General features: G+C 38.0%; 24 protein-coding genes and 2 long non-coding RNA genes across 66 annotated transcripts; 16 read left to right on the top strand and 10 right to left on the bottom strand.

The window, feature by feature from the left end:
* Positions 1–1,486: 1,486 nt before the first annotated feature.
* rgs3a (regulator of G protein signaling 3a) lies at positions 1,487–134,523 on the bottom strand. Of its 11 annotated transcripts, XM_032569443.1 has the most exons (23): positions 134,343–134,523; positions 126,718–126,768; positions 125,259–125,317; positions 125,083–125,177; positions 124,466–124,534; positions 120,130–120,190; positions 116,658–116,748; positions 100,238–100,305; positions 90,259–90,340; positions 89,107–89,212; positions 88,317–88,749; positions 86,579–86,618; positions 86,061–86,404; positions 84,035–84,112; positions 80,765–80,876; positions 75,626–75,669; positions 62,591–62,725; positions 34,397–35,362; positions 14,398–14,468; positions 5,738–5,839; positions 4,648–4,709; positions 3,637–3,803; positions 1,487–3,546 (listed from the first exon to the last, which is right to left on the bottom strand). In XM_032569443.1, the coding sequence occupies exons 1-23, from the start codon at positions 134,419–134,421 to the stop codon at positions 3,346–3,348; spliced, it is 3,516 nt and encodes a 1,171-aa protein (XP_032425334.1). In that variant the 5' UTR covers positions 134,422–134,523; the 3' UTR covers positions 1,487–3,345. The 11 variants fall into 11 exon arrangements, with proteins under 11 accessions (XP_032425334.1, XP_032425324.1, XP_032425323.1 ...); XM_032569433.1 differs by lacking the exons at positions 116,658–116,748; positions 120,130–120,190; positions 124,466–124,534; ... (2 more) ...; positions 126,718–126,768; positions 134,343–134,523 and adding an exon at positions 115,057–115,274; XM_032569432.1 differs by lacking the exons at positions 100,238–100,305; positions 116,658–116,748; positions 120,130–120,190; ... (3 more) ...; positions 126,718–126,768; positions 134,343–134,523 and adding an exon at positions 93,070–93,787.
* A 6,141-nt stretch (positions 134,524–140,664) lies between these two features.
* rabepk (Rab9 effector protein with kelch motifs) lies at positions 140,665–144,091 on the top strand. Of its 4 annotated transcripts, none has more exons than XM_032569806.1 (8): positions 140,665–140,796; positions 141,196–141,298; positions 141,403–141,557; positions 141,727–141,882; positions 141,965–142,129; positions 142,958–143,107; positions 143,184–143,333; positions 143,418–144,091. In XM_032569806.1, exons 2-8 carry the CDS (start codon positions 141,246–141,248, stop codon positions 143,639–143,641), a joined length of 1,053 nt encoding a protein of 350 aa, XP_032425697.1. In that variant the 5' UTR covers positions 140,665–140,796; positions 141,196–141,245; the 3' UTR covers positions 143,642–144,091. The 4 variants fall into 4 exon arrangements, with proteins under 4 accessions (XP_032425697.1, XP_032425699.1, XP_032425698.1 ...); XM_032569808.1 differs by having other exon boundaries at positions 140,673–140,796; positions 141,193–141,298; XM_032569807.1 differs by having other exon boundaries at positions 140,685–140,796; positions 141,163–141,298.
* On the bottom strand, positions 144,029–147,724 carry hspa5 (heat shock protein 5). The gene is made up of 9 exons (XM_032569804.1): positions 147,562–147,724; positions 146,933–147,087; positions 146,588–146,819; positions 146,347–146,484; positions 146,145–146,257; positions 145,667–146,057; positions 145,337–145,574; positions 145,084–145,251; positions 144,029–144,989 (listed from the first exon to the last, which is right to left on the bottom strand). The coding sequence occupies exons 2-9, from the start codon at positions 147,046–147,048 to the stop codon at positions 144,427–144,429; spliced, it is 1,959 nt and encodes a 652-aa protein (XP_032425695.1). The 5' UTR covers positions 147,049–147,087; positions 147,562–147,724; the 3' UTR covers positions 144,029–144,426.
* Positions 147,725–150,012: 2,288 nt separating this feature from the next.
* Positions 150,013–167,883, top strand: golga2 (golgin A2). 6 transcript variants are annotated; one of them, XM_032570685.1, is made up of 28 exons: positions 150,013–150,107; positions 151,566–151,688; positions 152,798–152,866; positions 153,624–153,776; positions 154,042–154,088; positions 154,728–154,791; positions 155,387–155,440; positions 155,808–155,888; positions 156,441–156,479; positions 156,601–156,663; positions 157,071–157,164; positions 157,281–157,387; positions 157,577–157,635; positions 158,640–158,781; positions 158,928–159,017; positions 159,852–159,959; positions 160,046–160,133; positions 160,245–160,387; positions 160,522–160,740; positions 160,964–161,077; positions 161,399–161,623; positions 162,349–162,448; positions 163,192–163,280; positions 163,395–163,620; positions 163,798–163,956; positions 164,043–164,149; positions 164,363–164,552; positions 165,012–167,883. In XM_032570685.1, the coding sequence occupies exons 1-28, from the start codon at positions 150,060–150,062 to the stop codon at positions 165,284–165,286; spliced, it is 3,276 nt and encodes a 1,091-aa protein (XP_032426576.1). In that variant the 5' UTR covers positions 150,013–150,059; the 3' UTR covers positions 165,287–167,883. The 6 variants fall into 6 exon arrangements, with proteins under 6 accessions (XP_032426576.1, XP_032426575.1, XP_032426578.1 ...); XM_032570684.1 differs by having other exon boundaries at positions 163,795–163,956; XM_032570687.1 differs by lacking the exon at positions 152,798–152,866 and having other exon boundaries at positions 163,795–163,956.
* A 421-nt stretch (positions 167,884–168,304) lies between these two features.
* On the bottom strand, positions 168,305–220,119 carry dnm1a (dynamin 1a). 8 transcript variants are annotated; one of them, XM_032570692.1, is made up of 23 exons: positions 219,714–220,119; positions 211,514–211,587; positions 211,214–211,363; positions 210,863–211,066; positions 210,442–210,540; positions 209,443–209,603; positions 209,214–209,356; positions 208,999–209,134; positions 206,511–206,578; positions 203,031–203,169; positions 199,555–199,641; positions 197,781–197,851; positions 197,640–197,691; positions 195,623–195,634; positions 189,555–189,584; positions 189,158–189,271; positions 175,653–175,762; positions 174,849–174,960; positions 174,580–174,594; positions 173,634–173,804; positions 173,290–173,531; positions 172,747–172,950; positions 168,305–170,709 (listed from the first exon to the last, which is right to left on the bottom strand). In XM_032570692.1, the coding sequence occupies exons 1-23, from the start codon at positions 219,872–219,874 to the stop codon at positions 170,679–170,681; spliced, it is 2,586 nt and encodes an 861-aa protein (XP_032426583.1). In that variant the 5' UTR covers positions 219,875–220,119; the 3' UTR covers positions 168,305–170,678. The 8 variants fall into 8 exon arrangements, with proteins under 8 accessions (XP_032426583.1, XP_032426582.1, XP_032426586.1 ...); XM_032570691.1 differs by lacking the exon at positions 203,031–203,169 and adding an exon at positions 204,388–204,526 and having other exon boundaries at positions 219,714–220,118; XM_032570695.1 differs by lacking the exons at positions 189,555–189,584; positions 203,031–203,169 and adding exons at positions 171,995–172,032; positions 204,388–204,526 and having other exon boundaries at positions 219,714–219,874.
* Positions 220,120–220,526: 407 nt separating this feature from the next.
* ciz1a (cdkn1a interacting zinc finger protein 1a) lies at positions 220,527–228,463 on the top strand. Of its 2 annotated transcripts, none has more exons than XM_032570019.1 (15): positions 220,527–220,668; positions 221,174–221,336; positions 222,300–222,427; positions 222,593–222,795; positions 223,447–223,570; positions 223,682–223,763; positions 224,464–224,555; positions 224,648–224,724; positions 224,987–225,187; positions 225,285–225,415; positions 225,514–225,607; positions 225,705–225,809; positions 225,907–226,026; positions 226,108–226,308; positions 226,475–228,463. In XM_032570019.1, exons 2-15 carry the CDS (start codon positions 221,176–221,178, stop codon positions 226,940–226,942), a joined length of 2,187 nt encoding a protein of 728 aa, XP_032425910.1. In that variant the 5' UTR covers positions 220,527–220,668; positions 221,174–221,175; the 3' UTR covers positions 226,943–228,463. The 2 variants fall into 2 exon arrangements, with proteins under 2 accessions (XP_032425910.1, XP_032425908.1); XM_032570017.1 differs by having other exon boundaries at positions 221,086–221,336.
* Positions 228,464–228,699: 236 nt separating this feature from the next.
* On the bottom strand, positions 228,700–230,132 carry bbln (bublin coiled coil protein). The gene is made up of 2 exons (XM_032570020.1): positions 229,786–230,132; positions 228,700–229,428 (listed from the first exon to the last, which is right to left on the bottom strand). The coding sequence occupies exons 1-2, from the start codon at positions 229,862–229,864 to the stop codon at positions 229,196–229,198; spliced, it is 312 nt and encodes a 103-aa protein (XP_032425911.1). The 5' UTR covers positions 229,865–230,132; the 3' UTR covers positions 228,700–229,195.
* Positions 230,133–231,154: 1,022 nt separating this feature from the next.
* surf2 (surfeit 2) lies at positions 231,155–233,757 on the top strand. Its single transcript, XM_032570102.1, has 6 exons — positions 231,155–231,307; positions 231,446–231,597; positions 231,710–231,813; positions 232,221–232,403; positions 232,999–233,135; positions 233,386–233,757. Exons 1-6 carry the CDS (start codon positions 231,233–231,235, stop codon positions 233,473–233,475), a joined length of 741 nt encoding a protein of 246 aa, XP_032425993.1. The 5' UTR covers positions 231,155–231,232; the 3' UTR covers positions 233,476–233,757.
* Positions 233,758–235,002: 1,245 nt separating this feature from the next.
* Positions 235,003–242,684, top strand: surf4 (surfeit 4). Its single transcript, XM_032570101.1, has 6 exons — positions 235,003–235,244; positions 237,940–238,126; positions 239,247–239,323; positions 239,404–239,447; positions 240,390–240,576; positions 241,977–242,684. The coding sequence occupies exons 1-6, from the start codon at positions 235,197–235,199 to the stop codon at positions 242,241–242,243; spliced, it is 810 nt and encodes a 269-aa protein (XP_032425992.1). The 5' UTR covers positions 235,003–235,196; the 3' UTR covers positions 242,244–242,684.
* Positions 242,685–244,604: 1,920 nt separating this feature from the next.
* On the top strand, positions 244,605–274,770 carry ass1 (argininosuccinate synthase 1). Its single transcript, XM_032570800.1, has 15 exons — positions 244,605–244,745; positions 245,480–245,605; positions 246,709–246,777; positions 247,064–247,252; positions 248,886–248,942; positions 249,042–249,116; positions 249,982–250,052; positions 250,140–250,170; positions 258,284–258,374; positions 261,449–261,533; positions 262,067–262,131; positions 267,596–267,727; positions 269,893–270,049; positions 273,919–273,984; positions 274,078–274,770. Exons 2-15 carry the CDS (start codon positions 245,504–245,506, stop codon positions 274,124–274,126), a joined length of 1,239 nt encoding a protein of 412 aa, XP_032426691.1. The 5' UTR covers positions 244,605–244,745; positions 245,480–245,503; the 3' UTR covers positions 274,127–274,770.
* Positions 274,771–295,170: 20,400 nt separating this feature from the next.
* On the top strand, positions 295,171–320,168 carry fubp3 (far upstream element (FUSE) binding protein 3). 7 transcript variants are annotated; one of them, XM_032569818.1, is made up of 19 exons: positions 295,171–295,322; positions 303,961–304,072; positions 305,361–305,391; positions 305,689–305,738; positions 305,841–305,912; positions 307,208–307,265; positions 307,413–307,575; positions 308,618–308,716; positions 308,870–308,974; positions 309,052–309,154; positions 309,302–309,402; positions 310,385–310,511; positions 315,347–315,507; positions 315,795–315,868; positions 316,439–316,536; positions 316,832–316,888; positions 317,085–317,135; positions 317,237–317,364; positions 318,383–320,168. In XM_032569818.1, the coding sequence occupies exons 1-19, from the start codon at positions 295,221–295,223 to the stop codon at positions 318,389–318,391; spliced, it is 1,701 nt and encodes a 566-aa protein (XP_032425709.1). In that variant the 5' UTR covers positions 295,171–295,220; the 3' UTR covers positions 318,392–320,168. The 7 variants fall into 7 exon arrangements, with proteins under 7 accessions (XP_032425709.1, XP_032425710.1, XP_032425708.1 ...); XM_032569819.1 differs by having other exon boundaries at positions 305,358–305,391; positions 316,439–316,515; XM_032569817.1 differs by having other exon boundaries at positions 305,358–305,391.
* A 4,633-nt stretch (positions 320,169–324,801) lies between these two features.
* Positions 324,802–328,831, top strand: prdm12a (PR domain containing 12a). Its single transcript, XM_032569049.1, has 5 exons — positions 324,802–325,239; positions 326,534–326,724; positions 327,178–327,333; positions 327,681–327,795; positions 327,879–328,831. Exons 1-5 carry the CDS (start codon positions 325,020–325,022, stop codon positions 328,322–328,324), a joined length of 1,128 nt encoding a protein of 375 aa, XP_032424940.1. The 5' UTR covers positions 324,802–325,019; the 3' UTR covers positions 328,325–328,831.
* A 1,243-nt stretch (positions 328,832–330,074) lies between these two features.
* Positions 330,075–330,934, bottom strand: LOC116723938 (uncharacterized). Its single transcript, XR_004340075.1, has 3 exons — positions 330,757–330,934; positions 330,464–330,547; positions 330,075–330,377 (listed from the first exon to the last, which is right to left on the bottom strand). It is a non-coding gene; the product is annotated as an uncharacterized LOC116723938 (long non-coding RNA).
* A 1,724-nt stretch (positions 330,935–332,658) lies between these two features.
* Positions 332,659–340,776, top strand: fbxw5 (F-box and WD repeat domain containing 5). Of its 2 annotated transcripts, XM_032570027.1 has the most exons (10): positions 332,659–332,768; positions 334,124–334,319; positions 334,433–334,590; positions 334,906–335,089; positions 335,846–336,012; positions 336,105–336,440; positions 336,514–336,697; positions 336,772–336,919; positions 337,665–337,877; positions 338,732–340,776. In XM_032570027.1, exons 2-10 carry the CDS (start codon positions 334,133–334,135, stop codon positions 339,051–339,053), a joined length of 1,899 nt encoding a protein of 632 aa, XP_032425918.1. In that variant the 5' UTR covers positions 332,659–332,768; positions 334,124–334,132; the 3' UTR covers positions 339,054–340,776. The 2 variants fall into 2 exon arrangements, with proteins under 2 accessions (XP_032425918.1, XP_032425919.1); XM_032570028.1 differs by lacking the exon at positions 332,659–332,768 and having other exon boundaries at positions 334,133–334,319; positions 335,846–335,994; positions 338,732–339,053.
* Positions 340,777–345,757: 4,981 nt separating this feature from the next.
* traf2b (Tnf receptor-associated factor 2b) lies at positions 345,758–358,014 on the bottom strand. 3 transcript variants are annotated; one of them, XM_032570794.1, is made up of 11 exons: positions 357,892–358,014; positions 353,311–353,516; positions 352,393–352,471; positions 351,709–351,807; positions 349,750–349,911; positions 349,578–349,652; positions 349,122–349,196; positions 347,743–347,955; positions 346,874–347,177; positions 346,479–346,627; positions 345,758–346,382 (listed from the first exon to the last, which is right to left on the bottom strand). In XM_032570794.1, exons 2-11 carry the CDS (start codon positions 353,484–353,486, stop codon positions 346,164–346,166), a joined length of 1,551 nt encoding a protein of 516 aa, XP_032426685.1. In that variant the 5' UTR covers positions 353,487–353,516; positions 357,892–358,014; the 3' UTR covers positions 345,758–346,163. The 3 variants fall into 3 exon arrangements, with proteins under 3 accessions (XP_032426685.1, XP_032426686.1, XP_032426687.1); XM_032570795.1 differs by lacking the exon at positions 357,892–358,014 and adding an exon at positions 357,494–357,632; XM_032570796.1 differs by lacking the exon at positions 357,892–358,014 and having other exon boundaries at positions 353,041–353,426.
* Positions 358,015–359,132: 1,118 nt separating this feature from the next.
* coq4 (coenzyme Q4 homolog (S. cerevisiae)) lies at positions 359,133–365,804 on the top strand. The gene is made up of 7 exons (XM_032570847.1): positions 359,133–359,363; positions 360,586–360,738; positions 361,698–361,794; positions 362,393–362,495; positions 362,630–362,759; positions 362,916–363,009; positions 364,668–365,804. Exons 1-7 carry the CDS (start codon positions 359,288–359,290, stop codon positions 364,855–364,857), a joined length of 843 nt encoding a protein of 280 aa, XP_032426738.1. The 5' UTR covers positions 359,133–359,287; the 3' UTR covers positions 364,858–365,804.
* Positions 365,805–370,352: 4,548 nt separating this feature from the next.
* Positions 370,353–377,861, bottom strand: bspry (B-box and SPRY domain containing). The gene is made up of 6 exons (XM_032570994.1): positions 376,175–377,861; positions 375,659–375,757; positions 371,962–372,192; positions 371,799–371,824; positions 371,581–371,705; positions 370,353–371,355 (listed from the first exon to the last, which is right to left on the bottom strand). Exons 1-6 carry the CDS (start codon positions 376,697–376,699, stop codon positions 370,820–370,822), a joined length of 1,542 nt encoding a protein of 513 aa, XP_032426885.1. The 5' UTR covers positions 376,700–377,861; the 3' UTR covers positions 370,353–370,819.
* Positions 376,563–378,087, top strand: LOC116725100 (uncharacterized). Its single transcript, XR_004340317.1, has 2 exons — positions 376,563–376,669; positions 377,871–378,087. It is a non-coding gene; the product is annotated as an uncharacterized LOC116725100 (long non-coding RNA).
* Positions 378,088–380,509: 2,422 nt separating this feature from the next.
* Positions 380,510–387,700, top strand: zmynd19 (zinc finger, MYND-type containing 19). Its single transcript, XM_032570659.1, has 6 exons — positions 380,510–380,754; positions 382,130–382,189; positions 382,290–382,396; positions 383,803–383,943; positions 384,066–384,246; positions 385,454–387,700. Exons 1-6 carry the CDS (start codon positions 380,704–380,706, stop codon positions 385,595–385,597), a joined length of 684 nt encoding a protein of 227 aa, XP_032426550.1. The 5' UTR covers positions 380,510–380,703; the 3' UTR covers positions 385,598–387,700.
* A 2,841-nt stretch (positions 387,701–390,541) lies between these two features.
* tmem141 (transmembrane protein 141) lies at positions 390,542–392,841 on the top strand. Its single transcript, XM_032570998.1, has 5 exons — positions 390,542–390,720; positions 390,886–390,952; positions 391,782–391,865; positions 391,961–392,077; positions 392,210–392,841. Exons 1-5 carry the CDS (start codon positions 390,667–390,669, stop codon positions 392,269–392,271), a joined length of 384 nt encoding a protein of 127 aa, XP_032426889.1. The 5' UTR covers positions 390,542–390,666; the 3' UTR covers positions 392,272–392,841.
* A 3,104-nt stretch (positions 392,842–395,945) lies between these two features.
* On the bottom strand, positions 395,946–400,239 carry LOC116724821 (microfibril-associated glycoprotein 4-like). 2 transcript variants are annotated; one of them, XM_032570569.1, is made up of 6 exons: positions 400,132–400,239; positions 398,082–398,237; positions 397,270–397,308; positions 397,030–397,126; positions 396,774–396,941; positions 395,946–396,393 (listed from the first exon to the last, which is right to left on the bottom strand). In XM_032570569.1, the coding sequence occupies exons 1-6, from the start codon at positions 400,165–400,167 to the stop codon at positions 396,140–396,142; spliced, it is 750 nt and encodes a 249-aa protein (XP_032426460.1). In that variant the 5' UTR covers positions 400,168–400,239; the 3' UTR covers positions 395,946–396,139. The 2 variants fall into 2 exon arrangements, with proteins under 2 accessions (XP_032426460.1, XP_032426461.1); XM_032570570.1 differs by lacking the exon at positions 400,132–400,239 and adding an exon at positions 398,385–399,459.
* Positions 399,625–412,782, top strand: sapcd2 (suppressor APC domain containing 2). Its single transcript, XM_032570568.1, has 6 exons — positions 399,625–400,577; positions 404,293–404,426; positions 408,208–408,354; positions 408,978–409,079; positions 410,611–410,730; positions 410,805–412,782. Exons 1-6 carry the CDS (start codon positions 399,809–399,811, stop codon positions 410,931–410,933), a joined length of 1,401 nt encoding a protein of 466 aa, XP_032426459.1. The 5' UTR covers positions 399,625–399,808; the 3' UTR covers positions 410,934–412,782.
* A 2,398-nt stretch (positions 412,783–415,180) lies between these two features.
* hcar2 (hydroxycarboxylic acid receptor 2-) lies at positions 415,181–421,102 on the top strand. 2 transcript variants are annotated; one of them, XM_032569072.1, is made up of 3 exons: positions 415,181–415,247; positions 418,247–419,161; positions 419,246–421,102. In XM_032569072.1, exons 2-3 carry the CDS (start codon positions 418,281–418,283, stop codon positions 419,310–419,312), a joined length of 948 nt encoding a protein of 315 aa, XP_032424963.1. In that variant the 5' UTR covers positions 415,181–415,247; positions 418,247–418,280; the 3' UTR covers positions 419,313–421,102. The 2 variants fall into 2 exon arrangements, with proteins under 2 accessions (XP_032424963.1, XP_032424964.1); XM_032569073.1 differs by lacking the exon at positions 415,181–415,247 and having other exon boundaries at positions 418,184–419,161.
* A 529-nt stretch (positions 421,103–421,631) lies between these two features.
* Positions 421,632–425,410, bottom strand: LOC116724361 (zinc finger protein 771). The gene is made up of 2 exons (XM_032570002.1): positions 425,073–425,410; positions 421,632–423,982 (listed from the first exon to the last, which is right to left on the bottom strand). The coding sequence occupies exons 1-2, from the start codon at positions 425,269–425,271 to the stop codon at positions 422,418–422,420; spliced, it is 1,764 nt and encodes a 587-aa protein (XP_032425893.1). The 5' UTR covers positions 425,272–425,410; the 3' UTR covers positions 421,632–422,417.
* Positions 425,411–427,077: 1,667 nt separating this feature from the next.
* LOC116724359 (PH and SEC7 domain-containing protein 4) lies at positions 427,078–441,726 on the top strand. 2 transcript variants are annotated; one of them, XM_032570001.1, is made up of 16 exons: positions 427,085–427,516; positions 429,826–430,415; positions 430,704–430,785; positions 430,918–431,434; positions 434,598–435,518; positions 436,877–436,957; positions 437,049–437,161; positions 437,252–437,310; positions 437,389–437,478; positions 437,569–437,612; positions 437,694–437,860; positions 438,820–438,890; positions 438,970–439,115; positions 439,764–439,908; positions 440,624–440,770; positions 440,850–441,726. In XM_032570001.1, exons 2-16 carry the CDS (start codon positions 429,951–429,953, stop codon positions 441,132–441,134), a joined length of 3,333 nt encoding a protein of 1,110 aa, XP_032425892.1. In that variant the 5' UTR covers positions 427,085–427,516; positions 429,826–429,950; the 3' UTR covers positions 441,135–441,726. The 2 variants fall into 2 exon arrangements, 1 of the variants encoding a protein (XP_032425892.1); XR_004340145.1 differs by lacking the exons at positions 440,624–440,770; positions 440,850–441,726 and having other exon boundaries at positions 427,078–427,516; positions 438,970–439,171; positions 439,707–439,814.
* An 8,278-nt stretch (positions 441,727–450,004) lies between these two features.
* On the bottom strand, positions 450,005–465,618 carry pax8 (paired box 8). Of its 3 annotated transcripts, none has more exons than XM_032568889.1 (12): positions 465,471–465,618; positions 462,990–463,148; positions 459,349–459,514; positions 459,023–459,220; positions 458,809–458,885; positions 458,479–458,604; positions 457,588–457,763; positions 457,263–457,383; positions 456,803–457,060; positions 453,652–453,753; positions 452,526–452,615; positions 450,005–450,900 (listed from the first exon to the last, which is right to left on the bottom strand). In XM_032568889.1, the coding sequence occupies exons 2-12, from the start codon at positions 463,009–463,011 to the stop codon at positions 450,827–450,829; spliced, it is 1,410 nt and encodes a 469-aa protein (XP_032424780.1). In that variant the 5' UTR covers positions 463,012–463,148; positions 465,471–465,618; the 3' UTR covers positions 450,005–450,826. The 3 variants fall into 3 exon arrangements, with proteins under 3 accessions (XP_032424780.1, XP_032424781.1, XP_032424782.1); XM_032568890.1 differs by having other exon boundaries at positions 459,349–459,490; XM_032568891.1 differs by lacking the exon at positions 456,803–457,060.
* Between the last annotated feature and the right edge of the window lie 11,727 nt (positions 465,619–477,345).

Genomic DNA, 477,345 nt, shown 5'->3' with positions numbered 1-477,345 from the left:
GCTGAAAAACAATGGCAGACACTTCAATATGGTTTCCACATATGACAGAGAGGAAGGAAGTCTGAACAAAAGAATGTGGCAAAGAAACTTGGCTTAAAAGTGGGACTATTGTGAGGTATAACAAAATGAGTGGAAAAACTAAATCTCCCAAGCATGGGTTTTCCAGAAACAGTCACAGTGTGGAGCAAGAAACACTTGTGGAGAAAGAAACCATGTCTGTCAAAACAGATGGCAGCTGGTAAAGAAGATTAGGTGCAGTTACTACACTATCCAGCTCCAAATCAGACTGACCAACCCCCAAACACACACTAATCCACACAACCCTCAGAGACTTCCTGCCGTTTCCTCCCACCGTTCTCCAATAACCCTGCCAACACTCGACCTGGTGTTACATTCACATGCTCGTCCTGATCAACTGGAGTCTGAAGGGCTGTGCCATTGAGATACACAGCATTTTTCAGTGGAAGTTGATCCTCATTCATCATGCAATTTAATAGGCCATTAACTTGAATTTAACTGTGTGATGGCAAAGAAGCTCAGTGAAAAGATCTAAAGCTTTAACTCAAATTCATAAATTATAATACTTTTAATGAACAAATTGAATGATCAGTTAAAGTAAATGAAATCTATTGTAAAATAATATTGGTCTGTTTTTAACAAGACATATTTTTTAAGTGTTGGTGTAAACCACTTTGCTCACACATATTTTTGAGGGCCTTGTAATGGCCACTGTACATTAAACATTGACTTTGTTGGAAACTTTGTAAATAATTTGGTGGTGTGGTTATGGTGTTTTGGAAGACCCAACAGCACCCAAGCAGTAATGTCCTGGTTGATATTGTCTGCAGATGTTTCTTTAATATTTCCACATGATGACGTTTTCTTGTGATTCTATCTATTTTACCCAACCAACATGGTGTTGCCACACTTCACAGTTGGAATATTATTCTCAGGTTTCACTTTCTATTCCCTTCAAATGTAAGAATGTCCGTTACAGGTAGACATCCTTTATCCATAATAGCTAAGGTGCATTTTGATTTTTTTCATGGCATCACATAAGAAAGCAGTGTGTGGTGTTTGGGGTGCACCTTAAATATATCCACATTTCACTTTAAACCAAATTTTATTAAATTACTTGAATCTTGCAAAGCCATGACATCATTATCTGTGCTTGAAGTCATTGTAATTTTATTTTAACTAAATATCTGACTCAAGGAACTATGAGCAAAAAATTTTCCCTCTTCTCATTTCGTCAGTAATTAAAATAAATAATTTTGGTAGTATGATTTAATGGCTTTATTTCCATCTTTTAATGCAATGGATGAATAAACTGACCCATATTATGATGAACCATTAAAACCTGTTGCTTCATGACAGTCACTACATCTGCCTTTTATTTAAAAAGTGTGATCTTTTGAAACATTTATGAACCTCATCCATGTGCATACTCATCATGATTAAAAAAAAAAAACTTGACACTAGACAGTTTACTTTATCAGATGGTTGGTTTATTTATCATTAGCAATGACACCAAATGTACTCTACTGTTTTCACTTGCTATCATAGGAGATGCATTTTGAATTGTAAACAGTGAAAATGATTAAATGCATTTCATAAAACTCCTTACAAGCAGTGTATGACCAGGGAAAAAAGAGCAGATGGTACCTGCTCTAACCTATTTTTAACAATATGTTATCTTATAGTTTTGAGTCTCTTGTATTTACATAGATACAATTGCGTCCCTTACTCATACCAGAAGAGACCTGTTGTTTTTTTGTTCATTTTTTTAATGTGTTATCACATAGTTTTCTTAAAGAATTATATTTACAACCATTACTTCCCCAGCTGCCTGCTGCTAGGGTGTTAACACAGAATCAGTTGCTTTAAACACAATAAACTACTTATGCATCTTGAAGTTTACATTAAGTCAACCTTATAGCTCGAACTATGTTTCTCTTAACAAATAAAAGGTAATGCAGAGCTCAAGCTGTCTTCCCCATTAAAAATCCAAATTTATCTAGATAAATGAACAAACCAAACATGATAATAAAATAAAAAATAAAATAAAAAAATATTGCACTTATAAAGATCAGGACAACATTGGACCTGTTTGGTGGTTAAGAGGAAAGTAAAAAGCTTTAGGGCGAGTGCTTGAGAAGACATGAAGGTTTGTCTTTAGAAGCATCCAGCAAGTTAATCTAAATAAATAGGCAAACCTTTGTACACATGAAACATTTCTTTTTGCTAGGAAATGAGCAACTTTTGTGCGTAGCGCGGAAGGATAAGGGAGTGCAGATTGGATCCCTAAAGTGTAGTGGGGAAAAAAAGCAACAAGCGTGTGTAGAAAACCAGTAACAGCGAAGAAGATAAACCAAGCTGTAATAGCAATGTCCTGAGAATGCTTCCTGATTAGTCCAGAATGAGCTACAATGTTAAAGGAGATGTTCAGTTTTGGATTTTCAGTTCCTTTAAGTAGAGAGTCTTTGGAGGCAGGAAGCAAGTCGTCTTTTTTTTTTTTTTTTTTTTTTGTCCAACTCAGGCTTCAAGCTTTTAATGTGCTTGGGAAGGGAGTAGTTCTCACATTGGTGTTTGTATGCAACTCCGGTTCTTCCGTTCATCTTCTTTGCTTATCTGTCTCCGCTGACGTGTCCAGTCTTGAACTGAAAAAGCAAAAGGCCATTCATAGAAGCTTTGAGTGAATGGAAATTTTAACAGAAAGGTAGTTATGATTCAAACACCTTTGCGACCTCCATCACCAAAGCTCTGATGAAAGGGCAAAAAGAAAGAAATGACCTTTTAATCGTACCAACAGCGGTGAAGTTCCTTTACAAAGGAGAATGTGGTGGGGCAAGAAGAGTGTTTAAACTCGGAGCTAAAGGGAAAAATTGACAAAAACAGTACCGGACTGTCTTCATGTCTGCAGGGTTTTTGGTTCAACCCCCTCCTTTTCTCCAGTACGACTGGACAAAAACACGAACAAATGCATCTTTTTTTTGACCTTAGCATAAAAAAAAACATATCAGAAACAGTGATCAGACAGGCGTTCAATTTCTGTTCCAGCCCTTGCTTTTTGGGCGTCTGTAAATTTCGTAATATCCACCCATTCATCCATCCATCTATCTGGTAAACTACATTCCTTTGCAGTGCCAAAACTTTGCTCATCTCCTCTCACACATCACAGAAATCATAGTGAACAGGATGACGTACATACACACACGTAAAAACAAAATCAAAAAGGCAAACAATGAAGCTCACACCCCAACCACCATTGGGGTTTCTTTTTCCAAGTCTGCCCATTTGTGTCTGTCGTCATTTTTCATTTCTCCTTATGTCCTTCCTCGTCTCTTATGAGGAGGATGAGGTCGATGTGGCGCTGGGCTTTTTTTGGTTAATTAAGTCCAAGTAGAGTTCCGAGCGCAGGAAGCGGGGGTATGAGTCCTTTTCCATCAACCCGTATATCCGCCTTTGTGCTAAGTCAAAGCAGGAGCGTGTCACATTCTGCAGGTTGTCCTTAGTGTGATCTCTAGTGTATGAATCCAGGTTGACCTGCAGAGGATAGTGAGTGAGAAAGTTGTAAGAGAAAATATGCAAGAATGAGGCTGTTTTAAAGCAACAACATCCATTTGACCAACTTACCTCTTTACATGACTGTATAGCGATGTATTCAGCAAAGATTTTCTTGGCTTTTGAGGCCATCTTGGACTGCGATTTTATTTTCTTGTATTCCTCGCATGCTAGCCAAAATTCCAGATTCTCCTCACTGAACTCTGTGCGCAGGAAAGCTCTGAAGGCTGCCAGACCATCTGAGAGGGAGGAAAATAAACAGAGAAGAGTTGACTAAAGTGCCATGGTAACCTCCCCATTTAAGCCCTCCTTGGAGTTTCAGCTCCTAAAATAGTTCAAGCCATGTGGTTTTAATAAAGTGAGAGGTGAAAAAAAAACACGCTCAACATGGCAGAAATTATCAACGGCCATAACATCCTGTCACTTCTTAATATTTATCATATCAGCCCTGGCAGCAAACAAGGAATTTGATGGTTTTGAGTTCAAGGGGAAACAAATTAACTACAGCAGTTCGGTTCTTTTAAGTTTCTGCCCAGTTAATGATTTGAGGAAGAGGGCATCCAGGGGAAAGAATGGCAGGAACCGAGTCCACCCACGGCTCCTCTCTGCACCTTTTCCGTTCCCATGAATCACACATGCTGATAAGCAGAGCGGGAGCAGGCCATCATCTCTTACCTCACTCTGGTGAGTAGCAGTGAGGTAAGAGGTTGAGGAGAGGAAATGAGAAGAGGGGGAATAAAGGGGCCAGGAGCACCAAATGAGGAACAGATGTAGAGCTGGATTTTTGTCAATTACAAAAGAAACACCATAATCAGGGGCAAACTAAATGTTTTAAGATCTAACATTTGCATTCTAACATTTTCCCCTCACTGGAATCCACATTGTCTTGTAAACTGTGGACTTTGTATGTTGGGATTAAGGAATTATGCAGCAGATTGCCCACTTAGATCAGCAGTATGAGCATGTAATCCATATGCATCTTTAGTTCCCAACCCTCTAAGACATGCATAGTGAGCTGAACACTTCATTTGCAAAGTGAGTAAATAAGAAAGAAGGAATAAAAAAAAAGAAAAAGAAACTTACATTTGTGCCCCAGCAGCTTGTCAAGCGAGTCCCCCCATTTGAGTGCTTCCTCTGGGGTGGGCCTGCAGATGAAAGCAGAGCGGTTCTTTAACAAGCCCATTTCAGCCAGATTTCTCATTGTGTGACCCATCCGCAGGATTTAAGGCTACGCTGCGCAGATGAGTGGGAACGTGTGAGCAGACGGCTCCTGTCTGATGTTTTGCTCCGGTTTAGTCTGACACATTCAGCTCTAGCTGGTGAGAAGTTGCAGTACGTTTAGCCATGAGTCTGTCTGCCTCTCTGTGGTGGGGGTCGGCTTTTATAATTCCTCGCAATGCCAGTTTGAAGAAAGAGGGAGGGAGTTTCAGACAGCCAATCAGGAGGTGTTCTGGGTTTTAGAGCCCTCCCACCATTGACAGAGTGTGTCTGCCCTCTGGTGCCTCTCATGCTTACAATGAATGCATTCTAACATTTTCCCCTCACTGGAATCCACATTTTAGGCCCCAAACTGAGACACTTTAGTTTAGAATTGTGGACAAGTGTTTTGTTATTAGGCAATCGAGCCGACATATAAATCAGTGTGAACATCTGAGTATTTTATGATTTTAAACACTTCAAATACTGGACATTTCACTCTTGGTCTGTTTTTGGCATTTTGGTTTGTTGTCTATGACAAATTATAAGCACAAACCTTGTATGCTTATGAGAGCAAATTTTAGACCTCAGATTATTCTCTGAGGTGCAAAAAGTAGAAAACAAAATCACATTTACCACTTATTTCAAAAATATTTTATGAAACTATGCAAAAGGATTACATGTTTATACAGTTTTGTAGACAAACTATAAAAACAGAGATCACCGTATGCTGCACTGTGTGCAACTAGTAACTAAAAAGATTTATGAATGACTAATAAATGCAATACAGTTTTTGGAAAACTTGCAAACTGTACTGTAGCCTTATTTTTCTCATTCATTTCTTGAATGCCACACTACAGGGACGCTCCTGTCTTTCCTGCTGCCCACATGTCTGCTTTCCAACACAGGGTCGGATCCACAAACCTGCCTCACATTCACGCCCACATGCACACGCTGTCAGGAAGTGGCCACTTACTTGACTGACTTCATAGATTTGTCTAACTTCCCGGCTGGGTTGCTTCCTGGGGACTCATTCCTCCTCCGCAGGAAAGCCAACCGATTCTTCATGTCTTTGGCCCTGAGAGAAAGGAATACGGTGGAGGGGAAAAACGGGAGAAAGGTAGGTAAAAGCAGGAGGATAGAGGGGTGGGGGAGTAAGGTTGAAAATGGAGAAGGAGAAAACACAGAAAGAAAGCCAGATAAGTTTCCAAGCCCGTAATCCACAACGGAAACAATCCAAAGTATGGAATCATCAGCTGAGCCTCAAAGCCAGTCCACATAAAACCAAACGAGTAAACACCATAAAACATAAAAAGAAATGTACATTGTAGCCTTCAGCTGAGGTATGTTGGTGGAACAGCTTTGCGAAAGGCAAATCGCCTCTTCCCCACTTCTCGTCGGTGTCTTTTTGTCAATCTAATATCTCACTCGGTCCTTTTGGTAGAGTGTCCCTGGCAGGTTGCTCGACAGGGACTAAGCAAATGAGGCAGAGGAGGAGAGAGTCAGTCCTCAATCATCTGTTTCCTCACACCGTCCTCCATGTGTCCACAGAGGTTGCAGAGCAGAAGTTGACCCAAGGTAGGGGCAATAGGCCACAGTAACATCTCCACTCCCTCCAGACTTCGAATCTAAAATCCTCCGGATCACCTTTCTTCCAACCATCTCACGCAAATGAGCACATTAAGACTCTACTGCAGTAGAAACCCAGCTCCTGGTACCCATGTGGTTCAATAGGATTCTGCACATTCCCATAATCCCATGGTACGTGTCCTGTCTTCTCCCGACCTGGAGCACGTGCTGCCTCATTGGGATGTGACCTCACTCAACACCCATTTCCTGAGTCCCTGCTTTTGATTTCCACTGTGGATTGACTGGCCTGCTAATAATGCAGAGCAGCCTCGTGTGCTGCCCAGGCCTAATCACGGCGAGCTGTCCCAAACCACAGGCCTCAAGAGAGCATGTATCCCCCCAAATTAAGAAGCAGCACTTCCTGTTATAGACACTTCTCATTCAAGCTAGCATGAACTGGGATAGAACTACAGAGTAGTACAAATACTGTACATAAATACACATGAATCCTGATGAGAGAACTCCTCTACAACCAGTTCCAAGAGACCCTTTCCAACAGTGCAAATTCGTACCTGCCTAATTGATGCTATCATGGCAGAAACAGGTGTTGAAAATTTCTGCTGATGTACAAAGGCGATAGAGAAGAGGTTGTTTATGCACGCTGGAAAGTGAGGTGGTTTCACACAAGACAGAGAGCACAACCAGCTGTGGAGATTCATTTTCTTAGTACTGCGGGACAGAGGAAGTCAAAACATGCCTGAACAAATGAATAGATGAGCTGTAACAAGGAGCAGCTGAAGAGCTCCTGATATATCCACGAGTGGGATGTTGTATGGAGATTGATTTGCGTGTGTTTAAACATGTAAGGAGGTCTAATAGTCGGCTTTTTCAAAACTGACCAGGCCTAAGCATATATATATATATATATATATATATATATATATATATATATACACGTTAATTTCAACCTTTTGAAACGAACCTTTTAGGAGGTATTTTATTATTTTATTTTACAATCTCCAAGGCCAGGTAAAAGAGAAAATTTGCCTCCCCATGCAGCCGGATGAGTCATCCATTGACTGAAATAACACAAGTGCCCTGCTTGAAGCAGTCTCAAATCCAGATGCTCATCTGCTGAGCACGAATGCAGAGCTTTCGGCTTTAGAAAAACAACAGGTCTTCCTTGCCATGCTGTATACCTGAAAATAGCACAGTCCTGAAAGCCTGAAGGTTATAAATACTGTTATAACATCTCTCATCCTGTAAAAAAAAACCTCATGATACAAGAGCAGAACTTATTAGATAATTCTATTTTGGGGTTTTGACTTGAGGCAATTAGGATGACAGCTGTTTTAAAATAAAAAGAAATCTCTGTCTTGCCAAAACATGTGAGCAAAAAAGAACTTTATATTTTAAAAGCACTGGAAAGTTGGCTCTCAGCCTGACAAAAGATGCCTTATTATTTATGTCTGGATTTAAACAGGCTGAGCTCATGTGAGAGTGATGTGACAGTAATGTCAAAACAACAGACACTTAAAGGGAAATCTGTGTTTCTCTTCTGCCACCATGTGGATATCACTGGATACTGCACCCCCTCCCCAAAGAACTAATATCAAACAGTATTACAATAATTCAGTTCATTGAATGTTTATTAAATATGAAATTCAATGAGTAAATATAGAAATATTTAATCACACATTTTATTTATTATATTTTAAAATCAAATAAAATAAATGAAGAATTTAATGTATTCCATTACGTTTAGTCTTGTGATCCAGCATTAGGAGTTTATTTTATCCATCAGTCTTTCGCATCAATCAGTGTTTTCGAAAAGGTGCTTGGTCTGCAACTGTGTGGCTATCCATCTTAACAGATAGATCCATTGGCCAGCAGTAACAAAATCATAAATCAATGGAGCAACGGTAATATAATAAAATAATTTCATTTAATTTCTTTCTTTTCAAATAACCAAAAACTATGACCCCACAGGCCTGGGGATCAGGATAAGTAGACTTGCTACTTTTCAGAATTTTCCCCAAGTGTCTCTAATCCATTGAGCCACTTCAGCTTGACCTCTCAAATGTGTGAAGCTGTTACTGATGGTATTTGGAATTTTTTTCTCTAAAAGCTTCAAAAATAGCTCAAGGCTTAACAGAGTTAAAAAAAAACGGGAATCTGATATAGAGTCACATGCAGGAGCAGCTATTTTTGACATCTAAAAGCACAACAACGTGCCGTTTTCTCTGGGTCAGTAATTTTAATTTGATTTCTCAAGTGTTCTCTGTTCCTCCCTTCGTGCTATTAGTTTTGAGTACCTCTCCATGTTAAGTTGCTTTTTTTCCCCCACCTCACTGCACACACCCCACTCCAGTCTGGTCCTAACACTATTAGCCATGTATCACCCTCCATTTGATTTAATACACCCACTAACCTCTTGTACTTAACTTGATCTGCTAAGAGGCTGACACATGCTTTGTCCTGTCAAAAATGATCAAATTAAGATGATCTTTGATCTGCAATAACCAGCCAGACATTTCTGGTCCGCTGCTCAACAAGCTCTTAGCAGCACGTCCACCTCACTGCCTGCTCATGTCCATCTATGAGAGCTCTTACGCTTGAGCAAAGAAGCAAGAGGTCTTTTGCTCTGCAATTATCCAAAGCTCTGTATTCCCTCTTTGCTTGGCTCACATTAGATGCACTAATAGCAACCCTCTGGCTATTCCTGGTACTGCGGAAAGTAGGCCGCACTCACAGGGAAAGGCTCTGGTGGCACGTGGGGAGAGCTGCAGACAGACATAATGCAGATCCCAGTGCACCACATGCGTGCAGGAAGCAAATCTGCTACCTTCCTTTTCATTTCCCATGCCTAATCACCGCATGCCACTTTGTCGGTAATGGGTAACATAGTTTAGATGATATAGCAAAGCAAATGGTGAGCATTATCCCAGCACGCCGTCAGTCCCACTTCAGGTTTGTTGACCAAAGGCTGTGTGCTTGTGAACTGAATACAGGACGTGACACACAAACAATACTGAGTGTGGGCCTATTTGTGTGTTTGTGTATGTTGGAGTACGATGGGTCAAGTTTAGTGTTACAAAGTCTCTAACTTTAATCAATAAATAAACAAGTTAGTCTCTATTTAAAAGATCTAGCAACAAACAGCTCTGAAATTACCACAAAATACACAATTTCAAAGCACAACACCCAACAAAAAGAAAAGCATACACAGTGCTTTGTAGCCAAGAGAATCACTTTGCCATATTCCTAGAAAGAAAATTAAAAAAGGAAACTGTCCCAAATTTACTCCTTAAATATAGCACCGCTACATTGACAATTTCCGTCAATCAAGATCCTAAAAATAACTCTACTTCTGAGCAAAGCCATCGTTCTGCCTCAAAGACCACATGAGCAATCCTCTCCCTGAAATCCAGGTTGACTATAAGAGGAAAAAGGAACAGCCTCGAGTTAAAGTTAAAGCCGCTTCCTCCAAAATAGTTCCAGCACCTCACTCTCAAGGGGGCTCCATCTTCCTCACTGAGACTGTCAAATGAAATCCATGTAGAGGTCAAGTAGCCTGCAAACCACCCTAAGTGTGGCCAGTCCAGCAGGACACCAAGTAAATCCTTCTTCAATCAATCTGGAGCGAAAAATCCACAGTCCTGCTCTTACCTTTCCAGGTATTTCTCTGAGAAGTCGACCATTGTGTGAAACACTGGCTCTGGCATGAACGCAGCTGCATGTAAGCATATGTCAGGAGTGGCAGCGGTCAGGACCTAGGGATTTGTTTGGCAATCACATTCTTCTCACCCCCGAGAGGCTCTGCTGGAGCTTTATATAGTTCAGGGGGTCTGGAGAAGGCGGACCCTAGGCTCACCCAATCCACAGGCAGCACTCAGGAGACAGATTCCTTCTGCTTGGGGTCTGAAGTGTTTTTTTTTTTTTTAAGCTTAGATAAAGTTTGTCCCTCCAACAAAGCTTGACTAATGTAATGATCTGTTTCACTGACCAGTACAGCAAACAGTGGTAGAGCCCATTTAAGCCTGCTGACTCTTAACATATATCATCTCTTTTATAGTAGGCAAATATTTTGATGTTGGCAAGTATGTTGTGGTAGTGAGCTTGCTTAGGACTGTAAAATAAGTGAAATCAGTCTAGTATGATTCTTGATACCCCAAATAATAATAAAAAACCTCTCAAAAACATCTTAAAGGGATAGTTCAGAATTTTGGAGTTCTAAACAGAGTTAGTAAAACAAAAAAAAATGCAATATCATTGGTGAATATATAATGGTATAGAGTGTGATTAAACTACATTCTTTACTCTTTCCCATCATTTTCTGGGAGTTTTAGTATTTTGCTTTGTAAAAACTCCATTGGAAATTTGAAACTAATGCTCAGAAATTCTATCCACTTGCCTTAATTGCAATTTTGCACATATTGATGCTGCAGTGGTGATTGGGATTCTATATATTGTGCAGTTGTAGTCACAAGCAGATAACATCTAGAAAATACCTTTGTCTTAGAGTCTTTACTTGGTACAAATACAGATTCAATTGTATGAAAAATGTCAATGTCCTTCATGTAGACATAGTTTAACTTCTAAACAGCTGTTAATCTTGAATTAATTGGTTATTTTGAGAACAGCTGATTTAAAAAACTGAATAAACGCAGCTGCATTTTCTTACGAAATTTCAAATAAAAGTAGCCATTTAAAATAGTTGGAGCACTTGTATTTTTCCACAGATGAGCAAAAAACATATTGACTACTCCTTCCTAACACGCTGTTAGTCCTTCACAGGTTGTGAAAACAGCACTGACTGACAAAGACTTGTACCCTTCAAGATCTCTGTAGGTGCCCTGTGGTATCTAACACCTCGATGTTAGCAGCAGATCCTTACAGGCCAGTAAGTTGTGACTTGGAGCTACTCTGAATCAGACGTCTTCCGGCACATAGCCAAACATTTTTTCCCTTTGCGTCATAGTTGGTATGTTCTCACCATGGCTTAATGAATTTTAAAATTGTCCCATACCAGTCGACTGAGACTATTTTCATTATCCAAGGGATCATTTTGCTTTTTTCTGAAAGTTTTTTTTTTTTTTTTTACATACTCACAGCATTGGAAACTGATTCTAAGCTGCCATCTTTCAATGTGAACTGGATCTGAAGCCTGCACAAAAACCACAAGCTGCAAATTATTAGTGAAAATGAGATAAGAAGAAATCTTTAGTGGATAGAGATAGTGCAAAAATGATTTTGGCCAGAGGTTAGAGAGCACAGTCTAAACTTATAAATAGCTTCAACAGATTTTGCAGCTGCATATATATTTCTTCAACACACTGACGTACATCTCTTGGCTCCCGTAGCTCTTTCTGTATGTTACCTATCAGCCTTCAACATCTGGAGGAAATAATTTCATTTCCTTCATGCGTAGCTGGGAAGCCTAAGATTTCAATCTATAGAAGCAAGATATTGAATTTGTATTCCTCTGAGTCACACTGAAAGATATTGTGTCCAGAGCATGTTTATTTGTGTGACTTTCCTGTGAATGAGCAGATAAAACTGGTGGCTTTCAGACAAGTCAGATGAAAAATGTCAGGAAACAGTTTAAAGCTGCAGTATGTAACTTTTAAACAACTATGATTCTTACATATTTGTTAAAATTCTCACTCTTTCCTGACAAGCGTGACTGACGCTGCTAAGACCTTCCTCATTGCTCATGCCCTCCACCTTGCTCTCTGCTATGCTATAGCTAGTTCTAGACACCAGAGTTTATTGTGGGTGCTTGTTATCATGGCCATTGAAGATAGAGGATAAACAGTTTTCCTGTAACGGTAACTTGTTTCCCAACTATTGAGCAATGCATACACAAGCGTGATTGACTGCGCTAAGAATTTCCTTGTGGCTCCGAATAGTTGCTTCTGACTGGGAGCTGTGTATTTCTGTAAAATGCTGTAGGACCACAGGGAGGAGGCAGATGAACTGTTTCATTTTATTCTGTCTCGACATTATGACAATTTTCACAAATATGTAAAAGACATATTTTGATACAACTTTAAAATTACATATCTAATAAGACATTGTCAGTTCAATGGGCATAAAGACAGTTGAACTAACATACAAAGTCCACTATGCATGAGAAGCTTTATAACTCAGTTTATTGATTCACGATGACAGAAGAGAGCAGCATTATGACAGATTTACTTTTCATCAACAAAAGATAAACTATTCTCCTTTATGCAGCTGTCATTGAAGTTGCAACTGTGCAGAACAGATGTCTCTTGTCCAACATTGTAGAGGTGAAGGCTTAAAGCTAATGGCTGTTGCACCTGGATAACTCATCGGACATTTGTAAAAAAAAACAAACACACCATTCAGCATATAGAACTATAGCAAGGAAGGAAGTATAGACTGCTCCGTGATAAGAATGTGTACACAGTCCAACACTCCTGTTGATCCATGAAGTTGGCTGACATTTTCTGTCAATAAGTGTTTACTGCTCCTGAGTTTAGATCTACAAAGTCTCAGAAAGGTCTTTATGCAACTTTATGAATTTTGTGTTACAGATACAAAGCTAAATGTGTTTTGGGGGGATTTTATGTGATAGACCAACAAAAGTAACACACAATTGTGAGATGTATATTTGCATCAAGCCAATTTTGTGATACCCCAAATAAAACCTAGTTTGAACAGTTGCCTTCACAAATCACCCTATTATTAAATAGAGCCAACTTGTAACTTAATAATATCACAATCACAGTCCAGACCAGACCTAAATCTAGTTGAGAATCTGTGGCAAGGCTTAAAAATGGATATTTACACATCCTTTCAATTCAGCCTGACCAAACTAGAGCTGCCTTGCAAAAAACAATTGACAAAATTTTGGGCTGCACATTTGCAAAGTTTTGCAAATGTAAGTGAAAATATAAGTATTGTCTATGGCTGTTGGCTGTGAGTGAATAGGACAAAATGTAAACACAAAGTCAAATGTGTATGAAAAGTGCAAGGCACTGTTTGATCCATCTCATATCTAAAAACCTTGAAACGAAGTAATCTATCCATAGAATCATTTTTGAAACACTGCTCAAGAGTTGTGGCTTTTGATTTGACTATAGTTTTTCTCAATGAAGCCAACTTGAAGATGAATCTTTATCTGCTGCTTGTCTTTGTCTGTGTCTGATTGTGACAGGCATTAATACCTCACTTACTTTCCATCATATTCCCACAATCAAAAATCAAACACTATGCTCTTTTACTACTTGAGATAATTCATTTTCTTATATTATGATTAAAACCATCTTACTATACTTCAACCCTGTCATTTACATTAACAAAATCATTACTCATTATGAAATATTTTAAAAACAAATCTCACATTTTACATGTCATTTATTTATCCCTGAAACCAATTTTTAAACTAAGTTATAACATTGCAAACTGTTGGTTTAAAAACAGTCTAGACTACTGGTGTAAAATAAAGCACTGGAATTTTAATCACTTAATCTGCTGTTTAACTAAACAGCACAAAAACAGCCTGACAGGAAGAACAAAAAGGCAGCCAGCAGGCCTGCGGACAGCCTCTGCTTTATAGTCTATAAGTCTGATCTTATGGAGGACAGCTGATGAATCCCAGAAGTGTTGACACACCAGAAAATACACAAACATTTTTCACACCTCTGAGAATGTCGGACACAAACATGGTATCACATCCTGCATTTATCAATCCACTGAGCAGATTTGCCTGATAAGAGGTTATTAGAGTTTGTGAATGTTTCTACATGAGTCCAAAATAGTCTTTAATTCAGTTTAGGCTTAAAATATTCTCACAGGGACAGTACAATGAACTCTTCTCACCCAAACTAATACAATGCTGGAGACCTTACTGATGTTTCAACTACAGAAACTCACCTCAAATTTCCTGTGTGTGGAACTGATCATTGTTTAAATTAGCATTAAAGGCTAATTCCATGAGCTATGTCCACACTGCTATAGCCAGTCTCGTCCTCATAACCTATGTATTGAGACACTTTTATAAAAGTTGATTTCAGGGATTGTAAAAAGAGGACTTACAGGTTCTTGGACTTCTTCTTTTTTGTGCCGTTAGGGCTGACCTCACAGCTGCAGGGGGATCCGGCGCTCAGCTAAGGGGAGAGGAAAGAGAAGACACTCCGTCATCCACCGTCCACACTTGAAATGGGGGGCCCTTGGTAGGCTCCTGCAGGATATTTTGACAAGCTCCGACATGCAACCTAGTTAGCTTTTAAGGTTGTAAATCCACAGCGTGTATAGTTGAGATAGACAAAGTGTGACACACGTACACCCCAGCCGACAAAAATGGCTAACCTACAGCAGTAGTCCACATTGTAAATTCCACAAAGCTCTGTAGAGGTGCACAGCTGTATCTTGCTCAATTAAACTATTCGAGAAGCCAGAGGCTCGCGGTTATAAACAGTATATAGCAAAGGAAGGAAATTGAGAGAGTGTGAAGGACCACAGCTGTTGTTTCTGGTGGCCCTCCAGCTGTGGCCAAGGTTTAAAGTGTTGAACTGGGACCCCTGGTTTCACATTACAGTTTCTGTCAGGCCAGTGTTTTGATTGGTCAAGAAGAAAAGGGAAGTCGTTTCAGGGTGGGGAAAGGGTCAGTCCTCACTAATCTGATGGCCTGAAACTGCCCCATTGTGTGCGTGTGTGTGTCGTGTTTCTGTGTGTGAGAGACTCTAAATAATGAGCCATTGTATTACTGGACCATGCAGCTGAATCTGAGCTAGATACTGGCTATGGCTGCTAACACATAGTTGGTATTTTCTACCTCTCTGGGAACCAATTTGTGTTCCAACCTTGAGGGTGAGGACAGTGAGAGCATGTTGGCAGGCCTTCAGTAATTCAAGCTGTTTTGTCTAACTTTTGGTCTTAAAACTAACTGAAAAGTTTGAAGTTAGAGCAGAATTTTTTTTAAAAATCGCAACTTTACCTAAAAATACAAGACATATACAGATATTTGTTATTACCAAAGATTACTACAAATATAATACCCTCTTAATTATTTGAGATATTCCTACTAAATTCCTAACTTAAAATGTTTCCTGCTGCTGCTTTCAGTAATTTCTGGAAACCATGTCATGTTCAAGTCCTCTTATAGTCTAGAAATTTTTACAGTCAATTGTGTCCCACAAGTCACTGATGCCCAAAGAGTTGCAAAAGAATACTAATTTACCTAAAATGAAATGATCATGAAAATGTGACTCATTCTTGTAAGATGACATGTCCATCTTCTAAAGTTTGATTTAAAAAATTGCTTTTAAACGCATCACAGTTAAAACTAAACCACAACAAAAGATGGAATTTGTCTATTATTCTAATTTTAGAGGCAACCATGTACTACCGCACAAGTAATCTGTTACTAGCATTTGATTGTGAACGCATGTGTGGGATGGTAAACCTAGTAGGGTTGGCATACTGTCAGAATGGGCTCATTGTATTATGGTGTAATGCATTTGAAAAATAATGCTGAGCCTCATAACTTCACATTCACCCATCAATCACTCTTCATAAATCAGCTTCACAATGTTGGGGTGAACTGCAGGACTTCAGGATATCTGAAGTAACAAAAACTAACACATGAAAAACCATTCCTTTCATAGCTCTGTCCTTGATTTGGGTTTCTTTGTTTCATCTCTCATTGTAAACCTGAAAATGATTAAGGGTTTTGATGAACCTTTAGCATCTTAAGGAATTAAGATGCTAAGAATAAGTTAAGGATCTTAAGAAATTAAGATGCTAAAGTTAATGGCTACTTATAGCCTTTACTGATGACTGATTCCTTACAAAGTACATGTACTAAAAAGTACAATTATTATTTAGTTTATCTTAATGTTTTGACCAGTTTCTGAAACAGAACAAAACTGAAACTGCCTATAGCAGAGCAGTTACTTAGCCCTGATTGAATATTAAAGGAAGTACGTTGAAAGAAGCATTTGAATTGATCAAGTCTTTTATTGTGTCTGTGATTGGATCTGAATGTAAGTTTAACTACAGAGCTGTGTAACTCTGACCCCTCCCTCTCTGTCTCCTACAAATGTCCAAAAAGGAGGAAGAAATATTTTGTGGTATTTTATTCTTTTAATAGCAGGTCAGAACTATAAAATATGCGTGAATCTTTAATCAGTATATCTCTACACATTTATAAAAAAAAAAAAAGTCTTACCAACGCAGACAAAAGTGCAATGAAAAAGCAGTAAAAGCCTATTAAGCCTATGTGGCAGTGTGTTAGAGTAGTTCTCACAATTGAACCGCCTGTTTTCATTTTAAAGGTGGAGATAAATGCCTATCTTCATTTGTTATACAATTTGCATAACAAATAAATAAGTGTTTTAAAACCTGCAACCACTTTAAATAACGGTTATGATTTACTTCTTTTTTTTTTCTGCAAAAATTCACTGAGTGACATCCAACTCTTCACTTCAGAGGAATAAAGCTCACAGGAACGGCTGGTAATCTGACTGACATCTTCCTGAAACCCAAACACAAACCTTTTCGAAAAAGAGGCAAAGACTTTGCCCCTTTTGGAGACATCTGTCATCGTGTCAGGTCAGTTAGTGCTTAACAAAACATCTAGCTCTGAGCTAAATGAAATCTGCAAGGCCATATAAACAGTAGTCTGATCCGGTCACAGACATTTCACACACAAGTCTGGAACCTGCTGAGCACATTTGGAAAGGTGCTGAACAGCTGTCAGTGATGGCTTCCAAGCTGGGACAAACCAATTGCCAAAGAAAAACAACGAATAGCCTATATTGCTAATGTAATTTAGAATTTTGAAGAATGTGTGTATCATTGAACACAATTCTAGATTTATTGTTAAGCTGTTTAAAAAATAAAATAAAATAAAGATAAGATACATAGAACCAAAACCTATCCAGCAATGACTTAGTAGTGGTTGGTGTTCCTTCAAGACATCAGTGGTTTTTGAAGCAACATTCTATATAATCTGACCCAGGACTTTAATTTTGAAGATCATCTGTGAACCTCATTTTGAAACACTGTGACACCTTTTTTCAATACAGGTCTAGGTTGACAATGAATTTACAACCCAATGTTGTGGTAATAAATCCCTAATAACAGTGAAAACCATTTTTTTTCCACAGAGGTTTAATTCTATTGGTAAATATCTATCCATCCATCCATCCATCCATTTTCTGTTCACCCTTGTCCCTAATGGGGTCGGGAGGGTTGCTGGTGCCTATCTCCAGCTACGTTCCAGGCGGGAGGCGGGGTTCACCCTGGACAGGTCGCCAGTCTGTCGCAGGGCAACACAAAGACATACAGGACAAACAACCATTCACACAAACACACCCCTAGGGAGAATTTAGATAGACCAATTAACCTAACAGTCATGTTTTTGGACTGTGGGAGGAAGCCGGAGTACCCGGAAAGAACCCACGCATGCACAGGGAGAACATGCAAACTCCATGCACTCCATGCAAACGACCCCGGCCGGGAATCGAACCCAGGACCTTCTTGCTGCAAGGCAACAGTGCTACCAACTGCGCCACTGTGCAGCCCGTCTATAAATATCTATAAAATTTGTATTCTAAGGAGTATCTGTAAATTTTACTTTAGAGGTCTAAATTACCAACCTGATGACTTGTTTAGGCACTTCAAGCCAGTTGAAGTAGAAATAAGAAGCATTAATCCTCCATATGGAGGACTGAATTTCTTATTTTGCATATGTGGGATCTTTAATTTGAAGTCAACTAAAAATCTGGTTTTGGTCCATTAGTAATGTAGAACCTACTTTTGCACTAATTTAATCTATGAAAGATATAAACATCTTCTAAAAAGTACATATGAGTTTTACTTCAAGATTTTTATGAAAACCCTTTTTTCATCACATGTTTAGCGCTGCAATTTAATCTACGAAATCTAGGTTACGACACCTGAACAACAAATGCATAAAAAAATTCTCCTCCTAACTTTCTGACAAAACTTTACCTTGTCTACACGTGCAGGAAACATGAATGCACCATATCAGTGAGACGCTATAACTTCATACAGAACAAAGTACACATCCATCTTCTTTTAATACCTATTTATGGAAGTGGAGGTGCAATATACTGCACATCAATTGCATTATACATTAGAGGGATCATTACAGGCTACAAAAAATATGACTTGCCTACTTTACATGAGTATCAGCTTTTAGCAGGAAATAGAATCACGACACAAGGGAACGGCTACGTAAATCTGATATTTTTAGAAAGGCCGTCTGACGTACACTGGGCCACAGGTGGCTCCATCTTCAGTTCTCCCTCCACTTCACTTCACTTACATGCTGCTCTCACCACTTCACGGTTCCTAACTTCACAGCTAAACACACAAAGGAGGGGGAAGGCCAAGTAACTCGTAGATCAACCTGCACCGCTTTTGAACTCAAACATTCTGATGTTTACTCATGTAAACACGGTAATTCAGAGAGCATATTTGGTTTTTCATTCCACAGTGCTAATAAATGCATAATGTTTTACAGTATTGTTTCAACTTTTGTTGTTTTTATTGTTTCAGTGCATTAAAGTCGCAGCACTAATGAGGACTAAAATAAAGATATATTATAAATGTATTAATGTAGTGATTCTTAAATGAAGAAATATGTAATATCAGCTAAGTAGGATTGCTAATATGGTGATCATCTTTACATTCAACAGGTGGCTGAAATATTTCTATAACAAGTTGCTAGGCATGACCAAGTTAATAGTATACTTTTAAATCAGTTTTTAAAAAAGAAAATGTCTTTAAACAAGACACCAGAGAAAGTACCCACCTGAAGTTTTCTTGAGATTTATAGAGCAAAGAGTAATCCATCTGAAGGTCAGATGGCTGAAAAAAAAAAAGACTACTATAACCTTCTCTTGCATATAATGACAGAAAAAATTGGCCATTTAGAAATAATTCAGTCATGGTATGTTTATTATAGAAACACCATCAATCATTTTTATTGGTTCAAAACTATAGTTGGTAAGTTATGTGGTGCCAATAAATTAAAAAGTTGGGGGTCATCTTTTTTTCCAGTTGACTGAATTGTTTCACTTATAAAACAATTAGCAGCATAATTATTATTTCTTTTTCTTTTTGAGATCTTTATCTGGTTTTTTATGTCTTAAATATATATTTTGTGTTACACCTATGCAGCAGTGCAAAAAACCTTTGAATAGTGAGCAAACTTTCCAGCACCATAGCTTACTGAAGGTGGAATGTAGCAATGTTGAAGTCTTTCATTTAAAAACAAAAGTCTCAAAACTGTCATGCTTACACATGAATTATAAAGTTTCAAGCTTTCCATGTGATCTCTCAGTCTGATCCTATTCTGGCCCCAAATAGACAAAAGAGACTTTCCACACAGCGGCTATCCTAAAAATAACTTTGGTATGTGGGGGTGCGCGTGTATGTGTGTGTGTTTTACATGCCTGAATGAAGACAGCTAGAGAGCAGATAATTTGCCAAAGACCACAGGGTGATGTGCCCCCCGAGACTAGATGTGCAGATGTTGACACAGTGTTACGGGTTGCTGGATAGTTTTGCAGATAAAACTTTGACTGGCTGCATGCACAGGTGTCACTGGAACCTATTGGTGTATTTCTGCTTACAGAAACTTGATAATGATTATATGCATACATCTCTAATAGTGCTAGAAATCTCAGAAGAATGTGTTTTTGTCTGTTTTAGCCAAAAACAGCTTTTACAGTCAAACTCCAAAATCCTTCAGAAGCTTAAATTTCATTAATTAACCTTGTCTGTGTGCGTTTAAACCCGACCCGCTCTCTCAGGTTGCTTCATTCTTTCCTTTCATTTCCCAGCTCCTTTGTTTTTTTTTTTTACAAGCTGGTGCCTGAACAATGTTTTCGGGAACTCAGACAATCTACTTCCCCCTTTAGCGAGGCCATGGATCGGTGCTACATGTTAGAGCTTGCTTCCTGTCATTGTGTGGCTCTGCCATGTGTGATGTGTGCGTTGGTGGGCTACACTATGCTCACATTGATGTAATGACATCTGTTTAACAGGTGATTTACCCATGAGCAAAAAATAAGGTCAATTGTTGAGTTACTGGACAATGCTGAAATATCAACTATTAACTCTGGACGTCTTAGTCTCCACAGGTTCCAGTGTCACCTTGCAGAGGGTTCATGCAATTTGAAGTTGTGCTAACTAATGTTATTTTTTATGTTAGAACACAATAGAAGCTAAAACTAGAATTCTGACTTATAAATCACTTCCCTCACAGAATAACTAAACTCTAACCCTTGGTCCTTGTCCTGCTACGTCTGTCACTGCTAGAGTTTTAAAATAATGCTTCATTATTATAATATAGTGTGGGTCTGTTTAGATAAGCAGCTATTGACTTGGAGTGATTGTATGAGCTATGAGGATCAAAACTCATCCAGTATGTTTTCTTGTTCTCCCATTTTGATGAGTTACTAAGAGAAATGTCCCTCTGGGTCCAGTGGGGGAAATATAATCACCACTGATGTATTCAAAGAAGTAACATATGATGTAAAAGTGCTTGACTAATTCAGATTAAAAAACATCAATCTGTTTATGATACTGTAAAAAAAATAATATTTTTTTCAATTTTACACATCTTTACCAGGAGAACCAGTAAATGTGGGGATGATCTAGATCAGGGGTGGGCAATCCTGGTCCTCGAGGGCCGGTGTCCTGCAACTCTTAGATGTCTCCCTGGTCCAACACACTTGAATCCAACAGCTGAATCACCTCCTAAGTGCAATCAAGTTCTCCAGAGTCCTGCTAATGACCTCATTGTTTGACTCAGGTGTGCTGAAGTAGAGATGCATCTAAAAGTTGCAGGAGACCGGCCCTCGAGGCCCGGAGTTGCCCACCCCTGATCTAGATAGTCAAAATATAAAAAAAGCTTGACATGAGCTCAAAATTATAAAAACAAATGATGCATAGTACAATCTTTGTGTCCATTTTTTAAACCTATGATGTTGTGAGCAGAGATTTTGACAACTTTCAGGCCTTGGACCACACAGGGAACAGCATAAGACATGAGTCATGGTCACAGTCTGTTAACACAGTGTTGATTTTAAGAGTGAGACATACAGTATGTTAACATCCTATCAGGCCACAGCATTTAACATGTTAAATTCATATTAATATAAAGCATAAGGTACAGAAAATAGTTTAAATCCTTTTTACTGTTGTCTGGAATGTAAAATTTGATTGCTCTTTTATAAAAATAGGAAAAAATTGGAGTAATTTATTTTGTGTAATCAATCAATATATGGTTTAAATTAGGTAAAGTTTCCTTCAAATTTTGTAAGAATTGACCCTGCCAATCAGAAGCATTGTTTCAGAGATGCTTTTTTTCTTGTTATTCAACTGAAATGAATTAATCATCTTTCCATTCAGTCAGTTATAAGCACTAAACACAGCCAAAGAACATTTGTAATGACGTTAAACCAGCTGAGAAAAATTAAGGTAGTGAGGAAAAATATGTTTTTGTTTTTGATTCTCTTATCTTGTTCAAAATGAGAATAACAAATCAAATCCAAAGTAAATCCTACTTCCATCCAGCGAGAAATAGATATTTTTAGTTTCAACTACCCTGAAGTAACAGAACTTTGGTAAATGTAAGAAAACACATGGCTCCACTAGGTAGGTACTGTGGAAATATGTACAACCAGTCAAAAGACCAGCCTAATATGATTACTTCCAATATATTTGTGTTTTTGTAACAGCAAATAGAAAAAGTTTTTCTTTTCGACCTGTTCTTGTCCTTGAGAGAGTCTGCTGAGCAATGAAAAAAAAATGGACAACTCATCCCAGCCGGATAATACAACAAAAAATATAGAAGAACATTTAATAAATACAAAGACCTAAGGAAAACCGCACAGCAATTCAAAAGACAAATATTAAATTATCCTGAAATCTTTCACATGGATTTGCGAAATGCATTCCTAAAGATGAGCCTTTGAGCGTTTTTATTGTCCCTGACATTTTTCCCACAGATCTTTGATATCAAAAGCCTCAAGAAAACATTCCTGAAGTATTTTGCCTCAATATTTTCTTTGATACACGATTACATAATTGCCCTAGTGCCATGTTACTTTTTCTTCCCCCATTGTTTCAAAGGTTTCAGGAAATATTTTTGTTCAACTTCCTTTACAAATACAAGGAAATTTCAGGGAAAAATAAACTTTTAGCTGTCCATGGATGATTGTTTTGTAACTGTGCCTGGGCGTATGTCCTTGAAAATGTTAACACATGCATTAATTCATAATTCATAACAAATGCCATCAAACCCCGTATACCTTCACTTTTAACAGGTGTAACTATAATAGTTTGTAATATAAAAAAAATAACTTTCAGAGGCGATTCTGACTGACATCTGCTCCAACTACATAATGTTGCTGGAACCAGAAGTTGCATTGTTTTTATGTTAGTGTGTGAGGGTTAGGATGTAATTTTAAAACAAAAAACAAAAAGAGAGACATAGCACAGTCTGTTTTTTGCGATAAATTGTTCTCTGGTTATTCATCAGCTACAAGGAGATAGCCGTTTCCTCCCAGAGTATTTCCCATGTTGCAGGATGTTCATGAACAATGCAGGTTCAACGTCACTTCTCTAAACTGCTCCAGAAAAAGGTGTCAGGTGATTCAGCCCTAGAACTAATGGAACTCGTTAAAATGTTACCTACTGCCCAGCAGACAACCTTTCTGCTCAGGGGTTTTATAGGTGAAGCCTTGTAGTCATTTCCAAATCTGCAGCATTGCACCAAAAGAAAAAATATTGGGCATAAAAACTCAAACTTTCCCAACTATAACAGCTTCTTCCTTCAGCACATGTGTTAGCATTAGGAGGCTATGATTCATAATTACTGAATAAAGTATTTTATTAGCAATTATTTAATATTACAAGCACAGAACTAAATAAATTTTATTATGTTTTCTGACTAACACTAGTCACTCCACAAATCAGCAAAAGGCAAGGAAAAATTATGATTGAAAAAGGCCATACAACGTTCACAAAGTTTACCACAAATCATTTAGGAGAGAGGGTAAACTATAGGACTATAGTCAGAAGAGATTAAAGGAGAACCTTTTAGCCTACATGCTTTGTGTCTTGGAAAACTGGCACTGTAGCTCACTTTCCATTGGTTAATGTACTTCTGTAAGGTGATGCAAGAACACAGAAGAAAGCAAATATTGATGACATGTTGAACAGAGTTCAAGTAGTAAGGTTTGTTTCATAGATACAGTATAACCAAAATGAAAACGGATTCAAATCAAATCTGAGCATTTGGCTTTTTTCACAATTGATTACTCACATTTATTGCTTTTTTTTTCAACCTAAACTTCAAACGTCAAACTTTAAACAAATTTCTTTATCCATAAACACAATAAAAATGTTTCTTGAGCGATCTTTTTAAACAGATGTCATCTAAACACCTTTATTCTGGACATAAGAATCATGATATATGTGTGCACAAGTGAACTGCAGTCAGACATGAAAGAGTCCTCAGATTCCTGAGATTCCAGCATCAGTTCCACCTTAAACAAATTTTGCAAACAGCTAATCCTGAGGTCTGCATCTACCCTGCCATGGCAACAGCACAGCTAATACTTTAATTAGGAGGAACATACAAGTTTTGCTTACCTAACAACAATGCATATTTTGAACAGATACTGATTATATACATATTTTTGGGATAGTATCAGATTGGTATTACACATCCTGCACTCTTAAGGATGTGGAAACTGCAGTGGTTGGAAAGCATTCCAATTTGAGAGCAGATAAAGGGTTAGCGTTACCTTTCAAATACCAAAACATAACATTAAAGTCTTAACAGCTGGGTCTAATAAATGCTGTGACTGATGACGTTAGAACAAGTTTCAGTTCCGATCAAGTTGGTTATGTAATACCAAACAACCTTGAAAGCTTTATAGTCGTACGTTGTTTTAACAATGTCACTTCAGCTTAAGTTGCATAACTGCTATAGAACAAATCTGATAGAGTAGAAACAAGTCGTTGACCTTTATGAGAAACTTCAGCGAAGAAAAACATCAGGCTTTAAAATATACAACAAAAACATCTTAAGACAAAAGGGATATGCTTTGATGTTAGATTCACAACAGTGTGCGATTACATGAGCAACAGTCTGTTCTGATTTCCTGGGATGGAGGCAGAAAAGAGCTGTTCCGGCTTGTCAAAAGGATTTTTTAATAGCACCAAGGTATAATTTTTATTTGCATGTCTCTACCTTCAGGATTGTTTGATCCCATCTTGAGAGGACAGAATGTGTGCTCCCATCAACCCACAGACGCTGTTTGCTCCAACTCTGGCCTCCTGGGGGTGTGTAAGTGAGAGTGCATTTCTGTGTCCAGTTTCTGTGCGTGCTGCCAAATACTTACATGTGTCTATACTTCACACATGTAGAGTTATGTGCTGATGCAGGCCTATTATTACAATTCTATAAACAGTTATAATTGGCACAAGTAGCAATACTAACTCTGCTAATTGTAACTCAAATTCAGGTCTTACTGAAATTATAGTGAAATTTGAAGTACATACAAAATGTTTAATCATGGGAGAGATGTTTCTTAAAGCTTCTTAAAATTTAATGAATTATTTAAAAATCTAACATAAAAGCCATAGTATTTTCCTAAATTAAAATTTAACATAGGGTTTGCTTATTTTATGCAGAAAGCATATCGGCATCTCAGAGCTTTAAAAAAAATCAGAAACTTATAAAAAGTCACAGATTATTTGGTCGTCGGATCTTTTTGAATGAAATCATGATCAATCATGATTAATATTACAAGTTCACAATATTACAATATGTGAACTTTGTATTTTATAACTGTAATCAGTTGATTTTTCTTGCAGAAATTATTAGCAACATAAATTCGGAAACTGTTTTAACTGCGTCATTTTCTAGACACTCCTGCATCTGCAAAACACAAAATTGTGTTGTGATGGTATTTTCTTGCGCACTAAGATATGTCATGTGCAGTTGCTAAAACGTGTGTTTACTGTGACTAGTGCATCATACATCTTTAAACATTTAGTCTTAGTGTGCATATGTATATGTAAAGAACCATTTACTGCATCAACATTTATGTTACCATTTGCTGAGTCAGTCAACAACACCGCTATGGCAACAAGCGCTGAAAACACATCTGCATCATTTCTCGGATTTGCTGCACGTCAAGAAAGCACTGTTTTGTGCCAGTGGCACCATCGACAGTCCTTCGCCTAAGGACTTCAGCACATACAATACAAATGAAACTGAGGAAACAGAAACTACTGGAAGTACTACTACATAGTAGATGTTCTTCTAGACTCTTAGCTTATTAAATCAACATTAAATCAATACAGGATTTTATCATCTAAAACAGATAGCCAGAGTTCACCCTCCTCAAATACTGAGAGTTTAAAGCTTTTATGCTTTTATTTCTAGTTGTTTAGACTACTGTAATGCCCTGCTTTTTGGTCTACCTACAAAAAATCTGTCCAGCCTTCAACTGTTACAAAACTCTGCTGCTCATTTGCTAACCAAGACTAAGTGGGGGGCTCATATTACACCTGTTTTAAAATTGTTGCAGTGGCTCCCTGTACGTCTCAGGATTGATTTTAAGATTCCGTTAGTGAGTTTTTAAATGTCTTAATGGTCTTGCGCCATCTCATCTTGCAGAGCTGCTATTAACTTACGAACCCCTGCGGACCCAAAGGTCCTTTGGTACTGGACTATTAACAGTTCTAAGAGTCAGAACACACACTTATGACAGAGAGAGCCTTCTTTCCAGTATTATGGCCCCCGTCTGTGGAACAGTCTGAAAGAGAAGCTGAGGGCCGCAGAGCATATGTTGATGTTTTTAATTGTTTCAAGACCCATATTTGGGAGGGGGGTATAAAACTGATTGATTGACTGGACTCCTGAAATGACGTATGTGTATAATTCCTGGCTGTATTATTTTTCAGAGTAAAAATAGCTAAAACTATTAAACCTTTGTCCTTAATACTTGCCAAGGTTGTCCTTTTTCAGTATTTCTACTCTATTCTACTATTCATGCAAGAAGAATAAAAATCCAGCTGCTGTTCGACTGCCAATTTTGTAAATGTCAGTACTGTTAGAAAATGTCAAGTTTTCCATAATAGTTTGGGTATTGTTACAGTGCCTGAGCCAAGAACATTTGAATGTTCAGTCCGAGATTTGACTGCTGTGCTTCTCTTTTCAATTACGACACAACCTGGATCGCATTTTATTCTTGGATGGATGTCAAAGTAAAGTAATATTGCTAATTGACATTGTGCTGCAGCAAAATAGGATACAGTAAATGGGAAAAGTGCAGTACATTCCCACACCTCCTCAAATCCAGCTTACAAAGGTAACTAGCCAATAACAGCAAATTAATCACAAACGACTGAGCAATTACATCAGATAAATGATAGTAATTAAAGCACAAGCTGCAGATTGTGGTGGAGATTTGTTAGAGACAGTGCGCTCACATGCTGCACGTAGATGTGCAAAGCTATTTGTCTGTGATAAATGTTTGTAAACCAGAGTCTGCACATGCATCTAATTCTAAAACACAGTTTGTAAAGCTAATCCAAAAAAACCATTCATAAAAAAATTATAAACAACGTCTTTCTGTGCTGACGCAGGTTGGCCACATTTAAATGAAGGATTACGCATTTAAAACTGCCCTATGCACATATAGATGCATGTTTATATAAATCAGAGCCAGGGAAAATAATTTCACATTTTCCAAAATCAAAACTGTTTGTGTTACACATGCTGTGCCAGACAGCTGAAAGCTAGGAAAAGCTAGAGGTAATTTTAATGAAGAAAAAATGAAAGCAACATGTCCAGCTGCAAGCATTAAAGAAAATAGGTCAGAAAACTGATCCTCCATGATTCTTTGCAAATATTTTTCTATTTAAATAAATTGTCCAAAGTATATTCAAAAAGCAACAGTTTTGCTATCTAACTGAATAGCGTTTTTATTCTAATATTCAGAATACAAACATTAAGCACTGGATAGTGTTGGTGTCTCTGTACATGGAGCTTTAGATGTTTTTCTCATGCAAACCTTATTTTGGTGATAGTGAGTCATCTAACCTTCTCCTAAAAACATGCAGAGCAGAAGATGCATTTTAAAATCTTATCTTTATGAGATTATAAGTTTATATTCTGTGAGTAAATGCTCAGCAAGAGTCAGAGATTTGAATTAAGACAAGGAATAATAGATATTAAAAAAAACAATTGGCATATTCTTTTGGCCATATATTCTCAAGATATGTTGATGCAGCTGAAGCAGGAGCTGGAACAGAAACATGGGCGGAACAATAGGAGGATGTAAAATGTAAACTTGGCTGTGTGAAGTTGTGCTTTGTATCCAAGTTAAGGTGGAAAAGAGGGAGTAACTACATTTTTTGGCACATTGTAAATGTAGATCACAATAGTGACTAGCACTTGCTTGTTGCTTTAGATTCTACAGTTATATGCTGTATTATAAAAAATAAAAATAGACCTCTCCAAATTGTTGAATTCAAGTACATTCTTTATTTCCATGGTCACTGGTTTACACAACCAAGCATCTAGGCCTGTAGGTTGCTTCTTTGAAGGTTTAAGAAACACTGAATCCATCTCAGGTGCAAATTCAGGCATAGTAATGTGGAAGTGTGACACCTGTGTAGAAAGTTCATTAGTAAGATTTCCTTTGTTCAACTCTCAGTGGTATTTTAAGAAAGTGGAAGCAACTAGGAAACCAGCCATTAAGTGACATGCCTTGTATGTATGAAGTGTAGATATCTTAAAATCTTACTATGTGAATCAAAAGTCAACTTTAGACATGACTGATACAAGCAATATAAAAAGGGAAACAATTCATAGCTTCTGTATTTGTGTGATATGATGAAATATGACAGAGCTCAAGCAAAGGTTGGAAAAAGAAAACCAAAACAGCATTAAGTGTGACAGCTGCAAAGGGTGAAATAACTTTGTCATGCATTTTAACAATTAATTGTCATTCAATATAATGTATGTAAAGTGTAAATGCATATAGGTAAAGCTATAACAATATATAACAATATTCCTCCTTCTTTTTCAGCATCCAGATAAAAACAAAAAAAGAGTATGCGGCTCAAAAGCAATAGAAATCCGTCCAGAAATGTTCTGCTTATAAACAGTTCACTTACAGAACTGTAAGTTCTGTAAGTGAACTTACAGAACTTACAGAAGTTCTGTAAGTTCTGTAACTAGTTAAGAACTAGTTACAGAAAAAACTAGTTCTTAACTGTAAAATAAAAACAGTAAAAAGATTATAAATGGCAGATTTATAATCTGCCATTTATTCAGGAATGTGTATCAAAATGTGTATTTTGATACACATTCCTGCCTAAATGGTGAAGCTCTGCCTGACTTCTCCCCTCCAAAAATGTGCCATCATTTGTGTATGTGCATCACTAAAAACAGTGATTTAAATGTAAACCAAAAGCATTACATTTAGTACAGTCAGGGACATTTTTGTCAATAGCTCTTTTGGTGAGTAGATGTTACATTTCCTGCTCTGAACATTTGTCGGGCCCCTACAGTAAATATTTACTCACTAGTCAGTTAGCATTTTCTCTGGACATATCCAATCTGGCTGCCTTCTGCAAAAATCTGACCTCTCAAGACCTTTTGTCCCAACCAAGTTAATTAACACACACTCAACATATTTACCCACAATAATATCAACTAATTCATGTCAATTCAGAAAGGTCCAACTATTTGTGGGATCTATTGGTCTCAAACGGCTGCAAAACACTTCAAAACAACTCAGTGGTGTTTCATTTGATATGCCTTGAATCTCTTGCCTAGTTCAGTCAGTAAAAATACAAACTATTTTTAGATTTGATCACATGCCCAGGCCAACGTGAGGTACGAGTTTCTAAACTGATATCAACAAGTTCTGCCACAAGTGTGTACTGCAACCATTTAGCTAAAATTAGACAATTATGAGTATTGGAGCTTGGGGAATGGAGAGAGCTCATTAATAAGTTTGTCCTGGAAGGGTCTGCTCAGCGAGAAGCACAGGCACCAACAGATGACGTGATAGAACCAACGTAAAGATTTTTGGAATCAGGCAGGTTTATTCTGCTTATCACAATTTGGTGTTTAGAAGAGGTCATAGTGACAGAAGGCAACCTCTTCTCTGAAAGTACATTATTCCAAACATGATGTTCTGAGCTCATTTCCGTGTACTTGGCTTGTACTATGTTTGTGTTCTAAAATATTTAGAAGTGATGCAGGATCCAGACGTTGCTCAGACCTTTTTATTAGTATTTGACTACTGAGCAAAAGCCAAACAAGTTAGTACAAAAATTAATCATTCACCTGAGCCCAAACAAAATACCAATAAAACTACTATTTGCAAGAGCGTGCATTGTTCTGTTTCTTTTCCTTCCTACTTAAATGCATTTTCTCCATTGTGGGATGAAGTTGATCTTGAGAATGAATAATAATGCAGTCCAGATTCCATTGAAAAACTTAAAACTTGAATTTAAGCCGATTCTAAAGAAATGGAACAGATGAAATTTGTAGCTTTATCAATCAGCAATTACAGAGGGTGCCGTCAGCTTCCACTTGAAATATTGAATTGACAGATAAGTCACAGAAAATTTGTTGGGTGCAACTGACTGACCTTTTTTAATGCTTTGGCACTACCCAACTCTTGCCTCTACTATGTGTGAGAAGGTTGATATCAGTAGTGAGAAAAACTACCTATAACCAAATCATGCTTCTTTAGGCACATTTACTGTAACTACTAATTGAAAACTAGGTCACTTAAAATTTGCATAAATATTACCTTTCCTCAATTTTCCCAAATGCTTCATGAACTAACTACTGATGCAGTTTTCATTTTACTCTTTAGCTATAGCTTTGTATTGGCTAGTAGTCTCTCTCATTTCAAAACAAAATATGTACACAGGATCTTTAAGTTGTTGATGCACAAAAAAATTGCCTTTTATTATGTAAAATAAATTTAAATCACTAAATTATGAACAAAAAGGAGAAAGGATTCCTGCAACAAAAATAAAACACAGCAATAAATGTTGCTTTTACAATCCAAAAAGTCAAGCATTTGTGAAATTCCCAAGAGACAAATCTTACAATTGGGAGCTATTCACTCAGTTTATTATGCAAGGACAAAGGTTGAACCTTATATTAATTCAGTTTTAAGCAACTGAGTCTGTCAACACTTTTAGCAAACCCTGTTTTTGAACATTTTACAACCAATTTCCATCTTGCCCTGCCTGACTCAGCTTATTATCGGCACATCCAGAGAATCCAAGCATCCGTAAACATATTAAAATCGTTTCCCGCAAACCACTGCAAAGAGAGCTGATATTTACTCCATTTTCAAACAAGCATTATGACCTCATGAACAAAATATTTAGCTTGTGAAGAAAACACTAAATAGACCAAACAAGCACTATGTTTTCTCATCAAGTGATATAAAGCATGACTTTTTAGAGTGAATTTAAAATGGAAATGAACTCAAGGTGGTAGTTTAGAGTAGCTTGCAAAAGTATCCATACTCGTTGAACTTTGCCACATTTATCAACTTATAACCCCAAATTTTAATATATGTGACAGACCAACAGGAAGTAGTAAATAATTGTGAAATGGAAGAAAAATTACAAATGGTTTCCAAACTAATTTACGAACAAAAATCTGAAAAGTGTGATGTGCATATGACCTAAAAAAATTACAAAAAAAAAACCACTCTACACCCAGCCAGATGGAGTTTGACCTTTTTGCAAAGAAAAATGACCAAAAACTTGAGTCTATAGATTTGGAAGACATATTTTGAGCTTCCATTGAGTTTAGAAAATTCTGACCTAATTTGTCCTTTCCCTGACAGCAGCACCTTTAGATGTTATCTAACAAATATTCTGAGTTGGCTAAGGAGACAACTTATTCCTCAGTGTCTCCTTGAATGTCGTTGTTGGCCCTACTTGCATTGTTGATAGCCCATAAGGGGAAAAAAATCCAGTGAGAGGAAAAAGTGCAGAGCAGAAAGAAAGACAGGAGCAGAGCTGGTGCCAATTAAGGGCCAAGTAAACACTGCCCGGCAGGAGAAAACAGAGGTGGCACAAAGAGCTTCAGATAGTGAAGTGGTGGCACACCAAAGCAATTCTTGCAGGTTCCTCTGCAATTCTCAGAATAGCCATAATTCCCCATATTATAGCTATGAGCCAAATGCGTCAGGTTGAACACAGAGTAAATCAATGAAACAATTTTGATTATTTTGTGATGAAAGAAACTGCACTGTATCTGAAACCAAAGTCAAACAAAGTCATTTGAATGGTAAAAAGAAAAGATGAAAGTGACAAGCTATAAAAAACTAAATAAATATTGAAACTCGTTCCAAAGAACCTTTAAAAACAACAGATTTTTATTGGAGATTAGATTATGTGCACGCATCTGGCCATAATCATCAGAATAGTTACATTATTAGTACAATATGTTGGAAATATTTTATTTTAAAGGTATTTGTCTTTAAGTCTTTTGAAACAGTATAATACTTAAAGCCAACAGGATTAAAGTCCGTCTTGACGCATAAATTTAATTTCTGAACAAATCAGTCCAAAGGTGAAATAATAAACTTCTCATCCTCTGGGGATGAACAGAAATCCATAACCTTTCCTGCTTCTCAAAATGTTGCAATATTTACCAAATTAAAAGTGTTGGTGGAGGGTTTAAGGATCCTTTTGAATAGTGGAAACAAACCCCTCAAAGGAAATGTGTTCATGACGCCAATAGGTAGTAAAATTACCCTTGAATCTGCCAAGACAAACAGGCTCCAGCTCTGTCTGCTGCATTCCTCTGCTGCAGAGTGCACTCACAGCCATTTAAGGCTGTCGAGTGTGCTGACAGACTGATGGAAGGAGAAGCAGATAAAGAGGAGCAGCACTTGTGATTTTGTTTGACGATTAAATGTGCTCCTGATTACCTCTGTAACAAGTTTGTCATTAAGTCCAGTGAATGTGAACAGAATCTTGATGTGATTGTCCTCCTGATCTTACTTCCATTCGCTCTTCATTTGTCAACTCTCTTCGTGTGTGTAAGTTCTCTCTGTCTGCTGTGGAGCAGAGCAGATGATTTGTGTGCATTACAGTAAATGCGAGATAAATGTAAAAGTGTGTGTCAAAACACTTTTCAGCTAACAAGTGACCCATGGGAAGAAGGATGTTTCAGTTTAATTTCTACACAACTGATGAAAAGAGTACAGCACTGCGGGTCGATAGGGATGTGATGCTCCCCTCTGCTGGTCAGCTTTAGGAACTGCTACCAGCAAAAGAGAATCAAAATTAAATTTCTCAATACATGAGTGCGCTTTAGTTGTGGCTTCCTATTCCTGCTGTAATCATTGATTATATTACTAATTATTACCATAATTGTGGTTATATATGTATGCAAACACAACTTTTCATCAGATAGAATTGCTTGATATAGTATATTATTTTTCTATAAGTTATGTATTTTATTAAAATACAATCTTTAATGTGTTACGTGTGTTATTGTGTCAGAGAATATTGAAAATAAAGCTTAATGGTAAAAAGCGGGTATAAATATTGAGCTTAAAACTTTACGCACTTGTTTTGGATAAGAAAAGTACATTTAACTTTAATTGAATATAGGAAAATGATACAATGTAAATGTGTGTTTACATTGTATCATCAATACTATGGTTGACAGCTGCTTCAATGATGGCCAAACTGATTGCAACTCAACTGGTCACGTTCTTAATATTGTCACATTACAACCACAAACCTGTTATTTTCTTGAAATTTTATGAAATAGATCAACACAAATTGGCACAAAATTATGAATAGAAGGAAAAATTCAAATAAAAACCTAGTAAGAGTGGTTTGCATTTGTTTTTGATCTTTTAACTTTGATATACCTAAAAACACTGCAAACTATTTTCTTATAAAGTAATTATAATTAGTAAATTATGTATCAGGTGTTATTTCAGCTCAGCTGTTTTGTCGATGCCTCAGAGGTCTGTTGGAAAACATTGGTGAACAAACAGCACAAAAACAAGAAACAGCAGACAGGTCAGGGGTACAGTTCAAATCCCAAGTTTTACAAATCTTATGGGTCTCTGTTCAATCTCGTATCCGAAATGGAAAGAAGATGGCACCTTCAGCAAAGCTACCAAGACATGGGTGAGGGAGGAGTGGCAGAGATGAAAAGTGTTCCCATAATTTGACAATCTGGGCAAGGAGAGATCCATGGTAGCTCTGTTCGACTCGTTGAAAACCTATTACACTCGTGCATTTTTAGTGAAATGTGGTCTGACCAAAACCAAAGTTGAGAGAAATCTATAAGATGTAGCATTTGCATTCCTCCCCAACTTGGGGGACACAGCAAACACATAGAAGTAGTTGATCTGCACACATTTTTTAGCCCATGTGTGGTAGAAAATTAGCACTGCACATGGCTCTAAACAGACAATTTCTATAATGAAATATTGTAGTGGCATCATGATGGTGTTGAGTTGCTCTTCTTCTGTAGGGACACGGAAGCTAGTCAAAGTTTATGAGAAAACTGACAACTCATTCTGACCTTAAGGATTATTATTGGTAAAAAAGAAAATGCTGAAAGCTACACAATAAATCTCCCCACTTCACATCAATGCACTCCTTTGTGTTGGTCTATCACACCAGACTCTCCAAAAGTATGCAAGTTTGTGATTGGGTATGAATGCTTTTCCATAGCACTGAAAATTGTGCTACACTGTTCATATGTTTGGTAGAAATTTGAAAGCATCATTTGATTCCTCTTGTGTGCTTTCTCATGTTCACCACTTGATGTCATCCTTTTTACACAGACAGCAGTGTCAAGGAAACGTAGCAAAGGGAAAGTAACACTTTTAATAAAACAAATAAAAATCATATACAATCATAAAAAATCATATAAACCAGCCATTGTATATGCATGTGTTGCTGTGTTTTATATTTGTTTTGTGGTTATCTCATTCAGACTCAACTTGCTTACCTTCCTACCGGAGAAAAGCATGCACAGCTGGTGCATGGAGCCCCCGTTCTTCATCAGCTCCTTCTTCAAGGTTTTGGGTGAAGGAAGTGTCCAGCCACCCTTTGGGTGCACACCCCCAGCCTCCAGACAGTTGATGGCATTGTCAGAGGTGAAGCAAGGCGTGCGGGGTTCCTGCAGGAGGCTGCCTTCACTGTGCGTGCGCCGCCGCAGGGAATTTTGCACGCTGAGCCGCCCTCCGCCATGCTTCTCACACGTGGCACCCTCTACCATGCTACGGCGCTTGCTGTCAGTTCGCTGTAAGTAAGCGTCATCGCTGTCATCTTCATCATCCTCTGACTCTTCCTCTTCATCCTCGTCGTATTCTTCTTCGTCTGTGTTGGGGGAGGAGAGGGCGTCGGCACTGAAGGAGCGATCAAGACGCAGCTCGGGGATGACAAATGAGGAGGATGAGGAGGAAGGGGGGGCATTAGTGTCAGGAGGCTCGGAGACATTGTCTTCATCTGTGTTTGACACCATGAGGTTTAAGTTGGCCTCTTCTTCATATCTATCTTCTTCCTCTGCATCTCCATCTTTCTCCCCTTCCTCACTCCTTTTGCTGTTCCCCTCCTCCTCTTCTTCCGCTGCCTTCTCCTCCACATCTTTACTCTCTTTCCATATGTCCATCTCGTGTCCGTCTATGCTCTTTGAGTCTTCGCCTTCTGTGGAAGGAGGTGGTGTGGGAGGCACCTTATGTCGGTCACCCGATCCCAACAGACCTCCGAGGGGTGTGTACACTTCATCCAAAGGTGTGAGCGGCTCTGAGGGATGAGGACTTCCAAGCGTGGCAGGCTCTGAGGGGCTGGAGGGATACAGGCTGCTGTCCTCACCTTCAGGGCTGTGCGTCGGCATGTGGAGGCCCACACTTTCCCTGTCTCCTTCTACACCACCCAGCTCACAAGAAGAGGCATCCACATTAGGCTCCAACATCTACAAAAGACAAAGAAGAAAAAAACATAGGAAGAGGAAAGATGGTTAGAATTTGCTTAATAGAGCAGCAGAACACAAACTGGAAATTGCCTTTTATAACCGGTTCATTCTTCAGCATTACATTTTTGTGTTGACCCCCATCTGCTATGAGCCGCAACATTGAGGGAACAGTATGCAATAATAATATCTTTTGAAAAGGTCAACGTGTCAGTTTTAGCTATGATAGTCCTGCTGTTGACCTCAGTGTTTTGACTGGAAGGGACAGAGAAACAGATCCCAAATACAACCACAGAATCAGTGGGAGGATAAAAGGAAAACTGATCAAATCTGGCAGCCTTTGCAGTCAAGCTTCCAAGGTGTCTTAAAACCATAGTCTGGATAAAAAACAGTTTGGGTAAAAAATGCCTGACATCTTTTCATTAATGCAGACAGGAACTTCATATTGTCATACTGGTCTTCTCTTCACTGCTGCTACGAACTTCAAGAGACTTTGCAGTGGTCTATTCAAACTAAGCTGCTAATAAGGTTTTCAGGATTCCTAATGATAGAAAAGAAGAAGCTTCTCCCTTCACTGCTTCATCTTTTCCCTCAATGGTTTCTTTGTTGAATAATATTTGTCCATATAAAATACTTCCTTTCCCCAGTTTAGCATGGAAAGTTATATTTTCTGCTTTCTGTTTCACCTCCTTCTCAAAATCTGCTGGTTTAAAATGCATCTTTAACCTCCTCCAGCTTCCACATTCAAGCTCACTGAGCCCTGTGGGTGGATCATTACAAATTCATTTTGAGTGGGCCAGCACCACATCAGAACCACAGAATTTGCTTGCAAATATGACAAAAGGTTGCAAAAGGTTTAAACAAGTCGCACTGATTTGGGAAATTATAAGTCACAATTTGGGTTTAAGTTTAATTGTTCACTGTGGATTAAAGATTAAGAAACTTCTGGCCTTTGAATGTTTTTGGAAAGTGATAACAGCACAGTTGCCCTTTCTTTATTTGGCTAAACAATCATAGCTTTTCACATCATTTAGCACACATTGTTGAAGTTTTTTAAATGGACATCACCACTGAAACAGTATTGCGACCTCTTACAGTTCTGTTTAGAAATTTAAAAATACATATGTGAGTGAATATCATTTTACACTAAAACCTTGGTGGTTTTTGGGTGACTGTTTTGGTCATCTGGTTAAAAATAAGACACACCTGGTTTGTCCAAGCAGAAACTAATAAATGGACTGAAATGATATATTTTTTAAACCATATCAACCACCCAAAGTACTTTCACTTTAAAGTTATTGTAATTCATATTGATCATACATCCATCTACACACACATTCTTACATTATTAACACAGTTATACTGCAACCTGAAAGGCTTCTTAAAGTTTATTGTTTTTGTCCACAAATCAAAGCTGTAATCAAAGTCACAGCCTTCCATTTGCCAGAGGACCGCTCTGACTATTAAACCACAGCAACCCCAAGACACAGAACTGGTGTAGAAATGGATAAAGCAGACTAAGATTAAGGTCCTGGAATGAACTCTTTGAAGTCCAAACATTCGCCCTATTAAAAATTTATTGACTGTGCTTAAAAGCTGACTCCATGCTGGGAAACAAACCACTAAAATGAACTAAACCAATTCTGCTGACCAGAGTGGTCACATATCCAGCGAGAACTCTACTAGAACTATATTGATAGCTACCAACAGAACAAACCAAGTGCATCTTGCTTAAGGGCATTTTTCCAAGTATTAGTGGGCTCACTGTACTTTTGAGTCAGAAGTGGACAGAAGAAAATCCACAACAAATGCAAGCTCGTGGAGCTTAATCTTTATTGGGTTTCACTGCAAGTTTACGTCACATAATCAATCCATCCTGGAACAAAACACCAAACAGAATGATAATCAAGCCAGCAATGTCTGAAAGTAAACTTCTGGTTGGAGCTTTAGGCATTGAATTGCATAAAAAGGCTTAAAACTGTATGAAAACATTAGCCATCAACCCAGAGTACACATTTACCAACATTGTTTGTGGATCAAAACAGAGGATTATTTTTCACATATAACAGGACTGTAATGAAATAGATTGCAAACCCCTGTATGATTTTAAACTCTTCAGTCAAGTATGTCAAATCAATTCTGTATATTGAGGTCAGCTCTCAATATTGTGAAGGGCTTCATTGTGCTGGATGACTAAACCCATGATGTCGATCTGCAGTCACAAGATACTGTTATGTTTTAACCAGAAATGATGTTGTCTTCTCTCAGATATGTAGATATTCTGGGGTGTTCTGTGGTTTCGCAGGGGTTAAGCACAACCCATATATGGAGGCCTTAGTCCTCGACGCGGCCGTCGCAGGTTCGATTCCTAGCCTGGAGACCTTTATCTTTCCCTTCTCTCATTACCCACTTTAATGTCAATTAACTATCAAATAAAGGCCACTAGACTCAACAAAACCTTTTTAAAAAAGGTATGTAGATATTCTAATGATATAAATAAATTATATAAACTATACTTAAAATCTCCAAAAAGTTCATTAAGAATCAATGAAAAAATGACTTTAAACTAATATCTAATTTCTCACAGCACTGTATAAAAGTTTGACATAAAAATCATTAAAACTAAAATTCTGTTTCTTCTATTTAGTTGTACAAAAAATAACAGTAAAATTGCATAATACTTGTGAGTAAAAGGTGTTCTCGGTCAATTTAAAAACTCTTGACAACATATTTGTTTATATTCAGACAACACAAATATTATATAATATTAGTTGTGCATGTGTTTATTGTCGGATACCTAAGACTGAAAGGATTTACCTAATCAGCCAACCACAAGATTTAATCCCTTTATGTCAATTTGAACACCGAGAGGTTTAAGAAACCTACACTGACTAACTACAGCTTTGAATAAGTGGGTACTTTGATCCTCAAGGGTTCTTTCTCGCTTCATCTGACTGTGACCTTCATGGATGCAGTTAAGGGGGATTAGAGTATCTGGGTTGTTTCTTGATGACGGGGTAGCATAAACTAGAATATTTTGGAGCGGTGTGAAGTAGAAAAATGCTGGCTGACTTGTTATTCAGGTATGTGGTGTAATCAAAATCTGAGTGCATTGAGGAGACCAGCCCCCAGAATTATTTGCAGACATATTTTGCATTTGTTATGCTCTCAATGGTTACAAACTGAAAGCTACACGTGGCATCTGATTAATCTGGCCACTGAGGATACTGGTAATACGATACTGTGTTAAGATCAAAGAGGGTTTCACTCGCTGATAAAAGAATTGCTCCATCTCACACCTTTACAGGTGTATCTCAGGGGTACGGTGTAATTCTCTGCTGGTAATGGAACCAGAATCAGACTGAGGTCTGTGATCCAGTTAACACTGTTCTTTTTTTTTTGTTTGACCTCCTTTCTATTCTTTTCCTTTTATTCTTTTTGATATTCTATCAAAGTGTTTTGTGAAAAAAAAAGGGTTCTTACTGCAAGCCTGAAAAGATTTAGTATGATTTAGTATAACTTGAAAGAAAGGCAGCCTTTGGAAAAACCTGGGGCCCCTTCATAGATTTTCTATCTTCTCTGGAATTAGTCAACCGGGGTGTACTGTGAATCTTCTTGAACTAACGTCATCTCATGTAATTTCTTCATATGAATATCTGCTGATGGATATAGGTATAAACTGCTTATATGACTGTGAAGGGATATGAATGCATGGAAAGTGAGAGACATGAAAAGGGAGAAGGGTGAAAGTAGGATGGGAAGAACTGTATGGTTCTTGTTTCCTTTTTTTCTACTTTGCTTTGCAAGTCAAACAAAGTGATTTTGGTCATCATTTTTGCATGATTCTGAAGGTCTTTCAAACAAATGAATGAGTCATCAGTAGACTCCTACAAAAGTTGATGGCAGGGGAAATTGAGGACATAATTTTGCAATTTAAAGTAGCTGTGTTGGAGCATGTACACATTTAAAACATACAGAATTAGCCTTTAAGGAAAAGAGTTTGATATTAGCATTGAACTAAGTACAACTTTTATGGTTTTGGATTCTCACATTTGTCTTCACAAATGATAAAAAAGAAATTTCAATGCTTATGTTCTTGTTGGTATCTACGTTACACTCACTTGAATTTAATTTACAAGCCAAACAAGCTATAAAATTATCTTATATATGTTTGAATGATTGTGTGTTCAGGACAGTCAGACTAGATAAAGACAAAATGGTCTAAATTAAATCTATGGAATGTAAAAAGTCCTTTTTTGTTTCTGAAATTATGACTTTTATATTCTAAATTATGAAGTCCAGAAAACAAGACAGAGAACTCAATAATTTTATCAGTAGGTGGATTTAAATTGAAAAATGTTCCTGAATTTTTCAATATTTCATAGAAATCCTGTTCAAAATAGGCAAAGAAAACTTAAAAAATATGGTATGTTCAGCATAACTTTAATAAGCATAAGAATATCTTCAAACTAAACTAGAAAAGAGTCAAGCCTTTGAATGGTGCTTTAGTGCCTGGAAAATTCAGTTTTTGTTCTTTGTGAGCAGCTAGATTTTTCTGTTTTGCTATTTCACTGTCTAGCTTAAAGCAGCAAAGTTTAGACTACAAACTAACTTTGTAAGCTTGAGCTGAGGAAAAGTTCACAATTTGCTTCCTCATTATTTGAGAATCTAAAGAGTGTTTTTAAAAATGGTGGAATGTAATGCCTGAGGTTGGAAGCTGAGCTTGTGAAAGACACAAGCTCAGACTTTCTCCTCTTTTGTTTGGGAGGCTCATGTAGCTGCCTGAAGGGGATACAGGCTTCTCATTTTCTACTTCTGAGTGTCCTTAACCTTTCTGTGATCCCCTTTTAATGGTTCATAGTACTGTTACAAGCAGGACATTAAGACTTCTCGGTTTTCCTCTGGGTACTTGGGAGGTATTTTTAGAAAGAAATGCACTTTCTGTGAAAGCAGGGAAGGAAATAAATTATAGTAAAGCCACTGTGTTTCCCCCATTTTTTTCTATTCTCTCTTGTCCTTTTTTCATATATACATCATGTCTATATTTTATGGAGAGTCAGTGTTTTTGATTACCTCCTGAAGATCATTATATTTTCAGTATGTTGCTTTGCAACCATTGCTAATTTTGAAGTATCATGGGACATTGTTATCGTGAGATCATGTGGAATTTTGCCTAAAGCAGCTGCAGCTTCTGGTTCTTTCTGGAGCTTGGTTAGCCCATCTTACTTAATCAGTCTCACACAACAACTCCTCTCTATTAAGGTTATGGTCTAAGACACAACTGAGTCACCTGTCTTGTCGGATACACAATTCTTTTCGCATTCCTTGCACAAAACACGTACGTAAACAGAAACAAACAAAGGAAAAAGCCACATGAGCTTCATTGTTCAAACTCACAATTATTCCTTATCCAAATATATAAAACAATACCAAACTAACACAATTTAAAATGCTTTTCTTAAAAAAAGTTACGTTTTTGGCTATTTTCTTTTAAGCCATGTCTCTCATTGGGTTCCCAATAAATACAAAAGAAAACGAGCAAGCTAATGTGGAAACAGCCATCTGGGGTGTATCAGCTCTTTGCTTTTGAGCCTCAATTCATGCAAGCACATGTGTATTGTGCACGTGCATATGCACAATACACATGTTCTCGAATGCATCGCAAAGTCAGCAGTGATTCAACAGAGAAATGCCTCTCTCACTGACTCAATTAGGCAAGCAAACAAAACCTTAACTAAACAAGCAAGGAGAACGAGATGCGGAGTGAAAGCCCGAATAGATGAAGGTGACAAAGTGGATAAGACAAGCAGAAGGGAGGAGGGAAGTCAGTGAATGGCAATGACACAGAAATGGGATGAGTAAGTGGAAGAGGAAGGGAGACGTTTGGGGTGGAGAGGTTCAGTGACTAAATTCTAATTAAAGCCACGCTACTTCATCAGTAACGCCAGAAAAAAAACAAAAAAACATTTAGCTTGGTGACTTTCTTTTCCATTATATGTGACATTGATGTATCGCATTAGAAATTGTATCATTGCTTCCATTTAGTGGTAGAAGGCAGCCATGCTGGGTTCTCAGATTTGGCTTACGTGAGTTGTAAAGCCTCTTCACAGTGAGTTTATATATTATGAACAAATTTATCTAAAGCCAGCCAATCCAAAAATTTTAGCCAAATGTTATGTTTCAAGGTTGTTGATGTGGATCCAAATGGAACAAGACAGAGGAAGAACATGATGGAGAGTGAACTTATTAAACTCAAAACTAAAGGAATCTCAGGACACAGAAACCATGAAGAGAACAACAGTAGAATCCAGCAATCCAATAAGAAATCAAGGAGCTCACTAACTGAGAAGGAATGGCAAGAAATATAGAAACCAGGTAAGTACAATCAGCAGAATGCAGAGCAGCTGGGGGGAAATCTGTGGCAGTGAACTAAGGGATGAACAATGGGCACAGCAAAAACTGAATGAAAACACAGAGGATCTAACAAATGTTCACAAATCATTAACATTTTTAAATATATTTATGATATTAACCAAAGCTTTTAGCACACTCTGTTCCTGTTGACCAAAAGGAGAATATTTATGTATTTTGGAAATTAAAATGTTTCTCCTAAATATAAAGCAAAATAAAAAATAGCATTTCCCACATCTACCCAGACATTTCTAACTCCCACGTGTCATTAAAAAAAATCTCTGAAGAAAGAAAACAAGTTAGCCTCTCTACTAACACCGCCCTCACACATTTTTAGAGTGACCCCTGTACCCTTCAGCAGCAGCTGATAGTCTTTTTAGCCATATTTTTATACACTGAACAAATAGCCGGGTTCAATTTTGTTTCCTCAATTAGGCTTAGATCTCGAGTTTAAGAGATAAATAGATCAGAGGGGAAAAAACGAACACAAACAAACTTTGAATTTATCTGATCTACATTTATATGTAGATCGGCACTGTTCCACTTTGTGACAAACAATAATATTTTGAAAGTCAAATGTGTTGCAGAGGAAAAATAGCCATATTTCCTGCAGTCTATCACCCAGGGATAATCATGTGACCTCGTGTGTCCCATAGTTACCACGGCAACAAGAAACCCATCCCAAGGGGAGCAGCTGCACGGTGCATTTTCCAAAAGCTAAAGGTAGGTCTTATATAACTTCCCAGGTCATTATATCTTACCCCTAAACCCTTCACGCTCACCAGAAACAAGGTGCCATCTTTTTCTTTCCTACTTTACTTCAGTTTGCTGCATCATTTCTGTTTTTAAGAAAGCAATTAAACTGACAAGATCCCTTGCATAAGTCTACTTTGCCCATCCGTAGCAACTGATGGTTTAATGAATTAAACATAATGCTAAATTCACCTTTCCCATTCACCGCATTAAGACCAACTCATTTCAATTAGACAAGCTGTCAGAAATCTTGAGCACTAGCATACAAAAGCACATAAATTCTCCTTCTCCTCCTCGCTCCTTCCTGCCAATATATCCTCTCTCTTCCACTCACGGACTCTGAATCTCTATAACAGCAGTTTGGCTGAATGTCTGAGTGATGCAACGTTTGACTCGCCTTTACCCTGTTCAATACCTTCCTTTACTCACTGAGTGATCTCATTGATTTCTTTAAAGGATGTGTAAGGTTAGACAAATTTGGAGAACACATCCTGTTTACATAGCCCAGAGGGCAAACTTAAAACAAACATGTCAATACAAAAAAAGAGCAAGAACAGGTTCAATCTTTTTTTTTCCACTGTGTTTTATCTTGTTTCAAAAATTCAGTGAATCATCATGACTGCATCTGTGAAAGAATGTATATAGGAAATAGAGAATATTAAATTTTTGCCTTATTTTCTGATTGTTGTCATTTATCTGTTTTCATTATACGTTTACTCTGGCTAAACCAGATTAATAGTGGATGCTTGGAAAACAGAGAGAGAAAAAATGTTGAATATAAGAACAGACCTCCATGTAAATATTTTGTCATAGACATCATTTTTCAGGCATCGAGAAAAACAGAGCAACGCCTAAAAGTGTTTTCCTACATTTCTGCCTGAAAGAATGTATTTTTAAAAATAGGTCAACCCCATATAAATAAAGAACCAGACTTATAAACCAACCTTTATACGAATAAGAGAAAGGTTGGATTTTTCTCAACAAAATCTTGAAGGATGAGACAATTCATGATACCGCTGGTTTGGTCTTACTGCACCCATGTTTCAGTAAAACCTGGGTCTATCTTTTACTAAATCATATCACCCCTGTGGGAAAACTGTTTCCTGCCACATTTAAAAATAATCATACGGGATTTCAAATATTTTAAAAACACATTAAAAGGAAGCATTCCTCCACTAAGTGTCCATCTTGTTTTCCAATTCCCAAATCCCAAGCTTGCTGTAATCTATTAGTAATGAGACTATTTTCCAACTTTCTAAGCACTGATCTCTCACCTAAGAAATATCTGCATCAAGTTTGGTGTATATTGCAAGTCGATGATGTAACTCCACTGCAAGTGAAGCACCATTTTAACTCTGATTGTCCTCGGCTGAACTTAAATTTTGTTTCTTCTCCATCTTACTTTCCTCTGCACAAGATTTATTAAATAGCATGCTGTAAATGAGCAATTCAAAGTCCCCTATTAGAAATAGTAAGTATCCAAAATGGCTTACAGTCTGGAAGGACCACATCATTTCATATTTTCTGTACAATGCATTGCAAAGGCAAAATAAGACCCTGATTACAAACCCATTCAAGGTCACTTTCTGGCTTCCTCCTATATCACATGGATTTAATTTTTCAACCAAAATATATCAAATTTAAAAACAAGGTTAAAGTCAAACAAAGTTATTTTATAATGAGGGGAAATCTAATATAGAAAGCCACCAAAAATATTCTGTTAGAGGGAGGATTCAGATGATAAATGACTCAGCACAGGGTACCTGTTCGGATGAAACACATAGCCACTGAAGGCCCACAATGCAAAAGCAAAAAATATTCAAACAGATATCAGTCAGCACTTGGAAGCTTCATCTCATGGAAAAGTGTTGTTAGGGACTCCTTCAGGGATGCAAAGCTGCTGTTTTCTTTCCTCAAGAGTGATAGCAAAACTTGTTTGTGAGCTTTATTTTCCACCAAATATAATCACGCACACAAGTTGTTTATTTGCCTTAAGTGATATCACATGTTCCAATCTACATCACAGGTTGTTGCATAAACACGCAGTCTCAGATGCTCACAATCCATTTTGCGCATTCCTCCAATCACACGTTCAGCTTAACATGGAGCAGTTCTGTACACTGAATCTTGTAATATCTAACAAGATATTATTCCAGATGTGCGCTGCTATCTGCGGGACATTATGTTTCTCTGCCTTTAGGTCTGTGTCGTCCAAATATATATTAAAAATGTTGTCACATGTGCTATCCAGAACAATTCCCAATCTGAAGGTATAGGAGTCACAACCGCTTGCCGCTATTGCCAAAGGCCTTTTAAATCCCTTGAACAAATAGATGATCAATCTATAAATAGCCTTATTATATGCACTGCAATGTGCCATACTCTTTTGTCGATGATTTCATCGAGTGGAGACGGCTGAGGTAGTGATGGTTATTTATTTACCATTGTGATCAGACCAAAAGAGAGGAAGAAAAAAAAAACATGAAAAAGGAGAACAAGGAGCAAGGAAGGAAGGGTGAGTGTGTAAAAGGTGTTGTAAATCATAAAAGGGAACATTGAATCATAAAAGCACAATATACTACTAATGCATGTAAAAGATTACTGACCTATTTAATCTTTTTTTTTTTTTTTTTTTTTTACAATCAGTAGTTGTAAATTGCCCCATTAATTTTTAACTTCGTGAAGCAGCAAAGTAAAAAACATTTTTGACACAACAGTGAAATTCTGAACACATATTTTAGGTGCATCTTGTTAAATGTTCAAAAAAAATTAATCTCTTGCATTTTACTCTATAGTTTCCAGCTTTGTTGTGTTGCAGTGAAACCAAATATTTAACAGAAATACTTTAGAGTGACTTCAGATTTGGAGATGTTGGTTAATTATTGGGAAGTCTACGCTCATAAATCTCGCATGTTCATGAAACATAAAAAGCAGAACATTGGCTTATCTTTGTTTTTCTTAGAATAAATAGTGAAGTGGAAGTTTGGGGCTGGATTGATTGAAAATAAATCTACTTCATAAACCAAGTACAGATTTCCATTTACTCACCTTTTTAATATTAGTATCCATTCACTGTGTATAAAGAAACTGACAAGTTATTCAATTAACTAATACACAATTTAATTCAATATTGAGAAAAACAAAAAGATAAATTAAAAACTAGAGCAAGACAGCACCAAATTAAATTGTGAAATGAATTAAAATTATTTAAAATATGCCTTGATTTCATATGCAATGACCTTCTACGTCTCAGAAGATTTTACCTTAACATCTGTTCTTCTTGAGCTTCTGAACCTCGTTGTTGACATTGTAATGCTTAAGCTAGTATTTTATGTGTACAATTCAGTGAGGAAAAACCAGTTAATCTAAAAGCGAAAGAAAAAGTCAGATTACATTTTGCAGGTGAATGTAAGGACCCTCAATCTTATAGGCACATCCAATGGTGTAATGAAACAAAAATTCAAGTCTTCAGTCACTTAGGAAAAAAAAGTGGGAGGCTTGCAAAACTAAAACACCACCCCAAATGTGAAAGTATGGTGGGCGCAATGTGTTGTGTGTATATTTGCTGAAGGAGGAAATGCTGTGCTTCACATCATAGGCAATGTGATTTTGTGGAAAATTTGAAGCAACATCTTAAGACACAAGTTCAAGCATTTGCACACATGGGTCTACCAAATGAACAAAGAACCTAAAGATACAAACAAATTTGTTAAAATTAAAGTCAGACTTAGTACCAACCAGTTCTGTATGGACGAATGAGACTAAATCTCAGCAAAATACTGTCACCCAAGTCATACAGTTAGAAAGAAATCCCACCAAATATTCAAATGTTGTAAAATGTACGTAATCCTATGAATTCAAAGAAACTAGTAAAAATGATCCAAATAAATCTTTCACAATGTTCTAAAACTGATCATTCTAACTGGCCTAAAATAGAAAACTTTTAGTCTGATAAAATATAAAGGTAAATATGTATATATTTTTCTATTTTTATTATTATAATTTTTTTTTTCTTCAGTAAATGCAAAATTTGGTTTCAACTCCATTCCTAACTGTTCATTTTTGGTGAATTTCTTTTTGCTGTTTTTGTTTGTATCTGAAGAAAAAGTAGACATTATTAAATAATAACTCTAAAACAAAATGACTTTGTCTTAAAGGCAGTTTTGCTATTTTTGTCTCAAGTTATTTATTTATTCACAGATAACTTTTATATATGTCTGGAGACAAGAATCCTGACAATATAATTTATATTTTCAAAGCGCTCGAATCCTTGTGTTGAATGCATCACACTTTTCTGTACAATATAAAAATTATGTTTTTAATTGTGATGGATGGTCCCTGAGCAGACAATGCAAGAGGCATAAAATAATAATTTTAAAAAAAACATACTGTCGCAAATAGTGTGTCTCTTGTATCATCATTACATATTTCATTTATTGTGGTTTATTAAAATATGCAGATAAGGATAAATGTTCTATTTACCTACCTGGTTTTATTAGTTTCTGTTCTTCACTATTTAATGTTTCTATTGTTCTGCTTTTATTTGAGTTTAATAATAATATTCAAGTATCTATATAGTATAGTTCTGTTCATAAACCACAACATGTGGCATACTACGCTATGTTGTTAAAAGTAAAATGGAATGGTGTGCGAAGCACTGTGGAAAAACCCTTAAAACAAATGTCATGCTTTCACAGCTTTTAAAAACTAATTTTAACAACAATAACCTTAAGCAGCCGTGTTTCATATGAGGTCAGATGTTTCTCACATTGCTGCAATGAGCCTAAAAGCTCATTTCCTTTAGGTCATTGTTTTATAGTAGGACTAAAATATGTCCAAGCTTCAGTTATTAGACAGAGTAACATACATTTACCTCAAAATAGTTCATTGTTAACTCAATGAATGCTAGGTGTCCTGCCCATATCCTTTTGCTTTAAATGAGCACACATCCCCCATTTCACTTTGTGTTTGATTGTTAATAGTGGTGCTAGGACTCACTGGTGATCAGTTAATCCAGTAAATTTGAGTAGCGCAATCTGACAGCAACTGTTGCTAAGACTCATAAGAGGGGTTTTCTTCTTACATACACCTTAAAAAATAAAAATGTCCTAATAAGAAGTTTTAATGGCATATAAATATGTGTAAGATACGTATGCGTACGTAAACAATGCTCAAATATTGTCTTTATACTCTTACCATCATAAGCAATAAGATCTATTCTGGGTTTCAAATTACTTTTTAAATGCTGAAACCATTCATAGCATAAGCATTGCTACCAACATACCATAAAAGGGCCACTGTTATGAGTCTCACATAAATGGTACTCAAATGTAGTTAGTAACACTTGGAAGTTTCTCAAAAGGAAGTACTTCAATTTTACTTCATTGTGCAATTCCAATGTTGCTTAATCTTACACTTTATTATGGTGACGCTCTGTCTGCACTGCTGAAGAATCACTTGCCTTGACATATCGAATACATGCTTTAGAGACATAAAAATACTTGTTGTTTAGCAAAATATGCCTCACATTTACTCAAAAACTGCATTTTAAGATATGCCAACATTAAGTGGCAAAATAATAATAAAAGAAAACTGTGGCAACAGCTCTGCTTTCCCACAGTGACATTTATCTGCAGCAAACTCTTTGAGTAATTCAAAGTTTGGTTAACTCTTGGGTCAGTCATAAATTATGATGTTGTACCAGGTACTTGGAACTTTAATTCAACTCAACATCTCTTATCCACACAACAAAGTTATAATGATCGTTAACACACTGATATTTCAAGCTAAATTTATTGAGTGGAATAATATAGCCCATTTCTAGTCTCTGTTCTGCAAATGTATGTGCTAAAGAACAGGGAGGGCTTCTAAGAACAAGCAAAGCACTGTCCATAATAAGCAGGGAGGGCAGTAGAATGAGTCTAGTTTGCCAAGCCATTATTGGTGTAAGCTGTGAGTTCAAAGAGAAAATGTCATTGACGTAACTTGCCCCATGACGGTAAACAGCTGAAGACAGTATGACCACTGAGGAAGACGGGAAAAGGCCTTAACAGAAAAAGATATGAGAGCATAAATGAGTTTGAACAGTCACCTTTTCAAATATTTTCAAATGTGGTGGTAAGAAGCGTAACGTCATAAATTTCAAAGCAAAGGCTACAATTTTGGTGATATAAAGGTAAATATCTGGAAAATAAATGATGCTCCTGGCGTGATGTTTTGCGTACTGTGGGTATGTGCATATATGTTCTATTGTTTCTCCTGTTCATTGTGAGTGTTTGTCTGAGTGACAAACAAGGCCTTGTTATGTGTGTGACTCTGTTTCCTGGGTTATAACAAACATCTCATTTGTTCAAGCTGAGGCTGCAGAGCCAGCTGATAATTCCCAATCATGTTTGTCTGCATGTGTACGCAGCATCCTGGGATAGACAGATGTTTACTGGTGATTATGAATAACTGTAGGACTCTTGTGGTTACATCCAGCCATGATGTTCTAGATTTAACACCCTCCAACACAAAAAATTATCTTACTGATTATACTGCTGCATATTAACAGTCACATTACACATCTTGCATTTAATTCTCCTCAACTTGTTTTTTTTATCCATTGTGAGAAGAGAATTACCCAACAATTCTCCTAATGAGGAGAAGCAAAAAGCAATTTTCTCAGTGTGCTTCCTGTTGTTTTCCCCCTGTGGTCCCCCACTTTGCTCCCTCCTCTTGTTTGTATCACTTTCAGCCTGACTCTAACATGGTTTAGAGTATGTCCTTTTAATGGCCGTCTTCTAAAATCTTCTTTTCACACTATGACTTCCCAGCTACATGACAAATTAACTTGTATTGCTGGGACAAAGCCAACAAGTAGAACTGAAATTAAAGGACTAAACAGAGAACTGAGGGTGGAAAAACTCTTGTTCATGCACCGTGAGGTAGTGTCAAAAGGACAATCAAATTAAAGAGAGACAATAAAGCTACAGAACATAAGAATTGGAGGAAAACGGAGAGAAAATAAAGGTTAAAAGGTGGGTAAGAGAAGGTTGAATGAATACAAAGTGGACAATTCAGCAATATATACTCTTCATCTGGGATGGTCATAAGTTTGTGTCATGATAATTTGGCGTTTATGACTTTTTGCTATCTTTTCTCTCATCTCATGGTCTTCTCTCCTTCTTCTCTCCATAGTGAACCCCTGTACTTGTCTCCCAGCTTTACAACAATGTCAGGCTGTCAAAAATAATAGTATAAATTGCTGACTAATCATTTACATGAAATTGTTCCTCACAGAACATAAATGATGTCATGAGAACAGAGGAAAAATAAAGCAAGAGTACAGAAACCCTACCTGGCAAGACGAAGCAGTTCTAGGTTACAATCCACTAAAGACAGATAGAGGCTCTCCACATATCCCCATTAAAGTGGCCTACTTCTGCTGTCAAACTGGTGTGTGACTGTGTCTGTGGCTGACCAGCTGAGCTGGTGTGTGATTCTGTCAGTGTGGGCTAGGCCAACTGAACTGTGCAAATCTACGGAGTCTGAGAGAGACGGAGAGAGAGAGGAGAGAGAGAGAAAATGCCCAAGAGACAAAGTAGGTAGGCTCCCAAGCTGCACAAACAAGTGGGAAGGAAAGGAGAAGCTGTAGAGTGGGGAGGAGACAGAGATAATGAGAAGAGGCTAACGAATGGAGAAAGAGAGAAATATGACTGTCCACAGAACAGAGTGACTGCTCTGTGATGCCCTCTGTGATTGCACGTGTGTATCTGCAAATATTGTTCAGCATGTGTGTGCCCATATTGCGTCCATTTGTGTCTCTATACCACTCCCGCCCTCAGTTTTCTTTGCAAAGACATTAAGGCACTACAGTATGGTCCCACAGGATGCACAAAGAACACAATGGACACATAACTGCTATAAACACACAAAAGCACATACAGGGAGAAAAACACATACATCAACTGAGTGCACATAATGCAGCTACTGTTAAAGTATCACCATGGATAAAGCTGGACTGATGTCATATTTTAAAGAGTTTGCATCTGGAGGGGAAACATTCAATTTCTGTGCAGCAGCTGTTGAGCTCGCAGCTCTAAAAGGCAGTTTATTATAAGGTTGGCTGCAAATGCAAACAACATGGTTGGCTACACATTCTTAAACTCTCTTTCTGTATAAATTGCTGGTACTTTAGAGCATTTTATAAATCTAAATATGGCTTTGTTGTGCTTTGAGCAAAATGACATTGTAGAACAACCCCGACATACAGCAGCATCTGAAATCTGCATGCGATCAAAATCAAATGTTTAACTTGTATGGTGAAAACATGCTCAGTTTTACATATTTAATTTAGCATTTTTTTTCTCACAATACAAATGTCACTAAATCATTTATGCTACAAAGTTGTTGCTGATAATCTTTTGTTTCTCAATAATCATATTTGTTTCCTAATATGAACTCTAAGGCTTTATAAATATAGATATGTTTGTGCTCTGTGAGTGCTCAGAGTCAAGGCCTGCCAAATTTCCAGAATTGGATGACATGAATGGAACTTCTGTAAATGAACAGTCTCAATATAGAAGAGGACTGGAAGGATTTTATGGAGGTTGGTTGAAATGTGTAATTTATGGCTGCACATTTGTTTCTGTCTGCAACCGTCTCATTATCATGCAGACTGAAGGATTTTTAGGTACTCAACTAAAGCAGACAGGCTTGTATGCAATGCCATAAAAATCTGACAGTTATAACCTCTTGTGATGATTCTTTATGCTGTTTTGATTATATTGAAAACTGGCCAACAACAGCAGGAATATACATTAGAGTTAGTATTAGTTTATTTCTTTTCTTAATTACAAAAAATGCAGAATCATGCCAGAAAAGCTAAGACTTTCAGTGATTAAGATGATTTTGGTGAAGCCAAACTAATATCTACCAAATTTCTGACATCTATATTGTTTGAATGGATTTGTTCTTCTTTCACATGTAAAATTATGTTTGTAACATTGGAAATGCATATTACAGTGGATTTCAAAGTGGAGGTAGGGACCCCATGGGGGTCACAATTTAATAAGCATAGAGTCTTGAGGAAACCAAAGTCAATTAATAAACAAATACATTTTTACAAGTATATTAACGCTATCAATCTTCCAAGACATAAAAAAAACAACACTCAAATATAAATGCAATATGCTAGTAGCTCTTTGTACGTCCTGAACTTATAACTGTTCACAAACTGAACTGATAGCCAGGGTGCCAAAGATTTGAACTGTTTTTATGGGTTCTGCTAAACTATCATTGACTCTGCTTTCAGTTCCTGAGCAAAATATTTATTTCTAAGCCAAAGTTATAAAAAGTTTAAAATTTAAAAAAAATAAAAAATATATATTTAAGAAAATGGTGAAAAGCAAAACATCTACAATGAAATGTCACTGATTTCCAGCTTCAAAAGTGATTTTCTACTTTATATTAGACATAATAAAACATGTTGGCACAGTGTCTTCTACCTCAAAGCAACGTTAATCTTTTTGGGGTGGCACTGAGAGAATCTGCAGAATCTGTGAAATGGGATAAAGATAAGTCTAATGTCAAGTTGACATTCAGTCTCAAAGACCGTCATAAAAACTCAGATCTGGTCATCAATTTAAGATATATTTGATTCATTAATACCAGAGAGATTGTGCCCATTGATTACTGAAAAAGGCACTGAAACATTCATTTTTAATAAACTAATAAATTGATACCCCTTTCACATTGTTATCCTTAATATATTTTAAGAAATGTCTGTCTCATTTCCAATCATGAACTTTGTTTATGATAAAACAATCATTTTAAATGGCATTTAAAATCTAAATCTGGTAGGAGTATGAACAATTCTCAGCTTAACAGTGCATTCAGTATCAACAACAATAGTTTCAAAGGCAAATAAATTCAAAATAAGCCTTACAGAAATTGGTGATTCATTCTTCAAAAAACCTAACTTGAGCGGTCAACTCTAGCTCATGGCATTTATTCTTTTATTCATTCTCCAAACCCTGAAACTGTTATCTCAATAAACAATAACAGAGATTGACATGGAAGAGTAGAATACACACATACAGATTCATACACTCACACACTGCCCTGGTCATACGCTGTCAATCACTGAGGAAATCAAAAAGCTTTAATATGGACTACAGTCCAATTACAAAGCAAGACAAAGGAACACAAGTACACATTTCTTTAAAATCACAACTGCGCACTTCATGCACTGATAGTAGATTAAAAGCCTTTCTGACTGTGGAACATCAAGAACTCGAATCAGTCAAAAACTGAACAACAGGAGAACAGAAACAGGAATCTCTACCAACTGGTTATCCCCGCTTTTACAATGAAAATAAAACAAGCCCAAATGAACCACATGCCTAAAATCTAATCACCACGTCAAAGCACCAAAAATCTCTGAATGAGCTCCGAGTGAGAATCCCAAAGAGGTTTGTATACGTTACCTTAGACACTGGCATCTGGACAGGCAGCGCTGTTGCTCGTCTGAATGAGTGTATAAAGTGTGTTGTTGCTGTGTGTCCGCGTGTGCGACGGCAGTGTTCATCCACAAACACTGTCAGCAGCCGCACAAGTAGATGCAGACTACTTATCCTGAGATTTTTTTTCTATATTTCTGTGTGTTCCTCAAAACAGTTCAGCACTGCTTTTCTCCTCCTTGCTTCTGGTTTCTTGTCTGTGTTGTTGCTGCAGTCCCGGCGTCTGCCCCAGCTCAGTGATAACGTGCATGCCAACGTGTGTGCAAAAGACAGCAAGAAGGAAAAAGGTGGGCGGAAGGAGGGGGGCTAAAAGAGGGATTTGGGGAAAAAAAAAGAAAGACAGATGGAATCAGAGGGAGAGACGGAGTTGTGAGCATGAAAAGGAGGAGTTGTGAAAATGTGATGTATTAAAAACCTTTAGAAGAGGGTGTGGGGGGGGCTGATGGAAAAAGATCAAATACAACTAACTCTGCTGAGACCAAAGCAGCCTGTGTCCTTCATTCCCTCCCTCCCTCTTTCTCCCTTTCTATCGCTTCCCCCTTTCTTCCCCAACTCGCTATTTTTAGAACTTGCTCGGCCGTGAATCAAAGCCTCAATTTAAAACCTGTAAAGGAGCTGAATGGTTAGGGCTGTGTCTTTTGCTTCTAATGAGACACACACACACAAACTAACCTGCTTTCTTTCACTGACCGTGTGTCTGCTTTGCACCTAAAGGAAGTCATGCAAGCTATTCATCAGGCTTTACCTAATCATATCATGTGCTAATATAGAAAGAGCTGCCTAAACAGCTATTTCAAACCCCGTTGGCTATACTGATTGGATTGCTGTCCTGCTATTCCTATGAAGCCAAAGGTATGGAAGAACATACCCAGATGAGGCAAGAAGTAATGAGTGACATTTAAAAGGTAAAAGATCAACTTAAGGGAAGCTAGACTTTATTGTTTCCCTTTTTCCCTGATTACTCTTTTTTTATTGGCTGGCAAATTGTTTACAATTCTAAATGTCACAGCTGTATAAATGCTTGTTTTAATCAAAAAGGGTCTTTGGATCAAAGTGAGCCTATTAATGTAGGAATTAAACTCTTATCCCAGTTCCATTACATGCTTGGTGGAGCAGGCATCATTTTTCACAGTGAGGAATGTGCATAATTGAACCTGAGAGGGATGGACTTCATGCTCTGCATTCCCTTCTTAGGACTAAGTCTGCATGGCTCTTATCTACAGCACCTTCTGTGGGGATGCATTTCCATTATGTAATCCAGTTATGAATAGTTAAAAGGTAAGTTAAAATCAAGCTAAGCAACATTCCATCATGGGAAAATCATTAATTCTTTCAGAAAGTCAGGGAAATTAATTCAGCACGGCACATCGCAATGATTAACACTGTTCAGCCTCGTTTATGTTTGTTTTTGCATGAATGTGTCCGTGAACATCAGAGAGGAGAAGGTGCCGGGTGATAGAAAAAGAGACAAAATGTAGTGGTACTCAGAGTGCAATGGAATGAAAGTGGAAGAAAGAATCTGTGCTTTTCCTGCATTCAGTGTCAAGTTGCAACTCGGATTTGGGATTGACGTCACCTCTAAGCTAAGCCTCTGGGAACTGCTAACTGTGAGGATAACTACTAGCAATACAAGGAGATACCAGATCCTTTCTCTCTAATTAAAGGTTCCAACACTTAAGAAGCATATTCACAAGCATAGATAGTAATGATTTATTCAATCACAAATTACTAGAGGTGCAAATTAAGTTGTGGGAGTTAATTAACCATTAATTCCCACAACTTTAAATATGCTTTAAATTCAAAGCACCAATAATAGATACTAAAAAAATTGGGTGTTATTTTTTTTATTTTTCCAACTTAGACTATAGAAAAAGACTTATGCAGTCAAATAACACCATCTGTGTGCAAAAGTAAACAAAAGATTCCTTTCAACCTATACCAGTCTCAGTCATGCTGGTCTTTTCTAGTCCTTTTCAGTAGTTTTCATGCCTTTTGTGTATTCCCAATCCTGGATATTGTACTCTGCCACAATAAATATGCTATTTTAGCAAACTAGCACATTTGTAAATTATGAATTGCCCGTAATCTATCAAATATTTCAGAAAAGTAACTCACATCTGCCATATTCAAATGAGTGAGTTCTAAATCTGGATGTCAAGACAACATGCCCCAAAAATAGCATGCAGTGTGAGTGATGTGTGTCTGAGCATGGATGTGTGAACGGAGGTGATGAGCAAAGGGAAGACAAATAGAATTCATCCATATCTAATTAGAGACACCGAAGGGGAAACTGCTTCAGCGCAGTGAACCAACAAGAGCAGGAGACACGTTAATTACACGATATGTGCAGCTTCAGATGTTTACCATAGTTAAAATTACGTTCAGATGCTGTAAATTCAAGACTATGGGTGGCGATTGAGTAGAAGAAGAAAAACTTAAAGTTTTATGTGCTTATGTGTCACTCCTCATATTTGATCTCTTCTTTAATCTCGTTTTTCGAACAACTTTAAATGGATGAAGAGAAATCAGAACTGTACCCTGACTAATATTTCTGTAACATTGCCCTGCAGACCTAATGTCAATTGGAGCTCTGTTGGAGCTTGATTGTAAATCCAGATGAAGCAGTAATATGTACAGCTGTGTAAGTTCTTACATCAATCTCACAGCCGAATGATTTTAGTCAATGAGAGTCTGCAAATAATTTTTTTATAATTTCAATCATAATATTATTATGGTTGTTGATTTTGTTGGATCTAACCTGCCAACATTTAAAATTGTGCACACAACAATCACAGATGCATCGAAGGTAATGCAGCAAATCTAATATTTGAAAACAATTATTTTATAAGGATTTTATAATAAGAAACGAACACCAAAATTAATTTAGTAAATTATAAATTAGATACAGCTGAAATGTGACAAATCTGAACAATCATTTTGTGACACATCATAGTGAATCACTCAATGGTTACGATGCTAAAATGCAGCACAATGGAACTAGATAAGAAAAGAAGACAAACACTCCAACTCATCTGAATGAGGTCAAAGGTTACCGCAGCAGCATGGTACAGACTTTTTTGTTGATCTACAGAAAAATGGTTTTAGCTACTGAACCACAAAACACCACTGACAAAGTCTTTTGAGCTTGACCATCTCACTTCTTGAAACGTACAATCGTATCAACAAGAGTAAAATTATGCTTTCAGCAGTAATTATAAACTTTATTTTCTCATAAGTCTTCTACAATCCCCATTTATTGCTTAATGAGTCATAGTCCAGCTTTTGAACCCATTAATAACTATTAATGGGTTCATATTGTTTTTGGTACCAAAACAATATGATATTAATACAATATTAATATGTACATTAATACATATTAATGTACATATTAATATGTATTAATGGCACATATTGTTTTTGACAAAACAATATGTACATTACAGCTGTACTAAAATATACAACTTAGTCTAAGTTATGACACCAAATGTTTGCTGAAAAAGATTTTGATAATTAAGAATGAAAAGGTTTCTCACATAGCACCACTGCATAACGCCATTGTATGCACGAAAGTTATGGGAGTAAAAGAGAGAAGAACTACTTTTAAACTCTTCAACTTTATCTGAAGTGGATGAAGTTATGTATTTTGACAAGGAATAATCCCAGACACTAATCACAGCTGCTTTTGGAATAGCTAAAATAGACTTAACACCAAGCATATATAAATTTTGTTGAAACTTTATGGAAATTTTTAAACAAAACTGGGTCCCTAGCAAGAAATCTTCCAAATCAACCAAAATTAATATGAAACATCAAAATGAAGAATGTATTCTCGCTGCAACTGGGAAAATAAACTGATGTAACTATCGTTACAGAAAAACAACATGTACTGAATTTTTAACCACAAATTTCTGCCACAGACAAAAATTGTTTGATGTTTATTCCATTGTATGCTTTTTACACACTAAAATAAGGGGGGAAAAATCTCTGGTATGGGCTAATTAAAGGAGGGAATGTGATAAAATAAGACTGAAATAGAAGACAAAACTTCTTCATTCATTCATTCATTTATTCATTCACTCATTCACAAGTCCAACTAAATGAAAGCAAATAACTTATTTTGAAGTTGTTTTCTGGTCCTGCTTGTTAAAACAGAGTGTTATGAGGAGGAAAGATCTGCTTATCAAAAGTTGCACATTCCTAAGCACTTCTTCTCAGTCAGTGAACTTCTCATATTTTTAACTGAATGCTTACGTGCCTGCTTGAGATGTATGGGGGATGTGATGAATTAGGGTGGAAGAGAATACAATTCATCATCACACTCAAAGGGTACCAAAGAAAGAGAACAAGAAAGGCCCCCTTGTCAGTCGTCAAAGTTTCCTCCAACATAAGTACTTGAATGTAACCATGTCTGTAGCTAAAGCAGATTCTCATAAATGTGAAATGAGAGGACAGCCGAACTGTTCATTAGACGAAGCAGTCATCTTTCCTCACTTTTTATGTGAATGTACTGATTGTGCTCAAGTAGAAAATTATACAACTTTTCAACCCCAGATATTTTGCTTTGCTCTTCTGACTCAGAGAAGGAGTGCCAGCATTACACATCAAATGCTAACAGTGTGAATGTGGATGTCATTTTCAATACAGGCGGTCCTGTTTCCTTTTTACTGTGTGTGTTTTGTGTGTGTGTGTGTGTGTGTGCCTGTGCGCACAGCTGTGCAAATTTATTTTTCCCACATCTTAGTGGTTGATGCTATTCAGACGAATATGTACCGACAGCTTTCCAGTGGAAGAGTTTGGAGACATTTGATGGCTTTAGGACATTTCTCCACAAGGCTAAATGTTTTTTAGTTTTCTTTTATAAAAAATAAAAGCAAATGCAAGATTTTAAATACATATTTGAGGTATGTTGCTGCATTTACAAGGATTGGGTTTCCTAAGATTAAAATTATTCAAATGTATATACAATCAAAACCACACTACTTAAAATATATTCAGTGCACATCATCCATTTAAAACAGTAAGTGATGGTACAGAATGGAATATGCCGAATTGTTTTATCTTGTAATAATATTTGGTTTGACAATGCAGATTTGCACTCAAAGGACACAGAGTCATCTGGTAAATAAAGCAATAAAGAATGAATCGAAGCCTTTGAACTAAAATTTTATAATTTCTTGAAAACTTTCAATATCACAATATCAATCCAATAGTCTTGAACAACACTCATCTGGGCTCCATGCAATCTTACCTCACTTTTTTTTTTGTTATAATTTTTTAAAATCAGGCTGCAAAAAGTCAGTGAGATCAGAAGAGATAATAAAATTGCTCCAATCTTTTTCTCTGACACAGAGTAGGTCTAAGTATATCAAATATTACTCATGAAACCCAACTTTTACAGTCACAAGAAGATTATTGACCATCCCACTGAAAAAGTCTAATTTTTCTTTAAAGATATATCAACAATGTTCAGGGACTGAAGAAAGTAGGGCAGCTGCTGACATCAACACTGTGAAGAAATAAGCCTATTTGCCAAAAAAGACATGAACGAGCAACGGAGTCGGAATGGATTTGGATTCTGTGTGTGTTTCCCTAAAAAAAAGTATTCTGGTTTCCCTGCTCACTAGAAAATAACTCTTGAGAGAGGTGCGCACTTCAGCTAAGTGTGAATTTGCTCGGCTTTGTGTGTGAAGGGGAGAAATAAGGGATCTGACACAAGGGAAATGTGAGAATCAGAGGGTAATTTTATAAAGCTCTTTTGCAGCACTTCTTGAATACAGGCATGAAAATGCCTAGTACATGAAATGTGTAGTTGATTCAGATTTAAAAATTTCTTTTGGTGTTGACACAAGAGTAACAATGAAGAAGAAATTAAATAAGTTCACCTCTGATGAAGGAAGAACTGTTAAAGTTCAAAGCAGTGATGGTTGTGGACTAAATCCCAAAGCACAGTTTTACACTCAACAGAGGAATAAATTATCTAAAATTCTTACTTAGCAAGAAGATACACTTTAGTATTATGATTTTTTTTTTGCTTATGTAAAGTAGTAGGATGTGACCCACATGTATGCTCACATCTATCTATGGGAGTGTGTCCTCCTTTCCAATGCAGAAATGAAGACCCCCCAAAGGAACACATAGGACACACAAGGACTTTATCTTCACATCTTTCATACTTGACAAAACTGATTTGCATATAATTAAACATAGTTGAAGGTGACTGAACACAAACTATTTGCCTCTAAGGTACTCTGGAGAAATGCAATCAAAAGTGAACTAATTTGTCAAGAAGTAAAATACTATGATTAAGCATGCATTTCATTGCCTTCAGGAAAGAGTTAACATTTTCATTTACAGCAATAAGCGATTACAAGAAAAAGATCCATAGAGCTGCACAAAGACCATGAAAACAAGCCAGATGAAAGACAAATTACTAATAAAAGGCTCTTTGCTAATTTTTTCTAATGTTTTGGTATGTTTTCATCATGTGGTGATCTCGAAACTATTTGAACTTTAAAAAATAGACATTAAAGAATCTGTAATAAGACTAACTTGAAGAGTAAGTTAATGTTCGCTGGTTTATTTTCAAGTTAGAGATTGTTAGGGTGTCAATTTTGATGTTTTTTATGAGCTATGTTGCATCTATTGTAAATTAGTATTATTTACAGGCAAAAAAGCAGTTCATATAATTTAAAAATGAGAAATACGAGACGCTGACCAACAGATAATCTCAGAACATCCCATGTTCTCCTAGCAAATAACCTGTACGCACAATCTGGAAGTGTATGCACCTCTACCCACATGGAGACCTATTTGTGGAGGTATTCACACTAAAAGACGATTGATTAAAATTATTGTTGTTACCGTCTTTTTGGGTTGGTAAAATTCAACACATAAGGTGATGTCCGATAGGTGGCCTATGTGCCAAGCCATTGTGTCTAGCAATCCTTTTCAAATACGTTCTATTCAAAAGCTTCAACACTGACGTCCAATAATCTGTTCTTTCTCTGAACATCCCATCATAACACGTCCTTGTGTTAAAGGAGCAAATTGATGCACATTAATTGCAGTGACGCATCGCAGAACTCCCAATGTGCCCTGAAGGAGTGTAAATCATTTAATCATGAGAACAAAAATTTTATTTCTGTTATTTCTTAAAGATATTAAAGGTTCGAAGCTATGTCTGCCTGTTTAAACTAAGATTGAAACAATAAAATACATTATAGAGAATCCTGAACAAATTAAAAACAGGAAATATGGTGAAGTAAGGACGTTTCTATAACATGTCTGACCCGAGACAGAAAGGAGGTTGTCCATGGAGTTTGGTAAATACCTCTTAAGTGGCATTGATATATGTGACTCGGCATGCTTGCCACATTCTTTGATCATTGATTATGTTCAATACTGTTGCCTGTGTTTGGTTTTCATTTGTTTCAGATGTGATACCATATGAGTATACAGAAAACTGCAACATATGCATCCAATGGCTTTGGCATTTCTATGGAATTTAATAGAGAACATCCGAACACATTTTTAAGACAAAAACTGCATTTGTAAAACTTATATTTAAAAAACTGTCTAAGGGCAACATCAGATGAATTCCTGAGCAAGGCTCAAGAAGTACATCTCAAAGTGGTTTGAAAACAGCAGGGTATTTAGATAAATCTCTTGAGTGCAAAAGGATTTAAAGTGCAGAAACACACATGCATCACAAATATACTGTATATTGAAACAGAGAGGAAATAATACAGAAAAATAGCAATGAAAAAGGGATGAAAGATTGCTGGCCTTTCTTTCCTTGTTTCCTCCTCTCTTTAATACGCTGATGAAATGAAGTCCTAATGTACAACAGGTGGGCCTTCTGCACAAGGTTATTTATCTCTTTTATTCACCTTTCAGCTGAACTCAAATGAGCTGGGAACAGAATGGCATGTCTATCTCGCTCATTAAATATAAAAGAAGTGAAGATTTGGAGAAACAGAAAAGGCATTAGCATTTAAATTAACAAGAAATGGGAATGCTGTTAAAATAAATGATGTAGAGCTAATCTAGTCAGATAAATTCAAAACAAATTCATATTACTGGAATAAATACAAAATTCAGTGCAAAATTCAATAAATAATTCAAACACACTAAATAAGAACTGTCTGTATTATGACTGACTATCAGACATAAAAGATCATGAAAGTAAAACAACAAAACATAATTTTGTGTATATTTCCCATGGTTGAGTTTAAGATGAATAACTTGAAGGCTGCATTCACAGTCTCACCTAAATCACAGTAGACAAAGCCAAGTAGCACTTTTAAATCACAGTGCAAATTCAAAGGTGCTCTTGATGTTTGATATCTAGGACCACCGACTGTGTTTTAAATAATCTCAGATTAAATTAAAAAAAACTAAAATTATCTTCAAATCAAGGCTACCTAGATCAAAGGGCCTCTCCATCCTGGAGAAGCTTAACTAATTTCGACTGGAGTTTTAAAACACTCTCTCTGTTTGCAGCTTTACACCTCCTTTTCTTTGGATTTCACTCTGCAATCTTACTTTCAAAACAGATCTTAGGAGGAAGCTCTCTTACTGTCTCTACAAACAGTTTCAAAGAAAACTTGCTCCAAAATGTACGACTTATGCACTGGTCACAGTCACAACCGGGAGAAGATTCAGCTCAGATGAAAGGTTGTTTTATTCTCTGTGCTTCATTTAAAAAATTGCAACAGGTCTGAAAAGGTAAAATTCACTCAGAATGTTTATAGTAGACATGCATGGCAGAGTGAAATGTGATTCATTGAAGTTGAGTATTTTTCAATATACTGGAGGAATATTAAAGCCTTTAACTTAATACTTAATAGAAACAAACCATAATTCAAAAAAAGTTAGCTTCAGCAGATTTTTAAAAATCAGCAGTGACCTTTTGCCTAAATGTGGGCTGATATGAAAGAAAAAAAAAAGTTATCTGAATAAGCTTAACTGGCATATTCTTATCCTAATGCATTGATTTTAAGTAAAATTGGTTTCCATAATCAAAGAACTCCGAGTACTGTGAGATGGAAACTTTGAAAACAAGAGTCAATAAAAGCTTTAAACGGGAGAAGTCTCACTTAAAATCTACAGAATATAGAGTTTTGTGGATGTAAATGAATTTTCTTGATAGACTATTATGGTCCACACTACTACTCAGATGGAAAACCAAAACCTGACAAACAAATTGCAATGCTGATTTTTAAATTAAACAGCATGAAGCACAGCTCCAAATAATCTCATCTCAGCACCTGATCGCAGTTACACATGGTTCAAAAATAAAGCAGAGATACTATTTCAGTCAAGCCAAATAAAAGAAAAGTGCTGAAGAAATATACGGACCGCTATTTATAACAGCAAAAACTGTTTCCAAGTGTGCAATGCTTGAGACCGTATATACTTGGAAGCATGTGATGTTCACAAGGCATCTGTGATAGTAGGGGCGGCAAGAGCAAATATATGCATTCCCATGTGTTCATCTATTTCCTGATTCATCTTTGGAAATTGAAAACGCTCCTGGATGTGCAAGCGTGTCCGTGCGTCCTACCTGTTCAAAATGCGGAACGGAGGGCTCCCTCCTGTGAAGCTGGAGTTGCTTGTCAATGTTGTCCTTCAGGCACTGACACACGCGGCGCTTCTGGTCCGCTGAATAGGCTTCCAGGCTGAGCAGGCAGTCACACTTCTAGAGACAGACGGGGGGAGAGAGAGGAGCAAAAAAAAATAAATGGGGGTTGGGGGGAAAAAAATAGCAGCCAGTTAGCTATTAGTGTCAGAGACATAAAGAGAAAACTATGTTTCCTGTTGCTTTGACAGCAAACAAAAGGAAAAAGTTGAGATTTTAAGCCTTTTTAAAACAAGACAGAATATTTATTAAAGTATTAGTGATATTAAAAAAATATTTTACAAGCTTGTTCTTGTAGCTCTATATTTCTTTACAACATTTTATAATGCCTTCACATTCAGATGTTATTCGAACTTCGTTTTCTTCCGCCTTGAACACTGAAATGCTCGCTTTAGTGAAATTGAATAATGGCCCGCTTCTACTTCAAGCAGAATTTGATATGCTGACGGAACGATTGCGTAACCAGACTCTAGATGGCACTCACTGAAAGTGAACAAATCAATACGTCGCTTGGAAGTACAAGAGGAAGAACATCTGACAACCAATGCTAAACTGGTTAGGAGTCGGCAGAGCCTGCTGGTTTAGGTGCTTTTCGCACAAGAGGAGAAAATTACCTCTTTGTAATTATCACAATGTTCTCAAACTTTGACTCACTCGTGTGCAATGAAATAAATAATGTGATGTGTGCATGTTCATTTTTATTTTTATTTTGTGCACTTCTGAGATGATTAGGTTTATATTGCCTTTTAAATGTATTCATAACCCTTGAGTTTTGTTTATATTTTGCTAAATTAGAACCGCAATCATATTCATTTTATTTAATATACCAACAAAAAAGGAGAAAGGGATGAAAAGACAAAGCAACTGAAAAGTTAGTCCATATGTATTTAGCTCACTTTATCCTGACACCCCTAAATAAAATTCAGTCACCTAACGATTAGAGTCCACTTGTGTGTAATTTAATCTCAGTATAAATGATGTTCTGTCATTGCATTGAAGGTTTGGTAGTGAGCATTAGTTAATAAACAACTTAATGAAGAAATCAGGGACAAAGTTATTCCGGGACATCCACCTAATATGTCATAACATTTCACAATTCACTGTATTGTTAAACAAATTAGATTTGATTGATGAAGATTATTATTCTTTCCCACAATACTCACAATAACAATTGCTTTAAAGATAACTGTTTTCATGTATTAATTTACCCATATTAATATTGTGTTTTTGTTGTCTACAGAAGCTGTCTAATTTTTTATTTCAAACAAATGTTGGAATTTGATTACAATTTTTAATCAAGCCAATTGCAAGATCTGTAATTAATTAATCAATTCAAAAACCTGTTTTGCTTCTAAATTACTGAATAAATAGACATGGGCTCAATAACAAGCGTGTGCGTAATTTTTATACTGGTATTTAGGTTATTCAGCAGTTTCACATGTCAACTTTACATTATGGGCTGCTAAAAACAATGCAAAGTTTCACCAGTCAAGTGTTTCAACATCATTTATCTAACGTTCTTGTAAAAATAATTTTTAGAATTCTAGGCCACCAGGAGGCCTAGAAATAGATTTTGTATGTTGTTTTAGGATGCCGCTTGTGAATCAGATTTATGGTCGTATCAGGAATCCAATACAAAAAGTTGCAGCTTGGGACTTTTATATATCAACACAGAAAAGCAATTAATTGTATTAGAATTTTCAAAATCTCCCAGGCCTATTTTCAACGTTTTTAGTTATAGTATAGGAACAATCTGTCTGCTTCCAAAAGATTGTTAATTTGCTACTTTGATGTTTAATGAATGCTTCCTGATAAATCATTGAGCCACAGCATTAGAGACCATGTTCACCATTACTCTTTTATGTTTGGTTTGTGTAATGAAAATGAAACCAATTCATCACATATTTCTTTTCATTTTGTCTCCACTGTCCTACATAACAATTCTTATCCACGTCAGTTGCTCTGTTTCAGGCAGTACCAGGGAGAAACATTCGTCCTGACATTTTTGGGCACAAGTCGGGCTATGAATAGAATTTTACCCATTTTGTTCAAGTCTTCAGAGATTGACTGAAGTCCTCTAGGCCCGTCTCGACGCTTGATGCCCTGGTCAGTGGTGAGTCATTTGGGGAGCACATTTGCCTGTTTTTCAGGCAATGAGGTCTTTTCATGCCTGACTCTGTTTGTAACACTACAGAGTCTTTCCATGCGTCCTTTGAGTGCTGTTAAACATTAGGATACTGCTGTTGGGGGGGGCTCTGCAGTTAAATCTGTGTCATTGTTGCTGATGCAAGGAAAAGGGAAGTTAAACCCTGAAGAAGGCTGGGAGTGTATTGATCTAAAGTAGAGCATTTGGATGAAAAAAGGACAAAGGGATAGAAAGAGAAATAAAGAGACAAAACTTAGAAAGAGAATCAGCTCAGATACAGAAGCAAAAGCATTTATTGAACCTGACTGTTCAATTGCAGCGCAAGATGATGAAATACGTGCTTTTTCAGACCAGGCAGAAATCAATGTGGATGTTCTTTGATATCCATCATTTAGACTGAATTGGAGTTTATAAGGGTACGACAAAGCCTGTGATAGTCAAACACACACAAACAAGCATCCTCTGGGTAAACTAGTTCCATGTTGCTCTGGATGAAAATCTTATATTTCCATCTAAGATTGTTTTTGTTCTCCCATACACAGAGTTGCACACTACATGTTGTGAACGGTCATAAGCGGTTCGCAAAAAGCTCCTCAAAAAGCCACGGGGTGGAGTGAAAAAAGCCCGGCTATCATGATGGAAATAATCCTGTACCCACTGCTTCCCGAAGAGCAAGACATTTTAAGGACGTTAGAATGTAAAACCACAAACCTGATGCAGCTCTTTCTTTTCATCTACATGAATGATCATTAAAAATCATTTTATTCTTGTTTTAAAAATATATAAACAACCAATGACACAAAATGGCTACATCCCTTAAAATTACTAGCATTAATTTGTCTCAAAGGTTTAGCTTGTTATATAAAACCCCATTGTTCTGAAGTAAACAAAACTCATCATATGCTAACAGATCAGAAGTGCTAAAAACAGAGCAGTACTTGGAAAGGCACAAATAAACACACCAAACAAAGTTACTTTCTCTGCACAGCACCAGATTGAATTCTACAGTATAATCTGGCTCTGTGATTCAAAAGATAAAAAATATGAAGACAACAAACTTGGACAGTGATTCACAGTCTAACAACAGTCCCAGAGACACAGGAAGGCTTGCACCTCTCATCCGCCAAAGAAAGGAAATGTTTCCATAATTTAGAAATCATACTGACATAAATAAGGGTTTGCTTAAGTGACCCAAGTCACCCTTATTGTGCATTGCTTTGTAATGGAATGTACTACACAAACATATTAAAAACAAACATTGATCCAGATTCTTTGTAATTTAGACAACAAAATACTGTAGAGCTCGGTAGAAAACCATAAATTTGAATATAACAGCTAATATCTGCTGATGTTTCACTCACACGACAAAAAGAAAAATCAAACAAAAAAGGCTAGTGTTTGAAAAACCTTTGGAAATAGGCTATATGATATTTTGATTCCAAACTTATAAATTATTTTCAGATTTATTAGGGATGTTTATACTGATGCAGCTTCTTAGTATTAAAACAGGATGCAGTTGCTCAGCCTTGGCACCTTTTTTGGGAGATATATAATTTGTAATTTTTAGTGGCTGAGTCAGGTCACAAATGAATCCCTCCTTAATTCAATAATAGAGTGAGTGTCTGTGTTAGAAAAGGATCGCCTAAAAAGGCACATTAGCTAAAATAGCTCGTCCGCCCCCCTATTCTGTCTCCTACATTAGTTCACCCCCGTTTATAAATCCGCCCCTCCACGAGATGCGCATAAGACCTAATGAAACCAAATTCAATGAATGGCCACTGGTCTGCCATGGAGTAGCTAAAAATACAGACAGCATTTCCCCGTAATCAGATTGATTAAAGTGCTCCTTGGTTGAAACCCTCCCCCTGAGCCATCTGGCAGATGAGTTTTCAACGTGTTCGCTGTCAACACAGCTCACCTAAACTGCCTAGGTACACGTTAGCATGGCATCAGTGGGATCTTTCTTTGCCTCACAACGCCTGGTGATAATGAGCCAGCTGAGATGTTCCGCTGCAATGTGGCAGCCATCATATGTTTGTTATCAGAGATTCAAGCAGAGTTCGACAGCTCTGGAAACATGCCAAGTGTTTTGCATTGCACTGAGATAAGAAAACTGACAGTGTTCTTGTGCCAGAACCTCACAGGGGTATCTCTGTCCTTCTTGTTTCAGGCTCAATGCCTAATTATTTCTGCATACAAATACTACAGAACAATTAATCTTACTCAATTAAAGAACAAATTCCCAAAACTACAACATTAAGTTGACAAAAAATAAAAATATCAAGGGATTAATTTTTTTTTTAAATATCATTAGGTCCCTAAATGCTCAAGGTTTTTTTTCCACCTACTGCTCTGTCTAAGCCTGTTACTCACTGCATTGTGTGATTTGAAACAAATCCTTGGCATTCAGATAAACCGCTTATTATTCAGTTGTGTGCTCAAGAAAAGATAAATAAATAAAAGCAGACGGCTATTTTTTTATTTTATTTCTTTTAATTCCAGAAGAAGTCCTCTCAAATGAATCTGACCACCACCGACGTTTACAGCACTATTATTAGTAAGACCACGTTTAATACGATAACCACAGCCTCTATTATGGTAATAAAATGGAGTTGAGTGAGCACACAATCCCAGCAGTTAATGATGGGTAAAAACGCAGTAGGAAATTCTAGGGGTGTTTTTTGGAAATGTCAGGAAAACAAGGCCCCCAAATGGGTTCCAGAAACACAGAATGTTAGAATGTTAAATTTTTACAAAAAGCTGCATCAGAACCATATTTATCAGAAATTATAATGAAAGTTCACGCCCACCATCACTACAAACAACATCATATTCTGTTAGTCATAGTATTTTAACTGATGGTAAGCATGGGAACATGACTCACATTTATGATGGACTATTATAACAAAAATTGTTCTAAGCTTTCACGTCTAAACTCTTCTGTCCAACTCTCTACTCCTCTCCTCTCACTATAATCTGTTTATCCTTTTAAATGATGACTTTATGACTGCTGCATTTAATGGGTTTTATGGCTGCCACATAAGTGACAAGAGCTGAAGCAGCTGGCTAAATCTTGCAACATAATATTCCTACTAATGTCAGTGAAACTGCTTAGACCTTCCTGTCTTCCACATTGTTTCCCTCCATTATTTTTTTTTAAATTGCCACTCCCTTTATAGCCACAGTCCACCGACATGATGATTCAGATAACTGTTCCAAACTAAATTGTCTATTAAGTGCCAATTTCCTGCGATGTTTATAATTCACACATAATTATCCACATTGACTTTACCGATTTGTAGATTTTGCAAGATGGGATACAGTGCCCTGCCAAAGTGTTAATACCCTAAGATTTTATTAAATAGACCAACAAGTAGTAGAGCATGATTGGTACATAAAAGAAGAAAAACCTTTTTACACATATAATCAGGGTTTGAGCAAACATGACCAAAAGTTTACTTTTTGGATTGTTGTAAAACAATAGTATTGACTAATCATGCTGTGGTGATAATTTTCTTCAGGAAGACCAGGTAAGCAGATAATGAACCAGGGGCAGAGGTTTTCCTTCTAGTGGGAGAATAACCCCAAATACACACTGCATACAAATACTAGAGAACAATTAGTCTCAATGGAAGGATTTCAATCAAAGCATATTCCAGTCAAAGCCCTGACCTAAATCTAATTGACAATTTGTGGAAAGATGCAAAAATTGACCTTACAAACACTCTCTTTCCAATCTGAATCATCTAACTATCTGCTGTACACCCTTGTCCCTTAGAGGGGTTGGGAGGGGTGCTGGTGCCTATCTCCAGCTAACGTTCTGGGTGAGAGGCAGGGGTCACCCTGGACAGGTCGCCAGTCTGTCGCAGGACAACACAGAGACAGACAGGACAAACAACCATGCACACGCACACTCACACCTAGGGAGAATTGACCAATTAACCTAACAGTTATGTTTTTGGACTGTGGGAGGAAGCCGGAGTGCCCGGAGAGAACCCGCGCATGCACAGGAAGAACATGCAAACTCCGTGCAGAAAGACCCAGGGACAGGAATCGAACCCAGGACCTTCTTGCTGTAAGGCAACAGCTCTACCAACTGCACCACTGTGCAGCCCCAATCTGAATCATGTTGAGCTAAAATTTGCCAAAACATTTCAGCTTGCAGACATGCAAAGTTGGTAAAGACCCCAAGTTCCCCAAAAGACTTGCAGTATTGATTGATTGTCCACAAAATATTGACTCAAGGTATGCATACCACTTATGCATACCATTTTTTTTAAATATCTGTCTTAATTATATATAGGAAATGCATATACAGTATTGAATGTAAGTCATGATACCTTCCTCATGTCTTATGACAGTCTGTCTTGAAGCCCATAAAAAATCTAATTACTAGCATCCAATTTAATATCATGTTGAAATTAAACAATTATTGGCCAAAACTTTCACAGGCAAGCGAGCATTACTTTAATATTGCACACAGAAAGCAATTTCCTCCAGACTCAGTGGCTTTCCCACACTCTTTGGTCTATTTCTATCTTGTTTGCCTGGTGTGAGATCTAAAACTGACATGAATGGAGCATGTAAACTAGAGTTCTTGGCATATCGCCCTTCCTATGGCCACCAGGGAGAATGATAAGCACATGACAAGTTAAGTGATGTTTCTACTTTTTTCCTCTCAGTTTTCTCAGGCACAATTTGTTTCATCAGCTTCTGCAGTAAGAAACTGCATTGATTGTTTTTTATTAAGTATTATGCTCTTCCATGAAATTAAATCTGGTCAGCTCTACATGCACAGATATAAAGATCAAAAAGATAAAGATTAACCTTCTAGCTGTGTAGTCCTGAACAACACTAAGTGGTAAAATCTCCTGATGCTATGGTACTCAATAAATTAAAATACTCTGATGAGGCTTGTGTGTCAGATTAAAAGTGCCTTTGAAAATATCAACGCTTAAGCAGGTATCAAAGGTCGGATGTAGTATTTAAATTCGTAAATGTTGTGTTTTCATTGGCTGTAAGTGGAAAATCAAGATAATTAACATTAACAATTTCTTAAAAACATCAGTCTGTGTGTGTTTGATTTAGTAAACAGACACCAAAATAAATGTTATTTTCAATTTGCAGCACACATACTGTCATTCCATATAAATGGCAAATACATGAATAATTCTGCAATTACTTTTGGATTTTTTTTCTCTCCACTTAGGTGTATAAATACTTTACATACTTAACACCGCTTGTCCTTATCCCAGTGGAATAGGGATAAACTACTCAAAGCAGTTTTTGACGACACTTTGACCCCGTCATAGATCTTAAAGCAATAATTTTACTAAGATGACTTCTAAGTGATTAGATTTAGATATACGGCTACACACTGCTGCCACAGCATGCTGACATACTGACTGTAAAGGCCTTTAAGTTGTGGCTAAGTCCGAGGGATGATGGTGCATCTTGGTTCAGTTAAAGCCGTAACGGGCCATGCCTGCCCTGGTCCTGTTATAAATGGCTATTATAAAGTAGATATTTTGCTGACAAAGCCTCTGGGAGGCTATCATTCACACCATGCCCTGACTACATGTGGCAGCTTGTATGTCATGGAGCCAATGATTCAGCTAAAAGTGAAGATTCAAACAAAAGCAGAGTTGCAAAAAAAAAAAAAAAAGGGTAAAAGATTATTGAAATGTAAATATTGGAAAACAAGCACCAAAAGTATATTTTTTTCTAGAAATAACAGAAGTAACAGCCAGAATGACTTCTAACATAACTGGACCTATGAATACACAATTTCAATTCAATTCAAACAAAAAGAAAACTTTTAAAAATATTTCTTAAGATGCAATAAAAAATGTAAAATTTGGTGACAAATTAATTGGGACACCTGAACAATTATTCCTCCTTCTGTGTGGACTTTGGCTCAGAGGTGGGAGCAAAGCAGAACAAGTCACTGGGATATTATACTGTCTGTCTGAAAAACAGTGTATTACAATATCCTTGGAGTTTTACAGATTGTATGCAAGCCGTCACACAGTGATTTCACCTATTTTGGCACAGCAGCTGCTTATCTAATCTCCACTCAATCATTATATCTGAATACCACAAGTGGACAGAGGATGATTAGTATTTCTAAGCCAATAACATCTTACTGAATATGAGTTACATGACAGCTTCATGAGACAAAGAAAATTTGATTTGCAGTGTAAATGTAAGTAGACTTGATGTGGGCTGAGTAAATTGGTATAATGGTACTGATGGTCTTTAGTAAGTGAAGATTATTCATAATTTTGTTGTCGTTAGTGAGGGCTGGATTGGAGCAGCTGGATACTAATGGAGACTTCTCGGAAATTGCAGAAAATGACAGATTGCACAATTATTTGAATTCTCAATTTTCACAAGCAGAATAAATATATTGTCATCCACTAATAGATGCCCTGTGAATTTCAGAAAAATCCTTATCATTCAAATTATGTAAAGTCCATTAAACTATTAAAACACATAGAGCGGCATCTTAGGAAAACCCAAAATCTCATCTTATACAACCAAAATAAAAAAGCTTTATTTTGTTAATCTAGATTCACAAATCTAGATTAACACAAATTAATATTTTTCTCTCTTAGCTAAATTTGTTTCATACATTTACGGTACACAGGTAGAACAGAACATTTTCTGCCTTTAAACCATTTTAACTGTATTCTGTGACTTACATCTCCACTGTCAGAGAGCAGGTGCCGCTGCAGAGAGCTTGCTTCCCTGACGAACCGTCTCTTAGGCCCAACTCGGTCAGCCAAGTTTCCCATGATCACTCTGCGATGACCCAGATGGACTTCACTAGTCAATAATTCTCCTACGCTGTCTCCTTTCCCTATATGCTTTTCCGTTTACCTTCACAAGTCTCCCTTTCTTTCACTCTCCATGCGTCACTGACACACTTACAGACACCTAACAGACACTGGACTTTCCGGACACATAATTGCACCTCCCGCCCCTCAAATACACGCACATACAGAGTTCTTCTGTTCTTCGTAAATCTGGGTTAGATCAGTGCCTTTCTGAGCAAGTGCTAAAATAGGATGACCTCCAGCTATGGAGAAGAAGGACAGGAGTAGACAAAGGAAAGGAGAGTCGACTCAGAAGCAGTCAGAAAAAGAGAGCTTATGAGGAGAGGGTGGGAGCTGTTTATACCTTTAGGACAATTATTTCTTATTTTTGAAGAACGCAGGTGTGGTTAAAGAAAAAGTATTAAAATAATTAGTGCAGGCGTGCGGTCATGTTTCTATCAACATGTGAAGAAGAGAAACATTTTAGTTTTTAAACATCTTTGATACTTTTGACTGATGCAGCTATTTGAATTGGATTCAGTAGACTCAACAGATGTGAATATGTAGTACGGAAAATTCAGATGTGTAGAATATAAACAACTCCAGAATTATGAAGTAAAAATTATCTGAATTAGACATTAAATTCATCCATTTATTAATATGATATGCAAGTTTTCTTACTTTCTGTTTGTATTTTTCTGTGTTTTCAGCAAACCAGGCAACGGCAGCAGTAGGTGTAAAAGGTATCCTGTTCATTTGTGTAGGAATAACTTGGACTTAAAGATTCAGACACTGATCCAAACCACATAAAGTCCAAGATCTCTTTCTCTGTATTATTGGCATCCCTGAGCAACACAGAAAAAAATATTGCACCCACTCAATATGTAATCAGAAAGTGAATTCTTGCCATATAGTGATTCAGTTAATACTAATAAAAATCTGCATTGATCTGCATCAATTTATTTATTGATTTCATATTTTAATAATTTTTTATTTTTGTTATTTTTCAAAGATTTTGAAAAATAAATATGCTACATTTGAACCAATACATTATCAGGTATTTTAAGTGAAGACGGTAGGTGGACCCAGTTTCCACCATGGCTGTTTTTCGTTTCTGTTATACTAGTAACAGAATTAGTAACAAGACTTCTATTAACAGAACAGAAGAGTCTTTCTTATAGTGCTTAATGAAAAATCAAGTAATAAGAAGTATGTGTCACATACAGCTTTCTTACTTGCTGCTTTTGGTGGAGTGCACACATCTGTGATCTTTGCACAGACAAGCCACAAAGAGCAATGTAATTAGAGACCATCACTTTACGCACATTTCTCATTTGAGTAAACACAAACACCCACATGCTGTCAGATGCAGCAAAGATGACATGGAGGGTTGCTTTGTGTGTTTACCTTCATCTGTGATCAGAAGTGCTCAACAGTACAGTCTTTCATTTTTGCCTCTTCTATTCTGCCATTTACTTGCGCATTTCTTCAAACACACAAAGAAATTTAACCAAAAAAAGGGCAAATGTGAGCAAGTTCTTATATCCCTTGAACATTTTTGTCCTGTTACACTCCCAAACCACAGTGTATTTGTTCTAGGATTTTATCCAACAGAGCACCACAAAGTAGTGTGTAATTTTGAAGTGGAAAGAAAAGGATGTATTATTTTCAAAACTTCTTACAACCAAAAAATGTAATGTGCATTTGGATTCAGTCTTCTTTATGTTGATATGTCTAAATAAAGTTAATTGCAACCAGATGCCTTCAGAGTTCACAGAAGAAGAAAACAGGAGTTCAGCCGTTTGTAATTGATTGCACCATGATAAATTGTGAAAAAGCTCAAGAGGTATAAATACTTTTAAAAGGCACTGCACACCACACTACCTGAACAATAAAAGAGATGAAAGAGTGCCTTTATAGATTATTTGATAAATTCCTTCCTTAAACAACGTGGTACAAATACAGTAGTTTAAATGGTAAATGTTAAATAGTAATGATACACTAAATCATTCCCGCAGTACTTCCAACAGTGGCTGTGAGCAATAAGAGTATGAGTTGCGTGCTATTTACTGTGGCTACTGTTTACTCCCTGAGGTATGAAATAAACTGCTGACGGCTGTGTCAACGATAACAGATGACTTCGGATTTTATGTGTGTGTTTGTGTGTGATTCTGTTGGTGGCATCTCCCAGGAACGCAGGACAAATAAATCTAAAATAGGACAAAGAAAGTTGCTGCCACTTCTCCGTCTGTCTGTCTTTCTGTCTGACATCTGTCATACAGCACGCTGCATTAGTTTGCCATGATGGGGGGTTGGAGGAGTGCTGGTGAGGTTTCCTCAGCTCACTGTTTTGCAGGAACATCAAGAGGTCTTGTCAAATGTATAGTGTCAAACTCTCACATTGCTGTTACCATGATCTAAAAATATAGGTTTGACTTTTTATTGCAGTTTCCACAGGATATTTAAAGGAACAAACAACTCTAATGTGCAAGCCAAAGACAAAATCTACAAACAGAAGCAGTACAAGAGTAAAATGTAATTCTGAAACTGTTTCACTCCTCAACCCAAGAGCTGATGCAACCACTCTTAGAGACTTACTCATACTCAAAGAGTTTCTCACTTCCATTTCTATTTATATATGTCACCTAATTGGATAGCCTGCATAATATTGGAAACTTTTTCTTCTTCATTTTTCCGCCTAAGGGACCGATAGCAGACCGCCGTGCTCATTCTGTCTGGAAGTTCAGGGAGGGGAAAAAAGCTCCTTTAAAAGATTCATAAGCTCCTAATGAGGTTGTACAGCACATTTCAAATGATAAAATAGTGTGACAATGTGTGTTTGTGTCTATGGTAAATGAAGTTTGGGGTTAGTGAAAATCTGCTCTGTGAGAGAAGTAACCAGAAGGCAAGACACCTGACAGCTTATAGCCTTTCAATGTGACTTTTTTATAATTTTTTTATTATTTGTTTATGGACAAGTTTCTTTGTTTCCTCACATTTTTGGTCTCAAGATAAACCATTTTGGGGCTAAAGCTTTGAAGATTTTTAAGCTACTTAAAGCTGTGGCCACACTGTTTGTATCTTGCCATGTAAAACTACATCTTAAAAGAGTAAACATGAAGAAAATGGCACATTTTGAGAAATTCAACTCCTTCAAACATCTATGAAGTGTTTAATGTAGTTAGATTTTTTTGTATAGTGAATGTGCATTGGGATAAAGAGTGTCTGGATGGATGGACGGACGGACAGACAGATGGACGGACGGATGGAATTACCTAGTTTTGTAAATTGTTATGTACATATTTTCATAGACCTTTTGCACATTTTCTCACAACATGACAACATGAGACAATGATTGCACACCACTACTTTGAAAATGGAAGAAAGCCAGATACTTGAGCAAGATATAAAGCAGATCTAACAAAATGTCCATCAGTTCAGGACTTTAACGCAGCCCTGTAGTTTTTATATGGCATTAAATCTGAAAAAATCTTAACCACTCAAGAGTCATTTTCTCCTTTCTCCTTCATCTCAGAAGGCCAGCATGAGAGCTCTAACAGCAGATGGGAGAAAATCTGGTTATTTTCATAACAACTTTAATCATCTGAACAGCTTAACAAATCCCAGTGTAAACAAACAGATTAATCACATTTGCATATATGTTAAAAGGTGCTACATTTCTGGATTTTTGCTTTTTCAAATCTTATTTGCTTGACTGAAAACAGTCACCTGAACATATGGGCTTATTTCACTATTGCAGTTGTGGAATAAATGTGAAAAATCTTTGTTGCACGTTTGTAAGAAGAAGCTCTGTGAAAGACAGAGAAGACATTTTCATTAGTGCTTTCTGCTAATCCTCAAAGTCTTCCCTGTAATGTGATTTTGACCACAGTCTATTGCCCCTCTGGCTCACAGACAAAACAGGCTGTTAACATTAAATCACGCATTTTTCTCTTCTTCTTTTGTTTCAGAAAACACATATAATCGTTCTCTTACCTCGGTCATGTGAATCAGGTAGAATCTCATCCCATCAGTATAATCTGTAAAACAACATAGGAATAAGGTTATGTTACATTTTCTTAAGGAATGTATTTCCTTAACAGCCAGCTTTCCTCCAGTTCCCTTTTCACACACTTTCCTCTATCTTGTGCATAAAGCAGCACTGTTGATTTCCAATTGTGACAAAATAGTTTTATTGATGGAAAGCTTTTACTGTGGGTCAGCCATATAGACATCCTTCCATAATTCACAGAAGAAGCGCTGTGGGAGACAGGCCTGTGGCTCTGGATGTAAGATAAATGGTTTTAATTGAGTGACCATCCACACTTAGACCTACACTCACAATATGCAGCGGTGAGGTTTACTTCTATGCACATATAAGAGCACTTATCCATAATTTACATCACGTTAAACACAGAAACAAATACAAAAACATAAAAACAAGTGGAATATTTTATTCACACTTCATGGTAATTTTTTTCAATACCTGTCTAATCTGTTCTAGTTTTTCACTGTCCCTACAAACAAACTATTTAATCACAGTCAAATTCATACTTTAATAGATATAAAGAATACAAAAATACAGAATGTGAATGCTAACTAAGTGCACACAGGCTTAATTTGATCTGTCTTAGTTTAATTTTTAATGTTCTTTAAAAGTGCATCCAAACATCATTAGAGTTACTCAGACAGCTTATATGGTTTTTCCCTGCTCTATTCTGTAGCTTACGCTATTAAAACTGCTGCATTAGGATAAACATTTTTGCAGCTTTCTATTCAAGAAGCTGACAATGCAACATTCACTTTCACATCCAGTCATTGTAAAAATAAAAAAGAAAGGATACGCTCTTTCAATTGTAGTGTTTGAAATATCTCGACACAGTAAAACTCATCTGGTCTTTGCCAGCTTCCAGAATTTCTTACAATCGTTTTCAACTGTACAAAACCGTAAAACAAATGCCACTGTGATCATTTATTGAACAAAAGGAAACCTAAAATTGAAAAGGAAAAATCTGGAAAAACCCAACAGCTCTACTCATACTCTAAAGCTAGAGTTAAATGTGAGACCATTTCTGTGACAGCTGAAGCTTAGCCCAAACTGAGTCATGGAATAGTAGCAAATATACGACACAATACCTAGGAGAAAAACTTCGAAACAAGTGATTTAAAAAATTTACTTGATTTCAAAATAGTAGAATGGCTGTGACTGAACTTAAACAGTGCTTTGCACAAACAAAGATCTGCTACTGTAAACAAATTCAAGCACTGTTGTTAGTAAGGATGGGCTAAACTTCCTCCACATCATTGTGAGACTGATAAGATCATAAAAAAACAATTTTCTCAACTTAGTAATCCTGAAGGTGATTCTATATGTTGCTGGAGCACGGAGGGGACTTATCTTTTTTGCACAGGGTTTTCCATTTTGGTTTTATCTTTGTTCAGATGATAATAAGACTTGCGAAGCTCTAGTCTGTTTTTTGTAATAAAAAAAAAAAAAAAGGCTAAAGATGCCAATACTTTTGAGCACCCAAGATAAATTTTTCAATGTGCTGAAACCTCTAGAATAAAAAGTGGTTGTCGTTACTATGAATGTACCCATTTGTGGCGGTTTTTAAGGGGAAAATGTGGCCTCATGAATGAAAAGCAATGATGGGGTGCTGTGGTGGCACAGGGGGAAAAGCACAACCCATGAAGGTCTTAGTCCTCGACGCGGCCATCACAGGTACAATTCCTGGCCAGAATACCCACAGCATGTCTTCCCCCTCTCTCATTACCCACTTTCCTGTCCTCTCAAATAAAGGTCACTAGAACCAATAAACCTTCAAAAAATGAGTAGCAGTTAATCAATTACTTGGGACAATTTGATATTATTTAACTGAACCTTATTTTTATTCTAATTATTATTTTGTCATTACATACTACTTAAAATTAATTTAAAGGAGCATTTTGTTCATTCATTAGTTCAAAAGATCACCAACTAATGTTTTATATTCATTATTTAGAACAAATACACATTTATGAACTTTTTGAACATCCTGAATTTTGCTACAAGATAAAAGAAAATAACACAAGGACAAGATATACAGAGTATCAATTCAACACTGACATTTTCTGCAAGTAACAGTAACAACTTACGTAAAGTCCTAATTTGTCATACCTAACAGCAGAGGTCGCTGTTGGATAATTATCTGATTCCTAAAAACCAGCAGTCTTGCCAAAATAAAAGCACCAAATGATTAAATATTGACTTTAAACCTGCATACAATCAATAGTGGTTTTATTTAACATTCTACCCCTTTGTTATAAAGTTACAAAAAATAATTCTTTAATATTTGAAAACATTTTTATACAGTTCTATGGTAGTAATATTTTACTGGTTCACTACCAAGGATCATAATGTTTTAACAACTTTGAAAATTAAAGTATGGTCTAGAAACAAACATTTTACAGCAGTAGGTTTCTGAAGCTTGTTAACTTTGTATAGTTCTGTGCAGTCTATTTAACTTATTCTGATTAGTAGGAGTTTTGGATGTCTTTCTTTTTCTGTTTACTTTTTTACTTCTTCCTTATGAAGATACTCTTCATAAGGAAGGCTTTATTATTTTTTAGAAGGTTGCTTCTGACTACTGGATCATTCATAAAATGATGACTGGGTGCATACTTTAGCACAGGATTGAAGACTAAAGGAGGAATATATTGTGCTAGATTGTAAAGACAATGCTTGGACTACAACATTTTCTTCTTTGCTTTTGTCTTTCATACTACTTTTGTTGTTTCCCACGCTCCTCAGGCTAGTATTGGGGTAATGGGAACACAGGAAAGCCCCTGTATTGAACTCCTCCTGTGTCATTACATGCACATACACAGACACGTCCAACACGCCCTCACTGAAACAAACACAATCCCCCGGCGCCTCCTTCCTGAGTGACGCTGCCGAAGTGAAATAACAATGACAGGCTGCAGGGTGGAGGTGAATATCTGTAACTGTGTGTGTATCCCCTCACAAAGCATACACACAGACCCTTTTGAATCCTTAGTCTGGTGACTTTTGATTGATAGGGTACTGCAGGGAGGTCAGAAGTGGCCCAGAGGAGATCAGCAGTGTCCAGAAAGGACAAAGCAACTCACATCTGCATTTATGGTTTATATTATGAATATAAAAAGTACTCCATTCTCCATTGAGCATGCTAATCTAGTACTGCAACTGAGAACCAAGTCAGTGTTTTGAGGTTTCTGATGATCATCATTAGTACTCAATTACAAACCTGGTTACACACCTACTCAATTCTCGCTCAACAAGTTTCTAAGTATCATATTAGTTGCAAACAATGCAGCTTCACCAAAATTATCAGAACAGGCAATCATTTCATAAGTAAAAATTGATTAACTTCATGTCTCTTGAAATGTAACTTCTCAATAATGCATTTAAGGCCTCACAGAGAGCTTGACCACATCCTTTTTAGAAAGCTTGGTTCAATTTCACTATCTTACCCACAGACCTGAATGCCACCACACCTGCTAAATCAAGAATGTAAACAGAACCTGTCTGAAAACAGGATGAAGCCTAAACAATCTCAAAAACCAACATATTCTGCCTCATTGTAAAGAAAATACAATAAGAGGTGAGAAACAGATTGACTGCTGTCTATTAGTCTGGAAAGAGCTGCTCAGTTTTTCCTAAGGCTTTGGGACTCAGGGAACCACAGGTGGCTAACAAATGGAGAAAACATGGAAAAGGTAGGAACTCTCCCAGGATTCATATTGGCAACTCATTTAGGAGGGTACACGAGAGCCCAGTTCGTAATCTAAATCACTGGAGGTCTCACTTGCCAGAGTTACGTGGACAAAATTGTTGGTAATGCAAATTAAGGTATGTGTAATTAATTCAACAATCAAAAAAGACACAGAGAAAATCTTGCATCTAAGGGACAGCCCCAAGAGCAAAATTACTGCTTGCCCAAAAACATGTTGATGACTCCCAAGACTTTATGAAAAGATTGTGAACTGATTAAAAAAAATTTTTGGAAGCAGTGCATGCTATTACCTTATCTATAAATTTAAGAGTCATTGCAACTTAAATCAAATGCTGGGTTGTCAATTGTCGCTGCCAACTGTGGCCTAACCAGTTAATAGGTTTTAAGGGTGATTACTTTTTTGGCTTTGATGCTTTTCTCCCTTACTAAAATAAATCACTAGTTGAAAACAGTTGTTTAATCTTTATATTGTATCTATGGCTGATAGTAAAGTTTATTTGATTATCTGAAACATTCAAGTGAGGTTAAATAAAGGCAAAAAGCAAATGAAATCTGCATTTTTGCAGATGCTGTTGAGTTATCTCTTAAAAACTGAGGTGAAACTCTCCGTTGGTACCTTCTAATTGCTTTTGTTCACCACAACCATCACTGATGTTTCCATGTAAATGATTTTAAAGCCACAGTTTGCTTTTGCAGAAAGTGTCTTTTCTACACTTCACCCACCCCATACTGATTTGCTAAGACTCTCCACTCAGTACAACCCCACTCACATTTATGAATCACGGAATTGAAACAATGCTAAAGTTGTTGTGTAATGATTAATATCCGGCTGTGCCTACTTATTATCTGAACTTGACGTTGGCTGTAGCAAGTTTCTGAACAATGCAGTGATCAGATTTCAGGTTTCTCTGTCCAAGTGTGCCCGTTCCGTCTTGACTCTGGGCCTTTCATGCCTCTGGACCCTGCCCTCTGTTTCCACATAATACTCAAAAACACAGATGTTTACAGCATGCCTTATTTATTTTATTTGCTCAGTTACTGTGTGACCCTGATGGGCTTGATATTGCCTGCATTAGGCCTGAGAAGTCAGTTGTTTACGTCGAAGTGAAATAAGAAGACAAAGCAACAGGAAATTTGGCACTTGTTCAAATATACTTCAGAAATACTCAACTGAAAATATCTCAACAACCACAAGTACCGTATGTTTATTTCTGTTTGTGCAGTTTTGTTTCCTCTTCTTATTCAGTGTTGAATTGTGGAAGGTCAAACAAGATTCAACTCTTGGGGGGATATGGAGTATTTCAGTTTTGTTCCATTTTTTAAAATTTTGCATGCGATCACAAAATCTCTGAATCTTACAGGCGTATTGAGGCAAACTTACCATCCTGTAGACGGAGGTGTCTGAGGTACAGGGGACTCTGCAGGACATTACATCTTCCAGGTTCATTTTCTCTCGTTATGAGCAACAGATCATTGTAGACGAACACTGTGACCTACAAGAAAACAGGGGTGGAGGGAAAAACAATTACAAAGAGAGAAACAGGAAATTGAAAGGAAGTAAATGAAGCCAGGAGATAGATGAGTGGGAGTGGTAGAAGAAAAGGTGATGATACTTGTGCATTATTTTGTAGCTGCTGTGGCTTACACCTTACAAACCTGTGATCCAGTAGATGCCTTACTGACAGATCTTGCATTATGTCCAAACATAGAAGCAAATGATAGACTTATTTAAGTAAAGTTTGTAGACGCATTAAGATGAACAAAAACAAAAACATTTTGACCAATTTGGTTAACGTGATACTAAAAAGTCTAAAATTCATTAGTAGTTTTTTGAAACGTGAAGCAAATATATACAGTAGAAAGTGATCGGTTTAAATGTTCAAAATTGTAACTAAATGCTTTTGCAATTGTTGCTTTCTCGCACTTAAGGGTGCGAGAAAGCAGGCAGGGCATTTTAGTTGTTGCCTATGTATATAAAGTGTGTGTGTGTGTGTGTGTGTGAGAGAGACAGAGATCATTTCAGTCTGAAAGTGTAAAAATTTGAGTGGGTGGAAGATAATGCAAGAGCGATCTAACTGTTTTCACACTGTCAAATGAACACTTTGACATTGCACCTGATGTAACAGACACAAATAAAATACATATATAGTTTCTAAATGATCTCCGAAGTTTTGGCGTTGGTTGTGTGAGTTTCCATTTTATGCTTTCTTTGGATTCCAATTATTTATTTATTAATAATAAAAGTCATTTGAGAAGTCAAAAGTGAAAATTGAAAATAAAGAACAAAATGCCTGTGCAAAATAAAATCGGCAAGTAAAAGTTTGTACTCTTAGGTACATGAGACAGTTTTTACCATACTCTGAAAGTTATTCCATCGCTTGGTACACAAACAGCAGCAAATGGCAAAAGTTTTCTGCCACTAGGGGTGATTCCAACACACAATAGCATGCAGCAGCCAAATGAGGTTGAACATTTTCCAACTTTAATGTGTCGTGTCGTTAGTCCGCATGTGCACGTCTACGTGTATAAGCTCCAAATTTTATATGTACGATTTTCGCTGGCCGTTTGCCTGGAGGAGAGAAACCAGTTGTTGTCTCATCATGCAAGTTCCATAGGAACTGGATGGAGAGGGGGTAACGTCACGCCCGTAGAGGGGGAAAATAAAGTCACAACATTATCTGCGATATGGAAGTTATTAATTAAAGACGTCTTGGATTTGATTTTATTAAATTTGAAAAAACAACTTTAAATTGAATTACAAGCTTCTCAGCAGGGCCGTCGAAGTTGAGCCATTTGCTTAAAGTACAGACTAATCTGCATAATGGTGAACCTTTGCAAAGCAAATATTCTGAAAGATTTAAATAAAATTGAAGAACACATTTAAATAAATGTTCTTGTCAAGCAAACAATGACAAGTTTAAAAAGTTAGCACTTTTTGTTATAGATTTTTTTGATCAAATATGTAATTGACAGCATAATTATTGTAGTTTTATTCTTGCACTCTTCTGTTTCATACATACTCTCGATAATAAAAAATACATACATACTAGCTAATTCTCTTCTCCAATGCCATACACAAAAAACCTTGCATAGCCAACAATTTGTGAACAGTTGTCCCACATACACACAAACTCACTCAACTCTTATAAAGCTGCAACAACAGACACAGAGCACAAAACAGCTTGTTTAAAGAAGCAGAGTGGAGAGAAACTCCCTCATGACAAACATTGGCAGCAAAATATTTGTTTTATAACCCCAGCGAGAATCTACTGTACTGCATACCAGAGATCACATGTGCTTTACAAAAAAGTGAATGATTCAGTTTTTTAAGTTATTGTGGCCTTTATTTATCAGCAGCTGGACAGGAAGAAGGGCACAAAGACATGCAGTAAAAGGCTCATGGCAGAGAATCGATCCGGAGACAACTGTACTGAGGACTGTAGCCTCTGCATATGGTGTACCTCCTCTACCACTAAACTATCTGGCATCCAAAATATTTATTTTAATTTTTTAAAAAAGACACCTTTTGCAGACCAGCCTACATTGACCTTACTTTACCTGTACATTTTAAATAGCAAAAGTTGAGGCAACCAAGCATTTTTTCATTAGAGGTTTTGTAAGCAGAAAGACGTTATGTGGGTACTGTGGTCACAATTAAAGCTTTGACTACAGAACATGGGTCACAGGTTTTTCTGCCCGATTACCCACAGTCCACTGGCCAAAATGTAGTAGTTTTATTGCACACTGACATGAAAAAACAGAATAGCACAGAATGATGTTTATAAACTTCAAGCAATTGATGCATAAAGAGTATTTTACATTTATGGGGCAGAAATGATTATCCTATTTTTCATGCAGATGAATGCAGGTTATTCTAAAAAATGCTTTGTTTGCTTCGCTAAATAAATTCTTCTTAATCATATCTGTAGATATCTGTTGGACTCAAGGATGTGCTAGTTCAGCATACATTTGATTAAAATAAAAGTATAAAGGAAGCTCTCTACTGCCTACCGACCTCTAATGCAAATGCTCCACATTTTTTTGTGGATGCAAAAATGCATGCAAAACCACTCTAATATTCTAAAAAATTTATTTTAGTGGAATAGAAAAAAGACTTTTGGTCAAATAAAAAAAATCTGTTCATTCTCTGTGTGTACCATGGTTAATGCAATGCAAAATAAAAAATAATAAGAAAAATACACACAAAATGTTTGCACATTTTCCTCCCATTTGGTTCTGTCCTATACAGAAACATTTAATAAGTGCCACAAAATCTAATTTAATTTTCTGGAAATGAAATAAGCACCTTCAAACCATCAGGTTACTTCCAGTAAAACATGAGTGATTGAGAAACATGTGGTAAAACAATTTCCTTGATAGCCAAAGTCAGAAATAGTATTACGTCCTGATGTATTTTTTGCATGCAACAGAGAAGCACTAAATAAGTGAATACGGTTCTCGGCCAAGTGATGTATCCTACTTTGAGGTTTAGATAGCTTTCCATGTAAACCGCTTCAAAACATGACTCATTTTTACATTGCTAAAGAGGATTGCGACAACTATTCTTGCATATATTTACATTTAACCCAGACAAACGTGCACTCATTCCAGAATCCATTTTTAATGCAACGTGCTATTCAATGTGACTCACCTTTAAAGAGTGGTGTTTGCTCTCATGTAGAATCATCTCTTCGGATATGATGAGTGTTCGGCTGCACAGATCCAGAGGCTGGTTGCAGGGGAAAATCATATTAGCAAAAATTCTTTAGTATATTAGCAATATGCAAAGCAATTATCAAATCCCATGAAGCATTAAACCGTCATCACTGCTACACTCATGAGCATATAAGGGATTTGCTAAGAAACAAGTATAATTGCATGTAACGGATAATAAATAATTTACAATACCAAGTCCATTATGATTCCTTAATCCAACTGATATGGTCAATCTCAAAGAGCCAGTATTATTTTTTGTGACTAACAACTGCACAACTGAAAGTTACTCTACTGAGAATCAAAATGAGTCATGACACAGAAGCAAAATGTGTGGTGACAAAAGACCGACACAAAAAATGCACAAGTGCCACAACGTGGGAGGAGGGGGACTTCCTCTGAAGTCCAGAGTGTGAAAAGGGCCCGTTTCAATGTCTGTGTACATTTTCAAAGATATAAATTTCAGAGGGATCCTTGATAGAAAAAACAATTGTAGTAGAAACTGTTTTCTGACATTGTGGCCATATTTCAAAATTTTCTCTTTGATATTCAGAGCAGTGTGTGTTTTATATGCAGAACTAATTATTTAGTAACAAAAAATGACTTCACTAAAGTTCCATCTGCTTCCTACTTTTTGACTTTAGAGTTTTCAGTCTTGCTCTAAAGTTCAGTAGAACATTTTTTATCCGCAGTGATTCAAGTGAAATGTTGAAAAAATCCAAAGCCAACTCTAACATAGACCGTAATAATACTTATTTCTTTGGCAACTGTAAGTTTATTATCCTGGGGAACAATGATCTCCAGTCCCTTTATACAACTGCTGTAGCCTTAAGACTAAAATTGTATTTAAAATCATCTCTTGCATAATGCCGTATGAAAATAGCAAACTCCTGACTCAAAAAGTGTAGTTAAATTAAAAAGGCCAAAAATATATTTTAGTCACAAACTTTAAATATACTTCCTCTGGGCCAAATTCACTCACGGAAAAGCCTGCACATGTTACATTTATACCGTTTTCTAGTGAACACAGAAAAGCTCACAGAATTTTGTAGATTTTTAAGAGTTAGTTTTTGGAGTCTTGTCATCATGTGTGCTGGTGTCCATAAAGACCATTGATACACTTAAAGAAAAAAAAAGAGAAAGAGACGGCTGAAAGATGAAAACACAATCTCAACACTAAAGCATAGGAGTTGCAGCTACATGTTGTGGGTGTGTTTTGCTGCAGATAGAAGAGACAGATGCACTTAAAAAAAAAACTAGATAGCAAAATAAGGAAGGGACATTATGTGGAACTACTAAAGCATTTCAAGACATCAACCAGGAAATGAGCTTGGGCAAAAAAGGTTTTATCCAAATGAACAATGACTGTGAGTATACAGTTGAATAAGTTAAAAGGGGTTTAGGAAACAAATTCAACTCTGTCCACTCATATTAGTGTGAAATTGATGGGCAGAGCTGGAAAGGTGTATGCAAGCAATGCAGCACCTGATCTTTAATCAGTTACAAGTAGTTTTGTCATGAGGACTTGGCCAAAATGAAAGCAAACTACTATAAGAACCTCGTAGAAGGATATCCACATTGTTTGGTCATATTGTTTGAAGACATTGCTCACAAACATTATTAAAATGTCTCTTCAGAATTTGAAGAAAGTTTTTTATCTCTAAAAGATTTGCTCACTCAATGTTACCAAACAAAAATAAACTCAGCAAAACTAAGTGATTTGAAAATAAAACATTTAGTCTGACTGAATGTGAAACAGTGGAAAACAGGGTTACAGCTGTTGGTTTAAAAAACAACTTGTTTTTTAAACCAACAGATGTTAAAAGCCCGACAAGGAACACGGATCAGATGTAAAATACTACCATGGTAAAATTCAATTCATCAGTGTAGCAAAATATGTAAATTTAAGACAAGCTGTGTTAAAACTCACAACTAAAACATTAAAGAATATAAGACTGACTAACCTGAACAAATATGGGGAAGATGAGGATCTTCGGTGCGACTTTGACATATCCATAATTGGCATGTGGAGTATGTGAGCGGACAATCGTACAGTTCTGGTAGTTAGCAAAATTGGCATTCTGTTGTTGATAGTTAGCTAGGCCGACAGTGGGGGAGGTGGACGACCCTTTTGACACCTTGGAGTTGTTAGATCGTCGCAGGAAGCCAGTACGGCTGGAGAAGCCTCCGCCACCATTGCCACCACCACCGGTAACACCCCCAGAAAAAGCATTACTACCGCCAGCACTGCTCTGAGGCTGTGGACCAGTAGTCTGCCGTGTGGAGTACAATCTGTTGTAACCTGAAGCTAAGAAACACATCAAAAGCATAAAGTCATAAAAAAAATTTGGATTTTCTACTAAACCAATGCAACAGTCAAGTCAAAGAACATTGTAAATTTAAGAGATTTGGAAAAACAATAAAGTGTAAAGGTTTCGATTCAAAGTAATGATGAAAACATAACTTAGAGTGCATGTCCTACCTAATGTACCCTGGTTGTCGGTATACACAGGCCTCAGTATCTGAAAGCAAGCAGGATGAAATAACACTGAGATTGTTTGTATCAGCAAATCTATGAGTTACAATCAATAAAATTAAAAGATCTTTTCAAAAAGTCTAAGCTAATGTATGCCACAGAGTATGCTAATTGTAATTAGCAAAGCATTTTAACACTAATTGGCTGTAAAAGTTTATAATTTCTTCTAGCAACTATTGATGCTGTTGACTCAGGTTGCTGAGTTATGCATTTACACAATTATCTGCTGTTTGGTGGGAAACATAATGTGCAGCAAAGATCATCCACCTAATCAGTCTGTAAACCCTGTCAGGTATTGCTGGTCTCATTGTTACACAGTATGCAGTAGAGGAAGTCAGTACCAGACATACTAATCAGATTTATGTGGAAGTTAAAGTAACATTTGGGAAGCATCGCAACATTTTAAGATATTTCTTTACTGTAAAAGTACAATGCAACAGAAGAGTTGGTGTGCGCTTTCAAAGCATTTTTGTGAACTACAATACTTTGTTCATTTGATATGCCACAAACATGACCCATTTCTAAAGGGCCTTTATTATTTTTAGCCTGTCTAAACCCAACAAAGCTCTGCTTCCCTTTTGTGCAGAGACTGATTTTTAAGCTGTCTGAAGAGAAGGGTTTACTCAGAATGATAGCATGTTGCTCTTTTTCCTCAGGCTATACTTTTTTTTCAATAAACTAGTCTGTTATTTCTGTGAGTCTATCTGCTTTATCTCCTAACATCTAACTGTTCTTGTGACTCAGACGGTAACACTCATTTTTGTCCTAATGAATCTTAAGCTGGAAAGCACAGATACAGAAAACTGCAAGAGGAATACTTTTAGCACAACATACAGACAGCTTCAAATGACAGACATAAAAGTAAGAACAAAAGAGAAGGATGAGTTAGTTAGACAGATTATATATAATTTAAGCTCTTTTCAGAGATTTGCTTAATGAAAACAGCATTATACGAGCAGAGATGCAAATTTTACTTAAACAGGAACTGCAGCAGTATTTTAAACAGATCCTGAATATTTTGATTCAACATGTTTGTTAGTATTGTGTTAGCTGAGGAATTCAGATCAGCCTTTTAGATTCATTTGATTCGCTTTATTTCATTTTTTTATGATTGAAACTTTACTTCGAATACAAAGGAGTATGTTCTGTATAAAATATAACTGACATGTCATGTTGTGAATGTACATGTATGTTACAGAAAGTATGTAACTGATTTCATTATATATACCTCAAAGAAATATTTTTGAGGATTTTCTAAATTAAAATTAAAGGTATGTATATGTAATTAATGACACAAAGATAATGTATCTGGATGATATCTGTAGATAAATTATGCACAAAAGCATTATTTTCAAAAATGAAAATAATTACTGGTTGGTAGAAATGTAACAAAACAAATAACACAAAAACTTGATTATACTGTGTTATTAAAAATCTATCTTTATAAGTCACTAAGAAAATGATTTATATGTGCAACATGAAATGTGTTGAAAACATGCATAAATCACTGAAACAGCATTAATCCACAGGACACGGACACACTGAACAGACAATCAATCTATCTATCAGCGCCAGGGATGTAAGGTAAGGAAACATATCTAGGTTGTGCCACCAAATGACCATAATGAGGATGAGGAGGACGAAGAAGATGATAAAGATGCAGCCCTCCACCAGTCTGTGGTACCTGGCTTCCAGGGTTGATGGGTGCCAGGATGATGTAATTGTCCCCATTGGATGCCTTCACCCTGGTTCCCTTTAATGTGGCGGTTGGAGGATGATGGAGGAGACGGGGTTTACCATCCAGTTCTTCAGCCGATCCCATGTGGGCTCCCCATGCCAGTGTCCCTCTGCTCCCACCGACACTGTTTCCAGTTTCAGAGCCGTTCACCAGCAGCCTGCGGGCTGTAGTAGGGCGGTGGTGCGCTGGGAGAGGCGGCACAGCTGGTGGAGCTTTGCTTGGACCAACATCTGGTGCGCGCCTGCGGGTGGGTGGAGAGGGAGCGTCGTAGTTTGAGGTTGAGGGTTTGTAAGAAGGCCGGTGGATGAGGCCTTCAAAACTAGGTTTAGCCGAGGGACCGGTGCGCCATACCACCACTGTAATTTCATTGGCACTGTTTCTACAACATACAGAAAAAAATACAGGAAATCATATCCATCTTTGTGTGAAAGAATATATTAAAATGTTGCTTAAATGGAGACAGAGAAGTAAAGAAGTAAATTAAAATCACACAAAAAAAATTCTTTTGGCTTAAAATTAGTCCACTCAATAAGCAATGACAGCCACCAGCTACTTATTATGGTCTCCAAGTTAATCTGGTCAAAAACCTGTATTGTATCACACATTTATTTCAGCTTGTTAAAAGAGTAAATGTAACTGGAAGACTTCCAAGCTAGTGTTGGTAGAAGCATTGGATATGGATCTAAAAAGGCCCAGTAAATAAAGTATGTGAACTGGTCTCCTATGTTCTGGTTACCTTATTGCATGGGCCAAGTCCACACATTTCCACTGTTCCACTGGCTGACCATTTAACTGCAGGAGTGTGTCCAGCTGCTGCAGACCAGCCTGGTCCGCTGGACCCCCTGTAAGAGGGAAAGGAGAGTTGAAATCATGAAACACTGATACTACATGAGCCTGTATCTCTTTTACTATTATAGTTTCTCTGATAGAGAAGGAATTATGGATTGCTTAGACACAACATTTATATTTTGAATGTGTACAGAAAAAGTTATCTCCTGTTGCTTGCCTGTCATATTAAGAAATAAATCACAACGGAGGGCAGATGCCATCTGGAGGGGTCTGATAAGTTGTATAAGTTGTACAGTGCAATCAGAATAATATATTATTTTTATATTTGATATCTATGTGACAGTAAATTCTGGCTTGACAGGATGGCCGAAACTGTCCCGTCAGAGATTAACATCCTACAATCAAGCCCCAAATTATTCATATGACATGCAGATTTAGATAAAATATTATTTTAACCCAATCAAGATATAAGAAAGGAAACCAAACTGGTATCTTTCAAAATATAATAAAACCATGTAAAAGGAGGATCAATTTAGAAAAGAAAAACAAATATCTGTTTATATTTACATTTGTTTTTAAAAAAGTCTTCATTGGCATTACAGAAATTTTTTATATATTTTTTTTTTTTACTTATAATGCGCTCCGCATCTTTGAGAAAGAAAGGACACTTTGCCATCACCCTAACCTTTGGTCCCTTCAAGGATTCTTGATTAGATTCAAGTGTGGACTCTGGCTGTGCCACTATAAAAGGTTTATGCCACAGTCAGGAGAAAAATGTACAAAGTCAAGAGACCATTTTCAACCCTATTTCTGCCTCGAAAGCATGACTCCAAAAAAAGAGACACCAATCTGAGGTTAGTGTGAAGCAAGAGGAACTTTCATCCTACCGCATATGTCATAGTTAATCTCACAACATAAAAAAAAAAAATCTGAGAAAAACAAATCTGATTTTCAATATTTGGCTTAATCAATAAAATATAATTATTCTGAAAACTGACAGAAGCAACAAGAAATTTTGGCAAATATAAACATTTTATAGACTGGACTGGAGATTGACTGCTGTCTTTTATAAACACTGACATGAGCACATAAAACTTGCCTGGATCAACAGCCTGCACCCTCACAGGGGAATCTGAGCAGATGGTGAATCCATATCCATCCTTCCCTCGAAGGATGGTCACCTGCAAAACACACACAAACACACACCCACACGCCAACTTAATCATTTTGTGGTACAGTGAATGACTCTCTTTATCACCCCCATTCCTCAAGGATTCAAAAAAATAATAATCAGCTTCCTTCCTACAGGATGATTAAGTAGATTTGTTTTCTGCTACTACTTCCTATTAAAACTGTCCTGACAGCAGATTCCTAGTGAACACAATTAGCCGAGTGTGAAAGGAAAACAGTTCCAGAGTAGAAAGAAAATCGCTCTTTATCCAACAGTTGGAAAGTTGGAAAGGAAAGAAAAACAAAATGGTTGATGTAAAGTAGTTTTTATTAATGTTCTGAACTTAGACAAAACAAAAATAAAAGTTTATTCTGGGAAATTCCAGATGTTAAAATATTTAAAGAAGCTGTATAATTGTATTTATATCAACACATAGCCAAATTGTTCTTTCTTAATGTAAAGAGTGCATATAGATCATAGTTTTTCTGCATATGCTGCTCCAATTAAGGTAATGAATATTTAATCTGCTAGAACAGCAATATGACTTACAGTCATATTGCTGTTCATTAGGCAGAACAATTTTTACTGCCTAATGAGGTTGTCTGAGTTTTTATAGTCACTTCTAAATTATTTGTTTGAAAATGATTAAATTTTTCTAAAATGTGTACCTCAACAGCTTTAATCTGCCTTTGAAAGTTAGAAAGCAGGTCCTACTGACAGAGGAGGATGTAGTGGCATAATTAAACCAATCTGAATGTTCTTTAAAAATATAAATAACCCCTCCTAACTCAAAATCTCACATTTATTGTATCCAGAACACCAGATACAAAACGACAGCTCGGATGACTCTAACCCATTATCTCTCTTTCCCTTGCATTGTCAAACAACTCATATGTCTGAGTCAAAGTAAACACAATTCCATCCAAAACATTTCACTTTCCATCCGATGAAAGCCATGGACATGAAACTCACAATTTTTCTTTGCCTTCTTTTTCTATAGTAAGCTGGCATGTGCATGCTCAATCTGCCCATGAGCTGGATGCAGCAGCTTGGAGAAGTTTGGTGATTATTCTGAAGCCCAAAGCTCAAGATGACCCTAAAATGTCGGGTAAAATTGTAGGTTTTCATAGCCCACTGATTTTATCTGCCCTGAATACTGGTTTTTTTGACATCTTACAGCAAGCTTTAGTCTGTTGAATAAGGCTCTGTTTTAGACTGTCGCTATACTTAACCAGTTTGAAAAAACAATTTTAGGGCTACGGATACAATTGGATGACTCATTTGCCTGCAATAAAAATTTACTTCTGGTCATCACCTGTTATTGTGTACACACTCAGTCACCAGTGTGTGTTTAATTTGTCGTTTTAGTCCTGGACTTTCCTCCCTGAACAGCTGAGATCTATGGAGTGAAAATAGAGATCACCCTAGACTAATCAAAGCCTTACCATAAGAACAACCATTTCTTGTGTATTTGGAAAAACAAAACATCTCAGTGCAATCTTTCTCATCTAAGGAAGAAAAAAAAGGCAGATACTGGTACACAAATGACTGGCTCAGATAAATAAAAAGTTTCACAAATAGGGATAAGAGGAGAATAGCCAATTTTGGATTTTACTTGTTCTGTTAATGGTTCCATTGCCAACTTTTTTCAGGCAACAATTTAACGTCACAAATATCAGTCAAAAAGAACTGTTACATGTTCTTGGTAAAACTAGTAGTCCTGAATCCAACTGAAAACTATAGTGATAAGATCATACCCGCTTATGCATCATAGCATAAGCGGGTATGATCTCAAAACAAAGTGCATCAAAAAGCGGGAGCTAAAAGTGTTGATGAAAATGAACCAACAAAACAATTTCTGATTAAACTTTTAAAATTTGGCCTGCTGATTAGAACCTTTTGAGTGAAAACTGGCTGGTCAGTTTATTGGTATTTAACTAGTATTTGTTTGAAAAAACAAAAAAGAAAAAATTAGCAAGATTAACTGGATGTTTTAAAATCCAGTTATATTTATTTATTGCTTCTCAAATTAGGGTGCGATTAGAAGAAAATTAATCCAAACCTCCTCTTCAGGTTTGGATTGTATGAAGGGAGGAGCAGGTCAGTCTCCAGTCTCCATCCGATGATTGCAGGACATGTCTTATCTACTTTCCAGCAGCGCAGGAAAGGGTAAACATTAACTGCTGACAGTTTAACACAGACTAAATGAATTTTACCAGGCCTGTCATGATATATGTACATGATTAGACAATGTTATCTGGCTAGATATTTTCAGTTGCTATATCTAATGACATGTTCTGCTGTATTTCTGTCATGTGATCTCAATCTTATTCTCAAGCTGCAACAGCATTTTAGATTGGGAACAATTAACTCGACTCTTCATGTTTTTTTCCCCCTCGGGTTTTCATTCCTTGCAGCTTTTAATAATTTGTATCCTTTCGGTAACGTGTCCATTTCTGCTTTTTTCTCCATCAGATCATTCTCTCACAATGTGAGGGATAAATAATTTAGAAACAGAAAGCTTGTGCACCTATTTTAAAAGAAATACATCTGGAGATCACCTGCATTTACTTATGGGAAGACCATAAAAAGTGCATTTGACTCTTCAGTAATAAAAAAAGATGTGCTAGTGTTTAAAGTGGTGTGACACAGATTGATACCAAACAGCTAATGCACCTTTTAACAACGACCCCGCTCCATCCTTTTACTACCTCTTCCTGTTATTTATTTTTTACACACCTGAGGCAGCCTGCATCCAATGCAAAGGTGACACAGCCCGTGGATAGTGTGCATTACACCACCGCCTCCTCTCCCGCCACCATCTCCACCATTTAGGTCAGCAGTCAATACGCACACACTACGACGGTGGCTTTCCACTTGGTTTCCCCCTCTGCAGCCGGAGTATCGCCACAGCTTTCTTTGAGCGGCAGAGTTTGTTCTCCTGTGGCTGGTTTCCGAAGGCTGAGTGGACTTCAGCGTGTTGTGTATCATCATGATAGTTTCCAAAAGGTGGATATGGTGACCTTAATGTTGGATTTCCCAGTTGTCAGTTCAATTAAGGTGGCTCCAAAAGGAATCTTCAACCACACTTGAATCTTCTCTGCATTAACTTTGGGTAAATTGACTCTCAATCCAGTTTTTTTTTTCTTTTTAACCACTGACCTCCAGTTGCACTGTCTTCCTTTCAAGCACGTCAATCCACATTCATGTATGCAAGCTTTCCATCACTTTCTTCACAACCGCAGCTTCCAAATGTTTCACTTACTGTCCGTCAACTTTGGTAAAATCTCCACTCTCGAGTTTCTTCTCTTCTTCCAACTTACATTTGTCTTGTCTGCTCCGTGCCCAGAGTGTCCAGAACAACAGTAGCAGCAGAAGCTACTGAGATCAGCTGTGTGAGTGTGTGTAGTGGCGTCACGCAGGCGAGACTGGCGCTGGCTCAGCCTGCTGAGGCCACACTGTAGCTCCTGGCAGGGGTGCTCATGGGAACTCTTCAACAGTAGAAGAATAGGAGGAAGTGCCTCCCACCTCAACAACACCCCCCCACCAAAAAACACACACATACACACCAACACACATGCACTTATGCATACCTCGCCATCCTACAGGCCGAGCGGCTTTGTGTGTCTGCCTCCGATAAGGCCAGTTTGCTTCCTGAGTCCTCACTATGAGGTTGCGAGAGGTGCTACAGTTCTAACGTAGGTGCATGGCAGAGACACATTCAAACAAAATAGTAGCAATAAAAAGTATATTAAAAAAGGAGTATCAAGGAGCTATACAACAGTCGTGTCAAACTCCAAATACTATGGTTATTAATGCAAAACGTTTTAGATTGCTTACAACATTTGTGTCTAAGAGATGTTAATGGCCTTGTTTCCCAACAAAAACACAATGACACCAGATTTGCTCAGGGACATACTTTACTCTCACACACACTTCACACCTCATCATACTCTTTCCAGTTCCCACACTCCCCAGTCTACGTCCAGACATTATGGTTGTTTGTTATGCTTTCAACTTCCATATTTCCTCTGCTTTTCCTTTCAGCTGTTCCCTCTCACCTCAAACCACTACGTACGGAAATTCACAGGCCTGCAAACTCTTAAAAAATCCCCTGCCCCCGCCTCCCTCTTCTTCTAGTTATCCAAACATAACAGTTTTTTAAAAATCCGTATGGACTTTAGCAAATAATAAACACATTAAAAGGAGAGCAGGGGAAAAGGCCTCTTTAATTACCAATACTGCAGTGGCCTGTCTCACCCTTAGCAGCCCCATTATTTCCCAGCGTGCCTCTTTCTCCTTTAATTGCTTGGATGCCTGGCTCGTGGGATGAACCATGGACAGAGAAGTGACAGAGGAGCAATGCTGCACTTGTCTCTACAACGTTAATAAAGTGGCAGAAAACACCATTGTTTTAGGGTCTCTTTATGCCAGTGGTAATGGTAGCCTGTGCCTGTTTGCCTTTTCAAAGGGCGAGGGTTAGCCATCAAACTCACAAAAACACTTTCTCTCTCTTTCACACTGCGCTGTTCACCTCTAAATGGGCAGACGGACGGATTAGAGGGAGAGAAGAAAACACGTCTCGGGCAGAGGACTGAAAAAAAGAGTTTTGAAAAGCTTGTTGAGGAGCCAGGCGAGGCCAATCTGGTTTTCAGCAGTGTGGGATCTCTGTCTTACTTTGTGTCCCCCCATCTCACTCTTTCTGACCTGAATAAACAGCTATCAAAGGAGGACGTCTCTTCCAAGCCAGTGAACACACAAGATGGGTCTAAGGCCAAGTTTGGACTCACAGCTCACTGCAATTGGAATTGCAGTAATAGATTGATTACGCAGTCATAATTACACAACACAAGGTAGAATGATTTATTTTTATTTGAAAGGCAGAATTAAAATAAACTTCTTGGGCCAGAGCAATTCCTCGAATTCAACCCTAAAACTACTTCAAATACCCTTCAAAAGTAATTTAGCTTTGTTTCTCAAATCAAAACAAAAACTGAAATAAATAAATAAGAATTGATGATTTTATTGTGCAAACGTATTGGTAGGAGAAACATAAAAGTTGTGAATTAAAAAACTGCTTAACAGAATACAATGCAAACCATCTTCTATCTATAAACACACCAATCAACAGGATGTACTTTGTACTTTGGTGCATTTAGAGTTAAGGAGGAGTGGTTCTGATGAACGCCTTTCTCTGATGGAGTCAATGTGACCATCTCCTACTTGGCATAATCATTTGGAAAAATAAAACTGTAAAACTCCTCCATCGAACACTAAAATTGGCATAGTCCATAAAAAGCCTGACTGCTGCATATCCAATATTAGAGACAACTTCAAGCATGTTTTTAAGAGTAAAAGCTGAATTTTTCCCATTTTCATTTTGGATGTTAGTAACTGACAAGAGCCCACCCAATACATAAAATTAACTATATGTCATGATAGATTAAGATTTCTAAACAGGCCAAGTTAAGTTCATTTAACAAGTGGCTCATAATAATTTCAGCAAGAAATGTAACATTCCAGATTAATTATACTATTACAAGAAAAGAACAAATAAATATTACTATATATATCAGTTAAAAGTACAATATTATTTTTAAGTGATATACTAATATACTAAGAACTATTTAAATCTGAGCTGAATTTGTGAGCAGACTTATTGAGAGGCCAACACTGCCATCTATCTCTAGAGCAGATCTCAAACTGATTAGGATGAACTATAGTGATTTATGCATACAGTGATGGTAATAAATTACTCATCCTTCCATCTGAATTTTAACTGTCTCTCAGAACATGTATGTGCTGCTTTCAGCTTCTATTAAAATTCTTTCATATAAAATGAAGGAGCAAAATAAAAATTTCCTCTGCATCTTTAACAGAAGACAGAGCTTTAAGATCCAGCAGGCCCAAATACTGACAAAGAACATTCAAGTAAACACCATATTACAAATTTTTACAAAGTTAAAAATAATAAACTTTCTATTCTCTTCCTGTACCCTTCACCATTCCTTTTCATCTTTTCCCTAATGGAGAGATTTGTCAAGTCAATTTCCACAGGGACTGTTAAGGAGCTAATGCTGGTTGACAAGCAAAGTGATGCTGGGAGACAACATACCCAAGGTGGAGCTATTGCTAACAATCACAAACATGTAACTTCCTGTCCATTACATTAGGAAACTGCTATTTTCTCCTTTGCATGTACATTTATTTCAATGTTTATATGGGAAATAAAAAAATGGAGGAGCAGCGTGTCAGGGTCATCGGGTTTTCTAGATGGAGATATTTCCAACATTACTTTTGAACGGCACAAACTCTAAAGGTCATAATTCACCTCTCAAGCATAGTTTAACTTGCAACAAATAAATAAATACACACTGCAGCTTAAATAAAATGCAGATCTGCAAAGCAGTTCATGTGTAAGGCCAACAAACACTGAAAAATGTCTGAGTTAGTAAGTAGTGGGTAGCAGATGGTACCATGGAGATCTTTGTCTTGTCAGGGTTATGACCATGGGGGGACAGAGACAGAAATGACATGGAACAGAGAGAGAGAAAAGAGGACAACGAGGTGAAGGAGCGCACCGCACAGTGAGAGAGGAAAACATTCAGTGGTCTGGAAAGAAACAAGAATACTGCAACAAAAAACTTGAAGTGAAAAGAGGAGAAAGACTGAAAGGTTTTCCATTCGCCCCTAATTTAGTCTGTGAATGTGCTCTCCCCTGTCTGATTTAAATCTCCCCTGAGAATGTGCTTCACAAACTGCTTAATCATATGTTACTCCGACTCCAGATAGTGGGAGAAGGAGGGAGGATACAGAGAAAGGAAACTACCATTCACAAATACAAATGTGAAAATTTTCATGTGAGAATTGAGTGCGTTTCCTCCTAAGTTACCTACAACATCCACATTGGTCTCCAAAGTTAGTATTCCAGTATCTGGCATTTTTTAGACAATTTCCTGGTTTAGTCCAAACGTGGTTAGTTACCATGCCTCTAGAAGATTTCATTAGAAGCTGAACTGTTTAAAATCACATGACTGAAAATTATTTTGACTTTGCAATTGACAGAGGCCCTTGAAATTGGGCCTCTGTCTCTTTAAAGGGATAATATTATGTAAAATCAACTTTTTGAGCTTTAAATCATGTTCTAATATTATCCCCTTATAATAAACATACCTGCAGTGTTGCCTTGATTTTTTTATGGACATTTGAGAAATCCTTTGATCTCCCATAGCAACTATTCATCTATGCAAAACGCCTGGGTGGACCGAGCACCACCTTCAAGGCACAGCTGCCCCTCGGACTTGTATTTTCGAAGCTTCAGAGCTTCCACCTCACAGAGCACCTCTCCCCTACAACTCCCTCACTCAGCACCTTCAGACTAGCCAGAAGCAATTAGCAAACACCTGGTGGAACTGCGTCTCAGCTGAGCTCATTTTACAAGAGTCATGGGATAAGCATGCTCTGTGAAGCGGATGCTTGATTTGGTGACCGCAGCTCTGGGAAGGAACTGCATGGAAAAGGTGGTGCTTGGTGACAGAAAGCATTTAGGATCCTGCAAGGTTGCCAGTGGAGATTAAAGGATTTCTCAGACATCCATTAAAAAAAATCAAGGCAACACTCCAGGTATGGTTTTGATGAGGGAACAACATTATAGCATGATGTAAAGCTAAGTAAAGTTTATTTTACCTAATACTCCCTTTAATAAATTAATTAATACTCCAGTGATCTGAAATTAAAATAGCTTAAATGGATGAGAACCACTTAATTTGATTCACAAGGATTTTTGCCATTTGACTGCACTAGTAAATTTTAAAGTAACTCTTACTTTAATATAATTTAAATTAAACAATATTAAGGTTATTCCAAAATTGGTACCAGCACCAGCTGAGTCTGTAGTGAGCCTTTGTTTATATATTCAGTTGAAGTAACACCAGCAAATAATTCAAATTTGACTCTTGACTCTATCAGAGAATAAGTTTTTAATTCAACCATTTTTCTGAAGTTAATTGTTGAAAATTTCTTCAAAACATTCTTTATGGTTTGAATTATTCTCTCCAAATGGTACTTGTCAAAGTGACACAATCCGCCCTGACAAGGGTAATGGGAGAAGTCAACTGGTCTTATGACAGACTGACCGTTCACAGGGGTGCTTAGTCAGAGTTAAAGTACGGGTCACCAAACCACAGCAATAAACATAACGTAGGGTACAGCTGTCTCTATGACCCACTTTTTCTTTTTTAACCAAAGCAAGGTGAAAGGGTCCCCCAGCATCTTTTATTAAGCAGCTACTGAAGCTGAACTGTCTGTGCTATTTCCTGACTTTCTGATTCAAGTTTATGGTCAGGCTTTATAGAAATAGTTGTAGTTGCATCCAGAAACTATTACCTTTACACACCTGAATTATGGGATACCAAAAAAAACCAAAAACTAATAATACAAACACAATGTACCATAAATAACCCATAGCAAATCAATACACAAAAAATATTTACGTATTTATGTAATTGGAAGCCTAGTGAAGTACAATATAAAACTGGTTAAATGTAGGTGGAGCTACTGAGCTGAAACTTGGAATCAGTTTTATGTCACTGTTTTTTGCAGAGTTATTTTAATCAGAATAAAACAGAGGGATGATTGAACAATAAACAAATGATAAATGTAAAGTCCCATGGCTCTGACTTGGCTCACAAATTGTAAAAAAACACAGTTTCTTTAGATCTGGGCATGAAAGCTTTGCTTTTACGATCTTTCAGCCTACTTCATGTTGCCAGGTCCTATATATTTATCTATATATATGTAGAGAGAGAACTTGATTAATTGATTGATTGATTTTTATTACTTTATTCTACAGGCTTGAATGATCTTGTGAAACTGAACTCAGATATCCAATAAATGTGGTTATTCTCAATTATTTAATAATTTAACAAGAGTCAGATTTGCTTTCTATGTATTAAAAATTAAATAATCATCTGAAAATTTCTTTCTGTTTTTATTCAAGCTGTTCTTGTCTACTAAACATATTTTTATTCATTCAGCTGACACAAACAACAGAAGTTAAAAACACTTTTTCAAAGCACGATATGAAAAACTGCACCCATGGATGTAGAAAACCTCTTCTTTCACTACGCACTAAGGTCTGTGCATATATTTCTTTTCATGCTATTGTAAGTATTCCTTTGCTTTAATGGCTCATTTGATTTGAGCTGTCTCTATTGTCCGTCTACTATTCACTAAATTAATGCAGCGCATCACCTATGGCACTGATGTGCAAGCAGTCTCTTTAATGATCTCATGCCTTGAAATATTTTAAACAGAAAATATAAAGAAGAAGAGAGTGCATGAAAAAAAAACTAATCAAGAGATAGTAACTTCTATCTAACAGCACTATTTCAATTTTCTTCTCCACATGCAATTCACATGCAAGCAAGCATTTTTGACAAACCTCATCTCGAAAAGGAATACTTCATCCTCTATTCACTGCTGAAAGCTCAGATACGTAATTTAATTAGTTGCTACGGCTGCAAAGGACGTGCAACGTGGAATTTGTGCAGCAACTATCTTACTGAAGGCATGCTTCTGTGTGATCACTTTGTTTGGCACAATGCTAAGTCACGGGTCAACTATTTTGTTTTAAATAGGCCTTATCCATTCATGTGAACACACATAAATGTACAATAAATAAAAAGACAAAGCACTTATGCAGTAATCTAAAATTAAAAAGTTAAAAATCTCTGAAGAGAAATATTGTAGTTTTAAAAAAACACAGCAACAGCACTATCAATTATGGTCATGCACATTTGACAATCCATATTGAGAACATTCACATGCAGTCACAGAGAGGAGAATCGCTGAATCTGGATACACACAAGGACATAGAATAAAAAGAAAAATGCTAAATAGCACTTACTGTTAAGCATTGCATATTCTCAGGCTGATCAGTCTCAGGGGCAGCACCATGGCTTGACAGCACAGCCTCTGAAATGTAGACAAAAGAATCACGGGCTGAGACAGTACCTTTAGAGCACATTTCCCCTTGTTCCAATGTAAAACAGCTTCCCGAAAAATTTTATCTTCAAAACAATTGCAAGCGTCCATAAAAGTGACTAGAGAGATAAGAGCTCAGAGTTATTTCTTCAGCTGCTGGAAGCAGCATCCATGAGGCTGCTCCTCAAACTTTACGTCTAAAATTAAGAAAAAAACAAAAACAAAAACAAACACACACACCAGGCCAGCTGCATGAAAGAAAATTGCGCAAAGATGTGAGAATCCAGCAACTTGCCAAAGGAAGGAATGGGAGTGAGAACAAGTAGGAGGGAGGGAAGAAGCGAGGGAGGGGTAAAGAAGAGAAAAGGAACTCCTCTCTCACTCTATTATCCGTCTGTCACAGAGCTCCTGTGAAGTTGCTGTGGTTACAGGGACTCACGCCTCAGTGTCCTTCTAGCTATTGCTCAGAAAGGCACCATTCAGTGTTGGGCCACAATACAGATCTGCCTGTCTCGCTTTTTTAATTTATTTCAATCTTCTGTTTCCATCTGTGTATCTCTCTCACCTTTTCTTTGGAGGATCCACTTTCCCTCTGTCTCTCCCGCTTCTCAGACACCAACCAATCCATCTTTTATCTCTCTACAGCCACCACAATCTCTCCGTTTGAAATGTCTGACCTTGTGTCATCTATACAGTTCCTTCAAACTGTTATGTCAATCTTCCCTCAAGCTGTGAAATGCTTCAAATTATGTCGACTCAGTTCAAATAATTCCTGACAGGGTGTCGATCAGTTAAATGTGTGAATCTGTGTCGTAAACATGCCTGTTTCAGCAGCCAGTGCTATACTTTGCCTTTTGAAGAAAGTTTCCTTGAAAAAAAACTACACCTCTCTAAAGATATGCAATTTACAAACTCCTTTAGCTTTTGACAGCCTTATTGAACACATGGCCACAACATATGAATTATTGTCAGCAGAGGCTACTTATTGTGACAAAAAAAGTTAAACTGATTAAATAAAACAGCTTTCAACCAGTTGAGTTTTTACCCGACGCTTTTCTAGCTTCCTATATTAGCTAGCTGTGCTGCAATGGTAAACTGAGCTTGTAGGCAAAAAGAAATAGGTGGGAATTTGGATTGAGCTGAATGTTTTTTATTTACGTACTCCTCCACAAATAAAAAGAAATATGAACTAGTTATAAAGAAATGTAAGATTGTTCTTTACTTCTTAAAGTTAGTCGGAATAAGTGTCTACGTATCTCATCTACCACCAACATAAATGTATCCTACTTCCTGCGAAAATAAAAAATAGAAAATGTTTCAACTTTCAGTGACATCCTGGGTTAGCAGACTTGGGAACTATGCCTCCTGTCAATTGGGAGGAAAGATAACAACCAAACAGTGTAATAGGAGATGATATTTGTTTCCTGTTTCCTTCCTTCAGCCAAATTTAGTTTTCTATAAGTATCAAAATTATCTACTGAAATGAAACAGGTTATTTTTATGCCCGTGATAGCAAAAGGCGTCATTCTTGCTTTCTTCCCCCATTAGATCATCTATGGTTTAAACAGGATCTTAAGTCTTATTTTGTTTTTACAACTTTTTAAAATACATGTACCAGATAAATATGGCACTTGAAGACACTTAAATACTCTAATTTGTACCATAATTTTTTTAAAGGTTTCATGTTCACACTAAACATATCTGGACATACTGAATTCCAGCTGGCATCTTACAAATTCTTGTTTGTGCACACATAAGAAATTGTTAAGCGCAAAATGTTACTTTTGTCTTCAACACACAACCAGAACATTTGTAATTGATGACTAAACTAATGAGAATCCAAATTACTTAATAAATTAATAGAATAAAACTTGAAAAAAAAAACCTGAAGGGTGTTTTAAGGGTTATATAACCTTTAAGCCAAACTGTAAATAGCCATGTAGATATACTGTATATATATACACACACCCCTACACGCCTGTTACTTGTAACACACCATATTGTGTTAGTTTTTCTTGACGCCTTCACTTTATGAACTGAAAAACTATAGTTAAAATCACATTTTACAGCATTCATTTACTTTGTTAAACAGCATCTCAGTGTCAACTTTTGTAGAGCAAAAACAACTGGACTGACAGTTCACACCAAAAAAAGAGAAACAGTCATTGACCTCCTCTCCAGACACTCCTGACAGCCCATTGTTGAACTCGTCTATAAAGCCCATGAAAGAGAGATTAAGTCACACGTTAATCTCAAACCGCCTGGGGATGCACCAAAAGAGAAAAGCTAACCTGGTTGGCGTCGAGCCCAGATCAGAGGCCTTTTGTCTGACAAAGAAACAAGCAGTAGGGTGAAGATGTGGAGCAGCTTGCAATGAGGACAGAGCATGACTGACATTAAAAAGGGGGAAGGAGAGAGGAATAATACCAGACAGAAACAGTGGACAGTGGGAAAAGTATACACTAGACAAGTTCAAGAAAGATAAATGTAGCAGATGTTTTGAAACGACAGACACTACAAAAACGCAGGGAAATAGATTTCGGAATAAGTCAAAAGGTTTCCACACTCTATTGATGTTAAGCCAGTTACTCTTGGATCTGCCAGAACAAAAGAGAAGGCCTTAACTTTGCTTGGGTCTCTTGTTGTACTGCCCAATCATTTGACTCCAAGCCCCTATTTACACCTGATGTTGCCAACAAATCAATAAATAAACACTCAATGAAAAGAGACGAAAGTCAAACGGGACAACGTAACTTTCAATTATCTCACGGCTTAAGGTTTTGCTAACAAAACCTTTAAGCCAAACTGTAAATAGCCATGTAGATATCCCTAGTGGGATGTTCTATTGTCTACTACCTATTTCTTTATATTATACAATGAAATAGTTTGACTTTAAGCTGTCAAACAGCATATTTTGCCTTTCTTTAGACTTTTAAAAGTTTATCCAATGCTCAGATTAATATTCCATACAGTACACTTTTACAAACTGTAGACATACAGTTGAATATTTTTTATTTTTACAATTATTTTGAAGCCAAGACGCAAACACAACAAGACCTGGCGGTGGGATAAGGAAACAACAAGATCCAAAGAAGGTCCTAATAAAAGATTGGTGCACTTCATAGAAATACACAAAATTATGGACTGTCAGTGTTGGGGGATAAAAATGATGACCTTGTGTTGTTTACAATGTCAAGCCTTTGTTTAAATCCAATATATTATTTTCTGTCTGTGTTTTTCCGATGATTTTTATTTTGAAAATGAGTCATTCAGCTACCCTGAATTCACAGTTCATTCATAGTTCCATCGAAAAAGAAGCTGAACAAATTTTGCCTTGAAACAACAAATCAATAGTCGGAATGAAGTAGTTATTTAAAATGGTTGAGGTTACTGAAAAAAATATCTAAATGATGAAAAAAAATGTCCACAATTTCTTGTCTTGATACATATTATTCTGCACTAAAATAAAAAAAACTAAAAATAAACCCCAGATGATAAGTAGTTTATCCAGCTTCTGGGAAAACAAATTAAATGTATTATTTTCATCTCTGTCACAAGGTTTTACTCAAAAAGTTGCTTCTGGTTTGGTTTATTGCTATTTTGGCAACAAAAATGACTAATGTATCTTTAACTGTTTTGTTTTTGCATTGAACAACAAACGTGCATGGTACCGAAATATTACCCAACATGAATTACAATCCAAGCAGTTAAATGCAATACGCACATTGCAGTAATAATGCAATTCCAGAAATGTTAATAAGGAAGAAAGTAGCTAACTTTGGGACACACCGGCATATTCTAATGGAAAGGCTGTTAAAATTATAAGCTTCCTCTAAACTTAAAGAACTTTTTAGAGTGAAACTTTTTAGAGTGAAACTGCAGAGCATTTACAACGTTGTAAATGCTCTGCTTTTACAACATTGAATTACAACCCAGAAAGGAGTGTCTGTTTATTTAATTTCTGATAAATGTGGTGAAGGTGGAAGTAGACTTAAAACATGTCGCGTTACATTTTCGCACGGCTTTGCAAAGTTAAACGGTAAAAGCTGTGACAGAATCAGTGGTTATCGTTTTTGCTGAGAAACCTTATCCGTTTCCAGCACATTGGGCTACAAAAGAGGAAAGAGTGATTCCCTCAGCAACAGCAAACAGAATTCACATAAACAGCACTGCAGTGTAAACACACAAATCAAACACCCCAAGGTAGGTTGAGGATTTGGGGTGAGTAGGGTCAGCCAGGGAAAAAAAAAGGTTTGGTGTAATTTGCTTTGTAACACACAACAGCAATATGGCGATTGTTCTTACTCCTTTTCAAGTACCTCACTAATGCTTTGCATTTTAAAATAGGACTTATTTGGCGTCCTTCTGTGCATGCATTATATCCTTGAAAGACTGGTATACCTATGAGACTTTCATTTTTCTACCATTGGTCTCTTTGGGCCTCTCTTTCAATAATGATGTCCTCTTTGAACTTCATACTTCACAGAGATTCCCTGCTGATTTTTTTCTTTTTGCTAACTCAACATTTCAAACCTTTAATGACAATGAGACCTTCGGCTAATATTATGAAGTGAACCATATCTAAAATAATCTTTACATTTATTTTTAACTGAGACCATAAGACATCTTGAGGTTTTTTTGGGGTTTTTTTTAATCAAAACATTGTTTAGACTGGACAAAATTAATTTATGTTGAGGTTAAGATTTGCATCACTGTTCTAATACAGTACTGAGGTCTTTTGGCATTTTCTAAATCATTAAATTGCGCTACAAAAATTTTTCATAATGGGTATTTAAGGTGATTCAAAACTGCTATGAAACTGACTACATCTTATATTTCTTAATTTCCTCTTAATGTAACTATAAAGCATTTTAAATTCTGCATTCTATGAAAATATATTCAAAAGAAAAAAAACAAACCCTTTCAGCAAGCTATAATATTTGTCTTCATTGTTTCACGAAAAAAAACAAAAAAAACACTGGGACTGTCCTGATTTACTCAATAATCAATGTTGTATTGATTGATATTGTATTGCTACGCAGAAGTAAAAAATTAAACTTCATGCCAAAAATACCCGTCATCATTTTTAGATATATTTTCCACAATAGATTTGCATAAAAACCGAGGAAAAAACAACATAAAATATGGTAATATAAATGAACACAAAAAAATGATCAAACTGAAAATGAATGAACAAAGTCATGAAAAAGTTATAATTCAGTTCATTTCAAGCATAGTTTCCCAAATATGCAAACTGTTCTCGTTTTAAAAGTTGAACATACATATTTATTATAACATCTTTATTATTGTTTTTATTTAGTTATACGACTTGCCTTGGAGACTTTCTATTGTTGTGCACGATGACAATAAAAAGGAATTCTAATTCTGAATTCAGATTCTTTAATGGAGAGTTTGATTTTTGATTTGTCCTGGAGTCATATGCATTGCTTTTAGTTGAGTTATATTAACCTCACCAACACAGTATACATAATATTCTTGAAAGAAAAGTTTGAGTTCCAATGTATTATTTATTATTTGTTATTCACATGTGTGATTTTAAAAAAAAAGTATGTAACAGATTCTAAAAGATAGAGCAAAGTAGACAATAAAAAGAGAAAATAGAACACTAAAACAACTTCTATAGTGTATTTAAAGCCACTACACTGACACGTTGGAGCCTGTTTGACCTCACATTTTAGGGGCTGCAACTCCAAATGACGCCTGTAGGCCTGCCTAGACCTTTGTACTGCTAAAAGCAAGTGATCCTTAGATCTAAGTGATTTGAAAGTTGCAAGAGGTCAGATAAATAAGCAGGAGTCTGTCCCAAAGAACACCAGTTACATCCAAACAAACCAAAATTATTAGTGTTCTGTTTTTGCCTCTCTTTAGTAAATCAAACTCATAATTTCAGGATGCAAGTCACTTCATGCTGGTCATTCATACAGTGGAGATAACACATTTCCCTTCCTGCCAAAAGAGAACATGGATAATATCAGCTGGGCACTCAGTCAAAGTGTTACACGATAAAATATTTCAGTTAAACTAAAAAGGATGATCCAAAAAGGATTATGAATCAAATGTACCATAAAAGAAATATATAATCACACACTATTTAATACGCTTTAAATATTAAAAGAGCTCTGATCAGAAAAGGCATGGCTAAGAACTTGAGATGGTGTGCCGTTTTGTCTGATACCTAGTTTGTAAGAATAGACCTCCTGTCCATCTATGGAATTTGAGCATCTCAGACATTTTTTTGCTTTGTTAAGCAATCCCCTTAGCAACTTTAGATGATCTTACTGACATCCTGCTGAGAAGTGGCAGTTGATTCTGCAGACCAGAGAATCAACTCTCTGGTCTGCACAGAGGTTTTCCCATGTGTTGGCGTGTGTGTGTGTGTGTGTGTGCGTCTTGGGAACCTATAGGTGCTGGGATGCAAGTTTTCTCATCAAAAAAATGCAAGGACAAAAAAAAACTTAGGGTCAATTTGTGATTTACGTGATTTAATTGGCTGTTGTTCTGAATTTCAGCCAGTTGACTAACAGACTCCTGAACAAACTAGTAAATGCTAAAAAAAAAACCTCTAGCTGGTATTTACAATATAATGCCAAAATTATTTGCTCATTTGCTTTCACACACATATTAACTTTGGTGATATCACATTCCTGATCGATAGCGTTTATTATGATACCATCCCTCCATTTGCAGCTTCAACTCTTCCAGAAAGGGTTTTTACAAGGTTTAGGAGTGTTTAAGAAAATTCTTTACTAGCAGTGCAATTGTGAGGTCAGACACTGATGGGGGATGAGACAGCCAGGGTCAAAAATGTCCTCTGATGGGTAAGAAACTGACACACATGAAACACTTAATTTCATATCCCAAAAAGTCAGGTGTAAAAAAAAAAAGGACGACTGCATTACAAAAATAAAAACTATTATTCAGGTTCACCTTTCGGTGGGCATAACTTTATGGATGAATATTGTCTACAGACGATAATTGTAGAAAATGAGGAAATAAGTAAATCCTGAGAAAATTATGCATAAAATAACTACAGGAAGGTGAAAAGTTTCAAATGGCTTGTCCAAATTCTTCTCAATATCTTTGTCACTTCCAGTTATTAGGAAAGAAGATAGAATTATTATAAAGCAAAGTAGACAACTTTCTGTGTGAACATAAGAGTTTTGTTTTTGTCTTGTGTTGCTTAAGACCCCAGCCGGCGCCGTGAAGTTTTAAAAAACTTTTAAAGCTCTGAAACAATGTCAAAATAAGGACATTAAAGAGCCTTGGAAAGGGTCTGAATCCTCAAAACTTCTTAAGCAGCTCCTAAGCAGTAATAATTGATGCTCATATAGCAGAAGATGGCAAAAATGTAGTCATTTCCACACTTTAAACGTACTTACAAATATTAAATAACAAAAAGAGTGGAAGTCAAAATAGAGCTGTGGAAACCCGGAGAAGTTTATACTGAACTTAGGTAAAACCAGTTTGCAATTCGTGTCAAACATTGTACAATTTTTGTCAGAGCACAGCCTGAAGAAATTATTTAGGAGACTAATTTAGCTGTGGAACACTTGCACCAACACAGTCTTTATGTCCCTGTGCATTTGCACAGACCTTCCAGTGGCACCACAGGATCCTTGCAGTTTACCCCACTGATTTGTTTTAATTGCTTTTGCACAGATTTTAGGTTATTTTTTATAGCAACTTATGTTTCTTAACTTATGCCTCATGATAAAAAAAAAAAACTAATTCAGATGAAAAGAGGGAATTAAGAAATGAGAACCTATGTGGAATATTAAAGATAAATGTTGTTAATATGTTTGTTAAAAGGGTGCAGAAATGACTGAAAATAATAAGCATTCATCTTCTGAGCAAATTACCTGATTGGTCATGCTTTGGGCCTGTGCAAGAGTGACACATAAGTGTAATAAAACTTCCTGTTTGAAGACCAAAACATGCAAAACATATTGCATGTGTAAAAAAAATATTGAAATAAAAAACACTGTAGAGAGCACACATATAGGTTTCTAATGTAGCTCTTCAAGCGGAGTAAGCTGATAAGTTTTCATTTTTCATTTTTGGCTCTCAGAGAACATAAATGAAATAAAAAAATAAAACCTTGTGTAAGCATCATCAAATTTTAATCATTTTATGTAAAAATAATTTCTTATACATGAGCCAAAAGACTTATGTGGATTTTGAGTGTGTTCTTGTTAGAAACTGTAGATGTTTTTGAAAAAAATAATATTTTAGCTGATCTAAAGCAAATACATAAATAATTGTTCAAGTTCGACCACTTTCAGGTTTTCTCTTCAGAGCTTCCCAATTAAACCACCTAAAGTCCCTGAGGATCATTCTTAATCTCCCTAGCATTTGGCTCAAGTTACAGTTTTGCTAATTAATGTTAGCGAGCAGATGTTGCAGTTCCTGTCAAGCTTTCTCAAAGTTTTTGATATGGCAGCAGCATAAAGAGCTATTTTATTTATTTAATTGGCAATTGAAAGCTCTCAATCAAAGGCTGACTTTAGTGGGGGATTTATCAACTTGAAAGTGATGTGAACTGATGGTAGGACAGCCTTTCAGTCACCCAGGTAAATGGTTGTTGAACAGCAGATCTTGTGTCAACGCTAAAGAGAAAACCTGGCAGAACTAAAATAAATAAACCAAGAGCAAGTAAAAGTCCAGCAAGTCCATTTTACTCAAGATCAGACTCATTATTTTCAAAATAACTTGGCTTCTAGGTGCAACAACAACAAAGGTTTTGTTTGTAGCTGGTAATACATATTTTTCATCTACATCTGACTTATGGTATAAGTTGAGAGTAGTTTGCAATTTAAGTTGTTAGATCACTCCTATAATTAGTGAGAAACAAATGTCATGTAAAAGCTTTATGTTTGTAATGTTACACTCTTTGTCATGAGGATTGCATTTTAAATGCGGCACCATGTGCAGATCTACTCTTTTGTTATATTGAGAGTCTATTTGTCTTCCTCCGGTTGTTGGAGAGTCATTTTTAAGTGATATCTGACAGCACAGATTTTTTTTCCTTTTAGGCCCTCTGAATATAATTAATTACAATCTATATAGAATTTAGACAACTCATTAAAACAAGAGAACTACAGAAATATCATAAGTCTTCATTGTTCAACTGTATAGGTCTGCTATCGCACTGTGAAAGAAAATGTGCCGAACCGGCACAAATGTCGAGGTATAATTCAGACCTTATTAATAACCTCAAAAATCATTTGTCTGAATGCAAGCTGATTGGAGCGTTTTCCAACCAGAGATAAATAAGTGAATGATTTGCCATCACAGATTAGTCTCAAAGACACTAAATACTCACTAAGCCTAATGTAGTTGTGTTGCTACGGAACGGCGATGCACAAAGCAGCTAGAACAACATTTAAAATTTATCAGTGTATATTTTAGCTTTAAATAAATGGCTTCAAGTTATATTAAGTTCATTTTGTTTTTATGTGTTTTATATGAGCTGTTTCAGAAGAGAGGAATGTGTCACATAGCAGCACGGAGCTCAGGGAGCACCACTGGGTCAAATGCTTCGCTTCACATCAAGTGGATGTGAGCCTGGAGTCAGTGTTACCCTTCAGTTCAAGCATCAGATGCAAGACATGTCAGACCTTCATGAACCCACAAACCAATTATCTAGCGTTGTCACATACCCAAAAACGCACACAAACGCATAGCAAGAGTTAACCAGTGCAAATGAGAAGATAAATACACTAACCCCTCCCCCAATGTCAATGTAAAATCTCCCTGATTCAAGTTAATCACATGGTGTTCAATATAATCTTCTGATTTAAAGGCCCAGCGTGCCATCTGGAAAAGCTTGGCAGTGTCTATGGATGGCTGCAGAGTGTGAATGGGTTTGAAAAATGTGCAACAAATGTGTGCAAAAATGCAGATGACACAGTTTTATCTGCACAACCCCCAGTGGGTGTTCTGCTATTCTTGGTTTTACACATATGCAGACCCCCATCCTAAGCCTATTGGAGGGAAATGTATTAGCCATGGCCAAAAACACACACACGTACATGCCACTACAGGTCACTTGTCTCCACTGGCACAATGGAGGCAAGCCAAAAAAAAAACTTTTTGTCAATCGCACATGGTCAAACAAACTGTGTTTCACCTAAAAATCTATTAAATACTTAAACCAATATATTGTTCTAATTTTAAAGAACTGGAACAAGTAGATTTAAAATTAAGGTAAATGATAATCGTTACCGTTTTGTAAAATATTTTTCCTTCCATAATCCAATGACCTTTTTGTGTGTATTTTTTTTATTATTATTTTATGCATGCTACGTTTATCCAAACTAAATAACATTCTTCCAAATGATGTGTTTGGGATGGCTTTAAATATTTTTATTGTTTATATCTTTCTTTAAAATAAGGGGAGCCATCTGTGTGTTTTTGGACTTTTTGACAGCATCTCCCACTGTAAATGCAATTTTTATATACTTTAAAATCTAACAACTTGCATACAGTAGATGAGAAAATAAATGCCCATTTTTGACACCACCAATCTGAGATAATAAACCCCAATATCCATAAATGATAAGTCTACTTTTTATGTTTTTTGTAATAAAAAAGGAGACTTGAAGTGCTAAAACTGGTACTTTGAAAATTTCCAAAAATTTGTGGAATTATTAGAAATGCATGAATTTATAACAATGTAAATAGTGCTACTTATAAAAATATTAAAATATATATGTGTGTTTAGTTATTCTATGTCAATAAACTAAAGCATATTTTTTGTGCCCATAAAGGTACAACAATTTATATTTGTACTTCCAGGATTGGATAATATGTATAGTGATACTATGAAAAGTAAAACTTTGATACTTTGTTAGCATTTAATACTCTACAAGGGCATAAAGAGGTTTGATTTATTGTCATATAAAGGTTGGTTGAAGATTGGGACCAATTGCCCTGTCTTCCCTTTCTGTTTAGCTGCCACTCATACTCAGCCTTCCTATTTCAGTCTCTCCAGTCCTGTTTAGCAAAGTTAACATGGCAGCCTTTTTATTACAGCCCTACAGTGTAATTAGCTGTCAACACTCAGCAGCTAGGTTTTGTTGTTGCAAAAGAAAGCCTGAACCAAACACAAGGACAATCTGAGCAACAATAGCGCAAGAAAGCAAAGAGAAGAATGACTAATAACATTTTGACTGCCAAACGATTAATCTTTTTAAATATGGAGACATTTCTTATTAAGTATCACTTTCTAAGAAATTGTTCAGTACTGAATTAAAGACTAAGTGTTTGAAAATTCTTGTTCTACCACTGTAAGCTACATTTAGCTTAATCAACCTATTCTTTGTTTTTGTATTTTCCAGTGATTTAATGAATATCACAAAATCTATATATAAATGATGTGTCCAGCTTCAAAAGGAGAGCTTAGGATTTATGAAGAGAGGTTCTGTTAAGAAGTTATCAGCAATTGATTTCTTACCTTCAGCAGAAAACTCTTGTCATTTTTATTTAGTATATATCAACATTGGTGCCAAAGACTAAAGTTAATACCTAGTTTTAGAGTTAGGTGCCTCTTGATACAATGTTTTTGCTGGGAAAATCTGGGTCCTGGCTTTCCCATGGATGTTATACTTTGATATCTATGCCTAAACATTTTTGAAGACCAATCACTCTTCTCACATGGCAACAACCCCCACATGCAGGGGGTAAGTCAGACAGCCCTGGGACCCATGAAAACTACTTATAAAAGACTTGAAGACTATGACAGAGTCTGGGATTTTCATAGTGCTTCCAAACTACCCAGATGTCAATCTGATGGGATCTGATGGAATCTGTAGAACAAAAGCTCTGTCTAGAAAAACAAAAGCAAAGGAAGAAAGTGATAAGTGCTGAGGGGATTTTCTTTTATGGTCCAGTTAAGAAACAACACAGGAAACTCTAAGTTGTTCTCTGTTGATCTCCTGCATGATCTGAATGAGTTTGGTATCAAAAGAAGGAACCAACTGTATTTTATGCTTGATAGAAATAATTACATATCAGGTCATTTTAAAGCAATTCACCCTAAGCCAACTACATGTGCTCCCTGCTCATTCAGGTTGTTGCGACATAAAGTGCAGGTATGCTGGCAGGTTTGTTCACAAAGATAATTCTGTCTCTAGAGGTTTGACCTGACACTGACAACGCTCTGACCTGGCACACATCTCAGAGAGGGATTAACCAGACTCCCATAAACAGCACACCTATGGTGTCCATGTTCAAGTTTATCAACTTGAATAGAAATATCACTACTTTCAGATCCATGTGCTGTGACAAGATTTTAGTTCAGACTGTAAAAATGAATTTTGTTGAGGGTTAAAATGCCCTATAAAAGCAAGTTATCTACTGAATTACATAAACACACCATATAAAACAATACTAGATTTTTAATAGATTCCATTTTAACATAAATACAAGAAGTAGTGCACACAACAACCAAACATAACCTTAGAGGGAAGGCTCATTAAAATAAACACGCAGGACTATAAGGTCCTGAACATATGGCAGCTTCTGCTTTGAGATTAATCTAAGGGCCTTTGAATTTCCTACACTGAAGCAGTTAACCTGAATAAAACAAGGTTCATCTACAGTTCAAGGAATTTCAAACTGAGCTGGTTCTACCTCATTTATATTGCAAGTGTCATTTTAATGAGCCGTCAACTTCAAGGCCTAGCTCTTTACTAATTTTGTTTTGTTAGAGAAGGAAAACAATCATCCAAAAAATGGTGAACCTGTCTGGGTCTCTTGGTGGCAGGACCCAGATGAACCTCAGAATTGAAAATGTTGCTTAAAAAAAGGCAGAGAATTATATACGGAGAGCTAATTTTGTAATGACATCCTTGTAAACTTTGAGAAACAAAAGTTAAAATCTGGTTCTTATTCTGGTTACAAATTCTTAAATATAAAGACTCCCTTTTCCTTTTTTTAGCAAAATCGTAGCATCTTCTTTTTGCTCATTTAAATATTAAATGTGGAAAGCAATCTTAAGATAAGGTTAAGATTTAGCACTTGATGCCTATAAGACCCTGGCCTTTTGTAAGACATAAGGTGTTGCCAGTATAAAGAGAAAAAAAAAAACAAGGATTTCAATGAAAATACAAGTATAATCTCTGATGTGTGTAAATCTGATTTATCCAGTAAGAAGAACTATGATAATGGCCAAATGTAAAAGCTGTATTACATTAGTAGTGCCTTCTCACTAATACGCCACCAATCACAGGAGCACTCATAGCAAAGTAAGAAACACCAAGCAGTAGTAAACTGATGTCACAGTAGTGCTGGACACTGAAATTCAGCCCTGTAGGTTATTGGCAGACTGCTTGAATCAGAACATCCACAAGCATTTGGCTGCTATCGAATTGTCACATTGTTAGTTTAGTAAAAAAAAAAAAAGTTTATTTTGTCAGAGCCTCAGAGAACAGACAGTGACACAAAGAGAAGAAAGGGAATGTGACAAAGGAGTCAGTCTAGATAAAAGAGGAAACAAAAAAACAAGTAAACAAAAAATACACATCAGCAAGAAGCGTGAAATGAACAAGACAAGCAAACACTCGAGAGTATTCTAAAGATATCAATATTCACTGTGACAGATGAAATATGAATGTCAGAAAGCAAGAGGAAGAAACACTAAGATAGATTATTGAATGCCATTGTAATGTAATTGATTTTGGAGTTTTCCACGTTAATACATGTCATCCTGCAGCAGCGCCTCCATGGCCTATATTCTGCCAGCTGGCAATGAACACGAGCATGCATGAGTATGCATCCTCCACTGACACACATACGCAGAGGCCAGATGAGACAGTAGTAGGGCAGTACTGTCAAAGCAAAAGATGAAAAGACAACACATTTAATAATACAATAAATCATTTGGCTTTCACTTTTTAGCCACGTTCTAAAAGTAACAATCTAGCAATTTCCCACATTCCCCTTATCAGCAGAAAATATCTGCACAGCTTTTCAAATGATCAGATCTAACAGCTAAAAGGACAACTTGCCTTTGTAACGTCCCCAAGTAAAAGTCAGTTTCTCCACATGCAAGCTTTGCAATTATTTCCTCCTGGCTGGGTCTTGTCCAATCTGATACTTCTGTCCTAGTTCCATCCACAGAAGCATAAAACTCTTTTTAAAGTTTCATGAGGCAGATTAGCCTTGTTCAGCCAAGCAGTGTAAATTGGGATGAGTTTGTGAACATCTTATGATATCCACGATATCAGCAATCCAAACTTGCGCTATGTTAAAAAAAATAAAAGGACAGGAAAGTATCTCAGAAAGAAGACCCTTCGAGCTGTGAGGGGTGAAATAGGAGCACATATCTGTGTCAAAGGGTCACACTGATGCTAGGCAATCAATAAGCCAGTCGATGGGTAGGTTAACCCCTTCAGGGGTATATTGTGGAAAATAATTGTGACCAATTTAGCCTACCAAGTAAAAATTAAATGAGGAGTGACAGAAAAGCAACACGCCCCCAGCGCTGCAAAAATATACTTATATAATATTAGCCACATGAAAAAAGACACAAAATAAATGGAGACTACTTCTGAAAAAGAAGGAGAACTAAAAATTAATAAGGTTCAAATTTTTATAGTGCCCTCAATAATAAATGTGTCCGTCCAAGTTGCAAATTCACAGCTGTGCAGCTGATCATACAACTTTCAAACCATGTGAAGTGAGTACTGTCAAGTAGAATAATATAAACGTGGTACTCACCTAGTCTAGGCTGCCCTTATGGCTGGCACAGAGAAGCATGACTCCAACACAAACACACAAACCAGCACAGCCATCAACTACGAGTGGAAGAAACATAGGCAGAAAAAAAGAGGGAGCACTCAGAGATGTTGAGAAGAAACAAATAGTTGTCCAGTCCACTGTGTCAGTGTGTGGTGAATGTGTGTGGGTGAGTGAGTGTGAGTTGAGTGGGTGTGTGTCTGAGTGTAGGGGTAGATCTGCTTCAGCAGTGAATGGTATTGGAGAGCTCTGTCTCAATCTCGCTCTCTGGCAACTGTGACGCGTTAGAGCTTCATCCAGACCCCTCCCTCCTCTCCCGTGTTCTCCACTCTACTCTCTCCGTTTCCCCCTCATTCGCTGTCCTAATCCCTTTTTCCTTCTCTCTCTTAATCCCTCGCTTCCATGGTCGGCCCGCCTCCTGGTCTGAAGGCAGATAAAAACTTATTTCCAGTGGCCAAGCACATAACATAAGAAAGACCATTGGCTGTTCATGGTTTACTTTCATGCATTGTTGAACATTGGATTATTTCCAACTTAAATTTTATTATTGTGTGTACTATACATGTTAGCTTGTGTTTTCGGCTTGACTGGTTTCATCAGGTTAAATTTTAATGCACACAGAAAAATACCACACTGTAACTTCAATGAATATGTTTTATTAATATAAACAGATGTACGTTGCTGAAATGATGGATTAAAATTTTATGTAAAGCTAACAGAGATGTCTAATAGCTCTAAACATTATGAAAATATAATTAAGGGGAAAAACTGATTTAAGTTTTTTTTCTTAACTCAAGGAGGGATTAGACTGATTTCTTCATTTCATTTAGAGAGATGGTACATTTTATCTCCACTTAATCTCACCCTTAAAATAAACCACAATATTCAGACTATTTTTGCATGTAAGCACAAGCAACTACAATTAGTTTCACTCATCTTGATATTCTTCCCTGGTGCTAAACAATTAGAATCAACCTTGGATCTAAATTTAGTTTCTTGTGAATGATATAATGAAGAAATAGCAGAAGATATAAAAGACCACATAGCTTGGACTGGCTCCACAAAAAAGCACAGCAAATAAAATCTTGTGAGAAAGATATTGGCAACAAGATGACAACTACATGGCTTTCTATTAGGAAAACACTGCACAACATTACCATATTTGGCAATGCTGATGGATGTTCCGATAACTTGTGATAAACAAATAATAAAACTGTTACACTCTTTCTGTTTTCATAACAAATATACAGTAGACCACAGATAATGAACAGTATACTCAGCTAGTAAGAACAAAAAAAAGTATTTCCATATCGACAGGATCTTAATAAAAAAAAAGTTTTTAAAGATGATTGAAACACCAAAGTTGTAGTTTCTTAGATCAATTTAAATGATCAATTTCTCTTTTACTTTTTTCTAGGTATATTTTTGAGTAAAATGAACATTGTTCTTTTATTCTATGAACTTCTGGCAACATGTCTTTGAAATTTCAAGTAAAAATTTAGTACTTAACTGCAGAAAATGAGAAATGGTCAAAATAACCAATTCTCATTTGAATTATTTGAGTTCATATTCATTTAACTTACCAGTGGTGTGGTGATTGAGTTTAGCTGGCACTTTAAGATGCTTCCATCTCCCCAGTTCTTCCCCAAGCAGATAGTACCATCCTTGAATTTCCTAGAGGGCAAACACACATATAACTGACTGCACACACATGGATATTGTATCTATTAGGCACATAAATACATGAAAGCTGACAGGAGTTCAACATATCATGGCCAAAATGTGAAGTCAGACAGAAACCCCTAAACACTCGGAAGTTTGTTTGCTAAGTTTGCTTTTTTCCAGCAGCTGATGCTTCTACATCTGTACACTTCTAGTCTTTAAACCAGATGGTGTATGAAATTATACTGTAGAGGAGAGAGAGAGTATTTTATGCTATCTATTGTGATTTAATGAGACTATGCACGCTGACAGATTGGGCCTGATTTGTAATCCTGATGGACACAGACTGACAAACAATGGCATAACAAGTCAATTCAATTCTGTTATCATTTTACTGTCATACATTTGTTCTGTTTAATCTAACACACATTTGCTACACTAGCTGATTTCTTTTTTGTGCTCAATAAATGTGGCGCCACAGACTGCGACAATAATCTTCATTTTAAAAGCATCTTCTCAGAGTGGACAGATTTCTGCAGGCTGTAGGACAAGGGGGAGGATAGGCAGGGAACTTATTTAGAAGAAGGGGGAGGGGAGGGGAGGGCATAAGCCTTAAAAAACTGGGAGGGATTTATTCAATCATTCAATATTATCCTACACACATGATGAAAGATAGCAGAAAAAATGGCCCAGAAGGACACAAAGGAGGGGGACAAAAAGAAAAAGCTGAAGATGACAGAACCAAAAACCACAACATATGAGAAGGGTGAAAACAAATCACAAGATTTGACAGTCAGGATAAGAAATTGCCAAATTATCAGCTCATTCTCTTAAGCCCAAAATGATTCTGAAAATCAAACAAGTAGGTGGAGGAGACAGAAGGGGACTGGCTTGAAAGAATGAATGAAACACAACAGCAGAGGAGAGTAATGAATGTAGTGGAGAGAATGAGAAGACAATACTCCCCATGACTCAAAGGTGAAACTAACGGATTTGCATATTAAGTTGATAAAATATTCAGTGAGATAAATGCTAAGAGGAGCCAGCAGTAAGCATTAGCAAGATTTTAATGTATTTATCTGTGATTTCCCATGTAAATCTGAATGCTAAAAGAACTTTGTGTAGTAATGGCAAATAACTGTGACAAAAATGTGCATTGATAATATCCAATAAATTTTATTGCTTTGAAATGAATATATATATATATATATCCCTAACTTAATTAGGGATTTGCAAAGCATGGGAACAAAAATAATGGCAAAGAGAATTGGCTGGAAATTCAAAATAACCGTTTTTCCAATCAGTGAACACACCAAGCCTTACTACTACTAGATTGCACCAACTACAACACTCATATATGGCGAAACTGTTATCATGGGATGAAGGCTTAAAGCTGCTTTAATTATCAGTGAAGTATTTAAAAATAAAGAGGAAGTACAAAAGTAATAAGACGTCTCTAAAGGTAAAATATAGTTTTTCCAGACACCTTCTAGGTGCTGTAAAAGAGAACAATTCTGGTGTTGCTTATTTTGCTTCTCCACTATTTCATACTTTTAGTCATTTTAATATTACTTTTTGAGGCATTAAACAGAGGTGTCTGCCACATGACATGCTCTTGTGAACATTTTCTTATATTGGAAAATGGCAAATAAATCCGATGCCATTTCATATAAGGAAGAGAGATGGCGTTACAGCAAAGATTGCTCTGTTTTATTCTTTGTGACAAGGGCAGCCTTTTCCCAAAGGTAAAAGTAATTTTCTCTGGGAAATACACAGAGAGGTGGATGTTTTAAATTAATAATGTTAACCACATTAACTGTGCTAACCGCAAATGTAAATACAACTTACAAATGTCCATGCAGTAATCAGTCTTTTTATGTTTTAAAAGAAAAATAGTGTTGTGCATCACAATGCATGTTCTCTCAATCCCTCAGTGTGGCATCGTCTCTGCTTCCAATACTAATAACTGATCGACAATCATGACAGGAGGGTTACAAAGACATATTGTAAATGTTTAAATCAGCATGAAAAGGTCAAATAAATCACCAAATCTTTAAAAAGAAGAGATTTATCCAAGTCTGACAAAAATCGAGGTTTAGTCAGTGGATCTGAGGCAACATTTCCTTATTATGAGCAGCTTTGGGGCATTTAGTTTGCACACTGGCTGGAGTCAGTCTTAGTTGTTATCAGGCGAGAGGTCGAGTGCATCCTGAAGAGGTTTTCAGGTCATCTCAGAGTCAGCACAAAGAAAAATGAAACACACAATCACCCACACTTATATAAAGTAAGTATTTGAGTCATTAATGATCATTACAGTAATGTTTTTGGATTGTGTGATTAAATAATCCCTGCAAAATTGAGATTTGAAACAGAAACACTTTTGTTGTAAGGGAACAGAAAATACAAAATAAGTATATTATACTCACGTATGGTAGTATAATATAGACAGAAAAGGGTTTACTAGCTGTAATACTAAACTGAAATTGACTGCATTGCTTAATTGCTTAATTTGAAGCTGTCTTTATGACTGGACTGAACTGACAATGTATTCCCATATTTAAATTAAATCTGTTCGTCATGTTAGGTACTTTAAAATGATATTTGTTTAATCAATTTGTGAATCGTCACTACATAAGTAAACTGAATTGCATTTACTTGAATTCTTGCAATAAATTTTGGGTGATTTGACTTTCAGTGTTTGGACAGAAGTTAGTAAATTTCTGTTAGTAAATTTTAAGTGGTTTATACCAATATAACATTTCTTGTCAATTTACTTATTTTAGTTAGTGGTAGAGCTCTGTTGAACTTAACAAATGAATCGCCAAAACGCTTGATGTCTCTGGTGAAAACCAGTCCTTCTAGAAAAGACAAATAGTTTATTAAACTTCTGTGAAAACTAAGTAAAATGTGGCAGAGATTGTTTTCGGAAACAAATGGAAATAAGATGTGAAAACATGCGTTTTTGATTTTGTAGTGTCATTTTGTGGATATGCAAAACACAAAGTTTTCTTTAAGCTGATGTGTCTTTGGTGTCCAAAGAAAAATAGGTGCTAGTTATGAACACCAATTCATGTAATTATATACAATATACCATGAAACATTAAAATAATGTGTGCATATAAAGTGTGTGAACTTTGACCTTAAAGCAGGAAAGCTCAGTGAGTCAAACTGTGTTCCCATTCCAGTATCTAGAGGCAACAGTGCAGTGCTGTGACACTGTTAACCCAAAAGTGTTTCCTCCAAACTATTGAGGTCACTGGAATTCATTCGCACTGAATTAAACTCTTAAATTCATGGTCTGATGGATGAGACACACAACAGATGGAGACACTTGAACAGAGCTGAAAAACAGCACAAAATGGCTTTAGAGCTGAAATCTCTGTTCAAACTTACCTTGTCTGCATCCATAAGGGAGCGCAGGCCAAAACTCATGCAACCAAGCAGAACACTCACTCTGTTGATGTTGAGAGACATCAGAGAGAATAAAACAGCAGAATGAAAATCAATTAATACCCCTGAGCTGAGGGGCTCAACAAACTCAGGTCAGACGCTTCAAATTCATTTTCAATCCACCACGAGCTAGAAATGAAGCAAACAAAAAAACAAAAATCAAACCTGTCAGATTTATATTTTTAATAATTTAAGTGGTCCTTTTTTATGTCTGCTATCTAGATCTTTTGCATTAAATTCATTCATAACATTTTTTGTGATGTTGTCAGAGTAATAAAAGCCTGGTGAAAAACAAAAATAAAAATTTAAAGTAGAGGACAAAAGGAATTTGAAAATATTTAATTACAACCATTCATGTTGTCCTGACATCCCAAATTATGAAACTCCTGTTGGTCCATCTGAGCAAGCAAACAAGCCTGTATCTGGACCCCCGGCAGTTTGCTCATCGCCATTGAGTTGGAGTTGAAGATGCCATCATACACCTGCTTCAAGAAACCCACTGTCTGGACAAACCAGGCAGCAATGCGAGAATCACGTTCTTCGATTTCTCCAGAACATTTAACATAATTCAGCCCAATTTGTTTTGTCAAAAACTTCAGAAGGCACAGATGGAGGCCTCAAGTATCACATGGATTAATGATTACCTGACAAATAGATCACAGTTTTGCATTGAAGGGTCATGTGTTTAACCAGATGGTGAGCAGCACAGGAGCACCACAGGGGACTGTACTCTCACAACTCCTTTTCTGTCTGTACATCGCAAACTTTCAACACAAGTCTGATTCCTGTCATCCTCTGAAATACTCAGATGACTCTGCAGTCGTCGGGTGTGTGATGGTAAAGAAGCCGAGTACAAAGGTCTGGTTTACCGCTTTGTGGGAAAGTGTGTAAACAATTATCTCATCTTCAAAGGGAACAAAACAAAGTAGATGATTGTCGATTTCAGAAAAAACTAGGTTAGATCAAATCCCATTTCAAATTCAGTGTATTACCGACTGCTACAGCAGATTCTTCCTTCCCACAGCCAACATCACAACATGAACAACAACATTTAATCTTCATTTTGGAACAATAAGGTATTTTTGAAAGTAATTGAATCAGAAGCTACTGTGGAGCAAATTTTGCTATATTTAGTTTGGGTGGTCTGTGCAACTGTATATGTATAGGGAGAAAAAACATGAGAAAAATAGTTCTCGACAAGCTCACAGCTGGAAGCGTGTAGTGCAGCTGCTGACGCTGTTATGATGGCAAACTAGTTGTCGTGATAAATGAACACTACACTACATTTGCAAAGAGCAAAATGATTTAGTAGCTGCCAAAAGTATAATGTTGGGAAATTAACAATGGTGATACCCTATTATTTTCACTGAAAGCCTTTTACTTAATTTATAGGGAATTAATGTTTGGTCTGACTAACAAACATTCATTCAGTGTATATTGGTTATTGATTCCTTTACTTGGAGATACCTCAGTTTAAGGGCTGAACTGACCAGCAACATAAGAACTGTAGGGTCATTAATAAATGTATAATATCATATGCATCCATAACACAAACCAGCTCACTCATACAGAATGATACTTTGAAATAATATAACCTGGAGAGTGTATACTTACCACTGCATTTCACTATCGTGTAGTAGATCGTAATAGTCTGAATATTGTGGCAACGTGTTATAGGATAGCTTTTTTATTGCCTGAAAGGTCTATTTCAAAATGGATTAATTTTTGAGAGCTGGCCTCTTCCCATAAATTGCATTGAGTCATGAGACATAGAAGTAGGGATATTTATCCATTAACATATTTGTTTACTACACTAAACAGGATTCATTTCACCCAGCTATGATCAATACTTGTATGTATGGAGGTTCCTTTAACACTACACCAGCCGTTTTTCTGGATAGTTTGTGAAATGAGGACAGCTGTATTGACATATTCTCATGAAAACATCTATAATATATAAACACTGGGATTAATGCATTATTTAATTCTAACTCATTTAACCAAACGCTAGCAAACAAAAATTAAATACTATATACTTATAATTATATTTTAATTGAATTATTAGTTTGACATTATTTGTGTGAAGGTTCAATTAACCTTCAGAAACATGTAGTTTTGACCCTCCCTGAATCAGAATTATCTTCGCCAGCAACTACAACTGCAAATCTTTGTGGACATATTTCTAACCAACATTTATATCTAGACACAGAAATCTCTGGTTTTTAAGGGGATTTATGGGTTTTTTAATCTCTTTTTAGTTGTAAATGGGTCTGCACTTTCTAACATGAATAAGATATTACCTAAGCCATTCTATTCAAGCTCTGGTTGCATGCTTAGGTTTGTTCTGTAGTAAAGTAACCCTCAACTCCAGTCATAAATATTTTGCAGCCTCTAACAGGTTTTCTGCACAATAAAGGAACCGACCGAGTTTCTTTATTGTGCTGAGGACAAGCATCCACACAGCATGACGTTTCATAGTGGGGTAATTTGCAGAGTTTGTTTTTATTAACATTTTGCGTCTAGGCCAAAAAGTTACATCTGCGTGTTATCTGAAAAGAGCACCTTCTTCCACATGATCAATGTTTTCTTTGCATAGCTTGTGAAGAAAACTGCTGGCCAGGATATTTGTTGGGGACTATTTCTTTAAAGTGTAGATTTATTGCATTTGCTGACAAATTTGTAATTTTTTTGAAATAAAGTAAATACATTTCCATCTCCAAGTTGTCTGGTCTCTTCCTGGTTTAGGGTTTGGGAAGCCGTGGCAACCATGTCAACATTATCTTTAGTCAATACTTATTTATGATTATAAGAGTGCATGTGTATGGATATTTATTTCTCAAGTTTTCCTATGTCAACAAGAATGATGTTTGTCTTTGGAAAAACCATGACAAAAATAAAATCTTCATATATAAGATTCTCATGGATTTCAGAGACTCGGATTGAAACAATAAATTATTTCCAAGATCTGTTCAATGTTATGTTGCTAATAAATCACAGAAAGGAAATGAGTTAGTTCAGTTTGACTGGTGCAGCATTTTGGCAAACGCTCAGGAGTATTTCAGAGGATTTGCTGAGGAGGCATCGCTTCCCACAACTTGTGACTTCAGCAGCATAAAGACAGATCATGTTGAACAAGCATATTTCATCTAGATCTTGTTATTGTTTCCGTGATGAGCACAGGTGCTCCAGGGTTGAAGGCCAGTCTTGCAGAAATCAGTTGTGATTCTTGGTAAATATTGTGTAGGTTTGCTGACTAACTTTACAGCCATGATTGCAGACAATGAAATTCTAAATGTATAAAGTACACGATTCTCTTTTCACCACAAGGTCCATAGATTTCTCACAACATGGAGCAAGCTTTGAAAACTATACATAAATTAAGTCCTTGCACATATATCAGTGGACTAAGCAATTTGATTTTCATTTTCAGAAACAACTGTGAATAATGCCGGTCATGTGACTTCTCCGTAGCTGAAAAAGTAAGATTGCCTTGAACAGATTCTACTTTGGTTACCTGTACAAGACACATACGGCCTGAAGAATCCAAAGAAGGAAAATGTTTTAGTGTAAGAATACTCTAAGTGATAAATAGCTTAATCTATAAAATATTTCTGCAATAACAGCAGTTCTCTTTGGCTGTGCATAAAAATTTAAACTGAATGTACACAAAATGCTATAGGGTATACAAATCTCCACGACTTAGTAAATCAAGTTCCTGGAGAGCATGATCTTGGAATTTCATCAACTTGATAAAATGACTGAACTAAACTAATCACACTTAATCTGTGTCCCAGAAACTCTCCCAATCCTAATCTTTAAAATAATTCCACAATCTTAAAGTCACTGCTATAAGATTTGTCTCTTCACTTTATATACAAGCTGTACGTAACATTTTATGTAAGTTTTCTTGACAACATGAGACATGCTCCGAATAGTTTTGTTCAGTCCTTTCAGAACACATTAAGGCATTGTGCCTGCATCCTTAATACAACATACACAGGAAAATATCTGACTCACTGAAACAAAGCCCCAATAAACCTTTGTCAATGTCAGTCTCTTTAGTGAGGAAAGCAAAAGTAAGACAATTACTAGTCAAAGATGAACACTGTGAGAAACAACCTGCATGCAATTTAACCATTAAAATTGTATATTTTACTGCTCTGGTAAAAAGATTTATGCCAATAAATTTCCAAACATATATCTATGTTATTTTCACCGTTTGTTATCACTTGCTTAAATTGTGTTATTCACAAGATGTTAAATTTTTTCCTGCAGGTACCTTGATGTAGAGTCGGTGCTCCAAACTGTAAAGAGAAGTCTCTTGTGAAGATCCTCCTCATTGACCGTACTGCAAATATAGAAAAACACATGCAAAATGCAAGAATTTGCTTAGTGAGTTTGAAGCATAAGACAGCTACATTTAAGAATTGTGAATTAGCAGACTTTGAGCAGAAATGGACAAAATGTCCCTGTTGGTAGTTTCTGGTGGCAGCTATTGAACATTGCTTAAAATTAGGTGAAACACCATCTGAGAATTTGAATCAAAATAGAAGTTTATGGAACTTTTCCATTGGTTCAAATTATGTTGTCATTAAAATAATGAGCTGTTCACATAATTTTTCAAATGCATTTGTCAGGAACAATGAGACTATAAAAGTCTTAAACTAGAAATAAAATAAAATGAATATATAATTTCATGCAAAACTCTTCCCATTTATGACATTCATCATGTTTTTACATAGGAGACAAATAGAAATTTGAGTGGGTAAAATGTAATAAATACTATGTGTGTGTTGGTGAAAACAACTAATCTTTTCATAGCACAGCACCGAAAATATCATTTAATGATGTTGTGTTTGGAAAAGAAATTGTTCAACAAACTAATTGAATGCTTACAAGTAAAAAGTCTGCAAAAAGATGGGATTCCTACATTGAGGAACCATCAGAGTCTTCTGCCTTCCCTTTGGATCACTGTCAGGAAACTTGCCAACCTGAAAAACAAAAGTACAAACATTTATCATACAGGTTATGTAAAACTTGATTTCTGTATTATCATGAAAAGCTAAACATACCTTAACATAAGAGTTACAGGACTCTTGGCAGTCACTCCGCATGTCTCTTGCCTCCAAAACTGTAGGAAAAGCACATTACAAAGATTTAATCAATCAATCAAGTTTATTTGTATAGCACTTTTCAGAAACAAGGCAGTTAAAAATGCTTTACATCATAAAAATACAAAATTATACAAAAAAAACAACACACCATACAGTCAACAATTTGGTTTTAGTGAGAATGCAGCGGCGTTCTGAATCAGCTGCAGCTTTCTGATCTTTTAGGCAGACCTTTGAAGACACTGTAGCAGCAAGCTATACAACTAAAGATAAATGCAAGAATGAGTTTCTCTAGGTCTTGCTGAGACATTAGTCCTTTAATCCTGGAAATGTTTTTCAGGTGACAGAAGCCTACTTTGTGACAGTATTTATGCTGCTCTGAAGGTTTATATATGTTAGTTTTGTCCCATGCTATGTTTTTCCTTAAACATTCAATACTGGTATTAGTGACCTTCAATAAAAAGAGGGAATAAGTACCGGTAGTCTTGGAGGATGTTTATTTGGCAGATTCATTTTGTAGGACAGAAATAAAAACATAAGACATTTCTTTTTTGCTTTGTAAAATATAAGTTCAAATCCTCTTTGCATCATTAAATAATGTAAAACAAAAAATCATGTAAATAATTTTAATTGTATTCCAACACCAGTAAAGTGATTTAATACTCTACTCTGTGGCTTTATTATGACAGGATACGTGCATAAAGTAGCAAAGAGGTGTGTTTTGTGCGACTTAAGCTGCTCCTTGTTTCTGCAGCTTTTGTACATAAAAACCTGTACAATGAACGTTAGGATTCTTACAAAATGTTAGATTTTGTGTTAGCTAATGATTTGGCATTTTGGTCATTTCTGAAAAATAGGGACAAATAATATCTGGGGGTTTTTTTTCATTATTTATGTATGAAAATGCTTGCATTAATAGTTACGCACAAGTTTTACCTACATTTTTGTAGCATGTATATTATATGTTGATTATTTTCAAGAGTTGATATGTAATACAGTTTCTCTGTTTTACTCAAATGATTAGCACTGAGAAATGAAATAGAAGCAGAAAAATCTGAGGAGGAGAAAAAGAAAAAGGATGCAGAGTGGTTAGATAGAGAATCCCACACAAAAAGACAAGGGTGTCCGGGTTGGTTGCTGGGAAACCAAAATAAACAGTTTTATTGAATCAATGTACTACCACCCAAGCTTTTTATCATTAATGGCCTCCTGTTGTGCTTTGAACAGTTATCTGAAGTAGGTTATTTAATATTTACATTCAGCAAATTATGTTTGCAGACTGTAGTCTATTTTCTATAATATTTTTAATACTGAAAATGTTCACAAACAAAGTATGAAGAGGGAGCATGTAGTGCACAGCTTTCAATGTGATGCACAAAAGCAGGATCTCTCCATATGGGCAGCCTTTAAGATGACTCACCGCTGACAACGAGTATTTCACGCTCTTTGAAGACTGACAGTTTGAGCTCACCTATAAAAACAAAAGAAAAAGGTTTAAGACAGCCTGACAGGTGTTATACATTACATTTCCTTCTAAACCAGACTCCAAGTCTAATTTCAGCTTTATTAAAACGTACTTAATTTTGTAAATTACATACTGACAAAAGTAAAATAACTCATTTGTTTTCCACTGCATTCTTATAAAGCAGTGAACACCTTTTGCTGAAGATCATTGAGGCATTGAATTAAATTTATGCTCTTATATCACAACTGTCCCAACAGAAAGGTCAATGGGAGGTGACCATGAGACTTAAAAGGATAACAGATCTATCTGACCCTTTATCATATCTTATGTCTCATTAATTGGCATTTATTTCTCTTCTCACATTAGGAGAATGCTCTCAAATTTTCCACCAATGACTGTACTTATGGTGATATTTATTCATTGCAATGCAACTTAACATTTTTAGCAATAACATATTTCATTTTATCCATGCCCACAAACAGAAGTAGAGCTTACATACTACTTTGTGTGTTACCTGCTTAAACAAAACACTCAAATTTGACAATTTATATGAATTGCAGCCATTTTGGAAGTCAAACTGTAACTTTCCAAATAAGATAAGTTTATACTTACTGCATAAGGAGGAGTAAATCAATTTAATAAGTATTGTGCTGACCACAATTTCTTGTTTGGTGCTATATAAATGCCAGGTGATAGATGAACAAAGTGTGCTTTTCAGGCTCCTTTTAGAAAGGTGGATTGCTTGATGTGTCTTGTTGAGCAATGCAACATTAGTCTAAACTCTTGAAAAGCAACTTTAGAAAAACCAATGGGATAAACTGAGCCACTGTGATTATTCAAAGCAATACTGTTACTACATTTATACACACCATTTTATTGTACTGAGTCTTTCATGCAGCATTTTCCCTAAAAATGCCTCATCATTCAGTGATAGTATGCACAGAGATTCACTACTAGACAATTTTGGAAAGACTATTGCCTTTTGAAATGGTGTTTTGGAGTACTAGACTTAAAATGCTGGAGTTATCGGTGTACCAATTTGTTTGGATAAGGCCAGAGAGAAATGGAGATCAATAATGCTTTGACCATTTTGTTGCAGCTAATGCAAGACCGGCTTATGGAACGCGCAATCACCTCCTTGCTGAGCAATCTTTTGGTCTACATCTTGTGTGATTCAGTTGAATCCTCAGTTCTGAGAACACAATTGAACATTAGACTGTGGTAAAAGTTTAAATGTTAATCGTAATCCTTGGAAACAGGAGTACTGCATGCATGTCAGTCTGTGTCTACTGTCTGTTAAAGTGCCTCTTTCTTCACCTCTATCTCACTTTCTTAAGTCTGCTCGTCTTTCCTCTATCCCTCCCAGTCCTGCTGACAACTGTAGGAGACTTATTAACCATGTTGACATGGCCACAGCTAACACTGGCTTTGTGCTGCTCTAAATGAATCCTGTTCATTATCAGAGCACAGTCTACGGCTAAAATAAAGGAGACCTGCTGTGTGATATTGCTGCTGGCACTTCAGAGCTTGGGTACGAGGGATGTTTGTCGTTCCCACACTGAACTTGGCATGGATTTGAAAGTAGTGAAGGAACTTTGTGAGAAGAGAAAACACTGTTGGAAAGATTTTCCTGGTCTTGACATGCCTCACACAAATGATGTCATGAAGCAGTCTCAAATGTATCTGACCTAACTTGTTTGTCATATAGTCAACAGAAAATGGCCAAAGGAGGCTGGCAAAAGACTAGCAGGAGGCAAAATGTTTAAAGTCCTTCAAGTGGTAAATATTGACTGAAGTTTTAAATATGACAGAGCAAAGCCTTTGAAGATTAATTACTTTGGGCAACAAAAATATTTAGATTTTTTTTGTTGCTTTAGCATTTCTTTAAAAACTGTCAAGAAGATCAGTAATAACACTGAATGCCAGTACTTTTACAATTCATTCCCCTTTAAATTCTTTGAAATATTTTTTCCCCTCAGATGTGAATTCAAAGGTAAGAAATAGAGACAAGAGCTACTGCCACAATAGGATCATTTGATATCATGGGACAGGAAACAACAATCTCCATAGATTAACCTCAATCTGAGAACATACAACTGCAGATGAATCCTACTCCTGACATATAAATATGAGCCATCTGAGGAGTTAACTAGAATATTTCCTACCAGAACCAGACATCAGAAGAAAAACAAGCTTTGGTTTTAGAATGAATGTGATCTGTAAGAGCAGGTCCTGATGTTTTGGAAGGATGAGATACACCATCTGAGCGATATCAGATAAGACAGCGGCATCAGTCATGATGTGCATGAAAACAGGCTGTTCCAACCCCTGCAGGTTTCTTGTGGTTAGGCTGGGCATTTACCTTTTACATGCAACACTGATTACTCATATGGGAAACCTGATAATCTGGTAAGGTCCTCATTTTTTTTAAATCTTCTTTAAGCATCTTTGTTTCCTCCACAGATATACTAATGCCTACTTCTGCTAATTTCTGATTTCACAATTCATATTAGAAACACATACGTTTTAGTTGAATACATTTATATTTCAGAACTCTTACACATTGTGCATCTCAATTTTTGTTTTGGTCTTTGAAGGCAGTCAAACTTATCTTATGAAATAACCTTTTAATGGTTCTTTTAATGGTTGAAGTACAAAATGTATAAAATAAATCTAGCAACAAACAATGTAAAAAACTTTAACAAAACTCAGCTCAGCATAAAAGTGATTGATTTTCACATGTTCAGGGTTTCACACATGACTTGACAAAAAGAATGAGAGCAATAAACTTCAGGGTCTCTAAGGCCATGTCAGTAAACACAAATCCCCCCCCCCCCCTTCTGATTGAAAATAAAAATCTGTATCTAAAACAATAAAAGGTACAATACCTAGGCTCCCTGTATGGCCACAAAACAGCAGAAAACAAGAAAATAGAGAATTCCTATTCCAATTCCTACCAAAGTTCCCATTTAAAACAGAAGATTAAACAATTCCACAAAACAATATCTATCACAGAGTTTCTCTCAGTACACAGGTTTAAGCTTCACAGTCAACCACATTACAGATGCCCAAGGGGAAGGAGAATGGTACTCAGTGACTGAAGATTTTATGCGGTCCTACAACAAGGAAGAAGTGACTTCAGCTGTGCATCAAGGTGTGAAAGCAGGCAAGGACTAAACTAAAAGACAAAAGGAAGAAACCATCTCCCCATAAGAGGATTTCAGCAAACTAATGCTGCATTCCAGCTGTACTCAGAACTGGAAAATTCCAACATGCAAGATCAGCGTTACATAGGGCCTGCAACTTTAAATTGAACAAATTAAAAGTGATGTTTGCTTATGGAAAGTAAAGCTTAAAATGATGTTTGTAAGAACTATTGCAGACCTCGTTTATGAGCAACGCCATGTTGAAATTCTGACTTCTTCACTAGAACACTGTCACCTTGGGTCTGACGTCAAATCCTGCTCTGAGTTCCCACTTCCCACAAAACTTGAACTCAGCATAACATACATGTACTAAAATGCTAATGCCTGCTCCAAATACCTTTCACTGTACTGTTTTGTTTTTACAGTGCGACGTCCTTACAATTTGGGAAAGGAAGAGTCCTAGGACAGAGCTGGCCGTCCTGATGAGCTTATCTAGCTGCTTCCTCTCAGCTCTAGATAAACTGCTGTAATCACAAATTCTAAAAAGAGCGCCCCCTGCACTTCAAATAACCTCAGCCTCCTTAGCAGGAAGAGTCTGCTCTGATCCATCCTGTAAAAGGCTCCAACGCTGTAGCCCAACTTATGGTTAGTCCAAGATCTCAGTGCAAGTTCCCTGGATGTTCACCAGTGCCAATGTGGTGGCTTGGTTTGCTCTGCATTGATTAAGAGATGGTTCCGCTGCTAACCATCTCTACAATGTTCATCTATACAGATGTATCTATACAAATGTATAGATGGACATTGTATAGATGAACTGGTGCCATCTATACATCTGTTCATCTAAAATGTATAGATGAACATTGTAGAGTGTTATTATAATGCTTCAGTAAGCAGAGATATCTCTGGGTGTTTTTTGTTTTTGCTTAATAACTTAAGTAGAATACAATAAATGACATATTTTGAATAAATTAAACATAATTTAACTAGAACTATAATCACCAATCAAATGGTTAGGAACGGGAGAAATCTTATGGTGGGAATTATGCTGCGCAAGTATGTCTCTCTTACACATTGCCCTAATTCTGTCTTCTGTCTTTCATACTGATTTGCTACATTTACATTTGAAAAAAATATTTACCCCAAAAGGATCCGGTAAAGCCAGTCCAGGGGACACTGACAGTCATTATGTGACAGTTTACCCAGCCATTATCAAAGAGGACCCAGGAAGAAAAAAAAAAAGAGTTAATCCCTGTTCTGAACCCTTTTCTCCAAGAACAGGAGGCTGTTTGAAAAGTTGGGAAACTGCTGTGTGTAGGATTTAAAAGTTCTCATCTGGGGCGAGTGCCAATTCATCCCATTTGATCCAGGGTGGAACAAAGAGGAGATTTGATGAGAGGCACACAAGGTGTCCTCGCTTCTCTTCATTGAATTTCTTTTAACAAGCTTTTCATATAACGTCCAAAAAAACTCATCCTCTTCCATGCAGGCGTCCAAAACCAGTGGAACGCAATTCTTATAGGTTTATTTAATCAGGGCAGTGGATCAAATTTATTCTCTCCATTTAATCCACGAAGCCAGACACTTGTATGTCAGATGCCAGTATGTTTAACAGAAAGAGCAGAGGATAATTTGTGTCCCTTACAGCAGCTGTATCTAGCAAGCTGCACAGCTGCCTTTGATAGATGAACTTGGCGTGTTTAACAATACCGTGGTTTTTATCAATACCTATGCACTTTAATCATGGCAGCACAGGCATTGCCCCATTATCCATAAGGACTTGCAGGCAATTTATAGAAAGAAAGGTGAAGACGACAAATGCTTGACATTGTGGCAGCAAAATAAACACTAATTTAGTGGAAAATAATGGAGGAGAAATTATGTTTTTCCTAAATGAAACACTACTGTGATACAACAGGATAACCACTTTGCATAAGTGCAGCCACTGACAGCAAGTGTAAACCAAAACCTCTGTTTATTTTAAAAAGAATTGTTAAATATTGTTTTAAGTTTTTTTAAAAATGTCATGTTTCACTCACAGTACAAAAAATACTACAAACTTTGACTGTTGTTCAGTAGACAGTCAAAATAACCCTCGATGAGGAAGTAAGTTACAAAAGAAAATGAAATGATATGGATTGCAGCTGCACTTTAAGAGCTTTTAGCTGCACTGTAAAAGCTGCCACACAGATACATCCAGGACAAATGCTACAACTATTGGATTTCTTCTGTTAAGGTGCTTCTGATCCAGAGTTATAGCAGAACCGGCCAACCTGAGCTACTGCACTTTCGCTCAGAGCTCTAAGGTTTTCTTTTTAGACCAAACCAGATTTCAGAAATTAAGTCCCAGAGTCTGAAGGACGTGTCGCTGGAGGTCCAGTGTGACATCTCCACAGTCAGTGATGATTTAGGGAGCCTGTAATCTGTGTTGGTTCATTCTAGTCCTTGGAGCCATCTGCCAGAAAAGTTTAGAGTACATTGTGTTTTACTTTTGCTGACAAGCTTCATGGTGATGCTTATTTAATTTCCCAGCAGGACCTAGTGCACACTATCAAAAGAGCCAATGCCGTTTTTTTATGCCTGTTTTGACAAGCAAACTCGCCTGATCTGAATCCAATAGAAAGACTGTGGAAAATAAAATAAAAAAGAAAGGACAAAATGAAGTCGCAACAATACAGACAAACTAAACACTGCTACTAAAGCAACTTGGGATAGATAAAACTTTAAATAATATTCTAAAAGATTGAGATCCCCCTGTATAGATAAGGAGAATCTGACAGATGGTGCAAGCACTGTGCAGCAGAAAAAAAGAATACTTATGCAATAACTACTATAATCTTTTCTGTGTTCTTGTCTGTACAGCTGCTGGGTTGGTATGTTTGTCAGATAAACAAATACTTTAACATACTTTTGACTAGGGATTCAATCTAGATCAGAGAAAATACACAACAGAGAATCTACAAATCCCCAGAGGAGGAGAGAACATTAGGTCTTCACTCAGTTTAAGGCTCTAAATTACTCTTTGGCAGCAAAAGGAAATGCTCTTAGGGGTCGACAGGCACACTGTACCAAACAAAAGCTTTCTGAATGCTCATAGAAAAACTTGACCCAGTTTTTAAAGGCCACATGTCAAATTGGACTAAAATAAGGACTGAAGTAGAAAGAGCAAGCATTTCGTAACAGCGTCAGAAATTTTACAAGCTTTAACATTGTAGGCAGTAAAATTGATGTTAGCTGTAACATAATAATTTACATTATTATGGTTAGGATTTGTTTTTGATAAATGCTGGTGTTCACTTGTTTATCCAATTTGCACAAACTATTAAAGACAACAGTGAGTCCCACATTTAGGTGAGGGGAAGCTTCCAAGAAGACTTTCGGACTGAACATGAACAGCTCAATTGCACAGTATGTACCAGATGTGCTAAAACAAATAAAAGGTAGGAACTAGTTCCTATTTAAGTAAGCCTTTTTGTTAAATATTCTAAATGGGAATTTAAAAAATGACAGGTACGCGTCCTGTGTTTGCGTTCAAAATGAGTAGTATGGTGGCCAAAATATGTAAAAGGCTTTTAGTTCTGTCGATATCTTGAGGTTGATTTCCAATCACAGATTTCTTCAAGACACTTTCATTATCAGTAGTGTTGAAACAAGAAATAAAAGATAAATGATTTCTAATTTCTATAAACCCTGAAGTTTGGACAGCCATAGAGTTCCTTCACTGGGTCATTCTGGAGAAATGCCAAAACATGAAAAAGACCTAATCTGCATTATGATTCATCTTTCTTAATAAACAGATATAGAAATAAATGTTATTTGTTGATTTAAAAATACGAGTTGTTTCATTGTAATATTGTCATAGTAAATAACAGAACGCTCATGACCTCTTCCTCACACATTCACACAAACATCCCATGCATAAAATACCCAAATTAACCTCTGTAATGTGGCCACACCTCTATAATACCTTATTTATATTCATTTATCCCTTCTGATAAATACTAGATTATGAATGAGGCTTCAGTGTCAATAAACAGTGAAGGTGCACCCTTCCCTGGTTCGGATAATACCCTCAATAAATAATTCAATGCAACACCAGATAAAGGGGAGAGGCCTCATTACCAGACCAGGGAAGATGTTACTCCACTCAACTCTACTAGTTGTTGTGTGGGATAGGATTCTCATCCTAATAGACACACTGCAGGATTGAGTGTCGTCAGCATCAGATCTTCATGACACAAGAGTTTACTTAACATTGAGAACATGGCTTTACGCTCAATGATGGAGAAACAAAATACATATTTTACTGAAATGTGCATTAAGAGTCTTGCATTTTTTGGATTCACACAAATATGCTGCGAAGTCCACACAACAAACACATAATTTTCACAGCATAATTTACATTAAAAAAAACAAAGGAAAGAAAATTATTCTTACCATATGAGTTGATGACCAAAGAAGATGTCTCAGGAGAGTTATCAGGTGACTTCCGGAGGTAAACTGTAAGACAAGTCATCTTGGACAGAGCCTGTGTGCTTGTGTAGACGGGTTGATTTCAGCCTCAATAAACAGGACAGGGAAGAAACACGATGCCTGTTTGTGCATGCCTGAGTGTGCAAACATACAGCATATACTTACAAGATGCAGCCACAGTTGTGGAAATAAATATAATCACAAACATACTTTTATTTTGGAAGCCAAAGTAAAAGTATGTTACTTGGTTTTACCAAAGTAAAAAATATGTTTGTGATTATTTCTACTAGTGTTTATAATTAAAATTTAATATCCGTAGGATCGCTGATGTGTTTGCATTTGAAATTTAGTCAGCATTAGTTTAAATTATTATATTTTGGGGGGGGGAGTAACTTTTCAATACTTGTGAATCAGAAAAAAAGAATTTGAGAAAAATAACACTCTCAATTAGCAATATATGCATAAGTTTTAAAAAGACCTGGAAACAAACACGGGACAAGAACAGTGGCTGAGGATTTTGGAAGATTGTGGAAATATGCAGAAGGTACAAGGCGGGAGTCATACACAGATATTATACTGCTGTGAGATTACACAGAATAAAACTGAAAAAAGATTATATCTGATGGAAATGGAAATCACAACTAGGAACCGTACAACATTGTTTATGGAACTGCAAATCTGTTAATCTGTTTTGGGCTAAAGTAGTAGAAAGGCTCAATAATCTCTCCGACTCCTGCTATATGTTTGTTGTGCAGATCCCAAATCCTAAATGTGCCCAAAAGAATACTTTTTGTTAAGATGGTCGGTTTAGTTACAGCTTCCAGGATTATTTTAAAACACTGGAAATCAGCTCTGTCAACAAATTTGAAAGAATGGACAGTCACCATGATTGTGTCTTATGAATCTGAATGTGTTACACAGTCTCAGGGGCTGCAAGGGGGAGGAGGATTGTCAAGAGCCCATCAGACCTTGTATGGGTCAGCACTGGATAGTATTTCATACCACAAATCAGATTTTCTATGGATTAAATGACCTTTTACAATTGCAGGCTAGATTTCCCCTCATTTCTTATCTCAGTTTTCTGCTCCTTTGCCTTAGTATGTTATGCTTTAGCAAATTCTGATGAACACAATTAATCTGTACCAAAAGACCAAGTCCTATTTACATATTTGCTATACTTGCTAATTTGTTCCTATAATGTAAAAAAACTACACTATATACTGTAAAGAAAACATAAGTATTTAGTACATCTCCAGGAGACATTCATGGTGTTAACAACTGCAATAGTCATTAAAAACCATTATTCGTGAAAGCAAAAGTTGGTTTAAACCAAAGAACACTTTGTTCACAGATTTTTCCTTTAATGGCTCTCATAGGCAAATAAGAGCTTTCAAGTTTTCTTCAAAAGCTAGACATATTTTAATTAAACAATGAAACTCTTTCAGGATTATGTTCAAGGACATTTTGAAGTATTTATTTTAAAGGATAAAGAATATAATTCAAATTCATATTAATTCAAATTTGCAAGAGATTAAAAACATCAACAGACCTCGACTTCAGAGGAAGCTGCAACGACAGCAATCCAACAGTTAATACCCAGGTTAAATAATCTGTAAATGTGTTTAATACCAGAGAAAACACAAACAATGCAGCATCGTGTTAATGCAGCAATAATCCAGATTACAGTACATCATGATTTAAAACACCTCAAGGTGAAATGTGACACAACAGCAATATCTGCATCACACTGTGTGGACATGTTGCTGAGCAGCAGTGTACTAGTAACCCAAGGATGAACTTTCAATATTAATCCTGATTACCAGTTGACCAGATTACCAAGAAAGCACCAAAATCAAAGCCGTAGTTAAAAGAGATGCACAGATCTGGCAGAAAGTGACACTGCTGCTTGGCCAATACAATCTGTGTCAGCACAATGCTCACAATGATAACGCATCCTCAATTAGACTATTTTAGGCTGACGAAAATCCTATGTCCAGTTTTCTCTTTATCCTGTCTCTTGTCTGTTTCTCAGGACTCCTGATCATTCACCTTTGTCCCCTCATTCTGATCTGCCAGGAAAAAAAAATCCCTGATTCAATAGGTCTTTATCAGCTCAAAGGAAAAGAAAACAAAGGAGTTCTCTGAAACTCCTACACAGCTTTCCCAAACGGGAAGCAGAACAGGACTTCCACATGTCAGTCATTTACGAAGACAAACTCATTTGATAACAAATGTTCTGCATTTTCAGCTGACATGTAGTACCTTGCAAAACTATTAATACCTCAGGAGGTTTGAAACATTTTACGTGTTCAAGAAAAAAAAAAAAAACTTCTCTCAGTACTGTTAATACTTTGTGAATATTTATAGGATCACCTATAAAATTACTGCTGCATGTCACTTGGGATATGTCTGCCAACTTTTAGGCAAGATTTCCTCTTCATGTTTCTTTTAGAAATAGCTCAGGCACCACCAGGTGTCACCTGACCAAAACGCTCTCTTCCAGAGTAATGGCTTATAGCAAACTGCAAATTGAATTTCTTATGACTTTCTTTCAATAACAATTTTCTTGCCAATTTTTTCATAAACCCAATATTTGTGGAAACATTAGTTGTCTGAAGTTGTAGGTTTCTGCAGCTCCTCCAGGGTTATCATGTGCTTCTTGTCTGTGTTTCTGTCTAACTCTCTCCTTTCCCAGCCTGTTGGCTTAGATGGCTAGCCATGTTTTGGTAGGCTTGCATTCACTCATACTCTAAGATGATGGATTGAACGGATCTCTACAAGATGTTCAAAGCTCAGGATGCCGTTATATTACCTGTAGCAACTTCCAAAGGATTTGCAACTCAATCCCTGCTCTATCTTATGCTTCTTGGTCTTCGTGATGCTATTTGTGTTCTAACAAACCTCCGAGTCAAAAATAAATGACAATGAGTGAAAAAAGACAAGCATACAGATGTTTTAGCTCTTGAGTCAGTAACAAGAGCTAGAGACCTTCACCTGAAACCATAGTTGCCGTATAAAACTCAATCTATGTTTTAAAAAAAATGTGTGCTGCAAATTACAATCATAACATTGTACACATATTATGAAAGAACAGTACCTGAAAAAATAGGAGGAAAAAAACAAAGGCAAGAGTGACAATTAAGATATAGTAGAGCAGAAGGCAAGTTAACAGAATTACACTAAAATGAAATCAGGTAAATATGTTGGCCAGTAAAGCAAAGTCCCACCTAGATGGGTTAATAATATTGCTCATGAAATCTGTACTTCTGAAATTTGGTTTACTGTACAACTGCACAGCCTCGTGGATTCAGTGTGAATTGCAATTAGTGTTACAGCATCAATGTTGATTTGCACAAACTGTGACTCAATCATTAACAAAACTGGCAGAATAAATATGATACATGGAACAAAAACAAGTGAAAAAAAAAATAAACAATTACTACACTGAAAAAACTAAAACGGCATGAATTCACCATTGTGTTACAGCTATTGTACTTGACTGACCAGGTTCTTTCTCATGCATGTAATGTACACATTTTTACATTTTATTTGATTTATGTGAACTGCCGTTTTTCCATGGTAAGATGACTGTGAATCATTCAACATTCAATGTAACTTGGACTCACTAGAAATCACAAAAGGTAAGGATTGCAACTTTAACAGCTGAAACATATATTCAATTAAAGAAGCGACTTCATTACGTACATATACAGCCAACAATAAAGCCAGCAAATACCCAGTGAACGCATTGTATTCCAGTATCGTGAACCAAATATTTAAACTTTCTTAAAGCTGTCTTCCGGAATATAGACTTCTAACACTTAAATTAAATTTAATAGGGAGGGAATGTTACACTTTGTCAACACTGTGCATACAAGAAAACAAGTCTACGTTCAGCATCAAGCGGAATTGTAAGTTGTGGAAAGTTGTGATTTAGCAAAAAAGACAAAAAAAAAAAGTTCTTACCTCGTTTAGTCAAAGTAATAAAAACAACAGGTGCAAACGCGTAGCAAGCGACACTGGGCGAAACCGCATTCATCATATGCGAAACGATCTGCAAACTACGGTGGCTGACAGGTTTCTAACGCAAAACGGCTCTACTTCTTTGACGTTTTACACAGCATAAAACGTATTTCCCGAGAATACTTAAGGTATTAATGTGTTGCATTGGGTAGAGCGAAACAGTTAAAGAGAAATCAAATCAATTAAACATGTTTTGTTGTTCTGTTCCAAATATTCTGCTGAGAGAAGGGAATTAGTATGCAAACTACAAGACAATAAATTACAGTTAAATATACAAGATCTATTGAAAAAACTTTCCACTTCTGAATATTTTTGTTCTCTACTGAAAAGACGACAAAATTAATAGAAAGGATATAGAGAATTTGTTTTGTTTTGTGTGGGATAATATACATGTAGCGTCCCGGTCCACACTCCTCTCCAGTAGATGGCAGTAATGCGCATCAATACTTTGCTTTCCAACCGCCATAAAAGAGGAAGAAGAAGAAGAAGAAGAAGAAGAAGAAGAAGAAGAAGAAGATTTTTTTTATTTTTAACACAACATTTATTAAACAATAAAAATCAAATCAAACAATCAGCAGCACAATAATTGACATTTATAATAATAATTTGTTATATTCTAATTCGTTCTGTTCTGAAATGGAGCACAGTCTGTTTTCAAACCCCCACAGGTCCACAAACTCTTTGAGGTTCCCGGTAGCTTTGTAAAAGCAAAACTCCAGCCTCAGTCTGGCTTTCACATTAATCTTCCACACATCAATAATACTCAAATGAGGTCCAGCCTGCATCTTATCACGTCGAGTTATAACGTGATAACTCACATTCTTACTTCATGTGAGTAAGAAGAAGAAGAAGAAGAGGGAACAATAATAAGAAGAAAAAGAGCGAAGCAATTAACAGCCAACTCGGGAAATTTTAAAATCATCTTGGGAAAAGGAAAAGAAAGAGATGAAGAGTTATGGATGGAAAATTGAAAAGGAAGTAAAGGAACTTAAAGTGGACACTCTGGAAATTAGTCAAACAGATCCAATATCAGTTATACCACCGTGGATTTTACCAGAAGCTATAGTTGATTTATCAATATTGGTAAAAAAACAAGATAAGTCAAATGTTGTAGAAAGGTATGCAGTGCAATCACATTTAAATAATTACTATAGACATGTCCAAATTTATACAGATGCTTCAAAAATCGACGGAAAAATAGGAATAGCATGTACAATTCCAGATTTCAAAGTGTATATTGGGAAGAGAATCACAGACGGGCTATCAATTTATACAGGAGAAATGTTAGCAATACTTTTGGCTTTACAATGGATTGAGGAAGTAAAGCCTTTGCGAGCAATAATTTGCTCCGATTCAAGCTCAGCTTTGCTAAGCATAAAATATAATAATACGGACAGTAGGATGGACATTTTATTAGAAATATATCATAATCTATTTAGAATACAACATTTGGGATTAGTAGTTACATTTGTGTGGGTTCCAGCACATATAGGGATAGTAGGAAACGAGAAGGCTGATATGACGGCAAAGAAGGCAATACATAATCCTATTAGTTTTACAGTTAAGATGAGTAAATCGGAAGGGGAAAGTAAAGTCAAAGAAGAGCTGATGAAAATATGGCAGAGAAGGTGGGATAAAGGGTTAACAGGAAGGTGGTTTTATAAAATTCAGGTGGCTGTAGGAAAAAAAAGAATAGGAAGAAGGAATAGGAAGGAGGAAAGAATAATAACAAGGTTAAGGTTCGGTCATACAGGGCTTAATTATTCACTTTTTAAAATACAAAAGCATAAAACTGGAAAGTGTGATTATTGTGAGAAGCCTGAAACAATAGAGCATGTTATTTTAGAGTGTTGTAAGTATGAAGAAGAGAGAAGATGCATGCTGAGAGAGTGTGTAGGTATTAAAGAAAGGTTTAATTTAATAGAATTTTTGAGGAGAGATTTAGGGAGTAGACATATTCAAATAATTATTCAGTATCTTAAAAAAACAAAGCTATTTCATAGGATATGAGTAGAGCAAGTTGGGTGTGAATGTGTAAAGAATATCAAAGAGGGGTATATAAAGCTATAAGCAAGTTGGATAATATAAGCAGGTGTGTATGTGTGGGGGTATGTTTAATCAGGAGTTAATGGAGGGAAAAGGTAGAAAGTGAAAGTTTATAGACCATCTCGAACCACACTCCATACTGGTAAGTGGCGGTAATGCTACTGTAAGTTTGTTGCCAACCGCCAATAAATACCAAGAAGAAGAAGAAGAAGCAATTAACAGCGCATGCGCGCCACGAAACCATGACAAATACGTCTGAATCAGACCAAATAGCGTAGCTAACGCAAAAACCTACGCATAATTTGTTTCCTAAAGCTCATGCCTGATTTGAATTAGAATATTTACGCTGGTGAGTAAACGTCTTAACTTTACTGAACTATGTAAACAGCATCACGTAATGAACAGTGTCAGAGAACTGTTAAATGATCTTGATTACTAGTTTGTTCTCATTTTATTCCGCACTCCGCAGCTAGGTGTGGAGGAAGTGCTTCACATGCTAAGCTTGGTAAAGCTCGTGCTGTTATTCCTGTCTTCACCTGGAGCTTTCTAGCTAAACGAAGTTAATTTCAACAGTGTTTTAAAGTTGATATATAATTCTTGTTTTCAAAAGCAAAAAAAAAAAACATTTAAAAGCCAGTCATTGTTTTCGCTTTTTGTTTTGTGCTAAGTTTTTACGTAAGAGCAAACTGAATGTTTCCTCCAACGTTCTACAAAGGAAATGTTGCCATTATTGTCCTAATCAAAGCAGACATGAAGAATAAATAACGCCAAATTGACTTAACTTCACCATTGGGTGCCATGGAGTTTCTCCCAGTTCTCGACCCGTTTGATAGACCTAAAGAAGGAATCTGGTATGTATAGTAAAAATTTATCATTTTTACTATTTATGTAAGAATAGAAATGATCTCTTGTTTTTTTTGGGTTTTTTTCCTGAAACCCTTTTTGCTGTCAACAGGTATTCATTGATACCAAGTGGAAGCACTCCAGGGGTTAGTGTGGGTCATACCTGCACATTTGTTCCCTCTGAAGATGGAGGAAAAGGAAGAATCGCTATTGTTGGGGGAGCTAATCCCAGTGGCAGTTTTTCAGAGTCATATGCTATAAATCTAGGTAAAAAAATATCCACGAACAGTTTTTAATGCGTATCTCTGCATAAGCATATGATAAAGCATTAGGCACTTAGACTTTGTAAGTAAAACATTAGTTATGTACTTGACTAATGACTCCTTCAAGTTAAAATATATGAGTCTGGATTTGTATGTTTGTTCTTCTTTACCAGATAATCATGAATGGATCACATCTGACTGGAAAGGTTTAGAAGCCCGATATGAACACTGCAGTTTTGTGTCCGAAAGCTGTCCACAGTGCCTGTGGGTGTTTGGTGGGGCACAGCAAACGGGGAATCGCAAATGTATCCAGAAACTACAACTTTCTGGTAAATCTTGTCTTAAGATTTTCTTCTAATCAGCAGTTGTTTATAATTCTTATAAAAACGGTAAAGTCTATTTTGTTTCCAGACAAGGAGCCTCAGTGGAAAAATGTAGAAGCAAAAGGGGAGCTTCCCAGTCCCAGGACGTACCACACCAGCTCAGCCTGCTTAGGGGACAAACTGTATGTGTTTTCTGGTGGGGAAGTAGGCGCTACACCCGTCTCAGACACCAAACTTCATGTGTTTGATACAGGTTAGAGAGCAAAGAACCTGCTTTGTAGGATAATCATAATAAGCAGTATTTTGCAATGAATGCTGAGGAATATATGAAATAATGCTAACTGAATCCAATAAAAATCACAAACTTTGTAAAAATAAATAATTGCTAACTTCTTTTGGAGGAGTGGAGGGAGGGTCCATGTAAAGAATAAGGTTTTGACAAATTCTGATTATAAGTGGATAAAGTGGATCTAATTATCATAATACTAGTATGGAATGAAAGAAGGTTAGGCATGCAGTTTTCAGCTTTAAAGGAGAGTGACACCTCCTTAAATTTTGTACGAAGTTGAGTAAGTGTCCAAGGTACATAATGCTGCTCAACTCCCTCTAATAACCACCTTGCCTCATCCAGTCTTTTCAAAAAAGAGGAAGGTGCATTCATATAAATAGCATTGCTGTTATCCATTACAAAGAGAAAGTGACATTAGATAGGTTTCATGATAGCTACTTTTTAAAACTAAATTAAAAATACAGGCTAATTGTTCATCAATCCAGTTTAAGTATTTGTATGGCACTGTCTTCTAAACTATCTAGTATGACAATTGAGGAATCGACTGTTTTAAGATTGACGGGAGAGAATACCATAAAATCAGTCCGCTTTGAGTTCAGATATAATTTTAGTTTCAACAGACATTGCTGCAGTGATTGTGAAGCTCTCTGTAAAAGCTCTACAACTTGATCTCAGTAGTGTGTGTAAATGTACAGTACGAAAGACAGTTCCTCAAAAAACATTGTTTCAATGGTAACAAATTCAAGAAAAGACTCATGCTAATTTAATGCATTGCGTGTGAATGTTTTCCAGTTTCTTCCACTTGGTTTCAGCCAGAAACACAAGGCAGGCAACCAGCATCCAGACACGGACACGTCATAGCTGCTGTTGGCTCGAAGATTTATATTCATGGAGGCATGGCTGGAGATAAGTTCTTCAATGACATGTATTCTCTTGACTCAGGTAAGCCTCTTACTAAGGTAAAACATATTAACTGTGAAAATTCTGGCTAATCTAATATTGGAATCCATATTTAAAGGGATCATGAAGTGGGAGAAAGTGCAGTCAAAAGGAGATATCCCACCAGGCGTTGCAGCCCATTCGACTGTGGTACAGGGTGCAAACATCTATATATTTGGAGGGTTGACTGTAGATGGTGCCATCAACTCAATGTACAGATTTAATACTGGTACACTGCCTTTTCCTGGTTTTCATTTTCTTGAGCCCATGTTTCTTAAGACCAGACATGTCATGCTGTTTCCTGTGTTTGCAGAGAAGAGCAGATGGACCCTAATGAAATTTGAAGGAGATTTGCCACCAAACCGCCTGGACCACTCCATGTGTTTATTGCCATGGCAGCTGTGTAGGGAGAGGAATGCAGATGGGACGAAGAACAATGGTCCAGACTTTGAGACGATCAATCTGGCTTTTGCATTTGCAGGAATGGACACACATGGCGTTATTTATAATGACTGCATTGTGACTGTTGTCAAGTGAACCTTTATTGCAATTCGAGGTTCATGTCAGTTTCTGCAAATTCCAGAAGTCAGACTGATTTTTAGAGCTGCCTGTATGTTTAACTCTGACAGCTTATTACAGAGTGACAACTTTTACATGTAGGTTTCAAATTTCAATGTTCAACTTTCAGAGTTAATAGAAGCCTTTTAAACTATTCACCATTAAAATTCTTATTTTTTGCAGGATGACAGTTTCAAGTACAATTGTATTCTGTTGCAAATGTCAGTTTTAATCACTTTGATCCCATTATGTAAAATTTGGGCACACGAGATTATAGCCATAAATTAACACTGTGTGCCAACCCTGAGTTTTGTGTTGAAATAAATCCTATCCAACAAATATCAAATTAATGAGACCACCAGCTAATAGTTTGTATGAAACATTTATTTCAGTGTCTTTCCAGAAATACAATAAATAACTTTGAGCATTGCCTGTGAACAGAAAAATTGATCCCACAGACACCATCCTAAGTGTACCCACTAATAACTTGCCCACCCAAATAAGCCCCTCCCCTTCACAAAACCCCCATTAGGACTGCCTGAGAACAGCAGCAACGAGCCTCATCTGGGCTGACGAATCTCCGCCTTGCAGCGAAGGACATTTCTCACACTGAAGTTTGTCTTTAAGTCTTTTAGAAAATTCAGTATGGTTGCTTGTTATCTTCACCCCTTCCCCGCCAATTCTCTCACAATTGAGTCCCATCAGTTCAAATTCATGTTAATGCCACTCAAAGGGAAAAGGGCAACCAAAGACTTCAAGCCTGCCTACAACTCATCTTTTTCTTGCTCCTCAGCACCCTCTGGTGGAGGTCCACCTGCACTACCGTAGAGCTTGCTGATAATAGGCTGAACAACTTCCTCCAGCTCCTTCTTCTTAGCCTGGAAGTCTTCCAGATCAGCATCTTGGTGGGACTCCATCCACTCAATCTTCTCCTCAACAGCCTTCTCAATGGCCTCCTTGTCCTCATCTGACAGTTTGCCACCAAGCTTCTCCTTGTCGCCGATTTGGTTCTTCAGAGAGTAGGCGTAGCTTTCCAGTTCATTGCGGGCGTCAATCCTCTCCTTCAGCTTCTTGTCTTCGTCAGCAAAGCGCTCTGCGTCGTTCACCATCCTCTCGATATCTTCAGGGGTCAGGCGGTTCTGGTCATTTGTGATGGTGATCTTGTTCTTGTTGCCTGTTCCCTTGTCTTCCGCGGTGACACGCAGAATGCCATTGACATCAATTTCAAAGGTGACTTCAATCTGTGGAACTCCACGAGGGGCCGGGGGGATGCCAGTCAGGTCAAAGGTGCCCAGCAGATGATTGTCTTTTGTCAGAGGACGCTCACCTAAAAAAAAAAAAATAAATGATTAGGCTTTTATAACATTTTACAATCATGATCAATTTTATATTAAGCATTTGGAGTGCTGTCCAATTCTTACCTTCATAAACTTTAATTGTGACAGTAGGCTGGTTATCAGAGGCTGTAGAGAAGATCTGAGATTTCTTTGTTGGCACCACGGTGTTCCTGGGGATCAGTTTGGTCATGACTCCTCCAACAGTCTCAATACCAAGGGTGAGGGGGCACACATCCAGAAGGACCACTTCTCCTGCAAGGACAGACAAATTTTTGATAAGCAAACACTTGCTATTTTAATCATGTTTAACAATTTCAACTAAACAAAGAAGACTTACCAGTATCTTCTTCTCCAGAGAGTACTCCAGCCTGGACAGCAGCTCCATATGCCACAGCCTCATCAGGATTGATGCCCCTGGATGGCTCTTTGCCATTGAAGAACTCCTTCACCAGCTGCTGGATTTTAGGGATACGAGTGGAGCCTCCAACAAGCACAATCTCGTCAATGTCAGGCTTCTTCAGGTCTGAGTCTTCCAGGACTTTTTGTACAGGTTTCATTGTAGCACGGAACAGGTCCTGGATTTTGAAAAGAAATGAAAGTTGTAAGCCACTTTAGAGAAACCTTGTTACATTACTGTTGTGCAGCTTTTTAAGAAGACTGAACTTACCATGTTCAGCTCTTCAAACTTGGCACGGGTCAGGGTCTCAGAGAAATCTTCTCCCTCAAAAAAGGACTCTATCTCAATACGAGCCTGGTGCTGGGCAGACAGAGCCCTCTTTGCCTTCTCAACCTCACGACGGAGCTTCTGCACAGCGCGGTTGTCTTTGCGCACATCCTTGCCAGTCTTCTTCTTGTACAGCTTGATGAAGTGCTCCATGACACGCTGGTCAAAGTCCTCACCTCCCAGGTGGGTGTCACCGTTGGTGGCTACCACTTCAAACACACCGTTGTCAATGGTCAGAAGGGAGACATCAAAGGTACCACCGCCCAGATCGAACACAAGGATGTTCTTCTCGCCATCTTTCTTATCCAGGCCATAAGCAATAGCAGCAGCAGTACTAAATGCAAGTAAAAACCAGAAGTTAATATTATACAGCAGAAATGAAAATATTCCTATAATTTCAGTATCTTGTTTAAATACTTACGGCTCATTGATGATTCTCATGACATTCAAACCAGCAATGGTGCCAGCATCCTTAGTGGCCTGGCGCTGAGCATCATTGAAGTAGGCAGGGACAGTGACCACAGCATGCGTGACCTGAGCACAAAAAGAAACAATTTTTGTAAGTTTCACTAATTTATTAGAAACTAGAACTAAATCAAGTGGTTTGTGGAAACATCTCTTACCTTCTTGCCAAGGTAAGCCTCAGCAGTCTCCTTCATCTTGGTCAGGACCATAGCAGAGATCTCCTCTGGGGCAAAGGTTTTGATCTGGCCACCACCAATGTCAACCTGGATGTGGGGCTTGCTCTTCTTCTCAATAACCTAAAATAGGACATGGATGTTAAAAAAAACAGAATCTGGAGAACATAAAATAAAAACCCTTCAATTATGACCACTACTGCAACAGCTAAGAGTTGTAGCTCACCTTGAAAGGCAGGTATTTGATGTCCTGCTGCACAGAGGAGTCGCCCCATGTGCGACCGATCAGCCTCTTGGCATCAAAGACTGTGTTCTCCGGGTTAGAGGTCAGCTGATTCTTAGCAGCATCACCAATGAGACGCTCACCTTCACTGGTGAAGGCCACATATGAGGGGGTGATGCGGTTACCCTGGTCATTGGCAATAATCTCCACACGTCCATTCTTGAAGACTCCAACACTGAAAATTAAAGAGAGGTTAGTTTTGAGTACTCTTCTTGGTATCAATGAAGAAAAAAAATAAAAATTTCAAAAGGCATCTGAAATTTTGAATGCGACTTAATTTCTTAATACCATGAGTAGGTTGTTCCCAGGTCAATTCCTATGACAGTGCCCACACTGTCCTTCTTTTCGTCGTCATCAGCACGCACGGTGCCGACCACAAGCACTACAAGCCACAACAGCTTCATCTTTGCTTCTCTTTTTCTGGACGCAGAAATGAGAAAAACCTACAAAAGACAAAATAAGACTTTTTAAGTATCCAGAATGCACCACGACGTCTCCTTCCTTAACCGATCAATAGAAGTTTGTAGTCGTTGCCCAACATTTAGAGACAGGAAACAACCATTACAACCAAATGCATGGGGAAAAAACATTAAGTAAAATTACAAGCTGGAATAGCAGGATAAATAGTCTTAATCTCAAACAAATAGTATTAGTATTAATGTCAGTTCTTGGGTAGTGTATAAGTCAATGTCATGGAAGAACGAAGACCGAATAAAAATGTAACATAGTCACCCTGCATTCAAACTACGTTTTTTTAAAATGGCAACTGCAGTATTAAAACGAGACTGTATTGTTGTCAATGCTTTGCTAGCGTTTTACATTGGCTACATGACACGATTTGGAAAACACTTATGCTAAGTGGGACACGAAATGTCACAATATTCTAAAATAATATTTACACAGGTTTATGTACATACCGTTACTACAGCGTTATCAACGATTTAAAGGCCTCGACAATGAATCAATCCAGTCAAGTTCCCTCCGAATGAGTTGCGTATCTTCTTATGTATCCTCTATGATCTTGCCTGTACAGAATGATGCTGAGAGAAGTGTGCTTTCTCCATATATAAGCCGTTGTTGCTTTTCTGTCGTGGAGGTCTGCTATTGGCTGAGCAGCTGTTCGCTGGAAGGCGCTGATTGGTTTCATTCAGCACGCTGTCCGGCGCTGATTTGCACACATCAGTTTGAGGCAACGTCATCGCCTTGTCCACCACTCCGCCGACGCCGATTGGCTGTCAGTCAGCATCGCCGATGAATGCAGTTGGTGCAATGACACGCCACTCTACATACCGGCGAAAAGGCGTTGCATCGTCACATTTCATACATTTTGAAGTTTGGGTAGCATTTGCTTTTCTAGAACATTCTTATGAGTTGTAGTATCCTACAAATAAGCTGCAATATGAATGCAGGTAATTCTGTGGATGCTACTCTAGTATCATGCATTGTAATGATCGCTCTCTTGATGAGTAATATACCATTATGACTTAAAATAAACAGCATGTTTCATTAGATGAGCTAACTGTCAGGATGATTCATTCATAGCTTTGTCTGTTTTGATATGAGGCCTGCAAATATTATTGTTCACTTCAACATAAATGCTGTTTAGCCATTCCATCATTTCTAATATACAATTTGGAAATTAAATTAAAATATTCAGTAAGTGATGGCTTTCTTTCTTCCTGATTTAAAACACACTGATTTCTACATCATAAACAAAATAGTGTTCATGAGTATAGAAGAGCAGCGGATACCTCAAAAATTTTCTAGAAACAATATGAAAATGTCAAAGATTGATAAAACAAAGACCAATCTGTAAATCTCTGCAAAAGGTCAGTCACTGCAGTATCAAACTAGATTGAACTTCACAGAACGAATTTAATTTATTTTATGGTATTTGTATAAGTATCTATAAACATATTTTTCATCAGTTATTTTGGATTGACCTGGTGGACATTTCTAGAAATTAACTATGAACTATGATTTGTTGTTTCTCTTTAATTAATAGGCGACACATTGTTTGTTTTGTTTGTTTGTTTTTAATTAATCTAGCCCCTGAATTTAAGAAAAACAACCCTCCATATTTCAATTTTATTTACCCAAAATTCCAAAGTACTCTGAGATGTAGGCAGATGTCCTCAGCTGGTAAAATATTTCTAATTAAAACTAAATCAGAGTTCCACACATTATGAATGTTAGAGGGCAACATATAAAGGAATACATAAAAATATCCAAACATAAAAAAGTAAGCAAAAAGAAAACAAAAAGCTGAATATGCTTTATAAAAACCAGATCCCAGAGTTGGTGCACAAATATTTAGCTCTCTAGTAGAAGGTAAATCTATTTCTTTAAGTGTCACTCATTTCCTCCTTTTCCTTCTACAGCTACAAGGAGCGAGAGAGAGCTATGTTATGCAAATCTAACAATATAACCAGGAAGTGAAACTGGTTGTAAGATTTGCTCTGCTTTTTCAGTTTCTTGTAGTTGGACCAAAGACCACTCTCATTTTCAGACTTTGTGTTAATTCTAAACATTTACATATTTTAAATTTACAGCTATGAAGAACAGAACACTTTTATTTTTAAAATCAATGCTATATTCATCATATTTAATAAATTACAAATATTTGTGTTGTATTTAATTACTTGAACCCAAAAGGTGTAGTTGTTTAAGGGGCATCAAGTTACTTTATCTATTACATAAACAATGAACTCTTCACATGCGTGGCATTCTGTTCTAAAAACCAGTCCCATATCCCAAGCTTTAGGATTGTTGCAAAAATGAACAGTTTGATTGTCTTTAATTTTGCTGTGAAAGTGACAAATCGAATCTATCCAAGTAAAATATCACACAATAAGGTTTATCTATTTAATTTTACTTTAGCTCCAATATGACCTATCAAAATTGTGTAGAAATTAATTAATATTACTTTATTTCATTGTTAAACCTCGTAAAAAGGTTTTGTATGTTTTATCATACATAAGGCCTGACATTAATTTATTTGCCCTGTCTGTTTTAATTTGTGTTTTATTCTTATGTGTTTTATGTATACTGCACAACACTTTGTTGCAGTTAATATCTGTTTTTAAAGTGCTTTATAAATAAAATTGACATTGACATTGTATTAGAGTAATTATCACACCATGGTCTGACCCTTTTCTAAAAACAATTTTAGTTGCAAATAACGTCTTAAAGATTGCTTTTAAAGTGCTTATAAACACAGAAGAGAAAGAACTTATAGTGTAATAATAATGGGAACTACAGTCACATTTTTCCCGACTTTATATCACAAGTCGACGTTTATCTAAAACTGGTTGCGCCCCCTGAAAACGGGGACTTTGCGCCCCCTACCGATAGAAGGATCTATTAGCACCTTACTGATGACGTGGTTCGGTCGCTTGACCACCAGAGCAGCAGGATGGCCGACCAGAGTAGGCAAACAAAACTCGCTGCAGCTAAGAAAAAGGTAAAGTGTATTAATAATGACTTTCCTTAATTTCACATTATGTACTCATCATTTATTTAGCCTGCAAGTTTAATTCAACCGTGTTTCTACTTGTTGTATTATAAACTCCATGTCTGAGCACGGGTGTTGTCATTACACGTCGTCCGACCTCTGCGCTGTCGCACGTCCCTCCTCTCGCACTCATCTTGCGGCTTCAATGAGCAGGAAAGACCGGTGCCTGTCTCCGGGCCTCTACTGATAGCATTAATCTACTGATAGCCTTAACCTTCGTCTGTTCTTAGTTGGAAGTTGTATTCACGACATCCTATTCATCTTAGCGCCACAACGAGTAACTCAGCTGTGGGCCAAAGGTTTACCCGTCTTTCAAGACAACCGCAAATGTAGTCATTGGCGAAATCTTAACGTGCTAAGGCAAGTTAACATTAGCAAACAAGCTCAAAAGCTAACGAATACATTGCTACAGATGAGTGGAAATACCACAACACAGAAGCTTGACAACCTTTTGACTCGTTTGCAAAAAAATATTAACATTAGAAATTGGGCTACAAACAGTCGTTTTCAGAAAATATAAAACTGAACTCCAGAAAATTAGCTTGCTAGCACAGTGAACTGGATTGAATCAAGGGGACTGTTTTGACAGCTGACACCCCTCTTCTCGGACAGAAGAGGAGCTGTTTTGGAGTTTTGTAGAAAGATGAATACATTTCGACGACTGTACTCCTCAATATTTAATCTTTGACTTATATATTTTGTAAACAGGTGATCATAAATTTGAAACACCATTTCAAAATTGATTAGTCACTTGATTTCCTTGTTATCCCTCCTGTTACTTTTCAAGGCCCTGCGCTAAAAATGTTATTTTTCAACTCACGTATTTTAAAACATCTTCTCTGTTTTTTTTTTTTTTTTTGGTTTGTTTCTTTTTTTTCCAAGATTGAAGCTGTATTTTTGTGTTTGTTTTAAACAACATCTGTTGAGTGGCATATTTTTTTTGTTTTGGTTTTTTTTTTTTAGAATAAGTGGATTATAGGTGCATTAGTAGAGTTTGCTTGAATGTTGCTTCATGCCAGACAAAATTCAACTTGAGAAACCTGCTTAATATCAATTGTTGACTTTTGGGGAGCAGCTGCAAAGAGGCCTAATGTTAGATCTAAAATTATGCAAATGTATATTCATCATTTAAATGAATATGTTTAGCGTTATATATATATATGTACATATGGTGAACAGTGTTTGGAACAATAGCTAAAAAGTAAGGATATGAAAGCAATTCTTTACTTTAACATAGTTAATTTTGCTGTAAGGTGTGAGAGCTTTTTTAACGTCCTACTAGCCCTCTTTATATTTTACAAGTTGTATAAAACATAATACTTGTCTAAAGAAAGACATAAATATTTTGCAAACAGAGAATGTAAAAGGATCTTTCTGCATCCTGTTTTTTTGTGTTATGTTGCTCAGCTGAAGGAGTTTCAACAGAAGAGCTCTCCTGCTTCTGTGGGAGGAGAAAGGGGAGGAGGAGGAAGTGGAACAGGATCCAAGAAGAAGCGAAAGGTGAAGGAAGACAGAGACTCCCCAGACAATGTGAGTTTTTCTTTAACTTTCTGTTAATTTAGTCTTTTTTCTCGTTTTGGTTGTTGGATGAGATTGCCTCCTAATACTACATGTGCATTTTACCCTTCTATTTAGTCCTTTGTATTTTGTACACTAATTATGTTGCTAGTTTCAAAACTATGTTACTAATTTTATAAATTTAAATTTCTTGACATAGATTGCTAGCAAATCAGTTCTGTTTGATATTCTCTTAAATATCCTCAGAAATAGAGAATGTCAGATGGTATAGGAAAGCTCTGTGATCATTGTCAGTCATAAGAAAGGAAATGTGTATTAGATTTTAAACAGCAGTTCTAATAATGTTGGTTACTATACCAGTTATTATAAACACGCATTTTGTTTTTCGACAAAAGTGTCATTGAAGTAGCATATTGATATCAGGCATTGCCTCTTGCTTTGGTTCCAATTCCAACAGTCTGTGATCATATTAAGAAGGCCAATGACGACGTGTGTGTGGTGCTACTTTCAGACAGCACATGCACATAACTTGGCTCTGCCTCATGACATTTGACCTGCGTTTATAGCCGTTCTTTAGACAGCTGTCGATGTTCTTCTCACTGTTACAATAACAGTGACTTCATTCTGCAGCAGTCACAAACATGACCATTAACTTAAAAATGCCATTTGTAAAGTAAGAATCTCTACCTTTGCATTGTCTTTCAAATATCAGCATCTTTTCACCTTTCTTCTCTTTCTTTAATTCTCCTCTCTCACAACATATCAGTTATTAATTTTAACAACTCTTTGTTGGTATGATTGGAAAGCCTAAACTTATAAGTGTAAATTGTAAATTTCATTTCAGTTTCTTGCATAGAATTCATATTGAAAAGTTTAAGAAGCTTACTGGTAGTTCAAATCCAGTTTAATTTAGACCTAATTATGACTGTAAATGGAGAGGAAAAAGAGCTTATACAAATGATGGGAACATATCTTGTGGTCACTTTTTTCTTGTCACACACTAACCTTTGCAGCTCTTCCTTGTGGTAGCTGCTTCTATCATTTATCTCTCTGTGACTTTGAGTTGTTTTCTGTCATGTCACTTCTCTCTTTCTGTCTGCTGCTGTTTCTTTCTACTGTAGTTTGACAGTTTTCTGAAAGCTCTTAGTCAAAGCAATGGAGTAGTCGTCCCACCTAATGGCAACTGTCAGGTGAGCCTTTGTCCCTCTCTTTGTGCTTTACCCTTGTCCTCTCCCCTCTCTGCACTTCTTTCTGTAAATAGCTGTTCCTCATTTTTGGTGTACAAGATTGTGCCTTGTCTGCTGTTCACGTTTTTTCACATTGACCAAAACACACAATCAATTAAAGCCCAAGTCTTGACTCTGTTTTGTTTTTGTAAGTTCATGTCAAGAAACTTTATAAAGGATTTCAACAGGTTGAGTGTGCAGCATTCATTGTTCATTGCATGTCAGTACATTGTTTTTTTTGTTTTTTTTAAGAAATGTTGATCTTATGTTGTCTAGTGTTATTGGTTGGCATTTGCACATTCTTAAGCTAAACATAGCTATGATTCCTGTTGCTAAATGTTCAATGCAGATGAATATCTAGATAAACAAGAATGCCGCTCACTTTTCAGCTTGTTTCTTTTTTCTTTGACGTCCAGTGTACCTGCTTTGAAATATGCTAATTATCATCACCTCAAACACATTACACATTAACATTAAAATGCTAATAAGACTGCAGTGTGTTCACAATGCAGTTTACAGTAACAGATAATGGCAAGAGTTGGTTACTAAACCATTTAACACTATATGTTTGAGGATTGCACTTTTTGTTCTCATGTTTATTTTGTTAATATTTAGATGTAAACTGCATTAACATGACAGGTTTTTTTTGTGTGCCATTACTTGTAAACACTTGTCTTCTTACATTAAAAGTGAGTTGGCATTTTTGTGTATGTTACCTCAGACCTTTGCTGACATGGAGGCCATGGGGTCCCCTGTTCCTCAGCGGCAGGAGGAGCAGCACAGCGAGTCCGGCAGAGACTCACCTATGTCTAACTCTGCTAGTGCTAACGCTGCTACTAACTCTGAGTTTGTCAGTCACAACACTGAGTTGCAGGTGTGTCTTTAATCTGTCTGCGTGTTTGTTTTATTGTTTAAAATGCACCTAAGCTGCCATAATAGGTCTTGTTAACATACAACACTTTCAGCCTAAGAATTTGTGAACTTGTCTGAAGTTAGGATAAGTAGGATTTTTGGCATGGTTATAGAAAATACCAAAAAGTCTTCTTTTTTTTGTGATATTTTAAAGCGCTGTCGTAGCACACAAATTCCCCCGTGTGTTTGCTGACTTTCCTCTGCTTCTAATTTTTCTCTCTGTACAGGATTTCCCAGATACCAACAGTAACCGTAGTTTAAAGGAGGAAACTAGGTGGGTTTTTAATTTTCAGTGATGTAATTTAACTTGTTTTATTCAGTCATCTCACACAGATTATTTGTTTTTACTTTAGTAAGTGTACCTTTATTTGATATTTGTTGCAATCTATGTCTTTTAAGGATTTGTTTTTATGTTTTGACTTATTTAGTCTTTTTGCTGGGAGCATTATCTTAGCCTATTTTTTCCTGCAATATGTGAAAAACTAGCATGTCTGGTACTTTTAATATGGTTTCTTCTGGACTATTTGGTCCTTGTTTCAACTTTCAATGCTTTTGCAAAGTAAAGTTAGAGAGGTGAAGATTGTTTTATTTTTGTGTTTGATGTGAGTGGTTGTACTTTACCTTTGTAATAACTGAATCCTGATCTATTACTCAAACACACTGCTGTGCCTGAGCTCAGTTTAGCTCCATGTCAATAATTATTGGCCGTTCTTTCTTTTTCCAGCAGCGATACTTCATAATCTCTGTGCAAAATTGCCTATCAACATTCATAACTTATTTGAGTTTCTCAGACACTCTGTAAAAGCAATGCTATCTGTTTTCCACTGTTATTTTGAGTGCACCCATGTTGCTGCTTGTAGCATAAAACGGGAAGGTTTATAATTTGCATTCATCTGGCATGTCTATTTTGCAGACCATTGTCTTCCACAGAGAGCCTGCGGCAACTCTCGCAACAACTAAATGGTCTGGTCTCTGAGGTAGGGCGTTACAGACATCACTGTCATCCCATTCCTTTCTATCTCTCACTCTTTCTACATCACACTTTGTCATGCTGTGTTAGGCTTTTAACAAAACACCCTGCCCGTCTACATTTCCAACCAGTGTGTGTGTTGCATCTATTGTTTGCAAGAATGCACTGGAAGCATTTTCAGCTCTGCCAGTCCTCGTACTGACTCCATCACCTGGTGTTCTTATCAGATTTACAGTATTCTCCCTGAGCTTTGTTTGGCACTGGAAAACAGTACACAACAGTTAATATCACAGTGTGTTTTATGTTAACTTTGCTCAGTTCTGAGGAAGATTAATTGTGTAATCATCTCACTGTTATAAAGATAATGTTGCTATCCAAAATATGAGAAAACAAATGTGATTAAATTAATTGTCCTTGTTTGCTATGCAACATTTGAGGGTGTAATAGTTTTTGAATTAATCATTTTATCCATTAATATGCCTGCAGAGATAGACTGTATGGGGAGATGTTGTCCTCACACTGTCCTTTAGATCACAAATATGTAAAGTGTGTCATCAGTTCTGTTGCAAAGCTCATAAATTATGATTTCATTATCATTCCAGTCAACATCTGCTCCATATGTGAATGGGGAAGCTGCACCTTCTGGAGAACTGGAGGTAAGATGGAAAACTTTTTTTTTTTCTCACTTTGGATTTGTTTAGTATATTTTTACTCCTGGGCTACTCCTACGCCATTCAGAATAGGATTTACTTTCTCCAAGCTTGGTCCAATTGCCTTCAAAGTATTTTAAAACTAGCCTTGTTTTATTTTAATCATGTGGCATTTTTCATCATTGAAAGCATCCACCACTTGTAACAGTAATATTATTTGCCTCCATGTTAATATTTCACATTTAAATATTTATCTTACTCCCCTGTGTTCTCTGTTTGACTTTTGTTCCTTCACCTTATCCGTGTCTTTATATGTATTATTTTCCTTTTTTTTTTTTTTTTTGTTTCCCGGATGCATGTGTGCACGTGATAGAGTCGGAACCAGGAGCTGGCAGCCGCCCTGGAATCTAGCAAGCTAACAAACTCTCAGCTCAATACCAAGCTAGACCAGCTGGTAAGAAGCTGTGTGTATGCATACCTGTGTGCCCTTGCTTTTTGCATTGTTACCCTATCCTCCCTTTCAGTTATTTATTTGCATTACGCTTTGAATTGTAATGCCTTTTGCATGCTATCATAACCACCAGGCCATCACACTCATCTTTTATTATCTCTCTCTCATTTTTATCTGTTGCTCAGGTGGATTAGGGTGCATTCTGGAACTCTAAATATAGCATAAGCACCCCGTTGGGTGCACATTTTAATCAGGCATCTTAACACTTTGCTTGTAGTTGCATGATGTTCAAGGCTTATTGAGCCAGTTTAGTGGACTATCCTCAATAACATTAAAGCAAACATTAAATAATATAACACATTAGGATTTACCAAACATGTCTTTTATTTTTGTTCTTTGCACAGTAGTTGTGTGGCTGGCATGTGAAAGATCTCGTCTGCAGAATTTTTTATTATGTTTTCTAAGATAGAATAGTGTACTAATTATTGGATGACTTATTTTTTAGTTGTTTTTTTTTTCCCATAATCCTAATTTTATACCATGTTGTCTTGGCAGGTGCATCAAACTCAGGAGCTCACAGATCAGCTGCAGAAGGTTGGAAGTTTTTCTCATTTTCTTACCTTCACAACATGTTTTACTCAATTCCATCTTTTATGATCTATGCCTTTGAGCTTTGTCATGGCCAGTCATGCATTTTGTAATTTTCTGCCTTCAGGAGCGAAAGGAATTTGAACAGAAATTTTCAAAGGAGCAAGGAGCAATGCGGGAGCAGTTGCAGGTAAATCCCTTAGAAATAATTAGATTTTTTAAGCATTCCTGTGGAAATATACTAGCAAAAAAAATTTACAATTGCATGGTGTCCCTTTTCCATAAATAGATGGTAATTTGATCCAAAACTCTCCCTCCCTCCCCTCAGCGCTCAGAGTGATACATGCTAAGGTTTCAGTGTATTTTATTTCTCTGCACTGGAACAAACTCTGAAAACCTGAAATGTGCAGAAACTGCTGGTTCCTTTGATAATGAAGTGTTTGAAATATTTGCTTCTTTAATACATTGAAGATTATATTTTTACATGTTTTTGTTTCATGCAATGCTTTTGTGTTATTTTTAAAATAAATTTTGTGATATAAACAAGTAAAATCCACACCTGGAATCTTAAATATTTTTTCATTTGTTTCCTGTAAGGTTCATATCCAAACCATTGGGATTCTGGTATCGGAAAAATCTGAGCTACAAACAGCACTACAATACACACAACAGGCTGCACGACAAAAAACAGGTGTGTATGAGCATTAAAATGACTTTTGGAAGATTTTAGGTTTGCACAATCGATTGGTCAAGTAATTGTGTTTGCATGCTTGCAATGATGTGCTCTGACTCCATGTGTGTTCGTAGCTGAAGCAGAGGACCTCAATAACCGTCTGCAGACAATGAAGCAGAGAGTTTCAGAGCTGGAGCGAACTCTGTCTACTGTCTCCACGCAGCAGAAGCAGTTTGAGAAGGTAACATATTTTAATGAATTTGTTATGAAACAAATGAATAAAGCTGTAACTTCTAAAAATGAAATAAATTTTTATTTGACTTATGCATGTCAAACAGAAATCAGCTTAGTTGAATGTATTTGAAATATTGCTGTCATGTTCAGTATAAGCAATGCATGTTTGTTTGTTTTTTTTTCATTTTATCTTCAGCAAAACAAGGAGCTTGAAAAAGAAAGAGACAACTTAAGGCTAGAAGTGCTGAGACTCAAGTAAGTTTTTTTTTTATTAGTGAGCATATTATAGGAATACGTTTTTATATTATACTGCTGTAATTTGGTACTACCAACTTACCGTATTTTCCGCACTATAAGCCGCACCACATTATAAGGCGCACCTTCAATGAATGGCCTATTTTAAAACTTTTTTCATATACAGTACAGACCAAAAGTTTGGACATAACTGTGTGTCCAAACATTTGGTCTGTACTCAGTTCAGACCAAAAGTTTGGACACACCTTCTCATTGAATTCAATGAGAAGGTGTGTCCAAACTTTTGGTCTGTACTGTTTAAGCCGCACCGCATTATAAGGCGCATAGAATAGACGCTACAGTAGAGGCTGGGGTTACGTTGTGCATCCATTAGATGGAACTGCGCTAAAGGGAATGTCAACAAAATAGTCAGATAGGTCAGTCAAACTTTATTAATAGATTACAAACCAGCGTTCTGAAAACTCCGTTCATTACCAAAATGAATAAACAGCTGTTTGATTATTTTCCCCGAGGTAAAGTCAGTGATGTGGTATTTTCGTTACACAGTTTATCTTTTTACAACAGCAAGGTATAACATATAGTGGAGGGGAACTTTTCCTCGATTCAATAAACACGTAAAAAACAGTCTGATACTGTTACGGTAAATCAAACGTTAGTGCGATCACAATATATATCCACTTCCGCACCATTGATTCGTTCATGTTAAATTCTCTCGCTGCTGCTCTATTCCCGTGTTCTACTGCGTGACTGATCGCCTTGAGCTTAAACTCTGCGTCGTAAGCGTGTCTCTTAATAGGAGCCATTTTGGGGTCCTTACACAAAACCCAGCGTGCACCGCGCGCTTCTCCTTCTACGGGCTTTTGTGAAAATTGAAGGTTTTTAGGTGTGCCTTATAGTGCGGAAATTATGGTAGTCTTGTTTAATGCAAACAAGTGCGGTTCAGGCAATGCAATTCCTGAAAGTATCAGGCAAGTGAAATATAATTTATGTTTGTGTGTTGACAGCAATTTAAGTGAGGAGTCAAAGCAGCAGAGCTCAGAGCTGTCTGAACAGCTGAGACAAATTACACAAGATAATGCTGCAATGAGGCTGGAGGTAAACGATCTTCACAAGAGGCTGGAGATGGCGGACCTCATGCTACAACAGGTGCATGCTTCATTATTCAAGAACATCTGGCTCTGATTTTTACTGTTTAAATTATATTAATCATTTATAATACAAACAGATATTTCTTTTTCATTGTTCATTCAGATTTTACATGTGTGTTACAATGTGTTTTTATTTATCTCCAGTACTCCAGTCAGTCAGATTCCCCCGGTTTCAACCAAAAAGTCGAGATGCTGCTGGAAGAAAAGCAGCAGCTGGAGTCACGTAATCACCAGGTCTGAGGCATCTCCCTCTTACATGTACATTATGAAACCTTAAGGTAAAAATAGGAGTTACAAACCTTCATGCAGACCTCCAGCCTGTTTTCATTTTGAATAAACTTTTATCTCCAGCAGCAGAATTTGTCCTTCATTAATATCATCCACAATTCCCCTCCTCAATATAATTAGGTCATCTGTTGTGCTCTGAGGAATATGACTAAATACCAGGTAGCTTACAAATTCAACGTCAGATTTTCAACTTAACATGAGAAAATACAAAAGTTTGCTCCTAGATTTAATTTTTAAAGTATTTATTTTATTTATAAAGTAGAGTGGAAAATGAAGTAATGCAACAATGTTTGTGTAAACATGCAAAGACATGGAACTTGGTTAAATTTGAAAAGGCCCACTGAAGATTTTGGTTTCTTGACCTGGTATTTCTAATTTGACATTAGCACACCAGCTACAATAAAAGGCAAGGACAACACTCTGGATACTGAATAGTTTTGGTTTAAGTCAGCTTCAATTAAGCAAAGTAACTAGATTTTACTGTTTTTAAGTTGGTGGAGATCTCCACCAACTACAACACAGGTGACTGTTTTGGTACTTGTGAATTGTAGATTTATGCTAAAGTGGTCATTTTAACCTTTATTAGAGGTTGTTAGATTTAAATTGTTCTGAAGGTAGTTCTTGTTATATCTCACAATATTATCAGTGACACAAGAATCCTTATGCAATAATCAGAAATGTTCAGCTCATTTGTCTCATTCCAAACTTGATTATTTAAAAACATAAAGGTTAACTTCAATTCACGTCGACTAAGATTGTTGTATATCTTTGTTTTTGTAGCTTCTGGAGTCTATAGCCCAGCTCAAGACGGAACGAGACCGTTATGTGGAACGAATCCAGGAAGAGGGCCGTGTATGGAAGGACAAAACCGAGCAGCTGCTTGCACAAGTATAATGATAAAATATATACTATGTTTGGCAGTACCGCTGAAAACGTAACTGTTTGTAATGATTTATTTTAATTTCTGTGTGAAGGTCTCTTTGGTAGCAGAGGAGAGAGACAGAAACATCAACCGAGTCCAAGAGCTGGAGGCCAGCATTGTAGAGCTGAAAAATGCTGCAGGTGAGACTTGTTTTCTCAGTTTTATTGGGAAAAAACAGCTCCACACCACAGTTAAATGAAATCAAACCATAACATTGGCGTGCTTGTTAAGTGTTATTCTTTCCTTTACAGCATTATTGTCTGTGGAGAAGGAAGCCCAGGAAAATGTTGAGCCTCAACCTTCAGGACCATCAGAGGCAGAGGTGGCTCTGCAGGAGGCCCTCAGTAGTTTACAACAGGAGAAAGATGCCATTACTGCTCAATACCAGGCTCAGGTGTGCATTCAGTTGTTTTATTTATACATGTGGATGGATAAATAATAGCATATCCTATATCACATGGGTCAATTATCCCTGATATTTCAAAATGAGACCAAATATACTTATTTATATATTTGGTGTTCCCCCAGCTTCGAGATAACAAGCAGCTAAGTCGCTTGTGTGCGGAGCAAGAGACACGCCTGGGAGAGTTGGAGCGGCAGGTGGAGAACCAGTCTCAGGAGGAAGAGGACCGCAGACGCATGTTGGAGGACGTTCAGTCAGACAAGGCCACGATTAGCCGAGCTCTTACCCAGAACCGCACACTGAAAGACCAGCTGGCCGAGCTACAAAATGGCTTTGTCAAACTGGTGAGTCCAAAAATTTACTCCCGCTACTCTGATCATCTTATCTTCTTAATTTGTCTCCTTTTGCATTGAATTTATGCTCCTGTGTTTCCATTTCTAGTGTTTTTCTACTGTTGCTTTCTAAAATTGAAAATTAATGAAGCCCATCCATTACTTTAGTGCTTCATATAAGTGACTGAGAGCTTGTTTTAAATCCAAGTTTCCTGTTACTCCATCATTATGACAGACTAATGAGAATATGGAGCTGACCACTGCAATCCAGTCAGAGCAACATGTGAAAAAGGAGTTGGCACGCAGGATGGGGGAATTACAAGAGGAACTGCACAATGTCAAGGAGCAGGTAACATACCCACATCTGCTGTAAAGCCTTGCAGTTTCTTTTATATATATATATTGAGGATACAAGTATTAAAACTGAGAATTACCTTCCAGTTTATTTTCAATAAGTGTTAAAACTTACTCTCAATATTTCAAAACAGTAAAGTTTTTGTATGAACACCAATACCTTTATCAACTGTACACAGTTTTTTTTCTTTCCATTTTTAAATAATTGGAAATGATAATGACGTCTGGAATTTAATTAATGGAGGTTTTTGAGCATCTGAGAAATAATCTGCTGCTTTTTGGTTTTAATGTACATTTTTTCTTTTGTTGCCTCCAGCTGGAGCTAAAATGTCAGGAGACGCGGGGCGTTCTAGAGCAGAGAGACCAGGTGGTGGCCCATCTGCAGCAGTACTGCGCTGCCTACCAGGCCCTGGCTGCAGACAGGGAACAGCTCCACCAACAGTTTCTGCAGCAGGCCCAGCTCATGGACCGACTGCAGCATGATGAAAGTCACGGCCGTGCACAGCTGGATGTCAGCCAGAATCAGCTCCAACAGGCAGAGGTGTGTATGGACCCTGAATCTTAAAATTATGACCAAGGTTTTTAAATACCTCAGCTGCCTAAAAGGGACCTATTTTGCAAAATTCACTTTTTGCACGTTTCTGTATATTCAACTGCTTCTAACAGCTTCTGCTTCTGCTTTCCAAAGTTGTATGGTTGTAAAATTGTGCATCTATTTGCAGCCATTTTCACATGCGAGTGCAAATGTTGAGTTGGAGTGTGTGACCTTCAGCAGCTTATTTGGATTTGAAGTGACAAAAAGCCCTTAATCCATTCTGAAAGGAGCTCAGAATAGGAAGTACTGACTAGACAAAAATCTCTTTATCTAATGATGATTATGTGCAAAATATGTAATGAACATGTTTTGTATAGCTCATAGAGCTATACTAACTCTTTCAAGGAAGCATAGTAGGTCACCTTTACGGTACCAACGCTGTATAGAGGCAGGATTTTGTTTGAGCCAGGCATTTTAAGGTGTTGCAAAAATTGTGCCGATGAGATTCAGAATAATTGCATAAAATTGTGAGGCTGAACTGTCACTTCAAAATGCTTACTCCTAGCACATTTAGTGGTTAAACATTTACATAAACTCATTTACTTGATGTCAGGTGTTCATTATTTTATGCTTAATTATTGACCCTTTGTGTTGTATCGTTACCCGATACTCGAACATTCATGAGTAATTTTAGTATTGTTTTAAAAGATACCCTGGGTTTCCTCTTGTAGAAGCATTTGGAGCAGTTGGTCAGAGACAACGAGCAGCTGAAGGCTGAGCTAAAAGAGCTGCTCAACAGTTCAGCTCTTGTGGCGACATCCAGAGACCAGGGTAAGGGGTTGTTCTGTATTCGTGCCTTGCTAGTGTTTTTCTTTTTGTGCTGGTATTCCTCTTTACTTTAGTAGTGTTTGTCACAGTCCTGTATACATTACATGAGCAGAAATATCCGGTTTTGACATTGTTTTATGAAAGTTATTTAAGTTGAATTAATGGACCTTTTAAAGGGTCAATAATCCCAAGAATGTTTCAGAGTTCACCATCATTTGGCATTCAGAACATTTGATTAATTCATCTCGAACTTGTCTGACTTGAATTTTTTGAAACATCTTGGGAACGTTCAAACTTCAACTATATTTCTGAACCGGAGTCGTCCGCCCTTGTGAACGGTCCCAGAAGTTGTTGTCTGCCTAAGAATCACTTTAAAACATCTAAAAGGTGCTTCAACAAGGACTAAAAAGACTATTTTGAGTCTAGTAGTTACCTACTTTTATTATTAGTTGTGTTGAGCTATTTAAATTGTACTTGGTTGATTTGTTGCAAACAGCTGCAAGTTAATTTGTGGTGGAAGTTGAATGATTTCATGTGAAACATGATGTGAAGCATCTGACCAACTGTGAAGTAGCTTGTGTAATTTTAGTGAAACTGACTACCTGACCGACACTTTATCCGAGCAATAAGCAGATAGCTGGAACCACTCAGGACTCACTACAAATACTGACTTATTCTTATTTGCAAAATGGGTAACTTTGTATGCATCAAATATTTTTATTGTTCTACTTTGTCATGTAATTTAGGAGATGGAGTGGAAAGCCAATCAGCGGAGGAGAGTCCTACAAAGTCTTCTATTGTTATCCCAGAAGACTTTGAGAGCCAGAAAGAGATGGTAGGTACAGAGATGGAAGTCACTTTGTGGCTGACCTGATTTATATAATTTGATAGTAATTTTCTGTTTCCCATGTTAGGTCTCCTTTATCACACTTTTTCATTCTTCCAACAGGAGGATTTTATCCGTGGGGCTTTGGCTCAGGTGGAAGCGGAGAGGGACGAAGCCAGAAGGCAGCTGGAGGAGGAGCACAGGCTCCATATGGCAGCCCGGCAACAGGTGGCTTTGGCCCTTAGACTGGAGCAGCAACACCACAACTACACACCTGTTCATGAAGATGGTCATGAGCATGATGATTGTCATGAACATAGTCACACTGAGCACAGCCATGAGCATTCAGGTCAGAAAAATGGAACAATTTGCTTTTCAGTGTCTATATTTTTATGTTAAAGTACCATGTTGCACCGCTCTGTAGAGTAAATTAGTTTCACCTGCTGGCTCTCACACTGTTTTGTTTATAGCTATGATAGGTTGGTCACTATGTAAACTCTCGGTATCCGCTATGCTACCTCAGCAGAAGGAGTCCCAGTTGAAGTTCATCAGGCGCTGAAAGCCGCCATGGAGAAGCTCCAGCAGCGCTTCACCTCCCTCATGCAGGAGAAAGCCGACCTGAAGGAGCGGGTGGAGGAGCTGGAGCACCGCTGCATCCAGCTGAGTGGAGAGACTGACACTATAGGTATGAACTTCTTGCTTTTTAAAAATGTTACGGTTATAGTTTATGAATTAAATTTTATTTTTGTTTTTACTCATTGTTATTTTAAGGGGAGTACATCGCCCTGTACCAAAATCAGAGGGCCATAATGAAGCAGAAGCACCAGGAGAAAGAGCAGTATATCAACATGCTGGCCCAGGACAAAGAGGAGATGAAGGTTCTGTACTGATGAGTTCTGATGGAGAGGCACATTTAAATGTTTTCTGAAACTGACATTTTTCTGTGTTTTCTCATTACTCTGTAAACTCTTCATCAGCATAAAAGTCCTTCAGATCACTTTAAATATTGAAATCAGTTTCTCTTCTCTGTTTCACGTATAAATTATTTTTGCACCACTAGTAGTAATTGATTCGTTTCATTTTGCCATCAGTCCAAACTGGCAGAGCTGCAGGATCTTGTCCTGAGGCTTGTGGCCGAGAGGAACGACTGGTACAATCGATACACTGGAGCTGCAGCCGGCATGGGAACAGCAAACCCCGACCTGCTTCCTGTTGGGGAGGAGCACTCTCACTTACAGCAGCAAACACATAAGCATGAGCTTAATGCTGTCGATGGAGAAGGTAAGAGCAAGATGGACCAAATCAGAAAACTTTGCAATTTCATATCCAGTGGAGGTCAGAGGATTAAAGACCAGTAATACTAAGCAGACTCATGGGCCAGTTCGGCCCACCTTTACTTTTTATGTGGCTCCCTAGACTGCAGTCGCTAAATTGCATCAATCAGACCTTCCAGTTTTTCACAGTTTTGCAATTGTGGAAATTCAACAAAATTAAAAAATCCCAGCATTTTTTTTGCGCTAATGCATAACTGAGTTTGTTGCAATTACTCTCATTGTTGTCATTTAACTTGGTAGCATGTTTTTTTTTTAATGAGGTTCATTTACTAAGTTGAAAAACACTGGTCAGGTTAAAATCAACATATTCCAGTCACCAGGCAACCTCTAAGTGCATCTCTAGTGTATTTAATGTGTTTTCTAATCGACTTTATCATCCTGAAACTTCATGTGTCGTTCTCTACAGAAGCCATAGAGGTCAGCCCATTCTCGGAGCCCTCCCGTCTACAAGGTCTAGAAGCTGCCTCATCCCAAACATTACCATCTAGTTCTGTTCAGACTGAGTCCAAACCTCTGGTGCCCAGAGAGGACGGCACCGCCCAACAAATCATGCAGCTTCTCCAGGAGATCCAAAACCCCCAGGGAGCTCCACGGTCACCGCCATTCCTGGGCGAAAATCCCTGCATCCCCTTCTTTTACCGGCCCGACAAACAGGATGAAGTAAAGATCCTGGTGGTGTGAGGCCAGAGTGTGACTGAGGTTCTGTGGTTGAATGATTTGTAGCTTGATGAACATATTTACACATCTCAAGAAGTTTGACACTTTAACAACCGTCTCGCCCAGTTACACTGAAATGGCCCCTATTTGTTCAGTTTGTTCCCCCTTGTTTTGCTTTGTCTTTTTTTACAGATGGGAGATGATTAGTATTCTAAATCAAAACTTGATTAATCTCCTTATTGCCATTTTTAAACCCTATCCTCCTTTTGTCACTTATCTCATACATGTGCAATATTGGGGCCATATATTCTGCCCCCTTTGCTGGTACAGCACTCAAAGAGCTGCTAAAAACGAGCTGTTCTTGTGCAAAAATCAGTTTCAATTCACTGTACTCATGCCAAAAGCGTCAGATTTGAATGTAATAAACCCAAGTATTTAAATGTATGTGAAATCCGAGGAGATGGGTGCAGAGAGCAGACATCAGGTTGGTTCAACTAACATTAAATGCAGAGGGCTGTAGGACAAAGTTAAGTCAGCAGGTGCGCATGAAACTTTGTGCCGTTCAGTTGTGAAGTCACCGGGTTGCTAAGTTACACTATCAAGTTCAGGAAGTTAAAAAGGGTGTTGCTGATTGGTACCGTTTCTAAAACTACATTCGTCTCCTTTGTTTCCCACTTCAAACACTGAAAATAACTCTTATGTTTGTACATTACATAATGTTAATACTTGTGAAATCTATTTTGTGTCGATGTGTTTTAAACGTGCTTAGACTGAGACGTCAACACCGTTACAAACTGGTGGTTGATCAGGTGAAATATGGGCATGGATGCAATTTACAAGACCCCTTGAAGTTTAACAATGATTAAATATGTTGAAGGCACAACACACCTCTGTTCTAAAAGCTTGAGTTGCTGTGCTAAAGGTTTCTTCCCAACTTATTTCTTTAAATTTATCTTTATTATGGTAGATATTATATTACAACATGTGTTATGAGGCATTTTGCTGGTTTTACCACAGACATATTTCACATTCCAGCCACTTTCTTCCTCAACAGAGCGTCTCAGCTAAAAAATTATTTTCATCGGGTATTACATTTGTGACACTGTTCTTCAGAGCTTGTTGCGTTCTGTTACGCTCATGTGTAGTTTTACATATCAAAGGATTCAATACACATCTTTGACAACTGGAATGCGTGAGACTGTAAGTGAATTTTTTGCTTGGAATCCAGATTTTCTCTTAGCCAAAAGTGCATCTCTTCTACTTTGCTTTTGTAACATTTTGGTAGATTTTACAAATATGATTGCACTAAATCTGTACATGGCTTTCTCACACAGCTCACCCTGTGCTGTCTGACCGTTTGGAATAGCATGGGTTTCAGTGAAAGGGGACGGGGTGTCCTATGAAGCTTCATGCTGAGGATTCCCCTGTATTTAATTGCTGGTGTGCGGTCGCACTCAGAATATGGGCATGGGATTTAAGTAGGGCAACTTAAACTTTAAAAAGTTTTTTCCATAGTCGAGGGACCAATTGGGTAAAGAAAAAGTATTAAACTCATGAAATAAATGTTACATTTGTCATCTCCATTCAGAAGTAGGTCTTGGGAAATAACACTTGTGAATATATCTCTTTTGGGCATTAAAAGCGAGGAATTAGAGAGAATCCCAACATTATAATGCAACTCTGGCTTGTGTTTAGAGACTAGCAATAGATACTTTTTTTTTTTTTTTTCAAAGCAGATCGCCTTCCTATAACTTTGACTAAACAAAATTGGAGCATTTCTAATTTGAAACCCATTTATACTGGCTCTCATTTATTAAGCTTTGAAATTGCACACAAAATGTTTATTGCCAAAAGTATCAGAAGGCAAAGTAGTTGTGCAGAATGTGGTAGTTTTTGCTCACTTCTCAAAGCAAACCAGTAAATTATAAAAAAGAAAAAGATTATGTGTACAGTTACAGGAGTTGCAAAAAGCACCAATAGTAAAACACAACATTACTGTTTTAAGTACCCCTACATTTTCTATCTTCAGATTTAGTTTTAATATATATAATTTTATTTGAACACTTTTTTTTTGGGTGGTCCGACCAACAGACAAATGCACAATACTATCTGCATTTCCCCTTCCTCCCCCAACTTGTGTGAAATCAACAATGTGGATGAAATGATTTCCTACTTCACTGCTTAAAGATGTCACGTGTGATTGACACCAAGAAAAACATTAACTGTCTTTATTGTAAAAGAGGTGTTGTACATACTGTAACTGTGTAATATATTGTATATTCATAATGCCTGATGTGTGGAGGGGGATTCTGGGAGAAGCTGCTTTGCCACATTAACTGGCTGTATGGGTTGTGTGTATGTCTGTTAGTGCAAAGTTGGGATGTTGGCCGTTACTGACTGACTGTGGTTTATTACAAACGTCAACAAAATGAAAAAAATATATTTATTTGGAGTAAGTTAGTATCTAATCTAATCAGTTTTAATATAAACTTGAAGTGAGTTTAGGATGAAGGATCACAGAGCAACCTGATTTTTGAGTGCTGCTTCAACCCAAGCTAATTTTTTTTTCTCCTCTCTTGAGTAATACTTTCCTCCTGAATAAAACTGATTGAGCAACTCAAGCTGTCTGGACTTACTTTTTGTTGGGATTCACCAAATTGTTTGGTATTATAAAAAATCATTTTTCCAATAAATACATCAACAATTTTACATCTAACTATTTTGTTTGCCAACTTGAATACCTCTTCAACAACAACTCTCAAAGAGTTCATATTCTTCATATGACCAATGTAATTCCAACACAAGTATTGTCCACAGAAAATGATTAAAAATAGGTTAGACTCATCAATCAGCAAGTTTTCTAATAAAACTAAATTATAAAAACTACAGTATGCTATATAAAGTAAATCTTTTAGTTCCTCTTTATTTTTACTCTATTACCAATTTTAGTTCCATTTTCTGCTTTTACTATGGAAAACTTTGTGATCAGTATTCATGAAAAGTGCCAAATGTTAGAGAAAAACAATGAAAACAGACACTAGAGCACATAGAGGTCTTTTAATATGTAGTTGAGAGTACAGCAGTCCTCCAGGATAATCTTACAGTTTCTTTTACATCAGCTGATACAAGCAGCAGGACTTGTCACCAGCCAGTTTACACACACCGTCCTTCTGTTTCACTTTTTATAAATTCAGAGAGAAAACACAAATACACCCTCCCTGATGCAAACAAAAGTATCAAACAACCTGCCAGCATCCATTTACAGCACAGTTTTTTTTATTATTATTATTTTTCAAGTATTCTGTTATGCTCATTTACTCATGGTTTAAATATTCTGATGTTGCATACAATGTAGACTAAATTATCTAAACAGAAGAGAGAACATATCTAGTAAAATGCACCACACGAATACATAACACATTAATAAACTAATTACTTTTAAATCAGATATGACTTCATGTTTGCTTTGCAGATGTTGAGATCAGAGATGCACAAGTAGGTGATTTTTTTTCTCGTAATGATCACAGGGTAAAGATGTGTGTAAGGTAAGGCTAGTGGGCTGTTTGTGTTTGGGGTCAAAATACAACACATAACACTGACAGCAGAGCTCAGTGGCAAAAAAACAAAGGGATTAAAAGGTGGTTTCTGCTCAGTAATGTGACAACTGAACACAAGCAGTGGTACTTTATGCATAGACTGGGACTGTTCATGTTCTCACTCACCCCCGTGACCACTGAGAGAAAATGGAGCAGGAGAAAAGAGGAAAAGAAGAAATGGCAGATCAGCAACTTAAAATGCAATTTATATATATATATATATATATATTTTTTTTTTTTACCTGCTTAATTTAACATTGCTCAAACCTGACTAACCTGAGTTACTAGACCACCATCTTGTATTACACTCTACATGAAGAGTTAACAGTCTAAAGAAACAACTCGGGTCACAAAGTCTCCTTCTCTGGTTTCATTTTGTTCAGTTTTAGGAGCGGTGCTGCTGCAAAAGCATTCAGACCTCTTGAACCTTTCTCACATGTTGCTGCAATACAATCGCAACCTTCAGTTTGCTTTAGTGAATAAAAAAAATACGATTCACTAGTGGAAAGGAAAAATGGTTTTGAAAAATTGGAATGTGGCCCACTTCAGTTTTATACTCCTTAATTAAATCTCTTACCCTGCAATAAACTTTGCAAATCTGCCCTTTTGTGGAAGAGTGTTAAAAGAAAGTTGAAAAAGTTCCTCTACAAAATTAAGCATATATTTCTTTAGACTGCAATAAATGTGTTAATTAGATTTATTTGAGTTCTGTAACAGGATTACAATCTTTCATTTTTGAAAGAACATTTGAAAGCGCAGTAATTATGCATTAATTACTTTGACAAAAAAAACAACAACATTGTTCTCTACCCTGAGCAAACATAATTACGTTTCCTGAATTTATGATGTATTCTTATTCATATTAAATATCCTCATTATTTTTGAAAGTAATAATAATGTCTTGATAAGCAGAGGAACAAAAAGGGGGAATAAACTACATTAGATGCATCTTTTCGCCATGAGAAGACTGAGAAACCACTTTTCTCTTTTGCATAGGTTGTTTGAGAGTGCAGCAGTTTAAGAAGAGGATGTGACAAAGCTTTGTAAGAACAGCAACAGTGAGACTTTCTAAAGTCTGCGACTGGCAAAATAAGACGATCCGCTACGTGATTCTGACTTCTGCTTTACAGCAGAGGAGGGGGATGGAGAGGATAAAAAGGAAAAACGAAGGAGACTTTTGTCCATTCAGGTTTTTCAAATCGAAGAATACAGATGTCATCCACGTCTGCCTCACCTGAGCGGTGCTGCTGTTTTATAGATTTGGACGGTGGGAAAGCATGGATTAGCTTAAAGAAGAGAGAGAGAGAAAGAAGAATGGTATTTGGGGGTGTTGTATGAAATGGCCCACCCTGAATAAAGGTTCTGGTTTACATCATTCTGTTCCTCAAAATAAAGATGAGCAAACAAATCCTGATAAAAGTAAATGATCAAATGTTAAAACTGAGACGACGCTTTAGAAAAGCTCAGGCATAGATTCATGCTAAACTTGCAAATGTTTACCCCTCTTGATATAAGAAGAGGGGAAGCATTCTGCTTTGAACTTGCGTGGATACACAATATGTTGACTCAGTTGTCTAATATAATCATTTCATGGTCTCTGCGATTAAACTGTGAGGAACAAAGTTGTATGTAAGTCATGCTTTCAAGTATTCTGCTTCTCTGCGTGAAAGCAGAGGGGCGAATGGGGATGGGGGGGCAGAGAGGTGGGAACAGGAGGGTCAGACCAGGCGGTAGATGAGAGGAAGGTGGCGCTGTTGTCCGAAGCGCCTCTCTCTCGTCCAGACAGGGGAAATGAAGGAGGGAGGAAGGAGCTCTGAGGTCTAGTGTGTTGGAGAAGGTGGGGGTCTCCGACTGGCACGGACAAACAGAGAGGGAAAGACATGAAGAAAAGAAAAGAGGTCAGATTGTTCTTCATAAAGTGGACTTTTTCTTGCTCTTTTGCTTTCTTCACGTACACCCTGGAATAAGGCTTTAGGTTCTCCGAGGATTATTCATACAGGTGCACGAAAAGACTTCACAGACCCGCACAGTTATTTGCAGTGATTTGCAAAAGTATCCACACCCTTGAAGAAGGTCACATTTTGTGTGGTTAGAACCATAACTTCTTCAAATTTTAGTGGGATTTTAGGTGACAGACCAAGACGAAGTCGAGCATTACTGTCAAGTTGGAGAAAATTGACTTGTTTTCAAAATGCTTTGCAGATAAAACCTGAAAATTATGTGGTGGATTTGTATTAAGCCAATTTTAAGTAAAGCAACCAAGTAAGTGGTAGATAGAGCCCAACTTTGTGTAATCTAATATGAGTTTACAGTTGACCCAGAGACAACTGCTAAAAAAATTGAAAACATCAGTGGACTGACATGATATGTCCATTCAGTCTGACAGTGTTTAAGGTATTTTTCAAAGAAGAATTTGAAAAATATTTTAGTCTTCATTTGTGCAAAGGTGGTAGAGATAAAACCCAAAGCATTTCTGAAAGGGAGAGCTAAATACAAATACATAACACTTTCAAAATTTTAATCTAAAATGCAAGTATAATTTTCCTTCTATGTAGCTACGCATTAGATTCTGTTCAATAACATCAAATCTCCATAAAACGTTTAAGTTTTTGACTAAATGTAAAAAAGCTTCAAGGGTTATGAATTCCTTTGCACAGAACTGTATCTTTGTAGGGTCGCGCATGGATAACTCACAAAAGTACCACCAACACTACAGAGTTCTCAGTTCTCTGGGATGGGGAAACAAAGAGCGTAACATACTGTAGGCCTGAGAGGGAGAACGAATGAAGATGCTGCGACTGCACAGCCAGCTGGGGTTAGCCTGCATGTGGCTCTGTTGTGCATTTTCTCCAACCAACAGAGATGCATCAAAGGACAGGTGGGATGTCATGGTGTTTACAACCAAAATTCAAGAAGAAACACAAAAGCTGTGCACCTGGGCACTAAAAATAACCCACACTTTTCTGTTTCCTGTGACCTGGTTCAGATGAATAACTCCTAAAGATTCATGCATTGCTCTGAGAAAAGAAAAGTGTGAGAAAGAGAGAAAAAAAAAAAGCCATGCAGCAAAAAGATGAAACCCGAGGAGTTTTGTGAACACGATGAGCATTAGGGCGACAGACAGCAACCAACATACCGAGAAACGTTAGTCTTCATCGGTCAGTGATAGTGATTCTGCAGGAGGAAACGTAGTTACATGTGTGACAGAGGTGTGTGTGTGTGTGTGTGTGAGAGAGAGAGAAGGACAGGAAGGAGCAGGGAGACAGAAAAAGTGCAAAGAGTTACAGTGAAGGGGGCAGGCCAGCGATGCATGTGCGCAGCTCTCTTCAAGAATAAATCCGTGTTCAAGACCCATAAAGAGATCTTTAGTTTATGTTTGTTATTTTTCCCAAACAGAGCTTCGCACAGAGACTCTAGATTCTACAGTAGAAACAAGAGGCAAGCGGCTTTAAGACAATTAGCTGTAAAATCATTAATAAATCACAAACACAGGAAAGCACAAGGGAAACATAGAGGCCATGGACACCAGGTGAAAACAATTATCTGATGTGATGTAAGCATGGGTGCAAATAATAAGTTGTTTGTAATTTGTAGCCGATGAAGCATTACTGTGTTTAAAGTTCACTTAATTACAAAATAAAAGGAAAAAATGTAGTCGGTATCACTTAAAATGTATCTACTTCTAACCGTCTGCCTACTTCATCTACTATCCTCTATCACAAAGCCAGTACTCTCTAGGTTCATTTACCTCATTTATTCCCTCATCCAGGCATCTTCACATTCCCCTGACATAGAATATCATAAATATGGGTTGAATGTCCAACTTTTTTGCAACATGTTTCCATTTCGGGCTCCTGGGTTTAAAAGGCTTCTCGTGTTTCTACTCACCTTGGCACACTGGGGGGCGCGCGGTTAGGCCGGGAGGGCACGGTGGGAGGTGGCCCGCCGTGAGGATCTGGAGATGCTCCAGGGCGAGACGGTACAGGGGGGCCCCCAGCAGGAGGAGGTCCCGGTGGGGGTCCACGGGAGCCTGGGCGAGCTGGTGGGCCCGGTGGAGCCCTGCGATTTGGAGTTGGACTGGTTGCTGGAGACCTGGAGAAGAAATGGAGACGGGAAATAAAGAGTTTTTAGAAAAGTACCGATCAAGCCGACCTGTAGATTCAGATTTTCCAGAGAGGCTCGAATTATATCTTGACTGCACAAAAGCCTTAAAATGCTAAGATGAGGTTAGCTAGTTTATTTATTTGAGCTAGGCCTATCTTTGGAGGTTGGATATGATGCTTGTTTCTTAGGTTTTTCTGAAAAGTTGATTATCTGGCGCTTTCTTTATGTTTTGAAGTTGACCCACCTGTAAAAAGTTAATTTGCACAGATGACAAAATATTCCATTTAAGAAAAGATTCAAACTATCTCACGTTTATGTCTGACATACCTTCCTCCGGATCCACCGCGTTGGACCTGCAGCCAGGAGTCATCCACCGGAGGCGGCATGGATGTGCTCACTGTGGTTGTGCTGATGTCGCCGATGATGCTTAGCGCCTCCCGCAGGGCGTGGTACATCCTGAGCATCTCATCGCGATGCTGCGCCTGCTCCTGAGACTCCTCCATCAGAGTGTTCTGGTCACCGCATGAGTAGAGCTGGGCCAGCAGCTCAGCGTTAATGAACTCTTTTGTCTTTAAAAAAAAAAAAGAGCAAAGATTTAAAATGACTTTTTTTTTGCACTTTTAATCTTAAAAGCTTTTGTTACGCTCGCAGAAGTCTCGCTGACGACTCACGTTGTTAATCATGAGATGCATCACCGTCTTCGGGATCAGGTCGCGCACGGTCTTGTTGACAATCGCCATGTAGGAGTCGACCAGGTTGCGGATCGTCTCCACCTGCCGCTCCAGCTGAGGGTCCATGCTGTGCATGAAGTTGTCTGAGCCGTTTTCATCGCTGCCTTCACTCTGCGGAGATAAATTAGAGATGATTCACAGGAAGCAGGACTGTCAAAAACCATAAGTCAGGCATGCGGAACGGAGGACAGTGGATGTTTTATCAACTTGCAGCTTGAAAACGTATCGTTTCTTCACACTGAATCTCAAATGCAAACAATGCGAGCAAAAGGTCATTCTGCTTCCAAATGAGTCTGCTGTAATAGTTTGTTTTGGTCCGGCATTGCAGTGAATTTTACTGGTGTTTCATTTTTAAAGTGGGTGTTTTGACCATAGCTATAATTGACAACAATAGCACTTAAATAATTTACTTGCATGCTGAAAATCCCTGCATGTAGGAGTATCTAAAGCTAAATCAAATAGAAGCACAAGCTTAGAAGGAGGTACACACTTCTAACAACAATGTTGTAAGTGTGTTCATATATTTCTTTAGACTGCAATAAATGTGTTTATTAGATTTATTTGAGTTCTGCAACAGGATTACAATCTTTCATTTTTGAAAGAACATTTGAAAGCGCAGTAATTATGCATTAATTACTTTGACAAAAAACCCAAAACATTTTTCTCTACCCTGAGCAAACATAATTATGTTTCCTGAATTTATGATGTATTCTTATTCATATTAAATATCCTCATTATTTTTGAAATACCTACAGTAGTTGAAATTGTGGACTACCTTTACTGATTACTGTGAGTTTAAATGAAAAACAACGTTCAAAAAAGCTCATAAAAATGTGTGTGAATGATAAAAAAAAAAAAAAAGAAACAGGTGGGAAGGATACTGTACCTTTCCTTCCTTCTCCTACGAGGAGCACAACAGCATTGCAAAGACATTAAGAAGGACACACAACATGTCAGGCATGACAACAATGAAACCGACGATGCAATCGATGAACATTTTCTCCACGTGTGCAGTCTGAAAATTTTCAAATGTGAAAAAAATTGGAAGGATTCTATAGGTGCAAATGTTGCATGTTTTAAAGGAAATGCATACATTCTTTTTAATACTCATGATTATATTCACGTCATTGTGGTCAGTAAAGACATTAGGCTTACGGTGACGCGTTCAGGATAAACTCCAGCTCTGAGGAAGGAGGCCTTCCAGGCATCAACATCTTCCTGGCTCTCACAGGCCAGCTCCAGCTGACGGTAGTCCTTGTACACGTTTCTGTGGATGCAAAACCGTGGGGCAAAGGATGCAACCTGAGCAACTTCACATATTTCAACTGAAAATATAACTAATATAAAAACAACCTTGTAGACAGCACACTTTTATTTTGAAAGCTGCATTTTTTTACTGCATCAGATATATTTTTCCAGCTGTTCGCATGCTACGATTTGTAAACCTAGACACAAATATTACTATTTGTTATTAGCCGTTATTAGCCAGTAACGAATTGTGCTTATTGAACTAAGGTGCAACTTAGTTTGTTTAATAAGTGCTCAATAAGTATTTACATACTCTGTGGTCTTTGCACAAGTATTTGCACAATTTTTACTCATTTTATATAACATTACTACAGATATCTTCACAATTTTGATGTGCAGGTAACAAAACTCTGCAGTTTTATTGTAAATAGTCTATCAAATAGACATCTACTTTTGGAACCCGTAGCACATTCCTTTGGACCAGAATAGCTATTTTTAATAACTGCACAAAACTTATGTTGCAACTTAATGTACAGTTTTTATATTCTCTTTTCAATCTCTCCAATGTGGGACAATAAAGGAATTTCTTTTCTATCCTAAACAGATGCTTCTGCCAGCTGCTTCCTTATGTCAGAACTCTGAATGTTGCCTGGTGGATTTTCTCACATCACTTTATTTGTGTGTAGTCAGTGTGTTTTTGGGTAATGGCACCTCTGCTCAGTGTTGAAGAGAGCAAAGATGTGCTTGCTGGACATGAAGCCCTTCTCCACATCCCGCAGCTTCAGGTTGTCCACTGGAAGCATGTACTTCTTCTCCTTCTCCTGCAGGGGGCGAAAAAGGAACACTTTGATGACAACAATGGATGCAACATGTACAGAGGAGTATAGCAGCACAAATAGTGCTTAAAGGTTATGCTGCTGCTTTGGCAATGTGAACCCAGTGATGACTGCAGTGTTAGGGACGGTTTAAATGTTTTTGAAACATAAAGAAGAGGGGAAAAAATCGAGTAAAAAACTCAAGAGACTTTGTGCTAAGTTCCCAGGCTGATGAACTGGGACCAAGACAAAGGAGCCTCTGGTTTTGATTACAACTTTGCGTATTCAACTCACACACATATATAAAAACACAGCAGAGACTCGAAATGTCTTGTACTTGTAAATCTGCACACAACTATGAGGTATACAAACGCCCAACTGCTGATGTATCAGGGAGGGAACCTCAAAGTTAGTCACCTCAGTCGGAGACATGCCGGCTCTCTCTAATTCACACAAATGTTGTGGTTGAACTCCTCAGAATCTATTGTTGGAAAGTTTGTATTTTTTTACTACACACAGTAAAGTAAGAATTAACAAAATTGCATGCTAAAAATAAGCCAGGGTGACAGTTTCTAAAAACATGCATTCAACGCACACACATACGCTGCTCTTCTTATAGTAGTCTCTAACTAACCTTAAAACCATCTGGAAGGCTAACCGCAGGCGTGCCCTGCCCAACCATGTGTGTATGTGTGTGTGTCAGAGTTAAGAAGGAATAGACGCAAGGGATTTCATGTGAGACCAAACTCCTTCATCAAAGGATTTATGACCTGAGCAGCCAAACGGTCATATCCCCTGAATCCATGTCAAATCTCCACAGACACACAAAGAAACACATAAACACACGTTTGGCAGTGCCAGCACTTCTTGGTGTCTACTACACACACTCACACACATATAAGAAAGAGAAAAAAAAAACAAAAATCAAGCAATCGCCTATACTGCTCAATGCTGACATCATCATTTATAGCACTGGTGAGTATCCCACTCCCATTCTCTCCACCCCCCCTTTTTCTCTTTTATTTCTTTTGGTTCAGCATTTCTCCTTCTTGGCCTTCCTCGTTCTTTTATTTTCTTTTCAGTTCCCTTGTTCCCCTCACTCTCTGGCTTTCCCCTCTCCCGGGGAGTGAGCAGCCTTGGACTGATTCATACATTTTCCTTTCCTCTGGCCAGTAAATCCAGTCAGGAGAACTGGAAAAGATGGAGGAGGAGTGCAGAGGACTACTGGGTGTCTAGATGTTGAGGGGAAAGTAAAATGAACAAAAGCAGACATAAAGAACTACAACTGCTGGGATGTTTTGCTAGATTTGATGTTTGATTCAGAAGGTATAAACGGCGTGGCAACATGGCAGCATCATATCAGACTATTGTTTTCTTTCTGACAACCGGTCAATTTTTAAGGATTTCTTTTGCTAGCGTGTGTTCAGGGTTGTAGACTGAGTGCTTTCTCACATGCTCCCGTAAACTGAAAGTCAGCGTGAGTGGGCAACGATACAGATTTCAGACGTTAAGCACACTCACATGGACACATGGGAAAACAAACAAAAGCACGCAAGCACTTTATTTGACCTTAGTCTGTAGAATGTAGTCTACACTTTGGGACTGATTCAAGCAGACAGATGCAAAGGGGCGCTATAGGCTGACTTATAAAAGTTCTCAGTTCCAAATTTTATAACTGAGCAACCAAACGCTTTTCTGCATTTTGTTGGAATTATATGAGACACAAAGTGGAGCCTACTTGTAAAATGGAAGAATGATATGTGGTTTTCTATTAAATTCTAATAAAGTGTGACATGCATTTGTATTCAATTTCCCCGAGTCAAAACTTTGCAGAACATAGTGTTAATGCAACTGGAGCTGCAGGTCTTTTGGGGTACGTCTCTACCAGCTCTGCGTATTGAGAGACTAAATATTTGCCTTTTCTTCCTTACCAAATAGCTCAAAGTCAGTCTGATTCAGTTCTGAACTTTGACTGGGCCATTCTAATACACGATTGAGCCTTAATCTAAACCATTTGATTACAGCTAAGGCTTTATATTCAGTGTTGTCTTTTGCAGATTTTGATAGATTTTCTTCTGGGACTGCTCTACATTCGTCTTCCTCCATCTTCCCATTAAATCTGCTGATGCTGACCCTCACAGCATGATGATGCCACCACTCTGTTGCATGTATGTGATGGTGTGTTGGGCCAGTATTTTGTTTAGTTTTTTTCCTATCACACAAAAAATCTTTGCATGAAGGCCCTATGATGGCATCATGGAAAAGGAGAACCTTGATAAATTTTTAAGTCTAGCAGTTTGAATCATTTTATGACTTCCTTTTCAACATTTCAACCTCTGAGGGCTTCAAAGAACAGATGTATCTCCAATGAAAATAAATTATGCACAAATGGACTCCACTTACCAGTAAGGAGAGTGCTCAGGGAAGGTGGTTGCACTGGATTTAATTTAGGAAGATTAAATAGAACTGAATTCATGTTTATTTGCAAGAACCATTAAAACCTGCTTTAAGTTTTATTTCAATTTACTGTTATGCACAACTTTGTGTTGGTCTATCACAGAAAATACCACTGAAACGCAACCCCGTGGTTATCTGATACCCAAACTTTGACTTCCAAGTCAATATAGACTTGGAAGTCTGTGTTGACTAAACCACTAATCTGGTTTTTGGAGTGGACTCTTCCTATTTCAATTTTTCTTTTCAGTGTTCCTTCATCCATAAGTACACCCCAGTCAGCGCATGTTGTAGTTGTTGTGTGAATAAAGTGTAGTTTGCATGGATCTGTTGTGTGAGTGAGTAAAAGCTCATTCATTAAAGCCAGAGGAAGTTCCCTCCTGCATTCATACATGCATTTCGCCCTCATGCTCACCATTCAAGAAAAACCCAAAAAAAAAATAAAAAAAATCTGAAAATCTGAAAAGCTCAGGCACCGTTTCTGAATGTTAATCACACATAATCACACGTGGAAACTTAACACCCCACAGAACACGCATGTGTACACGGTGACCTTACACATCCCGGAGCCAATTAACAAATCGGAGTTGATTGGTTGGTAAAAAAAAAAAAAACAACAAAAAAACGAGAAGGCGCTTGTTTAATGCCTTCACGTTGTTTTAAGGGTCTGCACGCTCGGTGTGTGTTTGTGTGTGTGCGGTAACGTGCGCGTCGATGGGAGTTTGATAGAAAAGTCCTGGTGACTTGGGCCGTTCATCAAAGCGATGTGGAGGAGCCGCACGGCATCTGGGAGCAATAACGCTGCCTCTAACCCTTCATTACCACAAAGACCGGGCCCTGGGTGGCAGCCAACGGCAATTTTCACAACCCTCCTCCTCACCTCCCTCCGTTTTTTCTTTCCCTCCATTCTTCTGCCATTCCCCCATTGAGTTGTGTCTTTAAAAAAAAAAAAAAAGTTTAACACAAAGGGTAGTTCTGTTGTTCCGACATGATGTGGATGCAGGAGGAGAGTTAGTTAGCGAGGATAATGAACCCGCTTCAGCTGGTGAACTGGTGGAAAAAACAAAAAAGAAGTCATTTTTTACCACTAGGAGACTTTGCAAATGTGATAAAGACTAGACACTAAAAAATTAAAAACGACAACAGACCTGTGAGAAAGAGCAGAGGGAACATCTGAGGAAAACTTAATTAGTCTTTATACAGTTTGGACTTTATTTAAAGTGAGACCACATGTTTACAGCATTTAAATCAGGAACAGAAAACCTTAGCGGAGAGAAGTCCAATGGGAAACTATTAAAGTGGAGCTATTTCAGGTTCAAGTGTAAAAACTTGCAGCTGTTTATGACTCATCAGTCTGCAAGGTTTGTTCAATAATCCTCCTAACAAATCACCTTGGGCACCGGACCAGTGTCCACACACTCTCTAATAGTCCATCAATTATAGTAAAGTGTTACCTGATAACACGGCAAGAATCCTCCCCACTGGTCTGCAAGCTGCCGCGTCCAGATTCCCGAAAGCAACAACATTGAAATCCCACACATGATTGATTGAGTTTCGGCTGCGTGCTCTGACTGTCTCGGTCTCTCCTCGCCTTGTTTCTCTACTCTTCCTGCGAAACCAAGCGCAACAAAGAGCAAACTCCTACATTAGGACAGGAAGCCTGATGTGCAACAGCTGGCAGAACCCAATAGGTCATTCTTCCTGTTTAGTGACTCACTCCATGAATTTGGAGGAGATACTGTACAGGATTTACATACAGAGGAAGGAAGGAAGGAAGGAAGGAAGGAAGGAAGGAAGGAAGGAAGGAAGGAAGGAAGGAAGGAAGGAAGGAAGGAAGGAAGGAAGGAAGGAAGGAAGGAAGGAAGGAAGGAAGGAAGGAAGGAAGGAAGGAAGGAAGGAAGGAAGGAAGGAAGGAAGGAAGGAAGGAAGGAAGGAAGGAAGGAAGGAAGGAAGGAAGGAAGGAAGGAAGGAAGGAAGGAAGGAAGGAAGGAAGGAAGGAAGGAAGGAAGGAAGGAAGGAAGGAAGGAAGGAAGGAAGGAAGGAAGGAAGGAAGGAAAGGAAGGAAGGAAGGAAGGAAGGAAGGAAGGAAGGAAGGAAAATATCTGTTTGTTTTTCCTTGCTCTTCCAGTTCAGTAAAACACTTTTATCAAATTCCAGACTTTTCCGGGCTGATCAACATGTGTGATTATTCATATCTGACCATCAAAACCCTAAGCAGCAAATAAAAACCTGAAACCTCTGCCATGGCAACACCTCCACCATCGCGATGCTCGCCACATGTGTGTTTGATGAAGACCAAGTGTTCAATTAGTATTTCTGGCTTACCGGTTTCACTGATGGCTAAAGCTCACACTAAGACGTTCGCTGTTCTATGACGGCATGAAATCTGAGAAATATTTATAGTCGCCTTTCAGAAAGTCACGTAATCACAGCATCAGAGGTTCCTGTATTTGTATTACTCTGTCAAAATGATGAATGGCAAATGTGGAGAGTCTCCTGGTTTATACACAAGAACAAATGTGAAGTGTCTGTTGCACAGTATAAAACAAAACAATAGTGATAAAATGTAAAACTGCAGAAAAAAAAGAACCCAACTCTCGCAACAATGTGTTTTTTGTTCTTTTACTTTGCTTTTGTTTACTGTTCTGGTATCTTTTTATCATTTCCCTCTCACATGTGCTTTTTATTTAAGCATACTGAAAAATAATAGTTTTTTCCTAAATAATCAGATTTGTTAAATGTCACATTTTTATGTTAAATAGTTTACTTTTACTGTGATTTGAAAAAAATGTTTTGCTGTTTGTCTCAGATTCCCCCCAGCCCCCCTTTCTTTTTAAAAACGGAAAAAAAGAGAGAAAAAAAACTACTTCTTCTTAGACTTTTAAATTTCCTAGGGTTTCTTCATAAAAACCACATTTGCAAAATTGGTTGAAAAGTAAGAAAGCATGCAGCAGTGTAAATCGAAAAAGTGCAATTTTGATCTGAAATAAACAAAAGTCACAACGTACTGAAGTAAAACATCCACATGTGTAAGCTAACCTGAGCCTAAAATGCAAACAAACTTTGAAGGCACACATGGTTTTCATGGTGCACCATTTTTGAAAAGGTTTTCGCTTAACTTGCTTCATATTAGAGTTCTTGCATGCCTTTCTAATGTGCCGGAATAAAGGTTAAAGTATAAAAAGATGGAGCAAAAGAAGTTACAAAGAGCAATAGCTTTTAAGGTTTTGTTATTTTTTTTCAGTTAAATGACAGTGGGAGTATAGATTTGGCTTATTTCATTTGTAGTTTAGCTAACGACAGTTTCAAATGAGGATTGGGAATTTTTCTTCTTCTTGACCTTATGCATTTACAGCAAATCCAGGGTTGTAAAACTTCGTTTATGAGCAGAAAAATGTCTCACTTGTGTCAAACTGTTAGGATCCAACAGTACGTCATTCTCAAACTCATGGAAAAGTCAGTAACTGAAACGAGGTGTAAAATTTCGTATATTATGTAAGCTTGAATTAATAAATGGAATAAAAAAAAATAGCAAAGGAAAGAAAAGTTATATGTTGAAGCTTCACATAACACTAACGAAAATCAAGTTTCTCTAACCTCCAACTTAAGATTTATTTGATTCAAAAATATTTGAGTGAGATCTCATTCAGCAACAGAATAATCGAGTTACTAGGCTTTTTTCACCCCAAGAAGCTTTTTATTTAACTGTTCCACGCTCTTGCTTTTCTTTCTTTCATCTAACACTACATTTTTCCTTAAATTTCTTATCATCTATCAAAATATTTTAAACATTTTTTCCATATCTATTTCATTCCTTAATGTGGTAGAATGACTTCACACCTACAAAAATGTGGGAAAACTCATGTTTATGCCATGGATATTTCACAGGAAATGTCCTTGGCTTATTTCCTGTGAAACATGTCTGTTGATTTTTCCAAATGTTTTAGACTGTTGTCCTGCTGAAAGAAAAAACATTAATGATTTCTCAGTTGTCATAAAACTACCAGATTTTCAAATTAAATATTTTTTGTACTTAAAATAACTCATGATGCTACTGTAGCAAGTTTCCCTGTGCCTTTTTGAAATTCAAACAGATCATCACAAGTCCTCCATCATCCTTAGACATGAGGTGCTTTTTTTTCCATGTCCATATTGTATTTTTTGTGCCAGGTCCTCTTAAAGTCTTAATGCTATTTAGAGAAATTGTCTCATGCCCTGTATTTAGCTCCATCTATCCTTAACATCAACTCTGACCATCTTCTCTGTCCCTTCTGAAGAAAAGCATACCCACAGCATGATGTGGCCACCACTATGTCTCACTGTACAGATGCTGTGCACAGGATGATTTCACCATCTTATACATGTAGAAAACATGTATACATGTATGCCTTACATGGCTTGTAGGAAACCAAAACGGGGACCTTCTTGAGACTTTTTGTTATTTCTGTCCTGTTAGGGCCAGATATGTTGAAGGCGAGTTGCCCTGGAGCTCATGGCTACCACTCAGTTTGGGCTTGTAGTCATGTCTTGGTTCTTCCATTTTTCTGATGATGGCTCCATGGGATATTCAAAGCTTGAGAGGTTTTCACAGAACCCACTGATTAATTTTTAAAACTTCTTCTTGCCGATGTTGACAAAGACTTTGAGAAGGAATCTGCTTTGCCTGGTCATCCAAACAGTGGAAACAATGCCGCTGCGACCACAGAACTCCTCCCTTCTTCCCAGTAAATTCACTCTTTCCAGTCCCCAAACCCTGAACTCGGCGAGGCCTGATTTCTGTCATTCACACCCACTCTATTGCTACCAGTGCTCGCTGGGAATCATTTTGTCTGCATTCCTCTTTTATTTCCTCTTCTCCTTCTGAAAAGTTCAGAAAGTCCAAGGTGGAAGTAAGACTGCAGAATAAAGTGTGTGAAACAAAGAAGGTGAAGGAGGCAAACATTTGGTGCTCTCTTCCTCAGCATCTCTTCCTCTGGTTCTGATTTACTAGTAGAATGTCAACCCCTGAAACCAGTACCCCTCTCACCCCACCCTCCCGCCGCCACCAGTCCGGCTGGAGAGCCGCATAAAGGGCTCTTTATTCCAGTCGGACAGGGAGAGGAAATCAGCTTTAGAAGTAAAAACAGAGGGAGCAAGAGTGAGATGGAGACCACAGGGCTGCACATCTGGAGTTATTACAAGGCTCCCTCCCGCTTGCCAAGAAAACGCCGACATTCCTGCCCTCACTACAAAGACCGCGGAGCCTCCGCTCTCATTCAGCCCCACGACTCTACACACATCCATCAATCAAACGTCAAAAATAAAACCAAACACGTATATGCTTCAATGTACAATAAGCACGGGACTAAAAAGAAACACATATGTAGGTCTCAGAGAGGAGTCATCCTGCCCACTCTATAAAGTTCCCTCCCTTCTGCCGCAAATCCTGCACTCCCTTCCCAAAACTTTACAACGCGCACGCCAAATGAAAGCATCTCACTTCCTGTTCACCTTTGACCTGCCACTTTCTCCCCATAAACCAGCGAAGAAAGAAAAAAATCAAAAAAAGAGAAAGAGAGAGGTGAGGAGGTGGTGAGGGGGTTACAGACGGGAGGGGAGACAGAAAGAACGATGGAGGAAAAGGGAAAAATGGGGGGCCGGGAAGCTCCACCTCTTTTCTCCTCCATATCTCCTCTCTCCCTCACTTCTTTTCTCCTTCTGCCTCTGGAAGCAGGAACTCGGCGGCCAGTCCCTCTGCCACGTCGAACCTCCAGCCGGTCCAACTTCCCCGCCGAAGGAGAAACCTTCGCTTTTCCTTTTTCCTCCCCTTTTCTCATGTTGGACAGATGCGTTTTAGGCAGCGCTCTGGCGTTAAACGTGAGGACAGGGAAGCTGACTGACAAAGGGTGGCTCAACCAGAGGAGATGGGGAAAACAACAAGATGAAGACCCAAAGAAGAGGAAGAAGATCAAGACGTTGCAGGTATTCCATCTTCAAGAGACTTTTTTTCCAATAGTTTCGGCATGCTAGGAGACAAGAGTGCAGTTATTCCAGTGTTTCAGTGGGATCTGCAGGAGGAAGTTGAGCGGGATCTCAGCTGACCACAAAAATTCTTATCCAAGCGAGAATGAGAGTCTGAAAACATTTAAGTGTTTTTTGGTTTTTTTTACTTATCCCTTACTGTGGTTTTTTGTTTGTTTTTTTTTATCCTGGCCTGGAGCTGAATGGATAAGGGCTCACAAATTTGGGCCTACAGTGAATTATTCACCATCCAGGAAATATAAGAAAAATACTTATTTTTCTAAATGTCTCCTAAGAAAAAATTGTTTTTTTAGTTTAAAAACTCTAATTTTGAGGAATTATATCCAAATATAAATGATCTACTTTTTTTTCTTTTTTTTTGCTGTATGTACATCGGCTGTATTAATTCTGCTTTGTTTCGAACAACTGATGCGTTTATACTATACGGTCTTTCTGCAGCTTGTCTTTCCTCCTGAGAGCCCGACGTGGAATGCTTCTCCTCACAGCGGGAGATGGGAGAGAATGTCACTAATTTTGCCCGTCAGTGGCCATCACCTCTATTTAACCCCTTCTTCCTCCTCTTCCTCTTGCCTCCCTATGAGACTCATTCACCCCTTTGCAGGCGGAGAAATGGGGACAAAACTCCAGCTGGATTTGCAGTAAGTATCCGTCTGAAGCTTCTCCAGAGCATCGCCGAGCTGCCTAGCCCGCCTGCCCAGTGTTCAGACTACCTGTTCAGGAAGTAGTGGTTGTACAGTAGTCTGCACATTGGTTAGGCTGGCCTGGGAAACACACATGGATAACCCCGGTGTTGGAAAAGAGAGCAATTGGCTTTGAGGAGGATCCAAGTTATGGAACCATGGAGCACCCAATTTAATTCATCTGACCAAGCCTTGGCGCCATCAGAAAGGCCTAAAGCTCACCAAGGATTAATTAATAAGTTGAAAAAGTCCTGAAATTCATGAACGCAACTCCTATGAACTGGTTTTAGTTAAAATAGTTATAATAAAGATTCTTCTCAATGATATTGTCTCTGCTTTTTTTTTTTTTTTTTTTGCTTTCTCCTCAAATACTTTCCCCAGATTTGATAGAAATGTCCCACTCTCACAGATCTAAGTAAGGGTTGCCTGACGATGTCACCATATTGTTTATTTTTCTACAGCCCCAAAGAAAAAAAATGAAAAAAGAATGCTAACCCGAAACGATAACTAAAGCACAGAGTAAAACCCCCAACGGTAAACTGCACCCATGATGGAAATGTGCAATTATGCGTCTGTTTTCCCCTGTGTCAGTTTGTGGCTCTGTTACCTCAAATGACCATGTGAGGAGAAGCAACACGGTAAGCCACCCGGGAGAAACAGCGGGGGGGAAAAAAAAGCTCCACTTTGTTATTCTCTAGTCAACGTTTTTACAAGTCTTTCTAGAGTTCAGTCTAAAGAAAAGTAATAAAAAATACAAAAAATTAGAGTTTACGACTTTAATGCTTGCAAATAACGTCATAAGCGAAATAAAAAGCTTAGTGCTGGCTTTTTATCCCAATGGGTTTTTTTTCCGCCTCCTTTCTAGGAGCCCCCCCCCCCCCCCCCCGAACACCCGCCCCACAAAATTTTGCCTTCCAGCCTCGCCTGTGTTTGATAAAGCAAACCCACACAGTACAATCTTCAAAAGCACAAAAGCAAAAGAGGGCAGAAACATTCACACGGTGTCCCATCACAGTGCATCATGTGCAAGAATGCGAACCACAAACCAACCTGTTTCCATTTAGAGCCCCGCCACCGTGAGCCCAAGTTTTTTTTTTAATAGCATGCATGGGTTGCAGCACAAAGAGAGTGCATGCAAACACACATAAAAGAACAATCCCCTACTCCCCCACCCCCAAGGATATTTACAGCTGGGATCCACCAATCCGAGTTTTGGCCTTCTGGCAGCTTTACGGCAGGAGAAGGGAAGCCCAGGCTAGTCCAAAGAAAATATACCCTACAGCCACAAATTGTGTGAACAATCTCATAGGAAAATGCTTATATGCCCTTATTGTTTCCTCATTAACCATTTTTTTAATCTGCCTCGGTTCACTCTACTCTGCTCTGTTTCTGCTTTGGAAAACTTTTCAGCCAAAGAGATCGTCATGATTCGAGGAACTGGCACTCGCTGCGGTAATACAGACCAGAAGGTTCCTAAAAGCGCACACATGCGCGTGTACGAGCACTAACCAAAACATCCTGGCATCAGTGAGTTGGGTTCAAAGTTATTATTAGTGTCAAAGAGTGATGTGTGTGTCTGCGTGTGTGTGTGCATATGGTTTTCTTTCTCCCTTAGTGAGGGTTTTCCCCAAGTCGAGATGCAGCCAATGAAACAGCGGCGAAGAACATATGTCCCTGCTAAAAATCTGCTTAAAGTGATACATTTTTATTTTCTTTTTCTGTGAAACATTAAAAAAATTCATCAACCATGTTTATTTTGGCAATGTCTCCAGCCAGGTTTGTACTATGAACCCTCAGGACAAGTCCAGCCTTTAGTGTGAGTGTGACCGAGAGGCCAGCATGTAAAATGTTAAGCTTGGATTGAAAACATGCACAGCTTTGCAGTGCCCTCCAGGTTCACCGCTGAGCTGCAACACCAAATGCTGAGTGTTGGTCTTTAGTCTCCATGCACCCTCGGAGGCCATGTTTGAATAAATATACAGTAAAAAGAAGAAGCGAGGACAGGATGGAGAAAGTAGACGAAACAAAGGAGTAATGAAAAAAGCATTCACACCCAAGCATTTTTCAATTTTTCCACGTTACAAAAACACACTTAAATGTACTTTTATTTTTACAAATAAATATCTGCAAAGTGTGGTGTGCATTTGTGCTCAGTTTAGCCTCTCCTCACTTGCCTCAGCGGAAGAGTGGGAACAAGAAACCTGTTGTTGAAGTCAGATCAAAGCAGATATATGTGTTAGAATGGTTCAGTCAAAGTCTAGATCTAAACCTGATTGAGAATCTGCAGCAAGACTTTAAAATTGATATTCGGAGATCTTCTTGATGTAATCTTACTGAGATTGAGCTACATAGCAAAGACGAATGAGCAAAAATATTCTCTGGTTGTGCAATTCTTGTACAGACAATCCCTAAAAGACATGCAGCTGTCGCTGCAATAAAATATGATTCTGCGTAGTATTGGCTCAGGGAGGCTGAATGCAAAATGATGTCACATCAATTTTTTTCCTACCATCTCGTAACAATGTACTGCTGTCTTTCTGTCTCTAAAACAAAATCAATGTCAAACACATAAAAGTTTCTGGTTGTAAAACAAAATCAGGAAATGTCGAGTACAAAACCAAAGATTTTAAAGCACCAGCTCTTTTCCTCCACTGCAGTCGGTGCAAACTCCTTTCCAGAAACACTTTCCCTCCTTCCATGCAGTCCTTGTTTCTCCTGCAGCTCATTCAGCTAACAAGAGCCACTCCTGGCTGCAGCCCTCTCCTCTGCTGCAGTCCAGTGCCCCCTCTTTGAAATGTTTATTAGAAGCAGCTTGAGAGTGACTTTGTGTGTGCGCGAGTGCGTGCGGGGGTGTGGGTGTGCGTGTGTGTGTAAAAGGTATAGGGGGCTCTGGTATGCACATGTGTGTGCCAGCTTCAGTGTCTGACATGTTGGGGGGTCTGCACTCTAGAAGCAGGGGTCTTCACATACACGCATACACACCCCCACACACGCCCACAGCTCTGATATCAGTCAGTGGAGTGGCTGTGGCTAAGGCCTGGAGACGGTGAGACTGTGGTGAGAGTAATGAACTTCTGCAGTGCATCACTGGACACCCATACCACCAGCTAGCTATCTAGCAAAGCAGATCAAATCTTTTTTAAAGACAATCATCAAACCTGATGGATAGTTATAAGGGAAAAGAGATGAAATGCATTTTTTATTGGACAGTTGAAAATGTCGGCGTTCTGCATTTACCAATTTGCATCAGTTTAAGTTAAAACACACACACACAGAAGTGGTTTTGAATGCCCCCCACTTCTAGACTATTTTCTATACAGTAGATTGGCTGATTATATTTTTTTCAAGACTTCATTAAATTTTTGGTTATTTTATGAGGGAGTAATTGCACAGTTTTTTTTATTAATTCCTCATGGAAAACTGCATTTTTAACTAAGTTTGATGGAAATGATTTTTTTTCCAGTTCTATTGTTTAACATTAATTTAATTTTTGTGTTGGACAAATTGATATTGAACTTCTAAATGGCCAAATATTTTATACATAAACTGTCATATGGTATTCTAATTTTTTACCCTTACTGTGTTTTTAATAATTATACTGTATAACATAAAGATAGATCTGGGCCTTTATGCGATTTTCCCAGTTTAATAATAACCTAAAAATGAGAAAGCAAAATTTAATCCTATTGCTAAAAGGGGGGAAAAAACATCGAATATTGAAAAAATTTATCACTGTAATATTTGTAATGTTATCCAATTAATTTATTTATGGTAATTTAAAGGTTTATACACATACTAAAGCAAAAACACTAAATAAATACCAGTTACATTCAACAGTAAGTTTCAAAGAAACATGCTTACTGAGCTTTTTGCTCTTCTGAAAACAGTGACAAAGGGAATCTAACTAGAGAGATTAGTTAGGCATGCTGTGGGCCGCTTTACATGCCCCTTCTGGCTGTCAAACTGTGATTTTATTTTGCAAGATTAATAAGTAAAGGTGGTTCTGCTTTAGTTTTAAACACCATGGCTGTTTGTGTTTCTTACAACCAAAAATATGCCCAAAGAGCTACATTTGTTTGTAGCTGACAGAACAGTGTGCAGCAATAGGTGTGGGAGGGGCACTGTGCCTTATATACCAACATAAATTTTTCACTGGCAACTCAAGTGGGCAAGCCCAGAGCCTTAGTAGCAGTGAGATCCTCCCTGTGTCTGTGTGTTTTTATAGGGATTGTTTGAAAGAACTCGCCTCATCATCTTTGTACCAGGACAGGGACTCTGCGGTGAGGACGAACCAGTACTCTTTGGCTCCTCCCTTCATGATGCCGATGTTGTTGATGGTTAGCCAGCCCTTCCTGATCACCTAAAAAAATAACCAGAGTCACACTTGAACACAGAAATGTTTAGAAATTCAGAAGAACGTGTTTAAAATCATAGACCTTTTCACTGACAAATAATTCCAGAAATGTAATTTCTGAAAGTGCTTCTAAGGAAGATAGAAAACATCTTTCACACAAACTTTCACCTACATTGATTTTTTTTTTTTTTTAGACACTTCCTTTTCTACCTCACTCTCTGGACCTTGTTCTCTCCTCATTACAGACAACATCCATGTTTTATTTTCTTAAATTGCATGAATTATTTACCTTGTACCGATCGTTTACTCCTCTCTCCGGCTGAGTGAGAATGTGGAGAGAATGTTACAAAGCTATTGCCAACATAGGAGGGGAGGGGGGCATTTTGAGAAGGCCAAATACACAGAGTAGTTGTAGCTGCCATTACTGCAGCTGGGGGGCAGCAAGCAAGGTGGGGAAGAGGAAGAAAGGATGCTAAATGGCTGGAAAATATTGTTTCATTGGTCATGCACTATGGTGCAAAGGCTTTACTGCTGCACAGCCTACGGCATTTGCCATACAGATTTTTAAAGCGAGAAGGTTTCAGGCATTAGGTTAAGTATTTAATCTGTAGAAAACTCTTTCTAAATACTTTACCATAATGTTACAGTGACCTAGCTCTCTCTGAAATATAAGAAATGACAGTATTCCAGATTTCTCTTAAACTTTCTATGAATTTCATGAACAACATTCGAGTACTTGCAATTTCTCCAGTCTGACTTATTTCAAATTAATTACTGCAAACTGGAACTTCACTGCAGTCCTTATTATATGGTGGGATATAATACCTAATGGGAATAAAAATGTGTTGTTTTTATTATTTTAGGAAAACATTTCAGTTTTTGGAACTTCTTTTCAGTAAGAAAATGAACAAATACATTGTTTTAAAATTGTCTAGTGCTGCTCCATTACACTCCTCCATGGGCTGCCACCTTATCGTGGTGGAGGGGTTTGAGTGTCCCAATGATCCTAGGAGCTATGCTGTCTGGGGCTTCATGCCCCTGGTAGGGTCACCCAAGGCAGACAGGTCCTAGGTGAGGGACCAGACAAAGAGCAGCCCAAAGACCCCAATGATGAAGGAAAACTTTGGACTTGGTGTTCCCTCGCCCGGACGCGGGTCACCGGGGCCCCACTCTGGAGCCAGGCCTGGAGGGGGGGCACGATGGCGAGCGTCTGGTGGCCGGGCTTTTACCCATGGAGCCCGGCCGGGCTCAGCCCGAAGAGGAAACATGGGCCCCCCCTCCCATGGGCCCACCACCCGTGGGAGGGGCCAAAGGGGTCGGGTGCAGTGTGGGATGGGTGGCAGCAGAGGGAGGGGACCCTGGCGGTCCGATCCTCGGTTGCAGAAACTGGCTCTTGGGACGTGGAATGTCACCTCTCTGGTGGGGAAGGAGCCGGAGCTAGTGCGTGAGGTCGAGAGGTTCCGGCTAGAAATAGTCGGTCTCACCTCGACGCACGGCTCTGGTTCTGGAACCAGTCTCCTTGAGAGGGGCTGGACATACTTCCACTCTGGAGTTGCCCAAGGTGAGAGGCGTCGGGCAGGAGTGGGCATACTTGTTGCTCCCCATCTCGGCGCCTGTACGTTGGGGTTTACCCCGGTGAACGAGAGGGTAGCATCCCTCCGCCTACGGGTGGGGGGACGGGTTCTGACTGTCGTTTGTGCTTACGGGCCGAACGACAGTTCAGATTACCCACCCTTTTTGGAGTCCTTAGAGGGGGTACTGGAGAGTGCTCCTCCTGGGGACTCCCTTGTTCTGCTGGGGGACTTCAACGCTCACGTGGGCAATGACAGTGAGACCTGGAGGGGCGTGGTTGGGAGGAACGGCCCGCCCGACCTGAACTCGAGCGGTGTTCTGTTGCTGGACTTCTGTGCTCGCCATGGATTGTCCATAACGAACACCATGTTCAAGCATAAGGGTGTCCATATGTGCACTTGGCACCAGGACACCCTAGGCCGCAGTTCGATGATCGACTTTGTCATCGTTTCATCGGATCTGCGGCCGTATGTCTTGGACACTCGGGTGAAGAGAGGTGCGGAGCTGTCCACTGACCACTACCTGGTGGTGAGTTGGCTCCGGTGGTGGGGGCGAAAGCCGGTCAGACCTGGCAGGCCCAAACGTGTTGTGAGGGTCTGCTGGGAACGTCTGGCGGAATCCCCTGTGAGACGGAGCTTTAACTCCCATCTCCGGCAAAACTTCGAACACGTCCCGGGGGAGGTGGGGGACATGGAGTCTGAGTGGACCGTGTTCCGTGCCTCCATTGTCGAGGCGGCCGATCGGAGCTGTGGCCGCAAGGTTGTCGGTGCCTGTCGCGGCGGCAACCCTCGAACCCGCTGGTGGACACCTTCGGTGAGGGATGCCGTCAGGCTGAAGAAGGAGTCCTATCGGGCCTTTTTGGCCTGTGGGACTCCGGAAGCAGCTGATGGGTACCGGCGGGCGAAGCGGCATGCGGCTCGGGCGGTTGCTGAGGCAAAAACCCGGGCGTGGGAGGAGTTTGGAGAGGCCATGGAGAAAGACTTCCGTACGGCTTCGAGGCGATTCTGGTCCACCATCCGGCGTCTCAGGGGGGGGAAGCGGTGCAGCACCAACACTGTTTATAGTGGGGATGGTGTGCTGCTGACCTCTACTCGGGACGTTGTGGGCCGGTGGGCAGAGTACTTCGAAGACCTCCTCAATCCCACCAACATGCCTTCCACTGAGGAAGCGGAGCCTGGGGACTCTGGGTTAGGCTCTCCAATCTCTGGGGACGAGGTCGCCGAGGTGGTTAAAAAGCTCCTCGGTGGCAGGGCCCCGGGGGTGGATGAGATCCGCCCGGAGTTTCTTAAGGCTCTGGATGTTGTAGGGTTGTGTTGGTTGACGCGACTCTGCAATGTCGCATGGACATCGGGGGCAGTTCCCCTGGATTGGCAGACTGGGGTGGTGGTCCCCCTGTTCAAAAAGGGGGACCGGAGGGTGTGCTCCAATTATAGAGGGGTCACACTCTTAAGCCTCCCTGGCAAGGTCTATTCAGGGGTCCTGGAGAGGAGGGTCCGTCGGATAGTCGAACCTCGGATTCAGGAAGAGCAGTGTGGTTTTCGTCCTGGTCGTGGAACGCTGGACCAGCTCTACACCCTCGGCAGGGTCCTGGAGGGTGCATGGGAGTTCGCCCAACCAGTCTACATGTGTTTTGTGGACCTGGAGAAGGCGTTCGACCGTGTCCCTCGGGGAGCCCTGTGGGGGGTTCTCCGGGAGTATGGGGTACCGGGCCCTTTGATACGGGCTGTCAGGTCCCTGTATGACCGGTGTCAGAGTCTGGTCCGCATTGCCGGCAGTAAGTCGGGCTCGTTTCCGGTGAGAGTTGGACTCCGCCAGGGCTGCCCTTTGTCACCGATTCTGTTCATCACTTTCATGGACAGAATTTCTAGGCGCAGCCAAGGTGTTGAGGGGATCCGATTTGGTGGCCTTAGGATCTCATCTCTGCTTTTTGCAGACGATGTGGTCCTTTTGGCTTCATCAGATCGTGATCTGCAGCTCTCGCTGGAGCGGTTCGCAGCCGAGTGTGACGCGGCCGGGATGAGGATCAGTGCCTCCAAATCCGAGGCCATGGTCTTGAGCCGGAAAAGGGTAGAGTGCCTTCTCCGGGTCAGGGGGGGTGTCCTGCCCCAAGTGGAGGAGTTTAAGTATCTCGGGATCTTGTTCACGAATGGGGGAAGAAGGGAGCGGGAGATCGACAGGCGGATTGGCGCAGCGTCTGCTGTCAAGCGGGCGCTGTACCGGTCCGTCGTGGTGAAGAGAGAGCTGAGCCAAAAAGCGAAGCTCTCGATTTACCGGTCGATCTACGTTCCCACCCTCATCTATGGTCATGAGCTTTGGGTCATGACCGAAAGAACGAGATCGCGGATACAAGCGGCCGAAATGGGTTTTCTCCGTAGGGTGGCTGGGCTCTCCCTTAGAGATAGGGTGAGAAGCTCAGTCATCCGGGAGGGACTCAGAGTAGAGCCGCTGCTCCTTCACATCGAGAGGAGCCAGTTGAGGTGGCTCGGGCATCTGGTCAGGATGCCTCCTAGACGCCTCCCTGGTGAGGTGTTCCGGGCACGTCCCACCGGGAGGAGGCCCCGGGGAAGACCCAGGACACGCTGGAGGGACTATGTCTCTCGGCTGGCCTGGGAACGCCTCGGGATTCCCCCGGAGGAGCTAGAAGAAGTGGCTGGGGAGAGGGAAGTCTGGGCCTCCCTTCTGAAGCTGCTACCCCCGCGACCCGACCTCGGATAAGCGGAAGAAGATGGATGGATGGATGGATGGATGCTCCATTACAATGACATCACTGCCAAAACAAAATATTACCAAGTATATTCGGTTTAGTTTCTTGTGCAAATATCTTAGTGCACTTGAAATATGACAAAACTAACAAGTAATTTTTCCATCAAGAGATTGAGATTGTTTTAATAGCTCCTTAATATTGACAAAAAAGTGCTTGTTTCAAGTGTTTACAGATATTTGGACTAGAAACTAGACAAAACTATACACAAGGATTTTATGTTTTTGCAGTGTTTTCTGCCAAAAAAACAGAAAACATTATTTTGACCAAACGTAGACTTGTTTCTGACAAATATGATCAGAAAAACAAAATAAAAACCAAAGAAACGATTTATTGCCAAACTATTCCTTGACATTTCTTTTCGCTTAAAATAAATACAGTAAAGATATCACATTAAAAAAAGAAGGAAAAAAACATCCCAGTCAACTTCTAAGTGTCTTCTATAAGTATTTTTCACAGCTGCAATTAAATGCATTACAGTGGGGTGGTTTAATTTAATCCCCCAACATACCATATGTGGCAAGACAAAACCTACATAGCACTCTTTAAGATGTCAATAAAATTTAGTTAGCAAAAGATCCAAATTTTTCATATTTTTTGTTAATTTAGTGCTATGGATACTTCTCAGTTTTTATGCTGGTGCAATCAATAGCGAGTTGGTTGTGGTTGCAGCTGAAAATGGGTAGCAGACATTCTTACATACTTTTTGTGGGATTCCATTGCACTTTGTGCTGCCCAATAATGTAACCGATTTCCAACATTTTATTAATTAGGGGATGGAAAAAATGGCAGGTGGTTCCTCCATGCCAGAACTGACGCGCTTCTCAACATTTACTCTCACCACAATAACTGAATGTTTCACATTTTCACCTGCAGAATGTGAATACTCATGAACATGTGGTTCAAACTACATTCTGAAAAGAATATGCATTATTATGTTTACTGACACCCTTGACTTCTGCTAAAAAAATTAATCTATCTGCAGATCAAAAAGTTGAGAAAAGACTTCCAGTTTTCCTGGAGAATAAGGGCGGTTAAAAAAAAAAACAAAGCTCATTGTTAAACAACATTATGTATTTGAAATATGATTCTACTGGACAAAAAGCTACGTTTAATTTTTAGGCATTAGACTTTTCAAGACAGCTGATAATTTTGGAAGTTGCAGTGTAGTGTATCAGAAAATTGGGAATCTTCACTGCAATTAGCGTAATTGCAATACACACTAATCAAGCAAAACATTAACTTTTGAGCATTTTCTCCCCTTACAAACTCACTCCTGAGTTGTGCTTTGCCTTCCCCGGTGTTAAGGTGCAAACGTAGCAGGAGCTGTGGGGTCTTAAACAGTAAAGAACACCCAGCGCTAAACAGGAAGTGAAGTTCACCGCTTTGTTTACAGTGTGCCCCTGACCTCTGACCCCAATCATGGTGCGTGTTATGACAACTGAAAACAACAGGGGCGCCATATGTGTCTCACACTGCAGGCCTTGTAACTTGTCTGTTCTTTTGTAACTTTGTGTGAATGGAAAAAGGATAGAGAAATCCTCTTTCGGGATGTTTACTGTTTTTATTTTCTTTTATTATCAGCTTTTTTTTTTCCAGTTAAAGCTCCAGCTGGTGAGAATCTGTGGAGAACCCCTCCAAAATTTAACTTTTGTTTTTTGGCATGTAACATCACATCAATATTAAAGATGCAAAAGCAATATTAGTTTTTCGCAAGCAGATTGTTGTAAAATATCACGTATGACACATTTGCTGTTTAGTATCCTAACTGTACTGGTGTGTTTGACAAAAGACAAAAAAAAAGGGGTGGAGAGGGAAGCAGCTAAGCATCTGCCATCTACAAGCATTTAAATTACAAAAAAAACCCAATATATCCCACACAACATCCAGGGTTTGCTGTCATCTGTGCTTTTAAAGGGAAAAAGCTTAGACATATACAGAAATAATTTACCTCAAGCTCAAACATAATGAAGGCTACTTGCAGACATACATGCATACTGCAAAAGTGCAAACTCAAAACTCACCATGATTTCATCCTGCAGTAAAACCCCAGAGAGGACAACAAAGGGGGAAAACAAAGAGCAAACAAAGAAAAAAACAATTAGAAGAATCATAAAGTGCTTTTGCTTTGTTCTTTGTCCAAGTTTTAAATCAACAAACAATGTTATTATTTGGACAAAGATAAATAAAATATATTTAGAAAAGGGGATAAACATAAACAAACCAATGTGGCCCAATGTGGAAAAGTTATTGTTACCAAAAACCTAATAAGACGCTGTAGAAAAAACTCCTATCAAGTGTTTTTGATCATGAGAAACGTGCCATTATTATTTTTCATCCACTTTTATTTTCAGAATTGTTGTAATTCATCACTGATTCCTCACGTTTCTGAACAAGGGTTTGTTTAATATCATGCCAACACATCTCAATTGACTTCAAGTTCAGACTTTGACTAGACTACCCCAAACATTCATACTGTCCTGGTGTTTGAGCCAGCACTAGCCAAATGCCTTTGAGCTTCAGATTTATAAACCGCTGGTCGGATATTTTACTTCAGGATTTTCACACAGAGAGCAGAATTCAAGGTTCATGAATAGTACTGCAAGTCGTCCAGGTCTTTTAGCAGTAAATTCGACCCAGGACCATCAAAATACCACCACCAAGTTTGACTGTTTTTGTGAATTTCTTTTCTGGAAGGTTGTAAATAGATGTTCACCTTTCAAAAACCATTTTTTTCTCTCAGACCACAGAATATTTTCACGTAGGTTTTTGGGTTCATCAAAATGCTTTTTGGCAAATGGAGAGGGGCTTGATGTTCTTTTTTGGTTAGCACTGGTTTACGTCATGGAGCTCTATTTATTGTTGAACCTTAAACAGTGACCTTAATTTAAGTAAGATGTCTGCAGTGTTTCAGATGCTGTTCTTGTTTCTTTTGTGACCTTCTGGATGAATCAGCAATCCAGTCTTGAAGTCATTTTGGTGCTTCACTTGTGGGGAGATTTTCCACTGTGCCATATTTTATCTTTCTGTTATTAATATATCTCACTTTGTCTCTCTGGAGCCTTAGGAATGGCCTCTTCTCTGTTTGTGAATTACTTTAGTCATGCTTTTTTTTTTCTCTTTGAGATCTTTATGTGAACTTCATCTGGTCGTGCAGGTTTTGTTTGAATGGTTTCTTGATTGTAAAAGTCTGGTAGTGATCTGGCAGTGACCTGGGTGTGGTTAATATGACTAAGCTTGGTTTTCCAACAGAGATTACTCACAGCTAATTCAGAATTTAACTGGGAGGTTGCAACTTTTCACATTGGGACAGAATATTTTGGGGGAGGCTTTATTCTCCAATAAAAAATAAACCAATCACTTGAAAACTACCTTTAGTGTGTACCCAGGGTTAACGGGGTCTGTAAAAAAAATGTTGTTTGATGATTTATAACTTTTAAGTGAGACAAAAGTAAAATTGGCAAGCAAATTAAATCACTGACGTCAAAGGACAGATGTAAAAATTTATTTTTAAGAAGGCACTTAAAAATACAAGGTGCCCTGACCAGAGTTTGAACCCACAACCTTCTTGCCGTGGGGCAACAAAGCTGACAACTCCTCCACTGTGCAGCCCGAAACAATTATGCATCTTATATTTCCCATCAAAGTTCTCGTGTACTGACAGCTTTGGCTTTCACCAAAGAGCCAAGAAAGTTTGACGCTCCTACAACTGTTGCACATTACCATCCAATATAAAATACAGACGACTGCTGCTTTGCGGAGGAATCGGAAAGTTGCCCATGGTAACAAAATACTGTTTAGCTGTGCAACATTTAACATGAGAAGAGACATTGAGCTGAGTGCTGACAGAAGGAAGCCTGAAGGGAAACTGCATTTAGTCCTCTGGTTGCCGTCCAACAGATCAAACACATTTCATTGAATTCAGTCCTATGTTATGGTTATCATGAAGCTCAAACGTCTAACTTTTACTTGGAAACCAATATTTCCAATCAATGAATATTGATTGGGGGATATGAAAGTGGGCATTTCTGATCGTGGCACCTGATTTCCAGCCGTCTTCTTCTTGTTCATTTGATTGATCCTCTGCTGAGCGCTGCAAAACAAAAAGAAGTTAGAATAAGCCCAGTAAACAATCCCATGACTTGAGGCAAGACGTCTCAGCAAAATAAAAAATAAACTTACTTTGCAAATCCAATGAAGTCTTCATGGTTTGTATTCATGTAGGACAGTTCAATATCAATCAGCAACAGAACCTGCATAGAGAGGCGGACAGGAAACTGTCACAAATGATGCTTACTCTGGTATCTAGTGAAGACATTTTCCAGGTTTACTATAAGAAACATGGATTTCTGATGACATTTTGATGTATTAGTTAAATAAGTTCCACGTTAACATACAGACAACAATGAATTAAAGCTTTGTCACAATATTTTTGTTACATTTGTGATGAAAATAGAAAGCATTGCTACTGCTATCTATCACTATCACTTCTCTATCAGAGAAGAATAAAGATAGATTTAAGGTCAAATAGGCTACTTCAAGACACCAAGAACATTAAGGAGCTCAATTCTATTGCTCATAACACATTGCATTTAGTAATGTTTAAATTGTAAAAGCAGCACTTATTGAGAACTGTATGAACCCAACATAAGAAAAAAAAATCAAATAATCAAATTAACATGTTTTCAGCTTTTGGGTTTCCAAAAATATCAGTTGTATATTTAATTCTTATGACAATGATGTTTTTCCTTGATAAAAATTATCATCATGTTGAAGTACATTTCTGCATAAATGTACAGTGATGTCACAGTGATGGAGGTTTTCATTCCTGTTAAGAGGAAGTTGCTATGTTCCACTGTTGCTACATGCTTTCTCAGCATGCTGAGGATGGAATTGCTGGAAAGTAAATAACTTTATGTAATTTGCTGATAACTTGTTGTGAATTTGTGCTACATGAATAAGCTGACTAAAAACTTCATTGCAAACTCACAGCGGACAAAGGCACAAACTATACCAAAATTAGCACGATATTCAAGTGGAAACTAGATATCTTAAGTCTAATTCAACTTTACTAAGCTTTTTCTAACTTTAAAAGAAAAAGTTTAAACTTCCCATTGAAAAATAGGCTGTGATGGCTGCAGTGTCAGCCACACAAAATATAGTAATATTTACCAAACATCACACTGGTAAAGTACAGGATTATTCACTCTGCTATGCTTATATTTTGCTTTCTTTAAGTGTAGTCATTAATTCACAGAGCAACAAAGAATTGGTTTTGGTTTAGAAATGATTTATTTCCATAATCACATAACCCATTATTTGAAAATAAGTGGGCGAGTGTTACTTTACACTGTTATGACTGTAAAACTTAATTAAACAATTGTTTTTTCTTTGCGAGTTTCCTTAGTGGCAGCTGATCCAGTCCCTTGGCTGACGAACTAAGAGGTGGAAAAGGAGTGGAGCAAGCCAACATGGAGACCTGCAAATAAACTCAAACAAAAACTCGTGGAGGGAAATGAGATTGGCTTACATTAATTTCAGGTTGGGTTTTTATGTGTTTACCCCTTTTGATCAGTCGACATTTAAGTTTCTCTCTGTCTCGATTTGGAAGGTCAGTTTGTTCGAGCTGGTGTTGTTTTGTTGCCAGTTCTTTGAGTAGAGTTTGGTTACTTTGCCCTCTTTTATGGGCCCATAAACTTGTTGTTTTTTGTAGTCCAGCCAGGTTTGTTTCTATAATAAACTCCCCCCCCCCCCTGCGTTAACCTGTGCCTGACTGCATCAGTGCTTCGCCCCTCGCATAGGGGCATAGAAGACCATGATTATCTTTTGTCTCATCAAATATCACATTAAGCTTGATATAAATGTATTGAAAAGGTGAATATGTCAGTAATTATTCTTATCACACATGTAAATAGGCAGTAAAGCATTATGTTTGGTTTGCTTTTTTGAGCCTTACCTGACCCTTGGTGCGGTTTTCTCTGTCTCTGATGTGCTGAGTGACGATTCTCTCCATCTCTTCTCTCAGCATGGGATACTGGGCCAGCTGTGAGCAACGAAACCAACAGGTAGGCAGCAAATAAACACACACAGTCAGACGTCAACATACAAGCACCGTACTAAGACACATAATTACACATTTAGCTTCACTGAAACGACACCTTAAAAATCTAGTGTGTTCTGAGGGTTCTGGGGTTTGCCACACACTCTGCTCTTATCCCGACATGCTCTGTGGAAATTTGCTAGATTGAATTTCAACTCCTGAATATCTATTTTGTCGCCAATATGGGGAAAATGGATAAGAGCAGAATCTGTGATATTACCACACAAAAGACAGAATAAACAATGTTCCTGGCAGAAAAGCTTCCTCTTCCCAGCACACCGCGGGTCTTTTTCCATGAGCTCATTGCAAACCCACAAACACAGACGCTGGTGGGCCTCCAATGTGACACGAACACACTTGCCGAAGTGTGAGGAAAGAAGAAGAATCAAAAAAAAAAAGAATCAAAGTAATCATGGTGCAAAAGAAAAGAAAAGAAGGATCACTGTTTCTGTTCAAGTTGCAATGCGTCTTTTAATGTCTGTCTGATGCTTTGATGGATGAAGGGGTGTGTCAGTGGACCACTTTTTGGTCCACAGGCTGAATTACTGCTTCCTGTGTCCAATTACATCGCGGATGATGAGACCACAAGCTGGGAAAAAAATGGGTTTGAAATTTTCAAACTATGGTGGCATTAAAGGTTAAACTATGACCTTGTAAGAGTTTGAAACAGATGATGAGAGACCATTTCTTTAAGGCCAGTTTGTCACGGATTTCCTCTGTCTACATGTTACAGCTGCCTGTAAGAAGTTAGGGCTGGCATTGATAAAATCACTCTTCTGTGTAGCACCGAAAGATAACTGAAACTTGCTCTGCATGAATATTTGAGGTTTTCTGAATTTCTAATCACTCCATTTTTATTTGAGGGAGATTTCCCTTGTCCAAATTGGAGGCTTAAGGATACAAGATGGAATTTATTCAGAGGGCAGCTGTGAGTTAAAAATGTCCTCATTGTTCCATCACGAATGGAAATGTATCTGATGCGAAGGATTTTATGGTTTTTGAAGCTTTCACAATCACAACATAAGGAGAAAACTTTAAAGCCTTTAAAAATGCAAAGCCAGCAGAAGACTCTGACTCACCCAAATTAAAGGGAAACATGACGCACTGCAGCTTGAAGTCAGATACAGGATTTTAGAAACTAAATGTGTCTGCTGTCTTAAAAAACTGCATCAGAAACACATCACAGACATAAATTGGGCAATTTTTTTTTCTGTAAAAATATAGGCATACTGTAAGATTGGCATGCAATGCAAGGAGTCCAGGGACAGAAGGGACGAGACAGGGAGGAAGCTCTTAAACTGGTCCCTTTGCGGATTTCTCTAAACATTGTGTATTTAAATATAGAATCAATACGTACTCCATGTCTCAGAAAAGACAATCAAGATAAACATCTGACAGAACAGAGAAATCCCAAAGAGGTCACGCTAATAGGAAGCAGCAGGTTTTACAAGTGTGGAGGATAAAGAGGATGAAATGGAGAATAAAGAAAAGAGAAATAAATAGACGCTCAGAGCGTGCCAGTTAGTCAGCGAGTGATCAAAAAAACCAAAAAAAAAAACGGTTCAGTGTATTTAACCAAACGTACGAAGACAGAAAAACACAAACCTGTTTCCAAAAAAGTTGTCACACAAAATATATTACATATATTTATTCCAAAACTCTGCCAGGGTAACAAGAAAAGGCTAAACTTTGTAATCTCCAAAACACAGGAGATCTGCAAAGCTGAGCTAAAGTTATTAAAAAATAACTTCATAATCTGAACAAAAATCATTTGACCTAAGAGATAATTGGAGAATTATAGCCAGTCTCTATCCAACTGTTTCAAAAGTGAATGCAGATAAACAAATTTTACTTAATCATGTTAGAGCATCATCTTTAAATGCACTTGACACATTTGTGTAAACAATCTGATCTCTAGCTGAATCAGGCAGTCACTGATTTTTGGACTTAAAATTCTGCAGTCCAAACATTACAACTTAAAGATGCAATGTAAGCCACACATATTCTCCTCCGCTGCTTTAGAATGTATGCAAGTGCTACTTAAATGCTACAGCAATAACCCAATAATAACAATTATTAATGTTATGCCACACTATGCAGACACTCTGTTTGCACTGATGAAGTTCCTCTCAAATTATTTGAATAATCTGAACTCTGTCTCTGCTGTGCTTCAGCATTGCCTCCAAACCACCTACTTAACTATTTTGAAGTCATCACTAATATTTGCACTCTTGAGAGAGAACACATTTTCTGCCATATTTTCATCTATAAAACTTACCAGATTCACTATGTCATAAAATATCTAAATATTGTGTTTAAGCAGCTTAATTTTGGAATGCAATGAATGTCTATATTTTTATTTCAAACTAATACAGCTACCACATCTGAACTGTTATATTTAATTGCATATAGGTTAGTATTTTAGCTTTTTTGGAAACAAGGTTAAATGACTATAACCAAAATAAATTAAAAGGTTTCTAGACATTAAGAGATGAAATAATAAATATAACTATCTATTACATGCATTTAATAAGCTGAGAAAATAGGGTCAATAACTTAGAGAGTTGGAGACAAATGACAACAAAAATATACTTAAAATCCCAATTAAACGGTGTAAGGATAGACTGATATTTGCTGGGCAAATCTTAAATCTGCTTCCCCTTAAATGTCAATCAAATTTTTATTATTTCTTCTTTTCATTACTTTTACCAAGCTAATTTATGTAAATGATTTAATTTAAATACATAAGCCCTAGACATAGTGAACTCCTATGTTATCCACAGAGTTATAAACTCCCCATCCTAAAGATTCTATGATTAGGTATTGATTAAGTAAAAAAACCTATTGATTTTCGTCTTCTTATGGACTCACTCTAGCGTCAGTATATGGGTGATATTAATGGTCTTTAAGGAAAGTTCATGTTTTTAAAACACTTTGCTATTATGTCATTTATCGCCAAATGTGATACTTTATTATTATTACTTTAGTAAATAAGAAAATTTTGATGCAAGTTAAAATGACATTTTCTCAAGGAATTATGAACACGCAAATTATAAACCAGCTCCATTATAGCTCTATTCCCAAAAATATTCAATATTGATTTTTGCCTTACAACTAAGCATTGACACAATTCAAATTTTTACATTATGATTGTTTTGTGGAAATGCTTGATTTGGCAACTTATACTTTACGCTTTACTAAATATATAGCCTCTAATGATGCACTTTAAATCAACGTAACATTAGCTAAAACATCTCCAGCCATCAGTCTACCCATACCTGTTAGCTTAACAGAGATACTCAAAGTGTCTTCTATTGACTTTGCCATTTTACCTTGTGACTACACTTCCGAATGGTGGAGGTGAGTTCGCTCACTACCATATCTATACACTTCAGTGTGGGCTCCTTCAGCTTTTGGATCTGCTTTTTCACTATGGCCTCAAAGGCCAGGTCAGGGGTGAATAACCCCGTCCTGTTGGGATAAGCAGGCGGCACGAGAAAGGGAGAAAACGGGACGAAAACCAAAAGAGACCAAGAGAAAAGAGCAAATGAAGGCATCAAATAAAGGGTTGGGACAGGAGACAATTAAAGGTTGAATGATAGAAAAATAAAAAATGAAAGGGGAGAACGTAAAAAAAGAGACAATAAAATGAAGATAGAGAAGACACAAGAGATTGGAGATGGGAAAAGACAAGAAAGAAGTTGGGGGGTGTTGGAAGGACAAACAGCACAGAAGGAAGAAACTGCAAGTGAGACATTTGGTTTTCCCTGAAGCCATTCTAAAACAGGACAGTGCTGGAGTCTCTCTCTACGAGAAAAGAGGAAACAGAAAGAAAAAGACCAGAAAAAAAGTTAGAAATAGAGAGATCCCCCAGCTTGAACAACTCCGCCAGCCAAAACTCAAAGCAACACACAGCAAGACTGCAGATGTGCACCTGGACGTTCAGCCAAGACGTCCCCCCACCCAACCACCCTTCCACCCGAAGCGCTGACCCTTTCTCCTCCCATCCTCCGTGTCCTTCAACTTTCAGCTGGAGCCAAATCCTAACATATATTTCCAAAGTTCTCCAAGTGGTTGCAGGCCTGTTGAAATCATTTGGTCACGGTGGATCCATTTGGATAAAGACTTTTGCTCATTGCTCTTGGCCCGGCTCTGAAACATGCATCCCCGAGGCACGCCGAAGAGCCGCTAGGCCATAACTTTTCATGGCTGCAGGTGCACGGCTGCAGTCCCACACACGTGAAAGTTTGGAAGCTGACGTCATCCGAGATGGTTGCGGGACAACTTACATCCTTCAAAATGTGTTAAAATGTAAGCAAGGCCAATTAATAAAACTGAAAATTAACAAAAAGGAAAACCCGACAGAAATTCGTCTTGAGATTACGTAGTTTTGCCTTGTCAACAATCATATTCTGATGACTTTCAGCTTCCACACTGGATTTCTTTTCACAGCACAACCATCAACCATAGGCAGCCTGTCCAGCCAAACCCGTCTGAAGCAGTACAACAGGCAGGCAGGTAAACAGCAGCCCACCCTGCTGCTCCAAGCACCCCCCTCACTGTCCAACAAACGACAAGGGCTGGAGGTAGCTAGGTGGTTACAGCCACAGGGAGTGAACGACTGAGGGATGAGGGTTGAAAGCAAGACTGAAACATGTGCTAACCACTGTTTGTTTTGGGGTTTTTTACCTTCTTGGTACACTGCCTAACTGTATTGACTAGCTCAGAAATGACCATGTCCACACATTTGGTGCAAGGCTCTTTAATCTTCCCAATCTGCCTTTTCACAATGGTCTCAAAGGCCATGTCCGGGGTGAAGAGGCCAGTTCTGTCCAACACGGAGAGAACAAGCCACAGGAGGGCCACAAAAACGACAGAAAGGTGTTGAAAATAAGAGAGAAAGGAAGACACAAGGAGGGTTGGGTGGAGAAAATAATGTTAATTTGCAAGATTTACTCTCCGTTTCAGTCACACAACTTTAGAAGAGAAGAAGAGAAATTAAGCAAAAGAAAAAGATCTTTTAACTTCCTATACTAGTACTGGCTTATTGAAGATTGATTGGTGCAATCTCACCAAGTGGATATTTCTAGAGATTTAGCAACTTATTACAATATTAGCATTGGAATAATACAATAAGTGGAAATTTTCACATTTCCTTTTTGGTCTTTGTACAACATGAAAAATATAAGACACAACAAAAATGGTGAGAAAATATAATTTAAATATAATCCAGTTAGATTCTTGCAACCATTTGGCAGCACATTGCCAATATTTAGTAAACCAGATCGTGACTGGTTATGGCAAACAAGATAAAATAGACTGTTGTACAATACCAACAATTTTTAATCCTTTGAGGGGTTTTTTTATAAGAAAAAAGAAAAGCCTTGAGAAATCACCTGACCTGCCCTAAACTAAAACCAGCTGGTTAGAAACTCAAACATACAATCTTTTTTCTGGTCAGTGAACACCCCACAACTAAATGCTAACAGACTGTGGCAGCAGCAACACTTTTTACAGTGTTATTTCTTAAAGAGATGAATATGAATGCTAAGAATTAGCTTGTACCAGTATCTGTGAAGTCTGATTCTTCTAAACCAAGGGGTGAAACTTCAACAGATAACAGGAAGGGTATCAAGATCACAGCAAAGCTACTCCTTTTCATCATTTGAGTTTTAAATCACATGGAACAGGCTGAAAATGTTAGTATCATAATCCTTGTTTTTGTGTTAGAATATTGATAAAATCTTGTTTCACTGTGACTTTTGTTACACAGGCAGTGTGACGTCACCTAGGCCTTTCACATAAATAATTCATTGTTGCTCCAGTCAGGAATACATAATACGATATTGTGATGCATAGTTCTTTAAGATAAACTCAAATCTCACTACATCTCTAATGGTTTTTATTACTCTGTGTAATTATGTTACATTCATCAACACACTAAATTCTCTTAGTCTGAACTTAAATCAACGTAACATTAGCTAACATTTGCTGAAAATCACTACCTCAAGGAGTGAGAAAACATAAAAGTAGATGTTTGAATTAATTTAATTAATATTAATAGTCTGAAGCACAGAAGTAGAAGCAAAAATTGAACCAAAGTACCAGCTACACATTGCAACATGAGATTAGTCTGATGTTTATGTCTTATAAAAAGTCAACATTACTGTACATCTAGATACACATAATTTGAGAGAAAGTTTCTGGGCCCTTGAACATTGATTAGAATTAGGATGTTGGATATTGTCATCTTTTTGATATTGAAAGGTTTTTAATTTTGTTGATGGGGCTGAGAATTGATTTCCCGTTCTCTGATCTTATTCAGTAATCTGGTGCCTTCAACAGGAAGGCTTTCAGTGAGAAAATCTGAGAAACATGCCTTCCTGAACTGACGAAAAACATTTCGAAACCTCTCTTTTCTGTGTGTTTGTTTTTTGTATTTCAATAAGTGGCACCTTCTAAATTTAGTTTTTTTAAAGAATGTGGCAGCTGGTTGGTTCCATATTAACCATGATGATGCACATAACATATACTGATCAAATCCTGCTGGGTTTTACCAACCAGGCAGACACCAGCATGAATCTGTGAGCACATGAAATCTCCAAACTTGAAGGTGCCTTTTAATCACTATCCGATTTCCAAATTCCCATATTTGAGTGTATTTTGAAATCAGCTGGAGGCAGAGCAATTTGTTTTAAGAGGTCTTGGCTCAAAGTGCAGCAGCTTTTAAAACAGGCGTACTAATTGACAGAGAGAGATCGAGGGAGGTTAAGTGAGGAAGGACAGAGGAATAAGTTGAAAGGCGGACGTGCCTGATTCCATGAATGTTCTTGATTGCGTAGCTGATTTCCTTGCGGAGTTCTTTCTCATCAAACTCCATCTGAAAAACAGGCGGCGAGGAAATTAAACATACACACACACACACACAGAGTAGATTCTGGCAAACAGGGGGCAGACATCACGGGAGTTCATCTATTAGCCTTCAAGCATCTGTTTTTAATATATTTGACCAAATATTTCTTCTTTATTTAGTGCAACGCCACATTTATTACCTGCATTCCTGAAGCTAAACGTTTTCTTCGGAAACACTCTCAATAAACACATAAAACATGATGATGAATCATTCGAGGCTTCCTGGATTTTCAGTCCACCCTCTAGTTAGGAAGCAACCTGCTCTGTCCTCGGTGGGAAACCCACTGGGAAGTTTTATGTTGCCTCAGTCGACTACAGTGAGTTTTATATGCACAGAGGGAGGTTGAGAGAGGATGCAAGAGAGAGCTGGAAAACCGGGAGGAAAAGGCGAGGAGGAAACGATCTGGCTATGTAAAAGAAAGGAAGTGAGGGACAGGTACGTAGAGGGGATATTTGACTCACAACCATCATTCGTCAGATGGATGATTTAACGTCTCATAGCAGGAAATCCACAGGTTTATTTAGATTGGCATTGCTCAAATGGTGGGGAAACTCCTGCTCTTGTGCCTGCGTGGTCTTTGCCATGATTTACTGACACACTAAAGGGAACTGAGCAGTCGTTGATGTTATTATTTCCACACTTGTTTTTCCTGCTGTGAACATTCAGAGTTTACCTGATGTAACAGATGTTTTTTTGCTTTTTGGTTGTTTTTTTTTAGGCCACCGGGTCCAAAAACATTCCCAGACAGGTCAATAAAAGGGTATTTAAAAATCCTAGCACAGACAAACTAGTCTTGACCTTTTGGCAACAGACATGTACAAGCTAGAAAAGAAAGATTCATAGGAGCAAGTATCATTTTGTCAAGTTGGTTCAATCTAATACGAAATTTCTGTAACAAATTTTTAAATTTCAGTATCTGAGTCTCTGGCTACATCCAACTTCAGGTTTTTGTGTCCTGTGCATGTTTTTTTGCAGCTATCACTGCTTATTTTCATGAGCACAACTCATGAAAAAGTCAAGCAGGTTACAGGGGAGTTGCAACAATAATAAACAGCTCTCTTGGGAAATGTATAAATACAAAAGCAGCATCTGCTCTTATACTGTCATGTAACTAAACTGCATCAAACTTCCCATTCCCAAGACACTTCCACCACCTTTGTTAGCCCTCCAGCACCCAAAAAGACAAAAAGTCACGCCATATAAAAGGAAGAAAGTATTCTGTCTCATACAACCCCCTGATATAAACCACAGGTCTCAAGAAATCATGTAATCACAATGGCAAGATATTAAAATTTCCCTTGCAAGGTATAGAATGTACAGGCCTGACAGATTCCTTCCTAAGTTTGAACCTCTGTACATTTATTTATTCATTCATTTTTGCTTTGTTGGTCATGTGGTGATGAATAAGCCATTTTGAAAGTTTATAGCAAAGTTTACTCAGAAAGCAATCCTTGGAAAGCTGTTGTGAGGAGCATCAAAAACCCTCAAATGTGTGAAAAGTTCTCTAAGACGTGTGAGGGAGATGCAGCGCTAATGTAGCACCTAAAAAGTTGGCTGAGATTACATTTTGTTTTGCTTTTGTGCTTCACTTTTCTTCACTATTTTGCTGTAATCTACTAAGAGATAACAGTGAACAAAAAACTGTTATGAACTGAGTAAGATTGAACCAACTCTGAGGGAGAGGAGGATGGAACTAAAATTTAGAAATGAATTCTAATATTTACGTTTTGCATACAAGCTAAAAACTGAAAAATTATAATTAACAGAGACTTTGTCAGGCTTCAGAGAGTGACGATTTGTTTCTTTGGGTAAAAACAAAATGTGTGAGCTGAGATATGAGTTTGCTCCCCAACTTTTAAAAAAGGGGAATAAAAACATCACAAAAGAAACACAAATCTGTTATTGCAATGATTCAGTGCAATAACTGAACGCATTATATTATTTTAATCATCAATGTACCCCATAAAATAAGGCTGTAATTATGTGATTAAAAAAAATCTGTTGTACAAAAAGATTAATTTATGTGATTTGGAATAAAAGGGGAAAAATACAGATGGGAATAAATATGAGTCTGGAAAATGAGACCATAAAAATCCAGCTTTAACAGATTTGTATGCAATTATTTACAATGTAGTTTCACAACAATATTAAACAAATGTTGCAGATTAGTTTCCATTTTACATCCTGGATCTTGATGTCATAATTTTGTATTTATTTATTTATTTATTTTTGCATCATAAAAATGGAGCGCCAAACATCCTGGCATAAATTCACCTCCTTTTGTGATCTTAAAATAAAAAGAAATAAGTGGAAGTTATTTATTCTGAAAGCAGGGAAAGCATTATTGGTCCATATTGTTGCATGCACGCTCTTTGTAGAGTACCCACCTTGACCAGTTCGAAGGGGAAGCGCTCGTGAAAGATGCGATTGATCCTCGCGCCACCCGACAGCTCGGCCGTGTCGATCTGGTCTCCGGAGCCCTCTATGCACTTCTCAAAGTCCACTGAAAACTGCTGCACCATTCTGCAAGAAGACATGGACACAAGCATCAGCAAGCATCCACCTACCTCAAGTTCAACATTAAATCTGTTCGTCTGCTTACTGAAGGAGAGCCTTTGTTTTGCGGGACGGATCATCAGGTCTGAAGTTCTTGTACTCCTCCACCTCCTTCTCTATGGAGAGGAGCTGACTCTGCAGCTTTGCCCGCAGACCCGGCAGGGTGTCCCGGATGTGGTTGGTCAGTTGCTGTGCAAGTTAAAAGGTCACCACTATCAATTTTAGGGATGTGGGGTAAAATGAGAAACAGCATAGAGCAACACACTTTCCCCCACCTGATTAAGGACTTTCTGGAGGTAGGGCGTGCCCATGCGTTCAGCCAGGTGTCTGTAAGCAGGGTGGGTGAGGAAGAACTTCCTCTCAGCAGCAATAGCAGCATTAATATCCTTCTTTCCATCGATGTCCTTCTGGCTTCTGTTAACCACACCGATGTAACCTGGATGCAAAATATCAGCCTGAGTCTAAAAGGTTGAGATTTACAACAAGAGGAATTGACCCAGGTAATTTTAGGACTTCCTTAAATTCGAGACAAGACAAAATAAGAAGGAGAATCTTGGATTATTCTTTAGCCAACAAGTGGATCTAACTGATTCAGATGTGTTTCATGATGTAAGCCTGAGTGAGACACAAAAATGTTATTACAAACTAAAAGATTTACATTCGTCCTACGCCATGTTTTGAGGACAAGCAGGAGAAGAAATGAAAAAAAAAAATAGCTGGGAGAGTTCAGGGGAAAAGGATCCCATTTCATCTCCAATTTAGTTTCCTGATCCTTCACTCTGGTAAAAGTCGTTTCATGCTCTATAACCAATGCAAATCCGAGCCAGCAGCCTTGTAAATCAGAACATCCGCGACATTAGACGGAGAGCAGGCTGGAAAAACAAGGAACATGAAAATATTCAAAAACACATGCCTGGGGTCTGACCAAATGTCAGTGGAAAAGAAAAGACTGAATCAGCAACAACAAAAACCCACAAGATAGACACAAGATCTTTTCCACAGGGAGATTTTCCCCTTTTCTTAAAAAAATAAATAAAAAAAACTCTCTCTGCTCCAACTTCATGACTTGATTTTTATTTATTTTTTTACTCAGATCGGATTTATTTCTGTCTCTCCTCTCATTCTCTCACCCCAGCAGTCTTAAGTTTTTTTTCCCCCTTTTCTTCTTGACCTGGCTTTGAATATGCCTGCCTTTCTACCACAAGAGGGAAACAATGTGTTACTGCGCTGCCCTGAGGTGGGGAAAAGAAGAGTGTTTATTTGTGGGCTCTCACCCCTGCGCAGGGGAAGCAGCTTGTTCTCCAGGATGTCTTTAGCGTCTGTCCCTTCGTCCATCAAGTCCAGCTTGGTGATCACCCCTATGGTCCTCATACCTACAGTTTGTAAACAGATTGATCAGAAATACATTCAATAAACGCAACATGATCACCCCAATGCTCTCAATTAAGGGTGTGAAAAAGGGGTTAGACCAAAATATTGGGTTTCTATGTACAGAGTATGGAAGGTATTTATATTTCCAGATTTAAACCATGTCCAGTACTTTAAACATGTTTAGGATCCCTGACAATAATGACTATTCAAAACAATAAAATACTTTGTGGTTAAATTTGTGAAATTTGCATTTTCTTTTAGTAAAAGCATTTGATTTTTCTCTGTTGTGTCAATGTCTGGGTTTGCTGGCATGCATGTCCTCACCCTGAGGGTCGACCTCTTTGGCAATTTTTAAAGCGTCAGAGTTGGCCAGATCAGAGTTGGCCGGGGAAACGGCCAACATGAGGCAGTTCTCCTTGGTCACAAACTGCAGTAACATGTCTCTGATCTGAGCCTCGATGTCTGCAGGCTGGTCTCCGACCGGCACCTTGGTCATTCCCGGCAGGTCCACCAGCGTCAGGTTCAGCACTGCGAGAAGGAAAGGGAACAGAAGAGCTGAGATCAATCAAAACAAAATGGACTGCTAAGAAATTAGATCTCGATAAGGTAGAATTTATCATACAGAGCCTCATAAAACATAATCAAATCTTTGTGTGATGCAGATATCAGGCTTACCATGAGGAGAGTAAACGCGCAGGTTGATGGGCACGGGAGAGATGCCCTTATTGGCTCCCGTGATGCGGTCAGTCTCCGCCTCAATCTCTTGTCGCACCTCATCAAAATCTGTGAATTTTTTGCCCTTGCAGTGGAGGAACTCTGCATGTTCTGAGTTGGAATATATAAAAAAAAGTCACATTAGTCAGTAAAGGAAGTGGATAAAGTTCTCCCTGCTTTCTGTTACCTCTTATCTTGTTTTTGGCTATGTGAGTAAATCTTTTTCATTTGAATCATGTTTCTAAGATTCATGTATTTCACCTGTAGGGCAGTTCATCAGCTGAAGAACCAAAGGTCGACGGGTCACAATGCCAGAACCACGAGGAAGGAAATCCCTGTAACACAAAAACAGACAAAGAACATGTTTAATGATTAACATAACATAAAAGGCAGAAAGACTCAAATTAAAGATCTTTTTTTTTTTTATTTATTTTTAAATAACTACCAATGCTAACATTGCCTGACTTGGAAGAATAAAATGTGTTTTTCTTCCCCATTTTATTTATTTATATTTACAAAATCAAACACCTGTGATTGTTGACTAACAATCAACTTAGAAAATTATTAATAATTTTATTTTACTAATGAAAATAAAAATTATTAATAAATAAAATAAATAAGTAAATAATGAAATACTAATGAAAAATAAAATGAATTTGTAACATAAATTAATACAAATAAAATTTTGCTTTTAAAAAATCCTTGTCAAGTTATGAAAATTACATTTGAATCACAGCAGCTGGACTTCAACAATTTAAAAAGAAACTGACATGCTACAAAATGAAATATATATATAAAAAAAACTTAAAATAAAGATAAAAAATTCCTTGTCTTTACATTCTGTCACTTGAAATATAGGAATTATCTGATAGAAAATATAAATAATAATTTTTGCTTAAGAATATAGTTTTTTTACAGACTTCAAGTCGAGCCTGGTCTGGATTACCATAAGTGTGGGAGAAGCATGTGCTTGTGACAGTATAAGAGGTTGTTTCCACCCTTATAACAATTAGGACATTTAGATGCCGTCTTGTGTGAAGTACACTGTTTTCTTTTGCTATTTATGCAACCTTTGTGTCAACTCGCCTATAGCACTGTAGACACTTCAGCCAGCTGGCAAGCCACTCGTCATTCCCTGATGCGTAATTAAGGCACTGCCGAACATACATTTATTTCTAAGAATATTGTTGGTGTGTTCTTTTCACGTTGACTATGTATGTGCATATTTAAATACATAAATGTTTTAAACACTCTATTACATTACAAAGCCAAGCTGTGCAAAACAATCTGCCACCAAACACAGGAAACTCTGAAATAAACATATCCAATGGCATACAAAAATATGCATGCTTGTGCATGAAAAGAAGCTGTTTTACATGTACTGTATAAAAAAATTAACTTTATATTACATAATACAGTTCATAGTCAGCCACATTTAGAAACAAATGTATATTATTGAAAAGTTTATTTATTTCAGAACCTGAATTCACAAAGTGAAATATATTATATGTCACACAGACATTTGCTTTCAAGCTTTTATTTCTGTTAATTCTGATGAAAATTAGAGTATTACAGTAGAGCAACAAAAACATTTTTAAATAGATAAAGGTCATGATTCAGGTTCTTGCAAACATCACTTTATTAGTATGAGAAATACACTCAAACAAAGTATTGTTCTACACATAATTTGGTCAGAAATGTTTAGCTAAATGACTCTTCACACCACAATATGTTCTGACGTAAAAAGAAACAAAACAGCTCCATCTGTGTAATTTTATTAGTAAAACTACTTACAAATTAAAGTGACATATAATTAAAGTAACCTTTTCCGAAATATCTATTGTTTATTTCAAATGTCTTTATTTTTTATATATTTTGTTAAAGACATTATGCAACAAGGGCATAAAAAAGGAAGGAAAATTATATGATGTAAGAATTCGTTTAATTCTTAAAGCAGAATATATGTTATTCTGCTTTACCACAGTAAAGGGAATCCTTCTCTCTGGTAGCATTTCTGTGTCCCATCTGGTCTACCTGCCAGCAAATTTTTCTGAGTGATGCTTCCCCCCCTTTCCTCCTAGTTGGACACGTTTCACAGAAGACAGATGGTCTTAACTGCAGGTCTTCCTCTTACACATTTATTCCTCTTAAACTGGCAGCCGTCCTCCAAATAATGAGCAAAGCCACAAACAGGATTTTTACATCTATCTGTTTGCCCACAGAATAATACATTTGTCACTCTCTACCGTTACATAAATCCCTGACCATTTCACTAATTCCTTCAGGAAAGCTTCCGCCCCCATCAATGTCCTCTATTGTTAAATCTCCCGCAGAGATGTGGGAAATGAAACAAAAACACCCACGCAATCCTTTCATCAAGGAGACGAGGGGACTAAAAATTATAAAACTAAACAACCAAATAATATAAGACAGATTTTTTTTTTTATAGTTGCATCAACCTACTTTTGGACAGCACTTAGCTGTTGTACAACCATTAATCAATACCTGTCTCAATCCTCCTTTAGTCCTAACAGAGTCTCTGGTGTCTCTATTTACCATAACCGCTCCTGCAGAGACTCAAATCGCCTTCAGTTTTGCAGATTTGTGATTATGCTGCTGCAATTACTTTCCTTCTAGGCTTTTGAGAAATCCTTACATGTGGTGCCAAAATTTGTCTGTGTCTGTAGAGTTTTTCTTTAGAAAAAAAAAAAGTATCTTATCTCTGGGGTGGAAGTGTAAAATCAGCACCTAATCGTTGGCAGGTCATGAGGAGTTTCAGAAACAGGTTCTGTTTTGTACATTTCTTGTTTCTGCAGATCTGGCAGTAATGTGAACAGTGAAATTCAACGCAGCTGTCCAAAAATGTATTTATTTGCAGTCAGTCCCTGATTTAACAAAGGAAGCAGGTAATTTTTCACATAGGGCTAGACTCTTTTGGAGTTCGTTTGGAGAACAAATTCTATGAATCAGATAATCATTTCAAAACTGTATGTTGAATTTAGAACTGATATCTTTTTCTGATTTATTTCAAATCAGTTTGAAGCTCTGAAACATTGAGGTGTGATTAAAAAAAACAAGATACCCTGCATATATGGGAGCAAATGGTCTGAAGCAGCACTTTATTTGTAACTATGGACAAATGTCTAGTAAAAGACCGGGTAACTTATTGTTTTCTTTAGTTATCAATTAACTAAAGTGATGCATAGCAGACTGTGTTTTTCCATGTAGAATGGTCAGTTTTCTGTCATGATTTAACATGATTTTTAAAGCATTGTTTTTTTTATTATTATTTTACTCAGTTTTACAAATATAGTTGAAGAACTGGTGGGTTTATGCGTGTCCTTTACATCCTTTTTCTACTGTTTTATGTGAGACATATTTTTACGTCTAATGACCTGAGCCTAGCCCTCCTTTGCTGGTTGTGTTATGTACATCACCTCACTTCCGATTCCAGACACGGTCGGACACTGAGCCTCATCTAATCCTCCTTTAATGCATGGAGTATTACGAGTCCTGACAGCAATGAAGCAGCACAACACTGTGTATTTGTGTTTTCCCCCCACGTGCTCTAAAATTAGAGGATACTTCTAAAGTGATGAATAAATAATGCACATATACATACAGGATAAAGGTTGGTGGTAAAGCCAGCTGCTTTCCTGGCGGCTCTGTGGTGGGAATTGAGGCTTAGGTCACATCCAATGGGAGAATGTATTGAAGGCAAGCAGAGATTAGTGCTAATCCCCTGTAGCAGTGCCTCAATAAATGATGTCCTCTCCCCCACTGTCTCTCAGTGAATGCTGTCTCATCCTATCTATATTCAATTCTGTTTCAACAGTTTCCCACAGTTAAAGCTACTTCTAAGACCGCAAAACGAAGAGTAATAACACATTTTACAACATCCATGAACTTTCTCAGAGGTCTCTATGAAAAAATGCAAATGTGTAACTTATGATTTTTACTTTCACAATCCTACCTATACAAATGTACTTATACGAAATAATTTTAGAAAACATCTTCCCTTCAAATTTCCTTTGTTGGGGCATCAGAGCCAATGACTTACAAAGGCTCAGAAAATTACTGGCAACCCTGAGCATCCTCTTCATTAAACTGCTTCACAACAACAGAGTGTCTTCAGTCAGAGGATTCAAGAGAACCGCTGTAATACAAACCACTGCAGGAGATTGCTCCTATCCACAGCCATCAACATCTACAACGACTCTTTGAGGAGGATAATGTGATATGAGTTGCAGAACAGAATTTTATATTTCAAAATTGAAATAAAGGTTTCCTACAAGAGTGAGCTTATTTTTTCTTCAAATTTCCAAATTTAATGATTTAGTAATGCAGCATTTAACTCGAACAACAATTCTTAGAAAACAGAATAGGTTGAATATCCGTTTTCTTTTCAAACAGGGATCCCACACCATGTCCTTCTTTCTGCATTAATAAAAACGGCATCCCTGCTCCTAATATTAGACACAATAAAGTGTTTCATGCAGCTGCAGTTCACTGTCCTACTCCTCACTTCCAGGCCTCTGCCTCAGCGTTATGTAACAAAACACCATCTTCATATCATCAGCTTAATGTGGGGGTGGGAACGGTGATGGCAGCTGGGAGCGAGGAATCACAGGCTGTAGTTTTGCAGCGAGGTATTAGGTTCTGCAAGTCAGCAGGTTGGATAAGCTGTAAAAAACGCTGCAACATCATCCTCCTCAACTGTCTGCATCCCAGGAAAACATTTATCTGTGTAAAACCTGTTTTTTTTTACCTCAATTTTCGCCATACTATCAGTTTCTGCTATAGCTCATCATTCCTTTCAATAGGAATTAGAAAAAGTGTTGTTGTGAATGAACATTTTGAATTGAGTTAAAGAAACTAAAACTACTAACATTATTTCTGTAAAATGACGAAATAACTGGAAGCTGCAATAGTACGCAATTTTTGTTGGGTTTAGGAATTAATAGAGAGAGAGAGAAAGACGGCGAGAGAGAGAGCTGTCCGTGGTTCTGAAAGTAACTTTGAAATGTATGGAGTAATGACTGGGATGGATGAAAGGTTCAGCAGACTAAATTTAATCCATTCTGGAGCCAAGTGAGAAATATGTCCCATTATTAAATGCAACAGTGTTTCACTCAGAATCCTAGTATCAGAAGATATCTTCATTTTTACCCACAATGCAAGCTAAATGTAGCTTTTGCATGACTATAGGCTCTCATTTCAGAATTAACATTTTAATATTAGCTTTTTAACAGTTTTTTATTTCACTTTGGAATAATGAATCACTTCTCAAACTAAACAAAACTGACTTTCAACTCTGGGTCCTAATTGCTGCTCAGTTGCAGCTGCATGTGTTCGGCACAAGAGACCCGCTTTGTCTGAGATAATTAGACTCTGGTGAGTTTAAAATACTAACTGGATGACAGTCATAAAAGGAAGACAGTGCCTTTGCTCATCTCTTCATTGAAGAAAGACAATATTATTTACAACCAAACCTGTGGTATTAGTGGGATGTGTGAGAAGACGTTTTTAAGTAAAGAAATGACTGACATTTCAGATATCTGCCTTATTGTTATTTTATGTACATTATTTAAATATATATGAACGACACTAGTAGGCTGGATTTCGAACAAAGAATGGCAGAAAGAGGAAGTTAGAAATGGGAAAAACAAAGATGTGTGAACACACTCTGTTGTATGTTTTTATTGGTTTGAATAGATAAAAGAGGCAGAATAATTAAGTGGTGGAGGTAGAGAAGCATCTGAGCAGCTGAACTTGACAGGTAAAAACACAATTGTTTGTGTTTTACATTTAAAAAAAATAAGAGAAAAAGAACTGCATATCCAGCAACTAAAACATCTGCTGGAAAGATTTGCATTTCTAGAGGTAGAGGTTTTCAACTTGCTACCAAGTCTCCAAGGTAAAGAGACACATTATGAGCTAGAAACTGTTACTATGACAACAGCCGTGCGAGTTCAGAGTAGCATTTTTCAAAATGAGTGTGAAGAGAGCTTTAATCACTTGAAAAAAGCAAAGTGTTATTGAATCAGGGTCTTTCTAAAGAGGTGCAAAAATTACATGAAGCAAAAAAAAAAACAATGCTTTTACAACAACTTCATACTATTGAACAGGAATAGGAATCTAAGAAACTGTGTGATTATGGCAAAACATTCACACAAAATCTGATAAATGAAGAAAATGTGCTTAGACGTGGAAATAAAAGAGGGGAAAAATACCAGAAGCACCCATAAAAAAACTGAAAAAAATATTCATGGAAATTGTAGAACTGAATGAATGAAGAGAACATGCTATTTGCAATTTACAAAAATCTAAATCTCAAGAGAAAACCAAAAAAGTAAGACAGGTACAATCAACTGGAAAAATATAGTGTGAATATGGGTGATTTTAAAAATAATATCCTATCAAAAGTTACATCCAACCATAATTTATATCATCATTGCAGTTATGATTGGGTTTCAATATATTGTGTAACTCTAATATTCCCTGTCTTGTTCCTTTTGTCATTTTATTTTTTTTTTTTATTTTTTTTTTTTTGGTGACGGTAATTTTCTTCCATTACACAAAATGCTTTGTGACTTTTATCTTTGCACTTTACTTATGGTTAGTAAAAGGATTGTATACTTACTTTCATCTTGTGACATGTTTTCCTATTGTAATAGAAAATGTCATTTTTAGCCTTATTTCATTTTTGATGGTATTGATGACATTTTTTACCACTTATTTACTGATTATATCTGCTGCGTTTTTGTATTTCTGCAAGATGTGTTTTTCCATTAGGGAAATTTCCAGGTAATGTTAGATGTTTCCGCAGCTGTGATAGTATAAGAAACCTGAAGACATCTTGGGTAAAATGCTTAAACTGGCAATTGTCTTAAAGGACTGTGGAATGTAGTTTGTACCATTGTTTGGCCCTGCACCTCAAAGAAGAATTAGAAGTTTCTCCTGAAATCCTTATCTGCTCTCTGTCCTCCCATAAAACATCCCGTCCAAGAGGTGAGGGATAGTTCATGAGGTGGTGGTAAGGATTGTGTTTGTGGTCCATCTGGCAATAGAGATAAGATCAGACATTGGGAAGGTCTATAACGATGTGATGTAACTGTGTTCAGTTCTCCTGACTGTGTTCAGCGAGACGGGTCTTCGAACGCTTTGCCTTTGAACAAAGAAACTTAAAGACAAAGATTAATCTTTCTCTTATTATTGAACCAGATTCTCATTCTTTAATAAATGAAATTTCCATAACACTATTTTATTTGAATTTATTTCAGTGTTGTTTGACTTCTTCCTTGAGTTTTGTTCACTGCTGTGTTTTGCATCTGTGTAGTAAATTTGTTCATTGGAATCTAAGTGTTTATTATAATTCCCCTTTGAGGCACATGAGAGCATCATGTGTAGATTATGCAGACATGTAAACAGAAAACGTGGCTCGCCTACTCTCAGTTAGGATGGAGGTGAGCTGCCACCAGGTGAACTATGAGTGAACCTAAGAATAACAGATCTGTTACCAATCTTTGGACTAACTCACAAGCCGGGTTTGGACATATGTTTTGTTCCAGAGAGGTCAATTATTGCTAGGATACTTTTTTTTTTTTCCAAATGTGACTTTATCTTGTTCACTTTAAGACGTAATGCTGAATCACATCGACTGTATCGTCCATGAAACATCAAAAAACAAGCAAGCAGATTTTTTTTTGGTTTCACCAATGCTACTCTGTGTGCAGTAAGCTTTACTTCCAGCATTATAAACACTGCGAGACAGATGGTTTGAGCTGAGCTGAACGGGCTCAAAGCTCAGGTGGACTCATTTCCCCTCACTGCAAGGTCACCATGCAGCGACTGCCGCACAACAGATCAGATTTGCTCCACTTTGCTTCGTTTCGTCTCTTTCAGCAGAAACTGCAGCTCTGACAGACAGGAAAACAAACTGGACACGGTCTGAAAGCCTCGAAGCATCAGTTCTGCAGACTGTTCTGCGCAGAATTAAAACAGCCTGGAGAGGGAATCACTAAAAGCAACACAAGCAAACAGAAACTGTCTCCGTTGCCAGAAAGTCAACAGCCGCACTTATTTGACTTTCTCAGGATCCCAGGGGGATTTATGATTTTAATTGAAATAATAAAATACGGTTTTATACGAAACGTGCTTCTTTTTTTTTTTTTTACTATATTGCCTAACAGGGAATACTGGTCCGTGAATGCATCATGCGGGAGTAAACAGATAAACTTCACCGGGGATTTATAGGCCTCAAAAATAATCTGATTGCCAGCGCGCTGCCGGTGACAGAAAGTGGGAATAAAACCCGAATAACTCAGATGATCATGCGCCAGTTTGGTCAATCTAACTCTTTGGTCAATGTGTCCTCTGACAACCTGTCCCGTAATGGAGATGTAAACTGGGCCGCCTGCGGGAGCGCACATCCCTCGCTGCCTTGAATAAAGCTACTTACCTCCCGACGAAGTTCTCCAGAACCGAGCTCTTCCCCGCGCTCTGGCCGCCCACCACGGCGATCTGCGGCAGGTCCAGGTTTGCGTTCTGCCCGATGGCCGAGAAGGCATCCTGCATGCGGTTCACCAGAGGAATCAAATCCTCCATTCCCCGGTTCCCCATCTTTGCGGTGCTAGAGGATAGTCTATCCTCCTTGTCAGCGCAGGAGCGGGTTTATTTATCTATCCTCTTCGTGCCCGCAGGCCACCCTGTCTTTCAGAGGGAGCTTTATGCTTTTGTTTTTATTTTACTTCTTGCTTTGCTCCCTCATTTATGAGTCTTCCTTGGCGTGTCAGATCACCTCAGAGAGATAGGGCTCTTTCCACGATACTCCTCTACAAGCACCGCGGGGAGGAGGAGGAGGAGGATGATCTCTTCCATAGGTGGATCCCTGCAGTACATACAATGGACCACCTGGTGGCGTGTTTTATCAAAACATTTTTGCTGAGTTTCATAAATACCATTTCACAGTGTTATTTTTTGCATCATTAAATCGTGCTTAATTGTTGTACTCGCATACATTGATAACATTTGCATCAAAAGGAAAAAAATTTGAAGTCAGAATTTGGTTTCAAAACAACAATCAGAATCAGTGTTCTTTATTAATCACAAATGACAAATTATTAAGTTTAAAATGTAAATAAAATAATTCAAATTCAGAGCAAAGCCCCTAATTCGATTTTTTTTTCCCTTTAAAACAAAACAATACAAATAATAATTTTGCAATTCTGTTTTGATTTCTGGGTCAACCGCTAAGGGGCGATATGATCCTCCACTTTCTTTTATTTTTTGAGTCTGGTTTGGATTTCAGGAGAGGATGTTTGCAGCGAGTAGTTAACTCTACATTATGACTTTTGCTGGATATTGAACCAGCCTTCCCATTTTGTTCTTTGCGTCAGAATTAAAGGAGGCCTGAGGTAAAATGCAAAAGTTATTTTAGACGGCCATGTCACTGTAATAACTGGCTAGGTGAAAGCTATGCTAAGCTAACCTGTTGTTTTCAGTGTAGGTGATGGCTAACGTAACATTAGCTTCGCTCACGTTAAAACAGGTGCAATTATTATTAACTAACTATTAATACCTTGCTTCTATATAATGACGCTATAGTCTATTGAAAAATATGTTAGCTTACAACATATTTTCTTTCTGGGGTGTTTTAAGGTGGTAAATTAGTATAAAGTTAACGTAAATTATCTAAGCTAGCGTTAGCACGTAGCCCTGAAATATGAGAGTAGCGTGAAATCTGAGTCTGTGCGCAGAGTTAAAAAGTGTGTTTGACAATACGCAGCGGACTCAAGGACGCATGAAAACTAGTCTTTCTTCCTCTGCATCAGGGTTCCCATGCGGTAGGGACGTTTCCATCACTCTTCCTGTGTCTGACATTTCACTGTGAGCCAGCGGAGGATATTGTTATTTCTGCAGTGATGTTCAACCCACACATCCATCAGCAGCAGCAACAGCAGCAGCAGCAGCTTCACCAACACCTGCGACAGCTGCAGCAACTTTTCCAGCAGCAGCCTCCGCCTCCTCCTCCGGCGCAGCCGCCTCCCGCTCACCATGTCGGTCATCACCACCAGACTTCACGGTAAGACCGTTAACTCGACCCCGGGGATTATGCGGGGCCTTCGGTGTGAGAAATGTGCTAAACCGCTGGCGGCTTAGCCATAACTACCAACAATAGCCACAATAGTACCTCTAAAACCTCAATTTACATTGCTTTGTAATCTCATCCGTAGTGATTAAAATCATTTGGTTGCAGTGGTGATCCAGTCTTTTCAGGCTTTTTATATCATATCCCCTTAAGCCACAAATTTTAATGCATTTTCAGCAAACCTATTGTCAGAGATACAATGGAATGTTTTAGATGAAAACATTGACGTTCAAGAATGGCATAGTTAAAGTTTAAACCCACATTCAATTGAAAAGTTGCTGCAAGTCCTGAAAATGGCTATTTAAATAAACTTTTCATCAAATTTAACTGAATTTGAGCTATTTGGAAAGTAGACTGGACAAGAAGAAGGGGGATCTACAAAGTATTGGACTCAGTGTAATTGCACACAACCCTTTAAAGATTTTTACTATTATACTTACCTTCCATTTTACAGATAAAAGATACTTTAGTTCATGAATGTTCTTGCAAGGAACTTTTATTTTACATATTGTTTAACTTGCAATTTAGTTTTACATTTTTATTATTGTGAAGTCTAGCATCTTGTTTTTTGAACGTGAGTTACCTTGAATTTTTTTTTTTTTGTCATGTTTCTCAAAATTGTTGCAAATTGTCTTCAAATCAGAAAACCTAACTATTTTTTGCCCAAAAAAACTCTGATGTGAAATGAGTTGTGGAGGATCTTGGCTTTGCATTTGAACAGAACTTTAGTCTCCATGTGTTAAGTTATAATGTAACTTTTTCTTCCACTCAATTTTTTGTTTTTAGCTGATTCCAACCAAGATGTTTTATGTAAAATTAAAAGTTTGAGAAAGCTGGCAGGAAGAGGAAATACATATTGTTGAATATTTACTACTTTTTTTTTTGTTTTTTTTGCAGCGCCATTTCTGTTCCTGCTCAGACGGCTCCTCCGCCCAGAATGGTCAACTTGTGCCAGACAACCCAAACAACCCTGATTGCCCCCAATCCAATGCTGCAGAGTGCTATCCTGATGCAGCAGATGCAAGGTGCAGCTTGGATTAATCTTTGTAATTCGGTGTCTTGAAATAAAGAAAGTGTCGGCTATTTAAAGTACAACAATTTACAGGCTGCTTTTTCTGTCGAGGTTTAAAGCAATACATTACTAACAGTGTACATCCATTTGTCTGCCCTCATGCTGTGCTTTCATCCAGGCAACATGCGGGGCTTTGGGATGGGTGGGCAGCAGTTCCGGCAGTTCTTTACCACGGGGGCCAGGTCATCACTTCTCGGCCCAGTCCCCATGGGAATGGCCATCAAATCCCCCATCATGGGTTTCCCGGCTGCACGGGCCTTCCACCCACACACTCGCTTCTTCAACGCCACCGCTTCCTCCTCTTCCTCCATCTCTACTACAGTAATAACAAAAGAATCATTTAGGAATTTTTCTGTGTCGGCGAAACTCTTGATCTATGAATGTAGAGAGCAGCAGGGTTGGCATTTTAATATCTCGCACAATAAAAAACGCTAAGCTTATTTTGACAAAGTGCAGGCAAAATAAGCTTAGCATAATGCCTCATAATGTAATGGCGGTTCAATAATTTAAAATAACTATGCTGCTAGTGCATATATAAAAACAATTTCCAAAATTTCAGAACTTAATATTTTTGTTTTTATTTAAGCAACATAGTTTTTGTGAAATTGGCAATCTATAAAAAAAACTTTTAAGTACATCTGAGATTAATGGGAAGGCTCTAATTATTGTCTGTTATTTTAAAGATGCTTTAAGACTTTTACAAAATAAGCACTTTATTTATTAAACAATTCCTTACCCAGAATTACTATTAATGTTTTCGTTTTAAATTGTAAAGTGAATCAGAACTTAAATTATATTAAGCAGATTTGTAGCTCCTCTTTTGAGTTAGTAAATTAATATTGTTCATAAATCAGAATTTAAATCTACATGTGCTTTACCTTGACATTTCACTTGTTTGTATTTCTCTTTAGAATATCTTTATTTGTTGAAGAAAGCTTTAATAGCAAGCTGTTGTCCTGTCTCTATGAGCAGGACGCTGCAGCTCGCCAGGCAGACAGGAAGAGAGACAGTGAGCAAATGTCTGCAGGAAGCACCGACAACCCACCAACAACAGCAGCTAGCAGTGCAAATGAAGCTACTGAGGAGACTGCAACAGGTACATTCATGCTGCCATGGTGGCAGCTTAATATGGCGTGTACAGTAAAATGTTGCAGAGCCCATGCTTAAGTGGTAAGGATGTATTTGTCTTTAAATTTCTCCCTGACAGATGGTGCTGTGGGAGGAGAAAATAGCCAGACCTCTGAGGAGCAGCTTGAAGAACCAGTGACAAAGCGGCAGAAAACAGAAGGGTATGCAAACATTTTTTATCTCACTCCTAGAAATGTTACTTATTCATTACACTATATGTAAAAAATTTTATTACCTCTGCAAATATTGAATACAGCAGGCAGGTGAAGTTGTTACTGCAAGCTAAAAGGTGGATGAAGGCCCTAAAACTGAATAATATTGCTGTGGATTTTGTTTTTCACAGTCAATTTTTGGGCTATTTTGGGTTAGACAGAAGTTTGTGTATTATAGTCCAAAATCAAGTATCTACCCAAATTATAGTAGCAAAAAAGAAGTATCTCTGCCAGTTAAATGAGCCTAACATTGAATCAAATCACAACCATCATCTTGATACCCATGTGTTTAATACTGCAATCATAAATAACTGCTTGGATACAATATTTGGTGAACTATTGTGGTTCAAGTACCTTTCATTCACCCTGCATCCCATTAATATATTTGACTGATTTAATTTGATCTTTAGGCCTTTGGTGCTCACACCATATAAGAATTTTTAGACACTAAAACTGTTTGATTGCTGCAGCTTAAACAATTATGACAAAGGGAGTGCTGTACTGCATGCAGCCATTTTTCTCCTGCATTGATGAAAAATGAATTGGACACTGCTGTTTCACTTCAGTGTAAAATATAAGGTGCAGGATCTGACTCATCATAAGATCTCAACATTTAAAGTTTCATATTTTGTTTTTGTTTTTTTCTCAGGTCAGAGGAACCTAAAGAGCAACATGTGGCCGAGTCGGTCACAACAGCTCAATCGGAGAGCAACAGCAACACAGTGGACAGAGAGTCAGAAGGTAACACCAAATAAAATAGTTTCTTAATGCAATCATGATATAATGTTATCAGCTCAGTATTTATATATTTCTGTCTTCTGGCCTTTTCCTAGACTGCGTCAGTCAGGAGGATGAATGCTTCAGCGGGGGGCTGGATGACGTGGTAATAGAGGAGAACAAAGCTGATAATGTAAGAAAAGCTCAACACAAGATGAAGACAATGTAATGAAATTAATTTATGGTAGCGTGTTGAAATTGCAGTTGATCCCACACAGGGAGAACTGAGTTGCTATGTAGTTGCTATGTAAACAATATAATTTCAACACCAACTTTAGCTCAACTTTGCTTCACAAGACTTGTATTCCTGTTAGACAGAAAATATTGTGATGCTTTATTATGCTGAAACATCCTAAATGTTATCAGCTAGTATAATTTTCTCTGTATTGCCGAAGGCCTGCGGAGGCTTGTCAGCCCCGTCACCGTCTGCCGGGCCGACTGAAGATACTGAGCAGGTGATTGAACCAACAGAGGAGGCCGTGCAGGACAAAGACGCCTCACCAGGTTTTCCAGATAGCCAGGACGAAGAAGAAGCATCCGAGGGTTCAAACAAGTTCTACTGCTACCTCTGCAGCATCACCTGCTTCAACCAGCAAGTAGGTGGAATGCACACACAACACTAGATTGAGATTTTTGCCAAGGAAGAAACACTCTGTGGAGCTGTCTTTTAAGTCCGATCTGTTCTTTCTGTAGAACTTCAGGAGTCACATGAACAGCATTTCCCACCAGCAGAGGATGATGGAAATCCAACACATGAGCAACGCCTGCCTGGTTACTCTGCTCCCCCGAGTGCAGGAGTCTCTACAGGGCGCCAGCAAAGATGGGTCAGTTTTAAATACAGAAAAACCTTTTAGCCTTTTATTTTTCCTTCATGTCATTGTTACCTATTGTCTTCATGTGATGTTTTTTTTGCTCACGGCAGAGAGAAAAAAGCAGACCTGAAGCAGTGGTGTGCTACTTGCCACACCCATTTCACCAGTAGCATCTCGGACCACCAGCGCTCAGAGGAACACAAGGTACATTTCAGGCAAGTAAATTCACACCGTGGACGCTAGAAAACAGTTGGTCTAACAAGAATCTGCTGCTTCTTTTTTTTTTTTTTTATCTCCCCAGCTTGCTAGTAAAACCGACCTGTCCTTCTGCGCCGTCTGTCAGAAGCGCTTCAAAACCTCGCAGACCTTTATAGAGCACCTGCACTCTCAGGAGCACAAGCAGAAGGTAAGATCAATCGTTTAATCGTTTTTTAGGAATAAAATCTAAGCTGTTGCCGTGCAACATTGTTGCAAACACTTTTGTTTTTGTTGATGTTTACCAGATCAAGGAAAAAGGCTGTGAGACTTTGGCTAAGCTCACCAACATGGGCACAGATGGTTTTTCATGTGAGCTGGAAGCACAGGAATTGGAAAAGGATGAAGGAGCCCAAGGAAGCAGTGAGGTGAGATTCACAATAATTTCAAAATCTGCAGAGATTTTAGCTCAGTCTTAGTTTAGTAAGATGAACCTTTTGCTTTGACAGGATGGCTGGCCCTCCGCCAAAGAGGTGGCCCTAAATGACATGACCAGCGATGAGCAGTATGACCCCGACACCATCTACGGATCCAGTTTCTTAGATCCAGTGGCAGGCTTCCTCTGCAGGCTTTGCAACAAGTTTTACCTCTTCGAATCTTCTGCTCTGCACAGCCACTGCAAATCACTGCAGCACTTTGAGAACCTTAAGGTGCTCCCATTACCTTATTTACCAGATGTTTAAGAAATGTGTTGCAGTCATCATCAGAAATCAACAACAAGCTGTGAATGTTGAGCACCAGATGTGACCTGAATCCAAGCAGAATTTTTTGATTTTTGGATTATTGGTGAATGTTCTTCTCTCTGCTGCTTCACAGAGCTACAAAGCGATGGTTGGAGAAAAAGGTGAAGACGCTCAGGCCTCAACAAAATCCATCGCAGCAGCAGACGGCCTCAGACCCGTCACAGAAGCGTCAGACTGTTCACAAGAAAATTTGCTCACTACTGACACGAGTGAAACCGATGGCCTAAACTCTACGAAATTGATTTCACTGACCAAACTGAAAACACAGGAAGAAGATCGTCTGAAAGAGAAAGAATCAGAGGCCGCCTCGATCTCGATGGACTTCAACCAACAGCTCAGTCCTGACCACGAGGAGAGTCCAGTTGCTCTGGCTGCTGTCAGTAGAAAGGAGGCAGACTCAGTGCCTGCAGCTGCTGGGGATTCAAACGGAGAGGAGGAAGAGGAGGAGGAAGCTCCTGCTGACCCTGGGAAAAAGAACTGCGGAGGAAAGGGAAGAAGCGTAGGTAAACGACGGTCAGGGAGGGCCGCAAACAGACGCTGAGTCTGATACACCATGTAGGAATAAAACCATGTAATGTTTTGCAACTATGGGACTGTAGTCTCAGCCCTCCTAACTGGGAAGTGTAAGGGAATCACACCAAAAACCAGGAAGACTGGCTACTGAAAACAGTAGAAGATCCCTCCTCAGAGTGGGAAAGTAACAGTTTCTAAATGGAGGCTTTTGCCATCAGTTGTGATTTAGGCTCTTTTGGCTATAAAGTAATAATTTGAATTTTATTTGTAAGCCATACCCTAATGTCACTACAATCTAAAATGAACTACAGTGAAGATCCTCATGGTAGTTAACCAGTAGATGGAGCTATAGTACATTATAACAGGCATTTTTGGGCATTTAGTCATACACATTGCACCAAGGGTTTTATGCAGACTCCCTGTAGGGAGAACAATATTGTTTTGCAGTGTGAAACTGAATTGTATTATTCTGAAGTCAAATTTTAAAAAGCATTGGTACTCGCTGTATTAACTACACATTGCAAGTTGAAGTAGGTAGAGGTTGTGCAGAAGTAGGGCTTGTAGTTTGACTTCAAATTCCAGAGGTAAAATTTCACTTAAATTTCAGGTGAAGTGTAACAATTTTCTCAGGCCATAAAAACTGTATGATGTCAACTGCAATAGAAGATGTACGCTGGTCCTCCCTGCTGTCCTCAGGCCAGGAGACCGGGGAGTGCATACCTTCACCCTGATTGTCACATGATTGTCAAAGTTCATACTGATGGTGAAGTGAAAACATTTTTCACCTCAAAGTAGCTTTTAGTAAGCTGGAATGTGGTCTGCCTGAACAGTTCAACAAGTTGAAGTCATTTTGAAAGTGTTAAAGTTGCACTTTGGATTGAGACAGATGGATCAGCTCCATAGTTAGATTCAGCACATTCGTGTTCCTTTTTGTTAACATTTTGGGGAACAAAAGTAGGCCACATCTGTTGCTTTTTAAAATAGTTGTGTTGTTGTGGACGCCTGAAAAACCTTGACCTAACCAGGGCTACTTTAACGCAGTGAAAAAGATCAGCAACAGCACATCAAAGGCTTCACACACCAGTCTGAATCTGAATTTAGATCTTGACATTTCATACCGAAATGTTTCAGTTGATGTTAATAATCCACATTTTAACTACCCTACCCCCAGAGAGGGATTTTATTCAGAATCCCAGTTGGTGTCACATTTACTCCTTATGAAGTTCCTTGAAGGCAACTATGAGCATCCGCAGCACAATATAGTTTGCAGTAGTTGACTCAAGTTTCCCCTCGTTCCATTTTCCTTTCATAGAAATGCATTTGAATTTTCTTTTTCATGAAATGTTTGTGTAACAAGAAGTTGCTACAAACTGTCCTCTCCATTTTTGAAGTACTAGTTACATACTGTTGGGTGTACAAGTGTGTAACTACAAATGTGGAAATAGAGGATATGTCACTTCCCTCTTTAACTGGTTTTCTGTTCTGGAAACATTTCATCTTCCATACTACTTTAGGATATCTAAAACCACACAGGCAAAAAAAAAAAAACTGACATGTGTAGCAGCTTTTGTAGTCATGGCGACAAGTCTGATGATTGTCACATGTTGGGTTTTTCTTTATTTCTGAAGGAATAAAGATGTGTGCTGAACTTTACTCTTAACACGTCAAACCTGAATAGTTCAGGGAAGAGAGAGAGAAATGCATACATAGTAGTTTTGAATAAAGCTGAATGTTTCCTATGGTATTTTTATTCAGCTACTGACAAATTGAGATAAACAACCAGGGGAAGTTTTTTAACTGCTGGAAGTTTATTGTATTTTTGGATGTTTGTTTTCTGTTTCAGAGTAATCTTAATTTATATTAAAATGTCTGACAATTCCCACAATGTGTGTATGTAATTTTAATTCTTTAAACTTACACATATTAAATGAGTTAAGGGACAGTAACACTATATCATAGACTGAGGGTGCTGAAGAGAAATGAAATATCTAGACTAAATCTTGGAACAAAATAGACAATTTCACACAATTATTTCCATATATATGTATGTATGCACACACAAGCCTGAAGCATGATTAATATTCAACAGGATCTAACTTGATCTGATATCTAGACGAATCTTGGTTTGCTACTAAGATATTCTGAGTAGATGCAGCTTTTTTTTAGAGCAGCAACAAATCTGATTGGATTTTTCCAAGTTTGTCAAGGGAAACCAGAATTTAGAGCAACTGTAATCCACTTTGATCGTCTTTGTCCTTGCCTTCACATTTATTTGATCTTGTCACTGATTTTCTTCATGTTGGTTTTGCTCGCTTGGTAAAGAAGATTCCTGCTCCACGGCATGATTCTCGTCTTGGGTTGGAGAGCCAGTTAGCTGCGCCCTGAAGTCCAGACGGGCTTGCCGATTTGACTCCAGCAGCTCGTGCAGTTTTCCATTAAGGGCGTCATTGCGCTCCTCCAGGTCATCGAGATAGGAGTTGATTTGATCTAGCATGTTGTTGATCGAGGCGTATTCTGTAGATAAAACAGAACAAACACTATTTACTTCAACTTTATGATGCAACCACAACTTTAGGCCATTTTATGGTAGTTTGTGTGAAAGACGAAACAAAGTAGAACATAAATGAAGCTTCACTGTGTGAGTGTGGCATATTCAGGATAATGTTCAAATAGCTTGAACACTAGTCTATTAGAGGTCCACCTTAAGGATGTTTCATAACCTCTTATAAAGTTCCAGTTTTCACATTTTTCTCTAAATGTTTTAAAGCAGAATGTAGCATAAGTAGCGCAAAGTAAGAGACAAAGTAATGTGTTAAACATTAAATTGAGGCTCATTGCCCGCTGTATTGTGTAATAATCAGCGAGCGTTACCTTCTTCGCCAAATTCGTCGTCGTCGTTGATGATGCCATCCTCACTGCAGATGTTTGGGTCTCCATTTGGTCCAGACATGTTTTAAAGTCCTTCCCTTGTTAGCTTAAAGCAAAACTATTGCTGCTAACCTTCAGCTGGCAGGAACTGTCATCAGTGAAGACGCTGCTATTCGGAGTTGATTGGGTTAAATTTATCTGAATTAACAAGATAAATTTATTTTTGATGTATAATCCAAGGTTGTCTACGGATTATATCGGTGTTCTACAAGAAAAAAGTAAAAACAAGCCCGATATATCCGATCCACCAGCCGTCTAATATGTGTGTACCGGCCCAATGAATTGTGGGAAAATAATGGGAAGCATTTCAGAGCGAAACAAGAGGGCTCACTCTGTAGGAATTTTCTACTCAAGAGTTAATCAAACATATACTTAATCGTTTCCCAAAAAAGATTGAGAAAACTCAAAAATTACTTGAATTCGTTTACATTTATGGAAGTGATTCATTCTGTTAAAACCAAGACACGTTTTTTTTTGTTTTTTTTTACAATACCGTTCATGTATTTTCGGAAAAGATGTACGAAGTGAACACTCTTACTTCTACTTCTCTCTGAAGCTGAGCCGTCAGGTCAGCTGACCTGAAGCTCTGTGGAAAGCCTCTTGATGTCAGGTTTTAAACCTGCAAACATGTTATAAATGATTTAGTGAGTAATTATTTATTATATGTTATAGATATAAATGCATGTAGTTTATAATTATTCAAATTTGTTAAATTATTAGACGTTAGATTATAATTAGATTAATGAAATGCACAAATCATTCATAAAAATTCGATACAATCAAATAGTAAAATAAAAATCTAGTTATTTCACAGTTTTGAATTATCTTAAGGTTCCGATGCTGAAGTGCAAACTGATAAGTGGAATAATTTGTTCTGAGTAAAAACATAAATAAATAAATAAATAAATAAATAAATAAATAAATAAATAAATAAATAAAGTAATTTGTTCTCATTAACAGCCAAAACTTCTACAATATTCAAAATATCTGAGCATGGAAATAATTATGAAATAACTTTGCTACTAATGGACCTCTGACATCTCATTGGTTAACCAGTGTAACACTTCAAACCAGCAAACCCAAAAACTAGAGCAGTAGGCCCTATTGGCCAAATAAATTCATAATGCTGATATTATGACAATTAAATATTTAGAAACAAAGACATATTGACGTTTTAAAAAAACTGTAATAAAAATCTAATGGAATATGTATTTAAATATGTGCTCCTAAATTAAATAAATGGAGTACAAGGTTGTCCTTTCTGACTTTGGTCAGTAGAGGGCGCTGACACGAAACAGAGACTAACATCAAACCACGTGTCGTTAGCTTCCTGTTTGGGAGGTGGCTTCCTCACAACACGCTGGGATTTGTTTGACAGTGTTTTTCAAAGATGGAGGAATTACCTGCGGATATCAGAACATTTCTAACTGATCACCCCTTTTTCCAGCTCACAGATGGCAAAAAGGTTTACAAGAAATCCGCTAAATATCACTCAAAATACACGTGTACTTGTGCAACGTCATGTCGCAGCATGCTAACTTACCTGTTTAGTCAAATGCAGCTGTTTGATCGATTTCTAATGTTAGTTAACATTTGTTTGCAGATCAAATGCACCCTAAATGGACACGAGTTGCCCTGCAGCCTGGCGGAGCTGCGCTCCTTTATCCAAGGAAAGAAATATAAGAAACTGAATGCAGAAGCAGAGTTCAACTACAGCCAGTATGAGCCACACATTGTATCAAGCACGAAGCAACCGTAAGATTTCCTCTTGTTTGTGTTACTTTACTATGTTGTGGCACTTACACAGTGCTTATTCGGTATAAACTGCACTTGATCCACATTTTCTGATCTGTCTTTTTTTTTCTAGCAATCGGCTCTTCTGCAAACTGACCCTGAGACATCTCAACCGGCAGTCAGATCATGTCCTAAGACACGTCAGTGGGAAACGTTTCAAGAAAGCCCTTTCTCAATGTCAGTGCATCACTTATTTACATGATTGGTGCTTTGTAAGAGTTGGTGGTTTAACGAGTGTCTGCACTTCATTGGATGCAAGATAAAAAGATACATTTTGAATCATTCAGGAAGGAACGTTAAATTATCTGATGATGGTGAGGAGGATGTGGTATTTGCTGAAATCTATCTTTCTTACTCTGCTCTTTCTAAAATATGTTTTGGCCCATTGGCGCGGATGAAAGTCAAACCTTTATTAGGACATTTGTATGTGTTGCTTCCTTATATCTCCTAAAAAACCAAGACTACTTGTGAGCAAATTATAAAAACAAAAACAGAGCAAGACAGACTGGCACATGAGTTCGTATTCGAATGAGAAAATGAGCAATAGCATGGTAAATGACGATTTTTTTTTCGTGTGTTTACAGATGAGGAGTGTACGCGGCAAGGAATCGAGTTTGTTCCAGCCAGACTGAAACAGAAGAAGCCCAAAAACACAGGAGAAGAAATGAGTCAGTCCTCAAAAAGACGACCTAACGGCATGTGGGAACCTTCATCCAGCGGGGAAGAACACAGCGACTCAGAAGACAGCATGAGCGACCTCTATCCATGTCAGTGCATACTGTCTCAGTTGCATTTATTGGCACAAGATGGTCTTTTGTTGCAGCAGCATAATTGCTCCCTGAATATCAACACTTTAAGAATATTTATCTATTGATGGAAAAATCTAATGCTGAGAAATAATTGATCAAAAAGTAGTGGCAGAAATTATTGGCATCCTTGGATACCTTTCTTTTTTGAGCTCTTGATCTTGGCCTGTTGCAGTTCATTTTGTTTCCTTTTAGTAAAGTTCATGAAAGGTTTCATTTAAATCTCCTGGTAATTCAACTGTGCCTTTTTTGGAACTACAACACTCTTTGTTGTAGTTCTTAAATAATATATTTTGTAAATTTATTTTACTTCCCTTGATGTCGCCCTACTGGGCTTAGTGGGAAAATAAGTCCTCCTCTTCATCCAGCTCAGTGGGCCATGGATTAAAGTAATGTTCAATCCCCTGGGTAACAGAAAAAAATGGATCAAGAAGAATAATTTCTGCACCCAAATTTTGTTTAAATATATATTTGCAATAAAAGTTGGTATTATGTTTTGCTTAAGCTCAAAAGTTTTTAATGATAAACAGTTTAATTTTCTCTTGTGTTCCTACAGCTTCCATGTTCTCTGTAAAAAATCCAGAGGTAGAAACCACAGCAGGTGGAGAAAATGAGGAAGAGGAGCATGACTTTCAAACAGATGAAGACGAGGAAATGGAAGTCGACACACAGGTGGTGCAGAAGCGCAAAAAGGTTTGTAAATATATCTCTTGACATTTTGTATCAGTTAGTCGAGCTTTATTATTAAGGACCTTTTCGTAGATCCAGATGTAACACAAGGTCTGTCAGAGAGGGTAAAAACCAAAGAACAGACACAAAATCACAAGAGAGATGCTTTAAGAACTTTAAGCACAATTGTAGTAAACAAACTTTTAAAGTGCCTAATGTGGTTTAGTTGTTCAGCTTACCAGATGTTAATTTTTTTCATTTGTACATGTTGTAGGTCCAAGGTGGTGGTTTCCAGAAGAAATTCAGAAATAACCGGTGGAAATCTAGAAACAAGAAACACAAAAAAGCCCAAAATGGAAAATAACTTGTGAAAGCACCAACATACAGTATCTTTTTTATAGCTGGGCAACTGTCAGGAGACAACACTGACATCCAGTTAGAATATGTATTTAAACCAGCCTGACCTCTGTACATCCATTTATAAGGATGCAAGTGACTTTTGGGAAATGCTTTATGTTTCTGAAGTCATGATGTCGGCAAAGCTGGTTTTTATGACATAAAATGATTTTTCTCTGGGTCAGTTGGAGTTCTTTGTGATTTCTTATCTAATGCACTTGTAAATAAATACAGCATCATTTAGACTGTGCCATGTTTTATTTGTTTTGTATGTTCTGTCCTGTCTTTGCAGCTACCTAAATTTGTGCAACATGCTTTGTGAATGTAACATTCAAATTAAGCACTTTTATAGACTTATTTCCTAGAAATAATGATTTCTTTCTGACTTTGCATTATGCAAACACAGTGGTTTCAAACTTTCATCCCCAGGACAAACTGCCCTCCATGTTTCCCTAATGTCACACTCCTAATTTAAATGAAGGGATCACTAACACAGCACTGTTCAGCTTGATTCCTAAGTTTAAGTAAATTGTTGTCTTAATGAGGGATTGTAGGATAGGAGATGCTAAAGCTACTACTGGTCTGTGGTGGTGAAGACAACTGACTTAAAAAGTAAAGCTCAATAACAATATGTTTCTTACCCTCAGATGGATCTCAAATTTGTGAATGTAATTTAATAATTCAAATTAAAAATCAAATTCATATAAAGATCCATTACATGCAATATTTCATTTTTTTCTGTTTTGATGATTATACCTTGAGGTTGATGAAAACCAAACTTCAGGGTTCACTCAAAAAATAACATATGACCAGTAAAATAATTTTAATACAGAAATGTCAGTCTTTTGACAGGTATGTTCATAAGTGTATTGCACAGTATATGCAGTTAATACATTTATAACTTACTGACCTTTTTTCTACTACACTTTTTCCTTTCACTTAACTATTTAACAAACTCGCATAAAGTAATCCATCCACTGACAGTTTCTTCCTTGAGGAATGTGTGTGATTATCTGCTGCACAACTACCAAGTCTTCAGTAGGATTTTATAATATATAGCAAAGGTTTCCACATGATACATTTTTTAAAAAATCAACAAAAAAAAAATCTGTAAGCCTTTTTTTTTCAAATGTTCTGCAATACTTTTGGTTTCCATCAGCTGTGAGCCATTATAAACAGAAATGACCACTTGAATTGCACAAATTGGTTTCTTAATAATATTTCAACCTAATAAAATGACTATACTTTCTTTTTTACCTTCATTTTATATCTTTGAATGAATCAATCTTGTATTATTGCTGCTTCTGTACTGCCAGTTTTATCTGTGATTTTCTGCTAAGTAACATTTAATGTCATGTCATTATTTTTTGATATAGTTACTGTGCATAAATACTTGTTTACTTCATCTTCCTGTTTACATGAAAACAATGCCGGGTGGCTGTAAAGCCCCTGCCCGGTTCAGTATACGTGGCAGACGAAGGTTGCAGTACCATGCAGGGGGGCTCTTCGTCAAATCGCGGCGCATTGTGGGGCGGAGGCGGCCTTTCTCTGCGTCCGTCCGAAGCTATCGGGAAATCTGCAACTAAATAACGGGGGGAGGAACGCAGTCTGGAGAAAGCGAATCCAGGGCACCCTACATTTGTGTTGGCACAGTTTTTTTTTAAAACACAACTGTAATATTGGAGGAAAATGGGGCAGGAAGACCTAATGAACAAAGCCGAAGACGTGGCAGACCAGGTAACTTCATTACTAGCATGCTAGCTTCTATTAGCACGCTAGCTGCTAACTAGTTTTCGTGTGAGTCAAGTGAGGCTTCAGAGCGTTTCCTTGAACATGTTTACAGCTTTCGTTCTTCTTTCTTGAGCACTTTGACAGCCATAAACATAATCTTGGATAAACCGGAGATTTTTACTTTGGTTTTAATTGGAATGATGAGAATATTTAGGAATGCCTGCTCCTGTCATGTGCCTCATTTGATAGCATTATGAAGACACTGACCAGAAGAAAGTTGCATTTGTTGACTAATTTAACAATTGCCTGGCTGATTACTGCATTTTACCTGCTTTTTAGTTAGTTTTTTTAAATATTATTGAGTTATTTCACTATGCCAGCATGTGATTGTGAAACCACTTGGATTATCTCACCAGTGTTAGTCAACACCTTATTTCTGCCTTAATCTTTCTACGCACACACAAATACCTAGTTGTGGTTCTTATTCTTTCATTAATAGACTATATGAACCATTTACTAAACTCAGCATTTGCACGTGGCCTTTCTTCATCAATCTGCTTCAACGCAAACTAGCTGTGAAACTTTACTACGAGCTACAGCTGATTTTAAATGGCGTTAGTTTGAGCTGTAGTAACTCTTCAAATCCTTACAGATAACATCAGTTTGTGCTTTTGTGCTGTGGCTCTTAAGTTCAGATATACATAAGAGGAAGAATAATGTGTTCAGTTTCCTTTAGGTTGTAGTGTGGGTTCACACAGGAAGATTTGGGGACAGTCACTTGACATTTTGCAGCAGATGTGTTCACTAAACTGCTTGCAAGCTAGTAAACTTCATTTCCTCTCTGATGTAGATACCACTTATTGAGGTAACTACATCCTTGTCACAAGTGCTGTAGACTGCATTAAATACATAAAGTGAGATGTTTAAATTAATTTTAGGGATACATTCCTCACAGAATGGGTATCAAGCCAGGGTTTTCCTCAGACATAACACTTCAGAACTGTCTATTTCTAGGCTGTTGCAACAACCTTGGGCTTGCACAGATTGGCTCCAGCTTGGCCCATTCATGTCTCTGACAACAGCGCTAGTGGGAGTTGGTGCATGCTGATAGGCCGCTGAGGTCTGACTGTGCTGATGTGGACTGTTAGATGGGCGGATCAGGGGGCAGGTCACTGCAGCTCTGCTGAGTGCTATTTGAATATTGGTGTGTTAACTAAATAACCTTTAGCCTAGAGTAGAGTAGGGTTTTATTGCATAAATATTGGTGAATAACACCGATAGAAGAGGACCTACTGAGAACCTGTTGGGAATAAATCTGACAGCTTTACTCCTGCCCCAGTCGATTTGTCTTCCGTGCATGTCTGAGGTGACCATCTGTTCTGCTCAGTTACAGGAAAACAATTAGTTTTCATACACTGGTTTGCTGTTTTTGTAATTTAATTTTTTATATAAATATAGCAGAACGAAAACTTACTTCGTCACACTTACTTGTCATTCAGAAAATTGTTGTACACTTTAAGTTACTCTGATTGTTTTTATATTGATTGTGACTGACTTTTACATGGTAGATCAAGATATTTTAGTACACACGAAGACTACACAGTGAAAATTTACCATCCAGGTAGCTTTTTTTGTTTGTTTGTTTTTCAAACAAGTAGATCCAGATGTGGTTTCAAGTTTTGGGTGTTTTGTCCATTTAATTTTAAGCTTCGGCAGGTGAGCTTTTCACAACTGCTGCTGTTTAGTAGCTCCGTGACCTACATTGTTGTTTCCGCTTTATTTCAGTTGTCGGCATGCACAGAATCAGCCACCGGTCCAGAAAACTTTAGTTCTTCTACATTCTACAAGCTTCATTCAAATGATGTTTTATCCTCCGGTGTTGTTGTCCCACTTGATATAAATAAAATTCAACAAAAAAATCAAATTTTGGTTTACATTTGAGCACAATTACAAAATAAACTACAAAGAAACAGCCTGTATATTTAGTGACATCATTACATGACATGTAACAACAATGCTAATATTCATCATGTCTTCATGATGAGCTTTAAAATATATAATGCTGTTTTTGTTTTCCCAAAAGGCCTCTGGTATTTATGTGATTTTCTAACTTGAACATTGTTTGGTTTAAATATAATAATGCAATCTGTTTAAACTGAAGCTTCTCTTAAAGTAGTGTTTCTCAATTCCGGTCCTCAGGCCCCCCTGCCCTGCATGTTTTAGGTGTTTCCCTTCTGCCACACACCTGGATTGAATCTTTGGGTGATTAACAGGATTCTGTAGAACTTGGTGGCTGCAGAAGACGTCATGCAATCATTTGAATCAGCTGTTCTGGTATAGAGGCACATCTAAAACATGCAGAGCAGGGGGGCTGAGGACTGGAATTGAGAAGCACTGTCTTAAAGTAACAGTTTAAGCATCAGTAAGTCACAATATCCCTTTATTTTTTCTCTAATCCACTGTGATGTTCAAAAAGTAATTGACAGATATAATCCCCAAATGTTTGATTGACCCTATGTGTATAATATTACAAAATATAGCTGACTTTGATCAAATATCCCAATATTTCACTTAAAGCGAAATATTTAAGTGAAATATTTTGGTTTAACACAACTGAACAGAATCAATGAGAAACTGCAAATTTTTCTAGACCCACACAGACCCAATCCCATTTTCATCCTTTTGATTTTGTGCTCTCCAGTTTCTGCGGGTGACCAAACAGTACCTGCCTCACTTGGCACGTCTGTGTCTCATCAGCACGTTCCTCGAAGACGGGATCCGCATGTGGTTCCAGTGGAACGAGCAGAGAGATTACATCGAGGCCACTTGGAACTGTGGCTACTTTCTGGCTACGTGTTTTGTGCTGCTTAACCTCATCGGACAGCTTGGTGAGTGTCAGGAGGCGCCGTGCGGCGGGGATGAAGTTGCTTTTTGTGGTGTCAAAGAATGTTTATAGGTACTGAAGCACAAAAGGAAGTCAGTTTACATGGGAAAAGTAGGTGATGTCATAATAGGATTGAAAGTTAGTAGATTTTATACAACTTAAGTAATGCACAGTTTTAAAGTGAGGTGGTGAATGTAGGTTGTGATAAATATTGAGGTTAAGTTACACGGACAGGTGTTTCTTCTACTCTTTTGTATTCAACAATAGGAATATAAAAAAAGCTGACATTTCTATCATGAATGAATAACATTGTTAAGGAGGATTTAAATGTTTCTAGTTAACAGTGAAATGTCATATAGTGACGTGAATATGAACAATAATTAAGTTTATTTAGGTAGCACCTTTCAAAAACAGAGTCTAAATGATTTACAAGATGCAACTAAAAACAAACATTCAAAAAGTGGAAAAAAAATTCCTTGTAGCAGATTGACATTAAAAGCAATAATACACAAGATAATACACAATTAAAAATAAATGAAGTTATTAATAACAGATGCATATAAATTACAGTGCACTGAAGTAGTAATATAACAAAGTAAATGCCAAAAATATTTAGTCAGTTGGCCTCGTTAATGGCAGAAACGCTTTTTTTAGTATGTCATTCTACCTATAAATCTATTTATTTCATATTTTAAATTTGTTTTTCTGTTGCTTTAAGTATTTTTATTAGTTAAAGTTTGAAGACATCTTTCTTTAATGCTTTTTAAAAATTTATTCAGTCTAAGTTTTGACATACGGAGCCTTTAAAACAGACTAATAAAACCAACAGAAGACAATAAGTCTTTGCTTTGGTAGATATTCTATCAACCAAATGAAGTTTGTTTAGCAGGTCGGATCACTCTTGTAACTATGTGGCTCTGTCTGTTTACTGAAACTGAATCAGTGTTGAACTCTGGTGAAAAACTGTTATTTACCAAAGTGGCTACTACAGAAAGCCTGACCTTAATTATTATGGCTGTGTTATTGCTCCAAAAAGAATATTTTTCTCACAAAGGTTTAAGACTGAAAGACATGCCATCATGGGAGTGGCTATAACTTTTCGTTTGTGGTTTTTGTCCCAACAGGTGGTTGTGTCCTCATTCTCAGTAGAAATTTTGTACAGTATGCCTGCTTTGGATTATTTGGTATCATAGCATTACAGGTGAGAACACTTTGATTATAGGTACTTTAGTAAATCCCTAAAATATGATTGTGTCTAATTTTATTTCTACCTTTCACCAGACTGTTGCATACAGCATTTTATGGGACCTCAAGTTTTTGATGAGGTAGGTGTCACGTAACTACTCAAACTTCAGATTGTCCGTTATTCTATTTTCCTCTGTGTCAGGCTGGTATATAGAGTCAATCATTCTCAAGTTTTGATTAAAGTCCAAATAACAGTAAAACTTATGACCTTCGATATGCTAGGGTTGGATGGAAATCAGATCAATAATCAGGCTGAGGTCTCATCACGTTCAAGAAAACTTTTTCAGCCAACTTGTAGACTGAAATAGAAAAAATGTCTCTATTTTCAAGCACAACTTTAAAGGCCTACTCACCATACTTAACACATTAAGGACTAGACAGGCTGGTCTTTTGGTGTCAGGTTGTACCAAAATTAGTTTTAAAAAGTGTTGGAGTGACAACAATTTCCTCCAGATAAATGGAACATCATACTTACTTGGATAATCCTGTAATAAATGTACAATTGGCAAGTTACCAACGGTTTGTCAACTAATTAACCAACCACTGCCAGCTTTTTAGTCTTGATGTGTTACTCTTTAGGGAGCAGAACAGCAACAAAGTTTAGCTTCTCTGCAATAAGCATTTAAAACATTCTGTAAATGATCTACTTCTTGTTTTAAAACTTCCTTTCTCCAGTAACATGTAACCCATGTCCAGTTGGGACTTGTTTATTTAGACAGTGATAAACTGAATGTGTGTGCAAAGACACCTTTAGGGCAGCGTCTGAGTCTTTCTGTTTGCATATGCTATAACTCATGTGTTGCCTGGATAAAGTCAGCTTGCTAACCATTAGATGAGTCATATTTAAGCTGGTGGGCAGAAAATTGCCACCTGAGGAGCAAACATGCAACATAAAGACTTAATTCAGACTGCAATGAGATGATGGCTCAGTTGTTACTTTCGGTGTGGCCTTATTCAACACAGATAATATTTTTGTTTTGTTTGGTACTCAAAACTAAAACTCCTCTCTCCCCTCCTGGTAGAAACCTGGCCTTGGGAGGCGGTCTGCTCCTGCTGCTGGCGGAGTCGCGTTCGGAGGGGAAGAGCATGTTCGCTGGCGTCCCCTCCATGGGGGAGAGTTCGCCGAAGCAGTACATGCAGCTCGGCGGCCGAGTGCTGCTGGTCCTCATGTTCATGACTCTGTTGCACTTTGACTCCAACTTCTTCTCTGTAAGTTCTGAGACCCAGCACCTATTTACACAAGCAGACCTGCTGCTATTTAATCCTATGTTGCACCATATTTAATTAGGCAGCGAAAACCCAAGACAACGATGTCAACAGTGTTTAGAAATCTCTCTGTTGGATTTTCTTTTTCATCAGCTGCAGATTAATGCAGATATAAAAAATGGTTCTTCACTTTATAACTTGTATTATTGTTTTATTTTCAAAAGGGTTTGCTAAAGACATTAAGGTTGCCTAAATCTAATAGTGGATCACTTTGAAGCTTTTCTTCCAGGTGTAAAATTAGTCAACATGTACTAGGTGGTGCAATAATTTGGGCAGCATTACACGTCTGCTAGTATGCATAGAATGTGAACCAGAGCTAAACTTCCTCTTTGGTGTTCTGACAATTCAAAATGTCCACCATGGAAAAGGGCTGGATGAGGGAAGCAGTGTTGGTCATTTATTTAGTTATCATAGACTAATTTCAACAAGGTGAAAGCCAAACGAGGACAAAATCATCTTCAACCCTCTGAAGTATAAATGGCAGCTTGTAAATTGTTTGAGTTTAAAGACACTTAATGGGTCACTTCTGCCTCCAGCACCACTTATATGAAATTGCCATTTATTTATGACTAAATTAGTCTTAAACTAAAATGCCTGGAATCTTGACAAACTTTCCTTTTGTTGTAAAAATTATGATGAAGGCTGTATACATATATTTAGAATTTTTCTGTTTTCTTAAAAATCAGTCTCCATGTTCCCTCTAAAATAATAAAAAAAATACTTTTAAATAAATCTGCAACAGTAAACCAGCTTACAGGAGTTAGTCTTTTGTCTAACTCGCTTAAAACTTATAGTGATGGATATATGTACAATGGAAATTAGTTGTATTATTTGCATTGGAAACAGAAAAAAATACACTTTCAGTTTCATTACTTTTTTACTCGTTCAATTATAGAAAGTTATTGATTTCTAAAGAGTTTTGAGCATTTACATTGCTTTTAGGTAACATCCTTAAAACTTCATTTGTCACATCAAGTTTCTGCTACAGTCATTTCTGTTTTAAATTACAGACAGAAAATCAATAGATAAATGCACTTTTTTTCAAAAATCTATTTAAAATAAGAGTCTTTCCAACTAAAAACAGATCTAGTAAAGATATAACATATCATAAATTGTATTTATTCTAAGCCTTTTTTATCATGAGAACATTCAATTTTTGCCCCCAACCAGTTGTACTTTAATATGTTTTATTAAAATTAATCTATTATTGTGAACCTTACTTTGGTTCCTGTGTCAATCTCAGCGCTACAGAACAAAGTATCTTAAGACAGCTCAGCCAAATATCACCTGGTTGCGATCCATTCAGCTGTTCCTCAGGTTAACTTCTTCCCGTTTCGCCGCAGATCCTGCAGAACATGGTGGGGACGGCTTTAATCATCCTGGTGGCCATCGGCTTCAAAACCAAGCTGGCGGCCCTGACCCTCGTAGTGTGGCTCTTTGCCATCAACGTGTACTTCAACGCTTTCTGGACCATCCCCGCCTACAAGCCCATGCACGACTTCCTCAAGTATGACTTCTTCCAGACCACCTCGGTCATCGGTGGCCTGCTGCTGGTGGTGGCGCTCGGCCCCGGCGGCGTATCCATGGACGAGAAGAAGAAAGAGTGGTAGGGAGAGCGAGAGAATCATGCAGCACATCTGACGGCCCCCGCCACCATGGGACACAGAGACCTTCCCTCTCTGGCTGTTCTGCCCGCAGGATGCACAGCTTGCTGTGGGGGGAAAACACCTCAACTATCAGTGGACAATTTTTCTTTGTTTCTGTTTTTGTTTTTTGTTTTTTTGTCCCAACTGCTAAAATATTTTGGTTAATAAAAAAAAAAAAGACTTTTTATTTTCAAAACTTCAGCCTTCAATGTGTGTAAGAATAAAAACGCCCGTTTATTTTAAAGTGCAGCAAAAAAAAACAAAACAGAAAAAAACGGTTAAATGAATGTTTGTTCTATGTTTAGAGAAATAAAAACAATTCATTGTATTTTGCAGCTGTTATGTCATAAATGATCATAAATCAATATTGATATTTTTCTGAATAAACGGGCAGATTAGATGTGGTCCAGCAATTTGGCTCCTTCATTGATGCCAATTTTTGTTTCTGTTTATATTTAAGTATGGCTATTAGGGGTGTGAAAGACTCCAACAATCTCCCTTTTGCTTTTTTTTTTTCTTCCAATTTCCAGCACTACAGTGGTTTTTACATTTGTGCACATTCAGTCTCGTCTGACTGCCAGTTTATGTGGAGAGGGTAACGTGTGCATTATATCCTAAGTGGTGGATTGCAGACATCATTTGTTGGAAAACCTCACAGTTATCAACTCCAAGACTTAGCGGTCACTTTGTACCGTTGGTCTTTGACAAAATGCCTAACTAGTGAACTGTGTATGACTTTACAAAGTTAGTTACAATGGCGGAGAGGGCGGTTCGACGTTTGTGAAACATATTCTGAGATGTAGAGCAGAGGAAGACTGAGCTCAGTCACTAGCCACATAGACTGTCTTTGCTCAGTGTTTCTTACCCTGTGGGAAAATTTTTTAAAAATATTCAGTGTATTGGTTTTCAGAAGGTTATATTGTATTTTTTTTTCTTTTTTTTTTTTTTGATTTTGGAAGCTCATGGTGAAAAAAATAAATATTCAAAATATAAAGACCAGATCAAAGTTGTTTTCTTAAAAACCAGAGGGTTTTAACTTATCCACAAATGCACCACACCAGGTGTTTTTTTTTTGTTTTCTTTTTTTCTTTAGAAAAACAAAATCCTTAGTCAAATTCTCAGTTTTTGTGAGAGGTGTAATAAAAAGATTTTCTCAAACAAATACTGACCTCTACTGAACGAACTTGGTAAATGTTGGTGAACTCAATATAACAGGATAGATTTTGTTGATTAATTTGACATCAGATTAATTCAGGTTTAAAACTGATTGGTTTCATATTTAGATTTAAAAAAATCTAAATGCAACGAATAATGGCAGAAAGTTGAAATTATGCTGATCATGAGTTAACTACATAACACAGTTGACGACTCATTATGGGAAAGACTGTATGCTGCTTTTATAACCTCACCATCTCTTAATCTTGTGGCCTCAAGTTGACAAACTTGTGACAAAAATAATGTACCACTGAGAAAACTAATTTACATACACCAAATGCCATCAGAAATCACCCAAAGAGTGAATTAAATCTTTATCACTACCGAAAATTACTTTAGTTAAAAATGTTACACGGTTAATTGCAAAGGCTTGATGTATTTAGCTGCTACCTTTGCCTTTATTTTCTTTGGATAGCAGCATGCAGAAACAGGAAAATGTTGTCTGGTGAGATTTTTACCTTTGCTTGTAATATTATCCTATTGTTTAACTTTGGCAACAAGTACCATGTGTGTCCAACTTTGGGTCCAGAGTGATGAACTCAAATGTGCAGCAGCACCTCTGGTGAAAATGAACCAAACTTTGTCATTTTAAACAAAAAAAACCTGTTTAAGCCTTGCTGCAGCTTTTAATTGCTTTCTGATGGAATTTTCCTGTGATCAGAACCGTCTAGATTTTTATGAACAGTTTGTTTCTAAGAGAAAAGCATCCCCATAGCATAATGTTGCATAGTAACTAACTATAATAATCTTTCTGCACATGGTAGAGATTTAAGAAAGTTTCAGTCTTTAAAAAAAAAAAAGAAACTCCAACGAACATTTCTAATGTTATATCATTAGAAATGTTTGAAGCGCTTTAATTATAAAGCGCTTCAAAAATAAACACAGCTAAACTTAGTGCTACAAAAGACTGTCTGTATCCCATAAAAATACGTTAAAATTAAAATATACATACAGAACAATAAAAGATTAAACACAATAAAACCAACCAAAAACAATGTCAAGCTAAAAAGGACATATTATTTGGGTATTGTATTAATTTACAGTATGTTTTTTTTTACATAAACAATTTCTGTGGAGGGGAGGATGAAAGGCAGTTAGCTGGTTCTGACGTCACGAGCGCGACCTGAGTGACGCAGCTTGGGCCAGAATCAGTCGTTGAACCAAACGCGCTGCTGCTCCTCGCCTTCCAGCGTCCGGAACTCGTCGTGTCAGACCGTTCACTCATTCACTCATTCTTCATCTAAGTACGCCGTAAGTACACTTTAATTGCGTGTCTGTATGTTTTGCATTTAAATGCTGTTCCTGTCATTTCAGTGTTATGGCAACCCAATATGGCTGTCGTTAAAAAACGTGATGCGTTAAAAATATCCTGCAAGACACGTTCTGTGGCTCATCTTAAAACCGAACTGAGCAGGAAAAACCTTAAGCACATGCAAACTGGAAAATGTCCATAGATGATATGTATTTCTTTCTGACATATTTTTTTCAGGCAACCCTTCTTGTCTTTTTATGAAACTACCTGTTGATCATTCTTCTAAAACCTCTCCCTTTTGGATCTAGTTTAAGATTTAATATTGCATATACATTCAAAGTTTGTATCATATTTTGTTGCTATATTTAATGTGTCATCTAGTTAAGAAGTAGGGATTAAGGCAGAATTATTTTTTCTTTGATTGATTGTGCTGTCAATTAATTACAAACTAATTACTTTTCGATGTCTAAAATGTCCAAAAGCCTCTGTTACAATTTCTTATTTTCACACTAAAGTCGATTTATTTTTCTGGGATAACAAAGAAGTTACTGTTTTTTGCCCAAGTGTCTGTTTAAGAAACAGTAACTTCTTTGCTATCCAAATAAACCTGATTGGTCACATTTCAGACAAAGTAGTTTTGTGTAAAATATTATGTGACTCATTGTCTACTCTTGTTACAGGTTAACATTTTTAATTTATTTCCTTCTGCTCCCTCTCCACTGTTGTTTTGCAGCCTTTGACCCTGAAATCCCTCATCATGTCTAAAGGTACTGTGGTTCTGGCCTACAGCGGTGGACTGGACACGTCCTGCATTCTGGTGTGGCTCAAGGAGCAGGGATATGATGTCATCACATATTTGGTAAGGTTTTACGACAGGTGTTGTCACAGCAAGTGGCTCCAGCTGTCACCCAGCTGCTTTTGTATGTTAAGTCCCTCTCAGGTTTTACGGTCTGCTGCTTATGCATTTTGTCAAGGCACGTAGAAGTTGACTATAGGCACGTCTCCAAAAAGACAGTAGCACTGATTATCTCTGATCACTGGATTTGTCTGTAATGCTGGTTAAGTCTGGATGGCTTTATTCTTTGCCCCGGGGGTAACTAAGAACTGCGATGCAGGCAGATTTTCTTGCTGAACTTCACTCATTTGTTCTGTGGTTTGCTAAATGGGGGTGGGAGGTGATCAGCATGACACGAGGCGCTGGATTAAAATGGACATGTGTATAATGCAGTGGTGCAAAAAGACTTACAAAGATATCATTTGTTAGTGGTGAGAAATGTATTGAATCAAGTGCATGTTGAATAATATATAGAATATTATTATTATTAATTTAGCAGGTTTATTTTTAAGTTAGTATTTTGCTGACATATTGCAAATCGTGTTGAACGTCAGAACTTACCCTGGCTCTTCCTGTTTGGTTGGGTATAATTCATTTTTACAAAATGGGGATCACTGGCTGAATATACGCTATGTTTTTATTATGGGAGAAGTTATTCATATGTACAACATCAACTACAAATGAGGTTTTATCAGTCATTTGTGATGTAGATGTGTTTTCTGTTTTTTTATTTGTGCTTTCAGCCATGTTCATAGTAACTTGTGCAATGAAAATATACAGTTCGAATTGTTTCCATTATATTAGTTCTGTTATTATTTTTATTTATTTATTGTTTCTGGGGATTTTTTGCTCAGAGGAAGACGTGCCCTTAATTTATGTTTATTTCTGGCTTCGTCTGTCAAGAGGTTGTTTTATTTCCTCTGAAGATGTGCTTTGAATTACAAGAAGAATGAATGAACACAATTAACTTATGCACGGACATGAGGGCTTGTGTGTTTATGATTTTAGTGCAAATATCACGACTTCTTTCAATGTGTTTATTGCGCCTCTTTATTATTAATTTATTTTAAAAGTTTAATTATTTGGTTTAAAAAGGCGTTATATTAAATTCAGTTGTCTCCTTCCAGGCTAATATTGGACAAGATGAAGATTTTGAAGCTGCGCGAAAGAAAGCAGAAAGCCTCGGCGCAAAGAAGGTGAGAGACACTGAAGTGAGACCGTTTGGTAGAATATGAGACATTTAGGTAGATTAAAACTAAGCAGCTACAGCGTGTACTGTGTTTGAACGTGATCCCAATTGATATTTAGATGTTACAAGAATATAAATAATTGTAATCAATGCTATTTTGTGTACATTTTTTCCAAACTCACACCAAACACTCTTTTTTTTTTTTTTTTTTTCTTAGAAGGGCAATGTCTCATATATATATCAACCTCTATTTAATTGCAAAATAAAGCTATCTGATTTGTGTTTATGACCAGGTTTTCATTGAGGACCTGCGCAGGGACTTTGTGGAGGACTTCATCTGGCCGTCGGTTCAGGCCAACGCTGTGTACGAGGACCGGTACCTCCTGGGCACGGCCATAGCGAGGCCCTGCATCGCCCGTCGTCAGGTCGAGATCGCACGCAAGGAGGGGGCTCAGTTTGTGTCCCATGGGGCCACCGGCAAGGTAAAGGGCCTTTTCTCAGAACAAGCTAGATAACTAGGTCACTGCACCATTTAGGCCATACGTTTGCAAGGTTGAATATTAACCATTTAGAAAGTTACCGTTTTCTGTGATTAAGTCATCCATTCCCTGGAAATTTTCTGAATACACAGTCCTTTACTCTGTATAAGTCAGCGTCTAAATGAATCCACATTTTTTAGCATCTCTAAATTGGTTATACAATCACAACTTCCCTATTTTTTTTCATTATTCTAAAAAGCCAACATCTTTAAATATCTTTGCAGATGAATTTGAGCTTGTTATGCAAGTTTCCCATCAAACAGTCATCAATCTCCATTTCCATGTTTGCCTCATTAGGGCAAATTTCCGCCCTCATCTCATTAGGACAAATGACTGATTATGTTTTAAACCGTTTGTGTGGTTCTGTTGCAGACATATTGTTTGGTGATATTTGTTCTGATCGGCGTTTGGAAGTCATAAATATGCAGATTTGGATAAATCAGCAGGAAATGAGGTGAAAGTCTGTCAATCTCTTGTAAGCAGACCTGGGAATTTATAAACGTCTGTAAATACAGTTATTACAATGATGTTGCTGTTATTTGAAATGTTTTGTTAAAAAAAAAAAGGTTCATTTTGAAAAAAATATTTCATCAGCCAATGTGACTCAAAGTTATTTAATCTTATCTGTTCAGTATAATTGGCCATTTGAAATTAAAACTCTTGCAAAGTTTTTTTTTGTGAGCTCTTTTTTGACCAGTAGGTGGAGCCAAACACTGATTAATAAAGTTCAATTTTAAAACTTGAAACACTATACAGCACTCCACAACTTGTACTGACTTGTGAATACTCGTTTGTCTGATTAAGGTCTTAATATTCAACATAGCTAACTAGATGTAGACAAATGTTTGGGCAAAAATCAATCATGCTTCTTTGAGTAAGCATAGAAAATGTCACCAATTTACTGTATCCTGTAACAGTTTAGAGCTAAATTGTAACAATTTAGAGCTCAATTGTAACAATTTAGAGCTAAATTGTTACACGATAATAAAATCAACTGGAAGTATTAGGCAACCTTTTTTTTGCCATTCTATAAAATCATCTCGAACTAAAAATTATAGAAGGGAGGAGAACAAATCTGCAGCAAAACGTGGCTTCTTGGGGTCACCAAGTCACCATGACAATTACCCAACATGCTTGAAAGGTGCTTTGGAGGCATGCATGAAAAACCTCTTCTTTTGTCCTACCATCGCAAATGTAAATTTGTAAAGCTTGCTAACTTGTTTGATAAATGTGGATGGCACTGTACTTGTTATTTTTCTATACAAAAATCAAAATTGTACCAGTTATTGTCGTCATAAATTATTGTGATTTCTTTGTTATTTCAAGTTCTTTTACATCTTTCTGCGTAGTTTATGTTCATCAACATCAGTGGTTGAACAGAACTGGCCACTCAAAGAAGTGAAACAAATGTGTGAAATTGTGTGGATTTTGTGTTTGTCTTCAACTGTTTTTGTCTAATTTTATTGACCAAATATGAAACAGATTTTTTTTTTTTTTATATTTATCAAAAATACTATGCAGGACATTTATACCAAACTACTGGCTAACAGAGATAAACCAGTTTTCTACCTTTTAGGGAAATGACCAGATACGCTTTGAGCTTACGTGCTACGCGCTGTACCCAGAGGTCAAGGTTAGTTTGGTGCTTTTATTTTTTTTTTTACATAGGACAAAAATGGCCTAACATGTAGAATAATATCACAACAACTGTGTGTTTGTGTGTGTTTATCAGATCATTGCACCGTGGAGGATCCCTGAGTTTTACAATCGCTTCAGGGGGAGAACGGACCTGATGGAGTACGCACAGGTAACTGTAGCTGTCTTTCTCATTGCCTGTGTATAAATAAGGATTTCATATTTATTACTGATGAGTCTGGCAACTAAAAGATGTTTTAGTTTGGTACTTTGAGATGAAATGCGCCTGTTTACAGAAGGTTAAAGGTTTAGTTTTAAAGTTTCATCGCAGTAATTTTTACCTTATTACCACGTCACTAATATACCTTTTAATGTCATAAATGTGTTGTTTTATAAAATTAGAAACATTTAGAAGATCAGTTCATGCTGTATATCTTCTCTGTTGCTCTCATATATTTATAACTTCTACATATTCAGCAATAGCTCTTTATATTTTGTTCAATTGTTTTTCCACTTTCTGTCTCTTTTAACTGCAGCAGCTTTTTTCCCCCACCAATGATACACTATTTTTTACCATCTGTATTCTAATTTCATTCATTAATTTAGCATTTTTAGCTCTAGATTTATACCTTGTTTTAATTTTCACCACAAAAACCTCCTCTGCCCATTTGTCCAGTTGGTTTAATGTGATCCTGGGCAGTTTCCTCCACTAGGGGGCGATCAAGATGTTTTTAGTAAACATTTATTTCCTCTTTGCATGTGGCCCTTTAGTGATATAATACAACCTTGAAAACATGTTTTTCTCTCTCTCTCTCTTTTTTTTACCAATATACTAAAACATATTGTCAGTGTTTTGTTGTTTTAGCTGTGGAGGACCAAAGGATTCAGAGGAAATGCATACATGTTTGTTTCAGAGCGTACAAGGAAATCTGCTGCTTGAATTTGTTTTTCCAGAACCTCTTCACAAACATGTGTTTATCGTCTTTCTCAAGTTGTTTTCTGTTATGTAACATATCAGCGATTTTGTTAAATCACAGAAACATGGCATCCCAGTGCCGGTGACCCCTCAGGCTCCCTGGAGCATGGATGCCAATCTCATGCATATCAGGTGAGGATGACTAATGTAAAGTACACTGTCATGTTTTTTCCAGTTAAAATAAAACATAACAAATTCTTAAATTGTATCTCTTTACAGCTATGAATCAGGCATTTTGGAGAATCCCAAGGTAAGTTGTTGTTGATGTCGATCAGAAAGACTTTTAACCCTTATTTCATCACTGTATTGCGATTTGATTACAGGAAAGTTGAATCATTTCTAAAACTTTTATGATAATTCTGGGATACCAATATATTCACAAGACCTTACTGAGTTGATTTAGCAGTATAGTATTTGCTGACAGCGCATGAAGTAAATCTATGAGCTTAGTGTTTTGTACCACAATTCAAGCATCTTCTGAAACCAAAACTGATCATGGTTTGTGCTGATAAATCAAACGCACCTCTAAAACCAAGTCCCAAATTTGCACAGTCTGTTAGCTATTTTCAAAATGTTTATTGTTTTATTTCACCTTGATGGAATCTGGGATCAGTTTTAATTTAAATTCATTAATTTATACATCCAGTCATGGTTTTTCTGCATATCTAATACTGGATCCTGTAAGTAACAGGTCCTGGATGGAAATCCAGACATCCCTCTTGTCAAAGACACTCTCCAGTTTATGTTTTGGGGGCTCCCAAGACATTCTCAGGACAAAAGAGATAAAGTTTCCTTCCAGTGGGCTCTCGGTCTTCCCCTGGGTCTCCTTCCAGGGGAATATAATTGGAAACCTTAAGGACTTCCAGAAAGCATCAAAATGAGATGCCAGAACCTTCTCAACTAACTTCTTTCAATACGAAGAAGCAATAAATCTACTTTAATGCCCCCAATCCATTTATCCATCTCTTGTTTACTCCTAAACAAGACATCAACTTGCTTAAGCTACTTAACTTGAGTAAGATACTGATCTGCAACCCAGAGGGAGCACTCCACCTTTTTCCAGTTAAAAACCAGGACTTCAAACTTTGAGGCGTTGACTCTCATCCTTGTGGCTTTACACTCGACTGTGCTTCATTCTAGTGCTAAAGGTTATGGTTTTAAGATGCCAATAGAATAACATCATCTGCAAAAAGGAAAGATGAGGTTCAAAAACCTGACATTCTCTTCGCCATGACTACACCTTGAGATCATGTCCAGAGTCCAACCTGCACTGAGAAAAAGCTTGACTTTTGATTTCTCTAAGATTGAGTTTAAAAGCATTCCCTACACCTTGAACACCTGCAGCACCCCCAACAAAAGCCCTTTTGGGACATGGTCATAACCCTTCTTCATATTCACTGGACTAGACTGGACAGACGAACTCCCATGGCAGCAACATTGGACGTCGGTTCTACAGAACAAAATCCACACTGCTCCTCCTGAATCTGTTGTCTCCTAATAAGTCAGGGTCACCTTTCTAACACTCTGGAGGACATTTTTGAAAATAGGCTGCTCAAGTTAATGTGATCATGAATGTCAACATAAAAAGCATACCAGCACCTAACTGGACTTTATGGTGATCTTTTAGTCCATTTTCTCAAGTACAAACCTTGATAGAGGGATGATATTAAATGTTTTTTTAGGAGTTGAATACACCAAACATTGTTGTACAGAACAGTAAAACTTCTCCACCTTCTAATGGCCCAAGCTCGGCTGACTCGATCCACATTGAACCATGAGAGAGACATGAGTCTGATCTCTGCCAGAGGTGAGAGGTCAGTCCAATGTGCACTGTTTTCCCCCTGACTGACCTCCGAAGCTCCCATCCTATGGTCGATATGTCTGCGTCTGTGTCCCTCCTCACCCCGGGTTCTCGCCGGGCCCTGGGAAGAACCTGGGACACACAGACACTGACTTGTCGTCAGCAACGCTTCGACTAATTCCCGATTTCATGGGAGCCTGGGAGGGGGAGAGGGAAGGGTTAGGGCGTTGCGCCCAGCTGGGGCCTCCTGAGTTCCAGCCCCAGCTCCTCGGGACCTCATTGTCTGGACGGCCGCGCTGCCGCAGGCTGCGACGTGGGAGGGGAGCCACTTCATCTTGACACCGTGACACCAAAATGTCACCAGTAACAGTTAAGTACAAAGACAGTTTGCCAGACAGATGAGTCCCCGATGCACAGGGTGTTGTAGCGAGGAGAGGGGTCCCGCTCTGCTGGAGAGGAGATTCAGGGGCAGGGCCACTGTAACTCACAGACCTCTATCTCCCTCGCTGCCCCTTTCCCACCCCTTCACTTCTTCTTTAGTGCCCTGTCCTTTAGCCGTCCTGTGGAGAAATGTTTTGAAATGAATGAGGCGGGCCGACTCAATAGCATAGCGATGTATGATGACAGTCCTCTGCAACTGATTTTATTCAAGGGCATTGCTTTGGACCATTTACTCCAATACTGAATCGATTAATAGCATTAAATACAATGAAATATTTATGGTGCAGAGGTCTGAAGTGGTAAAAGGATTTGAATACATTACCGGAGCTTTGAAACATGTTTAATATTTCTGCAAATTAATGTAGCCACAACCTCTAGGCTCTCAATTTATATTCTACATCTATGTTTATGTTTATTAAGTGAAGCGGTTTCTAAATTACAAGTATAGCTGAAACCAGATGTAAAAACACACAATGCTTTTTCTTATTATCTGATATTAAACTGTAGACTGTCCCCTTTCTTGGTTCAGGCGCAATTGCAAACATTATTTCTAAGTAGCTAAATAATGAGCGAGTGATTTTTTTTTTTCTTTTACAATAATTTTATCAAGCTCACATGTTTACATACCCCAGGACTTTAAACTATTTGGGAATATCCAGATGATGCTGTTACAGCTTTGTAAGCTCCTGTTAAGTTAAGTAATTCACAATATTTACTCTAATTGGGGGGTATACCGTTTTAAAGCAACACTTCAAGCAATACCACTCAACTTGGAAGAAGCCATAACTATTAAAGCTTTGCATAAAGCATATTACAGTTTGCAAATGCACTCAAAACAAAGAGCTTAATTTTTAAAGCCTCTATAGCCTGTCCTGTGGTCTGATGAAACTCATATTGAAGTGTTTGTCCATAATTTGTCCAAACTCTAATAGACTGGACAAAATCATCAGGAAAGCTGGCTCTGTACTGGGACTAAGGCTGGAGTCCCTGGAAACTGTGGTGGAGAGGAGGACACTGAAGAAGGTTCTGTCTATTATGGACAATAAACAGCACCCTCTCCACCACATAGTGGACAGACAGCAGAGCACCTTCTCACATAGGCTGCTCCAGCTCTGCTGCCGTAGGGACAGATACAGGAAATCCTTCCTGCCACATGCCATCTCACTGTACAATAAAAGCTAAATCATTGTTCTGCACTAATCAGTCCGATTTTGCACAACTGCACTGTGGCACACTTGCTGTACATATATTTACATATACATATCTGCATTTTTTGAATCTTTGCCAGGACTGATCTAAGTTGCTTTTTATATTAACAGCATTTCATATTTTTACAATTCATAGCATTTTATATTTTATTTTTATTTTTTATTTTATCTACAACTACTACTCAGTGGTAGTTGTTATTGTGTCTTGTCTCTCTATATATATTCCTTTATTTAATCAGGTAAACCTCGTTGAGATCTAGATCTCATTTTCAAGAGGGACCTGAGTAAAAAATTTGCAATACATAACAAATACATAACTCTATGCTGTAACTGCGAAGTAATTTCCCTGCTGGGATGAATAAAGTACTTCTATTCTATTCTATTCTAATGACAATTTTTTAAATTTAGACACAAAAGAGGAAGCCTGCAAGCCTAAGAATAGCATTCTTATAAATCGTATACTAGGGGTGACAGCTTTCAGTTTTGGAGATGTTTTACTGCAGGAGGGATTGGTACACCTCACAAACATATGAGGATGGCATGAGGAAATAACATATGTAATTACTTAAGCAACATCTTAAGACACTGGATCTTATAATGGACAATAATCCTAAGTATATCACCAGATTAGCTACAAAGTAGTTTGAGGTTTAAAAAGTCAGTCTTTGATAAATTTATTATCTTGTTTCAACTGTAAATAAAAGTCCAAACTCTTACACAAATTAAGCAGATTATTAAAATCTAAAGTACAAAAATCACAACAAATACCAACCACGGAATTTCAGCACAAACACTTAAACTAGTTGTCAAGCATGGTGGTGGAGGGGTGATGATTTGGACTTTATCTGCTGCCACACAGAACCATTTCAACTTGCCGTCATTAAATAGACCATGAATTCCTCCATAAACCAAAGCATTCTTGAGGTTAATTGACACAGTTTGTTTCATCCCTGAAACTTGACCAAAACCATGTCATGAATCATGACAGTGATTCAATTATTCCATTACTGACCTAATTGTTTTCACTGTATATTGTTTTTCAAGAGTAGGTGGTGGAGTTCTGTCTATTTTTTTATTTTTTTTTATTGCACTTTATCTTACATTTATTCTTACATTGGAATTTTGCGCAGTACATTTGTCCTTATATTCCAGGTGTTTTTACCTGGAATATAAGATTTATTTCAATTTACCCAAAATTAACAAATGAAACAGCAAACACATTTGAATTCCTAAACTAACATGTCAGATTGTGATCAATCTAAGAAGTCATCTAAAAGAGGTCGGCTTGTTCTCAGTATCTCCACTGTGTATCAGCCTCTGTCCCTCCTTCAATTACAACCCCAAAGGCTAAGGCCAGACCCGGACCATTCAAATGTCCCCCTCTACCCCCACCTGTAACACAATGGTCCCTCTTTGCTTAGTGCTGTCACATTAGGAAATGTCCAAATGGTCGCTCATATGTTTTCCTGCAGATAGGAGCCAGAAGAGTTCAGGTTACTCTGTTATTAACAACGTATCCGTCCTGATAACCCCAAACCTTGCTCTTTTGTGACACAGTGACCTTAAGGCCTTTATTTACTCATTTGCATCTGGCAGCATTAACCTCTGTGAAGCAATGCAGCTTTGACAGGTTGTTATTGTGTTATTTCATACATTTGCTGTGCACCTGATAACTGCATTAGATGAGTATTTCTTATTAAATGCAGTAACTCATTTGAGGTTGCAGTTGGCTTAGAAGATGCAACAATCAGATGCAAAAGCGTTCATAATCTTATATATTCACATTTTGTCATGTTACAATTGCAAACTTTAATGGATTTTACTGAGCTTTAATGTGACGGACTAACATAAAGTAGTGCATATATTGTTTATGAAGTGGAAAGAAATGATACATTGCTTTACGGATGATTTAGATTTTTTTTTTAAGTAGCTTTTTTTTGTAATGTTACAGCTTGCAAATAAAAACTGGCAAAGATTCAAGTTTATAGATGTTCGAAGCTGGTAGAAACGTACCTCAAAAGAGTTGGATCTGTAATTGCAGCAAAATGTAGTCCTACAAGATTTTGAGGACTGAATAGAAATTTACTTAAAGCTTTTCTGGATTTTTTTATTTGTAAAAAAAAAATAATAAAATTGAAAAATATATAATTTTCCTTCCATTTTAATTGCACTGATATGATGATCTATCACCTTAACCATAATAATAATAATTTTTTTTAGGAGTACCAGCATTAGATGAGAGTAAAGCGTGGCTGAATACAAATGCAGGGTGCAGGTTTTATGTTTTTACTTGTGAATAATTTTGAAAACTACTTGTCTGCTTTCCTACGCTTCAAAGTTAGGGTTAGGGTTCTTTTTGTCGGCCCATAATGTAAAATTCTCCCAAAAATACACTGACGATCTGGATGAAAAGAAAACGTCTTGTAAGGTAATCTAAATTACAGATTTAAGAAGCTGTTACTTTATTTATAGGTATTTTAAAAACTATATTTTCGACTCTTATTCTCGATTTTTCACACATTTAACCCATATCAAAGCAGAAATCAAGATTTTTTGAGTTTCCATTCATTTCCTATACAATAGCCCAAAATACCATGATGGCAAATGCTTGGTATTCGCTCATCATGTCCCTCCACACATGAGCACCCAGAGCCCATCCTCAGGATGCCTGACACTCATCCTGAGTCATTAAAACGTAACCTCATTCTTAATTACAACCTCTGTCACCGGTGAGCTTCCCCGATCTCACTGGGTTCTTTGATCCGGGAGGTGATGAGCCGCTGCTTCATGTTGACTCAGAGCCAAGGGAGCGAAACGCAGAGCCTCATCTCACTGAGAGGAAATGAAAACTTGTTTGCTGCTGGTCGTGCGGCCTTCTGGTAAGATGGATGGTCAGCGCAGAGCCTGTGGGGGTAGGAAATGAGCTTGTCGGTGTGTCTACATGTGAATGTGTGCTTTGAAGCAAAGAGGTCAGAGCTTGCCGTGTGCCCTCGCTGCCCTCAGGCCTGATGGGCTTGACCTGTGAAGAGATCTCTGCGTCCAACTCGGCTTCCACTGCTGTCTTCATTAAAACTAACGGACACATCGTACGTGTTAGAGAATAGAAATCCCGCCTCCTGCAGATTACATGCATATTGTTTTATTCTCGGTTCAGATTGCTGTGTTTGCATTTCGATAAGACGCACCAACTTGAGACATGGTGATTTAAGCATCACTTCCAATCCGGTGCACCGAAGATGCCCCTCTTCCCCGCTTTCCACTCCTACTCCTACTACCTCTGTCTCCTTTGGGGCCCTTTTGGCTTTGATTGAAACCCAATGAGGCAACTAATAGGTGGAAAAATAGAAATTTACTTGCTTTAAGTTCATGCGTCAGCCTTCTTCTTTTTTTTTTTTTATTCTCTTGCTGTATGGGGGCACGTTTAGCACAACAATATCGCCGAGGCAAAGGCAGCCAAAGGAGCTGCTCAGCGCTACATGATGGTGCGCTTCACGGCCCATTTCCCACCAATACCCCTGGCCCCCCGCCTTCTCCATCTTTACCTTTGCCTTTCTTTCAGGGCCACGGCTTTGGGACAGGTCCACCTGCAGGGGGTTTGAATTGAAATGCATTGATCGCCTGCTCACTGGAAACAACCCTATTGGCTTACGTTCTTTTCTTTGCTTTGCTTTCAGGAAGTTTAAACTCTTGCTGTCGGAGCACGGATGAGTTTTCACACATTGTAGTGTGTGTACATCAAAAAAGAATAATCTTAGCTGTTTTTTGTGGGGGCTTTCTAAGGCTTCATTTGATTTAGGTACATCAGAAATTTGACAAAAATGCATTAAAATGTTGAATTAAAAAAAAACCCCTCTGATTTAAGCTGAAAAAATGAGCTTTTCTTCTCTTTATTTTATTTATTTATTTACTTTTGCTCAAGCATATTGTTCAACCAATAGCTCTTTGTATCTGAAGGTTGAAAAAGCTCCCCAAAAGTATTTATTCCACCCTCCCTTAAAGAGGAAGCATCAAAAGGCTTTTTAGAGTAGTCATTTTGTCCCTCTCCTGCAAACTCTCATTTGGCATCTTTCAGGGCACTGAAGCAGAAAATAAAGGAGAGGGAGACGCTCGCCTTCTCTCTCAATTTTTGTGTTTAGTTAAAAGGAAGGAAAGTGATTGCGCTGCTCGTTTTCCCCTCGCTGACAGGCGGCGAGCGGATGCCGATTAGTTATTGTATGATCATTTCGAGTCTGGTAAAGCTTTCCATTTAAATGCACCCAGCAGTTATTTTGCATAGTTTCTCCCCCCCCCCCCTGCAATTTGCCTCAGCTCAGGAGACATTGACCATCGTCTTGTCCTAATGCGGTGTAATTGTCGCAGGAGCACATCAGCCGGGTGGAATCGTCACACCACCTTGCTCCTTTAGGTCCAAACCGCGACTCACTGAAATCACTTAGCAGCCAACTGGAAAAAAAAAACAAAAAAACGACAAACGTCTGTCAACCACAATCGCCTTCAGTGGGATTTGGTTTTTAGATGCTTGTTGTCGTGCGATGCCCATTTAGGAAGAATCTCCTGAAAATAAATCCGAGGAGAAATGTCACTCAGAAAATCAGAGCTGGAAAACTGCAAGAAGCGTCGACAGCTATCCCACTCTTCGTTTCACTTTTCCTTTCCTTCCCCCTGCAGCGAAGGGCTTCCCGGAGAAAATGAAACCAAACAGAGGATAAAAATTGCACTTTTATCTTCCCTCTGCTCTTGATGTTGTTTTCAGAATGGAAACCTTTTTCACGCATTGTTCTCTCAGTTACTTTACTTCCTGTCTGTTTTCTCCTCCTACTGCAGTCACTGTGCTGCTCTCCTGACAAGAATCTCTGTGTTATTAATCAGAGGGAATGAAGATCATAAAAGTTGTGTTTCTGTTTGTTCTTCAGAGCCATGCTCCAGCTGACCTCTACCTGATGACCAAAAACCCAGAGGATTCTCCAACTGCCCCAGATGTTCTGGAGATAGAGTTTAAAAATGGTTTGTCTGTTTCTCAGTGTCCCACCTGCTGACTTCCCCGAAAATCAGCTTTTTTTTTTGACATCTCAACTTTAAAAAAACCCATCCATGTGGAGTTGGAAACATCTAGCATCAGAAACGATAACCATTTCTAAATAAAGACGTTATTTATTTTTATCACCAACCAATCAGTCAATAGAATTGTATTCACAGAGCACTTTTAAAATACTAAAATGTAGCATAAAATCCCAAACAGTTGGTAAAAACAATTCCACACTAAGAAATGCTAAAATAAGTAGATAAATATATGATTAACCAGCAAATAGATTAAAATGATCATATAAACTGTAAAAACACCAAAACATATTTTTCATAAAGAAACATAAGAGCCATGAATAATTCAGTATATACTTGAAATTCTAAAGCCATGCAAAAAAGAAATGAGGATGAAACATAAATTACCTCTCATTTGTGATTAAATATAAATAGGGTGTAATTATAAAACTAAATTGAAATAAAACAATATTTAAAAAATTGCAGTTGAAATGGTATCAAGCAAAAATTTAACTTACTTAAAATAGTCTCATTCCAAGGATTGAAATTTTATTTTAATTCTAACACAAGAACCTTAGAAGAACTGAATGATCTGGTGGGTTTGTGAGGTATAAGCAAATCAAATAAATCAGATGGACACGATTACTGTCAGATCTGTAGGATCAATAAACAGAACCTGTGTGACAACATGAAGCAGGACAGAATATGTCAGATATCAACAGATCATGTCCTGTCTGTAGAAGATCAAGAACAGAGAAACAAAGCGAGGAAGGAAACACTTCATCTTAGCATTCGATGATGTTAAAATGGAGATGGCCATAACTGTCACTTTAAAGTTGACCCCCTGCATTTTATTTCCACTTGGGGCCACCCAGACTTATCCTTAACCCCTTACACCATCACTTGGCCTAAAACAGCCCCGTTTGGCTCCGGGGCCCCTCCTGCAAGCCGGAAGCATTAACTCCAGTTTATACTCTGAGTCCAGAGGGCCCGGAGAAACGATCATTAGAGACGCCGGCCGCAGGGCTCCGGCTTGAACACAAGAAAGTGTCACATGTTTGTGCAGAGCGAAAATGGCAAGACACATCCAGGCCTGAGGGCGAGTGACACAGATGTTCCTTCATCCTCGGTCACCAGGGGTGGTTGAAGTGCAAGAACATCAATCGGCTCTTCAGATCCCTTGAGGCTTGATGGACAGCTTTACGAGCCGTAATCCAAATTTTATGGAAGTTCAAAAGTTTGCCAGAGTTATGGTGGGAAAATGTGCTAATCACTGAAGCTAAGGAAATGTCAGGCTGCTGTGTCGATGTGAACCAGTGCAACAGTCTTCCTTTACCAGCTTCCCGCAGAAAAAAGTTAACAACGGGCCAGTCTGTGACCGTTCAGCTGGAGGTGAGATGTGCTTTTGTAAAACGGTGATGCACCAGTAAAGCCCTGACTGGTTTCGCGGGTTCCTAGCGGCCCTGCTCTCCATTTTCACACATATTCTCCGGCCCTTTTATTGAGCGCTCTATGACAAAAGCTGTTTTAGTTGTCCACACAAAGGCCCGAGCCCACTCCTCCCTCTGAGCACAAGATCAGCAAAAGAATGTTTCGTTTCATTCCCCCCCTCCCACCTTTTCATCGCTGCCTTTCTCACCAAAGTTTTCTCACTGATTAAAAAAGAATATATAACAACAGGAACCTATTGCTCCCCCCGTCAAACGCTCTATTCCCCATTTCTCTCCCCCCCGTTTTTTTAAGGAGAAAAATTAAATTCATGCCTCCCTCCTGTCATGCCGAAGTAGTGTGGACGAAAAAGAGACAGAGAGGAAAAATGTAAAGCAGTAATTTTTCCTACAACTGTGTCTTCGCTCCCATTGTCTGCACTGTTAAGGGTGCAAAAACTGAAAATAAAGCAGCTAAACGGAACGATGGACGGGCCAACCTGAGCAGAGCGAGGATAATGAGAGCGGAGGGATGAAAGGCCAGCCCCCAAACTCCCACGTTCAGCTAATGTATTGGAGATGTTTATCAGATTGTTGGATATCTGAAGGAGTAAAGCGCAAGATTTGGATAAAACATCAAGAAAGCACTGGTCAAGCATAAGTTCCTCACCTGTAGGCCTTAAAAAAACTGTCCATCCATTCTTTAATCTGTCAGCAAAGTCTAAAACTTTGATTCCAGGAAAGTTTGGTTGGAAAAAAAACCAACAAATTAATCTAGGCATGGAGAGTAAAATTCTGCTTTGTTTGGACTTTAAACTCTTTTCACGCGTCTGTTTGTTTCCCCACCTCCACCTTTGGCCCCTGCTGCTCATTGAGGACCATGAATAAGTAGGCCGGTGACAGTGATTGATGTGCACTTGGTTTAAGTGGCTTTGTAGAGGAAGTGTGTGTGGAGTAAACTTCAACGTTTTGTTTTTGTTTTTATGGAAGAATTTTCCTCCATGTGTGAGATGTTGTTTAAAGGAAGAAGGATGATGGATCTGCAGATGGTTGTGTCTTCTGCACATGCTGTGAAAAAAGAGACAAAATCTCAGCGCTAAACAGAGGATGGGTAACAAAGCTGTGTAATTGAATTAGGTAGAGGCTGGCCCACAATTTCACAGCTTTCAAATGAGGAGAGCTTTTGAATTTATTAGCCTTTCTCACCGTTGCATATGTAAAGGCTTTGAGTTTTAGATGGTATTCACTGATCTCTCTGAGACAAAAAAAAAAACATCTTCAGGATAATTTATCCACTGTTTGTCATTTTGGTCTGATTAAATAAATACATTAGCTTTAATTTCATTCCCTATCTTTTTTATTTGCTCAGTGTATAAAAGCATCCCTCTGTTTTTGTTTCTACCAATTATTCTTGACCAAATCTTGGTTAATCTGTCATATTTTATGTTTTATAAAGCAAGTAAGATTTAAAGAATGTGCATTATATGGAGAAAGTTTTGATTCTGCAACTTTTTGATAAGGATATAAATAAAATTCAAGCCTAAATGTGCTATAGTTTTCGCTTTATATTATCCACTTATGTCAATTATCTTCCGGTGAAACTTGTTTCTCTAGGAGTTCCTGTCAGGGTGATGCATGTGAAGGAAGGAAAATCCAAAGAAACACCGCTGGATATTTTCTCATATCTCAATGAAATAGGGTAAGCGCTTTTGTGTATTAAAAGTAAAAAAAATCTGGATTTCTTCACTATTATTTTTTTTGCTACTGGCCTTAATTCTATGGCTACATAACTTGTGGTGAGTCACTGGACCAAACTCTAATTTTAAATTATGAAATATGAATCTGTCATTTTAAACCACTTTGATGTAGTCCTATAAAATATCCAAGATTACTCTTGCATTTTTATTTATGCACATTATTGCTTTCAGCACATTTTACTATGAATTGATTTTAAGAAAATTTAGGCACAAAAAAATACCTGTTACAACTTTAATATTTAAAGAGAATTTTTAAGCACTGTGTAGGTCATGAACATTAGGTTTCAGATATTGAATTTAAGAAACTTAAAATGTAGAAACACTTAACATGTGCTTTACCTTCAACATATGCATCCATTTGAACTTGGTTCAGAGACTGACAGTAATCAGTGAGAAATGCAGTTTATTTCTCCATTAGGTTCACCAGATTGAATCTAGAAGGTGCGTATAATTGTGTCCTGCTCTTTTCTCTCAGAGGAAAACACGGAGTGGGCCGCATTGACATCGTAGAGAATCGTTTCATCGGCATGAAGTCTCGAGGTAAAACTTTAAAATCTGGGCTTGTTTAATCGTTTTTTCATTCCATTCTTACTGTCATATAATTTTACATATTCTGGCGCAGTCATGGCAAAAGAAATTACATCCTGTGCCATTTTTTGGAGATTAACATACTGTATAAACAATTTGTTCTTTAACAGGTTTTGTAAGCAAATACAATCTAAGGTCTAACTTCAAGTTCTTAAAAACACACTACAGCTATGCTATTCCTTATTAAACAAAAAGAAGCCAATCTGGGAATATTTGTAAAAAGAGTAAGTTGACCCCAAAAACCTAGATGAATAAGATAAAATAAATGTGACAGGTTGTACTTTTGTAAATAAGCAGTTTCTCTGAAAGAGCATCCTTTATTTCATTGCACTCATGTAGGAATTTGTACAAAAATCCTTTGCCTCAATCTTTTGAGTGCAGTGCCATCCTTTTATACACTAACCATTTTTGAAAAAAATAACTATTAATTCAAGTGCATGAAGTAACTTTTAATGTCATCCCCAACAACAATAAAATACATGTAACTCAAGGATTTTTTATTTGTTTATAAATTTTAACTTGTACTAAAAACAATGGAAGAATGTGTGCAAAAGCACCTCGAGGCCACTGTTAAGTACGATGGAGTATCTGTGATGCTGTGAGTCTGTTTTTCTTCTAAAAGTCCTTGGAAACATTAAAATACCATGACATATATATTTCTTTTTACATCTTTTTGTTGTATGTTGTTTTTAACTTTTTTTGTACAAGCACGTTGAGTTGTCTCTGGCTGAAAGGTTCTATGTAAATAAGGTTGCCTTGCCTTGTTGGGACTTGAACCAGAATAATCTGAAATAATTGACCATACATTAAGTCAGGGTTCTGTTATGGACCACTTAGTCTTCAGATGTAAATAATATAGAAAGCCTCTGATCTGAGCTAAAGAAAAGAGAGCTTAACAGAGGACCCAGGACTACAGAGATTGTGCAAATTTTGTATCCCCCAAACTTGTGAAATAATATAAGCTAACACTAAGTGCTCTCCTGTTTGCAAAAAGTATAAATTATTAACAGTAACAGTGGGGCGGACTAACAAGTTTTGCACTGGTGATTTTCATACATATATATATACAGTATATATATATATATATATTTTTTTTTTTCAATGTGGCTTTTTACCCGTCTTTACCTTAGGTGCCAGTAAGTGTTCAGGATGCCTAGTATTTATTTTTTTTGTCAGTATTCCTTTTCTACATCTAGGGCTTTCATGCACTTTGCAGTTATTTTACATGAGTGCTTTAAACGTCTCGCTCTGCTGCTTCCATAAAATCGGGCTGAATGACAAACTCCTCAGGAGACATCTTTTCCTCTCGTTCACCAGGAATTAAGATGTCGTAGTGATTTCCAGTCATCTGTACGCTAGAAAAAATGCATACAGTACACTGAGAAGAGGATGTATTTGTCAATGCTCCACTGGATACACGTAAATACACAGTTGATTGCGTATTTGCCCACAATGTTTATCTGCGGTATTAACCATCAACTCTTAAAGCTCCTTTGTTAGGTCTCTACATGTGTTACCGCAGCCGATTAACAAGGCCAGTGTGCAGTCCTAACTTTGCAAAGATGCGCCCACGAGGACACACACGGGCTCCTCTTTCCCCGCACCTCGCAATGCGCTGTGATTGGCAAATTGACTGGCCGGCAGAGTGTGACCGCGGCACAACGTGGCAGGTAGAAATTGGAAAATGGGAAACCCACTTTTCTCCCCGTCGACTGAACAAAAGATCAAAGCTGTTTCCTCTTTGCGAGCAATAGGAAGAGGTGGAGCACAAGGTGCCCAAGTGGTTGAATAACTACCATTGAGCGCATAGGTTGGCCTCTTCTGGAGTGGCAGTTGTGTGAGCACAATAGATGATGGGAGGGATTGAACGGGGGGACATGTCATACTTATTTGTGTTTGGGTCATATTTATTTGTGCAGGGTCAGAGAGGCAGATGGGACTCAAATGGTTTGTCAAGAATCTTGTCACTGTGCTACAAAACATTCGACAACCTGTGTGCCCAACTAGCTGTCACGATGTTGTCAAACCTCTGACTTGTGCTCCGATGAGGGACTCAGAAGCCGACAGAGACGACTTCTTCATCTGCTAAAGTGTCAAACTGCTGCAGATCTCCACAAAGACTGCAGCTGAACACGTCGACACAGAAAACTTTTCTTGTTTGAAATATTTTATCAATTTATTTACAGTTTTGTTTAATAAAGTATTAAGAAACCTGGAAATTTTCCACCATTTGTCATATTGCAACCAGAAAACCTCATGTATTTGCTTGCTTGTTATGTGATACAGCAACGCAAAGTTGTTATTGGGAATTTAGACGAAAAGTAGGGATTCTGAGTTGCATACAAATGCAGATCTGAAGCATTTGCATTTAGTCAGTACTTTGTAGAACCACCTTTGACTATAAAAGCATCTACGAGGTTTTTGTACGTCTCTACCATGATCTGCATGTAGAGACACTTTTTTCCAGATTTCTTGGAGCTGAGCCAGACTGAGAACCGCTTCTCAGTTTGATTTAGGTTTCTTCTTCTTATGGACAGAGTTTTCAAGTAATCGGGCAACAGATTCTCCAAAATAAGCTGTGAATCAGACTGGTTAATGTTTTTCTTTTCTGGCCTATCATTTTTGTTGGATAGCCATCTTTTGGTACTTTGTACTTTTATATTTCGGGTAATAGATTCAACATCACATTTGATATTAAATGTTCAGCTCTCTGGATATCAATGTAGAATCCAAACTGGCATATTTGCTGTGTTGCTTGTTGCTTGTTTTTTTCCTTCAAAACCTCCAAAATCTTCACAGATCAACTTGTATTTACACTGAGATTAAAACTTCGCACCAGCTTATTTTACTATTCAGGATGATTTGATTGCAAAAGACTTTATTTAGGGCTATCAGTAGAGGAGGCTGAAAACAAATACATGCTATTACTTTAAAATATCCTTAAAAATCGAGGACCATTTTGCTCACACTTTACTGTAATGCACAACTATGTTGGTCTCATATACAGCCTGAATAAAATAAACTGATTCTTGTGGTTGTAACTTGACAAATGTGGAAAAACTTTAAGAGATATGATTTTTTTTTTTTTGTGCTGCCTGTTTAAGGTTGTGTTTTGCTCAGATAGGATCAGCTGAGGAAGAATTCAATCCTGCCCTGAAGCCATGCATAGTGGTTGGCATACCTGCAGCCGCTGTATAAAAGACTAAAACCTCTGAAACCACAGAGGGTCGTGTCTCCTTAAGCCCGATTAAAGCGCCACTGTAGAAGCTTACCCGGACAGTGTCCAATTATGGGCTACAATCAGTTAAGCTAGCTCTTTTTGGCAGCACTTAATCTGAGTTGTGTTTGAGGGCAGTTTTAACTTATCTGATTGGGTACAACGGAAATGTCCCGGAGTACTCTCTGCGGCCTAGTCACCCAAAGCATTACAGCTCAAATGGGGATCTTCTGAAGCTTTAAACAATCAGTAGTTTTGCTAAGTTGGTTTTATTTGTTTGTTGCACCAGTCAGTTCTCTAATCTGATGAGGAACCTTTGTGGACATTGGAATAAAATGCTACTTCTGAAGATTTGGATTGTTACAAGAAACCCAACTGTGTGTCAAATTCGCAGAATATGTAAGGAACCATGCATTTAATGAGTGAATGGTGCTCACTTTCTCCAGATTTTATCCTTCTTAGAAATAGAGGTCATAGATTTTTCTTTTGTCTCCATTGTCAAGTCTGCCTTTCTGTATTCCCTCTGCCCTCTCTTTGTTTTAGCTGACATTTAAATGACAGCTTCATTTCTCCTGTCATGTACCTCATCTTTTCTCCTGTCACCCCTCCCTCCCTGTCCGGAGGGGGTAAATTGCAGGGTACACGGGGCCCTGGTCCAGACTCCAGGCTGGCAGGGGCCTCCCAACCTGTCATTTACTCTGGACAAGCTTGTCCATGATTTGTGAGCACTATGAGGGCCTGTCAGTCACATCGCTAATGGCTAATAGAGCTGCTTGATGCCCTTTGCTTAGATGAACGAGGCCCATAAATGGCTGTTGAAGGATGAAATAATGACGGTAAAGCTTTGATAAGAGTGTTACGACAGTAGAGCCGACGTGCATCTTCTTATAGGCAGAACAATTTCCTAAATTCTTTTTTTTCCTAAGTTCCTTTTTTTGTCACATTAAATCACTTTGCAATCAGAAACTTAAGGGCATTTTAAGTGCATAATTGTGAATTAGAAGGTCAATAATATTCTTTCCAAATAAATCTTTAAAAAGTAGTAGATACATTTGTATTCAGTCCCACTTACTGTCATGTCCCTAAATAAAGTCCAGTGCCTTCAGAAATTGCCTCATTGAATTGATTCTTCCTTCATTTTCTGGAAGCCAGCTCCATAGATAAAGGCCCCCTGATTTGGCTTGAACGCAGCACCGTCTTGCTGCAAGGCAGCAATACTAACAATTGCCAAATTGTGTAATTTTTTAGAGATTGTTAGTGAGCAAACAGCTGCATGAAAATTAATAAACAAACCAGACAGATCAAGCATGAAGTTGTGATGAAGTTTAAGTTAGGTGCAGCTAAAAAACAGTATCTCATGCCTTTTTATGGAGCATTCTGCAATCCATCAAAGGGAAAGAGTATGACTTCAAATGAAAACAAGAAAACCCGTCTTTACCCCTTTATGATCTAAGTTTCAAATCTCCGCCTGGAAATTTTTGCTTTTTTTAATTGTACCAAGTTCTTTAAATGTCTTATGAGTAAATATATTTGTCCATTTATTCGTAGCTACTGGAACTCCCCCTCAGGTTAATGTCACTCTCTGCTACCGTAATAACTCAAGATTGGCTGCGCAACGTCTCCCCTTTCAGAAACTGTTGGGATTTTTCAGATAGTGCAAAGTGTGACAGAATTATGGTACTGCAAATTTGTCTGGATCGTCGGCGCTACTTTCGGTCCGGAGAGGTTAAAGAAAACCATGAGGTGTCTTCTTTCAAATTTGCCACAGCACTTGTAGGGGACATGGTAAATGCCTGAATGCAAAATATGTGTTGCAGAAAATACTTCACATTACCAAAAACATATCTCCATGGTGAAATATAGTGGTGACAGCATCATGCTGAGGGAATATAGCATGGTGGATGAAAAGATCAGTTCTTATAAATACAGGCAATGCTGCTAAATTAAGAAGTGCTTAAAAACTGGAGCACCGGAGTTACAAAGGGGAATTTTAGATTAAAGCATATTAATAGGGTAAAATGTCCTTTTCAAAAATACAGATCTAATTGAGAATCTGTATCAAAACTGATGAAGAATTTGCAAAAAAATTTTACCACATAAAATCCCAGTAATTTCCATTGGCATTTGTGTCAAAAGATAGATGAATATAAAAACTTCTGCCAGTTATTGTAGTTAATTTATTTTTTCTCTTTTTGTCAGGGATATATGAAACTCCTGGAGGCACAATCTTGCTTAAAGCCCATCTGGACATCGAGACGTTTACCATGGACAAGGAGGTCCGACGGATCAAACAGGGACTTGGCGTCAAGTTCTCAGAACTTGTCTACAATGGTAAGCATCTGTCAAGTGTTTCAATAGCTTATTCTTCAGTGCACTAATTGTCATTTCTAGCATACAGATGTTAGAGGCAAACTTGCCATGTACAAATTCAAACACACCCACAGCACGGTTCGTATGTTTGCACATGTTTGTGAGCTTTTCTTGGCTCAGGTGTCTTAATCCCCCCTTCTGCCGAGTCCCAGGTCGTCTGCACCTTCATCCACATAATAGGATCAGTGCCATTACAGACCGACTGCTAGGCCGCTCCAGTTATCCCCTCTGGAGACGTGGAGACAAACGCTGAGACACACACACACACATAGAGGTGCTGCGTTCAGGAACAGGGCAGAGATTAAACCCATTGTGGGTTTAAATCATTAATAATTGCAGATTGCAGACGGCTGGTAGTGGAGGAGCTTATGTTAACAATCCACCTGCTCTGCATCTGTTTACAGCTCTATTTACCCAGACTAGGATGAGGTATCCAGATATGTGCTAAGTAGATTGAAAATGTAGAAATAAATGATGGGGTGTGGTTATGATTTTATAGGTCTATGTCATACATTTGTACATAGAACAAAATAAGAATTAATTGTTTTATTACATTACCTTTAAAATTAAAGATTCATTACTTTTCAAGCGTTTTCTTAACATATATTATAGCATAAAAAGAAACATTTTGTCATAATATTGACAGAACAAGCTTTACATCAAAATAAGTCAAGATGCATACGTAAAGTGTCGCTTTTAAGCACTATGTGCGAATTTTGAGAAAATTAAAGCAGGAGCTCATTGTGCCTTTGAACATAGCCAGACGATGAGGTGGAGGTCGGGTGCTGATGAGAGGAGGACCCCTGCTGAGTGGGGTGTGCCTGACCTCTGAGCATATATAGACTCGTCCCTCTCCCATCTGTCCCTGGGCTCTGATGATGGTTCAGGTTTGCAAAACGCCAGAGAAGAAAAGTGTGTGTGGACTTTGCCTGGGATGAAGAGACACAGACGGAGACAAATCACATAAAAGATGTTGCTTTAACTAATCCATGTTTCTTGAATTGGAGTTTTTCGAGGCGCAGCATTCTTCTTTATGCAGTTATGTATATTCTTCATGTTGCTGCACAATAAAGTTAAAGTAACACACAAAATATCAGTAGATTTAGGTTCCTTTTTCTACTTTTCTATTGGAAAGTGCATCCCAATTGTTTCTTTGGGCTAAGGGAAACAGCTTTTAAGTCTGAATTTTTCTGACCACTGATTATTACCACTGGTACATCATATTTTATCTCACAGCCCGAACTAATAATTAGGGCTGCAACGACTAATTGGATTAATCATGATGAATAGATTGTTGAAATGATCATCAACTAATTTAGTAAGCATTTGATCATAAACTTGAGTATACTGACTCAGGCCAATTCCTGAAACAACATATTCGGAGCAGCAATTAAGCCAAAACTCTACACAAATATATACATTTTGCATTTAAAATGAAATTTAAAAAAACTTTTTTAAATACGCTCTACTCAAAACTCAACCGGCATAATTTTAGCTTCACCTGGATCAAATTCTGTGAAAAAAAAAATCTTCCATTAATCGTCTATTGCTATCCATATATTAATTGGAAAAAATAGCCAACAGATCAGTCCTACAGTGCTAATATGTTAACTCAAGCAGAAAGAGTTGAGTTTTTCACATTCTTATGTTAGTATTTTTCAGATTCAGATGCATCCTTTGCTACAAATGATGAGGCATTCACTAAAGGAATGTTGCTATTGCATTTCAGGCACTAAATTTTTTATGTTCTTATTTTTAAAAGGAATTTAATTGTTTAATGCAATTTTGTTTAATGCAATTGTTTAATGCAATTGTTTAATGCAATTTTAATATTGTATAAAAGAGTCTTAAATGAAAAATCTGCAGAATGTGCCATTTGTTTTTATCCAGTTAGTCGATCAACAGTCATAATAACAGACAATAGATTAATTGATAACTAATATAGTTGTCAGTTGCAGCCTTGTTAATAATTTAGCCCACAAGATGTTCCCTGTGTGAGTCCTAATACTTATGTGCAGAAAAAAAAACTTTCAAAAACTTTGTTTTCCGTGTTCAATGACATTGACTAAAATCAGAAATATCTCTCTTTTGTGACACCTTCCCTCACTGCTGTGTCTCCATCGCAGGCTTCTGGTACAGTCCAGAATGTGACTTTGTGCGACACTGCATAGCCAAGTCTCAGGAAAACGTCGAGGGCAAGGTCCAGCTGTCTGTCTTCAAGGGTCAGGTTTACGTCCTGGGACGAGAGTCGCCAAAGTCGCTGTACAACGAGGAGTTGGTCAGGTAAACACAGTGTGGATGTGGGCGTGTGTGTATGTGTGTCTGTGTGGCTGGAAAACAGCTTTAATGAAGGCGTTCATTTATCCTAACCTGACAGATGTTGCTTGTGTGGCTGTTCTGGGCACAGTGCGGGCTATTCCACATGTTCACCACTCAAGTTCTCTGATGACCCCCAACATCAGCATGCTAAACTGACCCTGCCTCACAAAGACATCAGAGAAATGTAGCGCTCATAGCCTGCAGGGCAGCTCACTCTCCAAACCCCTTCGTTGCCCCCCGCCATGCCCTCTTAGCTGTGGTAACAGTGGGTTTGTTCAGGCGACTGACCCTTGATACCCTCTGGGCAGGCTCAGCACTGACCAAAGGAAAACCTCTCCATATGGCTCTCCATCTCCACTTAAGTCACACACACTTCAGTTGTACCCTAGAGTCAGAGAGCTAATGGTGTTTTCAGCTAGAGGAGAGAGGTGATTTTGCTCGGCTTTTAGGAGAAAAGTAGCTGGGTGTCATGGTAGTTAAGCAGGTCAGAGAAAAAGGGACGAAAATATGGCTCCCACAGTGAGAAACACAGCTCTATAAACTGAAAGAAAGGCCCTGTAATTTATCACTTACAGAGAGTTAGTCATTTTTTGAGAAGAAAGGAGATAAACTGAGACTGTACACAGCTCTTTCGATCTGTTACAAGCAGTTTCTGAGAAGAATACTTTGGTTTCAGGAAAACATACAAACTCGAGTCTCACTTTAGAAAAATTAGAGTCAGTCTTTATCTTCATTTTGAGCTGGAACAACACAACGTTGTATCATATTTGTTCCCTAAAGTCAAAAGGCAGCATGTTGTTGTGCCAATGTAGAACAAGGGTCATCTCAAGGCACAGACAAAATGGTCCAAACCATCCCCAAATATATGCAATCTAATTGGAAGGTATCCAAATGTAATTTGAATCAGTTTGGTTCATTTGGATACATTTTAGATATGTCATGAGATTCAGAACCATTTATTTACAGTTCAATTCACTCCAAAATATTATAGAATACAGTTAAAGATAGTAAATTATCAAATACGATTTGGTAAACGTTATCTAAGTAAGTCTAGCTGATTGCACTAAGTTGCTGTTTTTGCACCTATCGTCATCTTAAGCAAGCATGGGGAGGAAAATGGTTCCAGTAAAACCTGGCTTTGAGACTGATGACAGACAGGAGTACGTTTATTATTCTGGAAAGTGTACACAGAGGTACTGGCAGTGATAGTTTTGTTGATAGGATTACCCAGCTATATGCATTACTAAAGCAGCACCTGTTTCTTTATGGCTTGGTCAGGATTATCATGATCAAATATAAATGAACAATTTTGTTATGTGGCCTGTTTATAAATCAGTTTAACCATATACATGCCTTCCAAAACTAAAGAAGACAATAAAACTATTAAAAAGCATATATAACCAATAAAACACCCTGTTATAAAAAGCATATATGGAAAAAGGTCCACAATGATGCTCCATGTTGCACTATCCAGACATTTCTTGAAAGTCCCTGCAGTAAAACTCTTAAATTCCTGTTTATTACATCCCTCAACACTCATTAGAGAGTTTTTATTTCTTTAGGATGTTTTTTTTAAAAGTGCAAATAAAGATTTATTAGATCCGAAGTTATTCAATCTTCACTTCAAATTAGGTACAAAAATAAATAAATAAAAATAAATAAAAAAATTAATGTTTTTGCAATGAACATGTTACACAAGAACTGTTGTTATAAGGACCTCTTTCAATGACTGCTGCAGTCTTAATGTCGCTAAGCTGACTTCTTAATTCACTCGATGAAAGCAATCAGTGGTTTCATTCGCTGCATCAGGTGTGCTTCAAATACAACACCTGGAGTGTTGACATCAATGTTTTACAAAATGTAATTACTTTTCTGTCATTATTTAATAAAGGAAGAAATGACAATACATTTGTGCTATGCTGTTTAGGCATATAAGTCAAATTGCAAATTTATGGAAAACTATTAAAAACTCCAATCATCAAGGGTGTGTGTCACTGTCAATAACATATGCTTGTACCTGGCTTTGACTCACCTGAATGCAGTGCACACTTTCACAAAATCTTGCCACATGCATCTATACACACACACACACGCAGAGGGACCAGATTAGGCATGAGACCCCCACCGACATCCTGTTGGCTCTCCACAGGCAACAGTAAACGGCATCATTAACGCAGTGGTAATACAGCCCGTCACCGCACCCGTCTGAGATAGAAATGTCACCCTCCTCTCTCCTGGCCGGCTTTATTCTCAATTAGACTGCAGGGTTTCTTAAAGGAAAACACAATCACATGCTTACACGCATACACACCCCCGCACGCCCACCCCCACACACACACACACACACACAAAGTGGCGTATTCTTTGTAGCCACTCGCTCATAATGGCCCACAGGTGCCGGGTAGGGAGCCTTGTATTGAGAGTTGATGATTTAGTTGTCGTCCTTTCTTTTTATAATGTTTATCCTATCATTTGTTGGCAATTTCCTCTTTTGCTAAGTGCTTTTAAAGAATGAGTGCAAGCTGTATGCCGGGACGTGGGGGTGTCTCAGGGAGGAGAGGACTCGGTAAGAGAGTGTATTAAACACTGCAGGTAGAAACTGCTGTAATTACACGGCACTCTTTGCAAGACGCTCGCTGAGGTGTCTATACAAAGAGCGGTCCTAACATTAGACCCCTGCATAAGTTATATATTCACTACTTTTTCTTTGGGAAAGTGGAAGACAAACATCAGGTTACAAAATCAACACAACTAGTGGCTTACAGATGAGACGATTTGATTGTGGTTTTTAAATTCTTTTTAATGGAGTTTTTTTTTTGGAGCACTTGTGTACATGAACATGTTTTCATTTTGCTTTATTGATTCTCCATCATTCAGGACAAACAGTACCAAACAGGTGCATTTAGAGGCGATCAATAGGAACTTTTTTTTTTTTCAAAAGAGCTGAAGAGACTACGTATTTCTGAACATTGTAGTTGAATTTATTTCTCTTTGGCTATTGTTGCTTTTACTTGTCAGTCACTAACCCGGATTTATGCTGCTTTGTGGTCGTACTTGGAAGTGTACGATTCCAAGCTGGAAAAATCAAATAGAAGAAGGCTGATGTTGGAAAGCGGACTTGGAAATGGCCCTGGCCAAACCGTGGCTCAGATTCAATTTGACTCCTTTCACTTAAACCTCAGCAAAAGTTGCAGGAAATAACAGAGTCTGTACATTTATACCGGTGATACATTCAAAATCGTTCAATCTAATTTTCTTTACTGCTCTTTGCATAGAATGGAGACATGTACATTATTAGCAGCTGGTACTGCTGAGAGGGGTTTGCTTGGTAACTGAGCACATTAGCTGCTGTAGCCAACAGGTTGTCTGACTACCAACTAAATGTTGAAAGGACAGAGTTCCCAAATCCAAGATTTGACTCTGAAAATCAAACACAGTATTTTAGCATCTTTACTTGCCTTTCTTTTAAAGTTTCCTTTCCTTGAAAGTTAGATAAGGTATTTAAAACTTTAACTTATTCATGAAAACTTGGATTTGAGTCTTGCGCAATGTTTGTTCTCAATTCCCTTTGTATATTCACTTTAAGGAGTTATATTCATGTTGGTTAATTATATTTTGTTTGTTTAATCAGTAAGATGCATTTTGATGACTACTAGTATGATTATTATTGATTCTAATTTTACATTCAATTAAAGTGTTGATATGGTGATTTCTAACTATTGTTTTATGACACAGGAATGTCATTCATTTCTATAAAAAAAATCCTTTTGTTTACAAATTGAACATAACTTAAAGCATTATTTCATGTCTTTTTCTATTTATTTTCTCTTCAGCATGGATGTACAAGGAGACTACGACCCTTGTGACGCCTCCGGATTCATAAGGATTAATGCTGTCAGGTTAGTATCACTTGAAACCAAAACTACTTGCAATACATGTGAAAAAATTTTTACAAATTCAATTAAAAGTTGGTATTCTCTCTTCCTTCATAGGCTAAGAGAGCATCATCGTTTGCAGGGTTTCTCTGGCAACAAACAGTAACTGTTGCCGTCTTGTTAACCATCTTCCTTTCTTCTTCCATGTTGCCACTGTGTCTTAAACTCTTAATAGGTTTAGACTTTGTTCCTCCATTGTCGACCTCTTGCCTTATTATCTTGTGTAGTTGTGTCACCCTGTAAGGACAGTAGCCTCTTATTGTCGAAACTGTTTCTCAGGTGGTCAAGTGTTTAGAAAAACTTGTCTGTAGTAGATCAAAATATATTCTAATGCGTACTAATCATGACGTTTGAAACAATTCTTAGTATTTTAGCTACCGAGTTTGTTTCCTTCTTCTTAATACTAATAATAATAAATACATTTCTGGTCAGAGGTTTAGATTTCTAACCATTAGCATAACTATCAAAACAGTTTTGTTAATTTGAGCTATTCTGTGAAGTAATAATGAAATATATAACTTTAATCATTTGAGCAGCAAGATTTGGGTGTTCAAGTTTGAATTTGTTGTTTTTCTGCATTCAATTAGATGCACCTAAAAAAATTTTGTCGCCTACATAGTCGCAGGCAAACAATGTAATTTTTTATCACTCTTCTTGTCAAAAATACTGAAACTCATTTAACTTTCTTGGTTTTCTGGCAAATGCTATATTAGTCTACTTTATCCATTATAAACAATGATTTGTGTTGTATATGGTTTTGTTGTTCTGTCAACTTGAAAGGCAACAATGAAGAAACTCGGGGTAGTTTTCCATTTTCATATTACATTCCCTTTGCCTGCACAAACGGCAGCAAAACAACCCCTCAGCATGATGCTGCTACTTGTCAGCTAGTGTTCTTACCACCATGCCTTCAAATTGAATTCATGTTAGTGTGGCCAAATTTATGACAAACTGAAATGTTAATGGATCTTAGATGTTACCTACAAACCAGGAAGTAGTTTTATTTTGTCTGAAGAGGAATGTTTTGGACATTTGGTTGGAATCGAACTTAAGAATCATTGAAACTTTATGTTGCATGATGATTCCACCGGATAAACAGAAAAGCTCACATTCATCTTTGAGAGCATTTGCTGACTACATGTAAACCTTTAATATCTAACAGTCAAATCTACAGATATTTATGAATTCATATACACTAGTTTGTTTGTTTTTTTCAAGTGTATCAGTCACTGGAAGTATGAAGGTGTGAAACAGTCGTCCTGTTATTGCCGCCTGCCTGTTTAACTGTTGTGCTCAATAACCTCAAAGACGCTGCATCATCTTAACGATATGCAGATGGAGGCCGACACAGACTGATGGATCACTGATGATGACCGCTGGAGCAGAAGTGATGAGGCTGTTTCTGAGCATAAATGGCTCAAGTCAAACGGAAGGAAAACCAATCGGGTCACATATGTATATTTTACTGCTCAGCGTCGGGTCCTACATTTATAGAGTAGAGGAAAGCCTCTCAGAGTGCTCATATCCACAGTATGGAAAGGCTATGTGTTCATATTTTTTGAGGGATTACAATGCCTAGCAAAAGTCACAATATTACCAGACGGCAATATTTTATAGGAATTTTATATGGTCTATTAGCACAAAGTAGTGGTAACAGTAATTTACTATACTGATAATGCATTGGTTTGAAACATTTTTAGAAATAAAAACATGAAAAGTGTAATGTCCATTCAGCCAACTTTATCATGAAGGCCTAAATAAGACCCTATATAAGTACATTCAATTCAAAACAAATACTGTTTATTGAACATTTAACCAAAAAAGCCACTGTTACTCTCTTAGAGTTACCATGGTAACTCTAAAGAAGCTGCAGAGATTCATAATTCAGGTGGGGAAGATGTCAACAAGACAACTATTTGTTGTGTTTCCCTAAAACAAAGGATAAAATAAAACACCCTACGACTGAAAGAAATCCCCTGTACAGTTTGCCACAAACAGTGATGGGGACACAGCAAGCACAATGAATACTTAAACATACTTTTAATTGTGCTTCATCCTGTAGCATTGGTTTGTTTTAGTAGCAACAGGGAAGCTGATCACAGCTGATGTGAACTGAGTTGAGATAAATTCTGGAGCAAATCCTGGTTGAGAATGCAAGACTGAAGACTCATGCGGAGGTTTTCCCTCTGGCAGGACAGTGACTCTGAACATACAGCCAGAGCCACACTGTGATGGTGTAAAATCAAAGCAAATTCACATCTTAGAATGACCTACACTGTAAAAAAAAACGGCCTCATTTTACGGTAAAAAACTGGCAGCTGAGTTGCCAGAAGTTTACCGTCTTTATACGGTAAAAGTCTGGCAACCAAAACTGCCATTTTTTTACCGTATTTCTAAAATACGGTAAAATTCTGGCAACCAAAGCTGCCAGTTTTTTACCGTATTTCTAAAATACGGTAAAATTCTGGCAACCACAGCTGCCAGTTTTTTACCGTATTTGCTAAATGCAGGATTTCACCGTATTTTTGAAATACGGTAAAATTCTGGCAACCACAGCTGCCAGTTTTTCACCGTATGTTGTAAATGCAGGATTTTACCGTATTTTTAATATACGGTAAAATTCTGGCAACCACAGCTGCCAGTTTTTTACCGTATGTTGTAAATGCAGGATTCTACCGTATTTTTAAAATACGGTAAAATACCGTACTTCCTAAAATATTTTAAAAAAAATAAAATGTGGTTTTGCCGTAGTAAATACGGTCATGCTGACTGAGGCATAATATCTACATGAGTGAAAAACACATCCAGACTGTATGATATATTGACATTTTATTGTAAACCCTCCCCCCCAAAAAAAACTTATGGTAAATTACTGGTCTCTGTTCCTACCAGAATTTTACCATACAAATTATAGTACAACAACCAAGGAAGTGTAACTTGTCAAGCATTTCTATACAGAAAGTTATAAAGAAAATAATTTCTAATTAAACAAAAATACAGATTACGAGTAATCCACTTAAAGAAACAATTTCTATTTAAAAAGTCAAGTTAAAAAAAGAACTGATTCTATTTTATGTCCAGTTTCCTCACGGTATTACTGAGATCTGGAAAACAAAAACAAAACAAACAGTATGTGTCCACATAAGAGATAACATATTGTAGAAGACAAAATGGTGATAAAAGGATTCTTGTTCTGGGTTGAGAGTCACAAGTCGCTGAGATCAGACGTTGCTCAGGATGGTTGTAGTCTTCCCAGTCACAGGTTGAAATTGAGACTCGCATGTTGTCAATCGGGTGTTTCCTCTCTGCTGGAAAACAAAAAGAAAAAGTTAGAAAGATGCACTACATGAACATCTTATTCGCTTAAATGTTTGTTTCACCTTTGTTGACTTGCATATGGACACAGGTACTTCAACCAGGTGGTGTGATCATTTCTGACTGAAAATTCAGTAGTTAAACCTTTGTTTGTTGTCAACAGGTGTGATCCTCTGGTCTGCAACCAGACAAAATACACAAACTAAAAACAAATATAACTGTTTTAGGCAATTTATGAAATAGATACTCACCATTTATCTGAGTCTCATGAAGGCCAATAGGTTGTCTTCAACCATTTATGTAAGTTACATTTCCTGCAAGCTAGCAGAAACAAAGCTGTAAATGTGAACACTTTTCATACAGGCAAACAAATTGATACAGCTGAGACAATTTATGCTAGGTTAGTTTTTCTCAGTCACTTTTGGTGCATTTCTCGAGTCATTGTTGGCATTTACAAAACAGTAAGCGCATTTCTCAAAACAATTTGTAGAAACAGGAAAAATAGCATTTGTTTGCTTTCAAAATCCTTAGTTCAGCTCTTAAAATCCTGTCTGTTAACATATCAGTGACTCAAAATAATAAGTTATAGTCTCTCTATGTACAGATAAGACAGTCAAATCGATTAGTCATGAGAAGAGACTACAAAAGGATCATTTACGCCAGTGTTTCTCAACCCTGGTCCTCAACGCCCCCCTGCTCTGCATGTTTTAGATGTGCCTCTACTCCAGAACAGCTGATTCAAATGATTGGATGACAATCAAGTACTGCAGAAGCTTGTTAATCATCCAGAGATACAATTCAGGTGTGTGGCAGAAGGGAAATACCTAAACCTGCAGGACAGGGTGACGCTGAAGACCAGGATTGAGAAACACTGATTTACGCTTTTGCTATAATTTATTCATGGACCATGCCATGGTGATTCAGAAAGAAAAAGACAGAAATGCAGAGAACAAAAAAAGTAGAAAAGGAGCCACAGGACAATCTCCTCAAGGAAAACTGTACAGTGCTGTAGAAATTACATTACATTTTAATTTCCATAGTCACTTTGTTCCTTAACTCCACTGAGGAATCTTTTTTCCTCAGTGGGGTTAAGGAATGAACAGTAGGGTGGGAGGACCTCCATCAGCATCATGTTGTGGGTCTCAGCCATGTCCTGATGTTGGACTGATGGAAACTGGCAGATGTCCTCAGCCTCTTCTGACTCTTCTTCTGCTTTCCTCCCAACTATTTCCTCCTCAGCCTCACTCCTCTTCTTCTCTCTGGCTGTTCACTCTGCCCAGATACTTGTTCATCAGTTCTCAGACATGTAACATTGTGTTGTGTTCTGACTATATAGAGCATAATGTTGCCAACTGATGGTTCACAAGATGCACCTCCAATCTGTTTCAGAAAACTGGTTGATCGTTGGTTGAGCTAATGGTTCATACACTGACCTGTTAGAGAAACTCAGGACTCACTTGGGAGCAATTTACCAATTCAGGACAGATTTAGAAAATAATAGAATATAAATTAATTAATATATGATTCACATTATGACAACTTTAAGACTTATGCATGTTAAGACTTACACAATGAACTGATGCTATTTTGGAAGTTGAGAATTCAACACAGACACGTTGTTGTCCTGTTGTCCTCATTTTCTGTATACACCCTTTATCCTCCGGGTCAAAATGACCCGTCTTCAATAAACCCCCAATATAAGCAGCTTAATTGAATTTTAAACACCAAATTCTATCTTGTATATTGTCACTCACCACAAAATGTGTGAATACTTGACTTTTCCCTCTCCACTTGAATTTCTATAGCTTAAGAAAAAAAATGTGCAAAATGAGTTTCGAATGCATTTTTATTCATCACAGTGACTAATTTTCTTTTACTTTTCTCCAGTGAACAAGAGGATGTACAATACAAAAATATGAAAAATAACATAACCCATTCAACTAATTGGCACATGTAGGGCAGTATGCAAGTGCACAGCCTTTGCAGATATATTTCTTACACCTGCAGCACACAGTATGTGTTTTACAGTCTGAGGGCAGAACTGACATCTCTTCCTCTTACTTGGCTTAGCTGAGGAAGTGGCTGTGGTAGATGGATCCTCAGGTTGATCAGGAGCTGCTGCACTCTGAATAGCTTTCACAACTGCTGCTGAGGCTTCTGTGTGGGGGACATGCTTCCTTCTTTCAATGAGTGGAGTTACAAGTGCCTTTCCTAGCTGCTCCAGGAACACCCTCTTCTTGTTGTGCTTATGAGACATCCAGGTTGGGTTGATCTCTATCCAAATCACAAAGGCATTGTAGGAGGACACATCAATGATGTTGTGGAAGATGACCAGGGGCCAGCGGGCAGTCATTCTTCTGCAGCTATATGCTCCAATCACCTTATCTAGGTTGTCCACACCTCCTTTGTTTCGGTTTTATTCCAGGATGATGATTGGCTTCCTGTCCTCACGGTCACTAATGTCGCCGTCTTTGTGCAGTGTGCTCAGAAGAACTACATTCTTGTTTTTCTTTGGGAGGTAGGAAACTAGAGTGGTGGTGGGTGTGAAGGCAAACTTTGAGGAGAAGACCTCTCTCTCCTTTGACCCAAGCAGTGCAGGTGGGAGCTCAGGCTTGTTCTTTTGAACTGTACCAACCATGGTGATCTTCCTCTTCAGGAGCTGCTGTCCGAGTTCATAAGAGTTGAAGAAATTGTCACATGTCACATTGTGACCCCTCAGTCCCTCTGTCACATCAAGCACAACTCGCAACCCCTGGTTCTTCTCTGGGCATCCACTGGTTGACTTCCCAGTATAGACTTGCATTTTCCAAGCATAGCTTGATTCAGAAGCCACCCATGACTTGATCCCATATTTTGCTGGCTTGCTGGGCATATACTGCCGGAAAGGACAACAACCTTTGGACAAAAGACATTAGCATCAGTGATTAGTATCAGTGTCACAGAAAACAGTCAAAGAAATCAATAGTGAAAATCACTTTTATTACAAATATGAAAACAGATTACCTCTAAATGGAACCAGTTGCTCATCCACTGTTACATCAGGCTCTGGATTGTAGAGGTAGGGCAACCGCTCCACCCACTTGTCCCATACCTCTCTTATGGCTGCAAGTTTGTCTGTCATACGTCTTGCTGGTCTTGATTCACGGTCATCAAATCGCATCAGTCTTGAGTAGGTGTGAAAGAGTTTGACTGGCATTGTGGCTCGGAAAATTGGCCTTCCACTCTCTGCTCACTTCTGCTACTGATTGATCTGAGACACAACTAAAACTTTGTAACATTTTATGGTTTGTAAATAACTCTGTGACCTTGATTTCAACTCCATTTGCCTCACGGGTCATTTTGACCTGAAGACCATCTTTGTACCTTTTTTTGTACAGCTTACATGGAAATGAGAATAAAAGCAACACTGAACTTTTTCTATTGTCTGGGCCAATCTAGGAAAAGTCTTAAAATCTCAAGTTAAAAAAATTACATTTAGGGGATTTTTTGGGGGGGGGGGGGGTTTAACACAGTGGCGGGTCATTTTGACCCGAGGACAACAGGAGGGTTAACATATTTTGATCAAGACGATAAAAGCAAATTACAATTATAAAAGCATAGAAGTGTACATAACCAGCTACATGATGTACAAAAGCAAAACTTGCAAAACTAATTGTTTTGATGTGCAGAAGTGACACAGTAATTTGAAGATTGAACAGGTAGTTTTAAGAATTTCAATTCTGTTCTGAGAGATGCACCCAAACTGAGAAAAGCTGTAAAATATTAATATTTAAATTCTCTTATCTTCAAATCCTTCAACTGTCATGGACCCAGTGACTTTAGTGCAAGTATTTTGGGTGTGAGAGTCAAGAGGTCAAAGGAAAATATTAAATAATATCTCTGATGCCAAGCTTTATACTTCTAAGTATTACCAAAATATTGAAACAAAAGCTAACATGTTCTTCAGAGATTTAACTTGCATGCATGAACATTTCACACTCAAAGTAATTCAAATTAATTATTGAACCAAACTTGGAAAAAGTTGCTTCTGCCATTAACAATAACTTTAAGCACATGTAGTCTGAAGTAGACCAGAAATATAATCTATGCAGCCGTTCCTACAGAAACATTAATGGAAGTGTTGCATCTGTGAAGATTAAATGTTCCATATAGTAAAAATATCTAGCTGCAGTGCATGTACATAAACAGCATGGCTCAGAAACTACACATTTCTTTGTCAGTTGGTTAAAGTTAGCTAACTTCAGTTGAAACCGTGAAAGGGACTCACCTGTGATGTGTTGCCCTTCTCCTCCTGAACGTGCAAAAATAGCAGAAATTTGATTTCAAAGACAGTAGCAGCATCTTGACAAGGACCAGGCCTACTGGGCTCTCAGCACCCTAGTTAGCAACCTTAGTTAGCACAGTGACTTTACTGTGTTGAGTTCAGGACACCACTACAGGAACAGAGTTAAAAGAATCTTGCTGCTGATGCTGAAGGATCAAGCAGCAATGCAAACTAGATAATTATTTGTTTACATGACAAATAACAGTCTCCATTTACTGTACACCCTACTATTTATCACAATAACAAAATGAAAAACTCTCTAGACCAGGGGTCCCCAAACTACGGCCTGCGTCATTTGGTCTGGCAATGCCGGATCTGGCCCGCCTCCTCATACCAGAGAGCATTCAGTGTATTTTTTCATATATTGTATTTTCTGGTTTGTGGATTTCTCTTCAACCACCAGGGGGCTCTTGAGCAGATGTTAAACTAACTTTCCCTCAAATATATACTAGTCAGTCCCAGTCACCGTTTCACTCACGGTTTTTTCCATTTCCATTCTGGGTAAAAATCTATCTAAAAGCGACCGCGAATGTGTCGTAGTCAGCAACCCCCCCCCCCCCCCCCCCCCCCCCCCCCGTCGACAGTTTCAAAGACAGAACAGCCCCCCCCCCCCCCCCGCCGACAATAAGTTTCTAAGGTATCTTTCTCCAAAAACTAAGACCGGCCCCCGAGCAGAGAAAGGAACAGCTATGTGGCCCTCGCAGGAAAAAGTTTGGGGACCCCTGCTCTAGACTATTCTCTACTAATAGCACAATATTTAAAACCAAGTGTGGGATTTGTGAAACTTCAATGATGGGTGACTTTACAACTTGTATGATTTTGGATAACACTAGAATTGTTCTTTATTGAAGTTTCACAAATCAGATAAAGGTTTTACAAATCCCACACTTGGTTCTAAATATTCTGATATGAGTTGAGAATAATCTAGTCCAGATTTGAAGAGTCTAGGTGTTGTAGTTTTTTAGCTAGAGTAAATTAAAGATGCTGATTGCAGTGAAAAATTAGGTGGAATTGCCCTTTAGCCATTTCCCAAATTGGAAGCAGCAATTGGAAACCAACTTCAGCTTCATTCAAGCAAGAGGGGCTAACATACAGTTCTCTTAATGTTAATGATCAAATGCTCTCATAAATGATGGTGGCGTTGGCTGTAGGAGTTTGCTTTGCAATCGGTGGATCGCCAGATCGATGCCTGGTCTACTGCTGAGATTTCAGTTTGGTGTATTAAAGGCATTATTAAAAAAGAAACCAAAATATCACACCAGCATTCTGTTCTTTGTAAAAAATTATTTTGCAGTCTTGTTTACGCTTTTACATTGTAGATCTAAACATCAGCAAAATTTGTAATTTTGGCTGATTGCTACTGTTAAGTTTAGGGTAATTAACTGCTGGCAATATTACAATTTTTTAAGAACTTTACAATTACTTATATTTTTACACTATATTTCTGTATTTTCTACATTCGTGACTGTCACAATTATTTAGGATATATGTTTATTCAGTTATGATAATGCCATGTATTTTCTACGGCAGTATAATGCTGTGAATATTCTGGTCAGTAACTGCTGGCATTTTACAATTTTTTACCGTAAATTTACTGACTTTCTTTGCAGTTTCGACTTACGGTAGTTCCATGTAATTTCTACGGTAATGCAATGTTTTTGGATACGACGGTCAAAAACTGTTGGTTTTTTACAGTTTTTTACCGTAAATTTACTGACTTTTTTTACAGTGTAGTCAAAGTTGAGACCTTAATCCAACTTAGAATCTGCGTTAAGGCTGACTGAGTGCTGAAATTGACATCTTAAATGTGTTAAGTTTGTGTAGACCACTTTTGTTGCAGACTTGCTATAAAAGGCGTCTCTATGTAATTCAATGCTTCAAAGCATGGTACAAAAGAAGACAACTGTGTGCGCTCATTTCAGAATGTGTCACGTTTACAGAACCAAATTCTTAAAAATGTCCATCTGAATTAGGTGAAATACTTGTGGGTAAAGCTTTTTTTGGCTAATTCAAAACAAGATAAAATAGATCCATGTTTCTTTCTATTCATAATTTTGGTAAATATGCCCAGCCATCTTTCTACCTTCTGCTCTAATAGCTGTAATAATGACTTAGCTTGTCTTATGCTCCATGATATTTGAACCCTCACAGCTGCCTCACTGCCACGCCCTCATCCCTGCCACTGAAAGGTGTCAGTCCTGCGCTGAAGCGCCTGATACGCCGTGGGCCTCATGATAAAGTTCACAAGCACACGGGACCCCCTGCCAGGTCTAATGGGCAGTGGGGAACCCTCAGACCCTTTCAGTCCTGCAATGCCCCCTCAACCCCTGTTCAATTACACGGCAGGCGTCTCAGTCTTTGCCTGGTCAATTACCAGCCAAGCCCCTGCATTTACTGTCACGCATGCACTGGCTTTGGGATAATCAGTGTCCAAAATTGCTTGGTTGGAATTGAGGGATGGATGGAGACGTATTCAGATGAGCTATTCAAGCTGAAGGGAAGGAAGGTGGGACATGAACAGAGGCTCAGAACATTTAGTCTGGCATCATGCTATTTGTGACCTTTTAACTTTTTTTCTGGCGATCCATTGGAATTTTTTGGACTAATACAACAGCAGCTTAATATATATTTTACAGGTACAGAGACAAGAAAAAGTGTCTCTAGAAAATGGGTATTCTGTGTTATTTTGTTGTAAGATTTTTGCCTTTATGTCTTTTTGGCTATTTCACACCTATTGTGATTTTCTTTTTTGTATTTATCACATCTCTTTGTAGTTTTTACTCATTTTTTGTTCATATTATAATAATTTTTGTCAGTACAAACTGTTTCACAATTATTGCAGTTCAACCTTCTTGGTTTTCTTAAGAGAATTTTGTAGCTTTGGTACTTAAAAAAATTAAATAGATAAACTTTTTATATATTTTTTGTATTATTGCTTTGCCAACAAAATAGTTCGTTGCAAACAAAATTTTATCAAGGTTAACTAATTTTCAGGTTAACTGGAAACCCGAAAATTCACAGGGGAACTGTGTATAAATGCAGTAGTGAGTTTATTAATTTACAAAAAGTCAATTTTTTTGTTTAAGACCTCTACCCCCACTCATTTTTGTGCATGTGTTCCTTGCGTCCACTTTCTTACTCATTTACCACATCTCATATTCCACCTCCTACCTGCTAATCAGCCAGCCAGGTATGAAAACTGCTCGACACCTGACCACGGGAATTAATCATCCTTGACCCTGGACCAATTACCCCTCATTACCCACTCGATGTCCACCTCTCAGGGGAAAGCTGTATAACAATAGCGCGACATGAAAGTCGGCAGCAATACAGGCCAGAGCCCTAATGGACACTCCTGTGCAACCTCCTTAGGAGGCTAACCTTCAAGTCCTTGTCACTCTTCCAACAGTGCTCCCACAAAGGAGGTTTTTGTTCAGGATCAGGGTCCGTGACCTCCTGAAATGAAGTGCACAGGGCAGGACCGCTGGCAATGAGAGGGAGCCTAGAAATCATTGACTCAGATTTTTGTGATGGTGAAAGTTGTAAAATTTTGTATGCCATTTCTTTTATGCATATTAGTGAGTAATTGAGGCAAACTTTTGACATTACAGTTTATCAGTAAATACTAAAGATCCACCCAGTAATAAAGAATCTTTTCCTATTTGCCTAAAAGTTAAATGCAAACAATTTAGACATAGGTTTTGGTAAAGTAGTTTATTATATTATATTATGATCATGTTTCTTCATGACGGAGACATAAATGCGAGAAGACTAGCAGGCAGTGCATTCAACCTATAAAACATTCAGTCAGTGAAAAATGATAGAGTCCGACTTGCAAAAACTGGGTGACCATACCAGTGAATGATATCCAAACAGGCGGTACACAGGAAAAATCTAAATTACAGCCATGACACTGGGAATTAACAGATGACGAAGCTGTATAGTTATAGGTTCTAACAGTGACCTGTAGCCAATAGGGAGAATACATACTGAGGAGGGTGGTAACTGGCATAGCAACCAGGTGAAACCCTCTTGAAAGTGAATCGAAAACAATAATTTTTCAAAGTAATTTTAACCTAGGAGCCAATTTCCTTAATTCACTCATTGAGTCAAGATACAGACCTAAATGTAATATTGTGAGAAAACTTATATTTGATCTGCTGGAGTATATTTTCCTGGCATTTAGATAAGAACATTCTAATAGTTTATTTTTAACGTTCATCTGTAAACATCTGCCTGAATACAGCCTTTTTCATAACTGCTCCCTATTGGCCTACAGTTTTTCTGTTTTGCAGTGGACAAAGACAACAGGAGCATCTGATAATATGATATTACAAGGTCTTTACACAGAAGGTGAATTATATTTGTACATAGTGAGAGAAACAATTTTAGATTTAAAAAAGTAAATTTTTACAGTTTTGGAAAGAAAGAAAAATATCTTTTTTTTAAATATTGACACATTCGGCAAAAGAAATCAAGCCTGTAAATCAAGAACTGATTGTAGCAAAACACAGCTAGTGTTTTAAACTGTTAGCAGTTTGACCAGGAGTATGCGTCTAAAACTTTTCACATTAAGCAAGCGAGTAGTCCATAGTTACAATTTATATAAATTACTTTGAACCTAGCAGAGCCTAGCAGAGAAACAAAACATAATTTAATGCTGAAATTAGGCCTAAAACTGGATGCCTACATGTTTTAAGACTTAGCTGTCTTTCTACAGAACAACACTGACTTATTTGTTGGATAACAAAAGAAACAACCAACTAAACAAAACCTACAGGAATGTCTGCTGTCTTCAACCCATCAGGATATTTTGTGGTCATCCAATCTGTGCTCTTCATCTCCCAGTTAGAGTAGAAAAGTATCACATGTTCTGTGACCTTTACTCTTAAAACACAATGAGAGACGGAACAATGACCATACAGAGTTAATTACAACCAATTAGATGCCAAAGTGGTTCTCTGTCCCCATGGTTGCTGTGTAACCTAAGCTCTCATGAAGGTTTCCATGAAAGCAAAAAATACACGCAATATGAATGTGCAACAATCTTCTGCATTAATGTCCTCCCTAGATTTTAGTTTAATCCAACCTCTGGATGTTTATGGTCCCTCTTATTCCCTTTGCACTGTTTACCTGTTTGTATTTAGTTATATCTGAATAAACTGCCAGTTGTGTTTCCACATTTCACTTAATGCTGCTTTACTTAGCAGGTATAAGGGGTTAATGGGCAGATCTCTGGAGGTTAGTGCAGAAAGCTAATGGGCCTGGTGAAGATGATGAGGTCACTCCCTTATTTCTAACAAACAAAGAGCGATTTATAGGCCAGGATGCTAATCCTGCTGGCTTGCTGTTCAATCAAATATTTATAATTGCACATTTTATTTTCATCCGTAACATCAGATGGATCAGGATATATTGTAATAATTGATGATAAGTGCTTCAGTTTACAATAATGGTGTTTTACGCAACCTTCTCTTAGCATGATAGCCAAGTCTAGCTGAACACTGGTTGCGTAAGGAGAAGCATTTGTTGTATTTAATTTGTGAATCAATTCTATTGCTTGTGTCCCATGGCTTAAATGCCACTCATGCTTTGACAGAGCTGATCTGTCCTAATAGCTCAGATGTGTGCTTCATTCATACTCCTGAAACTTGATCTCCTGCTGCAACATCAAGAGACCATCTGTGAGGAACCATCAGATTAAAGCAGGATACTCTTTGCCTTCCAGGCTCGCCAACATCCGTGATTCCTGTCTGTAGGGGTGTGTGTGTGGGTGTGTGTGTGTGTGTGGGCGTGTGTGTGTGTGTGTGTGTGTGTGTGCTTCTACCTTGATGTAGAAGCTTATTTTCTGGTGTCAAAGGACACCCATACAGTGATGTCCTGACAATCTATAGACAGATGGGACCATTACGGTCAAAGCCCCTGGCTTTGTTTGTCCTGAGCTGGTGATGAAATATTGATAGAAAAATAGAAATATTTTGCCTGCTGCTTAGTCTTGGCCACCTAAAAGGGTCAATGAGCACGAGGACTTCCCCTTCTCCTGTTACAACAAAATGAAGCTCAACTACCAGCTAACATCGACTAGTCTGGAGTCTACAGCCTCTCCTGGGGTGACAAGAATCGATTGAGTTTCCCGAGAGTTAAAGAGGCAAATTTATTTTAATGTTGTGCTTTAACATTGTTCACCTTCTATATCTGAGAGACATACCGGTTACACCTTTTAAAATCTGTGTATTTTTTGTTCATCTAGGATTTAGACAAGTAATCAAAACTGTGACTGTCTAAATGATAAATTCTTATGTTTTTAAGATACATCTGTATCAGAGTTTTGTTCATATTTTTTTTATTCTTAATCTAAAATAAGTTGCATAGGGAATTTTTATTTGTTTTAGCTTAAATACCTGCTTAAATACTTAAGCACGGTGTCTCAGAAAGTAATTAATGCTCCTTGAATGTTTTCACATTTTGTCACACATCAACCACAACTTTTAACACATTTTGTTGAAAATGTTTTCTAGTAGGCCTTTGTCAAAGTAGTGAATTAATGTCAAGTAGAAAGAACATATCTGTTTTTCAAAGATCTTAGGGAGCAGACTTCACAAAGGACTTTTTAGATCTTCATTTGAAAACAATTTTTTGTTATGACAAAAATGTATCATTTCCTTTATATTTCATTGCACATAAATAGTCATAAATTACATTACGGTTTTGATGTAGTGTGTTTCAAATACTTGTAACATTAAGAAAATTAAGAAAATTAAATTCTCTGAAAAATTTTAATTTTCTCTCAGAGAACAAATCTAGAAGTTTCCTGTCACTTTTTGCGTAGCTGGCAATGCATCAAAATTGAAAATCAGAAATGTTTTTTTAGGAAACAAATCTTGTAGTTTCTCAAATGCAGCTATACATCATTATTATCCCTAATTTATTTTTACCATTTCCACATCAAAGCAGGCCTAAACAAGAAAATGCCCCTCACATTACTGTTTTTCTATTTCCCCTGAGTGAACACCAACACAGCATGTGGATCTTAAATCAATACATTTATCTCCTTGCTGCTCCCCCATTCCCCTTCCTCTCCTGGGGGGTCACTAGTGGGGTTTGTTTGCGAGAACACACTTTTTATGTTCTTCGATCTGTTGCTCCGCAAAGTAGTGAAAGGCTTCAAGTCTCTATGCTGGCAGCTTCATCTGCTCTAGTCTCGGCGAGCCCCACAGATGATGTAAATGTTTAATGGCCCTGGTTATTTGGTCATAATGGTGTGTGTTATGATGGATGGTAATGCAATGTCTTCTGATGGCAGCTGAATTACACCACAGGGTATAGAGGCTGTTTTGGTTGGGTGTTTAACTGGCTTTCATAACTGAGCCTGGTAAATATTCTCTGAAATACATATAAAAGGGAGATATGTTTGTTATTTCTGTTTGGTCATTGTTGAAATTAGTTATTGTTTTGCTTCTCTTGAATATTCTGAATTCACTTCTGAGCCTGTCTGTGGTCCAGTTCACACAGCTAAGCCTAAAATTAGCTATTGAATCCTTTCACGTATCTTTGACTTTAAACTTTTCTTCGCATGCATTTAGTTCAAATTAAAAGGTTGAGTAAAACATGCTCTCCATGGGAAGAGTTTGACATTTCATTTGACATTTCAATGCAGAAACTTTTGAACCACTTCTATCTTTTTTAAACACTCATTTCTGCATTTGTATTTTGGAATTAGTAAAGTTTGAGCTCAGCTTCCAGAAACATGAATTTAATACTCTACCGATCAATCCATTACAGTTATTTGAACATTATAAATGTTATGGTAAAATCAGTGATAGATTTGTGTCCAGTCTCTGAAACATCAATGCAATCCCCACCACTATACAACAAAACTGAGTTGTTCATATTCTGAAATTTAAGATATAAAAAGAGCCTCCAGTATTTAATAAAGACAATTTAAACTTTTTGACAGATTGAATTTACCATTCAGTCTGATAGATTTTAGTATATGTGAGAGTGATCGTCAAAATTATATATTTCATTAAATGTTCATGTTTGTATAATGAGTTTGCATGTTTTAGTGAGGCTTTATCCCTTATAAAGCCTCACTAAAAGCCTCCTATCCATTTGGGCTTCAGAAAATGATCAAATGTGTCTCAGTTTCTGAAAACAAAAGAAAGAAAAAGTCTTTTACTCAAGCATTGAGTTGGTGGATATAAATCAGATGCCAACTTTAGCCAATATTTCATACTTTCTTACATTTTCTTACACTCAATCAACAGAAAACTTATTTGGGACACAACTGACAGATGAAAAGAAAAAATGCCCCAAGACTGTGCTGCCCTGAGAAATACTATATGTTGCCCATTTCAAAAACTTCTGCTGGTGACTGGAGGCGGTTGCTTAGGTCATTCCTGCTTTTATTTCCTGCACATCCAATCAGTTTTTTGAAATGGCATACGATGTTAAATGTAGCTCATTAAACATAGACACTTGGGGATATTAATTTGTAGCACAAATACTGCAATTAGTTTGATTTCCATGTGTAACGTGTGGGTTTAGATTACTAACAGTTTCACACTTATGTGCACAATACGAATGGCTTCATGAATTCCATGGTTAAAGCTTATCCAGCCACTTTTCAACTCAATGAGTTTGAGTGACACAACTTGGCGGAGGGTTTCATCTTCAACACCAATGGAGAGGATGAAAGCTTAGTTCTTTTAAAATGCCTCGGAACAAAGCAAGCTGCGGGATTAAAGTGCCGAAAAGAATCACATATCTGCTTCGGTCTGAATGAATAAAAAAAATAAAAAAAAGCTCCTCTGTGGAGCTCTGCCTGTTGATATGCTTTTATCACTGTCATGACTGCCGTTTGCATCTGAGCAGTATCTCGTCTCAGATTTAAGAAACTCTTTGCGCCAGCTTGTTTTGTGGTGACAGCAGAAGAATTACCTGTAAAGCGCCTTTTTTGTCAGCTCACTGTGCAGAGAGCTGACAAACAAGACCATTTAGCTATTATTTCCTGTCAGTCTCCGATACACCCAGCAAAGCGGATGTTTATCAAGAAAAACTGGCGACTGTGGGAGTGGAACATAATAGGACAGGTGGAGAGAGTGGCAAGGAGAGAGGGATGGAGAATAGGAGGGGGTTATTGGAGCCGCGGAAAGGGTCTTGGTGTCCCAGTGGAGAGAAATAGTGGAAACCACCCGTAATTTTCTCTGCGGGATCCCATGTAATTGAGTCATTTAAAATACAGATACAGCGTAGAATCAAAGCAAAGTGGCCTGTGGTGGTGGTAGAGGAGGAGGTGGCAAAGTAAAATGAAAAAAAAAGAGGTGAAAACAAGGAAGTGGAAGTGTGCCTCAGTCTGTTTATCTTTTTTATCTTTCAGGATGTTACTTGTCATCGATTGTGTTTTGGCTGCTGGTTATGTTCTGCTTTTCCGACCATCATAATGATACTGGTTTATATTTAAATTCATGCGTTAAATTCACGCGAGCTACCTAAAAGAAACAATGTTTTATAATAATCTTTACAGTTTTCTAAGTGTTGGAAAAACATTGGAAGGCAGTGATAATCTGGTCATGAATGCTAGTGAAAAATAAACAGTGGTTTGGTAGTCATCTAAGAGTAAGAAAATCTGAGAAAGCTTTTTAAATTTGCAGAATAGTGAATCTGCTGAAAGCCATTCCCGTTTTATCTAAACCAGTCCTTTATAACTCAGATTATATGTTTAGGAAAAGGGTGAACCTCGGCCTCTCATATTGTGTGTTCAGGGTAATGTGCAGTTTTAGCTTTACCACCACAAATAGCATTTTACATGTAGGAATAAACTCTCAATTTTGGTCACATTGGACAAGAGGACCTTCTTTCATGTTTGCTTTGTCTTTCTTTTTTATTTTATCTTTTCATGCTTCTAAAATGTTCAGAGCTGTAGGGTGCACTGGTAAGCTGAATAAAACACATTGAAGTTATACATTATGTGTGTCTCAACAAAATGGAAAAAAGTGTAAAGGTTGTGAAGACTTTTGCATTTTTCTGCAAGCTCTTTTTAAATAGGTTTAGATAGAGTTCACATAAATTAATTTCTTTATATTAAACCCTAAAAGTATGAATAAAGTGGAACCGTTTCATATTAGTCGATATCAATAACTATTGATTAGTTTTAAATGTCTGAAATACTTCCAAACTTGTGGTATGACTTTTCCTGTTTAGGAAAACGTTTTGTCTGAACTTGGTTTTTTTTATTATTATTTTTAAGCAGTTTTAAGGCAAAGCATGAAACTGCTGTGACTCAAGTTACTCAACAGGTTGTTGCTAGGTAACCATAGAATGAGTGAGTTGCTAGGTAACCATAGAATAAGTAAGTTAGCTGATTCCACTCATTCTATGGTTGCTAGGTAACCATAGAATGAGTGATTTAGTTGATTCCACACACCTTGCTTAGCTAGCTGTGAAAGCTTTAGCAACTAAAGCCTTTCCTCTGACTACATCTCCCAGAATGCTGTGCAGTGATTAGTCTATCAGATGTATTATCCATTGATATTGATCACGTGTTTATTGATATATGTATTGTTATTGATTTATTGCCTCAAAGTGGTCGCCCCCCCCCCCCCCCCCCCCCGACACACACACACACACACACACAAGATGTCATGTAATATTTGTGGCTCTAAACCCATTTCATTCAGCTGGACGGGGGTCAAAAATGACTCTTTGGATTGTAAAGATGGCAGACTTTAAGAAAATTTCACCAACATTAACAAAAAATGGTCGCTAGAGATCAAATTTAACAAAAGAAACCTAATTATTCTCACAGTTAGTTCTGTTCTAAACCAGACCGTGAAAGTTCAGAGTATTTATACAAAACTGAAAAAACATTTTCAAAGTAATAAAGAAGCCAAAATGTCCTTTTCAACAAGGTTTGCATGCTATTGAACGTCAGTGTCTTGTTGAAAAACTGTACGTTTTTCCATCCGTTTTGGGAACCAAGCATGTGTCATATACAATCTTAACTTTAATTAATTTTACATGACAACATCCATGTCACCCAGATGTTCCATAGTTATAAAAGTTTTAAGATACATTCAAAATACTCCAATATTCCTGCTAGCTTCAGTAATTTCAAGAACCTGAGGGCAACTCCCCATAATTTAAATTGCAATTTTATATGTAACATGACTTAGTTTACAGATGCTATCCAGGTCTGGGTCTCATTTTGCTGTGTCCCAGTGTAAAAATTATTAATGTTTCCCAGCCTAGTTTTTATTCATAGCTTCCTGCTGTATGAGCCATGTGGTTCTGAAATAAAAGCTTTGCTGGGATACTTCAGGGGTTTCTGGAGGAAACTAGCCATTTTTTGGGCTCTGCCTTGAAAAAAAAAATAAAGAGTGCTCACAGCAGAACTGTAGCAATTATAAAGCGATTACAGTTTCACATTGCCTGTATTTGAGAAATGCAACAAGAAAAGAAAACCTATGTAGTTGAATAGAGGAAGTGTGAGAAATATTGATGGACATTTTTTAGTAAATGTTCACAAGTGAAGGTGCATTACATATAAATGTCCACTTAAAGCCTTGGTAAAATGAAATGAAAAGTGATCAATTATTTAGCTCTTTCCTGAGTCTTATTAAGTTTGCACTTGCACTTCATTACACTCAGCTAGTGCAGCTTTACCAGAGTGAACCCTTGGAACAAGCATCTGTCATCAGGAAGACAATAAAGGGAGAAAGTTTGTGTGACACCTGATCTGTCCTATCCTGCACACATACTGACTCACTTGTTGTCAGCGCTAACTCAGAAACCTCTTCCTGATATGCACCTGCTTTTACTGCCTTCACTTCCTATTTGATCTGATCTGATGGAGTTATTCAGCATAACTGTGTGCATTCTCCAGCTGTATGTGAAGATCACCACCTGATTCCCCTTTTTGATATTAAATGACTAAAATCACTCCACTTCCTTCTTGTTTGTGGTTTGAATACACTGGCAGTGCCGCACATGGCTGCAAGATGTCGGAGGAGACGGATCAGACTTCAGTCAAGTGAAATTGGAGGTCTTCTTTCAGAGGTCTGGGAAAAGCTTTCAGCTGCCACGTAAATCCTCTGATTCTTTTCGGGAGGTGATAACATGCCTAGGGGCTGAAGCGGAGGAGAAACTGACATATGCATGAATGTCTGGAAGATGAAGAATGCCAATCTGCTTGTCTAAAATTTGAGTTTGATCATCCAGCAACTGCATGGACATATTGCAGGTGTGTTAGCGTTGAGGGAAAAGGATTTTTAATCATACGCCTCAACAAAAATGAATACACTTCATGTTTCTGCATCTCCTCTCACCTGTGCTCAAAATAAAATCTTGAACAATAAAGACCTCACAGATATGTGATCAGAAAACAGGATTCTACGCCACTGAGCTTCAAAAGAAACACAGAAACAAAGACTAGAGTAATCTGTGTCTCACACTATCCCACAGGACCACACATCATCTCACTGCTTTATGTTACTCTCTGGAATTTGGATGCAATTTATGGAGCAGGAACTGTTTTGCATAAAGAGTTCTGGAAATCTGAAGCAATTTTACTTTCTACTCTCTGGCTGCTGGCATTTTCCAGATGTTCAACAATAGATGCTTCCATATGTGGTGCAAGGTGGAGAATCAGAAACTCCAAATCTTTATTATTAAAACCCTTTCAAGCAGAACGTCTTTTAAGTCTAAGGTTAAAATGAATGCGTCAATTCTAGAAATGTAAGATTCTCAGATGTCACATGATCAAAATGTATAATACAGGTTCATAAATTATAAAAATAACAATGTATTTTGATCTAGACCTACAAAACTCTAAAATACTTTCTCTATGCTTATTTTTATTTTTATTTATCTTTGATTAATCTGACTGATGAAACTGTCATGCAAAGCATTGCACTGGACATTTGTCAATGAAAGGGAAATAAAAAAAATGTCTTTTTATGATCTTATTGGTATTATTGCTACCATTTCTAAGTTTATCTATCTATCTATCTATCTATCTATCTATCTATCTATCTATCTATCTATCTATCTATCTATCTATCTATCTATCTATCTATCTATCTATCTATCTATGTTTTGTTATACCTTTTCAGATTTGCCTTTATTCGTTATTGCAGAAAAACAGTAGACCATTTAATTGCTTAATAAGTGCAGTTACAGCCTCAGAGAATTTTGAGTATTGTATGTGTGTGGAATATAGTCTGTGTAATTTTTTTACGTTTGTTTATGTACCTTATGAGGGTTAAAGTATCAAAAAAATGACATTATATGAAATACCTATTGGGTGAAATTTTTCTTAAAACACGCTTTTAATGAAACAAGTATACAATTATGACGTACAGTAAAACCCTAATAAAACATTTGTTTACTTTGCAAACAACGAAAAAAAAAAAAAGCGTTTGGGTCCATTATGTCCAAAAGCCATTATGTTTTCCGGTCAGCTCGCGAGATCTACGCGCTCGCGAAGTTTTAGCTCTGGCACGTGTGCAGTTCTTTTCTCTCTCTCTCTCTCTCTAAGTGTGGCTCTCAGCTGCCGAGGCGGATGATGATGATGATGATGGCGGAGCTGATCCAGGGACAGGCCTCGGTGGCTCAGCCAGGCACGAAAGATGACTTCGCAGACACGATACGCCGGGTCCGACAGGTAAAACGCTCTCCGGCTGACAAAAGGGCGATGCTACACGGACAACAAACGGCGTGTTTTACGAGCGGTGCGGGTTTGGGTTTAGGTCGGGGCAATCCGGACTGAGCACTATAAACACTCCTCATGCACCCTGCGAGCTAGCAGGCTAACACTAAGTAGCCGAGGCAGCATAGCTGAGAGGACAGATTAAAGTTTACAGAGGTCGGCCGAGCAGTTAACTCGTTGGAGCCGTCAAAGCGACGACACAATACCTGGACGGGGAATGAAGCGAAGGCCTGTTTTAATATCAAAGTTTGCGCTACTTTAATAAGTTAAGTCTACAACCTGTTGTCAACTCACAGAAGTTGCTGTTAGCCTCGTTGCTAACTTATACATTCAACTTGAACATCTTGGAACTTGACCCTTAAGGTGACAAAACGCAACATTCAGTTTAGACACGAAGCCTGAACAGCTGCTTGGTTCAGGTTCCTGAGTTAGCATCAGTGTAACTAGTTGTTGCCCCAGTTAAAGAGACTATGTTGGACCCTACAGAGGCACCCCTCGCTGTTCTCGCGTGTAAACTTTTCAAATGTGATCGTTATAACACTGCAAACATCAATATTATTAATTGGAGGTGTGTTATTTGTGTAGTAATATCGAGTTTGGTCTGTGAAGCAGCTGTTAGCCAGCTAGCTTGTGTGATAGTATGTCCTGGCAGCAGTTGGAGTTAGGCCATATAATGTAACGTCATCTGTTGAAATAAGCCTCCCCTGAACTCCTGCAGCTCAGCACACATGGCCTTTTCCATTACTATCTGCAAAATTTCACACACGTGGAATAGAAATTTTACAACTCATTTTGTTTAAGTTGTCACCATGTGACTATTATTAAGCATGTTAACAATTTCATTTTTGCAATAGTTGTATACATTGATTGAAATTACAGGAGCATAAATGACCTATCAGATACTTCTTTTTTTGTAATAACAATGTGAGAGTACAACAAGTTGGTTTTACCTGTTCAAATCAGCTTTAAAGGCGTGCTGCACATAGCTTTCCAAATGGCATTAAAACACCTTTCCCGTTAAAAGGAATGTTGGGTGGAGTGGCTTTCCTTTCCACACAATGTCGGTCTGTGGTTTCCACCGTGAAATTATTCCACAGACATATTTGAGATCTTTGTAAGCAAGGGAAAAGTTAATTCGCCTTCTTTATAGCCAGCTTAACAATAGTGTGCAGCAAGGTGTGTCTTGTCAAGATCTAACAGTGAGAGAAAACTGTCACTCTCTTTGGTATGCCAGAAAAAATCTTGGCAGTTTTGAAACCATAAGTTATAAAACTTTGATACTGGTATATCTAGACCATGCATGGAAGCTAGAAATTAGCTACAACATTTTAAAAAACATATAATTTTAGGTAATTATGTTCCTCAAATTACATTGAAAGCCATGACCAAACTAGCGTAATTACAACATGTTTGTTGTAATTACTGTTTTGAAATGTTCAATGGGAAGAATAAGTGCCAGTTAATTAAGCTGTAGTCATCTTTTGTTTTACCTGAAGATAATATTCATGACTATAAAATGTTGTTTTCATTATCTGAGAGAAAAGCATCAGAGAATGGAATCAATTCGAAAATTAAGATAGCAAATGTTCCCTTTTTTATTTTTAGGTTAACCAGACTGCAGTTTAACCTGTGTTCACATATTACGCTCATTTTTGGTATTCTTAGTCTATTTCACCTCTGATTTAAAGGTTTCTAATCCTCTTTAAGTTTTGCTGTTTAATTTTCCTTTGGGATCAATAAAGTATTCTTGAATTTGAGACTCATAATTGGGATAGAAAAAAATAGATCACAAATTGTATTCTGGGAATTGTTCCATTAAGTTAAGAGTAGGGGTTCTTGAAGCTCTTAACCAGCTGTGGCAAAAAATAAATAAAAAATCTCCTGTTGCGCAATCACAAATCCACGATTTGAAGTACAAACGTTAGCTGCAAGCTCACTAGTAGTAACAAACCTCATACAAGTCAAAGACGGTCACATAGTAAATCTGTTAAATACAACTGTTTGCTCGAGCATAGAATTGATACACCAATGATAGCCGTTATTAGTGTGTAAACTGGACTTTAGCCATGTTGTATTTCAGCTCCACTCCTTGTGGCATTTATAACCTCATTTTTTGTGGAGATTGTGCAGAAATCCCTAACAGAGCTGCTAAAAGAGTATCAATCTGCAAACATAATCTAATGAAAGGTTAAACTTTTCAGCAAACGTTATTGAAAGTAAAATTTTCCCCACCTACTCTTGTTTTGATGCTTTTATAACACCAGCTCTAAAGCTGTCAGAACAGTATTTCTGACTTCTACTTTCTCCTACAGCTCTTTATATTTAGTGGCCACACTTGAAGTACCACCAGTTGTGTGGCTTGTGCATGGCGTGTGGGGAACAGGATAACTTTTATTTCTGTGTACGCGTTAACAGATTAAAGTATCCACACTAAAAAAAGACCTTGTGTTCCTAACCTGCAACTGCAGCAAAGGGCTCTTCATGTGTTCGTTTGGCAAAAACTTTGCATGAATTAGCTACCAGGGCTGGTTTAAATCTTTATATTTTTGTTTGTTTTAAAAAGCTGGGATTAATTACAATATGACAGTATTTTACCTTCCTTTATTAGGTCAAAAGCGATAGATAGGGAACAATTCAACCCATATTTAGAAAAACATAATTAAACGTGTCACTTCCCTGTTTGGCAAAACAGTAGACAAGATAACACTTAATATAAATGTTAATGTCCTTTATGGAGCAATTTATCTTATGGTTCAGTTGTGCAGTTATTTTATTTAAAAAGCAAATTTTTCATGTGAGTTTCTGTTAGCCTGAAAAGTTGATGTTGGCTAAAGTCTATATTAAAATAAATTGTTTATGGAAACATGGATTTGGCACAGATAAAACACGTTTTTTACAGTGTAAACAAGGCTTTGGTTCATGCAGATGAGTTTTGCAAAATGTCTTTCTGGAAATTTTGCAGGATCTTTTCTTTATTGTTCAAATACAGCAGGATTGGTTGCTATGGGTTACTACTTTGTTCTTTTCTAATTGTCAGCTTCAGTCTGGCTCCACAATAACGTTTACCAGTGTTATTAGCTGCACAGGGTATGGTACATGCAGTTCTACAATATAGCATGCTAAAAACAGCTTAAAATATACTTTTTTGGTTTAAAAAATTAGGAATTTATTTTTCTTTAATTGCTATTCTCCGTTTTCTTCTGAAAAGTGTCCCTATTATCTTCCTGGTTGGCATCATAAGATGATTTTTATTCATTTATTTTTTTAGATGAAACCATTGAAATCAGACTTTGTTCTTTATTGATTCAACCAGTGCTAGTTGTGGTCACACGTCTCTGCTGCTCTTTTTTAAGTATGGGAACTATCGCTATAGAGAAACGAGCTGTGTTGGGTTTCGTTGTATCATATGACAATAATGCAGCACAAGACTAAAGTAGGAAGTGGAGACCATGTTATTACACCGTGTTGCAAATTATTATGCAAATTGGATTTAAGTATCATAATGATTACATTTTTTGTTGTGCTATTAAATTTATAGATTGTATTGTGCGTCAGGGCTCTTTGAATCACTATAATTAATTTCAGAGAGCTGGGTTGATTAGTTTGTCTGGTGAACTCAATTAAAGGAAATCTACTTAAGAAGATGTTTCACATTATTAAGCAGGCCATGTTTCAAGAAATATGGGAAAGGGAAAGGATCTCTCTGCTGACGAAAGTCATCAGGTAGTGTAGTGCCGTATGACAAGGTATGAAAACATTAGATATTTAACGAAAACTGAAGCGCTATTGTACTGTGAAGACTTTTGTGGCTGATTCAGAGCAAAGATGGGTTTGTACAGATAAAGGCATAATGGGGAAGGTTTCTGTTAGACACATTCATCAGATTAAGAGAGCAGCTGTTAAAATGCCCTTACAAAGCAGCAAACAGTTATTTGAAGCTGCTGGTGCCTCTGGAACCTCAAGGTGGAGGATCTTCCAGAGGCTTGCGGTGCATGAACTATTCGGCCGCCCCTAACCAGAGCTCACAAGCAGAAACGGTCGCAGTGGGCCCAGCTGCACATGAAGATTAATTTTCAAACAGACTTGTTCACGGATGACTGCTGTGCGACCCTGGATGGTCCAGATGGACGCAGTAGTGGATTGGTGGTGGATGGCCACCACATCCCAACACAGCTGTGGCGTCAGCAAGGAGGTGGTGGAGTCATTTTTTGGGCCGAAATCATGGGGAAAGAGCTGGTCGGCCCCTTCAGAGTCTCTGAAGGTGTGAAAATGACCTCAGCAAAGTATATGGACTTTCTGACTGATCACTTTCTGTCATGGTTCAAAATGAAAAGCCGAACCTTCAGTAGCAAAATCATCTTCATGCATGACAATTCACCATCTCATGCTGCAAGGAATACCACTGTGTCATTGGCTGCTATGGGCATAAAAGGGGAGAAACTCATGGTGTGGTCACCATCCTCCTCTGACCTCAACCCTGTTGAGAACCTTTGGAGTTTCCTCAAGCAGAAGATCTGAGGGTGGAATGCAGTTCATATCAAAACAGCAGCTCTGGGAAAGTATTCTGACATCCTGCATAGAAATTCAAGCAGAAACTCCACAAACTCACAAGTTCAATGGATGCAAGAATTGTGCAGGTGATATCAAAGAAGGGGTCCTATGTTAACATGTAACTCGGTCTGTTAAGATGTTTTTGATTGAAATAGCTTTTGATTTTAGTACATGACCACTTAATGCTGCACATTCAAAGAATGACCGTTTGCAGTACTTCATAATCCATCAAATGTTTAGAAAATCTGCTGTGCATAATAATTTGGAGCAGTGCATTTTGAGTTTTTTATTGTTAAAAAAAAATACTGTTCTCATGAAGAGCTTTGTTCAGTTTGATTTATACTGTAATAGTTCATGACTTGAAAATTATACTGACCATCATTTGCATTGACCATTTAAGAAAATCTGAGAAAATATCACTTGCATAATAATTTGGAACACGGTGTATGATTATTTGTACTTGTTTGTGTGGTGTTGTGTGTTACCACAGATGTTCTCACAGCAGCTATCTTTCTGCTTGAGGAGCAGCTGCCGAAAGTGAGTGACATTTAAAACGGAAAGCTAGAGGGGCTGGAGGGACTTGCCTTTGCACTTCCAGTGTAGTACAATGGCCCAAGACCAGATTTTGTCTGTCTGGTAAATTAATCAGTGTCTCACTGTCATTACTTGATGTCATCTGGATCCTAATCATACCTAATAACACTGACCCAAGCGATCAGTTTTATGTCACTCTCTTAACCCTTGAGGTTGTGGTATTATAAGAACAGAAAAATGATTTTCTACAACCTTTTTTTGCTTTGCTTTTAAACCTTCAAATTCCAACAGCAAGGCTTACGTTCAGCACACTGCCCTGGAAATTATCTTGGGAGGCTCTTGTACTCCACAGTGATGTTTACCTATTTACTTGGTGTTCTCTGTGGACAGCTAGGCATTTTTGCTTCAAAATTCATCTGATTTAAGACAAAACTTCCAGTTGTAATTTCTGCAAGTCAGAACAACTAAAGTATAAATTTATCATCTACATTTTAACTCCACAATGCTATGTTTTATGCTTCTTCTTTGTTATAAGGTATTAAATTCTTAAAGCACTGCATTTTGAATTTATGTTCAGAAAAATGCATTTACTTTTATATAACAGAGATGACTTGTATCTCTAGAGAGGAGGAAAGGAAATTAAGCTTTTGAATTGAAACATGACAGCTTGCAAAGGATGGGTAGGAAAGCATGTGTTGAAATGAAAGCAGGATATGTGTGGATGAACATTCAGCCTGTGCTCCTTCAGCTACGCTTCTTAGGCCAGGCAATGCGTGCACAGATGCCGCGGCAACAGTTGTCACTTTGACATCAAAATTTATAAAAACAGATGCTCACATACCAAGGTGTTTGGAAAAATGTCTGATGGCAACAAACAAATACTCTAATTTAAAAAGAATTGTGCAAGTATTGACCTAATCCAGAGTGCTTTAAAATTTTCTTGATGGGTCCGCGGCGTTGGAGACGCCGTGGTAACAACAACCTCACACCTGCTTCCTTTTATGCCTCCTTATTTCTATTGCAGCTTCTCTTCCACCAGTGGCTTTCTGAAGTAGATAATCGTCCCTGAAGGTGATGGGAGACTCTAATTTCCATGAGCATATTTTCATATTGTGAACAAAAACATTCCAGGCAAGCACACATGTCAATTTAGTGTAATTTTCTGAAATGCTATACTTTGGTGTGAAAGGAGAGGTGACAGATTAAGGCAGAATAGAAAAACGCTCTCACTCAGAAGATTTGAATGTCCATCATCACACGATGTGAGAATCTACTTCATATTTGCAAGTGGTTTATTTTCTAAAAGACATTTTTTTTTTTATCTGTAATGCAAGAAACCTGCATGCTTTGTTTTGGGGTTTTTTTTGCATAGAGCTATACTCTTTTCCATCAGCAGAAAAAAATGAGCAGAGTAAATATAAAGAGCTGACACTTTTTTTGATGTTTGAAATGTGATAGAAAGATCAGAAAATTACAGTGGACAAATTAACATTCTTGCAAAAAATAAAAATACTGCACGTTGGAATATATACAAAGCTTGCCATCTAAATGGCCTCTATGTTAGACTTTTTTCTTTTTTTAAAAAAAAAAGATGAAGAAAGAAGCATTGGCTTTGATGGTGTAGAAACAATCTTCAGCAAATTATGTTTTCCAGTGAGACAAGTTTGTCATTAAAAAGTACTTTTTGAAACTAAAAAGCTCAAGTTTCTGTTATTACTTTTATAGATTTATTTCAATTTGTGGAGAGGAATAAATTTGTTCTCTTTTGACTTAAAGAATTAAATATTTCATTTTGCAAGCTGTCAAAATTGTGCAACTTTCTTGACTAAGATTAACAAAACCAAGAAAAGTAAAATTGATTACCAAACATTTGCTGGTATTGCATCAAGGAATCCTTGTGCTGCTTCTGAAGCAATGACTCCACAGCCAAAACCCAGTGAACAACCTTCTAAAACAACTTGTTTTATTTGCATTATGATCAGATCTGTTGTACGTCATCCCCAATGTGACGCCATTTTAAAATGTGCTGTGATATAGGTCATAATCACCATTTTGCTGCTCAAAATCACTACAATGATTCTATACAAAAGCATTTTTCATAATGTTTAGTTATGACTGTCTTATTAGCATGCATATATTAAAGAATGGTAATTTTAATAAGATGTAAGATGCTGGTTTAAAAAGTGTCAATCTTGGGATGCTACCGTCTTTCCTGCTTAATCAGGTCTCATAGTGTCTTCATAGCAACCTAACAGGAAAAACTAGGTCACCTGAAGTGTTGCTGCAAACTTCACCCAAAAGTGCAGATTTGCAGAGTGCACCCATTTTTTTATCTGATAGTGATTGGCATAACTAGAGATAATTCAACCCTGATTTGATATTACAGATATAATCATCTGAGTGTTAAAATATGATTTTGGGATGGTGCTTGCATCTTTTTTTCTCATTTTACAAACGTGAAAAACCTATTTGAGTCATTTGGTGGTACTGTGTGATTAATATAACAGAGGTCTGAGGTAGATCAAGTGAGAGTGCCAAAAACGCTGAAGTGGAGATGGAAAAATGTAGTAGTGGTTTGATGATCTGCCTTTTCTTCCCCTCTTTATCTAAAGATAGAGTAAACTATCATTGTCATGCATTGATTCTCTGGTGAAGTCTTTGAATCCAGCTTGATTACCTCTTAGTTTAAGAATACCTGAAGTTCACATTTCTCCGTGATTACAAAGCAGTGGTGTAACTCTCTGTGTAACTTTGCACATAATTTCATTTTGAAGAGTTGCAGCTGACAAGATTTGGGGTGGGAAGGTCTCCTGAGCAGTCATTGTTAAGGAAGGTGGTTGTTTATAGTTTTAATATATTCTACAATTTGCCTTTATTATATTCATATTTGCAAAGTAGGTTTAGTTTTTCAAAGTTGCGAAACACTTCATTGAGCATGTTTGTGGTTTGTATTGTAATAAATACCAATATGCATGTGGTCATTGAATATTTCCTGGCCTAGTATGTAAATGTGTATGCATATTATGCAAAATATTGATTATCGGCCATAGTGGCAGTATTGATATCGATATCAGTCCAAATTCTTATATCAGGGTATCAATAATATGGGGCAGTATAACTTTTCTGGAGTGCAACATTTTGCTTTTATATATTCATCCTTGCTCTCCAGCCTAAAGAGGGTCTTTTTCTACTTTCACAACTAAGAGGCGATCAACTTTTTGTGGTTTTGTCTGTGGAATAAACAATTCATCGAGATACTTTAAAGAATGCAATATCCATGTTTTGTGATATTTTTTGTGATCTAGTAGTGAAATTGATAAAATATCAACAGCAGCTGCTGGTGGAAAAAAGCTATACTCTTTTTCTTACCCAAGCAAGAAAAAGAAGGTGGACGAATAAATTAATTACCAAAGTGATGTTCAGGAATATTTCTGTGAAAACTTGCATTTGAAGAATATCAAGCATAATTGAACCACTTGTTCCATCTGTCCCACTGTTTTGTCTCCAGATGGCAGCTAAGATGGGAGGAGACCAGATGCCCAACATGAACAGTTCGTGTCCAGTCATAGACCCCTCCCTCTATGGCTTCGGGGGCCAAAAACGTTCTCTAGACAATGGAGGTGAGCCTTCATAATTCTGCATGTCCTATAGTTTTTATTTTTACATGGTTTATGCTAGTGCGAAATTGTGACAACTCTTAAACTGGAACTAAGAGCAGCATAATTTTTTCAGATGTTTCCATACATATTGTAAAAAAGTTACATTTTTAAATAGCTCCTTGCATCTCTTACTTCACTGATAACTTTGAGCTTCCTAAACTTAAGCTGTATATTGTCGCTTGTTATTTCAGAGTTTTTGTCATATGATCTGCACCAAATATGTAACCCATAGACCTTTTCTAAGTTATTTGCCAGTACTTTTTCTTTGCAGTGAAACTGGCAAATCTTGTTGGAGTTAGGCTATAATCTGAAGTGAGAGCCATGTTGTTTGTCAGATACTTAATACTCGAAGCGCTGTAGTGGAGACAATCATCCTGCCGTGGTTTTCGTCACTCACTACAAACATTTGATCCATTTCATTTTCACAAAGTGGAAACACTAGTTATTTACCGCGGCCTCCTCTTATCTTGTCACAGTTGTTTGAACGATAGTTCGGCCTTGAATGCACGAATAGGAAAATTGTATGCAATTCAAGTTTGTTTGTTGGATGCACTGCTGTTTGTGGGAATTTGTCCTCACTTTTCTTTAGTCAAGGTTGTCCTTTTGTATAAGACAAATGACAGACGTGGTAACTTTCTAGTTCTGCAGCTGGCTTTCAGTGTCTAATTTTCAAACATATATTCAACTGCTCGCAAAAGTTTTATTCTTTTTTTTGGTGAAAATTTCTATCCTTGTATAAAGTTTGCACACCTCCCTTTTTTGTATTCATAGCTGTTCTGTTCTCGAGCTTTAACCCCGGTGCTTTTTCCAGAAGAAGTGAAATCAGTGCAAACAGCCATAAAATTGATTGAACCCGTAAAGATATCAGTTCAGGTTTTCACATCTGTGGCTGAACATCCTCCGGTGACCCTGCAGGACCCTTGCTTGATTCTACCTGTCAAAAATTCAATTCGGGACCAGCAGTCACTGACCCGGCTGCTGCCTCTCTTTCAGAGCGCCCCTGATTGAAACGCTCATTCATGCACCTCCAGGTCTTATTTCCCTGCCGCTGAAAGCTCCCTGCTGTGGGTCAGATACAGACTTGTAGGATTGGCAGCTTCACAAACATCTGCTCTCTTTTTTTTTCCCCCAGCATTGAATCAATTTTTCAGATACTGCTTGCTTTATCGCTTTTCCATATCAATACATTTGCTACTATAGGCATATTTCACACATTTAAATTTACGTTTTTCCCCTCTTCCCTCAGTAGGAAACCATCTTGGTGCGTTGGTACATCAAAGGTGAGCAAAAAACTCTTGGTTGCTTTTAGTAATGGCGATGCATATTGGCTTTATTCATTGGCCATGGCTTGACAAAATACAAAATGGAAATCTTAAGGTTTATTCAAGGGTTTTTATGTTTAATAGTAAACTTATTCTGAAGCTTAAGAGTAATTTTAACCATGATGTAGACACAAACTGAGCAATGAGATGTTTAAAGCGGGGATCATGGAGGTTGTGAAATGCAACTAGTCAGCTGGATCAACATGTAAAATATTTTGAATTAAGCTCTAATCGTGCTTTTTGTTTGGGTTTCAGGGCTTTTACAACAGAAGACTTTAAAGTGCCTGATAAGATGGTTGGATTCAGTAAGTAAACCTCAAGTTCTTTACTTTTAAACGTAATATGTTGTAACAAATGAGTTCTTTGTACAAATTCAGAAAGGCTCACAGTTTCCTTTCTTATCATAGTTATTGGAAAAGGAGGAGAGCAGATTTCAAGAATACAGCAGGAATCAGGTTGCAAGATCCAGATTGCCTCAGGTATGCCTAATAAGAGTCTAAAGTGGAAAGACAACACAGTTTGTTTGATCAGGATTTTTTGTTTCAATTTTATGCAACACAGAATGTTTTACGAGATTAAAAGCACCTCACCCTGCCATAAACAAACATCTGATAAAAAGAGGTTGAAATACCCCAAAAGGCATAAGGACGATTGGGGAAGTAATGTCATATTTCTACCCTTCACTAATAAGTTAACTCTTTTACTTTAACCATCTAGAGAAAGAATGAATAAAGTTAGTTTTAGTTAAATAAATGTGGGATCTCCCCAGAATCTCCATTCAGCAGATCCTGTGCAAAATAAAATGAACTTGGATCTGATACAACCTGTTGTGGGAAATTGTTTACTGAACAGAGATTTATTAAACATCAGTCTTATCTGTAAAGTTTTAAATGTGAAAACTAGAGACACACAATATCAGCATTAGGGTAATTTAAATACTATTTTAATACTATTTCTGAATATTGCGAGTAATCATTCAAATCACTTGGTTTTCTTGCATAAGTTCCTTTACCACATTTACGAGCTTTGGCATTTTGACCACATAATGAATTCATAAAGTGTCGTCATAAAGAACAGCTGGCCAAAACAGCATTAGCATTCTAATTTTGGGCTTGTTAATTGAAATACAATGTCCTACCAAGCAGCCTTTTGAGGTGGTAGTATTGCCTAACCCATTTGATATTGTCATGATGTGATGCATTATGCGGCTTTGCTGAACATACAAGAAGAAGCAGCAGCTTTATCTGCCACGTTTGAGATCTCTGTTCACCTCAGATGCTTGCAAATTGCACTTGTTTGAGATGTTGAACCAAAACTGAAGTTTTCCATAAAGATTAAAGTTTTTTTTTTTGTTTTTTTTTTTCTTAAACTCATATTAAATTGTGAAACATTTATGCTAAATATTCAAACAAAGTTTTACTGGTATTTGTTGAAAATTATGTTCAAATCTAATCTTTGCTCATTCTTCGCTCCCAATATTATGACTTATGGGCTGAGCATGGCTCCAGGTACTTAATCACATTATGCTTTACACAGTTGGAAAATGTGAGCACTGTTAAAGCAAACAAATAGCAACATGAAAACTGATCTGTCTCTGACATCTCACCTGACACATTGAGTTACATTTCTTAATACCAGTCCCTTTCATGGTGCCTTTTAGTTTTTCAGGTCATGGAAAGCAATTTCCTGGTTTTTACTGTGAATATGCTGTTGACCACACATTATTGTAGGTGAGAATGATTTGTGATTTCTTTTTTTTTTTCTCTTATTGTAGACAGTGGTGGCATGTTGGACAGACCGTGCACTCTGACCGGAAGCCCAGAGAACATTGAGTGAGTCTGGGCACAGATTTAAGAAAAGAAAAAAAAAAAGTATATATCATTGTTGGGAAAGAAGTCGAACCTGTTGATGCTGAACATTGTGGCTCAGCTGGTTTTTCTTCTAAACGTTCTAGGCAATCTTGTTTTTCCACCCTGCAGGCAGGCAAAGCGGTTGCTGAGTGAGATTGTGGAGCAGTGTCGGTATGGTCCCGGCTTCCACAACGACATGGATGGCAACAGCTCCATTCAGCAGATCCTCATCCCTGCCAACAAAGTCGGCCTGGTCATCGGCAAGGGAGGAGAGACCATCAAACAACTGCAGGTCTGCTGATAATCTGTCATAGAAATACACCTCTTACAGCACGTCAACATGATCAATTTTGGCCAGTTCTCAATTTTCTTTCCAAAGGCTGCAGTAGATGCAAACTAATTTCTGAAAATTTTGTTGAAATGCAACAGTTAAATACGCAAAATAATGCTGAAATTATAAATTGTGCTGAAAGCCGTTGAAATAGACAAAAATGATTCTTATGTATCAAAGTTTATTTATTGAGATTTTTACTTGAAGTATATCAAGGAAGGTGCTGTTTTGATGCATTTACAGGCATCAAAACAGCACAGAGTTTTCAGTTGTAATATATTTAATGTATGATCTGGAAAGACAATCTAGTCACTCTCTGAGCTTATCATGACAAAACTGAGTCATTTCATATCTGGCCGATTTAATGTGCTTGATGGTACCAAATTATCAACATCGACCTTGAATGGTTTTCATTGAAATTATCTTTCAAACTACTAAAATGTCATCATTTGATAAGAAATGGGAGATGCAGTCCAGGCCAAAGAACTTGATCTTTTTGGCCTAGTTAATCATCTTTTATCATCTTCTGCGATCCTAATTTTTTCTGAGGAGTAAAAAGCTTCAGACACCATTCTATTAAAAGGAAAATACTGCCCACCTGTTTTGTCTTGACATTATTTAAGTTACTTTACTGTTTGGATCATTTGTGTTTCCATGCAGTGTGTAACATTCTGGGAATGTTCTAGTTCAGTATTTTCCAGATCATATTTTCTTGAGCTGATTTCTTGCAGTTTATACATTAATCATCCTTCAATCCTAGTTGTGTGTATTGTTTGATTTTTTTGTTTTGATTTTGTCAATTGTTCAATGGTTTATTTTGCATTCGACTTGGTGTACATTTGTGCGTCCGTTTTAAAAACATCCCACCATGTTTGCCCCCGTTTCAAATGTTCAAATAACTGAGGGGAGAAAACATGTTGCGCCTTAGAATTTCCTTGCTATGACTGGTGTTTTGTGCCCCACGTAACTGTGGTAGTTTTTCTTTTTTTTTTAACCCCTGCAGGAGAGAACAGGAGTCCAGATGATAATGATTCAAGATGACCCCATGCCCACTGGAGCGGACAAGCCCCTCAGAATCACTGGGGATCCCCACAAAGTGCAGGTCAGACACAGAGGAGATTACTGTGGGCTAGAGTCTTTCCTGTTTGTTTAGTTTACACGTTATGCCTACCGCGTGCATTTTAGGCTATATTCAGTTGAATTCTATCATTTGTATTAAAATGTATTTTGTTTTCATATACATCTATTTTTATAGCAAGCACGCGAACTTGTGGTGAAGCTCATTCGAGACAAAGACCAAGGAGACTTCAGGGCAGGCAGGCTGGACTTTGGGTCAAAAATGGGTGGAAGCAGTCTGGATGTAAGACTTTATCTATCAGTTTTTTTCCAGTTTTTGGGGTTTTTTTTCCCCTCTGCTGAATTGTTCTTGTTTTTTAGGTGGTTGTGCCCAGATTTGCTGTTGGCATCATCATTGGCAGAAATGGAGAAATGATCAAGAAGATTCAGAATGATGCTGGCGTCAGGATTCAGTTCAAACAAGGTCAGCCCAAAGAGTGATCAAAGAAATCTTAATTTTTAAAATTGTTTTTTTTTTTTTTTTGCTACAACAAAATCACATTAAATAGTTTTTAACCTCTGCAGCTATATTAGGCTTGGTCTTAAATTTGTGTTTTTGTTTTATGTTTAGATGACGGAGTCAGTCCTGACCGCGTTGCTCAGGTGATGGGCCAGCCCGACCACTGCCATCATGCTGCCCACCTCATCAACGAGTTGGTCCAGACTGCTCAGGTTTGCTTTCCCTCTCTTTATCTCAAATCAGTTGAACATAAAACTATTAAGAGTTTGAAGAAAAAAGAGATTCCGTCTTTTACTCCTACTAAACCTGAAGAAAGTAAGTTTCAGGGCTCATTTTAGACCATTTGCCGTGGAAAAGTTTTTACATTACGTTCACAAATTTTAAGATATTTTGTATTACAGTCCAACACAAAGTACACTCACACATTATTAACTTTAAAGTTTTAAAAAAGTTAAATTGGGGGCATACCATGGTAGGGGATAGCGCGACCCATGTTTGGAGGCCTTGAGTCCTCGACGCGGCCGTTGCGGGTTCGACATTTGCCGCATGTCTTCCCCCCTCTACTTCCCCCTTTCCTGTCAGCCTACTTTCAAAAAATAAGGGACACTAGAGCCCAAAAAAAGAATAAAAAAATATGTATATAAAAAAAAAAGTAAAATTGAAGTCTTATACATCTTGATTTATATGCCAAATTCAATCCTCTTTTTGGAAACTTGTTAGAGCTACAAGTCTTCTTTGGCATGATATGAAAAATGACATTCAGATTCTTCCAATTCAGTCTGTGTAAAAAAAGTTTTACTGAGATTAAACTTTTTGGGGGAAGAAAATCAAGTTTCAAAAACTACAAAGCTGGAAGAGACGTGCTCAAAAGTGCATTTACTATGATTTCAAGACTTTTATTGGCAAAAACATCTGAACAATGTTCATCATTTTTCTGTCACTTCACAATTATTTGTAACTTTGTGTTTTTGTTAGAAGGAAATCCAAAAAATATATTGACGTTTCTAGATTAATAGTGGCAAAATCAAGGGTGTTAATACCTCTTCAAGGCACTTTTAAAGGAATAGTCTATGAATATCAATCCAAAATGTTCATCGGTGACTGGAAATGGATGAAAATTCCTGATCGAAGGCTTCTGTGATTATTTGTCATAGTTTCGGTCCTCATTGTGTTTTCCTGTTTGCCTCCCAATAGGAGCGGGACGGATTTGGCATAATGGGCCGCCGAGGGCGCAGTGACTGTAACATGGGAGGAGCTGGAGGCCTGCAGGAGGTGACATATGCTGTACCTGCTGATAAGTGTGGGCTGGTGATTGGCAAAGGTAAAGAACATGTTGGTGTTCCTTGGTAAACAGCTTTAAGCATGCTTTACATGTACAATCCAGACTTATTTACGTGCATAAAGCACAAAAAGATTTAACGCAGATTGATGTTCTGAAAAGTGGCACTTCCTGAATTTTTGAAAAAAGAATAAAAAGCTTCTAATGTAAGGCATCTGAAAAGTGAGCAGATTGCTGCTTGTTTTTCAATAACTGAACGCCATTTGCTGTTAGGTGACTTCGTAAAACTGATGAGAAGACCTGGGGGTGGGGGTGACCATCCTCCTAACCCCCTCTCCCCCTTTGCGCTCATGTATATAGCACAAGTGGTATTCATTGGCTTCACTAAGGGCTTAATGACGGGGATAATGCGTGTAATGTGACATTAATTGTTAAAGGTGCATAATAACAGCCCTCAATCATGTGGAAGGCTGCCTGGCATCTAATGAGGGCCTTTCAGTCCAATAGAGTGCAGCGAGGGATTGAATAGGAGGAATTAGCTTATTGGCTATTCATGCCCACTCTATTGGCAGCTATTTAAAAGTCATTGACCACTGCATTGGAAGGAGCTGTGTGTGCATGTGTGTTGCATGGTGGCATGCGTGTTGCCTCAGTGTGTGTGTGTGCGTGCAGCGGTGGGCGGTGCGGATGGGGGCCTCTTTACCTAAGATAAAAACATGGCAATAGAAATGTCAAGTGGCTTTTGTGCTTGTAGTGGGGCGAGGGAAACAAATAAACCTGGGCGGTGCGTCCCCCGCTCTCCGCATTAGCATATGAAGTGAGGCAATATGGTGGAGATGGCGGTGGGTCTGGGTGCTGTCAGCCACCCCTTAAAGGGTGCGGTGATTAATATCTTTACGATGCCATATGCAGCCTGTTGCCCCTCGCTTTTGACCTCATACACTCTCGCTCACACACACACATGCACGCCCCGTCACAGAGAGCTTGATAAATCCTGCCACCCACCAATCTGCTCAGACTTTATAATAACCATGAATTCAGTGAGTACTAAGCACCTTCCCGCTTACATACAGATGTTTTTTCCCCCGCATAAAACATCTTCAGTTTTGGTCAAAAGTGAGACTGAGAAAATTTTAATTTTGCAAAAGTTCAATGCCTTGTTGCTGGATGATTCTTTGGTGCATTGAAGTTCGGTAATAATACATTCATAAGTCCCAAAGGCTTTTATTGTGAAACATTAATTCTGTTTCAATCAGAAAGCCCAGATGGCCTTTGTTTATTAATGCTTTATTCAGTGCTAACAACAGAGTTCCTAATCAGTCTGGGAAAAGTATTGGATTAGATTTCAGTATTTCAAAGAGCATGGAAACACAATTGAATTTCCAGACTTATTTTTCCTGTTTTGTTTATTCTTTTGTCCTTCCTTTTTTTCTTGTATCCCGTCTTCCTCATTTCTTTTCTTTTCTTGTTTTCCTCTTTCCCTCCTCGCTCTCTCTTGTATGTCCTTACTACTTTTTTTTTCTTTCTTAGGGGTTTGTGAGCATTTGTTGTTCCCTTTGTTCTCATCTTTCCTGTTCTCGTCCCTTGTCATTTTATATATTCTTCTTTCCTCTCTACCTTATTGTCTTTACCGTGTTCCATCTCGATTCCTTTTTTTCTGCCTTTTGTCCATTTCTTTCTTTCCCTCAATTTTTCCTCTGATTTCTTCCTTCTGTCTTGCCCCCCATTTCATTTGATCATCATGCATAGCAGCAATAGTTTGTCCTCATTCATCAGAACTGGATAGTTGATTTTCTTTGAGAAATACTAAAAATATGAATTTTTCTTTCAAAGTTTATAAAATCATGGTCATAACCCAGATTAGTAAGAGGGAAGGGAATAGTTATTAATCTAGTAAAAGTCTTATATAAATGGATTTTATTGTCCCACAGACACACTATTGTCACACATAATAGTAATAATAAACTACAAAGATCAAATCTTTGTCATAATCCAAGGGATGTGCAACTGAGTAGAATTACTAATTTTAATTTACATAATGTACATGTGTATTAAACTTAAAAAACACAAGACACTAATTACAACACAGTGTAAAAGGAGTTGTGCAGTAACAGCAGAAATGTTATTAAAAATTATTAAAAATTGTGCAAATGCCAGCAGATATATTAACACTTACGGAGTTTGTTGGGAGCTGTGATGGTTTAAGAGTCTAACATCTGCTGGGAGGAAGGATCTGTGATTCTGCTCCTTTGTGCATCTAGGATGCAGTGCATTACCAATGCATCTCTGTTAATAGTTTCTGTTTAAGTCATAGCAATTTTCTGAATCCATATTTTACAATGGCTGCCGCTAATATTGTATAACATTGATTTCAAAAAGTAAATTTACAAATAGGTTATATTTCACACATTTAACACATGCTAGCTAAAACCAGGAGACAGCTATGTATCCAAATAGCTACTTATAAGTAAGTATAAATATTTAGAGCTTGAGATGAAACTGACTAGAGGAGAAATGTCACATGTGATGGTTTTGTCCTGCAGTGCAGAAGGTTTTTATTTCCAGACCAGCAGCTAACCAGTTCCCCAGCTTTTCCCCTGAATGCTGCCACCAGTTGCTCTTTTATATCCCTTCCCTTTCTGCTGGCCACTAAACCAGTCTCATTAATAAGGCCCGTATTATCTGTCCGCTCTACAGCCCAGTCCATGAAATGAATAGTCGGGGTCTTCATTGCTCTCTGCTGTCTGACCAGAAGAGATCATAATGGCTTCATTAAGGCAGAAGTTTCATTTGGTTGACAATGGCTTAATGGCCCATGTGCAGTCTGTTGGCTGCGAGGAGAAAGCTACTATAGGAGAGGACTGAGATGAGGGTTTTCATTCAGGGGTCACTCAGGGTCGTCAGTGTGTCAGCCACAAGTGAACAAATGTGTAATTGATGTTGGGACGGCCCCGGGAAGCGCCCTCCCTCGCTCCCTCTCGTCTCCCACAGGAGAACACGAAGTCAAGAATGGTGGAAAAAAGTGAGAGACAAACGACGTCCCCAGAGGAGGATACGCTTCAATTTTGTCTTTTTCTCCTGCCAGCTACGTTTCATCTCACCCCGCTGGTGTGACTGCTCTTCCCACACGTCGGGAAGCTGGCATCTGATGCGAGAGCGAGGGGTGGTGGGGGATGCAGGAGATGTTGTCTTTTGTTTCCTGATTTGCATGGATGTTAGCAGAGAATGGTAGATGAGTTGTGAGACGCATGCCGGGGTTTTCTAAAGGTAGACTGGGATTTCAATGAGGTGAGTTTACACAGGGAAGAAGTTAAGCCCAAATTGTTCGCACCCTGAAAATAAGATGCAGCAGACGTTGACATTTCTGTCAGATGTTAAGCAAGTATCTTTCAGACACTGCTGGCCATGAGGCAATTGAAAATACACTGATTTTTAGCTGGGCTCTTATGGGATCTGAATGAGGAAAAAGTGAACCAAAGTGACAGAAATAAAAAAAATTCCAACTCTATTAGTGATTTTTCTATTATCATTACTTCATATTAGATCTGGTTGATATCAACATGGCTGAAAAACTTATCACGATGTAGGCATTTCAGATTGGTCCATAGCTGTAATTATTGATAGTTTTCTCACGAGCTGTGGTATTAATTTTCTCTTTTCACTCCATGATGGGTTTTTTTAATTTTTCAGCACTTATGAGAAACGGTGGCAAAACCTGAAAGCACTTTGCAAGTTTCTCAATAGGTTGTTGCTAGGTAACCAAAGAGTGAGCTAGTTGATGCCACCAACCTTGGTGAGCTGGCTGTGAGAGAGATAAAAGTACAACAGGTTCGATTGGTTCGTGTGTCCAGCCACACGAACCGATTCCACTCACGAACATCCCGATTCCAGAAGAAAATCCAGTAAAACCCCCAACATACCATACATGAATTTAGAATAATCAAACACGGATGACTATGTAGAAGCAGCAGTGATAGTTTGTGGACTCATTTTAAGCGATAAAAGATGTAACAAAAAGAAAAGGCGTTTGATAAAAGACGGCGGGAGCAGCCGCTCTATTTGCTGCACTATGATTTGGAGGTGAGTTATGTTTTTTCGTAGTATTTTTAACTGAATAAATATAACCACATATAATAAACATACATAAAAATGACCTTTACATATAGTAATAAACATGTCCACATATCACCTCCGCTGTCCACCCGACTCTCAGTTGCCATGTCAACTGTTTGGGATTCCCTCCGTTCTTACGTCACCGCGCTTTCTGATTGGCTACCTGTCACATTCAACAGGCTGCGTTCTCGCTCCCAGTCAGGGAAAAACCCCACAGGCTGAGATAATTGGACCAAGACAATGTTGAATAGGCCCGATTTTGGATCGGGCCTATTCAACACACCACCACGTTACACACCACACACTGCAGGACGTTGTAAGATTGTCGTATAGGGAAAATCGGGGGAAAAAAAAAAAGAAAAGGCTTATCTGACGCTTCCTCTTCTCCCCGTGGGCCACAGCAAATTTGCCAAGCCTTGACCGGTACGCGGTAATAAAAAGGTTGGGGACCACTGCCCTAAATCACTAACTGGTGCTCAACATTTTTTCTTCCATTTTGATAAAATTAAACTGGTTTGCTTTGCTACTTTATTTTTTCCCCTTCAGATTGGCATTGAGGATGAATAGAAAGCTGATTATCATATTGATCACATCCATCACAAGTCACTGGGTGCATGTTATGAAAATGGTAAACAATAAACATGAGCAGTCTGGGATCTTTATCGTCTCTTTTAATGTTCAGACATGAGTGGCTTTGCGCCCCACAACGTCTCCAATTGACTGAAGGGGAGGACATTTATTACAGCTTGTTATTAACATTTCAGGTGGAGAAACCATCAAAAACATCAAAGAGCAGTCTCGTGCCCATGTGGAGCTGCAGAGAAACCCGCCGCCCAACACTGACCCCAATGTCCGCATCTTCTCCATCCGAGGCACCGCTCAGCAGTTGGAAAAAGCCCGTCAGCTGATCGATGAGAGAATTGGGGTAGGTGGTCTGTCCCCGGCACTCACTGCTCCCCCCCTCAACCCTTCTTCCAACTCCTATTGTCTGATCTGATATTCATGAGCACACATGTCATTGCCTGGGTGAGCTGGGCTTCTGTGCTCCTAGTGGCCAGCAGGATGTCACCAGAGGTTAAACATGAAGAATCCATCAAATGGACTTAATGGAGTGCATCAGCGCTCGCCCCTGCCCTCTGACCTTGCCTGTTGGCTCCCTTTAAACACAAGTGTGGTCTCTCACTCGCCTCTACTTTTCCTGGTCTTCTTCAGGGCCCGGGGATCGGCAGCAACAGCAACTTTGGGATGAGTCCTTACAACCAAGGCCCAACTACTCCTCCTCAACAGTAAGGCCCAACTCCTCACATTTCAATACAGCTCTTTGCATGAAAACTCATCAACTTTACTCATGTTGCAGCTTCTAGGTATAATTGTGGGATATTCTGTGATAGACCAACACAAATTAGTGCAGGAAGAACCGGTTATCTTCCTCAAATAAAACAGAATTGGTGTCAAACGCTTGTGTAGCAAAACTTTTGTTTTAAAAATATTAATAAATGTTTCCAGAGATCATCAAAAGTCAGCCACAAAATCATTTTACAAAATCAGACAAATTTTGTATCAGTCGACTGGGCTACAAAAATTTTAACTGCACAAACATAAAAAAAAAAGTATATCAATTTAGTTTGATTTTGATAATGTGACCTCTGCAAACTATTAAAGTATTACAGCACAAACAAAGTTTTTTGGTTTTAAAAACAAGAAGAAAATGAGTATTTCTTCTGCACTACTTTATTACTTAAAAAGAGTGTTGCAGTTTGTGGCCAGTTTGCCACAATTTGAAAATATTTGAGGGTAAAAACAGTTTTTCTAAATAAAATGAGGACTGATTCTCACATGTTTGTTTTTCCTTTCAGTGGACCTCAGATGTTTATGTCTGGAGGATGGGGCACAACATTTCAGATATGGCAGCCTCAGGGCCAGCAGGACCACAGTAAGCATCTCCAAAGGAATGGTGGACATTTTTAACTATAGATGTGCCCAAATCACAAACTGGGACTGCTCTAAAGAAATTATTATAGTTTAAGACAAAGTGGGTAGTTTCTCAAGTTCCCTGCTGCTGTAGGGGGTTCAAATAGTAAGCAGTCTGCAGAACATTCCCTGTGGCTAACTGCGCACTTCCTGTATGGACAGATTTTTGCAGGTGCTGCCACTGGAGTTCATTAGGAATCAGAGTTGTTAGATGGGAGCAGAGAAAGCCAAAACCCGCTCTCAGTAAATCTGGACGTGTTATCTGTGTCTGGTTTCAGGTCACAATGGATCCCAGACGGGCCAGATGGACTGGGAGCAGTATTATAAAAAGCTAGGCGAGTTTCACTCAGGAATATTTTCCAACTAGCACAAGCTAATTTCCGACGACAAACACGTTTTAGCTCACGTTTGGTTCAGCCTTGATTAAAATGTATCTATTTTAGTTTCATTTGGTCAAAACTTTGTAAAAGAGTTTTAAAAATCAGAATTTGATCAAATGAAATACATTAAGCTGCTGTTTGCTTTCAGCAGGTCAGCAAAATCAACCACAGAGCACCGCTCCAGAATATAACAAAACCTGGGGTAAGTCTTCTGGTGGTCTTTTCTTTAACTTATAAAATTCAAGATTGGAAAAAAAAAATTCAAAATTTTTTTTGTTTTGTTTCCATGTTCTCATTTTTAAGGCCAGACAACAGGTCCTGGATCTCAGCAGACTTCTAATCCTGAGTACAACGCCTGGGTTGACTTTTACAGACAGCCAATGGCCTTCTTCAACCAGGGCACTCAGCAGACACCAGCCCCGGGCCTTCAGGTGATACACTCGTCTGCTAGTAAATCAGCCTAACATTTTAATTTAAACAAAAAATAGTGGAGAGGAGAATTTTTCTACAAAATAAATACATTTCTTCAAATTTAGAGATGTAATCAGGCTTCCTTAGGATTCAATAGAATCCAGTTTTTATATTCTGACTTGGGTGAAACATTTTAAATATCCTTCCACAAGAGTCTCACAATAGGCTTATTGAATTTTGTCTCATTTCTCTTGACAGAACTGCTAATTAGATCAAGACTTTATGATGACCTCTGCTAAACTAGACCTTGGTGACCTTAAGCCACTTTGTAACTAATATAGAGGCGGACTTTCACTTATTGTTCATTTGGAAGACCCATGTTGTTCCAAGCTTTAACTTCTTGGTGGATGTATCAGATCTTACCAAAATATTTCCACAAAATGTTCTTCTGTCTTTTTTGCTGTCTATTTTGTTTGCTGCATCAATAGTGATGCTTCCACTCCTGTAATCAGTATTTGAAATAATCTTCTCTGGTTGTGAGATTCTGCTTTTTTGTTTTGTCTCCAAATTTAATGATGATCATGACCAGAAACTTCAAACTTAGTTTCATCTGACCACAGTGCATGTCTCCAAAAAGCTAACGTCTATATCCTCAAAGTGAATTTGCAAACTTTACTCCATCTTGAGTTTGGCTTCTTCCTCTCTGCGTGGCTTTTCAGCCCATGTCAGCACAAAACTCACTTTATCTGGACAGTAACACTGACCATCTCCAGCCAGCATCTTCACAAGGTCCTTCTGCCTTTGTTCTGGGGTTGATGGGTAACATTTCCCCCCCTGAGCTATCACGCATACGTAATAAAAAAAATTTGAATTCTCTAATCCTAACTTGCTGAAAACAGGAAGTGTTCAGCTAAATTTAAATTATTATTGTGGAGGAAAAGGTGTTTGTAACAGATTGTCTTAATATCCAGTGTCTAATGTTTATACATGCAAAATATCTTTAAACTGAAACATTAACACTATGTTTATATTTTGTAGGATCACTAGAGAAGACGCCCATGTTAGACTTGAATCGGTGAACGGATGAAAACAGCCCCCAACCCCTTTTTTTGTTTTTGTTTTTTTTTAACAGAGGGGGTTATAGATTTACAACGCCTTGAAGACTTTTTTTCTTAGTGAGAAACACTAGCTGTAGAATTACTTGTATGATTAAATAATATTTCTAAAAATCAGGAACATTTATTTGTTACTAAATGCTTATGTACACTGTTATTTTGGATAGATGGGATCCCTTTTTGGACATGAGAGAGCCGGGGTTTTTTTTTTTTGGTTTTTTTTTTCCTTGCTTATATTTTCCTGTCTTGACTCAGATTGTAATAGCCAAAATGAACCCACAAGTTGTAACATTTCAAAAGGCAATATATATAATCTATTTTTTCTAGTTATGTAAAACCATGATTACTGTGCTTAGCAGTCTTGAATACGGCTTTTGTCATATGTCAAATGTTTAAAGAGTGTTTCAAATGCTTTTTTTTTTTTTTTTTTTTTGTCCTTTTTACGTAATTAAGTGAAATGAAACTGTGATGTTTTGTTACAGGAAATGTATTTTTGTTACAAGGTTCAAAACAAGAATTGATGTCCACCAGTGGCAGTGGTTCTAATTTAATTCCTCTTGTGCATTGTATGCTGTTTTTCATTGTCATTTTATTGTTCTCTGGTATAAAAAAGGTGCAATATCTTATTTCACTTTTGAAACAAAGATGGGTTTTCTCTAATGTTTTGACAGACTTTTAACTTGTAGTTTTAAGATGATTTTTTTTCTTACTTTGAAATGGAGATGTCATGGATAATTTATTACATTGATCTGAAATGATAGGATTTAGGGGGATGTTGCAAATAGCTTTTTTTGCCTTTACTACCTTGTAAAACGATGTATATATGCTCATATATTTGACTGTTAATTTAAGATATATATGTTTCATATATATATATATATATTTACACTTATAAAATTGTTGTTCCTGTGATATCTGTGTTGCAGGAAGGTTGTCCCTCTTTTTTTCTGTTCTGTTTTCATACTGAAAATGTTCAAAGATTGTGAATGTGTGATTTGAAATTGGATGTTGCATCTTGTTCTGAAGACAAACAAGACGTGATAGATTTATTTTTTTGTGTATACTCTGTACCTGAACTATTCAAGACTGCTAAGCTGCTGCAATTCGTACCTGTGTAATAATTAATGTAATATTTTTTTAAGTTACTTATTTTAAGTATTATGATAATAAAAAAAACACAACTTTGTCTTATTTGGTACCTCCCAGTTCGCCAGCGTCCCACTGAGCCCTGGCTGTAGACTCAGTGGGACGCTGGACTCAGTCCAATGCTAATTTTAATTAATTTTTTATTTCTTTGTGTGATCTAATATAAATGATGCATCCTTATGGAGAATGATTCTGGTAATAATGTCATTTCTTAATGAAAAGGGATATATAATTTCAAAAATGTCTAATAATTATGGTGTTTATTTTCTCCTTGTGTGTACAGTTAACCATGTATTAAAAAAACATCCAGACTACCTTTATGTGTAATGTTGAAGCTGATTTTTCTGTTAGATGAATATTATAAACATTTGGATGTCTTTTGTTGTATTCTGCTACTAAAGTGTTGAAACTATCTGAGAGCTCTATTGTGTGTAATAACAGATGCAATTTAGAGAATATCTATATAGGCCAAATGTATGTTTTCATGTTTTATAAGCAGAAAATATATATTTTCTATAGTCTACTGCCAGTTCTCAAATTCAAATAAATTTTCCGCAAGCCTCTCTTGTGGTCGGTTGATGCTATTGTTGTAACGGTTGCTGCAACACATTTTCACTGCTGCACACTGAAATTTAAATGTGTTTTAATCAGGCTGCATCGTCGCGGATAAAAGTTGGAAGCGTTTCGGGTGAAGATTTGTCCATTTTAAAACGCTAAAAAGAATTGAAAGTTTAAATGTGTTTTTCTATTAATATTTTGCATTCCGTGGCTTTGGCTTTAGGGTTTTACATTCCTGCTCTCAACATCCATGTCTTCGCTTTTAAACTGTCAAAATCCTCTTAATTTTCCAGCTGCAACCTTCCTGTACTTTCATGTCCCTGTCGGCTTCCTCCATCCATTCTCCTTTCGTTCAGTCAACTGTTCCTCAGCCAGCAGAGCTTCGTCCCTCAGGATTCTGTCCACTCTGACGTCCCCCTCCTCCTCCTCTTCTTCTGTCACTGCACATCTTTGCCCTCAGCAGGGTGGCTCCTGCCACAGTGGCCCTGCACCGGCCCCCTTGCTTTGAAGCCGTGCAGCTGTTTTCAAATCCGACCTCTTGGTTTTGATCCCCACTTTCCTCTTGGACGTGTCGTCCCTGTGGACACATCATTCCTGCTGGTCTTTTGTGGCAGTCTTCTTATTTTAGCCGTTTCATGTAGCGGAGGGTGTGAGAGGCGTGCTTATTGACGCTGCGGGACATTCTTGGACACACTCTGGACTTCATGCTTTATTTTGGGATTCTGGATTTGGGGACAGTAGTGGTTGAATTTGCTCAGGTGATTAAATGGGAAGAGTTGAAATGAATGAATGGATGGAGGTTTGGTAGCGCCTGATGCTGTATGGCCAGATGCTAGAAAGCTTAGTTTTAAGGATTCAAACTTGTCTATGCTGTATTTCAAAGGACCAGTGTTATTTTGGAAATATTCTTACCTGCATTCATCCAGCATCTATCCCTGCTTATCCTTGTAGGAGTGTGAGGGACTGGTGCCTGTCTCATGGGTTCACCATGGACGGGTTGCCTGTCTTTCATTAGATGTGTACTTTTTTTTGCAATCATAAAGTATTTTATCGTTCATCAAATGCTGGAGGAATTGTTTTTTTTAATCATGTTTAAAAATGTAATCTCAGCTTTACATAAAACAAACATATGTCCAAAGCAAAGAGGATACATACTGGCCATTTAAAAAAAAAAAAAAAAAAAGATAGCATTTATAAGTTAACCCAAACTGAGCTGGAAATAAAAGTTAACTACCAAGATTGTTTTTATTATTATATTTTAAGAGATTGTTTTGTTGCAGTTGTTTAAAACTGAAGGATTTACTCCACTAGCTGCCTTCCAAATGCATTTTATTCTTTTCCACTAAAGAAAAAAGTGTTTTGTGTATTTCAATGATGAGTAGAATTTTTTTAAATCTGTAAAATTGAATTAAACAAAATAAGAAAATTGTTTCCTAAGTTATTTTATATTGATATGGATGCTGAAATGATAAATTATTTATTTTTAAAAAAACAAACTTTAGAACAAAGTTTTTTGTTTTATTTTAATTGGATTTACTTCACTTTACGTTGTTTACATAAAAATGTTTTCGGAAGTTTAAAATGCAAGAAAAGAAAAAATAATATATGCTCTATATGCTCTCATGTATACATGAGGGTTTGTCTGGCATAAATCCGGATTTGCTAGATTTAAAAATGAAACAAAAGTAAATTAAAAAAAAAAAAAATACATTCGGACTTAAAATGTTCTTTATAAAGTAAAATATCAATTTTCCAAATTGTACATGGCAGCTCAATTAACGCTTATATTTTCACTTTTCCCATTAAAGCGAGTTGATTTAAACTTCTTTTTTTTTTTTTTTTTCAAATCCAGTATCCTTGTTGCCTAAGTGAAGTCGCGCCTCCTTCTCCAGCAGGTGTCCAGTCCCGTCCATCAGCACAGAGGGGGAGGTGTGGTCGTGTGGGCTGAAATGGGCTCTTTAGGGAGAGGAAGGCTGTGCGCCGCTCTCACCTTTGCAACAGATAAGCCGGAGCTGAGCATCCAGCGCAGTGTGGCTGCCACCTTAATCTGTTTTTAATGACACTGTGGAGGATCCCGGGAGGCTCTGCGCTGCTCTCCCCTCAGTATGAGTGTGTGTTTCCCTGCAAGCGGGCCTGGAAGTTTCAGAAACGATCTTTCCCCCCCCTTCCCCTGCACCTTCTTAGTTTTGAACAAAATCACTTCCAAACTACATCGTTAAAACCTGGTCTTTTCAGATCTCCTTAAATGTAAATATTCAATCAACTCCCAAGCGTTTTCTCACCCCCCCACCCCCACCCCCACTCCACTCCTCGCCCTTCATGAGCGTAAAATTTTGCTATTTATCCACAAACAAACGCGCCACGTTAATAGGTTTCCCACCAGCGCTTTGAAATCCCCCCATTACCACATTCTTTGTGCAATAATTGTCAATCATCCACATTAAATTGATAGGCTTTAAATGGACAACAATAATGGCTCAAATTGTCTTACAATAGAGCAGCTAAGCGGGATGATTTGCTATTGCTGACATGCCCGCGGCTTTACCAGCTCCGCATAATGCCACAGGTTAATGCATAAATAAGCAAATCAAATCCATGCGTTACCCCAATTCAACTCATTTAATTCCTCTTTAATAAAGAAGCCGCCCCCACCGGCGGGCCCCTCCGCCTCCCCCTCCTCCACCACCACCCATTTACCTCGGATTTGTGCGATGAATGCCATAAATGTAAATCAATCTAGATGAGAAAGAATCCCATTGAAAGAGCGGAGAAATTTCATCTGGGAAAAGAGGGGACAAACGAAGGAGGGGCCCGCTCATAAAAAGCAGCTGTTTCACAGTAATCTGTTTTCGTGCCCTGTCACTCACCTTGCCTTTTCACTATCTCTGCTTCTCTCTTAAGGAAGAAGAAGAAGAAAAAAAAAAGTTCCCCTCCATTGTGTTTACTTGCCATATCTTCTTTCCCATTACTTTGCGCACAGTTCATATTCCTGCAGAGAAAAGAGAGAACAGAGCTCAAACTTGCCCATATTTTCCTCTCTCTCTCTCTCTCTCTCTCTCTCTCTCTCTCTCTCTCTCTCTTTCTCGGACAATCCCCTTGTAGTTGTTGAAGTGAAAAGAGGAGTGCATGGATGTCAAATTGCCCTCAAAACACCATGAAAGATTGATTTGCAGCACTTTTCAGGGCCCTGACATTACTTGGAGGGAAGCTGAATGGGGAAACCTGTGAGCCGGGGATGGAATAAAGATGTCCTCTCTGCTGGAAAAACAGAAGGAAAACTGCCCATTTAGCCCCCAGTCCATCAAGCCCGAAAAATAGGCAGGAGAGCAAAAGACGGGGAAAAAAAAAAAACAAAAACAGAAGGCCACGCAAAAAGAAAGGGGCCCACATATGTATATATATATATATATATATATATATATATATATATATATATATATATATATATATATATATATATATTTACATATGTGGGCCCCTTTATATATATATATATATATATATATATATATATATATATATATATATATATATATATATATATATATATATATGCACAGTCATCTAAGACGTTGCCACAATACAGAGGGGGCTTCGAAACACCCATGAATATTAAACCGCTTACCTCAACAAGGGCTTGAAAAAGTGCGCCACGTCAAAGCAGCTTTACACGTTTTCCTCTCTCTCTCTCTCTCTCTCTCTCTCTCTCTCTCTGTTTTTTCTTCCTCTTCACGCGAACATTGCTGGGGGGGAAAAATAAAGGCTTGTTTCCATTCTTGTCATTCGCGCGCTAACTCCTCACAAAAAATTAATATGAGCAGCGCATGAATACGAAATGCATGAGAAGAAAATGGGCGAGCGTCTCCCAGACTCGCTGACCCACTTCAAATAATAATAATAATAATAATGATAATAATAAAAACTGACAGCATTAGTTTGTTTCTAAAGAAGGGTTCGCATTCTCAGACAAAATAAAAAGTCCACTGCGTATCTGCTTTGGACAGACTTCTGCTTTGTTTTAATCTTCGCTGAAGTTTAACTTTTATTTTTCCTCTTTCTGATCATGAAAAATATTGAAAGTTTTTTTTTCCTACATCTAGAAATCGTAAGTTTTGTATATCACTTTTGTAGAAACACAGAAATGGCGTGAATGAAGTTTTGCACTTCACTCTTCAGCACATTTTATAACTCCTGACAAGTCATTGATTGAAAAAGAGAAAGCGGAGGCAAAAAAGGGGGAAGTTGTTTTTTTTTAACAAGAATTCATGAAGGTAGAAAACAATTATTTACAGCCTTACAACATATGTTTGAATATATGTGTATAAATCGAATCGATAGGAAAATATCAGATTTGAATAAACTTTGTTTTGATTGCCAGCCTTAAATAAAAACAATATGCAACGAAAAAAGCACGAAAAGGGAATGAAATATAACATTTATATTAACATATTTTTTGTTCTTTTTATTTAAAAAACTACAATAAGTCTAGTCTTTTAAAATGTGCATGATGTTTTACCATAAATATATATATTTTCCCCCCCGCATGTTTCCAAGTTTCTCTCTGCCACTGTGCTCGGATCGGACCATCCTGTCGGTGCGCCTCGCCGCAGCGGGCAGGTCCACATGGTGAGGGGTGTGTCATTAATAACTAATTAGGCCCGGGGGTCACACCAGCCACTTATATAAAGAGACCCATCACAGCCCGGTGCTGCAGCAGTTTCCTACGCGCACACAGTCTGGAGCGAGGAGGACGGACTCTGCCTCTGTGTCCAGCCCCGTTCATTCACCGCTTCCTTCCCCTCCTCTCTCTCTCTCTCTCTCTCTCTCTCTCTCGCTCTCTCTCTCTCTTACGCATCATGGGCTCCGTGCTGCCCGCCGACGCTCTGGCTCTGAAGCCCGGATTTAAGTGCTCCGGCCGCTCGCTGTCGGACGTGATCACCTCGGACATCCTGCACAGCTTCCTGTACGGCAGGTGGAGGAACGTGCTGGGCGAACACCTGGCGGAGGAGCGGCAGAGCGGCAGCAGCCCCAAGACCGCCTTCACGGCGGAGGTTCTGGCCCAGTCCTTCGCTGGAGGTGAGGCTGACCCGCTGGGTCACTTTGGGAACTATTATTGATTTTTTACCACACTTTTAAACCAATTGAATTCAGCCATTTTAATAATAATAATAATAATAATAATAATAATAATAATAATAATATGTGCGTAAGAGCGCGTCAAACCAACAGCATGAGAAAAGAAATACATTTTCGTTTTGCGCAAAGTGGTTCAAGTCAACTAGAAAATGTGTTGATTTGTTTATGCGCAACACATAAATAATTTACCCAACAATCCTTGCGCGGGTCAGAAATCTAGAAGAACTTTCTCTGACCCTCTCCAACATTTCATCCCTGCTCGCTCTTTCCCTCTCTTTTTTTTTTCTTCGGCTGCTTTTATTTCGAGCCATTAAACGCATTAACCCTCGCACAGCCTCCGCTCGGACCCCGCCGCTCCGAGGCTTGTTACGCGTAACAGGCACTGATCGAAAGACGCGGAGCATTAAATTCATTTGGTTAACTTTGTGCTTGACCTGGGAAAGTTTCCCACTTAAACCTCTCGGACAGAAAGCTTTCCTTTCTTTGACATTTTTTTTTTTTATCCACCCATTCATCAATCTGCGGACAGTCTCTTTCCCTCCCTTGGCAGCTATGAGAGACTCTGGAGGCTCTTTTTTTCCCCTTCTTTCTCTTCCTTTTAAGAGATTTGCTGTTCCTCGCATAATGCGCCGTGAAGGCTAAATCTAATGCTATTCATTGCATGTCAACCATCTAATCGCCTTTCCATTTTTTTTGTCGCAGAAATTCCTCCGTCCTTTTAAACAAGCCCCCGTCTCATTCAGCGCAAATTTATTGCGACAAAGTTCTAAAAAGGATAATGAATTTGGAATTAGTCGTTCCCTTTTTTCTTTCTTTCTTTCTTTCTCTCGAGTAAACTGTAATGAAAATCACATCTGAAGCATGACAAATTGCTGGGCCCCGAGCAATAGAGGATCGTTTAACCCCTACCCACTTTTCTGCAATGTGAAACTTAAAAAAAAAAAAAAAAAAATCTTTGAATTTAACTTTAAAGAATCACTTTTTTTCTTTGCGGAAAAAAAACGCTTTAAGGGGGGTTGGTGGTGGTGGTGTTTCTTGCGCAACAAAAAAATTCAATTCATCCAGATAATCGAATTAAACGCAGGGTGAGGTGTGGCTTAATAATTTCGTGACTAAAATAAGATCCAGTTCATTTGCCTCTTTCACCACTGAAAGCGTTCATTCAGAGCTATTTTTTTTCAGACGTTTTGCACTCATTTGTTCGGGCCTTTTTCTTTTTTTTTTGCATTCGCAGAGGTGCAGAAGCTCTCCAGCCTGGTGCTTCCCAGCGAGGTGATCATCGCCCAGAGCTCCATCCCGGGAGAAGGCCTGGGGATCTTCTCCAAGACCTGGATCAAAGCCGGAACAGAGATGGGCCCCTTCACAGGGAGACTCCTGTCCCCCGAACACGTGGACTTGTTCAAGAACAACAACCTGATGTGGGAGGTGAGCGCGCTCTGCCACACGCGCGACTTTACTGGGGCACGACATCCCCAAAGTCCACAGACTTTATTGCGCATTTTCGATAATACAATTTATTTGCACTGAGCAGACCGACTGAGTTAGAGCAGTTCAACTCGGATTGCTCGTATTTCACCACAAATGTAATTGGAAAACATTTCAAAGATTTTATGCATAAACAAACAAGCAAAAAGTAAATAAATAAATCCAACACATACAAAAACACGTGCAAATTCAGCTAAACAAATTCCAGTTGGATTTTTTCTTTTATTATTAAATTTGTTTAGGAAATTTTACAGGGCCACCAAAAATATTTTCCGGGGCTTGGGCCAAAGTAAAATGGGTCTTGCGATGCTTCTGCTTTAAACACATTCCTAATGCAAAAAAAAAATTCTATCTTGATTTTTCCATCTGTAACTCATCCACGTCGTTCTTCAGGTGTTCAATGAGGACGGCACGGTGCGGTACTTCATCGATGCCAGCCAGGAGGACCACCGCAGCTGGATGACCTACATAAAGTGCGCTCGGAACGAGCAGGAGCAGAACCTGGAGGTGGTGCAGATCGGCAGCAGCATCTTCTATAAAGCAGTGGAGGTGAGCCTCACGCTGAACTGAGAAGGTTCGCAAGAGAGCTGAGCTCAGTCTGGGCCTCCACTGAGTCCAAAACTACATAAACATAAACCTGAGCTGAACTAAATTGGCTCTGCTTTTGGCTTAACTGCCAACTGACTGCGAAGCAATAATAAATAATAATAAATAAATCCTAAGTCTTACAAATGTATCTTTAAGTGTTTGGATTTTTATCTGACACTCACCAGTATTTGTTTCTCTGTAAGAGTCACCGCAAAGTTTGTCCACACCTCAACTAACCTTGAATGCTTTTTTCTGAAATCAAGCAGGAATGATGAACGCTGATATGTTTATATTTCTCCCTCCCTCAGACCATTCCGCCTGACCAGGAGCTCCTTGTCTGGTATGGAAACACGCACAACACATTCCTGGGAATTCCTGGAGTTCCTGGGATGGATGAAGAACACCAGAAGAAAAGCAGGAATGGTGAGTTTCTTCCTTTTAGAAACTCTTTGGCGAGAGCAACTTCAAAGTCTTAACCCATCGCCTCCGCTGTTTCCCCCTCCCAGACGACTCCCACTCCACCGAGGGGCCCTCTTTGTGTTCTCCTCCTTCCGTCGCCGTCACCTCCACGGGCCGGATGCGCTGCGTCATCTGCCACCGCGGCTTCAACTCCCGCAGCAACCTGCGCTCCCACATGCGCATCCACACCCTGGACAAGCCCTTCGTGTGCCGCTTCTGCAACCGCCGCTTCAGCCAGTCGTCCACGCTGCGGAACCACGTCCGCCTGCACACCGGCGAGCGGCCGTACAAGTGCCACGTCTGTCAGAGCGCGTACTCCCAGCTGGCGGGCCTGAGGGCGCACCAGAAGAGCGCACGGCACAAACCTGTGGCGCACGCCTCCGACGCGCCCCCGCAGGTTTCCCCTCCCCCTCCTCCTCCACCTGCGCCGCAGATAGCCGCCATGCAGCATCAGATGCCTCTGGTCCACCACATTCCCACCATGGTGTTATGATGGCTGACACCGGGTCAGGCTGTGGCTTAGAACAACGACGCACTTTAGACGCAAAGCTGTGGTGGAAATGTAAAGAAGCGCTGATGTAATTATGAATCTTCTTTGGAATTTTTTTTTTTTTTTTCCTTTCTTGTAATGTCTTCACATTTGACCGTCATGTGGTCAGAATGTAGGCATTAAGATTTATCCGTGCAGATTATGGTAAATTAATTAACTTGTTTTGTTTTTCCTTTTGATTTGTTTGTTTTGTTTTCTCCTTATAAAGCGAGACAAAATGAACAGATGATGTACTGAACTTCACACAAATGTTCTTATCACGTTCAGCATCGGTCAGATTTATTGAGCAAATTCCACGATGGTCAAACTGTTTCCTCACTGTAAAATATAAATGGTCACTTTAAACCTGTACAGAATGGAGACTTGTGTAATTGTAAAATTGTATCATGTGAATGTAAATACATTTGTGCATTCTTCTATTCTAAATAAATGATATGCGATTTAAATGGTTGACTGTTCAGAAAACAGTGGAAACTCAATTTTGATAATTGAGCTGCATTTTGTAAGTAACTGACATCCAAAAAAAACCAAAAATGTAATCTGATTACATGAAAATGAATTAGTGCCGCTGATTGAAATTAACTGAAACTTTCCAACATACAACAAACAATATACTTAGTTTATACAGGCATATACATTTATTTGAAATGAATTTATTTTATTTAAGTATAACCTCATAAGACACTTTTCAAATCTACATAATCAAGCTGAAATAAGACCAACAACAAAAAGAAAATTATGTAAAATATATATTTGCATTACATTAAGCCAATAATCATCGGTTTATTGCATTAAGTAAACTATTACATTAAGCTAATAACTATTGTAAGGCATATGTAAAAGTTTTTTTTAAAGTTTTTTTTTAAGAAATGGAAATTAGTTGCATCATAAGTTCATATGTTTGGTCACCTTTCCCAATTTTGATTTTAGATGATAAATAAATAAATAAATAAATAACGTGGCCATGGTGTCTCTTGGGGGCAGGAGGGGTAAAATAAAAGCCATAATATTGGATAAATTCAATTAAATTCTTTGCATATATGCCAGTGTAACCGAAGGGCTGATAGCTCTGAATCACTGTTTTGTTTTAGCCAAAGTAAGATGTCTGTAATTTTATAGACCTTTTTAGAACCCACTGATATGTAAAATAATTTTTTCTTTTTTTCTGAAAATATGAAATTCTTCCACCTTGTCTCCCAGTGGAAAAGGGGGGTTTTATAGTTTTGATAAGTCGCACATTTATATCAAACTCTCCACTACAGATGTGGAAAGTTCTACTTTCTGACAAGGAAAAATAGGATCTAAAATATTCTGTTACAGCTTCAAAAAAAATTCCATAAGCCTTAAATTTACCAACTCCACTTTCAAGCTCTCTACCCTCGGTTGGAGGTTAAAAGGTTGTGGCAACTTAAAAATAATGGAGAGGATACATATGGTCTAAAGAAAATCCCTGTCTGTTCTATTTGCAGCCCTAAAATCAGTATTTTCATACATTCTTCTGCTTTTTGAGAGCACACTTCACCGGTTTGATTCTCTGGTTCCGACTCGTCGCTGTATTTTTCCTCCTCCGCTTTTCTGAATACTACCTGTAATTACTCATTAAATCCACACGATGGCGACAAACACCTTGGAACAGATGAACAGAAACTTGACGCTCTGAGAAACTGTTGAAAAGACTTAAACGAGACAACAAAACGATCCGCATCATTCTTTAATCAGTTTGTAGGTCGGAATATTGGGCTTACAAAGTCACATTTTTACCACATATGACAGGATGCTGCTGTAGAGTGAGTGCTGTGTACTTGTGAGCTGTCAGACATCGTCCAGCTTCCTTAAGCAGGAGTTTTCAGACAAGTCATCATTAGTACAAGTACAGCACAACCCAGAGTTTATGTGAAGCAGATGTAAACATGCAACAGTAGATACAGTAGGAGACATTATGGAAGAGTCTGATGGGAGGGTTTTGCATCACGGTTGACCGTCCACACTTTCTGCCCTGTACAGAGAGAGAAACGTAGCAGCTCATTCATAAACATACAAATTGATCTTATAAATCGAGGCGGCTCGCTGGATGAAGGGCACCTTGACACTGGCAGCTTGAAGCTGTCTCCTCCCTCCCATTGGAACAACAACAGGAGGTTATCCAGTTAATAACATGCCGCACTCCTGAAGGAAGGCAGACGCCACACTAATAAAATAATGTTGAAAACGGTAGCCTGACCGCATCCCTATCAGGTTTAACACACAGTATTTGTTCATGAATCTACACCGAGAAGCATCTTTAAAATCTTGAGACACAGAGTGGCAAAAGGAAAACACTGCATAAGGAATTCCTCTTTTCACACAGCAATTTGGCATAAAAGAAACAAACTCACCAGAGATGATCAGTCACAGCATCGTTCCACACTTTAATCCTTCCTTCAGGATTTATCTTGAAGTTCAACTTCTTGTTTTTGCTCAGCAGCTATTAGCGAACTGACTCAAGAAGGCGATGACAAAGCAGTTTTCAGTCACAGACGTTTTTGTAGTCCCCAGACGGCTGTGAGTCAGTAAACAGAGCTGGCAGGAACACAGTGGAAGGATAGAGTTACTGTAATGTTCTCCCTGACTGCAACCTGCATGTGTCTCTGGTGAGAAGGCAAGAACAGATGATTAAACGATGATTTAATAAAACCAGCACTAGCATACTGACGTACAGTAATATACTCAGTGGAGAGTGAAAACAAAACAACAACAAAATGTAGTAAGCAGAAACCTTTAAGAAGTAAAAACAGTCTGCAATCTTCTTTCAAAGCAAAACTTTCTACTTATCATATGTGGAAGAATATAAACAGAAAGAAAAATGATTTTAGCTCATCTAGTGCAGAGCAGCTTATATGTTGAAATTAAGATGATCACAAAGCTGAATATTTTATAAACTATAGAAGATCTAAATATCAAAAGACAAAGCATTCCTGCTAATAATTGCAATCGTTCTCATCATCCAATATTATGCAAAGCCCTTTGCATTAGTATAATTTTTTCTATTAACACAACTAATGACAGGTTTTTCCGTAAACATTTAAAGTTACACAAATATACCCCAATCCCAGTTACTAACCGTGTTCCCTTATCAAATGAAGGGAAAATTAAATGGTTTTTAAATCTTTTTTTCTGTGTTGCTGTTGACCTTTTCATCTGGAACTGCATTCTGTAACCATAGCTACGTTCACTATAAAGTTATCAAAATAAAAGCATAAGCGTTTGCTGTTATTGCCTGTCGCTTTGCTGCTGTTGCACAGAAATATCCCCATTATCCCACAATGGGAATATTGTATTCTATTCCTACCTCAACGATAGTTACGCTAAACAAAGGTAACTTTACTTAGTTGGGCTTTACAGTAAGCTTTATGACATTCAATGTTAACTTTGGTTTTATTATTATCTTGGACCTGGAAAAACAGAGCATTGTTGTATATTCAATGTCTTCTAAATGCAGCAGGTCTGTTGCATTTAGTTATATGCCTGAAACAACACACACCCATGCACCCCCCCCCCCCCTCACACACACACACACACACACTTTTGTGTCAATTCCAATGATTTCACATGTGCAGGAGACTGGCCATGCTATGAGCATATGGCCAATTAGACTGCAGTGTGTTCTTACCTCCTATGACTTTTTAGGAAATATTATGGACAGTGACGAGACAAATTTGAAACCTTTCCACTTGGCACAACTTAACCGAACAGCATTGCAGCATTTGTGATTGTCTTGGATTGCTTTTCTGGTAGAAAATCATAAAGGATTATATCCAGCCATTAGTTGATGACCTTAAGTGCTTGGGGTATGCAAAGGACAATGATCCAAAACACACCAGCAAATTCTCTCTATATGGTCCAAAATAAAAACTACACACAAGATCGGTTCTGGAAAGCCATCCCATTGCGTTGAATTTAAGTCATTCTGTAAACATCAAAATTACACCACAGTACTGTCAAAGACTCAATGCCAATCATATAGTTTTGTAAATTCAATGCCATTTGCTTGGGAGAGTGAGAGAACCAGACTTAGATTCAGTGATTACTTACATTTTGGCCTATAAAATATATATATTTATTTTTGGTGGATGGTCTGAAAAACGTAGTTGTTAAAAAAAAAAAGCAAAATAAATGTGTAGGAATAGCATTTAAAAAAAATAATATTTATTTATTTTTGCAACAGCGTAAACCCGACAGAGAGACGTCAAGTCGACTGAGTTTATTTAGCCGTGTTCGATCATTCTGTATTCAGCTAATCGAGTCTTGCCGCTGCTACAAGATTGTTGTCATTTTTTTCTGTGGCTAGCCTTTAGCGTTAGCTACCAGTTGGATTTTTGTTTCTCTTCAACACCCTTTCATCCAGCAGGTCGGTGACAGTTTGTGTCAGTAAATTTATATGAATGAAAGCTGACGAGCCCGTTGAGCATTAGCACTGGTTTATGTGTGTAACGTTTTGTTTTGAAGTGTTAATGTTATCCGACCAAAGTTGAAAACAAACGTTAGCTAACAGCTAACTGGCTCTGCAACCGGTTAGCTAATTCAGCGCTAGCTTGGACTGTTAGTTTAGCTGCTTATTAAGCTCCTTTTCTGAATTAACAAGCGCTAAAACCCACAAAGTTGTATCAGTATTTATTGTTACGTTTTTTTAGGAGTAGATCTTTTTGCTTTAAGCGCAATCAGTAACTTGTTAATGTTTGTCGCCAACATGTCTCTGGTCTCATGGTCATCTGTATTTCAGAAGGACAGCAAAACTGAACATTTCCTTATGACTTAAAGAGGATTGTGGGTATAGTTTGTAAAAAATAGTTATGCTAACACAATTTATGTTAATTCATCTGTTAGCCGGCGACTCTATGGTGTGCTAAATCACATCTAATTGTTTTTATGGAAAGTTTTTAACTTCAAGAGAAAACTCAAAAATGAGCCCGCTATGCAGCAGCTGTCAGGCTGTAGATAGCGATTTAAATTCACCACAATACTGAGTAAAAATCTATATAGCTCTATACAATGTTAGAGATTATACAGATGAAATAAGATGAGAAACTCACATTTTTACAGTAAAAACGTTGACCCAAACACAGGGTTCCTTTCGCATTTAATTCACAGCAATTTTAGATGTGGATAAACATTTAAGGCAATATAGAGAAATATTTTCATTTGTTAGATTTACAAAGTTTTTCCTGTTTTTAAAGGGACTTTGATTGACTAAGAATTCATGGCTAAAGGCATCAGCATGTTTTTTTTTTAATGAAGAAATTTAGCTACATTTATTAACTTGTTTACTGTGTGTGTTTTATGGTCTAATGTAAAGCACAAACGTTTGATGCAAATTTACAGAAAAAAATTAAATAAAATGGCAAGTGCATAACTTGAGCACCTCAGCTCCACTACTACAAAAAACATAGAAATGCCTACAAGAGTAGGGATAATGTTGAAATTACAAATGTAGAAATTGGACTAAAACGGTTTTCCTCTTTCCAGACTGGGAAACAATGACACAATTTCTCATCTTTTCATGAATTTCTTTAGGTTGAGTTTGGGAAGCTTTCTATTTGTTTGCTTCATGTTGTCAGGTTCCGTTTATGTGCTTTATTGATTCTACAGACCTTATGTTGTGATTTTAAAATTAGTTTGATCTGAAACCTTTAATTGACAAAAAAAAAAAAACTGAAGAAATCTGTAATAGGACAGCACTTGTTCACAGCGCTGCGTGTGTTCCAGGATGTTAGGATGGATTGGGGTCCAAGTCTGCCGGACAGCTTGGTTTTGGAGATCTTCCTGCATCTGCCCCACGATGCCGTGCTGAGAGCCGGCCTGACCTGCAGACAATGGCAGGCGGTCTCCAGAGATGAGTTCCTGTGGAGGGAGCTGTTCTACAGTTACTACCGGATACCGCGCTCCGTTCCTCGACACCCGTGTATGTATATGTATTGATAGAATGATTGTTGTCGTTTTGTCCATATTGGTTTTGAAGATGCGTGCTTTTTTAAAAAAAAAAAAAATTATTGTCCTTTTCGGGCCTGTGTGCAGCGGCCGTGTCGTGGTACAGGGAGTTCAAGCGTCTATATGACTGCATCCCGTGTGTGGAAGTCCAGACGCTGAGGGAGCACAGTGACCAGGTGCTTCACTTGGCTTTCTCCCACAGGGGCCATCGCTTCTCTTCCTGCTCTAAGGACTGCACAGTTAAGGTACTAAAATTACGACTAAAACTAATCGTGGATGTGCGTAAGTAGGCCTAATGTTACTGGTCAGTTTAAGTTATTTCTTTGCATGTTTTTTTTTTGCATCTCTTGTTTATTTTAAGACACTTTTATCTTCACTTTGACCTGAAATGTGGCAAAATCAGCAGATCATCCTGAGAACAGCTTACCCGACTTTTAATAAAATTTAATGACGCTCACTAAGCCCCATTTTTTTTAAATTTATTGTGGAATAGTTTTCAGATCATTTTCATGATGCTTTAAACCAAATATTGTCTCTCCTCTTCTAAACCTCTCTTTCAGCTGTGGGACACGGAACGGCAAGATGGAAACATCTCGTTGGTGCACAGCTCCAGCATGCGTCAGTTTAACTGGGGCTACACCCAGTTCTCCCAGTTCAACCCCGACGATACCCTGCTGCTCGTATCCGGCGTCTACCTGGGCCCACACCACTCGTCTTCTGGGGAAATTGCCGTCATTAGTCTGGGTAGGAACGTGGGGAAAAACTCCCGCACGGCTTCCTGTTGATGCCAAGTGGAGATTTGTTTTGGGTTTAAAATGAATTCGTGGTAGGAGTTCTCTAACCGCGCTGAAGTGTTTACACATAGTGCATTAATATAATGTGACTTAACTTTAGCCTCAAGATCATGAAGTACGGTGACTGGCAGACGTATTCATGAGGCTTTCTATTGTTTTTGCCATGTTGTAGCTACAAACCTCAATGTATTTTTTTGGTATCTTTTTAGATGAACCTATACAAAGTATTGCACAATTGTTAGGCAAAAAAAAGGGGGAAATTACACCTCTTTTTGTAGCATTTCCATTTATCTGTTTTACTCTGAGATTCTGTCAGCAGGAGGACTGTTATTCATAGGCCATCATACAAAACACAATGTGTGGTGGAGAACTAACTCTGCCGATCGCTATGGTGAAACATGGTGGCGGCAGCATCATACTATGTGGAAACAGGTCGAAGTTAATGAGAAAATGAATGGCATTCGTGGAACGTCACCTGTCGAAGCAAAGAGCTGCAATGGGACGGTTTAGATCAAGGCGTATTCACGGGGTAGAATGGCCTAGTCAAAGCAATGAGAGGAATCAAACTGAGAATTTGTCACAAGAATTTAAAGCAGGAGAGGTAGTGTCGACTTTGCATAAAAACCTGTTTGAAAAAAAAACACGCAAAACTTATCAAGTTGTTACTTGTAAATCTCACTGTTGCTCTTCTAATGATTTGTTCCAGAAAATTACACGCTGCTGTCGCGGGTCAGGAACAAACCGTACGACGTGTTTGGCTGCTGGCTGAACGAGACGCACCTGATCTCGGGGAACCTGCACTGGATCGGCAACATGACGTCCTGCTCGGTGCTCTGGCTCAACAAAGCTTTCCAGGTCAATTTGCTTGAACTGGTGGAAAAAATTTTTGGAGAAACCCCCACCCCCAAAAAACACCAGTTTCTTACGTCATCCTCATTTGTTTGTTTGTTTTTTATGTCGCCCAGGATATCGAGTCCGAGAACGTAAATGTCGTGAAGCGTCTTTTCAAGATCCAGAACATCAACGCCAGCACCATCCGGACGGTGATGGTGGCGCACTGTCGCCGCCACGACAACCCGGACCTGCTGCTGGACTACGAGGCTCAGTCTCAGGCGAGGCGGCAGAAAGCAGAGCAGGACAATCAGCGTCACCCTCTTCTGTTTGACCTGGGAGCCTCGGACAGCGAGGAAGAGGAGGAGGCGGAGAGCGAGGAGCAATGCGGCACGGACGGAAGGAGCCACGGCTTCTCGTCCGCACGGATCCCCCAGCCCACGATATCCGGCCTGGACCACGTCATTCATGTAAGATGGAGATTAACTAGGGATTTTTAAAAGGTCTGTTGTCTTTTATGACGTTTTCTTCCTTCCCATGCAGAGCCGTAAACACGTGGGGGCCAGGGAGCTGCAGATTGAGACCCAGGTTGCTCAGATGATGGGTAGAGCCTACACCAAGGCCCCTGACTCCAACCTCATCGACCCCTCTGAGCCTGGAGAGGGCGAGGATAAAACATACTTACTCTTCACCACTGGCAGCCTTACCTACTCCCCCCACCAGATAGGTAGAATATTTAAAATGTGCTGAGATGAAACCAAAGCTTCGGTCTCCTCATGTCGTCGTTTGGTTTCCTCTCAGGCATTAAGCGCATCAAGCCTGACCAGATGACCACCTCCGGCCCTGTGCTCGGAGAGGAGAGGAGCTCCGAGGAGTTCTTTGATTCACTGGACCACGTTATTGATATTCACGGCCACATCATTGGAATGGGCCTTTCTCCTGACCACAGGTAAAGTAGTCAATGGCACACACTGGAAATCTGGAGTGTGTACTTTTGCATTTGCAGGCTTTTTTAAAAAAAAAATGTATCCAGTGTTCTGGTCCTCATGGTTCCTCCAGAGTCGGGAATCTGATTTCTGTAGTTTTCACGTCTTGATAAAGTCTAGAAAAACTAAATAAATATGCGAAGTATTTTTGGATTTACAGACTTGATTCATTTTCTCCCTGTCTTACTGTTGTGTCCTCTTTCATTTAGGCCCCCTTTTTTCCCTTTCTTCCTTCCTTGTTTTTCTTTCTTTTTTGTCTTTTCATTCCTTTCTCCTCCTCCTTTCCCTGCCTCTGTTCTTTTTTGTCCAGTCTTCGCACATTTCTGCTGTCTGTGCTTCCTTAAGTCCGACCTTCCTTCCTTGTCTGTTTTTCTCTCCCTCTACATTTGGCACCTTGCTGTTTTTAAATGTACTATTTATAAGTGAATTGGATTTCTCCTTTTCCTCATTTGTTCATCCTCTTGTTTTGCAAGTTCCACATTTGACGTATTTCCGTTATATTTGTTGTCATAAATTCATGTTGAGCATTGGTATTTTGTATGAATTAAATGGTTGTGAAACTACATGGAGTTAAGTCCGGAAAAATCAGCAATTTTTTTGACAACACAATGTGTGGCGTCGTAGCCAGAAATGAGTCGGAAACACAGCAGTGTCAGCTGCTCACCACCTGGCGATTCTGACTCCAGCTCTTCTGCCGTCGTCGTTCAGGTATCTTTATGTAAATAGCCGAGCTTGGCCGAAGGGATGCGTGATCTCAGATCCCATGTCCCCGCCTCCCATCGCCGAGGAGATAGACATGCACGTCATCGACCTGAAGAGTTTGAGGGAGGAGAGGAGAAGTCTCCGGGCCCACCGGGCCTTCACGCCCAACGACGAGTGCTTCTTCATCTTCCTGGATGTCAGCAGGGACTTCGTTGCCAGGTAGGACGCAGATGGAGGTTGAATGTCGTGCAGGGGCTCTCGTTTAGTCACGGTGCGGAGGAGGGCTGCAGCTAACAGTTATATGAATTATTGATTATTCTGAATATTCATCGATTAATCAGATAAAATTATCGGCACGTTCCTTCCTTGTTTCATTTAGACTATTTTTTTATCCAGTATCAGAAATGCATTAAAACATGGAAATAAACAGATAATTCAATGATTTTCTTAAATAAGAAAATAAAAATGTTTTCATCTACAATTCAAAAATATAGCATTCTTAAAAAAATATACTTTTAACATCAACATGTGAAAAACTCGGCCCTCTCTGCCTGACTTGACGTCAATACACCGCAGGACTAATCTGATCATATTTTTGGATGAAATGTTTTACCAAAATTGAAGCTGAAACTATGCCACTGGAGGAGCTTTGTGTAGAGCATGTTTACAAATGTTTTTATTTTTACTTTGCACGCAAAATGTATGTATTTTTAGTTAAATGCGGCTCTGATTAAGTTGTTCTTTTAGCCGTTTTATGAGTCTGTATGCTCCATTTAAAAATGAATCGATTACTGAATTAGTTGACGATTATTTCAGCTGTCGATTCATCACGATAAATCATTTCAGCCCTAAATTTAATATGAAAGACCGACACAGGATATTGATTGATAGTGAATAAGAATCTGGATTATGGTGAGATGCATCGCAGCCTCATTATGTGTGAACACAATACCAAAACACCTTGATGATTCTGGTTGGAATGGGGCAATGAATGCCTTTCCAAAGCTCAGTGTCGTCCCGTTGGCTGTAGCTGTTGCACTGCTGACTTTTTCTCCACAAACTCCCTCCGGCAGCGGAGCCGAGGACAAGCACGGCTACATCTGGGACCGCCACTACAACATCTGCCTCGCGCGGCTGGCGCACGACGACGTGGTGAACTCGGTGGCGTTCAGCCCCGCCGACCAGGAGCTGCTGCTCTCCGCCAGCGACGACTCCACCATCAAGGTGTGGCGCTCGCCCCGCATGGTGCGCCTCTCTCAGGCGTCGCCCCGGCAGCTGAGGCCCCGCAGCCTGCTGCCGTCCTGGCTGCTGCGCCACAAGAACTCCACGTTGTCGGGCAGCGTGAACGGGAAAGCCGTGAGCGAGGGCTGGAAGAAACCCTCGGAGGGGAAGTAGAGCGGGAGGGGCGAGGGACGGTTCAAACACTCCGCGTGTGTGAGCAGCGTGTTTTCTCAATGGTGACCTGAAGCACTCAGAACACAGAGGGAAGGGGGATGCAGACACAAGGGGGCGACGTTGCACCGACCAAAGGGAGAACTGACGTCCGGTGCTGCTGCTGAGGATCTACCCATTGATACCAGATGAAGGTCGTGAGACAGAACTCTGAGATGCGATCATGTTTTTTTTTCTCTGTACCGATGCACCCGACCCGAACGGACTAACAGAGACGCAGAGGTGGCTCCTTTCTGATCATGGTTGTTCTCATTCAGGGTCAAGTGCGGTGACTGACACTTTTTTTATTATTATTATTCATAAAACAATCTTTAATTGGTGCCCTTTATGAAACACATCTTTGGAGAATGAAACCACAGTTTAAAAGGCTAAAGGGATAAATATATATATAAATATATATATATATAGTCAAAGCTATATTTAAAGTAGTCTTCCTTAGTTTTATTGGTCTCACATCCCGTTGTCTAAAAAATAAAATCTATTGTTATTGTAAAAATGTAGAGTTATTGAGCAATTTAATATAAAAGTTGGCCCAGAGCATGACTGTAAACAACAGAGTGTTATATGTGTGTAGCTAACTGTTATTGGAGCTATGTGGCGTGGAAACGTTTATTCATTTGTCAGCACAAAGTTTCACCTTTTTAGAGACTTTCTTTTTTTTTTTTTTTGCTTTGTTCTTACCCATGACAAATTGTTTTTCTTTTCTTTCTTTTTTTGTCGTTGCTTGTAAACAAGAATGTCCCATTTAAACCCATCACTTCCCACCAGAGGGCCTCACTGGATATCAGAATTATTCAGAGCCATCTCTGACGATTTTTAGTTCCCTTCTATCTGTTTTATGACCCACAGTTTGTCCACAGGCTTAATGTTTCTGGCTGGACTCTTAAATTGCTTATTTATTAAACGTTTACTTGTTTGAGAATATCAGTGGAGAGAGATTCGCTCTTTCAATGCGGAGCAAATTTGAATGTGAAAGTCAACATGCAAATTCGCTTAATTACGGTGTAACGAAAACATTGACGTGGCAAAATGTTGCACTAAGCTTTAATGGAAGCGATCAATAAAAATAAAGCAAATGATTCCAAAATGGAATGAATCGACGTCACCTTTTTTTTTATCTATGTGTGATGTTTCTCACGACTAAAACTGACGTTAGATTGTTGCTAAAATCGTGTTGATGAAGCTACGAAGAATAAAACTTCATGGTGCTGCTGTAATTCAACGTTCAGTGCCTCTGAAATAGTAAAAGTCAACCAGTTGAAAGTGAATCGGCGGCAGTTTTAGCTCCACCTGCAGAAGCTTGAGGTACTTTCACCAGGTAGACGCTGACGTTTCCATGTGGGCTCCAGGATGAAAGAGGGTATGACTGATCATAAAACCCCTGTTATTCTTAGTGGTGTGTGTGTGTGTGTGTTTTTGAGAAGTCTCTGACAAGATCTGTTATTTTTTTCACGTTTTGAAACGTGTGTAGTAACTCGGAAACTCTTTCGTAATGTTCCTTTTGCCTCCCTCGTCTCCGTCTTTATGTTTGATGCTGTCAGCTGTTGTTTCCATGCACCCTTTAGATAAAACGCATGTCCCACAAAGAATAAACCTGAAGACCTGTCAGATTGATGTTTAAACTGTTGTGCAGCTCTCAATTAAAGGTTGTGGATAGAGAGGTAAATGTGAGTTTTCTTCTTTTTCTCTTTGACACCTTTAATCTACTAACAGATTTATCACAAGGGGTTTTTCCCCATCTTTGATCTTCTGACTTTGAACTAAAGATGATTCTAAATAGCAGTCTTTCGCTCATAACGCATAGTTTTGGACTATGACTGAAACCTTCCAGGAAAGTATACCAGTTTTATTTCTATATATACTCATAAAACTGAAATAGATTTTAATTTTTTTGTTTTAGTTCCTCCAAATCATAGGAGGAACTAATGACTTGTTCCTCCAACAAGTCATTGTTCCTCCAATGATTCCCCGATTTGCACATGTAGAAACGGAAGTTTATTTTTATTTTTTTTGGTTTTGTTTTTTGTTTTAGTTTCTCCAAGTCCATGTAGAAACTGAAGTTTCTCCTCATTCTTTGCAAAATAGCTCAAGATCAATCGGATTGAAAAATGTCTAAAGGTTAAGTTATGAATCCTTTTGCAAGGCTTTGTTTGGAGAATAATTTGCTTTGACATGTTTAGAGAGAGTCTCTTCAGTTTGGCATTACAAATGATCGCATTATTCCTGAACAACAGCGTGCAGAAATAAAGTTTACCCCAAATTATCATTAAGTGCGCAGAGCATCTCGTTCATTACATCATATTACATTTTTTCCCCGTTATCCACAATTGCAGACAAAAATCTAGATTGACGGCTCGTCCACAAATCTGCTATGATCATCAGGGAGAAGGTTTTGTGTCACCAATTATGCCAAATTATCATAGTTCCACCATCGTGCTTCTTTTTGCTGTCAAATTTCTGGATTGCTCAAGTTGAACAATATTCTTAGGCGCCTCAAACTGTATCTGTTCCAAGCTAAATACTGCAGTAAGTTAAGGTATATTTTAAGAGTAGAAGTAGAATCTTGATCCTCTACTAAAATTGGAGGGTGGTCATATACGACCACTTCTATTTTTGTTTTTTCAACAAAAAAAAAATTAGAAGTAGTAACGGTGCATCTATTGAGCTGAAGAGGTGCTGATTTTGTAATAAAAACCGATTTTCTTTTTCCTTGTGTCATCCTGAAGAAATGATAGAAAATCTAATATTTTTAAGTTGTTGTATGAACATTTTACATTGCATTAAATGCTTTACATTTACTAAGACATAATTCTGAGCAGGAATGTTTTTCTCTTCAAACCCAGGCCATCGTGTGGCTCTAAGACCACACCATGCCACAATGACGCATTTCCTGCAGCAGATAGCCATCATAGAACAAGGACATATCCATGTTTACAACCACAGATATGTGTTCATGTGCAGCGACTAATGCAGATACACATTACAGAAATATGTTCATATCGTGTCATTGCACTTCTCCCCTGGATTTAAGTCATCCTGAGATAATTAGTGTGTTGTACCTAAAATCAGACAAACACGACGGTCAGTGAGCGGTTGAGGTCAAACGTTAAGTTTTAGGGACATTGTTGTTATAGGAACAGCAAACAGTAGTGCCGTTCAAATCTTATGACCATTAATGTGAAGTTTTAATAATTTACCAGATGGAGAAATGATCAGACATCATTCAGCTCCTGGTATAATTTATGGATACTTCACTTTTATTTGAAATGCCAGCGCTCATTTGAAGGAATATGGTTTTTGGTAGTTCATACATTTTCAATGGAGGCGAGGGACATTCTAGACACTCTTCAGCAACGATTTAAGATTTTCTGTTTGAGCAGAAGTTGTTGATTTGAGAAATCGATGTGTTTTAGGTAGCTCTTTACTTTTATTTTGAAAATGAATTCAAAATATGTGCAGATGATTCTGTTTTAAAAAATAAGTTAAAATGCACCCAGCATGATAATAATCAGCTCCATAATGTGTACGTACATAACCTCAGGGTCACATATAATAAAAAAAAACATATATATTTTAGATATCAACTGGGTCTCACAAACCCACACAAACAGAAACAACCTTTACCACAGACAACGTGCGAATAGAGTTCACCGTTTCACGCCTGCGACAGTTTTCTGCACTTCAAACACAGTAAAGCCGCAACGGGGCTTTCGGTTTTAAAAAGTTCAACAAATATCTTACAAAGCAACACTGGAAACAAGAAGCGCACGCTGAATCATTTTTGTTTATGAATCAAAATCCAAAACACAGATGATTACATTTTCTGGAAGTTCAAAGCAGATTTTTAACCAAGTAGATCCCAGTAGATCTATAGATGCAGTTAATAAAAGTCCCGTCTGACTAAACTCGGGGTGGTGGGGGAATTCAATATGGAGCTCAACTTTCAGGGAACATTGCGGTCGTTTTTGTCTATTTGATTAAATGTTTTCCTCTTGATGTGTTTGTGCACATGGCACATTTTTTTTTTAAAACAATCTATTGACATATTTTGACATTTAATTTGCATTTAGTTTTACCCTCCAGTCATTAAGGACTTCAGGTTGGGGGGTTTTTCTGCGTAAATCTCAATCAATTTCAAGGATTTTAACAATTTAAATGGCAGTTTGTTTAAGATTATTGCTGGACTCTCTTTTTTTCTTAGATATGTGAAAGATTAGGCAAAATATTGACTTTGATTCACTTTTATTTTTTATGTAGCATTTGATATATAACAAATGTAAGGTGCATCTATTCAGATCAAATATTAAATTATGATTATGTGATGCTAATATTCAAACTGGTATTAAAAGGGCTGAAAGCCTCCAAATTGTTAAGCATTTGTTAGTTTTGAGATGGTCTAAATGCATTAATCCATACAGTTTTGCAACACTTTATTTTTATCATTTAAATTTTAAATAAACACCTCGAGGTTAAAGTTGCAGCAATTGTGGGAAACGTAGGCAGGAATTTCCCAACTTGCATTTCTGCAGCTGCCTTAAGCAACAGAACGGTACATCACGTTCCACGTCTGGCCCAACATTTAGGGTTATACTCTGTTTACTGTAAACACAAAAACACCGTTTGACTGAGCCGTGTGACAGAGCAACAGGAGTGGCATGACAAGCCAAGTTGGTAAACCGATATCACTCAGATAAAAGCTGTAACAGAAGCTGTTCTCAGGATGACTATCTCCTTCTGCTTGCTGAATCCAGACTCTTATTCTGACTCTGCACGGTTAGCATGATGCACGGTTAGCATGAATTCAAGCTCAATATGACTTTATTAATTTACATCATTGTTAAATGAAAACTAAACTACAAGTCAGGAAAGACCTTTACATACAAGTCATTCAGTCAGTATGAGAACATAATGGTTTAGGCTTTTATTGAAGCAGTATTATTAAATAAAAAATATCTGCTTTCAATCTAGAAAGTTATAGAAACTAAAATGGCTCAATTTGTTTAGATGGGCTAATTATTTATATACTGCTATATTAAATAGCTTTAAGTGTTTAGTGGTGCTAGATATTTAAAACAATAATAATCAATAAAGCTCTCTCCACAAGTGTAACACTGAAGTGAGAAACTAGTTAACATATTAATTGCAGCAAGTAACCTGGATACAGTATTTGACTAATTGATTATATTGACTAGATTAGGTTATCTTGGTGATTAGGTATTTTTTAGAGTAGTAATATTGGTTTTAATACATGTTTATTTCACATTTGTTGAAATATTTGCCACAAGGCAATTTTATGAGTGAAAGATTTATTGAAACCAAAATAAATAAATATTACCTACATTTTTTAAGTGTATAAATCGCCATAGGTTGACCGGCGTACATTACATTTCATAGATTGAGTTCAATGAACAATGTAAAAAAAAAAAAATAGACCAACTATAAGTCACAGTTTAACAGCTGACGGTACCGTATTTTCCGCACTATAAGGCGCACCTAAAAATCTTCAATTTTCTCAAAAGCCGAGAGTGCACCTTATAATCCGGTGCGCCTTACATATGGACCAATATTGAGCCACAACAGGTCTCGCAACTACGGTAAGCAGCCGCCAACTTCATTTTCCCCATAGAAGAAGAAGAAGCGCGTGGTGCACGCTGGGTTTTGTGTAAAGACCCCAAAATGGCTCCTATTAAGAGACAAGCTTACGACGCAGAGTTTAAGCTCAAGGCGATCAGTCATGCAGTAGAACACGGGAATAGAGCAGCAGCGAGAGAATTTAACATGAACGAATCAATGGTGCGGAAGTGGATATATATTGTGATCGCACTAACGTTTGATTTACCGTAACAGTATCAGACTGTTTTTTACGTGTTTATTGAATCGAGGAAAAGTTCCCCTCCACTATATGTTATACCTTGCTGTTGTTAAAAGATAAACTGTGTCACGAAAATGATACGTCACTGACTTTACCTCTGGGAAAATAATAAAACAGCTGTTTATTCATTTTGGGAATGAACAGAGTTTTCAGAACGCTGGTTTGTAATTTATTAATAAAGTTTGACTGACCTATCTGACTTTTTTTTTTTTAATCGCCCCGCACGGGGTCTTTTTCTGGGCTCTAGTGTCCCTTTTTTCAAAGTAGGCTGACAGGAAAGGGGGAAGGAGAGAGGGGAAGACATGCGGTAAACGTCGTCGGGTCCGGGAGTCGAACCCGCGACAGCCACGTCGAGGCTATGTTGCCTCTGAATGTGGGTCGCGCTAACCCCTCCGCCACCACGGCACGCCCACCTATCTGACTATTTTGTTGACATTCCCTTTAGCGCAGTTCCATCTAATGGATGCATAACGTAACTCCAGCCTCTACTGTAGCGTCTATTCTATGCGCCTTATATATGAAAAAAGTTTTAAAATAGGCCATTCATTGAAGGTGTGTCTTATAATGTGGTGCGGCTTATAGTGCGGAAAATACGGTAAATCTCCCAAAGTGGTTTAACAAACATTTCAGCCTAAAATGCTTTTTTTTTACTTAAAACAAACAAAACCCATTTTAGCAAATGAAGTTGCACAACTCAATTTACATCCTGAGGTATTGTTATAGTGTTTTTCATTAAAATACCCCTTTAAAGAAAGTCATAGCTTTCATTTCTATATGTAATGTTAAGTTTTATCATTTGTACAATTTTCATTTATCTTGCCATTTTTATTCTAGGGAAAAGTTCAACTTTTCTCATAAATGGTTTGAAAGCTATGCAATAATTTTCAATAAAAGCACTATTATCACTATAATTTTATAATAAAACATATAAAAGATATTTTATGATATGCTACAGTCAGTTACATGTTGTCTGACTTTTATTATAATAATACAATATATTTTTTTATTTGTATCTATAGTTTATTATTATTGTTTATCAACCATTATTATTCATATATTATTAGCATGTATATATATATATATATATATAGATATGGAGCAATATTAGGCTAATTATATAGGCAAATATTATTTTCTGAGGAATATTTCCATGAATTTCAGTGCATCTTCCACAGTGCACATCACAAGCCTGTGAGGTCTACGATTGCTTTGATAAATATCGTATCATCTCTCAGATATGGGCTCTTGCCGGCCAGCTTAGCCAGCGGACAGAAGAGCGGGCAGCCGCTGGCGATGTTCATCTCGCTGATCGGCCGCTGGAAGGAGGTGGAGGAGATGTCGGGTCGGAAAGCGTCGATGATGTGCTCCCTGTTGTTCTGATCCAGGAGCATCAGAGTCACCTGGGCGGAGGGAAGGAAGCAGGAGAAAATCAGCTTCTGTTTTCATAAGGAGGACGATTAACACCGATGGGAAAAATGATTCTTAATCTACGGCACCTTTTGACTGAAGGGCCACTTTAGCAGAGCGTCGCACTTTCCTTTCATGACCACAAAGAACAGGGAGAGGTGCGTCCCCCGTCCGGTCCCGTCGCCGTTCAGATAAAGCCTGAGACACATTTTGTAGCCGTATTTGCTGGAGTAAAATGCTGTAAAGAGAGAGAGGGGAAAAAAAAGGAATTAGAACAAAAGACAAAATCCTGAAATGTCATCAGACTCAGTTTGGTTCCCTCGCTGAAAATAAACATCATCATAGAGATGCGGAATCTCCCCAATCTTGCAAGCCAAAAAAAAAAAAAACCATCACACCAACCACGTGCTCTTTTTTCCCCACAATCACAAAAATCTTTCTATGAGGTCAGAATCCATCCCAGCGATCCCGTCTCTCGTCTTACCGGGTGAGAACATGGCAGGCGTTCGGCCGGCCACGGCGTCCTGCCTGCGCCTGGAGAAGTCGTTGATTTTCCAGACGAATATCCCGTCGTAGGTGCAGTTCTGAAGCTCGCGCACCAGCTGCTCGGTCTCCGACAGCTGCAAGTCTCTCATGGTCACCGTTCGCTCGAGCTGCCGCACTCTGTTCGACAGGTTTTCAATTTTCTCCTGGTCTAGTCGATGCTGGTGGGCGAAAGCCTCCAGGGTGAGCGAACTGCGCTCCACTTCCCGGTTCAGGACACACACAATGTTTTCTAAAGCAATTACCTGTTGGAAAATAGCAACAGTCATTATATAATCCCTGTAAATACAGTCGAAAAGTAATACAGTTGAAAATAACTGGCTCCTTATTGAAAATCTAAACTCCTTAACTTAGAAGAAGTTAAGTTTAAATCAAACTTAACTTCTTCTAAGTCAAAGAGGATTCCCATTACAAAAAGATTCTTTATTGCTGCATTCTGAGAAAATGAGAAGTTTGCAGGACTGTGGTCCTCAGCAAAGAATCAAATTAGTTTCAAAGAGGCTTAAGAACAAGTCCATGTTTTAGAGTGAATGGGCTAAAATAGATTTTAGCTACGGCTTATGAAATTATACCTGTGGTCTAAAGGGCAGTTCCACCAAATAAAAAAGAATGAATGTAGACTTTTCAGATTGAAGAAAGTCAAAATCAATCTCTGCAGCATTCTTTGTCATTTAACAAAAAATTTCTACAACTTCCCTAAAATAGGAAGTGTAGAACTTGATTTAATGTGTTTTTTATTTGGTAAATGTAACAGCCTGCCTTCATTTGTGTCCATTAGTAGAAGCCATAAAGTTTGGAAGAGAGGCTCACTTTTTTTTCCAGGTCTACAGGCTGTGCGGCGGCTGCAGCTCCGTCTCCCTCCTCAGGAGCTCTGTACAGACCCAGACCCGAGTCCTCCTGCAGCTCCCCGGATCCGAGGGCTTCACTTCGCGGATGGGTCATCGTCAGCACCATCGGCAGCAGCAGACGCAGATGCTCCATGGTGCTGCTGTGCTCATGGTCGCTCAGCTTCCCGTTCTCTATCTAAGAACAAGAAGAAGGAAGAGTATTAAGATTTCTTTCAGCAGACAGAAAATGCTTTTAAAACTCTGTCAAAAAGAACAACAAACTAAATTTGATGTCTACAACGTCAGCAAATCATGTTTTATGCCCATACATGAGGCAAAAGTCATCAAGTTGAGACCTGAACCTGTGACTGCCGCGTCACCCTCGATGCAAGGGTCACGCCTTCGCCATGAGGCAGCGCCGCGCCGCACCCATAAGGGACAGTTTTAAATTATTTAATGAACAGAGATGTAAAAAAAACCCCAAATTGTTCTCATCGGTTTTCATGAAAAATATTCCAGACTTTGACAGCAGGTATGAGAAGCATCTGAAGACTCTCTCAGGTATTACAAAAATGTGGTTGAACGTTGGTCAAAGAACTTCTTCTGAACTGCCCACACTTCCAACTAATCTGGTGTGAAGTGCATGTAAACAGGCAGAACTATTCCAAACATTCATTGGAGCGTTTTATGTGAACTCATTAGTCATGTTTGGACGTGAGAAAATATAATTGTCACTGACAGCAGACAGCTGCTGTGTCTGCTTATCAATTAATTTCAACCATAAGATGTAAAACTTGCATGTCTGAAACAGTTAATCAGATTTATCGATTACTGAAATAATTGTCAACTTAATTAGTAATCGAATAATTGCCAACTGGAGTAGACAGACTGGAAAAAAAACATGACATTTACTGAAAGAACAAAACTCTCAGAGCAGTAATTTAGCCAAAACTGTACAAACAATAAATACATTTTGCAATTATAAAACATTTTTCACATGCTGATGTCAGAAGTATTCTTTAGCTGCAGATGCATACAAATGATCAAGCATTCACTAAAGGAATACTGTTATTGGAGGAAAAAAGGAATTGAAATATTTGTTTATTTGCATTTTCTTCGAATACTTTATTAAATAAGCTTAAGCAGTTTAATGAAAAATCTGCTAAATGTGACCATTTTTTAATTTGATTAATTGTCAGAATAATTGATATATTTATTCTTTATACTTTTTGAGTGGAGATGAATCATGTTTTATTTAGACATGGATTAAACAGAGCTTCCAAGCCTTTTCATCAGTTGCATTAAGCTACAACAGCATTTGATGTTAAAGTTTAACATAACGGAGTAGTTTGTTGCACATACCACAGTTTTACAGCCCACTTCGCTGAATGGACAGGCGCTCTTCGACTTGACACAGGATTTCATGTGGTCACTGAACTGAAGAGAGAGCAGGCAAAAGGGAAAGTGAAGAGTTAGCGTGGAGTCAGTGCAGGAATAAAAGTAAAAGCCAACGACATGATACTCAGTCAGAAGGAAACTAACAGGTCAAACAGGGGAATTATCAGCTTGAGATGAGTAAGTTTCACTATTCAGAAACCCAAGTATCTTTTAATTCTGTTAAAATGGCCATTATCAATGGTAAATAGTGCTGTGCATGTTAATTTCTATTAAAATCACATGTTTAGATATGATATTCCTTTCAGACATTTGCATACATTCATGATATGGGCTGAGTGGTTTATTTCTAATTTCTAATCTCATTCCTTTCTTAAGCATAGATTAAATGCTATAAAAACTTCTAAGCAGAACAGCTCTAACCTTTTCTCTGGGGATCTTCTTCTTGCCGCAATCTTTACATTGTAAGGGAAACTTGAGACAGATCTCATCGTGGGCCTGAAAATGTTTTCATAAATCAGAACGTTATCATCCGTGCTCATGTTTGCAAACACAATACCAGGAAACTGCTTTTAATGCTCAGAACATTTCTCACCTTAATGTCCTTAAAGTTGAATGTAACTTTGCAGTATTTGCAGTTGAGCGTTCTCGCCTCGCATTCTCTCTCGTTGTGTCTGTCCTTGTCCTTGAGGAGGATGGAGGCCTGGCAGGCCTCGCACTGCACCCGTTCGTATTCACAGCGGCCTTCATGTTGAGCCTGAAGATGTAGAAGACGGTGATTTGATGTTATAAGCAGTTCTCACGCAAGGTAAATATGTCGGCCATTTGTTTCATTATCTTTCAGTTCACGACTGCCAGACGAGCATTGTGGCGAGTATGTCCAATTTACGACAACTAAACCTCATAAGATTTGAAAATAAAAAAGGAACACTTCTCTTTTATAAGTCACTGAAAATGTATTAAAACAAATTATACTCTTAACTTAACAGGTGTGGTACAGGGTGTGTTGGTATTTCAAACAAGATTAAAAACCTGTTTTACTTTTGCTTCTTTTAAGCAGACATTTTTCTTTTGTTGAGAACTCAAAAGAAAAACAGAAAAAGAAAAGAGTGATTTATATATAAAAATGAAATGCTAATCTTTTATTGTGAAACATGAAACTATATAAAGGCCTTTTCAAAAAACGTACTTTTAACAAAAGTTATAAAGAAGTCAGTTATTTATATAATACATGCCTGTATTATGTAAATACAAACATGTTGAGAAGTGAAGAAATATAAAAAGGGAAACGAAAACGGCAACACAGAAACAAGTTGGGTTTTTTTTCAAAATGATTCAAATCTGCAAGTCATTTGGCGGCATAACTACACTTAAACACTGCGACAAAGGAAGGGGCAGAGCTTGTTTGGAGGAAGAGGTTTAACAGGAAGTCCTTTCTCCTAATGAATGGGGACGTTCACGCGTGAGCGGCTCAGCGAAACAGTCAGGTATGTTGCATGTTTTTCGATTTGAATAGTCATTTTAAAACTCACCACCCATAAATCCAAAAACCAAAGTGAAAATGAGTCATCTTGAAGTGGTGTCTTGTGAGAAATCTGCCCGCACTTCACCACTCAAAGAACGGGTTAGCCACAATTAGCATCTTTTTCCAAAGCAGCACTGCCTTCTCGGCCGGGTGCGGAAAGCCGCTGGGAGAGCCGTCTGTTTCTCAGCCGACGGTGACTAAGCGGCTGTCATTGACACATATTTGGGTGTTGCACCTGGCAATCATTTCCAACAACGAACAACCAACGGCACATTTTGATCTGCCTATGCTTCTTCAGAGGACGTCTCACCGACACGCTGACATTTTATTTTGCACAGCATGCAAAATGTTGTGACCAAATATATATCCTCCCAACACAACATTTTAAAACGTAGCAGCACATCTCCACTGTATCGTCAGGGATTAGAGTTCAATGTGACTGCAGTGTCTGGTAAACTCCCCTTATATAAATATGACGTCCATCTAGCATCTCCTTCAAAAACCAACCCACTAACTACATCCTGGCAGACATATTTACAACACAAACAAACTGCAGACAAGTTGGTAATCAGCAACATAAAATATTGTTTACATAATTTACCGGGACTTTTCTAACCCTCGTATTTCCACACCATCAAATTTTAATCTTAGTTCTCGATAGTCTCCCTACATAGGGCAGATTTACAGTCAGTAAATCCTCCATGGTCTATTTCTCCTCCCTTATATCAGATGGCCTTTCTTCTGGTACTTTCCAATGAGTTGTTTGTGAATAACGCGTAAGGGACTTTCCAGCCTGCATGTTTAGTTTCACTTCCTGTTCTGCAGAGCATGAATTGAAGCAACATGCCTGACATAGAGGTCATAGTGAGCTTATTGAGAAAAACATGCACCAAGGATAGCTAGTTCAGGTCACAGAGACATGAATAGCGCAGTCCACAAGTTAACCTGGGGTAACCTGACCCCTTAGCGCGACATAAGGCTTAACATGAGGTCAAAGCGAGACAAGAGCGGTTCAGTTTAACACCTCACCTCGTACTCTTTTATAGATCCAGTCCAGCTGCAGCCCTGGTTCAAACACCTGGCAGGCAGACTCGCTATTTCTCGCCCGGCTGCGTTGTCTGGAAACGCCTGGTGGACAGGGAGAGGGGCGGGGGGCAACAACAAAGCATTCAGTGGACATAAAGACAGTAATTATATTGACAAGAACACACAGTGCACTTCATTGTGTGGTTGTGGAAACTCCCTTCAGACTGTGTGGTCAAACAATCACCTTTGGTTTAAATGAGTAGCACAAAGCCTTCCCAAAGTATTCACAACCCTTTCTTCACGTTACAAAACAAACTGCAATGCACTTCATGTGAATGATCAATACAAAATAATGCAAGTAGAAGGAAAATTAAACATCTTTTTCAAATATTTGAAAGCCAGAAATCTGAAAGTACAACATTTATTAGTATTCAGAGTTACTGTGTTCAGGCAGGCAGTTAGTTGAACTGGATCTTAGAAATATCAAAGTAAAAGGTGGTGGAATACAAATCTTATCCACAATTTTAAGATCTTTTTTGAAAACTGTGTCTTTTTGTGGCCATCTCACATCATGGACTACTTGTGTTTTGGTCTATCAATAAAATCAATTAAAATACGTGGCTGGAACAGCATAACACGTGACCGAAAGCACTTTTACAGTCGTCTTACTCCTCTCTGGAAACTCACCTCATTACTGTTCAGGATGGACATGGGCTCCTCATAGATCTCCTCTTGGCGGCAGGCTTCACAAGGCTTTGGACCAGCGCTAATAAAAACAAAGGGATTGTGATTTGCCTGTTTAAGCAGCAACTAAGACCTGCTCCCCCATCATCTCCTCACCAACACAGATCACAGTTCAAGTAGATCAACAGAAGTTATATAGAAGGGATGTAGAGTGGAAGCACACTGAATGCATTTGGTTTTTGAAGCTAAAAACCAAATATTAGCCACATTCAGACACCTGGAACCTGGACACACATTAGTTCATAAGGGGATGTCATGTGATCAACTTGCCACACTGATGTACTTTGACACCAGAAGCCTTGCAAAACTAAAATTTCACAAGCTTTTTAGCAGATATAAGCTTCCAGGATTACACCAATGAATCATAGTTTAACTGCTTGACTTAATTAGCAATGCTATGTGTGGTAAAGTTGAGTCATTTTCACCGACATGTCATCTTTTCTTTATGTTCAATGACACTTCTGTGGATCATTAAACATAACATGACAAAGTAGAGTATTATTATCAGCGCTGATGTGTTTAGAAACAACTGTTGAATGGGTGAGAAGGAAAGAAATGGGTAGATTAAAAAAAAAAAGAAAAAAGAAACACCTTGGAAGGAGTCAGCAAAGCCGAAATGTGTCAGCATGACCAGATCCTCGTGATTCATCAGATTTAGTCCAACCATATGAGAAATGAGTCAGCATTAAGAAAACAACGCTGGGTGCAAAAAAGCAAATCCAGGCTGGAGCAGAGACAAGAACGCGGGATGGTGCTGAGGCATATCCACTAATAAGGGGAAGCATTAAGCCGGCAGAGTGTTGGGGGAGGAGGAGGTCACACGTCATAAACCGGTGGGTGGTCTAAGGACCTTCGGTCTACCTGGTGAGCAGCTTGAAGCAGTGCACACAGAAGCGGTGGCCACACTGAGCCTGGACAGGTTTCCTCAGGACCTGGAGACACTGCTGACATTTGTACTTATTCTCCATGGGCACAGACAGCACACTCAAAGGAATTCCTGGTAAAGAGTTTTGAGAGTCCAAAGAGATGCGAGCCATCGTTCTCCATGAAACTGACGATGCACCAAACTGTGGAAGAAAAGCAGCAGAAAACAGAGGTCAACACTCCCAATGTGTGCTTTGACTTGCAAATATATTCAAACCGCCGAAAATGTTCCACATTTCTCAACTTACAACCACAAACTGCAGTGGATTTCATTGGGAGTTTACAGACCAACACAAAAGTCAGGCTAGCCACCATCAACTGATTAGCTTCCCTGTTTGTACTAAAGAAAATTTTCCCTACATCATGACACCACCAAGTTTCACCGAGTTTCCTACAAAACTTCCCTCTATAAAATATGAACTGAAGGAAATTAAAATACAAATGCTCACCATTCTTTTTCAATTTTATTTTGTATAAAATTTGAAAACCAGCCATCATCTACTTCTACAGTTATGCTCATAAAATTCCAGAGAAATATTTTGTTTGCGTGAGACATGGGATGCGTTGATACCAATACAAAATTGTGTTGTCCAACTTGAAAATGAAAAACAAACTACTAAAGTTGTCAGAAACTCTTTCTTCTGGTTTTAAAGTGAATGTCTTGGTTCTGGTACAGTTGGACTTTCTGATCTTGTGCTTTTTCCTAATTGTGTTATTGGATCTATCAAGGCAGAACAGATGGTTACAGAGGGGAAAACCAACTAGCAGATTCCAGATTACTGCATTTTACTACTGAACCACCAGGAAAAAACCATCATAAACATGTGTCTCTGTTTCACTGCAAACAGCTGTGGCCAGGTTTCAGCTTTTTCAAATTATATTCAAAAACGTCTACTGCATCACAGAAAGCTGTGCAGGTTTAAGTACAGAAAGAAAAACATGAAAGCATGCTGTTCTTCTTATTCCTATTTAAGTGTTGTATCCCATGTTTTGTTTTTTCCAAACTAACTTTTTCAATAAAAGCAATGCACAAAAATCTGTTTTCTATGCAGTTGAACAATACAAGACTATGCATGTAAGCATAATTTTTCAACTGTTGAATAAAACTTGCTGACCTGGTTTCTCCAGAACAACTTTACACAACGTGAGTCCTGATGTAACAGAGATCTTTGCAAAAAGTCCTAAAAGTCATGTAACAAAATTTGTGGCATGGAATATAAATAATTCTCGTAATGTTGTGCGAACTTCGAAAGTGGTTTTGTAATGCTCAGATTCTTACTTACAATAATTACGCAAACCCTTACTCATAACCTCGCCTGCACTGCCACCTATTTGTCAGTACAAGTAATCTGCATGAAGGCTGCAAAATACTTAATATCGTATTTTGGTATTAGATTTTTTGGAAATATAACCCAGGAATACAACACGAATTAACCCTACTAAGCTTCTTATCTGGTTAGCCACAAAAATATCACTTGTCGTATTTTTAACTTCATTATTCGGTGCACATCTTTTTCCCATGCTCACATTTGCATCGGTATTTTATAACACGTGAACCCAAATTGGATTCTGAAATGCATTTCTCGCCTGCACAGTGTACGTTTAATGCTGCAAGTGGTCTGGTTTTCTCTTTACTGCCATCTGGTGGATTAAGTAAGAGCCACTAACATTTATGTGATAGGGTAACGTAAATGTCACGTAAATGTTAGTGGATGCTGCGGATTTTATTTATAAAGAAGCACATTTTCTCAATACTACTTTGAGCACATTTTTTGTATAAAGCTTTTAGATTTTAGAATATAAGTATTACGTTAGAAGGCGTTGCTGTTGCACCAAAAACTAAAGGAAAGCGAGTTCATTCTTAGGTTTGTAATTTAAAGTTTAATAATTATAAATTTCCACCGTATGAATAGCTAGAAAATCTTTAACCCTACTTGATATTTATTGTACGTTGTCTTTGCCCAACGACTAAATTAAATGCATTCTTTAATGGATTTTGTTAGACTCAACCAACTAAAATAATGACTAAATTCATCTGGTTATTTGGTGTAGATTACACATGGAAAGTCAAAACTAGACGACTGTGTAAAAAAAAAGAACTGGCAAGAGACAGAGAGGAAATGCCCTCACAGTCATTGTCAGGTAACCTGCTAATTACAAGAAACTAAATCATGAATTTTCCCCCCTACCCAAGCATTTCCCTGTTTGGAAATGCTTGGAAACTTAGTCATTTCCTTCCATCTGATTACCAACAATAAGAACGTGACAACTTTTTTGTGTTTTTTACTTGAAATTTAAAGTGGTTTCTATGGTCTATGGTTAGGTGTTGAAGCTAACATCGGTGATAAAGACAAAGGTATTACTCATTTTCCACCACATTTGTTCTGTTTGCCCTGTAAATGTGCCTACTTTTGGAAAAGTCTGAAGCAATTTCTCAACACAACATCACTTATTTTAGTTCATAAAATTCCACTGAGGTAAAAGAGTGGGCATGTTTTTGATTTCCATAACTGATGTTGTCTATACTTCACAGCCGCTGCATGTCTATGTTTTCGCTTCTACAGCAGAAAAACAGGGGAAAACTGAAAGTTGGTGGAAATTAGATAAAATGATTAGAAGGACTCCCCCTCCATTTTTGATAAATGGACAAACTACATTTGTTCTTTCCGGGTTTACACCAGTACACATGTTGCTGAGTCTACAATTTAACATAACCAAATCCTGTTTTCTGTGAAGATAGTCATTACATCAGCAATTTTCTCACAGACAGGACATCCTCTGAAAAACTTCTGTGTGGGGAAATGAAATAAATACCAATTAAAAAAAAAGAAAGAAACCACACACGCAAAAACACCATGCCAGTAAACCAGAAAACCATTTTTAAACTCCAGACGGTTTCAGCTGGAATGCATGAAAACATTTCTTAACTTTGAGTCAATACAGCAAATAAATAAATTGTATTTCATATGACATCTGTCCATCACTCCATATCTAACAACACTTCCCCCAGGATGACATCAAGGAGGCTGAACGCTGAATTAGACAGTATAATGTTGAGTTGGGAGATTTTCTACACATCCAAGCTATGACTTAAATGGCTGGGTTAATTCTTAACATCTCTCTGCAGAAACCCATCTATGGCCTGAGGCCTGGTACTATGCTTAACTGGAAGTCTAAACTGGTGAAATTCTGTGAAGTTTTCTCAGAGCTGTTCTGGTGAAATGACTGATATTTCTCCATCATGAAACTCTGACACAACACTGGGGTTTCAGCTAGTTCAGTCAAACTAGTCCAACTTTAAAAACAAATACAGCAAAGAAAGAAAAGGAAAAAACCTGCATGACTCGTACAAAACTTTTCAAATAAACACAGTAACTAGGTGTGATGTGTTTGGCAGATACTGCTGTGGTTACTTTGTGTATCAACATAAATTTTGAAGGTAGCAATTATAGATTCCCTGATGCTAAGTTTGGATCACTAACTATAGTCTCTTTCTTAAAGTCGGAGACAGAAAAAAAAAAACATTTCATGTTCGATTTCAGACAGTCATACAATTCATACACTAACAAAGAGCCAATATGAAAATGACTTTTGATATGCAGTCAGTCATAAGGGCAGGGATCTGCAGCCATGACTGTTGCATGCCTTGTAGATTTCTCAGCAAATTTAGAAATGAACATCGTCTTGACTTGACTTGACTATTCTTGCCAAATTTAGTCAAGTCAAGACAATGTTCATTTCTAACATGAACATTGTTAGAAATGAATCATAACTAATATGATTTTTTAGAAATCATTAAGTAAAAAAGCAATGAGTAGTAACTGAAAAAAAAAAAAAATATATATATAAACAATCTGTAAATAAAGGTAAAATGTAAAAAAAAGTCTGCAAATCTATACACAAAGCTAAGTTCAGCTTCTTTGCCAAATTGTAAGTAACAAACACAAAATCAGCAGCAGTAACAACTTTGTTAACTTTGTTACTGCCCAGAAATGCACCATCTGTTCAACTGTCTAAAAACACCGTCGCTGATCTCACTTCTGCTACGATATTGCTCAATATCGTCTCCACGTCAGTAACGATCTCAGTTCTAAGGAAACTGAACAGGATTTCTACTCACCGAAAACACTGTCAATCCTTACAGTCTGAACTTTGAGGGTAGTATTTGTACAATCTAGTCACACCCAGAATGACGTCAGTTCACTATATAAACATTTCTCAAGGGTATATATATACCCTGGCCATTCTCTTCTGAGCTCTAGCGCTTTTATTTTTCGCAAATAATTTCTAGTCGTATACTTGTGTGTGTGTGTGTGTGTGTGCCATTGGTTTAAGGAAGAACCCGTGCTGCTTTTGAACACTTAATTTTGCCACGAGGAACAACAACGCGTGTAGTTCACCTCAGCGCAAAATTAAGTAGATTATTGATACAGTTCATTTCTAAGTTACTCGCCAGCTTGCTAACTGCTAACTTACTCGTTTAAGAGAGCAAGTGTATACCAATTTTAGTCAACTAACCTCGGAGTCTTGGACGTTAGGTTGGACGGAAACCGAAACTATTCACGAACGGAGAAAAAGCCGAACACTCCTAGTTCAGTCTGTGCGTAGTTCAAAGAACGCACAACAACAACTTCCGCTTGCGTTTTTTTTTTTTTGTCTGCACAATTGTACCAAATGGGGGCGCAGTTGTGTAGCAGAGCTCCCAAAATTGTACTCGAGCAAAAGCACTACATCACATTTAATTCCAGTAAAGAAATTAACAATCCAAGAAAGAATTAAAGGAGTATTTAATAGCAAAGGTACACAAGTCTTTATCTGGTTTCATGTTTGAAAAATGATATCAGACAAATAATGTTTTATGTAAATTCAAGTACTTTAAATAAAAGAATTAACGCAAATAAATGCAAAATAATTCAGAAGAAACGCCGAGTTTTTCCTCATCATCAAACAGAGCAATGCAGCTTGCAGTGACTGCTCTGTTTGACCTCCAAATGGAAAAAGACAACAGAGCTAATGTATAAAGAAGAAGTCTAACATTAACATAAGATGTAGGTTTGTGTCTGGTGCATTTTTGGCTAAAACAAGCTTCTTCTTCATTGACTGAAGTTGGTGTTTAGAGATATTGGACATTTTACTCAAATAAGAGTAGCAATACTTTAAATTGATATACTGAAATAAAAATAAAAACAACAGTTTAGTAAAAGATTGTTCAAGTAAATTTAGCTGAGCAAATGTAATTAGTTTCACCTTTGTCATTAAACATTACTATGACTGCACAATAAATACATCTAGATTTTATACATTTAATATGAGTTCACATATGTGATAAAAAAAAATAAGTAGATGACATTTTTTATTAATCAATAATATATATGGTGTATATATATATATATATATATATATATATATATATATATATATATATATATATATATATATATATATATACACCAGCGGCTCTAGTAATGTTCCGTGGACGCATCATTTACATTGAGGACATACACATTTTATGCAGTGATACTTCTTATTCCAGACTGCACTGTCATCATGAAGGTGAGTTACTACCCAAGGTGAATCATGCACGAACAATCCCCAACACCGGACTTTTTCATGCCATTATTTTAAAGAAATTTCTTCTTCAAAAAGCAGAAATTTCTTTTTGAAGAAATATATCAAAAGATATATGTTGATATATCAACATATATCTTTTGTTTATTATGAGCTTATTTAGTGTGAAGATGTCATGGTACTTATTGTTTGATTAATTTTTAGTAATACACAACTCATTTTGAACATCTACTAATGGACACCGACAGAGGAGCCGACTCCAACAGACAAAAGAACCGGCAGGTCGAGAAGATCCGTCCCTAATGACTCAGCATCATCGACGCATGCGCAATACGTTTGGCTAACAATGTGGCAGCGCTTGTCAAATCCCTTCATACGGCTCAATCAAACGCAAAGTTATTTAACATCTAAATGGTTCAAAGGTACGGATTTACACCGCTGCTCTCTACTCAATTGCAAAAGCCTTTAAAGCAACGAGTAGGTTATTAAATTGTTTTTTGCTTGCCTGTTTAGCTGCGTGTTAGCCTAGCTGCTTACTTCTAGCAGTCAAAACAGAACGGTGCAAGAGGCTGGAGCTTTAGCATCCGGTTCAGTAGTTCAATGGAGAGCTATGGTATTAATTAAATGTTGATAAATGTATCAAATAACTTATATTGATCATAAAATAGTTACGTTTCATTAAATGTATAATGAATTATACTTGCAATATTGCAATTACAGTGAACTGTTTGGATGCAAAAACAAATATATTTAAGAGTTGAATTAATTAAATATATGTGTAGTAATTGTAGACATAACATTGTCGTAGTTAATTATTTCAAGTTAAACAATGGGATGAATACAAAACTAATGAGGTATAACTTGTGATTTAAAGTTTTAATTAATTGTTTCTGATAGTTTATTTATGCCTCTAATTTACACAGTTAAATAATTAGATTTTTTTTCATTTACTTAATAGAAATGTTTCTTATATTAAAATTCTATTGTCACTGCAGTATACATTTTATGCAACATCCGAATTTCACAGAAGTGCTTGGATGTGATGTTTGGATCATACTGTTGAATATGTAATTGCACTTATTTTAGTGTTGCTGGTAGATTAGTGACATTTGATATTTCAAACGTGTTTGAAATGTTTGCATGTTTGTTGTATTTTTTTGCACTAATTTGATTTGCTGTCATTTTGGCGGGTTTGTAAATGAGATTTTGAATTTCAGGTGGTCTCCGGGTTAAATAAAGTACACATTTTAAATGCATCCAAACTCTACTTGGCTGTAATGTGTAATATGAAATTATTACGTAGTTTTCGCACTACTTTATTTCATCACTTACTTATTGACTTCTATCAGATGCATGAGTGTAGATACAAGTTTTAAGAGAAAAGGTAAATAAACTAGAAAAATGTTGCATTTCCTGCAAAAATGCAGCGTGATTGCTGTAAGCTGAATATTTTAGTGTCTAGCATCTCGACCTACAGTAAAATACACCATGCACTGTGGGAAAAAAACCATGTAAAAGCTAAAATTAGCATCAAGAAACCCAAAAAGGCTGGTCACTTATTAAAAGTCGTCATTCATTTGACATGTTGTTGCAGTAGAAATGTTTAGCTTCCTGCGTCTTAACACTGTTCCACCTTTGGCTCAGCTCTGCTCGTCCACCGACTGTTCACTAGTGGTGCTGAGCTGACCTACAGCTATGATGGGCTGTACCCTGGACACATCCAGACCACCTCCTTCCAGAAAGCACTGCTGGCCGTCGGATCAGGAGTGGCGGCTCTGCAGGACCCCTACAGACACGGTACAAATCCACGTGAAGAAAAGTTCAAGCAGTTTCAATACATTTACTGACTGTGTGAAAACAAACATTTTATTTTCCATTCTTGTTTTGGCGTTTAGAATCCATTAATAAAACACTACTGCTCCCGTCTGATTTGATCAGTGGCAAACGTTTTTTAAACTCGTCTCTCCTCCAAATTAGTCTTATCGTTGTTGCTTCAGTTTTATTTCTTAGCACAGTTTGCGAAACTGTCAAAAACAAAACCTAGTATAACCTTAAAAAAGGGCATATTTAAATTTTCTAGTTGAAAAATTACCTTAAAGTTAAACTTTATTCTTGGTATTCCAGGCCTTGCATGTATTCTTCTAGTGTATACTGTAATGCAATATTTTCACTGTGATTTATTGCGGCAGCTTTGTGTCTTTAAAATCAGTTATTCTTTGTTTCAGCAAGACTGGGCTTTTGGTAGATAAATTTCACATCCTAATTTCCTCATTCAAAAACAGCTTTGCTGAAATGGCGCCCCAGCTTCTCGCTTTCAGTAGCTTAAAATGGAAAAATTCTCACAGCTGAGGAGACACCTGTCAGCTGAAAGTTAGCACCAGGTTTAGCCCACAGATTTCTGTAAAGATCCTGACTTGCAGTACGTACTCTGTGTCTGAACCTTGCTGTTTCCTTGTGATAGAAACTCCACATGTTTGAATAGTCACATTGTAAACCAATACTGAAATGACTCAGATTACCTCATGCTTTGGTAGACTCAGAGGCAGCTGCTCAAATGTAACAAAAACTCCCTAAAAGGCACAGAGGAACAAAACAGAGCTGTATTTACAACCAGTGAGCTGCTCTGTGGGTTTAGACATTACACCTATAAACATTCGTATACATTCTGTCTAAAATTTGTGATGTTGAGGCTAATTAGGCTGTAAAAACGTCATAAAGTGTTACTGATGCCCTGAATCCCTGTGCTGACTTCACAGACATGGTTGCTGTGCTCGGAGAGACGACAGGACATTTAGCGCTTATAAATCTAAAGGAGCGGATGAAAAATGACCCCGAGGGTTACACGATCCTGACGTGAGTCGCCCTCGTTTAAGTTAAATGTTATTGTTTTGGTCAGTTCGCCCTTTTTCCAACGTATCCTCGCATTTTCAGTTCAAGGTTATATTTTCTGTCCATTTCCTCCTTCCATTTCTTAACCAGGCACTTAATCATTGGTTATTGTTATATTCCTTCTGGTAGTTAGATATTTTGAAAGGCTACAAATAACATTTTGAATTGAAATGTTCAAATAAGCAGCATCATTTCACTGCATTTTGTTGTTTTGATGGCCATATATCACTCCTACTCTTCTGATCCTCATATAAACTAGTAGAAATGTAACAGATGGTAGAAAGTTATTTCTTTTAGTCAATTAGCCACATATTCTTACAGAAAATGATCACTGGACTTTAGAAAATTACTTTAAGTTGCTGTAATCGCTTCTATTAATTTGATGTGTTTTCAGCAGATAATTTTTTTAGAAGAAGATAACTTTAAAAAAAGAGTAGAAAAAAGATCAAACTTTGCAACAACAAAAAAAATAATCTGGCGAAGGGGTGAAATGACCAGCATTCTTCCACTGCGTGGATACATTTTGATTTAGTCTATTCTTTGTTATAAATTGACGCTGCAGAGAAAGGCCAAGAATCCGTCTGTCTACACTCGATCTGGAAAAGATGGCTTCCCTACCAGATGAGTCGTTTGGACGAGAGTATCTCAGATTTCTGGAGGACAATGTATGTCTTTGCTTATGCTTAAGAAATCCAAATCCAGACTTCACTTGTGATCACAAGTCTCATCCTGTTGCCACTTATCTCTGTTTCTGATGGATGAGCTGTCTCTTTTTTTGTTTTTTGCAACTTGGCTGCAGAAAGTGACGCCTGACTCTAGAGCGGAGGTGAAGTTTGTGGACAACGAGGAGCTAGCGTACATCATGCTGAGATATAGAGAGGTCCATGACCTGTTGCACACCTTACTGGGCATACCCACTAACATGCTGGGTGAGTCAAGCTGCATATAGAACTAAAAAGAGCAGCAGTTCCAGTTCTCTATAAACACTCAAAACCAAAATAGACTTTCTGAAATCTTCACTCTTGACTGACTCCCTTGTGATGTCTCCCCTTCCTGTTGGTAATTTGCACATTTCTTGGTTTCAGGTGAGGTGGCGGTGAAATGGTTCGAAGCCGCTCAGACGGGGCTTCCCATGTGCGCCCTGGGAGCCGTGCTGGGGCCACTTCGGCTGAATGCAAGGTGCTTATGTCTGATAGGAGCTAGCTCTGTTTGAAGAAAATATGAATTGATGTATGTAAAAATTTTTACATTTTAAACCAGTGCTGCTTGTGCCGATGCACTTGAATGTTCCCACAAAAAGATGAAGTTTTAGGTTGATGAGGAAAAGTTAATGTCCCTTAAAAGTAATGAAAATCCTTGAACTTTTTCACATTCATCATGTTACAATCGCAAACTCCAATGTGTTTTATTTTGAGTGCATGTACTGAGGAAAATGGAGCACATACAGTACAGACCAAAAGTTTGGACACACCTTTCTAATTCAATGGGTTTTCTTTATTTTCATGACTATTTATAAGGCAAGAAATCCCACTTATTAACCTGACAGGGCACACCTATGAAGTGAAAACCATTTCAGGTGACTGCCTCTTGAAGCTCATCAAGAAAATGCAGAGTGTGTGCAAAGCAGTAATCACAGCAAAAGGTTGCTACTTTGAAGAAACTAGAATATAAGGGGTATTTTCAGTTGTTTTACACTTTTCTGTTTAGTGCATATTTCCACATGTGTTATTCATAGTTTTGATGCCTTCAGTGAGAATCTACAATGTCAATAGTCATGAAAATAAAGGAAACTCATTGAAGTAAAAGGTGTGTCCAAACTTTTGGCCTGTACTGTATTTGGAAAGGAAACAAAAATAAAATATATATATTTTTATTTGTTTTTAATTTAGAGTTAAAGCTAGTCTGTCGTTAATTTGTAGAACCACCAAGTCTACGTCCGTTTTAGACATCTAGAGCAGGGGTCTGCAACCTGCGGCTCTTTGAACCTTTCAGAATGGCTCTTATAACTCTGGCTGAGAATAATAAATTATCTATCAATGTTTCACAATGTTACATAATTTCCCAAAAATGTCACCATGAAATAGAAGAAAATGTATCCGTTCTTTTCTAGCGAGCATTTTTTCCTCCTCTTTATTTTAAAAATATTAAAGGAGACATAAAATGGTAACATTTTATAAATGATAACACATTTCCTATAGTTGATATTCATCAAAAATAACAAGTTGCCATTTTTCAAAGCGTCACGTAACATTTAAATCTATTTCTAAATTAGTTTTATTTTGCTGGGCTGAAATCTTTGCCCATTTGACTTTGGCAAAGCTGCAGAAGTCACATTGAGTTTCAAGATTTTCTTTTTGATTGATGTCTGAACTCTGCATTTTATGAAGACGCTCAAGGATTATGCAAATACTTTCAAAGCCATTTGTGACCAGTAATCGATCAATCAACCATTTTTAAACAAAAGCTAAGATAATAATTAGTGTTGAATTGATTCTGGAAGACCTAAACACAGAAAAACAGCCTGTAATATGTAACCACTAAAATATAGGAGTGTTTTAGATGATTTCCTGGTTTTTGATTGGTTTAGGGTTTCCCCAGGGCGTTATTCATAGACTAGCCACCATTGTGGCTTGTTTGTTGTTGTTACAACAGCATGTGAGTATATGAGAACATAATGTTCAACTATAAACTGTCCCTCTTGTCTGTTAATCATTAAATATTTCCTCATTCATTCGCTGTGACTTCCTGTCTTTGCCAATCTGGATTTGTTGATTTACTTGAAATAAAGAGGTTGTGATAACGGCCTTTAACCGTACTCTTCTGTCTCCCTCTCTTAGTCGTTTACAGTCACTCTTCACATCTTTGGGCCCCTGGGCCCTGCAGAACGGCAGGCGGGCCCGCTGCGTCCTCAGCATCTTTTACGAGAGGCGATGGGAGCAGAGCCTGGAGGATCTCAGGCGGGAGCTGAACATCGAGCCACCTCCACTCACACTAAGTGCCTCAAACAAGAGGAGGAGACAAATATAACAAGAACCTCGTCATAAACTGATCAGCAGCCAAACCAAAAATATTTGAAGAATGGCAGTGTGGGGTTTTTGTCTTGTGGGATGTAATTATCTACAGAGGACATGGGGGAATTTTGATTTTGGGAAAGACTGGCTCATTTATCTTATTCACAAAAAGCATTCATTAACTCCGTTTTCAACGTGTGGCATATTTAAGTTTCCATTTCCTTCTTATTCTGACTTCATCCTTCAAGAACTTCAGCAGTCAGTTTAGAATGTGATTCGTTTGGAGCAGGAAATACCAAAACTACACTTCAGATCCTAAAAATGGACGGTTCTATTAGCAAATATAATTTTCACATTTACATAATGGCCATTATTATCCACAATCTTATTTACTAGAACCTGATATCATCTCTCATCAGTCTGTTTAAGTGCTTCTGATTAAACCTGTTTTAACCAAGTGGTTTAAGTAGCGTTGGTGCAGCTGTTTAACCTTTAAACATTCTTCTCACAAAAACCACTTTTAGCAAGAATGCCATCAACATGAAATAAAATGGTGAGCAGAAGTTTCATCATCTGCTTTTTGTTCTGACTAATAGCACATACCTAATAATGATCAGTTGCAGTAAAACCACATCTCCAGGAAATGAGAGTCCAGGAAGTCTGCGATTAATTTACCCAGAAGTTCTGTAGAAATGATACTAATATACAGCTGGTCTTCCCCCAATCGGTTTTTCATTTCTACAGAAAATAGGTAGCATTTGTCACTGTCCAACATTAAGTATATGATTACAAAGAAGTAAGCTTGTAGAGACGATTGAAATATTAAAGATTATGTGTAACTTTTAAAAATGAACTTTTGACATAGAGCACAAATAGTCCAGCAGTCATTGTTGTAATACATAGTGTGAGTTTGCAACTAAATTATGATTTTATGTAAAATGTAAATAGCCGTGGAAAACAAAACAAGACACAAAAAAGCGTGTGGTTTCATGTTTTAACCTAACTGCTTTCAATGCTTTAAATATTTAGAATGTTGGTATATGTTCTGGATAAAATAAGTTTTGGGACTAGTCAACTTTTTTTTTCTGGAAAAATATTTCAAGTGAGGCAAATAATATAAAGTCTTCACATACACAGAAATCAACTCAATTTTTTTTTTTTACAATTTTTGAAATAAGTATTGAGTACAAAATAATAAATGGCCAACAAGATAATGCAGTCCTATTAGATATCAGTACAAATTAATATTAACTGGTTAAGTTCTAATTAGTGTTACCTATAAGGGCGACATTGGAAAGAGGCATCTAATTGTTCTATGTTTCCTTGTGTATAGAGAATCTCCTTTTGAAAACATCTGTTTTGCATTATATTGAAAGCAATGACTTCAATAACCATTTTTAATAAAAAAATAAAATAAACAGTTTATCCAGAATTGGTGATGACTCTAAGAATACAGTAACTTTGCGTATTGGTTAATAACACAATTATTTTTAGAGTTGAGATGATAAAATAAAATAAATACATGTGGCACTAAAAACTTGGTTTGTAATGTGTATTTTTGTTAGATTGTAGAGTTTTAAATGTAAAAATTTAACTCTTTTATTTTCATTATGCACACTATTTGAACTATTTAGTTCACAATACCCCAAAACCACCAGAACAAGAGTAAGGACCGGAGGTGGAAACATAATATGAGGATGTTTTTCACATGTTGCACTTTATACACCTGGGGAAAGAATAAGAGAATAAACAAGCAGAGATTCTTAAAAGGTATCTAAAGACTAAAATAGAGTGGATTTTTTTTGCCAGACATCGACCCCATTGTTCTGAAAACGTAATTACGATAAGAAGTGTTTTTTACATCATATGTTTTTTAAAGTGTATCTGCTGTTCCATTTTATTTCATGTAATTAATGGACTAACTTATGTCGTGAAGATAATTTGAAGCCACTTGCATGTGTTAAGCAAGGAAAAACTTTTCATTAAGCTGCCATTTCTCCTTTAAAAATATGTTATTTGACTCTGATCTTAAAATGTCATGTTGGCATTATCTGTTAGTAGAAATTATAATTAACAGACTTTAAAACATCAGTCTGTGTGTAGTCTAATGTTTTTCACCTAGTAAACTGAGTCACTGAATTCAACTTTTCAACACTTTTCTAATTTACTGAATATAAAAACTTACTTTTAAAATTAAATTATATGCAAAATATAGTATATGTTTAGTGTTTGAAGGTTAGTCACCTTCAGAATGGGAAAAGAGTGTTTTGACTCTGAGTAGTTGAACAAAGCAGGATTTTATTTCAACCAGGGAAACTTTAAAAACACAGGTCTGTGCACTGTTTTGCAGAAATCTAAGCAGAACATAGAAAAAAATCCCAAAGAACTATAATCACAGCTCCTTTTTGTAGGCGTACACACAGCACAAACAGTTTCCCATATTTGGCTTTTCGACCTCTTAGCATATTTTAGTCTGCTTCTATATATAGTTCCTACTGAAAATCCCCTTCAGAGTCAACATGGATACCAGGATACAGGGTGTCGTCACAAAGAACAGTTTTCTCCAGGAACACTTGGATATAAACTCCTTGTTTGAACCAGCATGGCTCTATCCCAGCCTGACATGAGGCTTCAGGTTTTACTGTTATGGAAACAGATTGTGTCTCCTGGAAGCAGTCTGACGTCTGTTTTTGGTTCCTCCTAACACCCCCTGTGCACAGCTCAGGCTGACCTCAATGAATCATATGAAGGACTGAGCATGTAGAATAATAATGGAAATAAAATATACACACATATATGAAATGAACTTGTATCTTGTGATGAAAATGTTCTTTAGGGGGTCCAAGTTAGTGTATGTGAAGGTTTTTTTTTTCTGTATTGATACTGGGTTATAGGAATATAAGGTTGTATGTTACAGAACATTTATTTTTAATGTTTTGATATTTCCTTTTTTTCAACTTGAACTTTTATTAGGCAACATATTATCTCATGAATGTACCTGCAGTATATATGTTCTGTATTGTTCTTTTTTTTTTTACAGTGTTCTTTGTGTGTTCTTGTGTCACTAAGTGAAGATAGAAATGACCTCTGAGAGCTAAAATCTGGTATAAAATACATTTTCCTTTGAGATTAATGCTTCTGTACATGATCCCTGTTCAATAAAATAAACAAACAGTAAGGTTTTACACACTCTCATGAACATGTCATTTTAGACAAGTTTTATGTTAAAATATTTTACAGATTGTTTCATCAGACAATATGGATATAAAGTCGAAGTGTTAAGACAATAAAATCATGGTTTGGACATGTACCCTTCTTTTTCTCTATGTATTGTGTGACTGTGTCCTTTTTACATGTCCCTGGTCTCTTCTCATTGATAAAGGACACTTCACATTTATTAGTTTGTTCCTCTCGTATATATCAGGGCTTTAGACGTCATGGCTGAAATAAAATAGGAATCATATCTTGCTACCATAAATTTTGTTCTGTTTTTCTATAACATCATGTGTTATAGAAAAGGCTCGTTGGTTTTTATTCAGTGTTTTTGTAGCTGTCTGTGGTCCTGGAAGCTCAACGAGGAACCTTTGAATGAGAAGCAAAACTGTTATGGACGCTCATGGAGGCCTGATTAGACTTTGCTGCCCCCTGGTGTTGTTTTTTTTATTATAAACGTGTATAAGGGAGATAAATCAGTCAAATAAATAGCAAACATGCATTTTCAAAACTATTCTTGCCTCACTTATTACTAGATAGCTTGGCTTTTTGTGTTATTTTTAAAAGCTACATATAACAATCATTGCAACTCTGAAGATATTTTTATTCTGGCCTTGTTCTTATACATTCAGTTTATACTAAATAATAGGTTTCCTATAAATTATCCATATCCAATTGTTCTAACTTTTCCAGTCATTTTTAAGTGCTTCTATCTGTTTTTATAGTTTTCTAGCACTGGAAAACTACAAAAATAGACATTTAATGAGTTAATGTTTTCCATCTGTATGTTTAACGATTTATAACATATTACTGAAGCTGAAAAAAAATTCTGTAAAGTAGTAAATGTTTCTCTGCTGTTTTTTGTTTCTTTTGTTGAATCAAGACAATGTTTTATTGCTTATTTCAATATCTGTATCATGTTTTAGTGGAGTAAAGCACTTTGAACTGCCTTTTTGCTGAAATGTGCTATACAAAAAAACTTGCCTTGACTCATCTATAATTCCTAGATGTTAAAAATCTTGTATCAGTTATCTTAAGTCATAGTTTGTGATCACTAATATACTTAATTTGACTGCAAAAATATTCAGTTTTAGAGTTTACAACAGGTGTTTTACCTATACTTTAGATTTTTTAAAACTTTTACAGCACCTCTCCTTAATACAGTTGACCAAATCATGTTTTAAAAAAAAAAAAAAATGACATGTTGATAGTTACATACTAACTTTTCAATTTAAATTACAATGCATATTATCTATGCACACTAACTGTGCTGAATCACAGAAAAGTTGACTGAATGAAAGGAATGAAATCATACTGATACGAATAGCTCTGGTTTTCACTTCACAAGGATGGAATGGAGATAATCTGTAAACCTCGATTTTCAAGCCATGCCACTGATTCTCCATTGGATGTACATCTGAGCTTTGATCGGACCACTGGAACACATGAACATTGTTTCACCAAACCATTTGGCTGCATGCTTAGAGTCATTATCCTGCTGGAAAGTGAACCTCCCCTACTAGTCTTGAGTCTTTTGCAGCCTCTGAATGTATTTCTTCCCCCAGGTTGGTCGGTGTTAGCTTCATCCATCTTCCCAACAACTCTGAGATGTTTTGTTGTATCCTTTAAAAAAAAAGCTTTCCCACAGCATGATTCTTTCACTAACATGTTTCATCATGGGGATGATGTGTTTAGGTTATTTTGCAGTTTTGCTCTCTTTTGACCAGAATACCTTTTCCCACACGTTTGCTTTGTTGCTTGCATAGCTTTCAGGGCGAAAAATACTTTTTATGGCTTTCTTTTAACAACTGCTGTTTTTCTTTTCATTCAGTTGGTTGGTTTAAACATTTTAGGGGTATCAGTGTAGAGGGGGCTAATACAAATGCAAAGCCACACGTTTTTTATTTCCTAAAAAATGAAAACCACGCATTATTAGTCTTTCATTTCTCAATTACAGTATGCATTACTTTGTGTTGGGTTATCATTACAATAAAATAAATTATTTAATAATGATAATTTACCAAAATAAAGTGAACTGAACTATATTTTATGTATTTCTAATGGTAACATCAGAAAATGTGCAAAGAAATGTGGCTTTTCTTGCATTCATGCAGGTCAAGTGTTTATGACCTGCGTGGGACATATAAACCTTTAGTCTAATGAGAGCAGGAAAAAGTTGCCATTATGCAGGACACACTGCTAGTGTGATCCAGTAAGCTGCATCTGACGACAGAAAAAACATCTCCTTTATGAAATACTTCAGTGCGAAAAAAAAGAAGAAACAAAAACACACAAAAATGAAACAGCAATAATCACTTTACTAATCATAAGGTAAACAGGATTAAATTAGTAGTCAAGTGTTCAAGCTCTGTGATTTTAAAAGTCTGGATCAACCAGTCTTATTGTTGTTATCTATAACGTTTAAAAGCGTTACATAATACAAAATAAAAATCTATTCTGTTTTCTTATTACAAAGACAATATTTCTATTAAAAAAACAATAATTTTCAGTCAAAATTATTTCCTAATGGATAATTACAACAGTACAACAATGTAATATAATCAACATATAAAAATAATAAGCATAAAAAATGATTAAAAATAATACAAAAGTAATTAGAAAAAAAATTTGAATAAATAAAAAACTGATGCAGTTGGAAGTTTTCATTATTGCACAGAGCTCCTGTTCACCTGCACATCATATTTCTATGATACAGAAATGTCTCTCCCTTCTGCTTTTAAACATTTGTGCACTCATGTGGTCTTTCAGTGCAGTATGGTGATGCTGCGGTCAGTCACAGCAAACGCCGGAAGCAGCGGCGCATTGAAGGGCTGAGTGACAGAGTGCAGCACAGAACCAGAGTCTGGCTCGTAAAACAGCAGCGTCTGGCTCAGCCAGTCCAGCAGCAGGCCGATCCGCTGGGGCCTCGTCACCACCTGCAGGGGAACCTTCTTCCCTGCGTGGCAGTAGGAATAGTCGCCATCATAGCGGGACAGCACCCACGACTTACTGTTGTAGCCTAGCCGCGCCTCGTTCTCAGAACCTTTGCGCTCCAGAGAGGAGTAGCAGACCCCGATCTTAAAGGCGCCACTTTTGCCGACGTCCACTATCCAGCTGTGGGTGCCAGACGACATGGACAGAGATCCCAAAGCATTGGGCCAGGAGTCAAAGCGAGCTGGGTCGTACGGGAGAGACTGGCGGGGCTTCTTTTGGAGGAAAGTCAAAGTGCGTAGGTCTTCAGAGAGGGAGAGGAGTGGGCTGACTGTGCGCTCATCAAACTTTAACAGAGGTGATCCATAAGCTGTGTGGAAAGGAACAGATGGGTCAGAATCTGGGCTGTTTCTAAACATAAAGCCAAACTAGTTCACAAGATATGAATTATGTTCAGATTATGAGTATGTATGTATGTGTGTGTGTGTGCGTGAACCCCTACGTACAGTAAATGTACATTCAAGAGCATATAGTGAGCACATAGTCATTTCGTATGCCCCCGCTGAATCTCCAGGATGTAGTTAAATGTACAAACCGTTGGGCCCCAGCAGCAGAGCAGTCGCCCAGAGGCCCCTCAGCAGCTTGCTGTCAATACAGGCTGGGTTCAAGTTGAGCTGGTCGGTGTCACAGGGCTTCCCGACTCCTTCAGCTTCCTCCACCCTAACACAAACACACAGAAGCATCAGAAGTGAAGCAAAACCTCCCGTATCTTGTCAGTAAAAACAAATATTAGTCATATGAATACAGTAGTACCTTTCAGCAATTTCTTGGACACTGGTCTGAAAGAAATGAGCCAGGAGGAAAGTGATTATTCTCAGTAGTTTATGGCTCTTATCGGCCTGCAGTTATTTATGAACCCAAGACTTTCCCACCACCGTCATAACCCTATCATGTGTAAACACCCCTAGCCTCTCACCACCAGCTGTGCGTCGCCAGCGTGCGTCAGCGTGTGCACCAAGCGGGAGCGTGTTTGAGACAGACTCGTCAGAGCGTGGTTCCAGTGAGCTCTCTGAGTGAGGAGGCACTGCTCCACCCGCTCCTCCTCCCTCTGCACCTGCTCCAGGAGGCGCTGCTCCTCCTCCTCCAGGGCCTCGCGGGCGGCGGCGACCTGCGCGAGCACCTGCTCCCTCGCCCTGCTAGCCGACGCCTGGGTGAAGACACAGCAGAAGGTGTGGGAGGTAGATTTCAGTATCAGTTATTTTTCCTTCTGATTGCATTAAAATTCCTTCTGGTTTGGGTAAATTTTTCAAAGTGCATTGTTAAAGTTTTCACACAGCAAGGACTTTTTGCAATGTATTTGATATGTATTATATGTAATGCATTTATTTTAGCAAGTCAGCTTGAACCCACAAGATGACAACATCTCTCTAACTTGCAACACAGTGAGAACACGATTAAATAAACTTGGTTGCAAATCTAAGGTTTTATGTTTCTAGACACAGTAAACACTCTTATTAGGAGATTAATTCAAGGACAGATGAAATGCAATACATAACCACAGTGCTTTATTCTCTTTCTAAGGAAAGCAATTCATTCAAACTCATTTATTTTATATGTTATTTTAGTAACCGAATTTAACAAAAATAAATAACAATGAAAATAAAATGTGCTGAAGGCTCTTTGATGAAAACACAGATAGATTTACAGTGGATGCAAGACTGCGCAGGTTGTTGTTTTTGTGATATTAAATAGTGACACAATCATTACTTATTTTTGAAAAATTGCAACTTTGATGTGATGAAAGCCCTGTGTGATTCAATTGAAAAATAAACAAATCTATTGAAGCAAGAAAGTTTAAATACACAAAAACGTTGCAATCATCTGGTTGCCTAAGTACTGTATGCACACCCTTGTAATAATGTGAAGGATCAAAAGTAATCTTGGTGTACAAAGAAATCCGTGAGGATTATTTTGTAATAATATAATGATATGTCTATTACATTAATGCTGACTGAGAGATATTGTCTCGTTCTCCAACACAGACACTTGCCAGTGAGGCTGCCGTGCTAAAGAAATTACTAATTAATTAAGATTTATACAATTTCCAGATCAAAGAAAATCAAATAATACGTTTTATATAAAAAATCAGAGGGAAACATCTGTTCTGACCCAATTAGTTAGCATAAAGAATGCATCACTTAACGCCTACTGATTAAGCAATGCATCACTAATTAATACGTCAGGTTTTGTTCAATTGGACGTTTTTTATCTTGGTTTATAGATATTTGGGCTTTTTATTGTTGACATGTATTATACAAATTTTCCAACTTTTATGAAGAGAATATTCAAAAGGGAACTTGCTGCACTCCCTCTCATGTTTCTCTGTAATTAGTGGTAATATCAATAACTTCTGCTTCTTTCACTACAAAAATTATAATGTCTCTTTTGACCCTGACGGGTACAAACACAAAATGTCAGACGGTCATAGATTTGTCCTTGAAGAGAAATATAACACCTTTAATCATTCACAGCGTAAACATGGGAATTTTCTGAAATCTCCACATTGTGATATTCTTAGAAAGAAAACCTTTGACCAAAATCTCCACATTGTGATATTCTTAGAAAGAAAACCTTTGACCAAACACTGTTGATCTGGAATTTGCTCATATGCAGAAGAAGGAGGTGATGGTGGAAACAAACAAACTAATACATCTGAACTGACAGGTCTGAGTCTTCACTAACGCTATAAAAGAATTTGTTTTATTTTTTGTTTGCAAACTGGCCACCTATAAAACTGCACAAGCATGACGAGGGGCTCCCTCGTCATGCTTGTGCATGATGAGGGACATGCACAAGTCTGCTTGCAGTTTAATAAGTACAAGGGGGTCACATTGGTTTTTTTGGAAGGTCATGACCAGGTCACCAAAATAACTACTACTATACTGCATGAGTATTTAAATTTCTTCGGCTTTTTCAACATTCTGTCACATTTCAACCATAAACTTCCATCAATTGAGTTTGGATTTTATGTTAGGGACCAACACAAAGTTGAAAGAAACATCAGCTAAAATCCAGAAAAGATAGGAATGTATTTGTATTTTGCACCTTTAACTATGGTAAGGCCATAGAGAGAGAGAAAGTTGAGGAGAGGTTTAAAGAAGGGTTATATAGTTGTGTTGTAACATGACAAAATGTTAAAAAGTTCAGGAGTTATCAGGTTACTGTATCAATTAATGCAACATTTTTAGGATTGTGTGAATATAAACAGCTACGAACACTTACTGCTGGAAAAGATATAAAGCAGGGTTCCACAATATGACAAAAACAAGTGATATATGATAGTATATTAGTGATAGCTACAGTAACAATATAACTTGGGATAAATCAGCAAATAATTTAAAAGTGTTAATGTCTTCCTGCTTAGAGTTAGTGACGAGTCTTGTATCATTTTTTCAATTGTTATGTTCATTTCAACAAAAAGGCCTTTTTTGGACAAAATTAGGTAAGTTATGTTTTCTTAATGACTTGACCCACTTACTGCCTGTTTTCCATTATTATGTTGCAGTAAACAACAACAACATACATTGCACACATTAATATCGCGGTTATGCATCCCTAATGTTACAGATGCAACTATGTTAGCTTTCAAATAAGATATTTGGAGTGAATGCTAAAGACACATATGTCTTATACACCTGCAAAACTGGTGTATATTTTAAATTTATACTTCTATAGGAGGAGAGGAATTAGAAATATTACAATAGATGATTAATCAGTACTGGTACTGATGAGACCAACAGACAGATATAGATTAGGTTGATTATTTTTATTGTCTGTGTGATGCAATTTGTCCATTTTCGGATGGAGGCTTCAATCCATCATATATCATCTCAATTAAGAAATTCCTTAAAGGGGTGATATTGTGTATTTTCCCGACACGCACAGTCAAGTAAAAATGTTACCTTTAGTTGTTATAGAAATGTATATCAAACATAACTTGACAAAAAAAATTACTTCACAATTTATCGTCTTGAAACTGGCCTCTGTCTCTTTAAGAAGCTCCTACTCTTTCCGACACTCTGCCATTAGCACATCATCGCAACAGTTCTTAGGTGCGTTGAAGTGAGAAGTAGTTCGTATGAAGAGCTGATTAAACTCACAATTTAATTAGGTGTTTGCTGCTGCCACTAGTCTAGAGGAGCTCTGCGGGAAAGACGTGGGGGAGGGATACTGTGTGGTGGAAGCTCGACTTGGGACTATAACTCCAAGGAGGAGCTTTGTGTAAAAATCCTGAATAGCTGCTTTGGGAGATTCAAGGAGTCCTCAAGCAAGCATGAAATAATCAAAGCAACACTCCAGGTATGTTTTTGATGAGGGGAAAACATTATGACATGATATAACGCTCAGAAAAGTAGATTTTACACAACCCCCCGGCCCTTTAAAACACTGAACTATACGTTTTTTACTTAGTAAAAAACTATAGAATTATTGTAAATTAGGAAATTAAAATGATTTCCAGCCTTTTGAGAGGCCCTTGGATCCCAGTATGTGTCTGTACAGCTCAAGTGACTAAAGGGAAAAGCACTTTTAGGAAACACCTGCTTTCTAGTAAAACAGGCTCCACTCCTAGCATCAGCTCCCAGTTTCCCTGTGCGACCAGCAGCATTTCTCACCTGCAGCTTTTGCTCTTTGGCCACCAGTGTTTGCTGGATGAACTTCTCTATCCCCAGGGCCTGCAGCTGGATTTTTTCACACACATCCACCAGCTGGTTCTGGAGAAGACCAAACACATGCACAAACACACATATGATTGCTCAGTGTTAGGGCCGTTGGAGGAGAATGTCACAATGCAGAACCAGGCCAGCTGGTAGGACAACAAGAAAATCCTGTCCTCTAAAATACCAGGCACATCAGCAAAAGAGAACCTGTGGCACACCCAGGAGAGAATTCAGGTAAATATTGACTTGGAAAATACATTTAATGTATTTTCCATATTTTATCAGTGGTACTGTCAGAATGTTGTAATAAAAGTTACATAGTTTTAAACTTTGGAATGCAAATTACTTATACGAATTGCTGTAAAATAATGGGTTTCTTGACTAAAATGAAAGTAACATATAGTTTCACCGGAAAAAATTAAATAAAAGCAGCTGTTGGAGATTAGTTTAAATTTGATTGTGAAGTCTTACCCTGACCACGCCGACTCTGCGGGCCAGCGGGGCCACGCTGTGTTCCCGACAGGGGCCCGCGTTGGCGCAGCGGGAACAGATGAGTTTCTGCTCCGTGGCGCAGAACCAGTCCAGCTCGGAGTCGTGCTCCGCGCAGACCTCGCTTTCCACGGAGAAGATGCCGGACTCGGTGTCAGAGGCGGCGGACGTCGGTGAGGTAGCTCCCCCGCCGCTGCCGCCGCAGGTGCTCTGATGGGACACGGCAATGTCCGCCTCCTCCTGCTTCGGCTGCTGCTCCTTCATACCGCCGGTCAGCACAGAGAAAATGGGCTGCTCGGGATCAATTTTCAGGCATGCCACGGCATTTAAGGTCTCCACAGATGTAGTAGGAGACGAGCATGTTAAGTCACATTCGGTAAATCCCTCAGTCATGGCACAATAGGAGAACAGGTGCGCACCGGCGGAGCTGTGAGACTCGTACCTATGCGGACCAGCGCTGTGACACAGGTGTAACAGGTGAGCGGAACACGGAAGTGACACGGACATGAGAGGTCAGAGCTGAAAGCAAATCTTTCTGTCCCACCTGTTTTTCTGTTTTTTTTCTTGGGCGTCAGCTGTAACCGCCTTTAGAGTGAAACGCATATTAATGTTTTACAAACAGTCAAAGAACAAACTCTTTAGTACATCTTCATGGTTTGATAACTCTGTTAAGCAGTGGACTTTACCAAGAATATCCACAGGCAATGACTTTTTACATCCACTTAAGTGGAAATTATGTTTAGCCATTCTTGTGTAACCGGTTCAAAATCCTTGTGATAATAGCATCTTGAACTTTTTTGCTTACTATTTTACATTTACTAACGTTAATCACTAACTCAAGAGTGCTTTTAATGGGATTTTCAGTGGTAAAACAACACAAGCTGTGTAAAGGAAAAGTCGAAAAAAGTCAGCAATGTTTATACATATTTATACAGGAGACTGAACTTCAATGGTTCCATCAATCTTTCTAACAACTCTTGTCAACATCCCCACTAAAGAAAAGTATCCACACGGTATAATGCTGCCATCAGCATATTTCACAGAGGATGGTGGTCCAGAGTGAAGTTGGTCACATTGGATTTTATTTAGGGTAATCAGAGTAAAGGAGGCTGAGTTCAAATGCTTACTGAACTTCCCAAGGTTTTATGTTTCAAAACAATTTGAAAATAATCTTTTATTTTATTTTCACTACACAGTTATGCACCATTTATGTTAAGAATCTATCACATTAGATTCTGTAAAATACATTAAAGTTTGTGATTGTATCTTGGCAAATTGTGAAAAAGTTAAAACGGTGTGAATAACTTTGCAAGCCACTCTATGACAAACTCACAGAAATCCTTTTTTCTATAAAAACTAGGGATGCTGGCATGCGGTAAGAAATGCATAAACATGGAAAGTAAATTTATTTTCAACTCTGTTTACTTTGTCTTGAAATTTGGGACTATTTGAAATCATATCTCAATCTCAAAAACGTTACATGGAAGAAGATAAAAAGGGAAGCAAAAATAGCTTTGGATTGACCATAAAATTCCCTTTGCTGTTGTGTTCATTGTTTTGCTCAAGGACAGTGACTTCAGATTTCTGTTATCCGTGCTTGATAAAAATGTTCTGTTTGTTTCTCCTTGGCATTAGATACAATAAGAGAACATCTTATTATTTTATTGTATTTTTTCAGGGAGGATGGGTGTGATAGATACTTGGTTTCATCATGTAATGCGCCGGGATCAGTGATACAGCCACTCCTCGGAGACAGCGGGTTTGGAAATAGTTGAGCAACACTCTGGTCCATGGAAAGCTACAACGAATCTTAAAAATGAAAGGTGGCTTAAACACCCCAAACGACGGTTCTGTCAGCTGTTAGTAGAAAAATAAAAGTTTGATCTCTAAAACAAGTTAAAGTGTCATGGGTTGAGTCTTCTGTGTGTTTAATTTTGAGTGTCTTTGTCTCCGAGTCTCCATGTTGTCCTGTCTCCCCTTGATTATTCCCAGGTGTGTCCTGTTTCCTGATTACCTCCTGTGTATTTAGTGTCACCTGTGTCTCTGTGGGGTCCTTGTGGTGTTCGTCCAGTCCACCTGTTGCCACTAGTTGAGACCATTAAATTTATCAACATTCATCCTACCTGGGTCTCAGCGCACTTCATGACATAAAGATTTAACATATAAAAATTATCAATGTTGTTTATCAATGCCAGATTGGAATAAGGCAACAAAAAAGGTCAAATTTTTAGTTCCTTACAAGCCATGTGAGGACATAGGAAACAAATAGAAGAAGGTGCTCTGAATATCAAAGGAAGCAGAAGCTCAAGAAATCCTGCACTCAAGGTACTCGGGGGGGTATTTGATAAAAGTCACATACTAGATTGAATACATCCAACCTCAAAGCAGGTGAAAAAGAGTTGAGGAGAACCATTGTTTGACCAACATGAATAAACTCTTGTGTACGTGTTAAAACCAGCGAAGACACAGAAGTGTTTCCCCTCAGGGTATGGTTAAGGGCTTTTGTCCAGTAGTGGAAGAAAGAATACATGACTAAATGTAAAGCGTCCACAGTAAACATAAACAATAAACTCTGTAAACTTTGTTAGATAACTTTCATGTTTCTCTTTTTACACACGTGATTATTTCTGTGCCCAATTCCAAATCTCTACCAGCTAGATACAAAAACATTTTTAAAATTTACCTCAGAAATAAAGACAGCTAATAATTTGGATTGCTTAACTGATTTAAAGTCATTCTTATTTACACATTATGTTTAAAATTAGAGACAAAAACCTACGACGTTATTTTAGGTTCTAAAATATGCTTTTATTTAACAATACAAAAATTAACAGATCAAAGCTTTTTACTTTTGTTTATTTTAAAAAATATTATTCAAGTGAAAAGAAAATATTTAAATCTAAAATTATTTTTTGTCTTCAGTTCATCTGAAAACCCTTTTCTGAACGAGGCGATGCAGAAAGAAGAAGAAGAGTAATACAGTTTGAAGTCAGCAGAGGGCGCTGACTGGTTTCACTATTTCAAACGATCCCATTCTCGTCACCTGACAGATCTAAGAGCACATGACGGGACTGGGCGTATTACGTCACTAGAATGAGGTGTTGAAAACTTTAAAAATTATGAATGAATCGACATGAAGGGATTCCTTCTTTATGAGTGATCGATAACAGCTCAGTGACTCGTTCTCAAAGAATTCCTGATCAGTCAATTACTGCTCATTTGTTTTATTCAGTGACTATTTTAATATATAATATACTTTATGTACAAATACTTCAAATCAGAGACTGATAACAGCACACAGTGTGTGTGCATGGTTGTTTGTCATGTCTGTGTTTTGCCCTGACAGACTGGCGACCTGTCCAGGGTGACCCCCGCCTCTGGCCTGGAACATTAGCTGAAGATAGACACCACCACCTCCTGACCACACTAGGGATAAGGGTTTAAAGAAAATGGATGGATATATATATATATATATATATATTACAGGAGTGCTTTGGAGCTAATTTTGTGTTGACCTTTTCAAGACCCTTAAATGTGTGAATTTGTACCAGGTCTGACACCAAATTTTCCTGAGTCTGCATGTAAGTTCTGGCCTCTGAAAAGACCAGCAGAAAGATAAAGAGCACGTGACATAAGTCTTTCTTATGGAAGAGGATTAGGGCCACTAATTCTAGAATTCTGAGATTAAAGTCAGAATTCTGATAAAAAAAATTTTAATTCTGAGAAAAAAGTCAGAATTTTGAGATTAAAGTCAGAATTCTGAGATTGAAGTGAATTCTTTTATCTTTTTCAGTGGTCCTAATCCTCTAACGTATTTTGAACCACCACCATTGAGTTCAAATAATAAAGTGTGGAAAAAGACAGATAAAGGCAGTACAAAAAGCCGTCAAACCAACAACAGTATGATAGATGTATTAACTACATTAAGTACAGGAAACAGTTCAGCTAAACTAAACTTACACAATTTATTTCTTGTGTAATTTACAGGTTCTATGAATCCTATTTTTATTCATTTGTCCTACCCCAAACAAAGGCAAGTTATAGTAAATTCCAGCCATTGCATCTTTTACTTGCTGAAAACTAACATCAGCAGCGCCAAAATGATTATCTCAGGGAGCAAGCCTTCTGATATTTCGCGCGAAAATAAACGGATGTGATCACGAGAGTCCATGACGTCAAAATTTAAATGGGCGATCTTTACTAGCCATCAGTCTCTATTGTCCGACGTGATTGCACTGTGTGTAAGTAAAAGTCAATTTGATTGGTCTTCCTGATGAGTAGGTCTGGTTTCCTGCTAAGCCCCGCCCCTCTCCCTAGACATCTCGTTCGGTTTCTCGCTCTCCAGCGGCCGTGTGTCACCGAGGCTGGGCTGCGGCCAGACGGAAGCCTGGAAAGCATTACTTAGCCCAAAGGTGGTATCGCAGCGGGGCTGGCCCGTCCGGTTTCACGCCCGAATAAACCTCGCAGGTTGAATCTCACGGCCCACTGTGTCATCACCGTCCGTTCCCCTGATGTCGGATTTCAAGCTTGGGATTGTACGGCTCGGCCGTGTAGCCGGGAAGGTGAGCTGGATCCCAGTACTGCCATGTGCGGCCGGGGGAGGGCCCGCGGGGATCTCGGAAGACGTATTTAAAAACCTCATTAATGCTGGCTAGTTGGCAGAAACAAAAGGCAGTAGCGATATCAGTGCGGCTGTGTGTGCGATTAACGGCTAGCTCTGCCGTTTTATGCGCGTTTGAGCGGATTAGAAAAGCCGGCCGAGTCAGACTGCTGCTCTGAACTCTGCCGCTATCGCGGATTCAAGCTAACACTAGCATATAGCTTTTTCGTTGGATAGCTTTTAGCAGGGAGAAATGTCCCAAGTTTGAACACATCTAGTCAGTTTGTGTCTATGTCCATAGCTGTCGATACCGCTGTCGCTTTTTCTATCATTTTCGTGCAAGTATTTTCACGGTAATAGATAAAATTCTGCGGCGGTGCCGTTAGCATCACCTCGTTAGCCGTGATGTGTGGATAACACTGTAGTGTCCGAATGAGGAAATCAACGCCACGCTACACCAAACCACAAATGTCCTACTTTAAATATATAGAATAGTTCTGTTGCTCTTGCATTACAAAAAAATAATTATATTTTTAACAAAAACGTGAAGTTAAGCTGTGGCTGACGGTGTCACAAGACACTCCCGATATTCCAGTGTTGCGAGTCGCGGTCAAAGCTGTGACCAGCCTTGCATCCCCTGCCTCCAGTCAGTCATCTGGCCATGATTTTTCTACACCTGAAAGACCCATCCTCTGCGATGTGCGAGTGGAAACTGGGTGTCATGTTGCATAATTCTACGCGTCTGGTGCGAAGACAGACACCCGCGTCCTGTACATTGCATTATTTCCAGCGCTGACCTAATATGTGTTTGTAACTTGGCGTTTGTCAGGTGGCTCAGGTGGGTCTCAACTGGTTAAAACGAGTCTCCTTTATGTAAGGCCTGGTCGTGACTCATCTGAACAATCCCAGCTGTTTGTGTTAAAATTTTAGGTTCTATACCCAGAATTTACACTCTCTTCATTCATGTGGCAAATATCACCTACTTCGCATTATTGTAGTTAGTTTCAACAGTTTGATATCGCAGCCTCTGCATGCATTTTACTTTAGAAATGTCCACCTCCAAATTCTCTACATTTGGAGGTGGATGGAGAATTTTTCAGGGAATGAAAATGATTGCGTAATGATTCATTTCTTCTGTTAAGAAAATAGCTTTTGGATTTGTGATGCATTAGGTGAAAATTGATATCCTTCCTGTGTCTGGAGTATAAAAAGTATTATTAATTAATATCGTGGCGGAGTAAATCTGTTTTTATTAGCTGTCTTGCTGCACAGTGAGGCAGCGATGAGCACTTCTTGCCTTGCAGCGACTTCAATTTTTTCTGCATTTCTCATTTCAGACGAAATACACTCTCATTGACGAGCAGGACATACCACTAGTTGAAAACTATGCCTTTGAGGTAAAGTGTCAGAATGGGTTCCTTTTGGCCTGCACCACATTTCTCCAAAACACCAGCGAGGGCCGGTTACCTCACTTCCTTTTTTTTTTTTTTATTTCAGGCTCGCATGGAGGTAGATGCTGACGGCAATGGTGCAAAAATCTTTGCTTACGCTTTTGACATCGGCAAAGGCCGCTGGGCTGGAAGGCCGCTGCACGAGCTGCTGTGGTGAGTAATTTATTTTGTACATTACATTTTCTCCTTGGATATTCTCAATAGCTAAATCATTCTTGTGATTGAAACATATGTTTTTGTTTTGACGTTTACAGAAATAGCCATCAGAACAAGCAAAAATATAGTAAGACATTATACGCAAACTGATAAAGTCAGAAAGTATTGTTCCACAAAAGTCTCTTTCGATGATTTGTGAGATGAGTCCTTGGTGCGTTGTTTGCACGTAATTTCTTGCAAAATCGCCGAGGTGAAACGTCTAACACTTTCTAGCAAGAAAAGCCAACAAAGAGAAATATTTCATTTCAAAATGATTGTACACAATCTGCATCTTTTACATGTATTTTAAATCACCAAGTTTCAGAGTGTTAAGTTTTGATTGTATTTTCTCATAGGTGGTCTATGGTGCCCTGTATTTAAGAAGATGCTTAAACAAATATTTTACCTTTTGTTGCTATTAACATCACTGTTTCCCTCGTATGGAAACAGTCAGAAAAATTCAGTCAGGAGTCTTTAAACACTCACCTACCATAACAGTATCTCAGCTTGGCTCTTGATTTAAAAAAAAATAAAAATTTTAAGTTATTTCCTGTATATCTAACACCTAAAATGGATTTGCTTCCACCAAACAGTTTGATTTCTTGTTACATTTAGGGTTCACAGAAAAATGAGAATTGAAATATTAGATTTTTCCAGACTTTTTTCTTTTCTCTGTTTTCCAAGAGCAGGATTACATTTATGCTTTTGTATGATTTCTCACATCGCAGATATTGCACTTCCTGTTGTCTTGGCAGCGTAAAAATTAAGTAAAACAGGACATGTGGTTCATAAAAGGGTTTCAAAAGGCCAAACAATGCACTAAAACTGCTTTTAGTTGGTTTGCTATTAGTTATTGGGTTATTTAACAAATGACATAAAATACCAAATGACAAAAAATACTTAAAGTAATGTGCAATTAGTTTAGGATACTACATTTCCTTGGTATTCAAAGGCCAGGAGTTATAGCTTTCCAAATACTTTGCTAGGGAAGAGTTAAAAACAAGTTCTTACTTTGATAGTTCTCTCAGTTGAAACACATCTGTACCTGGCTTTAAAGTCACTGATGTGTGGAAATCTTGTAGCTTTTAGTGCTTGGATTACTGATGCTATACACCACCCACACCCCCCACTATTTGGGGGGGGGGGGGGGAGGGGGGATTCATCCTTTATTAAGTTAAACATTATTTATGATGGAGATGATCATGAAACTTTGAGTTAAGACCCCTTGCATTCATTCTCTTCCGGATAAACGAGAGTAACACCATCCTTTAAAGATTTGAGTTCTTGACGTATTCCTACAATATTGCTTACTTTCCTCCTGTGCACTGGTGGAAACGCTTCTGACTTGGTTGGTCTTTATCCAGGGAGAAGCACAGAGGAGGCATTGCCCCCAGTTTTCAAGTTATCCACATCAACTCTGTGACGGTGGATAACCGGCTAGACAACCTACGACTGGTACCGGTGGGCTGGAGCCCCAAGCCAGAGGAGATCTCCAGCAAGCAGAGGTAACACCACCTATTTACATCTGTGGCAGAGTCATTACACAACCAATAAGATGATAAGTATCAGCATTTAATAACAATATATGTATTGAACCATTTAATGTGACATTTTGTTTTTTGTCCAGAGAGCAATCTCTGTACTGGCTGGCCATCCAGCAGGTCCCAGCTGATCCAGTGGAGGAGCAGTATCTGGAGCTGAGCCGCACGCGCTACTACAATGCTAACGGGGAGCTGGTGGAGGAAGAGGAATGCTCCTGTACATACTATGAGTGTCATTACCCTCCTTGTTCACTCATTGAGAGGAGGGTAAGTAATCAGTGTTACATTTTTGGAATTAGTCTGACTTAATTTGCTTGGAGGCATGAAGTATTCATACTCCTGGAACTTTAAAATTTTTGTAATACACCAGATTTCCACCACATTAGGGCTGGGCGATTAATCAATGACATCGACATCAAAGTTTTGGTTAAATTTTTTGAAATATTGGGATATTTTTCAGCAATTCACTCCTAGGGTTTCCATATTTCAGAGTATTATCATCTTGCTTGACAAGCATGTTTTATTTTTATTTCTTTGGTCTTTTAATGTACATCAACTTTTCGGTTATGTAAATTTTCAACTTTAATATTTTTTTTAATTACAAGAATAAAGTTGCAATATTCATAGAAAAACATAGTAATTTTAAAAAAACCTCTTAACACAAAGCTAACAAATATTAAAATGAGGAATGTAGAGAATCTTGTAATGTTATACTTTGGTATAAGTTTTACAGATAATTAATACCTAATAGAAATAATTAATCTTGTAATCAAATTATCAGAAGGCAAATTTTGGAACTAAGGTGAAAAGAAGTGAATCTATATCAAAGAAAAACCTCATGGACTGAGGCCATCACAACAGATCCTGATAATTTCTTTCTCATAATTTGAAGAAGTTATTTTTTTGGCATATCTATTTGCTTCTATTATGGCTATATTGTCATAATTAAACATACACTTTTGCAGCTGGGCCCTAATCCGATTAATTTTGAAAAGCCTTTTATCACAGTAGGGATAATTGAAATAGAAACTGCTTTTTGAAAATATCTTTGCTCATTTTTAATTTCTCTTTTAGAAAAAAATGGATGAAAATTGGATCATCTTAAAAAGAAAGGTTGATTTTATTTTTAAGCCATATTGCCCAGCCCTCAGAAGATGGTTCACCTGTGTGGGATTTAATCTCAGTTTAAGTCCTGTGAAGGCCTCATAAGTCTGTTGGAGCACATTAGTGAACAAACAGCTTCACGAACACACAGAAACCTGACAGGAAGATTGATTCATTTTGCAAAGCCTTTTAGATTTGAACAATTGGTACAAAGTATTATTGCCTGAATTTAAATTCATGTCACACCCTCAGATTCGTTTTGATTTGACTTTTACTTTACAGGGACTGTAAATTCTGTAAGTTCGACATCGTAGGACAGACTAAAACCTGCAGGTGGAATATTGACCGTCTCACCCCCTTCTCTTCACAGCTGCGGGAGTTTAACATCTGCGGCCGCTGCCAGGTGGCCCGCTACTGCGGCTCCCAGTGTCAGCAGCGGGACTGGCCCGCCCACAAGAAGCAGTGCCGCGAGCGCAAGCGGGTGCTGGCGCTGGAGTCGGAGCCCGAACGGTGATCAACCCTCACCCTCGACTGAGAGAAGGAGGAGGAGGGTCAACGGGGGGGGGGACAGGGTTAGATTTGCGGGAGGATCCGGGGAGGGGACAAACATGAACTCGCTGACAAGAGAATTGATGACAAAAGACAATGTTTGATTGACTGACAGTTCAGGCGCTAACGACATGGAGGAGGGGGAAGAAGAACACAGCAAAGACATCTGTCACTTCCCAGAACTCACAACTCTCCATAGCTTGCTTTTCATGTCGATTGCAGGGAATTTTTTTTTCTTTTTTTTTTTTTTTTTGTCTCTATAGTTCTCATGGAGGGAGAACATTGAGCTCAACCTGCTGCTATAATTTCCTAAGTGAGGGGAGGCGGGCGGAAGAGTTGTCTCACTGACGAACTTGACAAGCTCCTTTGGACCACAGTCAAACAGACCGTTCTTGTCATCCACTTTCCACGCCTGCGCTAACTGCGGAGGAAAGGTGGGACGACGGGGCTACAGGACCCGTCTCTCAGCTGGTACAACAGGACATGGACCTTCTCACTGTATCGCTCCGTCTCCGACCGCCCTCATGCAAATAAATGGCTGCTGCGTTCATGATCACACCCAAAGCACCTCGTCTCATCCTTCTCCCCACCATGCTGATTTCACCGATTGGATCACACTACCAGTATTGAGTGCATATGTGCGGGTGAATGCAAGCGGGTGTATGTATGCGTGTGTGTGTGTGTGTGTACTGCCAATATGTGCTGAAGGACATTAAAAATGGTGGCTCATTGGTCAGGTTTAATGTATGTTTTTTTGCTCTTAAAGGGGCCATATTACCCAATTTTAAATGTCCTATTTAATCAGAAATTGGTGGTTTGAAAAATATTTTCACTGTCCTATAAGAGAAAAATAGCTGCCAAAATAAAGGCTTAGTTTTCTACTAGAATTTTTTCCTGTTTATTTTTGCTTTATTTGGTTGGATTAGGCTTGTATTTTCTTACTTGTCCCACCCAATGCTGGATTTTTGCATTATTTATCTGATCTTTTCCTGTTGTTGGAAAATTTTATGCTACTCAAACTGCCCCTTCCAATCACCCCCGTTTAAATAAAATCTGTGATGGCAGCAGAATCAGACTAATCATGTTCCCACAACTCGCAGGAAGTATCTTGACCAAAGTCTGCTCTTGGTTTCTGTAGCTTGTTGCTCCTAACTGGTTCAAATCCTTCCAGTACGTCTCCGTTTGCCTCCAGCCGTGTTCTTTTACAGGATTATGGTTTGTATGCATTAATTGGAGAGGGTGCTGCTTTCATTTTTTTTTTTGCTTTTGTTTTTGAAGAAAATCTATGGAGATATATTTATTTAATAACTTGATTGTGAAACGTGTTAATATTTGAAGGTAAATATAAGAAACGGGACCTTTTCTAGCTGATTGCATTTGGGTTGAGTTGAAAATTTCTCCTTTCTACTGGATTTTTGTGCTTTCCCAAATACCCAAATGAGACCTCCTCAGTGTTGCCCTTCCATTTTTTTATTTTATTTTTTATTTTACTTTTAGGTGAATACACTGCACACTGTCTTTGTCACTAAAATCTTCCATAAAGGGGGATGTCTTGGGGAGAGGGAAAACTTGAATTTCCTGCGACAGAAAAGTTTGGAGACTGGTTGCTCTCAACGTCTGCCTTTGTTTCCTACAAAACAAAAAGTGAACTGGTGGACTTTATTCTCCAATCACCTGCCTTCCTTGTATTTCCTGCGATGCACACCTGTTAAACGTGTCCTCTTGTGTCTTGGACGAGAAGTACGAACACTTGAGCACGTGTTTTCGCTCATGTACATGCAAGTTTTTTTCTTATTTTGTGTCTGAATCTGAACAGGTTTTCAATACTGCACTAAAACTTGGTTCCTGCTGTTTGTGTTCATTTCATTGATGGATTGAAAGGAGGGATGTAATTTTTTTCCCCCCCCAGAGTGTACAGATTGCTTCAAAAGTTTTGTTTTTCTAAATAAAATTTAAGCATTAATCACCTAGAAATAAAGAGCTACACTATGTGAAAGGAAGTAGAGTTGGAGATAATTGCCAGTTGCTTTTCCATTGTAAAATGATAATAAAGGTTAAATGAACCTCAGTTGCTGCTGTTGGCTCAGTTTTAAAAGGGATGTGTCTCAAGCAGGTTGTTGACACTGGTGTAAACGAACGCTAAAGCTAGAGCTTGTTTTAAAATATTCTTGGATATCAAAATGGCTCCGTTTGTCAGTTCAATCCAAAACAATATTCTTTGTCAAACTGGAAGCCTTTCCTATTGTTTCCCACAGAAAAATGTGAGAATATTTCAGCTTTTATTAAAAATAATGGATACACTTTACAAAATCCTCTTTCAGAGTAAAAAAAATTATAGTATTCAGCAAATATAGCATTAATATTAAGATTTTCAGCTTTATTTTACTGTAACCAGATGTTCAGAAATTAAAAACTACAACAATCTAAAATCATACAAATGTAGCAATATTCAGTGCCTTTCAAAAAACCTTTTCACAGTTTGTCATGTCAGTGTATTGGGATTTTAAGTGACACACCAACATAAGTAGTGCATATACTGGTAAAAAAAAAAAATATATATATATTTTTTAAAATATATATATATATTTTTTTTAACCCTGAATAAAATCAAGGAAAACCATTTGTCAGAAGTTACTGAATTAGTAAATAGGATACATTTCAGTTTGCCCTAAGTATAAATTCAGCTGTCCTGTGAAGGCCTCAGTGGTTTGTTAGAGAACATTGATGAACTGCATGAGGGCCAAACAACACACAAAAAAATTATCAAAATAAAGTCTTAAGAAATCCTGTTTTAATGTCAGGGACACGGGGAAGGAGGTGCTCTGGGTGGAAGAGATCACAAATAAACAACATGCAAATTACTACATGTTAAGGAAACCTAAGTCTGCACATCATTATAACCCTATCACTATACTAAAGTCTGTTGGGTAAATTGAGAGCAGATAAAATCTGCCAGAAGCCGAAAAAGACTAAGATGGAGATGAACTGAAGGAGATGATTAATGAAGTTGCCAGAGCTACAATGCGTTCGATTGGCCCAGTTGACATCCAGACCTAATTAGGAATCTGTGACAGACTTGAAAATTGACATTCATAGGTACTGCACTGTCAAATGAGCGAAAATGTCCCTCTTTAGATGAACAAAGCTGGTAGAGAAAACTTGCATCTGTTTCTGAAACGTGCAAATTGCTAAAAACGACATAGTCTTCGTTCAGATATGAAATCAAGTGCCATGCCATGTTCATCTATGACAGAAAAATACATTGTGCTTATACTGTAATGTGACGAGATATAAAAAAGTAAAATCACCGCAGTTCATTTTTCTGAGTTTTTGTTTAAAATTTGTTGTGAACAAAACATAAAAAAAGTTTCATGTTTCACATGAAAGTGTTATTTTCTTAACAGCACTTGAGTGAATGTGTTCAATCAGTCCTGTACTTTTTTTTTCACATGTAGATAAGCTTTAACTCAGCTTGTATGAATCAAACTTAAACCTTTGAGTTTGTCACCATGTTGAGTCAAACAAGGCTCCTTTGTTAAGCCTGCTCTCATCCATGAAGTTTTTCCTCTTTTTCTCTGTGTAACCAGTAACAGATGTGCAGCTGCTTTCTGCGGCACTTTGGTAACTTTATCTTCCATGTTGTTACTTGTGTCTCAGCAGTAGTTGAATTTTCTCCATCTGCCTCCTCTGCTCACGTTCTCCCGCTATTTCCAGGAGAAAACTTAGGTTGTTTCAGGCCGCTGTGCCAAGTCAGAGGTCAGAAGGGAGGTCAAAGGTGCTATTGTTGAAGCATGGCATCCTTAAACTAACACTATAGTGTGTACTGATTCTTTTTTCTTTTTTCTTTTGGAAGTTATTTTAAAAAATGGTTACATTCATTAGAATACTTTTAATGATTAAACTACAGGCACAAATAGATCCATCTTTCAGATCAGATCAATGGTTAGACCAATAGAAAACCCAAGATATTATAAATGCATCATACTTCAGCAAATAACTTACTGCATGTTGACATATGAGCTAACAGATTTTTTAGAAATGTCCCTTTTGGAGCTAAAATGCTGTTTTATGTTAAGTTAAATGTCTGATATTTTACAGACAGAAAGGTAGAAATGCACTAAGACAGATAGATAACTCAAATAAAGGTAAAAGGTAATCTTATTTATATAGCACATTTTCAGCAACAATGCAATACAAAGTGCTTAACTTAAAATATGAACAAATAAATAAATAAAATAGACTTGATGTTGATGTGACCAAGGCGTTAGCATGTGATTAATTTTCCTGGTGTTGGTAAGGGCTACTTTGTGCTGGTGTGTCACAAAAAAAATTCAAAAATGTACATTGAATCAATTAAGTTTATTTGCAAAGCACTTTTAAGCAACCAGGCAGTTTAAAGTGCTTCATGAAAATATAAAAAACGTCATAAACACGTCTAACAGACATGACATTTTGTCAAGTGCCACCTTTGAAATCATCAATACACATTATATGTTGGTCAGTGCTCAGTTTTTAATGCGTATGCATATAATGGGATAAAAATGTAAGGACATTTAAGAGTCGTGAGCGTCGTTTTAATATTCTTCTTCTTCTTAAATTCAAGGAACCATGACACATTTTTTTTGAGTTGAAAGCCCAGAAACACTGGAGAGCAATTAGAAAAATTTTACAGTTTTTAAGTTTTGATCCTTTGAAACAACAAAGAACGACTGACTCTGGACGTTTGCACATAAATAATTAAATGTTCTTATTCTCTTTTTTGTTTCTTAATTCTTTAACATAATAATGGAACTACTACAATAATTTAACGAATATTTATTTCGATCCGTCACTGCGTTTCATTGTAGAGAAGAAATGTGTTGTAGCACTTTCCGGCCCTTAAGCGTCGCTGTTGTTTTATACACGCCCCTCTTTTTCTTCTCTTCTTGTTCTTCAACGCGGAAGTTTCATAACAGGGGAGTTATGTGTTGACATAAGTTGCATTTGAATTTAATCCTTAAAACAGAAGCCTGTAATTTTAACCTACTTGTCAACATGGTGAACCTCGGTCTGACGAAGGTGGACGACGCGATAGCAGCCAAACATCCCGTGAGAATTACTGTTTGTTTTTGTCTGAAGTTGCAGATCTCTGGAGGACATTTGACTTTATCATGAATATAGAAAATATTCTAGATTTTTAAAAACGTTGTATTTAATATATAACTGAATAACATGCCGTAAAATCAGATATTCTGTCTTTTGTTTGTCTTTCAGGGGTTGCAAAGCTACGCTGCGTGTCAGTCTCACGCTTTTATGAAGGCGACTGGAACCTTTGCACTAGGTAATGTTTTAATTACAATATATTCCTTAAAATAACATAAAAATAATATTAATTCAACAGTGTCTTACGTGCAATAGAGGCACGTGTTTAACTTTTTTGTTTCCTGTATTATTAAATGGATTACAGCTCTTCTGTGCCCATTTAATACCTGTGTGAAAGTAAACTTGAGTTACAAGCATTTTTAACCACAGGAGGGAGCTGTACTCTTTGACTATCTGGTACAAACTCTGGAAAATATTTAGTCACCTCTTAGTTGCTCTTTTTCAGTAAAGCAAATGAATAAGATACCATGCTGTTTCAAATTTCAGATGAAACATTTTGGGTCATTTTTAGAGACCATATTGAGAAGTATAGGATCACTTTGTTTGTTTATGCAGTTCTAAACTATAGTTTGAATCTGCGTATATCTGCAAGTACAAATGACAGAGTTACTTCTGATAAGAGTGGAAAAGGAACATTTATTATGGAAAAATATTTTTCTTTCTTGTAACTTTGCTGCTTAAAACTTATCAGCGTATCTGTCTGTCATTTGTTCATCCTTTATTTTCTTTCCTTTTCACCGATTTAAAGCTTTCCCACTGTATGAATAGCCCAAATAAATTCATAATGAACTCCTCTGTCTATATTTTAGAAATCAGCTACTTTACCCCCAAAATTACTTCTAACATTTTATTGTTATTGTGCAATATTCTAAAAACCTTTCAATGAACAACAGAGCAAAAGCAACAGTATGTATTTAAATTTCAAATACCTTTGAGTTTCCAGTATTTAAGTTTTCATTCCCTTCCTTGCTTGTCTGACTGAGGCGCCTTCTGTGATGCTGTTACAGGTGTTGCAGGGTTTTTTGCCATCCAGAAGGCTCTGCAGATGAGACTCCCCTACCCCCTGCAGTGGAATCTGCTTATATCAATAAGTGAGAAGTTAAACTTCTTAAATACTCATGTTAGATAGACTGGAAAGATATTTGCTCCAATTTCTGACTGCCTTATTTGAAACCTCCTCTGTCAGTGGCGTCATCGTTTTGTAGTTACGCAGTAACTCGCTGGGAAACACAGAAATGCTCAGACCTTTGGCTGCTGCTAGAGACGGGTAAAGTCCCAGACAGATCACCGCCACCACCAACAGGTAGGACTAATGGAAATCCCTGTTGATATTGTTTAAATATGGATGGAAACATATTTTTAAGGAACCTAGTTCTTCAATTCCTATGGATTAAGTCTGCAGTTATGCTTACCTTTCTTTGTGTTGGTCTTCCAGTATCTCATCCAGAGGATTCAAAAGCTGCTCAGAAGACAAAATATGGAGATGACATGGAATAAACACAGTCTTTCACCTATGATGTCTCTTTGCCAGGAAAAATATGTATAAAGACTGAGGAAAAACATACATTTTATATTTATTTTAAGTGTTTTTCATCTTACTTACTCATGTGCCTCTAGAAAGTAATTTTATTGTTTGGTTTCAGACTTCATAGGGTTTTTGAATTTCATAACGGCATTAAAATAGATAGAAAAGAACTGAATTCGCTAAATTGCAGGTCAGGGATTAATTTGGGTCTTTAGCAGAAATCTGATGTTAAGCTTCTTGATCTGGTATTATTGTGTGGACATGTTGGTTTGTCATGCAACAGAATTAAACCTACCACCAGCCACTGGTTGTTTCTGTGCGCGTATTATGGGATGTATCAAGCTGTTTGTTGGTACTCTTGTTTGCTCTCGGGATTTAAACCAGCCAATGATCTGATTTTGCTTCTAAGGACATGAAGGTTAGTAAAAGCTGAAATCCAACAATTGAAAATGGCTTGCTGCTGTCTCTTGTGTCCCCTAGAAATCTATTGACCTGCCATCAATCCACAAAAGCTTAAATAAACTCATCATGTCTCAAAGAAACATTGACTTTATTCGTGTTGAACTGTTCTGCAGAATTATAGAAGAGTATTTATTTAATTTATTTTTGTTATTTATACTGTCAATATCACGATAACAAACTCAAAGACTGAAAAATAACTTCTCTATTTGCTTGATGCACAACACAACAACTTACCTTGTTAATGATTCAGTCACTTTAGGGCCTTCACAGTTTGGAAAATAAACTAATTTAGTTCTATTTACTGTTAATCCACAGACCTATTGAACAGATTAGAATGTCATTAAAAAGTTCATTTATTTCATTAACTGAAACCCATTAAATAGAATAATTGCAGGCAGACGGATGTTTTCAAATCTTAATTTCTGATAATTATGACAATTTCCCACTGATAGCTATGAAAAATTGAACCTTTGAGATTAAAATATTACATTACACTAATAAAAAACATTTCTAGTACAGAAATGTGAGCTCAATAAAAAGACAACCAGTCTCCTACTTGATCCTGTTTCCATTAAGTAGGCGCTACAGTAACTTTCATCCAAACCAATTCACACTCTGCTGCAAACTTCTCCACTGCTAACTGCAGGGGCACAGTATATGAATCAATAAAAGTATCCTAACACTGAAGACACTCCATGAGGTTTGCAGACACGAGTAAACTGTTATTTAATGTGAATCTTCAAAGAAGAAGTTAAAAGTTTTGTCAGAGATCATAGCAATCAACCTGCACAAAGTTAACAGTGAGTCATCCTGTTCTCAGCCCTTTTTGACAAGTACACCCACACTTGTGTGTTTTTAATCTGAAAAATGGAGGAAAAAGTGAGTAATTCATTGATGAAGGTGGAGTTAAACCAGCTTGAATTTGTAACAGAATCACTTGCATAGTTTTTTCAATGTGTAGCTTTTATAAAAAGATTCCATAAAACTGAATTATGTCCAGACAGGATACTTTCAAGGTACCATGTTAAATGTCAGGATTAGAGTTAGGTAAAATGGGGATGAAGACCTGATAACAATGTGTGCATGAATCAATGCATGTCACCCTCTTTAACATATACCATATCAATCAATATACCGGTAGATTAAAAGCTAATTAAAAACACAGGTTAAGGACGAATATTATCAACTTATTGCAAGATCTTTCAAACAGAAAAGAAATTCTGGAAATTCAAATTAAAAACAAGAACGGCAGAGATTTATCGTCTCATTTCTGCAATCTATAAACGAGTGATGCAGAAGAATTCAGCAGGGAGGATCATTTATATTGAATATTTTTACATTGTTTTTGAAGCAGAATTATTTTTGTGGTGTCAATTCTGTCTTGAGGCTGAAATGTTTTGAGTTTGCATTTCAGTTTCTCTGTCCCGTTGCTGGAGTTGCGAGTTGTACTTGACCTGGTTAAAGTCTTTCATTGGGCCCCAAATGTATGGATTTTTATGTAGATTTTTTTATTGATCATGTAATACACGAATATTACTGTCATGCCCCAAAATGTTAGAACATCAAGCCTGTCTGAGAAATGTCCCAAAACTGTCTCACATCACAGATGAATGCAATCCACAGTCCAAGCCACTCTAAGGAACAACATAAAGTGCTGACAATATACCAGTGACGCAGAAAGAAAATAAGAACAATTCTGAACATCAATCTATTTTAAGAAGGCTTTAGCATTGATTCATTGTTCCCTTTTTTTCCTCCCCACATCTTTTTCAAGCGTGAATCATCTCCCTCAGCCTGTTCCTCACCCACTCACTGCAATTCAAAAATCTGATTCAGTTCCTCTTGAATACTTTTTAAGCCTATTCTTTGTATTTCTGCATCCCAACACAAGCTCCATGAACTGAATAAGCCTTGTCATGTATGCACTGATACTGCCATATATGCAGGCACTCACCCTGTTCAGTAGGGTGAATGTTAAGTATTGACTGATAGAGGAAACACAGTTGCTGGTTTTGCTTTAAAAAAAAAAAACAATGTAAAGATACATGTATAGTCCACTACACCACTGGTAAAGAGAGAAAACGAACGAAAATCCGGTCTGACAGGTCGACTAACGGAAAGGTTTGCATTACGCAATAGTTATGAGAGATCCTTTGTGACAACGTGATGGCGTGTTTAGGATTAATCACCAGTGCAGTCTTTGCAGCTGACGACAGGAGGGGAGTTCATGCCTAGGCAGGTCAGAGTTACTGTACAGTAAGCCAGTTCCTTCGTTTGGTTCATAATAGCTGTGTATCAGCTGCCAACAGGGAATCTGAAGACTTTAAGTGTAAATATTTACTACTCAGGACGAGATTTCTTTGGAGGCAACACAAGAGCCCAGACAGAAATGAGTTAAGTCTTTTGAGCCCCAACATATTTATTGCATCTCCAATCAAAAGTGAGTGAATGTCACTCCCTCTCCACTCTGTGCTGTGCAGATGCTCAATTAGTGATTAGAATGTAATTTTAAAAAAGAAGAAAGGAGGTGAAGTAAGGAGCAGTTCCACTTCTGGAAACTTTGTTCAGCTGCATGTCTGACCTTTTCTAAATAAAACCGTTTTTTGTATTTGGATGTATTGCTAAAGTAACAATATGCAAATTGGACACTGGTTGAGACTAGTTTGTTTTGTTTTGACTATCGACTAACAGTATGCCGGGATGGAACTCCACCACTTCAATATGAGCCTCAGAGTTACTACACAGATTTCTAAAATTAAAATAGTTGACAGATTTACCTCAAGTAAGGCGAAAAGGTAAATTTTAAGATGGAAAACAATTTTAAGATGGAAAATAAAAAAAGTAACATTGTTCCAATAATATTTTTTTGCTGTTTTTAATTATAACTTTAATAACTATAACTGCTGTTGGTGTGCAGTGTTGGGTGTGAAAACAGAAAGTTCCTATGCAGTAAATGACATCCTCTTTTACCAGAGGATTGAGTTGCCACACTAGATGCTTTTCCATTTCTAATCCAAATTATTGTGTCATAAAATGGTCGTTTAGGTGTACTCCTGAAGGACTTTGATTCTCATGTGGAAATACAAATACGATGTCCGAAGAGATTGAGATGAAGCTTCAAAATGTTTGAAAACTGGTTTCAGGTTGTTGTTTTTTTTTTTGCTTTAAATCCAGACACAAATCATCAGTTTGTTTCTTGTTTATTGTCAGAATGCAGTAGAGAAAAGAAAAATAATTTGAAAAAACAAATCACCAAAAACAGGTTTTGAAGTCACAACCAACATCTGGATTCAATTCTGGCAGGTAACTTCTTCTGATTGAGTTTGATCACAGGAAACATCAACCTGTAATATTCTAGAGGACGTTTGTCCTGCAGCTTTACTGAGCAGGACGCATCATAAAGCTGATGGCCTTCAGGGAGTAGTTATGGCCCTTCCATGTGGACCACTCCACTCCAACAGAATTGATGGTATCATCAGGCCCCCAGCGATAAACCCCGTTTGGGTTTGTGCGATGACAGTTGTTATACCAGAACCCACCCAGGAATAATTTGGCACAGTTTAAAAGATAACTGTCCAGGTCGATGTCGAAGGTGGAGAACTTGTGTCCGTTGTGATAACTCAGGGAGTCTCCTACGCAAACAAAAATCAGGAAGAAAATGTTTGAGAAGATTTCAGAGTAAATGAGATAAATCATGCTAAAGCTCAGAAATATCAACTAAAGGACTTATCAGAATGAGAAATCTCAGAGGTTAAACACATCATTATATTAAGTCAAATAGTTCAGTTGTTTATTTGTGTTTCTTTCTTGGGCTTGTTGACACCGAGGTAAGTGACCAGGACAAAACTTTCAGTCAGGTTTCAGAGATCAACATATCAACATATCACCATTTGTTCCTTTATTCATGTTAATAATAAGAGTTCCTCCAACATAATGCTAAACATTGCTTTAATAAAGTCAGACGAATTAGTTTTGTTTGTCCCAAAGCAGCATTGCTCCCCCTGGTACTCACCTGCCCCTCCATCAATGAATCCAGACACACGGAGAGGGTACCCCAAAGACTCCGGACCAACACCGAACCAGCGGTAACGTGCATAAACTGTATGTCCTTCAAAATCCTCCATGATAACCAGCAGCTCAAACTTTTTCTTTTGACTTAAGAGGGAAAGGTTCCCCAGACCTGAAAACAAAAACACAGTCTTTCAGGAGCATCTTTAGGTTTGTTGGTTCTCTCTGATCTCCATGATAGTTTTAGCTTCATATCTTACCGAGCCAGTACTCTCCAGCCACATTCCCAAAGCCCAACTTGTAATAAGCCCAGGGCCTGTAGAAGTTCACCGAGCCATCCATCCTCCTCTGGAACACCTGTGGGGAGAAGGAGGCGTTTAACCAGCTGAACACAACAAGAATCAGAAATTTAACTGAGATTGACTGTTGGTGGCAAAGCATCCGGGGGGCAGAGCCATCAGTCTGAGTATAAGGTGAAAGTGATGTGTTCAGATACTCACAGTCCACTGCCCTCCCAAAGAGGTCATGTCACAGAAAACCTGCAAAAAAAGGAAGAAGTGATGAATGTACGCTGTTCAATCCACTAGTGACTCCATCAGGCAGAAATCAGTTTAAACCTGCAGCCCACATCCTGTAACTGGAATTATTTTTAAAAAATTTTTACAGCAACATCATTACAGATTTTCCATATTTCATAAAACAAAGCAATGTGTGTCAAACGAGATATGTTTTTGGGGTCTGATTCAACACCAGCAATCTTAATAAGGGCTAACAGAAGAAATTAATTACACAAATATCTGCATTTTTACATAAAGATGAAACATACAATTATTGTACATGTTTTACTTTGATTATTTTCATTATTCCTTAAGACCTCAGTTATTTTTACAGAATAGAGTCAATACACTCCTTTCATCCATATTCATATCCTGCAGAAAATGTGCTGTTTTCCTCTAAAATAGGTTTTCTTTTGCTTTTCCATGAGAGTGATCAGCCAACAGATATTTGAAGAAACCTTATTTCTCCCCAAGTAAATGATAATTCAGATAATAAAATTCTTGAAATGAAAAGGTTAAGAAGAAAAAATTACTTTATAACAGGCATAAAGCTTTCTTTTTTAATGATCTCCTCTTACAGTTGCCAAATTTGACAAAATCTCCAAATGCAATAACAAAATGCTCCCTTTTCTCTTTCTTCACATGTGGAATACATCTTCCTCACATTTTCAGGAGTCACAAACTTTCTCATTTTTCTGGCGGTTGGTGAGAAAAAAAGAGAATAAATTAAACATGTTAATTGATTTCAAGCGTACCTGGACACCAGACAGGGGTCCGATGGGATAGATGGTGTAAACTCCGCTGAGTCGCCTTGTGTCCTGCTTATAGATGTCGCTGCAGTCGAGAGGAAGGAGAAAAGCTGCACAGCTGCTCAACAGAGGAACCAGGAAGAGCAGGAGAGCGGGCAGCAGCTGCATAAGCAGAGGAGATTACATCTCAGTTTCACAGTTTTTACTGAATATTTGTTTCAGAGAGCCAGAAAATAAAGCAGGAGAATGTTTTAGAAAAACCGACCAAAGATCCTGCTTAACTTTAAGAGTTTAGAGTCCTGAACTTACTTCCATGGTGAGAGTTGTGCTGCAGGGATGTAAACTGGGATGTCTGTCAGCTGGAGCTGCTCTGAGTTCTTCTGCATGGATCTGATCGCCTGATGTTTTATAGCAACACGCTGAGCAGCTGCAGCTTCACCTCGATAACACATTTTACTGCATAAGTAGAAATGTTTGTCCCTGAGAAAACTGTTTATTGTGAGTGCAATTTAACCACATGCATACAGACTATTTGTACTGAAATGTCCTTTGTGGTGGATAAGAAATACCTGCTGATATATTATCTTATCAGAGGTAAAGACAAGCTGAGAGCAGGGAATTTAATGCTGTATATCAGTAGAATTTTAGCTGACTAATAACTGCTGAGCAACTAAATACTCTGTATTCAATTGTTGATTGGTTAGCTAGCAGGTAAGCTCAAAGGAAAATTTATTTCTCTGCAGAAATTGAGAGCAGCTTTTTTGCAGTGTAAAATGCTGCAGCTGATGTTTCTGTAGCAAAGAGGTTTGATTATTGTGTCACTCATCAGCCACCAGAGTTAAAACATATTTAAGAATCAGTTGTGCTCAAATGTTTTGATGTCTCACCAAATTTAAATAACTGCAAATTAGCTTGCAAGATCTAATCATGTTTCTGTTCATATCCTTTATGTGAGTCTTAAAATGTACCCATCATGAGGTTGAGGGATGAGACCATAAGGTTTAAAAGGTAATTTTATGTTGAAGAGAAAATTATCACATTTTAGACCCAGCGAGTCTGGTTTTTCTGAGTTTAAAAGCAGTTTTTGTCAGACAGGATGAGCAGAAATTCATGATCTGTTTTTGGATAAACATCGTCCTTAATTGCTTTAGCAAAGCAGCCCCAAACTAATGTTTTTCCTCGTCCTTCAATTAAAACCAATGTAAAAGACATTATTGTTATTACATATTAGTAAAAGAAAACTTCAGAAGTATTGAAAAGTGCTAACGTAAAAGGCTTTTTCCTGTATGGTCGGCGTGTGTAAGAGTTTTAAGGTGATAGCTCTTTTTAATTAAAGGGAGGGGTAAAATATCATTCTATCTTTATGAATAACGTCTCTTCTGAATTTAATAACAAAAGAGCAACTCAAACTTAACCCCATTGCAGATCGCAACCAATCAACTTTGAGCTCGCGCACGCCGCGGCCAATAGCTGATCAGAGGACGCTCGCGCAGAGTAGTTTGAAGGGCGGTCCGGGTAGAGAAAGGAAAGTATGGATCAGAGGATCGGAGTTGAGTTTCGATGAGGGGCGTCTTACTGAAGTCCTCAGGTTATCGAGTCTATTTTTATGTTAAATAACTTAAAAAAGACACGGTTTGTATTTTTGTAACTTATCTTCCAAAGCGGGGCAGCTCGTATTAGTTAGTTTATTTCTTCTGAATGATTATCCTGTGTAAGTTATCAATACCTTATTCATGGCTTTGATAGCCAGTGACCTGAACGGAACCGCTGCGATTTATGGGAGAGTTGGGTCAAGAAAAGACGTGATTCAAGTCCCAGTGGACGGCTTTAAAGCGAACAAAATGCAACCCAAGGAGACAGAGTATACCACAGATGGGTTACCAAAAGCTTTTCTGCACAGCTTGAGGACTCTGTTTGACATTTTGGACGACGACAGAAGGGGGTATGTCCACATCTCGGAGATAGAGAGTCGGTGGCAGGGCGCAGGCACCAGGGAGTTGCCCGGCGGAGTGCTCAGCTGCCTCAGGAGGGTCACTCCTCCGCATGGCTGCCTCACCTTTGAGCGGTTCGTGGCCGGGCTGCGGTACTCCATGCTGAACCCGGAGAACAGCTCCCACTTCAAGGCCCAGGTTGCTGTGCACCCGCAGCAGGGTCCGAGGCATCCCCAGAAACCCGCTCCCCCGTCCACATGCAGCGTCGGACCTCGGGTGGAGAACAAAGTCCGTCCGCTGGGCAACGTGACGAACACCCAGCCGCACCGGGCGTCCTCCCTGCAGAGCCGGGCCCGTCCGGAGGAAGGGACGGGTTTCCCCGCGTGTGGACAAGCGCGGTACGGCGCGGGCTTCCAGAGGTCCGGGCGGAGTGTGGAGCGGATCCCCGTCTCTCCCGAGGATTTGTGCTACCACGCCGACCCGGGCCATGCTAGCAAAGCAACACAGCCGCAGCAGAGCAGAATCAGGAACATCGAGTCGCTTGCGCTGGAGTCCCCGCAGCTCCAACCATGTAAGTGGCTGCAAATCAACTTTGTGCAATGGGATAAACTCTTGGAGTTTAGTGAAGTTCAGGGATGGTTCTAAGCTCAAACTATAACCATCTGTGTAAGACTAGTGAAAGGTCATTTAAGTAATATTCACAATTCACACTATCCACTTTTACATCTTTTTATATTCTAGCTTATTAAGATAATTCTGCTTAACTGCTCTGTCCTTCCAAGGTAAAAAGAAATAAAAAATACTTTGTGCCTAAGACATGAAATATTAAGAAAATAGATATAAACATAAAGTAGCAATAAATAATTTATTCTATCATCAATTAATATCCCAATTTTGCACACCCAATTAGCCATTTCTAAACTGAGATAATTGCATATCAGCTGGTGTTATATGATATTTAAAATGGCAACAATGAGTTGAATTCATAAAGACTGAGTAAGAGAGACCTGTTGGTTTTCACAACCCAACTCTAGAGTTACAATATAAACAGGGCCTGGCCAGAGGCCTCTGCTCCAATCACGAGTCCCCGATTAAATAACTGTTGTTGTTAACCACAGGCAGGGTCAGAGGTCATGTCAGAGGCTGCAGTGATTTCAGAGTTGTCCTTTAGGATTGTGCAGCCTGGCCATCACCCAGTTTTGCCCCTGTGCAATAAATGTAGGTCAAAGAACCTAAGAAATTTCCACATCTCTTCCTTAGTCCTTATCTTATTCTGCGCTTGCATCTCCTTCACAAAAAACCCTTCCTCTTTGTCTCTGACATGCACACACTAACTCACTAAGCTAGTGACTGTCAGAGTTTGTCTCATCTGCACGCACACAGGCCTGTCCAGAGCTGTATTATTAGATAGTCTCTCGCTGTTGCTGTCCAACCCTCAGGGCTTTTACTGCTTAAACCACTTTTACTAAGGACAGCGTTGGTTTTCATTCAGAGAGATGGATAGATATGGTGAGATTGCAACTCCCGAACTGTTAACTCAGTTAAACTAAAAATATTGTAATATATACGTTTAACGCATTTTTACAATGAGAGAATCATCTTACTTGCTGCTTGAGTTTAAATTGTTACCAACAAGAAACACAGCTTTTCAATCCCAACATTTCATTCCAAGAGATGCTCATTTGCAATGTAAAGCATCTTAAGACTGACATTATTCTGATCAGTCTTTTTCTGGTTGTTACAGATTTCTGATTTTATATAAATTGTCACCTTCAATTTTGACTTGTTTTGATTTTTTTCTAAGCGCTAGGACAGGTAAAAGAGCAGGCTTCATGATAGATGAAGTGGTTCAAATGCAAAAGAAATGAAGGAATTACAATAGAAGGTTATGCTGATGTATGCAATGAAGTATGTTTTTCCCAAACTTCAGTCCATTTTTACTCATCTAAAAAAAGTACAATAAAGTATCTGCAATTGTTTGAGTGGTTTATTGAATGAAAATGTTGCATTAGTAGTTTTTATTATGATCTTTTAGTATTTAACCTGCTGATCACCGATCACATCCCATCAAGGAAATAAAGTTTATTTCAAGTTCTGGACGATTGGCTGGATCATCTCTGTATAATATGAGAATGAAACAGTTAATCGCATTAATTGTGATGAATTATGGAAATAATCATCAACTAATTGATTATACAGACTCAAAAAAGGTGATTTGCTAAAAGAACAACAGAGTCAGAGAAGCAATTAAGCAATCATTTAATCTGCACAGAAATTATAAATACATTTTGAATCTATAAGAAAAAAAAATTGTGTAAATATTCTTCTATGCCCTTTCTCAAAGGGCATAGTTTTAATCCTCACCTGGTTCAAATTCTCAAAAAAAAAATCTATTAAATACTTTTTGCTTTCTAATTATTAATTGGCTAATGCAAAAAATAGTCAACAGATCAGCACTACACTGCACTGATGTTCAATCAAGTAGAAAGGGCTGAGCCTGCTGGTATTTTTTAGCTACAGATCCACCTTCTGCTTCAAAAGATGAAGTATACACTAAATGAACATTTCTTTTAGAGAAAGAAATGTTCTTATTTAAAAAGTTGAGTTATTTATTTGCATCTTTTAATATTGCACAGAAAAAAAATTAAGTGGTTAAATGAAAAATCTTCAATTAATCAGCAGAATAATCAGAATCGTGGTAAAATTACATCTTAAATCTTTTTCACACAGCTCAGTTTTTATCTGATGTCTCCACATCACTTCTGAATGGAATCAGTTCCACTTTGGCCAGACATAAACACTTTCTTGTTTTGGTGAGATGTTCTTGTTTTGATTTAGCTGTCTGAGATGACATTAAGGGAAATGCTCAGTCTGTTGCCAACTGTTAACAACATGGCATCCGTCTCTGAACTGAGCATGTCCTGACCTGAACCGGAGGCTTTATTGCCCCTCATCAATGTCCTAGCTCTCTCAATTTAGCTGGACTTGAAATATTAGCAAAATGTTGCTTGTAAGTCCCTTGACAGGTGTTGCATGTATGGCTAAAATACAGATTGAACATCATAGACACTGATGATTGTGACATAATCTCTCATGTGCAGCCAAAGCCCGATGGTTTAGTCCAGATTACAGCAAACACAGCAGAGCGCAGTGATTTGCTGCTGCAGTGAAATCCTCCCCAAATTCCTAACATTCACCTCCCCTTCTATCATGCTTTGGTGCAAGGAAAGCCCTGGTGCTCCTCATCGAAATTTCAGAATCTGATAGCAATAAAAAAAAAAACCTTAACAGACACAACAGAGCAACAACCGGACAGATTGGAAAATTTATCGTGCTTCATTACAGAAGAAGAAGGTTTTGTTAGTGGCCTAGTTTGGATCAGTCTCTAATGGAGAGTCATGTTTTAAGAACATTTAATCAATATAATAAAGTATCTATGTGCCAGAATTGTATTTTGGAAACTCATTGAAGGAGTGGGTATTTATGAAGAAATGAAATGAAGAAGGATCAGATCAGATATTGTATTTTCTTCAGTGAGCTTATCTTAGTGAAGCAATCAAACCAGGCTCAAGGAGATACTGAACTCTTTTAATGCATCACTGAACACATGATGTAATGAAAGCCTCCCTGCTGTTGACAGCAGCCTAATTCAGAGGTTAGAGCTCCCTCCTGTGGCATATAAAAAACAAATTTAGACCAAAAGTTATTCAAAACTAATTTCTGCACAATTTAGTGCTTCTGTTTGATCAGGTAGCAATAAACCAACAAAAGACAAGGGCTTGGTAGAACAGCATATGGAAGTTTCTCCGACGTGAAAAATATATATTGCTTGGAGCTGCATGATATTGGGATATCATGTCTTTGTTGTGATATTTTTTTCAAAAGATTGTGCGAATTCACATTTTGCAGACACCCCCAACATTCCCTGGGATCTTTAGTGTCTTGGTCACTGTCATCAGTGTGAGGTGTGGACATCTATTAACTAACATGACGAAACTCCTTCTAACAGCTACAAACTATTCCTGATGTAACAATATAACAATGTTCCTGTCATATTCTTGTTATTACAGTAATGTTGCACAGTTTTAATGCTTTTGTTTATCTATTTACAAGGTTATTCCATCTCAGGTTGCACTCTGTCTTCTAAAAATGTTTAGATTTAATAAAATATTGATTAACAGAACATAATAAAGGATCAGACAGGTTTTCTTTTTGTTGTTGCTCTATTTACATTCTTCCAGGTTGCGATGTGGTGCTGATAATTGTTTTCATCTCACTGTGTTTAGGTGTTACAAAATCAGGTCTGCCAAGATCGCAGAGTGAATCAGCTACAGGATTAACCAGTGGTTCCAGGCGACACGGGCGGAGTCGAGAAGAGCATAGGAGGCATACCATTTCCAACGGAGTGGATTATGGAATGGTTGGTGTTAAATCCCACATCGTCATTTGCACAAACCTTTGCCTAAGTCATTGTTTTGACATCTATTGATAGCGGGCGACGAACTCAGCTACAGACTCATTTACATTTAGGTTTTGGTCATCATTAAGATTTCCACTCTACGTACACCAATAGTGTTTTGAACTGACAGATGTTAACATCTCCTTACTGTAAAACCACATTCTAAAAATTGGTAAGTTTCTGGGGTTTTTTAAAAACAGAATCGTGAAATTTTATGTTAAATTCAGCATAAGTTAGATCATTTAATTAGAAAAATGTTCTAATGGCATCACTGCATATACAAGTAATTATTTTTGTAATTTTTTAAAATGATACAATAGACAAATACCCATTTAGTTTAAACTAATTCTTATCAAAATTGTTTTTTGTCTCAAATTTCTTCGTTTAAGCTGCTGTGTTTTGTCTGAAATGATAACCAATTAAATATCATTGTCTCTCAAGACAATGATAACCAGTTTGTTTGAGTTGGGAAAATTATTTTTTTGTTCAATTCTACAATTGACAATGTAGAAACAAATAGGTGGTCTGCATGTGTTATCGATAATGTCTTTCTGCTTGTTGTGGAACCTCAAAAGAGTACTGTATTTCTGGATTAATGCTCTCTTAATATTCATCTTAATAATGACTCAGTCTAAATTAATGACATCCAGAGAATTGTCTGAGATTTTGAGTGTGAAGCTTCATCTTTGAGGTCTATGTTGAAACGAGCAATCCAACAATATTTTATTTATACAATAAGACATGAAAATGGTTTTGAAAAGACAGTGTGGCTTCTAGCACTTCCTATTGGTCCATGGATTCTCCTCCCTTCCCTCTAACCCCTCCCTCGACCAACCAGCTGAGCTGAGGCCTCCTCTCTTTTTTCACCCCCCCCCCACTCGTCACACACACTTCATCATTTCTCACTCTTTCCTGCTCACCTCCTCTTTCTCTCTTTCTTTCTGTGTTTGTGTTGCCGTCTCTGTCTCTTCTCCCCTTGGCACCTTGTGTCTAGATAGAGGCTGACTGATCAACCCCCTTCCCCCTCAATTCTTCTTCTTCTTCCTCCTCCGCCCCTGCCCCTTTCCCACCTACCCCCTTCCCTCCATCCCTCCCACCCAGGCCGTCTTGGCCCCTCGCTGCCCTGATGGTAGTGAGCCGGGTCGGGCCAGGGGGCCTGGTAGAAGTAGAGGACTCGCTTGGCCCACCCGGCCCAGCCTGGACGGCTGTGTGGGCCGCCTACACAACCGTCTTCATCCCCCTCAGCAACAGCCTTTACAGCAACAAGGCTCTGCAGTTTTTCCTCTGGGTGAGTAGGCCGGGGCTGGTTGAAGAAGACTGATAAGGTTGTTTGAGGTAATTTCATGAAGCTTCGGTTCTGAGGTTGTGTTGTGACGGCAGATGAAGTGACTGGTTGGGATCACCGTCGAGCTGTTAGATGTTGTTGTTTGTTGGACAGGATGTTTAAGATTAATCTTCTGTTGTTACTCTGGAGACTAAAGGACATGTTTATTGGTTCAAAGTTGCTGTGGAGCTCATATTATATCTGAAACAGTCAACATTTCAGGACATTAATATAGATTTTAAAATTACTTATTCACTAAAATAATACATATTTTAAAATAATTGCAGACTTTTTTGATGAGTGTTGTGTCGCGACTTGGCTGCAGCCCCTGAGCCTGTTTTGTTCTTTGTACAGTTTAGCTGTACAGCTGCTGGGTTCTCTTTGGAGTCTAAGCCAAACAGCTTATGCGGAGGGGTGCCGTGTTATTCTACGTGCTTTGTTGTGTGTGTCTGTGTTTGCTCAGTCACTCGGATAACAGCACGGACACCTACAGGTTTTGAAAACCTTTCATCCCTTCTTCTTTGAGTTTTCCTGGTTGTGGCCCAACACTGATCTATGCTTCTCCCCCCAGCCCATTTTATTCTTCTTCTATAAACACTTTCTTCAGGCTTCTTGGCAAAGAGCTAAAACATGTTGCATGGTTTTATTTTTACCCAGCGTCAGGCCATTTTAGTGATTGTTAGACTGTAGGACTGTAGAAAGTTGACACATCAGGTGGCTGAAAACCAGCAGTGAGGCCTGGTTTTCAGCGTGGTCCATAGATAGCCCGGTCAGCACAACTCAATGCAGCCTTGCTGTGCTGCAAACACACACAAACACACCCATTTTCCCCTCACACACATCGTTCTCCCTTGGTCTCTTTAACAAGCACACACTGGGGTGGCCATAGTTGAAGTGGATCCACTGTTTCCCCCTATTCTTGGGTTGCTGTGTGGTTGCCATGACGGCGGACTCAATTTCCCTCTAAACATTGTCCAGGATGGGAGAGAGTTCGGCACAATTGGTGTGGCGCCATTGTTCTGTCCAGCACAAAAGAGCGGGCTGCAGATGCCCGGGTGAAAACACGGGAGTTTGTCTGCTATGCAAACTGCTGGCGAACCGAGAACTATGATTAGATTTATTCTTGGCAACAGTTTGAAAATTGTCCTAATAAGTATTGCGTGGGAAACGGCAAACAGTTTACTCCTTTATTTAAACGGTCGCTTGATGAAATCCAGTTGAGAACAGACAAAAAAATATTTTTTTTCCTCTCTGTCCCACATTAATTAATTTATTACTTGCTTGAAAGTTTAAAAAAAAGTTTATATGAAGATTATTCTAATCATAGCTGTTGATGATCTCATGGGTTGGTAAATTTCTGACAGATCTGAGGCTCGCCTGTGAATTTGTGTTTTGGCGTACTTAAGACAAATGGCTTACTTCTATAATAACATGGAAAATAAAATAAAAAAAGGAAATAGGCAGATATCAGGACCTCCTCAAGCCTCGTTCATCGTCAGGCGTGATCTTCCAGACGCCTGAAGATGACATGTTCATCTGTTCAAGCAATTCTGCGCAAGTTAAAACACAATAAGATACCTTTGTACGCCCACAGTGACACAAGGTGGGCTGAAAGGCCGCTCAGCGAGGAAGAAGCCATTACTTCAAAAGCAACAGATTACAGCTTTCATATGCACTCATGGACAAAGATTAATTTTTTTGAGACATAAAAAATTGAAGTGCTAAACCATAAAGTTGACTGTTTAATGGTAAGGAAAAAAAGGAGAGGCATTTTGGCCTAAAAAAAAAAAAACAACAAAAAGAAACTTTCCCATTGTGAAGCTCCGAGGAGGCCGGGTCATAATATGTGGGCCTTTTGCAGCAGGAGGGACTGGTGCACTTAAAAATATAGATAGCATCATAAGGAAAGAAAATTATGTGGAATTATTGGAGAAACATCTTAAGATTTGAGCGAAATAAGTTAAAAGTTGTTTATGAATGGGTCTTTTATTAATGATCTTAAGCATACCACGAAATTAGTTAGCTTAAGGATAACAAAGTCGATATTTTATGGTGTATGTCACAAAGCTCCGATCTCAGGCCCGTTGGAAATTTGTGGACAGGACCGAAGATGTTCATGAGAGTCAGGCAACCTGCAAACCTGACTCAGTTACAGAAGTTCAGTCTGGAGAAACGGGCCAAAGTTCCAGCAAATTATTGTGAGGAGCTTATGGAGGGATACCCACAATGTTTGAGCCAATAAAAATAAATAGAAATCATTTTGCTAATGCATCTAAAGCAGGAGATTAGGTCATATGTCTGTTTATACGTTATATATAAAATTTCAACTTTAAGCAAGAAATTCATGCTTTTAGTTTCCCTGTGATTCCCTTTCACTGTCCCGCATCACTTCCTCGTTTTATGCTTCATCTCACACAGCTGAAGCAAATGAAGGAGTTGGAGCAGGAAAAGGATTCGCTGCTGTCAGGCCTGGAAGTGGTAGAGCGGGCCCGAGAGTGGTACCAAGGCCAAATCCACAATGTCACAGAGAGACAGCGGCAAGTCGGACAAAGCTCTCACTGCACGGTAGGTTCAAATGCAGCTCCAGTTCAGGAAAAAATAACCTCAAAAATAACTGGCTAAGTAGTGGACAAGCACTGTCTAACATGAAATCCTTGCACCACCTTCCAGTGTTTCTGACAGTTCCTCTGAATAAAGCAGACCTGTCCATATTCTTTGTTTCATGCCATAATGTCCTCAAGTGTTTATTGTCAAAAAGCTCAGCATTCATCCCATATGACGGAAGTACACAGATCCAGTTAAAACTCCAGCAGTGTATAGAAAATGCCACATGTTTTTGTTTGTATTGGTAGGACAGATTTACTTTTTTAAACAGCATGTCAGGATTCCTGGTAACTCCAAGATGTTGTGTTTTTGCTGCAGTCCTTTAAAACTTTGAGTCCTCTGCAAAAGCCTTTTCACAAAGTTAAGCATTGTAAATGTGCAAATAAATGTGAAAATAAGTATAATCCGTTTTCTTAGGTTGCACACGAAGGAGTTAAAATATCAAGTCATAAATGTTTGGTTTTAATAAAAGGAAAAAAACTACTGCGATTGCAAAGAAGTGTTTTGGAGACCGGCATTGTCTGTCCTGACTTTTTTTTTGTTTTCTTCACCTTTTTTCCATCAAACTGTTTGATTTGTTCCAGGAGTTCTTCACAGATGCCAGTCCAAGTCGCATGAATGTTCTTATTCCTAAACTGCAAGAAGTCAATCGCTGCCTTAATGACCTGCTTTCCTGCAGTGGGATGGTAAGTGCCAAATACTTCAAAATACAGGGTAAAATTTAATCTAATCGTGTGTAAGACTTAACATTTTTGTGTGGGTAACAATATTTGTCTTTCCTACTAACAATTCTGGTCTAGTTTCTTCACTGAAAGTGCAATATTAAATTTTGTTGTAATATAACAAGTGTTTATTCTTTCCTTATTTTAGTAAATTCAGATAGCAGAAACTTCTAACAGCGTATTATCTATTGAGATGTTTAAAACGTTTTAGTGTAGATCCAGTTTAGATCCAAACCAACGTCTGCTTTCTGTGAACAAGGCTAAAGATGTTCCCCATCTCAGAAGGAATTGGAGTCTCTCTTTGTGATTGTTTCCATGTGGATGGAAATTGGCTGGATTTTTCAGGGGAACATTATGTGAAATACTTGCCTCCTGTTCTACTGATTACAAATCCACAAAGCCTCCTTGAAATATTGACTAGAAATTCAATAAGTAACTAAGAATTTGTAAATTTGCCACTAAAAAGTACCCAAAAAGTAGAATTCCTTTCAGATTCTACTCTGAAATACAAGACAGGAAACATTGTTGCAGCTTAAATATTAAAGTAGAGTTTAAGTTCAGCTGTTGTCAGCATCACATTTTCATATGTGAAGCTGAGAAACTTGGAAAAAAAAAACCCCAAAGGAATTTAGTCGAACATGCTGCTGATAGTCAACAACGAATATAAAACACTAAACTCAATGCATTAACTCAAAATATTTAAGAAGAAATTATTAATTGCAAAGTTTCCATCTCCTATATGTGAAAACCTAATAATAACATAGAGACCGATATGACAAAAAATTGTGGCGGGATTAATACAAATACTGTAATTTGCATATCCAGTCTGATTTTGTCCCATTTCTCCTAACAGTCTAATCACCAGGATCTATGTTGTTGTTACAAAGCATCAGTGAATGGAAGCAGCTGAAAGTCTCCCTTTTCTACACGTAATTAGACAGTGTTTCCCTGCACTACAGTGACGACGCTCTAATCGGGGAATAGAGCGGTTATTGATTCAATTCAGTGATTTGGTTCAGATATGTTGAATTGACAGAAGAGTCATCAAAAATGAAAGTCAAACACATTTATTTTATCCTTTAAACTTTAAGCTGACAAACACACCTGTGGTCTCCTGATTGACCTTGACCCTCCGCCCTTGGTTTCATATTCCTTCGACAAAAAGTGTTTTCAATGGAGAAAATCAAACTATTCTCTTAGGTCTAAATAGGATATTTTGTGAAATTAATTACGTTTTGTGTGCCATAAACATATTCCAGATGATTGGTCTTTTTTGTGACGAAATCAGTGTTTTCTGTATGAAACAAAGCTGCTACCTATGCTGCTACCCCTTACCATCACCCATATGATGGGGGCTTTCAGTGTTTAAGGTTCAAAATTGCACTTTTGAAGTTACTTGTGTCCCTTAAATGAGACTTATTTATGTTTTACATTTTCTTATCCTTAAATATGTTGAAATTTGTCCTCTTCCCGTTGCTCCCTGTTTGTGTCCTAGCCGTCGTTTCACAGTGGTGGTGCTCAGACAGCAGTGCTCTCAGCGAACTCCCAGACCCCGGCCCCAGCTCCTCCTCAAGCCATTCAGAGACTAAAGGACCAGAACAGACTTCTCACTCAGGTTCGACACAAATCTTCACCTGAAGTCCCTCCTGACTGTCCCACTGATGGTCTCTATTCCATCTGCTCTTTCAGGAGGTGACGGAGAAGAGCGAGCGCATTACTCAGCTCGAGCAGGAGAAGTCGGCTCTGATAAAGCAGCTTTTTGAGGCTCGAGCTCGCAGCGCACATGACGCCAGCACCATGGATTCCACCTTTATCTGATTAGCTTCCAAATCATCATCAGAGACGATTCATTGTGCGGCCAGCATGTCTGTGATGGTCTGAGGGAGAGCTGGGAGATTTCTGTTTACCTGGTTGAACTTTAATGGCAGTAATGCACCTTTTTAGGTGCAGCACACAAAAAAGCGAGACCAGTCAACTACAAGTCAAACCAGAGGCTACCTGGATGTGAACACTCCTGACCTGCGTGAGCTGAGAACAAACTCCTCTTACGCTGAAAAACAAGAGGACTCGTCAAAGCACGCAGGTCTCATGATCCCAATCACTCCATTTCTTCGAGGATCCGCACCTGGAAGATTAACACTCCTCCTCCTTAAGGACTTACTTCTGCTGCTCAGCTGCACAAGGAACAAAACACAAACTTCACTGCGAGCAAAGCTCAGTTAAAATGGCACAGAAGGCTGTTTGGACAGCGGGGATGATTTGGGGGGGATTCTGTTGGAATAACACGCCATACTCCAGCTAATGCTATCACTCAGTTGCTGTGACCTAGCAGTCATTGTTTTAGTTTCATACTTATATATATAATCGATATAGGAGAGGAATGTTCCTTCACTTTTAGTATTCCCTTCCTTTTGCTATCAAATTATATTTCTGTCTGGTTTTTGAAGTGTTTTTACAAACACAAAGATAAATCAGTAAAAAATCTCTATATATTTTACATTAGGATGTTACATATTCAGACTTGTTTTGTACTTTGAGTCTTTTTCACACATGAAGTTCAGAGGAACATCTTAGAAACTTATCGAATGCCTCGCACATATTTGGGTTTATAACCAGGAAGGTTTCTAAATAACTTCCTAAAGAGGAAACTGACAGTTTCTAAGACTTTACTGAAATTATTGATGGACAATAACAGAAATATGAAAAATATACAAAGTAGGACATTTCAGTAGTATGTCATGCAGTTGAGCAAGACTAGATTGTATTAAGAAATCGATCAGTCTCATTATTACTCAATCAGTCTGAAGAGTAAACACATGATGTAACAATCTAGGTAGGACATAAACTCATGTTTTTGAATACTAGACTTGTATCTGCATGGTTTGCTTAGATTATATGTCCTTCACTACAAGCACAAGTTAATTAACTGGAAATTTTCTCCTCTGGGGCCTCATGAGCTCATTAATATTTTATTGCCACTGTGTTTGAAGGGCAGCTCTGAGATGTTCTGTACTTGCTTTCTTGAAAAGGATAACTTACACTTTCAGTGCTGCGACGCATGTGTGGAAATGACTCAAGGTCGGCCTACAAGCCCTTGAGAGGTGTAACACAAGAAGATGAGGAGAAACCTGGAAGTTTGCATGTGAAAGAAAGCTATGAGAACAAGTTCGATAGATGGTAAATATGTTGCAACAAGATTCTGACATTATACCAGAAGCAAAAAGAGCTAAAAAAACAAACCAAACCTGCCATCTGCATGTTGCTACAGTGGAAAATTTTTTTTTCTTTTTTTTGCTTGGATCTTGTTTAGAACTCAAAAATATTTTCCACTGAGAGATTTAACTTTGAAATATAGAGCTTAAAGATTAGCATGGAAAACCTGCATTGTCTTTGTACGAGTTCCCTTTTCCCAGATTCTTCCCCGAAATGGATGCGTGTAGATGTTTGAAAGCATGAAGCCATCCTCAAGTTTACAGAAGGATTTAGTTGGTGGGTGGTGGTACGGCCGAGATAGTTTTTAATGGTACTGCTGGGATGTCTGCGCAGGTCTGTTTCCCACTTGTTTAGGGTTTTTGCTTATGGTATGTGGAGTCCCTTTTCTTTCCACTGAGGGTACCAAACTCCGTAAGAGGTGATTGAAATGAATAAAAGTGCTTCCTAGCAGCAACTTTGGTTGTGTTTCTTTCTGCATCCATAATTTAATGTCTGCAGTTTGCTGCTTTCTACACAGTAATGCACAGAAGTGTCAACGAAGAGATGGATAAAAACAAGAGGATTGACTAACAATCCTAACTTCATTCCTTCTTTACCACTGTGTTTTCAGGATATCTCCTTAATTGTAAGCCAAAATTAAATAATTTTACAGAATTTACAGAATGCAAAGTACTATTTTTAAATTTGATAAATTCATAAAGCAGCTGCGGTATCTACAATAGTAGATAAAAAAAACAAACAAAACAAAAAAAACACGGCTGTGTTGCTGCAACATCTGGAGTGTGTTCTCCCACCTCTGCAGAATTTACCAAACCAGTGGAAATTTTCTGCCATGTGGGAAAGAGAGGCTCCTTCTGTTAAACGCAACACCTCTGCAAACAAGTTGAGGCGAGGGGCACACAAAGATAAACAAATCACAGTCCAACTCCAGCAATAAAACAGTTCAAACAGCTTGAAACCACCTCAGAAGTTAATCACCATAAATGCAGCACAACTGGCAGGACAGTAAAGAGAGACAGAAAAATGGGTTTAATGTTGTTTCACTTAATGAACTTCAGAGAGTGACTGCTACACACAGTTTTCTTTTAAATTTAGGACAATTTGGAGTAAAAAGGCCAGAGGTTACAGGAGGTTATGAGGTGATTCTTGTTGAGCACTTTAAAACATGCCTACTTCTTTTACTATGTCTTAACTGTTCCCCTGGAAACCACAGCCACACATTTCAAAGCATTTTATTGCTTCTTTAGGGAGTATGGCAACAGTCAAGAAGAACAAAGGATTATTATTATAATTTTTTTTTTTACCTTTTTTTTTTTTTTTACAAATAGTCTGAATAGTGTGGCATGCATTTGAATTGGGCGCCCACTGATTCAACACCATTTGCTGTATTTACAGCTGCATCTCCTTAGGTGTGCTGCTCTTAGCTTTGCACAGTTAGACAATGAAATTTATGTTACTTGTTTTTGCAAAATTGCTCAGGATTAGAGTAGAACAGCAGACGACCTAAAGTGAGCTTTACCACCTGAGCTGAGAATCTCTGAATCTCCTCCAGAGGTTCAGAGGTCATTGACCTTTTCTTTGATTATGTATCTCCCTGTCCATTAGATCAGGTAGACATCCAGAACTTGGTAGGTTTGAGCGTCCTTTAAAGCTCAAACCAACCTGTTTTGAAACTTGCTTCTTCCTGATTTGATCTCCTCCCTGGTCTGTTTCTTGGGTTTTGTATGTTATGTTCTCTAAAAAACATCTTTGAAGTGTTCACAAAACAGCTGTATTTATTTCATGCTGACTAACTGAAGGCGGACTCTATTAGTTGATTATGTAATTTCTCACTCTGATTTTATAGGTGTCAGAGTAGTGCTTGCAAAATATAAATCCACGCCACACGTTTTACATTTTAATTGGGGAAAAGGAAATGGAAACCACATATCAGTTTTCTTTTACTTCACCATTATACTCTTCTTTTTGTTGATCTATTGCATAAATTCCTGATAAAAATCCGTCTGTGATCGTAACAGAACGAAATGCAAAAATAAAAGTTCAAATTTATGGATCCCTTTGCAAGGCCCCGTAACATATTACACCATGTTACAGTGAATTTAATCAGATATGATTTACAGGCTTGTTGCATCAGTTGTTTACCGCCGATTTTCCGTCGGGCTCCATCAGTTTGTTGCATCAGTGTCAATTGGTGCGAATGGAAGATGCGACGCCGTCTCTCCGGATACTGTTAGCTGTGACTTGATTTCACCAATATTCATTTTCAACTTTAACTTGTTTGCAAAATGTATAAATGTAGTAAATGCATTAGTAAATTTTGTTAATTTAGTAATAGATTTATCATGCTAATCTTGATGCAGAGGGACCAAACAAAGACAATCATGGCGTTCTAGGGGAAGATCCTTAGCTTCCACACCCTCATCCCCACACTGTGATTGGAGGATTTTGAACAATCCCTCAAGTGTTTGCTCAGACTCTAATGGATGCAATCTGTCCATTTTAAGGTGAAGGTTCAGTGTTTTTTCATGCAGGAACACTGCAGACACAGTGAAGAGTCGATGGATATGTCACCTCGCAGGCTAACAGGTGAGTGTGGCTTATCCTTAATCTAGAACTCATAGCATTTGAATTTAAACAGAGAGTGCACAGTTTTATGGAAATATCTGCACCCGAGTTTTCTGCTTGGCATTTGTGACAGAAGTCCAGGATGCATTCTGACTCCTTATTTACATGAGATAGAGATAGTGTTTTGACGTAGTTGTCTACTTGTTGGCACGCATGGCAGCCATTTTTCACTGCAGTTTCCCGGCAAAGCGCTAACAGAACGAAGTAGGAAATGACATTAGTGACAGCAAAGCTCTCACACATCTCAGTTCATAGATTTTAAATCCAGACAAGACTGCGGTCCTGTTGAAAGAGGTATGAGGCTTTATTTAAAATCATAAAAGCTAAAGGTATATGTTAGTGAGATATGTTTTAAAAAGAACATAGTTTATTCTTCCAAGTTTTCATATTTTTTAAAATGTAACAGTTTTGTTTCACAGGTAGGGATTAAATTATATCTAATGTAATTCATCAAGAGATCTATATATATATATATATATATATATATATATATATATATATATATATATGTTATGTATTTTAAATATTTTACTTATTTATATTACTCTAAAGAATGCTTGGACAAGTTTATGTTTTAAGCTGAAGAGAATTTTTTTTAACCAGTGATGTGTAAAGGAAATTGCAAAACATTTTTTGCATCTTAACACCAATGAGTCATAAAAAATACTTTCAAGACCTTTTAGCGTATTTTGTCTTCAATTAAATTTTGCAGTTTTATTTCACATGAAGCTCCTACATGGAAACTGAGAGAAAAAAAATAAATGCTTTAGTAAGTTCAAACACGAGAGCCCAGGATGAATAAATAAAAATGGCCTGAGGTAACAGATTAGATTTAATTAAATGTCTCATATGAACTGTTGTTTGATATTCCATGAACTAATGAGGCAAAGAGGAATTAAAAACAATTCTTACACAATAAAACTGATAACAAGGCTATGCTGGATCAATTTTATTACAACATTAATGTGCTGTACGTGACTAATGTGTATCACACACAAAACAGAAAATAAAATTATGTTAAAATAGGCCTCTTGTAAAATTGGAGCGTACCTGGCGTCAAAGATAACAACTCCAAATTAATTCTGCATGCGGAAATGTGAATTGTCACTGAAGCAGCACGATAGATTTAAATGGTGTTAAGTCAACATGGAACTGAAAATAGACAGTGCAATGGCTGATATCTCATTTAAATTATGAGACGAATCAAAATAAGTTATCTCTAATACAACAAATCAATGTTACAAGTTGAAAGAAATTAATTCTTATGATCTTTTTTTAATATGACTTGAGCTTTTTTTTAAGGTTACTTTAAGAGTTTTATCACAACTGTGGACTGCTGCGTTTCTACTTCTGCATTTGACTTCCGCTTACTTTACATGCTTTTAGAGATTCTGCTTCCAATGAGCTGCAAGTGCAAACAAGTAGAAGAGATGACAGAGCAACATTTGAATACAAGCTCATATTTTCAGCACCTACATGCTGCATTAAAACACTTTTAAATCAAGAAGGATTTAAGGAAAGATAACTGTATTCAATAATGAAAGAATTGGAATGCCAGCAAATAACTTAGTTTAACTGGGAATTACCATGTTTTATTTAAAATGTTATATCAGTCATCCTGTTTGTGACATAAAACACTATGATTGATATCCTGTTTTATTTCAGTAAATTAATCAATCATATAATTTGATGTTATATGACATGATATAACATCAAATTCTATGATTTGATGCTACAATTTTGTTTAACACCATCTGCCTGTCAGGAAGAGGAAATGCCTGAATGAGGCGCATTGAGAAGACTGGCAGAAATTGTCTGGTTAAGTAGTTTGTATTGTTCATTTTTAAATAAATGAAGAAAAAGCAAGTACTCAGTTAAAATATGGGAACATGTGGTTAAAAAAAAAACTTTGGAGAAAGATAAAATAAATATTGTTGACACTTCAATAGAAAGTGTGCCCCATTGAAAGCAGAAAATGAAGAATGACGATGTTGAGTGAAGTTTTGGTTTTTCAAAAAATGTTTGAGCTACAAAAACGTTTTTGGTCTTATGTGACTGAATCAACCTTTTTACACAGGTTGTCAGGCTGTGTCAGACATGCATGGCTTGCATTTTGATCATAATGCATACAGGTGGATCTAAATGCTTTAATAAATGAATTCTGAAGATTATTGGTTGTGCTAAGTGAAAAGGGGGCTGAACACAAATTGTGCCACACTTTTCAGATTGAATTTATAAAGAAAATCGTGTTTCATGTGTTAAAGCAACATCAATCTAGGAGGCAGATATCAGAATAAAAGGTACAAGTTTATTAAAGCAATTGCAATTGGAGAAAGGTCATTTAACACACAGTGGTCATCAACACACATGAGTGTCCAAAGAGTCTCTCTGGCTCCGTCGCTTCAGGAGCCTCCTCTTATACAGACTCAAACACGTAGCCAATGGAGAGATCATTAACCACACAAAGAAAGGAAAAAAACAATAAAGCAATAAGTACAGACAGTTCTTGACAAATAGGGCATAGGTGACACACAGGTCATCTGATGGAAACATCTGCAGTCTCGAAGGGTTGACACCTTAACCACAAACACTTCTGCCTATAACACTTTTATTGAAATTTTGTTGTACGTGTTTTACTGCAGAATCAAGAAGTTTATTCTTAGATAGTTAAGTGAGAAAAAACCCTATCTATTGTCCTTTTGTTGAACTCACAAGTCTTGCACTGGTGCAGCTCAAGGTCCCCAATTAACGGTCGGCTGCTGAGCGAGCTAAGTTGTGGTCAGGAAGTTTCCTGTTAAAACAAGTCTCCGGAAAACAGACAACTTGTCACTTTTAAACTGCAGTAGGTGTCAGAAACTGTGACTTTTAACACATCTAACATATAATAAAATGAAATGAGGAATAAAATGAGTAATAAGATGAGTACAACAATCAATAGTAAGGTAATAAAGGTAATAAACACAAATAATAAAAGTAATCAATAAGAGTAAATAATAAAGTAATTGATAATAAAAAAGTATTCAAAAGTATTCAAAACCTTTATGAAATAATAGTCATTAATAATTTACTTCAACACATGCATCCACAAATATGAGCTTATTTGTCGTGAAATCTCTATAAAAGTTGTTGCAGTTTGTGGTTAGAGTACAAAGCTGAACGCTTTTCCATGACAGTTTATATCAGGAATAGTTAAACAGTTTCCCTCATCCATATTCACATAAGGAGAAGTGATCTTCATGACATAAGTTTAATTATTGTTTAATTTAAACGTGTGCTGATTTGTTGCTTAACAGAGCTTTGTCCTTCTGCCTGATCCAACCAGCCGACATGGAGTTCAACGTCTCTGGGCTTTACATCTCTCAGAGATCTGCAAATTTCAGTGGTGATATAACCATCTATGAGAGCTGCAAAGACATGCCAGGAGTTCTTATCTGGTATTTCAGCCTGCAGTTCACCAACATGTTCCTGGGCATCCCGGCCAACATCACAGTGCTGTGGCTCATCCACAAGAACAAGAGAGACTCCTCCACCTCGGATATTTTCATTGTTCACCTGGCAGTTCTTGACGTGCTGTTCTGTCTCATCCCTCCGCTGGAGCTGGCCAGCATCGTTTTCCTCACCACCAGAAGCACCTGGTACGCCCTGCGCTTCTTCTACGGCATAAAAGACTTCTCTCCGCTCTTTCTGTCCTGCATCTGCCTGGACCGTTACATCGCCGTGATCCACCCCATCTTCTTCACCAGGCTGAAGGACCATCCGTACAGGCCGGCGCTGGCCGTCCTGGTTTGGCTCATTATTCTGGCCTACTCTTCAGCTAAATGTGTTGGAAACATTGTGCATTTTGAACTGGTCTTCACAGTGATGATCCTCTCAACGTTTGCTTTCATGGTGTTTTGCAACATAGTGATTCTCTGGGCCCTGAAGCAGTCCAGGCCCGGCCAGGACGCAAAGCATCCGGTGAAGAAGAGAGCCTTCAACATGGTTCTGATAATCCTGGCCATCATTGTCTTCAACTACTTCCCTCCTGTTGCACTGCTCCCCTTTCAAGAATACTTCTCTAAAGACGTATTTCGCTGCTATATACACTATGTCGCTTTTGGCTTGATGGACTTAAGCAGCACCATTCAACCTATGCTTTATCTATCCAAGGAAAAGTTCCCATGGAGACTCAACTGCTGCAGAACCACAACCAACGAGACACAAACAAAGTGAGGCCTATTCTTGTATTTCTCATGCTTTACCAGAGTTAAGTGAATGTATAGATAAATTAGTTTTCTGTCTGCTTTTTCCAGTTCAGTCTCACGGGAGATTTGGTGCTTATCCCAGCAGTCACAGAACGTCAGCGAGGGATTATTCTGAAGAAACAAGCGGGTTACAGAACACAACGAAGAACAGGAGAGGCATGCATTTCCAATTTGCCTGTGCAAAAACACAAAACAGAACCATTTTTGATTGCAATGACATAAATGTGCAACAGTAAATCACAAGCAATCAAAACAGTTCCCTGTACTTTGCAAAAATATTGATTCATCAATTATTTCTTTTTATTGTGTACCAGGAACTCCTTTTAATCTTTCAAATTTGTCTTAAACAGTTATTCTGGCTTTCCTGAGTCTTCTTTGGACTTTAACTGATTGTTACTCAGTCCAGTATGACAGGTTCCTAAGACACTCTGCCTTGTTCTATAAATCATTCAGGCATTTAAACATTTCTAAACATAAGGAATGAATGTAAAAGTGCAATTTTTTTATTGGATCCTCAGGCGGTTTTGTAAATTTCAACCCATCACAAAGGCAGAATGCTTCAGCTATTTCTTGTGCTAAATTTGTATAAAAATGAATAAAGTGGCAATTTTCCACAGACACAAATATGTAGCTTAAAATATGTTAGATATAGTAAATAATCAACTGAAGAATGATGCGTCTCTCAGTTTCTGTTTTAAGTTTTTCAAAGAAAAATGAAAAATCTGTCAAAGTCCAAAGAAGAACTTCCAAGAGGAAGTGTGGAGAGGCACGTATCCATAGAGTCTTCTTTATGGAAAGAATAGACGAAGAATAATATAGACTTTTAACAAATATCAACATTCTGTGATCGAAAATATGGAACTATTTACTGGCTTCCATTGTTTCATGAAGAGACTCTATAAATGGTTCTTTTATACTTCAGATCAAATACTTCTGAAATCTTTACACAATCTCTGATATTATTCTATATCTGCTTTTCAACAAAATATGTTATAGGTCAATACATGTAAAAATTTCCATACTGTAATTACTAATATCAACGTTAACTCAGGAGGATTTTGGGACTATTTTTTGACATGAACAGAAGCAAGGAGATGCTAATTTCTGTCAGCAGGAATGTTGTTAGCTTAGCTCTGTTATAAAGAAGGACATGAGTAAAAACAACACAGCTCAAACCAAACCCCCAACTTATAGTTCCTGTGTAGCACTGCAGCGTAGCTAGCTCATACAAGACATAAGAAAAGTGGAAGTGTCGTTTTTATAATACGTTGTTCAGTATTTTAGGTAACACAAAGTATGCTGTAAAGCACAATTTTATAACTCTTATGTGTTGAATAAATGTTGATTTTTTTGGTTCATATTATGTTAAGAAGAAGCAAGTGACCCATGCTGTGGAGAAATATGCATTTAAAAACTGTATTATTCTGATTTTTGGATGTATTATATAAATCCAATTAAAAAACCCAATGCTTGCCTTTTTTCTGAGAGTGAACTGTGCTGCAGAGATCGGCACAAAGCCATTTTCTAGGACTGGTTGTAAAATGGAGCAGGTTTTCACTGTCGAAGATGTAGCTTCAGCCTTCTGTAATGTTATTGTTTTTGACATTGTACTTATTTTCTTGTTTGCTACTTATCAAGATCTTATATGTCCTCACAAGGCCAGTTGAGGCAGAATGTACTGATAAAACCCATTAACAAACTGTTTCTGCATTCAATCTTAAAATGAATTAACATTGAACATCTTTCACGTTTATGTAATTTGGCAGAGTACAAATAAAAACTGTCCCATATGCGGGGGCTGCGGTCGGTTGTTTGATTTCTGACCCTTGGTTATTTGCTGCACATTTTCCCGTTTTTCGTCTGAGCCTTTCTTGCTGTTAAGCAACTAATAAATAAAAGCTTCTAGACAGAACTTGTTTCCACAATGAGTCAACAGTAAATCAATCAACAGATTTGGTTTTGCTCGCCTAAGCTTTTTTTTTTTTTTTTTTACTTTAATGTTGATGGCTTTCATGTGGAACACAAACAAAATGCTGGAATATCTACAGCAGATCCGTCGTTGTGTTCTGATGGGACAAATTTGATAAAGTCTTGATTCTGTGCCTGAAAAATTCTTTAAATCTTCATAATAATTTGATGTTGCACAAGCCACATGCATAGCTATTACATAACAAAACATAACTTTTTTTTTAATCAGCATTTCTTTCCCCACTAGCATTTCAAGTTTTGTGCATTAGAATTAGGTTTTGGATAATAAATTTGGTCCTGGCATGCTACTCATTCTTAAAAACCTCTTATAAATATTCTGGTGTGTACAAAATTTCCACACTATAATTTGGAAAGTTTGACTAAAGATATGAATCATTTTGTATAAAAAGGGAAATGAGACAAAAAAAAAAAGTCTTTTGACTAATATATTTAAATGAGACAAAAATCACAATGACAGCTTGGAGATTTAATACATCATGCACATTGCTACATTATGTAATTGTACAATTACTACAACAAACAACAGCCCTCTCATTAACAGAGCGGGTCACTGTTTCTGGTATCACAGCAAAGACAATAAAAACATCTTCCAGCAGCTCAATCAACAGAACTCAGAACGAATACGAAGACAAATATTAAACACATTCAGAAAAGCTGACAATAACATCATTAAACAAGACCACACAAATTATAATCAAGTCACTTACATCAGTGGTGTAAATATGTAAAAAAGCATTTATTCATTTCTTTGATTTAATGCTTTGAAGATTTCATAACAAAATCACTATATTTAAAACGTTTCCTTTGGTGGTGCTACAACAGGAAAGACAAAAAAAGGGAGCAGCTTTTGTAAATAATGTAGTAAAATATGCTAAACACTCAAACTGATTTATAGCTAACTCTACAGCAGTGAATCTTTAACTGTTTCTCTGTTATTCACAGAGAAATAACAGACCGCATATTAGGGCCATTGTAAAAAAAAGGAGGAAATTTCTGCCAAAAAATTCTGGAATTTTAGATTAATTTCAGAAATTTTCTAGACAAAAAAAACAAGGAAATTTCCAAAAGTAATTTTTTACTTTTGAAACTCACAAATTTTCAAGTTTTCTTTTTAGATTTTTTTGTTTTGGCAAATTTTGGACTTCTAGAATTTTTCTGAGACTACATTTATTCCTTTTTGTCTCTCTCTACAGTGGCCCTGATGTGCCGCTGTACTTTTAGGCCAACTAGTTTAAGTTTCTGTCATGTCTTGAAGAGTCGCAGATGCAGAGACTCCAGCCTCACTCGTAGTTCCTGCGCTCTGCAGGGTGCGCTCCTGCGACGCGTGAATCTTGAGGTGCTTCCTCAAGCTGGAATTATCAGCGTAGGCCTTCCCGCACTGACCGCAGCAGAAAAGCTTCTCCTTGGTGTGCACCAGCTCGTGCCTCTTCAGATGACAGGACCTCCTGAAGCTTTTCCCACAGGACGCGCAGCTGTACTCCTTCTCCCCCGTGTGAGTCTTCTGGTGCAGCTTCAGGCTGCTGGCCACCGTGAATTTCTTGCCGCACTCGTCGCAGCCGTACGGCCGTTCTCCTGTGTGCATCCGCATGTGGATCTTGAGGTGTCCGGTCTGACTGAAGGTCTTTCTGCACAGCTCACAGCTGTACGGCCTCTCCCCTGTGTGGCTCCTATAATGTGTCTTGAGGTCGCCGAGGCTGTTGAACCTCTTGCAGCACTGAGCGCAGCCGTAGGGCCGCTCGCCCGTGTGGATCCTCTCGTGCATCCGCAGGTTTCCGACGTTTCGGAATGTTTTGCCACACTGCCGGCAACCGTATGGCTTCTCCCCGGTGTGAGTCCTCAGGTGGACCTTAAGCTGGTTGTTCTCGTTGAAGCGCTTCCCGCAGTACGAGCAGGTGTAGGGCTTCTCGCCAGTGTGGACCCGCCTGTGCACCCTGAGCTGGCTGGGGTGGGCGTAGGTCTTGCTGCAGACGTTGCAGCCAAACGGTCTTTCTCCTGTGTGAATGCGCAGGTGGGATAAGAGGAGGTCGGCACGCTTATAGTGTTTCCCACAAAGGTCGCAGCTGTGATCTTTACTATTGTTGTGAACTTTGATGTGAAGATTGAGCAAAGCTGCTTTGCTGAATGTCTCCGGACAGATTGGGCAGCGTAAAAGGTTGACACTTTGTTCTTGGGTCTCGTCTTCAGCAACAACGGGTGAATCGCTTTGCTCCAAACTTATTTCTTCTTGCTCCGTATCCTGCATGGGCGTTCCCTCCATCCATCTCTGGTCCGACTCTGACTCCTGATATTTCAGTTCATACTTCAACTCTGGGTGAGTCAAACTTTCACCGTCAGTGTCCTCCTCTTTCTCAACCTTGATGAGATGTCCCTCCTGTGTGCAGCGACTGGAAACAACGGTGACTTTAACGCTGCACTCACTGCCTCTTTGGTCAGGGCTTGAAGGATGCAGCTGTTCCTTATCTGTGAACGAATCACTGGAAACCTCTGAGGCCTCATTCTTTACCAGGTTTGCCGTCAGAGAAGCCTGGGAGAGGTCGACGGCACCACTTTCTTCCAAACCAGGCTCTGTTTTCACAGGAACTGAGATCCCTACGGACCTGTCAACAGGTGACTGTTCTTCTATTTGATCTGTCTGCAGAGAAAACGGAGCAGAGAATGCTCTCTCCTTCAGGTTGCTCTTACGCCTCTTCCCTAAGCCTTTCTTGTCGCTGCTGCATATGGACACCTTAAACCTGGTGTGGGTGGAGGTAGAAGGACGACTGTTCCAATCGGAGGCAGAATCTTCCTCACATCCATCTGAAAAAGTAAAATGAAAACAATGACCAGGTTGATACATGTGTAGAATGAATTACATTTGTTGTTAGTGAAATGAGTAAAAATCCCACAGATGTGATGCAAAACCCACAGTAGAGTTGTAAGTGTATTTTTCTCCACTAGAGGGCGGCTCTAAACACAACAATGAGCTGTCACAACTTATTAAATCTCCATGACATTACTAAACTAAAGGTTTGACACAGTCTCACTTTCTCAAATATCTAATGAGAAGGTGAAATGTAAATTAATATGAGCAATATTATAACATAAAAAGCCTGCTTACACACTTGATTTTCTCTTTTTCAAACTTGAATAGGACGTCACACAGAGGCCCATTAATTTTAGTCGCTATTCAAAGGGAGAAAGATAAGAAAACATAGACAACTGCTACAGAGGTGTGCTAATCTTTGTAAGTCATGAATAGCTTCTAACATAAACCTGCTCAAAGCTACAGTCAGAACAATTAATTATTTGCCCAAAGATAAATAAATAAATAAATCTAACCCATTTGGTCAGAAAATATTTGAATGAATAAAAAACGTAATTGTTTTATGTCCTGCCAAGTCGATATTTAGAGAAATTAGTGTCACTACTTTTTAAATATAATGTCTGGTTAATAACCATGCTACTGAGAGGGGATATGATGAAAATAAACTAGCTGGGAAAATAGCATTTCTTCTGGTTAAAACTGTTCCATGTGAGGTAATAATATACAATTTACTCACAGTTTATGTTTATTAGAACAACGTTAAGACAGTGTGAAAGGATATTGTTACACATCCTTTCAGCAACAATTATGTCTGCAAACGCTGAAAACGTCAAGCTGTTTTCATAGAGAAATTAATTGCTTATTGCATTTGGAAGAATTTGCTATTCTTTTTACGTACGTCCCCGAACCGTAATTTATACACGGAACGTTAAGGGTTTGATGCAATGTGCCGAAAGAACTAAAAGAAGATGAGACTTCTGAATTAAAACACAAAGAAAGTTAAGCGCACACCCCCACACACACACACACACACAGTCCTCGCAGTGCAGGACAGCAGAGACTGGTAATAAACAAACTGCGGACCTCTGCGGTCAGACTCTGCGCTCCTCTGTGCAAACAGCAGCCGCTTCAGGCCTTCATTCTCGGTCTGGATCGTCTGAATGGCTCCCTGGTACTCAGAGAAGGTCCGCTCCACCGAGTCCAGAATGTCGTTCACCGTCGCTTGAAAAATCCGGTTCAGTGAGGACTCCAGGCACATTTTTAACTCGCTTGTTTTCTCCATTGTGTTTGACTAAAGCGGCCCAGCAGACGCAGACGCAGGAAAAGTGCTGGAGAGGTGTGTGTGTGTGCGTGTTTGTGTGTGTGTGTGCGACACAGACATAACAGGAAATGCACTGTCTCCTCTCAGAAGAGGCGGTAGTTTATTTTTCTTAGAGCTCGTAGAGACGTAGGCTGCCATCTGCTGTTGTGGAGTAACAAGAAGTCTGTTTTTACATATAAAAAGAAAAGGCCAAAATTACGACATATGTAATTCTACACATGTTTCAATAACAACAGAACCTTGATAATAATTGGCATGTGTATAAATATAAAGCATTTGTGTATAAATGTGCCTTTTAAACAACAGCAACGTGTTGCTAGCTGGTAAGCCACTTAGCGGCAATGCTAATGTAACCAGGTTGGTTTTAAACTCTCACATACATCCTAGAAACGGAGCTGCAGCTCTTTAAATGTACTTTAAACTCAAAAACTAGGTTTTTATCTAGCGTATGTGCTCTTATGCCAAAGGTTGCTCCAAAAACAAAACAAAGCAAAAAAATTCAACTGATTTAGATAAGAGCTAGCAATCGTGGCATCAAAAATGCAACTTTCAGTAGTGGGGATATTTTCAAGCAAACAAGGCTTGTAGGTTTTATACATTCCTTTGGCAAACAGTACTACAGTAGTAAGGAGATTTTATTAATTACGCTTGAAAATATAGCTATAGCAAGTGTACTGCAGACCATACTTGTATGGAGGAGCAAAACTGACATAATAAGAAATAAAAGCATAAATATATGTTTAGTTTTTCCTTGTCCTTACAGATGAGTTTCCGTCAAGAAATGTATATGTTTTCTTTTTCATTTCCCCTAAACATGCGTTTTTGTCAAGAAAAGTAGATCTTTTGTCTTTTCCTCATACAAGCCCTCCTTTTGTCATTACCTCCTCCTTTTTCTGTTTGTCCTTTTTCTGCTTGTCCTTTTTCTATTTGTGCTTTTTCTACTTGTCCTTTTGGTTGTCTGCATGTTTAGGGGAAATGAAAAAGAAAATATATACATTTCTTGACAAACTCATGTGTAAGAACAAGGTAAAACTAAATATATATTTATGCTTTAATTTCTTATTATGTCAGTTTTGGTCCTCCATATACTTGTAGTACTAGAATGTATAGTAAATTTAATTTTCTTAAATAGGAACATTTTTACATTTACAAAAGTATAATGCAAAAAGTACATTCATTCTATTACTGGTTTATTAGGTGTAGCCTACTTACATTTTAGTTTATTTAAAAATATTTAAAGTTTACCACAAGTGCAGTCTCCTACACCACCATTGTTCTAGTTATATACTGCTATTCCACATTCTAATTTATTCAAGTATATTTAAGTGCACTTTAATACTACTAACTCATCGGGGCACTGACCCCACACTGGAGACGTTATATATGTAGGAATTACATCGAAATTACTATATTTGAATTGATTTTCCAGAATGCAAAATTTGTGCAAAACACAAACAGAAAAAAAAACAAACACATTTAAATGTTAAAGCTAATTTTCGAGCTGTGTTGCAAAACTAACCCTGATATACCAACTAACCCTGATTTAAAAAGTGTCAGGACTTCATCCTGGATTTTCTGACTGCATATTAAAGCCAACATACCAATTAGAAAATGAGGTGACGATGACTTATACTAGTGTAATCTGAGTAAGGTCTGGTTTTGCCACATTGTCTGATTTGTTTTGCAGGAATGAATGCTGGCCCCTCCCCTTAACCTGACCTGTATGTGTGCGCCCGCATACCTGTAAGGCGTGTGCTACGAGGCCTCTCAGGTGTCTTTCGAACTTCTGAGTCATCTGCCAATCAGAAAGGAGCTTTTCTTTCTCTTTGTTACCATTCTCGTCTTTCTTCCGTCATCCTTCCTGCTATTTGCTGCTTAGAGACTAACAGATAAAAAAAAGTACAACACACCTCCAGATATGGACAGGAAGCTCAGAGACGGAGGACCAGAACTTGCATGTAACTTTATGTGGCGTAAGAGACTAAAGGTTGTCTTGGCTTAAAGAGAGCAGATGTGTGGCTTGTTTGTTAAGCAGAGCAGGTTCAAACACAGTCACTTTGGTGTTACTGGTATTCTTCAGGGTGCCTGTGAATGCACAGCGGCAGACCCGGAGCAACACGGCTGTGCTTTTCCCTCCCACAAGTCTTGACTTAAAACCTCACAAGCTGGTTGATCATATGATGTTGCTTTCAAGCGCCTAGAGGGGGTAAGTCATGCTTTTACAGTCTAATAAATTCCTCACAGAGATGTTCTTGTTCTAATTCTCTATCAAGTTTATTTCTGCATGCATCATGTTCACTGATGCTTTTTCTAAGCAGACTTGGTATTTTTTTTTTAAACTGCTCTAGAAGATCTATCATGCTCCATTGTTATTTACAAATTTCACACCTTTAACTTGGACAGGTTGTTCCTCTTTTCATTTTCCCCCCTCAGGCATCAATATTTAATTTCATACTTCCTAAACTGGTGATGTGCTGCAGTAACTTCCTATTCTGTAGAAACCTTTAATTCTTAACCTGTCGACAAGGTTCAGTTGAATTTGGGCTTTGTGTTTCCTGTTATATTTTTGTATGTTTTATTTCAAAAACTGTCAAATTTCCACTATTGAAAACTTCATAATCATTTAAGGATTTTGTTGTGATTTTATGATCCACAAAAATACAATTGTTGTAATGTGAAACATTCTTTTTTTTAAAAAATCATTTCAGTCATGTATTGCATTTACAGTTTTACCTCATTGCTTTCCAAAATTCATAAAAAAAAATCTGCTCTTTTTTATTTATTACTTTATTTTAGAAAAAAAAAGACAAATTTCTTTTTTCTAAGCGAGAAATCTTACACATCAAACAAATTTATTTTGATCTATTCTTCTTTGTTAATCGTAGCTAACTCCTGTCGCATTTGTTGCACCCTGACAGGAACTGAGAACTTCGCACCCACACAGGAAATGTGGTCGAGGTCTGTCCCGGATGTTGGCTTACATGACATGAATGAAATAATAAAAGAAAGACAGAAAAGTTTTAAAAACGAGCATGTGCAAGAAAGAATGAGATCGTGTTTAAGCTGAGATCACACAGAAAACCAAAAATCTGATATATAACGTGACTTTCTTCCGATACGGGTCGCTGCTGGTGTTTGTGTTCACAACACACTCTGAAATCAAGTTCACCAGACAGACATCTGCATGTGCCGCAGCGCATGGTGATATAGTGATAAACAGAGGACAAAACGGTTGAACTGCAGCCCCAGAACCCCACCCTCTCTCCATCGAATCTCTGTCCATAACACAGCATACACCCCGTCACTCCGCTTCCTTCTGCTGCTCGTTTGCTCAGCTGGCTTTCTTTTTTGGTCTCAGGAAGTAAAAATGGGCTTTTGTCTTCAGGGTGTCTTGCACGGCACATTGGTAGAAGCAGCAAATTAACAGTAGTTTTAGATGTATAGACAATATAGATTTGCTACATTGATTTGCTGTATTACATTTATATTTGCTTTATAAATATGATGATGTTCAACATTGCAGGGGCATTCATATTCAAGCCTTTTCGTGTTTTGTCACAACCACAAAACAAAATCAAGCAGTGCAAGATTATGAAGTAAAAGGATAAGAATACATCTCTTTCAGTTTTTTTCTTTTACAATAAAAACATCTAAAAAAAATGCATTTGCTCCCCCCCCACCCTTACTCCTCAACCCTCCGCTTGAGGCAGCATTTTTTGGATCCACCTTTCATCGCAGTTGGAGATGCAGGTAGTTTTGTGATATGTATCTACTATTTTACAATTTGAGCAAGACTCTTTGCTAAATAGCTAAATCTCAGTCAGATTAGATGGATAGTATCTTTGAAGGTTGATTTTGAAATCTTAACCACAGATCTTTAACTGGATTTTTGTTTGAACTTTGACTGGGCCATTCCACTCCACACTTTGCTTTTTACAGAAATCAAAAGTAGCTCTGTCTGTCTGTTTACGGTCATCGTCCTGTTGGAAGGTAAACATCCGCTCTGGCCTCAAGTCTTCAGCAGTTTTTCGTCCAGGTTTACCCTCTAACTGCTACCATTACTGTTCCTGCTGAATGAAATCATTTCCATTATCTGATGAGAATCGTGCATTCAGAGTGATGAGCAGTGTTGATTTTCTCCTAAACTTCTTCTACATGAATTGTTGCAAAATGACAGTGGGATGACATATCTTTATTTTATTTTATTTTTTTATTTTTCTTTCCACTTTCCCCGAAATCCGGGTTTGTGGAGTGTACGACTAAAGAAATCCCAACAAATTACAGTAAAGTTTGTGACTGTAATGAATACTTTTGGAGGGCACGATGGGAATGGCTTTTGTCTGTCGAATATTTAAATCGTCCCGACGAGATATTTTCTTAACCAGTTTTCTATTTGCTTTTGATCGTCCATTTGATTCAACTAGCTGCACAGCTGATTCAGATTTAGAGGAAATTATTTGTTTCATCTGAGTTCAAATTAAAATGTTTCTACTTTTGTTTTTTTTAATCCAACAGAGATGGCACCTTGTAAAAGCATCAGGCCAAATCCAGCAGGGGAGGACTTTTTGTAAATAAACAGCTTCATCACCCCTCTCTAAACTTGACAAAAAGCTGGCAACTTTACTGCCTACAAGGCGCCAATGGAGGAGGAGAACCTGTGTGCTTCTCTGCCGGATGTTGTAGAAACAGAACTGACACGTGACTCGCAGATCTCAGCGGATCAGAGCATAAATGGAGAACGTGAGGAGCCGGCGTCTGGTGATGAGGCAGAGATGAGCGAGACACACACCTCTCCTGAAGAGGCAGAACAGCTGGAGGAAACTATGTGGACTCTGCAGCCCGTCACCTGCACCAGCTCCTCTCTTTCCTTCGCCAGTGTGGGATGGGACATGCCCATCGTCTCCGCAGAGACGACTGACAGCAGCTTGGCCAATCAGCTTTACTCCGAGGGCGTGACGAGTCTGAACAGCACTTCCTTCTCTCATCACCATCAGCCTCAAGATGTTACTGCCGAGCCTTGCGAGCAGGAGGACAAAGAGGAACCAGATGAGTCTGAGGCACGGCCTCTAAACCCAGCTACTGAGAGTGCCGGAAATGACTATAAGGTATGAAATGTGTCAGAAAAAGAGGAGGTGTGACACTTTCCTGCCTCTGTTACTTGTTACTGACAATTTAGTCCACAACTAAAAGTGAGTCATGTCATTAAGCCTAATTTTACTGGAATTAAGAGTTTACATCCTGTGTTTTTGTTGCTAATTTGGGTTTCTGTGGTGGATGTGGGAGTAAATGAGCATATGTGTTGTTGGTCAGATGGTGCAGCTCCATGAACTCAGAGGGAATCACAAGTTTCTCTCTATAAGCTCATGCTCAGTAGTCTGTGTTGCAATTTTCAGCCATGTGATGCTGCAGATGAGAACGAGCCAACGAAACAGGAAAAGGAAGATACAGCAGCAGAGCAATCTGAAAGTAACACCGGTATGTATCGGAGCAGCTCTGTTACATTAGTTTTAGTTGGAGATTATTTGTGCTTCATTTTAAGAGGAAGTTTGTGTCACTTCTTGACCTACCTTTCTCACCGTGTTTAACCTCTTCTGTCAAATCTTCTAGGAATTTCAGACTCAGAGGAAGACGATGGAAGCCCAGTAACGTCAGATGAGGACCTATTAAAAACTTCTGACAAGATCCAATGTTTATCAGAAGACGTGGACACTTTTTTAGATGTGAAACTCGAAAAGGAACAAGAGGTCATAGTTCTGCTGAGTGAGCAAGAAGACTCGGAAGGAGAACAGCCCTCGACAAACGGTGTTGACACTGACGGAGCGACAGAGGACTGGAGCGAGGTTCCAGAAGAGAAGAGTTTAAGTAACATTTCCGACGAGGAGGAACCGGCTTCGGCAGATTGTTTTGAGAGTATACAAGCGACTGAGGAGGAGGAGAGTGGGGGACAAGAAGAGCAGAGCTTCACTGATGTTTTCAACGAGGAGGAACCAGCCGCAGCAGATTGTGTCGAAACCCAGGAAGAGCATCAGGACGTGAGCGAGGTTGAGGAACGGCAGAGTTTGACCGACATCTCCAATGAGGAAGAAAGCGAGGAGGCAGAAACTGTCAGCACTCTGAGTTATCTGTGAGTATTGTTCATTCAAAAAAGGAGAGAGGACATTTTCAATTACAGCGAAGCCAGAGAAAAAAAAAGAAGAAAAAATTAATTACAGATGCCAATCCGCATTTTATCAAATAAAAATAACTTTGTTACATTGAACATCTACTCGTTCATCATGACTGCTAATGAGTCAGCGTTATCTAAAAGATAAGGAACCGTTCTGTTACAACATGCTAACATTTAAATAAACTTGCCACATATGAGACACAATTTCTATTTCAGCCACATGATTTGATCTTTTCATGTAACGTTTAAAACTGGTAAACTCCAGTAAAGCTCTCAGAAATGTTGCTAAACTAGGATAAAATAAGCAATCAACCCAAGTTCTCAGTATGTTTAACCACATTACTTGACATCTGTAATGCAAGTTTATTAGGATAGCACATTTGGTGCAAGTGCTTTATATAATGAAATTTTAAATTGCAGTGATATAATAAGGAAAAGTAATGAAAAATTGGAATACAGATTAAATCAATGGTGTTAATATTAAACACAGGCAGCTTTAAACAGGTGGAGTTTTTAGCCTTGATTTATAGAAACTCTTTGTTTCTGTTGTTTTGCAGTTATCTGGACATTTGTTCCAGGTGCATTAAGCATTAAAACTGACTGCTGCTTCTCTATCTTTGGTTCTGGTTCTGGGGATGCAGAGCAGACCAGAATCAAAAGACCACAGTGGTCCGAAAGGCTGATACGACAACAACAGACCTTTGGTGTATTCAGTAATTTATAAACCAATAAAAGTATTCTGAAGTCTATTCTGTGACTTTAGACCTGGAGCGATGTGCTCTATCTTCCTGGTTTTAGTCAGGATGTGAGCAGCAGATTGTTTAGGCAGAGCTATGAGGAGTGTAGATCTAAAGGACTTCAGGTCTTGTTGTTTGATCAGAAGTGAATTTACAAACTTATTTAAATTTTTTAGGTGACGCAACGATGATTCAAAATAAGTCAGTTGTTCAATCATTGTACTGGAATTGAACTCCCAGTTAACACTCTTAAATATCTCATTTTGTTGGAGCCTTAATCTCAGTATTTGATGTGAACTTTTATTCCTCAGAAGATTGGGAATTGTCTTAAATTCCCACTCTTTAATGTTTTTTTAATTTATTTTAGAAAACCTTTAAATGAAGCATCTGCCAGGTGTCGATGTCAAGCTAAGCAAAGGTTTGAAAAGGTTAAGGTTTCAGATTCCCTTGAATTTTATATTCAAACATGTTTCTATATGGTTTAAAGTCAGTTTAGTGGTTCAGAGAGCATAATGCTGCTGCTGTGCACTGCATGTTAGCTGTCTGAAAGAAGCTTCCCCTCGCTTACAAGAAAAAAAAAGTAGCTTTTTGAAATATTTTGTTCTTTTTGGATCAAACATGAAAACTGAACAGATGAGTAATACTGTTTTGAAAGTACAATTTGGCATGGTTGCTAAGCAGCCAAGTGCATTTGCTACCCGAGCAAATATCCAGCCTAATTAACAAGTTAATGTAAGATTGTTAGACCTGTGTTCCTCTCTGAAGAGCAGAATACCTAAAATGTATTCTTCTTTGCATTAAGCACTAGTAAACCACAAAGTTGGCAAAAATCTATCCTATATGTTTGTTTTTCTGTGTCAAATCAAAATTACATTAAATTATAGTTTATATATATATATATATATATATATAAGGGAATTTTTTATATATATATATATATATATATATATATATATATATATATATATATATATATATATATATATAAAAAAAATTCCCTTCTCACCCACCGCGGGTGGTTCTTATCCTCTGAGCTCGGGTCCTCTACCAGAGGCCTGGGAGCTTGAGGGTTCTGCGCAGTATCTTGGCTGTGCCAAGGATTGCACATTTCTGGACTGAGATGTCTGATGTTGTTCCTGGGATCTGTTGTAGCCATTGGTCCAGTTTGGGGGTGACTGCCCCGAGGGCCCCGATGACCACAGGCACCACTGTGGTCTTCACCTTCCAGGCCCTCTCCAGTTCCTCCCTGAGGCCCTGGTATTTCTCTAGTTTCTCGTGCTCCTTTTTCCTGATGTTGTAGTCGCTTGGTATTGCTACATCTACCACAACGGCTTTCCTCTGTTGTTTATCCACTACGACAATGTCTGGTTGGTTCGCCATTACCATTTTGTCTGTCTGGATCTGGAAGTCCCACAGGATCTTAGCTCTGGCGTTCTCCGCCACCTTTGGGGGTGTTTCCCACTTTGATCTCGGGGTTTCCAGTCCATATTCTGCACAGATGTTTCTGTACACTATGCCTGTAACTTGGTTATGTCGTTCCATATATATATATATATATATATATATATATATATAGTTTTTGTGGCTGTTTCTGAATATTATACATTTGCTTTTACATTTTTGTATGAATACAGTGAAACTATGGTGTTTGTACTCAAGGTTATTGTACCATGAGGATCTCATTCTGATCAATTGTTACTTTAAGTGGAAAACCAAAGAGCTCCTCTAAAGTCATTACTCATGTCTTTCCTTCTCGGCTTTTTGCCACCACTCCCCTGAATATTTCAAACCTGCAAACTGCGTTCAGAAGTGAAAACTCTTTCTTCCTATGCTTTTAATTGCCATTAGCTGACTGCTACTTCCCCTCTGAATCCCTGTACAAGCAGTAAGGACATTTTCACACTCCACTTCTGCATTTTGACTTAGCCAAAGAACTAATGATATGGTGCAATGATGAACTGTGTTTTTTTCCCTATGTTAGTTTATGAAAATTATACCTTGACACAAAAACGTAGAGTTCAATCCAATTTATTTTCAAGTTCAAGTTGGGAGAGTATGTTACCCGCCTGCAAGATGACACTATAAATTAAACTAGCTTTAAATTAATTAATGGTAGTTTCAGTCGAAGCCTTCTGCTTCTAACAGGAACACTGATCACATCCTGTTTCTAAAAGTTAGGCTGCCACATTAGCATTTCCTCCTGTTTAACACACTATCTGTTTTTTGTTTTTTTGTTTTTTATGTTCACACCTTTCAAAATAGATGTCAGTGTTGAGTCACCAACGTTTCCTACATCGGAATTCTTCTTTTATGTACACACCGTTGCAGAATTTTGGGCTATTTTAAAAATATACTCAATGCATGTTTGTTTTGATGCCTTTTAGGGAAGTACCTGCAGAAGTGCCGCAAACTGACAACACTGGACTAAGCACACCTGCTGATACGCCTAAAGAGCTACAAGAGCTTCCAGAGGACAGTGGACATTCAGAGGACAAGAAGGACGCAGAGACACCGGATCAGTTAGGTGACGATCTCTCTGTGCTGCCTGAAGAAATGTGTGAAGAAGTGGAGGAGAAAGTGGATCCTGAGCTGTCAGAGTCCGAGGATAACAACGAGGAAGTGTCAGAAGAGCAGGCAGAAAAAGCGGAGAGAGCAGAAAACTCATCGGATCGGGCGGAAGACCCTGCAAATCTGGAGGAGACAAACTCTTTAGAGCAACAGGAGTGTGACCAAGACAGAGCTGCGTCAGAGTCTGAACCGGGTGAAACGAGTGAGGAGCCCAAGCAGATGCATCCAGAAGAGTCTGATCAGCTTCAGGACCAATCCCCAGAGATGGCATCACCAAACCAGTTAACCCCACCAGAAGCTCCAGAGGATCAACCAGAGCAGACAGCTTGTGATGAAGCTAAGGAGTCTGCAGTCGCGGGCAATCCATCAGAGCTGAATGAGCTGCCACAGCAAACATGCCGCTTGTCTGAGCAGCCGGGACCCTCAGACAAGACGAATGAGTCAGAAATGACAGAACAGCTGTCGCCTGACAGCGAAGCTCCGCCGCGGGATGAAGAGGCCGAGTCCAACCACGTGGGCCAAGAGGCTGAGACGTTGGTCCAGACTGAAGATGTTGGGATTACTGACAGTGAGAGTCCACTAGGAGTTGTGTCTAACGGAGATAAACACGAGGATCCGGTGGCGCCTTACGTTAACGGGTGTAAGGTGGACAGAGAGAAGGCGCAGCGACTCGCTGAGCAACTCTTTAAGCTGGACAACATCCAACGCTCAGATGTGGTGAAGCATCTGGACAAAGAGTAAGCACACATTCAGACTCTTTCATTATTATTATTCAAGAAATGCTTGTTTTCATTCTTTAGATATACAGTTTAAAGGTTTGCATAAGCATTAAAGTGTTTTTATGCAGATGAGGTAACATTAGCTTGGTTTTATTATTTAATCATGACCAAGAGACAGTGTGTAAATGTTTCTGATCAGCACATAAAACCATTGTTTTAACTTCCTGCTTTCAGAGGGTTTTCAACTTTACATCTTATTAGCATAATATGCTGATTACTGCTATGGAGAAACCTCAATGTATTCTGTCTTTGCATCTGATGAAGAAAACATCATGAGTTTTATTTTCTAAAATTGCTGAACTCGATCCCAGGATACTCTGGCCCATTTATAAAGCCTTGCTGAGGAAATTTCATTAATTAAAAGGGAAGCCTTGAACTGCTCAGTTTAGAGGGAGTTTAATAACATTTAAGTTCACTTAATCAAAGTATTGATTTGTTCTTTAATTTGGCTAAAATGAAAGTGTTGCCAAGGATAAGTCAATCAAATGACCGACTCTTTTATTTTTTGCTTTTAAATGTCAGTCTTGACTCTAGTAGTAGAAGTAAATTAGCCTTTTACATTCAATAGGCAGAGAGTGCATGGGATAAAATCTGGAAACATTTCACAAGCTCAGTTTTGCTCTCTGGGTTTGAAAAGTAAAGAGTATGATTTCACCTAACCTAATATTTAAAAAAAATATTCTAAACAGAATATTTTTATTCTATTAAAAAAATATATTTTTAATATATTTTTTTATTTAAAAAAAAAATTGTTATTCTATTTAGATATATAAACAAACAAAAAAAAAGGTAATTTTTGTATCTGTAACTTAAATTCAGGTTTCTTATAAAAATATTTTATTATGTTTTATGTGTAAAATACAATGTGTAAAATATATCTATTTTTTTTTGTACCAAATGTCATGAACTTTTAAAAACTGCTGCAAAAATCAAAACCTTCAAGCCTGAAATGGTTTAGAAATTTGAAACTAAGTCGTATCATAAGAACGTAAGAATCGTAAGATTTGTTCATTTTAATCTTACATTTGTGTCAAAAAATGGTTTTGGTGCTGATAGATTTATTTGAAATTAAAATTGTTACAAAGCATCTCAAATCACGTCCTTAAGTGTGTAAGTATTTCAAATATCAGAGGTTGATATGAATCTATTCATATAAATACAGATATTCTAGGGTCAAATGAACTTTTTGTTAGTAGTAGTTTACATACATGAGTTTCTCTAAATGATTAGCTGCTGTTCTCCATTAGTTTGTTTGGCTTCTTCATGTTATTTTCTGACACAAATATATTCATATATAATATTTTTCCCGTGTTTAGTAATGACTTCAGTCATGCTGTCGGAGAGGAATACCTCAAATTCTTTGATTTCTCTGGCCAAACTCTGGATCATGCCCTCAGGTAAAATACCACAGACGGATATTTATGTCTTATGAATCACCTTCATGAAACATATGTATTTTTTAATCCTTTTTCACGCTCTCATCCCTAGATCTTTTCTGAAGGTTGTCGTATTGATTGGGGAGACCCAGGAGAGAGAACGAGTGCTGCAGCATTTCTGCAACCGCTTCCACAAGTGCAACCCCGACTCCTACTCCTCCCCGGGTGAGGCAGACATGCGTCACGCTTGAAGACGCAGCTGCGACGATTCATTCATGTCTAACATCTGTCTCTGTCTCTTTTGGATGTCCTCAGGGGCCGCGTTGGCTCTGACCTGCGCTTTGATGCTTCTCAACACTGACTTGCATGGACAGGTGAGACCAAGCAACCTCTACAGTTTGTTTTTGACACCGATTTGTTCAGCTTTAAAGCAATCACATGTTCGTTTACAGAATGTAGGAAAATCCATGTCTTCATCTAAGTTTGTGACCAACCTGGATGGGATGAATGAGGGAGGAAACTTCAACAAGGAGCTGCTGAAAGTAAGATATTTACATTTTTCTTCTCTTAGCTAAAGTCTAAAACGTTTATATCAAAACTGATGTAACTTTTCTCTTGGATTTATATTGTAGAGTCTTTATAATTCCATAAAGAGTGAACCGCTGGAGTGGGCCTTGTAAGTAACCCAGCCAAAAAAGCATTACCAGATCCATGTGATTCCAGCTCATTCATGTTTTCACTTGATCCTGTGGCGAAGGGATGAGGAGGAGCTGAAGAACCTGGTGGATGAAAGTGGAGGAGACGACGCTCCTCTGCGCTCAAAATCCAACCCGTTCTTGGACGTTCCTCAGGACAAAACGGCCACTGTGGTCAAACAGGGATTCCTGCAGAGGAAGCTGCATGCCGACATCAACGGAAAACGCAGTAAGTGGGACTGACACACATATATCCTACGTTACATCACATTAGACATAACAATTTACAAAACAGAAGAATACCAGTGTTGAGATGGACATTATATGGTGTTTCGTGCTTGAGTATAAACATAGAAAAATTATTTTTAAAGGCTGGCATTGGCACGAGTTCACTTGTAAAATACCTAGACGAGAGACCAGCTCCAAGTTTGGGTTTAGACATCAGAGCAGAAAGAGCTACATAATTGACAGCAGTAGTAATAAATAATGCAAACATGCTTTTACTGCAGTTTATTTATTTATTTTTTATATTATATATTCCTTATTTATATGGGTTGTCCCATTGAGATCCATTATCTTATGTACAAGTGGGACCAGTTTTACTTTTACACCCAACAGCGCAGAATGAATAGATGTATAAAGTGTGCCTCAGAGGCAAAGTTTATGAATTTTTGCAGTCAGGTTTAGCATGAAATTGAAATGAAAGCAAAAAATGTGACTTCTTAAATACAAGTACTTTGAGTTGTATTTAAAATTTCCCCGTTTTCCAATCTGTTTTTGAAAGGCCTCGTATAAAGAAAAATCTTGCCCTAAACAACCGATCTTGAGTTGTATTTGTGGGCCATGTAAAATCATTCTGAGAGCCACAAATGACCCACGGACCTTAATTTGGACATCACTATTCTAGCATTACTAATTATGAACAATTACATAACTTTGAATCTGTAGTTGTTGAATTCAAATTAGTATTTCTCTTCAAGATAGGTATATTTGTTCATTTATGGAAGAAGTTCACGACATTATTCATCAATAATAACAGTTTTGATGTGCTTTTTGAGCATAACAGTAATGCTAAAGCCATATTTTAGATCCCTGATAGTTGCTTGACAGGTTTTATTAAAATCTGTATGTTAGTGATGCAAGTCGTTGGTCATTATAGATCTGCTGAATGTTGTTGTTTTGTGGCAGCTCCCTGGGGGAAACGGGGCTGGAAACCTTTCTTTGCAGAGCTGAAGGGAATGACCCTTTACTTACAGAAGGTCGGTGACTCAGCTCCTAATTCTCCTAACATCATGTAGCTCTTTTACTTGATCCTGAGTTCTCTGTGTTGTGTGTCAGCATGATTATCGCAGAGATCATCCGGTGACCGAGGACATGGTGGGAGTCCATCACTCCCTGGCTGAGCCGGCGAACGATTACACCAAGAAGCCGCATGTGTTCCGCCTGCAGACGGCCGATTGGAGGGTTTTTCTCTTCCAGGCGTCGTAAGTTACATAGAATCGGCAGGGCGAGATGTTTGTGTTTGTGTGCAAGACCGCAGGTGATAGGTATTTTTCCTTTCGAACCTATATAAAATAAAGAACCACAGACAACGTATTATGAATTTTATAGCCAAGCTTTTGCAAAAGGAGAAAACACAGAGAACTGCTCCTCTGACCAGTTCACCATGAGTTCTGAAACTCTGCAGTAGAGCTTGTCTTTTTATTAACACAAGACAAAAGCAAAGGGGGCTGGTGCTGATAAGATTAGAAGCCCCCGAAACGAACACAATCAAACACAGTTTTACGACTAAGGAATTTCTACCTAGGGGACAGTCAGGAAAAACAACAAAGGTCGTAAAACTTCTGATATAATCAACTAGCAACCCACTTCCTAGGTGTGATAACTAATCAAAGGTCTGAGAAACACATTGTTAACTGTTTCACATGAAGATAAACAGACAGTAGTGACTTCCAGGTCAGTTCATACACACATAAGGAAGAGAATCACTTTAAAAGAAAATCACAATGTTCTTTAGACTGAATGTAATCTAAAGGAATAATAAAATGATAATACATAAAAATCTCTAACAGCAGGTTTCCTCTAAAGAGATTGATGGTGACAAATTGAGTGTTTGGTGGATTTTCCCTCAGATCCAAAGCAGAGATGAATTCATGGATCTCCCGCATCAACTTGATTTCCGCTCTTCACTCGTCTCCTCCGTTCCCCGCCGCTGTCGGCTCCCAGAGGAGGTTCTTCAGGCCGATACTTCCTGCCTCAAAATCTGCACACTCTCTGGTATGCATTTCAGTCTTCTTTGGTAACAAATTACAAGTTGCATTGCTATAGCTCGGTTTTAAAAGACCTTATGTTTTGATAATTGTGCTTGTGTAATTTTTCAATTTATGTTGCAACAGACTTTTCTGTATCAATTGAAGAAACAGTAAATATATATATATATATATTAGTCAAAGTGATGCAGAAGCCAAACAGTCAAAGTCAGAGGTGGATAGAGTACAAAAAAATTGTACTCAAGTAAGAGAAGAACTACTTTGACATCTTTTTACATAAGTAAAAGTAAAAATTAGCCATCCAAGTAATTACTCAAGTAAGAGTGAAAAAGTATTTGGTAAAATAGCTACTATAGTACAAGATTAAAAAAAACCCAATCATGTAATATAAAAAAATTGCATCATCAAGCAGACCAAAATATAACGTTCTGTGAAAATGTTGCCATTTTCAAGACCAAAATGAAAATAATTTATATAAATAAATAATTATAAAATAACAAAATCAGGCAAAATAAACATTTTTTGTGATTATAATTTTATACTTCTCTCCATTTATTTTCTTCCTTCCACTTCACAATTTTGCACTACTTTGTGTTGGTCTATCACACACAATCCCAAAAACAGCACATCCACAAACATCTAAGTTTACTGTTTTCTTCTGGTTCTGGTTAGAGACCAGAAATGTAACCTTTGTCCTCTTTCCTGTCATTTTCCTGATGTAGGAACGTCAGCTGCAGTGTCACACAGGAAAACTGGATTCCTTCAAAGCCGACCTCTTGCATCAGGAGGAGAACCCGCCAGACAGCAAAAAAGCTAAAACCAGGGATCTGGAGGAACACCGTGTCAGAACAGAGTACCTGCAGTTCGAGGTACTGGAGCTGCTGTGTGAGCTTAAGCATGAGTATATGTAGATCTACAGGTTATTCAGTGTTTGTCGTTCAACCACAGGTGTGTCGCTACGAGACCTACATCCAGGTGATGGAAGCCTGGAAGACAGTGCCGAAGACTGAGGACGACACATTGGCCAGCGCCGACCTGAAACTGTTTGACAAGGCTACCTGTGGAGACTGCCTGGGGGATGAAGACGATAATGAAGCTGGCCTGAAACGGTCTTACTCTAGTCCTTCTCTGGATCTTGAGCTGACCTCTCCGACAATAGTAAAAGTCAAACGTAATATCTCCGAGAGACGGACTTATCGCCGGACCATCGTCCCTCGAATTAAGGAGGCCTGACATGAAGCGATTGTTGCGCCCAAAGACGCACTTTTAAGCATTTCTGCTGAGATTTTACAGATAGTGAAATAAGCTGTAAATTTCACTAGTAAAAAGGGGGCTTTTACAAAGATCCATGTAATAGCCCCCTCAGTAATTTTTTTATTTTTGTCTAGTTCATTTTCACATAAATGCGAAATGCACAACTAATAATCTCCATAAATTGAATTGGACCTAACTTGGTTAGTTTTGTCTGAATTTGCAAGTCTTTTATGAACTGAAATATTGTGGTACCAGCATTTATGTTTTTCTTTTAGGTCAAAGTGAATGTTTTATGAGGTCACAAACTTTCTTACTGATGTTTACCACAAGAGGGTGCTGTAGAACAGCACATGTCTAAACAAATGGAACCAGGAAGAAGAACTGCTTTAGTTTTATTTTTGTATTGCACTTTTTTATATATAGTTATATATATAGTTCTAAGTGTTCTATTCAAAATGTTAAAATGTTGATTTAATATTTGTTTTTCATCTATGAATTTCTCTCTTAGATGATTTGTTTAAATGAAGGACTTCTAAAGTAACACAACATGTTACCCAGCACCTGTAAAAAACCCCCAAAAAAAACAAACTTGGGTTGAAAATGTGACAGGATTTAAGAAAGCAACATAATTTCAAATACTTCAGGACATTACTAAGCCCAAACTGCAAAATATGAATCAATGAACCCATTTGGGTTCAGTTTTCACAGATAAATCAATAAAGTGTTCACAGGAAACATAAAATGCAGAGTTTACCACTAGCCTTTATTAATTTTATTTGGTTATGCTTTTAGTTTTTTTCCTAATTACATTTTTTACCTTTTATGTTCTGTTTTCCATTTAGTTTTATTTCTTTTTCTTTTAGATTAAATTAATTAGTTTGTGTTTGTTTTTTTTTTTTTAAAATCTGGTTTCTTTTTTATTTTTTCTATTTAAATAAAAACCAAAATGTCTATTTCTTTTTTTCTAAATTTTGAAATTAGGATATTTGTCATCTGACTGACTAGTGAAATGTGGAATGCTTTTTAATGTTTTATATTTAATTTGTTTGAGTCAAAATGTCCTTCACAAAAATAAAAACATTAAATATAAAACTTTCCTAAACTTTGAATTACTGCAGTAAACCTGAAAACGGCATAAATAAGACACACTGTCTCAGGCGAACCTCCTGGGTTTTTGTCTGTTTTCCTGTAAATTATGGCACCATGTTGGCCCAGGTCCTGTTTTGAGTTTTCTCAGCCTGTTAATCAGCAGTTGAGTACAATGACCAAACCTAACGCGCAAACACACCCATACACACCGCTAGTAAATACAGAAACGGGATGTGAATGGGCTGTAGCAAAGAGCAGGAACAATACTAAACAGGGTCACAACGTGAGGTTTTGGTGTTAAAAACTGACAAAACTTTTCGCATCTATTTTGTGATTTTTATTTATTTATTTTTTTCTGTTGGTGGGTAAACGTCAGGAGGAACACTCGGTCCATAACAATAACAACAGCTCATTAAGATAAAGTCAGATTCTGCTGATGAGAATGACTGACTGGCCACAGGAGTGACAGTGGCCCCGGGGCCACCTGTACATTAACAACATGGCTGGAGAAAGGCATCCTGTTACAGAATGAAGAAGGTTAATAAATGATAAAACATGACAGATTTGTAAGGAAATAAAGTTATTTGTTTTCACTCTATGCCATGTGTGATCAAGACAGGAATGTGAAGAACAAAAAGGAAAATGGCAGAAAAAATGTAGGCCACATGAATTGTTTCTCTGATTTCAAATAGGAGAGTTTATTAATTGTCTGTGCCACAGTTAATGCTGAATGTGCCAATTTGGTCCTAAAGCTCTTCTCACTTGGCCTGCAGAGCATGACTTCAGCAGTGGTGCTGGTGGCCTTGTTCCTTTGAAGAGCCATCACTCTCCTGATCTGCAGCAACAATAACGCCGGGCCTCAGCAGCAGGGGCTGCGTTAGCTGCCGGGTTCAGAGGGCGACTCGTCCCTGGAACCGGGCTGCTTTTGTTCTGTGTGCGCTGCTCCATTCTCAAGCTCTGGGCGACTCAGTCAGGCCTGGGTGGGCAATTAAAAAGCCAAGAGCTCAAGTTGGGATCATTAGTGGCTTGTTTCAAAACACAGTTTCTCTTTTGTTCCTCTCTTTTATTTTCCCCCTATGCAGCTGTTCACTTTAGGCATCGCTATGCCTTAATGTGGCTTTAAAAATTGTTCCCTTGTTGCCAAAAACACTAGAAAATGCGACCAAAAAAAAAAAAAAACATGCTCCATTTGTTACTTTCCATCTTTTGTGTGAGTGAACACTTGATTTCATGCCTCTGAGGACAAAAATGATCTCATCTTTGGTTTTTCTTGTTTATCGTCTTTCTCTCTTTGCTCTTGACTCCTGCTCCTGTGAAGTGTTCTTCACTGTCGAGGCTCCTTAAAATCTCTCTTTGGTTCTTTCAAGTGGTTTGTTTTTTTCACTCAGACTCGCCTCGTCTATTCAAGATGGCATTGACGCTGCACTTATTCACTCCAGCTCTCATCTGATATCCACTTAACGAAAAGGAAGGTATTCGTTCCCCACAAACCTCAATGTATTGTACTGGTATTGTTTGTGACAGACCAACATGTATTTTTATTTTGCACACAGGGAAATGAAAACACAGACATGCATTTGTATTTGCCCCATTTTACTTCAATGCCTATATGCAGAGTATGCTATAGTACAGTAGTAATAACAGAGTAAGACTGGTAAGACATTGTTTAAAAGGTTCAGTAAAAGTTCAGTCCCAAATCTAAATGAGAATGTTGAAGGGTGAGCTATTTCGCAAAGAAAATTGGGCAAATAAGATAGAGACACTATGAAAGACTTGTAGTAATGAGCTGAATACATGTGTGGACATTTCACATTTTTATTTGTAAAAACGTTTGAATACCATGTATCATTGTACCTTCCTCTTTGACTCCTTTGTGTGTTGTAATCTGAGAAAACGGGGAAACTCTACTAGACTACCTGTGGACTTTTTTCAAAAATGTAAATCAGAATGAGAGAACTGATTCGTACTTCGATTGAGAAACATTTCTGAAGCTTCAATTGGGATCATTTTAAATTTTCTTCCTCTCAGATGTTAGAGAAAAAGTCTATAAATGTTTGCGTTTTGGCAAAGGATCGAGCATCTAAAGAGGAGTTAAAGCTTTGCTCGAGGGCATTTCAATGCATGACCTCTTTTTGCCCTTTTTTTTCTCCCAGCACACACTCACACACATAAACACACTCACAGCTCAGACGTGGACCCAGCATCTTTTGTAGATGCAGGGTAAACACGCAGCGGCGGGGCCTTCAGGTCAGAGCTTCATGAGTTAAAGCAACTGTTGGAGCAAAGTGAATGCTTGAAGTCTAATCTCCTCCATCTTATCTTGTGTCATCTTTTCACTCATACATTACCTTTCTTTAACCACCAGGCTTCATTCATACACAGCGATATGTTCATATGTTCTTGCGTCACTTGATTAATGTATAATCTGAAGTATTATTCACAGATCAGTCTGTAAAATCAATATGTACTGTATGTCTCAATGAAGGGTATGTTTGACTCCTCAGGTCTTCACAGGTCAACTCTATCCCTCGGGGCGGTACCTGATACCTGGAAGAGTTTATCCACCTCAATGTGTGCGTGTGTGTGCTTTGAAAGGTGCGTTTTTCTTGATGTCTTCCAGTCAACAGTAGCTTCCTGCCTTCAGGCTCTGAGCGTTGTTTAATAGGCACAGAGCACCTGCCTGTGCACAGGAACACCCTCTGTTTGACCACTGCGCTCCGTTTGACTGCCACGTTTGTTTCAGCTGGATCAGATAGCGTCCTGAAATTTGAGAGAGGAGCAGTCGGCTCATGGCGGTGGTGCTTCAAGCTCATGCTCTCTGGTTTGGTTTTTTCTAGAAAATAACGCCAAAGTGGGGCAAATTTAGACGAAGGAAACTGAAGAAAAGCTCAACATGATATTTTTCTAATGGTAATGTCTCTAAAGTAAAGTAAACGTCCTTTGTCTGTCCTAAAGGAGGTCCAGCACATGCTGACAGGTGGCTGTGTGATAGGATGTTGGACATGTTGCAAAAAGAGAAAAGAGTAGACTTCAATGTTCTTTCTTGTTTTTCTCTGCAGTAATGCAAAAGTTAACTTGGACTACTTTTAAAACTGTTAAAACCTAAAAATAAAAATAAAAAACAACAAAAAAACATGTTGTGGAGGCTTTTGGCAAACTAGGACTAAAAATATTACCAAAAATTTTACTTTTTGGCTTACATGCAATATTCCAAGCACCTCAGACATACCATGCCTTTTGCAAAACATGGTGGCAGCAGCATTATTCTGTCCGAATGCTATTCTTCAGCAGGGAAAAGTCTCCGTCCAATAATAATGGGTGTAACATTTTGTTTCTACAAGAGCAAAGCAGGGAGATACACACCCTAAATCACTTACAGCTATAACTGCAATAAAAATGATTCTTCAAATTAACAAATTAAATACATTTTCTCTGCTCTCAGATTTTTACTTGTAAAAATATTCAATATTCATTCTTTTCTTTCAACTTCATGACTGTGCACTGCTTTGTCTCAATCACGAAGATGAAAACCCAATAAAATGCACTAAAATGTGACGATGTTTGGTGACAAAATGTACAAAGGTTTGAAGGTATTAAAATCTTTGCCATGTACTGTAGTTGAGATGAAAAGTAACTTTGTCCATTTGGTGGATTTTCAAAATTGCCGAAGAGCTCAGTAGCTAGTGAATGTCTCTGTCTTTGCTTGTGATAGAAATGAAAAACCATTGATTTCTAATAAGGGGGAACACACGCCGTAAAACCATCAGGCATATTTCACCTAAAATTGCCTGTAAACACAATCTGTGTCTCTCCAAGAGCCAAAACAAAGGGGAAAATAAACTGGGCAGGTTGTTACTGCATTCCCAGAGAACATTATGCTTTTTCACTGGGCCGAATTGCTTGGCCTGCATCTTGGACCGGCACATAAAGTGGAGAACTTTCTGGATGACTGGTGCAGGACAACCCAAGCCCATCATCCCACTGATTGCCCCACACTCCGCTGTTGCCTTTCTGGCACTTATTTCTCCAGGGAGGCCCCGGTGGTACCGTTTTTGTGGCTCGTTTCTAAAAATGGGCCACAGGCGCTGTTGTATCACACAAACGAACCCATACATGAGACAGACTCTCTGTCTCTGCACCTCACATGTGAACGTAGTGTCAGTGTAGCTCTGTGCTAAATGTAGGAAGTCCCAGTCGCCCCGTCCTGCCAGTGCTGTCTGCCCTCAGCTGTTCCGGCCCGCTGCCTGTATTGTGCTGGCGGGCTCATTACCAGAAGCACTGTGGCCCGAAACCTCCTCACTAATAGGCCCAGAGAGGGACACAGAGCAGCAATTTCTGCCATGACTCATGTATGTGAGCAGCAGTGTGATGTTTCCTTTTTAACTCTTTTGGCCTGAAAGGCCGTTAATGTTTAATGTTTGCAAACATGTATTTGACTATCTAAGGAAAATGCGCACACTTGAAAACTGCTTCGGTACCTACATGGGAATACTTGGATGTGTGTTTTATTTCGTGCTTGAGAAGCTTCCTGAATGGAACGAGTGTGACTGGACTCATGGGAAACAATGGGTTGAAGAGCAACTCATGTTTGAAGAGTATGCTGATTGCAGAAGAAGGCATATGGAATCAAGAAAATTTACAGAAATACTCTAGATCTGATCTCCATCAGCATACTTGACATCATGGAGAAGAAAGAAAAATTAAGAAAGATCCTGTTTCCTCAGAAAACAAAATTAAACTCCTATACCTTTTATACAATTTAAGGTCAAAACATTTGTTTCATAAATCCTGATGAATAAATCCCAAGCATAAATCACAATGAGTTTTTTTTTCCCTTTTAACTGTGTAATGAATTTTCACACTTATAATGAATTGGGTCCAGACCTCTGAAGAATCTGGTTGCCTTTTTACGACAAACTGACTTTAATTTAAATTTCGTTCAGTTAGAAGATTGGACTTTTTTTTATTAACATGAGGAAGATGACTAAATATAGTCCTGAAGAAATATTATTAGCTCAGTAGATAGTTTTGATTAGTACCGTATTTTCCAGACTATAGAGCGCACCATGCTATAAGCCACACCTACAGATTTTTTGAAAAATAAATGGAAACGTACATATATAAGCCGCACCGGGCTATAAACCGCAGGTGTTTCCGCCGCGCTTGGTTTTCCACAAGGATAAATCTGCTGGATTCATTAAGGACACAGCCCTCCATCTCCAAAGCCGAACCTGTCGTGTTCTGTGTTTTCTGTGTGTTAATTTCGAGTTTTCTGTGTCCTTGAGTCTCTTCCTTGTCCGGTCCTCCCCTTGATTGTTCCCAGGTGTGTCTCGTTCTGTGATTACCCGCTGTGTATTTAACTCCACCTGTGTTCCTTGTTCCTCGTCGGGTCCTTGTCTTGTCAACTCAGTGTCAATTCGTCTATGTGCGTGCTGCCTGTTGTTTGGACTGTGCTTTTCCTCATTAAATTTCATTATTCATCTTACCTGGGTCCGCTGCGTCTGCCTCACCACCCCTCACCGCACCGCTTCATGACAGAACCATGATTTCGTTCACACCGAGTTTACGTACAGCGGCTCCATTTCCCTCCTGTACTGCCAGATCGATAGCCCTCAACTTAAAAGCTGCATCATATGAGTTTGAAAAAATTTCTCCGTCATGCCTTCTGCTAGCATGTACTTGTTCTAAATGAAAATCAGCACTTTCTTCTTTGATTTCCAATTTTGACTTCCAATGATTCACTTCCTGCTAAAGAGCCCCCTGGCGGTTGAAGAAAAATCCATAAAAAAGCCGCACCGGGCTATAAGCTGCTTATAGCCCGGAAAATACGGTAATTGCCCTGATTATAATTTAACTCATAAAATTTGTGTAAGAATTTGCATTAATTTTCTTTGGTGAAGTAGAAAATATGCAAGTTTAACAACTAAGAGGCATCAACCTGTCCACCCATCCATTTTCTGCACTCACTCATCCTTTCTCCCCCACCTGACAGCAAGTTACAATATGCAGTTAAAGTAACAATCATACTTTTGGACTGTGGGAGGAAACTGAAGTACCCAGAGAGAACCCAACATGGAGAACCTGCAGATTGCATGCTGAAAGAGCCCAGCCCAGGATTCAAACCCAAGACCTTGTTGCTGTAAGGCTACAGTGCTGCCAGCTGTGCTAATGTGCAGCCAACAATTACAATGTTTTAGGTGGTTGGCAACTATAAACAGCAATTGACGTAATTAGTTAAGTTCTTACTAATATTGCTTTTTAGATTTATCCTCTGATGCTAAAAAGAAACCAATTGAGTCGGTTTACAATTAAGTCATAAAATGTCACTGAAACAGCAATAAAAAAAATTTTTTAGCTGCAGCTAAGATGTACTGCTCTTCATCAATTATTGACTCAGGTTACCAAGTTACCAAGTTTAGCTTGTGTTCGCAAATTTAGCTTTAGCATTAGTGTTCTTTCTCAACTAATTACAATTGGATACAAACTTTTAACTGTATTCTATCAGCCATTTCCCTGGAAACCCCACGGTTTCCAATGACTGCCTCGTGGTTACTTAGCTTGCTAGCAGGTTTGACGTAGCTTAATGCTAGGCTAGTAAAAGTGGTATTGAAACCAACATTCTTGCTGCAAGACAGAAACTTCTAAGCGTCGCAAGAATATGAACTTGTCCTTTTGCTTGAGGCGGCGAGACAAAGTTCTTTCAAGTCGGTACATTTCATGCTTCAAGAATTCAAGAAAGTTTGCTTTTCACAAGTCTCTCCCACTGCAGAACACCCACTTAAAGTTTCTTAGACATCAAAACAGAAACTGTTCTCCTCAGAATGTGTCAGGAACAAGTTGTGATAACTTCTAAACTCCAGGAAGGAGAACAGAATAATGTCAATTTGTTTTTGCAAATTGGGAGAAAGAGTTTGTATTGATCTTTTACTATGAAAGTTCTTATCTTTTAAGCTGTTATATTCTGTCATTAACACAACCAGTATTAACAAATCAGGCTACAGTGAATGAGCAAGCATGCTGTGATCAAAACTACTATTAAGGTAGTTAATGTTTTCTATCAATATTTTTTATAATTTAACTTGAATGCTGAATATTACATTTATAAATTAATATTCTACTAAATAAATTAGGCATTTTTATTGTCAAAATCTATTGCCCATTAACATTTGTTTTTACAGTGTGCGTGACACATTTTAAATATGCTATTCCTCAAAACTCAGCAAACACCAACTTCACTTGCAGACATCGGCATGTGGTCTAACATATTACACCCATAGGCTATTTTATGTTAATTTGCTGCCCGAAAACTTGTATTTTTCATCAATAACAGACTAGTCAAAAGTTTTAAAATGCACCTTAGTTCCAACTTTGAATTAGTAAACAAAAAGAGAAGCACTATAAGTGTTGAACTCATGCTGTCCGTGGGGGTCGCTGAAGTTGGAGTCCTCCGTGCGCCTCCTGCGTCCTCCGGGTGGCACCAGGTGGGCCGCGGCGCCGCCGAACCGTGGCCTCGTTAACGCACTGAGATAATGAGGCCGCAAACAGGGACGGAATGATTGCAAATAAAACTACATGATGCAGAAAATAAAAATAAAAAAAAGAAAAGGAAAGAAAAAAATAAATTAGACAGATGCGCGTTTTCAGGATCATTGATCTCGTCCTATTAAAAGAGGAAAAACTGCAAAAAAAAAACAAAACAAAAAAAAAAACGGGGAAAAGAAATTAAAATAATTATGATAATGATGATGGAGACGTGAGAATTGCAGTTTGTCATGCTTTTAATTAAAATATTTCTTTAAAAATTCAATATTTACATCTGCAATAATATTAATAACAGTATAAGAAAAAATAGTCACCATTTTTACCAAACATCAGAACATCAGCATGACAACAAACTTGAAACCAGTTGAAGCAAAAACAAATGTGTTTCCAGCCTTATTGTTTACATCCCTCCCAGATCATCATTTATTCGCAGAGCAAAATCACCTCCCCATAGGTAATTCATCATTTACACTATGTACACATCGCTGGAGAGATCCTTGAATGTTCTATGACGGACATTATGTTTTTAAAGTCGATAGTTTTGCTCTAATTCTGATTCAGAGTGTTTGTCTATACAGAGAATCCACAAGCAGGACACTGGATTTAACTTTACCAGTTAAAAAAAAGAGGAAGAACACATCCACAATGTAAACAAATCAGGCATAGTTTAGTTCGCAGAGGTTGCATATCACCGAGCAATAAACTTGCACTGCTGAATCAAGTTGTACATGTGCCAGAAAAGAAAAAGTCTTTGGCCAAAAAACAGCTTTAAAGAGATTTCAACTGAAATGAATGCACAGTCGAGCTGAAAACATTCCCAGAAAGGGTGTGTAAACATGAATCAGTCACCCTGCATGGTGGCATCAGTCATGACGAATAAATAAAATTAGAGGTTGTAGACCATAAAAAGGGTACGAGAAACAATTATTCCTCCAGCAGAGTTTCCAGATTTGCCTCTCATGGTCCGGGATCACATCTGTCCACTTTAGCTACGTTTCTCAGTCTGGTTTCAAAGAGTCTTGGCTTGCAGCTGCGTGGGACTAGAGGTGGTCATAGGCGGCGGCTGCAGAGGGGGGGCCTGTGCGGGAGGCCGAGCTGTAGTAGTAGGGGGAGCCTGTGGAGGGAGACACAGAGAGTTGGAGTTTGTTCACGGCTGTGGAAACATTTGCCAGCAAAAAAGTCAGAGACTGGTTATAGTGTCTGTGGTTTGAATGTGAGCTCCATCTTGTACATTTCAAGTATTCAACTTGTGATGCTGAATTTTTCTTCATAACCAGACTCCTGCAGCAGAGGAACAGTTCATTGTGTTTAATAACAACTCATTTTCCCATTTTATTGTTCATTTACTTTAATATCTCTAAGGTAAGGTAGGCATATGTGAAAGAAAATGTCACATCCCTCATATTTCTTTCAGATTTAATTTCTTTCAGTATAAGTGTGAAGTGGAAAGAAATAATACATGGATATAAAAAACAAAGTTTGACATTTGTGCACGTTTTTTTTCAAGTTTTGCCACAGCTTCTTAGTTAGAATAAGGTCTACATGTTGACTTGGCCATTCTAAGACTTGAATGTACTTTGATACAAAGAATTTAATTCCTTTTCTGCCTAGTTAGTATGCTTAGGTCTGTTGTACTGCTGGAAGGTGAACCTTTACTTCAGCCTTTAAGTCTTTTACAGACTCTAATGCGTTTTCTTCCATCCCCACAGCATGATACTACTACTTTCATGTTTCTCCACAAGAATCATGTGTTCAGGGCATCAATTTCTTCCCATAAACAATGTTTTTCTTGCCGATCAAAAGCTATGTTTTGATCTCATGTCGCAAGAGTAGAGTTTTTCTCTGTCTGCTGTTCCCAGTGGGTAATTTAAACATGGCTTCCTGTTCCTCCTGAGCCGTGGTTCTCCACAGCTCCTCCAGAGTTATCATGGAGCTATTGGCTGCTTCTCTTAAATCGTTTCCAGAGTCTAATTAAGTGACTTCTGAAGGTTGTACTGGATTTTATTAATTGGAGGAGAAAATGTGCTAAATACAACGGCAATCAACTTGCAGCATTTTTGTAAACAATATGTAACTTTTCTTCCACTTCACAGATAAACACAAAATAAACAACATGCAATCCCAATAAAATATGTTGAGTATTTATGTATGTTTGCTCCATGCCGAAGTTTGGATGTAAGCTTTGAGAGGCACTATCGATAGATGACATATTTGCAATACATTACATTAAACCAATGTGGCGTTTTGCAAATTTTGTTTCTTTCTGTGTTTGCTTTAACCTATTCAGATTTGCTTAATTTATTTATTTTTGCCAAAACATTAAAACCGTCTGGCAGCGTTGATGTGATATTATTGGAAAAATAAAGTTTGAAGACTTAAAATAAAAAAAAAATAGTCACCTTGTTAAAACACCTCAAACAATTAATATCCTGATGCATTTTTTCCACAAGGACCAAAAGGGCCCGATGGAACATGTGACCAAAGCATCGTGGGCTCAATTTTCTGGAAATTGCTCATTCAAATTCAAATCATGCCTCAATGGTTTTGCATCACAAGGTCAGAAAAGGTGATCCTCTTTAAATGTAAGGAAAATCATGGCTTTCTTTGCTTGAGCAGGGGGAAAAAAAATCAAACCCCTGTGCATTTTGTCTTTCATAGTAGAGGTCATTTTCAACTTGCTAACCAATAATGCATAACAAGAAATATTGCACAACGCTGTCAGAGTCTTCTTCTGCTTACCCAATATGCTGGAGTTGGTGAACCTCCAGGCTTCGCTGTAGGAGGTGTAGGGCGAATGGCCGTAGGACTGACCCGAGTAGTCTGCACCTGCTGGAAAATAATTGAAAAAAATGATGTCAGGAGACACATCTCGCAGATAAAATTCATGAAGACATTTGTTATTAAAGGGCGAGGAGGGGACATGCTTTGCAGAGTCGGGCTGTTTGTCTGCGTGCCAGCAACTGCTGGAGCTTAGCTCATAATTCACCAGCAGTTAGTGCAGCATGTAAACCATTAATCTGCGGTGCAGGTGGATGGCTGAGGGTGAAATCCCTCAGCCCAGCGGTGCGTGCACACACCCAGCCTCCGCGGCCTTTTTTTCTGCAGCGCTCAGCCACTCGCATCGTTCAGTTGCTGCCCTCTGAAACGTCCTCCTCTTTTGTTCGTCCTGCACTTCCTGCTTTAGCTTCACTAACACTCATTCTTCCTCTCTCCCTCTCTCTCCTTTTTTTTTATAACATTCCAATATCTAATTGGTAATTATGTTGGTTGGAATGAAGCCCTGGGCCCCCCACCTCCTCCTTCTCCTCTTCCTCCTGCCTCACCCCTCCACACACCCCCTCCTCCTTCACTCGGTAATTGTGTATCAACGCTTCCTCACTGTGAGCCCACCAGAAAAATAATAAATCAGACCCTCTCATTTCGCGCTTCGGAGGGCAGACTTCAAATATAAAGGCACATCACACACACACACGCACACACACACGCAACAAAGACCTCCTACTCTTCGGTTTGGATCCAGACTTCACATCCCTTCCCGCCCACCCTTGCTTGCATCTCCCTGCTGGGCCCCCTGGTTCCCATGGCGATATGTGGTCAGAAGTGTCTGGATGGGGGGTGTGAGCAGCAGGGCGGAACCCCCCAGCCTGTTCTCTGTACCCCCCGGGCCTGTGTGCACCCGCGTGCACTTGTACACAGATCACCACCCTGGCAAAGGCTACTGATTAACTCAGCCTCCCTCCCTGTTAATCTACAAACCTCCCTCCGACGTTTTTTTTTCTCTTCCTGCATTTCTTCTACCTGTGTGACTCATTTGTTGTTTACTTCTTTTTACTTTAAATTCCCCTCTGTGAGTTGTGGAGCTTACCTGCGACCATTCCTGTGATAGCAGAGGAGGAGTATCCTGTCTGGGCCGGGGAGGGGATGTGAGGTGGGTAACCTGGCAGGGTGGAGCTCACCATGTCACGCCCTGAAACGACAAAAATAAAACAAACTCGGTTATGTCTTATTGTGGAGAATCGGCCAATCTGGAGAGTAAGTTCCCAAAACATTCACACTGTATTCACTAAATTAATACTTTTATTCAATTTGCTTTCAAAAACAACTTTGTGCAAGTTCAAAACCTCCTGTAGTCCTGTAACATTTAACACTGGCACTAGTAAACACCCAGACATGTTGGTCATAAAAATTGTTAGTATTTTATTAATTTATTTGAGATGTTTTTTCCCCTTGGTGGAATGCTTATGCGAGATAAAGCCTGAATAAAAAAAATTAAAAAAAGTTAGCTTGATAATATTGAGTATTCTAACTTGGCAAGACCAAGATCTGATACATTATTTTGAATGGAAAGTGGAATCTGATTGTTCCTGTAAACAATGAAATGGGTTTCATGAACATAGAGGGCACCAATCAAGAAACAAGATCCAAATCGGCATCAATTTGCAGCTGCTATCGTAGACAAGGGAAATGTTCATTGTAACATGAGATAAATGGTGACCTCCTAAGACAAAATGACAAGACATACCATCATGTTGTTTGGATAAATTGCTGCTTGTGCATTTCACAAAGTGCTGGAATGAAGAATGTAAACTACCACCAAATTCCCCAACTTCCCCTTAAAATAAATTATATAACAGGGCAAAAGATTTGGAAGCAAGATTAAATTTATATTAAAAAAGATAATTATTTCACTGTTGTGCTTTGCGATAAAGTAAACATGATTGCAAAATCAACGTCTAAAGGTTGACAGCCTAAAACGGGGCAACACAGAGACATACAAGACTTCAATGTATGAACAAATTCACTCTCATTTTCAGTTTAAGAGCAGCTTAGAGAGAGTAATTAACCCAACATGCATGTTTTTGCACAGTAAGGGAAGCTTACTGTAGCAAAACTACACATGTACAGGGAGAACAAGCAAAGGCTTTGCTGAAAGACCCCAAAACCCTCTTGCTTAAAAAAGGCGACAGTGATACAAATCTTTTCAACCATAAGCCTTAAGATTTGTTCAGCCAAAACATGCTAACATCAGTGTATGCCTAAATGTCAATGCAATATCTACGTATCAAGATCCATGAACTCAAACTTGAAGTTGATACAGAATGTTTGTTTTGCAGTATTGAAGGATAAAAATTCAAACAAATTAGATGTTCCAGCAGAAAAATGATCCCAAACACGCAAAAAAACAATTTTTAGCATGATTAAATTAAGCTAATATTAGGCTTCTGGAGCTGCCTCCATAAACCACTGACCTCAGCTCTATTGAACATTTGGGACCTGTGCTTTAAAGCCAAGTGACCTTCAGGAAACTAAGCAGTAAATTAAAATAAACTCATCATTTTTTAGAAATATGCCATAAGGCTTTTAATGGCTACAAAAACTGTGCAACTTTGCTAAAGATATTTAATCAGATCTCAGTGGCATTTTTTGTACATTTGTGCTCATACTTTCAGTGAACTAAAATATTTTCCCTCCTGTGGATTTGTCTTGTCTTACCCTTTATTTATGATCATCAAACTACTTTAATATAAAACATATAATTTGAGTAAATCCAAAATGCAGTTTTCAAAGTCTGATTCCATTCATTTTAATTAATATCACCCATTTACTTCTAACTGATTGAGATGTGGAATCAAGAATTTACTTAATTTGCAACATGTCTGATGACATGAAGTAGGAGAAAATATCTTAAAAAGTAAAACCACATGGCCTAGTTTTAAGAAATTCAAAAATTCAGTGTTGTCAATCAGTCTGGAAAGGGTTACAAACAAACATCTATCACCCCCTATTCCATATTGTCAGTATTCAAGCTTCAACAGGAAAAAAGATACTGGGTAAAAATTACCTCCATAGGAGAGTTTGAAGGTCAAAACCTTTGCTGACTATGAAAAACACAGAGACCTGTTTCAAAAAACCATCTTGATGATCCCTAAGACTATGAGGAAGATGTTTTGTGGACTGATAATACAAAAGTAGAACTTCCTCAAATGTTTGCATCCCAATGTATCTGGCATAAAACTAACACAGCATTTTAGAAAAGAACATCTAACCCGCAGTCAAACACTGGGATGGTAGTGTGGTGATCTGAGGATACTTTACTGCCTCAAGACCTGCGAGAGTCGATTAAATCATTCCTTTTGTTTTGGCTGTCAGTTCATGATCTTAAGTTGAAGCTCACTTGGGTTATGCAACAGTGAAAATGACCCATAGTACACCGACATGTCCAGCTGTGAATGGTTAAAAGCAAAACAAAACAAACAACAACAAAAAAAACAAATCCAAAAAGGAAGGTTTTGGTGTTGCAGAATAAAAGTCGTACTTAAAGTTGACTTAGATGAAGCGGTATGACCCTAAACAGGCCGTTCATCCAAGAAAACTCAAACCCTGCAAATAAGAACATGCTATACCTGGTTGTCACAATAAATATGTTTTATATAGGCTCATGTGGGTTTGGATTGATAATTTTCCCCTTAATAAATTAAATTATAATTTAAAAACTCCATTGGATTATGTCAAATTATTTGCCTTATGTTACAATTTGTTTTATGATCTGAATCATTTGAGTGACAACAAAGTGAAAACAGAATAAATCTGTGTGGGATCAACTAGTTTCTTTTGGATAGTCTTTCCCATCTGGAAAATAATTGGCACAAATAAACCAGCAAAGTTCCAAAAAATAATGACGTTCGTGCCCTTAATGAGTGAGGCAAAAAGCGTAAAAAAGTGATCATGACAACACAATAGTAATTTGGAGAAACTTTCAGTCATTCTCTGGTTGCTCAGAATGTTTGTTATTGATGTACTGATGTGAGGTTATTGTAACTGGAAAAAGTTTTAAGATGTTCTTTTCAGCAAGTGAACTGTGAAAGTTTTTAAAAACATCATGTGGTCTCAGCTGCTCATAATGGGGGTGACTCAGCACCAGCATCCCCCCCAAAACTTCCCACACTAATGGTCAGAAACACCCATACATTTTACATTATGATTGTGAACATAAATGAGATGAATGGGTGAATTACCTGACATAATAGACTGACTGCTGAACTGCCCGTACATCGGTGCATGATGGGAAAATGAGTTGAAGGCATTGGGATATGAGCTGGAGCTGCTGCTGCTGCTGGTGCCGTTGCAGCTGCTGCTGACAGAAACAGGTTTCTGCAGCGCCTGCAGCTCCACGTACGCCAGGGTTGATGCCACCATATTGGGTGAGGGGCTCGTACTGGTCACTTCTGGGGACATTTCCTGCTTCAGACAGAGCGGCAGAGTCTGAAGGGGCTCTTTCAGCGCCAGCACGCAGTGAGTGGGTGAGAGAGATGGAAACAAATGCTCAATGTAAGAAACACAATGCAGGGGGTTAAAATGAAGTAGGCTGACATGTGGAAAAGATGAGGATGAGTGAAACGTCTAAGCCTAAAAGATGCTAAGAAGTCAGTTTGCATTTCAGATGTGTGTCAGAAGACATTACCTAAAGTATCTTACCGGTTACTACAGTGTAGCTTGGGTGTGCTGACAGATTTCGACCAATGACAGAGCTGCTTGATGAGAGGCTGGTCTTGGCCTCGTCCAGACTGCCGTTGATGAGCGACAGCGGGTACAAAGTCTAAAGATGACAGACAGGGATTAGATATATTGGCCTAAATTTTGCTTCAAAGTGAGCACAAGCAAACTTCAGTGACAAGATTTCCATCACCTCACAAATAAACAAGTATAGCATTTGAAATAATAAGAAAGAGCGCACAGAAATGTCTCTGTATTGTTTTCAGACTGAAGTAAACATAACTTTAGACTTATTCTTCACTGCTACCTGCTCTGCCTTGCTGCTTGAGGTGGAGCTGAAGGAATCCGACGGGTAGTGGTGACGATCAAACCCACAGTCCAGATGTTGTGCGGCTGTGGAGAAGTGTTCCACTCTCATCTGTTTTCTCGGGACGCCTGCGCTGCCCTGGGAGTCCACACTGTGCCGACAGCTTTCCTGGTCACCTGGATCAACACAGCGAGGAGGAAGGAGAGGAGGGAATTCAAAAGTAGCAAACACTTTGTGTTTGTTTTTTTTTTGTGTGAGGATTCACTACATAAAAGGTTAAGAAATTATTTGCAAACATAATAACAGGAATCCATTTTTGCTTGCTTTTGACTTGATCCTGTAATTAATTGAAAGAATCTCTATTATTAAGAAGCATAGGTACAATGGTCCTAATAAGAAACTAACTGAACTTGTGGGGTCCCTCAGAGCTATATTTTGGAACCACTTCTCTTAGGCAAACTTTATTTTTATATCCATTTGTAGTATTAAAGCATATGATAAATACTTTTAAGTGTCTGTAGACCTTACAATGAACTTGACTTCAGATGGTTCTGATGGATTTCCAGGGCATTTATTCATTCATTACAAAAATTACAAACCTCTAATTTGTTCAAAACTTTCTTTCCCTTCCCGACTCCCGCTACATGGCAGCATAAATGAATTATTAGTTTTAGCAATATTTAATACTTAACATAAAGTTAAAGAGTGAGAACTATATGATGTTTTGAATGAAGTTCAAGTACAAACAGTGGACATATATGACCGTATGAGAATCTGGAGATAAATCCCATCTTTTTTTTACAGAACTTTAAAAAGAAAACCCATCACAGGTTCATTTTTCACATCCTCTCTGCAACTCTGAGCTTTGTTATAATTAGATTCAGTCCTTACTGTCATCATGGCTCCTCTTGCCGTCTGTATTTGGTGGGGGGATTCCTAACAAGCCGTTGATGGAGTAAGTGGAGCCCAAAGAGTCTGACTGAGGCGACTCTGGAGGGGTGACGGCGGAGCTTGGAACTGAGAGGAAAACCCACAGGTTTGAGTCAGAGGAGCACAATTGTTTTTCCAGTAATCCGAATCCCACAAGGTCATAAACTTAATCCTACGGCCCAATGAGCAAATTCTTAATCTTTATAATTCAGCGTGATGTGATAGCAAAGGATGATGCAGAACATTTATGACCTTAACTGTGTGTGTGTTTTATAAATATTAGAGACTTACTTAAGGTATGTCCTGGACTCAGACCTTTTCCATCCAGTGGGAGATTAAAAGGTTGCTGAACTTTAGTTCGAATTATTCTGCAAACAAACAAAGACCCTCTGAATTATTAAGCCTCTAAAAATGCTTGAAAGATTGCACTAACTCAGTTATGATATGTCGCTGAGACCCTATGAAAGGTATAAAGGCATAAATGTTTCCTAATTGAGGTTTTCACCTGTTAATGGAGCTCACACTGGGCACCGTGTCGCTGTCACACACCCCTTCCGCCAGCAGTCGATCTCTGATTTCCCAGGCAAACATGGTGGGATTTTGCCTCTTGTACTCTGCGATCTTCTCCACAACCTTTGGGGTGGCCACCTTGGGTTTAGAGCCACCGATTACCCCCGGTTTGATGCTGCCTGTTTCATAATATCTGTGAGAGATGGTTACTGTGTTAATAAAAAAAAATGTTAAAAATCACCAAATGTGTCTCTGAGAAGTAAACAGCTCAAAGGTCACTGCAAAAGGTAGTCGAGTAGCGTGATCCGTCGCTGTGCTCACCGTCCCAGGATCTTGCTGACGCAGCCGTGGCTGACCCGGAGCTGCCGGGATATGTCGCAGGGTCGGACCCCCTGGTGGGCCATGTCTACGATGCGTTGCCGGATAACTTCCGGAAGCGGGCGGCCATTAACAAACATTCCACCTAGTTGGTTAAGACCCCCATGGCCTGGGGGAGGAGGGGGGATGAACACTCATAAATGTCATGGAACTTCAGAGAGCTCAACCCACTTCACAAACACAAACTTCTGTCTGCTGATTTAATCACAAGCAGCACATGACCCTGTCCGATTTAGTGAATAAATAACCTCAGTTTGGCTCCATGACATATTAAAACTCTGATCTAAAACACACAGTTAGTGTCTTCATAATTCACTGTTAAGTTTTTCAAATTTGCAAAGAAAGAAGCTAATTATTTTACACAAATAAAAACTAAAAGCAAAAGTTGGCATCAACAACTTTTGATTTGACAAACTTGAATTAAAAAAGAAAAAAAAAATTCTCTTAAGCAGCAGAAACATCAACATTGGGATAAAGTTTTCTGCTGGGAAAAGGGCTAATGCAGTTAAGGTCACTGCAATATTTCTGCTTCAATTAATTGTTTTCATGTAAGAAACTGCTTGGCCTTAGAAGACAATTAAGGTTAAGTTATTAGAAATAACTGTGCCCTACCCTACTGAGACAAAAATGTCTGCTGCTGAAACTGTGCGGTTCTGCTTCAGGGATAAAGGCCTCTGAAAATTGTTAGAAACTCTTCACACCCTCAACATTTATGTTTTGAACTTAACATAACATCTAAAACAGAACCAGCAGATGGGTACACAACTTTCTTTCCCAAGCAGTGAAATTACTGGACTGACTACACAAATTTACATTGTTGAACTAATTTTAGATGTATATATTTGAGCTTTTTTGTATATGTTTTGTATATTATCTGTCTCTTTGTTTTCTACAGATGGTATATCTGCTCCCTTTCAAGTTGTTTTCTCTTTCTTTGGGGTGGCTGTATGCGATTTATATGCTTTTGTTTTTTAATGCAGCTGCAAGGTTGCGAGTTTGATTTCAGCTTCCCACATAATATTGTAGTTTTGAGCAAGGATGCATATTTATTTAATTGGCTGCTGTGGCTATATATTCTATTCTATAGAGGAAAAAAACCCCAACTTGCTTAATAATATATTGTTTTCTTTATAATGAAATATCAACAAATTTCTAGACTAAATAGATAAATATTCTATTTCAGCTTGAGTTAAACATTCATTGAAAATAAGATATAATTTTAGTTTGAAAACAAAGTCTATTGTTTATGAGTGATGATTTTTTAATTGTTCTTTTAGGCTTATCCCCTTATGGATAATCCCTGCTGGTTTAATACCCATTCTTCATTTATGTGCCACTTAACTGTGTGTGAATGTAGCCTCTGTGTCGCAGACATACGGCGGTCTTTAATGTCAATCTTCCACATATCTTTTAAAAATGATGTAAAACTGGTTCAATCAGCTTTTATATTGATCACTTTTTTGTGCAATCAAATGCAACATGAAGTACTATACAGAAGTTTCAGCATTCAAACAGCAATTACCAAACACACCCACACAAAAAAAAATGGAAAACCAAACAAATAAAAATAATTCAGTTTGGCTTGTTGCGTATCATGTCTCTGGCTGAGAAAGGCTGACTTTTTTTTTTTTTCTCAAAAGAGGTTAAGATTATAGCTGTCACCGTGTTTTAAATACACAGATGCATAATAGAGGCTCTCATTCACGGATCTGACAGGAGCTGCTCCTTCAAAACGACAACAAGCAGCAACAGCAGCAGCAGCAGCAGCAGACACGGTGCGCTTTTCCTGCGCTGCGACAAGAAAGAAAACCTCAGCTCCCAAGACTCCCTGCTCAGCGTCCAGAACAACAGCAGCGCTTTTAATTTAACCCACTGAGTCCCCCAGCTTTCATTTCCACATCAAACGGCGGCCGGACGAAGGAGGGCAGCCTCTATTAACGCTGCCAGCCGAGTGTGGCAGAAGAAGAAAAAAAAAAAACCTGCCGCCAAGCTTCATCAACCTGCAGGATATTAAAGAGGAGCACAGCCGGGGGGTCCTGCACGCGCACAAGCAACGCACGCGCACCGACAAACACAGCACGAATTTATTAAACAGATAGATAGATAGATAGATAGATAGATAGATAGATAGATAGATAGATAGATAGATAGATAGATAGATAGATAGATAGATAGATAGATAGATAGATAGATAGATAGATAGATAGATAGATAGATAGATAGATAGATAGATAGATAGATAGATAGATAGATAGATAGATAAGTTATCAGGCAGTCTTCACATTTATGTATTACTCCAGCTCTCACTCTGGAGAGTGGAGTAATAAACTTTTGCCCTCGTCCATCGTCGTTTGTCACAAAACCAGCTTATTCTAAACATTTACATCTTTTGCTGTGGCAGTAGATTTGAGTTAGCTTAGGTTGAGGGTTGTTTTCCTAGCCATAACTTGAATAGCATGTTCTCTTGTTTTTACTATTTTGAAGAAGGGCTATAGCAGATGTTGGCCTTCATGTCACGTCAGAAAAAACATAAAGTTATGGGCACTGATCAATTAATACAATTAGAGTTAAAAAAAATATTACAAAAAGATTAAGGTACCATTTATTTGACACAAATTGTTAGGGAGAATTTTTTTTTATTTGTTTGTCTTAAAGTAATTTTTAACATGGATTTAGTCATTTTTTGCCTCCTGAATAAATGTACTCACATTTAAATATTGAATTCTTCTTCATTTTGGTGTATGTGAATTTTGGCTGCTGTACTGAAAAAAACAAACATACTTATTTTTAGCATGGGTGACAATAAACTCTGATGCTCTCTTTTTCTGACTTTCACATTTCGAAGAGAGAAATTGGATCCAGTGTCATATCAGGAGAAAAAGCCGTCATAAATTAATAAATAAAAGCTAATCTAATATGTGAATAACTTACAAAAAATCCTAAATACTTCATTTCCCAAATTAGCAATTAATAAATCAAACACAATAGTTTCGATTAGCTTATTTTTTCATTGCATTTTGGTAATTTCTCAACACACGATTTTTGGTTCTATCCCCACTGAATAAATATATTCTGATTAAAGGATTTCTTCTTTTTTTTGTGTGTGAAATTATGCTAGTAGAAAAAACAAGATATTTATTTTAAAGCTTTTCACACATCTTTACCAAGAGTGTCAAAAAGTCTGAAGGGTGTAGTCTGTTTTTGTGCAACCACTCTAAAGGCTTTAAGCAACGTAAATTGTGTCATACTGCCACATTATTAACTTTAAATCCATTTAGAATGTAAAAATCACATAAAAACGTATTTTTTATTTAAAATATAACAAGTATTTTTGTGCATCTGTGTAATGTACTACAATATATTGCTTAAATGTTTGTATTCTGCCGGCCTAACATGGCAGAAATGAAATTGCAGGTTCTCTGTTTCCATATTGTTTCAATTGTTTTAGAATACCAAAAAAAAAAAAAAAAACAGCTTTAACAGATTATTAAAAAGTTGACAGATCCCAGCTTTCGAAGGCACAGAAATGTAAGGTCTTCTTTCTTTGTGTTTCAATCAGAGCTTAGCAGAGGCAGCTTGCTTACCTCTTCCAGTGCCTCCGGACATAACCCTGAGTTTTAACTCCCTACTCCACCAGCTGAACGTGATGCCCTGCTCCACCGCTGTCCCGGTTAAAGTGCCTTCAGTGAGCCTCCCGCCTCGTCTGACATGAGTGTGTTTTAGAGTCCAGCGCCGATGTCAGACTGCGGGACGACAGCAAAACATGAAACTGACAGTTTGTGTCATGAGCTTCCCTAAACGCGGCTCGTCTTTTCACACATTATGACATCCAACTTGAATCGGTCCTGGATGGGGAAGCATACATGTCTGTTTTTCTCCATGTATGTTAATGAGACAAACAGGAGCTGACAAAGTCTCAGAGGCCTCTGGACAAATGTGAAAAACAACAATTTATATTGGCATGTGTGAAGTGCAAACAATAAATCTGCTCTAATTCAGGGTTTTTTCTTCAGAACGAATTGGTCTAATAATGCCTACGGCTAATAAATCTGTTTGTTTTGGATTTTGAACTCAATAGATGGTGTTTGTGTGATTGCAAAAAAGTAGAGTGGTTGGTTTTAGTGAACGACATTTAGGGATCAACATGCACAAATCTGAAACAATATCTAAGGCACATAGAAGTAGAAATAAACTGCTTTTTGGTCTGTTAACTTGGATTGAGCATTACAAACCAAGATCAAATGCTTTTACTTTGAGGAAACATAATTCTTCTGTGGCAGTCTGCTTGTTTCCAAATGTGACAAAACAAGTTGCATTACATTTACATTTTGTCATTTAGCAAATGCCTTCATTCTAAGTGACTCATACAAGTGAGGAACATCATTCAAAGCTCCAGAGCTTTAAAGTCCCAAATAAATTACTACATGCATGGAAGAAGCGGAAAAGATAAAAAATTTTTAAAAAAAAACAATGGCAGGTTTGCGTGTGTGATGATATCCATGGAAAAATTGAAGGAGCTTCATATTCTAAAAGTTCAAAGTGGCCAACATCAAATAGGAAGAGGAGAGTTAAGAGCCGAGACAATTTCTGAGCACCTGTTAAATCAATTGTCAGACACTGAGAGTCAAAGCCTTGTTTGAAGGCTCCATCTGCTCAGCGCCCTGCTTTCTGCTTTAAAAAGTTCTGAATTTATGAATAATGACAGAAAATATGACTTTTCAGAGAATATGAGTCTGGCTCGGCTTCCCTGCATCAAACATCATCTGTATTCCTAAAGACAAGCTGCATAATTTGACTCAAGATTAGAGTGAAACACTGACTTTCAGTAAAGCGCCTCCTGCTTTGTCCTGTTGAATGTGACCTGAAATAATTATCCCAAAGCAATGATGTGACCAAACTTACTCAGACAGCCTGATTTTAGCTTCAAATCTTTCACTTTGTCATACATCAGATTACCTAAGTTTAGCCCCATCAACAAAAACATCTTTAAATTTCAGCCTGTACAAAGATTGAACTTTGTCAATTTATTTATATTGAAATATTTTACTCTATCTATACTTGTTACTACATGTAACAATATTTAGATCTAAATCCAATAGACTTTACTGTAAAATGAATGACTCTGACTTGTTTGTTCATATATTAATACAAAAAATATTAATTGAGTCTGCTTTATTGTAAAGTGCTTTGGTTGAAAATTGGGACTGTAAGAATAAACTATGACATTTAATACAATGTTTGTCATCAATTCTGTTATTTTTGTATTGCCTTTTTTAGTATGTTATATGCATTTTAAAAACTGTTACGCTTCATGTCATTGAGGATAAAAATTAAACAAAAAAAATCTGAAGCTGTGTGTAGTTTTTCAATGAAATAAATTATTTATTTTGAAGAAAACATCACTTTATTGCATATCTATTAGCAATTACTCTAGCTGCCACATACACAACATATCGGGAAGTAGGTTTGAGTTACTAAAGTCGTGTTCCTGGGATTCATTTCAAATTTTAATGTTTAGGATTTAAAAATAATAATAATAAAAAAGGAGACAACAGAAAGGCTTCCACCATTTTTACCTCCACTTATGTTACCTAATGTGTCATGCATGCGGATCGTGGTTTATGATTTTCAGCAGAACTGCTTACATTACTGTCTCATCAACAAACGCTACAGGCTAAACATCATTTCTTGTTCACCAAAACCATATAGGCAGAAAACAAACAGACAAAACCACCTGAAAAAAAACCAACAACAGAGCAAGTAATGTGTAACAGACTAGTTCAAGTAAATTCATCTCTGTTTTAATATATTCAGTTTGAGCCACAACTTCTGGATCATCTCAGCTGCTCACTTCATATTCATTAGGCTGCATTATTTTTCCTTGTTTGTCTACTTTTCTGGTGACCACTCAGACCCCCACAGTGCGCTCCTTCCGTCTCCCGGCAGTTCGCAGAATTTCAAGAACAAATTAAAGCTCCGCTTTTGCTGCTCAACAAATTTCCATCACACTGAGAAAGGCAAGCAGGCGACAAAATCCCGCGAGAGACGTGAAAAACCGAGCTTACCTTTTCCCACGACGGAGCTCCAGGTAAAATTGTGGCTTGGAAAAATAATAATAATAAAAAGAAGATCCACAGCGGATATAGTTTTATTATCCAACTGATGAGTCTGTTGCAGTGAAACGCGGTGTGTGTCCTGACTCTGACTACACTGTGCTGTTGGATTGTGTGTGTGCAGCCAACACTGACCCAGGTTTTATCCAACCGGGCTGCGCGCAGCTCTGCGCGCTGATGCCATTGGACAGAGAGGATGAGGGGGGCGTGGCTTTGTGCAAGAAAAAGAAGAAGAAAAAACGAAAGGAGGGAAAAAAAGAGGATGACTGATCTGGTATTTTGGTGGCATAACACCCACTGAGTGAGCGTACGGAAACACTTGAGGTTTCCATTTAGATCCAGTGTCAGGCGCGCTTTGATTAGACTGTTTAAGGACATTTCTTCCTGTCTTGATTAAATGAAACACCTGAAACTTGGCTGAAAACGACTTATTTAAATGGTTTTAGATAAAGCAATAATCCCAGTCTCTCTCTCTATATATATATAATCTCCATGTGATTGTATAAATGGGACCAAGACGCATTGTTCTGTTTAATAATGTTCATTTTGTGTCAGAACTGAAATAATGCTCTTTCTAAATTTGTAACTTCAATTCTGAATCAAGAGGCGTTTTCTTCCTCCGCTTGTCCGTCTGATTCAGATGAATGAAAAGCCTTTCGGTCACAAAGATCAGACAAATTAAGACGTGCCCATTAATTCAAATAAATTATTGTCAAGGAAATACGCGCTTCACAAACCACTTTTGGTTCTGAATTTGCCCTTTTAGGAAACAACGATAGGTTTGACGGCTCAGCATGCTGCTTTTTAATACCTCGCTTTAAACAGAGCTATATTTAAATAGCTCGCCTCCCCTGGCTGCAAGGAAAGTAATAAAACATGTGAAAAGCAGGCGCACAAACTGAATAAATCGACTCAATTTGCTCTTTCGACTTCTTTATTCTGCAAAATTATTTAACTTCCAGTTAAAATAAATTTTCTAACTAAACTGCACAGGCAGACGTGGAAAGACGAGCTGGTTCTCGGTGCTTTCGCTGTTGCAGGCCTCAAACGTGCGCCACGTCACAGCGGGGTGTCGGGACCCCGGCGTGTTTAAAACACTGTGGAAGTTGTTCTCACCAGTGTGTAAAACAAACACAACACCTTTAATGGCAGCCATCCATGGCACCGTGTCGTCTGTCTCCTAAAAAAAACCAACAACAACAAAAAAACTTCCATCTACTCCCTTTGTTTTTATCAGGGGAGAAATCTCGAGAAAAGTTAAAGACACATAACTGCAGATTTCTGATGACTAGAGAAAAAGAAGAAGGAATGAAAAAACACGAAGCTCCTGCAGCTGGAACTCTTATCTCCTCCGTTTGCCACTGAAGTTCGTCATCTGTCGCCTTTGAACCGCCTCTGCCTCGATACGTCGGGACAAAAGCGAGCAGTGTTTTAAAATAAACACAACAATCGGGAGACTGAAGAGACTCCCCACATCAGGTGGAGGCAGAAGTTGCGGCGGGCAGAGGAAAGGACAAGAGCCTGCAGGGAGAGGAGGCACAGGAGAGGTTACCGAGAGTTGAACAACGGATTAAAACTCACCGATCGCTATCTCTCACATTGGAAACTAAAGACAATTAAATTGGAGCTTAATTATATGTCCTAACTTGCCAAAGGGAGAGGAGACTCATACACACACCCTGATCAAGACTGTAAAAGATGAAGAGTGTTTCTTTAAAAACGTAAATAAATACTTTCAGGTTGAGTTTTACAGGCACTTTTTACTTGTTTATTTTATTCAGCTGAACATAAATAATTGAATAAACAAATAAAAAAAGTTGTTAGTTGTGTTAGATTTATATGACAGAAGCAATAGATTCTCAGCAAGCCTATAAATAAATAAATAAATAAATAAATAAATAAATAAATAAATAAATAAATTTCAGATATGAACGTTTAGGAAAACATTTGGGGAGTTTTAGTTGTTTTTTTCCCCCAAATGCTACAAAAACCATTATGATGAATGACTGAGTTTAATTTTAATCAAATAATAAATAAATAAACTCCCTTGAACATTATTTCTAAATTATAAGTGTGCTGCATGCATTTAGATTCATTCAAGGGATTTTCTTACAAAATTTAAATAAATGGGTATACGTATTTTCTCTTGTAGAAAATCTGCACATTAATGTCGTTTAATACCAGCCTCTTTTGGAACTAAATTAAGTTAAAAAAAAATTTCACCGCCCACAGGCTCAATAACTCGATCCTTTTACTCGGTCGGTTGTCTTGCGGACCAAATTTCCAATTTGGTGATTTATAATCTAGAAGTTTTAGTCCTTTTCTATTCAAACTCAATACAAAATGGGATTATTCAATGTTTTATTCGGACAGACATTGTTTATGTAAGGATTTATACTTCTTGAAGCAACGTTTAAAAAAAAAAAAAAGAAAGAAAAAAGTCCGGTAACCTGCGGCGACAGGTGGCTGCCGGAGCTGCGGGTAAAAGGTCAGAGTAACCAACATTTCCGACTCCTTAGATAAGACTTCATGCATACGCCAACAGGTTTCCTGTTTATACTGTAGTGCCCAAAGTGTCCGGTTTCTGAAAACAACTGGAAGCGGAAGCGGCTTATTTCTATTGTACACCCGACGTTCACCTGTCAGAAACCTTTAATTTGCGCCGTCATACTCTCTGACATCGTGGGAGCCTGGAGAGTTGAGTAATTTATCAGCATCATAGACAAGCAGGTGTCTGGCAAATACTAATCAAGCATCTGTTCGTGAAAATAAACTTTCCAGATTAAATACTGCGGGTGTTCGTGCGCACTCCCGCAGTGATGCGTCGCTACCCTTCTGCTCCTCTGCGCGCTCCCGCGAGCTCCCCCCCCCCCCAATCCATTGACAACTTTGAAACATTTCCCCGCGATGGTAAATGTCTTTTTGTGGTCACCGGGTGGAGATGAGCCCTGTAATTGGTTTAAAATAGCTCACGAAAAGGCAGAGTATTGATGAAGTCATTAGGGTAATGATTTTTCACAAGTGCTGAAAAGGTGGAATTTGATGACTTTGGAAGTTTCCCCACACCTCTGAACAGCACAAACTTTGGGTCGAAATGTTAAAATAATCACATGATTTAAGTGTGAAGCTCATCTTTATTCAGCCCCCTTGACTCTGATTCGCTTTAATAAAATCCAGAAGTAACTTACTTAGCAAATAGAGATCCATCTGCAGGTGGAAGAGTGGCAAGAAAGCTATCTGCAAAATGAATAAGTAAATAAAAACAAAAAACAAAACAAAGACGCAAAATGAAGTCCATTTCCCCCCCATGAACCCAGTGAACACATCAAATATGATGAAGAAGCTTCTCTGGATGAAACCAAAATTAAACATTCAAACATTTTTATTGGAAACTATTTTTGGTGAAAAACCAAAACTGCTCATCACCACAAGGTCACCATCTCCAACATAAAGCATTTTTTGTGGCAGCATCATTCTCAGAGTTTTATCTCGTTGTTAGATTGACCTTGTGAATGTCTAGGCCCAAATCCACCTGAGAAAATTCAAAAATTGATGCTGACGCACATTTGCTACTCAGTCTGACCAAACTTGAACTGTTTTGCAAGACGTAATGTGAAAAGACTTCAGTCTCTAGATGTACAAAGCCACAGAAGATTTAATGTAATTACAGCCAAGCAAGGTTCTACAAAGTGCACACTTTTCATGCTTTTGTAAAGAAATATTTTGAAGCCATCCATGGAACATTTATGCAATACTTTGTGTCATCCTACTCAAGTCCAAGTAAAATCTATCGACTTTTCTAGGTTTACTGTGACAAAATGTGAACGCCTGAAAGTGTCTGAGTACTTTTGCGAGGCGTATGAAATTCCTGAAACAATAAAATATCCATATATTTTAAAGAAGAAAGCTGTAAATGGATGACGTTCAGTGCTCCCATTAAGACCCAGACCCAGACGTGTTGAAGTGTTGACTCTTTCTTCTTCGCTCTGTCATGAGTTTTACCAGAAGCTTTTCAGCTCTCCCTCCTTCATCCCTTCGGTGCCGCCCCTCTCTGTTCGCCCGGCCTTTACCATCTGCTGGGGGCTCCCCTCCACTCTGCCCCCTCATCTTTTTCTCCTCATCTTCCTGTGTTTTGTGCACTGTCCACCCTCCCTCCAGCCGTGCCCGTCTTGGTCCGGCCCTGTCCTTTGTTCTCCGTGTGCCCCCCATTTCCGCTTTTGTGTTACCCTCTGACCTCACTCCCTGCATCCCTCCCTTTCCCTTTCCATCAACCCCACCCAGCCCCCCCTCACGCTGCAGCCGGGACCCCAAAGTCTTCTTGTTCTTCTCTTGACTGCTTCCCCTTCAGATTTCTTTTGGGGGGCTAATAACTGTTGCCAGCAAGACTCACACAAAATCCCAGCATGAATGCTATTGTGAGGCCCACAAAGGCAAACAGGCAGTAATAGCCATTAGAAACAGAGGGGCTTGCAGCGAGCATAATGTTTAGTTGTGTTAAGCCCGTATGTGACCTGAAGCTGTGGCCAGGAGGGAAATCTTTCTTTATGTCTCTCAAATTTCACCAGACTTGGGCTGTTTTGTCATTTTCTGCCTGAAAAGGAGCTGGAATTCAGCTAAATGTGTGGACATTACCTTGATGATTTACATGAATGACCTCAGTGTGGGCGATGCTGGTTCTCTCAGATCCACGCACATTTGTAATTGTGGGGATCTTTGATCACAGAAGCTGGTGGAGCTTGTCGTCATGCCCGTCAGCCCAGAGGAGAATGCTGTGGAAGCAGGCATCACAGGGTTGGCTACTGGGTGCAGAGAGAGCAGAAGGACTCTCTATGTAGAGGAGATCTGTAGGCAGACTGAGGCTCAGGAGCCATTTTATCTGTAAGGCGATTCGGAAAAACAATACTGTAAAGATTAGACCAATGTGGAACCAAAAACAAATTCAATCTGGATTTATTTCTGCTTCCCAGAACAAGAAGAACAATTTATGGCATCTTAAAAGGGGTTTAGAAACACAATCGGGCTTAATCAACTTAATCACAAATTTGCATATTTTGGCAGAAAGTTATTCCAGCAACATAAAGTTCTCTAGGTCCTCATGTTGCTTCTCTGTCTCAGTGTGAAATACATTCTGAATTTGTATTTAAAGAAAGGTGAAACAGACACTGAGCACAATAAGCAAATAGATGAACATGTGTTTTACTCTGGAACATGGTTACATTGAACAAGATGCTCCAGATAATGCAGAACATTAAAGCATGGAGGAAGGAAGGAAGAAAGGAATGAAGGGCAGAAGGAAGGAGATGAGTCTCAAGGAGATGAGACGAAAAGGAAACAAAAAAACATGGTGGTCACTGAATGGATGTTAGTCCTGCTTCAACCTTGTGTTGTAGCTTTGTTATGCAACACTCAGCGCTCTGTGCAGTCCATGTGTTCACCTCAACGCAATCAAAGCGCTGTCAGTTGTACTGGACTGAATATATCCTGCTACATCTATTGTCAACAGACGATAAAGTGCAAAGAAATGTAATGATATAACAGGCATTACATTAGAGAGAGAGCGCCTGCAAATTTACTGCTGCGATCCTCCTATGATAACATCCTGTTTGACGATTATGAATAGCCCAGGGTAATAGCAGCATAATTAGGCCTTTACTGTTGTGTAATTCTCCGTCAAGCACACTGTCGATATCTTGGTTGATGAGGTTGAAAGTTGAGATTGGATTCTCCCGACCCAGGCCAGAAGCAGCACACACACACGGACACGCACCCCTACATGTTCACACACAGGCTGAGAGCCAGCGATGCAGTGTCAATGCTTTGATATTTGCTTTTGTCCCAGTGTTGATCCAAGCTGACATTATGCTGTATGGCCCTGATCGCTGTTTGTCTGAGTGTTACATTTGTCATCTGTGGGAGGGCAAATGAGGGATCAGGAGGAGAGTGCAAGAGGAAGGGAGGCAGGTGAATAAGGGAGGAACTGTGTGTGGGGTGTGTGTGTGTGTGTGTGTTGTTGATCTCTTTGTGTGTCAGTTGCAGTCTGCTGGCGTGGAAGCAGATCTTTTCCCTCAGTGACTCTATTAATTTACCTCATTTATCTTAACCACCTCCCCCCCCTCCTCCCAATAAATACGGGAAATCTCACGACCATGCGTGTGCGCGCACGTGAACAAACACACATCTGGATGGGTGTGCGATGGAAATAAAAACACAGCGGCTCCCCTTTCTGTTCCCAGAGGACAAATCCGTGGCGGAAAAACTCATTTTCCTGCAAATAGTTTGTCAGTGAAGCTAGGAGGAGTGATAAATTATCACAGACGTTAGGTGAAGGAGGATGACGGGAAGAAGAGGGAAGCCCCCTCCTCTCTTTCACACCCACAATGAGCTCTACTTTCCCTCAACCTCATCACTTCCTCCAATAACTTCTCACTCTGTTCTGTCACAACATTTTTACTTACCTCTAATTTTCTTCATTTCGCCTTCATTCTTCTTCTCATGCGCACAAAGACATGCTCACGCGTACAGTAGCTACCTACACTGGATACACAAAGTACACGGTACAAGTCACGAGAACGTGACTGCTCTCACAACTCGAGTGTGACTCGCCATTCCAGATGATGAATTGATGGTCAGAAAAATGGATTTGTTTTCAACTAGTAACACATCGAAGAAATAATAATTCTGTGAGGGAGAAAGTGGCGGGATGATGAATGGTGTGGACAGCTGGATCACAGCGAAGCAATGGAGTGAGTGACTGAGTGGGATATGCGGCAGTAAGATGGAGAAAAAAAAAAGAAAAAGAAACTGGGAAAATCAACACACAAACTAAACATTGCCAGAGTGCTGAAAAGTCATTACATGTTTTGTACCAAGCTAACATGTCTTTATGAAGCATCCCACTCAAGCTGAAGATACACTGTTTATTATACATTTCTCTTTTTCTTTTAATTTTAGCAGAAGAGTATTTTTTGTTATTGGTGTAAAAAATAACTTATTTTAGTTGGTAACAAGTTTGAGAGAATAAAAAGCAGCAGCCTCATTGGAGCTCATGATAGTTCTATTTAATCATTTAGTGAAAAAAACTTACAGTTTATGTGCCTGAGCATCTGAAAATACATGCAGAAATAATATTAGAACTAAAGCTCTTTGAACACAACCTTACAAATAAAAATACCTACGTCTACATTATATACTGCACAGGTTTTATGCTGTACTAACATGCTTTATGCTTAAATTAGCACATTGAATCACATCAGTCATTATGTATCTTACCACATTGTAGACATTGTGTCACGTATCGCATTATATCTTTCCATACAATACTGTATCGCATCATATCAGGTTGTGCTACACAACACCAGATTGTGTCTTGTGCTAATGGTGTCTTGTATCATTTTGAATCCTATTCATTGCATTACATTGTGTTGTAGAGTGTTGGAAGTTTGTGTTATATTGTCTTACTTTTGGACTATGTTGTATCATTTTGTATTATGGCATTTTATATTACATCATTTCTTATTAAATGGTAGAACAGTTTTTGATTTTTAACATATTATAGTTTACCATCTAAAATCATAGTATTATCAGGTCTTATCAAACTTATTGTATTGAATTGCCTTGGCTGTTGCTGTATTGTGTCATTCTGTACATATTGCCTCTTACTGTATCATATTGCATTGGTAACATTTGTGTTGTGTCACATTTTACCATATAATATAATGTTGTATCTTCTTTTTTCTGGCAAATCATTGCATGACATTAATAACTGTAGTTTTGTATTGTAAGTTGTATTGCATCCACAGTTAAAATATTCATATTATGCTTTTTCATATAAAATCATACCATATTGTAACAGATTGGTTGTGTTATATCTAATGTATTTTTTTTCTTAACTCAAACCAACTTATTTAACTGATCTACTATTTCACACTGCTGCTTATTAGATGATGATAATATGCTAGCAAGCTCCCTTTCGCCAATTTCTTTATTCTTTTGACTCAAATTCAAAAATACTTTACTAATCCCAAGTCGAAATTAAATACCAGTTATACTCATGGTCTTCCTCATCTTGTGTTTCTATGGCCAAGAATTTTTATTGGGAAACTTGTCATCCCGAAGACTTCAGATCCACAAAGACTCATGGGATCTTCTCAGATCTGATTCATCTTCTCAGATGTCAATTGTCTGACCATATTTAGATCAGACAGCTACAATTGTGAGAGTGACTTGAATTTACTTTTGCAATTTAAATGCTCACAGGTTTTTGTGCATCATTTCATGAGCGCCAGTCATTCGGGGGAACACAGCACCCTTTTCTATCATTTTAACCATATAGAAAACAATATGTTTTAAAGCTTCTGCAGTAACTCAGTGGCAAATATTTAAGATTACAGGTTTTAATGTGTTGACAAGGTCTTTTTTTGTTTGTTTTAAAAATGTCCCTTCCTATTCTGATTCCAAGAACTTTCTATCACCAAGAGCATGTATTTCACAAACATATCAGCTTCTTTCTGCATCAGTTAGCAGGTAAATAATCTGTTTCCAGCTAAATCTTAAATATTTTTGCAGCACTTCTTTTATTTGGAGGCCTTGATTTTTTGTGTTTGATTAAATCCATGCGGTGAATTTGTTTCCTTTGTTAAATACTGTAAAATACTGCTTAACATTAACCACACTGTAAAAGACACATTCCACTGCCTTATTGCCAATAAGGTCTTTTCTGTTGGTTATTGATAAGAGTATAAATATAATTTTCAATACACTTTAATTTGAGAAAATAAGAATGAAAGCATTCTAATATTTCAAAAATTAACCCTCTGTTTACATTGTTTACTTTTCATGGGATGCCTCTCATTTCCAAACTGAAACAAAATTCTTGGTTACATATAAATAAATTTACATTTAAGACTACAAGGGATCTGAATAAGTTTTAACTTAACTCTACACGCTTCAAAATGCAGCAAAACAAACCTTGTTTAGTCTTTGTTGTCTGCATCAGCACTGTGACTGTGCCAATCTTGACTCACTCACCAGAAACGTTCAAAATGCCATGACATCCGTTTTTCTTGGCTGACATTTATATTTCGTTCAGACTGGGCTTTTTGCAGGACAAACTACAATGTGTTGCTATAAAATGTTATTCATGTCCTCTTTTTTTTTAAATCCTTTGAAACAAACAAATGTTTCTTTCTCACCCACACTGTGGCGTAATCTATTACACAGAGGAAGTGGTTTTAACTAACATGGTTAATGTCCATGAAATTGTTTGAAAAATTACCATTGTTAACTGATTTGTTAGATCAGTGAAATAATGCACACAGCCTATCATTATAACAGTTCTGCAAGCTGTGCATATAAAAATAGAAAAATATTTTTTTAGGCCCAGGAAAACATGACTTGTTGGGAGAGGGGTGGCTATAAAAATCACAAGCTGCAGATATTTGGAGTTGAGTTTAGTCAGAGACTCACTTACAGATCATTTAAAAGTGCCCCGATTGGGACACTAATTCAATTCCAAGAACAGCTAATTACATTTCTAATTAAAATTGTAAAACTACGGTAATCAGTTTTATTTATTTGTTTTCTCAAAATGAAATGAAAGCTTAGCAAAATTCACCAGTTTGTAGGCGGCGACTGTCTTCATTTCTGTTTCATCAAGCTCAGACAGAGCTGCACTCTTTGCACTCAGGTTCTCATCTCGCTCAGGTAATAACCATTAACATAAGCACTAAAAACGCATCATCATCATAATCATAATCATCATTATCATTATCGTTACTGTCCCTGGTCCCTGCTCAGTGAGAGCCAGAAATAACATGGTTCCGTCCAAAGAGGCAGACAGTTTTCAGGAAGTTATCTGGACCGACACCCGGGGCCCAGCAGATCTCAAAAATTTAAGAGCTGTTCTTCCCACGCATTTGTTTCCTTCCCTCCAGGTTCCTACAACTAGCCCTTCTTCAAAGTCTGTTTTCATCTCTCTTATTTCTTCCAACCGTATATTCCTGTTTCCGTACCTCTCCTCATCCCCCTACGTACCCCCCCCCCCCCCCACACACACACACGCACGCAGATGCACACACTATTTTCTGTGCGCTCACAGTGATTGATGGAGTTAAGCAACAGAACACAGAGCAACGTGTGGCCAACAGTCCAAGACAGCCGGCATCAGAGGGAAAAAGAGAGGCTGGTGTGAGGAGGAGGTGGAGGAGGAGGAGAGTGGGGATTAAACGAAAAAAGAGAGGTGAGAGGGAGGGAAGGATAGAGGAAGGGAGTCAGAGTGTGTGTGTGCAAGAGAGAGAAGGGAGCTCAGCTGAAAACCACAGACTTAATTCTATGCATCATTAAGCAGTCTCACTCAATGCAACATCCCCTATACATCATCCACGCTCGGTAAACACAACGATGACATTACATTAGCAACTGCAAATGAATTTTCTTTTTAGAAGGAAATTGAGAATACTCTCAGTCTCTCCCTCTGTTTTACCCTCTCTGGCGCTTGCAAAGCAGGATGTAAAAGAGGGGGAGAAATAAACAAAATAAAAACACAAACAATATTTCCCTATCTGCCTCTTTCCTGCACACACTCTCGCTGTCTCACACAGAACGTCGCAGAGACATGTCTATGAATCTCTCATTGTTATTTTATCTTAAATGTGTTTATAATACGAAAGCAGCAGATTGAATTTCTCACACTTTGCTGAGGGGAATATTCTTATTTTGTATTTAAAGATAAACTATCTGAAATGACTGGTCCTAATTATATTGAATCTTTAGCTCAGACTGGATGTAGCAGCTGTTTGTACTCATTTAAAACCCAGTTGAAGGTTTTACTTTGTTTTGGTTGCCTCATTTTTACACCCAGAAACCACCAAGACCAACTATTATGCAACTGATATCATCCAGCGAGCCCTAAACCTTTCGGACAGCGTAAAGTGAATTCTGAGACTTAATAAACCATAGACAACAACCACTTTACATCCAATCTGATGGGTTTCTGATTCTTGTAGTGAATATTTTCTCAAAATCCTTGTGTAAACCAATTTAAGAACATTTCTTGATTTGGCTAATATCTTTTTGTTCCTAATAAAAGGTTTTGAATCGTGGTTGCCATATGTTGTAACAAGCAACATACAGTCCTGACCAAAAAGTTCAATTTTGTTACATATATGTTTTTCCAGGGAGACAGACTTTCTTGTATTCCGCCAAGGGGTTGCTGATCAATATTTCCTTGGTTTTTTTACCTCACTTTGACAGCATGTTCTGCAGTGTTTGCAGAAAAGACCTGACAAATGATCTCAAAGTCCTCAAATGATGTCAGCTAAGAATGGTTCTTTTGGTACTAAGATACAATTTTCAATCTCTCTGATAATTTTCATATTAGGGAAATTGCAAAATAATGTGACTTTGTAATTAGCAATCAAAGAGTCTAATACCCACATCATCACACTGGTTCATATCTAGCTTAAAGTAGACAAGACCCATCATCTCCTTTCTACGTATCTAATATAATAGTAAATGTAATATGATCTCCACCTATAAGCCAGTATGGCACAAATGTCTTAGACATGTTAAAACTCTTATTGGTAGGGCTTTGCAACTTTTAGAAGTCATATAAACTGCACATTGACAGCTATATTTGTGTGAATGCATTTGTTACTTCACCTCATGCTTTGGCTGCATTGATGAAAACTCACTTTCCTCAGCATGCTGAATGCTTGAAGTTGGTGACAAGGCAGGGGATTTTTGTCTATGTATTCTGTGTATAATTTAACAATTATCTGACCACTTGGGGGCACTCAAAGACTGAACATACAACATTAAAAGTTTGGAC

This window comes from Xiphophorus hellerii, chromosome 8 (genome assembly GCF_003331165.1).
Source record: "Xiphophorus hellerii strain 12219 chromosome 8, Xiphophorus_hellerii-4.1, whole genome shotgun sequence".
Lineage (NCBI taxonomy): Eukaryota > Metazoa > Chordata > Actinopteri > Cyprinodontiformes > Poeciliidae > Xiphophorus > Xiphophorus hellerii.
The sequence above is the reverse complement of the archived record's forward strand: the minus strand, read 5'-3'. Positions and strand labels throughout refer to the sequence as shown.

What these genes read in the sequence shown, in the direction of transcription:
- fbxw5 (XM_032570027.1), top strand. Translation starts at nt 334,133, where the DNA reads ATGGATTGGGGTCCAAGTCTGCCGGACAGCTTGGTTTTGGAGATCTTC. An exon ending in CTCCGTTCCTCGACACCCGT is followed by an intron (nt 334,320 to 334,432) that starts GTATGTATATGT and finishes GCCTGTGTGCAG; the next exon opens with CGGCCGTGTCGTGGTACAGG. An exon ending in CTAAGGACTGCACAGTTAAG is followed by an intron (nt 334,591 to 334,905) that starts GTACTAAAATTA and finishes CCTCTCTTTCAG; the next exon opens with CTGTGGGACACGGAACGGCA.
- pax8 (XM_032568889.1), bottom strand. Translation starts at nt 463,011, where the DNA reads ATGTCCGGAGGCACTGGAAGAG. An exon ending in GTCAGCAAGATCCTGGGACG is followed by an intron (nt 459,221 to 459,348) that starts GTGAGCACAGCG and finishes CATCTCTCACAG; the next exon opens with ATATTATGAAACAGGCAGCA. An exon ending in CAAGCAGCAAGGCAGAGCAG is followed by an intron (nt 457,384 to 457,587) that starts GTAGCAGTGAAG and finishes TGTCATCTTTAG; the next exon opens with ACTTTGTACCCGCTGTCGCT.
- sapcd2 (XM_032570568.1), top strand. Translation starts at nt 399,809, where the DNA reads ATGGCTTTGATAGCCAGTGACCTGAACGGAACCGCTGCGATTTATGGG. An exon ending in GACAAAGCTCTCACTGCACG is followed by an intron (nt 408,355 to 408,977) that starts GTAGGTTCAAAT and finishes GATTTGTTCCAG; the next exon opens with GAGTTCTTCACAGATGCCAG. An exon ending in TGCTTTCCTGCAGTGGGATG is followed by an intron (nt 409,080 to 410,610) that starts GTAAGTGCCAAA and finishes TTTGTGTCCTAG; the next exon opens with CCGTCGTTTCACAGTGGTGG.
- golga2 (XM_032570684.1), top strand. Translation starts at nt 150,060, where the DNA reads ATGGCCGACCAGAGTAGGCAAACAAAACTCGCTGCAGCTAAGAAAAAG. An exon ending in AAAATGGCTTTGTCAAACTG is followed by an intron (nt 160,741 to 160,963) that starts GTGAGTCCAAAA and finishes TCATTATGACAG; the next exon opens with ACTAATGAGAATATGGAGCT. An exon ending in TGGAGAGACTGACACTATAG is followed by an intron (nt 163,957 to 164,042) that starts GTATGAACTTCT and finishes TGTTATTTTAAG; the next exon opens with GGGAGTACATCGCCCTGTAC.
- bbln (XM_032570020.1), bottom strand. Translation starts at nt 229,864, where the DNA reads ATGTCTGGACCAAATGGAGACCCAAACATCTGCAGTGAGGATGGCATC. An exon ending in CGACGAATTTGGCGAAGAAG is followed by an intron (nt 229,429 to 229,785) that starts GTAACGCTCGCT and finishes TTTTATCTACAG; the next exon opens with AATACGCCTCGATCAACAAC.
- surf4 (XM_032570101.1), top strand. Translation starts at nt 235,197, where the DNA reads ATGGGGCAGGAAGACCTAATGAACAAAGCCGAAGACGTGGCAGACCAG. An exon ending in TTGGTATCATAGCATTACAG is followed by an intron (nt 239,324 to 239,403) that starts GTGAGAACACTT and finishes ACCTTTCACCAG; the next exon opens with ACTGTTGCATACAGCATTTT. An exon ending in GACCTCAAGTTTTTGATGAG is followed by an intron (nt 239,448 to 240,389) that starts GTAGGTGTCACG and finishes CCCTCCTGGTAG; the next exon opens with AAACCTGGCCTTGGGAGGCG.
- tmem141 (XM_032570998.1), top strand. Translation starts at nt 390,667, where the DNA reads ATGGTGAACCTCGGTCTGACGAAGGTGGACGACGCGATAGCAGCCAAA. An exon ending in GAATCTGCTTATATCAATAA is followed by an intron (nt 391,866 to 391,960) that starts GTGAGAAGTTAA and finishes CTCCTCTGTCAG; the next exon opens with TGGCGTCATCGTTTTGTAGT. An exon ending in ATCACCGCCACCACCAACAG is followed by an intron (nt 392,078 to 392,209) that starts GTAGGACTAATG and finishes TTGGTCTTCCAG; the next exon opens with TATCTCATCCAGAGGATTCA.
- LOC116724821 (XM_032570569.1), bottom strand. Translation starts at nt 400,167, where the DNA reads ATGGAGTACCGCAGCCCGGCCACGAACCGCTCAAAG. An exon ending in GACCCCTGTCTGGTGTCCAG is followed by an intron (nt 397,309 to 398,081) that starts GTACGCTTGAAA and finishes CTTTTTTTGCAG; the next exon opens with GTTTTCTGTGACATGACCTC. An exon ending in GGCTGGAGAGTACTGGCTCG is followed by an intron (nt 396,942 to 397,029) that starts GTAAGATATGAA and finishes TTTTGTTTTCAG; the next exon opens with GTCTGGGGAACCTTTCCCTC.
- coq4 (XM_032570847.1), top strand. Translation starts at nt 359,288, where the DNA reads ATGTGGCAGCGCTTGTCAAATCCCTTCATACGGCTCAATCAAACGCAA. An exon ending in GCAGGACCCCTACAGACACG is followed by an intron (nt 360,739 to 361,697) that starts GTACAAATCCAC and finishes CTGACTTCACAG; the next exon opens with ACATGGTTGCTGTGCTCGGA. An exon ending in CATACCCACTAACATGCTGG is followed by an intron (nt 362,760 to 362,915) that starts GTGAGTCAAGCT and finishes TCTTGGTTTCAG; the next exon opens with GTGAGGTGGCGGTGAAATGG.
- fubp3 (XM_032569817.1), top strand. Translation starts at nt 295,221, where the DNA reads ATGATGATGATGATGATGGCGGAGCTGATCCAGGGACAGGCCTCGGTG. An exon ending in AGACCATCAAACAACTGCAG is followed by an intron (nt 307,576 to 308,617) that starts GTCTGCTGATAA and finishes TAACCCCTGCAG; the next exon opens with GAGAGAACAGGAGTCCAGAT. An exon ending in TAAGCATCTCCAAAGGAATG is followed by an intron (nt 316,537 to 316,831) that starts GTGGACATTTTT and finishes GTCTGGTTTCAG; the next exon opens with GTCACAATGGATCCCAGACG.
- prdm12a (XM_032569049.1), top strand. Translation starts at nt 325,020, where the DNA reads ATGGGCTCCGTGCTGCCCGCCGACGCTCTGGCTCTGAAGCCCGGATTT. An exon ending in TCTTCTATAAAGCAGTGGAG is followed by an intron (nt 327,334 to 327,680) that starts GTGAGCCTCACG and finishes TCCCTCCCTCAG; the next exon opens with ACCATTCCGCCTGACCAGGA. An exon ending in CCAGAAGAAAAGCAGGAATG is followed by an intron (nt 327,796 to 327,878) that starts GTGAGTTTCTTC and finishes TCCCCCTCCCAG; the next exon opens with ACGACTCCCACTCCACCGAG.
- ass1 (XM_032570800.1), top strand. Translation starts at nt 245,504, where the DNA reads ATGTCTAAAGGTACTGTGGTTCTGGCCTACAGCGGTGGACTGGACACG. An exon ending in CCCATGGGGCCACCGGCAAG is followed by an intron (nt 247,253 to 248,885) that starts GTAAAGGGCCTT and finishes TCTACCTTTTAG; the next exon opens with GGAAATGACCAGATACGCTT. An exon ending in TACAACGAGGAGTTGGTCAG is followed by an intron (nt 270,050 to 273,918) that starts GTAAACACAGTG and finishes TTTTCTCTTCAG; the next exon opens with CATGGATGTACAAGGAGACT.
- bspry (XM_032570994.1), bottom strand. Translation starts at nt 376,699, where the DNA reads ATGTCCGTGTCACTTCCGTGTTCCGCTCACCTGTTACACCTGTGTCAC. An exon ending in CTGGCGACGCACAGCTGGTG is followed by an intron (nt 371,825 to 371,961) that starts GTGAGAGGCTAG and finishes CATTTCTTTCAG; the next exon opens with ACCAGTGTCCAAGAAATTGC. An exon ending in GTCCAAGAAATTGCTGAAAG is followed by an intron (nt 371,706 to 371,798) that starts GTACTACTGTAT and finishes TGTTTGTGTTAG; the next exon opens with GGTGGAGGAAGCTGAAGGAG.
- surf2 (XM_032570102.1), top strand. Translation starts at nt 231,233, where the DNA reads ATGGAGGAATTACCTGCGGATATCAGAACATTTCTAACTGATCACCCC. An exon ending in AGCTCACAGATGGCAAAAAG is followed by an intron (nt 231,308 to 231,445) that starts GTTTACAAGAAA and finishes ATTTGTTTGCAG; the next exon opens with ATCAAATGCACCCTAAATGG. An exon ending in TGGTGCAGAAGCGCAAAAAG is followed by an intron (nt 233,136 to 233,385) that starts GTTTGTAAATAT and finishes TACATGTTGTAG; the next exon opens with GTCCAAGGTGGTGGTTTCCA.
- hcar2 (XM_032569072.1), top strand. Translation starts at nt 418,281, where the DNA reads ATGGAGTTCAACGTCTCTGGGCTTTACATCTCTCAGAGATCTGCAAAT. An exon ending in ACCAACGAGACACAAACAAA is followed by an intron (nt 419,162 to 419,245) that starts GTGAGGCCTATT and finishes TGCTTTTTCCAG; the next exon opens with TTCAGTCTCACGGGAGATTT.
- traf2b (XM_032570794.1), bottom strand. Translation starts at nt 353,486, where the DNA reads ATGGCTCGCATCTCTTTGGACTCTCAAAACTCTTTACCAGGAATTCCT. An exon ending in TCAACTTTAAGGACATTAAG is followed by an intron (nt 349,653 to 349,749) that starts GTGAGAAATGTT and finishes AAACATTTTCAG; the next exon opens with GCCCACGATGAGATCTGTCT. An exon ending in AAGTGGGCTGTAAAACTGTG is followed by an intron (nt 347,956 to 349,121) that starts GTATGTGCAACA and finishes TCTTGTTCTTAG; the next exon opens with ATAGAGAACGGGAAGCTGAG.
- rabepk (XM_032569806.1), top strand. Translation starts at nt 141,246, where the DNA reads ATGGAGTTTCTCCCAGTTCTCGACCCGTTTGATAGACCTAAAGAAGGA. An exon ending in GTCATATGCTATAAATCTAG is followed by an intron (nt 141,558 to 141,726) that starts GTAAAAAAATAT and finishes CTTCTTTACCAG; the next exon opens with ATAATCATGAATGGATCACA. An exon ending in AATGTACAGATTTAATACTG is followed by an intron (nt 143,334 to 143,417) that starts GTACACTGCCTT and finishes CTGTGTTTGCAG; the next exon opens with AGAAGAGCAGATGGACCCTA.
- LOC116724361 (XM_032570002.1), bottom strand. Translation starts at nt 425,271, where the DNA reads ATGGAGAAAACAAGCGAGTTAAAAATGTGCCTGGAGTCCTCACTGAAC. An exon ending in CGCAGAGTCTGACCGCAGAG is followed by an intron (nt 423,983 to 425,072) that starts GTCCGCAGTTTG and finishes TTACTTTTTCAG; the next exon opens with ATGGATGTGAGGAAGATTCT.
- ciz1a (XM_032570019.1), top strand. Translation starts at nt 221,176, where the DNA reads ATGTTCAACCCACACATCCATCAGCAGCAGCAACAGCAGCAGCAGCAG. An exon ending in CATCACCACCAGACTTCACG is followed by an intron (nt 221,337 to 222,299) that starts GTAAGACCGTTA and finishes TTTTTTTTGCAG; the next exon opens with CGCCATTTCTGTTCCTGCTC. An exon ending in CCTGATGCAGCAGATGCAAG is followed by an intron (nt 222,428 to 222,592) that starts GTGCAGCTTGGA and finishes GCTTTCATCCAG; the next exon opens with GCAACATGCGGGGCTTTGGG.
- rgs3a (XM_032569443.1), bottom strand. Translation starts at nt 134,421, where the DNA reads ATGACTTGTCTTACAGTTTACCTCCGGAAGTCACCTGATAACTCTCCT. An exon ending in GCAAACACCACTCTTTAAAG is followed by an intron (nt 80,877 to 84,034) that starts GTGAGTCACATT and finishes GTTTTCTTGTAG; the next exon opens with GTCACAGTGTTCGTCTACAA. An exon ending in ACCTGATTCACATGACCGAG is followed by an intron (nt 62,726 to 75,625) that starts GTAAGAGAACGA and finishes GTCTGTCTCTAG; the next exon opens with AAGTGTGACTGCCTGCTCAG.
- hspa5 (XM_032569804.1), bottom strand. Translation starts at nt 147,048, where the DNA reads ATGAAGCTGTTGTGGCTTGTAGTGCTTGTGGTCGGCACCGTGCGTGCT. An exon ending in AGGCTTACCTTGGCAAGAAG is followed by an intron (nt 146,258 to 146,346) that starts GTAAGAGATGTT and finishes TTTTGTGCTCAG; the next exon opens with GTCACGCATGCTGTGGTCAC. An exon ending in AGTTTGAAGAGCTGAACATG is followed by an intron (nt 145,575 to 145,666) that starts GTAAGTTCAGTC and finishes TTCAAAATCCAG; the next exon opens with GACCTGTTCCGTGCTACAAT.
- zmynd19 (XM_032570659.1), top strand. Translation starts at nt 380,704, where the DNA reads ATGTCGGATTTCAAGCTTGGGATTGTACGGCTCGGCCGTGTAGCCGGG. An exon ending in GAGATCTCCAGCAAGCAGAG is followed by an intron (nt 383,944 to 384,065) that starts GTAACACCACCT and finishes TTTTTTGTCCAG; the next exon opens with AGAGCAATCTCTGTACTGGC. An exon ending in GTTCACTCATTGAGAGGAGG is followed by an intron (nt 384,247 to 385,453) that starts GTAAGTAATCAG and finishes TTCTCTTCACAG; the next exon opens with CTGCGGGAGTTTAACATCTG.
- LOC116724359 (XM_032570001.1), top strand. Translation starts at nt 429,951, where the DNA reads ATGGAGGAGGAGAACCTGTGTGCTTCTCTGCCGGATGTTGTAGAAACA. An exon ending in TCAACAAGGAGCTGCTGAAA is followed by an intron (nt 437,479 to 437,568) that starts GTAAGATATTTA and finishes TTTATATTGTAG; the next exon opens with AGTCTTTATAATTCCATAAA. An exon ending in CGACATCAACGGAAAACGCA is followed by an intron (nt 437,861 to 438,819) that starts GTAAGTGGGACT and finishes GTTTTGTGGCAG; the next exon opens with CTCCCTGGGGGAAACGGGGC.
- dnm1a (XM_032570692.1), bottom strand. Translation starts at nt 219,874, where the DNA reads ATGGGGAACCGGGGAATGGAGGATTTGATTCCTCTGGTGAACCGCATG. An exon ending in CTGGAGAACTTCGTCGGGAG is followed by an intron (nt 211,588 to 219,713) that starts GTAAGTAGCTTT and finishes TTTGTGTTACAG; the next exon opens with GGATTTCCTTCCTCGTGGTT. An exon ending in GCTGCTTCCCCTGCGCAGGG is followed by an intron (nt 209,604 to 210,441) that starts GTGAGAGCCCAC and finishes TTTTGCATCCAG; the next exon opens with GTTACATCGGTGTGGTTAAC.